We start from the raw sequence: 554646 nt of genomic DNA, 5'->3' as shown, positions 1-554646 counted from the left end.
CAATGATAATGGATAAATTTCATGCTTGCTCCAGAGAAGCCTTGATTCAAAATTTTTGCTATGATTACTATTAATATTGCTGTTGTAAGGCAACAAAATTTGTAACAATGGGTTTTATATTTAAACACTAGCATTCCCGTACCCGGCATTGCTCGGGTAATGGAATAAGCAGGGGTTAACAGTGCTTGGTGCACCTAGTTTCGAAAATCCCCTATAATAATTACTTATTACCTATAACTTTTTCTAATTTGGGGAGGATTCCGGGGTCCCTGGACTCCTTACATATATGCCTTTCTCCTTAACCGATCTTTAACTGTTATTAACGATCCTTTTAAAGTATTGATTATCTTTACAAACACCAGGCCATCCACATTTTATTGATATACCTATGTTTAAGCAAGAACTTCTTTGTATACAACAATTTTAGGTTTTTTTTTTTCTGGTGCTAAAATTATTAAGCTGCTTGATGAACTGACTTTGGAGCAAGCTACATAACATTGGCCTTGTGAAAAAAAGTCTTCTCTTAAATCGGTCCCTGCTACTTTTAATGTCTGTCCTTGTGACTTATTAATGGTTATTGCAAAGCAAACTTTAACAGGAAACTGCACTCTTCTAAATTCAAAAGGATAGTCCGCCTGTGATGATTTCGTTCGTTTCTAGTTTTGAAAAAATGAAAGCAATAGACAGAAACATTATGATTTGACTTGAGAAAAGCCTCGAAGAACCACGTGAGAAACAAAAACAATATTAAATTTATAGTTCGCTATTCGGAACTCCAGCGCTCGAATACGCTACCTTGCGGTGATTTATAAAACTGCGAATGCACCTAAAACTTTGCCACGTTGCGTTCCATGTGTTTCTGTTGACGTAAACACAGGCAGTTTGTTCTGAGTATTTATTAACGCATTCGATGTGTCTTAGTTTGCTTTCAGCTACAGAAATTAATTCGTCCCTTAGTAGTATTCTCGAGCTCCTCAAAATAATGTTAGTTTTCATTATTTCCTTAATAATAGGTGAAAGCGAGAATTCTGGATTAACAAACTTGGATAACGTTATACAAGGTAAAAAATTTTATTGTTTTGTATAAATTTGTAAGAATATGAGTTTTTTTTTTATCTTAAATTAATTTAACTAATCATATTTTACAGCAGCATTTAGTTGGAATGGACAGTATGCAAAATATTTTCTTGAATATATTATCGTAGAACAAAATGAATAACCGAGAAAGAATTTACTTTATTCCTTTTATTCTCAGCTGAAAGGTTTCGCCAAATTTGTTTAGGGTTATAATTCTATAGTATAGTGCGAGCAGAGTAGCCTTGGCGAGATTTCGCGTTTTTAGTTAAACCATTTTTAATTTTTATCATGAGTGGAATAAAATGGTAGTAAGATTACAGAATTCGATAAGTGAAAAGAAATAATGGTCAATCAACTGAAAAGAAAACTACCACCATATATACGTGAGAATTTTGTTGATGATTTGCATAACATGACAATTAAATCGTAACTCAGAAATTAGAAAATTCGAAACAGAAAATTTTTAAATTAACCGATTCGGGAATTCGAGAGAAATAACTCAGCCAACAAATGCAAAACAATAAGCGCTAGCCAAGCAAGGCAAAGAAGTATCATCTTCTTTCGATAACAATTTGTAATGTCATATTGAATTTTCTAGCATTTATTGTTATTCTTGTCAAGCCACAATTATTATTTAGTTTTATCAAGAATTGATAAATATCGAATTCAACATCGTGGAAATAGCTGCTTAGAACTACGAACTACGTAGTTTGCATTAATCTTTGACGTTTAGTAATGCTTCTTGAATTCTCATTTCTTTCTACGTGGGCCAGAATATCCACAAGACTTTGAAAATTAATTTAAAAAGAATAAAGCGAAAAAATCATACGTACGAACAAAAATCACAAAACTTTTAGCATTTTCTTCGTTACCATGTGCGTTTGTTTTGGTTTTTAAGTCCGCCATTAGACAGTGACTTCAGTGCCCCCTATAGTTCGTTGGAGTTGCGAATCGACCAAAAGTTGAGATGAAGTACTGAATAATGATTTGAATGGAGGAAAGCCTTCGAAAATAAGGGATTTGAATTCAATGACAGGTTTTAATCTCGCAGAAATTAAGAGGTTTTAATTAATTTCTCCCGAACTAATTGAGATTTCGAAAAATCCTTTCTTAGTGGTTACTTTCGTAATCATGCGGACATGCCTGCCAAATTTCAAGTCTGAAGCTTCAGCGGTTTCGGCTGTGCGTTGATATATATATGTATATATATATATATATATATATATATATATATATATATATATATATATATATATATATATATATATATATATATATATACATATATATATCAGACTACATATATATATATATATATATATATATACATATATATATACTGAGATAACATATATATATATATATATATGTTATCTCAGGACATTGATTTTTATATATTAAGATTGAATGGGGAAATTACATGAAATTTGCCGTTTTCCATCCTAACCGAAATAATAATTTTATTTTAGAATTGATTTTTTTTTAGCGTTAAGTTGTACCTTAAGATTAAGCAAATCATTTAGCGAAATCCTGAAGTTTCTATAAGTGGTCAAGTTGCTAAGATACGGGGGCAAATCAAAAAGTCTTTGCGCCTATTTTTTTTTCATAGCTAAATACGGCTGTGAATACAAAGCAAACATATACATTTTTAGCAGTGACAGTTCCTTGAACCCTACCAGCCGTATCTGCTTTTCGGAAGTGCGGAGGTGCTATCAGTCATTTAAGATGACGGTTGTTCTTCAGACGTCCACAGCTTATGAGCAGCGAAGGGTTATTCGTTTTGTATGGAGCAAGGGACAAAAGCCCATAGCAATTCACAGGGAAATGCACTTACAGACCTTGCCCTACTGATTTTCACGTTTTCTCTACACTGAAGAAGTTTCTGGCAGGACAGAGATTCACATGTAACGAAGAAGTCAAGAACGCGGTCCGACGGTGGTTCCACAGGCAGCCGGAAGAGTTTACTACAATGGGATCTCTAATTTAGTGCTGCGATGGGACAAATGTCTGAACCGGTGTGGTAACTATGTGGAGAAATAATTTAAGGGACGTAGTACACTACTATATTTGCAAATACCTGTAGTACCTATTTTTGGCGAATAGAAAATAGGCACAACGACTTTTTGATTTTCCCTCGTATAAGCAAAAGCAGGCCTCAGCTTTTTTCGTGACAATCAGGTCAAGTATAATAAAAGTGCTTAATAAAGAATAATTTTTTCTGCTTCTGATAGAATGTCTTTGGAACTTCCATGTTATATAGAATTCAAATTATAACGTTTTTTTGAAGGAAGATTTTAAATATGGCTATGCCTTTAGTCACGCGATTGGTAACCGAATTTATTGTTGGCCGACAAGGAAAGAAAACGCAGTGATTTATACAAAACTTTTATCTGTTGGCAGTTTCCATTTGCTCTAAATACAAATAAATTATGTAATTGATTTTTAATATCATAAAGCCTTAAAAAGGATAATCAGTTTTCCCTCTTGATTCTACATTTGCGACTCAGTCGGGTTTTCTTAATTTTTTTTTAATTTTAGTTGCTTGTTACAAAATAATTATTAAACTATCTAAATTTTTAGTTAAACCTAGATTTTTTTTATAGTTAAACCTAGTTTTTTTTAAATATTAGTATGGGTAAGTGGTGGGTAAAGTGACGCTTGAGTTCATTCCGTTAAGAATCCAAAGATTCATAAACGAAATGAAAAAGCGTGTACTGTAGCATTTTGACAGCCGCCTTTATAAGCTCATTTTCATTGTGGTTCCACTTTTTATTTGAACGATTTCGAAGAACATTTTTAACATGAAAATGATGTTTGCCGCGTAATATGATCTATTTTGTGTTCGTCAATATTTCATAAGAACGGCTTGACTAATTTTTCCTAGCAGACACTTTGAAATATTTTTCAAAAGGTTACAAAAGAGCTATTTAGTGACAAGAAAGAATAAATCAACGCCCATTTTATGCAAATAGTTCCTTTAGCTCGCATTGCTGCAAAACTTGACGATACTGAATAATGTTAAGCTTTAAAAGTGGAAAATTGGGTATTTGGACTACTGCACAGTAGGGTGTCCCGTCCATATATGAGAAAAAAAAAAAAATTTGAGCTACACTATCACAAGAGGTGTCAAAATTTGCGAAATTTTTCACAAATCACGAAAAAGGTAAAAAAAATGGAATTGCGTGTCATCTTGAGGGCTCTACCGCTCTTTGAAGTTTTGCATATTTTACATTTTTGACAGACCTAAACGATATGATTTAAAAAATACAAAAATAAAGTTTAGAAAGCATTTTATTTAAGAAACTAATGAAACAAAGCACAAGAAAACAAAATAAACAAACTACAGTTTATAAATAATGACAAAAGTTTAGAATTTAAACTTATTTTTGTGTCCAAAATTTGGCATTTCTGCGCGAGATTGCAACCTGGTTCTAATGAAGCCATCTCTAGAAGTAGCGTTAGTAACACTTTGTGAAGCCTGTGTTATTAGTTTAACACATCTTTCCACAGATTGTGAGTGGCAAGGAAAGTCAACGATTTCTAAGCTATTATCTTTTGCCATAATTTGAAGGTTCTCGTTAGAAATATGTCGAAGAAACGGTGGTGCTGTAACCTGACACTCTTGCCAGACAATTATTTCCGTATAATCTTTAGCAGAGAAGTTAATTTTTGGGGTTTTAAATATTCTGCGTTTAGTGCTACTTTCAGCCTCTCTAGCTTTTTTTATTCTTCGTAATGCTAACTCCCGAATGTGCTCCCTATCATCAAACAACATACTGACCAGCAGGTTTTCTGGGTGCGCAAAAAAAGCATTTCTTTCGATAACAGAATACACAACAGATTTCAAGTTTTCGGGTAAAAATCGAGAGTACACAATCATTTGAAAAAGATGTTTGGCTGCTTCCTTAAAAGATGACTTTTGCTTGATTAAGAACCAAACTGGAGCGTACACTTTAACCACGTAGTTAACAAGTAATCGCACATTTTCTGTTGGATTAAGAGTACTTACATAAAGTCTGAGTATACGATTAGCAGAAGTAAGCCATCTCGAGTGCGCCATTTTTCCAGGTTGGCGATTTGCTAGCTCAGGACTACAGAAATCAGTTGATACAGCTTGACAAATCTCATAAAGATATTTTTGATCCGTGCTTAGTTCATCAACCACATTTTTCGGCAAATTAGGCAAATTACCATCCACCGCGCAAAAAGACAATGTCATTTTATTTTCACAACCAGCTAACTGTTTTCCAATAGGTCCGGAATATTCTTTAGGACCCAAAGTGCAACCATCTTAGGTCAAGAATAAATGACGAAGGGGTAATTCGTTGGCATGAAGCATACACACACACCATTGCAATGGTCTTTCCAAATACTCCTCTAAATATTGAATCACGCCACCCTTCCAACCGGTGTTTATTGCAGTTCCGTCACATCCAACACAAATCACGTCTTCTAAATTCAAGCATTGACCTTTTAATAGAGCTGTAATCGAAGTTAGAATTGCCTTTGCAGTGCCACGACTTGGCGTTGTGTGTCCCAAATAAATTGATCCGGGTTCTGCTAAAATTGAGATGTGCTCTTCTAAAATTTCTTTGCGATGGTAACGAGTTCCTATTTTCTCATTTATCAGAGTCTTGTCTTTACGTCCATCAAAGTAAATGCTTTTTATAACAATACTTTCAATATCTTTGGAAGCTTCTTTCCGAGCTTTAGCTATAGCTCTGTGGATTTTGTTTTTATCAACAACTAGAGTTAAATCTTCTTTTGAAACCAAGCCGACATCAGCTAAAACTGCAGAAGCAGCAGCAGATCGCGTCGACAAACCGTATCTATCACAGACCTTAGCAACTGTTGGCAAGATCAGTGTATTCCTATTTGTCGTTGAAGTTGATGGTGTCCCTGTAGAGGCCGTATTCGTCTCTGTTATGGGATACGTTTCTGGAGAAAATTCACGCATCGAATCGTCATCAAAATTTGCTGAGACAGAATCGTTATTTTCAGTAGAAGACTTTTTTGCTGCCCTTTCAAGTTTTCTCTGCTGTTGTTTCATTAATCTAGCTGTTTCTTTCTTATCGACACCTCTTATCACCATTTTCCTGTCATTTCTTTGATCCAACAAGAAACTTCTCTCATTGATGGGAACTTTTTTAGGTTTTAAACACGAACAAGACTCAAATACGGGGCACTTAAAAGCCGCAACGTCGAAGAGCTTCTCAGATGACTCTAAAAAGCACTTCAGTTTATTTTCAAAACTATCACTTCGTTTGCTTCTGGGGTATCGTTTCAAATTGACGTACTTTTCGAAATAGAATTTTAATAATTGAATTACTCGTTCCTTAGTTACGATTGGAATTGAAGCTTTTGTCCAAATACTGTTGATTTTTTTCAGAAACAATTGTATATATATATCTGAACTGGAAGGGTCCTTTCCATTATGCATACATTTCTGTTCGCTCCTGACAAATAAAATAAATTTTATGACGTCTTTTACAGTAGGTAGCTGCCGATCATCAAGTTCCTTGTAGGGTCCCAGTATAGCACAAGTAGTCTCACTACGTCTCGAACTCATTACTTAAAACTAACAGAATCGGCATATAACACTAACAATTGCAACTGTACTTTTATAGCATTAAAATTACTTTGGCTACGAAGAAAACACCCGTGAGTAAAGCCAAGAAAGCCCTCGAAACAAGTAAAAGGAATTAGCAAGTTGAAACCAAACAAAGTCGAAGTCGTCAGTAACATATTGTTGCATGCAAATCGAGACGTGGCGCCAAGCTTCGTGGACGATTCTACTGCGGAAATGGGGGTTATTCCCATATAGGCATTTACAGTAGTAATCACCATATGTTTTTTTTTTTTTTTCTGTTCGTGTTGATATTACGAATCACGATCTTTTTATTCCAGCTGTCGAGCTTTTATTTCACAGTAAATTTATAACTTTATTCATAGTACTTCTTTTTCAGTTGCCATAAAAATGACAATTTTTCAAAACTTTGACGATCGGTAGAGCCCTGAAGATATAGTTTTATTCTATTTTTAAAATTATTTTTGTAATTTACGATCGATTTCGCAAATTTTGAGAGGTCTTGCATTAAGAAAAACGGAATTTTTTTTTTTCGGGACACCCTACTGCACAGTCAGCTTCTGTGAACTTGTGTATCGAGCAGTATTTAACTCGAAAAAACTCCCACTGAACAAATGATATAATTATATGGATGTTGTTACGCAACAAGTCTCTCCCTAAAACTCTTCATAGCCAATGGCTACAGTTCTGTCGTTTACTATCGTTACTACCGTCTTTTACTTCCGTTAATAATTTTCTTAGATATTTACATATAATGATTGACTGAAAAAATATTATTGAATGTCATTCTAATATTAATTCTTTATAATCTGCGTTTCAAATGATGATTTTTCATTTTAATTCTTCATTCACTTATTAGGCTTGCTTTTGTCAACGGAACCAATTGGCACTTTTACATTATGTTAAGTAGACTAAGTACGACGTAAACATTTAAAAAAAAAAGGTAAGTTTTACTTTTAATATAATAATACTTGTTTAAAAATTTATATGAGTGTCTTGGTCCTGGAACTTGACCATCATTGTTAATGGAAAGTTTCGACTATCAGATTGGATTATTATTTTTGGATGGCATACTTACTTAAACTAGTATGTTGTGGCCATCACGAAACTTTCTTCTATATTTTTCCTTTTTCTGATCCCTCCCCATGCTTGACGAGGGAAGCAATATTCCTAAGAAAAACAAAATTACACATGCAAAAACTTGACGACCATCCCAATGTCTGAATTATTGTAAAAACAAAACAAAGAGCGAAAATTGAAAGTTACTTTAAAAGCCTTACTTGAATTAATTACAAATATTTTATTTATTAACAAACATAAGATGGCAATAGTTAAAAATTTTAAATCATTGAGATAATATTTCCGATCATTTCCATACAATTAAAATCACGAGAAATACGCAGACGACAATCTATTACGATTTATCTTTCTTATTGTTGCATTCATAAAACTATTTTTATTCGCAAAAAAAAAAAAAAAATCAACACCTCTTGGAGCGATTGGAGTCAAAATTGAACCAAAGCCTGTTTACGTATGGATTCACATATATTCCAAATTTCAACCAGAACGTAGCATTACTTCTTGAGATAGGGCACTCACAATGGAAAAAAAGAACGGGCGATTGCGCTACCCCCTTTTTAGCTGTTGACACCAAAATAAAATCAGCTCTTATACCCACTAAGGGCTACTTGTCAAAAATTTTTTGTTTGATTCCGTTCGTTATTTCTTGAGATACAGCAGTCACAATTGACGACAAAAAACGTTCTATAACTCAACCCCCGTTTGAGCTATTGACACCAAAATTGAATCAGCACCTGCTCCTGTTAGGGGCAACATATGAAACAAATTTTGTTTGATTCCGCCAGTTACTTCCTGAGGAATAGCAAGCACGCGTAACTCAAACAACGGCCCATTGCTCCACCCCCTTGGAGGAATTCGCGCCAAAAACCAATGGGCACAAGTTCACATAGGGGCACATATGTGTACTAAATTTCGTTCAATTTCATGCGGTAGTTTTTGCTGTAGAGCGGCCACAAAAAACTGGTCACACACAGACGTGACACACATACACACAGACAGACAGACATTTTCCAACTAGTATGTTGTGGCCATCACGAAACTTTCTTCTATATCTTTCTTGTGAATTCTGATCAATCCCTATGCTTGAAAAGAATGCAATATTCCCAGCAAAAAAAAAAAAAAAAAAAAACTTGACGACCGTCCGAATTTCTGAATTCCCGCAAAAGCAAAGCAAAGAACGACTTGAAAGTTATTTTAAAAGCCTTGCTTGAATTAATTAGATGTTTTATTTGTTAACAAACATAAAATGGCAACAGTTATTAATTTTAAATCATTGCGATAACATTTCCGATTATCTCCCGAAAATTAAAATCACGTGAAATAAGCAGACGAGAATATTGTAATTTATCTTTCTTATTCTTGCATTTATAAAGCTATTTTTATTAACACAAAAAAAAAAAAAAAAAAAAAAAAAATCAGACCCCCATGGAGCGATTGGCGCCAAAATTGAAACAACGCCTATTTACAAATAGATTCACATTTATTCCAAATTTCATCCAGAACGTAGCATTACTTCTTGAGAAATGGCACTCACAATGAAAAAAAAAGAACATTCGATTGCGCCACCCCCTTTTCAGTTTTTGACACCAAAATAAAATCAGCTCTTATACCCACTAAGGTCTACTTGCCGATAAATTTTTCTTTCATTCCGTTCATTATTTCTTGAGATACAGCAGTCACAATTGACGACAAAAAACGTTCTATAGCTCAACCCCCGTTTGAGTTATTGCCACCAAAATTGAATTAGCACCTGTTCCTGTTAATGGCAACATATGGTCCAAATTTTGTTTGATTCCGCCAGTTACTTCCTGAGGAATAGCAAGCACGCGTAACTCAAAAAACGTCCCATTGCTCCACCCCCCTTGGAGGAATTCGCGCCAAAAACCAATGGGCACAAGTTCACATAGGGGCACATATGTGTACCAAATTTCGTTCGATTTCGTGCGGTAGTTTTTGCTGTAGAGCGGCCACAAAAAACTGGTCACACACAGACGTGACACACACATACACACATACATACACACACACATACATACACACACACAGACAGACAGACATTTTCCAAAAATAGTCGAAATGGACTCAGCACACCTCAAAACGTTCGAATCCGTCAAAATTCGAAATTCGAAAATTTGCACGAATCCAATACTTTCTTCTATATATTAGATATAGAAGAAAGTAAAAATGAAGTAATTGTCATGATCCTGGAACTTGATCATCATTGCTAATGGAAAGTTTCGACTATCAGATTGAATTATTATTTTTGAATGACAAACTTACTTAAAAATTGATATGATTGCCATGGTCCTGGAACTTGACCACCATTGCCAATAGAAAGTCTCGACTATCAGACTGGATTATTATTTTTGAATAACATTTTCTTATGACAAGAATAGGGTAGACCAGAGAAACGAAGTAAGTGACAACTTGTATGACTCCCTACGTATAGTTCACTAGAAGTCAGAGATATTTTTAACGACTTTGAAAATGTATTTTACGAATGATACTCATCGAAACGCGTCAACAGTTCAATCAAGAGTAATTTCATGCATAGTATTTTAAATAAAAAATTAGCATCGTAAAAAATGAAGCAAGTCGACAGTTTAAAAATACAATACATTTGAATGCTCTGTTATTTTTTTCAGCTACAAGATGTTAAACGTTCTCTCAAAATCAAGATCGTTCACATATCTTCTTTCCCTGCCGTCGTTCCTGTATAGTAAGTTGTTGTTTTTTTTTTTGGAATTGATCGATGTTATAGTCTTTACTGGTTTCAAATACTTCACTACACCAAAAGAAATTTCATTACTCTAAAATTTATCAAGGAGTATTTGCACCCCATGAAAACACCCTAGCTATGTCTCTGCTCGTAGTAGTGCGTACAATGGACTTGAAGAAAAAATAATCATCTTACTGAAGGCCAGTAAAAATAAAATCAAAAAACCTTTGATGATTTCTTCAGACATTTTATCTTAAAATGAAAAATTTCGTTCTTTGCTTCTTTTAAAAATTTGGGAAAGTATCCAATTCTCTATGTTTAACCATACTTTTATCTGTGTAGAAAAATGTCTAAAAAGCATTTCATTTCAGAAGTATTGTTCCTAACATGAGTTCCGTACATGAGTTTCCTCAGTGGCGGATTTAGCCTGTCATTTTAGGAGTCTATTCGAATTTTTTAAACAAACTTTCTTTGGATGTTTGTCCTAATGGTCACCTCTTAATCAATACCGGATCATTGATTTTTCCTCAACCCATCTTCAAGTTTTTATACCAAGTTCGAATGTAAAAATAAAGACAGAAATAGGGTGAATATATAAAATTTAAGATAAGGTATATGTCAAAAAATTCTTTTTTTTTTTAGGCCGTGAAAATTGCTGAAACTCATGGCAACAAAGAGGGCGCTACAAAGAACCCCTGTTTCCATTACGTTGCTATTGGTTAGTGGATGCAGGGGGTTCAGCGCCTTTTGCGGTCAAAATGGGCTACGTTCAATCAAAAATAAACCAACTTTGAAATTTGTCATTGATTGATTGGTGGGTGCACAGAACAAATCATAGTTGCATCGGTTTAATACAGAAAAGTCATAAATTGTCTAGGCCCGAAAGCGTTAGCGCCATCTGGTGGGGCCATGCTATGACAAAATAGATATCAGATTTCTAGTTATCCTTCGTGCCATTTGTGGAGGAGCATGCAACATGGGAATAAGGGGTTCTCCCCCAGAAAAGTTTCGAAATTAAAGTCATAAATTGCAAATTTAGGTTCTCTTTGGTCTCGTGAGCAATAGATGGACTCAGAGGATCGCAACATAGATCATCCAAGTGTCTAAAGTTGGCATCAAGAAATGATGTAAACGATGGAGCAAAATTTTCTAATACCTTCGATCTATGGCAGTAGCAGTTGCACCAAAATTTACTTACTTTTGTTCCCCCAATTTGTTATCACCATATTAAAAGCAGGGGAGCCCATCCCGAGAGGGGGGGGGGGGGGGGTTCATGGCGCAAACTGCGCCATTGAAATTTTTAGGGCGTCTGTTTTGAGGGGCATTTTTTTCATTTTTTGAGGGGAGGCTCTTGCGTTTGGGGGGGGGGGTCATCTCAATATTTAGGGGCGGTGCCATTGCTCTTAGGGAAGGTTTCCCTGTTAAAAGTGAGAAAGGGACATGCATTTAGTATAGGGTTTATTTAGTTTAGTAAGGGGACGCTGGTTCTACTTTATGATAATTCCTCTGTGGTTGATATAAAATGGAAGTGTAAAAATAACACTTGATCATGTAAAAAAGAATACTTGGGAAATTATGATAACGGCATTGGCAAATAATTTTTTTTCCGCCGAACCAGTCACAATAACAATTTGCCAAATAAAAAAGAAATCAACCCATTAACTAAGGGTGGCTCTATTAGAAACTCCGTATGAAAGCTCCAATAAACCGCAAAATTTTTAAATCACTAGTTGCAAAAATGGCAAACAACACAATTTCTATGATAATTCCCCCGAATGATTCCTCAATGATCTTCCAGTATTTCCTATCTAATGCATCTGACAACATTCCTACTTTTTTGTTTCAGCTGAACAAAAGTGATGCTGTTGACAACTCGTCGGTGGAAACGTCTTTCGTGGACTCTAATGGTTTTTGTTGTTGCAGTGTACATTCTATCTTGCAAACTTCATATTTTCCTGGATCGAGACCAGCAACTATTTCTCGTTAGTCCCACTGTCCCCTTTTGGAAGAGTGGTGAACTGCCGTATAATTTGTCGTTACTGGAAGGTAAGTTTAAGTTATAACCATTATCATCATAATGTGGAACATGACAAATTGGCAAAAACATTTCCCTCTGCTGAAATCGCTGTAGCCATTTATGTTCCTAATGCTTTAATTTTCCATTTAATGGATCATTTATTGTTTTTTAATGAGTTAATACATTGATTTTGAGGAATATTTTATTTTGTAATAGCTAAATTCAATTATTTGTCAGATTATTTTTCACTTTGATGGAACTTTTAGTCTTGTTTGTTTAAAAATCAAGCATTTAATTTTAAACTAGAGCAACTTTGTTTCTGGCAATATTTGATAAGCCAAAAAGAGCTTTGTTTTGATTAGTTTGGCAAAATGGACGTTTCAAAATGGTGTGACTGAAGAACCTTTTGATTTTTACAAGTTCAAACCAAAATGGCCGATCAAAAAGGAATTAATTGCAAAAAAAGTAGAGGATTAAAACTTATATTGCACATTCAAAGGATTTATATGACACTAGCAAAAATACCCGGCGTTGCCTGGGTCAGTAATAATTGTGAGAAACAATCGCTACTTTCATTCGTTATCTGTTTTAACTAAAAGAACACAAAACACACCGCGTTGACGTGATTAAAAATCGAGCTTCTTCCTCACCCATAAAAGCAAAATAGCAATAAGTATAAAGAACAAAACAGTATTCAGTTAGAAACGAAAACACAACATTTAAGCATGTAAAAATTTGATAAATTTCCAAAATATGAAATTTTACTTGAAGTTTAAAAAGATTTATCAGTTAATATTTCTTTCTTTTCTCTTTATTTTTTTTAAACATAGCCTAAAACTTTTTCTATATGGCTATTGAAATATAAACGGTTTAAAAAAATGTAGCCGCCCGTAATGTGTGTGTGTGTATGCAGTGCTGTGTGTACACGCGTATGTGTGTAGGCGTTCGTGTGTGTGTATGTATGCATATGTGTTTGTGTCTGTGTGCAGGCATGAGTGTATGTGTGTGTGTGTGTAGGAGTGTGTGTTTGTGTTTGTGCGCAGGCATGAGTGTGTGTATGCGTGTGTGTAGGATATGGACGCAACCTGGAGACGGTTTTCGCAAGAGGAGCAGCATCGTGAGGAGACGGTCGACGCGGCGGTGGTGCTGCAGAGGGAGGTGGTGGGAAAATAAAATGACAGGAATTTAAAACAGTCAAATAAGAACTGTAAGCAATCGTGATTGCTCAAAAAAAAAAAAAAAATAAATAAATAAATAAATAAAATAAAATAAACTCCTCTCTCTCAATTTTTAAAAATCTCACTCATGTTTTAACTGAGGAAGAGATTTTTCTCACTTATTTTTTCCTCCTTTTATTGGGAACTTTGCTTCCCGCCATGCTTCTCACTTTACATTTTAATAGATCTTTGATTGTTTATTAATGACTACATTTTTTTAATGGCACTTTTATTGCTGTTATACTTAGGTGAAGTATTATTTTAATCAGCTTTTTACGTTGTTTAACGGCTTGTTTTTTTAATTGAAGGATCATTTTACATTTGAATTCCATAGTTTATTTATTTGGAGGATTACTTTTCATTTAAATGGAAGTTTTAGTCATGCTTAATGGATTGTTTTGTTTAAAAGTTCATTAAAGAGACAAAATAACGTGTGGTATTGCCAATAAGTAATTTTTATGAAACGTTGACCAAACACGACGAAAATGATTATTTTGAAAAGATTTAGCTAGACCCATCATTAAAGGGATAAGGGGGGGGGGGGGATCAATAGACTCCCTTGGCTTTGGAAAATAAAAGTATTTACACTAGGGTGTCCCCCCCCCCCCAAACAAAAATGAAAGTCAATATTTCAAGTCGCACACCCTCTCATATTTTTTCCTTTTATGTCAAAACAATTGTAAAAAACGTTTCATATAATTTGAACAATGGCAACCCACGACTTGCGTCTCAAAGTCTGAACCAGCACTGTGTGTCTAGGCCGAATGGAAAAAAAAAACGTTTTTTGGAAGTTCGAAATTTTATGTTGACAAAAAGTTACCCCTATAGCCCCACATGAACCACAAAAAAAAAAAAAAAAAAAAAAAAAAAAAAAAAAAAAAAAAAAAAAAAAATATATATATATATATATATATATATATATATATATATATCCAAATTAAAAAATATCTATGTGCCCAACAGGAGGTTTAAAATTTTTAATTTTCTGCAAAAATTTTTTTTTTTAAATTTATCTTTTAAAAGATTACACATCAATTCAAATAAAATATCAAGTTCAGCTATTATTAGCAAACACATTTTTAAATCAACATTTGCAAATGAATAATACAATAATAATATATTTAAAATGAAAAAAAAAAAAAGTCTTAAAATCCCTATCTTTGAGTACTATGAGAGAGACTTAAACATCTTGTCCAAGAGCTCATGAGTGCCAGACCTACGTCATAGTATTTAGGCCCAAAATTTTTCTGCATTAAGCACATCACAGCAGGTAATATAGGTTCGCTATTTTTTAAGCTGAGTCCCTCCCCTCCTTTCTTTTTTTTCAGTTTGAACCCTACTTTTTGATAGATTTAAAGGGGGAGGGAATTTTAGATGTCGGCGAAAAGTAGGGTAAACCAACCATAGATGTGGTGAGCTACAACGTAACAACATGCAAAATTTACAGCGAATTATTTTCATGGATACCCTCATATGTATATAATAGCGAATTCACTGATCGAGTAACGCTCCTGACGTCACCAACAATGAAGTTCGTGCCGCATGATAATAATTTGATATTTTTTGGTAATGTTTAACGCGCAGGGAAATGCTTTATTTAGACGAGGTTGAACCGGATCCGATCCCTTAACTGTTTTACTGCTGAGACTAATTTTAGGAGAATGAAAAAAAGAAAAAAGGGTCAACAACTAATGCCATCTACTGTAGTTTAGGGTTAATTCCACTGAAGTGAGGGTTAAACTTTCAACTATCAAACCATCGCCAAACAGGCAATTGCTTCGTTCTAATGTAGAAGCAATTTTCACCCGTCATACCTTTAGGGGAGATTTTCTAGTTACAAATATACTCCTCCTCAACACAGGACGATGCTCACCGCGCCATGCCATTGCTACTGTTGCAAGTGGCATCTATGCAGCTATCTATAAATACCTTTACCACCGTATTCGCAAAACAACTCACACAGCGCAATCTCCAAATACGGTAAGTTGATATGCCGCACCCTTTGTCTATTCTTTTAATGAATGCCTTTTTATGTTTTAGGAAAGAATGACACCGAAAGGTTAATAGATTTGCACAATTTTAGTTTCCTCATCAATAGCAAGCGCTGTGACGGAGATGAGTATCTCTTCTTAGTTGTATTTGTTCATTCAGCCCCGACTAATTTTCATCGGAGAGAAGTGATTAGGTAAATATTTCCTCTGTAATAAACAAATATTTACTTTTATTTTTTATACTAGCTTCCTGCCCCAACCTTTCTAGGGTTGAAAAATTATCTATATAAATAAATATTATGCAGGTACTTTTTATTTTAAAGCATCATGGTATACAGCATTTTTTGTCTCATTCTTATGAAATTTTAAAACAAATTCATTCACTTCATTTCCTGTCAATGCAGTCTAGATAACTTATGACACCTTCATTTTGGAGTTAAATAAATCGTTGCTTTAATTCAAAATTTCAATCGTTGCCTGAAACAAAACTAATTTATGAAACTGTCTTGTTAATATTTAAAATTTATTTATTTACTTATTTACTTAAACCCCACTAATCACCACCGTACCTACCCTGGTGAGGATTTAACCGGACGTGTTGATTGGGGGGGGGGGGGGACAGAACAGTTCATGAGCCAACAAGCACTCGCTGGAATAATTTTGATATAATACAGAAACACATATAAAAGCATAAAAACATTAAAATAAAACTAAGTATACAAGTGAAAATGAAGTTAAGTGAGACTGGGATGGCTGGTAAACGCTATGGAAACGGCAGTAAAAGTTCCCTGAAAGTTTTTAGGCCGGATATTTGAAGTCTTCTGCTTGTGATATGAGTAAGGACATTATTTCATGGATATTCCTACGTGAAATTGGATGAGATAGAACATGTGTTATATTTTTGGAGAAAGAATGGTGTTGGAATTGAAAGTGCAGTGGAAAGAGCTGGTTAGAGTTCAGTTAAAAGGCAATGTTCAGGAGTTCCAGGTTGACTGCATAGTGCATACACATAATGGTGAGTTATACTTATAATTCGCCTATTCTATTTACTATATACTCTATACTATATACTAGAGACGTACCGAGTAGCACTTTGGCCGAGTACCGAGTACTCGGCCTTTCATTACTCGGCCAAGTACCGAGTTACCGAGTAGTCGGCGTTGTTGTATAGTTGTATAGACCTCCATGTCCATATAATAGTTTTTAAAACTAAATTCCTGCTGAAATTTAATTACGCATTATTTAAAAAATTTTGTTTATATATATATATATATATATATATATATTTTTTTTTTCGACAAACATTTTACAAAAAAATTATTTTTAAAGTTAAAAATAAATATAATAGGCATGATTAGTCGAGTTGGAATTAAAACAAATTATACCAATCTATTACAGTTCTTGTCCGCCAAAAATAAATAATTTTTAAAAGCAAATAAAACAAATGTGCTGGAACACTGCAGACACATGTTTCTGCGTTACAAGGAACGTCTTTTTCAGTGCATAAAATGTGAGCTAAAGAATGTAAAGACATTCGACAAAAGAATCCGACTTTTGTCGGATGCCTTTAAACGAGCTCACATTTTGTGCATTGAAAAAGGAATTACTTGTAATACCAAAACACGTGTCTGCACTGTGCTTTTAACGTTGTTTTATTTCCTTTTATTTTTTAAGCAAAGGTATTTTTATATTTCTTACAACTAATTTTTGTTTGTAGCAAAAATCCATTTTTAATATAAAAATTTCATATTTTCAATACTTACTTTTTTGCACAATTTTTAATAAATAAGTTTTATTAACATTGGGGACATTACAATAAAGATTTATTCCATTGAAGCATTACAAACTTCATTATTCTCGAAATTTAAATTTGACTTGTAAATGATTGCAGAATATTATATGTGATTGGCGTTTTTTTATAAATTTTAATATCTGTCTTGGACAATATTCAATTTTTTGCAACTACTCGGTATTGGCCGAGTATTTGATCAAAATTTGGTCAAGTACCGAGTACTCGGCAAATTGGCTGAGTACCGAGTAGTTACCGAGTACTCGGTACGTCTCTACTATATACTATATACACCTATATAAATACTATATAATCCGCCCTCTCTCTCTTCATAGGGTAAAGTATTGTCCGTTTTTCACGAGAAAGCACTTCGCCATGCCTCCTCAAACGCAGAGTTCCATTTTACGCAGGCGTGATCGGTAAGCAATCCACGCGTTTCTAAAGGAGGCAACTAGACAGCCTTAACTTGGGCGTGCATTTTCATCTGCAAAAAAGTCTTAGTGTCGTTTACATCACTTGCTTCACTTGTCTGTTGTCATTTTAGTTATTCTTACATTTTTAAAACGGCTGCTTTTACAGCAAAATGCTTTGAACCGAATATACCTTCTGCCGAAAACACCGAAATAGAATCATCGGATACCACATGACAAGGGAGGAGTCAAGTGCCTTCTCGTGGAAAACGGACAGTAGTCATATTTTCATCCTTTAAGTTTCTCTGCCCTGACACTGGGTGCCAGGCCAGACTGCACACAATGGATGGAAGTACCATTAATAAACATTCTAATAATTTTGAGAGTCATGGATAAAAATAACCTGTTCCATTGATATAGATATCATTTGACATATTTTAAACATTATTAGTAAGATATTTTCAGTATACATTTTTAAATTACATTCCTTGAAAGCTTTTATTGTCTTAAGCAGTATGTTACCGCCCTCAAGTTAGGGCTAAGGCTTTACTATCTGTTTTCTAAAATTTTATCTAATTTTTCCTGTAGAGCAACTTGGGGTAGTGAATTCAACTTAATCGAACCAATGCGAGTTGTCTTCCTGCTTGGCAGTGTTACAGATTCCGAGGTGCAACGTCGAATCCAAGAAGAAAATGATATCTACCACGACATCGTGCAAGGAAACTTTGAAGACAGCTATCGTAATCTCACTTACAAGCACGTCATGGGTCTGAAGTGGGTCACATACTTCTGTCGTCAAGCTAGATTCGTCTTTAAAAGTGACGATGACATCTTTGTTGACATATTTCAGCTAGCTTTTATTCTTAAAGATGTCTTCGGGGATAATGGTGGTGTGGCAAATCTCATTATGTGTTATTTGGCGCACTCGTCTCATGTGCAGCGCAGTCATCGTAATAAGTGGCGTGTGAGCTTCAGAGAGTATCCATTTCGAAAGTATCCAAACTACTGTACTGGTTGGGGAGTGTTAATAAGTCCTGATGTCGTATTTAAGTTATATCTCCTGTCTTCCAAAGTACCCTATTTTTGGATTGATGATGTCCACATCACAGGCACTTTAGCCAGTCGTCTTGGCATCTCTCATGTAGATTTCAGTGAAAAACTTGATCTGACATCCGTGAATATAGACAAATGGCTTAACAGTGAGCATATAGTTAGGCCTTTTTTATTTGGGTATCCCAATTCTGATGCTGAAACTATTTTTGCTCTTTGGAATCGAACTATGCAATATTATTCAAATAAAGTTACTATGAATCACAATAGGTAGCATAAACAATGTACTTTAGGAATATTCTTGGTACAGAACCGAATTCTGTCAAAAATCTATTTCAAAAAATTTCAAAATGTCAAACAATATTAATTTGATAAAAAATACTTGCGGGCACTTCTTGCAAGGCAACTTAGCCAAAACACATTGCCCCTTTCATAATGTAATATAAAAATTTGATTTTGACTTTTTTCTCGATGAGTGCAGAAATTTGCAGCTGAATTAAAAAAAAAAAAAATGCTCTTAATAACTTGTGAGTGCTTCAAAAATGGATTTATCTGCGCACCGATGCGTAAATGCTGCAATGGAAATTGTTACGTATCTGCGTAAATTACTTGTAAATTCAAACGCTTTAAATTACCGTCTAAAAACCATGGTATGTATCACTTCTCAGATTTGTAATTCAATTTACCTAGAGCAAATGTCTTAAACCGTCTAATGAGAAAAACTTGAAATTTGTATTAAAGCTTTTAATTATAAATTTTGGAGTTCTATGAAAAAATATCCGTTCCCCTCCCCTCCCTATCATTTTGCAAGTGCAAATATGACTGATAAACTGCAGAATGTGAATGAAACTTCCAAAAAAATCCGAATTTCATTTTAAAGTGTTTGAAGTTTTCTTTCTTTTCTTTTGTTTTGCCTATAATAGAAATTGATTTCGTTTAAACTAATCAAGGTGTTGTATTCATCTATACATATAATAAAATAAGATGTTTGTGTGTGTGTGTGTGGCGCGCATCCCGGGAAAACGGTAACGCCTAGAAAGATGAAATTTGGTATACAGGTGCAGTTTTTGCTGAAGATGTGCACCTCGGGCTTCGATTTTTGATATTTTGATTAGAAAAAAAGTTATTTAATGTTTTATGTGATTTTTAGCACTTTTTAGTACTTTTTACCTCACAGACCCCAAACCAATCGCACCACACAAATATTTTTTGTACTGTAGGGTAGGAAATTTAATTTTAAATATGATTAATGAAAAAAATTTGAAGACAGAGCAATTTTTGTATTTTTTACGAATTTTTGAAAAAACCTTTAATTTGCAGTTTTTCCTGAGTTTTATTTTTTTCTAATATCATCCTGCGAGAAGTATCAAAGTCTCATTTCTAAAATTTAAGTTGGTAATAGTAAAAACATTTCGCCCTCTTCAGAAGAAAAAAGTTCTTAAAAATACGCAATAGTTTTTTTTTACAATTTTTTTAATGCTGAACACATCATGTCTCCTCACGCATAGGTCGAAAAAAAGCGTTCTTCAATCTCTTATGCTTGTGACGTCAACTTGGATTTCGATTCGATATTTACGATGGAATCTTAATCGCAAGCAATGTTAATCTTTTTTTTTTACTATATAACTTACTTCTACATTTTATGACGTGATGACCACGTGTTTTTCCAGCAGCGCTTGCTTTTTTTCTTTCCTTTTTTGTTTTAGTTAGGGATTGCATTTATTTCTTTTTCCATCCCCCCCCCCACAAGCTGGACCTTTTGCTGTATCTATATTACGTTACATTTCATAGTTGTGCGCATTTAATTCAATAAAAACAGCGAGATTTTTTCATCTTTGTCAAACGCTACTTTTTGCACACTACGGGGATTTTTTTTTTTGTTCTACTTAAATAAAAAAAAATCGGTTTTTTGAGTGATGTTTGTTTTTATAGGAAATGGCTGGGAGGTTAAAATAAGTAGAGATGGATAAGAAAATTTAGAGATAGATCGTAAAGGTAGATAGCCGCCGAAGGCGGCAATCTTTGCGTAAAAATGTGAATGGCACACACAAAAAAAAGATGGAGATGGATTGATTAATACTGCTGCTTAATTTATTTAAACAGCCGCCGAAGGCGGCAAACTTGAAGTAAAAAGGTAAATGACAAGTTAGCCGAACAGCCGCCGTAGGTGGCTGCTTGCACAGAAAGGCGAATGGCGTAAGAAGGTGAACCAGCTGGTCGCCGCAGGCGGCTAGTTATTAAATAAAAATTTAAGGATTTGTTTCAAGTTTTGAAAATTTTCTAGCTTTGATTATGATTTTTAGTTTGTAAATTCATTCTCAGTTTTGTAATCAATTTTTATCAGTAAATTTCAAAACATATGTTCGGATTGTCTAATGTTTCGGACTTTTGGGGTTCGGATTACTGGGTCCTACTGTAAATGAATTGATTTTCTTTAATATAGTGCTTCAAAACACATAAAAAAAAACATTTCTCAAACGACCCCTTGAGAAATGTTAAAGACTTCGATTAGTTAAAGTTATGTTTAAAAAAATCAAAGTTTTTAAAATTATTATTAAAATTAGGAGGTTCAAAGACATTTTGATGGCTTTTTACGCTTTAGTACACGTAATAGAACTCCCAAAAGAAGATAGAGTGGATATTTTCTTAAAAAATGAAATAAGAAACGTAGTTTTGGACTTTTTACCAAAAATGGCGGCCAGGGTTTTTTTTTTGGGGGGGGGGGGGGATTTTGTAATGTCTCCCCTTCCAAAAATGTTTGTTAGTACATTGTCGACATGCATACCAATTTTCATGATTTTATCACAAAATGCAGTTTCCGGCTATATTTTTTACCATAGCCTCTCTACTAATTAGTTTGGGCGCGGATACTCTTTTCAAAAATAGCGAGAAGAAAGCGATGTACTCTCATTAAATAAACTTAACACTTAAAATACAAGTATAACAATTCATGTAAAGTACCAAAGAATTTTCTTGTGAAAATCATGCGCCGACATCACTTGCACGGGCTCCTCATATTGGACATGCCATTATTAGACTGAACACACAAATATGAAGTATTTTGCCTATATGAGGAAATTACATCTTTAGTTAAAATTAACCATGATTGATGATTCTCAATCAGTTTTTTTTTTTTTGTTCTGAAAAAGCCGAAAAATACTTTATGAATTTCTCAGTCATCATCCAATTAACAGAAAACTCTTGCTCTTCTCGAAAAATATGTCGAGTTTCATCAACTGTTACTGAGAAAATGCAAGGATTTTATTTTTTATTTTTATGGACATTGAATTGCGATTTACATAAATTGAAATTACCGATTTTTGCCATTCTGCTCAAAGATTTTGGGGGTGCGATCGCCCCCTCTCGCCCCCTATTTGCCGCCCCTGATCTAAGCCATTTCAAAGTTCTATCCCAAACCTTCAGAATCAAAAGAACAAAAAAAAAAAAAAAAAAAAAGGCACCTAAAATACTGGCTTTCTATTACGGCGGCGAAAGGAAAAAGGCAGTCTAGGAATTAGCGGCAGCTTTGTAGAATATTGCAAAATCCCGAGACCAACCCTTCTGTCGAGCTTCGCCGCCCCTCTCGCAAACTTTTCCGCAAAAAGTCGTCGCCGCCTGTAATTTTTTTCTAAAGCGCTATACGGGTGCATTCATTAATTACGTAAAGGTCCCAAGGGGGGAGGGGGAGCTGGAAAAATGGCTGCATTCCCTTATTTGGGGGAGGGGGGGGAGGGCAGTGGCGCCGACTCTATAGGGCTTGAGGGGCCCGAGCCCCCTCAATAGTTTGTTTTAGGGGGCAGAGTCCCCTCAATAATTTGAGAACATTATTTGTCATATTATGGTTTCTAAAATTACAAAATTATGTTGGTATTTTTTACTTTCCTTGTTTGAAGATAGTTACATTGTAAAATACATTCAGTAATGAATTAAAACAAATAACTATTGCGGTAGTAAGCAGGTTAATTGAAAACGAGTGGTGTGAATAATTATAGTGTTATGCTGCTGAGAGCACTCATAGAATGTATCCCAGTGCGCGAACCTTCGGGTGATGTCTGTCGCCGGCGGCGCTCTCGTCTAAGTGTTGCTGATCTGGAAAAAATATATCAGGGTTTGATTTGTATATTAAATGGAAGGCGTGATAGTTTTCTTCAATTATTAGAGTTGATAAAGTAATCTGTATTAACCTTTTTGACTCTATTAAAGCATTAATTTTGAGACATTATTTTTATTTAATGAACTCTGAGCCTTATCCAAAGCAAGCTTAAATTAGTTATTTCACTTATAGTAATCAAAGTACGACAGCAATCTTTTATGCTTTATTCTTTTAATGATAGTTTAGATTTACTTAAATATAATTTCAATCTTTTCAGAGCTATATATTCACTGCTTTGTAATAGACTAAAAGCATAATTATTACTGTAAAATAAATTAGCTTTTTACGAAAATACCATGCATGTTTTTTTTTCAAAGCCAAAAAATGTGTCGGCTCGCCCAGTTTCTCGGAGTGTCGATTTACCGAGAGTCGAGTTTTTGGGGTTCTAATGTTGATCATATGACTCTAAAATGCTTAAAAAACTTTAAAACTCACTATTTTTTATCTCAAATTTAGAAAATTTCTCCTGGCAAGGCCCCCGTTATGGCACCCTCCCCCCAATAGTTGTTATAAATCGGTACCACTGGGAGTTCCTTTCCATGCAAGTCAAGTGCACTACTTTGTATGGTGCCGTAGCCTAGCTATGGCACTTCACGGCTCCCCATAAAATGGAACTATAAAATTGTCCCTCACTTAAGGCAAGTGACATGATCTAATTGAAGCAGAAAATTTGTGTACCAATTTTTAGATTGTTTAACTTTGAAAACGCCATGTCACATATTGTTTGTTTGTATAAATTATACACACCAGAAAGTATGTAAGCTGGCATTTTCAAGGCACAAAAATCTGAATGTTTTTCTGGTGTGTGTGGGGGGGGGGGGGGGCTCCGTGCTTTAACATACTCCCTAGACCCCGGTGACATCCAGCTCCCCCAATAGTTTCTCCAAGTCGGCGCCCCTGGGGGAGGGTTCAAACCCAATCTTACGTAATATTTTCCAAGTCGATATTTTACATTAGAAATCGCGCGATCAAGTGGTTTGGCGGGGATCTATTTCATTTGCGTCTGGAAGGTAAAAAAACGTATTACGCTGAGCTATTTTTTATTTGTTTTACAAAGTACGAATAGTTTTAAACATAATAAAAGAATCGCACTATGGTATGGCATGTTTTATTTTTAATTAGTACCACATCATATACAAAAAAATGTCGAAAAAACATTCAGTCTAGATTCCAGCATTTAAGTAAATATTTCTTTACACAAAAATGTTTAATTTAATAATAGTGAATTTAACTATGATTATAGTGGTGTAAGATTCGTTATTTTATTATTTTGAAAAACGAAATGGAATCTTACGTAAGAATAGAGGGTGGGCTTTGAAAAATCTTACGTACCCTTACATGGGGGAGGGGGTTGTCAAAAATTGCCAAAATCATCCTTACGTAATTAATGAATTGCCCCTAACGGATTGAGGGCTTTAATTTTTCCATCTCATTTTCGGGCTTAACTTTTTGTTCCCCATGTGCTGGTTTTTCTTTTCTACGAAAAAAAGTAAAGCAAACAGAAATTGAAATAAAAAGAAGGGAAAAACGTGCCGATTTATGTGCAAATTATCGGTTTCAGAGAGTTGTTCGTGCTCAAACGCATTTGATGCAAGGCAATGGCGCTAGTTTCTTCTTTTTGTTCACATTATTTCGGGGGTAAAAAAAGAAAAGAAATTCGACTCACATCGGAATTTGGCTTCTTGTATAAAAAAGTAACATAAGTTCTCCATTCAGCATTCAGGTAAACAGGAATAAATATTCACTTCAGCTTGGCGAAGTTTCGGCTCATCGAAGTTTGATTTACTGAATTTTCACTGAAAAAATAAATAATTCAATATTTCAACATAAACAGAAAAAAATACTTCATTACACGCAATACAAAAGAAGCAAATAAAAAATAGGGGGGCGGGGGTCCAAAACCAGCACATATTAGACCGAATCATTTGAAGATTAAGGACTTTGAGGAAATTAGAAGAAGTGTATTGAGCATTATTAACATTACTGCTGACCATTCGTGAATTCAGAATTCAGAAAGAATATTTTAAACTAATGGAAATATTTGCACTTAAACGAGTTTCAGACTTCGTGACAACGCATTATGTTTCTTACTGTTATGGTTTTTTTATTATCACATTTGTTCCTTCATTTTATTTTCGTTTACAATGCACTTTCATAAATGATGCACTTTTTGCATAAAATTACGAAACATCGCAACTGAACATGTATGTTTTAAATATTTTTTTGAGAAACTTTTAATACTGGTATTAATACTGGTATTCTGGTATCACGTTTCAAAAAATACCGAATATTGGAGCCGTCGAGTCTCAATTTACGTGAGGGATGAGTTCCAAGACCCTTCCGTAAGTCGAAATCTTGCGTCGTGGAAAAGTGTATGTATATAAATTTCTTTTCAACATATCCAATTGTTTTATTCATTTGTTATTTCCCCTCAAACTGCTTCAACCCATTTCTTAGCTGTAGATTACCGTTCTTATACATAAAGCACTTAATTTTTATTGTATTTCAAAAAAAGGTATGATATTCAACATATAATAATGTTGCGACGAACAAAATCAGTGGGATAAAGAGGTATAAAATGAATCAGTATGGTAAGAATAAGTAGTAATAATAAAATGCAGCACTATAATAATATTGTACAGTAGATACAGTAATTATATTCGACGCACTTTTTAGTCAAACAAGCATATCGGAAATTATTACTTTTTCTTTGATTTGATAGAAACTTTATCTATTTCTTGGAAACTTTATCTATTTCTTGGTGAAATTACGTTTCATAAACTTCATATTTAGAATTAAAAAAAAAAATAAAGGAAAGAAACGGAGTGGTTATTTATTTACACCAACAAAGCGATGTTTAGACCACTACGGTGTAGGAAACTTAGTGTTACTAAAGGAAAGATCCATTCACATGCTAATTTAGTAGCCAATGCCAAAGCCCCGTGATTATCTTCGAAAGTTTTAGTGTTGCAGGCGAGGAATTCTCGTTAGCTCTAAAATTCGTTACTCGTGAAAAACTCGCATTATAGTCATTTCGCGTAAATCGAATCGCGTTTTAGCGCAAGTTGACTCTATTGCATTTTTGGTCGGTGTGCAATCGAAAGAGTTATAGCTCTACATAGTATTTCTTCCATCGATTTTTTTTTGTCATCATTCACATGATATTTAATGTTGTTGAGTGAACGAAACTGCGAGGGTTATTCAATAATATTAAAGAGACAAATTAATATGGGGAAAATACTTGTGTTAGTACAAGTTTGATACATTTTAGGATCTTAAGTAGTTATCTAGTAGTATGAGTTCTAACCAGCTGATTGATCAACTGTGCTTTGTTTGAACAGCAAAATTAAGTTAAACGATGTCGGGTCTTGAAAATTATGCATTGGGGGGCAACGTTCTCTCATTCATTTTTTGATTGATAAAAATTGAAATTTTTAACATGGATTTTTTTTAAATTCAATGTGGACATTTTACAAGTGGGTAGAACTATTCAAAAGTGGCCGAGGATCAGTGCCAAACAAGCACCATTCAGGTCGACCTATTGAAGGCCGAATTGATGGCATTTTTCGTGAAAACCACACAGCGGCAGTGATTTCAGAAAAAAATCATGTTAGTGTTTGTACTGTTTGTTCATAACATCGTTAGTGACGAGTTTAAGTACTGTAAAACATGTGCAACATAGGTCCCTAAGGAGTTGACTCGACTACATAAGGACACAATACTGACAGTGTGCACAGAGTTGAAGGAGTGATATGAACCAGAAAGTGAGCAATTTTTAAGCAAAATTTTAACTTATGATGGAAACGTGGGCCCACTGTTATGAGTCAGAATCCAAAAGAGAAAGCATGAAGTGGTTCAAAACTCGAGCATCATCAGGGAAAGTCATGTGGACGGTATTTTATTACCTTGTAGGTGTGATGCACAGCCGAATCCCGACTTACGCGAGGGATGCGTTCCAAGACCCCTCGCGTAAGTCGAAATTTCGCGTTGTGGAAAAGGGTATGTGTAATTTTGTTTTTACAAACATGCCTAATTATTTTAAACACTTGTTAATACCACCTCAAACTGTTTTGAACCATTCCTTAACCATACCGTTTCTTACATAAAGAACTGAATTTTTATTTGTATTTTTCAAAAAGCTGTTTTAATCAACATAAAATACTGTCACGAGGTATAAAATCAGTGATCAACGGAAAAGAGAGACATAAAATAAACCAGTATGGTACGTACAGTAGGGTAGGTGAGGGTAAAGCCCCGCGATTTTCAGTTTTTATACCACCATGGTCAATAAATGGCATATTTTCCCATTTTTTCAAATTAGAGTCATTGCGTGGGTTGTTACCTATAATCCTTCCAAATTTTAGCTACGTCTGATTAGTAATAATTGAGAAAATTACAATTTAGCGGGAAAACAAAATTGCGGGGTTTTGCCCCACAAAATGGGGTAAAACTCCGCAATGCGGATCTTTACCCCATTCAATATGAATGTGAATGAAAAGGGTGACTGTTTGATAAAATCACTTGAAAAACCTCCTTGAACCATTGGTTTATTGTTATTCAGCAGTACCGAACTTAAATATCTCACACATTTAATCTTTTTTTTTACTTTATCACGAAAATATTTTCTTCTCCACAAAAGGAGGATTAATTACCCGGGAAAAAAGGACAGTCGCATTATAAAAAATAATTTAAATGCCTGAAGCTATAATTTAATTGAATATCTAGTACCCGGTGCTTTAAGTTAACAGTACACTAGGTTGAGTTTTCTAAAAATGTTATTGCATCGTGGATGGAACCGTGTCCTGCTGAGGTTACGACAATTTAGTTATAACGTCTTCATTTCCAATGACTCTTCTTGTGCTCAGTACATTTGCAGGCTTCTAGGTGTTTTATGTAAGAAAAACCCTCTACATAACCTTCTCCTTTAAGTCATATTGAAGTTATCTTGGCCACATTGTGCAGGGATAAGTTTCGAGTTATTCTCTAGTTTCACTCGAAATGATAGGGAAATTTGTTTCTTCTTCGAAGTCCCAAGCTTTTGTTCCATTTTTCAGAGATGTCTTCAATCGATTTCCCCCCCCCAAACTTTAATGTCTATCATACAGAACGAAGAGAAGCCTGCAATTAAGGTACGTGTTTCATTAGGCTTGACATTTATCGTGGTTCTGAATTGTTTTTCTTCCGAAGGTACCAGAACAAAAAATTAAGCGTACGTAAATGTTCAAAAAAAAGAAGAAATTATTACATTGATGAAAGCACGTTTGAATTGAAATGAATGTAAGATTTTACCTAACAAATCTTATCCAAATTACAACTTCATGAGTAAATGTTCACCAACAATTAACTTTTAAAGATGAATAATCTGCACAAAACACATGCTAAACAAAGATATTAATAATATTTCAAAAAAGAGACAATTTTAAGCCGAGTGGAGAGAATCTTTGACTTTTTGGAGATGCGGGGTTTTACCCCAAAACAACTGCGGGGATTTTCCCCATTTTGTCACTTTCTGAAAAACGCCTCGTGTTGCTTTTAATCAACCACTAGAATAACTGTTTTCACGCGAAGGTGAAGCTTTAATGTACCAGTATTAACATGTAATTCATTGATTCTTCTTTTCAAATTCTATATTTTACAATGTTCGAATAATATATTAGAAAAGTTAGATCAAAGTAGTAAAACACAGACTCATCCCCCTTTCTTGTCTCTGGAGTGCCTAGTCAGGACAAAATTTCATTGATCAATAGGTTTCCATAGGACAAACCCACCACCTAGAGGTAAATTTCTTACTCCAAGGTGATCAAGTTAAAATATCGGTGTGGGTTTTTACCCCACGCGGGGCTTTACCCCCACCTACCCTATGTAGTAATAATGAAATGATGTACTATAACAATATTGTGCCGTAGACCCAGCAATGATAATGGTAACTTTAAAAAATGAAGTTGATGATTTATGATCCGTGATTAAATCTTTATTCTCATATATTTTAAAACACAGTTGCTTCGCTAGTTCTTTTAAAACGCTTCCTTCTTGACAATATCCCTGTTCCTGGTTTCTTTAATTCTCAATACAAGAGCAGCTTCAATTTTCATAATTTTTGCATTTTGCTTTTACGGATTTTCTTTTATTGACTTTTAATTGTATATATGGAAGATTCACTCACACCTAATTGTCGTGCTACCTTCCACGCATTTTTTAATTGTTCAAGCACATTGAGAACCTTTAGCTTTTCTTTAACTAGCAGAAACTTTCTCTTTTTCTTTCTGTCTTCACAAACTTTAGATGGAACAGTGCTCTTAGGTGTCATTATATTTCATCAACTTTCGCATATAGAATGAAAAAAATATGAAAAATGCAGAGTAGATATTTCTGTATGCAAACAAAGCATTCAGACTAGTACGGTGTGGGAACTTCCGCTGCCTGTGATGCTATAGGGATGAAGGTCCATTCACGGAAAAAGATATTTTTCGTAGCCAATAACAAAGCCGATACTTTCACACTGCGATTCCGTTTTTGAAAAATTCCGTGTTGCGGGTGAGGAATTCGTGTTAGGTCTAAAATTATTTACTGGGGAAAAAATCGCGTTATAGGCATTTCGCGTAAGTCGAATCGCGTGGCAGCGGGACTGGACTGTACTGTAATTATCTCGAGAAACAGCTTAGAAATTAACAGTCAGTAGTACTCAAATGTAGAGAGAAACATCGTCGATCTCAGATTAAAGGTGTGATTCTTCAGCAAGACAACGCCCGTCCTCACGTTGCCCAATTAATCCGTGAAACCGCAAATTAAATGGGGCGGGAGGTACTGCCTCCTCCCTCTTACACCCCTACTTGGCAACCACTGATTTTCACTTGTTTTGTTCACTCAAGGAGGCATTACGTGGGAAGAAGCTCCATGATAACGTGGATGTCCAGAAATTTTTGGAAATTAACTCCATCAACAAGACGAAAGACTTTTGAAACGGGTATAAAAATCTAGTAACCCGTTAGGACAAGCACATAAATGATGATGAGAATTATTTTGACAAGCAGGAAAAGTCTTATTTTGTAGAAATAAACAGATATTTCACCAGGTCAGTTTGTCGCTTTTATTATTGACTGATCCTCGTAGTTGCATATCCTTTACTTACGTGGACGTAATATAGCACTGCTGACTACATGTAAGGGGCCATTCATTAAATACGTAAGGATGATTTTGGCAATTTTTTACACCCCCTCCCCCTTTTAAGGGTACGTAAGATTTTTCAAACCCCTCCCCCTATTCTTACGTAAGATTCCATTTTGGTTTTCAAAATAATAAAATAACGAATCTTACACCACTGGAATCGTAATTAAATTCACTATTATTAAATTAAACCTTTTTGTGTAAAGAAATATTTACTTAAATGGTGGAATCGAGACTGAATGTTTTATCGACATTTTTTTAGGATATGATGCGATACTAATTAAAAATAAAACATGCCATACATAGTGCGATTCTTTTATTATTTGTAAAATTATTCAGTCTTGAAGGAAAAAAAAAAAAAAAAAAAGGCTCAACGTAATGCGTTTTTTTACCTTCCAGACGAAATGAAATAGATCCCTGCCAAACCATTTGACCGTACGATTTCTAATGTAAAATATCGACTTGGAAAATATTACGTAAGATTGGGTTTGAACCCCTCCTCACCCCATTTCCCAAACAAGGGAATGTAGAGATTTTTCCAGTTCCCCTCCCCCTAGGGACCTTTACGTAATTTAGGAATGGACCCTAAGTACAGTTAAATATAAGTGTACATGTAATGATAAAAATGTATATTTCTTTTTGGTGTGCATTTGCTGAAGTTCCAATGATATTTAATTTACGGCATAAACGTTTTCAGAACTAAAAAGTGCACTCTAGGAAAAATGATCCCCAGAGGATATATTCCTAAGGTTAAACAGGTTAAAGTGACTGGCCATGAATTTAGTTTTTGATATCCTGAGGATCTAAGGTCTCCTAAATAAAGGACTACAAAATATCGGAGCAGCTTCTGAAACAAATTACCATGATAGACTAAATTTGAAAACATTTTTTCATACTTGTAAAATTTGAAATTTTAGAATCTCAAAGTACTTTATGTTGTTAATACATTTTAGTATTTTTGTGAATGGGGTTGTTTAGTTCAGTCTAAAGTAGTACTTTTTGTCACTGAAATTGATAGATTAAGCAAAAAAAAAAAAAAAAAGTGGACCCAGAAATTATTTTTATTTTCCCAACAGTTATTTTTTAATTATTTTTTTTAAATGGCCGATTTTTCAAACACGGCGTGGTCTTGATGACGTCACAAATGATGCACTTTGGCACATCTTTCTACCGCGATTCCACGTTATGATAATCAAGAAGCGAATTAAAATTGCGCTTTACGCTTGCTATCAACCATATCGTTGCCAATACACGTGAGTTAATGTGCGAAATAAATAATTTGTTCTGTGAATGGCAACACTGAATGGCATTTCATCATTTGTGATGTCATCGGCAGAAGCGTAAACAATAAAAGCGCACCAATTTAAGTAATTTTTTAAAAATATTAAACAAACAAAAATTTTTTAAAAAACGGTCAAATCCTATGTTTTTAAGCATGCTCTTTCAAAAAAAGATATTATTTAAAATTTTGGAAACGACCCCATTAAAACTAATTAGATTTTGTGTAGCTCTTACGTAAGCCCGTGACGAATCGCGGTGTCGAAATTTCTTACTTTGACCTCGCATTTCAAGCAGACAATATTGCTTCAGAAATCATTAAAAACATTTTGCAAGCATTCTTCCGAAAACAAAGCAAAAGCATTTGTATTATCAACTTTTTTCTTTAAATCCCATGTTTAGTATTACGTTTGACTCAAAAGCAATTAAATTTCATGACTAATTTCATTTCCTTACTTCGATTTCACACTCATCATATGACGTCAATTTTCACCACATTCATGTATAAAAGATCATCATTTTACACCGAATATTGCATTCATCTGGAGTACAGGTAAGAATTCATAGCTATTCTGTTCTTTAATTTGGTTAAATTAAATGCTACGCTAACTTTTATGAATTTGCAAAAAGTTATAAGCTCTTTTTAATTTCGAAAGAAAGATTTTGTACCTATACGTTGCTGTATGAGACAGTGAGAAGCGAAGAGGTGTATTTGGCAAAATTAGAAGTTAGGGGATATCCAGTACACGTGGTAGGTGAACCTCTCCTCTGTCTTGGGGCAAAAGATAGTTCTAGTAGCCCTGATAGATTCTGTTATACAGTATGATTGAAAAAACTTTTCAATGAAAGCCTACCCAGGACCTTATATTTAAACAGGTTTTACTAAAAACTTGAAAATGTCCACTTAAATGCCTTTGCTTCTCACTGCTTCATATGTTTATTGATTTTCATTATTTTTCTCTTAATGATTGCAGTCTTATTAAAAATAAATTATTCATTTGTTCAACTTACTGGATACTCCAACGTTTTCTACCTCAATGACACAAAACTTTGTTTATCAAATTTATTTATGTTTCAAGATATTGTTCAAGCTTATTTGCGAAAGAGTACAGGCGTCCATAGTATAACACGGTACTTCTACAACACGGTTTCGATATTACACGGTAAAAGCTTGAATTTAATACTTCATGGTTTTTATGAAATACGGTTTTTAAAAGATGGAATTTAATTTTTGCTTAATACACTTAAAAATATATGGTAATAATTGTAATTTTACTTTGTTTTTATGAAACTTTTGCGAAAAATTGCCTGTCTTTGCTCGAAAGTTTGGTTTCCCCTATAATACTAACTTTTAACTACTTTATTTTTCTTATCAGTGTCCTAAAAACAGAAAGATGAAAATTATTTTGTTTCAATGCAGTGTAAGAAAATAACATAAGGATTAAACCTAAGCTAAATTAAACGATAAATAAAAAAAGAAGTCTAAACAAAATACAAAATAAAATGAATAGAATAATTCAATTTATTTTATTTTAGATTTTGCTTCGTTGTTGTTGCTCAGACGAACTTCATAGTTCCAGAAAAGCTCAAAATCTTGTTTCTGATAGAATGCGTTTTGTTTTTAGTAAAGAAAGTTGATAAAGGTTTTTCTTATTGTGCATAACAGTTTTAATTTGAGATATGTAACATAATTAAGTGTATTGTTTATAACATTATTGTATTATTATTATGTTCTATTGAGCCGAAACAGCTATCATAAAATTTTACCTTAAGATTTGGTTTCGATATAACACGGTACACATTCCCTGATTCAAATTATTTCAAAGTCTCGTATAGCATGGTTTCGATATAACGGAACATATTGACACAATTTATGATATGTACATGATTAAATAGTATTAAAAATAAAGGAAAAAAAACCTGTTTAAAAAAATGTGTCATAAACGGTTTCGATATTAACATGGAACGAAATAACCCATGTGGTACGAGGGATACCTGTATTAGATTCGAGATTTAAAAAAAAAAGAAAGAAAGACGTTGTCTTAAATGAGCTCAAACTAGAGACAAGACGAAATAAAACCTATAGTATAACATTTGAAAACCCTTTTCTAATTGGTTATGTTAATTATGTATAAAATGTTGAAGATCTACTTTTAATTTGTTTTGAATAATTTTTAGTTTATTGAAATGAATATTCTTTGGTCGTTTTGAATTTAAAAACATTAAAAAAGAAATTTGTTTGTCAAAACATTTTCTCACTTCATTGATTAAACGTACTGTATATTCAGACAGCAGTCCTCGGCTGGAAATGACTGAGCTGGCGGTGTATTTCATGTATTTCTGCTTTAGCCCTGGCTAATGGGCGGTAATTTACTGAATATAAAACAGTTGTCTATGTTATTCGAACAACCGATAACTGCGCATGCGCCGTAACTGTTGTGCGAGTTTCTATTCTGACAACTTTTGTCTGGTTCTACACGGCCGTCATATTGTAATTTAATCAGACAACAGTTGTCCGACTTGTTATTCGAACGATAGATAACTGCGCATGCGCCTAATCTGTTGTGCGAGTTGCTATTCTGACAACTGTTGTCTGGCTATACACTGCCGTCGTATATTAGCCGACGGCAGTGTATGCCGTACTATATTAATCAAACAACAGTTGTCTGACTTGTTATTCGAACAACAGATAACTACGCATGTGCCGAAACTGTTGTACGAGTTGCTATTCTGACAACTGGTTATACACAGCCTTGATTAAACTTTATAGGAGAAAGGAAACTTTTTCGATGCCAGCGAACTTTTTTGAAAGTTAAAAATCTAATCAACCAAATGCATTAAATAAAGGCAATTATATCTATTTATTTTAATACAACTTTAATGTTAAATGCAAAAACCTTGTTAAATTGCTAACAGGTGAGGCATCATGAACTAATGTAATTTTCAATTAAAATGCTAACGGAATGAAAGCCAAATTAGGCAAGATTACAACAAATTGACCACATAAAAACATAAAAATAATGACTACTTACAAAATTTGTAACAATAAATGTAAGTATAAGCATTAAGCTATAGGTTTGTTCTTCATTTCCTAGGTTTGATCCCAGTTCCAGTTTCTAATCTAACCAAAATTCAGAGGAGATTTATTGTCGTTCTCTTTGGATTCATGTGCTATCTGATCCTGAATTGCCAACGATTAAATTTAACCATGGTTTTAGTCAAGGTGACGGAAAATCAGAATCAAAGCCGGGCAATAGGAAGTATTCCTGAATGTCCGGCCGCTAACGACTCAATGATATCACCAGTAAAAGTAAGTGGGAAAAAAAATATTGTTTTAGTAGACGCATTAAACTGTAATATTCTGTTGCAAGTTTCCGAACACGACAACTGTTTTTATAGCAGTTAGGGTAACGGCACCAGTAACAGACAGTCGTAAGTTTGGATTTAAATAAGAAGAATTTTAGGCAGGTGAAACTGATGTTGCTGTTGTTGACATGTCCATTGTCTTGTGCCTGCTTGGCTGGCATTTTGAGGTAGAATTACGGTAACCGGTTCGCGTTGGCGGATTTTTTCAAAAACAGCCAAAGTTGGCATCTACGACTCAATGTGAACAAAGTACTTCAATGTAAGCAAAGGAAATCCACCAATAAGAATAGACCCAAAAAATGGGCGGAGCTCAAACTATCACCTTGGTAACAAAGAGTTTGTTAACTTTTTTCTTTCTCTGGTCATAACCGCAAAAAAAGAAAAATATTAAAATTCTTTTTCCTCTTTTAAATGAAGATAATGTAAAAAAATATACAAAGAAACATATTATTAAACCTAATTTAGGAAATCATAGAGTATAGCTAGCATTTTTTAAGAGAGAAAACAATTAAATACTTGAAAGAAAAAAAAAGGGTGGGGGAGTTGATATTTGGAACAGATAATTGATAGGTTTCAGAAACATTTAATGCAAAAAAAAAAAAAAAAAACTTAAGCTGTTTCTGGCTAGCGTGCACATTTTATTCGAACAAAATACATAACCAGCAATGAGCGAAATGAGCAAAAAGGAAACGAAACATTATGTAACATTAACAGTGTATTAAAATTCAAAAAAATTGCTAAATAAATTAAAAATACTACAAAATGACGTTAAAGATCTGTTAAAATGTAAAATAACATTCTAATTAAATGATTCAACAACTCCATTAAAATTTAAATTACTCTACCAAAACACATTGAAACAAATTCTAAGGAACAAAAAAATGTAAAATAAATTCTAACAAAATGTAACAACATTAAAAGTTGGATCGAAAACGACATTAAAGTTGAAATAAATCGTCTAGTAAACATAAAACGCCATTAAGTACAGTTAAAGTGTAACAGTAAAACGAAAACAATCTATTAGATAAATTAAACTACACGAAAAGACCCAATCAGAGAACGTCGATTAGATAAATTAAACTACACGAAGATATCCAGTCAGAGAACGTTATCATATAACTGCAAATTTTAATTCTACCTTACTGAATAATTACAATAATCAATAAATTTTAAATTAAAGATGGAACAATAAAACATGAAGGAAAGTACCTGCGCCGAGCAAAATCTAAAAGGATATGAATGACTATTTTTTAAATCAACAACTTAAAATGGTTAAGAGTGAAAAACATTCCACGACGTAAAATTTTATAAAATGTTTCGACGATCTAAAAATTGAAAAGATACAGTTTACGTTGCCAATTTTCAGAAAAGAAAAATCAACTTTCAGAAATTTAAAAATATAATTCTATAGAATTAAAAGAAAAAAAAAAGATTTTTGAGACAAATTAATTATAAGATTGTGTATCTCCGATTGGCCAAACGAATAGCAAATCAACTTTGTAGGGTTGCTAATATTGTCTGTCGCCAATTGAGGTAGCGGGTTGCCAGAATGAAACATTTATCGCCGCAACTCGGTTACCGTAATTCTACCCATTTTGGGGTGCGCTGCTTCAGTTTTCCAACTGTACCGTAATTTGGTGTGAAGTCCGACTTCCACAGTACACACATGCCGTAAGGAACCGTTTATAGGGTAGGCAACTATTTACAGCATAACAACACATTCACACAAAGGAAGGACAAGGATTGGAGAGGGAAAGTGCAATCCACGCCCAAGCCGGGATTCTAACCCGGGACCACCCCATCGCAGTCAGACTCCTCTGCCCACTAGACAAGGAGGGAGTCAACTGATGTTGCTACTACTCATGAATACGGTGCAACCATCTAGTGTTATCGTTATCAAAGTGAATTTTATATTTTTATCTTAACGTGGAACCGTAACATGGGTAAGCCATTTTACCTAGTAATTTGGCGAGAAATTCATCATCCATTATTTGTAAATATACAGGCGAATCAAATGACCTTTTAATCTCTTTTACTACGGGCAAAGCCGTGCGGATACCGCTAGTATAATCATAAAACGCATACATAAGAACTGTCGTAAGGTGTCGAAACTGACTTTTTTTGATCCCAAAACAAACAACTGTCAACCATGACATCTACCCAAAAGAAAGAGGTGCGGTCCTTAAATGTATTTTTTCCAGCTACACTACTGTATAAGTACATATAGTATTACCAGCGATGTATTACCAATAGGTATAACGAAAAAAGTAACATCAAATAAATTGTTCGCTCAGTCGGAGTACCGGATAATTTAATTCAAAAAAAAAAAAAAAAAAATAATTTGAATTCTGAAATTTTGAATTTAAATTATGTTTTTCGCAATCACGAACTGCGACAGGACTCTACTCATTGGAGTTATTGTTTCTAGAAACGGCTCCTGCCCCTCCTCCTGGGCGGACACATGTGCATAGTTAAGTGCGTGTGTAGGCTTGGGTGTGTGCGTAGACCTGTGTGTATGCACGTAGGCGTGTGTGGGTGTATGTGTGTGAAGTCGTTTGTGTGTATATGTGTGAGTGTTCGTGTGTGTAGGACATGGACGCCTCCGACCAGGAGAGCGGATAGCTCGGGACCGGAGGAGCCGCGCCTGCAGAGGACGGTGGGCGGTGGTGCTGCTGGTCCAAGCTGAAAAAGGAACCAGACGCCAAAGACGGTCAAGTGAGGACAATAAGCAATCGTGTTTGCTCAAAAAAAGGCTCACCTGAACATTAGGAAGCTTCAAAATTTTTCCACAGCACCAATGAAAGCAGAAAACACACACACACACACATACACGCGCGCGTAGCATATTTTGAATATGGGGGGGGGGGAATTAGGCAGTAAAAATCCTTAACTGAAACCTCTGGACAATGGAAATGGAATGTAAAATTAAGCGACTTGAAAGTCGCCAAGCAAGTTAAAAAGGAAGTCAAATCAATATATAGATGGTAGTTGATAGGAGGGGATGTAATAGAAGACAAAGGCTCACCAGAAAAGTGATAAAAGGTACTTTTGGAAATAATTTTCACGATAGAAAGTGACAGAAGTGAGAAGGACCAAACAAGTTACACAAAAATGGATACATGGGAAAACTGCAAATGAAGAACTGCAACGGTTAAAGAAAAATGATGAATAAAGCAGAAATTAAAAAGTTTCGAACTGAATATATTGTACTGCAAGTGAGAAAAAGGAAATTTGAGACTTATTAATGAGTTAAAATTTTGAAGATGAATGTATTTCAAAAAAAGAAAGTGCGATTTTATCACAAGTGCATCAATGCAAGGTTCCAAACTGCTCACCGTTCAAAAGAACGATCGTTCATTTTTTTGGTGAACGAACGGATCCGTCCATTTTAAGGATTCGTTCTTTTTGACCCGTTTGTTCATGAACGACATATCCCTAATTTTAATTAAATTCATTAAAATTCCTCTTGATTTCCCCCTTTTACTTACCTGCTTCTCTGTGAGAAATATCGAGGTGTATGGAAGATGTAGGAATGAAAAACAAAGACAGGTTAATTACTTAACTCCTTCAGGCCTAAATACGATATGTCCTTGGAATTGCCAAAATGCGTAATCTGTAGTTGCTCAACTAACAGAAACAAAACTGAGTTTTAAATGATTAACAAGTTTCTCTCAGATGCAAATATAGTTAAGTGTTTTCAATGCTTTCTTATTTTTGCAAATTTTAATGAAACAGATGTTAGTCATCAAAAGATCACAGAAAAGTGTACAACACAATTGTCACATACTAAATTGTACACCTCGCTGATCAAATTAAAAAACCCAAAATTGCAAATGTTTACGCTTAAAAGGCATTACCTCCCTCCCCTCTCTTTCTTTTCCTGAACTAAACAATATTGGTTTCTCTAAGAGACTCATATGATAATATATATGTCGGAATTTTATTGAGGAAAAAGTTTTGGTATTTTAATTAAGTAATATTAAGTATAATTGAGGCAGTGAGAAGCAAAGGGATGCAAGTGGACTATTTTAAGTTTCGAGTAAAACGCGTTTAAAGATCAGATCCTAGGTAGGCTTTCATTGAATTTTTTTTCTAAATCATGCTGTACAGCAACACCTACCAGGGCTACTAGTACCATCTCTTGCCCCAAGACAGAGGAGAGGTTCACCTACCATTTGTACTGGTTATCTACAAATTTTTAATTTTGCCACTTGCATCCCTTTGCTTCTCACTACCTAAATTACAGTTGGCTCTCTGTTTAACGACGCTCTACTTAACGACTTTCTCTATTTAACGACGGCTTTTCATGGTCCCAGATGGTCCACTAGAGTATTAAAAGCATTCTATTTAAGGACGATTTCTACTTAAGGACGATTTTTTGTGGTCCCTTGAAATTTGTTAAACAGAGAGCCAACTGTATCTTAATATGTATTCGTTTCATTTATCAATAAGAGAGGCGACTACTAGGTAGAAGGGGGGGGGGGGAGTCAGCATGGCTGAAACTGAACCATTTAAATTTTTATGGTGGTTTCTAAGAATTTTTTTTGCCGGATTATTTATGGGTTTGATTAGTGGCGGGGGGGGGGGGGGAGGGCGGTGCTCCATAACATTATTCATCGCTCTTTCTATGGACATCAATGTAAATTATTTTTTTTTTTTCAATTGAGGGCCCCGCAAAACCTATGGCTGCCACTGAAAACCACCGCCAAATTCAAAATAGCTATTAAATGAAACTCGCTCTTCGTTTTTTGCCGTGCCCTGCATAATACTTTCAACTTTACACACCCATTGATCTGTTGCTTTACGTCTTATGTATTTTTTAGCACGGAACAATATTTCATTGGAGCAGAGCGATGCAAAGTCACATCATTAGTACCAGCTACATAGGCTTTATCATCACTCAAACTCCGGATGGAAGACTCGGTGAGACTCTTGGTGCCAAACAAATTCTCAGCCTCGTCATTGCATCTTTATGCAATATATTTTCTCCCAATGCAGCCAAATACAGTCCTCATGCCCTACTGACCTTCCAAATGATAAAAGGAATGTTTTTGGTAAGTTTCGCTTTTTACTTCCTTTTACGAAGTAAAAAAAGTATTGGATTCACAAAAAAAAAAAAAAAAAAAAAAAGACTCAAACATAGGCCTTAATTTCCATTTTGCTCGCCCCCGAATGAATGTTGAGTTTTTTTTTTTTTTCCAACCCGACCACACGTGGAACGTATAGACACCTGAAATATCCATTTTAACGATCTCCGAATTAATTACAACGAGTTTTCTCGAGACGTCTGTATATACGTATGTATGTGGGTATGTGCGTATTATCTGGCATAACTCAAAAACGGTATATCCTAGAAAGTTGAAATTTGGTACGTAGACTCCTAGTGGAGTCTAGTTGTCCACTTCCTCGTTTGGTTGCACTCAGATGTTTCTAAGGGGGTCTTTTACACCTTTTTGTAAGGAAATCATTGTTAATATCAATACAAACTCAAGTGGTATTACAATTTGGCAAACATTTGGCGACATATCGCTAAGCCTTTGGTCGCCAAACAAAATATTTGGCGGTTTTTTTAAATTTGGTTTTATTTTGGCCACTATTGGCGATATTTAGAGAGTTAATTATTGAATCACATTAAAAAGTCCAACATTGGGAAAATCAATCTGTATAAAACGTTTTTTTGCTTCCGTTCGCAACAAACTTGGAGCAAAAATTTTTGAAGTCTTACTTTGCTTGCTCCAAGGCACTAACTACTATTATCATTAAATTGGCGCAAAAGGAAGTCATGTGATGCACACATCAGCTCGTTTAAAAAGAAATCAATAATATTCTTTCTCACCCGGTGATGTTTTCAAAAAGTCATACTTTTTTTTTTTTTTTGAGAAATCGCGATTTCTTATTGATTTCTTGACATTTCTCACTCTATTGTCTTTTGATCGGTAGAGAATTAATTATGGTTCATTTATGTGGTGAGTGAACCTTATGTCCAAAGATGTGCTGCTGGTGGTACATAGCGAATTATGTCTCTCTTTGTCTTATGTGCTTGTATTTAAATAAGTAAATACTTATTTTTCACTTCATTTATTTTTTAGACTGTAAATAACTTCGCATCCTATTGATTGCTTCCTTTCTTTTACTTTTTGTTTATTTGTTTTTAATTTAGTTTTTATTTATATGTATCAGACGTCAAATCTTTTCGTGTCTTTTGTTGATTTTTTATCTCGCAAACTTTAATAAAGTGGGAGTTTGTTGGAACATATAATTCAGATAGTTTAAAAGAAATCATTTGCGCACATTTCAGTTAAATAAAAGCTGGCAATTTTTGTCTTTTGCAAACTTTTTTAAATAGAGTTTTATGGATTGTTATTCCTACTCTTGTGTTTTTTATTAATCTTAGAAGAGCTACTTACGTCCTGGTGCTATATTTATTCAAGTAGGGGAACGTGGGGCAAAGTGAAACAGTTAACTCACTTTTTTCAAAATGAAGAAGTTGGTATTTTTTTCTGAAAATTACGAAAAATTAACAAAGAACAGTATATTTTATAATAAAACTTGCATTGAAACATTATTTTTAATTTTTGGCAGTAAATTTGAACCTTCAAAAAAAGGTGAAAATTTTTCACTTCATTTTTTTCATAGGGCAAAGTGAGAAATAAAATATATTTAAAATGAAATATATTGTTTTCGAATTTAAAGATACTTTTAATCAAATAAATGAGTAAATAAAGAAATGAATCAATAAATGAAAGGGAAATGAAACAATAAACAAATAATTAATTAATAAAAAAGAAGTTGATTAATGAGGAAATATATGTGAGTGAATAAAACAGTGAATGAATAAGAAAATAAGTGACTGAATAAATAATATAAGGGAATAATTAAATGAAGGAATGTAAATTAGATTATTTATAAGTGATTACCCAAGTGATTTGATTAACGATTGAATAAGTAAATAAAATCAACTTTTTCACTTTGCCCTGCACGCACTTAAAATAATTGTACAAATCATTTAAAATACAAATAAGCATACTATTAAACAAATAAATACTTCTCTGAATATTAGTGGAATCTCAATGGTTTTTTAAAATGAGAGTAACAAGACCTTTATCATTTAATTTTTTTCAAAAATAATTTTCTACTTTAACAAAATATTACAACACGAGTATCAATTTTTGGAAATAGCTTGGATTATCATATTCTTTGATTACACGAGTTATTTTTTTCTTGACTGGAATAGATTACATGTGTTACAACAGCTAAAATGTTCCTAGATAGGTGACGTTAAAAGCTGGGTACATATTTCATCATTTCACTTTGCCTCACATTCCCCTACTATGTTTACAATTCAAAATTCAGAGCAATGGCATCTCTCTATGGTTTACTCTATTCGTGCTTTGTATTGATTTCAGGGCATGATAAATCCTGCTGTATTTTATTTAACAACGAATCGGTTTCCGAAGGCTGAGAGATGTTTCTTGACATCAATTGTTTCTACGAGTTTTCCATTTGGAGGCATCATATGTGGATATTTATGTGATCTTGAAATGCTTAGTGGTTGGAACTTAGTTTTCTACGCATTTGGTAAGTATTTTAATAAAATCAGTTTAAATTTAAGATTCTTAGATATTATGAAAAAATATATTGACTATGCAACCCTTGGTATCATTTTGTGAGGGTTCCTACGTTTGGGAAAACATGCAGTAGGAATTTATTATTACGTTGAAAATTGATTGGTAGAAAGTAATAAAAAATCTCAGAAAACTAAAAGTTTCTGATAATTTTCTTCCAAAATTAGTAATATATAAATTGGTATTTTGTAATAATCTCGTATTATCGACAGTCCATTCTTGATAACTAATTAAGTATTCATGTTTTGTACAATATTGCTGCCAAATATGTAAATCTGGTTTAGGTGGCGCTGCTTCGCAACTTAAAATGAATTTGATTTGTGTTCGTAAAGTATTCAGAAGGGGCTTCAGTAGCCGAGTGGTCTAGGCGATTGCTTCACATACTTGAGGCGGTGAGTTCGACTTCCACCCTTGCTCCGGATGTACTTTCCCCTCTTTGTGATGTGAAATATTTCATGTGTTGTTTATACAGGGTGCTCCGTTTTAACTTGCAAGATCTTTATTTTCGCAAAAGTTAGTTCTAGATGTATACAGTCGAGTCCCGACTTACGCGAGGGATGCGTTCCAAGACCCCTCGCGTAAGTTGAAATTTCGCGTTGTGGAATAGGGTATGTGTAAAAACTTTTATAAACATACCCAATTATTTTAGGCACTTGTAAACACTACCTCAAATTGCTAAAAACCATTTCTTAACTATACATTACTGTTTCTTACATAAAAAACTATTTTTTTTTATTTGTTAAAAAAACCGTTTAATTCAACAGAAAGTGCTGCTACGATGCACAAAATCAGTGATACAGTATGTAGAATTACGTAGAGTATGTATAATTAATAAAATGATGTATTATAATAATACTGTGCTGTAGATACAGTAATGATAATTGTAAGTTTTAAAAAATGTATAATTTGTTGATGGATTTATGTTGCGTGATTAAATAGTTATTCTAATATGTGTTTAAATACAGTTGCTTCGCTAGTTCTTTTATGACGTTCCCATCTGAGGCAACACCCCTCTTCGTGGTTTATTGAATACTCAATACAAAAGCAGCTTTCATTTTCTTAATTTTTGCATTTTGCTTAGACACTAACCGGCGAACTTTTACGGATTTCCTTTTTGTGGCTTTTAATTGTACAAATGGAAGATTCGCTCGTACCAAATTGTCGTGCTATTTTCGACGCATTTTATAGTTGATCAAGCACATAATCTTTATCTTTTCTTTAACTGTCCGAATTTTTCTCTTTTTCATTCTATCTTCAAAAATTTTAAATGAAACAGCGCTCTTAGGTGCCATTATATTTTATGAACTTTCATATTTAGAATGAAAAAAAATAAATCGAAAATTTGGAGTAGAGTTTTTTGTATAAGTGATGTTCCGAGTAGTACGGTGTGGGAACTTCCGCTCTCAGTGATGCTAAAGAGATGAAGGTCCATTCACGGGGGGGGGGGGGGGAGAAAAAAAAATAGTAGCCAATAACAAAGCCGATATTTTCACACGCCACGATTCCCTTTCAAAAATTTTCGTGTTGCTGGCGAGAAATTCGCGTTAAGTCTAAAATTCTTTACTGGCGAAAAAATCGCGTTATAGCCATTTCGCGTAAGTCGGATCGCGTTGTAGCGAGAATCGACTGTACTTCCAATTTCAAAAGTGTTTAAAATCAGATGCAGAGTTAAGATATTGAAGCAAAAATAAAAATGAGACAAAAAATACAGAATTTAACTTTTTTTACAGGCCCTAGGTCTCCTAAATAATATTTACAGAAATACTCTCCATTAAAAACTATTACTGACACAAAAACCTAGAAGTTTGTTCGACCGAAACTCGAGGAGGAGTTTTGATTCTTCTCGATTGAACTTTTGAAGTTTCAAGGGACCATACAGGTGATGAAATTGGAACTTATCGCCCTTTCAGAAGAATGACAGGTCGTCAAATTAAGAAAAACAAAGTATTTATGTTTTTCGTTGCTGTTCAAAAATAAATACAAATGTTATGCCATGTAACACACACACAAAAAAAAAAAAAAAAAAAAAAAAAAAAAAAAAACTACAAAACCTCGAACAATTGTAAAAACCACTCTATAATTTAAAACACTTGTTAACCGCTATATTTTCCCCCAAAAAGTGTTACTGACGGCGAGTGAAAAGTGGTGTAGGTCACAAAACGCTGCCTTTCATATCTCATTGAATATTGGTCGAACTAATTTCTAACTTTTTGTTTTGGAATTATTTTTAAATGGAGAGTTTTTCCCCAAACATAAGTTAGGGGACCTGCGGCCCCTATAAAAAGTTAAAATTTGTATTTTTTGTCTCATTTTCACTTTTACCTATGTACAGAAATTGCAAACATAACTGGCCCTTCCCTGGGGCGTGCACAGGGGGGGGGGAGGAAGGGTTAGAAGGGAAGCCTCACAGTGGGGCGAAAACGCCAAAAAGTGCTTAAAAATATTTTAAAACCTCTCTCGCTTGTTTGTTTATACATGCATGTTATTATGGAGTTTTTTTCGATTCGTTTGGGCTCAGGGTCCGAAGTTCGCAGGTTTACGCAGCTAATTCCTTTTCAGGGTCTTTCTACAGATCATTTATGACTAATTAATATTAATTTCTAAGAGGACATAAAAGGACATTTTTTTTGTAGAGTGTTTTGAAAAAAAAATAACCTTTTAATTCCCAAGTTTTCGTTGCTGATCAAAAACCGATTTTCAGTTGCAGAATTCGATTACTCATTTTTTTCATCCTATTACTATTTTTGGACACAAGAGAAATTAAATATAACCGCCTTTAATAAGAAAAAAAATCGTATAGACTGCTTAAAAGCAATTTTTGTAAATTCCCGCACTCATGGTTCTTCAACTTTCTAAAGGCTCACTTCAGCTTTGTAGTAGACTAAAGGGCTCTAAAATTCCAGTTCTGATTGCCTAAGAGGTAGGCTTGCAGAAATTTATTAATCCTCAATTGGTTTAATATAGGAAAAAAGATCAATTTATAAGCGCGTTTTGGCGTTTTCGCCCCACTATGCGCCTATTGGCCCGGGCCCAAGCTTGAAGGGGCCTCAATATTTTTAAAATGAGGAGGGAAATATAGGGGTAAACAATATGGGGGGGGGTCGTAAAAGTCATTTGCGAGGGGCCCCAAAATTTCTGTTCACTCCCCTGGCTCTTTCAGACTCGGTACAATGGGGTGGTTTTCTTCAGTCAAAAGTACTACTTTTAGTCATTGAAATGGATAGAATGAGCACAAAAAAAAAAAAAAAAAAACCATGGACCCAGAAAATACTTTCATTTTCCCAACAGTTTTTTTTTAATTAATTTTTTTAATTGTCCGATTTTTTCAAACAAGGCGTAGTCTTTTATGAAGTCACAAATGATGCACTTTACCGCATCTTTCTACTACGTTCCACGTTATGGTAATCAAGCAGCGAATTAAAATTGCGCTCTACGTTGCTACCAACCATAGCGTTGCTGCCAATACACGTGAGTAAAGATGCGAATTAAATATTTTGGACCGTGAATGGCAACACTGAATGGCATTTCATCATTTGTGATGTCACCGGCAGAAGCATTAAACGAGGGAAGAAGCACCAATTTAAGTAATTTTTAAAAAATATTAAACTTAAAGAAATTATTTAAAAAATGGTTAGTTTCTATGTTTTTAAGCGTGGTCTTTCCGAAAAAAATACTTTTAAAATTTTGGAAACGACCCCATTGTACCCACCATTTGGTACACACACACACATAACACATTTTACTTACATCTTTTTCCGGGTGCCTTCAGAGAACATTTCATCACGAAAAATGCTAGTTGCATCGCTTGAGAAATAATTTTTGTTACATAAATAAAAAGAGGTGGTGCAGTCGAACTCGTTTATAACGAGCGCGAAGGGGCTGCGATTTTTGCTCGTTATAACGGAGTGCTCGTAAAAAATCAGAACTTCAATTCGATTGCTCTCCGTCCAGAATGATTAAGCTCGTAATGAGAGCGAATAACTCTCTGGACTCCGTAGCTATGCAAGAATTTCAGGCGAGTTAGATTCATGGTACTTGCTTGCAAAGATGATTTGCAATGGGGTCGTTTCAAAATTTTGAAAGTATTTTTTTCTGAAAGAGCATGCTTAAAAACACAGGATCTGACCATTTTTTTAAATAATTTATTTAAATTTAATATTTTAAAAAAATTACTTAAATCGGTGCGCTTTCATTGTTTACACTTCTGTCGTGCGACATCAAAAATGATGAAATGCCATTCAATGTTGCCATTCACAGATCAAAATATTTAATTCGCATCTTTACTCACGTGTATTGGCAACGATAGGGTTGATAGCAAAGAGCGCAATTTTAATTCGCTGCTTGATTATCATAACGTGGAAACGTAGTAGAAAGATGCGACAAATTGCATCATTTGTGACGTCATAAAGACCACGCCTTGTTTGAAAAATCGGACATTTAAAAAAATTAATTAAAAAAAAAACCTTTTGGGAAAATGAAAGTATTTTCTGGGTCCATGTAATTTTTTTTTGCTCATTCTATCTATTTCAATGATTAAAAGTAGTACTTTTGACTGAAGGAAACCACCCCATTCTGTCTTGGCGTAGGCCATGATTGCAGTAATGCTTTTGAAGCTTTCTTGGCAAAGCAGGAAGATGTCAGGATATTATAATTAAACCTACCTAAGTATACTGTGAAGTTTCTAGCGACACGGTTGGCTTTAACTGGGAGATTACTGACTTCTTCAGAAGGATTCCAGAATAATTTCAGGAAGGTTACTGAATTTTGGCGGAAAACATTTGTTTTTTGCAAGATACGCTACATGCAGAAATTGAGCACATCAACTGCCCATTATTTTCCAGGAACGCTTCTGAATTGTTTGTGAATATATATATATATATATATATATATATATATATATATAATTGTAGGTACTCAAATTTGGGTTCTTTTACCCAAGTAGGAAAGTCATAGGTGTACCAATGGAGTCTCTACGGTCCACTCTTCTTTCTCTTCTGATTATTTATTAACATATTTTAGTCAAACCGTTGACTTCAAAGGTTGCAATACACATTTGATTAAATTTTGAGCAATGTGCTGCATAAATTATTACTGTAAACAATATGAAATATTTGCTTTGTTTCCGTTTTATGTGTTGTAAGTAAAGTTTCTATTTGAACTAACTATTGTTTTAAATTCGTTAAATTATGCATATTTCTCAAGTGTACATTTCTTTATTTTTCAGCAGGCTAAAGTACCCTGGAAAGAAATGCTTACGTCACGTGCCACGTGGGCCCTCATAGTTGGCTTATTCGGACAATATTGTATTTTTTTACTATTTCTTATCAATTCACACAGTGTACTTGGAAAGTGCCCTGCATTTCGATATCACACAGGCATGATTATTGATGAAACAATAAAATGTTCTCAACGCTTTGAGGAGTGCGTTGAAGATTAATAATGTCAGTTCTTTTATGTTATGCATATTTTGATCGTTTCTTGATATCCATGTTAGTAATAAAATCCCTTGAAAAGGACAGGCCGACTTATCCGACATTTTTGTTTCAAGATAGCTTTGGATCCAACCTTGTTTTCAAGTTCCTTATAAATTACACTCCTGTTTGTGAAAATTACAACACCACGAAGGACTTACGCGAGGGAGCTGAAAACTGCAGGAAATGTAAAGAACGGCGTGATATGCAAATGATTAAAATTGCAAACCGATAGCGTATGCGTATGCTGAGCAGCGCCCTCTTAACGGCGGATCAATCCGAATATAAATAGACGGTTGTAGCGAGCCGTATATGGTTATCGGTGGTTATATGCTAGAGTAAACGTTAACAGAATCTTTACTATGCCTCTTCGATGAAAGAAAGCGAAATTTGAGCAAACTTCGGGGTTTGAACGGGGCAGAATTGTCGGCCTTTGTGAAGCTGGATTGTCATATCGTGCAGTAGCCGCTCGTGTGCAGCGTAACAGCAGCACACTTGGCACTTGAAACCCTCAGAGACCATCCGCACCTACCAATTGCTTGGTTTATCGGTTTTAAATGCTCAGATAAATCTGAGCAAGTTGGTTAACAGCAGCATAGTCATGCGTGTTTGGAAGCAGTGGACGGACGAGGGTCGGACAACTCGGAAATCCGGGAGTGGACCCCGAAATGTGACGTCAGCTCGCGAAGACAGACACCTGGTGCGTATGGCACTGACGGACCGCACAGCTTCTTCTAGACAATTAGCAGCACAGTGGTCAACAGCTATAGGTGTTTCATTGTGTGCTTCATCGATTCGGAGACGCCTGCTGCAGCGTGTTCTGTGCGTAAGGATTCCTTTATACAGGATTCCTCTCACGCAAAACCATCGCCGCCTGCGGCTACAATGTGCCGATATGCATAGGAGCTGGCGTGCTGATTGGCAGCAGGTCGTCTTTTCTGACGAATCCCGCTTCAATTTGTGGCACCATGATGGCCGAATTCGTGTCAGGCGCTATGCCGGCGAACGGCACATTCCGGAGTGCATTATCGAATGCCACAGTGGACGAACACCCGGAATAATGGTCTGGGGTGCCTCAGCATATCATGGACGATCACAATTGCTACGAATTGTGGGCAATTTGAACAGTACCCGATACATAAACGAAGTTTTACTGCCCCAAGCTATTCCTATCCTGCAAGGATTGCCAGGGGCTGTATTCCAACAGGATAATGCCCGTCCACATGTCGCCAGGTCTGTCAAATCCTACCTTGATTCGCAGCAGGTACAGCTTCTTCATTGGCCTGCATATTCCCCGGATATGTCAGCAATTGAACATGTGTGGGATTTCGTATTGCGGCGTCTCGCTCGTGATCCTCGTCCTGTTGCTTCGACAGACGAACTTTGGTTGCTCATACAAACAATATGGAATACTCTTCCGCAGGCAGATATTCAAACTTTGTTTCACTCCGTGCCGAGTCGTGTAGCAGCTCTTATTGCGGAGCGTGGTGGCCACACAAAATGCTAATTTTTATCTCTTTTTATTGTTTGTTTGGTTTGAAACTGTAATCATTTATTTGTACCATTACCACTCAACTATGTATTAAATTTCATTTAACTATGATGCTTCCTTTATGGTGTTGCAATTTTCACAAACAATAGTGTAGTTTTCATATGTTTCTATGTCAAAATCTATGTAGAGAATAAAGAACAATGCCTACTTTTACCACGTTGAACTTTATTAGTCACTCAAGACGACTAGTGATGATTAAACCTTAAAAAATTGAAAAAAAAAAAAGGTAAATGATAGACTAAAAAAAGTCTACACACAGTTTCAAGCAGAGGGCAACTTGTAGCCTCAAACAACAATAGGCCAGGTCCAGTTTTAAATGCGTTTTCTAGGTTAAAATGAGGTGGCCCATAGTTGCACCCCGTAGGGGTACAACTGGGCCACGGGGAAAAAATTCCCCTTAATCTTCTTTCCAACTCAGATAATTTTTAAACATTTCATTTGAAAGACGAGATTTATAGCTACCATTGCCAAAGTCCTCAAATTTCTAAATGAAAGATGTACATGGAATTTTCATTAAAAACATCGAAAAATGACCCATAGTTGGACCATTTTACGTTAGAGTGCTTATTATTGCAATGTGCTATTAAAGTACATATTCTTCTTTCACATTTTGACTTTTCCTGGAAATCCTAGATGACGCCAGCAACAAGAAATATTCCTGCTACAATATGTATTCAAAAAATCACATATTGCTTTTTAGTATTGTAATTAAGCTATTTTAAATTGTAAGCACGATAAATTGTTGAAGTTGTTTTGTAGCTTACACAAAAACAAAGATAAAAAAAATGAAAAGTGTCTTTTTCTAGTTTATAAAGCAAGATGACGTACGTTATGGAATAATCAAGAGTGAAAGGAAAAATAATTCATTGAAACTAAAACTTTGGAAAACTAAAGCACCTTTGTTATACGATAAAGTAATTATGTAACGCGTAACGCTAGGCACTGAAGATTGTAATTCACACAATAGACTCTTCTCATTCTCGCTTTCTTCCTTATTCGAAAATTATTATTGAGGAACGAGATAGTCATTCTGAAAACTTCCAAACTTTTCTTGCTTTAGAGTTATATATTGATCTACGTTTCTTCTATATTCCATTTCTGCGAAACTGAAAAAATAAATCTTTTTTCTTAAATATAAATAAAGTAAAATCCTTCAATTTATATACAGGGTGACAAGAAATAACTCGGGCACACATAATACATTATAATTTTAATGCTAATGAAAATATTACGACCAAACTTCAAAATAAATATGAATGCATTATTTCGTCTAATATATTTACAAACTTTCAAAGTGGCTACCTTTAGCCTTAATTCAAATCTTTGAACGAGACACAATATTTTCGCAACCGGGCAGCAACTCACTCACTGATATTTTATTCCATTCCTTGCATAAGGATTTTGGAGGCCAAAATTTTATGAGATTTAGCACACAACCTTGTCTCCAGGACCTTCTTGCGCTCTTAAACGGCGTCAACGAACCCAATCTGTAATCGTTTTGGTGTGAGATACGTGTTAGTGGGTACCACTTGTTTTTGTTGATCAAGCGATACATAACCCCTTAACGATCGAATAATTTTCAAGAAAACGGTCATAAAAGTGTCTATTTTTTCATTTAAGGAAATTATATAAAAATAAGTGTATGGGGGGGGGGGGGGGGAACAACATGTGCATTCAATTTTTCATTTTCAATATTTTTTAGATTGAAATTTAAAAAAAAACTAGTCGACCCGAGCGGAACTCCGCACTCTGCTTCGAATCGTTTCATGTGGCATTTCTCTCTTTAAAAATTTCAAAGAAGAACATTATGAAGAAGAATTTAAAAAGTAAACGGAAAAAAGTAAAGGCACAAAAGAAGGCTTGTCATTTAAAGACATCAGCGACAAAACCTCGTTGAATACAACGTTGTGATTGGTTGTAACTTTTTGGTTGTACTTATTTTCAATGCAAACATAAATATCATTAAAAGTGTGACTGAATGACTCGTAAAAAAGCAGTAGTTGTGCATGTGAAAAAACGGGTTGTGGCAAATACAATCCTGCCTATGTGAGCCTGTGACGTTAAAAAAAGAAGCATAAAAGAGATATGTATTGTCACGGATTCGAACTGGCGCCATTCTGATTGTCAGCATGACACTCCAACCAACCGAGCAACTTCGTCTTCGTTTTCGAGTGCTATTCATTGAAGCAATGTGTAATAAAAAACAGCCAAAAAGCTTTTTACCAAAAAAAGAAAAAGACCATGCGTCTATGTTTTGTCATTAGCCAGCTGATACGCTTTAAAATTATTTGTAAAACATGGAATTTGATTAAGGAATGAGGAAGATCTCGCGTTAGCGATTGAAACAAACATTCTAGAGAAATAACATATTAGATTTAAAATAAATGTTTTTATTTTTGAAAGTTGATACAATTTCCCATAGCAGGCTGCTTTAACCGTTCCGACTTGAATGCCAGCGCATGTTTTTCTTTTATTCGAACACTGAAAATGCAAAACCAAAACCAGTTGAACTGAATCCGTTCTTTAAGTGTAATTTTGCGAGCGTAGAAAAATTGCATTTTTTCCCCGCCGAAAGTAGAGGATAAGAAAAGGATTTCTTATTTTTGAAGTTAATAATAAATTTAATGTTTTACATCGTATTCGAATAAATAAATAAAGGTTTACTGGTGAGACTCGTAATTTCAATTTGGCATAGTAGTTTTTTATTTATACAAAAGGTCGAACACTACTAACAGCAAAATCTACATTTCAGCATACAATGAACAGTTTTTCTGCGCAAAAAGGATTCCCTTGAAGTCTGATTTTTTTAAATCTAATATTTTTTATGCTTACATTATGCTCAGTAATCTGAACGGAGTTATACCTTAAAAAAAGAAAGAACACCCTTTGATTAATAGTCAATTTATCTGAATAATAACTGTAGTCTGCACAAAACTGTTGAAATACCAAGGAGCATTCCCGTCGCGTTTATGTTATTGCCTTACGTGTGTTATCTGTTGTAATGAGTATTGTGAGGCTCTGAAAAGTTAGGAGCGGTAATTGGTGGTAAATTAAGTTGAGAAACTTTCTTAGTAGTTTTTCAAAAATATTCCAACTAAAATCCGAGCCAATAACACGTCGATTTTTCCGCAAAAAATTGGAAATTGCATTAGAATTAAAAAAAAATCTTCATAAGAACTATAGGCTTCATCAAGGTTATGTAAGAGCAAGGGGGCGTTCTCGAAAAGTTGATTTTTCGACCGTAAGTCTGATTTTTGTCATTAGCCGGCTTGATAAGCTTTAAAATGAGGGGGTAAATCAAAGAAATCGATCAAGAATTGAGGAAGATCTCGCGTAGGAACAAAAAACAGGCTAGAGAAATAAAATATAAGGATCTCGCATACCCACAGAAAAATAATCCTCAGAAATAGTATATAAGATAAGATATTGAAGAGAAGTGTTTTTGTCTTTGAAAATCAATACAATTTGCTATCGCAGGCTGCTTGAACCGTTATGGCTTAGATGGCAGCACGTGTTCATCATTTAAACGATCGGTTGAAATACAAAATCAGTTTTTTAAGCGCAGCTTTTTTAATGTAGTAAAAATGTGACTGGCTATGCCGAAAGAAGAAAAAAAAATGATATTTTACCCATCAAGTTGTTAGTAATTTCAATGTTTTACTTCGCATTCTAATAAATATTCATAGGTTAACTAAATGAAAAGCGTAATTTCAATTTGGGGTAGTATTTTTTTTTTTTTGTTCAAAGAGTCAAAACTGTCATTAGAAGATCTGCATTTTAGTGTACGAGTTTTTATCTGAACAAAAATTATTCCATTGTAGTCTGAAATCTTAAACCTGATAGTTATATTTTCGTTCACATCATGCTTTATTTTTCTGACCGAAGCCAAAGGTTTAAAAACAAAACAAAAACCTATAACTAAGAATTGATTGAGCCACAGGTTGCATCAACTTTTCATAACAGCAAGGAGCGTTCCTATCTCATTTATTTTATTCCCTCACTTGTGCTATTTATTGTTTATAAGTGTCCATGTAATGCATGGTATTTGCCTAATTTTTCGATGCAGATCATCCGGGATCAGGCACGTAGCTAGGATTTTGTTAAGGGAGGGGTCCAAGGTTGCACGAACTTTAAAAATGGAAGCATGCTAAATCAGAAGCATTAACTGTTAATTGTATAAATTGATACTATTCCAATCAAAACTACAATTAATAAGTATGATAATTAGATTAATTAAGTATTGAGTAATATAAATATGATAATTAAAGCTTTGCAATATATTTGCTTTCAAAAAAAAAAAAAAAAAAACGCTCATATTTATTTTAACTACATTATCAACTGTCTAACTCAATAAATGCTCCATAATTCCCCACTCCTGACTGTTTCGAATTGGATTTTGGACTGCATTTAATGCTTCTATGGACGAAAATATCGCCAAGGCTCATTAAAAAAAAGTTCGAAATGTTTCTTAATTCATTTAAATTTTTAGAATTCATTCAACGATAAGAAATGGAATGATACTTCTAATCTTCATCTTTTTTTATAGTATTTTCATATAAAAGCTTAGGAAAACATTATTAAAGCTGTTCAAACAACTAAAATACATAGAAAGTGTCGTTGCTCGTTAATAAGTATTTTCTTGTGATGTATTGCTAAAATAGATATCTAAGGATCAGATATGGTATTTACGATGAATTAAGTTAATCAATAAAATTTCTTTATCAAAAATTTGAAGAAAATTTGAATGATAATTTGTTTATAAATACTATTTTTTAGGCCATCAAAGATATTAAACATTTTTCTTGGACATTTTCTATTTTAGGAGTTTCGCATGCAGAGTCATTTCAGAGTGATAAGAGGAAGTATTACTTTTAGAACTTAGGAAAATGAATAAATACACTTACGAACACATTGTATATGCATAGTATTTTTATGTATAGTCTTTACCCCTCTTCAGGAAAACAAATGAACAGAACTTGGATTTGATTTAGTTTAAGCTGATTCAAAACAACTTCTGTGCAAAATGTTCCATTCTAAATTTAAAATTTCAATTTAAAGAACAACTGTAGGGAAATGACCGATAGTAACAGTAATGAATCATCACAACAAAATTTGACACTCTAAACCTAGTTATTTTACTAACAATATGGAAATATAAAAATTTTAAATTTCTATATTTGGCGGTAGTCATCCGATTTCGATCCTTCAGGAGGTAATCTTTGCCCTATTTGTGATAATACGGCAGCACCAAAATTAGATATATTGTAAAAAGCTAATCATATTTCGGTGACAAATACAAAAGGTTTATAGGTAGTTTGAAGACTCAATTAGCAAACATTTTGCTTTAAGTCTTCAAATGTTATAATCTAAATGTTTAAAAGAAGACAAATCTCTTGTAAAAACTCTTAGAAAAGTTGTAAATTAAAAATCTAGATATGATTTAAATTGATATTTTGAAATTATATAACAACTAGAAAATCGCCCGTCAAGATATGATGAATGAAAATTGATTCCACATTTGAACGAAGAAATTGCCTGTTTGGTGACATTTTGATAGTTGATATTTTAAACCCTAACTCCAGTGGATTAACCCTAAGCTTCAGTAGATAACGTTCATTGTTGACCACTTTTTCGTTTCTTTGGTGCCCTAAAATGACAGTCTCACCAGTAATACAGTTAAGTTACTAAATATATATTTTCAGTTAAACTAATTAATAGGGTCTGGTGGGGTAAAGTGATCATAAAATCGTAGGTTTTCAACTTAAGTGGATATTAAATAAAATAGTTTCTTTAAGCACTTAAACTTTTTTTGTTGTTATTTTACATTGCATTATTAAAGAACACAATACATAGAATTTCAGGGGAAAAAATATTGATTTAAGTAGTTTTATAACAGTTTCATTTCCCTATGTATTTATGACCACTTTACCCCATGGGGTGGGGGAAAGTGGTCATAGCATGGGGTAAAGTGGTCATAGTTAAAAATAGATGCAAAACCGTTACAAATAACCGTAATATTTGTATATTTCGGTTATTTTTATAGTTACAAGTATATGCACGAGTATATGCGGGTATACATAAGAATGTATACGTGATTACCTACAGTATACGTGTCTACAAGAGTATATACGCGTATAAACGAACATCATATGCGTGTATGCACTTGTATCTCGAGTATATGCATGCATATCTGAGTATCTGCGCGCATAGTAGACATATATACGCATATATAGATATACATACATACATATACGGGTATACACGAGTTATTTCGAGGATACATCCAGTGCGTGTTTGTACATACCTACTCACGTACATACATATGGAAGCAACGAGTATACACGTATGTTTGCGTGTAAACACGATTATGTTCTAGTATAGACGTATATTCGTACATTTACGTGTATATCAGTACATGTATGTATACACGAGTATATCTCCTAATACACATGTATGCTTACAGAGTGAATCCAAGCTCTGGGGCAAAGATCAAAGGGGTGTGAGAAGGGAGGATACGAAGCAAAGAATCATAATGAACTTATGGTCGCTGACGCGCTACATGCACACTAAGCCAGAAACTGATGGATGCAAAACAGGTCACAAATTTGTTACACAAAGATGATTTTACCTGACCAGCTGGTGGCGTGATGGTTAGGCGCCGGTCTAACGTCTGTGGAATCGGGTTCTGACCTGGGGATGCCGGTCGGTGGATTTTCGAGATGCAGAAACTCATCAGCGCCCATGTCGTATGATTATGCGGCATGTAAAAGATCTCTATGGTATTCGTTTTGATTAGAATTTCTTAGGCAAAATCAAATTCCTACTGCAATTTCGCATCAAAGAGAGCCCAGGTGCTTCCCCCTGGTGGAAACTAAGCGTCAAAAAAACTGTGCACTAGGTCTGGTTATGGTCCAGACGCCTCTTCAGGTAGGACTCTTATACAGCCCCATTAGGGAAAAAAAGATGATTTTAACCAACATTTTAGTTTTTAAGAATTATTTAGAGCAGATGTTAAAGTTACGGCCTGTAGTAGCTCTAATACACGCATCGCAACAAAGGCACAGCGACTGTTGAAAGTTTTTCAAAAGTCTCATTATTGCAACAGAGAGTGCTTTGTGATTGCGACGCATGTATTACAGCAGCCGGCCACAAATTACATCAATCACTTTAACACTTTCTTAAGACCTAAAATGTTGTGTAAAATTGTCTTTGTGTAATAAATTTGTGACCTGTTTTGTATCCTTTAGGTTCAGATTTTGCGTGCATGTAGCGCGTCAGCGTTGTGTTTGTGAATATATGTTTCTTATGATTCTTGCTTCTTCTACTCCCCTCTTACATCTTTTAAGAATTTGCCCAAGAGTTTAAACTCACTCTATAGACATGTATATCATGTACTTGTGTGTAAGTGTCTGCTCGAGTTTCGAGTACGTACGCGTATATACGTGTCTACCTGAGTATATAAGTTTTCGTATATGTACGAGTATAAGCGGGTATATACGTGTATCGATAGTCGAATGTATATCTTTATAGACAAAAAATACTTGCAGTTACCCATATACTACGCGATGCATTTATGTTAATAAGTATATATACGTGCATACACGAGTATATGAGTATGCATACGCATATACTCGTATATTTAACCCTGTTTACTGTAAAAACAATACATATTAAGTGAAATTAATATTTCATTTATGTCTGCCTCATACTTAAAGTTTAAGTGACGTTAAAAGAACAATATTCGTTAAGCCTAATATTATGACCACTTTACCCCATCTTACTTAAATTGTTCTAAAAAATTAACCAAAATAGATTAGCTAATGTTACAGCTAGATTAGATACTGCTAATGAGTAAGAGTTCTTGAGACATGTAGGAAGCTTCCTGTGCAGTCAATCTGTTCATAATTCTAACAAACAAAATTTTCCAAGAAAGTTAAAAGAGGTGTTTAGATTTTGAAATTTTTCATATTCACACAAAATATTTTATTTTACGAAATAAAATTTTGCCAGTTGTGAAATTTTGTGTTTAAAATGTAGTTTTTAACTGCCCTATCGTAAAATAAAATTTTCACATTCATTCGAACATTTATTTTCAAGCTATAGCCATTTATTTGACGTATGACCACTTTACCTCATTGACCACTTTCCCCCACCAGACCCTAACTTTTCCTTTTAACCTCGTGAACACAATTCAGTTAGTATTTTAAAATAATGATTTAAAATAATGTCATTGTGAAATATATATGTATCTTTAAACTTATACATCTTTACACATGTGTTAATCATTCCAAACTTAAAACTAAAAAAATCAAACACATCCAAACTTTTTTTTAACATCATTTTCTTTGTTTTTTTAAACTTTGATATCACTGAAATCAATTTTGTTATATTAGTATTAACCTTTATTTATTCATCTTTTTTTTTACTACCTCCAGATACATAATTTTTTTTCCTTTTTTATAAATCATATATAAAAACGCAAGAGATAAAACATTCGCAAAAATTCTAGTTCTTTTCGGTACATTTTTGCTCAGAAAGAGTGAAAGAAAAAAAATCTGTTACCTTGTGATGAAAATGAACTAATATTCAGAACGAATTTCCAGGCATTAGTTTCATGGTTGTAGAAAGGCAATCTACAACCATGTTGTAGAAAGGCATTTACAACTTTTCTTAGAGTTTTTACAAGAGATTTGTCTTCTTTTAAACCTTTAGATTATAACATCTGATGACTTAGAGCAAAATGTTTGCTAATTGAGGCTTCAAACTACCTCTAAACCTTTTATATTTGTCACCGAAGGATGATTAGCTTTTTACAGTATATCTAATTTGGGTTCTAATTTTAGTGCTGCCGTATTATCACAAATAGAGCAAATATTACCTCCAAAGAAAAAGGGTAGAAATTTAAAATTTTTATATTTCCGTATTGTTAGTAAAATCACTAGGTTTAGAGTATTAGATGAATGCTAAAAGTTGCGAGCTTCCGGGACACAATGATATAAGGAATTCATCATTATTACGAATGAAAATTATAAATGAAATAAATTGAATTGATCGGTTAAAAAATTAAATGATATTCGATGCTATTTTTGTCTGAATAAATTTTTAAATAAACGAGAAACGCATGAATGAGAATGCATAAAATTGCTCCTATTGTTAAAAAAAAAAAAAAAAAGAAAAAAAAACACACATTAAAAAAAACCTGCAATACAACTTACCCAGTGGGGGTTGGCTAATTTTTTCTTATGTGTTTATGATTTTGCTCCTGATTTTTCCCTTTAACTTTGGAGGAAAACATTCGTGCAACCGACCCATACCAATGGCAGCGATAGAGAAAGTGAATGTGCGACCTAACAGAGTTCTGCACTATCCACGACTCTAGGAGCCTTAGCACCTTCTAAAAAGACGGTGCTATATTACAAGGGCGGCTGACCCCACTGTCGCTTTCCTCTTTGTATGACCTTCCCGCAAAAACATTCCTACAAATTTCCTGTCTCCGGCATTTTCATTATTGATGACTCTCATCAAGCTTTCGTTAACAATAAATGTTTGCTTACGTGCTGCCGGCGATTTCCTCGCGGAGAGGGGCACTACGATAATGTCTCCTTTTTCGGATAGCTGCTGGCGATTTTCTTGCGAGGCAGGGGACTAAGATAAAATGTCTCCTTTGGGCAGGTCTGCGACGCGTACCACGATTTGAAGACTTCTGTCGTCCCCCCTACCACTCCCAGAGGTTCTGTTGTTCTGAACTAAATTGAACGTGCGAAAGTTGTCGCTTAATGAAAATATTTAGGACAAAAGAATTTTTTATTTAATTTTTTTTGGAAAATTCTGTTTATGTAAGTGCAGGGGGACAGTTACCTATCAGGGAGGGGGGGGGGGTCCGGCCCCCCTGGACCCCCCTTGGCTACGTCCCTGCGGGACGGGGCCCGAACATGCGTTCTTCTGGTTACCAGTCGGACGCTCTGCTAATCAAGCTATTCTGCTCTGCCGATCTCGGAGCAAGTTTAACTTATAAATTTAACGGAAAACCTCAGTCCGGTGCTTTAAAACAGGTTTTTTTTAAACAGAAAAAATAATTTTTAGACTTTGGGTCTATTTTTCGTCAGTAGTCTAAACGATAAGCTTTAAAATGAGGGGTAAATCAAAGAAATCGGTCAAGAATTGAAGAAGATCTCTCGTAGAAACAAAAAACAGGCTCCAGAAATAATATATAAGGATTTAAAATTTATGAAAAGTCAACAAGCAAGCCCAAGCAAGCAGCGAAAATTTAAGAAATACGTCTTTTAAACTTCAAAAAAGAATTTTATTAATCTTTTGTGTAATATAACTAAAGATAAGTAAATTTTTCTTGTGTGGTAAATTTCAAAGCATGAGATACAGAGGCCAACGTTACAATCTGGATAGTAGTACCAAAATTCCTTCCTGCATCTCTGCATTTACATTTAAAATCCGCAATTACGTTTAAAATTGACTGGTGTTGCCATCTAGTGTATAAAAAGAGAAATAAGAAGTATTCCGGGCAAAAGAAATGAATTGATTTTAATCGTTTCTTCGCTTTAATATTGCACATCCCAGCACGGCAATATCACGGGCGCGAGAAATGAAGATCGAAACCCCAGCCCTGCATATTCATGGGAGCGAGAGGTTAATCTTGAAACATATCGAAAACTCATTTTGGAAGATGTTGTCTTACCTTAGTCGCAAAAGAACTTGAAAACAAACAATGAACCTTCCAACAGAATTCCACACTTCCTTTCCACTTTCACACCTTTCCGGACTTCATTGAAGCTCAAGAATGGCCTCTGTATTCCCCAGATTTGAGTCCAATGGATTATTCTGTTTGGTCTGTCCTGGAGACAAGGGTGTATGCTGAACCTCAGAAAACTTGGGCATCCCTAAAGGAATCCTTATGCGAGAAATGGGATAAAATATTAGTAAGTGAAATGCGACCCACAGCCGAAAATTTTGTGGTACGTTTCAAGTTCTATATTAATTGTAAAGGTAGCCACTTGGAAAAATTTATTAGACGAAATGATGTACTCATATTTATTTTGAAGTTTGGTTGTAGTTAGTGATGTAAAATACCCGGGTATTTATTTTTAGGGTAAATACCCAGGGTATATACCTGGGTAAATACCCAAAATGGGTATTTACCCGGGTATTTGTTTCAAAAATTTATATTCAACCAAAATACTTTTCTGTATGTATTCCACTATGTATATATACAGAGTGTTTTGTTTTAACCTTCAAGACCTCTATTTTTGCAACCGTTAGTCCTAGATGCATACTTACAATTGCAAAAATGTTCAAAATCAGATGCAGACTTAAGATATTGAAAATTTGAAGTAAAAATAAAAATGAGTAAAAAAATAAATTTTAACTTTTTACACGGGCCCCAGATCCTCTGACTTATTGATATTTAGGGAAATAATCTCCACTGAAAAACAATTACAAAAAAAGTTTGTCATTAGTACGACCAATATTCACTCAGATATGAAACGCAGCGTTTTGTAACTTACACCATTTTACACTCGCTGTCAGTAACATCTTTTGGGGGAAAATATAGCAGTTAATGAGTGTTTATATAAAATTATATGTGTGCAGAGTGATTTTTCAAATCGTTCAAGGTTTTGCAGCGTGATTTGCGTATCACGGCATAAGATTTGCATGAATTTTTGAGTAGAAATGAAAAATGTAATACCTTGTGTTTTTTACTTTGCCAACCTGTCATTATTCTGAAAGGGTAATAAGTTCTAATCTCATCTTCTGCATGGTCCCTTAAAACTTTCAAATGGAACATCTTCTTGAGTTTTCATTGCACAAATGTCAAGTTTTTTTGTGTCAGTAAGTTTTAAATTCAGATCATTTCTCTAAATATAAGTTAGGGGACCTAGAGCCGTATAAAAAGTTAAATTTTGTAGTTTTTGACTCATTTTTATTTTTGCTTCAAACTTCCAATATCTTTACTCTGCATCTGAATATTTTTGCAATTGGAAGTAAGCATCTAGGACTAACGGTTGCAAAAATAAAGGTTTTGCAGGTTAAAACGAAACACCTTGTATAACCAACTATATACAAAACAATAAATTTTTCCCTAAAATTTGTATTTTGATCACATATTTAAAGAATTATTGTGTGAAACAACTCAGCAATCTAATATGATATTCACATTAAATGTGTTGGATATGCCTAATCAATGTTGATAGCCAAATTTCACATATAAAAAGCAATTCTACAAAAAGTAAAAAGCTTAACTGGTTACAAAAAAAAAAAAAAAAAAAAAAAAAAGCAAACATCTTCTTCAATTATGGCATTGAAAAGAAAGATTCTTTGGTTCGTGATATGTTTCTTTCATAATTTCATTAAGTCTTTCGATAAAAAATATTATAAACTGTGTAATACATATGTATGTATCAGTTTTACCAATTATTTCATATTTAGATTTAAAAAAAAAATTCTCATTCACTTTTTGCATTTTTTTGTAAAATACCTTGTTTTGGGGTATTTACCCAGGCCTTGGGTAAATACCCGGGTAAATACCCGAAAAATATTTACCTACCCACTGGGTATTTACCCGATCCACATCACTAGTTGTAGTACTTTCCCTAGCATTAAAATTATAATGTATTATGTGTATCCAAGTTATTTCTTGTCACCCTGTATATAAAAAAAGACTATTAATTACATAATCATGTATAATATAAAATATTGTTCTTCGCAAAACAGCGGTCGAGAAAAATAAAATTCAGATTCCAACAAAGCGACCTAATTCTTCTATCGTCTTTCTCTCAGTGCAATGCTTCTATTCAAGCGATGGGTATAACTATTTCATTGTTGAAGTTGAGAAAGCGCTCAGCGATTTAAAATGTTTATCTGTCGCTATCTTTTGAATTTTTTAACAAATAAAATACTTTTAATTGATTTTAGTATATAAAATCAAGGCTTTTAAATGGATTTTCATTTTCTTCCTTGATTCTTGTTATGTGACTAGCAAGACTTGTGATTATCTTTCCTTTTCCGTATTTTCCCATATAATCTAGAAAAAATTAAATTTATTTATCTTCTGGTTCGCGAGAACCGTTTTAATAGGAAGTGAGGCAGTCGAGATCGTTTTTTTCTTTAAATTTTCAATTTAACACTAGTTTTTGTTGTAGCTTCATTACACATCATTCCAAGTAACAAAATTTAACTCATCTACTTATTATTTACTTATTAGTTATACATGTGATTTTTTTTTCGATTATTTTTTAACCTGTCCTCTTATCCTTAAAAGGTTATTTCATTCGTTTTTGTGGTACAGCAGAATTGAAACGTTACTGTACAAATATCCGAGCATTAACTATGGCAACGCTCTTATATTTACAAGATTTCCTTTCTTCTAACAAAGAATAGGTTTTTACCGTTGCCAGCCAGCCGATATTCTTCTGCTCATCGTTTGTTATTTTCTCAGTTCAGTTGGCTTAGCATTGTGTTTTCTTTTATTATTACTTTTATTATTGTTATTTCTTATTTGTTATGTTTCTGACATCTTGCTTTGACTTCTCGTCCTCAGTGCGAAGCATTATTTCTATTTTCTGTCATTTTCTCTGCGCGTTTTCCTTGCTTGTGCTGTTGCTTATAGTTTCCATGTTGGCATTTCTTGGTAGTTTTCTGTTACAAGTACGTTTGGCGCGTTTTTAATCGTGGCAATTGTTTTTCATTTTATTTGCTGCTTCAGTGTTACGCATAAAATTATTTTTTTCTCAATTACGACTTGCGATAGGGCTCTCCTCGTTGGGTTTCTTGTTTCGACAAATGACCCCTTTTCCGCCGAATCTACTTCATTTATATCCGACTCTCTCGATTTCGCACTATCTTCTTTAGACAAAAGTTGCTCCAGTACACAGAAACCTCAGCGAAACCCTAAAATTAAAATTCAAACGGTTCGGTGTCTGAAAACAACTTAAAATGACGAATTAGGGGGTGTTCAAATTATCCCTTGAACAATGGGTAAAATTCACCATGTACAGCTTTTTAAGGGCTTTTACATGCTGCAAAAATCGAACCAATATGACCTTTTCGATGAGACGCTCAAATTTATGATTTTCTTTGAAACTGGAAAAACAATCTTAAAGTACTTTTTTTCCAAATGAAAAATACCCTTTGTTCTATTCCGCACCACTGACAACGTATATGCAAAATTTCAGGATGATTAGTTGAGTAGTTAAGTTCGAGAAAACGTAACAAACAAACAAACTCACTTTCGCATTTATAATATTAGTGAGGATTAGTTGAATAGTTGAGGCGTGAAAACGTAACAAACAAACTCACTTTTGCATTTATAATATTAGTAAAGGTTAGTTGTTTTTTTTCACATTGATGAATGTGAATACAAAAATAATTTATGCAAAAAGTGTTTAAATTGCGAAAACGTAAGGGAAACAAATGCGAGATGCTCGCCATTTTAATGATGAATATTTGCGTTTCTGTTGTTTTCTCAGTAGTTCATTAAATAGTTTACAATTTTGTTTATACCTTACGATGTATAAAAGGAATTAAAACTAAAAGCAGAGTTACTCAATATGTTGGTACTTCTGTGGTCCATGTCTTCTTTACTAATAACAAAGCTCAAAGTCTCTTTGTCTGGATGTCTGTAGGATGTCTGGATCTCTGTGACGCGCATAGCGCCTAGACCGTTCTGCGGATTTTCATGAAACTTGGCACAAAATTAGTTTGTAGCATGGGGGTGTGCACCTCGAAACGATTTTTCGAAAATTCGATTTTGTTCTTCTTCTATTTCAATTTTGAGAACATTTTCCGGAGAAAAAAAAACATAAGATGGACGAGTAAATTATGAAATTAGCATGACGTGGAATGGGAGAGCGAATGAACATAGCCAATTGGTGAGAAACTCGTCATCCATTATTTGTAAATATACAAGCGAACCGAATGATCTTTTAATTTTCAACTACGAGCAAAGCCGTGCGGGTACCACTAGTTTTAAATACATGTATCCGATGCCTACGGAGAATGTTGGAAATAGTTGTCTGCAAGGGCATCCATATGCAAAAATTTTAAAGGGGGTCCAGATATTTTCCCCATGGTTTAGCAGGATATTTTCCCCATAGAAACCGATTTCAGTACAGATTAGAGTTATTAAAATTTGATATTTTTAATAACTTATTCACTTTGGCTGGAGAAGAAATATTTTTACATTTTTGAAAGAAAAAAGTACTAAAGGCAAGGAAGCTCTAATTTCAAAAGGGGGGGGGGGGATTGAGCCCCCACTTACCCCCCCCTCCCCTCATATGGGCGCCCTTGGTTATCTGGGAGTTGCTGCTTCATGTTATGACCAGAAACAGTGGTCTGAGCTGAAGTTGTTGTGATTATAGGTGTTTGTTTGTTTCATAAATCCGATTTTTCTTTCAGTGCTGCAGCACTGAACATGTCGCACTGTTCTTATTCGTTGAAAATTATAACTTTATAAATCGTTATCTCTGCTGTGCTAACGTTAAGTACATGTGTATTTAGTACTTATTCGATTTCCAGCTTAATTGATGCATATGGTTAAGAATGAAAATCAGGTTAGAGAAGAGAGGAATATGGGGTGCGAAATACCAGCTATGATTCGTTTCTTTTACTCAAAAAAAAAAAAAAAAAAAAAAAAAAAAAAAAAAAAAAAGGAATGGAGAAGTGAAAGTTAGGATGAAAATGGTGTTGTGTGTGAACAGCGGGTTTCGGCCAAATTGCCTCAAATCGACTCATATAAATTGCACTGGTAATCGAAAAAATATCATTTGTTTTAGAAATGCAAATGAATGACAAATGACAAGAAAACGCTTTTTTTTCTATTTTTTTTTTTGTTGTACCGTATAATAGGATACATTCTCAGTAAACAAACTTTTTCAGAACTTTTTTGAAAATTTATATTGTTACAAATTTTGTAAATAGTAACTATTTTTATGATTAATTTGTTGGAATCTGGCTAAATTGGGCGTTTATTCCATTATCTTTCATCTAAAATTATTGTAGTAACGTAACCTGTAAATAGTTTCTTGTAATGTACATACAACCCCCTAACCTACGACTGAAGTATACGGTCCCTCTATTTTTCATTGATCAGATCCATGAATGAATAAAAAGAAAATCGAGAAGCATTTCGAATTTTGTGGAAACTTCTCTTTCAACATTTATAAATAGCCACGGCCAACGGCGGAAGTCAGTCCCGACTTAGTTTTTGCTTGTGAATCGTGTCAACGGTACGCTGGGGAGCATGTATTAGCTCTGTTTTGAGAAGCCTTTGAGCTGTATTTTTGCGAATTTGGATGTAAATACGTGTGTAACCGTTGAGTTTACGGTGTTAATTGATATTTGCTTAATTGCTGATGATTGATTCAGCAGTTGTAATTACGCTTCCTGTACATAGCTGTATATAAATCTCCTGTGTTTTCTCAAGAACTGTGTCGTCATTTCAAGAAAGTTTGAAGTTGTATCACGAACTCTTAACAATATTCATTGGCAAAATTCTTGGTTCAAGTGTTTGAATTGAAACGGTGTTTATCCCAGAACCCTGAATTTCACTTAGGGGCGATTCTCGAAAAAATGTGCGCTAAGTTTTTTATTTTATTCAAATAACTATTGATTAATTTTGGAATTAACTGTTATGCTTTGATAGTATATTAAAGCATGTGTTATTACCCAACAGCATTATTTTTTGAAGGCTTTATATAGCTGGAAAAATTAAAATCTGAGTGTTACACACGGGACATTTTTTCGAGAATCGCCCTGAGGATTAAAAATGTATTTTTTTCTTGAGGGGGTCCGGGACACATTTTGAAAAAAACTTTTATTTAACAGTTTAGAGTTTTGAAATTTTTTGCACTGATTCAACCATCTGTTTAATAAACAAAATCATAACATAATTATTTGTAAAATTTTTTTTTCATTTAAATTGTATTTTATTTTCTTTAATGGGGTTGCTTTAAAATGCTAAAACTCAAAATATTTTAGATCATTTTTCAATTTTTTTCCAAAAAATTATGCACAAATATCTAAGCTTTACTTTTCATTCGGCGATTTCCAAAATACTTATTCAATAAAAAATAAAAAAATATTTGAAGACAAATTTCGAAAAATTCGAGAAGATACCTTAAAAAAAATCATATTTTTTTGGAAAAAAAAAAAAAAAAAAAGAAAAAACAGGAAAAAAAATATTTTTTTGAAATTTGCCGAATAAAAACTAAAGTAAACTGTTTGAAAAAGATATGCTCCAAATTTCATTACTTTATGTTTTTCAGTTCTTGACTTATAGGAGTTTGAGTGCAAACATTAGGGAAAAATTGCATCATGGAGAAAAACGCGTTTAAAGTTTTAACGCTAAATATAATATTAGTTAAATGCATGCAACAAAAATAATTATATCTTTCGTCCTAATTAAGATAGAAACAAGATTCTAACGTCCTTTTAAGCAGAAAAAATAGAAAAAAATTCAAATGATAAAAAAAATTGCAAAAATCTGACGATTTTTTTTGTCCCGGACTGCTTTAATTATGCGAGTTGTAAGTGAGAAAAACACAACGTTCCCCACATTCGGTGTTATTATCCATGCTTGTCATTTAAGAGGGGTACAATTACCCTTTTTCCTGGGTTTGAAAAATTAATACTTTCACACATAAATGGTCATGGCTATCGTTGTTTTTGGATAAAATTTTAATCGGGCGTCAGTACACCCTTTGACCACCCTCCAGGGAAAATTCGAAATGATGGACTTGTGTTTACTCAATGAACTATAGTTGAGGCAAACCTAATCTGGTGGCTTTGTGATGGTTACGTAGATCCTACCCACAGAATTACGATGCTGCCAGATTAGGTTTGTTTCAACTATAAAAGCTTAGAAAAGATTGTTTGAACAAAATTCAAAGCAATTTTTTGAATTTTGTTTGTAGCATGCACTACAGATGGCAGCACCAATTATGTTTTACAAACGCGTTTGCAAATTATTACCCTGGTTAGGCTAATTTTTCACTGTTTTTGGGAGGATGAGGATTGGGGACTCCCAATGCAAAAATTAACTTTACCAGCATAGTCGTACCTACTATTAAAAAAAAGCATAGCGGGTGATGGGGCACGTTGAACCGGTCACAATCATTTTAATACTCTTACTATTTTTATTTCAATGTATGAGTAAGAACTACATAGCATTTATGGAACTACAAATCCTATAGTAAAATCACATGGTACAGTTAGATAAAACTAATTTTATTCCAGAAAGTGTTATTTTGGTAGTGCTGAGTAATTTTCAGAAAATTGCAACTTTTTTTAAAATTATTTTTATTATTTTTTTATTGGATTTTGTCAAGATTGCAGGAAAAAAAAATGATTTTCTTTCTTAAAGCAAGTTTCTCAGATCACAATTATTTGCTGTTTTTTATTTTTTTGTCACAAAGAAAAAAAAAATTTTTTTTCAGACCAAGAACGAGGGGTACGATGGACCAGACCAACCTACCTCAAGTAATTTAAAACCCTTTTTTCTCTTAAATCCCAATAACAATATTCCAAGTGTTTGTATATTATACATTCACTTCATTTCAAGTTACACATGTTTCAAAATAATAATTAAAATTTAAGGTAAAATGCAACGGTATATTATGTAATTATTTAATAAAAATTATACTGAATTAATTTTACCAAAAGATTTTTTTCATATCTGCACTTTTTTCAATTTCTATTTTCAAATATTTTTCTAAATTTTTGCAGACAGTTGTTTTCAAAAAGTAAAATATGTAGTACAACTATAACAAAGTTTATGTCTTAAACATAATTTCTTTTTGCCAAACAAGCATGCTACATAAAAGCAAAATAAAACAAGTAATTGATTAAAAGAAGAAAACAGCATACTTATCTTAACATTTTCTTCATACATATTCACATATTTTTTTATTTTCTATATTTGATTTTATAACACAAAGATATACTAACTATAAGATGTCAATTTTATTACACTTTTACTTTGAAATATATAATTTTGGTATAAAAGGATTCATTCCTTTTTGGAGTTGTTTCATGCGATGCAATGACGAAACAAAAAGTGATTTTTTAACCTAGCAAATATTGATGCAACTGTGCATAAAAGTAATCGTATCTGACTTATCCTTCCAAAATCCAGCGTTTGCTCAGGAAGTAGCACTTTTATGTTTCCAGATATCATTTACCACATCTTTTATTAACTTTAATCTGCATTAATTTTCTTATGGATATTTAGCAATTAATTTTTCTTTTGATTAAAAAAATAATGGGGTGGTTTCCTTCAGTCAAAAGTACTACTTTTAGTCATTGAAATGGATAGAATGAGCAATAAATAAATAAATAAATAAAAAATAAATAAATAGAAAGATAAATAAATAAATGAATAAAAAAAAAACAAAAAAAAATAAAAAAAAATAAAAAAAAAATAACATGGACCCAGAAAATACTTTTATTTTCCCAACAGTTTTTTTTAAAATTAAGTTTTTAAAATGTCCGATTTTTCAAACAAGGCGTGGTCTTGATAACGTCACAAATGATTCACTTTGCCGCATCTTCCTACTACGTTTCCACGTTATAATAATCAAGCAGCGAATTAAAATTGCGCTCTACTGCTTGCTATCAACCATAGCGTTGCTGCCAATACTCGTGAGTAAAGATGCGAATTAAATATTTTGCACTGTGAATGGCAACATTGAATGGCATCTCATCATTTTTGATGTCATCGACAGAAGCCATAAACAATGAAAGCGCTCCGATTTAAATAATTTTTTAAAAATATTAAACTTAAAAAAATTTATCAATAAATGGTCAGATCCTATGTTTTTAAGCATGCTCTTTCAAAAAAAAAAAAAAAAAAAAAAAACTTTTAAAATTTTGGAAACGGCCCCATTCTGTACTAATGGTGAATGCTTAATTAAAATCAATTTAACATGTTATATTGATCTTTTAACTTTATGTTTTTCATTCAACGCACAAAAGAAAATAAGTTAGTTACAGTATTGGATAATATTTATTACTAAAATTATAACTAAAGTTGCTTTCGTCATGCGGTCCAACGTGCCCTGCGAGACGAGCCAGCGTACCCCGCGAGTGGGGCACGTTGGTCCACTCTACAAGGTTCTGTAATTAATATAAAAAAAGCCAATCAATTCGACATTAAAAAAAAAAAAAATGAGATGATGAGAAAGGTTTAGTGAAACTTATTGCAGAAAATTTAACTGCTCGTTACATTTTTCGGTGAGATAAAAGCTGAAAAGTGGAAAAGTGGACAACGTGCCCCACTCCCCCTATTGAGGAGACAGTTCTTTTAATGGTTATATGGTTATTCTACTGCATGCATTACAATAAAATCATATTCGCTTCAAAAAAGTATAAAAACAAAAAATAAGTAAAGGGTGTTTTTTTTTTTTTTTGAGCTTTAGAACTTTAAGTCGGAAACACTGTTTGATCTGTGGGCCATTTTGATAGTTGTCACTTACTTTGTGTTTAGTTTGGTTTGCCATTTCATCATCAACAGACAACAGGACGGTGCAACACGCTACACAGCGCGTGTCACAATTGATTTATTGAAAGAAACGTTCGGTGAATGAATAATTTCGCGTAATGGACCCGTGAATTGGCCTGCAAGATCATACGATTTAACTACGCTAGACTATTTTTTGTGGGGCTGTGTGAAGTCTCAGGTCTACACCGATAAGCCACAGACGATTGACGCCTTGGACAAGAACATTCGCCACATATCACTCACATACGGCCCCCATTGCTGCAAAAAGTGATAGAAAATTGAAATTCCCGATTAGACATTCTCCAAGCCAGCCGAAGTGACCATATACCAGAAATCACATTTAAATAAAAATGGCAAAGAATCATCTTTCGAATAAAGCCAAATTTATGGCGATTTATATCATTTAACGGTGTTTTATTTGAACCTAAAGTTCTTTACCTCTAAAAAAATAAATAAAATAGAATTAAAAAAAACACCCTTTAAAACAAACTGATAATTGGAGCTTCTTTTGGGAAGCGGGAGGGGGGGGGGAGGCAATCGGAGAAAAACATTGTACTGAACCGAAAAAAAAAAAAAAAAAAATCGTAGGCGTATGACACAAACTGAAAGAAACAATTTGAACCAAATTTGTGAGTAAAATTAAAGTAAATGACCAAAATAAAACAAAATGGGGAATGAATCCCTTTACCGTAGGTATTTTTTTCCTCAATCTCCGAAAAAAAAAAGAACGAAGTTATAATTAAAGCAAACTATGTTTGAAAGTAACTAATTAAAAAATATGACACTAGGCAGAGGTTGACAGTCAGAGGTGACTTTTGTCAGGGCTGTGTAATCGGAAGGAGACTGATCGATTCCGATTAGGAGTCGGGGGATATTATACATACACAAATATGACTACCAGCAACAGGCTCTTGTTTGTAAACATTTGTATTTTCATAAATTTTTTTGGAAATGGGGTTGTTTCCTTCAGTCAAAAGTACTACTTTTAGATATAAATTGATAGAATAAGCAAAAAAAAAAAAAAAAAAAAAAATTGTTTGAAATTTTGACCTCTTGAATTTAAATTATGTTTTTCGCAATCACGAGTGTGTGTGTGTGTGTGTGTATGTAGGCATGTGTGTTTATGTGTGTGTGGGGGTATGTGTGTTTGTGTGTAGGGTGGTATGTATATGTGTGTGTAGGCATGTGTGTTTGTGTCTGTGTGCAGGTATGAGTGTGTGGATAGTTGTGTGTATGAGTGTGTGTATGTGTAGGTGTCTGTATGTATGCGTGTGTGTGTATGTATGTGTTTGAGTGTGTGTATGTGTTTGTGTATGTGTATGTATGTGTTTGTGTGTGTATGTATGTGTTTGTGTGTGTATGTGTTTGTGTATGTGCGTAGGTGTATGTATTTGCGTGTGCGCGCGCGTGTGTGTGTAGTTGTGTATGTACGCGCGTGTGTGAAGCATATGGATGCAACCTGGAGTCGGTTTTCGGAGGAGCAACATCGTGAGGAGCCGATCGACGGTGATGCTGCAGAGGGTGCTGGCGGGAAAATAAAATGATAGCACATCAAAACAGTCAAATAAAAGCAATAAGCAAACGTGATTGCTCAAAAAAGAAAAAAAAAAAAAAACCCATGAACTCAGAAAATACTTTCATTTTCCCAACAGTTATTTTTTAATTTTTTTTTGCTTTAAATGTCCGATTTTTCAAACAAGGCGTGGTCTTGATGACGTCACAAATGATGCGCTTTGGCGCATCTTTCTACTGAGTTTCCACGTTAGGATAATCAAGAAGCGAATTAAATATTGCGCTCTACGCTTGCTATCAACCATATCGTTGCCAATACACGTGAGTAAAGATGCGAATTAAATATTTTACTCTGTGAATGGCTACAGTGAATGGCATTTCATCATTTGTGATGTCATCGGCAGAAGCGTAAACAATGAAAAAGCACCGATTAAAGTAATTTTTTTTAAAGTATTAAACTTAAACAAATTATTTAAAAACTGGTCAGATCCTATATATTTAAGCATGCTCTTTCAGAAAAAAATACTTTTAAAATTTGGCAAACGACCCCATTGCCATTTTTTTGCTTTTTTTTTCAAACTTTTAAACTCGTTTCCCGGTAGCTAAACCTTAATATTTTTCAAAAATAATATAGTGCAGCTCTGATTAGTTGAACTGTGACCTTGACTATGTTTACCTGTTTTAGGGGAGTTAAGTGAAAAATAGACGCGTTATTGGCTATGATTTCAGTTGGAATATTTTTGAAAAACTACTAAGAAAGTTTCTCAATTCATCTTAGCGCCAATTACCCCTTCCTATTTTCCGAAACAGAGGTAAACATAAGAGTCGGAGCTCAACTTCCCAGAGCCGCACCTTAGGTGCAAATACAGTGCATCCTTATTGTGCAGGTCAAAGTTCAAAAACTTTTTTTTATGACATACCTTTAGCACACGAAGCCAGAAACTGACGGATACGAAACAGGTCACAAAGATGATTTTAATCAAGGATGATTTCACACAACATTTTAGTTCTTGAAAAGGTTGAAACCAGGTGTTAAATTTTATGCACTGCACCTGTAATAGATGCGTCGGAATGACAACGCACCGATCGCGATCGCCGCAATTTACGAGCCATTTTGACAAGGTTTCATCGATTTCTGCATTGTCGTTGCGACGCGTGTATTACAGTTACAACTACAGGCCGCAACCTTTCGCAACCGCATTAAACCTGTCTTAAAATTTACAATGGTGGTAAAAAACCGTCTTTGTATGGTAAATTTCTGACCTGTTTTGCATCCGTCAGTTTGTCAGTTTCTGACATCATGTGCATGTAGTGCGTCGGCATTGCGTTTGGAATCATACGTTCCCATGTAATTAATGGCCGTCTAGAAGGCTGCATATATCCCTCTAAATATGTTGAAGCATTTCAGTATGCCCTGTATGCTAAATACTGTACTATATACAGTGACGTACTCAGCATGGATTACACCCGGGAAGGTAATTTGTGGTGTCACTCCTCCCCCCCCCCAAAAAAAAAACGTTTTTTATATAACTTGCTCGAGACGCACATGTGTTGAGCCATTGCTAGTTATAAAAAGTATTGAAATTGATGGTCCCTTAATTATTTCAAACGTATCTCAAACATAGGTAAAAAGAATAGTTTTCAGTGTTTTGGTTAAAGAAGTCACTACAAGGACAATGTATTGACAGTACGAAATAATACTCTCTGGTGGATGCTCATGAAGTGGACTGGGCGACATTCCCATGATGTGGGTTAAGGGGTTCTAGGTGCTCCCCCTGGAAAATTTTGAAATGTGTAGTCTTAAAAATGAATTTTAGCTCTCTATTTTTCAGAAACTTGCAATTCCACTTTGAGCGTCACCCCCCCTCGCAAAGGGTGGCACTCGGAGTGGAGCTCCCCCTCGCCCCCCGTAGCGTCCCCCACTGCTGTGTGTATTATAGGGTTCTGAAACAACTTATACATGCTAATTTACTGCTTCAATGAGAAAAATCAGCCTAAAAACTAACACCATTCTCCTAAAAGAACTTCAATTCAAATTTTAAAATTAATCTTCTGATGCGAACAAATGCTCTTCTATACTCTATCATTCCAACCATAAAAACGAATGATTTAAAGAGATTTGATTTATTATTAAATTGCTGCACAAGAGATGGATTTTCGCAAATCCTCTTCGGAAATTCCACATAGAATTCACCCTCATTTGAATTTGTTTCAGATAACGTTAAAACTTTCTAGCTAAGAAAAGTCAAAGTTATTCCATAAAAACTTGAATTCCATTTGTGAATTTTCAGTACTTTTCAAAACCGATGAATAATTTATACTTATTGCATAAATATGAGCGTATGGGAGAAATACACGGAAAGATACACTAACACATATAAAAGACTTATAAGTCAAATTGTCGGAACTAGAGAAAGAACTAACTTGAACAGTTTTCTCGGAACATTTGTCTTTGATTCATAGATAAGTTAAGTAAAGAAGTAGGTTTTCAAATATAGAGTGAAATATTTTTCCGTTAAATCCTAAGCTTTGAAAATGTTGACGACGATTGGTAGTTATACGAGTTGAAGAGAATTTGAGAAATTTTGTTGTATGAGAAGGAGTTATGATCATAAAAATGTAGATAAATTGGGAAGACAGCTGCCCTTTAAAAGCATTCATTATTTTATGATATGTTATATTATTTTCCAGAAAATTGAACAGATGTACCATATCCATTCCTGTTTTGCTAAACATATGTAAAATTAATTGGAACTGACATGGAATACATTTTTCAAAATACAGTTTTTTTTAGAAGCATCATCGTTTATTTTGGTTAAAAAATAAATTTTAATTAAAGACATTTCTAGCCAAACTCAGAGATAATGGAGACAACTTTTCCCGCAGTGGAAGTCTGGAATTAACGATCACATTTACCTCCCTCCCTATTTCCTACAACTTTGAAAGTTTTGACTCTTCCATCGAGTGCCAACAACGCTGAGGAAGACTACGAGCACCGCAGCAAAGACATTCTGAGGATTCCTCTTAATTTCAAACAACTGTATAGGGTAACGGCACCAATAACAATGGTCCAGTAACAGACAGTCATAAGTTTGGATTTAAATAATAAGAATCTTAGGCAGGTAAAACTGATATTGCTGTGGCCCATGAATACGGTGCAACCATCTAGTGTTTATCAGAGTGAATTTTATGATCCAGTTGGTATTTACAAGGCAGTGGTGGAAGGTTATGAACAGCTATCACGAGGTCAGCCGGTTTTTCATGCTCATTTGAATTTAATAAGGCTTTAGTTCTAAAAATGAAGAACTTTTGCACATTTTGAAGATAAAAGGGAATTTTGTCCATTACTCAGTCTTTCCTCATCCTATCTGTTGCTGGGTATCATCAGATTTCTCGGTGTCTGTTACTGGGGGTTGGACCTCTTTTCGAAATTGAGCAAATAAAAATAGAATTAACTAATTCAGAGAATCAGTCAAACGTCCGAAGCAGCCAAACGTTAGATGAGATGCAGTTGCATAAGAGAAAATAGTTTAAAAAGTCTGAACATATTAAAAGGGTCAGAAAATTGAGTTGAAACCTGAGAGCGATATCTTAAGCATGTCTGTTTCTGGTGCCGTTACCCTACGTGTCTGAAAAAAGTTGTCTGAAAAAGTGTAATGAAACTTACACTTCCCTCTTCAGCAGATCTACAGACGGGGGTAATTGATTTAAACTAGTTTTATTTGTCAAGATATGAAAAGTTTATACTGTAGTATAAAATTACATGTATAAAATGCATACATGCATAAAATTCATAATCATCATACTAATTCCTCTGTATCGATTGCCATAAACAACTTGGAATATAATTGTTTGAAAACTTTAATAAATAATTTAATTGTCCTACATTTAATAAATATTTTCTTGAATCTACATTTCATTAGATTTAATGGCCTACCTCGGCCTCGGTGGTAAACAGAATTCTTTAAGTTGATATGGATCATTTTTATGAAGATAGGGCGAACTCGTAAAACGGGTTCCGTCAATAAAGCTGATATTAACTTCGGGAACCAAACCTCCTAATATTTCTTTCTGCCGTACTTAGAATTACAAGCAGCTCCCCATAAGTCTTTTCTTATTCCTTTTGAATATGAAAGCCAAAACATTTGTGGTACACAAGAATTACAAGTATTTTTGATATATTTCTTCTGCCTCGACTTTGTTACAGGCGAAAGTTTTCTTATTGGGGAGTTAATTAAACTCATTTTCACGAAGGGTTACTGCGAGCAACAAAGAATGAGAGGAATTATATTGTGCGGAATTCTGATCCGTTTTACATTATTAATGATAGACTTAAAAGCTGTTTAGAAAACAGTGTGGAGGATCAAAAATATGTGAATTGAGCTGAATGTCATTAAAATTTGTTTCACTAACTTTTGCAGCCCAAATTGTCTCCTACGGGAGGTTCGTCATAATAACTCTTTATCCTATGTATACAGGGTGAGTCTAATCTCTTCAGCAAAGCTTTAAGGGGCGTTAGAGGGGAGGATAAGAAGCAAGAACTATATGAAACATGAACATATGGTGGCAAACGCTATGCTGACGCGCTACATGCGGCCGCCAGCCTTGTCTAGTGGTTAGAGGAGTCTAACTGCGATGGGGAGGTTCCGAGTTCGAATCCCGACTCGGGCATGGATGTATTTTCTCTCTCCTGTAGTTGTCAATCCTTTGTGTGAATGTGTTGTTATGCTGTGAATGGTTGCCTAACCTATAAACGGGTCCTTATGGCATGTGTGTTCTGTGGAAGTTGGGCTTCACACCATATTACGGTACAGTTGGAAAAGTGAAAATTGCCTGCCTAGCTAGCACAAAGCAACAACAACGCGTTACATGCACACAAAACCAGAAACTGATAAATGCAAAACAGATCATAAATTTATTACATAATGACAATTTTACACAACATTTTTGTTTTTAAGAAAGCTTTAAAGCGGTTGTTGAAATTGCGGTTGAGCGGAAAACGGTTGAGCGGTTGTTTGAAGCGGCTGACTGCAGCGATAATACATGCGTAGCAATGTCGAAGCACTCAACGAGCCGTTTTCATAAACTTTCGTCGATCGCCGCGCCTTTGTTGCGACGCGTATATTAGAGCTACTTCAGACTGTAACTTTTAACAACTACAGTAAACTTTTCTTAAAAACTAAAATGTTGCTTAAAATCGTCTTTGTGTAATGAATTTTTGACTTGTTTTACATCCATCAGTTTCTGGCTTTGTGTGCATGTAATGCGTCAGCATTGGGTTTGCGACCACATGTTCTACACATGTGATTTTTGCTTCTTATCCTTCCCTCTAACACCATCTGAAGTTTTGCCCCAGGGTTTAAGGGTTTAGACTCACCCTGCATAAAGTAGGAGAACAAAACCTGGTCAATGGTCCTGAGATATAGACCACCCCCAAAGTATATAATTATTTCTATTTTTCATCACAAAACGGCGATACTGCATTATAAGACATGTATCTTTGGTGGAAATGGCTGAATTTGAAGGAATTACCTAGTTTGTTAGCCACTGTAAGCAGTGATTTCACTTTTGAGGAGGAATAGTTCTCGTTTCAGGCAAAAAATATTTAATTTACACGTGTTTAAATACTACAACTTAGAGTTGAGATGCGTTTTTGGAATGAATATTGCTATTTTTAACCAAATTCATTTTAATTCACTTTAACTTAATTTAAGATTAATAATTTTATGTCGTGCAAACAGTGACCATATGCATCGGTCATTTTAAGAAAAAGCTAATGCTTGTAAGCTAATGCAATAAGCTAATTTTCGGTGTCCACTGCATTCTGTATCGTCTTAGCATCACACATAGTTTTGCTATCCCTTTTTAATAATTGTTTCCAGAACTGGTCAAGCCATGGATGCATTGTATAAAAATAATGTCTATTGTAATTTTTTTCGTTTCAATTTGTTTGTAGTTATTTTTCTTCCCTTTAATTTAACATTTTGTTGTTCTTTTGGAAGTAAAAATAGTTTGTCTATAATGTTCTTTATTTTACATGTAATTTCAGCACATCAGTCACCTTTAGAACAAACACTACGTTCCAAGGATGGAGCAAAAGCTGCAATTTTGATATTGTGTTACAAAAATAGTTGAAATTTATCCTTAAAAAAACCTTGATTTGAGTTACAGATGAGTGAAAAATTCATCATAAAAAAATCCAGCCCAACACATTTAACCAGAAAATTATTAAAAATAATAAAACCTTAACTATGGTCACTTTTGGCTCATTTACTTTCAAATAATATGAAGTTGTATCATCCTTACCTATTTTTAACTCTTTCTAATCTTTCTTGTAGACCTAAATCTGCTATTAATAAATTTATTAAATTCCTTGAAAAAAGGAAAAGCGAAAGAAAAACATTGTTTCCACTTCTGAAAGACATTGTTATATAATTAATGTGTATCTGCTTTATAAATTTAAGCATAACGTTCTGAAATTATGTGATTATAAGAAACTAAGCGCGCTTCAATGTTTGGTACATTTAATTGCTGCTAGTACTTTTATTGAGATTGAATTTTTGAGCAATCACGATTGCTTATTGCTTTCATTTGACTGTTTTTGGCGTCCTATCATTTTATTTTCCCACCGCCACCCTCCGCACCATCACCGTCGACCGGGTCCTCACGATGCTGCTCCTATAGCGAAAGCCGCCTCCAGGTTTCATCCATGGATCCATGTCCTACATACACGCGCATGCATACACAACACACACACACACGCACACACAAACACATACACACACATACACCTACACACATACACACAAAAACATACACACACATACACTCAACTACCCACACATTCATGCCTGCACACAGACACAAACACATATACCTACACTAGGGTGTCCCAAAAAAATGAAAGTCGTTTTTTTTTAACGCATACCCTCTTATTTTTTTCCTTTTACATCAAAACCGTTGTAAAAAAAGTTTCATGCAGTTTGAAGCACGGTAACCCGTGCCGACTTGCGCCTAAAGGCCTAAACGTGCAAATAGCACGTGTATTCATAAGCAACCGAACGCTGGAGACGCGATACTTTGCGAAGCTCAAAACAGCTGTAAATTGTGCACAGAAAACAAATGTAAACAGAAAAAACATATATTGGGGAAGGGGCGGGCGCTTATCCGTGGCAATTTGCAAACCGTCAAACGTGTCAGTACGAATACATTCCGGTCAGCGAGCGCAGTATAGTCGTTCCATAGGGAACAAAACATGGCACTGGAATTGCGAAGTTTGAAAAAAGAGATATTTTTAATAGGAGTCGTAAAACACCAAATTACAGGTTTGAAACTTCCCTCTAACGGACAAGTTCTGTCTGTTTTGTTTTATAACATTTGAGAAGTAAATTTAACCATCAGTGAAAGTGCAAATCTCGCTATTCGGGAATGCATCATCTTTTGGAAAAAAGCACGCATTGCCACCAAATCGTTGCCAAATTGTGTGAATAAACTTTAAAACCTGTATTAAATTGAAAGAAACTTACAAAAAAAAAAAATGAAAAAAAAAAAAAAAAAAAAAAAAAAAAAAAAAAAAAAAAAAAAAAAAAAAACTGCAGGAAGTATTCAGGCAGCGCCAACAAGAATTTGAGAGTAATTTAAACAATTTATTCAATATTGCACATGCTGATGCACTTCGGTTAATCAAAATAGAGAAAGATGGAATTTTCTTGCAACTCCAAAGAGAGCCCGCCTGACGTGGCCACTTTAGGTAATGTGGATAAAAAACTGGTCGATAAAGAGGAAAGGGCTCGACTTTGAGCTGTAAAAGAAGAAAACAGGCGCATAAAATACGATTCCGCTTCAACATCCTCAGAATTGTATGAACCTGTACAAGAAAATTCCCCTTCGAGCTCTAGTGAAAATATTAATTCAGAAGATTTCCCTGAAACATATAAAGCAGTACCTGGAACAAGTTTATCAGAACCTGGGACAAGTATATTAGAACCTGGAACAAGTATATTAGAACCTGGAACAAGTATATCAGAACCTGGAACAAGTATTCCAGAACCTGGAACAAGTAAATATGTAATGAGGAGCCATTTTATTACTTCGAAGTCAGTTGCTGCATTGGACAGGTGTCCAAGTATACGAAATTATGTGTTTATTCTTGAAGCTACTATTGACGCACTTCGGTGTAACATTGATGAATTTCCCATAGGTATCTTCAATTCAAAGGTTCGAACCGAAACGCGGAAGGAGCACGAGGAAAGAATAAAAATTGGTTTTCAGTACGAGGATGTAGTGAATTTACCTTGGGATATGAAAGTGTTGACTGTTTTGAGTGCTAAAAAATCCAAAGAATATCTCTTATCTATAATTATTTCATAAGGATGTGACAAACAACTCATTGCTGAATCTAAACTGGATAATTCTACAGGAAAAGAACAAAAACAGGCTGTTTGAAAGGCATAGATTGGAATCTCGAAGACAAAGTTCAAAACTCTTTGTTGTGATATTGAAGCTTGCAAAGCAGGTCCTTTAAGTGGTTCTTGCGCAATTCTTGAGCAAATATTTGATAGCGAAATGCTTTCCTTTGCTTGCCGCCATCATATATATGAACTGATCGATCCCACTAAAATGCAGTGCTATGGAGGAGCTGCGGAGTTGTTCCGAACTGTACCCTAACTTGGAAAATTTACATAACTTTTACCGTGCTGAACTCATTAATATTACGGTCAGGGATGACTATCAAGAGTTGATAGAACTGCCTATCATATTTTTAGGTGCAGATACAGAAAATGAATTTAAAATAAGACCACCGAGAGTCATGCACCAAGCTCGATGGACGGCTCGAGTGATTTACTCCCTAAAACTATTACTATTTAGTTCCCAACTAAAATTAGGTACGAAGGAAAATGAAACATTGTTTGATGTCTGCTTGTTTGTAGTAACAATCTACGTGAAACCATGGCTTCAATGCATTTTGGCAGTCAAAGCACCCAACAAAGATTTGTGCTTTTTGAAAAGGTGTACGAAAATGTGGACCCAATTATCTCAAAAACTGCTCTACAAAAATTCATCCGGCTTTTATGGTATGGTCAATAATATTTCATTCTTTGATGTGAAAAAGACTGTCTCAATGTTTAAAGCAGTAAACGATGCAGCTGAAAAAGCGGTAAAAATGATGCAGGACTTTCATCGTTTGCTTACAGCTGATGAGGATCAAAAACAATTTATGTTACGTTGCGTTCAAGAGCACCGGAAGCTCTATCCTGACTGCAAGCGAACATTGAAATAAAAATATGTACAGTAATGTTTCTTGTAGTCTAATATTGTTGTAAATATCTGCTTTAAATAAATTGATGTCACGTGCAGTAAGGAATTATACAGTTAGCAATATTTCCACTGTAGTCGCTGTACAGGATTTCAAGTCCAACTTTGACCTCAACTCGGCACGGGTTCCCGTTATTTTATTGCAATAAAACTTTTTTCTCATATTTTTGAGGGGAAAAGGAAAAAATTTGGAGGGTATGCGTATTCAATTTCACAAATTTTTTTTTCGCCATTATATCTTGAGACACCCTATCCTACACACACATACACATACCCCCCCCCACACATTCATACACACAACTACCCATACACTTATACCTGCACACAGACACAAACACACATACCTACACACACATACACATACCCCCACACACAAACACACACTCGTGATTGCGAAAAACGTAATTTGAATTTAAGATGTCAAAATTCAAATTATTTTTTTTAAAATTTAATGTTTCCTTTAGAAAGAAACACCTTAATTACCTCCGCTTATTTTGGAAGTGCCTGATATTGTCCCAACGAAACACTTTTTTTCTTGGGTAATTTCACGGATCGATTTATGCTTCTTTAAAAATAATGGTTTCGTAATCTATAAAAGACAGCAGGAGACACGTTTCGCAGCAATTTATTTTGGCTTAAAGATATGCGATTTTAAAATACAAACTGAAAAAGAAGAAAGGAAGAAGCTGCAGTCAGAGGGAACAAAGAAGATATACGCATCTGGCGTTCGCTAAATATAGAAAATTTCTGCTATGACGGAGTTTTCTTTCTTTCAAATATAGTGAAACCTCAGAAATCCGAGCCCTGGAGATCCAAAATTCCTGATAATCCGAAAGATGTCTGAAGAGAAAGCTTAAACATTAGCGCCTCGGATGCGAGCTGAGGTCACTGTGACCTCCCCAAAAATTTCCTTATTTGGCAAATTTTGTCTGAAGATTCGATAAATTTGAAGCCATAACTGAAATATTGAAATTTGTAAATGCCCGAATGAACTTTTTCATTACATATACCCATATTTATGCATCCATTCTATAATTCGGCAAAATTTGCAGTTCCATTCAGCAAATTGAGAATTTCCTCCCTCGCAAAAAATTGAAGTTCGATCTGCCCCTGGGATTAAGTTCAGAAGCTAAACTATTTTTGTAATGACAGCTACTTCTAGCAAACGTTGGAATAAAGTGTCGTCGTCTCAGATTAATAGCAAGATATCTTAGTGTTATTCCTGGGAATAGATGTCTTAGTATTACTTTGTGGCAACAATGTGTAATACACATACAGCGCTGTAACTTTTTCTGTAGAATTGGTTTAGCTTCTTGATAAGCTTTCGCAGACGTACAGAACTGAATCTACTTGATGACGCTTTATAGTATACTTGCTTCGAACTTCTTTATAATGTACTGTACTTACAGCGAAAATCCCGCTGCTGCAAGGTAGATGACGTTTTAAGCTCTCAAATTTTATCAAGATGAAACTTTTGTATTATCAACTGAAAACAAAAACTTTCAGATCACTATTGAGTAAATTGAGTAAGATCAAGACTTTGAAAAGATCACCTGGTAAATACAGACTTTCGGAAAGCCGAACAGATTTCATCTCCAGCGAATAATTTCGAATATACAGTCATTTACGTCAGCTTTGAACCCTGTGGGTTGACTGTGCACCACTTCGTATTTCTTAGTATCCTTGGCATCCAAAGAAATTATAGAAGAAAGGTCCAAATGCTGCACTGCGCTGGCACTGTTGTAGTTTTTTTTTTTTGCTTTTCATTTCACAAAACAAGTTGGCATTATTATACGCAGCTCATTATGTGGAAGTATGCAAGAACAATTGTTTTGAATTTCGCCTTTCCTGTTATTTTTTAAGTGCAATAAAGGTGTTTCCATTCCCCCCATACATGCAGTACTCAGGGTTACAGCATTTGTGGGGTAAATATATGCTGTATTTACATGCATCACCCCATACATGCTGTACTCTGGAGAAAATAAAAACACCCAAGTTTTTCGTTCTTCCAATTTTTTTTGGACGATTCAGTTTTGATGTAAATTACACTTGTGAGTCTATTTCACATAAATTTAACGAGTTTCACGCGATCTATGGGCCACAGTTTGGGTATTGTTGGTGTAGAACCAAGCTTCTAAACTAATATTGTGTAAATCGCGATTGAAGTTGATATACCTACGTCAACCTCATGGGGATAAAACCAATTTACATTTACCCCTTAGTGTCTGGGGTAAAACTAAACACACGCTGAGCGTATATGAAAACTTGATTTCATTCGCTAGAAGTCATAAAGTTGGGTCCAAAACTGTACTCTTAGACACGATGCTCAAAATTTTATCTTTGAATTCATCCGATAGAAGAGGAAGAAAACACTGAAATTCTGTCTCTATTTTGCCCACCTGACCCTACTCCTATTTCTTCAAAACTTTTTAGCACTATTACATTCCTCAAACGGGCATTTACAATTAATCAGCATTTTTTAAAAATCTTTTACGCATAGTAGTTGCTAAGTTTCGACTTCACTTAGAAATTCTAAAAGTTCGAAAGCTTATCTTCAGATTTCATAATACGAAGTTTAATATCGTTCTGCTTTGCTTCCACAAGTTTTCAAGCTTCAAAATTCATCCATAATTTTGAGGACATTCTTTGCATAAAAGTAGGTGTTTCGAAGGAGAGTTTAGCGTCCTTTGAGTGACTTTCAATCAGGCCTTTTGAAAGATCTTGATAGCAACGCGAATGTAAAACTTTCGTTGGAAAGTATGTGCATACTCGCAAAATTATGATAGATTTGTCAGTTAAGTGTCTAAGCTTGTACTCGTTTTCTCAATTAATAACAACAAGTAAAATAACCGTATTTAATGAGGTAGCAATTTAATAACGTGATAATTCATATTACTCATAATAGATTAGGCTCCTGATTATCCGTGTGTTTATAATCCGATTTTCGAATTATCCGCAATGATTTAAAATCACTTGTACATAGTATACTTAGCTTCCGATTATCCACACGCTTATCATTCGGTTTTCGGTTTACCTGTGCAGTGTAAATCAGTTTTTATCACTCAACTTTTGTCAATTTTACGTTGATTTAGGAAAAAAGAAAACAATTGGAAAGGTGATTGAAGTATTTAACATGCGTTCTTTGCGAAGAAAAAAAAATCCGAAAAATTATCTCCATTGTGATAGATTATTGATAAACTAGTGTTAAAAAAAAAATGCATATAAATTTTTCTTAACTAAAAAGCATAAAATTTGAATAAAAACAAATGATATATGTATAAGTAAATAACACATAATACATGCATTCGTCATACTTGTACTTTTAATAGAAATACATAAAATTAGAGAAGATTTAAGGTATGCAACGTTTTCTTTTTCGACAAAAAATCTTATTTGTTAATTTCTTATTTGTAGATTTTTCGTTTTTTTATTTTAAAGGGCAGATTCTAATTTCCAGACAGTAGATTTTAGTAGTACCAAAAGATTTTTTTTTTTCGAAATTTAAATCCGCTAAGGAGTGTGGGTTTGTATACAAACAAAAAATCTCCCAGCAGAGGCGCTCCGATAAGAAGTCACGGGAGGTCCCTGAGACTTCCCAAAAATTTCTTTATTCGGCAAAAGTTGGAGTTCTGTTCGGCAAAATTATCATCATTCGGCAAAATTCGGAGTTCTATTCGGCAAAATGAGAATTTCCACTTTTCCAAAGTTCGTTGTGCCGCTGTCTTCCATAGGTCTGGGCAATGTTGTTCTTTTTAATGATCCGTTCATCGGAAGAGCAATCATTTTTTTTTCACTCGTAGGGGAAACCCGGGCAACGTGAATACCTTAAGCTTTTCTTGATTATTGTCATTTAATTATAACTTTAGAAATTGAAACAAATGTTTATAATCATTCTTCATTTAATGAACTTGCGTAATTCAATAACAGTTGTCCTTAATATTAATTACACTATTATATATAAGGCCAGTTTTCAAAAATGGCATGAATATCCACTTTGCTCAACACCCCGGGTAAAGTGGATTCGTTACTTGGTTAAAACGAACAGCAACGTTATCTGTCATGAAACTAAACATTAAAAATAAAATAACCATCGAAAATTAAAGGAACATATCCAAAAAACATTTTTTGCTGCAATGCTAATTATTGTAGTTATTGCAAACAAAGAAATTAAACTTAAAAATAAAATAAACGTCGAAAATAAAAGGAACATATTTAAAAGCATTTTTTTTTTGCTGCAGTGCTAATTATTGTTGTTATTACAAACAAAGAAACTGCACTTAAGAATAAAATAAGCATCGAAAATTAAAGGCTCATATTAAAATGCATTTTTCTTCAATGCTAATTATTGCAGTAAATATTATAAAAAGCAAAGAAATTTTTCAAAAAAAGTCAACAACTAAAATTTAGGAGCATATTAAAAAACACATTTTTCTTCTACAGTACTAATTATTGCAGTTATCACAAACAAAATCATTACCATTTTCGAATGCTCTTTATGACACCACTGAGTACAAATACGACATTGTATCCTGTTTTTCATTGACTGATCATCTTCTTCAATGAAAATTTCATCACAGAAAATGCACCTTACATCATCAAATTTTTTTACTTCCTTCTTCTTATCATTCTCCTATGAAGTCCTATTTTTTGTAGCAGAAATTTTTGATTAGTCTTTTTGGTACTTGGTCTTTTTAATAGTCTTCTGAGAAGCTTTAGTCGGAACATCATCTAGTTACTTCATGACAGTCTTTTTCGATTTTTCAAATTTTTGTCTCTGATTGTCCTTTACTACAGTACTTGTCTGGAGTGTAGATCTAACCCCCTCATTTAAAGAAACGAAAACCACGCTGCACTTCACAAGGAATTTTAATTAAATGAAGAATTCCAAGTTCTGCTACACCAAATCTTCTGCAGAAACATTTTAATTAATTGTGTTTCGGAAGGTCTCACACTTTCTAGTGCCATTTCCACTCTAGTCAATAGCCTAATATATTTTATTCTGTTCTTTAAATTTCTGGTAAGTTTAAGCAAATTTAGTGCAATCTTTCAGGGCTGCGGAGTCGGAAGGAAAATGGCCGACTCCGACTCCTGGCTTTTGAAACGTCCGACTTCGACTCCAGCTTAATTTAATTATTCATTTTATTTTTTTTTCAATCGCAACCCCCCATGAGAAGGGGCTAATTCTCACAGAGATTTAAACATTTGTTCCTTTTTATGAAATTTTCACGTTGTATTTTATCGTTAATCTAAGATGCATACAACGTTAGAAATTTAATTTTAAAATCAAAAATTTCAATAGTTTTTAATAGTGAGATGCTTAATAATCCCATTGTTTTATAAAATTGAAAATGATTAATTTATTCCCTTTAATGTTCAAAAAATAGATGTTGAACAACACGTGTGCTTTCAATTTTTGAAGGTCGTAACGCGAGAAGAGAAAACTTCTGAAAAATTTCCTCAATAAATCTTAAATTACATTTCGTCAATAAAATTTGAACGAAAATGGGGCACTATATTGTGGGGAGGGAGAGGCCTCGTACATGTTCGTCTGGAGCAAATTTTACACAAAATGCAACGGTACCAGCTTTGTACGAATAACTTTTACTACACCTATATTCCTTCTTTGCTCAATTTTTAATTTCAATTTCATTGGATGCTTTCGAATTAACCTTAATATGAAGCTTTTAAAATTCACTGCAATTATTTAAATTTGTAACCAAGAAAACATAAACTTATTTTTTTCTTATATTTTAGTGAGCACCAAGCTTATAGATAGTCTTTAGATTTAAAAAACAGATATATTTTATCGGAACTTCTGGATTCGCGCTTTTGCGCCAACACTTATTTGAATTTACCGAACACTCTCAGAAGTTACCTCCCGTGTTATGGGCCCCGAATTGCTTAAGGGATACATACATTATAAGTACTTTTAGAACTGAGATCGAAGTAAAAAAATATATTATTATTTTTAGTTAAAAGTGATTACTTAGAAAATGTTGGGCAACAAAACCGTTTGCTGACAGTTTCTATCCTTATATATTATTTCTGTATCCTGTTGTTTGTTTCTAAGCGAAATCTTCTTCAATTCTTGATCGATTTCTTTAATTTACACCTTATTTTAAAGCTTATTGTGCAGGCTACTGACGAAAAATAGACCCACGGTCTAAAAATTGTTTTTTTTTCTGTCAAAAAAGCCTATTTTAAAGAACCAGAATGAGGTTTTCAGTTAAATTTATAACTTTAACTTCCACAGTGACCGACAGATCTGTATAGCTTGATCGGCAGAGCGTTCGACTGGTAACCAGGAGAATGAGTGTTCGGGCCCATGTCCGGAAAAATCTGTATCAAAAAATTAGAGAAATATTAAGCATTACATGAACACTTAATAACAATGAATAACAAATATGAAGAAATAGAACAGTTGGGATAGAAACGCTCCTTGCTGTTATGGAAGCTTGATGCAACATGAAGCTGAATTGATTCTTAATTGTAAGTTTTTTTTTGTTTTTAAAGCTTTGGCTCTGATAAGAACATTAAAGCATAATGTAAGCGAAAATATAGGTATCAGGTTTAAGATTTCAGACTGCAAGGGAATTGTTTTTTGTTCAGAAAAAAATACTAAATCGTATATTTAAATATAGATTCTTCTAATGAGTTTTTGACTCTTTGTACAAATAAAAAAAAATACTTCCTCAATTTGAAGAGTAAAATATATATTTTTTCTTCTTTTTGAAGAAAAACAAATAGCCTATCACATTTTTACTACATTCGAAAAGCTGCGCTTAAAAACGAACTTAGTTCAAATTATTTTGTATTTTAACCGTGCTGTTAAATGATGAACACGTGCTGCCATCTAAGCCATAACGGTTCAAGCAGACTGCTATAACAAATTGTAAAAATTTTCAAAAATAAAAATACTTCTCTTCAATATCTTATCTTATATATTATTTCTGTGAATTATTTTTCTGTCAGTATACGAGATCTTCCTTATCTCTTGAAGAAATCCCCCCCTCTTCATTTTAAAACTTATCAGGCCGGTTAAAACATTTTCATTGTGTGCTGAAATGTAGATTTTTCTAATAGCAGTGTTCGACCGTTTGTACAAGTGAAAAAACACTACGCCAAATTGAAACTACGAGTTTCACCCAGTAAACCTTTAATTATTTATTCGAATACGATATAAAACATTAAAATTATTACCAACTTCATTAGTTAGAAACTCCTCTACTCCTCTGCTTTCGGCTGAAAAAAAAAACATTTTGTTTACGTTCAAAATATTACACTTAAAAAACGGACTCAGTTCAACTGGTTTTGGTTTTTGAATGTTAAGTGTTGGATTAAAAGAAAAACATGAGCGGGAATTTAAGCCGTAACGGTTAAAGCAGCCTGCTATGGAAAATCGTTCAATATTCAAAAATAAGAACACTTATTTTCAATTGAATTCATTACTTCTCTAGAATGTTTGTTTCAATCGCTACGTGAGATCTTCCTCATTCTTTAATTAAACTCCATGTTTTACGAATAATTTTAAAGCGGATCATGCTGGCTAATGGAAAAATATAGACGCATGATCTTATTTTTTTCCCTGCAAAAAGCTTTTTTGTTGTTTTTTACGCATTCCTTCAATGAATAGCATTTGAAAAGGAAATCGCAATTGCTAGGTTTGTTTGAGTGTCGTACTGTTAATCAGAATGGCGCCAGTTCGAATCCTTGCCAATAAATAGCTGTTTAATGTTTCTTTATTTTCCGTCAGATGCTCACATGGGCAGGACTGTACTTGCCACAAATTGTTTTTTCACATGTAAAATTACTGCTTTTTCACAAGTCACTCCACCACATTTTTAATGATATTTATACAGCTCAAATTCAGCCGGAAAATAAATAAGCTTTTTTCTTGAGACATCAGCAACAGTTCAAGATACTCACGTGCCTTAACGTTTCTTTAAATGATGGTTTTGAAAAATGAGGGGAACGTCACTCGTAATATAAAGAAATCAGTAAAAAAAATTTGATTGCTCAAGAAAAAACTTTACATTCTTCGAAACTGAAAGATAACTACTAACATTTTTAATGAAACAGATTTTTTCTTCCTATTTATATGCGTGGTAAATATATTCAAGAGTTTTTTTCTTCGAAAATCCTTCCTTCAACTCAACCAAACTTCATTTTTGTGACTTTAAAAGCGTCTAATCTTGTGAAAGATAATAAGACAAATGGTAAAACTCAAAATCATCCAGGAAAAATTGAGCGAGCAATCTTTGTAAAGGCTCATTCATATTAATAAAGAAGTTGTTTTCCCAGTCTGTATGGGGCCTCGCAAGCTTACACAGTAATAGAGAAAGAGAGGATGGCTTAATCATGGAAAATAAATTACCATCCTGAAAAACCATTTCGGGAACAGCATCTTTCAAAAAAAAAAAAAAAAAAAAAGAAAATATTCTAAGTAATAAACAAGCAGGGTTTGCTCCAGACTGGATGCTGCCTTTGTTGCATCGAGCAAAAAAAGGGAAAAAAGTGAAATCTGTTGTAGGCTGCAGAAAGCAGGAAATCCATTAGCTCAGAAGTCCACCTTTTCCTATTTTGCGAAAACAAATCAAATCTGACGCATAACGTGACATTTTGTGGCTTTATCCCCCTTCACGGATCGATCACTTTAAGCGGTCCGGAAGGAACTTTCCTAAAAACTCGCCTAATTTCCGCACGTTTTATTCTCGGGAGATTTTGTTTGGATTCGCTCGTTTCGGCGACTGTTCATTGGTAGTGGAAACTCCAAGCCTGTGGATAATGACGTTTCATGTTCTTTATTTTTCCTCGAAATGGAGGATTTTACTCAGTTAGAGTGAGTGTTCGATACATGCTTTGTAAAGCGAAGCCTAGTTATGTTTCTAGTACTAGCTATTATTTTTTCCACATGTCATTTCTGCAGTTTGTACTTGCCATGAAGTGAATTAAACTAGGTAAAAATATAACACCGAAGAAAATACATTTTCATGATTCCTCTATTAAATACCAAATTTTCATGAATTTCGAATAAAGTAACAATAAAAATTAATTTTAATTCTGGAATTTTGAATTCAAATTATGTGTTTCGCAATCACGAGTTGCGACAGGACCGTACTCTATGGAGTTATTGTTTCTAGAAACGGCTCCTGTCCCCTCAAGCCTGCCCCTCCTCCTGGGCGGTTACGAGTGTATAGTTGTGTGTGTGTGTATGTGTACGAGTGTGCGTGTGTGCAGGACATGGACGCTACCGACCAGAAAAGCAGATTCTGGGAGACAATGCTCAGGACTGGAGGAGCCGCGCCTGCAGAGGACAGTGCGCGGGAGTGCAACAGAGGCTCCTGGTCCAATCTGAAAAAGGAACGGGAATTTAAAGACGGTCAAATGAGAACAATAAGCAATCGTGATTGCTCAAAAGTGGTAAAAATTGTAGCAATAATATACATCACAGAATTTTATTGAGCAATCAAATTGCTTATTGTTCTCACTTGACTGTTTTGATGTCCTATGATTTTAATCCCCCCTCCCCCGCCTCCCTCTGCAGCACCACCGTCGACCGGCCTTACGATGCTGCTCCTCTAGTGAAAACAGTCACCAGGTTGCGTCCATATCCTACACGCACACACACACACACGCACGCATACATACATACACACACACGCACCTACACACACCTACCCACTCACACATCTACACACACTCCTACACACAAATACACTTACGCACACATGCCTGCACACAGACACAAACACACACGCATACATACGCACACACTCGTGATTGCGAAAAACATAATTTGAATTCCAAATGTCAAAATTCAAATTAATTTTTAATTTTATTATTTATTCCTTTTAATTTTAAGGTCTGGACGGTGATAGGAATTGAAGAAATATTCTAATTTAAATTTTTTGTTTAAAAAAGGTGTCCTTTTATTAGTCTAAGCGTTTTCACCATTAATTAAATAACTTAAAGGATGGGCGAATTAACTAAATACTGTAATTATGGTCCCTCAAATTCTGATTTAGTTAAACAGACAGTTTCCACAAAGGATCGAAATCTTATGAACACACATTGAAGAAGATAAATCTACTAAAACTCAACCATTTTTAAGAGTCCCGTTCTTTTTTTCCCTATGTATTGTTATAGATATGTGTATAGAAGGATGTGTATTAGAAAAATATATGGCTACGTACTTATTCCCTGCACACTAATAAATATTGTATAATAGACTTTTTCCAAATAGTTTACAATCTAAAAGTAAGAACTGAAGAGTATAGGGGGAAAACTCCGTCAGTCGTTGTTTTCAAGGAGACGGAATGCCTTTAAGAGGTTTCTGAAGTATATTTTCCGAATAGTCTATCATTTTTTGTACAAAGCCCTAGCCCTAGCAGAAACATTCGTTTCAAAGTAGGCAGTACTGGAGAAAACCCAGTCAATCAAATATTCAAACTTTTTTTACCAATATTTAGCTCTTCTTGACTGACGGATTTTCTCCGGTACCCGTCAATTGTGTATTCTAAGAACATCCATTTATTCCCTCATTTTCGCACCGTCTTTTGACCATTAGAGGTAACCTGCGAGAAAATCGAACTTGAACTCAGTCTTTAAGCATATACCCGTGTGCGAATTAATGAAATCAAGCCAATTATTTTACAAAATCACCTTTATTTACATCATTTAATTATAAAATCAAAATCACCACTTAGTATGCCCTCCCCTTTTTGTCCAGCACCATTTTCATTCTACTGGGCATAGAGTGAACTGGAGTTATACATTTTTCTTTGATTTCTTGATCTCTAAACCATATTTTTAGAAAAGCATACATCTTTGTTTTGTTGCGCAATCAGATTTTCACTCAATGTCACAATGGCCTGCCTCTTCCATAGACAAATATCCATGGCTAACAAAAAGATAAAAAGGGACCGGATTGAGAAAAAACAGCAAAAATGCGTAGAGATTTATAACACTTAAACAAAACACAATATTTGTGAAAAAAAAAAATAGATTATAGCTCCTAATCAACTGGTAGGCTAAACAACTGTTTTAAACAATGATTAAACAACCTAAAAAATTCAAAAATTTAAAATTTCAAACTTGATTTCATTATATTCTCACAAGGGTGTACCTAATTTTTGTTCTTCCTCTTGGACATTGAAAAAAAAAAAAAAAAATCGATAAGATTGTGATAGATTCACATGGAACATTATTTTTTTCATATACTCTTATTTTAGTTTATCCTAATAAGGTTTCTAGGTTTTGGTTGGTTGAAATAATTTCTTCTCCTTAATGTTACACCTCCAATATTTTATTACTAAATTTGAAAAAAAAAAACATCTAATTATATAAATGTAATGTAAAATCTTTACCTCGAAGGTATGAATTTTTATTTTTTTTATAGCTCCCTTTTTTTCTGACTACTCTTTCTGGTCTTTTTTTCCTGGTTTATCAGGAAAATGTTTCTGAATAAGCAACTTAAAAAAGGAGAAAATCTACCAATATTTTTTCTTCTACTAAATCTACTTCCCCACTTGCACAAAAAAAAAGAGATATTCCCGCTAACTTGTAAACAAGCTTACCGATTAATCGATATAATGTCATTCCTTTCTGCGGTCAATAATACATAGTAAAAACACGATCCGTGTGTTTTATCTTCAGGGCTTGATATGCTTTAGAAATCATGATTCCAGAGAAAAGCACCTAAATCGATTCGATAAACATTTATTCTTTATTGTACTTAACTGGAATAAGTAAAAATGTTTTCAAATATACTAAAAAAATAATCAAATTTGTGATAGTTTGCGTGGCATACTTTTTAAAGAATTGAAGGAATAAGTTCCTACAATAAGTTTAACAACATTTGTTTGCTCTAACCGGGACAAAATGCAATTCTGTAGAATCAAAAATCTGCATAATAACGGGTATTATGGGTAATAAGCAAAACAGAGCTTTAGTGTCGTGGACAGTTCAGTTAAACGGCACTATTTGCACCAGAGGTGAACTTAAAACATTGTAAGTCTTTTCCCCCCTTTGATCACATGTCCCTCAACATGCCTATTGGTCCTACTCTCTTGGTCCGAAGTGTATGTAGCCTATGTATTTGGCATTTCAAACATAATTTCATTGAGTAACATTCATGAAGATCACAGGCTGATACACAGGCCTACTTTTTTTTTGGTGATTTGAATTTGATAAGTGTCCTTAGCTAATGCAAGCACGCTGATTCTGAATAAGAATTTAATTTGAGCCCGTCACGTCCAGATTTTTCAAAAATTAAAAAAACCTTATGAGATATTTTGTACTAAAGCAAAAAAGTACCTTCTTGATATTTCCTGAATTACATTGAAATTATTTCGTTTAAATGTCCTACAGTCTAGAAAACTAAATGTCGGCCACCAACAAAGCCAACTATCCATCACCAAGAAGGACGAAAGAAAATAAACACGCGACTAAGGACAGTTTACATGACAGAACAAGTTGGGTTCTTCCCCCCTCTGTATCTCAGACTCATGAAGACCCCGAGAGTTGATTTTTGATATACACAATCTCTAGTGACCCCTGAGGAAGCCTTGATACACCAATTAAAAATATATTAGTATAATGTTATGTTTATTTCATTTCAGTTGCAACACTTTTTCATTTTCGCATCTATCAAAGTCAACTGATGGCATCAGTAGTTGTGTACGAAATAGTTAATGTCAGTTGTTTGTAGCACCGAGTTGTGTATTGTTCTCTGAGTATTTAGTGCGTCATAATATCATCAAGAAAGTGTGAAAACCTTCCTGATACATTTTGTTACGTGTGTGGTGATTTAACGATAGCAAAGCTCAACGAAACGTAACAGTATTTATCAAGAAAGCTTATCACGCTTATACTTTGGTGTAAAGCTTGGTGATCAGGACAAACGTTGGGCTCTACACAAAGTGTGCTTAGCTACTGAGAACATTGACAAAAGGTACAGGTAACTCTTTACCTTTTGGCATTTCTATGGTATACTCGTATAGAGAACCAAAAAACCATGGAGACGACTGTTACTTTTGCTCTTGCGATGTCAAGGGTTTCAGTTCGAAAAATGCAATTCAGTGTCCTGGTTTACCATCTGCTACATGACCTGTACCTCATAGACTAAGAATTCCCATTCTTCCACCATTTCCAACGATCCTATATAATAAATATTCCAAAAAATATTCCTGTGTTAAAAATCACTTAAAGTAATGAACTTAATTGAAAACATTCAAATTTTTTATTATTGTCATCTCAGTAGCAGTACAGGCTACATTTTTTTTACAAAATATTCTCAAACTAAAATATCAGATGATAGCCTGCTAACAGCTGGTCTTTTGTGGCGTAAGCCGCTGAGCCATTTTCGTCTACTTTAAATTTTTCACATTAAAGTGTTCCTTTTTGATAAAAATGGGAAATTCATGTAGTACCAACATGTTTTTTCATTTCCACTTCAAAGTTTAGTAACGGTATATCGTTTTTTCTGCCAAATTTTTCTTCTTTTTTTTTTACCTTATTAGAATCACAGAACTACATCATATAGCAAAGATAGGGATGCCCACCTAAGGGGGGGGGGGGGGGGTGTCATGGCGCAGACTGCGACATTGGAAATTTCGGGGGGCGGGGGTGTTTTGAGAGGTAGTTTTTACTTTTTTTGGGAGGAGGGCTCTTCCTTTTTGTGGGGGGTCTTCACGATATTTAGGGGGGTGCGCCCATGCCTTTAGGGGAGTGGACTCCTGGCAAAGAAACAATATTTCTACACAGTGGTTTGTAATCAAACCCCAATTGAATTCATATTTTATAATTCAATAAGGTGAATAATTTGAACATTTTATAATTATATTTTAAAAGAATTCATTAGCTTTTAATTTCAAGATAATATATTTTCAAACATCCTTAACATTTTACTATCTTAAGCTTAACATAAGCTTTTGAAATCCTTTTCAGAGGGTGTCAAAAAAAGCTTACTGCATTCTCAAATTTCTTTCTGGGCCATTTTTATATTAATGGTCTTTTCTCTTCGAAAGAGGTTACAATATCCTGCCACTTGGGGATTTCTATATCATTCCTTAATACCAAATGTAATGCTTTTTATTTGAGCAGAGGGATGGATTTCCTTTTACTATGGCGCAGAAGGTATTAAATTTTATTCTTCAATACCTATTACTATAATTAACGCTGATTTTTTGAAGAATCACTTTGTTTAAACTATCTTTTATTTCAAAAATTTCTCCAGTATCGATTCATTAACTATTTTTCCCTAGTGAGTGAAAGAGGCGTGTTTAAAAAATCTAAATTACTGCAAAGGGCACTTTCGTAAGTAAATTGGCAACAAAATAAGTAAGTCGCATATACATTCACAACAATTGTTTCAGCTTTGTGTAGTTGAAAGAATTTTGTGCACCTATTTGCTAAATTTACTTCATTCTAGAAAGTCCTAAACTAGCAGGCTGGTGGCGTGAAGGTAAGGCGTTGGCATTCTACGCCTAGGACCCGGGTTCTGATCTGAGGTGGCCAGTCGGTGGATTTTCGAGATGAAGGAAATCATTAGCGCCCATGTCGTATGATTATGCAGCATGTAAGAAATCCCTTGGGTATTCGTTTAGCTTTGAATTCTCTCAGCAAAATTAAATTCCTAGTGCAGTTTCACATCAAAGACAGCCCGGGTGCCTCCATCTGGTTTAAACTGGGCGTCAAAACTACTTGTATCATCCATCAGCACCTTAATGGAGGCATATAGACTGATGCCTTGTCAGGGAGCGCACTAGTTCTGGTAAAGACCAAATAGCCTCTAACGCAGCCCCACTGGAAAACAAAGTCTTATACGAGTCTATGGCCTGAAAAACTCATTCCAGACTTTTATTTGTTTGTGGTGCAAAGAAGCTCCTTCGGTTTTAAAGCATTTTCGGGGATTCCGAGGGAAAAAAAAAGTACTGGTGCATTCAGACTTTATATGAAGTTTCTTCATCTTAATCCCCCAAAAAATCAGTGTCATTTTAAATGATACCATTTTTAATTTTTTCTCCACTTACAGCGATTTCACAGTCAGCATAATGGGGTCGTTTCCAAAATTTTAAAGGTATTTTTTTCTGAAAGAACATGCTTAAAAACATAGGATCTAACTATTTATTAAATAATTTGTTTAGGTTTAATATTTTCAAAACATTGCTTAAATCGGTGCGCTTTCATTGTTTACATTTCTTGCTGATGACATCACAAAAGATGAAATGCCATTCTGTGTTGCCATTCACAGAGCAAAATATTTAATTCGCATATTTACTCACGTGTATTGGCAACGATATGGTTGATAGCAAGCATAGAGCGCAATTTTAATTTGCTTCTTGATTATCATAACGTGGAAACGCGGTACAAAGATGCGCCAAAATGCATCATTTGTGACGTCATAAAGACCACGCCTTGTTTGAAAAATCGGACATTTAAAAAAATTAATTTAAAAATAACTGTTCGGAAAATGAAAGAATTTTTCGGCTCCATGTCATTTTCTTTGCTTATTCTATCACTTTCAGTGACTGAAAGTACTACTTTGGACTGAAGGAAACCACCCCACTATGCATAATTTTAACGGAGTTCTAATTAGTAATGCTGAACGTCGCCTTATACCTTTAAACTATATTTCTCGATGCACTTAACAAACTTTGTTCCATGAATTCCTTAATCAACATATGATTTAATAGTTGCCCTCAATTTTTTCCAGCGTTTCAAATATGCAAAAATATTCCGTAATCAGCTTACGATATTCAGAACTCAACACTTGACATTCTGTATAATTTTCCTGGCTATGAATAATTTATGTGACTCCGGATGAATGTAGGCAAAACCATAATTACACGAGGATTATGCTCCTATTTTGTGAGTCGCCAACATTGTTGACAGGTTTTTTTTTTATTTTGTTTCAATGCAACATAAATTTTTTTTAGGATCACGACATAAGGTACGGCATTCAACTTTAATGTCAGATAAATTTTTTAAAATCAAGTGCGTGAAGAAGAATGAAAAAAAAAAAAAAAGAAATTTGTTTTTAATTATGTAGTAGTTATTTAATGACTCAGACGTAAAACTTGTTTAAAAAATGAGTGATCTCATTTTTTTCAACAAAAAATAATATTTTTTATTTTAATGGCTTCAGGGCGATTCTCGAAAAAATGTCCCGTGCATAACGCTAAGTTTTTCATTTTTTTGCTGTTGATAATAAAAATAATGCTGTTGGGGAATAATACATGCTTTAATATTCTATCTAAGCATAACAGTTAATCCCATATTTAGTTAATAGTTAGTTGAATAAAATAAAAAACTACTAAGCGTTATGCATGGGACATTTTTTCGAGAATCACCCTTCAGCAGATTATAGTTCATCAATAGGCGTTTTTAATTAGTTTGTGTTTCTTTAAAGCTTCTTATTGTACGGCTAATTTATCCCGTCACCCGGGGTGAATTTTTCCATTTTTCAAATTTTAGTTTGTAGTATTTCTGAACCTGGAAAACCTGATTCATATCAAATCCTGAAAGGTTTAGTATTTACGTTTGTTTGCAAGTTTCGGAACTGATACGAACTAATATTGAAAAAGTGATCAAATTCATCACGTACGTGGCAATAATTTAGTGACGGTAACACTGTAATACTTTAGTAAACGAGCTGATGTGGCGAGAAAAACGTGGCGACAAAAGACTGGCGATATATCGCCAAGTGTCTGCCAAATTGTAACACCACTTGAGTTTACATCGAAATTAACAATGATTTCCACCCAAAAAGGAGCAAAAGTCCTCCTTAGAGACACCCGAATGCAACCAAAAGAGGAGGTGCAAACCTAGATCCCACTAGAAGTCTACGTATCAAATTTCAACTTTCTAGGAGATACCGTTCTTGAGTTACGCGACAAACACACGCACATACGTACATACGCACATACGCACATACATACGTACATACAGACGTCACGAGAAAACTCGTTGTAATTATCTCGGGAAACGTCAAAATGGATATTTCGGGCATCTATACATTCTTGGGTACATATGTACGTGTGGTCGGGTCGGAAAAAAAAAAAAAAAAAAAAAAAAAAAACTCAACATTCATTCGGGGGTGAGTAAATTGGAAATTAAGGCCGATTTTTGAGTGAATTTTTTTTTTTGCGAATACAATATTTCCTTTTTTGTTAAAGGAAGTAAAAATATCACGGTCTTAAAAATATTTTTTCATAAACAATTGCACTCACCACTATAAATGCTACTTAAAAGTAAAGAGAAAGTGTCCAAGTTTTTTTGAACGTAAGTAGCTACTTAAACGTGCACCTTCCGCACTAGCGCAGCCATAAATTCCTCCCGGAAGGGGTTTTTTGGTCACAACAGTCCTTGCAGGCGTTCTAACTTCTGCTTTTGGATTGGCAAAAATGTTAATGCCAAAAGCTCTGGGGAGGGGGGGGTGTTTTTACCCCCTCCCCTCTTTGTTGCGCCACTGACGTTCCGCAAATGGATTGGCGTGGAGGTGGATGATGATTTACCCTTTACGCGTTGGCCTGTCAGATCCCTAAACCTAACCCCATGTGATTTTTTTAATGAGATTTCGTCAAAGACAGTGTCTATACCCCACCATTGCCTGCAACATGGCAAGAACCGAAAGATCGCATGTGTAGCGTTACGAAAAATTGACAGTGAAATACTCCAAAATGTATGTTATAGACGTGTGTCGCGTTACGAAAGGAGCACACATCAAACATTTGTAAGTGAAAAAAAAACTTTCTTAATTTATAATTATTTTTATATATTTTTTATAGTGCTAAGTGTAAGGGTTTATGAAATATAAATTTTTTAAACCGGGATATTCCTTTATGCTAACCCTGTATATTGCTTGACATTAGCATTTTCCATGTACTTTTTGAGACTTAAGTGATGTGGAACGCAATTCACTGCAAGAGAGGTTGAAATGGATGTTTAATGGACCGTATCTGCCAAGGTGAATTTTTATTGCTTGTGTTTGTAATTTTTTGACACAGTGTAAGGAATCACTCCATAGCAGTGAGGTGTTCTTTTCTTCCAATCATTATTTGCAAATTAAAAAGGGCAATAAAAAGCATTTTTGTAATGTGTGGTGCAGAATGTTGGCGATAGGTACAGATGAATAAACTCGAAATGAAAATGGCAGAATGGGGTAAGATGACGAATGGCTGGGCGGGTAACATGACGAGAGGATTGATCGTTCATCAGCCCATCCGACACGTTTCTGAGTATTTATTCTATTTGAGTAAAACTCTTAACCATTACTACAACTAAACCATTTATGCAAAGATTTTCAGGCTTTGTGTGCTAATGATGCTATTGCAGCCCCCCCCCCAAAAAAAAAATGCTCAAGCCACTGATTCTCTCATTTTTTTAGAGCTTCCTCCATACTCAACCAGGTTATTAAAACTACCTATATAGCCTATCAATTCCGCAAATGTTCGCTCTTCTTCATCAACTTACGTTTCCTCCACAACTCCTCACTTGCTCAGCTCATTCTCAACTTCAGATGATCTGAAAGAAAACAACTAGAGAATAAGGAAAGAAATTGCCTCCTTACCATCCTTCTCCAGACCCATGTACACATATTTCATAAGCACTGTCTCGAAAGCTTGCTAATTTCTCATCTGTTCATCCAGAACCACCAACTTCCTTGACACTTTCTCCGCAACTCCTCACTTGCTCAGCTCATTCTCAACTTCAGATGATTTGCAAGAAAACAACTAGAGAATAAAGAAAGAAGCTGCCTCCTTACCATCCTACTGCAGACCCATGTACACATATTTCATAAGCACTGTCTCGAAAGCTTGCTAATTTCTCACCTCTTCATTCAGAACCACCAACTTCCTTGACACTTTCTCCACAACTCCTCACTTGCTCAGCTCATTCTCAACTTCAGATGATCTGAAAGAAAACAACTAGAGAATAAAGAAAGAAGCTGCCTCCTTACCATCCTACTGCAGACCCATCTACACATATATCATAAACACTACCTCAAAAGCCTGCTAATTCCTCACCTCATTATCCAGAATCACCAACTTCCTTGACACATTCTCCGCAGCTCATCACTTGCTCAGCTCATTCTCAACTTCAGATGATCTACAAGAAAATAACCAGGAAGCAAAGAAGTTTCTTTCTGATCACATTTGAAGATTTTGTATCGTTATGAGCAGTCTATTATTTTGATTTTTTCAATTTAACTTTTTCTTTTTTTTCCACTGTGTGCTACATTAACTAAAGTCCAAGAAAACATTTTTTGACAAAACAAAAGTGAACAAATTCTGTTTTTGTCAAAAACAGTTAAAATTGAAATTAAAAACCCCCTTTTAATAGTTGATTTGATTTTCTCAGACGGATAGTTTTGTTCACGTTTCTTTTGTGTTCCCTTTTTAAAACCATTCTTATTTTCTCTCAATCGGCTCCAAACCAAAAATTGACTCATATGACGTGAGTTGAACATCCTTTCACTGATGAAAAGGATACACTGAAGCTTCGAAGCAGATCATGTAATTGCATTTTAATTTATGCTTTACTTACTTTAATCATTTATTCTATTCATGTTTCTGTACAAATAAATGTATAAATATTGTAAATAACCTTCGTAACAATCTATAAATAATCTTTGAACGCAATAGTTTTTTTTTCAGGTAGCAATAGCTTTCATAAACTAGTAAAAGTTTTCATAAAAGGTAATAGTTTTCATCAAGTTTATATACATGTAAATTTCTTAAAATGTTCCTCTTTCCAAACTATTTCTCCAAATTTTCTCGCTTGTTCGGTTATTCTTCAAATGAAGATTCTTTACGAAGTATTTATGGAGAAAATACCTTGCGAAATTTTACTACTCTTTTTCATAAAATTCAAATCCATTATATTGATTTCAGCAATTTTCTCTGAATGCTTCAGGAACGTGGTTCCATCAATTATCCTTTTTGTCCAAACTTATACTCAACTCATAAACTGAGTTTTTAATTAAAAATGAAACATCAAGCAAAATATATATTTAGAATGCTTTTGTTGCAGTTTAAGACTTGTTCATATAAACAGTATATTATTTTGAACAAATACCAATAACTTGTTTTATGTGTTCGCTCATAAAATTATGAATTTTTCAATAAAAAGACCGATGGTGTTTGACTTTGTGCCAGTTTAACGATTCGGTCATTAAGTGTTAAAACTGTTCTTCATCCAAACGGAAGAGTTTCACTTTCATTTGCCATCACGTGATTTGAACTTTTATAGCAAGTCTGATACATAAGATTTAAGAAAATGACTTCATACAGTGATTATAATCTCAGAATTTAAGTGGGAGTCATTCAAACTGAAAATTTCAAGGCCCAAAAACGTGATTAGCCGGGATAGTTCAGTTTCAGCTCTTTAGAAAAGGAAATTACCCGCTTGAACAACTTACTAAGCTCTTGAGGATACGATGCCATCTTTTCCGTGATATCAAACTTATTCTAAGAGTTTTATTTGGTTGCAGAAGTTCTGGTTTTTGAGCACCAAGAAAAAAATTTTTCCCAGTGAAGAATAAATGATTGACAAGTATTGGAATGTGGGGTAAAGTCAAATGGTCAAGATAACTTACTTTTTTCAAAATTAACAATTTGAAAATTTGTTCTGAAAATAACGGTACATAAAGGAAGAACAATATAAACTTGCATTGAAACATCATGTTTTTTAAAATTTTTGACACCAAATTTGTACTTCTAAAATAGGTGGACATTTTTGACTTCTTTTTTTCATGGGGCAAAGTAAAAGAAAAATAAAAATATTTTTCAAATGAAATATTTTCTGTTCGATTATTAAATATATTTTTGACCAAATGAAGGAGTAAATAAAAAGAAAGAATGAAAAAGTGAGAAAAAATAAATTAGTTTGCAAAATAGCGAGTGAATAAAAAAAGAAGTGCTTGAAAGAATAAATCATGAAATTATTAAATGAAGGAATGCAAATGAAAGAACTAATAAATGAATATGTAAGTGAGTTAATAAAAGATTGAGTAAGTAAATGAAATAAATCACTTCTCTTTGATACATGAGAGAAACACACAATGAGATAAATTCAAGACGTTTTGGTTTTTTAGTTCATCATATGAGTGTTGACAGTACAAATAGCAATTGAAGAGAATGTACAAAATCTTTTTTAAACACATACTCAAATCAATATTTTGTTTCTTTATATTTTATTTATTTTCCCCCATGTTTTTCTTTTTTTCAATTTTTTTCCCCATTTTTTTTCTTTTTTTTATTTGTATTTGATTGTGTATATCCGCGTGTATTTGTTTAACTCTACAAAGCATTTAAAATACAAATAAGCAAGAATATTAAACAAAAAATACTGCACTGAATATTAGTAGGCCTCAATTAATACTTAAAATGTTGATAACAAGAATTTTATGATTTAATATTAACAAAAATAATTTACACTTACTACAAAATATTACATATCAGTTTTTGAAAATTGCTTGTACTATCATATTCGTTGATTCTCAAAGGAATTTTCTCTTGATTGGAATAGAGACAACATCTGTTACGATATGGTTAAAATATTACCAGATAGATGGCGCTAAAAGCAGAGTGATGTTATCATCCATTTTTCTGAGGGTATACTGCTCCCAGTGATCATATACATAATATGTCATAATATGAAAATTTTTGAAGCTTGAGGGTATACGCTATATGTCTAAAAAATGTTTGAGGGTATACGGCGTGTATGGAGTGTACCCTATGGGAACACCCCTGAAGCAGAGTAAATATTTCACCATTTCACTTTGTCCCGCTATTTCACTTTGCCCCACATTCCCCTACTTGTCCCCTGTTATATTAACAGTACTTTTACTGTACAGAATGTAAATGTTAAAAGATTTAAGGACATCATATGACAATTATAATGATATTTTACAGCTTGTAAAGAATGGATGCATTGATATTATATTCTATGTCTAAAGATTTATATTGCTTGAATAGAACGTATGTATTTGTAATCAAAATGGCATATTCATTCTAATCGTCAAAATATTAGGTTTCCTTCGCAGAATGTCTGCTTCAGTCTTTATAAAGTGAACTTGTATTCCAATTATCTATAATGGCACTAAGCTGTTTTTATTTACTATTTTTTCTTTCTAATGGGGCTGTGTTAGGCTGTTTAGCCTTTTGCAGACCAAGTGCGATCCTTCACTACGGCATCCAGTCTTTCATGTGCCGCCATTAAGGCTTTGCTGTCAGTGGCACAGATGATTTTGAAACCCAGTTTTCCTCAAGATGAAGGCTAATGAGCTCTCTTTAAAGTTAAACAGCATCAGTCGTTTAATTTTGCCGAGGGCATTCAAAGCCAAATGAAAACCCATAAGATAATTTACATGCCGCATAATCATACGACACGGGCGCGAACAATTTTATGCATTCCGAAAATCCGCTGACTGGTCACCGTGGGTCAGAACCCGGTACCACAGGGCAGAAGGGCAATGCCTTACCACCATGCCGATCAGCCGAATCTATAGAACATTAGTTTCTTATAATTATTACTACACTATATTCTATAAAGATATTCGATTGATAACGACACTTTGCTGAAGTGATAATATTATGTCTCCTGTATGTGTTTACAGTTTTAATAATATCAAAATGCATAGAATGCGCGTGTTTGAAAAAACTAATGATTTAGTTCTGTTTTGCATCTGCAAAATATTACTCCATTTTACTTTTAAAACTATCGCTTGAAAGATATAGGAGTAAGTAATTTCACTGCACTTTGATAAATAATACTCATTACTTAAAACCATTACTAAAATATCTATAAGAATTATAACTATACACTGTCATCTGACAAGCAGTTAGTTACAGCCCTTAAGCCAGGGCTAAGGCAGAACTACATGCAATATACTGGCAGCCTGGTTTTGACATCCAGAGACTACCAGTTACTGCGCTGTCGGTAAAGGGTCTCGGGTTCGATGCCAGCCGGTCGAAGGTCCTTCGTATTCGTTAATGGTGACTGGGGCACGTTAAACATATCGTGGTCACAAAGCCCTCCAAGTCAATCGCAACCTCAAGGGTTGCTGGACCAGGAATTACTCGACTTCTGGTCTGGATAAAATGTATTTCTTAAAGTTTAGGTTAAAGTTAGTTAAAAAGAGGGGGGGGGGAGCAAAAAAAAAGTTTTTTTTTTCCTGGCAAAATAAAGTTAAAGTTCTCCACTTATACTTTTGTAAAACTACGAAAGGAGAAAAAAACCTTCAAAGAATTAACTTGCTCTTGGAGATAGCCCCCTCACTCCCCTTCAAAAAGAAAAACATTAAAAGTAGTTCAGTATTTAAAATAGTCATGTCTGGGAAAAAAATTAAGCATTTACGAGAAAAGAGACACATTGGCAGATCACTATACAAGTATTGAAAAATGATAAAATCTTTCTAACAATAAATCCACGAAATTATTATGTAAAATGTACAGAGTTTTTGAGTTTTTCTTATTTAATAACCCATTGAAAACAGTTGCTCAGTTTTGTAATTCATTGTAATACAAATGATCCCTTTTACGTGTTTTTAAATATTTAATCCAATAGCAATGGGATTTATCATATATTAACGACATTAAGGAAAAAAATAATCGGAAACTCGCATTTTTTCAAATTTTCAAAATGGTTGTTTAGCATATGTTATGTTTGAAGTCGTCTGTTTCATTCTTTTTTATATTTTGATTTAATGTTTTTGAAAACTGACTAAAGCTTCTGATTGAATTCTTTTCCCGCTTGATTAAGTCCTTCAAGTTTTCCTTAATATTCACTGCTCAAGGCACATTGTACTCACACACACACACACACACACACACACACACACACAAAAAAAAAAGACTGAATTACAAGCCAAGACGAAGATCCAATTAGCATATGCAGCAATTACTATAGCCCCTTCGGCAGTAAGAGCTCTGCATATTTATTTAAATGTTCCACGGTATTTTTTAGAACTTGAACAAAGTTTGATAGCTGAGCATACTGTCAAAATATAATATTTCTCTTGTTAATTCAAAGAAAAGTATAGTCACTTTTTTGTTCTTCCCTTCGATTCTCCTTTTAAATTTTGAGCTATAAATAATTAATTTTCTTATCTCAAAATACTTCGAGCACTCATTGGAAACTGAAATTAAAATTATTTTTGTAAAGATGATAGTTTTAGTTGCAACGTCGTAGTGTACGCCTCTCTAAGAAAAGGTGGACCTATCTTGTATTTCTAGTTTATAAAAGTTAGTAATATAAATAAATTCGATACGTATAACTTTTAATTTTTATTTTTTTATAATGACAGTTAGCGAGTCAAATAGTTAAGGCATTTATTGCTTCGTATTAGTGTTGAAAAAATGCTCCAAATCACAATTACTTATACTTACCCGCTTTACCCGAACGGCTTACCCGCTTTAGGCCCCCTGGTAGGGCAAAGCGGCTGTTTCGAGTGTTTGTAAATTTTGATAATAAATAAATATTGGGCTTGAAATAATGCAAGAACTGCTTTTTATTTTTGTTCAAGATCCCTTCCAAAAAATAAAACCAAAATTGTTACGATAAAAAGCCAAAAACTACAATTTTCAATCGTTTTCATTAACCTACCCGCTTTTGGCCACCCTCCCCTGTAGTGTTCCATTGCTCATCCCTCGTTTGAGCTACTGACACTAAAATTGAATCAGCACCTTTACCTGTTAGAAGCAACGTATGGACCAAATTTTGTTTGATTCTGTTAGTTACTTCCTGGGGAGTAGCAGGCATGAAATTATTCCATTACCCCACGCCGATTGGAGGAATTTGAGCCAAAAATTAATGGGCACAAGTTCACATAGAGGCACATATGTGTATCAAGTTTCGCCCGATTTCATGCGGATTTTTTTGCTGTAGAGCGGCTACAAAAAACCGGTCACACACATATACATACGGAGGGAAGGACACACACACGGACAGACAGACATTTTCCAAAAATGGTAGAAATGGGCTCAACACAACTCAAAATGTTCGAATCCGTGAAAATTCAAAATTTTCTACATATTAAACATAGAAGAAAGTAAAAATGATAGAAATCTTATGAAGTTGTGAAGTACAAAGGGGAGTTTTTCAACATTTAGAAATTTCATTTTTCAGCTTTTAAGTCAGATAACTTTGAAGCAGGCTAATAATTCGCTCTAAATTGACTTAATAATTATTATTTTTCAATTTTGGATAACTACAGAACAGTTTGGGAATTTTTCTTCGCTTTGTGCCGTCAAGTTCATTAACTTCAGTAATATATGATTCGAACAGTTAAAAAGAAAAAAAAAAAACAATTTGCGGCTCAAAAATACTCTAAATGACTGCCCAATCAAAGAATATACTCAATTAAACAAAATGCATTTTGGAGCATTTGTTGAGAAACGATGATTTTTGGGAAGTTACAAATTTATAAAAATTATAACATGTATGGAAGCAAACCACTTATTATAATAAAATAAATTAACTTTCCGGTTTGGCAACGTGTGCATCACCTGGGACTAATAGGCAATTAAACCTCGCAAAAGGTTAAAAGCAATCGATTAAATAACCAAGCCATTAGGCTCAGGTTTGTTGGGTAATCAGATGTTTTCATGTGATGCTCCAGTATTAAAACGGTTTCATTTCCTAAATGAACTTATTGATTTCTTTTGCTAATGGTTTAATTATAAAACACGCGATAGTAAAATATTCGTTCCCTACTTTTGGAATCATCTTCTTTCGGCTCTACTTTCGAAAATGCCTTAATTTCGGGAGATTGAAAATATAAGTGATGCATTTCTCATTTATTATTCAGGATGCTTTCAAATGAGCAATTTCTATTCGAGAAGAGAGAAAAGTAGTTGTAAAAAAAAGCATGTCTTAAATCGAACAAATGTCCCCTTTGAGCATTAGGTTGTCACTTTCATTGTCATTTAACTCATTAAAGAAATTCAATCGTTCTAGAGGGATATAAATGAAAGAAAATCAAATTATAATACATTTCTAAAATACACTCAAACCTGTTTTTGTGCGGTCTTTTTTTGTGCGATTTCTTGTTGTGCGAAAAATGAAAATTTCAAGCAGATTATGACTTAATTGACGAGATTATTTTTAAAACGAGTGCGAGATAGTACATCTTCAAGTGACGACATAGGCATCCCGATGGGAAGTCACTATGACTTGACAAAAAATACCTGATTCGGGAAATTTTGTCCTATTACTCTGCAAAATTATCATCACTAGGTTTTCTTTGATTTGTTTTAAAGATAAGAGCCAGGTGGACATGCGCTCTTGTGACTGATAAGTAGTTTGAAGTCTGATATGCCTGTATCCAAAAGTAACAACAACAAAAAAAAAAAAAAAAAAAGGAAAGAAAATTAATTTGAATTCTGAAATTAGGAATTCAAATTATGTTTTTCGCAATCACGAGCTGCGACAGGACCTTACTCATTGGAGTTATTGTTTCTAGAAACGGCTCCTGTCCCCCCAAGCCTGCCTCTCCTCCTGGGCGGTTCCGTGTGCATAGTTGTGTGTGTAAGTGTGTTGTAGGCTTGTTTGTGTGCGTAGACCTGTGTGTATGCACGTAGGTATGTGTGAGTGTATGTGTGTGAAGTCGTGTGTGTGCATGTGTGTGTGAGCGTGCGTGTGTGTAGGACATGGATGCCCCCCGACCATTAGAAGCGGATAGCTCAGGACCGGGGGACAGCCGCGCCGCCTGCAGAGGACGGTGGGCGGTGGTGCTGCAGAGGCCCCTGGTCCAAGTTGAAAAAGGAGCCACAACGCCAAAGAAGGTGAAGTGAGAACAATAAACAATCGTGATTTCTCACAAAAAAAAAAATGTAGTTATGTTTGTGAGACCCTGAACCCCCGATATTAGGGTGGTTCAATTTTTTTTTTCAGTTAGAGTCCAGGCCACCCCAATTTTACTAATAGTATTATTCCGTAAAAGTTTTAGCTTCTTACTTAAATTTTAAGACAGTGCTCAATGACCCCTCAATTTAACATTAGCGGTAGCATAGAAAATGTCACAAATTTAGAAACATTTAATTTCCCCAGCTGTTTTTTGTAAGTAATTATTTTATTGCAATGCATATGATTAATACTCGTGTATATTATAATATTTAGCGTTGTTTTTTCATTTCAATGTATTTTTTTAACCCCCCTCCCCATACTGATGAAGTTTGAGGGTGGGGCTTGAGCACCCTCTTTCATTTGAAATAGGAAGCTAAAATTCTTCCAGTATATTGCTATCTATAAGTCTAAAAATATTGAGGAGTGTCCTGGTATCTAGGAAAAACTTTCTTTTTTTACATGTATTTTTGAACCACCTAACCCGATATACATCCTAAAATATTATTACCTTTACTAATAATAAAGCTAAAAGTCTGTGTCTCTGGATGTCTGGAGCTCTGTTACGCGCATAGCGTAATTTCATGAAATTTGGCACAGAATTAGTTCGTAGCATAGGGGTGAGCACTTCGAAGCGATTTTTCGAAAATTCGATTTTGTTCTTTTTCTATTTCAATTTTAAACCCCTGTTTACCGAGAGAATTACCATAACGTGGACATGTAAATTACCATAATATGGGCGAGCAAATTGCCATAACATGGACGAGCAATTAACATATAGCATATTGGCGAGAAATTCGTCATCCTTTATTTGTAAATATACAGGCGAATCAAATGACCTTTTAATTTTCTACTACGGGCAAAGCCGTGCGGGTACCGCTAGTACATTATATATACAGCCTTAGGAATGCAATAATCGTTTTTTTGGTAAGTGGGAAACCAATCAATAAACGTTGTATTTTTGTCTTGTCCGCTCTAACTTGGAGTAATGTAAAATTATGCGGGATCCCTATTATAACAGTAAAGTTAAATTCCTTGAGCAGATTCAATCTAAATTTACTGACATCCTACGTTGCAGAACTAATAATCATGTCTCTTTGAATTTCCGCCCTCATACATACAGTGCTGGTCAAATTATTGGACTAAAGAGTTTTTTTTTTGTTTTTTGTCCACTATTTGTACTAAAATACTATTTATTTTACTGTTAAAGTACAGTACATACTCTACACTGATTATTACGTTATTTTAGCATAATTTAATGTTTGCAGGTGGCAGCACTGTCTGCTTTGTTTATGTTCTTTGTTTACCTACCTACCAGGAACATATCCTCAATCAGCTTAAACAGTTCACTAATTCTTTTTACTAGTGTGTTCTGTTATATTTAAAGTTAGTTTTCGGTAATGAGTGAGTATGTGTATGTGAGTATATATAATAGTGAGTATAAACAATTTTTTACCTCCTTTTTTAAAAAGTAAGGAAATGGTGTAAACCTTGTGAAAAGGATGCCAAAAAGACTTAAAATGCTCATCAAGAACAAGGGAATGCATACTAAGTATTAAATAATTATGTTCGTTAATATGTCTATAGTTATGTAATCAATAAAGAATTTGCTTTTAAAACAGTCTTAGTCTAATAATTTGGCCAGCACTGTATGCAATATTAACAATGTGCATAGTCTTAAATCTCGTCGTGAACTTTTGCTTTCAAAATACTGCGTGTGTGTGGGGGAAGGTATGTGTTTTTGTGTGTAGGGGGTATGTGTATGTGTGTGTAGGCATATGTGTTTGTGTCTGTGTGCAGGCAGGAATGTGTGGGTAGTTGTGTGTATCTGTGTGTATGTGTAGGTGTCTGTATGTATGCGTGTGTGTATGTGTTTGTGTGTGTATGTGTTTGTGTATAGTGTAGGTGTATGTGTGTGTTTGTGTGTGCGTGCGTGTGTGTGTGTGAAGTTGTGTATGTACGCGCGTGTGTGTAGGACATGGATGCAACTTGGAGACGGCTTTCGCTATAGGAGCAGCATCGTGAGGAGTCAGCCGGCCGACGGTGATGGTGCAGAGGGTGGCGGTGGGAAAATAAAATCATAGGAACATCAAAACAGTCAAATAAAAGCAATAAGCAATCGTGATTGCTCAAAAAAATTCCCGAAGCAAAAAGGAAGGGGGTTATAAGTTTTACTTGCGTATCTGTGTGTATGTCTGGGGCATTGTAGCTCCTAAACGGTTGAACCGATTTTGATAATTCTTTTGTTCGAAGGTGTGACTTGATCTAAAGTGTATTTAGTTGTTCTCGTCTTTGTAGAATTATCAAAGATATTAGTTAAAACCGAATTATTATTCTTTCTCATTTTTAGTAGTAAAAACTTGCTCCTTCAATTAAAACATTGGTACCAATCCAATGAATTTTTTTGCGTATGATGAAACTTATTTAGAACTGCCTAGTTCTATAGAACTAGAATTATGACCCTGTTTAGCAAATTGTTGGCAGATAAAGAGAGAAAGCCTCAATGATTTAAAATTGTATATCAGTTGTTAGTTTCTATTGGTTAACGAACAATTACTTTTGATTGATTAATAAGCAAGTTTTTAAATGTTTTAAAACAAATTTCCTTTTTTATTTTATTTTATTTATTTATTTTTTTGATTAGCAACATGTAATAGCTGTTATTATCTCTTTCCTTTTCTGTGATTTCTCTTGTTATCTAAAAATAAAAATTAAATGCATTTAAACTTTATATGTGTTATGACCCGCGCGGGATTCATCTAGGCATGAGAACTACCCTAAGGGTTGAGTTTTTTAAATATTTAGTTTATTTATTTATTTATTTATTAAAATCTCACCAATCACCACCGTGCTAACCCTGGTGAGGGTTTAACCGGATGTGGTGTTTGGGAGGAATAGAACAGGTCACGAGCGATCAAGCACTCGCTGGAACAATTTTAGTGCTTACATAAACACATACAAAAGCATAGAACATTAGAAAACAAAATCCACACACAGTATTCAAGTGAAAAAGAAGTTAAATGAGACTGGGATGGCTGGAAATACAATACAAGTGGCAATAAAAGTTCTTTAAAAGTTTTTAGGCTGGAAATTTCAAGTCTTCTGCTTGTGATATGAGTAGGGACATTATTTTATAGATATTTTTGGCGTGAAACTGGATGAGATGGAATATGTGTAATATTTTTGGGAAAAGAAAGGCTGGAATTGTAAGTAATTTGTTGTTTAATATTAGTTCTTGTTTATAAAGTACGAAAAATCTCATATATTGCAATGAAATGTGATTTCATCCAGCTTGCTGTGAAAAATGAAACACATAGAAAAAATAATTGATGTTCCAAAAAGATCCTCCTTTCACTAAGTTGAAAACATTTTTTAATAAAAATTTTACAAACTTTTTAGTTATCATTATCATGAGTTAAAAATGTTTATTATGTTTTTGATGAATTTAAAGCAAGATGCTTTAACTTTTTATACGATTTTTTTAAAATTGCTTTACCCTAAAGAAATAAGGTTATGCATTCTAGAAACTAAAGAAGAAGAAAAAAAAAAGAAAAGAAACAAAAATAGTAGTAAAAAATCTTTGCAAAGTTAAGTTCTTATCAACGACTTAAAAAGCAACTTTAAGGGAGGAGGGTAAACTTTTAGTATTTTTCTTTCGACCAAGATACATTCTTAAAAATGTAATGTATATAATGCATGACAAACATTTTTTTAAATTTTAAGTAGATCAATTTAGGCAAAAAGGTAAAATATTTCATTATAAAAAAATTTATGCATGCCATAGAAAATTAATTTTTTTGAACGAATTTTTCATTCGCTACAAAAAAAAAACGAGCTACTTTTATGAAACGTTGATCTTTATACAAATCACAGATTTAAAAAAAAAAAAAAAAAAAAAAAAAAAAAAACGAATATTTTTGTGAAAAGGAAATTTCAAGCCGTAAGGTTTACACTTATTGCTAAAAATAAAAGAAAAAAAAGCGACTAATGCAAGCAAACAGTAATGAATTAATTTTCCCTTATTATAATTTAATCACGCGAAATAAATTTGAGACCAAGGGGTAAAAACTCCTCTAAGCGAATTTTCCGAATGCTACGAATAATAATAAAAGAATAATAATAATGATAAATTGTCATGATACAAAAGCTCTTGAGTACTCGTATTTTCAGAAGCATTTGTCTTTTATTTTCCGAGAGAGTTGAAGGTTAAAATGATTGTGTTAAACATATTGTTTTTAATATAAAAGGATAATACCTCGAGGCGAAGTAATTTTATGCAAACCCTACGAAACGGACAAATCCCAGAAAAAAAAAAGATGTATATGGATACATTTTTTTGCGTGACACATAAAAGACTGGTTAAGTTAATTAATACGTCTTGCATGCAAGAAACAAATAATTCTTCTAAACAAAACTCACTTTTGGTGTAAAACAAAGAGCGAAATATTATCCTGCGCTAAAATGGATTCGGTAGTTAAAAAATACATAAAAGCAAGAATTACGAATAGGCATTGTAGACACGTTTTTTTGAATCGGAGAAATATTTTTCTCGTGCGTTAAAAAGCAGCTATGTGAGAAATTATTTATTGCAAATATGTGCTATAGAACTGTTGTTTTTCAAAAATTACCAAGATTGAATAATAATAATCATAAAATCTACATCGCCGAATAGGGGGACTTTGTACAGGCATTGGGCGAGATTGGGCCACATCTATGTACCGATATCAATATAAAGAGGTAAAAACCAAGTCGGAGTAGAATTTACAGCCTGATTTGTTGCCAAATGAGCATTTTAAGGGAGTGTGAAGTCCTTCTTCAACAAGAACAACACACTATTGTCCGTTTTTCGCGAGAAGGCCCATCGCCACGCCTCCTCGAACGCAGAGTTCCATTTCACGCGGGGGGTGATCGGTAAGCAATCCAAGCACTTCTAAATGAGACAACCAGACAGACTTAACTGGGCGTGCATTTTAATGTGCAAAAAAGTCTGAGTGTCGTTTACATCACTTGCTTCACTTGTCTGTTGTCGTTTTAGTTACTCTTACATTTAAAAAACTGCTGCTTTTACAACAAAATGCTATAATACGAGTGTACCTTCTGTCGAAAGTAGCAAAATAGAATCGTCGGATACCACGTGACGAAGGAGGAGTCAAATGCTTTCTCGTGGAAAACGGACAGTATACTGCCGTGGGCAGTGGGTAGGTAACTGCAAATCTTGCAGTCTTTTTTTTTGCATTTTTGTCATCAATTAAACGTTAGCTTTTTTTAATACAAGTTTACTTATCTATTTCCGCTGGGGAAAAAAAAACAGCACGGAACAAAAAATTAAAACGTAAATTTCCCTATTGTTAGTATTGAATCCAAAACACAAAACTTCTTCAAATATCTTGGAGAATCTTTTCTGCAGGTACTGCCATTTAACTGCCCTCAGCAAAAAACGGTAGCATCATCAAATCACATTTAAATATTTTAGATACAGACCAGATGCTGAACGATACAGTACATACAAAGGTACTGATTTGCGATGGCCACCTCGAGAATGTTATGATCACGACAGACTTAACATGCACTTCTCACTATTTGAGTACACGTAATTTCTTCAACCAGCCAATATCGAACGAGAGTCTAACCGCAACCTCAGCAAGATAAGAATAAATTTGGATCGCATGTAAGGGTTATTTTTTTGCTGGAAGGATAAAAGGGATTTTGAACCTGGCATCGTAATGGCAAGTGCAGCGGTCAAGCCATCATCCAAGCGCCCTAACTTAGTTGAACACATACTTTTTAAAGTGTAGTTAGAACTGATTAATATACTAATTACGGGTGGATGAAACATTTTAGCAGCGAGGTCCGTATCACTCTCTTTGATGGCCGTGGTGGCTTCCGTGTTTGTTATATCCTTCATGTTCTTTAATGGTGACTGGGGATCATTAAATATGTTGTGGTCACAAAAACCTTCAAGTGAATCAGTAGGGTTAGGTGGGGTGGAATGGGTATGTGGGGTGTAATGGGTAGTTTATCAATCTTTCAAGTTACCAGAAAGAAAAAAATATATTTCTTTAAAAATAAAAACACTCATGTTATTTGCAATAGTTTGATTTGTTCAAGAAAAAACTGAATGGAAACAGTTTCGTGGCAGCCTTCTTGTAAGTTATATTGTAAAAATCCAAACTGATATCGTTAAAACTTTGTTTTCAGGATTTTGTTTGCATTTAGATCACATTCTATGATGTTATTTTCATTAAAGGAAGTAAGTCTCCTTTGTCAACTGAAAAAATCAGAAAAAAAAAAAATTCCATAAATTTTATGAAATATGTTAAATTTTTTTAAGTGGGATGGAATGGGTATAATATTAGGCTTATTGACATAGGCTGTGAAATTAACATTTTTTTTCATTAAAAGTTACTTTCTGAACTAAGTTGTTTATTTTTTCAAATGTATTACATTCTGAAATCCTTATGTTATGGAGCTGCTCATGATTGCACTAAATCTGGTTAGATAAAAGGCACAATCTTTAAAGAATGGTTCAAACTTTTCGCGAGGCATCTGAAAAGACATGCAAACCAGCTGTCCAATGAAACTGTAAAGCACGCTTTTGCTATCGATAATGAAATTATCATTTGCCTACCGCCATGCAATCACTAGACAACGCCAGAGCTGACTAAATAAATTGAAAATCAGTCTGATCAAACTCCCATTCCACTAAGCTTATGTTGAAGTGCAATATGTACAGGAGACTGGGTGCTAGTTGAATACAGTGCTAAGAATTTAAAAAGTATTTTATTGCTCAAGTTCTAGAACCTTTACGTACTTGTGCTTTTGTTGTAAAAATTCTTAAGAAGCCTTTGATGGGAAATTTTTCCCCCTTCCCCAATAAAGTGAAAATGGAGATTAAAGATGAACAGATCATCAAAACCTAAGCCAGCCAATCCTCAATAATCGTGGACATTATACCTTTAATTGTAGTCAAATTACAGACCAATAGATTTTTACCATTATATTAATATATTTTTTTGAAAAAATAATAAATAAATTCATGTTTTCACTCTGAAATTTTAATTAGAAACAATACTACTCATTTCACCCTACCCCATGGGGTGGAATGGGTATAAAAACAGACTTTGAAATAATAGCTTTTTCACTAAATAATACAATTATTTCAGCAATAATAACTATGGATATGTGAAGAGTATTGTTGAAATGTAAAAACTCAGTTAAGATTTTTGAATGGTTGGATATCAAATTTGAATAGTTTAATAATCATTTCAAAAATACCTGTTTTTATACCCATTCCATCCCACCTGACCCTACCTCTGGGTGTGCTGAACCAGGGATTGCTTGACTTTTGGTCTGGATCAGAAAACAGAGCTCTCTTCATGACCCCATTCAACCGGTTAAACCACAAATAGTGGTAGGTAAAGGGGACCCTGGAGTGAGATAGCATATGAAATCACTTTCGTTGCTGTTGTTGCAAATGCTTGAAATAGAAATTCATGTACTGCTAATTCATATCAGTCTCTTGCAGCATTAATTTGTAGTTAACTGCTGCTTCTTATTGACCCAGACCACAGAAACGGTATTAACTTTATGATCTCTACCAAATGTGGATAGATCTTGTATAAAATGCAAGGGTATTGCTGGGCCGAAACTCCATAGTGTAGTTAGGTACAATGCGTTGTGTTATGATTTGGTGGACTTTTGGACTGTAGAATATAGTAGAAATAATAGTTGGATTCATTATAGCACATTGAATATTTATTAAATAAATATAGTACATATACAATTCTAACCTAAGTTTAGATATTTAGTCAGGAGTTAAACATTAATACTCAAAACGTTAAGGATTTCAAAAATTAAATACATCATAATTCTGCTCTCCAAAGAAATTAAATTTTAATCTACTGGTTTAAATTAAGTTGTGAGAAGTGGGAGCTAGTATAGTAAGTACCAAGATTTTGGTCCTTTCTCCATTAAGTAATCCAAAGGCACACGCAGGAGCACGTTTCTATCATGATTCCGGACAAAACGTCTCGGAGAAACCCAGAGCTCTCGAAAGCTCTTCTGCCCTCAAAACTCTATCTTCTCTCCTCCCGAAAAATTCCAACTCCCCGTTTTATACCGGGGGATGCAGTTCCCTGATCGCGACACATTCTCTGAGGATCATAGTTCAAACATCTGGAGATCCAGCTTCCAGGAAAACCCTATGTTTTATGGAGTACGGAGTGTCGCAAAGTGTCAGAATGGAATTTTGTTATTCCCAAGTCTTCTATTTTATGGGCTCGAAAATGTCAGAACTTCAGAAGTTATATCCTGCAGCTGTAACTCGGGGACGGGAAAATGTTTGAAATCCCCGAAAGAAGCTACCCCTTTTGACCCAATGCGGGTGTCGCAGAGAGAGGAAAATGCACTTCTGAATTCCAAGTGTCGTTTACTCAAAACAAGCGGAGGGAAACTTTCCCTCCAAAATGTGTTGACTTCTAATTCTCTATTTTATGAGATGCAACTGTTAGCAGAATGGGGGAGGATGTCCCTTTTCAGGCATGTGGGGCAGAAGGTCAAAATCGGGCCCCACAGTATGTTCGACGAACAACTTTGGCACTATACTTTTCCCCAGGAGCCCCGTACTTATCACTATAAGTGGTTCAACTGATTGGATGGGGCGCTCAAAACGGTTCTGTTTTTTTCTTCCCTATTTGCTAAAAAGTTGGAATCTAGACTGAATTTTTTTTTCAAGATTTTTTTTTTGTATATGATGCAATATTAATTAAAAATAAAACATGCCATACACAGTGCGATTCTTTTATTATATTTTACACTATACATTCTTGTTAAGCCAAATAAAAAACAGTTCATCCTATTCCTGATGCGTTTTTTACCTGCCGCGGCCTAAAATAAAATATGATCCCTGCCAAATCACTTGATCGCGCTATTTCTTATGTAAGATATCGACTTGGAAAATATTACAAAAGAACAGGTTTGGACCACTCCCACCAAAGTAAGGGTATGTAGAGATTTTTCCACCTTCCCCCTCGGGACCCTTACGTAATTAATGAATGGCCCCTTACATTTGATATTTTTCTAACTGCTTTCAATTTCCATTTTAAATCTTTCTATGGAAATAGTATACAATTTTTCAACTTGGCGCAGACTGAAACACTAAATCTTCTAGGAAGGTTGTTTTGAGAATTTTTATTTGTGTGTGTGTGGGGGGGGATTTTTATTGAAGAGACTCTACAGTATTGGGAGGGGGGAGGGATGGGAACTCCGGTCACTTGATACTTTTTTTTAAACGTTATGGATTAAAAAAACGTATTTAGATATATATAATTTCTGGTAAACTTGTTTATTTTTGAAATATTATTAAGAAAAAAAAAAGCTTCACATTAATTTACTGTGACTCATATCACAATTACCAATCGTGAAAAGAAAATATTTTTCAAAGTACCTAAAGTAAAAAAAAAAAAAAATAAATAAATAAATAAAATAATGGAAAAAAAATCAGTACTAGTATTTCTCAATACGTTTTATGAAAGATTTTATCATGAGATATTTATAATTTTAATGAAGATACTCTTTTGTAAGCTCAATCCATCCAAATTAGAGATTGCAATACCGGACGAAAAATTCAATACCGGTATTCGGTATTTCAAAAACGTGATTCCGGAATACCGGTATTAGTACCGGTATTTGAAATTTCTTTAAAAATTCTTGAAAACATTGTTTTTTAGCCACATTTCATAATTTTGTACAAAAATTGTATTATTTATGAAAACGTATTGTGAACACATAAAATATGAAGGAACAAATGTTATAATAAAAATCAGTAACAGTAAAAACATAATGCTTCTGTTGAATTGTCTCTAATCCTGGAACTCATTTTAGTGCTGAACTTTCTTGCAGTTGAAAATACTCATTCTGATTTAATTGTCTAGGAGTAGTTCATTTTCAAATAATTCGGTCTCTTGCGTGTTATTTTTGGATAAATCCTTTTGTGTGTGTTTATATGTGTTTCTTTTGTATTGTGTATATTATTATTATTATTATTATTTTTTAAATTTATAGCTAGTTATAATTTCTTTCCGAGAGACGATCCTTTTCCAATATTAACATCAATTTCTTTTAAACGGAGATGTTTTAGTTTGCTCTTTATTAGCCCTTTGGTTTCAAATTTACGATAAATTCGACTAAATTTGACCCTGTTAGTTTCTCTTATTCGTTTTCGCTTTCTTTTCAAAATTCTTTACAATTATAATTATGTAATTATCTGAAAATATGTTTCAATTCATTATACTTCTCCTCTATGCAAATTTTCTAGGCACTACATAATTTCTAAATATTATCTTGCAAAGTATAAAGCTAAATAGGGAGGCAGGACATCAAATCAATACGGGTGACAGCAAATTACTATTTGTTATACTAAAAAGAAAAAGTTGTTGTCAAAATTTAGTACAGTTGAGACATATTAAGAAAAATCATAAAGTATTACTGCAATTGATGTTTGGAATAAATTGTTCATAGGACAAATGCATTCAAAATTACACTCGAAATTAACTTTCACAAAAGGGAATGTGCGTAATCAGAGAAATGGAAAAAATAGAAACATAGTGCACATAAGCGCACGAAAATGCGCTTCATCTCATCATCTAGGGATGACAATATCATGTTGCAATCTTTCCGCTACTTTTGTTTAATGATATTCTATTAAAACCGTGCTTTTAAAGCGCTAAATTTTTACATCAATAAATTGATTTTGGTTCTGTATCATGGAAAAAGAAACGTACTTTCAAAATAAAGGTAAATATTGAAAATTTAAATCGAAAATTCTTTAATTGAAACTATTTACTTAATTCAACTAGTACCAAAAATACTGGTATTTTACCTCAGCAAATACCGGTATTACGAAATTGCAAAATTGCTAAAAATATCGGTATTCGGTATACCGGTATTCCGGTATTGCAATCACTAATCCAAATTCATAAAGCGATTTCCTTCCGTGGCATTGGATAATCCTAAATACTAAATCCTCTTTTTCCTCTTTCTGCCAAAAGAACTTACTCACTTTTCTATCGCATGCATCTTTCAATTCTTTGCATTCTAAGCATTTTTCAGGATGATTTAAAAATATTTACTGAGAGTTATATCTCATCATCAGGCAATGAATAAGTATCATTCCAAAACCAAAACATTTAGTCTTAATAGATTTTGTTGCCTTAACACTTTAAAGTGTTTGCGGAAACAAAGCTCTATCTTTATTATCGTAAGTTATCATGAATTTCATTAACTATTATATCAAAGGCCTTGAACCTGGGTTTCACGGAACCTTGAAGTTCCCTAAAACTATAACAGGGGTTCCGCAAGTGATAACTATTTGCTTAGCCAAAAAATTTATTAAATGCCAAAAATTTGGTTGAACTTTAAATATTGTGAAAGATCGAATCTTTTAAGAAGATTTTCTTGTAAAAGTAAATATAAATAAACATTTTATAGATCAAATAACATTACTCAAGCGAAACAATATTTGCAGTAAAAAACAATTACAGTTAAGTCATTAAAAGAAAACGTTTTAATAACTTATTACAACTTAAAATAATTTTACCTTTGTTTACTTTTATTTATTTGTTTATTATTCATTATTCATACAGCATCCCCTCCCACCAAAAAAAAAAAAAAAACGTTAGTGACCTTACATTAACCATCTAATTAAGATCTTCATCACTGTTTGTTGTTTAACCGGTTGGTTGGGGCAGAAAGACAGCTCTGTTTTTTTTTTTTTTTGATCCAGACCAGAAACCCTGCGATGCCTTGTCCAACACTACCAGAGGTATTGGTACACCTGGAGGACAATGTGACTCCGACATATTTAACGTGCTCCAATCGCCATTAAAGGACACGGAAGATCTTTGACCGACTTTTATCGACCCCAGGACCCTTCGGTTACAAGTCCGAAGTCTTTCCGATCAGGCCAACACGGTCCATCAAGATGTAAGTAGTCTGTAGAGTCATAGAATCAAAAAAGTCCGATCCCCAATAACAGATACCGCCAACTCTCATGACACCCAGTAACAGACAGGATGAGGAAAGGATGAGTAATGAACATAATTCCACCTTTCTCTTAAAAATGTGCAAAAGTTCTTTATTTTTAGATCTAAATCCTTATTAAATTTAAATGAACATTTAACCCCGGTAAACCTCGTGGTGGCTGTTCATGAGCTTCCACCAATGCCACCAACTGGCTCATAAAATGCACTTTGATAACACTAGAAGGTTGCACCGTATTCATGGATCGCAGCAACATCGGTTTTGCCCCCCCCCCCTGAAATTCTTATTATTTAAATGCAAACTTACGACTGTCTGTTACTGGACCCTTGTCTGTTACTGGTGCCATTACCATATAATATTGTAAATTTGAGTAGAATAAAGCTTTGATGTTCTATTTTTTTTCCTGCTCTTTGATCAAGAGGTCCTTCGAAGAAGTCGGCAGTCAAATTACATAATAAGTAATAGAAGTGAGTTTTCTTCTAAATTAAAAACGAAGTGCGATATCTAGTAACGATGGATCATTTTCAATTATCGCAGCACTGATTGCTCATTTCAGAAGTGTGAAGGGGTCATTTATTAATTACGTAAGGGTCCCGAGGGAGAGGGGGGTTGGAAAAATCTCTACATTCCCTTACTTTGGGGGGGGGGGAAGTCAAACAAATTCTTACTTAACATTTCTAAATCGATATTTTACATTAGAAATCGCGCGATCAAGTACTTTGGCTGGGATCTTATTTCATTTGCGTTTGGAAGGGTAAAAAATGTATTAGGATGAGTTCTTTTTAAACTGTTTTACAAAGAATGAATACTGTAAATATAATAAAAGAATCGTACTATGTATGGCATGTTTTATTTTTAATTAGTATCGCATCATATACAAAAAAAAAAAAAAAAAAGGTCGAAAAAATATTCAGTCTACATTCCAACTTTTTAATAAATATTTCTTTACACAAAAAGGTTTAATTTAATAATAGTGAATTTAATAACGATTCCAGTGATGTAAAATTCGTTATTTTATTATTTTGAAAAACGAAATGGAATCTTACATAAGAATATGGGGGAGGGGCTCGAAAAATCGTACGTACCCTTACAAGGGAGGAGGGGAGATCAAAAATTGCCAAAATCATCCTTACGTAATTAATGAATGGCCCCTAACCAAATGGAACGATATTGTGCAACGTTTTTCAACCTTTTATGACCAGCGGACCGGCAAAATCTTTTAAAAAACTTTCACGGACCAGTGACATTTTTGAAAAACCTTTTTACTAAGTAATACTAATAATTAATAAAACAATAAATAAATAACATTTTACTCGGTATGAAAGAACGGTCAAAAAATATTAAAATGTAAGGACAAGTAATTATTGTAATATAATCATACTTAAGTAAGTAATCTTTGCTGAGAAATTGTAGAAAATTACGTACAATAATCAGAAATTCACGTAGAAAATAAAAATGCTGTATAGGTATGATTATGTTATTTTTTCTTTTTTTTTCATTCTTTCATTATTTTTAGTTCATTTTATTTATTTATTCTGAGCAAAGAATTTTTTTTTACCAGAACGAGCAAAAGTCTCTGAGGACCGGTAAAATTTTTCTGTGGACCTATGCGGTCCGCCGGACCTTCGGTCGATAATCAGAGACATGGCGAGTAAGGTATGGCTTTGAAATGTAACGTATACTAGTCACAAAGATAAGCTAGACTATGAAGATGAACTATGGTTCTCAAACATTAAAAAAAGAAAAAAAAGAAAAGAAAAGAAAAAAGAAAAAAAACAGAAGCGGGCACTTTAGAGATGAAAAAATGTTTCTAAGTACTTAATTTCCTTTTACAGGAGCACCAATCTCATGTGTAGTAGAAGTTACTACAGATATAACTCTTTTGTTCCGACAAAAGAGGATGTTTTACACCTGAACATGTGAAAAAAAAATATAATTTAATGTAATTCTATTTATTAATTGAAGTAAATGATTTTTAATATTAAAAAAAAACTAATGAGAAAAATATGAAAACATTAAAGTGCGATTTATAGATTTTTTTGATATATTTTCCCGTTCAATATAGGGAAATATTACAGTAATTAATTTTATATACATAAATTTTTAGTTGTTAAAATTTCTTGAGCAGTAAAAAAATAATATATTATTGTAATAAAAATGAAACACAAGGAAGAAACATTAATAGTCGAATATGAAAGGATTTATTAAAGTTAAACATTAGCAAAAAAATGATATTAATAAAAATAACGATGCTGAAGGTTACTTTTTTCTCTCTACTAAACAAACATAACACTTTAAATATATTTGATTTTCGAATGTGTAGTAAATATATATATATTTCTGTGAATACATGTTTGCATATGCCTTTTTTTAAATCTCATTTTTCGATGTTTTAGTTATTAAAAGATTTTGTTTGTTGAACTTTCAATTTTAATGGAAACATTTTGGTCATCAAGTTCTAGTAATATTTGAAGAGAATTTTAAAAACTACCAAAGACAGGGCTCATAGCAATTTGTTATTCAGCTCATGTGAATACAACAAATTAGCCACGAAACGTATCCCATTTTTAAACGAGTAAACCTTATATTGTGAACATTCACCGCAAGCCCAATTTCTGTTTAAGCGTTATATCATTCATATTTCAATAATAAGACAAACATATGCGAGAAAATCATTTATAGAAAGTTTCCAAAGAAGATTCATTGCTTTATGAGGCTTGGACTTGAATCCGTTCTTTGAATTTATATAGCTTTATAAAAAATATAGCATTGTCTTCATAATGCGAAATCTGTTTCTAATGAAACTTTTTGACAGGCATCTTGATAAAAACATGACCGACTTTCTGAGTGTTCGTTTCGTAGCCATCTCACTTCAAAGAAACATTTACAAAACCCAGATCCATGTTTCGACTTTCATGAAATTTAATGTTTTCAAGAAAAACGTAGAGAAAGTTACTCTGCTCTTGTATTTACTCATTTTATTCTTCCATCATATTTGCTCGTGTGACAGGAAGCATATCGAGTTTGCTGTATCTCATTAAGTCTTTCAGAAACTTTTGTAGCGGGGTTCGAATCAAAAAGTACGACAAGTTAATAAATATATTTCACTTCGGCCAAAGATAGTTTCTATAGGAAATCTTTTTTGTAGCTGTTTTAAAAATGAAAAAGAAATGTCTCTTTGATTTATTTTTGGATTTTTACGAGAAACCTTACAGCTTGGTTTACTCAATTTAATTATAATCGAATTTTTTATGATTAATTTCTAACCAAAAAGTGCACGAAATTTTTATCCTACATAAAATTTATTTAACCTTAAGAGTAGTCGGTACCTTGTATACGTGTAATGTTAAATTTTTAAACTTTATGCAAATTTTTCTCAAAAAGTTTTAACGATAAAAGCTTATAATTTTCAGCATTTTCAAGAGATTTTGAAGTGTCTACTGAAGTGAAATTTAGAGGCAATTCTGTGGTCATTTCATAATTTATTAAATTTTAACCAATAGTCGCTTTTTAAATGAAAAATAAACCTTTTTTGACCATAATAGTTGCTGTTTATGAAAAAATGTGAGTTCTAAGCCAAAAATTTGCTCAAGTATAATTATTAGTACATAAATAAAATATGGTGAAAATTTTAAAGCAATATGCAGTGTAGTTTTTTTTTTTTGGAAAACTAACATGAATTTTTAAAATTATTTTTTTGAGGAAATCACGTTTAAAAAATTGTAAAATTGTCCGTTTATTTTAATGCATTCCTGACCCATCAGTATTCAAATTGAGTTAATTTAATCTACACAGAAACATGAATAGGGTAACACCCCCAGTAATTGGCAGGTCACCAGTGTTTGGCACATCCAACAAAAATGGCCTAAAAGAAGATTTGTACCCAATCTTTTATAAGTATAAGGCTATACACCAACTGAATGTACATTAACATTGAAGATCATAACTTTAATTCATGTTACCAAATGGTAGCAATGCATAGGAAAGAGAAGCAAATGTGGCGTCAAATCAGCCATTTTTGTTGCAAAAGCTTCTTCTCTGGCTTAAGGGAAGCATGTGCATCAACCCATTAAAATCTGACTTAAAATATTTTTTAAATTTTGGTTGTCAAAAGTTTTGTTTGGTTGAAAGGTGTTACTTTGAGTTGGTAGAAGTATATTTTTGTCCCTTTTTGGATTTTTGAAGTAATGATGGATGCCATTTACTGGTGCTTCAGTTTTGCTATTCTCCAGTAGTTGGCATATGAGCCTATATTCACTAATGTGTTGTGCAATATGTCACTAGTTTGATATATGATACTTTTGCAGCAACAACATTACATGGGTTCTACTAGTGATTTGAATCCTATAAAATGTACTGCTAAATTTTTAAGAAAAACAATAAAAAACAAATATGTTTGGCCATCAGTCAGATATTGCGACTGTAGACAATCGTTTTATTTTTTATGGTCTTTTAGAATCATCAGGTAAATTTTCCTTTTAAATTCGTAATATCAAATATCTTCTATAATTCGTAAAATCAAAAATGCATACCGACTAATGAAACGGCAATAATCTCAATATTTTTTCCCATGTTTATTTTAACAACTCCAAATTAACTTTTATTTCTCTACTTTAACAACATCAAGATGTGTGAATTAACATTAATTTATGTAAAATTACTTACTTTAAAATAACATTAATTATGCTTCTTGTGATGATGAAATTTGTATCTAATCTAAAAGTGAAAAATAAAGTTATTTTCCAGTTTTATTAACATGTGCCAATGACTGGATCACAAGGTGTCATACACTGGGATATCAGGTGCCAATTACTAGTGATTTTTGGTAACTTTTTATACATATATTTTTATAAAAATATCAATTCAAATATTTTTGTTTTCACTGAACTAAGTAAGTGCACAGATGTGCATTCTTTAATACAAAAATATTTTCAAGTGAATATTTTTTTTCTAAGTAATGAAAACTGAGGTAAGTTTAAGGACAAACTCTTAAAGTGCCAATTACTGGGGTCGTTACTATAATATCGTTTGAAAGTTCTTGACTTGTAAATTTAGTTCATTTAAAAACTAAAATATAACAAACTGTGTATCCCGTAGTGCACTGATCAATTTTCCACTACCGAAGTGTTTAATTTTATCTCATAGCGGACCTCAATTCAGCAAGAGAGTGGCTACAAAAACTGAAGAAATATTATTACATTAATTTAATTTGATGTACAAGTAGCATCATAAATTAATGAAATACAAGCGGCATCATAAAATAATAAAATTAATGTTAAAATGGCTCTTATTTAATGCAAAACATATTGTGTGAACGGAAAGTATTTTCAAAGCAAAGCAATATCGGTCGCTGCGCCTTTTCGGTTCTGCTTTTCTGTTCTTGTACTGCTTTAGGGGTAGTTAGGGTATAATGGTCACGGCGTACAAAATGGTCACTCAAAATATTTCAGGTAATTGATGATGTAGCGTAATGCCAGTTGTCTCAACTAATCCGACCAGCAGCCATCATTAGTGCGATTAAACAGCTTGACTCAACGAGAAACCTTACTCAGCTATTTACAATTTTTTATTTTTTTAATTCCCTGAATTAAGGATAATTCTTTAAATTGGTTCTTATAAGCAATTTAGCTCTTTTTAAGTAAACTTTTTGCAGAACTTAACTTTAAAATGTGCCAAAACTGCTGATGTTATTGGTATTGAATGTATTGGTTTATGTATTGGCTTCGATGTATAGAAGAATGGCCATTTGGCAAATATTTTGAGCCAGCTACGTTGCTGTGTTCCATAGACATAATTTGGTAGTGGAAGTCATGAACAGAAGCATCCCGAACTTAAATTTTTGGGAGGGCGAAAACTCAAGTCAATTTACCGAATGAACTCCAAATTTCGCCGAATGATAATAATTTTGCCGAATTAGAAATTTTTTGGAAGGTCACACTGACTCCCCGTGACCTCCCATCGGGGCACCCCCGGTCATGAAGTCGAACCAACTCATAGAGATATGCTGTGGGACAAGAAGGGCTATACATTGTTTCGTTTTTAGATGTTGCTGCATATTCTTTTATTTGACAGCATGATGCAACTATTTCTTAGTTTTATCAAAAATCTCACAGAATGTATTTTGAGCTCATTCTTTCAAGTGAGTATAAAACATTTCAAAATTTTAAGTACTTGTATTTTTCTAGTCCGTACATAAATTTTACCTATTTGGAAATTTATTCCTGAATAAGTTTCTAAAATGTAATGCAGAAAATATCCTAACAATCCTTGACATGAGCTCTCTTTTCTAAAAAAAAAAAAACGAGCCTTTACCTATCTATGCAATAAAATTTGCATGCTCTTGAGCATTTAAGCTTGACTACAAAGTTCACTAGAGTGTAAAATATACTTGTGATTTATGACTCCAAAACATTTTGGAACTCCGTTGTTTGAGCATAAATTATTCATTATTCTCGATACAATGTCGCTAAAGTATGGCGAAATGCCGTTTTCTTCTAACTTTTATTTCCTCAAAGAAGACTATTATCCAATTTGCTGGTAAAATTTACATATTTTACATAAAAGCGAAGGAGATAACAAGTGTGCAAACTTAAGCAAGAATACACAAATACAAGATGATCCGTTTTAAAAGAGACTGTGTTTTTAAACCCAAAAGGAAATGTAAAGCATAAAATTTCTTTCAAGAGTAATATATGTTTTCTGTCTGTAGTATTTATACTCAGGAAACAAATTTAGCTGCTAAAAGCTTTCTTCCCTTTCTTCTTCTTTTTTCTCAAAGGTGAGGAAGAAACATTGAATCTGGCATATAAATGAATAAAATGGTTTACTAAAGTGAAGAAACAAATTTAACGTTGTTTACTCAAAAAAAAAAAAAAAAAAAAAAAAAAACATTTATTTGTATTTGTACAAATATAAGTAAATACAAACCCATAGTTCTTTTCCTTAAAGATATGTTTCAATATACACACATTTTAATATACAATTTGGATTTGTGTACTTCGCAAAAAACCACACAATTTTGTTTTTCACTTTGCGTTCAAAAGAGTGCTGATGTTTTGCAGGCGCTCAAGTAGCGAGTTAGTTAGAATCAAAGAAATCAGGGAGGAATACGAAGGGAGGGACATGTGGGGGGGGGGGGGGTAAAACATGTGGATATTTTTTTTTTCCACAGTCGCGCGTCTAAGAGAGAAAAAATGTGTACCTTAGACAAAGTCATGTTAATGTTTTTTTTTATTTTTTGGCTGTAAGTAATGGAGAAGTAAATTGTTTTATTGCCAAGGAAAAAAAAAAGCATACGCGATGAAAGACGTCGTTTTATCCAGAAACAGTAAGAAAACAGGAAGGGAAAAAAAACTTATTGTTTTGTTAAAAATACTCTTTTTCTTGGTAGTGTGATCTGTAAATTTAATCTACTGAATGTACACCCGGACGGATGGATTTCTAAGGTTTTTGTAAATTTTGGGATTCTAGGTTAATGGATTTCCAAGATTTTGAAGTATTTTGAAGAATTTTTTTTCGCAGTTTTTTGTTGTAATTTATTATAAGGTATTATGAGGCCGTTTCAAAAGATTGTTTTAACAAAGGAATTGCCGGAAAACTTTTCGTAAGTAATGGGAAGTAGTTTTAAGTGGCTGTCCGTAAATTATGTAACACCATTTCAACATATTTAGATCTCCTACACTGTAAAAACGATTCAGAAACGTTCCTGGAAAATAATAGGCAGCTGATGTGCCCAATTTCAACCAGTAACATATTTTACATAAACCAGGAACGTTTTCCGATAAAAGTCAGTAACCTTTCTGAAATATTAGGAAATCTCCCTTGTTACAGCGAGTCGTGAACCTTAAATAGGTTTACTTTATTTGATTAGAACCTTCCTGATTTACTAAGACAGCTCCAGAAGTATTAGAGCGACCATGGCCAAAGCTACGCGAAAATCGCAAGCAAGAACCAAGCATATTCCTTGCTTCCAATTCCGGCCTCGCAAGGCTGCAGCTATCCAGTGACTTATTTGCTCCCATTGGGAGCTTAGTCAATCCGGACGGGCCGTAACCAATCTAAAGCCGATACACTTAATAAACACGCTCCGTCAATATTTAAACTGGTAGCAAAAAATATTTTTCACACCAGTGCAAGGTTTTCATTCGTGCATCTTTTAGGAATTCAGGAAACTTTTTTGCGAAGATACTTGATTTTTTGGGGAAATAGGTGAAAACCTCTGAAATTCCGAAACGTTCCACGGAAATAACCAGTAACGTTTCGGAATTTTTTTACAGCGTACCCCCTTTTCTCACAAAGCGTCACACTTCAATTTACCCCTTCCCTTCTGTTTATCACATGTCACATTATTTTTCTCAAACATATTCTTATTTTAAATTCGTGATGTCACTCTTCTTTTTACCCCCTCCCTCCCCCTTTCCGCAAACCATCAAAATTTAACGACACCCCCTTAAAGTGGGACATCCTTCATGGACAGCTCCTTATGTGATATAGCATGACATGTGATAAGAAAAGGGGAGAGGTTGAGATAAAGTGTGGCACTTCGTGACAACAAGGGAAGGATGGGGGGTTAAAAATGCTTTAAAAGAAGTGTTACATTATATACGGACAGCCCCCCTAAATGTATTGTTAGAAAAATATGCTTTTTAATTGTACCAAAATGTATGATGTCATATTTCTCAACACCCACTTCTTACCCCTGTCACAAACTGTCACCATTTCATGAACCACCTCCCCCTATAAAGAGTCCCACTATTAATGGGTGACTCCTAAAATGCGCTTTGAAATTTCATGCACACATTTTAAATAAATGCATGAGTTCAAATGCCGCTAAAGAGTAATAAGTAATAGCATGTAGAACCCTAGTTCAGTGAATTAATAGATTTAAACGCATAAAGTTACACCGTATAACATAATTATATTTAATATGTACACTGTTAAAAAAATTTCCTGAAAATAACGGATAAAGTACCAGCAGCAAAGTTGCCGTAATTACTACATTTCCGTTAAGTTATTTTCCGTGACTTAACAGAAGTTCCATTTCTCATTTTTCCATTTAGTTCTGTTCTTCCGTTTATAAATTTCCCGTGATTTATCGAAAATTCCATTTCTCTTCTTTCCGTCGATCTATTTTTCCGTTTTTAAATTTTCCGTTCATCTATTTTTCCGTTTTTAAATTTTCTGTGTCTTTACAGAACTTTCGGTTCTTGATTTTTCGTTGCGCTATTTTTTCGTTTCTCATTTTCACATATTTTACTGAAATTTCATTCTCGTTTTCCTGTCCTATCTTTAAAATGATATATAATAGAGAAATAGTTAACCGTTCAAAAACTATTATTTTTTTAATTTGTACTTATTACTCAAATATATTTTAAGTGAAAATTTTGCTTGATAACTTACCTACCATACAGCTCTTCTTCACGCATCTATCAAGAAATTTTCAACACCAGATGAATAAAAATAATCGAATAATAACACCAATTTTTGATGCTGATACTGTTCGATTTTTCCTTCGACATCCCCTCGTACATATTCTGGCGTGGCATTGAAAAGCATACATGAGAAATAGAATATTTTTATTTGCAGAATGAGTCAAATAAAATACCATTAAAAACCGGTTGACTTTATCATGGAATAATATATCTGATGGAGAGTACCGCATACCAATTTACTGTGTTTAAAAACAGAATCATTGACATACACGTGAAGAATTTTTGGTTCAGATGATGTATAATGCCCCCCACCGGTGATTTCCGCATTTTTCACTCATTGGAATAGCAACATAGATTTTTAGTGCATAATCATTATACTTAGGCTAAACATATCAATCAGTTCGTTTTACCCGAAATGTTTTTAAAAGAAATTTGCAATAATCTCAAATAAGTTGTTGGATGAAATCCTAATGAAATAAATTAAGTAATTTATATTTATTATTATGAATGAAGTCCCGAAAGGAGTAATGGATGTTTCCAAATTTCCAAGTAGTCAAGAAAACTTATTCTTGTCAAAATTTAAATTGTATTTTCAAAGATTAACAATTTGCTATGACTTTTCGCAAAAATAGAACAGCAAGAAATATTTTTATTTAGAGATTTAAAATGTTTACTTTCAATCTGTCAAAAAAAAAAGAACCCTGAGTGATTTTTTTTGTCTTGCTCGCACACCACGATAATCACCGGTTGATACGAAATGTTGGCAGTTGGCATTTAACGTTTTAATGACTTTCAAGAATACAATGCGTTAGAGCAAAAACAATAACTTAACTCTATAAATTCTAAATCAGCTACCATCGGAATTCTATCAAATGCATATTAACAAGAAAATACATTTGTATATTAACATGTAAATATATTCAACAATACTTACATGTGACCAGCGGTGCTAAATTTAAGTATCTCCATTACATCTGGATACAAGTAATCCAATAGCCTTTATTTTAAATGAATAACACGAGATCCTAAAACTATTCTCACCGCTAGAACGCACAATATGACTGACGAATAGAATTGTTCGAAGTATTGAGCAAAATAATACACGGCAATAATATTCTAATACTGACTCAGTAAAACCCACAGCAAATCACCAGGGCGATCAAAACACATCTGCCTGTCTGAAAATGGCGCGAATATTTTTCCAAACCTACAAAGCCCAAAGGCATAAAAACAATTTCGACATACGAGTATATTACTCTCCAGACATGAAATAGCAAGCTATCTATTTTGTCTACGACATCTGAGTTGTTATTCTAAATAAGCTTTTAATTAACAAAATGTAGCAGTGCGATTTAATAAGCACTATCAGTGTTGTTTATCATAACTTGAAAGCTAATCAGAATACTGACAAAGTACAGAACAGCGGCAACCCTAGAAATGGAAAAATTCCGTTTTCGTTATTTCCTTTTGTGATATTTCCGTTGTTGTAAGGAAAAAATACGTTTTAAAGCATTACGGAAATATTCTGTTAAAATAAGTCAGAAAACTACCTGAACTTTCAAGTTTTTTTAACAGTGTAATATATTATAGTATAATGCATATTAGTATACACATAAATTGTGTATTAACATACACAACAGTACACATACTGTTTATTAACATATAACAGTATACACATACATTATACGCTAATATATGATAGTAATGAATTTAACTATAATAGATATGCAAATGTGTCTCATGGGCTGAATTCAAAAAGCTTTACTTAAGTTTAGAACAAAAAGACATAAACAATAATAAAATGCTATGTACAAGTCCGTAATTAACAGCAACCAATGTTCAATCCATTAGAAACCATAATCTTTAGCGCAAATAAAACTTGGGAATAAATTTCGAAGAATGGAAGTTAACAGAATGAAAAAGTTTAGATAGTAACAACTAAACATAGACTTAAAATGTGCGTGTGGGTCCTGTGCGAATTTTATATTTTCCGAGGATACTTAATTTGCAATCCTTGCACATTTAAAATTTAATAGCTTTCAGCAAGCTACTTTAAAGAGCAAATATACAACTGCTTAAAAATAAAATGTTTTGCAAAATATACATTTTAAAATCTTTCACCTTAGACTAAAAGCATATTTCTTTATATCTCTTGATTTAGGATTGCTCTGTTTGCGCATATGAAATTTATGTTTGCAATATTTTTTGACTACGGTTGCTATTTCGTGTACTTTATTCTTATGGCACGTGAGAAACATACTATAGCTTCGCTTTTCTTGCTCCAAATGCATGATATGCCATAGTTGTTGAATATACTACGATTTTGTTATTTTGCTGCTCTGTTGTTTCAAAATGCGGTGCAATCTTTGCTTTTACTTTTCCTTTGTTATCAATGGAAAAACGCGAAGGGAAAGAAAAGGAAGAAATAAAGTATCTTCAATCACCCTTAAATATTCCAAACCAAAACGCTTGCAAAATAGCTAACGAGGAATGTGTCTACCTTCTGCGTTAAATGCATGCAAATTTAATTTGATTTTTGGGAGTGGAGTAAAATACGGACATTCAACAAAATTAGAGTTTATTATTAGACATAAAACTCATAAGCATTTGTGAATTACAAATTGCATCATTGAATAGAAAATAGAAAGAAAAACAAATACGTATAAGCTTTTTGTTGACGGCATTCATGTCACTAATAAGTAAATCTCTAGGCTCCAGTTATACAAATTCCAATTCCTTTGGTTTGTATCACATTTGCATAAATAATAATACCATGGTCACTTCGCGGCACCCTTCACTTCTTCCTATGGCACCAATGGGTGCCTCGGCACCCCGTTTGAGAACACCTGTTCTATCGTATGGTTTCCTGGTAAAATGCGTCATTTTGTTTATGGTTTTTGACATTGAAGCAAAAAACATCAGTTGATAACGAAGTCGAAGAGGCACACTGAACATTTTGCTATACCCAGAATTTCGTTACAAACGAGCTGATGTGTGTGTGCATCACATGACTTTCTTTTACTCCACTTTAATGTCATTTTCCCATTATTGGCAATTTTAATGTGATTCAAGTTTACACTCTAAATATCATAAAACAGTGGCCAAATCAAAACCAGATTAAAGAAAAAGACAAATTTATCGCGAATTTGGCGAAAAAACTTGGCGACCAAAAGACTGGTGATATATCGCCAAATGTCCGCCAAATTACAACACCAGTTGAGTTTACATCGAAATTAACAATGATTTCCCCCCCAAAAAAGGGGCAAAAGACCACCTTAAGAACATCCAAATGCAACCAAAAGGGAAGGTGCACAACTAGATCCCACTAGGAGTCTGCGTACCAAATTTAAACTTTCTAGGACACCCGTTTTTGAGTTATGCGAGATACATACGCACATACATACGTACATACAGACGTCACGAGAAAACTCGTTGTAATTAACTCGGGGATCGTCAAAATGGATATTTCGCGTGTCTGTACGTTCCTAGGACACGCGTAACAGACATCTACGTGTGATAGAGTCGGACAAAAAAACCAATATTTATTCGGGGGTGAGCAAAATTAGAAATTAAGGCCGAATTATGAGAGAATTTTTTTTCGCGAATACAATACTTCCTTCTTTGTAAAAGGAAGTAAAAAGTAATGAATAATACACAGTAAAACCTTAAAAAAATAGTTAACATTGAAAATTTGTTTAAAAAAAAAGTGGCTCCTTTACTTTCTCATAAACCAAGAATCTAAAAGGCTTCTCTATGTAGTACAAGACATTACTTCTTTTTCATTGAATCAGTTTTTTAGCTTACATTTTTGCTTTTTATTTATTTTCGTTGAGTGCTTTCGCTACAGCTACACCATGCCTGTTGGAGTGAATGTGTGAAAAAATGTCTCACTTAAAGCTATGTGCAGGTGATGGGCATTTTAACAATTGCTCCCTTCTTCCTGTAGTTTTCCTTGAATTTCATTCCAGTCTTTGTTTCTTCGAACGTGGTGACGCTTTGTTATATTCGTAACAAATTTCTTACTTCGCTACAAATGAACTTTTTATTATGAATTTTTATTAAAAAAAGAGAAATTGAACCAATTACATAAAACCTTAAACTTGGTACATACGACTTCTCTATAAGCAGTACGAGATTTTCAAAATGTTTTATACGAGTTTCAACCACTTTTAAGAAGTAAAGGGTGTGTTTAACCTTTTGAAGGAAACATATAAGTAAAGACATTAAGAAGCTTTTAAGCAATCAATATTTTTAATTTTCAAAAGTGGCTAAAACTGTGCAACAAAAGGATAAATATCCTTAAAGGAGGTTTTATTTTAAAACTTGAAATAATTTTATCTTGGGTTTAAGTTTGCATATCAAGTCAATCATTACCTACTTAGAAATCACAACCAGTATAATAAATAAATAAGTATATTTGAGCTGAAAAACAGCAAAATGAACAATAATTTTAGACATGCACAAATTTGCGAAAAAAAAAAAAAAAACGTTTTGTGGTTAGTCGGATTAATTTTTACTTCTGCCGAATGGCTCTTCATCCATGACTTGCCATCTTATTGAATTGGAAAAATAGTTCTTTGTAGTCCCAAACTATACGTCTGATTTTTTTTTTGAAAATAAGTGTATATTTAACGTCAATAGTTATTATAGTTAATTTTCCAAACATCATATACCTGATTTATTCTAAGATCACTTTGCTGTTCTAGTTCATCTTCAATATCAAATTTCGTCATTAAAAAGAGCTGAAGGTATATTCTTTGCTGCTACATCCTTTACAAAATACATGTGAGCTCAAACTTTTCAATTTACTCGCGTAATTAATAGCTTATTTGCTTGAGTGATCAAAGCCGCAAAATTCAATTTCATTAATTAAGATTTTCTTCCCGCATTGAAAAATCTTATTATTTTATCAGCTGCAAAATTTCTAAAGCGTCTGGTTTTATCTGAGCAAAGATTTTAACTTGCAAAGAAAATATTTGGTAAAATTGAAATTAACGTAGTGAAATTATAGCACAAAATATTCATTATTGTTTGTTTGAAAATGTTTTGACACTCGTATATGAAAACACTGAAATGTATATACAATTTGTAAAGCAGTATTAGTAACTACATAAATAATGTAAAATTGCCAGAAGAAATGTGCCTACATTTATTAGTATTTTTGTTTAGATTATGCTTTGCAGAAATCTGGCATTTTCTCGTTATACTACAATCTTTACACTTCGGCCATTTTCAATCTCGACAGTTATTTTAATTTTATTTATTGCCGCCATCTTGGGTCTACGTTACATGAAAATTAGTTGTTTGGTGCTACTGTGCATTGTTTTATCTTCTTAATAAACTTTCAAACAAAACAAGGGATTAAACAAGAATAAAAGTTCCATTAAAAGGAGACAGTCGAGTAACTAAAAAGAAACGAGCTGATGTGTGCATCACATGACTTCCTTTTACTCCAATTTAATGTCATTTTCTCATTATTGGCAGTTTTAATATGATTCAATAGTTTACTCTCTAAATATCACCAACAGTGGCCAAATTAAAACCAGATTAAAAATAAAAAATAAAAAATAAAAAATTAAAAAAATAAAAAAAAACTTCAAATTTGTCGCCAAGTTGTCGACAAAACTTGGCGACCAAAAGTCTGGCGATATATTGCCAAGTGTCAGCCAAATTATAACACCACTTGAGTTTTCATGGAAAATAACAATGATTTCCTCCCAAAAGAGGCAAAAGACCACCTTTGGAGCATCCGAGTGCAATCAAAAAGGAAGGTGCACAACTAGATCCCACTAGAAGTCTATGTACCAAATTTCAACTTTCTAGGACATTCCGTTCTTGAGTTATGCGACATACATACGCACATACATACGTACATACGGATGTCATGAGAAAACTCGTTGTAATTAACTCGGGGATCGTCAAAATGGATATTTCGGGCACCTGTACGTTCCTAGGCACATATCCACGTGTGGTCGGGTTGGAAAAAAACACTCAACATTCCTTTGGGGGTGAGCAAAATGGAAATTAAGGTCGATTTTTGGGTGAAAATTTTTTCGCGAATACAATACTTCCTTTTTTGTAAAAGGAAGTAAAAAACGTCAAATTATAATAATAAAATTTAAACTCCCCCCCCCCCACCATAAAAAAAAAAGAGAGAGAAAGAAAATGTGCAACAAGCCATTAAATGAAACAAGATTTGTTTATAGAATGGGGGCGTTTCCAAAATTTTAAAAGTATTTTTTTCGGAAAAAGCATGCTTAAAAACATAGAATCTGATCTTTTTTAAAATAATTTCTTTAAGTTTAATATTTTTAAAATTTACTTAAATCGGTGATCTTTTATCGTTTAACCCTTCAGCCGATGACATCACAAATGATGAAATGCCATTCTGTGTTGACAATATCACAGAGCAAAATATTTAATTCGCATCTTTACTCACGTGTGTTCGCAACGATATGATTGGTAACAAGCGTAGAGCGCAATTTTAATTCGCTTCTTTATTATCATAACATTGAAACATAGTAGAAAGATGCGGCAAAGTGCATCATTTGTGACGTCATCAAGACAACGCCTTGTTTGAAAAATCGGACATTTAAAAAAATTAATGAAAAAAAAAAAAAAATAAAACTGTTAGGAAAATGAAAGTATTTTCTGGGTCCATGTTTTTTCTTTTTGCTCATTCTATCCATTTCAATGACTAAAAGTAGTACTTTTAAGTGAAGGAAACCACCCCATTCACCAACGAAATAAGACAACAGTAAAAATTCATTTATATGTGATATAATCCTTCAAATATATACTATATAACTCATTAATTCATTAAATTCTATATAACTTCCATGTAACTAAAATGTAAAATTAAAGCATCGGTTGTAAATTCGGCGGCGACATAAGCAATAATTTTCTGCTTTCTCTCATATAATAGAAAGCAAATAGGTCGCCAAACGCCATCAAAACGATTGAAATACTTGGAACGTAAAAGTACTAAAAATCTGCAAATTTAATTATAAACGAGAAAAATATTACTACTGTGTATTTTGTCGAATAACATGACTTTCTGTAATTGCTTTAGCTTAGTAGGAAAAATCCAGACTTTGATATAATAGCAGTGATTAATGAAATTGGTCACAGAACACTTTCTCTTTCTTCCATACATAAAAAAAAATGACGTAATTGTAGAAGCACCATGAGTTTTTGTCATTGTATAAGAATGTGTATATATGAGCATTAGATTCAGGATTTAACGAACTTGACAGGAGTATTATGGGTTGAATAAATACCTAAGAATATTGACTTTAATCAGAGGTGACTAGCCTTTTTTTTAACCGCGGGGCATTAAGATGAACTTCGCAAGACAGAACAAATATAAAATTTAATTAGAATATTTGAATTTTTTCTATAGGATAGGGGATGGAGCAAAATGAAAGAAAATTATAAACAAAAAACTATTGTCATCTTTACTTCAGGATTATTTTATTGATTTGAACTTTGCATTTGTAATTTATAAAACCAATTTATGACTTCTTGACTTCAAATTTGCAAAAATCATTCATAACATCGAATGAAGATAATCAGTAGTTTTGAAAGGTTTCAGAATATATTTTTCGTTTCGTATCATTGAACACAATGAGGAGCCACATGGATCAGCTTCACGTACCACACGTGGCCTGCTGGTCGTAAGTTGGGCACATCTGACTTAAATCATTTAAGACAAAGACGAAGGTTAAGGTCACAAGTATATCAAAGTATGTCGGGAAGGAATGGCACATGGGCGTTTTGACGGAGTTTTGGTAATGCGATTTGAACAGTAATTAACACGTTCACGTCCGTCGTGTTGAGTTTTAAACGTACATGATTGCACCTCAAAGTAATTTTTTATACTTTGATTTTTTTCGATCAAATTTCAAGAAGTAATTCAAAATGTACGCAAATGTACGTTTGCTGTTTTCTTTGAAATTTTTGCTCTTGATTCCGCCGAATTTTCCCAATTTTTTCGTTAAAGCGCGAATTCTTTTCCAACCAAAATAAAATTTTATTCTGTTGTCTTCCAAATTTTGTTTTCTTCAAAGACTTGCTGGATCCTATTGAAATTGATTTCTCTGGCATTTCAACAATATTTTCTCAGAGTCTTATACAGTTATCAACCTTTGTAATGAAATTATCTTCGTTACATTTTATTTTTCTCAAAAAGCTGTTGTATATATTTTTAGCCTTTCTCAATATTGTTTATGTTCAGTTTAAGTTATGAACGTTAGCGATTATTTATCTATGATCCTTTAAACATGATGCTCTCCCCAATTAAAAACGAGCTGATATGTGCATCACATGACTTCCTTTTACACCAACTTAATGTTATTTCCCCATTATTGGCAGTTTTAATGTGATTCAATAGCTAACTCTCTAAATATCACCAACAGTGACCAAGTTGAAATAACATTAAAAAAGAAATAAATAATTTAAAAAAAAAGCGCCAAATTTGTCACCAAGTTGAGGACAAAACTTGGCGACCAAAAGACTGGCGATATATCGCCAAGTGTCCGCCAAATTATAACACCACTTGAGTTTGCATCGAAATTAACAATGATTTCCCCACAAAAAGGGACAAAAGCCCCCTTTAAAAACACTCGATTGTAGCCAAAATGGGAGGTGCACAACTAGACCCCACTAGGAGTCTACGTACAAAATTTAAACTTTCTAGGACATACCATTCTTGAGTTATGCGACATACATACGCACATACGCACATCCGCATATACGCACATACATACATACGTACATACGGACGTCACGAGAAAACTCGTTGTAATTAACTCGGGGATTGTCAAAATGGATATTTCGGGGGTCTATACGTTCTTAAGCACTTATCCACTTGAGGTTGGGTTGAAAAAAAATTGACATTAATTCAGGGGTGAGCAAAATGGAAATTAAGGACGATTTTTTAATGAAATTTATTTCTCGAATACAATACTTCTTTTTTTGTAAAAGGAAGTAAAAAAGATGAAAACGAAGAAGAAGGATAAAGAAAATCATTTAAGCTGTTGAAGAACGTTCTATTAAAATCAGTAGCTAGCTTGAAAAAATGTTTAGTTAATAAAAAATAACCAACTATTATCAAAAAAAAAAAAAAAAAAAAACTGTTGTTAGACTTTCTCTATTCCGGTACTCCTTTATTTTGAACACATTTTGATGGTCTCGGCGAGACTCCATAGACTTAACATAGATTGACCTCTCTGTACACTGAATACTTTATAATATGAACACCCTAGTATTATAAATACTATTTTTAACTCTGTTCAATTATTATTTCTCTATATACTGAACATGTTCGCAATCTGTACTCGGAAATTTTTATGAATCAAGTTGGAAAGCCTGAAATACATTAACGATTTTATCACAGTACGATTTCCTTCAAGCAAAATGCGGCTGAGAATCACCCGGAAACATTTTCGCCCGTACCTTGCATGAGAATACAGAATGCAAAAACAGATTAAAAATAACATTTTTTCAACTACTGTACCGATATCTGTATTGCGATATTTTATTGTTGAATGTTACGTTAAGTTTTTTAAGTTAAAAAAATAAATAAAAAAAAAATAAATGCAAGATTTTAAATCCTACTGAATTGAGTTAGACATTGCACTAGCCACCAATCCAAAATTCAGTACCTCTGTCTCAGCAACTGGTATAGCTCACTAAGCAAAGTACTGAACATAGTCCATTAAAGCAATAGAATATATATATATATATATATATGCGTTATGGAGTTTCCCTTTATAATGAACACCACCTTTAACTGAACACTTTTGTTCCGTCCCATAAGTGTTCAGAATAGAAAGCGTCCACTGTATTTTATTTGGTGTACATGGATTTAAATAAAAAATAAAAAAAATAATGTGATCCTTACAGTTTTAACTAGATTGAAAAAATATATCTACACTAATATTATAAAGAAGGAGAGAGCGGAGTTTGGTATGTTTATATGGGGTTCGGTGCAATCTCTAGAACCATTGCAGCTATTTGAAAATTCTTTCTGCATATGAAAGGTGCATTCTTACTGAGTGACATAGGCTATAATATATGCAAATTATGTATTCATACTATATTTTTTAAAACCAGCAGTTTGTCTTCGCTACCAGTTTTAGTATCGTGCTGTTTTGTTCTTATAGACGTAAAAACTAATTCCGATTGCACCGCATCCGCTGTGGTAGAATGGTTGAAGGTTTTCCTCGACCTGAATGTTGAGGGGTGGGAACAAGTGAAAAGTGGTTGAAGGCTCTCTTCGACCTGAATGTTGAGGGATGGGAACACGTGAAAAGTGGTAGAATGGTTGAAGGTTCTCCTTCGACCTGAATGTTGAGGGGTGGGAACACGTGAAAAGTGGTAGAATGGTTGAAGGTTCTCTTGTACCTGAATGTTGAGGGGTGGGAACACGTGAAAGATAACAATATCATGATGTCAGAATGAGAAACACCAAAAGCTTACCATGTAGTTGAGGCTGAAGAAGGTAGGGTTCGTATTATTCTATAGGACATTAAACACCATTCAGAGTCACATAATGTTTACGCTTCAAGATTTAATCTAATGAAAATTAACTGAGATTCGCTTCGGGGATATTAGTTTTTGAGTTCAAGTAGTGTAGATATACAATAATAATCCGTGTTTCTAAAAGTTCTAATTTTGCATGCATTTCGGGCTACCCTTTAAGGTTTTTGATTCATACTAAAATCGAAATGAGAAACATCTGCAAATGAGCTCAGTTAAGTACGTTTAGTTTAGAAAATTCTCTACTGAAAGAGTAATTGCACACTATTACCGTACTTTCAAAGTTAAGAGTTAAAACAGCAACGAACAAAAAACATTGGATAGGAAAGAATTTGACAAAGAAGAGGAAAAAATAAATACAAATTATTTGCGAAACTATTTTTCATAATGTCCGTATTTAAGCATTTAAAAACGATATAACAATCTAATATAGCTCAAAAATGTGCTATCAGAAGGAAGTTGCCAAAAAAAAAAAAAAAAAAGTTAGAGGCATATGAAAAAAAGCAAGTTCTCCGAAGAAAACGAGTACAAAAGGTTGAAAGGCATCCCGAGTTTGAGAGAGACTCACCTCTTAGTAGAATATACAATATTCATCCTAATAGCTACTCTGAATTTTGTCACACAAGAATTCATTTGGAACAATTTCATATTCCTACATATTTCCAAAGTCGTTTAACAGTTAAAGATCCTGCCAACCTATCAAGCAGCATATGAAGAACTCGGTCTTATAGACGACGACAAGCCGTGGAAACTAACCTTAGTTTATACATATAACTTTCTACCTCCTCTGTTCAACTCAGAGAATTGTTTACAGCTACTTTAACTTGTGTGCCAACTTTTAGACCTTATTGCATTATGGCAAATATTTAAAAAAAGATCTCTGTGACGACATATTGCAAGGAGAGCGTCAGCAGAAATACTATGATTGTCGTTCAATGTCAAGCGATATAAAATTTTTAAAAAATTGTGAATGAAGCGGACATTTAATAGGGAACTTTTTTTAGCCACCATCGCAGAGAATCAACAACTAAAATTCTATTAAAACATGATTGGTACAAGAAAACCAGGAACGTAAATTAATGTTGATCGGCATACCCGATGGAACTGGAAAAATTTAATAAACTCAACACTGTCAAAACTCAATCAATAGGCTTTTTCAATGTTTTTTTTACGGAACACTGCCGGGATTTTACTTCGAGGTGTAAATACTAACCATTCCACATTTTAACAACTTTGAATATCTCCTCCAAAAAAGACTTCGTATGTTTAACAAGAAAAAATCGGGCAACTGTAAGAATTTCTTCAATAGGGTGCTCCTCGGGACTTCTCTTCATACTTCTAAAATTAAAGGCGATATCCCAATAATTTTATTGTGCAACTTTAATATGTCTAATCTATAAAATGGAATTCAACTTCAATTAAATGCACTACGGAATAATATGATTTCGAGTATTGTTCTTACAGCTCCAGCAGCAGATCGTTAGGCTCATAATCCTGGCATCCACAAGGTCCCTGTATATTTCCTTTTCCAATTTAAGTGATTACAATATCCAATGAAAATTTCTTACGCCATTACCATCATCAAACATACATCTATATGATACGTAATGCAACGTTGCATACGGGAAAATTTTTATTGTTCAGTGGCAATTTATTTGTTGGTCTCTCTTGATCAGGATATGAGGTAAATCAATTTGTTTCAAATCTTATAAAAACGAAAGAAAAAATTTTGCTTAGTATTAATTTTCGAAAATTAAAAAGTTCCTTTATAATATTTATTTAAGATGGACAGTTTTTTTTAACCCAAACTAGGTCCGGACGGGCCGAGTAGTATATAAAAATACTGGAATAAAGTTAGTTTTATTGCTTCATATTTTACTGTGTTTTTGCTACTTATTTATGTTAAAAAATTATATGTTTTGTATACTCAAGAACGTGATATAATGCTTGAGATGCATGCTACATATTTCTTATTAGTGGCAACTTTAGAGTTTTTTTTTTTACGTTAAGTTTTATACGTTAGTAAATTGGCAGAGAAACAGTTTCAAGTAATTTGTCAAAAATAATTTAATTTATCATTAAACGCAATTAATTACACACAAAGGTTTAATCATTGAATCAAGAAAAACAAATAGGGAGGTGTGGGCATAGTGAAATAGCGGGGAAAAGTGGAATGGTGAAATATTTACTCTGCTTTTATCGCCACTTAACTAATAACATTTTAACAATGTACTAACACATGTAGTCTATTCTAGTCAAAAAAAAAAAAAAATACATCTGAAAATCAAAGAATATAATAATACAAGCAATTTTCAAAAATTGATACTCGTATTAAAATATTTTGTTTTAAGTCAAAAATTATTTTTGTTGTTAAATGATCAAGTTCTTGTTATTAACATTTTAAATACTAATTGATATCTACTAATATTCAGCGCAGTATGTATTTGTTTAATATTAAGCTTGCATTTTAAAAAAATTGTATAGTTAGTGCATGCAGGGCAAACTGGAAGGGGCAAAGTGAAATAGATCATATCATTTACTTATTCAGTCTTTTATCAAATCCCTTATTACGTATTCACTTAGTAAATATTTCATTTATATTCCTTGATATAACATTTTCCTTATCTATTCATTTATTCACTTATTTTCTTATTCATTCATTATTTTATTAGCTGATTTCTTTTTTCATATATTAACTTACTAATTTGTTTATTCGTTTATTGTTTTATTTCTTTTTTAAATATTCATCTATTTATATATTTACTCATTTATTTGTTCAAAAATAACTTTGATAATTGAATAGAAAATATTTCATTAGAAAAAAAAACTATATTTCTCTCTACCCTATTAAAAAAAAGGATTGAAACTTGGCAGCTTTTTCTGGAGGTACAAATTTACTGGCAAAAATAAAAACTAATATTTCAATAAAAGTTATACCATAAAATATATTGTTCTTTCTTTATGTACCGTAATTTTCAGAACTAATTTTCAAGTCGTTTACTTTTAAATAAGTCTTTCATCTTAACAATTTCAATTCCCCACATTCCCTCACTTAAAATTTGGAACTCTTTCACAAATATCAAAATCACTCCACACTTAACACTGTACTTACACAATTTTTACATTTAAAAGTTATATGACAGATTTTTATTTTTTATGTATTTGCATCTGATTACAATCACACAAATTTGACATCTTATATTTTGATGTATCACAAATGTCACTACTACTCAAATTATTACTTCTTTTATTGTAACCAGTAGCGGATTTACATGTTTGTTGGCCCTTTACAGAGCCACGTAAAATATTTTTCATGTTCCATTTTGGATCTCCTTCATGACCTCAGTATGTCATAAGTAAAGGGGGGGGGGGGGGAATAGTACGAAATTCCGGTCAACGAGCAGAAAAGAGCAATTTTGTGCAAAAATTTAAATTTAAACCTCATTGGATTTATCTTTAAATTTTGAAAATTTAGTCATAGTTATTAATAGGCGTAAGCAATCCCTTTTATGGATTTTCAGGCTTAACCCTCCCCCACCATGGGAATTCCTGAGCATCAAATGACCTCTGCGCCAAATTTGGTGCAGAGGAGTAAATACTGTGGATTTGGAAAAAAAAAAAGAAACACACACATATAGTTATTTTCATTTATTTAATGTACACATACGCACACACACACACACACACACACATATATATATATATATATATATATGTATATAAAAGATTGTAGGGGATAAATGAGGAAACCAATTAATAAAATTCGTGCCCAATGTGCTCAAAAGTCATATATATATATATATATATAGTCGGGTGCTAGCTGTTAAAATATATTATAATAATATTTTCAACCAGTTTATTAGCTCTCAAGCGTAGGCATGCATTACGCCATCTAGCGGTGTTTTCAACTCATTTCTCGCATTTAAACTGATCTACATTGTATAAATCCTGTCAAAGCATTGAAAAAACTAAGGATTTATAAATTTTCCAATTTTAATGGAAAAAATAACTGCTGCATATCAATGACTACTTTCCGCAATATAATACTAGCTGCAAAATTTTAATTTAAAAAAGAAAAAAAAATTCTACTTGAACAGACTCAAACGTTAGTTTATAATTTGAATTTATATGCGTATCAAAATATTCCTGAAACGCCGTTTTTAAATCAAAAATTCGAAAGTAAGACATCTTTTCTGGATACGTTTTTTAACTCGCCTGCTCAAGATTTCACATTTCTCAGCTCTTATGTAAGACACATATCCAATTTACAGTTTCAGGCTTTTATATTCTTCCGTTTTTAAGCCAGATCATAAATTATTCATCACTTTAGATATAATATCGGAAACATGCGGCTGAAATATTGCTCCGTCAATAAGATATTTTTCTTCAAAATGGCTGAATTTTAGATGCTTTGTCAGAAATTCAAATGAGACTAATTCTTATGCGGATTTAGAAAAACCTTCGAAGAATGGAATTTCTTTCTTCCCATTAAATCTTTCTGAAAAATTTAAGGTTTTGTCGGAAAAATATTTAGCTGAATTGTTAAAACTATTATAATCATTTTTCATTGCAAAGTTTTTCAAATGGAGTTTAAAAAACAAACGTATTTTTACAGAAAGAAAACCATTTATATTTGTGCAGAAACAATGAACGATGAAATTAACATCATTAAATTATCATTTGCTTCTGCCATTGTTTGTTTTAATAACAAAGAAATTATCATTTAAGTTTTGGTAACCATAGTTTTTTTAAGCTACATAAATATTAAATACTGTCATTTTTTTCTTACTTAAAGTTGCTCGTACGTATAAATTATTAACTTTATTTTCCTATTATTGATTTTCTATTTATAAATTTTTTTCTAGTAGAATACTTACTCCTAAAACCTTCTAGGAATAAAAGGTGTTTACATTCGCAGCAGCTCTCAAACAATGTTTTTCTTGAAATGCACCGCCAGTTCAGTCAATTCCAGCCGATGACTGCAGTTTCGTGCTTATAAGCACTCATCAGCCAGGCATAGGCGTGACTGAGCTAGAGGTGGATAACCTCTTAAGGAAGCCAAGAGTGCCAAACAAACTGGTAGCTAATACAGAGTTAGCACTGATTAGACGAGTGACCGAAGCAATGGTTCGGTTCAACTCTAAAATTGATGGCAAGGCATGCATGTTCAGTAAGTCACTTGGTTTAACGAAATTCCGGATTTAACGAGGAAATAGGAAATACTTATTTGGTACAATGTTAAACCTATAAGTGCACAACTCGTTTTTAACGACCAAACCCCGCTTAAAATGAGCAATACTGTTGTGCTCAGAGAATTTGTACTTACATCTAGTTCAACTATCCTTTCTTGGAAAAATTCTGTTAACATCTCAAAGTTAACCAAAAGTTAGTGGTGAGTCGAAAATTTTAAAAACAAGTGATGACAGCAGTTTTTTTTTTAATTTGTGAGTAGATAAGTATCTGAAGATTATATACATGTTGTTATCACTTCCGAGATACTTCTGACAATATAGCAGTTCGACTTCAAACTAATGCAGCTGAAAAAAATTATGGAAGCAACGACTTTAACATCGAATGTGAAGAGTTTGAAGTTAAACCACACACAACATATTAAAAAGCTTTTGACGTGCAGAAAAACTCTCAAAGGCTTTTCGAAGCCAAGAGTGCAAAAAACGATGTTTTTCGGGGGCTTGAGCATATTTCTTGAAAAACAATTATGTAGGGTGTTTTTTTAAAGGTAGAGAACTTTAGGTTCAAATAAAACACAGTTAAATGTTGTTAATTGCCATGAATGTTGCTTTATTAGAATGATGATTCTTTGCCATTTTTATTTAAATATGATTTCTGCATTATGACCACTTCGGCTGACTCGGAGAAAGTTCAATTTTCTCACTTTTTGCAGCAATAGAGGCCGTATGTCAGAAATAAGGTGGCGAATATTCTCTTCCAAGACGTCAGTCGTCTGTGGCTTATCGGTGTAGACCAGAGACTCCACATAGCCCCACAAAAAGTAGTCTAGCGGTGTTTAATCGCATGATCTTGCAGGCCAATTCATGGGTCCATTACGCGAAATTATTCGTTCACCGAACGTTTCTTTCAATAAATCAATTGTGACGCACGCTGTGTGGCATGTTGCACCGCCTTGTGTCTATTCATGATGAAATGGCAAACCGAACTGAACACAAAACAAGTGACAAGTATCAAAATGGCACACATATCAAACAGTGTTGCCAACTTAAAGCTCTATATCTCTAAAAAAACACCCTTTGCAAGGAAGATACAATAAGACACTTCAAAACAAAAAAGTTGACTTACTTGAGAGTATACAGAAATAAAATGACAGATAAGCAAAAGTATGTATGCATATTTATGATTTTTTCATGAGCCCGTTTTTTTCGAGCACTTGGTTATAACGAGCAAGTGTTGCGGTCCCTTAGCTCTCGTTAGAAGGTAGTTCGACTGTATTATCAAGCCATTTAAACAAATGTAGAAAAAAAGCTTTTTAATCGCACATAAATATAGTTGTTAAGATCCGTTTATTTCCTAAAATTATATTAAATTCTCTTGAAATTATTATGCTTCTTTGCTATACTCCTGAACTATTGATTTTCGATTGCCCTTATCTGTTTCCTGATGTACAGTGCTGACCAAATTATTAGACTAAAGAGTTTTTTTTTGTTTTTGTACTCTATTTGTACTAAAATACTATTTATTTTACTGTTAAAGTACAGGACGTACTGTGCACTGATTATTACGTTATTTTTGCATAATTTAATGTTTGCAGGTGGCAGCACTGTCTGCTTTGTTTATGTTCTTTGTTTATTTACTTACCAGGAGCATAACCTCAATCAGCTTCAACAGTTCACTAATCCTTTTATTAATGTGTTCTGTTATATTTAAAGTTAGTTTTAGGTAATTAGTGAGTATGTGTAAGTGAGTATATATAATAGTGAGTATAAACAATTTTCTACCTCCTTTTTTAAAAAGTTAAGAAATGGTGTAAACCTTGTGAAAAGTATGCCAAAAAGACTTAAAATGCTCATCAAGAACAAGGGAATGCATACTAAATGTTAGATAATTATTTCACTGTTCGTTAATGTATCTATAGTTATGTAATCACTAAAGAATTTGCTTTTAAAACAGTCTTAGTCTAATAATTTGGCCAGCACTGTATTTTAGATACTTATAAAGAAAGTTGTATACATGACATTATGAATATGAAATATATACTTAATTACGGTTAACATTTGCGATACGTTAACATTTGTGTGTTTTTTTTCCAAACCTGGAATCGTTGTGAAGGCTACGCGAATTCTTATCACAGCATTACGACGCTGCTAGGTTAGGTTTGCCCCAACTGTAGTTTCTTAAGTTTTGTATTCAGGCTGTAGTGCGGAGCTCGTAGGTTAATGCTCGCAGGCGATTCTTGTGTATAAATTATTTTAAATATATATTTTATATTTACTGTGGCAATGGACGATTATGTGCACGATATAAAAAAGAATTGCAAAATTGTGATTTTAGAGTTGGAGCGTTAAGTAAGTGCTCTCTGTCAGTGTATTTTGAATTTTAAAAGTGTACATAAATATCTGAGGTTTTAAATGTTGGAAAGTTTTCTTCCAGCAATACAGACCATATTTTGAGAAGGTCAGTCTTTAAAAATTACTTCTCCTGAGTGCTATTGAAACTGCAAACAAAAGAGTACGATACATTTCATTAATAGATATTCAATAATATATTAACTGCTGTGAAATAAAACAAAGGATATTTTTCCTTTTTGATTGTTCTAACGATATCGTTAACGCTATTGTATATTTGAATCACTTTTTAATTGACTAAAAATCAATAGTTTCATTTAGAAGATCATTTTGTTCTCTTCAGGGAAAAAATAGTTTTGAAACTAAACGTAACGACAATGGCATTGGTTAACGCATCGATCGTATTTAACGGTTTCCTTATATTTACTTTACGTGCAGAGTATTACAACATGCTGAATAGTTTAGGAGAAAAATATATTCTTTCCCCTGATTGATTAATAAAATTGTGCGTTGAAAATTTCGATTTTTTAAATATTTTACTCAATAATGAACTGTTATATTACGCATGCATTGGAGTATACTGCCTTGGGCAAGTAAACGCAGAAATGAGTTTTTGAGATATTTGAAGAAAAGTGTGTTGGGCTCAATACTAACAATGGGGAAATGTTGGAATTAGACCCTTTTACGCGCCTTTTTTTCAGCGGAAACCAAATAAGCAAGCTTGTTGTATAAAAAAGCTAACGTACAATAGATGACAAAAGTGCAAAAAAAAAAAATATATATATATATTAATTTGAATTTTTGGCATCTTGAATTCAAATTATGTTTTTCGCAATCACGAGCGTGTGTGTGTATGTATGCGCGTGTGTGTTTGGGTAGGCGCATGTGTGTATGTTTGTGTAGGCGCATGAGTGTGGGTGCGTATGTGTGAGTGTATGTATGCATGTGTGTGAGTGTTGTGTATGCAGTGCTGTGCGTGTAGGCGTTCGTGTGTGTGTGTGTGTAGGCGTTCGTGTGTGTGTGTGTGTAGGCGTTCGTGTGTGTGTGTGTGTAGGCGTTCGTGTGTGTGTGTGTGTGTGTAGGCGTTCGCGCGTGTGTGTAGGCATGTGTGTTTGTGTCTGTGTGCAGGCATGAGTGTGTGTAGGAGTGTGTGTGTGTAGGTGTGTGTATGTATGCGTGTGTGTGTAGGATATGGACGCAACCTGGACACGGTTTTCGCAAGAGGAGCAGCATCGTGAGGCGACCGGTCGACAGTGATGCTGCAGAGTGTACTGGCGGGAAAATAAAGTCAACGTAACACCAAAAACAGTCAAATGAGAACAATAAGCAATCGTGATTGCTCAAAAAAAAAAAAAAAAAAAAAAAGAGAAATGAGAAATTTGCAGTTATTGCTCTTTACCTGCCCACGGCAATATGGATTTAGCTTCTTATAAGTAGTAATTTTCATGGTAAGGTCAACTAGAGGGTGAAAGTGTAAATTTCAGCAAATGTAAACATGATTTATCAAATTGTAGCTAATAAATCAGATTTTAAGAATGTCACAATAGTTTATTAGGAGCACTAAAGACTTGGTTATGTTTTTAAGTCGAAACGGTCAAATTTTTTTTGACGTTTGGGAAAACAAAAACCGGATTTGTTTGAACAATATACATTTTTCTGGTCAGTAAATATGCTTATTTACGGAAGTAAAGATTTCGGTGCAAGAATAAGAGCAGCTCCAATTTTTGTTGGTTTTGCCTCTTTAAATTAAACGCAAGGAGGCGGCATGTTAAAGCCCTAGAGCTGCGATTTACAGCTATTACAGTAATATACTCTTAGTCATTTTTTAAAAAGTTTAAAAAAGCATTTTTTTCTCATTATATGATTTTTAAAGTAAAGTAAACAAGATTCATTTTAAATTTTGGATTAGTTGCAAACTAAAGCATGACTGGAAAAATTGTAGTTTTCTACAGTAAGGGCAACAGTTTATTCAGTTCTATTCATTTTGAGTTAAAAATTGAAGAACTTAAAACTCAAGAACGATTTTGCATATAACTATTGGATGCTACGAAACCCGTACCCCAATCTAAGTTTAAACCAAGCAATTAAATATGTAAACTATTAACATTTCTTTGTTCAGTGTTTTCCTTTTTTAGCAGTTTTTTTATCGCAAAAAAATATCAAAATACCTTGGATTAAATTGCTGGAGAAGGTTAGTTACCCGTAAAGAAAAAAAGGAAGAAAAATAAAAGAAAGATAGAGACTGCTATTGTACAGAAGGAACTTTTCTTAAAAAAGAATGAAACAAGCAGCGTTTTGAATGAACAATTTAGAATGCCCCAATGAGTCGTCGAGAAAAAAATGTTTTATATTGCGAGAGAAGCAGAAATAATACTTATGTTTTGAAAGAAGAAAAAAATAAGAATTTTTTCTCCTTCCAACTAAGAACCGCTTTAAAATGCTGTACAACAAGTAATAATAAAATAAAAAGCCTACCAACAATCACTCGAAATACCCAGACACAAATCTTCTGGAATTTCGAAACAAGCGTGCTCTTGTTATGCCATAAGTTATATGGTGTACTAAAACGCGCCCGTGTTTACATATTTACAGAAGTTGTAGTAACATCTTAACAAAAAATATTCTCGCATCAGGGAACAGAATTCATTCTCAGATGGAGCTGAACCTCAGATTAATCAACGCTACAGTTTCACTATTTTACATTTATTCGAAATCGATTTTAACATAAAAACAAAACAGCAAGTTTTTTGGGAATTCAGACAAAAAAGGAATCAATGATGTTATCGACGGATTTGTTAAAATCAATGCTTTTGGCGACTGATGAATGCCGTACAGAGTATTTTGAATAATGCTTAAGATTCTGCTGCTATTGTAAAAGAAAAACCCGCAAATGTAACTCCGGGATCCCACAAACCCGGAATAAAAATTACGAATTAAAATTTTTTGGACCATTGAAAATGTATTACATTAAGCGGGATATTCTTTTAATCAATAGACTAATACTTGACTTTAATTGTAGATATTTCCTACAGCACAACTGTACAAACTGCTGTAAAACATCCAAATATGCACGGGATCGGAAAAACGAGAAAAAAAAGCATTTTTTTTAAAACCAAGATTATTTCTTAATGTTCATTCAACTACTTAATAAGTGCTCAAATTTGAAAAAAAAAAAGGCTTAAAACTTGACAAAATGTTTACGATGTAGCTGATTTTACACTTAAATATTTTTTAGCCCAAAAGTATTTTTTATATCTTGTCTAGATGACTAAGTTCCTTGTGCAGTATGACAGGATCATATAATTTAATTATTGTTTTAACGAGTAATCAGTAGAGGTAATCACACGTCACGAGTATTTATAAATTTCTTTTTAAAGAAAAAAAACAGTTCGATTAAAAAGCAATCACTTTGAAACTCGTTATACCACCATTTGTACTTGAAACAGAAAGACAGCCTCGTGTTTTTTTGCGAGCTAACATAGTTCTTAACAATTTTTTTTCTGTTCAAAAATGCTTTTAAACTTAATTTTTAAAAATTTGTTTGAGTTATCAACGTGATTACTTATCTATTCCATTTATATTCTTTTTATGAGCATTAAATTGAGTTTTATTACCAAATTTCTTTTATTTTGCATACCTTACGACCGACACTATTTCTTAAAAGTCTGCAAAAAAAGCTTCCCGGCATAACTACGTAAAAGTTTATCTAATTATGATTGTCTAGCTTCAAACTTCATTAGGAAAATCGCATGGTCTAATTTCGAAAAATTAGACAACTTTTTATTTTAATTTGTTCTGGAAGTCTTTCATTTCTGTCTACATGTATCCTGCTCTAAAACTTGAAGAAGATATTTCTTCAACAAAAATTATGATTAAAATTTTGTTTTATTGCTCATGTTTTCTCTTAACTAAGCTATGTGAATACATGTATTTTGAAGAAAATTATAAAATCTAGCTAACAAAAAAAGCTCACAGAAGACCATAAAAGCTATAAAATGCACCCCCGATTCTGATACTAGGAAATTGCGCTATATATGGCGCTGTTTTCAGAAACTACCCTGAGCTCAGGGCAATATTTCTATGCTCTCGTAAACAGCTATAAACTGCTCATATACAAAAGGAGAAATTTCGCTCACTTAGCAGCAGTAAAATAGTTATTCCATAAGTAATGGAAAACACAAAACATTGTAGCAAATTACTCACCATTGCCCATGGTTCTGAATATTTGTTATGTACTATCTTCCTATTCGGTAGCTAAACTTTGCTTTATGAGGTTGTAACTACAAGATTTACATAACAATAAATCTATTTACGCATATGTTTCGCTTTTCTTACATCTTTACTCGAGGAATGCTTAAATAATACATTCTTTCATCGTTATATGCTGGTGTATACATAGTTTCTTAAAAGTTTCCATTGATTTTTTACTTCATTTTGTGTATTTGATGAATTTTTTTGAAAGTAGCTAAAAAAATAAAGAAAAGAAAAGAAAAATTATGTCTCGAGAGTTAATAGGAAGGCAAAATACTTCAAGCTGCCTAATTTTCAAGAAACACGGACAACAGCATAAGTTACTAGTAAAAATCCATTTGCAAATACAGTGTTGGAAATTTTTTAAAATTAATATTATTTGGTTTTAAGAAGAGGTTTTCTAGATACTTGAATTTATCAAGAGTATATGCGGCTTTAAATATTATAGTTTAAAAATAAGTTTGAACTTTGAACAGTACTCCTGATTTACACTTTCACAATGTACGATGGCAGGGCCGGATTTAGCTTTTGAACCGCTCCGTGCAAAAGGGAAAAATTGCGCCCCTTTTGAACTGCATGTATAAAGACCCCCCCCCAAACAAATAAGTAAATACATGCTCTTTTTTACATTTTTTGGCAAACGCAAAAAAATTGTCAAAGTAACTTGGCTATTAATGTAAATATTAGTAATAATTTTCCAATCAAGTAACAGATTTGATTCTGGTGATTTCCAATTCTCTATTCATAAGACAGTGGTCTGAGAGAGAGCGGATCTAACGTCCGGTTTAATAAGTGGGAGTCCTTTACTAGAATATGAGCATACAAATTAGGGGACTTGTGTTATCTATGTGGAATCTGGAATTAGTATAATTATGCTTATATGTTGCATGCATATTACTAATCCTTTTTCCATGTGCAAATAAATAAATAAAATAGTTTGCATTTTGAGATCTTGAAATCAGAATATGTTTTTTGCAATTACGAATTGCGATAGGATCCTAGTAGTTGGGTTTCTTGTTTCTACCAATGGCTCTTATCGCAACTATAATTGGAATTCAAGACTTTAAAATTCAAATGAATACCAAGGCTGGTTGTTATGTGCTGAATGCTGTTTGCTGGATACTTTTTTCGCGAAAAACAATAATGTGTAAAGACGATAAGGTCTTTTATAAATACAGTGAAGCATCTTTTATCGTTTTTGAAGGAACTGCATGTAAAAAGCGTACAAGTGAAAAAACGTATAATAGGCATAGGTTAATGTGCATTAGACTCTGCAGAGACCAATTCAAAAAACGTATAGTTGATAAAAACGTATGAAAGAGAAACGCATAAACGGTATTTCACTAATTCGATTCCGAGGCACGTGGACGCCTGCATTATAATAGAAAAAGAAAACCAAAGGACGGACGTCGTTCAACGGTCAAGTAAAAACAATAAGCAATACGCGATTCTTCAAAAAAAAAAAAAAAAGAGCAATGTGAACATTGCGTCATGGGTAAATTTTGTGCATAAATAGGGGGTCCAGGGGTTACACCCTGGAAAGTTTTCTAAATAGTAGCTCTAAAAACGCTATTTTAGACAATCTTTAATAATATAAGGAAGAGAAGGAATGTTAAGGGGACCTTACTTTGAAATTTTAAAAACTTGAAGGCTCAAAACAAAATTTTAAACGATTCAAAATTTGAATTCTGTAAACAAAATTTGAAAAAGGGAGGGGAAGAAGGGGTTATCGAAGCGTCTAGATAGGAAAATTTTCCACAAAAAAAAAACTGCAGCTGTTACAATTTTTGTCTATTTTTATTTATTTCTAATGAGGCTGTGTTAGAGACTTTTGTAGGCCTAGTGCGAGCTCCCGATATAGCATCCATTCTTTCATGTGACTCCGAGCCACGATAATATCGACGTCCAGTTTCCGTATCAGATGGAGGTACCTGCGCTCTCACGATGCGAAATAGAGCTGGGAATTTTTTTTCCAAGAGTACTTCAAGCCAAACGAATAATCAAGGGATCTTTTACATGCCGCAAAGTCATACGACCCGGGCGCTGTCTATTTTATGCATCTTGAAAATTTATCGATTTGGGGCCAGGTTTCAACCTGTGTCTTTAAGCGTAAGATGCAAACGCCTAACCGTTACACCGCTCGGTCGGCAGGCAACCTTTGTTGAAGTAAGGGAACGGAATGGGGTCTGGGATCATCCCCCATACATATTCCGTCCAATTAATTTTTCGTCCAAAATACGTAGTTTTAAGTCATCTTAATAGAAGGAATGGGATTGCAGAATTCTACATAGTAAATTGTCAGAAGTTTAATTTCCAAAATCGCAGTTTTAGACGGATCTTCGGGATGTTAGGATGAGGAGAGTTAAGTGCCTCTCAACTAGGAATTTTTCGAAATTGAAATCGTTTAAACAAAAGTTGATCTTTGATGGTGGAGAGGAAAGGTTCGGAAGAGCTTCCGCGAAAACTTTTCAAAATGGAAATCATAACTGCGCAAATTATAAGCAATCTTTGATGACATTAGGGGAAGGGGTAAGATTCGAGGAGACTTCCTCGGAAAATTTAACAAATTAAAGTTTTGAAAACAACTGTAGACAATCCTCGATGATATTATAGAGAGCAGGTTTCAGGGTTCTAGTGGTCTTAGAGGCTTTTCCCTAACCCTAGGAACTCTTTCGAAATTAGAGTCCTAAAAACGCAAATATTAAAATTTTTAATTTTCACCCTTACCCTACATTTCAACATGTTTGAATTCAAACGCTTACAGCCCCAGTAGAATATTTCATTGTTTTGAACGGAGGTGTTTCTATTTATTTATTATTTTATTTTATTTTTGACTTTTGTGTGATAACTATGGTCATTCTTTCTACTTAGTTTTATTTTAGATATCGTGTCTCATTAATCTCCTGCAGAATTCTTGTTTTAACCTTCGTTTTTTCCCTTCAACCATTTAACAACCTCTGGTGCGACTTTTCATTACAATCGTTTAAATCTCATTTCTCTCTCTCTATTTGGACTTTTCATCTGTTTAAAACATATTTCGGCGGCACATACATTTTTCAGCATTTAGCTGTGAGATTTTCATTATAAGAAAAAAAACGAAAGTAAGAAAAACAGAAACAGAAAAACGCTATCTTGTTTATTTATAAATTTATACATTTTTTAGTCTAAAGCTTGCCATGAGTTTCTAAATTGTACTGAATACTGTAAAAGCCCTTATTTGCACGAGGCTTTACTTTTTGCAACCCCGTCATAATCGAAAATTTTAAACCTGACGAAATATCGTTTTACGTCGGATTTCTCAACTTTCGCTTCTGTTTATAAAAAAAAAATCGCGAAATTTTCAGTTCGCAAAATTGCCATTATCTTCATTTTCGTGAAAATTACGGCTCGCAAAAGTTAGTCCTATTACCGTAGCTATTTTTTCTCCTATTTAAAGATTTTGAAGCGTTCATCTCAGCGGCTCTCAGTTGGTTTTTCTTATTAGTACAGATGTTCTCTGATATATTACTAAATATGTGTATACATTTTTTAATTTGCATTTTGTTCTCAAATTTTACTAAAAAAAATGGTCATTTTCGTTAGTTTTTTTTTTAATTTTTAAATCCGCGAAGGATTTCCTTTCGTTACATAACTAAAATCAAATTGGTTGCTCGCTTTCTGAAAATCTTGGATGTTTTCCCTGCTTCCCTCCTGGTGACTATGGGCACCCCGATGGGGGTCAGCCTGAATGTAACTATTTACTAGAGGTGTAAGTACATGTATCATATCCGCATTTTATCATTCTGCAAAGTTTGGATTTCCGTTCGACAGAGAAATTCTCTCCTCCCAAAAATTTAAGTTCGTAGCGCCCCTGCTGGTGTTGACCCTCTACTGATGATTCTCCTTCATTTAAAATGATTTTAAAGTCTCTGTAATTAAGTAACGTTCGACAAGAACTAACACATTTTACTTCAAACTTGCGCAGACTACGATTATAGACTAGACAAAAAGATGCCTTAGATCGTGATGCGCCATCTTTATTTGTAGATGGTACTAGTACTTTTTCTAGAGAACTTAGTTTTTTTTTTCAGCCGCTCAATTGCAAATATTTTTTTCATTTTGATTTGGCAATTTTGCGCCCCTCAAATTTTTTACTTCGTGCTGGGGCACGGACTGACGGAGTATTAGTCCGGCCCTGACGATAGACAATTTAAATAAATAAATAGATAAATAAATACTAATAATAAAATCTATAGTCTGCATAATGTACTCTAAAAGGTTAACACCATTAAAGCCATTTAGTGTTGATAAAGTTTGATATATTTTTCAAAATTTTCTGGGGTCTCTGTGACCAAGCAATGGAAGCACTTGATTCATAAGCCGGAAGTCATGGGTTCATTTCTCATCGGTATCATGGGTGTTGTGTCGTTTCCTCTCTCTCTTGTTATCTGAATATCTCGTGTTCTCCTGTTAGTAAATACGAATTTGGAAATGTTGTTTGATTATTGAAGGTACAAGCGTCTAGGTTTTAAGGCGGCATATACCTCCACTTTTGTATTCAACTAAGTTACGACATGCAAACGTTTCATTAACGTTTTGAAATGGTTGTTACAATGCTGAAAACCATTTCAACACGTTTGTGAAACGAAGTACCATCTTTTGGGAAGTTTTTTTTGCGAGGTACATAAGCTGCTTAAAATTTACTTTAATTGATATCACATACATTTTTAGTGGAGAACAGTTAGTTATTATTCGAAAGGAATGTTCAAATTTAAGTTTTGAAGGAAAAGAAGTTTAAGTTGGAAACAATTGGTAAGATTACGTGTTATTTTTGAGGTAAAACTTCTTATGCGAGGGTTTTGATAGTCTGATCCACAACTTTTTTGTGTGATGGAAGTGATGCAGTTGTTTTTTAATTGTTTTTAAAAACAATGGAAAATAATAGTAGTTATAATGCTATGGAAGTTTTGCTAATAAACTTAACGAATTAATTTTAAGGCTGAACTTAAGGAAGTATATATTTGTGTATTTTTGGCATTTTCAACATTTCAAATATTACAGGTTTTCGAAAATATCTTTGATTCGAGTCAAGTCATCAGTTAAAAAGTGTAATCCACATTGCTTAAGTTTAACTTTGATCTTAGTTTACCTTTTATCAACGAAATAAACTTTATTACTACAATCATTTTTCATTGTTTTAGGCAACAATTAAATAGCGAACTTCAAGTACTGTTTAGCTTTATCGTTGTTGATAATATATTTTCTTCATTATTAAAGCTACAATTTTGTTTTGAATGTGCCTAATACAAAGTCAAAAAGAACGATAGCGTGGCATGAAAGAAAACGTGCGTGTGAAGTGACAGTTCAGAATGTAATAAAAAAGACAATTGTGTGTCTTTAAGACACACAATTTTTTTACTGTAATATTAGACATCGCAGAAACTGAAAATTTCGTTTTCATTACATCAGCTTGAAGTATGAATCCAAAGAAGATGTTTCACATAATTGCCGAGTCCCTTATTCTATTGCAGAAGTGCTTATATAAGTTGATATTTTCTTGTTCTACAAAGCAACTTTGGATTAACTGTTGTTTGTTTGACAAGGGAAAAGACCCTTTTCACGTTGCCAGTACTAGCGTTTTTGAGAGTTTGATTTAGGAATCTTGTTGCCTTATTGTAGGCGGTAAATTCACAATGTGGGTATTTCGCAATAAGGGTATTCAAACAGAAGATTAGTTTTCCGAAAACCCAGCTTTTATTTCTACATAATGTTCATTAGACGACGTAGATTCATTGTAACTTGCTTAGCGTAACAAATATCAGAACTTCTTCACATTGAAAAAAACGGGGTTGCTTTTAATTCCGAAAGACGTAAGTCTTACGAATTTTATAACTCATGTTTCACATTTAAGTTCTTTAATAATATGCTCTTTCAAAAAGGTAAACATTATTTTTCCAGGTTGTCACTTTAACTGTCATGGGTACCTGGAACAAAATGCTGAAAGCGTGCTACCCTAATTTGATGAAAACTCTTTGTAAAAGTTTGCTTCAGTGTACGAGTCAGCTAAAACTTCTATTGTCTAAGTTCGAAGTCACTTCAACTCACCATGAGGCACCTGAAAGGTATTCCAGCATTACCTAATGGCACAGTGGCTAAGATGTGACTATGTGGAAGTTACGTGACCTCTGCAAATCTTCATCAGCAGATTAGAGCAACTTAAGAACGTCAGTCCGTCACAAACTGACGTTACAGAAACGTTTTCAAACTGCAGTGAGATCACAGGAAATATGTCACAAATGCGTCACAGCGTGACTCCGGGACTACTGTGAAACGTTGCAATTATACCACTTGGTGACTTGTCACAATTGTGGCTGTGGCCAAAAATATCTGAGCTCTTTCGGTTTTGGAATCAGGTAGTCCTGAGACAGCTTCGTTTCTTTTCTCTTCAACTGCATTCACAACAACCTAAAGATGTTTAGAAGAACCAAATTGTAATTGATTCTCTCCGGACTTAAGTTGAGACGGCCCGCTTCAGGGCCAAAATGATACTCTACCTACACTACATAGTCAGTGAATTTCGGACTTATTATCTTCTTCGATGATATGCCTTATCACACCGTGATGTTTTGTGGATGCGGTGGTGAGAGGACACTGCGATGAGGATTTTCAGTACCGTAATGGTACCAGTTTTGCTTTTTCAAGCAATTTTTAGAACCGGCATTATAACAGCATAGTTGAGGATGGTAGACATTTCAAGCGTCTTGTGTATTAAATGTCATTTAGATCTTTTTTTACTAACAATAAAGCTTAATGTCAGGATGTCTGGATGTCTGTGACGCGCATAGCGCCTAGGCCGTTTTGCCGATTTTTCCTGAAATTCAGCACAAAATTAGTTTGTAGCATGAGGGTGTGCACCTCGAAGCGATTTTTCGAAAATTCGATTTTGTTCTTTTTCTATTCCATTTTTACGAACATTTTACAAAGAAAATTATCATAAAATGAACAAGAAAAAAAAAATCATAAATGGACGAGCAAATTACCATAACGTGGACGAGCTAACTGCCGTAAAAGAACGATCAAATTAAGATAGCATATTGGCGAGAAATTCATCATCCATTATTTGTAAGCTAGAAAATCGCCCGTCAAGGTATGACGGGTGAAATCTGCTTATCTACATTTGAACGAAGCAATTGCCCATTTGATGATATTTTGATAGTTGAAATTTTAACCCTAACTCTAGTGGATTAACCCTAAACTCCAGCAGATAGCGTTCATTGTTGACCAATTTTTCGTTTCTTCATTCCCCTGGAATGACACAGTCTTGCCAGTAAAACAGTTAAGTTACCGGATCCAGTTCAGCCTTGTCACAATAAAGCCTTTCCCGGCATTTTAAACTATACCAAAAACATATTAAAAAAATTTCATGCCGGGGCGCGAGTTTCTTTGTGGATGACATAAGGAGATTCACTCGATTGTGGTTATTCATTGGGTGTTATGTATATGTAGATATACAGGCGAACCAGATGACCTTTTCATTTTCTACTACGGGCAAAGCTGTGAGGTTACCGCTAGTTATTTAATAAAAAAAGGTTTCATGTTCTTACATGCTGTCTTTTTTACACAAACATGGCTTACTTTCTATCATGTTTTTTGGACCACACGTCTGAGAAACCTAAAGAAGTAGAGGGAAAGAAAAGGGTTTTACAGGTTTTACTGGATGTTTATAAATAATCGAATTTGCCACGTTATTTTCAGTGGCTGTAAGCATTTTAAACTCAAGTGCATCATTTCGTTCAGAAATTTGTAATGAAAAATTGAAATAAGTTTCCTATTTATTCTCTACAATGCACCCATAGGAACGAAAAATTTAGACTATTTGTGATTTTTTTTTTTAAATTAAAGTTATTGCATTCTACAAAAATTTCAGAATTTCTATTTTTGTTTCAGTTTCTTAGAGTTTCGTTTCTGATCGAAAAGCTTTGACATTATAGTATTTCTTGCAGAAAAAATGAGTAAATGCAACAAAAATTTAATTTTGATGACTTTCAAAAGTACAGAAGAGATTGTTTAATATTTCGATAAGAAAAATAAATAACTTTGTAAGTCTTTTGAAAGACAGAAAAGAAAAAATATATTTTGAACAGTTTAATTTTTTTTCTATTGCGGTGCTTGCAAATTTAAAATTATGATTTGTACATTTTGAACCTAAATAAAAAAAATGTAAACTAAGTATTATTTTAATGTTTTCATTAAATATTTCTTTGTAAATTTTACTTCTGTTTATCTTTTTGTAGATATTGATATAGTGGAAAGTGCAATACAATGAAACAATTTCCATAAATAACTAAGCAGAAGATTTCAAGTATTAAATCTAATTTACTCACAAAAAGATTAATTTTCTATTGAAATGCAGAACTAAAGTTTTTCAGTTGATCTCTATTTTACACATGAATAGCCTTTTAAATCATGCATTGAAAACTTAAAGTTAGAAGCAGAAAAAGGAAACCTAAAAAAACCTTACAACACCGATATAAGTTGTGTGGAGTTTTATCCCGAAATGTTAAACTGTTTCCAATAACAATACATCACATTGTTATCGCCATGCTTCAGAAACAGGCAAAAACCAAATTGCCCTTACAATTCCTATCGATTAACAATCGGAAAGCTGTTTATTTTCTAACTTCGGGATCGTTCGTACCTGTATGCTCTGAAATAGAGATATCGCAGGTGGTTTCGAAAGAGAATAAAATTTTTCCGAAAACCCCCTTCCTTTTCGACAGGTGGCCGGGACCGCAGTGTACGGGTAAACGGCGCTTCTCGGCACCAGGTGGCGCACCGTTTCCCTGATTTCTCGAGACGGTCCTGTTCCCGTGCGTCCGGCCGCCGTCCGGCACACTATCGCTCGTCAAAGCTCTTTGTGTGACACAAACGGAGTAGGAGCGCTTGATAATTCCATGCCCCCGGATAGCAAACCCCGTTGACCGTTACGGTTGCCCTGGCGGGTCCAGGCGGTCTCAGGTACGTTTTATCCCATTTTTCGAACAAATCTGCTTTGTAAGAACGATTTTTTTCTACTTTCAAACGGATGAATTGTTTCTCCTAAGTCTCAAATGTGGAGAAACTTCGGATTGTTTTAGTGTTCAAGCAAAATATTTTCTTGGATATTTTTCTTATTCTATGACCTCATTGCATTATCTTATTCATGTTTAATCTTTTTTTTTCCGGTAAGAATGACTTTAGTTGCCTTAACAAACTTTTAAAGCAACACGACTACGGTGAAGTACCTGTTTCTAAATCGTTAACTTTTAGTAGTGCATTTGATGTTCCTAAGGGCTTCATGTTAAAAGGTGGGGATTGGGGAGAAAAATTCATGTGTTACTTTTTATGTTAAAAAAAAAGTCAACAATCGATATTTTATTTTTGAATTTCATTTAAGACATTATGTTTTTAATTGTCAGTTACAATAAGATCAAGTACTTATTTTATATGATAGTTTTTACAGTGCATTTATCCTCCTTATGTTTATATTTTTTAACCTTTAGTTTTAAACCGATTTCAATAAGTGGGTTGATGAAAGCTTAATCCAGCTAAAAGGCACTAATTTTTTACATTTTAGGATTTGACGTTCAATTACCTTGACTTTTTCTTTTTTTTTTTTTGGGGGGGGGGATAATAAAAATATACTTTTCATTTTTAATTGAATGCAATTTTGTTAGTTGTGTAAAGTACTCATTTGTAGATAATGTATAATTTATTTTGATAATAAATTAAATTCCGTTTGCATTTTAATCCATGAACTATTTAACTTAGATTTGTGGCTGCTGTTTACGCAGTTTTTTGATAGCTTTGTAGGTCAATGCAAGAAGCTTAGAAACGCTATTTCAGGGTTTTCATTTTTTTGGATTGTATTTCGTTATTTTGTTGTACTTATGTTTAAATTTATATTTCCTTTTTAAGTGAGATATGTTATTAAAAATTTTCACTTAAACTTGACATTTACAAATTATATCAGGACGTTTTCTTATATTTTTAATAGTATCTCTAGGTATTCTTTAAAAGACTGTATGCAATTGTTTTCTAGTACCTTTTAATTGTTACAGTGAAAGCGATTTTTGCACAAAAATCAATCCGTTACTAAAAACTGATGAATATATCTTCTTTTCAAAATATCTTTCTTGTAACTGAATGAAACTAATGAATTTTGGCTCTGGAAGTTTTTTATTATGTAATTAACTAAAAGTTGTTGTAACTACTGTTTACTACTACTGTTAATGATTACTTGCAATTAATGATTACTTGCAATATCAATATGGCTTGACTTGTTTGATGGTTTATCAATTTCTCGGTTTAAATTTCGTTTCGCAATTTTAGTATCATTTTTCGTACTATTGGATGACTGGCATAAATAAAATCCCTGTTCGTTGTGTTCATTGATTTTTTTTAGGATTTTCTCTTTTGAATTCTTCTTTAACATTTAAAGTTTAACATCTCTTAAAGTTTAATACTTCATTTTTTGTTAAAATGTTTTCATTTAGATAGCTCATAGCATTTAAAGGATTAAATATGGTGTCATAAAAAACTATACTTGTGAGCTTATATAAATATTTTCAGTTGAGTTCAAACTATATTTAATAGTTTTTCATTTATATGCATATGTATACAAATGTAAATTACAGTATATACAAGGATATCATTGGTCAAAATGAACTGGCTCATACTTTATTCAACTTAAAAAAAAAAAATGGATGTCTTAGAACAACTAATTGCGTTTAATAGTCACCATTGGAGTTTATAATTATAGCAAATTCATCAAATTGTGCACAATCAAAAACAGCAATCTGTTTTGTTAAACAAAATTTAAAAATACTCTGTTTAAAATCGTTTAAGTAGATCTAGTTTTGCTGATGGTGTTAACCATGATTGTAATAGAGAGTTTGAACAATAATTGTGATCTTACCGAAATGTCGAAATGAATTTACTTATTTCATTAAATTTAGTTTGAATAAAATTACTTTAATGATGATGGTGTATGTAAAATTTCAGGTGAAGCTATAGTAGGATTTTTTAAAAGTTTTCTTAAGCTTTTAAGCATACTCTTTAATGAAGTTTTTAAAAGAATCTACAAAGCAAAAATATAATCCATTTCAAGATTTTGCATTTTTAAACAAATTAAACATTAAATGTTAAAAGTAGTTTTTATTTAAGGCAACGAATTAGTTTGCAAAAATTTGTTAAGACAGTCTTGAAACATGTTATTTCTCAAAAGAATGGAAAGAAATATTTCGAGAAAAAAATGAGAAATGATTGCGGTTTTACGTGATGGAATATTAATTTAAAAACTGAATAATTAATTTACCCTCAAAAAATTGAATGGGTTAATTTATTCTCGTATGATTCTTGTGGAAAAATATGCTTTTGTAAGAACGGCATTGTTTCTTTAATGTTCAGTACATATACATTCCTCATTACATAGTTAAGCATAATTCAGATCAGAAAATGCTTGACACATAATAATTTGTTTTCGTACTAAGAATATTAAGTGGGTACATATTTATCATTTTTTTTTAACAAAAAGCTATAATGCTTCCAAATGTTTATAGATAAGAGATGTTCTTTTACAACTTTTCACATAAATAACAGTGAAGCATAATTCTATGCGGATTATTCATTAACGCATAGCGCTTTTCATAAAAAAAATTATGTTTCTGTAAGATCATTATTCCAAGTTTGGATTTTTTTTTTACATTAACTTCAACTTAGACTTTTTGTATTAGTAATTTTTATTTATTCTTTTCTCCTGATGGGTTTCGGTAACATGGTCTCTTGGCGGTATTGGCAATAAGTAATGAGTTTTTAATAAAGTTTAAGTTAGCTGGATGATTAGTTTAAATTTTAATGGAACTTTTAATGCTATTTAACGGCTTGATTTATGTATTTGGCGATTTTTCATAATTTTAATAGAACTTTTAATAGTTTTTGAAGACCCGATTTAGTTATTTGGCGGATTTTTTACTATTTAACCTAGCATCTGCAACGACTGTTGTGCCATGGATTTTGAAAATCGCCTTGATCACATTATTATAAATTTACCATTCCTTCTGAGTACTGTTCCGCTTGAGTGTTGTTTTCCTTATTCAAGTTAGGCAACTGAAATGAAAGAGCTAACATATTGGGTTTATTAAGACGCATATAATTTGATTTCGAATATATTTTTTTTTTGCGTTATTTTGTTTCTTACAACGTTAATTCACTGTTCCAGCTTCATTATGCTTTACATAGTTCAAAAAGGAAATATTGTTTTTATACAATTTCTCTGCAGTTATTCTTTTTCACGTGTGTTACCAAAACTTACAAAATTATTAAAACCAAAACAGCAGTAACAAAAAAAAAAAAAAAAAAAAAAAAAAAAAAAAAAAGAATTTTGACATCTTGAATTCAAATTATGTTTTTCGCAATCACGAGTGTGTGTGTGTGTATGTAGGCGTGTGTGCTTGTGTGTGGGAGGTATTTGTTTTTATGTGTAGGGGGTACGAAACAGGGAACCCCGCTCTGCTATGCCATCTGGGGCTTCCAGAGAACTGACCTTTCGGCCGGGGCCCCCTTACCCGTAAGGGAACGAGAACTAAACCACTTACGACTCTAGACACCGTGGACCCAGGTACGGACCTGACTCCGGTGGTGCCCATTGCCTACTCACTGTCCCACTCGATAGCCATTGGGCAGATACAAATCTGCTCACACGCAAGTAAAGAGTGGTCGTTTTACATACGTGGATGCTACACCATCGTAAAACCCTCCCCATTTACCCGGGCTTGGGACCGGCATAGGGACGGGCCTGGCCCCAAAAGACCAAACCCCACCTACGGCTGGGTTATGTGTAGGGGGTATGTGTATGTGTGTGTAGGCATGTGTGTTTGTGTTTGTGTGCAAGCATGAGTGTGTGGGTAGTTGTGTGTATGAGTGTTTGTGTGCGCGGGGGCGGGGTATGTGTATGTGTGTAGGCATATGTGTTTGTGCCTGTGTGCATGCATGAATATGTGGGTAGTTGTGTGTATGCGTTTGTGTGTGTATGTGTAGGTGTCTGTATGTATGCGTGTGTGTATGTGTTTGTGTGTGTGTATGTGTTTGTGTATATGTTTGTGTATGTGTGTAGGTGTATGTGTTTGTGTGTGTGTGCGTGTGTGTGTAGTTGTGTATGTATGCGTGTAAGTGTAGGATATTGAAACACCCTGGAGACGGCTTTCGCTATAGGAGCAGCATCGTGAGGAGCCGGTCGACGGTGATGCTGCAGAGGGTGCTGGCGGGAAAATAAAATGATAGCACATCAAAACAGTCAAGCGAGAACAATAAGCAATCGTGCTTGCTCCAAAAAAAAAAAAAAAAAAAAACGCTCTGTTGGTAGTATACACTTAAAAGTTTTGCGTTTGCAAGTTTTGAAGAACACGCGTGATCAATAAAATTATCAAGTAACGTTAAAATTTAAGAAAAACATTCATGGATTGAAAATTTAGCACGCCAAAGCCAACATACGAGCTAATTTGAGGAAATCGAAAGTTCAATAAACTATAGAAGAAGCTATAGCCTCCTGCAAATGGTGGATACAAAAATGCAAAAACAAAATGGCGGAGTGCAAAATTGAAATGTTTTACCTCTTTGACTATTTTCTTAAAACACCTCAAGATGGCGTATTCAAGCTCGAGAACTGCGAGTTTACAACGAGCTTGCTCGTTGCTATAGGACTCGTCGTTTCCGTTAAGCTGCAAGTAGTTTGCAATATTTAAGTGCTCCTAAAAGGGAAGAATAAAATCAAGATTGAACTGAATGAGCAAAGACATTACTTCGGGTTCTTATTTTGTTTCGGATATTTTCATGCCAAATATGTATCACAAAAACCAGCAAACACAGTATTGATATTTTATTCAACTATTTTTTAATAACTAGTGGTACCCGCACGGCTTTGCCCGTAGTTGAAAATTAAAAGGTCATTCGGTTCGCATGTATATTTACAAATAATGGATGACGAATTTCTCGCCAAATGGCTATGTTCGCTCTGCCATTCCACGTCATGCTAATTTCGTAATTTACTCGTCCATCTTATGATAATTTTGCTCCGGAAAATGCTCTTAAAATTGAAATAGAAAAATAACAAAATCGAATTTTCGAAAAATCGCTTCGAGGTGCACACCCCCGTGCTAAAAACTAACTTTGTGCCAAATTTCAGGAAAATCGGCCGAACGGTCCAGGCGCTATGCGCGTCAAAGACATCCTACTGGCATCCTACAGACATCCAGACAGAGAGACTTTGAGCTTTATTATTAGTAAAGATGAAATAGAAAGCAAGAAAAGAAAAATTCCGATGTTTGCGCCGTAAAACATTAACATAATTTGAGCTACAGCTTAAAGCAGTAATAAAAATCAGTAATTTTCTGCTATTTAGCCATCACCTCGATTTCTAATTTCTGTGATCGATTTCATTTAAAAAGAATACAGGCGTCCCTCGTATAATACGGTTAATTTTTTCCGTGTGGTATCGAAACCGTGTTATACGAGACTTTTTTAAAAATAACTTTTTATCTTATTTTTTACGCTACTTAATCATGTACATAGTAAAAATATGTCAATGTGTATCGTATTGTATCGAAACCAAGTTTCATAAAAACAAGAAGTATTTAATTCAAGATTCGTACCGTGTAATATTGAAACCGTGTTCTATATTGTGTTGGACGAAGAACGCCTGTATTTGATTGTAGCAATACTGATTCACAGCATTTATGTTTGTGAAGTTCTAACTAATATTTATCGTCTGCAGCATTGATTTTCTTAAGTTATATTTTATTTTAGTTGTTTATTTCGGCGAACGTTTCAGTGGTATCACTTACATTTTAAATAATCGTTTATTGCTTGAAATCAGATTTTGCCATTTGATTCAAAAAAATATTCTAACTCATGCGAAATTTAACATACAGCATGCAGTAAACACCATTTTTTAATTATTTTTTTTAAATGTCTGATTTTTGCAACAATGCGTGGTCTTAATGACGTCACAAATGATGCTCTTTGGAGCATCTTTCTATCACGTTTCCACGTTATGATAATCAAGAAGCGAATTAAAATTGCGCTCTACGCTTGCTATCAACCATATCGTTGCAATACACGTGAGTAAAGAAGCAAATTAAATATTTTGTTCTGTGAATGGCAACACTGAATGGCATTTCATCATTTGTGATGTCATCGGCAGAAGCATAAAGAATGAAAGCTCACCGAATTAAGTAATTTTTTAACAATATTAAACTTAAACAAATTATTTAAAAAATGATCAGATCCTATGGTTTTTAAGCATGCTCTTTCAGAAAAAAATACTTTTAAAATTTTGGAAACAACCCCATTGCGATAGCAACCTATTCACTGGGCTTCTTGTTTCTACAAATGGAATGAAAAGGAAATGGAGAATCAATTCGTACCCGTTATATTATGACTGGCGATTTCCTAGATACGAAGCTTATCCATAAAAAAATGAAATGACAATTTGAACACTACAGTATATATGTGGTTGTTGTGGCCAATTTTCACCGTACACTTATCATAAAGATTACATTTGGATCATAAATCGTGATGATATTTTTATTTCTTATCAATCTTTAATGATGGAAATTACTGATCTGGACGTTTTGTATTTAGGGGTCGTTTTACAACTTAAGTTCATCTATATAGGTGCTTTTCCTGAAAAAACAGGATTTCACACAAAAAGACCAGTTTTTTTTTAATTGTGAAATCTGCTGGAGTTTAGCCTCAAGTTAAGATGAATGCGCACCGCAGACGAGAAAATTCAGTCTGTCGAAATAATTATCACCTACGAGCTTCATTAATTGTCGTCGTCATGATAATTTGAAAAATCGAAGGAGTATTTACTGCGGTCAAGTGAGCGTAAAAAGCGCAATGGGGTCGTTTCCGAAATTTTAAAAGTTTTTTTTTTTTTTTTCTGAAAGAGCATGCTTAAAAACATAGGATCTGACCATTTTTTAAATAATTTGACTAAGTTTAATATTTTTAAAAAATATTTTATCGGTGCGCTTTTATTGTTTACGCTTCACCATATGACATCACAAATGATGAAATGCTAATCACTGATGCCATTCAAAGAGCGCAATATTTAATTCGCAGTTTTACTCACGTGTACTAGAAACGAGAGGGTTGATGGCAAGTGTAGAGTGCAATATTTAATTCGCTTCTTGATTATCATGACGGGAAAACGCGGTAGACAGATGCGCCAATGTACATCATTTGAAACGTCATAAAGGCTACGCCGTATTTTCAAAACCAGATATTTTAAAAAATTAATCAAAAGCTAAGCGTTGGGAAATTGAAAGTTTTTTCTCGCACCATGCTTTTTTTTTTTGCTTATTCTATCAATTTCAGTGACTAAAATCGGTACTTTTGACTGAAGAAAACAACCCCGTTTGTGATTGCAAAAAAAAAAAAAAGATTAACTTACGTAAATTAGACGAATGATGCTGTGGGATTCTCGAAACAAAGTGAAAAAAAAAAGAGTTAGTTCAAATGGTGGTGTTTTCGCTGTCTAATTTTCTTATGCAAATGCTCAAGTGCGGCTATATATTTACGTAAGATTCTATTTTCGTAACATACAAAACTTTTACATGAAAATAATATGCAGTTTAAGGGAATAGTACAACATTCAACTAGAAAATTATGATTCTGTATTAGTTGTCTTTTTTTATGCATTCATTGAAGAATTTTTTCTATGCTTGCTTAAATTCAGATGTTTACACTGTCATAGCCAGGTAAACGGCAGATCTACAAATTGAGTTTTAGAGTTATTCGAAGAAAGGTGCTCGTAATTTCCTTACAAACATCAGTAAAATATTGGAGTTTGATGCCTTTTTCATGCTTCCTAATTTTGGGAAAAACAAATAAACAAAAGAATTCAGTAAATAATTTTGTGCTTGAAAAGTTAAGAAAAAAAAAAAAAACTACCTAAATTTGCCCAAATTTGTAGGTAACTACAGACACGTGTTTATTGGATACAAAGAACACCTTTTTTTATGCAAAAGAAGTGAGCTTGTGGGTGAAAAATCATCCAACAATATGCGTTCGTTCCTTTGCTTTTGTCGGGTCTTTGCTTTCATATTCATTTGCATTGAAAAAAGAATGCATTGTAACCTCAAAGCACGTTGTTATATATACAGTAAAGAAATATACATAGAGAAGCCCTGTTGGTAAGGTACAAACTGGTTGGTAAGGTACAAACTGGTTGGTAAGGTATACTGTTGGTAAGGTTGGTAAGATACGTTAAAAAGGAGATGAAATTGAAGCCGGAATTATGGGATACAGCGTTGCAATCATGGGCGGGGTTATGAGAACGTGGTTGCTTCGCGAGAATTGTTTTCACCAATCTCACGAAAGGACCGAATAAAGTAGCTGGCGGATTGGTTTGCATTTAATTCACGTTTTAATGCAATTTGAAAAACGTGCTTCACCAACTAGCAGCAATATCTAAGTTTAAATTAACTACCAATTGAAATCCAGTAATGGAGTGTTTTGAATCAAAATGTATGTCAAGATATTTAGCAAGAAGCTAAGGATCTTGGGATATAGCGGTGCAACTTCTGGCTTCAATTTCTTAGTACAGCGGGGCCTCTCTATGTAATTTCTTTACTCTATGTTGTTATATGATTAAAGTGAAAAACCAACGTAAATAAAGCACAAATTTTGCAGAAAATACAGCATATAGCTATTTCAAGGCTACAATGGAGCCTCTTCATCAGTGCAAAAAACTCACCAACACAACCGAAAGTCGCGAGATGTGCCGAGTAAAACTAAAATTGAGTCGGCCTCAGCTCTTTATGGGGATATTTCGATAATTGGGAATCTGACACGGTTGTCTCATTTTTGGCGTAAATAATTTTATTTTGGTAACCCTGCTGATTTATAGTAAGCCAATGTGAATAGATGTTTCGGTTCTCTTTGTTTAGATTTGCAATTAGAAATACCACTCGCGCAGGCACTGGAGCCAAAAACTGACGCCAATGAAGTAAGATCGCCAGATTCCCAATTATCAAAATATCCCCATCTTTATCATTTAAAACAATACAGTCCGTTAACCAGGGACCGAAAGAAATGATTGATATCACTAAATTTTAGGTTAATTTATTTTTTTTATATTTTTCTCTTATCTTAATTTTTTAAGGAAAAATAGATAAATGGATACTTTGATAAGATTTTCTGGGCACACGTGTTTAGTGCTATGTCTTTTATATCATCCTAGAACCAGCAGTTGGGTTATTTATAGCCTGTTAATAAAGACTCATTTCTTAAGTTTCTTACAAATTTTCACTTCTTTCCATAACTGAACGTCGTCGATAATTTTTCCTTCTTAATGATGACGAACTATAAAAGAAAGGCGTTATCTTTTCAACATTAAGAAGAAAATGTTAATGAACTGATAAGTAAAGGAAAAACGATAAGAAAAGTGCTAAATTTATCTACTTTATTACTGAACCGGCTAACTACTCTCAGAAGTCTTTCTGCTTTTGACAAGTATCTGCAAATTTATTACTAAAGTTTAAAAATCTAAAAGAAACGTTTTTGCTCCGAAATCAATTTAGATTTTTTTTCTAGATAAAGTCCTTCTCAAAACCTCTTGCATACTTATTATAACGTCTCTTAACTGTAACTGTTTTATGTTCAAGGTAACTGATGATATGAGACTTAATTTCATTGGAACCGATAAATTCCTTCTTATTTAAAAATTGCAATTTTTCAATGTACTTTCTCCGTCATAGTGCCTGCGTTTTGATACTGATTACTAAAAACAATGAAAAATAATATAAGTTATGAAATTAGTTTTTTTTAATGAATTTAAAAAATATTTTAAGGCTTATCTTAAGCATTTGGATTTTGGGCATTATATTTAAATAATACAGATTTTCCTTCTTCTTTGATTCAAGTCAAGTCATTTTTTTTTAATTTCAAAACGAAAAAAAAAAACTTTAAAATAAAATATAAAAAATGTTTTTTAATTTTAAAGACAATTTATATCAATTTGGTCCTCACTAAGAGGTATAAATATCTGAATTCTAGATTAAAACACTCACTAATTGCAGTTAATCTTAATATCTCTATATCTGGGTTAATCTTAAAGCAGCCGATGCAATTTAAATTTAAAATAGGGAGAGGAAGAAACATAGGTGGTAGAGTAAAAGCTATTGGCATACCGCCTTTTTCTTCTCTTATATTTTTAATTTAAATTTTATTGTCTGCTTAAGAATTAACTAAAATATAAAGACATTAGGATCAACTGCAATTTTTGAGTGTTGTAATCAAGAAATCATGTACTTATTTTATTTCACTTATTTTAATTCTTATTTTTAAAAAACATTTTCGATATTTTTACGATGCACAGGTTCACGAAGAGTTAAAATTGGATTTTATAGATAGTCGGGGTGTTCATATTTCATATTTGGGCATATACTTCCGTAAGAAGATTTTCACTCACTCAATATTTGATCTAAATTTAACGTTTTAGTCACTGGGGAAGCACTTTTTGTAAATACTGAAAGCATTTTTAAGAACTGTGTTTAAGAACTCGATGAACTGGAACGACTCGAAATCCTGGATAAAAAATCTTTTTCATCACCGAAAATAGGGCGTAGTGGCGGCCCGAAGCGGGTAGGTCGCCCAAAGTGGGTAATAGGCTTTCGTATGCCCCCGCATAATGTGTAAGCGGCGATGCATACGCATGTCGTCTTTTCCCGAATAACCCCGAGTTTTAATCAGTCCCAGTGAAGCAGCATTGCGCAATCAAGATTAAAAGAAAAAAATGATACATTTCTAAAAAAAATGAAGTTTTGTTGCTTATTTCTTTTGATTGTCAATAATATTACGTTATTCTGACACCATCTACCTTTAAACTACGATAGTCATTCCGTTTTTTTTTCAGCATTTTTAATTTAAGGTTATAACTATTAAAATAAAAAAAGTGCTTTTGGGCAAAGCGGGTATAGGATTTAATCATATATTTATTTATAATTTCTTGACCCCTCTTCATTAAATCAATTATTTCTTTATGTTTTATAAACAATTGTATTGACTATAATGGCAGGAAGCTAGTCAACTAATTTAATCATTTATAAATTCATATTTGATTTGCAAATGTACCAAATCACAATTAGTTAAGCTTACACACTTTGGGCGCCTTAGTAGGGCAAAGCAGATTTTTCAAGTGTTTGTAATGTTAGATAATAAATGAATATTTGGTTTGAAATAATACAAAAATCACTTTTTATTTTGAAGTTCAAGAGAACCCTGCTAGGAAATAAAACCGAAATTATTGCGATAAAAAACAAAAAACTACAATTTTCGAGCGTTGTTCGATAACCTACCCGCTTTGGGCCACCCTCCCCTAACCCAATAATGTGATTACATACATATATACATGATACATATTTTTTCTTACCATTGTCACATTTCTATAAAAAGATATTATTAATCCTAATGAAACATTCATAAAGTTCACAAAGTTTTTTTAAGGCATAGAAAATTAATATTTCACATCCAATATTGTTTATTCATATAAATTTAATAGAACAAACTTATCTATGTCGACGGAAGGATGCAGCTAACGTAATTAATTAAAAAAGAAACTACCTCTGCTAAGATAATTAAGGATAAGTATCTCGAGTTGTCAGGATAATTAAATCGAAGTGGTTAAGGTAGATAAGATAATGTGGCGGAAGTAACTAATGCAGACGGCAATATATGAAGGAAGCATGTGAACAAGTGGGGAGAGGATATTACAAGTTGCAATTAACACCAGTAGAAAAATTTCATTACTTTGTTTTTATTTCTGATCGAAATATATTGTTCATTTTCGTGAATAATAATATGATATGTTGGACTTTTTTTCAAAGCAAAAATCTATGTTTCGCTGCTTAAATTTCGGTTTTAAGTAGTATTACTTAAGAGGAAACTTGCAAGTAAAATATTGTTATTTCTGAAATTGATCCAATTTTTGAAAAGAAAATATCGTTTATTGGCGAAAATAGTGGTGCACAAGTAAAAATAAAACCACATAAGGTAAATACACCAGTAGTGGCCAGTGTTCTTCAGTAGTGACCACTTCAAAGTTAATGTTTGAAAAAAATGGGTCATTCTGCAAAAAACGCGCTTTTTTTTATATCCAGGGTGGTTAATTAAAAAAAATATTTATTTCTAAGCACTTTTTTTTATGAGATTTCGAAAAGTATAACCAATTTTGAAAATGATCAATACAAATTAATGATGTTATAAAAATTTAATTTTTTTTTCTTCACTGAACGGAGGGATACTTATATGCCTCCGTTACATGTCCCAACACATTTCGTGCCAAGTACTTTTTCATTTATTTACTCAATACAAAAAAAATTAAATAGATTTAAAAGTGAAATTTAGATCATTTCATGTTTTTTTAAATAGATTAAAGGAATTATGTTGTAAAATAAAAAACTATATAGCATTCATAATCTTTTGAATCACTGTCACAGTATTTCTTGTATCCTCCGTTCAGGGTTAAATTAAGTAATAGAATTTCCTATAGACGGCAGTACTGGCAGCTCATTACAGAGGTTTAGAATCACAAGTTAGCCCTTTTCAACTCTGGGTCTTCATAGTGAAGAACTTAGTGTGAAAGAATTTCAGCATTATTCTCTTTGAAGTCAAATAGGTCCTTAACTTTGTGTATCCTTCGTTCTTGAGTTAAAAAGGAAAGAATTGTTTGTGTAAGAATTTTTTTTATAGTTAAAATTGAATCACTTTTTTAAAAGTAAATTCTAAATAACATGTTGCGTTAACCCTAAATCAACACAATGATCATAGCAAAACATAAATATTTTTATCCTCCGTTACAGTATAGATGTAATGGAGGATATACAATCAGAAATGGAGCATACAACTTTCTTTAAAAATCCATTTTAAGAAACATGTGTACATTTTAATCAGTTCAAATCGTGCTTCTCATACAAGATGCAATGTTTATTTAAATGAAAAGTTTAAAAATAACATTTAAAATATATATTTACTATCTGTTACCCTCCGTTCACATCCAAAATTGTAACTACAAAAGAAAGTTACAAAATAACCAATAAAGAATGTGACTAACTATGTGAGAGTAAAAAGGTGCCTAAAAAGAGCAATATAAAGTAACTTTTAAAAGAAGTTGAAGACTTTTTTTCATGAATTCCAACTGAAAAACCTACGTTTTTTGTATAATAACCCAAATAGGATTCTCCAGGTCTCCCAATGGATTCAAAAGTGCATCAAACGTGCAAGAGGTATTACCTCCTGCACGTTTAAATCCATTGGGAAATCCAATCCGGAACCCTATTTTTTCAAATATAAACCTTGAAGTGGCCTCTACTGAAGCACTATTATAAGCACTGGCCACTACTGGTGTTCTTAGCTTATTTGCAGATTGAGGGTTTTAATTCAAAAGCTCTTTTTTGCTGTAACTATGGCAGGCAACTAGTTTGTGCAACAAATGGTGACTTTTGAGCGGTGGTTATCAATGAGGATTCATTTTTAAAATTTCCCAATATGCATACTTAATTACACGCTATTCTGCCATGCAAAGGGCAAAAGTGTTATCTGCAGTCGAACTCAAACTGAGAAATTATTTTTTAAAGTTTCACGTTACCATATACAGAGGCGGAGGAAAAAAACTGCAACATTTGCAAAAAATTAACATTTTGAAGAATTTTTAGCGAAATAAGAGAACAATTATTCTGTAAACCAAAAGCTTTTTTTTTTTTTATCATCCCTTAGTGTAAATACCTGGGAATAAGCTGCAAATTTCAGAGTTTACTTACTATGCACAATGTTTTCATAGCTTTTCGTGAAAATGTAACTTATACTCCCGAAGACACACTTTAAAACAATTACATTTAGTTTATCTTGAAGCTTCTAATTCTCTCCAGAATTGAATTTTTGAGATGTGTCACTATCGTCACATATGTGAAATATGCTTTTTTCTGTACTTTGTAAGTCAAGTCATTAAAGTCATGCAGATAATTAGTCAGTAATGTATTATGTTTTTCAAACTAGTTGAACCAGTACGAACATCTGCCATAGTCTCTCTTTTTGGAATCATAAAATGTATCCCGGGATTTGGGTTTCGTGAAACTGTGTCGGGTTCATAAGAAATGTGACATCCTCTTATATATATTAACGAATGATCGAATAACGTTCCTAACGTCATCATCAATGAAACTCGCTCCAGGACATGATTACTATATAATATGTTTTGGTAATGTTTGACGTGCAGGGAAATGCTTTATTATGACGAGGCGGAACTGGATCCTGTATCTTAACTGTGATACTGGCAAAGCTGTCATTTCAGGGGAATGAAGAAACGTAAAAATAGTCAACAATGAACGCTTTCTGGACTGGAAACTGGATTTTAGGGTTAATCCACAGGAGTTAGGGTTAAAATTTCAACTATCAAAATATCCTCAAACAGGCAATTGCTTCATTCAAATGTTGAAGTAATTTTTATCCATCATACCTCGACGGGCGATTTTCTAATTACAAAATAAAACAAATTCTTATGGCAATATGCTTACGTAACGTAGCGATATGAGACAAGGAGGGGAGATGGAGGAGATTTAGTGTGCCGTTTTGGGACAGGGGGGAAGGGGTCAATATGTGACAAGGGGAGGGCAGAGAGGGTCAAATATGTTGGAATTTAAGTTTCATCATTTATGGACGGCGAAACCCAGTATACAGCAAAATAACTTATTTTCACGAACCGTAATTTTTGCGAACATGAAAACATCGATGATTTCGCTAGCTGAAAATTTTATGTGAGCAGAACTGAATGTTAATTATTAATATAAAGTTGAAACATTTATTGAGGATTAAATTTTCACTGTTACTACGGGCTCAAGAAAATGAAAGCTTGTCGAAAATAAGTGTTTTATATTGTTGGAAGATTTTACAGTCGTGTCAGGAGCTTGGCGAGGCTCCAAATGTCACCAAAAACCATTTACAACCGAATGTGTCTCAAGACAAAACTCGCGCACCACAGTCATTTCACTTGGTGAGTTTAGGCGACTTGTCGTTCAATAATAAACCATTATTTTGACTTTGTTATGAAGACATTTAGGTTTCTCTAAGCCAGGGGCTCTTAGATGGTGGATCGCGACCTCCCAGGGGGGTCGCGGGATGTGTCCAGGGGGGGGGGAGAGGAGTCGTGGGATGTAGAAGAAAAGTTTAAAGAAAATTAATTTATTGAAAGATTATAAAATCAGTAAGGTCTAGTACTGTGTCTTATTATAAAATAATTCAAGAGATAAAAATTCATATTTATTTTACTAGTTTCTTGCGTTTCTAAGGATAAAACTTAACCATTTGTGTAGTTTTTAGTTACTGTTTTAGGGTTTAGGCAGAGTTAAAATTTTGGTGGGTCGCCAAAATACTAAAAGTCTAAATTATATATAGTCTAAGAAGGGGTTGGTCGCAATGTCTAAAAGTTTGAGAACTCTAAGCCCAACTGCTTCGAATTTAGCCAATATTTTTTGAAATTCCCAACCCAATTTTTATTTGTATGCTGCACTTTTTTCTTAGTGTTAGTCAAAGGATATATCCCAAGCTATGCTGAAAATGTAAGTTCATAAGTATGTACAGGCATCCCTCCTATAACACGGTTAATTTGTTCCGCGTAGAATCGAAACCGTGTTATACGAGACTTTTTTAAAAATAATTTTTTAACTTATTTTTTACACTAATTAATCATGTAGATAGTAAAAATCATGTCAATATGTATCGTGTTATATCGAAATCATGTTATACAAGATTTGGAAATAATGTAAATCAAGGGATGTGTACCGTGCTGTATTGAAACCAAGTTTCATAAAAACAAAGTAAAGTATTAGAGTTATTATCAAAGATTAATAAAATGTATTCAACAAAAATAAAATTCAATCTTTTTAAAATATAACATTCGTGTTGTATCAAAACCATGAAGCATTAAATTCAAGTTTCGTACCGTGTAATATCGAAACCGTGTTATATTAATCGCAAATTTGGTTCCGTGTAATATCAAAACCGTGTTATACGAGTAACGCCTGTATAGAATAAATAATTATTTTTCCACATAAAAGTTTAGTTATAAAATTTAAACATCCTTGCAGATCATGAATTGATTTTTATTTCGCGCATTATTTTTTAGCACATACATTTTTTCTTAGCTTTCAATTCCTTGAAAGAATTTATTTTATCTTCCTGTCATTTTTTGAAAATTTCATTTTAAATTGAATTTCTCGTCCTTCAACTTATTAAATAAATTTGTTTTATCTTCCAGTCATTGTTAAACTGTGTCATAATACTAGTTTTCCTCTTTGTCCACAACGACTGCTTCTTCACGCAGGATTTTGTACATAACGTTGATGCGATGTCAAATACTTATTCTAACATCGATTGCTGGCAAGAAAACCATCAATCTCTGATAGTTTGCAGTTTGAATATTTTTCCCTTTTGCAACAGTTTTGCTGCATGCTAAAAACGTCAGCTCAAACGAATCATTTTAGAATAGTCATGCAGATTTGCGAACGATCTTTTACGTGTTATACGGAAAGTTATGCATAAGTTTCAAACTATGTGTGAAATCGATAGCTTATTTGTTAAAGCTGACAAAATGAACGATTGTTTCCTTTCACATTTCTATCAATCTCTGTTGCAGTTTATACGAGGTATGACAAAAGCAGCTTCAAAGAGTTTACTGCTTCAAAACACTCGACTCTATTATTGTTTCCTTAAACTCGAGGACAAGTTTATTGTATTTTAAATTTCTGACAATCTCCACAATTCTTATTGCTTAAAACCACTTGATTCGATTATTGTTTCCTCATATTTGGAAAAACGTTTATACAATCTAACTCGCTCATAACGAACCCTGATTTAACGAAACTCTGATTTGATGAGGAAATCAGAAGCATTTGCTCGGCACAATGTTAAGTCTATGGGAGCATTGTTCGCTTTAAACAAATAAACCCCATTCAAAGCGGGCGGTATTTTAACATTTCTATTGACTTCCAGCTCAACTTATTCTGCTGGGGAAACAAAATCATATTAGGAATTCTTAAAGCTTATTTGAACACACGAGAGTCGATCCAAAAGTAAGATTCCCATCAATTTTTCAAATATTATACCAGGCCCCACAAAATTTTTTAGATCCAGATATTTTTTCTTTAGAATCTTGATCTGTAGGTGTTGTAATGTGAGAATATCTTGGGTAGACATGTTAGATCCTGCGAAAAATAATTTTACAGGCCATCAAAGATAGTGTCCATTTTGGTTCACTTGCTCATTACGTTTTTCGCAACGGGCGTACCTATTAATTTAATTTTAGTTTTGAACTGAGATTTTTGGGGCTTAGAAAGTCAATTAATGTAATAGTTACGTCGATAAAGTCGCTCTGGCTATTTCCACAATTTTTACATGAGATATCTCTGACATTTTTGTTTAACATTCTAGTTACTAAAAAATGTACAAAAATTAATAACTCTTAATGAAACCAAACGATTTCAAAGTGTAAAACCTTTTGTGTAAATCAATATCTTTCAAGGTCACTAGCGCAACCAGTAATACCTTCTGGAGGAGCTTTTTTGATCAAAAATACCTTTTGAACAACTTGCGGTGGTCTAAACTACTGATTATAAGTGACTTCAGAAACCTAACTCGGCTTAAAGCTACATTTGTTTGACCTTTAGCAAAAATGCGCGAACTTAAATCAACTACAGCTATACATATAAACAGCCTGTATAACTCATGATGACGTGAGCTCGGAAACGTCGTTAGTCTAATGCTTCTCGCTAAAAAAGCCCGTCAAGAAAGTACACGTCGCGAAACTGAGTCCCCTGAATCGCGACAAAAACAAATGCAACATGTTAGAGGTGAAATTCGAATTAGTAGACTTACTAAACAAAAATTCAGGCAGTGAAAACGCTACCTGCATTTGTCGCACGCAGGTAGCTTGCGAAACGATCCCAATCTGCCAATAAGGCCACTAACAAGGCCACCTAAGGTCAGGGCCGTAACCAGAAAATAATTTCGGGGAGAGTTTAAAAACGTTTATGCGGAGCTTACGAACTATAAAGAAAGTTGTGATAATGTTCAAGTCGCCGGGTCGTCTTTTATGAAAGCGTTTTATGCAATTAATATACATATGAAAGAAATTTGAGTTTTGGAACAATATTTTTTGGAAATCTTTAAATATAAACAAACATTTAAATGTCAAACTTGACTTTTTTTTTTTGGGGGGGGGGGGGGTGAACCCTAAGAACATTCCCTCCCCCCTTGTATGTGGCCCTGCGACTGGTTGTTGATAAGGTGAACTTTGATTACTGTCATGTGTTTAGTGACACTCCCAAGGTTAAGACAAATCGATTGACGTAGGAATCATCAAAATTGGCCAGGCCTTTTAGCCTCTACAACGCCTCCTTTGCGTTGCTGCTTTTTACGAGCACTCGGTTATAGCGAGAAAAAACCGCAGTTCTTTCGCACACGTTATGATTAAAACGATTCGCGAAAGACCAAATTGGAGAATGTCGACTTTCACCAGTGATTCACAAGAAAAATTCGATCTTTCGACAATGCCTTTGACATGTGAATGTTATTATTCAGCGGCCGATGTCGGATTTTCGGACTTTCATGGCAAGTATTTGATAATTGCACATTTTTGTAAGATGAAAATGGTGTTACAGTAACTACCTCATGTTTTATTTAGTGCATTGTATTTGACCCTTTTATTAGTTTTCATACATTGAAATATGTGTATGACATTTAGAGTCGACTCTATGTATTCTGAACACTCATGGGACCGAACGAAAGTGTTGGGTTTTGGGGGTGTTCAGTATAGAGAGACACTGGATAATGCATATGTATTCTTCTGGACCATCAAAATCCTCATATATATAATTGCAAATGATAGAGTAACGCCCCTAACGTCACCAACAATGAAACTCGTGCCACGGCATGATAATTTGACAATACTTTTAATTTTGACAAGGCTGAACTCGATCCGGTAATTCAACTGTTTTACTGGTAAGACTGTGTCATTTCAGGGGAATGACGAAACGAGAAAGTGGTCAACAATAAACGCCATCTACTGGAGTTTAGGGTTAATCCACTGGAGTTAAGGTTAAAACTTCAACTATCAAAATATCACCAAACAGGCAATGGTGTTGTTTCCTTCAGTCAAAAGTACTAGTTTTAGTCACTGAAATTGATAGAATAAGCAAAAATAATAACATGGGCCTAGAAAACACTTTCATTTTCCCAACAGTTATTTTTTTATTAATTTTTTAACGTGTCCGATTTTTCTAATAAGGCGTGGTCTTGATGACGTCACAAATGATGCATTTTGGCGCATCTTTCTACTGCGTTTCCACGTTATGATAATCAAGAAGCGAATTAAATATTGCTCTCTACGCTTGCTATCAACCATATCGTTGCCAATACAAGTGAGTAAAGATGCGAATTAAATACTTTGCTCTGTGACTGGCAACAGTGAATGGCATTTCATCATTTGTGATGTCATCGACCAGCGTAATCAATGAAAAAGCACCGATTTAAGCATTTTTTTAAGTAGTAAACTTAAACAAATTATTTAAAAACTGGTCAGACCCTATGTTTTTAAGCATGTTTTTTCAGAAATAAATACTTTTACATTTTTGGAAACTATTCCATTGCTTCGTTAAAATGTCAAAAAGTAGAAACACTTTTCACCCGTCATCCCTTGACGGGCGAGTTTCTAGTGTGTTCAGAATATCTCGATATTCTGAACACACTAGAAAGTCGCCCGTCAAGGAATGACGGGTGAAAATTGTTTCTACTTTTTGACATTTTAACGAAGCACTGGGGTAGTTTCCAAAAAAAAAAAAAAAAAAAAAAAAGAGAGAGAGAGAGAGATATGTTTAGGACAAGAAAGACACATTAGAGAATTTTCAGACAGAGTGAGTTCACTGTATAAAGTTATTTCATAGTTTTTCTGTGCTCAAAGTTATCCGCAAATGTCGCTTTTTTTTTCATAAGAAGAATTTTAAATTTTGAAATAAAATGTAATGGTACTGTAAAAAACACAAGATCAAAACTAATCTGGAAAAATAGCGATAATCATCTGCTAACGCCTAGCAATAAATCATTTTTGATTTATGAATTATGTCTTTTGGACACGCAGCTGCTCTAAGCGCCATACTTTTCTGTAACTAAAAGAAAAAATTAAAATTACATCTTTTCATATTTATATCTAACCATTTCCCACCTTTAATTAAATTTCAAAGTTAAGACCATTAATCAATGTGCCACTTCTTTTTAGAAAATTCTGAAAGGAATTTGTTTGCTTTCAAGTATCTTCTTCAAACAAAGCTCAGATTTCACGTTTAAAGGGAACTCAAAGCATAGTAGGGTAGGTGAATCAAACTTGACTTCCACTGAACTAAAAATGATAAAAATAAAAATAAATTTAAATTTTTCATATCTTTTCAAAATTATATTTTGTGGATGATTGGTTTTAAAAATAGGTTTTTTTGTTGTTTCTCCTAATGGGGTTGTTTCCTTTAGTCAAAATACTACTTTTAGTCATGGAAATTGATAAAATAGGCTAAAAAAATAACATGAACCCTGAAATAACTTTCATTTTTCCAACAGTTAGTTTTTAATTAATTTCTTTAAATGTCCGATTTTTCAAACAAGGCGTGGTCTTGATGACGTCACAAATGCATCTTTCTATCGCGTTTCCACGTTATGATAATCAAGAAGCGAATTAAATATTGCTCTCTACGCTTGCTATTAACCCTATCGTTGCCAATACACGTGAGTAAAAATGCGAATTAAATATTTTGCTCTGTGAATGGGAACACAGAATGGCATTTCATCATTTGTGATGTCATCGGACAGAAGCATAAACATTAAAAGAGCGCAGATTTAAGTAATTTTTTTAAAAATATTAAACTTAAACAAATTATTTAAAAAATGGTCCTATGTTTTTATGCATGCTCTTTCGGAAAAAAATACTTTTAAAATTTTAGAAAGGACCCCATTGAAAAAATTGTTAAGCACAAACATTATGTACAACAAAACGTAGTAGGGAATTTCAATATATTTATTTTTCAATGCCCTTCGAAACACGCATTGAGTATTTAAGTGATGTTGCTTGAAACTAAGACATTTTTTGTAACGAAGATGGGGGAATTGCGATTCTAAATTTAAGAAACTTTTAGTAATTTATATGGAAAGTTTAAAAACTATATCCAAGAGATTCTGAAATAAAGAATTAAAATACTGAAATAAAGATTTAGCTATCAGTTAATAGAAATTAATTAAAATTTGAAACAGAAGTGTGCAACATGTTTACGCATTGTGAATAAAAATATACAGTGAAAGCAATTTTGGTAATGAATCTTACGTTAGCTGAATCATTTGTCCATTAGACATTTCGGTTTTGGACCTATGTCCAGACACCAAGTATAAGATATGTGCTCTGTGGTTTTAATGCGCTTGAGCTGGCGTTTTAAACTGCGTGGGTTAGCATTTATGTATCTCGTATCATCCACAACTTCTATAGGTCTAGGGTTAAGAGATATTCTTATTAACATGGTTGTAAGCTACGTTGTTCTTCCTACTTTCTGCTTCAGAGAGAGCCCCATAACAGTTTCGTAACTTTACGTTTAAATCAGCCAATGACAAGAACATAAAGATATTAAGGGGGCATGCTGGTCTACAGGCGGGATTTTGATTCGATTTTGCGGGCGTAATAAAAAAAAAAAGGAACTATAACCATTTTTTCTATAAATTTTTTATCAGTTTCTTATTGATACTTGAGAAGCATAAAAATGTCTAATAGTGGGGGTAAAATCAAAATTGAAATCAGTAGAGGTCAGCAAAGTGAGGATTCGAAGAAAAAAAGGTGTTTACTGGTTGATAATATTCCAACCCTCCTGGTGATCTGGAACATGAAATTAAGGTTGATTCTTATTAAAAAAGGATGTAGAATTGTCTGTGCGTAGCCGATTTGGATTTTTTTTTCAATAAAATGGCGTCTTTTCGAAAAAAAAAGAAAGGTAATTTTTGTCTCCTTTTTTCAATTTTAGTAATTTTTTAAAAATGGTTAAAAAAACAAAAATACAGAAACCCTTTACGTAAAGACAAAATTGATAGTATTAAGAAGGTCTGTACCAAATTTCAAATAAATCGGTGGATTAGAACTTGAGATATCTTGTCAATCGTATTGAAAAACGTAGTTTCGAGAAAAACGCGTTTTAAGTTTGCAGTCGAATTTCAGGCAGTCTGAGTGGTTTAATTGTATGCTATTTTTTTTTCTAACAGCCATCCCTGCCTTATACATTGTTTCTTCCTACACCTCAAAAGCTTCATTTTTGGCAGATCCTTCAGCCATAAGAGCAGTTCTGCCGTCTTTTGAAGCTTCGGAAGGTCGTACCTCGGAGCGTTTGTCACTCCGTTGATCTCGTTTGCTGGCTTTTTCATTTTCTTAAAAAAATTAACTCTAACTCCGAAAATAATTCAAATTTTCGTAAATTACCTGAGAGGTTTATCCTTAAAGGTCTAAACTTTGAAAATATGAAGAGAAAAAAAATTCTGTTTTTTTTTTTTTTTTGAATTTCTAGACTAGAGTACCCCTTAAAACATCAGGTAAAACATAACTTTTTTTTACATTATGCTTTAGTATATTCCAGAATATAATTATCCTGCCGCTCCTAAAATTAGAATAATAATAAAAGGTAATCACCAAAGTTTTATCGCACAGAATTACAGATTACTGCAGAAAGGTGTTTTGGGGTTTCAAGGAACCCATTGTTCAATGCAAAAAAAAAAAAAAGAGCTTTTGGATGTAAAAAATGTTTTTATATACAAAAACTCATTATTTTCCATTGAAAAAAAGGATTTTCCATTGAAAACCGCGAAACACGTGTCTGTAGTATACTGTAATTTTGTGCGATAAAAAACGCTGGTTATATCCTTTTACTTATTGACAGAAAGGTATTTATTTATTTCTTTGAATAGCAATATACTTGCAAATATGTAAATTCTATCTGTTCATAAATATGTATAGCAGGTCATTTTGAACCATAACATAAACATGAAATAAAAAAAAACTTCAAATATTTATAACTAGTGGTACCTGCACGGCTTTGCCCGTAATATAAAATTAAAAGGTCTGTTGGTTCGCATATTTACAAATAGTGTATGGTGAATTTTCTCGCCAATTGGCTTGTGCCTATGTTACGGTTCCACGTTATGATAATTTCGTAATTTACTCGACCATCTTATGATAATTTTGTTCTTTAAATTGGAATAAAAAAAGATCCACATCGAATTTTCGAAAAATTGCTTCCAGGTGCACACCCCCATGCTACAAACTAACTTTGTGTCAAATTTCATGAAAATCGGCCGAACGGTCTAGGCGCTATGCGCGTCACAGTGATCCTGACAGAGATCTGGACAGAAAGAGATCCTGACAGACTTACAGCTTTATTATTAGTAAAGATAAATAACTAAAGAAGCGTCGTCACCTGGAGTGATGTAGATTTCATGCCATGGGTCAAATCATTGTTTTCTTTACAGAATATTGTTACATTTAAGATGAGATCAAAAGACCAATATACTGCCTTGTGCAGGTAAAAGGCAGTAACTGCAAATTTTTCATTTTTCATTTTTTTTTTTGCATTTTTGTCACCTCTTGTACGTTATCTTGATTGCACGAGCTCTCTATTTGATTTCCGCTGAAAAAAAGGCGCGAACGAACGTCTAATTCGAACATTTTCCTATTATTTATATTGAATCCACCACACATTTCCTCAATTATCTCGAAAATTCATTTCTGCAGATACTGCTGTTTACCAGCACACGGCAGTATAGACAGTAACCGAAAAGACATTACGTGTATGTAGATTAATATTGATATTGAATAAATATTTTTTGAAAAATTAAAACCTAAGTAGGTAAAAATTATTTTTGTATAGCATCAAGAATATCCTTATATAAGGAAAATGTAAATTTCTCAGCATTTCAAGAACAAAAACAGTTATAAAAGGAAATAAAAGTTTAAAAGTAGTTAATTAAGACTGCCATGTTCTTCCAAAAGAATATTTACAGTAATTAAACGTTGTGTAAGCGAAAATGTTAGAAGTATATGTAGAGAAAATTTCGCTGCGCGAAAATGAATTAACAAAAATTGTTTGTAATTAAATTCTATTAGCTGCAATAGCTTTGAACGAGTTGCATATTTCATTATTTTTTTTGTAAGCAAGAATGTTTGTGTTTTGTTAGCTTAAAAGCTTCATGTGAGGTTTGAATTAATGTGGCAGTTCTTAGATTAGTTGTTTGGTAAAAATTTCAAACTACGTATAATTAATTCCATATCAAATTAGAACAAAATTTTTTTGAACATTTAAAAGAAAATTAACAAGTTTTAGAGTAAGTGAAGAATTTCATGAATTAGTAGTAAAGAATAGCTTTTCTTTTCAATCTGCACACGCTCGTAACCGTGATTTTTTTTAAATGTCGGTTAAAGAACTCATAACGTCTTAAAGTATTCAAAAATGAGGCGAAAACCTTAATGACTTACACATAAAGTTAATAAATTTCAACCTTGAAGAAAAGTAATTTAATTAAGAAAATAGTTAACCTTTTTAACGAATTTTTGAATTAATAATTAAAGTTAATGATTGAGTGGTAATTATCATGAAGAAACGATAATCATAAATTATGTCTGCAATATGCATCAAAAAGTTCTTCAAATTGCTATCTAATAAGTTAAACTGGAGATTTTATGAATTTATATTTAGTCTTTGGTATTTTGCTCACAAAGCACATATCATATTTATTGAAGAAAAAGAGTAAAATAATAAATGTGTTCAGTATCAAACAAAGTATTTTCAGTTTAAATCTTATTCTATTACCTTGAGCCTATTTCAAATATATTTAGAGAAAGGTGAAGCAAAGCGGGTACGTCGCCCAAAGCGGGTTGGCAATTCTATGCCGCCGCATGGTATGCAAGCGGCGATGCATACGTATGTCGTGTTTACCCGAATACATCCGAGTTTCAGTCAGTCCCCACGAAGCAGAGGTGAAGAGGTATGACGTAACCAAATTTAAAATACAAGAAATGATACATTTCTATTTAAAAAAAAGAAAAAAAAAACTGAAGGTATGTAACTAGTCGAAGACCAGTTTATGTTTTTTTATTGTCAATTGTACTACGTCTTTCTGATATCATCCACGTATAAACTACGATGGTCATTCCGTTTTTTCTAGTTATTAATTTAAGGTTATAATTATTGAAATAAAAAAGTTTTTTCGGGCAAAGTGGGTAGGGCACAGCGGGTATACTCACTTTCTATATGTTTTGTTGACAAATGTACTGCTGTGAAATGATCATTTTTCTTTTTTTTCACTATTTCAAAAACCTATTAAAGTCTCTTTGGAATTTAAAACGATTCCCAAAACCCATAAAAAGGTTAGCAGTAGCTTTTCAACTCAAAATAATCCTTCCACTGTTTAGTTTATCGCTTAACGCGCCAAACAACCACGCTACCGTAACCCTATCCTTTAGCGAGTGAAACGGTTTTTTTTTCTGCAGTTTAAAATGTTTCTTCAAATAAACAATACTGTAATAAAATTTTATAAAGAACAAACACAATTGAATAATACGACAAATCAGATTATTTACTTTGATAAGTAACTATCTTTTATTATAAGAACAAAAATAAACGTTGAAGGAATAAGAAAAACAAAACTGAACAGAAAAATCCTACAAAATAAAATCATGTATCCGAAAATCGAAAGAAAAAAAACGCATAGTTAAGCTTACCCTCTTTACCGAACGGCTTACACGCTTTAGGCCCCCTGGTAGGGCAAAACGGATTTCTCGAGTGTTTGTATTGTTTAATAATAAATAAATATTGGGTTTGAAATATTGCAAGAATTACTTTTAATTTTGAAGTTCATGATCCTTTCTAGGAAATAAAATGAAAATTGTTACGATAAAAAGCCAAACACTACAATTTTCGATCGTACCGTGTTAACCTATCAGCTTTGGGCCACCCTCCCCCAAGCTAAAAATAATGTTCTGAAAAAAAAGTAATAAAACCAATGTCAATAAAGCGTAAAAAAATCAAATTATTGCATTCATGTGTTTTATGACTACAAGGAATTTCTTTTTTAATCTACATTAGAATAAATATTACTAGCGTCCCAATATACTGCCGTGACCAGGTAAAGGGCAGTAACAGCAAATTTTTCATTTTTCATTTTTTTTTCGCATTTTTGTCATCTATTGCACGTTAGCTTTATTGTACAAGCTTGCTTATTTGATTGGCTTTGGTTTTGCTGGCTTTTTTCAGCCAGCGGAAACCAAACAAGCAAGCCAAAAAAGCAAAAAGAAGCAAAGAATGCGAAAAAAAATGTCTTTTGTTAGTACTGAAACCAAAACGCGTTTTATGAAATATTTCATAATTTTATACCTGCAGATACTGTCGTTCACCTGTCCGCGGAAGTATAGTGTGTCTCTAATAAAACGACGACTAACCTTGGACGCATTCACTTAGCCTTGTCAAAAAAAAAAAAAAAAAAAAAAACCGAGGAAATTTTGCTTTGAAAAAATACCTATGATCATTATTTGCATTATTTAGGTGTTTTCCAGACAAATATAACTGTAAGGAAGAATGTTGTACCTTGGAACACTTTTCACATTTTAATTTTCAACGTCAATTATTTGATTCAAATTTAAAATCTAAAAATCACATTAAAATAACTCAACCTATTTCTATGCAATAATTTCTTTTTTTTTTTAAATTCAGAGAGTTTGAAAATAAAACATTGCTACCCATTTAAAGTAACAGTTTCAAGCTGTCCCAAGGTACAACATTCTATTGTACCTTGGGACACATCCTGCTGTACTATGGGAAAGTCATCGTGATTCAGGAAATAGTCATATACTTAAACGAATTTTGCACAAAAAAAAAAAAAAAAAAGGTAATGAATTAAATTATGAATTATTATCTATAAAAGAATACATAAGATTAGAACATTGTTCCATGTTCCTATAAAGATCTTAATTATTAAGAACCATGCATATGTTGCACCTTGGAACGTGTCCTAAGTTACGATATGTTTGGTTGTCCCAAGGTACAATCACCACGTGGTTTAAGAAAAACCATAATGGTGGTGTCAATCTAGATGCACTATCATTATTTTTTCATAACCAAAATATTTAAAGCATTTCTCTTTTATAACAAAATAAAATTCAGTTGATTAGTTTTACAAATACGAAGAAAGAAAATGAAATGAAAACGAAGGAAATATTTACTTTGAGGTCATGAAATTTTCTTTCTCTCACAAAATCATCAATTTTGCTCATTTGATGCTGATTTTTAATATAGTACCATTTAGTGGTGAAGGTTGCTATTAGAGATTACAAAAACATGGCTGCTAAGAATAGATTCTTAGAAAATAGCAGTGTCTCAAGATACAACACTCTCCCCTACGTAATGAAACTAGCCGAAAAACCAGGAGTAATTTTAGTTAGCGCATTAGTTCAAATGAATTCATTCTCAAATCGGTAGCTGGATTGATGTTATGCAATCAAATTAGAAGTACTTCCATTTTTTCAAAAAACATTTCCTATGTTTCACCTTTCATTTTTATCGATGCAATTATTTTTATTGGAAAACGGACTTCATCAGTCGTATGAGTTTCGAGATCAGTTACCATGTTGAAGATTTTTTTTTAATCAATCAGAATGTGTTTTGGAAATCTACCTTCACCATTTTAATTCAGCATAAAAAGAAATAAAAAAATAAAATAGAAAAAATAAAAGATCAGGAGGGAAAATATTTTTAAGAATGTTTTATTTTTCTTGTGTTGTACATTTGGAAATACTTTCTTTTTTGTTTTGTCAATGTTAGTCAGAGTTACCTGTGGAATTTCTAGTACTAAAGAAGCAATATAAGGAAGCAAAAATAGGGTAGGGAAAGCTGCTGTACCCACAGACAAAATTTACTTTTCAATTTTTGCTGGTCTCTCACTGGGAATGGATCGTAAAACTTTTCTGGCAGATACTACAACTTATCATCTAATTGGTCAGGTTAAAACCTCAAATCTTTCAACCTCAAAAAAAATTTCTTAAAAACCATCTTTTTGTCCGTGGGTACAGCAACCCGTTCACCCCGCGGACAGGTGCCTTTGTACCTATGGACATATAAAACAATAATATATTAATATGTCTGAGGAACTAATTTATACTCAATGCATTTTCATGAACCATTTTATATTGAAATACTTCAAACATCCATTCAAAATAGCATTAAATAACATATCCAACAAATTAAACTTTGAAAATTAATCGAAGGTTTTTTTCAATTTTCCTTAATTTTTAATGTCAGTGAACTCTTTAAAAATGTTACAAGTCTTAAGAGAGTTAATGATGTTATAAATAATTTATATGTTTTTAAACAAGAAAAAAAAAAAAAAAAGAAAAAAGAAAAAAAAAAAAAAGAAAAAAAAAGAAAACTAGATTCACAATGGTATGGCTCCCTATGTACGAACATAATAACTTCAATTTATATGCAAATTGAAACATTTAACCAAAATTAACCCATAACAAAAAAAAAAAAAAACACCTCAGTTTAGATTAAACCAACAAAAATCTAGAAAAGTCGATTTCAAATAAAAATAGGTGGGATTGACGGTCTGTAGATCCTACAACAGGTGTGGGGGCTACTTCAACACTATATTTTTAAGTCGTACTTCAAATTCATCATCATTGTTAAAAGCAAATTTTTGACGTTGATGACAAGGCACCATTTGAGGTACTTCACATTGCAAGAAGACTCAAGTGTGAGCAAAGGAGACTAAAAATGGCTGTCCGTGGGTACACATGGTTGTGTGTCCTTGCACTGTAAAAAAATTCCGAAAACGTTACTGGTTATTTTCGTGGAACCTTTCGGGATTCCAGAGGTTTTCACCTATTTCCCCGTAAAATCAAGTATTTTCGCAAAAACGTTTCCTGAATTGCTAAAAGATGAACGGATGCAGACTTCTCACTGGTGTGAAGGATATTTTTTGCTACCAGTTTAAAGATTGATTGAGTGTGTTTATTAAGTGCTTACGGCCCGTATTAAGTGCGTACGGCTTTAACTTGCTTACGGCCCGTCCAGATTGACTAAGTTCCCAATGGGGGCAAATATGTCACTGGATAGCTGCAGTCTTGCGAGGCAAGGAATATGTTTGGTTCTTGCTCGCAATGTTCGCGTAGCTTTGGCCATGGTTGCTCCAATGCTTCATTAGTAAATCAAGGAAGTTCTAATCACATAATTTAATTTTGTAGAAGGTTCACGACTGGCTTTAACCGGAGAGATTTCCCAATATTTTAGAAAGGTTACTGACTTTTATCGGAAAGCGTTCCTGGTTTTTGCAAGACATGTTACTGGTTGAAATTGGGCACATCAGCTGCCTATTATTTTCCAGGAACGTTTCTGAATCGTTTTTACAGTGTGGGTACAAAGGTATGCCATTTTAGTTTTGCAAGGCAGTCACATCGACATTACCACAGTTTAACAACATTAAAAATCAGAAAGTAAACCTTCAAAATATAGGGAATCATGATACCTACAACAAATATGAATAGTACAATCCATGACGGAGTAAAAAAAAAAAAGAAATTGCTCTTGTTTTTTTATTACTTAGATCCTACTAAAACCGAAAAAATGTGACAGAATCTTAAATGTTCGTTTGATAGCGTTAAAACTTTCTGGGGTATTGGAGAGGGTTGTGACACACACGTTGAACCCCAATTAGGATCCTTCTCGACGATACCTGGAATTTCCCGATCAACTTCCATAGGTATAACCGTCCGTGGGTACAGCAGCTTCCCCTATCGCACATACTGTTTTCTTTTTAATTTTTTTTACAGACAAGGTTCATTCTCCCACCAAGTTCAAGATGAATGTAGAATGCAGTGCGAGATAACGTCAAAAATTAGAGCGTCAAAATTCCGAAACGACAAAAATCCGAACGCAAATTTCCGTCTCTCAGCAGAAAATCAGTGCTTTTTTTTACATGAATTTCAGCCAGTTTTTTCTTATAGAAAGTAGTTCAACTTTCTTTGTGCGAAGTCCGAGTATTTTCTAGAAGTTCATTCAATTTTCTTTTCTTAGTTACTGTATAATAGTTCCTCACAAAGAACATACACTGTAAAAACGATTCAGAAACGTTCCTGGAAAATAATAGGCAGCTGATGTGCACAATTTCAACCAATAACATATTTTACAAAAACCAGGAACGTTTTCCGATAAAAGTCAGTAACCTTTCTGAAATATTAGGAAATCTCCCCTGTTACAGCCAGTCGTGAACCTTAACTAGATTTACTTTATTTGATTAGAACCTTCCTGATTTACCAAGACAGCTCCAGAAGTATTAGAAGCATCCATAGCCAAAGCTACGCGAAAATCGCAAGCAAGAACCAAGCATATTCCTTGCCTGCAATTCCTGCCTCGCAAAGCTGTAGCTATCCAGTGACTTATTTGCTCCCATTGGGAGCTTAGTCAATCCAGCCGGGCCGTAACCAATCTAAAACTGATACACTCAATAAACACGCTCAGTCATTATTTAAACTGGTAGCAAAAAAAAAATATTCACACCAGTGCAAGGTCTGCATTTGTGCATCTTTTAGGAATTTAGGAAACTTTTTTGCGAAGATACTTGATTTTTTGGGGAAATAGGTAAAAACCTCTGAAATTCCGAAACGTTCCACGGAAATAACCAGTAACGTTTCGGAACTTTTTTACAGTGTACAGTACTGTTATTTTTCATTTTTCCTGAATGTTCAAAAAACAATACGAGTTAATTTTCGTTTAATTTTTTATAAAAATGTAATGACTCGTATGTATTGTAGTGTCATGTCCTGAATTGTATGTTATGTTCATTCATATTGGTCTTGTTCGAACACTGCGACCTACTGTGTTAACTCGGACTCACCGGCTTTCTGTAAAAACGACGTAACGTCATCGGCTCGCTGTAAAAACGATTCAGACACGCTCCTGGAAAATAATAGGCAGCTGATGTGCCCAATATCTGACAGCAACAAATCTTGCAAAAATCAGGAACGTTTTCCGATAAACCATTAGTAACCTTTGTGAAATTATCCTTAAAACTTTCTGGAGAATTGGGAAATCTCACCTCTTAGCCAGTCATGTCTCGGGGAACCTCCTTGCAAAATGAAAATTAATGTAATTAATTAGAACCTTTCTGATTTACCAAGAAAGCTTCAGAAGCAGAAGCATTCGGGCAACCATGGCCAAAGCAGAGTGAGAAAGAAACAAGCGTATTTTCGATTGCAGTTCCTGCCTTGCAAAGCTGCAGCTACCCAGCGACTTATTAGCTCTTACTGAGAGCTTAATCAATCTGCACGGGCCGTAATCAAACTTAAGTCGATACATTTAATAAACACGCTCATTCAATCTTTAAACTGGCAGCTAAAAATATTTTTTCATAACAGTGAAAAGTCTGCATTGGTGTAACTTGTAGCAATTCAGGAAGCTTTTTTGCGAAGATATTTGATTTTACGGAGAAATAAGTGAAAACCTGTGAAACTCCGAAACATTCTACGGAAATAACCAGTAACGTTTTAGATTTTTTTTTTACAGTGTACCTAGAAACGTTTTATAGCGTTGCTGGTTGGCCGATCATATATGAAAACATTCTATATACATTCAACGCACTGACCACTGACGGAATGAAATCAACCGCTCAAGTTAAACGATAATTCAATTCGAACCATTTGTATAACCACTTAATTTGAGTAAATGACTATTTTCCTAAACGGTATTTTATTGGTTAGTTTCAAAAATTTGAATTACCTATGATCCCAATTAGTTTTTGAGTTTCTACTGAACTTTAAACAGGAATTCCAGCGTTACATTTACTTGACGTAAACAGTCGAGCATTTAAGTCTGTTCTGACAGTTTGGTCGATCAAATGGTCGAAATCGGTTAAGCGGGATCCAGAAACAGGATTTAATTCCGCGAAGTATTTATCGCTTCAGATAGTTAATCAGAGACTCAAGATCAGTACCGAACTGGTAAAGGTTTATAAGTGTTAAAGAGCTGTTCAGATAAAGTCCTATCTTTCAGAAGTCTTTAAAGATGGCGGTTCAAAGTATTTTCGGAAAGGTAAATTTAGGTAATTATATTATTAGTCTAAATTTATTTCATGAGTCCGAATTCGTTTATGTTAATTTTGAAGATCTTTTACTTTTTATTTATTTTAGTTTTTATGCGTTTCCCGCCATTGCACGGTCTATCTCGAAAATAAAAGTTGCATCAAGTGGCGCATGTTCAACAATCCTCTTATACTATATATAATAGCCAATGATCGAGTAACAACGATCGATTTCAACAATGAAACTCGCGCTACGCCATGGTAATTTGATAATATATTTTGTTAATGTTTAACATGCAGGGAAAGGCTTTATTGTGTCACTGTTTTGCTGGTAAGATTGTGTCATTTCAGGGGAATGAAAAAACGAAAAAAAGGTCAACAATGAACGCTACCTACTGGAGTTTAGGGTTAATCCAATGAAGTTAGGGTTACAATTTCAACTATCAAAATAAATCCAAACAGGCAATGGCTTCGTTCAAATGTAGAAGCAATTTTCACCCGTCATAACTTGACGGGCGATTTTCTGGAAGGCTTAAATAAAAGAAAAAAATAATGTAAAATTTCCCAATAACGTGCAGAAAAGAGCAATTTCATGTCTCAAAGTATAAATTTAGCCTTTTTTTGTTTTTTTAAATTCCAAAAAGGCCTCTATGTGATATCTTGAGCATCAAAAGACATCTGTGCCGAATTTAACGAAAATCCGGCTTAAACTGGATTTATGTAAGGAACACACCCACACACAGCCATTATCAGCTATTCGGATTAAGCTCATTCGTAAAATATTTTATAGCTTTATTAATCAGGTAACTTTAGATACAATACGATCGAAATATCAAAGAGCACCAAACATTTTGTTCAACATTATTAGAATTTGAACCCTTTGGCTGATAAATACTTCCAGAAATTAATTTGATACTATTTAATTATTTTTCAGCTTCAGGGAGCTCTTTCTCCTTCTTAAAGAAAATCTGATTACTCCTCTCCACCGATAATTTCTTAATTTAATTCATATTTCGTTGACGTTCGGGGAACGTTTTAAATTTCAGTTTTGAGACGTTGTCAATTTAAACTTTCAAATCGTTATGAAAAATAGCAAAAACCCTTTTACAAACTTCGAACTCTTACAGTAAGTTTAATTTAACACTTAATCTATACCTGGTGTTAAAAGATCTGTCTTTGAATGTTAAAAGTCAGCTATTTTAAGAGCTGGTTTGCTTCATGAAATAACTAACTGCAAAGTCCAATTAATTGCAGTGATTCCTCAAATTGTTGTTGTGAACTTGAGGGCTTTTGCTAGAATGCCGTCAATTTGCTCTACATTTTTCTTGTCAAGCTGTATGAGTCATTCACAACTTGAATACTATATGAACTATGAGAGGCGTCAAAACAAACATCCATCCACACATGTCACATGATACACCTGCTTTGTCTTTGTAAAATTGAAATGTTTTATGTCTTTGGTTAATTTCTGAAATTACCGCAACGTGACGTACCCAAACTCTAGAACTGCAAACTGCGAATGGGGTTGTTTCCGGCAGTCAAGAGTATTACTTTTAGTCACTAAAGTTGATAAAATGAGCAAAAAAAAAAAAAAAAAAAAAAAAAAAAAAAAAAAAAAAAACCATGGAGCGATGGAAAATCTTTCATTTTCAAAACGTTTAGTTTTCAATTATTTTTTTAAAATGTCCGATTTTTCAAACAAGGCGGGGTCTTTATGACGTCACAAATGGTGAACTTTGGCACGTACTAAACTGGCACGCTAAATGTTTAGTAGTTGCACTGATGCAACTACTAAACATGCTAAATGCTCACGCTTCCTGTCTACCGCTTTCCAGGTTATGATATTTCAGAAGCGAATTTGATTATTGCCTTCTACGCTTAAACTTTGTCAAACTATTTTAAAAAATGTCTGATCCTATGTTTTTAAGCTCGCTCTTTCAGAAAAAAATACTTTTAAAATTTCGGAAACGACCCCATTGTTGAGAGAGAGAAAGAGATTTTATAAAAATCTTATATATATATATATATATATATATATATATATATATATATATATATATATATATATATATATATATATATATATATATATATATATATATATATATATATATATACGGCATAAGCATTTCATTTTCTCAAACGAATAAACGAATAGATTACAATAAATGCTCTACTTTATAATATATATATATTTTTAAATTTGAACAGCTGGACATAACTACTTTCTTCCCCCCCCCCTTTTTTTTATCATCATCTTGGAAGAATAAAAAAAGCCCATTTATTTGCTCACTTACGTTTTACTCTAAAAGTGGAATGAAATGTTTTACCTATTTAGCTAATTTTTTAGCTACCTGCATAATAGAATGAATATATGTAATTTTTGAAACTTTGTCTTTTCATGGTTAAAACTAGCATAATTTTTCCTCAATAACTAAAATGTTCCTATAATAAAACGACCAGATAGGGGAAAAGGGGGCACATGTGAACATTTTTTTCATTTCTTTATTTTTCAAAAAAAGTTATAAATTTCTCAACGCAAAAGTGTCTCTATGATTGAATACACTTTTCTTTGTATCATGGATTTTTTTGGGTTTTTTTAAAAAAATATTTTATTACTTTATGGTAATTTTAAAAAACGCCTGCAGTTGTTCACATGTGCCACAAGAAGGGGGGGAGGCATATGTGAACAGTCCTGGGGCACATATGAACACGGGTAAAAAATTCAGGAGATGCATCATATTTAAAAAAAAATTCTTCAATGTGAAACATATACCTTAATAACAAATACATTGAAGAGTTCGTAACCTATACTGCAATAGTTTCAATATTACAGTTAATGTTTCACTAAGAAAATATTTTTCCCGAATATATAACTGCGCACTGTCAAATTCTGAAGTCTCGTAGCCTGTTCTTATCACTGAATAGACTAGAAAAAAATTTATATGACTACATAATGCAAAGAATTTTTTTTTTTAATGTAAGGGTTACTCTTTATATATACATTGCTTTTAAGCTTTATACGTAATGTATAAATGTATGTGTATGTTGATAATGTATTTTAAAATGATTTTGAGCTTCAGTTTTTAATTAAATGAAAATATTTTGTCTTTTTATTTCCTGTAAGTATTATATAACACTAAATTATGGATTAAATATTCATTTATTTATGTTTATTAATATTAATAAAAATTGACAATAAATTTACGATCTGATTATAGGAAAATAATAACTATAAATGTTTACATATTTTTTAACACTTAGAATATCCTACACTAATACTAATATTAAGGAGATCGGCAATGGGAATTGTTTGCAAGTTGCCCCATCGTCTACTTTAGAGCTAATTTGCAAAAATAAAGACTTTTTAATTTAAAAAAACAAATTTAAACTTTGTCATTAATTTACTTGAATGTGTATATAATGGTTCGTAATAGTGAGATTTAGATTAGCAGTTAGTTTTAAAAATTTTATCACGTGAAGAAGACATTGATCAAGTTTTTTTCACACCTGCGAAAACAAAGAAGTTGCCACCACAGAAACATAAAATGGCTCATTGCTCTAATTGTTTGTCTAAGAGGTACAACTGATACTGTCCTTAATTTGAGAATATTTTCAGATTGTTTTGCTTGAAGTGATCTTAGTAAAACATACATGTGAAAAGGGACACATGTTCACATGTGTCCCTTTTTCCCCTATGTATAATCGAAGATGCAAAACACAAGAACATACAGATGAAAAAGGTGAACCAGGGACCAACACTTTCTCAAGGGGAGGATGGGTCCCTAAGTTCTTACGAACTTACGAACTAAGTCTTTCTCGAACTTAAGGACCAATCCTCCCCTTGAGAAAATGTTGGTCCCTGGTTCACCTTTTTCTTTTGTATGTTCTTGCGTTTTGCATCTTCGATTCTATTTAGATTGTTTATTCATGAATATATATATATATATATATATATATATATATATATATATATATATATATATATATATATATATATATATATATATATATATATATATATATATATATATATATATATATATATATATATATATATATATATATATTCACACAAACAGTCAAAATACAAATGAAAAAAGCAAATGAAAAAAACGAGAACATCAAAATGGAAAATGAAAAAGGTGAACCCAGGACCAACAACAACTTTAGGACCAATCCCCCCCCTTGATAAAGTGTTGGTCCTGGGTTCACCTTTTTCATTTTCCATTTTGATGTTCTCGCTTTTTTCATTTGCTTTTTTCATTTGTATTTTGACTGTTTGTGTGAATATGTTTGTACTGTTTTTGTTTCTAGCAGCTTTGCGCTGGCATTAAGGTACACTTTTGTATTTATTCTTTCAGTTTTTTTAATGTCGTTGATTTTTCAATTTCTTTGAATTTCTATTTTAAATTTGTCTTAAATTGTATCTCTTGTTTTATATATGTATATATATATATATATATATATATATATATATATATATATTTATCAATACAAATACCCAAAGCGATTTTTATACAAAAAGATGTAAGAAGCGTTTCAAATCTTTCTAAATAATGTTAAAAGTAACTCTGTTAAAAGTAAGGTACTGTTAAAAAAAAAAAGAATAATGTAATTCTTTTAAAGGGGAAACGCAGTTAATATTGAAACTAAACGTGCAGATAAAATACATATTTACGTACAATAGAATAAATATGTGTAATTTTTTATTTTTTGTTTTCTAGCGTTAAAACTAGTTATAACCTCTTCTGCAATAAGTAACATATATCCATCGTAACTTTTAAATTCCTCATATTCTCTTACTTTTATAACAAAACACCTTTTAGTCTAAGGATTTGTTTAAAAAACACTAGAAGCATTTCAAATATTCTAAATCCGTATGAAACTTTCTCTTTCTGGTTCAAAATAGGTTTTCAGTGCGTTCATGATTGTTGTTTTGTTTGCACTTGAGATTGCGAAAAAGAGGATTTGCCTTGTGACAGCTCCTTCAAAACCCAAACAGTACTTTCAGAAAAATAAGAATTTCAGCTTTGTAACTGAGAAATGTATGGAAACAGAAAATTGTATTTCTTTGGAGAGAGAAGAAAAGTAATTTTCTTTGCGATGCACCTTTTCATATCATATACATATTGTTTTAAAGAAAAAGAAAGTTTTGAAATGCGCAATAAAACTCGATTTGCAGTAAAAGGCTGAAAATATAATATCTAATAGCTTATTATTTGAAGAAAACTTTTTTTTTACATGAAAGTTTTTGAATTTTGTTGTCTGGAATTCAAATCATGTTTTTTTGCGATCACAAATTGCGATAGGACCCTTCTCGTTTAGTTTCTTGTTTATACAAATGAACTGGAATGGAAATGGAGAAGAAATTCGCACCCTTCATATAATGAATGGTTATTTTCTAGATTAGGTTGTACGAGGCATGTCCGGAGAAAAAATTAAATGGTCATTAGGATGCGGGAATATTGATCGTTAACTATGGCGAATTTGCACACGTATACTCATAATTAAGATTACATTTACAGTATCTCTTTCATCTTTTTGGTATTTATATTTCTTACTAGCAGTACCCGCACTACGATGCCCGTGCTACGAATTTAAAGGAAGTCCGTTGAATTAAAAAAAATCCCCCCTCCTTCTGGTGTGAAATGATTATTTTTCTTCAACTAAAATGCGTACACACCTTTTCAAAAAATCTATTAAAATATCTTTGGAATTTAAAACTATTCGCCGAAGCATATAAAAAGATTAGCAGTAGCTTTAAAACTCAAAATAATCCTTGAACTGTATAGTTCACCGCTTAACCGCTATTTTTAGTAGAACTTAGAAGAATGAATGAATTTGTTTGAACTTGGTTGGATAATATTTCAAAAGTTACCGTCATACAAATCTCCCCTCCTTTGGCAGAAAACCAAATATCCTTTAATTTATCACCTCAGTCTTCCACCAATGTTGTCTCTTAATAATGGGTATATAGGTAACTCATTTATGTGTAATTTAAAAGTTAATTTTACGAGTGTAAAGCTTAGTAATAAAATTGTAACAAGTTCATTTATTCTGAGTGATTATACTTCAATTAATTAAAATTGTGATAATAATACTATATTTACTAAATATCACCAACATCTCCATAACCTTTATGAATAAAATGACGGAAAGAATTAATTAGGCATTTAGAATTTAAACATTAAAGCGGAAGTTAATATATAAGTATGCTTTGTAAATTATTTCGAGTAACATATATATCTACGGAATTAATTAAATATTAAAATTACACCCGCAGTTAGTCTGTGAGAGATAGAATCTGAAATTAACTAACGAAACAGCAAACCATAAAATGTACCTGAGGGTTTTACTAATTTCTTTTAATAAAACTATATATTAACGTTTTAAACAAGTTTGTTACTTGAATTTTAAGTTTTTGAATGAATATAATGCTTTTGAATTTTCCTAAAATACAACACGGTGGTAAAAATAATGGCGACATTAAATCCAACACTCATGAAGATCCTTAAATCTTCAGTATGTTTTTAAATTGATTTATGGGCCTTATCATTAAGATTTTTATTCCAAACTTTTTGTGTACATGCATGGTTTTATGTAGCATGCTTAAAAATTAAAGCGAAATGTCCAGTAGAAAATATTACAAAAACCGCCTAGAATGTTCTTGCATCCAAATAACGAATATCACGTGACCTGTATTGCTAAAAAAAATGATTCTATTTTTTTTCTTTCTTTTTTTAGCTCTTGGCTTTTTTTTCTCATGCTTTTGAAAAATAACGTTTTTAGTTTTTATAAGAGTATTGAATATAATAATTCAATAATACATAGTATGTTGTATGCTAGCTTTCATTATTGTTCACATTGGTGACGTCATGAGCATAAGTGCCGATCTGAAATTTACCCACAGTTTAGATAATTTGTTTTAAAATAATGGATTGGACTTAAAGGAAAATGGTTTTCAGAAATAGGATTTTCTCAGTGTCCTCTATACATGAAGCTTTTTTGAAAAAAAAAAAAAAAAAAAAAAAAAAAGGAAACAACCAAATTTAACAACTATTTTTTTTTATCGTTCTCATCATCGTCCATTGTCATTACAGTAATATAAAATAATATTATAAAAGTATTTTTATGCACAATAATCGTCTGGTTACTTTAATGTAGTTTAAAGTAAAATAGAACTTAATCATTAAATTAAAAATATTCCGAAGAAAGGAATTGGCCATGTATATTCAGCATTGTCGATTTTATTTCCCACTTGTGGTGCCTGCTCGTAATTGCATTTATCTTTACCAATAATAAAGCTGAAAGTCTCTCTGTCTGTCAAGATCTCTGTCTGTCAGGATCTCTGTGACACGCATAGCGCCTAGACCATTCGGCCGATTTTCATGAAATTTGGCACAAAGTTAGTTTGTAGCATGGATGTGTGCACCTTGAAACGATTTTTTGAAAATTCGATGTGGTTCTTTTTCTATTCAAATTTTAAGCAGAAAATTACCATAAGATGGACGAGCAAATTACGAAATTATTATAACGTGGAACCTTAACATGTGCCCAAGCCAATTGGCGAGATATGAAATTATGATAACGTGGAACTGTAACATGGGTACAAGCCAATTGGCGAGAAAATTCACCACACATTATTTGCAAATATACAGGCAATTATTTGTAAATGTACAAAAGACCTTTTAATTTTTCTATTACGGATAAAGCCTTGCGGGTACGACTGGTTTAAATAAAACGGAAGGTTTAAAGTGCGCGTAAAAACTTTATTTGCAAAATAATGAAATGGAATAAAATCGAATGGTATAAGAGCATTTATTATCCGGGAGAAATGCGTTTTTATCTCCCTCCATATTAAATTAAAAAAAAAAATACAGTGAAAGAATATTGTACATTTTGTTTTCTTATTACCATAACTGCATTTTTTCTTTAAACCAATATGTACGTGATGTATTCAATATCACATTGGAGGAGTTGGAGCTCGTTGGACCACGGGTCACGTTGGACCGGTCTTGATAAATTTAATTCTATTAATATATTTTAATTTCAACTTATGACCAACGAATAGTACCCACAGTCATACAAATATTATAATGAAACCACATGGTACAATTAGATTGAACAAATTTTATTTTTGTTTTGGTAGAGCTGTGTAATTTTCATAAATCTGTTGAACATTTTTTTAATGGTGTTCATGAAGAATGTAGCAATAAATAAATTGAATTCTGCTTCTAAAACAAGTTCTTTTTGCTGATAAATAATTTGTAGCTTATCTATTTTTCGCCACAGAGAAAAAAATATCGTAGCATGTTTACAGACCAAAAACCTAGGGTACGTTAGTCTGCTTTTTAAAAATCCAAAGAAGAAAAAAAAATAGAATTCCTCCTAGAAGAGTTAGAAAAAATATATTATAGAAGCAGCAACAGTAACGTATTATATACTAACGTGTGCAGGTAAAGGGCAGTATTTGCAAACTTTTCATTTTCCATTTTTTTTTGTTTTTTTTTTGCATTTTTGTCATCTAGTGTACGTTATCTTTACTGTACAAGCTCGCTTATTTGGTTTCCGCTGAAAAAATTCGCGAAAAAGACGTCAAATGGGGTCGTTTCCAAGATTTTGAAAGTATTTTTTTTCTGAAAAAGTATGCTTAAAAACTTAGGATCTGACCATTTTTTAATTAACTTGACTAAGTTTAATATTTTTAAAAAATTACATAAATCTGCGCGCTTTCATTGTTTACACTTCTGTCGTGTGACATCACAAATGATGAAATGCCATTCAATGTTGCCATTCACAGAACAAAATATTTAATTCGCAACTTTACTCACGCGCATTGGCAACGATATGCTTGATAGCAAGTGTAGAGCGCAATTTTAATTCGCTGCTTGATTATCATAACGTGGAAACGTAGTAAAAAGATGCGACAAATTTCATCATTTCTGACGTTATCAAGACCACGCCTTGTTTGAAAAATCGCACATTTTAAAAAATTAATTAAAAAAAACTGTTGAGAAAATGAAAGTATTTTCTGGGTCCATGTTATTTATTTTTTTGCTCACTCTATCCATTTCAATGACTAAAAGTAGTACTTTGGACTGAAGGAAACCACCCATTCCAACATTTCCCTATTGTTAGTGTTGAAGCCAAAACGCGTTTCTTCAAATATCTCGAAAACTCATTTCTGCAGATACGGCCGTTTACCTGCACACGGCAGTATAGTCTAGTAACAGAAAGTAAGAGAATAAAAATAGTGTAAGTAGTAAAAATGTAAGAAATGCACTTATTCAGCCGAAGTTAATTGTTATATTGCTATATTCACATCATTCTGTACTAAAAAATGTGAAATGGCTTAGAGTTGATCACCTAAAAGACTAACTTATTCTCTTTTTACTCAAAGCTTTACGGTTCAAAGGATTTTGTAACCCTTTTATTACTATTATATATTTCAAAACAGAACAAACGCCAAGTTTATTTGGAAATGATTTCTTGTGTTCCCCTAAATTTCTTTGCATATTCTTTTTAGTTTCTGAATTTTTAGCGGAAAAATAGCATTAATTTTGACCAGCTAGATTAGATAATATTTTTTTTTTACATTTTGAAGCAAACCTATTTAAGTTTATGCTCAAAAAAAACCTTCTGTTGTAATTAAAACCGTCTTTTAAATCAGTAAACTAAGCAAAAACTGCGACACAAAGTAATAGGTTTTATTAACAGCGAAGAAAATCCAATTACCTTTTCATTTAAAGCGTTCCTTTTCTAATTGAACTTTGTACTAAACTTGAAAATTTACGCGTGAAACTGAAACGAGAATTACATTGTATTTAAGGAACTGAAATAACGAAGTAGTTCAATTCATACTTTCTGTTTAATTTTAGAAATGTCTTACATTAAGTTTAAGTTTGAATAACACATTTAAATAGCATTCTAGAATTCATATTCTTTTACAATTCGTTTTCTTAAACCATGAAGTTAGTTGTCAATGTTGAGCGCAAGTACGTCTGTCAAGTAAGATGTAAAAACTGTTACAATAAATGAAAATTTATTATTATTATTATTTTATTTTTATTTTTTTTTTGAAAAAGAAAAAAACGTGGAAACATAGGGGGGGGGGGGGGGGGGGTGAGTCCTTTGCGATTCATAAAAGCAGGGAAAGAAAATAACTCTAGAGCACTACGGATATAAAATAAAAGCAAAAATATAGATCTTAAAAAAACTAATTTATCAAGTAGAGTTGTCCCTCGTATGACACGTACTTGTACAACACGGTTTCGATATTACACGGTACCAAATTTGTAATTATTATTGCACGGTTTCGGTATTACACGGTACAAAACTTGAATTTAATACTTCATGGTTTTGATATAACACGAATGTTATCTTTGAAAAAGATGGAATTTCATTTTCGTTTAATACATTCTGTTAATGTTTGATAACTCGAATAAGTTTTTACTTTGTTTTAATGAAACTTGGTTTCGATATAACACGGAATACGGTTTCGATACAACACGATACATGTTGACATGGTTTTTACTATGTACATGATTAATTAATGTAAAAAATAAGTTAAAAAGTTATTTTTAAATAAGTCTCGTATAACACGGTTTCGACACTACACGGAACGATTTAACCGTGCTATACAAGAGACGCCTGTATCATTGTAATTTGATGTAAATGCAGTGAACTAAAATAAACTTGAGAAATATTGGCAATAACATTCGATTTTCGAACTATTGGGATAACCTTAAGCTCTTTTCAACGGGGAATGGAAATTCAAACCCGTATTTAATCAACTGTATAAACAGAGGAAGTTAATTGCTCACGTAATTGAAGCTCGACTAATCCCATTATTCAAAGGCAAACACCGAAGCAAGCTTAAATTCTTTATTACTACGAATGCTACTTCACCTTGCTTGTGAAATAACAGTTAAGTTCCATGACATTTGAAAAGGAATGCAGTAATTCCTTTCGAACTAATCAAACTAAATTTAAGTAAAATAGCATAAATTGCCCACCCAGTTTACGTTCTAGATAACTTTCTACTTTTTTCTAAGAGTAATAATTTTAATTTCATATATATGTAATACATAAAATACATTTTAAATAGCAATTCAAATAAAATTTCATTCAAGCCTCATTTAAAATATGGAATCACACTGCGAGGCCTGCATATCTATTAGTGAGTTACCCCCTACTAACCCACATTTTTCTTCAATTTTCCAACAAATGTTTCCTCCATCTGACTCTAACGAGTGTTATTCATGATCACGATAGTGTGTTTCGAATGCTGGACAGTTATTTGTTTTGTATTGTATCAATGTATGTACAGAAACCAAATTTCTTTAAAATCAGTCCAGTTCTGGAGATAATTAAGGGTCTAAGGACCTTTAACCTTCAAAGTTTTCGATTTTCTGGAAAAAATATACGTTATGCATAGTTTAATTTTGAACAATTTGATACCTTATTTATTGCCATGCGTCAAAAACTTTTCAAGTTATTGTAAAAATGCGTACACTTTCTCCATTGAGATTCATGTTAACTGCAGCTGTTTAAGTTTTTTTTTCTCAGGTGCCGGTTTCTTCGGTTTTCTCGTTTTGCGCGCATGATATTTCACAAAGTTTCTGATATATTTCCGTAAAACTTCTAAAGTATGTTTATCTGGTTTGTATTAATGACCTAAACCTAAATTTGTTTATTTTTTAAAATTATTTATTTTTTTTGAAATTTTATAAGTTGATATCGAAAATTTCCAAAATTTTGGGCAAAAAAAAATTTTTTTTTTAATATTAACTTTTATTTTTAGTTGAACTTTTGGTTCAAATCATAAAAATATACCAGTCAAACATACATGAAAAGTTTTACGGAAATATATAAGAAATTTTCTGAGATATCATGCGCGCAAAAAGAGAAAACCGAAGAAACCGGCACCTGAGGAAAAGAGGCTTAAACAGCTGCTGTTAACATAAATCTCTATGGAGAAAGTTTACGCATTTTTACGATAACTTGAAAAGTTTTTGGCGTATGGTAATAAACAAGGTATCAAATTGTTCAGAATTTAATTCTGCATAACATTTTTTTCCCAAAAATTCGATGATTTTGAAGGTTAAAGGTCTTAAACATCTTAACCAAATCTGAAAATTCTCTTAAAATTTCGCACCTGCGTAGATCTCGGGGAGCATAAAGAATAGCTAAAGTCAGGCGTTCGTGGTGCTATGATGCGAAATGCTATATAACAAAATTTCTGCTTAGTGTATCTTTCAAATTCGTGCGCCCGCTGAAAGGTTGAGTCAAATTGACGAAAAACATGTGCTAAGTTAATCCGCATGGCTGAAAGGCATGTAGGGTTGTAAGTGTTTTAAATGATGGGATGTTTTTTCTTTGTTTCTAAAAATTCGCAGCTTTAAATAATAATTGCTCATTTTGGAGAATAGGGGGGGGGGTGGAGGGGGGCATTATTTTCAATACTATATACAATAATTAAAAAAAAATCGTTTTTGAAAAAACGCAGATCAGATGAGAGAAATACTAGCATCAAACATTGAAACCAAGAGCCACATGCTGATTTTTGTTAAACCACATTATTCCAATCATTAATAAAGTTTTCCAAGAACGTGTGGTAGACCGAGGCACGTTTACGTATGAAGCAAGTTTACGCAGTGCCCTTTTTTGCAGTGCCCCAAGTCGAGTAAGTTTTAAGTTGAACTTTTGAAGCTTATTGTTAATAAAAATAATACTTAGCAATAATGGAAAGAGCAAATATATAAAAATTAGCGGAATTTTATCCTTTTTTTTTTTGAATTGTATTTGTTTGAACTGAAATGTTATTAAAACTTTTTGCACGTTAAAAATAAATCCAAATTTGCCAAACGGGCAAGTTTACGCGTTGACGTCTGAGCACCTTTACGCCCGTTCTTACTGTGTCTTAATTCTTAACGTGCCCTGACGCTTTTTCTGCTCCAAACTGTCTCAAAACGTTTTAGTATTTTCAGGCTATTTAGTTTTTAAAATCACCATTTAATTTTTAATTGAGTTACAAATACGTATCTTATAGCTTACAACCATGTAGTGCTGTCTTTATGCCTGTTCCGCTTTTATTTTATCCACAATTCAGTCTAATAAATTTGCTTCATTTTAACGATGGTAAGACATTATGTTTAAAACACTAACGGAACCACGTTAGGTGTCAAAATAAATATGCGTAGGCGTGCCACGTGTCCGCGGCACGTTTACGCAACCGACTTGGACTCTAAAAATAAGTTTTTTGACGATTAAAAACACAAACTGAGCAACAACTGAATGCAGCAATTTTGATTCAATTAACTGCTTCATAAAATCACAATGTCAAAATTTTCCTAAGTTAAATCATAAAATTTAAAAAATTCATTGAAAAAAATCCGCGTAAACGTGCTTTTGGTCTACCCCACTACTCAAGTACCAGCAAGAGATAAAATACTTTTATTACTGGATAAATTTCATGCATATCCAAAAAGAACTATTATATAGAGAATGATGAGTAATGTAAAACGTTTATTGATGACCTAAAAAACTAATAAAAAGTTGAAAAAAAATAAAATAAGATATTATTATTGCGTGCAAGATGTATCTAGAAATATATTTGAAGAAAATTGCTTTTACGTCAAGTCCAACCTTGAAAAACTTACATCATTTTAGCAATTAATTTTTTTATTGTTTTTGTTACATTTAGCTTGAGGTTTTTTTTTTCTTCTGTTTTTAATATCTTCGGTTTCAAAGTTATCAACCACTCTAGATTTTGGTAAGCTTTCTCAATTGTTTTGCTTTCTCTCCTCTTATTGATTTAAGCTTGCGCTCTAGATCAGCTCAGTGAGGGTTTTTTCTTGCCAATAAAGCCCAATGGTGCTCTGTTTTATCTTTTTAGCTTCCTTCTACTTCTATGTTTAGCTGTGTTGAAGACGATGCTTGGAAATTGGGGAGCAGTCATTGAACAATTTAAGATTTTCTTTATTGCACTGCTAATGCTGTGTTTTAAATATAATACCTAGCTTGCATTCTTCATAAACCTTGTAACTTGCTTCGTAACTTACAATTATGTTGGTTCGAAAAGAAACTATAAATGTTAAAAACATTTCTTGTTTGTCATTTCATTTGTTACCAATAGTTTTAAAAAACTATAATAAAGTTTTCAAATAGAGCAAAGAGTTAATTTACAAACTTATTGCTTTTAATGATGTAAATGTTAACGATATTGTCGTAGTAAAAATCGCTGTTTGAGTAAAGTTGAACTTGCTTATAGCGAGGGTTGATTTAAGGAAAACCCGGATTTACCGAGGAAGTCTGAAAGATTTGGTTGGTACAATGTTCAATCTATGGGAGTATAACTCGCTTTTAATGAGCAAGCTCCCTTAAAGCGAGCAATATTTTTCGGATTAATAAAATTTCTGTAGCTTTATAGCTTGTATGACTCGCTGGGTCGACCTTTACATCTCTAAAAGTCTAGTAAGCTAGAGGAAAAGTTGGAAATTACATTCTGAAAAATTTATCTATACCTTATAGTCAGAACAACATACGGTATGCAGTGGCTCCCAAAACTGTTCGTACAACTACGACTTTCTATGAAATAGGACCCTATCCATTGGTTAGAATTAATTTTTCTGAATAGGTATTTGATTATAAGATTTATGATCAATTTTCAACAAAACTACGTGAATATTTAAAAAAAAATATTAAAACTTAATTTTTTAAAAATCAAAAATCAAAACGTGTCGGAAGTTTTATCTCACAAAAGTCTTTGTACACTTTAAAAAATGTCTATATATTATTGAATAATCTAATTTTTATTAAGTTATTATTTAGTAGAATATCATGCAGTATCGAAATTACTTGTTAAACGTCTGGGAATAGATTTCATTCTTTTTTTTCTTTTTTGCGTACTTTCTGAGTAAGTGTTCAACCACACTTTGAGTCTTACTGTTTCTAGCTCTATTTTCGTTTCAAAGCCGTGTTTTCGTAATCTAGCCTCCAGATATCTCTCAATTTGTTACATTAAGTTCAAATCTGGAGATTGAAGGGGTATTTTCTAAACTTTAGAACAATTTAAAAAATTTTTGGCTAAGAGTTTGAAATTAGTTTTTAAAATATTTAAATGAACAGTATGATTCATTATTTTATTAAAAAATTCCAAACTACCAAGTCCTGATGCCGATGTGCACCCTCACACAAAATCACCTTCACCGTCCTGATTAACTGGGTCCAACTAAATTCTTAAGATTAAGTTCCTATTTTTTTTTCTCTATTTACAATCATACAACAATTTAACCAAAAATGTTGGATTCATTTTTATCTGTAAGTAACACGTAATTTCAAACCATTTTGAGCTTATTTATCATTGATTTTGCGACGAAAAGCATAAGCTTTCTGTTTTTCGCACGGCCAAAAAAATTTCTGCGGGAAGAGGTCCCATTTAATCCAGCTAATCAGAGAACTTGGCGAGCAATTTTAGGTGAAAATTAAATGTAAAATTTTTTTATTTAACTCTGTAGAAACTTTTACAGCACTCGAATGTATATTTTTCATAAATTTTTTAACTGTAAATCTCCTATCACGCTATGTCAGCTTTGCCGGTTGACCTTTTCTTACCTCGTTTTCTGTCCGATTCTATTCTTTAAAGCATTTTTTCAAGCACTTTACTGTAGAATAGAATAAATTAACTAGTTTAGCGGCATTTCAAACCAATTTACCGCTACTGTGAGGAAAAAATGCAAATTTCGAATGGTGTTTTTGGTTTTTTTCGAATACCAGCCGTTTTAAAGTAATAAGCACAATATTAAGGAGTAAATAAACAAAAAATTAAAGCCAAATGACTTTTAAAAGTCAACACAATGCAAAAATAATAAAAAACGACGTATGATAAATTTAATGATGAATTTATTCGAAAATATTTGAGTGTACAATGACTTTTGTGACGTATTATTTCTCTGTCTCTTCGTTTTTTGACCCATTTTAAAAAGAAGATAGGTCAATATTTTGAAAACTCTACAGGGTTTTATTTAGAATGACATAAGGAGTGATGTGAAAAAATATTGGACTTCATATTCGAATTTAGTTTTGCGCTATTTTGGTTCTACTAAAAAATTTCGAAGTGTACGAACACTTTTGGGAGTCACTGTAAGTCACATAATTGCCACTTTACAGGACAGAAAAAAAAAAAAAAAATGGCTCATGCAACGTACGGGATACGCGCTCTTTTAACACTGGTGGGCAATTAAAGATTTTGTTTTTTTAGAATTACGTTCACATGGCTAGATGCGGAATAGCTTTCTACATACAATGCACTAATAAAGAGAATTTTTGGGCTTACGTCAGTCTGTCTCTGAGGTACAGATGTTACATTGAAGTTAAGCCTTTACTTTAGTGCAAAAATAACACATACAATAAATGCAACTCACACACTGTAAAAACGATTCAGAAACGTTCCTGGAAAATATTAGGCACCTGATGTGCCCTATTTCAGTCAGCAACATATCTCGCAAAAAGCAGGAATATTTTCCGTTAAAACTCAGTAACTTTCTTTCCCGTTTAAAGTCATTCGCGTCTCTAGAACTTTGAAGAAATCTTAGGTAGGGATAATATAATAGCTCTATAAGCAGTATTGCAATCAATGACCAATGCTAAGCCAGAATTGCAAGTAATAATTGAAATTCTTGCAAAGCTAAGTAGTCCAAAGACTTTTTCGTTCCCTTTGGGAGCTTAAACAGTCCGGACATATTCGTTCCATCTGGGAGCTTAAACAGTCCGGACAACCCGTAAGTGAAAGTAAGTCGTTACACCTTATAAATACTCTCATTTAATATTTAAACTGGGAGCTATAAATATTTTTACAACAGAGAGAAGTCTGCATTCCTGCAACCTGTAGCCATTCAGGAAACTTTTTGAAAATAATACTTGATATATCCAGGAAGTGGATGAAAACCTTTGAAATACCGAAACGTTACATGGAAATACTCAGTAACGTTTCGGAATTTTTTTACAGTGCATTATCAAAAATATTGCTTTTTTAAATGCTTACAGTATCTTTAGAAAATTAACGTTGATTTTATCCCTTCATATTAGATTAGTTACATAAACCTAAGGATATACACTTATCATACACTACTATAATGAATACACTGATAACCCATCTTACGCTATGTTCCAAACGATTTATTGATCTGTACGTACACCTTATCATTAATCCTGGGGGCAGTTTTGCACTTAATCCCATTTGTGGCATCTCGTAATATTCATCATGACACACATAATGGTCTGTAATCTCGGCGAATATCCGTTGTAACTTATGATGGTTAAATCTTGAATTATTGCCGATGTCCACCATAAATAAAATAAAGGTGACCGAACACTTTTCGTCCAGCAGATTGTTAAGGTATTTTGAAGACACAAAAGAAAATTTTATCTGGATTTATGCTAAAATTTGTCTCCTGAGATATGGTCTAATAAATTGTTCAATACACTCATGGCTATTTCTGAGAAGATTAATTGCACTGGTAGAAAGAAGTGATTTAATTGATGAATGTTTTATGAATAGATCGATTCATCAATCAGTACGTGGTGAGGGAATTTTTTCGTAAGGTAAGTAAGTGATCTTGGAAATAAATGGCAATTTTGACATTTTCTACGAAGAATCTTTAGACTCTCAATTGCATAAATTAACACTAAAAATGCATCCGTCTAAAAAATAACTATTTCCGAAGTATTTTGTCTCGTTAAACATGAAAATCACCATAAAAAGTTGAGATTAGCTCTAGTTTTCAAGATACAGAACCAACTATGATAGTGAATTCCCACTAATGTTCTTTTTTCCCGGCAGATAGAAACACCCCCCCATGAGACTGCCTGTTTTAAATTTCGACTCCTGGTTGAGATAGAAAATCCCGCTACATAAAACCGCAATGGACTTCAAGAAATATAAATTCAGGGAAAAGAAATACCCAAAATCAACCTCTAGTAGATCCACACATTTCTGCTTTCACCCATGCTTATGCTGCTGGTGATAATGATGAACTTCATGAAAGGCTGTGAACAAAGAAGGTTTTCTAATACCTTACAGGGAAATTTCCAAGATATATTGAAGCTAAGGTTAAGAAGAGAATTTTTAACGGCCCTTCAAATACGCGCAGTTATGAAAATCACTGGTTTTTAAGAAAAATGTGCGAGGGAAGAAAAAAAAACACCCAGGAAGTCTTTAAGGATTGTGTTACAATTATTTCTAAGCAGAAGAGAAGACGTGAAGTAAAAACAGTTAGTCAAACAATCCCTACGGAAGTTCTATAACCTTTGATGAATAGTGTATCTCGGAAACTCTATTTTGTTCTCTTCTTCTACGATATTTTGCTTAAAAACTAAAGCTATGAACAGTGAGCATGAGGAAAGGTTTCACCAAGATATCTTTACAATGGAACGCAGATATCAGGGTCATTGGGCTGAGTTAAAGCTCACTAAACGTTGCTGAACTATTACAAGAGGTGGTCCTTTATTTTTAACGTACAAAAGCTATCGAAAATGAAGCGTTTACAGCAACAAGCCAAAAGCAACCACTGCTTTCCAAAAAATAAGCATTGTTTAATAAATCAGGCCCTAAATTAATAACATTTATTGCATAAGATTTTTTCCCTTTTTAACATTACCTTTAAATCAATGTGTGGTTGCTGTGTATCTTTCTCCAGTGGGCTTTGATGTACCTTGAAAACTAGAGTTTGGTCGCCATGATTTGGTTGCATTCGTCTGTTTCTAAAGGGGACTTTTGCCCCTTTTTGGCAGGATATCAATGAATGTTAAGTTTTTTTTTCGACTCGACCACACGTGGATAAGTGCCTAAGAACGTATAGACACGCAAAAAATCCATTTTGACGATTCCCGAGTTAGTTGCAATGAGTTTTCTCGTGACGTCTGTATGTACGTATGCATGTTTGTACGTTCTCCCGTACGTTTTCCCGTATGTCACTGCACCAGGAAAAGAGAAGTAACTTGAAAATTCTTCGTGACAGCCAATATCCCGCCAAGATGGATCTCAGGAAAATAGGAACCCTATCAATAAAAACAAACCGTGATTTTGTTCCAAGTTTTTCAATCATTTCTGAAATCAGATAGAAAAAATACACTACCATATTCGTTTTTCTCGGCCCAAAAGTAGTAGGAATTGACTATTTAAAATCAGGATGCAGACAAAAAGTTATTTTTTATTGACTAGTGTTATTTAGGAAATTCTTGTAAATTATCGGGATACTTTTTTCGTTTACAGTGACAGTACAAACCTAAACAAATTTGAAAATTTCCAGGAGCAGGTAGTTCTCCCTCCAACTCCGGAGAAATTAAAGACAGAAAAGTTGACTTCGAAACCGATTTCTCGAATTTTACAGCATCTCTTCCTTTACGCCTCGAATCCCTCAATTTTAAAGATTCAGACTCCTTTACCCAAATTCCGTTTGACTCAAACTCCGTCCTGGAGCCCGCAGCCCTGATATAAGTGCAGAGATTTATGTAAGATAACAAATAATATTTTCTTTAATATTCATGAAATAATAAATTCTTATTCTGAAATCTAAACTTTTCGCGCCTTTGATATTTTTTCCCCGTATGTCACTGCACCAGGAAAAGAGAAGTAACTTGAAAATTCTTCGTGACAGCCAATATCCCGCCAAGATGGATCCCGAGAAAATAGGAACCCTATCAATAAAAACAAACCGTGATTTTGTTCCAAGTTTTTCAATCATTTCTGAAATCAGATAGAAATAGTCAGACAAATCGAAAATGTGATTGTTTATTTAGAAGCTGTGGAAGGGAAGATGTTGGTTTGAAGAAAGAAATTTTGTCAAAACATAAAAAGTCTTGAATCATTTGGGAAATAAATAAATCTTTAATAATGTTATGATATTATTTCAACAAAGAGTTTGAACTAACTTTTATTTATTTTTGATAGTATCGCATTTATTTTCTTTAAGTTCTTTATTGCATTATAGCTACCTTCTTGTATTTTGCTTCTACATATTTTCTCGAAAAATGCGTTACAAAAGTAAAATAAATAGACATACGTTCCTGTTGATTTGTGTGACAAAACTGTCTTTGGAAGGTAAACGGCAGTATCTGCAGAAAGAAGTTTCCGAGATATTTGACGAAACGCGTTTTAGAATCAGTTCTAATAGTAGGAAAACGTTGGAATTAGACACATTTTTTTAATTTTTTTTTCCAGCGGAAACCAAATAACTAAACTTGTACAATAAGGCTAAAGAACAAAAGATGACACAAATTTAAAAAAGAAAAATGAAAGGTTTGCAGTTATTGTCCTTTACCTGCACACGGCAGTATAGGGATCGTTCACAAATGCTGTTACGTTGTCAGAAGGGAAGAAGGAGAGACGGGGGGGGGGGGTTACAGGTTTGTTAAATTGGGATTGTGACAAGGGGAGGGAGGAGATAACAAAAAGTGTAATATCACGCAGTTTTTTTTCCCTTTTTATAACATTACAATACTTTTTATAACAATTTTATAATATAATATTGCATGGCATGTGATAACGAGAGGGAAAAGGATAAGATGAAGTGTAACTGACTCTTAGTGACAACGAGGGCGCTGTCAAATATGACGAAAAAAATATATTATATCCTTTATGGACTGCTCCATAGATTTTTCAGTGAAATTGTCGCTTATTTAGCTTCCAATGAAATCTAGTTTTAGAAATACGCAAAAAAGGGTTTTGTAGCTCAAATATTGTTAAGACTGCCTGAAAAAAAATATGATAATCGTTTTACTAAAAATGTATAGCTGTTGATAACGTGTCTAATTTGGAAGAAAGACAAGTAAAAAAGTTTCTCACTGAAGCTTAAATGTGTCTTTAAAGTAATTATTCCATTTTTTGTCTTCAGCATTTCTGTCAACAAATTTTGAATGGAATGATAGTTTTGTTTTACTTTTAACTAAGCTGTTAACAACATACTGTTCTGTCATTTATTAATGTTAGTATTTATCTAATAAATAAAGAAAATATCCTCGATATTTTTCTCAGTTAAAAATAATGTCTCATTTATTACAGCCAGTGACCTATTCAAACACATAGGTGACTGAATCGGTAAAATATACAGTTGGCTCTCTGTCTAACGAAGCTCTATTTAACGACTTTTTCTATCTAAAGACGACTATTCTCGGTCCCAGATGCTCCACTTTAGTTTTAAAATCATTGTATTTAAGGACACATTCTACTAAAGGACGATTTTTTGTGGTCTCTTCAAAGTCGTTAAATAGAGTATTTCTGAATTTTGTTTCTGACGTGTGATAAAAAAAAATTTAGAATTTTTTTTCTACGTTGCTTAATATGTAATAATCTCTCGCTGAGTATTTGAGAAAAAAAAATCATTAGAAAAATTAAAAAAAAAAAAATTAAAAAAAAAAAAAACTTTAGGCATCAACATTATTCCGTACTCTTAGTTTTCACGCTAGCCATATTTCGTGAGAAAATCTACGTTATTTGGGCTTTGAAAAAGTGGATTTTCTCATTTAATTATTGATTCATTCAAAAAAAAAAAAAAAAGGCTTAGAGCAGAGGTTCCCAACCGGTGGTTTGCGAACCCCCAGGGGTTCGCGAGGTGCAGGAAGGGGGTTCGCGAAAATTTCGGTGCAATGGTGGATTTTTCCTAGTTTGGTAAAAAATTATAAAATATTCAATTTGCACACATAGTTACCAATTTTTTTTTTAATTTGAAAACGCGCCAGACTCTTGTATTAAGCTCAAAAAAAAAAAAAAAAATCTTTCAGCGGTTTTATAATCTTGGTTAAAAAGAAATTTTCTCATTTTTTTTTTCGATAGACAACAAAAAGAGATATCCTTCCTTCTTTATTGCGAAGCGCCATGCAGAAACATTGTATTAAGCTGTGGCGGGGATCACGATGACCTTAAAAAGGCGCCATCGCGTGGAGTCAATCAAACAATATACATAATATACATATGTCGAAAAAAATAAAGAATTCTCAAACAATGCATCATAGGGGTATTATTTCTAATCTGGTTGAAATATAACTCGGGAATTTCCGTCGAATTCAGTCATCGAATAGCAGACATGACAGCAAAAGGCTCCAAACTTAAAATTTATTACTGGATTTTACCCATCTGTTCGTTTTCAAAAATATATAACATCAGCATGCTCATAGTTCTGGGGAAATAGTTGTTAACAGACGTATTTAGAGATACTTTAGAGATGCTTGAAAACAAGTGATTTTGTTTGCAATTGGTTTTGCTACGTGAACATGCTACTCTGTTTGGGAAGTTATAATCGTGTTGGTAATTTTTATGATTTAATAACTTTCTGCTGTTATGGATCGATGGTTGAAAACTGGTAGTTTGGTTGAGCGACAAATGGACAAGCAGTCAATCGATCAACCCTCAACATCAGCAGTAACTTTCGAATCAACACAGGATATTGAAATAGATAGCTGTAATGAACTACCGCCTTCCCCGACTAAACAGAGAAATGAACTAGGGGAGAAAAAAGGAAAAATGCGAAAATATGACAGTGACTATTTACAAATGGGCTTTTATTTTACTGGAGAAGAGTCTGAACCTAGACCGCTTTGTCTTCTCTGCAACGAAGTTCTAGCGAACAGCAGTTTGAAACCGTCACTTCTGAGAAGACACCTTGAAACAAAGCATCCGACACACAAGGACAAACCTAATAACAAGGATAAACTAATAAAAAGTGTAGCATCTCTACGTTCCTGTTAGAATCCAACGAAGATAGTAAAATGGCCCTTGAAGCTTCATATCGAGTCAGTTATAGAATTGCAAGATCTGGACAGCCACATACAATTGCAGAAAATTTAATTGGACCGTGTGCTAAAGATATTGTTAAGTGTATGCTGGGAGAAAAGTCAGCAAAAAGAATTGACCTGGTTCCTCTATCAAACAACACAGTATCACGCAGAATTACTGATTTGGCAAGTAATGTGGAGAAAGAACTTGTGGATAGAATAAAAGAGAATAATTTTGCGATCCAGCCTTGATGAGTCGACTGATGTAGCAAACGCTGCAATATTACTTGTCTATATTAGATATATTTTTAACGATACAATTAAAGAAGATTTACTATTTGCAAAACTTTTGAAAACCAACACAACTGGAGAAGCAATTTTCGAACTGGTCAACAGTTACTTTGAAGAAAATGGAATAGATTGGTCTTTGTGTGTGGGTGTGTGCACGGATGGTGCAAAATCAATGACAGGAAAATTTGTTGGCTTTGTGGTGCGAGTAAAGAAGATTAACGAGAAAATTGAATGGACTCATTGCTGCATTCTTAGACAAGCATTAGCATGTAAGCGTATTCCCGCAGAATTATCCGCTACTTTGAATGATGCGGTAAAAATTGTAAATTTCATAAAATCACGTGCCACAAACTGCCGTCTATTTCACGCGCTTTGTGAGGAATTGGGAAGCCTTCATGTTACTTTACTTCTTCACACAGAAGTTAGATGGCTTTCCCGTGGCAAAATTTAGACACGCTTATTTGAATTGAAGTCAGAAGTCCAAGCATTTTTTGTTGATCATCCATTTCACTTGTCAACTTGCATATTCGATCCTCTTTGGATGCAAAGGCTTGCATATTTAGCTGACATCTTTTCAAAATTAAGTGAATTAAATCTATCCTTGCAAGGTGCAGTTGTTAATATTTTCGTTGTATATGATAAAATTGAAGCTATGGTAAAAAAATTGAATTTCTGGATCCAATGCCTGGAAATGAGTGAGTTTTCTTGTTTCACTTCTCTTAGTAGTTTTTTATCAGAAAACTCAATGAAACTTGATGAAAGCGTTAAAAGAAATGTATGTGAACATCTGCAACATCTTGAACTAACTTTTGACGAGTATTTTCCTAATAGGCGTAACGTCCCTCTCTCAAACAACTGGATACGCAATCCTTTTGAAGGAAATCCATGCTTAGAGAACACCCTGACATTACCTGAAAAGGAAATGCTCATCGAGTTATCCTGTGATAATTCATTGAAAACTACCTTTAAAGAGCCCTCGTTAATTGACTTCTGGCTCAGTGTAAGAAATGACTATACCGTTTTGTCCAAAAAAGCAATTCGAATTATATTACCATTTTGTACAACATATTTGTGCGAGAAAGGATTTTCCTCCTATACTTATCTCAAAGATAAATACTGAAGCAGATTGAATGCAGAGCCTGGTTTAAGACTCAAGCTGTCAGACATTGAACCAAACTTTCAGTTTCTTTGTTCCGTCAAACAGCCACAAATATCGCATTAAGGATTTTTTCCCCAATTTAAAATATGCTTAAAAAAATAGTTGGTTTATAAAACTTCTTGTTTATAATTTTTCTTATAGATGTAGTTTTAACTTTTTATTAATGTTTGCACTTAATGATATTTTACAATTACATTTTTGTTTATTGCAATCAAATGCTGCATAAAATGGAAAGCAAACATGCTGTTTTTTTATTGTTTCTTACATGTTACTAATTTCAACATCAGGGGGTTCGCGAACTTTTTTGCCTGTTCCAAGGGGTTCGCAAAGAGAAAAAGGTTGGGAACCGCTGGCTTAGAGGATCATACAAAGAATAGTTTAAAATATTGCTTTCAAAAAAAGAGATAATATTTTTTTTTGGTTAGATCTAATAAGAAGATTTTTCTGCTATAGGCTCATATTGTTATCCAGTCGCCCACCTTTTTAAACTCTAGAGGTGTTAATGACTAAGTAATTTTATCTGGGACCACGCAGATAATGAAATTTTGCGTTTTTTAAAAATAAAATGATTAAATTTTACTTTTTTTCTGTTCCTATTGTAATTAAAACTGTCTTTTAAACAAGGGACCTAGAGAAAAATACGGCAAGTTAATAGGTTTTACCAACAACTAAGGAAACCCAATTACTTTTTCATTTAGAACTTTCCTTTTCTAATTGAACTCGGTACTAAACTCAACATGGAGAAAATGAAACGAAAAGTAAGGCAGTGCATTTAGAGAAATAAAATTAAAAAAGAAGATCTCAAAGATTCTTCTGTTAAAGTTCAGCAAGGTGATAAGGTAAATTTAAAATGGAAGAATGCAATTACAACAGTATTCTAGAAACCGTTGTAGTCTGCAATTTCTTCTCTCAAAGCAAGAAATAAATACTAGTATTTGGCAACAAGCAGAGTAAAAATCTAATCCAAATGTCTTCTAAACATATTTTTATCTGGCAGAGGTGCGTAAACTGTGAGTTCAGTAAAGAAACATTAATATTGTTCGAGACATCTACATATTTGCTCTAAAAAAAATTTTTTTTTTAAAGATGTAGTTAAAACTATAATTAACGTATATCCTTACTAATATCCTAAATGTGAAAGTGACTTTGTTCGTTTGCTTATTTGTTTGTTACCTTTTCACACCTTAACTACCCAACCGATCACCAATTTTTTATCCACGTTGTCAGGGGTGGTGGCGTGAACATAAAATGCTTTCAGTTTAGAAAAAAAGTATTCCATGGTTTTTATTACAATTTTAAAGAAAGTCATAAAATTGCAAATGTCTCATCGAAAAAAATACACATTTGTTCGATTTTTGCAGCATATTAAAACCATTTGAAAGCTTCACAAGGGGAACTTTACCCGAAGTTCGAGGGAGGATTAGAACGCCCCCTAATTTTTCATTTTAAATTGATTTCATAGTCTGAAACGGGACATATTGCGAAGCGTTTTAGACAAGAAAGGAAGCAGTATTTTCATATTACAAGTGTAATACAAAGCTTATCTAGTAAAGCATAAATTGTAAAACAACTGATTTAGACGAAACTTTTCCTCATTGCAAAATTGCGTAGCATATGGAATAAGGACAGCAGTTTCTGAAATTCTTTAATGGAATGAACACATTTTGCCAGCAAATTTTATATGTTTTGAATTAGATTTAGTTTGCTAAGGTAGAAAAGCACAAATTTGTAACGTAATTTTAGTACGGACCAGCAATTGTAAATCATCTTGAACCTGTCCAATTATGAATGTGTGTCAATAAAAGATGTACCGTGCTATACTTCTTTATTAAATTACTAGTGGTACCAGCACGGTTTTGCCCGTAGTAGGAAATCAAAAGGGCATTTGGTTCGCCTGTACATTTACAAATAATGGATGATGAATTTCTCGCCAATATGCCATGTTAATCTGCTCGTACCTGTTATCGTAATTCACTCGATGCAGAGGAATAAATTCCAACAATGGTGGTAAAAATAAATTCACAGAAAAAGAACAAAATCGGATTTTCAAAAAATTGCTTCAAGGTGCACATCCACATGCTACAAACTAATTTTGTGCCAAATTTCATGAAAATTGGCCAAACGGTCAAGGCACTGCGCTCGTCACAGAGATTCAAACATCCAGACAGAGATACTTTCAGCTTTATTATTAGTAAAGATTTCAAAACTCTAATGTCCTATGATATAAGAGTCCAGTCACGTTATATTTTCGTAATTTTCATTAAACGCAAAACTTACAAGTTAGCCATCGCCAATCTCCAGGTGGCGATTTAATGAAAATAGTGGTGACTTAAAATTTCAGCATTATTCAACAACTAGTCGCCACTTTTTCCAAACTCACCTGTGTTATCGATTAACGTTAATGTCACTATATAATTATACTAGAAAACATTTAAATTGATAATTTTTATGTCTTAGTATCACTATAAAAGTTGATTTGCTGTTTCGTAACTTGTTTCACTGAAAAAAAAATGTGGTGATTAGAAAAAAAATTGTGGCGACTAATCAATTTGTACTCGTCACCGGCGACTAAAACATTTTCCAATATTGATTTTTAGCATCTGATAGGAAAGTCTTCTCCAATAAAATATCATAAAGAAAAAAAAATGGAGAAATAACTACAAAAAAAAAAGTATAAAAGCTCTTATCTTGTTCAGAAGAAATTCAATAGGTTTTTAAATTAAAGAAGTTGGATAAAAAACTTCACTTTTCCTCAAATATTTATTTTTGCATTTTTGAAATTTCCAAACCTATGAATAATTAACAAACAATTCATTAGACACTGATCAAACAAAAACACTTCACTAGAAGTACTTCAAAATGTCTGAAAAAAGAGTTGGAACAAAAAATGAAAATTTGGGTAACAAAAAATTTAATTATGTTAAAAAAACCTTTTGGATTATAAACCTGTACCTACGAGATGAACTAAAACAAACTCTTATTCATTTTACTGTAAAATTGCTCTTGCACTTACGTTCCTACTTCACAATGCTCCACCATGCATCGAATATAATTAAATGTTTCTTTCATCATAAGAACAAAGGAAAATAAATTAAAGCCTTGTGATGTTTCCGGTGAAATATTATGGCCAAAAAGAAAACTTACAATACCTTTAAATCAGTTAATTTAATTATGACCATTATCAAAACCTGTTCCCTTGCTGAATATTTGTTTTAGAAATAGGAATATTTTATTTACATTTTCAAGCATTCAGTTTCTATAATAATGCACCTGTGCTCTGAAACTACGTGAGTTAAAATTTATTATACTGGAGGAGGTTCTGCGAAGGCGTGTTCTCGCTTCTGAAATACATCCGGGATTACAAGAAATTTTAATCATGAGCTCCCTCAGTTTTTTTTAAATAAGGGGTTAGTAATTGCTTTGTAATTTCCTGAATCTAACTTATCATGTTTAATTAATATTTATTGTGTCAGTCTTTTCTACGATTCACGTTCATCATTGTGCGGTTATTTTTCGTTTCATGGTTCACTTTAGTTTAATTGTGGAATGGGAGTAATGTATATATATATATATATATATATATATATATATATATATATATATATATATATATATATATATATATATATATATATATATATATATATATATATTAGGGTGGTCCTTATTTATATGGGAAAATATTTTTTTCGGAATTCAACAAGGGCCCCCTAGTTTTGTGACACTATAATAAAAAGTAATCTGTGCAAAATTTGAACTCGATCGGTTAATAATAACACGTGCCCTAGGGCGTTGAACTTTAACACTTTTTATAATTTTCGCACAAATCGAGTTTTTACTCTAGACCCCGTACATCATTTCTCCTAGGTTTGCAAAATATTTTTACAGCGAGATAGCACTAAAATTAATCTTTTTAATTACTTCATATCATCTAAAGATTTTACATTGAATAAGAATGAAATAGTGCTTTAGAAACTTTACCTTAATCATACGCTTTTCTCAATGTATTTCAATCGTGTGCATTTTTGTCTGAGTCTTGAACTGTCTATAAACTAAATAACTTTTGTGACTCAAATTTGGTAAATTGATTGTGAAATTCTTCAATTAATTGTGCTCCTCTTTCAGTTGTATCATTCACAACTTTCAGTATTTTAACGATACCTCTTCCCTTTAAATAGCTTCCTTCATTTTGCCACGAATCAGGATCAAATAGGAAAACATCTTTTGGTGTTTGTAACTTATCAAACAGTTTTATTTACTTGTAACTGATTCTATATTGAGGAAGATCTTTACTAAGGAAGTATTCCAAATCATCCACTGTTATCTGAAAATTTTTATAGTCATCAGACACGTCTTCCTTATCAGCAAGCATTTTTTTTGGAGCAGTCTTTTCCTATCTTCAAAGTTAATTCCTTCATCCAATACGGAAAAAACTACTAATTCATCCCCAAAATACCATAAATGATTGATGAATTTTCCAATCACTGCTTCTGCTGCATGTTTGTCATCATTTTGTACGCTGCTAGTTTTTGTAGACAAATTATATTATTTAAAGGAGCCTAAATTGGGTTGCTGCAAAAAATCATATCTTCATACAGCATTTAACTGTAAAACAGCATTTATGGGCTTTCTCTTCGTGTAAGGTCAATTTAAATTGTTTCTAGTTTATCGGCTTTTTTTTTCTTCAGTTACATCTGGATGTAGCTTTGTATCCCAGTGAATAACTAAAAAATCTAAATTTAAATTCATGAAATTTGATTTTACCTCTCGAAGATTTTCTCTTGCTCTCTTAAGGGATGTCCAATTGATCACAAGGTCATTTGGATTTAAATTTACTACATCTACATAGGCTGTTAATAATTGAACAGCATCTTTGTCCCTAATACGGCATTTGTCTAACAGTGATGAAAGGCGAGCCGATATCAATAGTTGTTAAGCTTTTTTTCGTTGTAGTAGAACAGATATAGAAAACAGTTTCAACAAGTTGGGATAGATACGGTTTCTAATTCTTGTGAATTGCAAGAAGAATTTGATGATAATAAAGGTATATATACTGAAATAGAAAAAAAAATTTAAAGTATAAATTTTTACATTATTTCGATCTGGACATTTTTTAAATTTATATTTTAGGTATGGAAAATACAGTATATTTTTATGTTAGAGTAATCGAGTATTTTTCAAAATTTATACTTTAAGAATTAAAAATTGCATAAACTTTTAAGTATATATTTATAACTAACGGACAGAGAACTAAAATATAATTGCCAGTATTATATTTATAGCACTAAAACCTAGCGACCCTATTTGCCACACCTATAACATACACAGGAAATTTTTTAACGCAACACCCCCAAAACCTGGAGGAGGCAATTTTTTATCGTTAAAGATCATTCATTAATGGCCTAGGCCATTCATTAATGACCTTTAGAATCCCTTGTGTCTATATTGGTTGAAAGAAATGTTCCCTTGCCGCTTGGTTTGAACCGAGCGCAAAATAGTGGTATGGCTGACCCAAGGCCATTGGTGTACATGAAGCCTCTGTAACATGTAAAATTTTACACAATGAAAGTGAGAGAATGATCAGTCTGGAAGTAGCAACATCTATTCAGGTTCAAAACTACTTTAAATATGAAACTAAAGAAAACTTTCACATAAAAATGAGAAAATCCGCAATTTTTTCTTCAAAACTCAAAAAAGGGGGCCCTAGGGGCACGGGTTAATATTCATGGATTGACTTAAAATTTTGCAAGGATCATTTATTTGTATAATGGAACAAATTGAGGGGGCGTCGCATAAAATATCTGCAACTTCAAAAATAAGGACCACCCTAATATATATATATATATAGATAGATAGATAGATATATCCCATTCGGATTTGACCATTTATTTATTTTTTCTTTAAGGTTTTGATCCTTATCTAACACTTCCACAATATTAACACACACTAACATCCCAAAAACCCCCGAGCTTTCCAATTTTCTTGCATTAACCGGTATGGAATGGGTCTCTGGAAATTTATATAGAGCAAAAAATACATTTTTTTTACGATGAACAATTTTTAAGTACAAAAAACACATAAACATTAATACATTTCTCTAACATATGATGCATGACGTAAATTGATGCACAACGTACTTGTAAAAGTTATGCATTATTTATTATTTAACACACATCTACGTGTACCTCGTTTTGAGCATATTTCGATGATTTCAACTACGAGTGTTGCTAGAATTTACCCATGTAGCACACATAACTTTTAAAAGTTTCAAAGACGTATTAAAACGGTCCTCACAATTTTAAAACACTTGGATTAACCGGTATGGAATGAGTCTCTGAAAATTTATATAGAGCAAAAAATACATTTTTTTTACGATGAACAATTTTTAAGTACAGGAAACACATGAACATTAACACATTTCTCTAACATATGATGCATGACGTAAATTGATGCACAACGTACTTGTAAATGTTATGCATTATTTATTATTTATTACACATCTACGTATACCTTGTTTTGAGTATATTTCGATGATTTCATCTACGACTGTTGCTAGAATTTACCCATGTAGCACACATAACTTTTAAAAGTTTCAAAGACGTTTTAAAACGGTCGTCACAGTTTTAACTACCATTTTAAAACACTTATGAAACGAAGTATGCTACTTCTGCCTTCTGGAATATGAAGGTTGTTCATAGCGGTCAGTACATGGATATTAACTGTTATTAGGGTCATTCCACGAAAATGTCAATTTGTAGGCCAAAATTTCAAACTCAATCAGTATTAATGTGTTATACATCATTTTAGAGATATCATTCTTGATTTTCGAATCTGGTAAAATGTTTTTCTAGATGGAATCCGTGCGTACATTAACTAGTGCTTGAGGATCTTCAACAACAGCATGTAAATTGCAACTTTAAAGCATTCAAGAAACGCGACCTGTAATTTTTGAAGCATACATTTGATGTAACTATTTTTTTTTCAGTCATTGCTTATGGTAGCTCAGCCGGAGTATCGGATAACTTAATTAAAAAAATAATCACCTTATATATTAAAGAGCTTCAAAATTATTCCACAGTACCGATGAGAACAGAAAAAAGAAAAAAAAACGCAACACTCTTTTTAATGGGGGAAAAGTTAGAAAGTAATAATTTTTATTAAAAAACTCTGGATATTGAATGTTGGAGTTAAAAAATTGAGGATTCATGTAAATTTAAAAATAAATGCGATTTTATCACAAGTGTGTCAATACAAAATTCCAAACTGCTCACCGTTCAAAAGAACTGTCGTTCATTTTTTGAGTGCGCGAACGGACTCATTCATTTTAAGGATTCGTTCCTTTTGACCCGTTTATTCATGAACGACACATCCCTACTCCAAACATGCTGGCAAGGACAGGGAAAGAGAATGAATACCGTTTAAATGTGTGCCACCACAAACTGAGCACAAATTGAAATCTTCTAAATGGCAAACATCTTGATAAATTAACCTTTCAGTACACATAATGACGTTATTTTGTAACTGGGTTAAAATTATTTTCTTCAAAACTCAGCAGTCCTTTCACGGACATCCTGTGTTTCGATAATTAAGATTTTGGAGCAGTCGTCAAAATTTTGGAAATAATCGTTTCGTTTTAAAAACAAAGGATACAGTAATGTTTTAATTTTGTTCGCTTTAAATGGCAGAAAAAAAAGAAATTATCATAAAAGGAAAATTTTATTGGTAGTTTGGGCAAAATGAAGTTATAAAGGCGTGGATTGGAATTGTAATAATTGTAATCCTATTGGAGTTAATCTTACTCAATATGAATGTAAAGTCTTTTCGTGGATCAAGGCTCCAAAGTGCTCTTATGGATTAGTGTGTTTAAGCTTTCAAATTGCACCATTTTCTACAAAGGCGACAGAAAAAGTAACAGCAAAAAATATATATAATTAACTGATTTGCTTCAAAACTGTTAGCCAATGTTTTTCGTATATTGTATTATAAGCTCGAGGAGTACAATAAAAAATAATCAAAAAATAATCAAAAAAAAAAAAAAAAAATCTGACGCAAAGCAATATGTTGTCACAAAATAAGTAGGAAAAAGAAATGAAAACACATCTTTTTATCGCTTTTTAAAAAGTTTAAGTCCTTATGTTAGTATAATACTAATAAGAGAAACAAAGCTGCTCGTCAGCAACTTGTAAAAATAGATCACAACATCTATTATTCAAATATTGAGATTAAATAATACCGTTAGCTTACCTTAAAAAGCTTATTTATTATATTGAAGATAAACATTTTAAGCTCGAGTACTTTTTTTTTACTTTTTGAAGAAATTAGGTAATAAAAATACAAGTTTTTCTACATTTTTAGCATTAAAATTCACGTCGATAAGCTTTTAACTATTTTTCTTGTTTCTTTTTGCGGGCATATTTCTTTAGTTAAGAATAAATTTCATCAAGTTGCGTCAATAATAACAATACTTTAAAATCAATTTTTAAATAAATAAATAATTTCCAAAAAAACTGGCCACTTACTATCACTAAACTACTTCTGAAGTTCCTTCAATGTGAAATAAATTGATTCCCCTTGAAAAGCCCGGAAAGAGGAGACGTAATTTTCATCATATTTTCGATTACCATTGCTCCATCCCTTAAAATTTTATTGTGTTTTAGCAATTTAATAATCTCTTAAAAAAAAACTAATGGGTCCAATATTCTTGAAGACTTTTTTTGACTTTGTGTTTGTCCTTGCCTCTGATAGATCTTCTCGGAATCCGATAGTTTTAGACTTTTATTGATTTATCGAACGAATGTAAAGGAAAAAGTAAGGGTGTTGGAGGGTGTGATCGTTTTTTATTCGCGCGTGTCGGAGGTCATTTGGGCCATCGTCAGCAGATATTTTTTATTTTTCTATTCTGTCGAATGCAGAGAATTTTATACAAGATAATATGACCTCTCTATCATACAAAATAAACGGAATTCTTGCAGTATTATCTTTAGTATAATGCGAGTGTAGGTTATATTGTATCATACCTAGGTTCCTTGTGAATATCAGGAATTATTCAATTTTCTGCTCAGTTTTTAAAAATAACTTTTTTTAAATTTTAGATATTAAAGTTATGTACCCATGTTTGCTCGTTTTTCCAACACGTAGGTATAACACTTTCATTTCTGAAAATAATGTTTGAAGCTGAATTTCCCTATGTTTTAAAGCTTAGATATGCACACACAAACTTATATGTTTTTGCAATAAACAGCCTACTGATGATTTAGGTAATTACGATACCGGGTCGAAAATGAAACCCCGGCGTACGGTTTTTTAAAATGTACTGGAATACCGGTACGAGTATTCCGATATTAGCAAATTTTAAAATAGGATTAATATCATACTTGTTCTGTTGGATATAATATTATAATTTTATGCAAAAAGTGCATTAGACATGAAAATTTACTGTGAACAAAAATAAAATAAAGAAACAAATGTCATCATAAAAAAATGAATAATAGCAACAAACGTAATGCATCTATTTTATTGAAACGGAATCTAGAACTCATTTTAGTGCACAAAATTCCTTTAGTTGAAAATACCCTTTCTGAATTTACGCTGGTTGGTGATACTGTTAATGGTACGTAGTAAATCTATTCTAAATACCTCAAAAAATTTCTTTTTTAAATGATTGGATCTCTTGGGTGCAGGTTATGGATACATGCATACATGGGTGGGAGAGATTGCTCTTAGTAATACCAGTACAATTAAGTTGTTAATAACAATTATTTCGCTAAAAATGACATTGTTGTTAGATTTTTGGGTACGAGCATCATTATAGTTGAGTGTATATTTTAAACTAATCATTAAACTGTATCAAAAAATGCAGTTTTTAAAAAGGACGCAAAACTGCAGCATAGTAAAAAAAAAAGTGAGAAACAAAGCAAGGAAGGTCAGAAAAGTTACAAAACTATACTAAGTTACTTTGTAACGCTTTTAACTTTAAATTTGTCCGTTTTCGTTTTAGTAACCAATTAGCCACGTAATCTCTCCTACTATGTAAACAAATGAGAACAGTGCGCCATCTCTGAGCAGCAAATGCGCAAACACTCCTTTTTCGGTTGGAGAAATTGCGCTGCCCTTAATTTAAACAAGTCCGCTGCTAGAAAGAACTACCAGTGCTAACAAAGTGTTCTAGTGCAGTAACTTCATGAGAAACCATTTAAATCCAAATTATTTTATTTTTTTTGGCTCCTCTATAAAATTTATAGAAAAAGGTATGAAAATGTAAGCATTTAAGCGTGGTGAAACAATGTAAAGTAGCGATATTTCATCGTAAATGTTTTAAATAACCTGCATGCACACTCAAGTACTGCTCTTGTATGATTAGATCAAATATCTGCACCCTGACTTAATTCTTACCCCAAACACTTTTGTGCGTGCGCAACTTCTCTACCCTCGCAATCTCTACTCGCTTTACACTATTCAATAAGTTAAATAAAACGAGCTGATGACATGACTTCTTTTTACTCCAATTTAATGTCATTTCCCCATTATTGGCAGTTTTAATGCGATTCAATAGTTTACTCTCTAATATCACCAACAGTGGCCAAATTGAAACAGATTTAAAAAAAAAAAAAATCACCAAATTTGTCGCCAAGTTGGCGACAAAACTTGCCGACCAAAAGACTGAGGATATATCGCCAAGTGTCCGCCAAATTATAACACCACTTGAGTTTACATCGAAATTAACAATGATTTCCCCCCAAAAAGGGGCAAAGACCCCTTTAGAAACACCCGAATGCAACCAAAAGGAGAGGTGCACAACTAGACCCCTCTAGGAGTCTACGTACCAAATTTCAACTTTCTAGTACTTAAAGTTCTTGAGTTATGAGACATACATCCGCACATACGCACATACGTATATACAGAGGTCACGAGAAAATTCGTTGTAATTAACTTGGGAATCGTCATTATGGATATTTCGCGTGTCTATACGTTCTTAGACACTTATCCACGTGTGGTCGAGTCGAAAAAAATACAATACTACCTTTTTTGTAAAAGGAAGTAAAATTTGTTAATATAAAAAACTGTTCATTATTTGCAGCCAATACCGAAAATATCGGTACTTTGCCTCATCAAATACCGGTTAGTTCGAAGTCGGAAAACAGCCCTAAATACCGGTATTCTGTATAGCGATATACCGGTATTGAGATTATTATCATAGGCTTCCATATAGAGGGGCAAGTGGGGGCTCAAGCCCCCCGCCCCCTTTAGGAATGAGAACTTTCTTGCTTTAATACTTTTTTCTTTGCAAAAATGTAAAAACATTTCTTTTCCAGCCATAAATGAATAAGTTATAACAAATTTCAATTTTCAATATCTCTAATGTACTGAAATTGGTTTCCATGGGGAAATATCCTGTTAAACCATGGGGAAAGTATCTGAGCCCTCCCTTAAAATTTTGCATATGGGCACCCATGATTACTAGTGACCTCTTACTGAATTTTCGTGATTTTCTCTCAATGAAATAATTATTTCATTTTGGTATAATTAGGTTGGAGCAAGCAAGTATTTTTCCTGCATTAAATACAAAATTTTCTATTGAACATAACTTATATAATAGTCTTTCGTTTCTTCATGTACTATTATTGGGCAAACCTAACCTGGCAGCATTGTAATGCTGTGATTAGGTTCTGCGTTAGCCTTCCCAATGCTGTCTAATTCTTTTTAAATGTACATAACGCATTTTGCAGTTTTCTTAACCTCACCAAAATTGCTCTTATTATTGCTTAAGACAATGCTCCTGATATTTGCAAATTTAACGTCTGCAGTGATTTATATTTTTTTTACTTTATTTTATTTTTTGTTTGTAGTGCTTTAAAAATTTCTTTTCTTTTGTTAAAAATGTAATTATTGTCTGCGCTACTTCTTTACTTTTTCAGAATGGTAACCGAAAAAAAAAATCAGTAATGATGAAGAATGTTTTTATGAAATTATGTAAGTGCTGTTTTTCGTTCGTTGCTACTGGAGAATATTGTTTTAAAGTATATGTAATTATGAAATTAAAACACTTCTTTCTGCAAAAATTGAAGACTTGAATTTGATTAATGAAAGAAAAAAAAATATATTTCAAAATTCCAAAGAAAGGTGGAAAAATGCAAAGGTATGCTTTTGTTAATCTGTTTTTTTTGTACGAAGTCTTAAAAACTTATTCCTTTGCGTAATCAAGTTTTACTGAATAAATTAGAAAAGTATGTAATAGATATTGAACGGGATTATTCACCATTCTCCAACTGATTTATCCATATGTTTCTCTAGAATAATTTCAAATATTGGAGCTTCTTTCAAATATCTAATGTGGTTACTATGTCATTTTTAACTGAAATTATTTTGTAATATGCTTTATTGTTTTTAAGTTTTAACTCAAAAGGTTTTTCTTTTCCAGGTAAGAAATTTGATTGATTTGATCTTAAAGATGGTACTGATCCTATATGCGTCATAGTAATGTTTATTGGTTTAATTGGAAGTCTGGTGCTTCTCGCAAAGGTAAATTTTTAAGATGTGTTCGAGATAACATGACAGTTATTAAAAAATAACATTATTGATATCTGTACTCAACATTGTAAGAAATTCGACTTTTGAATTTTATTCCGCTTGTATTCAATTATTTTTTCCATTATTTACGATTTTGATTATCCGAGATTATTTTCTCTATCTATGAAATTTTTTTTCTGAAGTTGTGAATGAAAACACGAACAGAAAACAATAGGTTACATAGTGCTTTTGTTTTAAATTTTTCATTGATAAATATATGTGGCCTAAATAAACCTAAGGGTGAACAATTCAAATGTTTAAAACATTATTACTTACTGGAGGTGGAACTTTAAATTCTTTAATCGAGACACTAATAATACCAAAAATTATTTTTTGATACGAAATGATTGAAAAAATGCGCAAATTCTGAGTATATTCTTAATTTTTGTCTTCAATAAGTAGAAAAAAGTCTTCACAAAAAAATACCACCTCTCGTAGACTTCAAATTGTCATTAGTCAGAAATAAATATAACTGAATTGAAATGAAATCACTTATCAAGGCAATGGTTTTTGGTTTATCCTCAGTTTCGCACACATTTTAAACTTCCTCCCCCTTTACATATATCAAAAAGTGTTATTAAAAATGAAAGACGGGGGGAAATAAATTGCTTGGTGGCGAAACTAGGGAGACACCAAATTTTTACTGCAAAGTAATGACTGTTGAGACAATTTATTTATATTTTCATTGTAACGTAATTAGTTTAATTTTTACATACGGAAAACAGAAAAAATTCCGCCTGACACGATTTTGCTTCTAAGCTGCTAAAAAACTTTAGTTAATTAATATGTTAATATTGGAAGTTATAAGTAATGTACATAAATTAGCTTTTTCCTAATTCAAAATAAATTAATTAAAATATAGCTTTTTAAAATGCTTTCAAAGTTTCCTTTTTTTCCCTCTCATTTTCCAAAACATCTTTTGTTTAACCTTAATCATTCTATTTCTGTAACCTCTAAAGTGTACTCTATGATAGTAAAGTAAGAAGTATATCTAATGTTTCTGTTAAAATTTATCGCCCTAGAATTAGAAATTGGCTCCTTTCCCATATCGTGCCCAATGATGTATCCTTTTGATCCACCGTTATACATATCAGTGAGATTTAAGTTCAAATATTTATTCTGAAATATATATTTTGCCTCTCCTAATTCATATCAAGATAATTAAATCAAAAGATATAGTTACTCCATTAAAATGGGCATTAGAAGTATCAAGTTTATTTCATCATATAATTCACAGGGGAAACATAATCTTTAATTTAGAACTCAAATCTAAGGCATCGCACGCAAGTTAAAATTAAGAGATTTCAAAAGTGATTTGGCATCACCAAGTAGCAAAATCCTAATATTGCAGTTGGAAACACCACTTCGGAAATATTGAGCACCTTAAGTTCCTCCCTAAAATTGTTTATTATTGAATTCATCCGCTTCTCGACAGAATTTCAACTTCACTGACTACTTATTCAAAGAATTATCTCAGTTTAATATTTGTAATTAGAGTTTAAATATTTAATCTAGCTAACATTACATAAACCTGACATGCTTTGGATAATTAAATTGTATTTAGAACGGGAAACAGTTTTGGCTACTCTGTCACGTTCGGCAGAGGATACTTTTAATTTAAACGTGACGTTTATTCAATGTATTTTTAATAGGCTCTATTTTGCTTAGACAACGTTCGACCATTTAATGGAAGAAAAATACCCTTTCCACTATAATACTTCTATCTCTTTCAATGCATTAAAGTTTATAGCAAAGCAGTGAAGACGATTAAATGCGAAAATAAATGTTATTTTAAAACTTAGCAATTAAGATTTAACTTGGTGAGGTTACCACGTTTGGTGGAACAACTTGGGAAACTAATATTATTTTGTTTCAGGAAACGTTTAGTTGTACCTGAAACTTCATTAGAATTTTCTGATAATTACCATGCTTTTAAACTGGCGCTCAAGTTTAGTTTTGATAAGCTATGTTGAGTTTTAATCTTCTTTAAACTTAAAGTTTTCTTTACATTTTATTCCAGCTGATTCTTTAATAATAAATATTCTTTTTGCACAGTTTCCTTCGCACATGTTTGTTTCTTATTAGTTTTAAAAGTTTTGCTGATAATTCCTCCGGTTTTAAAACAGATTATTTTTAATTGACGGTATTTAATGTATATTTAAATGACTTTTAAGTTGTTTACAAGTGTGCGAAGTAAATATATAAATCTTGCAAATGTCTATGATTGGTGGCATTGAATATAAAAAACAGTACAGTCATTCAGTGCGACATTGATCAAAATGTCTCTATTTTTTACTTCCCTAAGCATAGTTTAATTGCGTTATTGCATTAATTGGCATAAAGCTGAAGGAAAACTCCTGTGCAACTATCCAAAACAAATAGATAAAAATGAAAGAGTAAAAAATTGCGACAAATGAATGTCTTTTTTTTACAGTAGAGTCTCAAAAGTCGGCACTCAGATATCCGGCCAAATCCAAAAAACTCGACCACATTCTGGCACGACCATTGAGAAGAGATAAAATGAAGGTAGTGAACACTTCATTCATGAAACCAAGATCCCAATTCACGTGATAGATTTCAAAGCAAAACATTGGAAGATATCATGTTTCTTTCGCTTGTTTCATGCAAAACGTGCCAACCATTCGTCGTTGTTGAGTCATGTGACTTGGGGTCTTTGGGTAAGCTTTTGCTAAGCCAATGATTGAACTTGCACCCTCCATTTTAATTCCTGCTCTAAGGGCACGGCGAAGAAACCCCTCTTGAAAAACCGGCTGCGCGAAAACTCTTAATAACTCAGCATTTGCACAATTCGCCTATTTTTTGGTCCACATTAGATTCAGTGGTAGACTGAAAAATAAACATTTCTTCTGGTAAAGAACATGTCAGTTTGATTAGAGATAAAAGTCTATGAAGTTGGAGTTATCTTTTCCGAAGTTTTACCTTTATGTTTTTAGATCCTCTTCTAAAAAATTTTTTTCGTGAAAAAATTTAGAAATTGATGCTTAGGTCTTGAATTACGAAATGACTTACAAGTTATTGTAAAAGAAGAACCTCTGTTTCTCTGTGACAATCATTTACAAGTATTACTCCAGAACAATTACGCCTGTGCAGCTTTCCATGGTCCGTTGAGATACTGGACTTTCCGTGGTTCAGTGGGTTCTAACTCCATTAGTTTATACTTCTAGACAACAGAAAGCGCCCTCTGGTAGCTACAATTTGGCATGACTGTTTACAATAGCAAATAGTTCCTTGTGAAAAAAATATAAAAAATAGCAAAATTTTTACATCGACTCACATACGCTCTTTGAAGAGGAAGTCCTGTTCTAGTAGCACTTGTCTAAACTATTCTTTAGTTGTGCTCTCAGTACTATATTCCCACTCAGTAAATTATATTTCTATTATTATATCCCTTCAAACAAACAAACAAAAAAAAAAAAAAAAAAAAAAAAACAGAAACTGATACATAAATAATTTGTTGCTTCGATCTTTATGCAGTTTGTTGAGCTTTGGCAAATAATTAATTTTAAGAAACACTTTTTTATAATTAAAAAAAAAAAAACATTAGAGGCAGATAATCTTTCCCAAGATTTTGAATAGGGTAAACTTTTCCACCCGAAATTATTGACTGAGTTCACCCTCATTTAAATATTTTTGCATGTGTCCACTAAGCTTTGAAGCTCAAATAAATTTGGTGAGCGCAAATAATTCCTTGTGTAGCTGATTTTAAGTTATCTCCCGCCATCATTTCTTTCCATTCATCTTTTTAACAACTTTTCTGACGCACATCTTTTCGCTTCCATTTTTCATGTCTTCATTGTAGATGAATTTCAAGACAAGAAAATCGTTCACATGTATTGCACTTTGAGGCTTATTGTTAAGACTACGTTGTGAAATAATTAACTTAACGTAAGTTAAATGCATGTTTGTACTTGTGAAATATATTTTGTTCATCGAGACCTTCTGCATCCGATTGTTCTATAATATTGTCTTCATCAAACTAGCGTTGAATGTTGAAAATTCTTCCTCAGCAATCGAAGAATTGCTGTCATGTAACTATATGTAACATTCACTGTTATCTGAAAAGTTATTTATTTCGTTTCTTTACTTATTTATTTTTTTTGTCTATCAGTATTCTAAACTATGTCAAGATTTCTTTTCGGAGGAACATTTGAGGCAAAAAGGATGGGAAGCAAAGTGATGTAAGCGGACTTTTTAAAGTTTTGAGCAAAACGTTTGCAAAGCTCATGCCATAGGTAGGCTTTTATTCAATAGTTTTTCTAAATCTTGTTGTAAAGTAACCTATCGTAAGGCTGCAGAGTCAGAGGTAAAATGACCGACTCCGGTTCCAGGAATTTTCGATCTTTCAACTCCAAATCCAACCCCTTTACCACAAAATCAGCCCGACTCTCTCGATTCTGCATCACTGGCAGAGTTGCGAAGAGAAAAAGACCTACTTTTGCGATTTTAAAACCAGCGATTTCTGACTCTGCTTCCTACTTCTTTGCTCCAAAACCAATAAGATTCTGACTTCATGGTTCTGACTCCAATGACTTGCCCACCATGTCTTGACCCAAAGCATATGAGAATTTTATCTACCTTTATCTTTCAATATGGCACTTACACACTTTTCTTTTCGGCACTTCGTTTTATTTCTCGTCTTGATTGATTTCAGTTTAAACCAACTGTGAACGATTGGCGTTTTTACCGTGTATGAAATATAATTTTTCCTCTGTCTTTTGACTTCGACTTGTTATTAGGTGTCGTTTCTTTTTCCATGGTTGTTCACAAGTTTTCAAAGACGTAATAATTAGTAGCTGTTGCTGGTGCTTCTGTTTTAACGGACTTTCTTAAGGAGAAATAGTGAAAATAAATAAAAAGAAAATGCTGATATCAAAGATTGAGTGACATTTTGAACGCTAACTTTGGAGTGCCTTAACTTTGGAGCACGTATAACCTTTTTCAGAAGATACGTATATAAATTGCATTTTATTAGGTAATTATAAATGTGCACGTACTCGTAGTAAGACATAATATAGTAAGCTTTAATCGAATTGTATTTTTATTCTGTATTTAATATAATGCGTAATTCATTTTTAATTACTTAACAAAGAAATAGAGCAGAACGCTAAATATTCTAACATGGAAAATCCGAACCCACTCCCACGAAGAGGGTTTGGATTTTTTCGCCAGTTGCTGAGGACTGATACATTTAGTGAAATAAGGAATTACACACAATGATTGAAGAAATGTTACGTTTTTTTTAGATGATTTTAGTCAGTTTTTCTTACAAAAATTAATGCAATTCATTTTTATGTGAAGTCAGTGTATGTCATAGAAGTTCATTCAATTTTCTTTGTTTAATTACTGTATAGTTAATCCTCGCACAGTTTTTCATTTTTCATTTATGCTCGGTAAACAAAGAATTAAGTTCATTTTGTTCAAAAATACAATTACATAGTGTGGCGTATATTCTGTGTTGTATGTTATGTACATACATATTGGGTAACCGCTATATTTGATGAAATGGTAGGTGTACTGATTTCCTAAACCGTACTTTCTTGATTATTTTCGAAAATCTAAACTATTTGAAAATTCGAACTTCCTATGGTCCCAATTAGACTCCTGAAGTTCTGCTATACTTTACTTTAATATTCGATCACTTTCAAATTTAATAGCATTTTTGAAAAATAAAATATATATTTAGAGTTTCAAAACTTTACTTGTGGATTAAGAAAAAAATCAGTTATGCTAGAACTAAACAATTTGTGTCTCGAGTAGAAATGGCTGCCATCGTTGACATTCATATATAGTTATTGACCAGCCAAGATACGGAGAAAAATAAATACAAATTTAGTAAAACGACTTCAGTTAAACGAGGTTTTCGTTTAAACAGTTTTGGATAATTTAGACTCATTGTAATTTATTAATTTATTACGCTTGCTTTAAAATTGTTTGGATTATGAAAGAAAAATAAGAGTGGTCATCAATGTGAGTTTGCACATCATTACCTATACATATGCATTTCTTAAACATTTAAGTTTTCTCCGAAGAAATTTTGAGGTTTGCAAACACTTGTAATTAACCATCATTTCTTAATTTTTTCAATGATTGGAACCCTTTTAAATGACCGTTGTTTCGTAACACCCCTGTTTTTTTCATAAGTAGTATAGTTTGAAACAACATTCTTGAAATGTTTTATTTTCAGTCAAAGTAAAAATTAAATAAATTTCAATAGTTTGAAACGTAATTTCAAAAATTTGCAAAAAAATAAAAATAAAATAAAATAAAATAAATAAATAAATAAAATAAAAGATTCTAAAAACAATTGCGAAAAAAAATATTTTGACACATACTAAGTTTTAAAGTTTAAAATTTAAGTTTTCAAAAATAATTGTTTTAATAGGTTTTTTAAAAGTGTCTAAAAAGAAAGTTTGGAAAATAAAGAGTGAGAACTTTGTGGAACCCTTGCGTGATCTCAGTGGAACCCTTGGATTCCGCGGAGATCAAGCAAGTATTAAGCAAAGCTGTATTAAGCAAAACCTATAAATGTTTTTAAATATCACTGTATTTTAACAACTATTGTCTCTTATAGTTTTAATACTTTTTTTAAAAAATGAAGCTACAAGTTGTTGTCTTTATCAATTTTCAAGTTCGCCTCGCATTATATTTTTGATTTCAATCACAGAAACAAAGGCGAAAAGGCAAAAATTCGGCAAAGGAAAAATTAAAAAAAAAAAAAAAATCGTTTTACGTCAATATAAATTACAGATGAAAATTTTTACAAACGCCTCTGTTTCACGCATAAAAACGCTTTGTCTTTAAAGATTTCATTTTCGGTAATGGGATCTTACTGCAGATCAAAAGTAGAAAATAAAGTTATTTTGATAGCAGTTGATGTACTTTATGTTTTAGAAACATGTCTGACATTTTATTAAAAGGAAAAGTAGTGCGGAAAAGAGTTTGGATCTTAAAACTTTACTATTAAAACATTAAAGTAGTTTTATTTATTTTTAAGCAAACGGTATCTCCAGTAAATGTTTTAAAAGATCTTGAAACTTTTAAGTCACTCGAACGAAAGATAATCCTTTTAATGTATTTTTCTACACTGCAAATGATGGTGAAACGTATTTATTATGAAATAAAACTTTGCAATGACATTTGTATTTACGTTTTCAAAAATTTATTTGAAAAAAGAGAAATTTCGTTAGTGTGAGGAAACGAAGATTGGGGCGGGAATAGCAGAACTAAAATTTACAAACAGATTGCTTGTTACTGTGATATAAGGAAGAAAAAACTGCATATGAAACCAATGCAAAATTATTGAAAAACGGTTATGGCGTACGAATGTAGGCGTGGAGGATGAGCGAGGTGAGTCCGTGGCGGAGTGTGATCCACGGACCTTTGTGATACTAACCCAGTGTTTTAACCGCTGAGCCACAAGGACTTCAAGGCTCAGCGACAAAGTTTGTTTGTGTGCTCTCTGACGTAGGCCACATTACTCCCCCTAAGTGATGGAGCAGGGAAGCGAGAGAGCGTTATTATTAACAGATAGGAGGCTGAAACCAGGCGTTCTGGCTGCAGCTGTGCTTGCTGCTGCAGCTGTCGTTGCTAAGCGTGTTACTGCTGTAGAGTGAATGGCGTGGCAATGTCAGCGTCTGCATGTGGACGCGTGAGAGTGAGCTCCAGCGGTTGGGTGGACGAAGGAGCGATACAGGCTATTACAGAGAGGAATGACGCTAACGCTGCGTTACATGACGCCATCTATTGATTAATCGGGCCACTAATATGTGGAGAACGACCGCGGACGGAGAGTGTCAGCGATGCGAGTCCCTGGCTGGGTTTGATCCGCGAACCTTTGTGATGCTAACTCAGTACTTTAATCGCATAAAAAAAAGGACCTCAAGGCTCGGCGGCAAAGTTGAGTTTTGTGCTCTTTGGCGTACGCCATAAACTTATTATAGTGATGCCTAGAGAGAGAGAGAGAGAGAGAGAGAGAGAGAGAGAGAGAGAGAGAGAGGGGGGGGGGGGGAGAGAGAGAGAGGAGAGAGAGAGAGAGGAGAGAGGAGAGAGAGAGGAGAGAGAGAGAGCAAAGTTAAAAGAAAACTCAGGACTATTTATAAATATATAGGGACTAATAGAGAGAGAAAAGAAAGATTGTATAAAAGTTGTGTGTGTGTACTTCAAGCTACTAGTTTTGGAAAGAGGCTGAAAATATGAAGTTCACTCTTACAACGTCAAGGGCTGCAGCTAGGTTTTGAATTATTTTTTAAAAATTTTTTCTATGCTTCATAGGCGGTTAAATACTCGGTCTTTTTAAGAAATAAAGTTTTGTTTGAACTTTAGTCTATCTTTTCAGATTTTTCATTCATAGAAAAAGAAGACTTGTAAGTCGTAATGGTTAACATTTTGCACCATAATAGATGATATTATCATTAAAAAGATAAATCATCGCTGCTACAAGAAGAAATGTCAACAGAAAGAATTTTTAATAATTGAGATTTCGTTCCTTCTTGGCTAACAATAACGTCGTTTCTTAAACCAATCGCGTGATTAAAGGTTTAAATTGCATTTCAAATATGCTAAAAGAAGTTATGATTCGAGCCCTACATAACTTAGAAAATTGAAACAAATTTTGTCAAACGCAGAAAATTTTATCCTTTCGATTAGTACTAAAATGTTCAATGTGCAAGTATGCTTTCATTAGTAAAATTACGAATGAAAAAGGCTATTTTTCAAGGATTTTGGATTAAACTTTTGGTAGTTAATGTCATACAAGAACGCGACTTTCCTTAGAACTCTTGGTCAAATCTCTTTTAGAACAAAAAAAAAAAAAAAAAAAGAATAACTAAAATCGGTTCATCCGTTTAGAAATTACGGTGATATAGACAGACACACACATACATAGACCTCACAAATACACACCGACACATCAAACTTTAAAATCCCCTTCTTTGTGGCGTTGGGGGTTAATAAAAGTAGAAATAAACTGATGCATAATTAACATTTGTGTCAAAATATAAACTTCTCCAATTGTGAGGCTAAAATATGATGAATTGTTCTCGGAAAACTACATAAAACAAGTCATAGTGCTTTTTGATGCCTTAATCTTAAATCGATATACATTTTTCTTTTTTCTTCTTGCGCTTACACAGTTTTATTTTGACTAGACTTTTAATGATTACCTGACGTGACAAAGCTGTAGGAACAATGGGTATTATATATTCAGTAAATTACTGCCCATTAGCCAGGGCTAAAGCAGAAATACGTGAAATACACCGCCAGCCCAGTCATTTCCAGCCGAGGACTGCAGTTTCGTGCTTATTAGCACTCATCAGCCCGGCATAGGAAAGTGACTGAGCTGGAGATGGAAAACCTCTTAAGGAAGCCAAGAGTGCGAAACAAACTGGTAGCTAATATAGAATTAGCGGACCAGACGAGTGACCGAAGCAATGGTTCGGTTCAACTCGAAGATTGAACGCGAGGCAAGGTATATTCAGTAAATTACTGCCCATTAGCCAGGGCTAAAGCAGAAATACGTGAAATACACCGCCAGCCCAGTCTGATGGGGCTGGCTGTGGCTGGCGGTGTATTTCACGTATTTCTGCTTTAGCCCTGGCTAATGGGCAGTAATTTACTGAATATACCTTGCCTCGCGTTCAATCTTCGAGTTGAACCGAACCATTGCTTCGGTCACTCGTCTGGTCCGCTAATTCTATATTAGCTACCAGTTTGTTTCGCACTCTTGGCTTCCTTAAGAGGTTTTCCATCTCCAGCTCAGTCACTTTCCTATGCCGGGCTGATGAGTGCTAATAAGCACGAAACTGCAGTCCTCGGCTGAAATGACTGGGCTGGCGGTGTATTTCATGAATGGGTATTATGTTGTTTAATGCGCAAAACTTTTGTTCTCTAAAACATTTTTACTCGGTATGAAATCCTACTAAATGTAATCATAGCAGCAGCATTTGAAAGTACATGTAGTTCAGTTAAGTTAGGTTTTTCAAACAAAAATATGTATTTCAGTCATAATAAATTTATTTTAAAAGGTATTTTGTATTAAATTTTAATTACTATTTTTCTAATACAACATGTTTTATTCTCAGTATTAATTTCGTTATATTCGCGCTTTTAACTGCATTATTTTTTATTGCATTTGTAATCCGTTGGAGCAAATCGTAGACTTCGTTTATTATCAGAAATTTCAGAACCCATATTTTCATTGCGCTTAATTTGTTTTCGTCACTTTCTTGGTTTTTTTTCAAACTAAGAGTTGCAGTGCATTATGGGTTTGTTTGTTCAGCACTAATTTGTTTTCTTCGTATTTGGAGGCTGAAAAGCGGATAAAACCACCAGCATAGCGTAGTTCGTTTTAAATTATCAGTTTAATCTAAAACCTCAGCATTATTTTAATATCAATTATAATTAATTTCAATCATCTCTTATATTAGTGAATATTTTTATACAGAAAAATCGGTATGGAGATATTATTGTTACATTTTTTTACACAAATCACATAATTGAGTCATTTAATATTTTTACCTTTTCAATATTTTATAATCTCTATAGTGACTTTATATTAGTCAATATTTAATTGCTTAGTTCGAAATATAATTTTACTGCTGCATTATTACTAATATATAATTTTTTAACGACAAACTTATACGGAAAAATAATGTTCTTTTGAGTAGAAACTTGACTGCAGCACACAATAGTCTAAATAGTTATATATCCTTTCAATGATCATCCATATAATAATTCAAGTGGGAAGATAACACAAATTATAAATTTAAAAAGTAGTTTGTAAAAAGGAGTACGTCTTGAAACAACCTCAAGTAAGCTGAACTTTCTAATCAAAAAAGTTAAAGATGATGCCTTAGTTTCTAAAACTAAAACAATATGTGATGTTCGTGAACGCGACAGCTGGTTTTTTATCGCTTTTGTAATGGGCTAAAACCCACTTTGACAGCAAAAAAATGTGTCTGCGACCACCATTTTGACGTTGGTTGGTTTTGCAGCTTTTGAGCAGAGCTGTGCCCCGGATGACGATCGTACAATGCTAATAATTTTTGCGGAGTTAGCTTTATTTTGGTGTACCGCGCATCTTAAGGCGCATTTCTACCTTTATTTCAAGAGACGGGCTTCAAGACTTAATTTTTTAATGTAAATAAATGTTTCAGAATCATGGGAGCTGAAACGTATATTAAAAAAAAAAACACCTCACTAACCTACTTTGGTTTGCAATATAAGGTAGACAGTACAAGGTTACGTTTTAAATGGCAATAAATAGCAGATACCCCGTCCACTAGTTTCATTAAATTCTCCTCCCCTTTTCTTCTTCCTCCATAATTTCAGTAGGTATATTGTTGTTTATTAACGAAAATTATGTGTGATGGTAAAACTTACCGTATGTTGCAATATATTTAAATGTAATTAGTCAAATTATGGTATGGCAGTGATGACCTGAAGCTTGACCTTGACCATATTTACTTTTGTTTGAAAGTACAATGGAAAAGGGACGAGTTTTGGCGCGGATTCAAGTTGAAGAACTTTTGTGTAACTACTACGAAAGTACCTCATCTCAACTCAGCGCCAATCATCCTTCTCTATTATACTAAAAAGAAGTAAACATATTCTATATCAAGCTTCAACTTATCAGAGCTACAATATACTATTCAGATATCTTTCGAACTCGTTTTTTATTAAAATACATTTTCCGTATGAATGTCATCGTAATCTTCTAATCTTAAGATAATTTACCTTTTATATTATACGAATTTTCCCTTGTATCCTCAACAATTTCTTAACCTTAATGCTTGATAAAACAATCCAAGGTATTAACTAAAAATATTTTGAGTGGCAAGAGTTTAAGGAAAAAAAAAGGTTTAATCTTCTGTTATTAAAATTAAACAAACAAGCCTCAAAGGTAAAATAATTCGCGACTCTTGCTTTTTAAAAGATTTATTTTAGTAACCTGACAAAAAAAAAAAAAAAAAAAAAAAAAAACACGAAAAAAGGGATGTGAAGCAAATTCTTTCTTCTAAAGACTTTCTGCTTCCTCCTGAGTTCAATTTAAATTTTATACTAAGTAAAATTGACTTCACATGTTTGAAGTAAACATACTTTTTAACTCTATGTTTTATATAAAAATATATTTTAACCATAGTTTTAAGCAAAGCATGTATATTTTGGTTACATTCAAAGACACATTTTAAAGTTACTTGAAACATTAAAAAAAAAAAAAAAAAAACCTCCATCTAGTGCCTTTTAAAAAGTAAAAATTTCCTGTACTGAAAAAATAGCTCAGGAAATGCAAGTAATAACATTTCTCGATCAAAGCTTTAGAAATTTTTAAATTATCAAATTAAAAACTTTGAGCAAAACATCATTTTCATCACCATGAGTAGAAAAATAATTTTAAAATCAATATTAACTTAACGTCCAACATTTTTTTTTTCACTGATCTTTTATCTTCTGTTTTGCCTGACAATGTAGAACAGCAAAAAATAAAAGAGCGCATTCATTATAAGTATTGTTTTTTTAATAAGTAAAAAAACTCTAAAATTATTTAATTAATATTAGTCAAAGTATTTTATTTGGATTAATATCTTAAGCACGGGTTCGTCTTGTGAAATTAAACTATTAACGGCTCTTTATGTAGTTTTAGTTTTAATCTTAGTTTATACTAACCTTTTTAAAATTTTACAGGAAATATTCTATTACAACCGTAAGTTCGTACGTACATGAAATCATTGATTGCATAATTATAATTTATTAATCAAACCATTTGGTATGCGACTTAATTTGCTAAGGGCGAGCAGTTCTTTTTTAAGGGTTCGGCTGATTTTTATAACTTTCTCGAAATGTAATATTAGGTTATCAAAGAAATTAAACATATGCGTAATTCACTCATTATTCCAGTTGCTAAAGCGCACGGAATCTACAATTCAATATTTTAATGTCTTCATAATCTGCGTCAGAATCTAATTTGAAATAACTTTTGCTGCTGGTTTTGGCATAGCTTTAAAGTACGTTGTACTTAAGGGAGGAGTGGGTATGGGTACTTATGCATAATCCATTCATTATTTCAGTTGCTAAACCATACGGAATCTATAAGACAATATTTTAATGCCTTCATAATCGTTGTCAGAATCTAATTTCAAATAGCTTTTGCTGCTGGTTCTGACATAACTTCAACGTACGTTGTACTTAAGGGAGGAGTGGGTGTGGGCACAGTGAGATAGGGAGAATAGTGAGACAATAATTTATTTTCTGTTTGGATATTTTTAGCCTGATAATACTTTCAAAAAGTCAAGTCTACATACTGTGAACAAAATTATAGAAAAAGGCTGCTTTCTCGTATTATGTAAGAAAACTATGTCATTATAGTTTGAACCGATCGAAGAAAAAAATATTCATTATGTGTTGTTCTGTTTCTAAACTGTTGAATAAATTTTACAGACTGGTGACAGAAAAAGTAATTTATCGACACTACAGCTCTTAACGACATTGAAAACTACAATTTCAAAAATTATCATAATGCATAGAGAACTTTTTTCAAGACTATCACATCAATCATTCATCAATGAGCTTGCTTTTATTATCAAATTTCTTTTAACCGCAGATTTGTTAAACGACTGTATGACGTGACCGATCACTAAAGACAACTTTACGCTGTACTCATATCTGCATTTGTAGCTTTATTTATGCGCATCTTTGCCGTCTGAGTAAGGTGAAAACGACGAGAATTACACATTGAAAATCGAAGAAGAGCTCATTACCAGCACGGAAGTTTATCGACTTAAATTTCCGATTTTCAAATATATGTTGCGATCTTCTTGGGCAGTGAAAGCAAGAATTAGTTTTCCAGAATAAAGTGTAAACAGCGAAAGTCCAGTCCAAACGTTTTGTTTTTTAATTTTACAGTGCTGGTAAAAAAAAAAAGCATCACCCTCGCATTTTCACAACAATGGGATTAAGTGAGAAGTTTTGGTCGACCGATTAGCGATGAATGTATGTGAAACTCTGCAAAACTTATGAAATAAACATTTAACAGCAGGAATCCGATAATTGTTTACGTAGATCGGGGTTGTTTCCGGGCCAAGGCAAACTGCTGACCCCATGCTCATTTTTCCATTTCTGAACCTGCGTGTGAGTTTAGAGAGAGAGAAGAAACAAACAAACTGAACCCCATGCCAATTTACGTCTAATGGCAGGATAAAGGTTTTAAAATTGTTACTTACCAGTTTCGCCCTATGGCACGGAAAATGACGGAAAATGACGTTTGGAACTGAAGTAAAGTGATCCCGGATAGTAGGAAGCAATTTCTCCTCCAAAAGGCCAATATGCACCTGAGCGTTTACTGTTCCTTGCACAACGTGAAGCCCACCAACTCCTTGATCAGAAATACATCCCCAAATCACCTGGGATACGGGATGCTCGACTGTGTGTTGAAAGCATTTGGGATGATAATCTCCTTTGCGGCTCGGGTGATGCAATTTTTTTTTTTACTACCACTGTATATACGAGGAAGTGAGAAGCAAAGGGATGTAGGAGCCAAAAAAAAAAAAAAAAAAAAAGGATATAGCCAGCACAAATGGTTAGAGAAACTTTCCTCTGTTTTAGGGTAAGAGATGGTACTTAGTAGCTCTGGAAGGTGCAGCAATGAAACATGATTTAGAATTTTTTCAATGAAAGCCTACCTAGGACCGGAACTTTAAACGCGTTTTACTTAAAACTTAAAAATGTTCACTGACATTCCTCTGCTTTTTACTGACTCATATGTTTCTCTTATGTTGAGAACTGAATAGGTTAGTATATAGGAAAGACGATAGCCATGCAGTTAAGTCACATTAAAATGATTTTTAGTATGTAGTAGATACGCAAAAAATGTCTGTCAGCATCTGTAGTAGCAATTAATAGACATCACTCAGCATAGCATAACCGAATATGTTTTTTAACTGATAAAACGCTGAAGAAATAAAAAAGGTCCTTTGAAGTATCCAATCGGAAGATAACGGTGTTATGATAGTGCTAGAAATTTAGCGGTACGATTTAATATGTCGATAGTATATTCTTCCTTACATGCTAACAACTTTCATTGGCAATATGACTTTATTTGGTAGAGGTCCAGTGAATATGCTTTTCAACGTGATTTGTTAAAGGTTAAAAACATCTTATTTCAGTGTTTTTGTGTCTTATTTAAAGTAAGCATATTTTCTACTGCCCTATTCACAGCTAAGAGTGAGTACAGATACCCCTACCCCCCTTGACGTAAAATTTCTTGACTCTCTGAAACCTATAGCCAAGTGTCAAACTGGGGTTTTCAGCGTTGATGTCAACAATATAGCTACTTCATGGGCTTGTAGGCCATGATTCCATCCAGCATGTTTCTGGTTAACCTTTCGCCTAATATACACCAGGCTTCGTCAGAGCACAGGGGAATTCGAAGAGGTCTATAGAATCTTGATATAGATCTTAATTCTTATTGAATATCTCAACACTGATGTTATGACCTCTGTTTGGTTTATCTTCTTTGGTAGTAAGACAGCTTGTGATTGGTTCTTTCTGAAACATTTGAACCCACAATTTGTTATCCCTTAAAATGTCTTCTGTTGACCCAATTTGAATGTTTAGCTATTTATGTAGCTTCTCCTGTGCTTCAGAATGCACCAATCAAAAATTGTCTCAAGACCAAAGAGAAAAATCCTATCAAAAGTCATCTCAAGACCAAAGAAGATAGGCCATTAACATTAATTTTGAGACAGGTGGCCTATCCAGGGAGGATTACTATTCAGAACCTTATCGTACAGTCTTCTTCATTGTGCAATTCTTTTCATCATTGTGCAATTCTCTTCATCATTGTGCAATTCTCTTCATCATTGTGCGATTCTCTTCATCATTGTGCTATCTTCTTCAGTGTTCTTCTTCAATTTATACGTGCCTAAAAAGAACCTGAGACAATTCTGGCAAAACGTTTGCCAGAATAATCCTGGATGGATCACATGCTACAAACTTGTCCAATAGCTTTATTATTATTGGTATAATTTGATCAAGTATTTTTACATTTGTGATCAATTTAAAAAAAGATATTTCATTATACACTACATATTACTCAGTAATAATGATATTATTTTATTCGTTTTTTTTAATCAGTTAACGTTTATTAAGATGATTTGAAAAGAAACTTCTTATTTCCTGTCAAACACTTTTTTTTTGTAAAATATATAGATAAATACATTAAAATATCTCAAAACGGTTCTTACAAAGTCATCAGAAATATGTACCTAATGTTTTATTCAAGTTCTATCTCCCATTTAATGCGTTTTATTTAAACTTTCTTAGTCTATAACTAGTTTGCTATTCTTCGTAGAAAAGTGTTTTATACTATAAGACAATTGTGTATCAAAATAAAATATGCGAGTGCTTCCTTAAAAGTAATTGCAAATTTTCTTATTTGCAATTTAAAACACGAATTAAGTGATTATAGAGTGTCATTTTCTACTAAGTACAGTTTAAAAGAAATTGTTTTAGATGAGTTTGAAAATTTTATAATTTGAAAGTAAAATCAAAGATGTATTTGCATATGAATATCTCTTTATTATTGAAATTAGTTTAATACTCCTCATGTTCAAAGAGAAATTACGATGGAATTCAAAACAGTTTTAAAGTGTGTGGAGCATTCTTTAGTTATTGAAGTATATTGTTTTGCATTTATTTCACATTATTAACTTGAAAAATATTTGAAAAGATGTAAATTAAATAAATATTGAGTTGTGTTGGACATTAATGAAATGTTTGAAATATTTCTCGTAAAATATTCTGTTTGTTTAGCAAAGTACATCAACTAATTAACACTATTAATAAAATGAATTATTCCAAATGATTATACGCAAAAAATAGAGAAAAATTAAATATAAACACTCGGAAGATAAATTTACGTTTTATTAATTGCGAGTTGCTTAATACAATTTTCGGTGAAATAAAATACTATTAATTACTCCTCTGGAAACTTTTTAGCATCTTGAGGTATAAAATTTTCACACAAATAGTTTGATCACTATTATCGTAAGAAATCTAAGATTAAATTTCAAAACATTTATGTTGCAGTGCACTATTAATATAGTATTAACCGAATTTGAATGGTATTAACTAGTAAAATGATTGAGTTTTAATCGATATAAATAATATACTTTATTGTTATTTATATTTATTATGCAACGGTTACAGTTGCGTTGGTATTACAGTATTAGTTCAGCTGAATAAATAAAATTTTTTGGTGAAGCTGTAACACTAGCACTGATTAATCGTGGTAATATTGAAATATATAGTGTAGTATTGAATACATAGTGCACACAAGATATTGTATATAATACACTATATATTGTATATATAGTGTAGTATTGAAATTTAAATACAATCTGTAAATATCATCTCCAGCAATTTTCTTGAAATAAGCTATTGACTGAGCTCTTAAGAATTATTCGAAAGAAGCAAAATAAAGAGAAAAAAATGCCCTTTGAATATAATATAAAAAGCAAACTGCATAATACAGCTCAAATCAAATTTTTGTTTAATTATTTAAATAATGATGGAATTCACGCAATCAAGTTTAATGTTGTAATAGTACAGCCAGGCCTGTCGTTAAAGGGTGACAGAAGAGGGCATTTTCATCCTCTTGCTTTTAGAAATATTTTTATTTACATGCATGTAGGTGTGCTATTTGCTTCTTTCCAATACATGAATTGAGAATACAACTTTTAATCCTCCCTTGAAAAGTTTTGAAATGTTGGGCCTAATAACAAGTTTAATAACTGGGCCTTTACAATTATTTGGAATGATTATTGTAGGGTACGATGCCTGGAATTTAAATAAATAATACAACTTGGTTTTAGTAATTATTCACATGAAAAGAAAGTGCAAACTTATTAACGCGAAAAATTTTATTGATATTTTCTCGCACGTTTTTTTCTAGTACAATTAAAAATATTTTGATTTATTATTCATCCACAATTTGAAGATTTTTCATCATCAATAGAGTCTGCATTATGAGCAATTGCATATGTTCCATTTGCGCTTATGCATTTTGCTTTTTTTTGCTTCTTTTGACGTTTGTGTATACAAATGCAAAAATACGGTAAATTTTATAGATATACATTTTATTACAACTTTTATTTTACGATTTTTTAAAAACGTCTGGTCGCTTAAAAGAAAAAAACAAAACAAGGGATTTTGAATGAAGTGAATGGGAATATGAGGCAAGAAAAAATAGTTAAGAGATAACTTACCTTTCTGAAAATGAACAAATTTGAAGTTTGTTTTGAAAAGTACAGTACTTAAAGAAGGCACAATGTATTTTATAATAACATTTAAATGGAAATATTATTATTATTTTTTAATTTTATGCAAAAAATTTGTTTTTTCAAAAAAAAAAAAAAAAAAAAAAATGTGGAAAATGTTAATTTTTTGTTGGGCAAAATGGAAAATAAAATATTTTGCCGATGATTTTTTATTATTGTAAAAAATAGTTTTGATCAAATTCATGAGTAAGTTAAAGAATTAATAAATAAACGAACTAGTAATGAAACAATAAAAGAATAAATAAATTAATAAAAATTAATAATATAACAAGGAAATGGAGAAATGTCAATGAGTCTATTGAAAAATGAGTACAAAAGTAATTTAATAAATAAAATGATTGATTAAGTAAACAATATGAATTATTTCACTTTGCCCCTCGTGCACCGCGCACTTAACCAATTGTAAAAATACATTAAACATAAGCTTAGTATTAAATAAATAAATACTGCACCGAATATTAGTAGGTCTAAATTAATATTTAAAACGCTAATAGCAGTAACTTCATAATTTTATACCTAACAAAAACAATATTTGACTTGCAACAAAATATTACAATAGGAGCATCAATTTTTAAACATTGCTTGTATTATCATATGCTTTGATCTTTAGAGGTAATTATTTCGGGACTAGAATAGACTACGTGTGTTGCTAACTTGTTAAATTATTACCAGATATGTGGCGCTAAAAACATAGTACATATTTCACCATTTCACTTCGCTGTGTCCCACATTTTCCTACTTGTTAAAAACATATTTAGTTGTTCTGGGCAACTGAGATTTTTGAGTAGTAGCAGAAAAACTGTATTGCTTTAATTTAGGAATTTGTTCCTCCAATTTTACCGTAAAAAGGAGTAAAAAGCATAAAATGTACTTTCAAGAGGACAGACTTAATTCATTTATTTATTTTTTGTGTAAGAAAAAAACCAAAATTCACGTTTTTTAGTTTTAGTGCAAATTAAAGGTATTTCATTAAAGGTTTTTAGTGCATATAATCCGGACTTTAATGGGGTTGTTTCCTTCAGTCAAAAGTAGAACTTTTAGTCACTGAAATTGATTTAAAAAAAAAAAAAAAAAAAAAAAACATGGATCCAGAAAGTTCTTTCATTTTCCCAACAGTTATATTTAGTTAATTTTTTATAATGTCCGATTTTTCAAACAAGGCGTGGTCTAGATGACGTCACAAATGAGGCTTTTTGGCGCATCTTTGTACTGCGTTTCCACGTTATGATAATCAAGCAGCGAATTAAAATTACGTTCTACGCTTGCTATCAATCATATCAATGTCAATACACGTGAGTAGAGATTCGAATTAAATATTTTGCTCTGTGAATGGCAACACAGAATGGCATTTCATAATTTGTGATGTCATCGGCAAGAAATGTAAATCATAAAAGATCACCGAATTAAGTAATTTTTTAAAAATATTAAACTTAAATAAATAATTTAAAAAATGGTTAGATCTTATGTTTCTTAAGTATGTTCTTTCAGAAAAAAATACTTTTAAAATATTGGAAACGACCCCATTGTAAAAGTACATTATGGAACTACTAATAAAGTATTAAACATAAAAGAGAGTGTGTAACACACATACAAATAAATCTGCCCGTTAAAAGCAAACAGTATTATCATGCAACAACCATCTGTTGCTTTTGGCTATCTCCACGCGAGCGTTTCGTGTTCGGTCGACCCAAGTTATAACCATAATCTTTTCGAGGAGAGAGTTTTGGAAATCGATTTTTCTGTCTCGATCAGCTCATATCCTAGGAAACTGTAATCTAGTTTACTGGATATGACTCATAACAACCTCTTTACATAGCGCGGAAGGTTACATTTAGAAATGATGGTTCCAAAACTCTTCGCAAATAGTGGAAATGGTAGTTCCAAAACTCTTCTCAAATAGTGGAAATAGTAGTAATATACGATGTAGATGATGCATCTGTGGATTTATAAGCGTATTGTAGCTTTTGTAATTTTTCTGAATCGTTAAATCAAATGAAGAGATGAAATAACAGCTTCGTGGTTTGAAATGCAAAAAACTGATGAAGGAAATGTATTTCGGAAATATTTACTGATTGGGTAAGCATTGAAATTATACACAAGTACATAGATATCTATTTGTTTATTAAATTATGCATAGCTTAATGATGAGTAGAAAACAATTTTAATTGATAGCGTAAATATTATTAAAAACGTAATTTATGAAAAACACCTCTACATGAAGCGGCGACTTGATTTTGCTATTTAATAAAAATAAACTTAAATTTGTATGAATGATAAAAAGTGTAACAGATTCTAATTATTTTTATCAAGCAAAAAAAAAAAAAAATCGACAGTAACAAATAAAGAATAATTACACGTATTTTTAATGATTACACGAATCGAGATTTTTTTTTTTTTACAGCGCAAATACGAGAAGTGCTAAATGTTAATGTAAAATTCGCCCGATTTAAAATTTAGAATGCGTTTAACTGAACAATAGAGTTAGTTCATTGATGATTCAAAATGCAAAAATGTTTTGAACTTGTTATGTGGTTACACTTTTTATTTTATTTTTGCGTTTTTGTTTGCATTTAAGTTCATATTTGCAAAAATTAGAACTGTACTTGAATTTTAACATGCTACCTAATATTTGGTACCTGAGCCATTGAGAATAAAAATGGCATAAGTGAATTTTTGTATAATTTGTATTTACACGATCGGAAATTAGTTTTAACCTCTTTCTACTTTATGCTAAAGTGGTTAAGTCTAGGTTCAACCATTGTTTGATCGATAGTAATTGTATCACGTAACAGATGTGAATGTTTTTAAGGACTGTTCTTATTATCACGTTGAATGCAGTTCAAAATAATAATTTTTTTTTCAGGCACATTTTAATTATATTTGTACGTGATTCCCCCCCCCCCCTTTTTTAGAATTTTCACCCACAACTAGGATCATCCTCATATATATATATAATAGCGAATGATCGAGTTACGCTCTTGACGGTAATAACGATGAAACTGGCTCCACGGCATAATAATTTGATAATATGTTTTGATAATGTTTGACATGCAGGGAAATGCTTTATTTTGGCAAGACTTTACTGGATTCGGTATCTTAACTCTTTTACTGATAAGACTCAAAAAAGGGGTCAACAATGAACGCTATCCACTGGAGTTTAGGGTTAATCTACTGGAGTTAGGGTTAAAATTTTAACTATCAAAATATCCCCAAACAAGCAATGAGGTCGTTTCCAAAATTTTAAAAGTATTTTTTTCTGAAAGAGCATGCTTTAAAACATAGGATCTGACCATTTTTTAAATAATTTATTTAAGTTTAATATTTTAAAAAAAAATTCTTAAATCGGTAAGCTTTCACTGTTTATGTCTTCTGCAGATGACATCACAAATGATGAAATGCCATTCAGTGTCGCCATTCACAGAACAAAATATTTAATTCGCATCTTTACTCACGTGTATTGGCAACGATATGGTTGATAGCAAGCGTAGAGCGCAATTTTAATTCGCTTCTTGATTATTATAACGTGAAAACGCGATAGAAAGGGGAGCCAAGGATAACATCATTTGTGACGTCATCAAGACCAAGCCTTGTTTGAAAAATCGGACATTTAATAAAAAATAATTAAAAAATAACTGTTGGGAAGCTGAAAGTGTTTTCTGGGTCCATGTTATTTTTTTTTACTTATTCTATCAATTTCAGTGAAAAAAGTACTACTTTTGACTGAAGGAAACAAACCCATTGCTTCGTTTAAATGTAGAAGAGTAGACGCAATTTTCACCCGTCATACCTTGAATGGCGTTTTTCTAGTATATTAAAAACACGGAAACATAATTTCAAAAATTAGTTGCGATTTAATTATCGATACTGATCAAATCATTAGAACTGTCACGCTTCCAAAGTTCATGAATCCATTTTCGTTGAAATTTCATAATTTAATTACGTTATTAGTCTTTCAAAATTTTTTTGAATTCCGAATGTTTAGTAAGAAAACCGAATATATGTGTTTTATATAACTAATGTCTAAAATTAATAAATTAATATGCATTTCGGTAGTTTTAGCTTCTTTCGTCTAAATAAACAAAAAATATCATTTGCGTGTTTCATTCATTACTAACGTAAGCGAGAAAATGTAAAGTAAATAAAAAATTATTTCGTTAATGAGTCCTGCAAACATTCTGCAGAAGTAGTTGTTTTCTGTTTGGATAGAGTATCACTCTTTTTTTACCCGTTATTGCACTTTTGTTTGAGCTTTAGTGATGCATTTAGCTTATTTGAACAAATTAAATACCCGATAGATCTCTCTGTATTAGATATCTAACAAACCACACATACACACACACAAAAAGAAAATGTAGGGGAATGTGTGACAGAGAGAAATAGGAAAATATTTACTCTGCTTATAGTTCCACCTATCCGGTAATATTTTATAGAAGCAAATATAGTCTATTCTATTCAGAAAAAAATGGCGCTGAAAATTTAAGCATATGACAATATAGGCAATTTTCAAAAATTTATACTCATAGTGTAACATTTTGTTGTAAGTCAAAAATTATTTTGTTGTTACTCGTATAAAAGGAGAAAGTTCTTGTTAAAAACATTTTGAGTATTATTTGAAACCATCCAATATTCGATGCAGTATTTATTTAGTTAACATTAAGTTAATTTATATTTTAAATATTTTGCGCAATTAGTGAAGTACATGCGGGGCTAAGCGGATGGGGCAAGGTGAAATAGTTTGTTTCGTTTACTCACTCATATTTTTACTAAATCACTTATGTATTCTTTTATTAATTTATTCATTTTTTTTTCATTTAGTACCTAGTTCACTTATTTATTCATCCATTAACTTATTTTCTTATTTCTTCACTCGTTTACTTACTTATTTATTTTTCTTTGGGCATTAATTAATTAAATTATTCGTTTATTGTTTCATAATCTTTTCATTTATTTATTCATTCTTTCATTTACTGATTCATTTGATCAAAAATATTTTTTACAATCGAATAGAGAATATTTTATTAGAAAAACATTTAATTTTTCACTTTACGCATTAAAGAAAATGAAAAAAAATTCTACTTTCTTTTGAAAGCTCAAATTTACTGAAAAAGATAAAAAATAATGTTTCAATGCAAGTTCCTTTTTTATGTACTTTAATTTTGAAAACAAACTTCCAGTTTGATCATTTTGAAAAAGCTCAGTCATCTTAACTATTTCACTTCGCTCCACATTAAACTTCTGTGTGTTTTTTTGGAAGTAATTTTAATTCTTATTATTATATTTTCAATCTGTTTCAGCATCAGAATGCTTGTTGGCTGAGTGCATTAAATACGTCGAAGGGCAGGGACATTTGCATAGTATTCTAAGAATAACCTAGAAGTGGAAAAATAAATTAACGTAATTGGGCTTAACTGTGTGGAAAATGAAAGCTTTGGCTTATTATTTAGCTAGCAGAGCATTTGGTGAACTGCCAAAGATTCTCGACGAAATTGAGCAGAAAAGGTAATTTTGGCTTATGTTAAGATCTTTATAAAAGTGTATGATTCCTAGTAAGAAAATTAGTTGGAATTTTTAATGAAAATTCATACAATGTTTCGGCATATTTTCAGAGAGGTTTCTGATGATGTTCCAAAAAGCTGACAAATATAACAGGCTTTTAACCTTGCTAAAAATAGAATGATGGATTTGGGAAGGGAGAAACATTGGTATGGAAATTGAATTTGATATTCTTTAGAATATTATTTGACTCGAAAATATTTATTTTATTGCGTCATTTTCTTTCATCCGCTGTGTTGACGGCATTTAAGTATTCCAATGAACACTTCATGTTTTTGGCATTAAGCTATATTATAACTTGATTCCCCGCAAATACGTATTTTAGCAAAAGTAAACATTGGTGGTTTAAATGCTTGTTCATATTGATGTAAATTATGAAACTTTCCAGAAAAGAGAAAAATTTATTTACAGGTTGGAAAGTTAGGTATTACTTTTAAAATAATTAAACATTTTGCTGCTTTCAGTTTCTTGATAAAATTTTACTGATTTATAAATAACCAACAGCAAGAATGGGGAAAACTAATTTTACTATTAAGTGGTTATAACTCAGGCTTCTGAAATGTTGATGTTCCTTGTTTACTATTATTTATTACCATTATTGGTCATAAACGTCGCCTTCTTGAATGCTGAAAACTTTTTTCCGTGTAATAGTTGAAATTATCGAAAAAGTTGCTGATACTGTTCCTCCATTTATTGCTGGTATTGAATGTTTGGATTAGAGTAGTACGCATCACGGCATAGCCATTCATTGATTCCAGTTTGTGCTCTTTAGTTTTGAGATTGATGAAGTTAGTATCAGAAGGCCATAACCTTGCAATGGAAAGAAGCAGTTCCTTGTTTTCCTTTTATGCGGCTGATGTCAAATAATTATATCGTTCTCTCTGGTCGTGAAGAATGTCACCAGAGGGTCTAATGCTTAAACGATTGACAGTAGAACGTCAACAAACCGAACTAATCGCGCCAAATAAGGTCAACCTAAGGTTCAGATTCTAATTTCTCGCTCATTTATAATTCGACTCCAGTTTTTGTTTACTCACAAAATGGCTCACAGCAAATAATAATAATAATAATAAAAACAATTCTATCTGAAAATTTTTATTTAAATTATGTTTTACAGTAGTTGAACAAAAAATTGCTCATTGGGTTTAAAAGGAACACGGGGCCTATGAACGCCAACTCTGAAAAAAATAAAGTACTGGGAAACTAAAAAAAAATTTTTTTTTATTTCCCATTCTTAATATAAAAATAAAGTAAAACACTTGATAAACTCAAAAACATTATCGAAAATTCCATATTTATATTTTTGGAAAGAAGGAAAATAAATTGTACCATTTGGGGCACTGATAAGTCGTTGTTTTCTGCTTTTTGGTTACTTCAGCGCAAAGTTTGTTCACAGTGCAGCATATGCTACACAGGATCATATCATCCACCCGATCCTTCGGTATCTTAATAAAGACACCAGATTTCTAATGGTGTCAATCATGGCCTTAATAGACTACAGCCTGTTTTTGTAGAGTTGTAACATAGCAGGGGAAAATAATGGCACAGAGCGGCATTTCTCTTATTAGATTTGTTAGCTACATAAATTAGGCTTTCTGAAATAATTCATAACTTTTTGGAAATTAGTAAACTGCAGTAAACTGTGAAGAAATAAAGTTTACTGCAAAGCAATTTTGACAAAACTCTTTTGATTACGAACTGCTTGTCGATAATGCTTTTTTTTTCAGTTACTTAAGTTGTTTCTATTTTCGAAATTGACCAAAAATATATTGTTTAGAATAATAGCATACCATTTAACCAAATTAAATGGCTATATAATAGTGGAAGGTTGCCGTCAATGAACCACATAACAGTTATCGATTTTTTTAGACAGGAAATTCAACTCAAATTTCACGTTAATTATAGGAAAAATTTCTCGGTGTATTTCTCTTTTAATAATGATATTCACTTCAATGGAAAATATACACAATAATTAATGAAAACTAAGAAAACGATATTTTAGCATGTGGTCCATTCATGGCAACCGCTTGCTGTGGATGGACATTGAGTTTCCATCGATGGACCACATTCTTAAATTAAAAAAAAAATCAATACGAAACTTACAAATATTTATAACAGGCAATCAATAAACACTACAAATATTAAAAAACTGTGGAAAAACAGATTTATTTTCTAAAATGTTTTATTTTCGAATATGAGGAACATAAAAAACCTCAGCACTCACACAACAAACAGCTGTTGTCATTACTCCTCATTTACCACTTGATGTTTCCCCAATCTGTGCAACACCGTTCTAAGCAAATATCATTTCAACCTCTTTTGTTGAACATTTGGGAGTTTTGTTTCCATTTTTAAAATTTTCGTTTGACGCAAGATTGTACTCTACTCTCTAAAATGTCAAACAACTTATTGACCGTTTTATTGTTGAAACCAGAAGCTTAAGTCTCAAACTATCAGAAAATATAGTACTAACAGACTTTTTGTATTAATTAAATTTGTGGGACAGGTTATTTTACTCAGCTCCTTGAAATGTCAATTTGCCCAATTTTAGGAATTAATTTCAAAACCGTCTTTTCTAATTTCGAAATATGATTCACTAGTTATATTCCTATTTCGGAGGGCTTGATTCCTAAATCTCTAATAAGTGATTAAGGTAACAACAAACCGGTTTTTATCTTCCATCCGACTGTTTAAAGTTGCTTTCAGGACTCTATATTGTGGGCAGACTTCGTTAAGGTGCATGTCCCCATTTCTATAAGCTACTGTAGCCCGTACATCCTCTCACTTGTCCAATGGCCATACTTTACTAATTTTTGCATTCTTTTGGAACAGAAAATGTATTTGAAACTGTATTATTATGTTTTGAATTTGAAACAATTTTATAAAGTATTTTGAGTTGAAATTATAATAAAGTAAAAGTTTTCATGAATTACTGATAAACTTTTTTTCATTATTATCATATTTATTTTAAAACAATTGAGCACTTTTCAAAGGTCGCTTTTCCATGAATGAAACACTTTATCAGGTGGTCCATTCGTGAAAAACACCTAGCGGTCCAATGATAGCAACTGCGTCATTTTGAATATTCTTATAGGTGTTACTGCTGTGACGAATCATGATGAAACATGAAGTATGGTAAACTGTGCTTGAAAAGGCACTCTTTTAAGTCAATGTTCAAGTTTAGTTGATCAGCGATATTCAAAACATACACTAACTAAACTAAATGAAAATCTCTGTAATTAGTAAGATAATGGAAGAAATCGTATCTGAGCGATTAGCAATAGGATGAAGTAATTTTAGCTACTTGACGACTCTGCAGTAAACAATTTTCAGACAAAGGGAGGTACTAAAACTGATTACGCGTCTGCACAAACTTTGCTACGGGAAATATCTTTGCGGTCTAGTCACGGAACCGGTTCATTGACGGCAACCTTCCCATAATATGTATGTACATATCGTACATTACACTACATATCGTCGCCTCAGAACAACAGAAGGATATCTTACTGTTGTTTCTGGGATTAGATGTCTTATGGTTGCTCTGAGGCGACGATATAGCTGCAATAAATAGTTACATTTTTCTAACAAAAATTACCTTTTATTGTTTACTGAACATAAAAGAAAACTTACTCAAAGTTCGTGAGGGTGCGTTCGGATTTTTGACATTAAAATTTTTGACGTTGTTTTGTACTTCATACTCTCTTTTGGACTACAGCCATTAACAAGCGCTGTACATTTTAGCCGTCTTCATTTTGGACTTCTCTAAACGCGGGAAGCAAAAGAGCCAGTTCCAACTAATGTTCAAAAAAGAACCACAGTTAGCCTTTACATGTTAGGAAATCAGACATTTTATATTGCAATTGGGATCAGTATGGATTTTCTTTAAAAGTTTGACATCATTCATTTCAGCTTTTTTCTTCATGGATGCCCCATTCCAATGTTAACCACACATGAGGGCTACAAACAAACTCAATTCAGTTATGTATTTTTCTTCTTCTGCTGTAAACGTAAGCACTGTACCTCAGAGCCAGCTTAAAGTAGATATTTAATAAATATTTAACGTAATATTTAACAAACGTAGTACCGTAAATATTCAACGCACTTACTTTATTCTTATAACATATTTTTTTTATGTCGATATTTTTAAAAAATATCTTTTGTTATTTCTTACATGCTTACTGCACAAATAAAAATGCATTCAGATTCCCTAACAATTCGTCCATTTATAATTTATTTCGACAGACATAGTTGAATGAACTACAATTCGCTATTCAAGTATTGCAGAACCTTTCTTTAAGGTACATTTAACGTGTTGCTTTTTATCATCCTAAATTAATTACAAACACTCGCAAATCACTTCCCATGCATGGAATTGCTACATTGCTAAAATATAAAGGAATTCTTTGAAACAGTGTTCCTTTTTCCTTTCTCATTTTAAGAACGCCATAAAATATTTCGATTTGCATTCACTAAGTGCTAAAACAAGAAAAAATACTCAAACATAAGACTGAAAAATCTCCAAAACAATAACAGAAGCCCAACAAGAGCACAAATGTTAATCATAATTCTGTTTCTTTTCGCGCTCAACTGATTTATATTCATAAGTTTTCTTGCTCTCCAGATCCACTTTAGTTAAGGGCACAGTTAGTTCCGCTGCATGGGAAATCCATTAACGAAAATGTGATTCCATATTTCACAAATGTTATGATGGCAAAACTCATTTAAGGGAACGCAAATCTTTTGACTATGCAAGTGCATTTTAACGGTTTTTTTCTTTTTTTTAAATATCGAGCATATTACAGCTGTTAAGACGCCATTAATGTTTAACAATGTCATTGCTTGATTTTTCTCTTTTTAAAAACAGCTCGAATTCCTCTTACTGGAAAATAATCTAAATTGTACCAAAACAAAAATGTAACTTTACTTTTGTTTGCGTTATTTTTACATCGACTGTGTTTTACTTCTTATCAAGAATAAAAGCTTAAATAACTTTTCACTTATTAAAGCCATCTTTACAAAACTGTAGCAGGCTAAAACTTATAATATTACTAGCGGTACCCAAAAGGCCTTTTCCTTAGTAAAAAATTAAAAGGTCATTCAGTCCGCCTGTATCTTTATTTACAAATAATGAGTGATGAATTTCCCGCAAATATGTTATGTTAATTTGTTCGCTCATTTTATGGTGATTCGTTCGCGCAGAGGAGTTAAATCCATCAATGGTGGAAAAATAAAATCAAAGCAAAAAGAACAAATTAGAATTTTTGAAAAATCGCTTCGAGGTGCTCTGCTCACCCCTATGCTACGAACAAATTGTGTGCCAAATTTGATGAAAATCGGCCGAACGGTCTAGGCGCTATACACGTGACAGACATCCAGACATCCAGATATTCAAAGATTCAGAATTTCAGCTTTATTATTAGTAAAGATATTATTTAAAGTTACAACGAAAGTTTTTTTTTTTTTTTTTTGTGTACGTGTTTCGGAGTAGGAAGATGTCTTCCTTCAAATGATGGAAACAAAAGTATTTTATATAGTACAACTTGTCATAAATAAGTGACGTCACTGCAAATCCGGAAGGTCACATGTCACTAAATGACAAAATTACGACGACTCACAAGAGTCATGATTATCACAACTATGTCACACGTTTCATGGGACTTCACTCGGCGTCGCTGCAACATTTAATTTGTGTCCTGTCACTTCGTGACAATGTGAGCCCTATAGATCTTCACGCACTTTTTGATACGGTTCCATTAGTTTTTTGTATGAAATCCCCTAAAATAGTCGAAAAATGGCAAAAAGTCACAATTTGGTAGTTACAAAAAATAGTTTTTCTCAGCTTCTATAGGAGCTAGAGTGTCGTATTAGGTGTCATTTTAAAGCTCTTTTAAAAGGCTTACACATGTAATGTCACTTGGTAAGGTTACGTGACATTATTATTTCAAGGTCATACAAATCCTTATTTGACCTTGAATGTTTTAAAAAGCAGATTTTTTAGAAAATCTGATATATAGATAGATGTATATATATATTTTGCTTACTAATGCGGTCTACACGTGGTAAAAATCTCAGAATGAGACAGCAATGGGATCGCACTAAAAATGTATTATTTATTTTCAATTAACAACCGCATATTGGGAAAACTACATTATTCTGTGGAAACGAAATATTTCATAATTGATTTTCAGTATGATCCCTTATTATACTTATTATACTGCGTCCCATTTCTGTCCCATTTTGAAATGTTTACCACTTGTAGACCACATTAATAAGCAAAAAATACATACTCTTTAAAATATTCAAGGTCAAATAAAGATTTGCATGACCTTGAAATATTAATGCCACGTAACCTTGCCAAGTGACTTATCACGTGAAAGACTTTTAAAAGAGCTTTAAATTGACACCTAATACGACACTCTAACTTTTATAGAAGCTGAGAAATATTTTTTGTAACTACCGAAGTATCACTTTTTGCTTTTTTTCGAGTACTTTGGGGGGTCTCGCACAAAAAACTAATAGTCAAAAAAATTTAAAAAAACTAGTTTTTTTATATAATCACGTGAGTAGACTCAATTCTGTGAATTTTGTAGAAATCAACGATGGGTCAATTTCAGAGGCTCGTTTATTTGGCGTTAAATGACCTATTTATTTCATGCAAATTTAATAGAATATCTTAATATTGGACCATATTTTAGAAACCTTTAATTTTCATTGTAGTTTTCTTCACAATTTATTATATTTTTTATGTAATATATAATTTTAAAAGTCAATATGACATCCGGCGCTTTTGACGAGTGTCGTTTCATCCGTTAGCTCACTTATTTTGCATTGAAAATGGGGTCCCTTGTAATCCAGAAACATGTGTATGTTATAATCAGCAATTTTGTGCAACTAAACGCTGATATTTCGTATTTTACCTGGATACTTTTTTCAGATAAATAAATGGAAAATCAATTAAATAATTAGTTGGTGGAAATTATTTTATTTGATGAACAAAACTGAAGCCTCGGACATGGTTTGTATTATTTTCGTGCGAATAACCCCTAAAATACAAAGTTAAAATTTTCAAAGTGTTATTTCTTTATCGTATAGGTTATACCAGCGTATTAAATCTCAGTCGTTAGAACTTACTTTTTAACCCGAGACATTTCCCCAAAATACACTTCCTCTACATAAAAAAGTCTCGGAGATAAATTTGAGCACTAAACAAGGCTTATTTCTAACTGACGTAAAAAGCTTTAAAATAAAAGGAAATCAAATTAATCATACTTAATAGCAAAATATCTTAAGAAAGAACACTTTCCTTATAAGTTTAAAAACAAAAAGCAATTATTTCATGTACAGTGTAATCAACTGCAAGGCTGTAACAAAAAATATCGATTCTAAATTTAGACTTAATGGACGGTTTGTTTTCGCAAATGATGGATTATTGTTCATTATTAGTATCTTAATTTTTTATTACGAGTCTTCGGAATTTTTGATTTGACGCAAAAAAGTCGTAAATCTTCTAGCAATCAATATTTCATATGTAGCTCCAATCTAGCTTTAAATTGCTTTATAACAATTTATAATCTTTCCATGGAAGTTAGAGACATATTGATAACCTTCGTTCACGTTTAATGGGCTTAATAAATTGCGCTTTTTAAATGGTTAAAAAAATCTATCATGGCAGGTTGATAATTGATGAAACGGGGTGTAAATATTTTTAGGATTATTTTCATTCTTCCTTTTTAATATGCAATTTTATCCAAAAAAAAAAAAAAACATAAATTATTTTTGCGACAATTATTCATTACATTGATATCAAAATACCATTTTCAGTATTTTACAATTGTGCATAGTTTCGTTAGTATCTCTCGCTCATCTCACTATAGTTGACGCCAATACAAAAAAATTTCTTACTTCTGTTTATAGTGACTATTGTACGACTCTATTTATAACGACTGTCGTACATATTTTTAAAGGTATTTTTTGTGGGGACGCCATAATTTAATTAATAATTCATCTAACTTCACAAGTAAGAAATCATTTTAAAGATTTTTTTTATCATTTTCGACTAAGATCAAACAAAAAACTCACACACTTGTGTTTTTCAAAAAAAAAAAAAAAAACTGATTTATTATTTCTTTTTTAAGCAATAATTTTATATTTGGGTCATTCCATTTTAAATCAACAAATGGGGTGCGCATCACCATTTTTGATTTTGATGAAAATTTGCATGTGCATTCCTTTCATTTCCTAGACCCCCCAAAAAATATATTTTTTATTTTTAAAAAAATTACCCTTTGATATATAGGCCATTTTTGTTGTTGGCAACAGCAAAAATAGGGCATTTTGATGCTGTGTCTTATGGACAATAACTTTTTTTCTATCAAAGCTTTTGAGCTCAAACATAGCTCATTGGAAAGCTAAGAAAAAGATCTTTACATATATGGTATTAATAAATTTCAGATTAAAAAAAAAATACTAATTTTTTCAAGGTCAAACTTTGCGATGAAAAATTATTTTTTTTATCACTTTTGAAAATTAAAAAACCCATGAAGGGTCTAGAATAACCAGCCCTATTTTTCATCATATATTTATATGCATGGCTACTTATTGTATAAAAAAAATTGGCTTGTTACTCCGTCCCCTTTATGAGATATGCTCCCCGGAAGTTGCAAATTTTCAAAAAAGTCCGATTTTCAACGCTAAAAAAATGCATGTGAGGGGCCAGATAAAAAATTTTTTATTTGTGGTATTTCAAGTACTTTTTACCAGCTTTCTAACAAAATAAAAGTTGCTTTGTTATTCAAAGGTGTTTGGCAAATATAAGGGTCTGAATTTTCAAATAATTCTACTGAAACAATGCAATTATTGTTCACTTTTTAATCTTAGTTTTTTTTTTGAAATGTGCGCTTCTCTTGCGAGAATTTTTGGTTAAGTGTTATGAAAAATTTGGAACACCTGAAGAGCGACCATTTCATTGACAGTAAGCAAGCAGAGTTTTTTTAAATAAAAAAAAAGACGCTCTGGATAAGGGCATGGGCGTCCATAGGCAAAATTTTAAGGGGTGAGGGAGGCTTATATATTTTCCTCATGGTTTAGAAGGATATTTTCCCTGTAGAAACCGATTTCAGTACCAATTAGAGTTAGTGAAATTTAACTTTTTAAAAAATAACTTATTCGTTAATGGGAAAAGAAGAAATGTTCTAAAGTACTAAAAGCAAGGAAGTTCTAATTTCTAAGGCGGGGGGGGGGGCGGTTGAGCCCTTGCTTGCCCCTATACCACCTACCATATGGGCACCCTTGGATAAGGTAGAAGTTTTGGTGCTTGGAGACTTCTCAGAAAATTTTTCTTGTTTTGTCCAAGACGAGGTCCAGACCTATCACTGGCCAGGTGTTCAATGCACACTTCATCCTTTTGTTGTATACTGGCAAAAAATGGAAATGTTCAAGTTGAAAGTTTTTGCTTTGTAAGTGATTACCTGGATCACAACACTACCGCAAAGATCCTTGCTGAAAAAATTAAGGCGAACCACCCTTCAGCTTCAAAATTAACCTACTTTTCAGATGGGTCTGCTGCTCAATATAAAAACAGAAAGAACTTCATTAACCTCAACCACCATGAAGAGGACTTTGGTATAAAAGCAGAGTGGCATATTTTTGCTAAGTCCCATGGGAAAGGCCCATGCAATGGGATTGGTGGAACAGTAAAGAGGCCAGTTCGAAAGGCTAGTTTACAGCTCCCAATTAATAATCAAATCTTAAATCCATTAGATGTACATGATTATTGAACCAAACATATTAATGGTTTAACAATTTTCTATGTTTCCTGTGATGATGTTAACATAGTAGCAAAGGATCTCGAAAAAAGATATAAAGCAGCACTACCACTAACCCTAACTGTCTTTTCACTGCTACATCCCTATCAACAGACATATCATTCATGTCAGACGCGCGTCTGTTCCTTCAGATTTAAAAATTTTTCAGGTCAGGAAAGACGAACCTGCTGAACAAAAAGCAAGAATACGATCGAAATTATCAGATTATGTTTGCTATATGTATGATAGTGGCTGGTGTCTAGGAGAAGTGTTGGGAAGTAAAAGTATTCAATGTAGAAGAAGAATACAGGATCCACTTTTTCATCAGAAAGGGCCTGGAACATCATTTAAAAAATCAAGTGATAATGACCAGCTCAGTTGAAAGACATATTAAAAATCTCGATTGCATCCGAACTATGGTCTGCACAAGGAAGAGGTCACAATATCACACCTGTGATGAGTGAACATTTATCAACTCTTCTCCGTGAGACAAAATACTGAAGAAAATAGCATTGAAAGATTTATGTCCCTAACTGTTAAAAATGTTAAATTGTCTTTTTAAAGTTCAAATACAATACGTCAACTCTTCAAGTCTTTTTTTTTAAACCATTTAAAGCAAAGAATAAGGTATATAATTACATTTTAATAAAAAACTAAGATTAAAAAGTGAAAAATTATTGCGTTGTTTCAGTGCAAAACACCTTTGAATAACAAAGTAACTTTTATTTTGTTAGAAAGCTGGTAAAAAGTACTTGAAATACCACAAATAAAATTTTTTTTATCTGGCCCACCATATGCATTTTTTAGCGTTGAAAATTGGATTTTTTTGAAAATTTGCTACTTCTGGGGAGCATATCTCATAAAGGAGGCGGAGTAACAAGCCAATTTTTTTTTATACAACAAGTAGTCATGCATATAAATATATGATGAAAAAATAGGGCTGGTTATTCTAAACCCTTCATGGGTTTTTTAATTTTCAAAAGTGATAAAAAAATAATTTTTCATCGCAAAGTTTGACCTTGAAAAAATTAGTATTTTTTTTTTAATCTGAAATTTATTAATACCATATATGTAAAGATCTTTTTCTTAGCTTTCCAATGAGCTATGTTTGAGCTCAAAAGCTTTGGTAGAAAAAACGTTATTGTCCATAAGACAAAGCATCAAAATGCCCTTTCTTTGCTGTTGCCAACAACAAAAATGGCCTATATATCAAAGGGTAAATTTTTTAAAAATAAAAAATATATTTTTTTGAGGTCTAGGAAATGAAAGGAACGCACGTGCAAATTTTCATCAAAATCAAAAATGGTGATGCAACAACTTTTTTGAAAATTTGTTGATTTAAAATGGAAATGACCCATATAGCATCTCTCGAATAACGAGATGCGAAAAACGAGATGATGGATTTGATCCCCCATGGGTCTGAAAATGTCGCTTTTGAATGCCTCAATTTTTTTCGCAGACTTCTGATCCAAGTTTTCATGAATGTATGTTCTAATCTCTCTAAACTCTTTGCAAGGTCTTGAGCTACAGTGCTATTTTTTTAAATATGAGCATCTATTTAAATTTATTTTGTTATTAAATTAGTTTGCTTCCCGATTTTAAATTAGTTTGCCTCCTTACCCTCGTTAGAAGTTGGTAAGAGCATCGTGCTAACAGCGCAAAGATCGTAGGTTCGATCACACCGTGGGCTCATAGACTTCGCTTTTGTATGAATTTTACCTCCGGTGAATTCTGATCCAAACTTCCAAGAATATATAACCTGGACTCATGGCAAGAGGATCCACAGTTGTGTTGTTGCATTAACATCAGAAACTAAAACGATTTTTTTAACATGGTAAATCGCAATATCATAAATACTATCCCTTTTACTTCCTTTTACAAAAAAGGAAATATTGTATTCTCGAAAAAAATTTCACTCAAAAATCGACCTTAATTTCCATTTGCTCACCCCCGAATGAATGTTGAGATTTTTTTTTCGATTCGACCACACGTGGATACATGCCTAAGAACGTACAGACACCCGAAATATCTTTTTTGACGATCCTCGAGTTAATTACAACGAGTTTTTTCGTGACGTCCGTATGTACGTATGTATGTGCGTATGTGCGGATGTGTGTATGTATCTCGCATAACTCAAAAATGGTATGTCCTAGAAAGCTGAAATTTGGTACGTAGACTCCTAGTAGGGTCTAGTTGTGCACCTTCCCTTTTGGTTACATTCGGATATTCGTAAGGGGGTCGCTTGCCCCCCTTTTGTGGGGAAATCATTGTTAATTTCGATGTAAACTCAAGTTGTGTTATAGTTTGTCGGACACTTGGCGATATATCACAAGTTTTTTGGTCGCCAAGTTTCGTCGCCAACTTGGCGAAACATTTCGCGATTTTTTTTTATTTTTTATAATTTTAAGTCTGATTTTAATTCGGCCAATGTTGGTAATGTTTAAAGAGTTACCCACTCAATCACATTCAAAATTGCCAATAATGGGGAGATAAATCTGTGTAAAACGTTTTTTTTTTTTGCTTTGGTTCGCAAGAAACGTGGTGAAAATATTTAATGTTTCCTTGCTTACTCCAAGGTGCTATTATCATTAAATTTGCGTAAAAGGAAGTCATGTGATGCACACATCAACTCGTTTACTTATTTACTTATCTATTGTCCTCTCTTAATACTTCATACACCCATAAAAGCATAGTGTAATGCTATGCTTTTATGGGTGTATGAAGTAGTAGGGTGTATTTAGAGGACAATAGATAGGTTTATGTTTTCTATCCCCATTGTCGAAAAATAAACAAACACCTCATATATTTTGACTGTTAATCGAAAAATAATCATTAAAAAGAAATGTGTGTTTGTGTGTGTGTGTGTGTGTGTGTGTGTTTTTTTTTTTTTTTTTTGAATTATCTCTGTCAAGCACGAATGCTTCACACAGGTGATCAGGTAGTTTTTATTTGTTTTTGATAAATCGTCAAATAAATTTGTTTCGTGTTTGAATATTTAGCTGATGTTATTAATATAATTTTTTCAGGTAAATGTACATTTTGTGATATGACACAATTATTAATGTAACATCCTTTCGATCATTTAAGAGATCTAACTATTAAAGATCTATATCATAATTAGGGCCATTTCACAGGAAAGCAGACATTTCGTACTGCATTTGACAGCTCTTTATTTTATTTCAAAACGTGTAATACAATTTTCAGAACATTTTTTTCGAGAAAAATTAAACAGGTATGTGATGTTTTAGGCACAAAAAGTTTTGTTTATTATATCTTTAGATATTATTTTGTAAATGAAATATAGAGTATGCAGGAACAAATGTTTGATTCCTTGTGGAGTATCAAACTATTTGTTTCTTTCTGAGACGAACACTAAAAAATATTTAGCAGAAAGCAAAGAATATATTTAAAAATTTGCAATAACAAATTCAGAGAATATTTTCCTCGTATCCCACTCGTAGCAGATAAATTTCGTTTCAAAAATACCAATTTAGAAAAATGTTAGGGAAAACATTTGTGCTAACAAATCACACAATTAAAGTTCTTTCACTTGGTCATTCAATTTTTACTTCCTTTTATAAAAAAGAAAGTATTGTGTTCGCGAAACAATTTTCACTCAAAAATCGGCCTTAATTTCCATTTGCTCACCCCCGAATGAATGTTGATTTTTTTTTCAACCTGACCACACGTGGATATATGCCTAGGAACGTACAAACACCAGAAATATCCATTTTGACGATCCTCGAGTTAATTACAACGAGTTTTCTCGTGACGTCTGTATGTACGTATGTATGAGCGTATGTGCGTCTGAGTGTATGTGTGTATGTATGTCGCATAACTCAAGAACAGAATGTCCTAGATAGTTGAAATTTGGTACTTAGATTCTTAGTGGGGTCTAGTTGTGCACCTACCTTTTTGGTTGCATTCGGATGCTCCAACGGGGTCTTTTGCCCTTTTTTTTTTGGGGGGGGGGGGAATCATTGTTAATTTCGATGTAAACTGAAGTGGTGTTATAATTTGGCGGACACTTGGTGATATATCGCCAGTCTTTTAGTCGCCAAGTTTTGTCGCTAACCTGGCGACAATTTTTTTTTTTTTTCATTTCATTTATTTATTATTTTTTAAAAATCTTTTTTCAATTTTGCCACTGTTGGTGATAGTTAGAGAGTAAAGTATTGAATCACATTAAAACTGCCAATAATGAGAAAATGACATTAAATTGGAGTTAAAAGAAGTCATGTGATGCACACATCAGCTCGTTAACTTTTAGTATTGTACAAAATTTGAATATACAGTGAAATTCCGTTAACATCGAATACAAATGCAACGAAGTATCCGTCCCAACAAATTAAATTTTCAGTACGACTTTAATTTCTATTACATAGCTTGAATTCCATTACAACGGAATTTTCATTACAACGAACAAAGTTTGCCGTACCTTGAAGTTTCTAGTAACGGAATTTCATGGTATATTTAAATTTAAGGATAGTTTTACTCCAAATAATCCAACCCTCGACGGTTTAATCACTTACCGTAAGGGGGGAAAGTAAGGGTTGGACGCTAAACCCACCAAGAAACTTTAGTTTTACGTCATACTACCAATCCTTGTATATGAAGGACGCGTAATTCTAGTACTGGTAAGTAAATTACCAATCCTAGTACATGTGGTACTAGAAAGACTAATGTAGTAGAATATCGACGTGTAAGACTTATCTTCCCCACCTTTACGGAAAACATTATTGTTGCGCTAATGACAAGTTGCATTTTAATACCAGTTGTTAAGTTTCTTCTGACATTAAAAATGTGGTTTGACTCTTTCTTGAAGTTTTTTTTTTATTAAAACCTTCACATTTATTTTTAAAAACTTTCCCGGAGCGTCGTAAAAATTTAATCTCTCCTAAGTAGGAAACTAAAGACTTTTTACTACCAAAGCGCATTTATTTCGTTCAGAAAGATAATTATTTTCGTGCCGTATTTCATAATCTGTCGGTAGTAAAGCACTTTATTGAAAAGCGTGAGGTTCGTAGACGTAAATTGGTGTTGTCTGCTAAGTGATTTTTCAGTCTCCAAGTTTCAACTGCTTTATGTGTTCCTGCAACGAACGTCGTAAAATACCAATAAAAGTTTGCGCAGTCATCTTTGGCACGTAAATGTAATAGAAACAGCGAGATAGTTTCTGCTAATCGAAATACAAGTTGTGTTAGATTACTTTATTTGATTTTGAAATGTCTTACTTTAGTTAAATTACTGAGATTAAATCTTCGACTCTATCTTGGCAGAGCATTAAAAATAAAAAAGCACGTTGTTTGCAAGAAAGAACAAACGAAATATTTCGAAATGGAATTAAAGTTTAGTTTATTACTTTACGTTAGGTTTTCTTGCTTACATTAAGCAGATGAGATTACTGATTATTTATTTGTTTTTTTCATTTTCACAGTTGCATTTTTCTTATTTAATTACATTCAATATGATTATAGGATTTGTATATAACATTTTGACAAAGTGATGCGTCATTTAATAGGAGGAAAACTTGTTTCTTTTAGTCTGCTTAAAGAAAATCAGTACTTGGGCGCGAGTACACTATACATTCGAGCAATAAATTCAAGCAATAGATTTTGCTGTTTGCTGCAAGAAGTTACTTTTAGATGCAATGGTTTTTTCGTATCGAGAATGATGTTTTCAATTTCGCTTCGAGGTTTCTTTTTGTCTTGGTGGTTTGTTTAATTTACAATTTTAACCATTTAAACTACTTATTGCTACATTGTTTTGTTGGAATCATTTTACACCCAAAAGCTCACTCATCTGAATTAAAAAAGGGATTTTGAAACCTCGAATCAAGTGTCTGCAATTTACTGAATTTTTTTGTGATAATTAATTTTTTTTGGTTGTTATTTGTAGCATATATATATATATATATATATATATATATATATATATATATATATATATATATATATATATATATATATATATATATATATATATATATATATATATATATATATAAAATTAAGCAAACAGAATTACAAATATTAAACAAATTATAAATAATAAATGATGATAAAAAGGAAAAATGCAAACAGCAATTAAGTAGGAATAGAAAAAGAGTGAATCCAGAGCTCATCAGCCGTGGAGGATTCATTAATTATGGTCAAAAGACCAAAATTTTAACTATAAACTAGAAGAGAATGCTTAAGCTCCAGTACATGTAATATAGAGTAACAACGCACCACTTGCTAAGCTAAAAACATTAAACTAGAGCTCAAACCTAAAACTAAAAGCAGGGGGTTTCGCCTCGACTAATTAGGAAAACAAGTTCCGATAATTAGCCTTCCACGGGACAGTACCTGCCAATAACAAAATTGTCTTACCTTGAAATCCGCGTAAACTTATCCGGTCCGTTGTTCAGCCTGATAAAAAAGCCTGTCCATTCGTCAACAAAACATTAAAAATATAAAAGACATGTCCAAAATCATTCCAAAGACGTACCAGGTCGCCTGTTTCGCACGTGTAAAGCTTATCCACTACGGTGATTCATAAAAAAATGGTTTGTCACGGTTGTATCATACATTTACACAGTTAAACAGTTTCAAAAGAAGCGAAATGTTCATCGAAGGCTATACTTAAGCATCTGCTTAAGGAATCCCGTGGAAGGCTAATTATCGGAACTTGTTTTCCTAATTAGTCGAGGCGAAACCCCCTGCTTTTAGTTTTAGGTTTGAGCTCTAGTTTAATGTTTTTAGCTTAGCAAGTGGTGCGTTGGCCCATTGTTACTCTATATTACATGTACTGGAGCTTAAGCATTCTCTTCTAGTTTATAGTTAAAATTTTGGTCTTTTGACCATAATTAATGAATCCTCCACGGCTGATGAGCTCTGGATTCACTCTTTTTCTATTCCTACTTAATTGCTGTTTGCATTTTTCCTTTTTATCATCTTTTGTTATATATAATTTGTTTAATATTTGTAATTCTGTTTGCTTAATTTTATATTTACTTGGCTTTTTAGTTTTGCTGCGTTGCGCATCTATGGGCTCTTGGTGTGGTCTTTTCAATATTTTTCACTTTTATTATTATTTTATATATATATATATATATATATATATATATATATATATATATATATATATATATTGTATATATACTCAAGAGCCAAAACTTTATGACCACCTGTCAATAACGAGTTGGCTCACCTTTGGCGCGCAACACATCTTCAATCCGCCTTGGCATGGATGACATAAGTCCTTGGTAGATGGCCGGAAACAGATTGTAAAAAATGTTTAAGCAATTGTCACGCAAATCCGAGATATTGCGAATTGGTGGTCTTTGAACTCTGAGCTGCCGTCCCATGACATCCCAAATGTGTTCTATCGGATTGAGATCCGGTGAGTTAGGCGGCCAGGACACTAACTGGAATTCAGCATCATGTTCCTCGAACCACTCCAACACAATTTTAGGCTTGTGACTCGGGGCGTTGTCCTGTTGGAACATTCCAATTCAACCCGGAAAAACAGAGGCCATGTAAGGGTGCAACTGGTCCGCAATGTTGTTCAGATACCCTGTGGCATCCTGGGTCTGCTGTACCACAACCATGGGTCCCAGAGACGCCCAGGAGAACGTCCCCCAAAGTATAATACCGCCACCACCGGCCTGTGTATGACCTATTGTACATTGAGGGAGCAACTGTTCGCCCGGAAGACGGCGTATCCTGACACGGCCATCGCTGCGATGCATGACAAAACGTGATTCATTTGACCAGGCAACTCTCTCCCACTGATCCATGGACCAGTCGCGATGTTCCCGGGCCCAGCACAGGCGCAGTTGGCTGTGACGCTTGGTCAGCAAAGGCACACGAGTGGGAAGTTTGCTGCGTAGCCCCATATCCAACAGTGTCCGCTGAAAAGTGTGCTCCGATACTATTCTACCTGGTCCTGTATTGTATTGGGCTGTCAGTTGAGCCACTGTCTGGCTCCGGTTTTGCTTCACCATACGAGACAGTCTCCAACGATCTTTTTCTTCTATAGCGTGTGGACGTCCAATACCATGTTGTCTACTGCTGATTTCACCGTCATTCATTCACTTTGCATAAGTACTAACGACTGTAGGTCGCGAAAAACCCACAAGTCGTGCGGTTTCTGAAATACTTGTTCCGATGCTTCGAGCCATTACAATCTGCCCTCTATCAAAGTCGCTTAGATCCGCAGCCTTTCCCATCACACACAGAAGTAAGTGAAAGAATGATTCTTTAGACTCTCCATCAGCAGTTAAATACCACTTCCACCTGATCATGTGCCTTCCACGTCATACAGGCGAGTTCATTGCAAAATGTAGGGGTGGTCATAATGTTTTGGCTCTTGAGTGTGTGTGTGTGTGTATATATATATATATATATATATATATATATATATATATATATATATATATATTCATTTCTTATAAAGTTTTACTTTTTTAAAAAAAAAAACTTAGAGACCAAATAAATATTTAAAAATCTCTACTACGGGAATGTGGGGCAAAGTGAAATAGTTAATACCCCATGCCTCTTTCAAAATGAGAAAATCGAAAATTTGTTTTGAAAATGGCAGTAAAAAAAAGTGTATTTTATTGTAAAACTTGCATTGAAACATTATTATTTTTCATTTTTGGCAGTAAATTTGTATTGTCAGGAAACAAAAAGGTGGTACATTTTCATTTTTTTTTCAAGGAGCAAAATGAGAAATCAAATATTTTTCTTATGAAATACTCCCCATTTGATTTTAAAAAATATTTTTGAGCAAATAAATGAGTGAATAAAGGAAGGAATGGATAAAGGAAAATAAAATGAAATAATAAATAAATAAATACATCCGTTATTAATGTATGAAAAAAAAAAATGGCTGAATAAAGTAGAAAGTAAGTGAATGAATGAATAAATATGAGAATAATTAAATAAAGGATGTAAATGAATTCTCATATATATATATATATATATATATATATATATATATATATATATATATATAGCAGCGAATAATCGAGTAACGCTGATGTCATCAACAACGAAACTCGCGCCACGGCATGATAATTTGATATTACTTTTTGGAAATGTTTGACATGAAGGGAAATGCTTTACTTCGATACGGATTAACTGGATCCGGTAACATAACTGTTTTACTAGTAAGACTGTTATTTTAGGGGAAAGGAGAAACGAGAAAGTAATCAACAGCTTAACGCTGGAGTTTAGGGTTAATCCGCTGGAGTGAAGAATAAAATTTCAACTATCAAAATATCACCAAACAGGCAATTGCTTCGTTCATTTGTTGAAGCACTTTTCATCCGCCATACTATGATGGCCAATTTTTTAGTTAGTTAATAAATGTCTACGTAAGTGATTTAAAAAGATTGAAAAATTAAACGGAAAGAACTAGTGCCATCCAGATTGCCCTGCAAGTAGTTGGCTAATGTACAAAGCATTTAAACTACAAATAAGCTTAATATTAATTAAATAAATACTGCACCGAATAGTAGTAGGTCTCAATTAATACTTAAATTAAAAAAAAAGGACTTGATCATTTTATGAACGATTTTTTTTTCCTTACAGCAAATATTGCAATATGAGTATCAATTCTTAAAAACTGCTCGTATAATCATATTCTTTAGTTTTCAGAGGTAACTTTTGCTGACTGAGATAGCTACTAGACAGTTATAATTATACTAGAAAATGGCACTAAAAGCAGAGTAAAAATTTCGCCATTTCAGTTTGCTCCAAATTCTCCTACAGTGGCTCCCAAAAGTGTTCGTACACCTTGACATTTTGTAGTAAAACCACACTAATGCAAAACTAAATTCGAATATGAAGTCCAATTTTTTTTCACACCATTCCTATGCCATTCTGAATAAAACCCAGTAGTTTTTTTTTTTCAAAATATTGCCAGATTTTATTTCTGAAATTTGTCAAAAAACGAATAGACAGAGAAAAGATACGCCACAAAAGTCATCGTACACTGAAATATTTTCGAATAAATTCGTAATTAAAATTATCATATGTGTTTTTTTTATTATTTTTGCACTGTAATGATACTATAAAGTCATTTGCCTTTAATTTTTTGTGTATTTATTCCCTAATATTCTGCTTATTATTTTGAAATGGCAGATATGCGTAGAAAACAACAAACATGATTCGAAATTTGATTTTTTTCCCCTCACAGTAGCCGTAAATTTGTTTGAAATGTCTCTAAATTGGTTAATTTATACCCTGCTATACTGAAGTGCTTGATAAAATGCTTTTAAAACAAGATTTGGATCGAAAACAAGGTAAGAAAAGGTCAACTGGCAAAGTTAACAAAGCGTGATCGGAGGTTTACAGTTAAAAAAAACATGAAAAAATACACATTTCAGAACTGAAAAAGTTTCTGCAGAATTGAATGAAACATTTTACGTTTAATTTTTACCTAAAATTGTTCGCAGAGGTTTCTGATTAGCTGGATTAAATGGGACCTCTTCCCGCAGAAATTTTCTTGGTCGTGCGAAAAACAGTAAGCTTACGCTTTCCGTCGTAAAATCAATGATAAATAAGCTCAAAAGGTTTTGGAACAAAATTTGTCCTTAAGCTTAGAAATATCTCCTCAATCACCAAATTTAAACTTAATGGAACATATTTGGAGATATCGGTGGCTAGATTACGAAAATACACCATTGAAACGAAAAGCGAACTGGAAACAGTAAGACTCGTAGTGCGGCTGAACACTTACTCAGAAATTGCACAAAAAAGGAAAGAAAAAACAATGAAATCTATTCCCAGACGTTTAAAAGCTGTTGTTGTTACTGCATGATATTCTACTAAATAATAACTTAGTAAAAAGTTAGATTATTTACTAATTTTTTGACGTTTTTTCAAAGTGTACGAAGACTTTTGTAAGATAAAATTTCCGGCACTTTTTGGTTTTTGATTTTAAAAAAATTAAGTTTTAATGTTTTATTAAAAGCTTTCGTGTAGTTTTGTTAAAAATAGATCATAGATCTTATAATAAAATACCTATTCGGATATATTAATTCTAACCAATCGATAAGAGCCTATTTCATTGAAAGTCGTAGGTGTATGGACACTTTTGGGAGCCACTGTATATGTTTGATTTAGGGGATTTATATTTAGTACAAACAGGTGATGTAGTCGAAAAGAAAAATATCGAACACTTACTTTTCACCTCCGAGAATTTCAGTGATGGCCTTAAATATGTCCATTTCTTTCAAGGGAGGGAAATCAGTAAGAAGAGGCGCAAAGTTGGGCTACGATCGCAACCCTTTTATTGGCGAGAAAATCCTGTTCCGCTTGCTACTTCTCACCTGAATAGTAATATAGTTCGCCAAATTGGCAATGACAGTGTAAACTAAATTACGTAAATTCTTAAGCCCTTTTTCCTCACCCGTATTTTAAATAATGGAACCGTTGAATCGGTCGGGCAGCGGAGCTCAACTTGTCAGAGGTGGACAGTACACTGTTACAATTCAGGAACTTTTATGGTAAATATTACTGCAAAATGGAGCGTTTACAGTACAGAAAAAAAATTACAGTAATTGTACCGAAATAAAATAATTGCAGCGCCAATTGATACACCACGAGACTTACAGTGCAAAGCACATAATACCGTATTTCTGATGACTCAAGTGTCCTAACCAGTATGGTGGGTAGCAAAGCCGACTGCCAATCCGAAGGTTTCACGATCGAACCTGCAGTTAGAATTTTACGTTTTCTAACTCATCTATTCTACCGCAGAATTTTACAGTAACATAGGATTTTATGGTAAAAGTTACTGGCAACATGGATGCCAGTAACTTTTACCGTAAAATTTCGGGAATTTTTTTAACAGTGTAAAAGCTAAATTAAGAAATAAAAACGTCAAAAAGCCTAATGCTTTACTTTTCAGCCAGAGGTGTTTATTTATCTTAGTATAAGCTAAGTGTTTTGTGATGGTACATTAAAAATATCTACTATAGCATCTGAAATAATATTTCAGTTTTTTACATGCTGCCATTTTTCTTATTCGAAATGAAGGTATATTAAAGACTCGTTCTTATTTCCTCTTTGCTTATTAATCGAAAGAAAAAAAGTGCCCTTTTTCTGAATGTTAGGGCTATAACCGGGTTTTACTCATTAAAACCATCGCTTTCTTTGCGTTCTGAAATGCTTCGATGTCATCGTCTGTCGCTTTTATTGCTCGCTAAATATAAAAATCTCCAAGAGGAATTTTTGAGGATTTTTTTGCGAAAGGCATTTCTAAATTACAACCGATATATAGATTCTAAATGAAAGTTGGGTACCTATAAATCGTAGTTTTAAGAATGCGTACCATACTGCTTTTATTATGGGAAAATAGTAATGAAGAAAAACTAAAAGAAAATATTAATATATTGATGTATTCATTAAAAGACGATGGATTTAAACTTTTATTTTTGAAGATTTTATTTTCCGATTGCGAAATTGTTCAAAATCAGATGGCGAGTTAAGATATTGAAAATTTGAAAAAAGAAAAGAAAAAAAAAGAGTCAGAACATACAAAATTTAACTTTTTAGACGGACTCTAGGTTCCCTAACTTACATTTAGCGAAATAATCTCCATTGAAAACTATAACTAACACAAAAAACTTGACATTTGTGCGATCAAAACTCAAGGCGATATTCCGGTTCAAAGTTTTAAGGGACCATACAGAAGATAAGATTGGAACTTATCGTTCCTTCAGAATATGACAGGTTGTCAAAGTAAAACAAAAGTCAAAAATAAAACAAAACAAGGTATTTATATTTTTCATTGCTATTCAAACATTCATGCAAATTTTATTGCCGTAATACGCAAAAACACACTGCAAAACCTCAATTAACTTAAAAAACCACTCTGCACACATAATTTTAAACACATGTAAACTGCTATATTTTCCCTCAAAAAGCTTAATGACGGCAAGTGTAATATGGTATTAGTCACAAAACACTGCATTTCATTTCTCAATGAATATTTGCCGTACTAATTTCAAAATTTTTGTGTTAGAATAGTTTTTCACTGGCGATTATTTCCTTAAATAAAAGTTAAGCGACCTGGGGCCCGTATAAAAAACTATATTTTGTACTTTTTTAAATTTTTATTTTTACATTTAATTTTCAATATCATAAAACTGCATCTGATTTTGAACATTTTTATAATTGGAGTACGCATCTAGGACTAACGGTTGCGAAAATGGAGTTCTTGCCCTGTATATATAAATATATATGTAATAAAAACAAAAACAAACAAAAATGTTGGCAAATTGAAATTATTGTACAATGTACACAGCTCATAACGATATTGAATAATTCTGAAGTAAACTGTCTGAAAGTTAGTTTTAAAGTTGTTGACCTAACTCTTAATTTTTTGAAATATTCTTATTCAATATTTTAAATGATGTTGTAAATTACAAAGGCGGGAGTTTCTAAGCATTTAGAAATTTTGTTTTGCTACATCAAAGCTGCACTACTCTTAATTTATTTTGCATCTCATTTATGAAATGGCTTGAAGTGATCTCAAATTAAGGGGTATCTTTAAGCCAGACTAATAGTTCACTTTCACTGAATCAAGAATATTTATTCCTTAATTTTGAATAACTATACTACATTTTAGGAGTTCTTTTGTCGTTTTACAGTAACAAATGCAATAAAATTCTTAAAGTATATTTATGGTAATTTAAAATAAGAAATAGTGGCTTAAAGTTACCCTGAATAGCTGTAAAAAATTTCCGATTTTTCATCTGGAGATAAGGACATAATTTTTTACTGTGACCTTTAAAAAAGCAAGGCAAATAATGACTATTGTTTATGAAATTAGGACTTTTAATTTTATTTATTAACTCAAAATGACTTGAAACACGTATTTCCGTCAGCAGTTCAGTTTGTTGCGTTTGTAAAAATCAATTATTTCTTCATTTGACGAGTTTTTACGTTTTTTTTCAACGCGTTTTTTTTTTCTTTTTTGAAATAAAGCATAAGCCTATATTAGCATTGAACAGACTGTATAAGTTGGGTGGATTATCGGGACGTGTTATTCATTAGTAACCCTACTTTTAAGTAACCCTATTTTTGTAGCTGCAAATGAGCCAATTTATTTATGAAGTCATTCCCAGACTAGTATAACTTGATTTCAATATGGTAAGCAGGTTTAATTCGGCGATTTTTTGAGGGGGCGGGATTAGTTAGTTGACGAATTTATATACTTTTCCTTAAATGTGAAGACTGAAATTTCTGAGGTAACGAGGAATCGGCTAATGACCTTATCCAGTGTTTATTACGGGTTATTATGAAAATTATTGTATTTTTTGAAAATTATTGTAATACAAAAGAAAAAAAATAAATTAAGTTACTCGATTCACGCAGAGATTTTTGAGTTTTTTGCAAACTACTACTAAAATTAATGTTAAACATTTTCTACTATCTAATACCTACTTTGAGCAAATCTTGTACAAATTTTGATTTATTTTATTTATAGGTAAGTTTTTCATGGTTTTTTAAGACACCCCCAAAGGCTTACTGTCACATTTTACAAGTTCATAATAGGTTTTTGTTAAGTACCAAATTTACCCAACACTGCTATCTAATCCATCTTTCCCCGGAATGGGGTAAACGAGAAAATTAAACAAATAAGTCAAAAACTATATATAACCAACACAAAAAGAATAATGCAATCAAAAAGCATGTAGAACTTTGCTAAAACAATACAGATCTTTAAAGCAACAGAAGATTTTTTTGTCCTAAATTTACAGCCTTTTTTTTAAAAAAAAGAAAGAAAAGAAAAATAAATAAAAAGAAGTTCAGCAACATGCTCTGGTTTTCCCTATCGAATGAGAAACCCGTCTCTTATGTTGCATGCCATCTATGTCGTACTTATAGGTGCTGTTATCCAGCATGTGAAACACAGATACATAAAATTACACTTTATGGTGCCCCATACCAACCACTACCCGTGGTTTAACTGGTTGGGTCGGGCCCTTAAGGCAGCTTTCTTTTATGATCTAGACCAGGAGTCCAGCAATCTCTGGTTTTGTGCTCTACAGGTATTGATTTGCAACTGAAACTTGAAAAATTTAGTTAATACGGCACATTTACCGTCTCGCTGTCACCATTATCGAACACGGAGAATCTTCGACCAAACTGGCATCGACCAGGAACACTCCAGAAACAAGTGCCATGCCTTATCAATCAGGCCAACAAGGCGCTATGTACTTCAGATACAGTAAGGTTGATATATAATTCGGTTTTTTTTTTTTTGGCTAGTGTTATTTGTTCATCTTTATTTTTACTTTCAACCACTTACATCCCCTGCTTCTGACTGCATCACTTCTTCCAACACCTGAAGACGAATACCGTAGAAAGATAGACATAACTTTCGTCGATAAGTAAAAATACATATTTAAGAGCATTTTTTTTCATAGGCCTTGAATTCAATTTCATTCAATCTATTTCATTATGTTCGAAGACAAGAACAGTTTGTGAATGTTCAGAAGTAATTGAAAATGAAGAAAGGTAGAGGTAGAGAGATACAGAGATAATGAGAGTGATATTACATAATCATGTGGCCCGTTTTCTTAAACCACGTTTACTCTGAGACATAAAGAGAATAATGTAATGAAGTTGTAAGAGGTAATCATCTTTTTACGCTTTAATTTGAGACTCACTTAGAAATTATTTCCTCAACTATGAAACTTATGGTGCATCAGTAAAGTAAATGTTTAACAATAGGTAATTAGGAATGATCAACTGTCCATTATATTTATAAGCTTTTAATAGAAACCAGTCAGCCGGGATATCGCTCTATTCATTCCCCAGTGTATCATTTACAGGAAAGCTTTTTGTAGTTTGAAAGATTATTAGGATGGTATTTGTATGATTATTGATTAAAGTTTATTCTAACCTTTAACATTATCTTATTGAAAACGTATTTCCAACTATTCAATACCTACATTTTCTTCTGAATTATTTTTACAGTTAAAATCTTCGTATTTAACCCCCTCAATCGGAATTATGAAATATTGGACCAAAAATGTTTATATTTGGTACACAGTGTACTATGATAAAGGGTATCTTATAGACAAATTTTTGAGTTTGTAGGAGAAAAAATAAAAGAGTTATGGCACGTCCAATATTCCGGACTTATATTTTTGAAATCAATATTTCATACACAAAAACGATCAAACTTCATTATAAAATGTTCTACAGACAATTATAAAACATAATATAAGCGTTTGAAACGATTAATTAAAGATTATATATTTTTAAAAAAATCAGGAAAAAACCTCGCTTTTCAGATGAAAATCCATGATTGGAATAATGAGTCACTCTCTATCTCTCAATCCTTATATGTCAGTGTTGTCAATTCCAAAACGAAAAATTAATTCAGATTATAATAAGTAGAATGTAAAGAGTCAACTACAAAAAAAAAAAAAAAAAAAAAAAAAAAAAATCAATCATTAAATGATTAGCAGGTGTTTAAATTGTATGTCTGGTATACCGGACACCAGGTCTGATGTCTGAAGGGGTTAAAACACATGTGGCAACGACTTATATTTAATCAATTTTTTTTTGTCATTGTTGCTTGTTTGTTTTTAGTGGTACCGCAAATTGGTTCCATTCAATTTGCAGACCTATTTGATTGTATCTTGGTTTATAAGATATTTAAAAAAGAAAAAAACAATAAACGTAATTTAATGTATTTTTGTATATTAAAATTAAAAAAAAAAACAGCCTCTCTACCCCACTAGAGCGATTGGCGCCAAAATTGAACCAACGACCGTTACATATGAGTTCATATTAGGTTTTGCTTTAAGTTGTGCACAGTGTTAGAACTTATTTTGTGAAATAAAAACTTGGAAACTAAAGGCAAAGCACAAGCGGAGATAAGTTCAAGAGCTGTGAAAACTCTGATAACTTTGTACTTTAAAACGAACCGTCTGTATTACATATCTAATGCAATACATTATCTAACCATCACATTGTAATATAGTTTTCCTCATAGTTAGTCATAAAAGTTTTAGTGCTTTACGTAACGAAGCAATCAATGCATTTCCGATTCCACCCGATAGTTACCGTGCCATGTCTTGAAGTTCAAAATCTCAAAATAAATTTTGAAATCTGCTGGGACATGTTTCGTAGAAAGCTTGCCATCGGTTAGTAACGATTTCCAATTAGCGGCAGCGACGAATATAGAGCTTGAAATGTAGCTTTGATTCCATAAATTTTATTTCACTCATAGACAATGAAGTGAAGGGAAAAGGGAAATCTCTGTTGCCATAGCTACCACTATGATTATACCAGCCATTTTTCTGCTGCACGACAAGCATCATTCTATATTTAGTTATAAATCTTTTAGGACGGATGTGTTGCTGTATTTTGCTCGCTGTTTGAAAGCCGTTTACCATTGGGAATTATTGTGTCTTTTGGTATTTGGGTACGTAGTGCAAGCAACGAATGTTGATCACTGAGTTAATTGGGTTAGGAAATGCCTCGTATGTTCTTGAATTTCATTATTTAAACTTGCTTGTTTGAGTTTCTGCAAAGCATATTACAGTTATCAAAAATTTAACTCTATTTTAAATGAGAGGAAGTTTTAAGGTTGAGTAATATGTCAAAGATCACTATGACTTAAATATGTTTTCTGCAATTTCGGCTTGCGTAAAGAGTTATTTTCAAACCGTTTGAATCCTAGATGTATTACAAAATGGTTAAAAAAAATCACAATTTAAGTTTTAACTATTAGACACTATTAAACGAAGTCCCGTTAGCCTATTGAGGCAATGAAAAAACTATTAAAATAAAATAAAGTATAAATACCCCCCCCCCCCCCCAAAAAAAAAGAAAGTTAATCCTTTTACACCTAATGTAACATAATTCCTTCATATTGTCATCAATAGCTTACTCGTATTCGACCTTTTTTAGAGGGGGAAGGGGGAGGCCAAACATGTTACATGTATATGAAATACCACGCTAAAATTGTCAATATTACCAAAAAAAAAAAAAAAAAGAACAAAAAAGGAAAGTTCAGGGAAGTTGATCCCCCCCCCCCCCTTTCTCAACGCCTCTGGTGTTCATGGATAAATCGATGAAACAATTCATTTTTACCAATTTTAAAGTAAAAGATTAAATATTTCTACGTAAGAGACTTAATATTAAAGTAAAGGACTAATATCTGTTTCAGTTTGCAATTGGCAGCTTAAAACTATCGTTTTCATTTTCTTATGCATATGTGCCACAAGCATAGTAGTTTTTGGTTTTGAAATTTTTTTTGCTTAGCTGATTTTTAATAAATTTATTTATTTTTTCCTAAAGAGGTAACATGACAAGTAAAAAGTTCTTAAGTTAACGAAAGCAGTAAAAATGTTAAATATATATTGCAGTTACAACTGAGTTGAATGATAAAATAACAAACTAAATAGCAACATTAAAGCAAAGTATAAAATAGTCTTCTTTTACGCAGTTGAAACTGATGGCTATTAATTCTTCTAGATTTTAAAACTTGCTCTGAGAAATAAAAGCAATTTGTTACGAGAGAAGTCACTTGAAATGCAGCTGAAATCCAATTTTTATTTTCTATGTTAAAACAAAAAGTACTGTTCAAATGGCAGACTAGTTTCTTTTGATACAGATGTTAGAGGAAATAGCTTGTACAGCAGGTGATTACTAACTAAAAGCAGTTACGTATGACAGGTGAATTTAATTATGTTGTGATACTAAAGATGACAAATAACAGATGCTTCATGAATCCGTTTTTAGCCTACTTTCCCGTAAATGTATAAGAAAGAAGAAAAAAGTATGAAAGAAGGCTTAATGAATCTTTAAATATCGCTGGGGAAAAAAAGAGTAAAAAATAGAATAAAAATAAATATTGACAAATTAAAAAATTAGAAAGTAGAGCTTTGAGGTGGAGAAATGAGTGTCTGTACATCAACCCCCACTCCCCCTTAATACTTTTTGAGCGATTCTTGAGTCCGATTGGAACAAACTTCTTTTTTTGTTCCAAAGATCTCTTCGATAACATCGAATTCCAATATTTCACTTCTCGATTTCAACAATCTTTCGTTCAATTTTGAACAACCATAACATTAGCATCAAAGAGGAAACTTAAGTTCAATATAGATCCTTAACTTAAAGGTGATTTTGCTTCAAACAAACTTTGTTGGGAAAAGCTCCTGATGAAGAACATGTACAGAAATTATTTTTTTGATTTGAACAACGCTTCGTTCAGTTTTTAACAGTTCAAAAAAACCTTAACAACAGTGTCTACCGGTAAATTTAAGCCAAATATAAATCCTGGACTCAAAGGCAGATTTGATTCAAACAAACTTTGGAAAAAGCTTTTGGTGAAGAATATAAGTAGAAAAGATCTTTTTGATTTGTACAATTTTTTTGTTCAATTTCAAACAGGCTGGGTTCCTATGCAGAAAACCTGAAAAAGTAAGAGGAAATATTTCACAAAGCTGAACAAGAAGTTCTGTCTAGAACTAAACAAGCCTACTTTCCCTATACCAATATCGACTTTCTAGAATCTGATCAGTATTCTCAAAATTAGCTAAAATCGTAAATTATTTCAAGCATATTTTTTTAAATATTTTAAGCTGATTTCGAGAAATGAAGTATGCCTCGCTCATCTAAAGAAGTAGATACGTAAAAAATAAATAAAAGAACATATAAAATAGCAGCATCTTTTAAACAAAGCAGCTAAATACATTTTTTCTATTAAAAAAAAAATCTTGAATCTTTTTCAAAAAGGAAAAAAAAAATAATTCAAATTAAAAGCTCATTAAAATAATCATATCAAAAAAAAAAAAAAATCGTTTGTTTTTCCCCTGTTGCCAAAAAAATTTTAAGAATGAATTAATGTACGTTCAAAAAAAAAATAAATAAATAAATAAATAAAAACAATAAAATGTCAACTTAGAAAAATAATTTTCATTGTCAATAAAAAGAAAAAAAAATCGTCTGCGCATATCTTTATGTAGAAACATAAAGGACTCCGAATTTTTCCGCCAAAAACTGAATACATAAATTAAAACTTTAGCTTGAAAATAAAATCAAACATATTTAAAACAATTATTTCACAGTAAAAACCACGGCTGTGATGTCAGAATCAGAGTCCATCTGATTTTGGGACAAAAGAGTTAGATTCGAGAGCCGAAAGTTTTAAATTCAAAGACTCGGAGTTGAAATCGGTCATTTCCCCAAAAAGTCCGCAAGTCTACCAATATTTGCAGAGACGGAGTAGGACTTATTATTTGATAGAGGAGTTGGAGTCAGAGTCGAATATCCAAGAGACGGAGTCAGCCATTTTTCCTCCGTGCATAAATTTTTGCCAAAGCTACGAAGTCAGATTCAAAGTCTGGAAGTCAGAGTCCGAGTAATTTTCCGGCACAGGAGTCGGAGTCAGGAGCGCCAAAATTATCGGAGTCGGAGTAGGAAGTAGGTCGTTATGAGCTATTTCCAACAAAGTTTGTTTGAAGTAAATCCGTCTTTAAGTTCGGAATCTATATTGACTTTCAGTTTCCCCTTAGGCGCCAATGTTAGGAGATTTGAACTGTTCAAAATTGAACGAAAACTTGTTCAAATCAAAAAGATATTTTTGATACATGTTTTTCATCAAAAGCTTTTCCCTACAAAGTTTGTTTGGAGCCACTTCGCCTCTAAAATCAAGATTTATTTTTGATTTGAATTTCCCCGTAGGCACTAATGTTAAGTTTTTTTGAACTGTTCAAAATTGAACCAAAAATTGTCCAAATCAAAAAATGAAGTCCTCAGCAAGATGTCCTCACCGAGATCTTTCTAACAAAAAAAAAAAAAAAAATGTTCGAATCGGACTATTCATTCAAAAGTTATTAGGGGGGGGGAGACAGACAGACAGACCGACAGACATTTTTCCCCATCTCAATACCCTACTTTCCAATTTTTAATTTTTCAATATTTATCTAACTTTTTTTTTTTTTGACTTTTTTTTGTTTTTCGGGATATTTTTAAGATGCATTAAGCCTTCTTTCATGCTTTTTTCTTCTTTCTCTGACTTTTACTGGAAAAGTAGGTTAAAAACTGGAAAAAGTGGAAAATTTGAAATTTGTCAGAAAAATCAGAAAAATGTTCAATTGTGAAAAAGGGATAGAATCATTTTCTGGTTAAAAAATCAGAATACACGACATATCAGTTGTGTTTTTATAATTTTTTTTTAAATTAAAGTTTTATACGGTAAAAATATTTGACAAAAATTTGGTGTCGATGCTATTTTATTTTCCTTTTCCTTTTTTTGTGCCTGAAAAAAGCATGAGTATGAGTATAAATAGGAATTTTTGCTTTTGTACAACTTCTATAGATATGTCTTGCATTTTTCTTTTATTTTAAGAAATATTTTTCTGCCGTGCATATCAGATGTGCTCATTGTATTGAAATCATTTTCTTTGCTTAGCAACTAACTTTTTTGTATACTTTTTTGCATATATTTTTTTCTTTGTGACTGTTGTGTTTGAATACTTTCAATATGTAACAATAAAATTCTGATCGTGAAATGAAATAATTTCCTTATATTGATAAAAATTAAACCATTGTTTATTCGAATCAAATTCAAGATTAAAAAAAATAATGTTCACAAGGATAATAATTTTGAATTATGAAAATATTCACGTAACTGTTATTTACACAAAACATACGATTTTTATGGTAATCATTTACTAGTATAACGATTGCGCTCCCCTGTTAACGGAAAGCACTGAACCAATTTCAGCTATTAAATGAAGTTTCTTTGTGTGTTTTTTATGCCTTGTAAACAAATCTATATAATTTTGCTAAAAAGCATGATTTTTTATCCTAATCAATCAAAAGTCTGAATAGTTGAAGCTTTGTTTTGGTTGTTATCTATATCATGCGGATAAACTGGATGTATTATCACGGATAATCCGGATTTTGGATTATCCGGATAGTGCCTAGTCCCAGTTAGACCGAATAAATGAGGTTGTACCGTATTTCGATAAAAAAATTTTTAAAAATTAGTATTAATCTATAAATAAATGCTTCATAAAAGTTTTTAGTGTTTTGCATATTTTTAAATAATTAATTTAAAAAACACATCAACAGTTCGATAGCTGAAAATTTAATATTGTCGTCATGGAATCATAAGAGAAACTCTGGAAAAGTCACGGAAATTGACGGTTAATCTGAAATAGTCACAGCGGTAAAGCTTTTTCGGTGTGAACAAAACTCGCCATCATGCTGTCACTGATACGTTTTCAAGATATTGTAGCTAAAAAATGTATACTTTGCCGAAAGTAATCTACCAGATGCATAAAGAGTAATGAGAATACTGCTTGAGTGTATCAGTTTCACTCAAGAGGAGAGACTATTGTACAGGTATTAGTTATAAAAGCAAACCTTGGCTTCTTATGAAGAAATATTTATGGTATTTATTCGTTTAGTTTCCTTTCTGGTTTAAATCAATCTTAAGCAAATGCAAAAAGGTAAATAATTATTCTATGATTTTAGTTTAAAGTTTTACTAACTAATACTGGCGTGACTTTATTGGATAAACTAAACTTGTTGAAGTTCTTTGACGGGCGATTTTCTAAATAATGTCCCGTGCATAACGCTAAGTTTTTAATTTTTTTCCAGCTAACCAAAACCTTCAAAAAATAATGATATTAGGGAATAATACATGCTTCAATATACCATCAAAGCATAACAGTAAATCCCATATTTAATTAATAATTACTTGAATAAAATAAAAAACTTAGCGTTACGCACGGAACATTTTTTTGAGAATTGCCCTGATATATTCATATCACTCATATCAAAAATATTAATTGGTTGTGCTCAATATAATCACTCCAACATTTTATTTTCATGTCTTACTAACATAACCTTTGTTATTTTAGGAATGACACAAACCATGTTTTAAGATCATAAGACTCTTACTTAAATAAACTTAATTATCCTGAGTTCTCCTCTTTTAAAATCCGTAGTAGATTCCTTTCTGGCACATAGATGCTACTGAAAATTAGATTAATCGCAGTAAGCGTTTTCAAGCCTCCCCAGTGAAGTATTTGCCGGAGGTGAAGAGCTGAAACGTGACTCCCGCAATATTTTTAAGGAGAGTTTCTTTAAAGATTGTAAGATATCGTTATGAAAGCTCGTGCTTATCGCAGTTTTTGAGAAATGTTGTCCTAAGTATGAGAAGGAATTTTGTCTTAGCTTATCTTATGTAAATTTTTGCAAGAAAAAAAAAAGTTTTCTTATTTTGATACTGGGTTCCGTTTTATTGCTTTGCTGTTTTAGTTATCATTTTGAATTGGAAGCAACAGATCGTTATACAGTTCAGGTTTTGGCAAGACTGAGATACATGCAGCAAATTTGATTCAACTTCATTACAATAATTTTTTGTAAGGGTGTAGAGTAGGGGCACTTTTATTTTCGACCTTTTCTGAAATAGAAAAATAACGTTCATCTTATCACTATGCATCTTCTTTATGCTTTAATTTTACAGTCTCAGGGACATATTATTTTTTTTAAGGATTTGTTATGCTTAGTCTTTTATATTTTGTAGAAATTTTAATGTATTTAATTCAATTAGCGTATTCCTTTACATTTGAATGGAATTTTTAATGATAATGTCTAGTTTAGTCTTTTAGGGAGTTTAACAGGTTTTAAAACTTGTTTATATTTGTTTGTTGGCTTTTGTTTTCAATTTTAAACTTTATCAAAACGAAAATATAACGTATTTCATTTCAGACAAGTAGCGAAGCATTCAACAAATATAGCAGCAAACATTAGGTTGTTATGCAGGTTACACAATGCCGCCATTTAGGAAATCTTTTGTTTCTAATTTAGCTATATATTTAATATATCGTCAATGCGCCTTTTTTTATACATTCCAGTGAATTGGCTTTTGCCTGCTAAAAATATCGATAGTATATTTATAAAAAATATCTACTTTTCAGTCTCTTTTGGTCCTGATTCAACTGAAATTCCTTAAAATAAACTATTGTTGATCAATAAAATTTACTAGCATCAAGCTAGTTAACCTGTAGCCTGTTAGTTAATTTATTTCGAAATGTTGTTTGTGTTAGTAAATTTTTACTATTTTAAAAGATTTCTTTTCTTTTCTTTTTTCCGTTTTTGTTTTGTTTTTACTGTATGTCTTTCTGAAAATTCAATAACAAATGTTACTAAAAGGTATTTTTTTTAATGACAGATAAACCAATGAATATTATCTAAATTAAAATATAATATACATGCGCATTGCTAGTTCTACTAATTCTCAACATAAATTACTGACAACCATTCCCAGTGTTTAATGCTTAACATTTTACAAAATATTTAAATATTTAACTAATTTCCAAATGGAACTTTTCAATAGCCAACTTTTGCGAAGTACAAACCTTTATCTTAATTTTTACAATAATTAGGTTCCAGTAGGGTTTTAAAAATAGACTTCAAAATGGATGATTCTATATAGAAAAAAAAAGTTTTACTGGAAAAAATACTTCTGCACTTCAGCTCTGCACTAATTACAGCCTAATTTCGTTAACGCCCAAGGGGAAATAACTGCGCGTAAAAAATAAATGCGAGCGAAGTTTACGTAGTCGGAGGCATAGAACTAAGAATTTTTTGTTGCAAAAGAATCTTGTGAAAAGCACCTGTTCCTGTTTTACAATAAGCTTTGTTTCTTCATGATTCACTGCAGTTTAATAGAAAACAAAGTTATTTATTGATCTAGAATGTAAAATTTATGCAGTTGACGAATTTTTTTAAAAAAATGTTTTTTTTTTCTTTTGTGATTTAATAATCTCAGAAAAAAAATGATTATAGCAAAAAAGAAGGATATGGCACACACCGAAGGATTGAGTGGAGGATATAATTCTGTGCTGCATATGCTGCACGTATGTGCACGAACTGTGAGCAGGTGCAGGAGAGACGTCCCCCACTCCCTCCTGTGACCTTTTTGAGCATTCGTGTTCTAAACAATGGCAAATCGAATTTATTTGTTAAATCTGCTAAAAAACATAACTTTTATTTTTGGAAGTTAATTTTTCACTTTAAAAAAAAAAAAAAAAAAAAAAAAAAAAAAAAAAAAAACAAGATCCATTATTACTACTTTTACACGCAGAAAAGTGAAAGATAAAATATTTTTGCAATGGAATATTTTCTATTTGATTGATAAATATGTTCGTGATCAAATGAATGAGTGAATAAAGCAAAAAAATAAATACATAAATAAACAAATAAGTGAATTATTAAATGAAGAAGAGTAAATGAGTTTATTTATAAATGAATGCGTATGGGAATTTATTAGTGATTTAAGGAGAAAAGAAATAATTATTTTACTTTACCCCATCTGTTTTTGACCCCTACGTACTTGACTCAATGAACAAAACATTCAAAGCTAAATTAAGCTCAATACTAAAGAAAGAAATATATTTAACCGAATATAGTAGGTCTAAGTTAAAATACTAATAACAGGAACTTTACAATTTTATAATTAAAACAAAATGACTTATAACATCATATTAAAATATCAGTATCAATTTTTGAAAATTGCTTGTATTTTACACTGTAAAAACGATTCAGAAACGTTCCTGGAAAATAATAGGCAGCTGATGTGCCCAATTTCATCCAGTAACATATCTTGGAAAAATCAGGAACGTTTTCCGCTAAAAGTCAGTAACCTTTCTGAAATTAACCTTGAAACTTTCTGAAGAAGTGCGAAATCTCCCCTGTTAAAGCCAGTCATGTCTCTAGAACCTTCTAGAAAATTAAGCAGTTTTAGTGTTTACATAAAAAGTAGTCGAAAACTTTGTACTGCATAGTGAATAAAATATGACAACGTATATAAAGTACAAATTCAAAATGAAAAAAGGTTAAAAAACCAGCAAACAGCTGTTTCGGCACTCTAAAACACAAGTGCCATCATCAGTGCAATTAAAAACGAAGACAGGTTCAACCCGACTAAAACACAGTCGAGGCGAACATTGGAATGAGAGACGAGTTGTAAAAGATATGAGAGCAGTACCGGAAACGATGACGTCAAGGTTACGTCAGAACTACAGAGGACAGTTGCACTCAGGAGAAAACGTCACGGACAAAAAATAAATCAAATAACAGACTTCCAAACATTAGGAAAAGGGGGAGTGCTAGACAAATCATTGACGATTAAATTAGCATTTTTCCATATGTAATATGACTCCCAAAAATCTAAATCATGAATGGACGAACACTCGTGAATAACTTTGGCGGAAGAAAAAATAAAATTAGGGCCACAAGACCAACAATGTTGAGCAATAGAGGAGCGTTTGAGATCCTGTTTTTTCAGTTTTAGTGTTATTATTTTATTCAGTTTTATTTTAGTTCAGTTCTATTTTATTCAGTTCAGTTCTATTCAGTTCAGTTCAGTTCAGTTCAGTTTTATTTTATTCAGTTTTAGTGTTATTGATTAGAACCTTCCTGATTTGCCAAGAAGGCTCCATAAAAATCAGAGCGACCACGGCCAAAGCTGTGCAAGAACGAACCAACTTTATCGCTTGCCTGCAATTCCTGCCTTGTAAAGCTGCAGCTATCCACTGACTTTTCCGCTCTCATTAGCAGCCTAGTCAACCTGGACAGGCCATAAGCATCCTTAGGCCGATACACTTAATAAACACGCTTATTCAATCTTTAAACTGGTTGCTAAAAATATTTTCCACAACAGTGAAAAGTCTGCACGCGTGTAACTTGTACGGCTTCAGGAAACTTTTTTGTGAAGATACTTGTTTTTACGGGGAAATAAGTGAAAACATGTGAAATCCCGAGACGTTCCACGGAAATAACCAGTAACGTTTCGGAATTTTTTTACAGTGTATGTTCTGATCGTCAGAGATAACATTTTCCTACCTGGAAGACTACATGTCTTACTACGTAGTTAGAATATTACTAGATAGGGAGCGCTATTAACATGGTATTTATTTCGTCATTGCACTCTACTCCGCTATTCCACTTTGCTCCACAATCCCCTATGACGTTGTCAGAAGAGTGTAGCATTCAACAGTTTCTTTTGAAGTAGAATACACCGGAAAAAAAACGAGCTGATGTGTGCATCACATGACTTCCTTTTACTCCAATTTAATGTCATTTTCTCATTATTGACAGTTTTAATGTGATTCAAAAGTTTACTCTCTAAATATCACCAACAGCAGCCAAATTGAAACCAGATTAAAAAAAAAAAGAATTTTAAACAAAGGTCGAATTTGTCACCAAGTTGGCGACAAAACTTGGCGACCAAAATACTGGCGATATATCGCCAAGTGTCCGCCAAATTATAACACCACTTGAGTTTACATCGAAATTAACAATGATTTCCCCACAAAAAGGGGCAAAAGACCCCCTTTGGAGCATCCGAATGCTACCAAAAAAGGAGGTGCACAACTAGACTCCACTAGGAGTCTAAGTACTAAATTTCAACTTTCTAGGACATTCCGTTCTTGAGTTATGCGACATACATACACACATAAGCACATACATACGTACATACAGACGTCACGAGAAAACTCGTTGTAATTAACTCGGGGATCGATAAAATGGATATTTCGGGTATCTGTACGTTCCTAGACATATCTCCACGTGTGGTCGGGTTGAAAAATAAACTCAACATTCATTCGGGGGTGAGCAAAATGGAAATTAAGGCCGATTTTTGAGTGAAATTTTTTCGCGAATACAATACTTCCTTTATTGTAAGAGGAAGTAAAAATGAAGTGGTACTAAGCTAACATGCATGGTTCAAAGTTACTCGACGTAAGCATTTTATCCCTTAACATAAATTTTGTTAAAATGTTTCTGGAACTGACATTTTTTTTCTAAATTGCGAGGATGGTGACAAAACAGCCAAAATACTTCTACATTTCAAAATCAAATATGTACTACTTAAAAATGTATCTTTTCTTAAGAAGGCAGTTTATGACACAAGACAACAAAAACAAAGAAAGATTTTCTGCCTTGTATTTCCTTCAGTCTTACTTATCATTCTTTAAATGTATTTTGAGGGGGAAAAACGCGCTATTAATATTATTTAGCGCAAAAGATATTATGGGAAAAGAAAGCGTCTCTTTCAACATAAATGCATTTAGGTCGCCTTTTATGTTACATCTTAAAACCTTTAACACTTTTTAAAGAAGAATGTTTCACTGATTTTCTGCAAACTGCATTTTCTTCCGTATTAACCATAGTTTCTTGGAGTAAAACCTTTTAAGAGCGTGTTTGAAATATAATTTCGGGAAGTTTCAATTTATTTACGCTTCATGAAGTAATTCTTTATCTTTTGTGTGAAGCTCTCCAAACTTTGTTTATGTTAGATTTTGACTGTTCCTGAAACTTTTTTTCCTGTCATCATATTTAAAATATTATGCTATTTAGATGAGAATAATCGTCCTACATTAAAAAGAAAAGTTTTTAGCTCTAAAAATCGTGGAAGTTTGATGGTTTTAAATGAAACACATCTTTGTTTTTATTAGTACCGAGAGATTCCACTTCGATGTTTAAACTCTTATCATTATTTTAATTGGTGTTGCTGTTATCTTCTTTTATCTTTCTTTAGAAAGGTAAAAATCAGTGTACCGATGAATCACTAGAAAAAGAAATGTTAAATCTTTTATTACTAAATATTGTATTTAAAATTCGGAACTTCTTTTTTATGTATATGTATCTGTTCTCGCCGTTTGTTATATTTTCAGCTTGTAACGTTGAGAAAAAATAGATAAGCATTAACTAATGTACCACCCAAATTCAAAATAATAGAATATCAGAACTGTTTGAACAAAACATGTCTCTGAGTCGGGAAAATGAACGCATGCCAATTAAAAAGACTAAAGCATGTTATTCATAAATGGGTAAATCTATTTAACCCATTCCATGACCAGCCCGAAAACCCTTAACGCGCATGCCGCAGATAACGAACGGAGTTGCTTTTTGCTACGTTGTAACAGCACTTTTCTCCCCATTTTGCTATCGAGATTTTAATGTTGTTTTTGCTGTTGAGCTGCATTCGAAAATCGTTTCGCTTTATTAGTTTTTAGGTACTAGATTAAATACTGCAATAAAATACGAGGTTGCTAATATGTGCTAAAATATTCATTAAATTTACACAGTAAATAATGGGCAAATTATAAACAATATATGATAAGACGGAAAGCAATTATTTTTGTTACACTAATTATTTTATTGATTTATTTTTCTTTTTGCTTTTATCTCAGTATATCATTTTTTTTTCTTTTTATACACTTAAGAAATCAAAACTATTAAATGTAAGAAGATCTATCTTTCAAAAGGGCTCAACAAAACATTCTTCAAACAATTGACTGATCGATCCACCTGTGAGTATGGGAATTGAATGGACAAAAACGCTTTAACTGTGGGAATGATTTTCTAAGCGGATAAAAAGTATTCTTCGGTTCCTTTTGATACATTGTGACCCTTCAAAACGACCAATAAACACAGAGACATCTCTTTGCTTTTCGGTTCTTTTATCGTAATTGCGATGACTTTTAAATCCCTTCTGAGTGTCCAGATATCAGTTGCTCAAGCGTGGGAAGTATTTTAAAGATAAATGATTACAAAAGATCAAAACTTGCGGCTAATCCCCTATTTTCCTAAAGGATACTTTTGTGCATGCAACTAAAAGCCCCCAGCAGAGAGAGGAATAACAGAGGCGGCCTGGGCGGATTCCCTAAGGAGGTGTCACCCTTGGTATCTTGTGGTCAACCCTTCCACATTATTTTCTTACAACAAAACAGTCTGAATCAGAAAGGAATTTCAAAGCAAGCTTTACTTCTTGTATTTCGGAACATGTCTTCAGAAGAAGAAGAAAAAAAAAAAAGAAAAGAAAATCCTGCTTGAAATCGAGTCGAATTGTTTTTCTTTTTTTAAACGTACTTGGGTACATTTTAGTTAGTTTCATAGGATTATTTACTAATTAAGGCAATTTGATTATTGAAAAGAAACCAAATATTTTATTTCTATTTTTTAAATCTCATAAAAGAAGGTGCAGTTAAAACATTGGAGCTATTTTAAAACAATAAATAAAATCTGAAAAAGAAAGGGAGAAAAGGAATGTTTCGTTTCGTATGAGTAATGCGAAAAGAGCTCAAGATATTATCATATCATTTGTACTATAGTATATATTTTATTTTGTTTTCATGGCTAACTATTACGTCTAGTCAATGCGGTCGTCACAAGTTTTGTTTGTGAAATTAAAAATATTCAAAACCGTATCACTAAAAAACCAACAAAGGGAGCCGCGAATATAAAAAGTTATAATTTAAGTTTGAAAATATCATCATTTAAAAATAAATAAACAAAAAAATAAATAAATAATAAAAAATAATGATAGTATACAAATAAATAAAAAGCGTAGTAAACACATTATAATTAAAAAAAACAAAAACATACTCGTACAAAATTAAGATATGTAAGAGCATTAAAAAAAATATTATTGCGTAAAATAAATTATAAAATTTGAGAATTATGAAACATTTAGTTAAGGATGCTTGTGTAAGACGGTGGATTTTTGATAAAAAGAAAAAAATATTTCCGTTTCTTTGCTTTACTCAAGCATAGAAATATTGGTAAAATGAGTAAGGAAACATTTTCACATTTGTTCATTATGAGTTCAAATGCCAGAATGCTAAGAAACAAAGCTTCCACGAAAAGATAAAAATGTATTGCCTGAATATTTAAAGCATTATACGTGTCCCATCCAAGAATACTTGAAAGGTTAATATCTTAGTAAAATAAAATAAATTACAACAAGTTCTGTGAAATACTATAAGTTACATCCCTTTTGTCTAAGGAAAAGAGCTTGATTACCGCTCCCCTAAAAGCACCAGAACCCAAAGGAGAAGCGCAATAACAGGGTTCTGCCCCTGGAAGGATCGCCAACACATATTCGGCCGAAGCAAAAACTGCTAGAAACGCCGTGACGACACAGGTTCGTCAAAGGCAGTTAGGAACCATTTTCTTGCGACGAGCCTGAATCGGCCAGGGCAGTTTTAACACAAACTGCGCGGCCGATCTTGTATCAGCCGGGGCAAGGAATGTGTTAAACAATTTTTTAGCAATGATTTTAAAAATTTATGGATCATTAACAAACTGGAAAAATAAATAAATTTTTTATATGGGTCAAAAAATTAGAATAATCTATTCATTCAATGTGAATTTTAAAAAGTACCGAAAATACTTGCATACCTGTTACCCTATAGTTTGCCACAAGTATGGAGCTTTGCGTCCGGATAATTTTACGCTCTTTTAAACGCCTTTTATTGCTCAAAATGGGTCGCCAAGGTGATAAATAGGAAAAAAATAAAGTAACATATTATACCATTTCTTAAAGTTAGAAAAATAAACTATCCAAGTTAATTCAAATGAACGTTTTACAATCTATGGTATATAAGGTTTTAAAGGAATATAGAAGGACTGACCAACTAAAAAGTAACCGAAGTAAACAAGGTAGAAAAATCGTAACACCTGACAGAGATGAACCCAAATAAAAGTAAATTTTCCAAAATAATCGTTGAAAAATGCTTCTTACGTCCAAAAGTGTTGGACAGAATGTATAGTTATCCCTACACTTGGACGGTTGCATAAACTGCAGTTTTAATTGCGGATCTACGAAGTAAGGCCAAAGATAAACATGAAGCAGAAACGTGCTCGAATTCCTGAAGCAAAGATAAACTCCAACAGAGGCAACAAGGTTGGAAAAGCATTATATTTAGTGATGAATCTTTTTTTGAAATATCTGTGAACCAAAAAAAGGGGTTCGGGTTTGACGTTTAAAAAGAAAAGCGTATGTGAAATCTTGTGTAAGACGTTCTCTTCACTTTCACACACCCTTCTTGGTTTGTGGGTGCATGAGGGCTGCTGGAATTGGGAAGTTATATATATCTTAAAATAAATCAATACGTGACTTCCGCTGTTTATCAATAATACTGCATGATACTTCATCTGAGGCACAGCAGTTACACATTTAGTGACACATTTTATCTTTCAGTAAGATTCTACTCCGTGTTATATCTCTAAATAGATTCATAGACTTCAAACAGAAAGAGGAATTTTTGTATTATACTGATTAAAAAACTCTACCAATCTCGATACGATCAAGAATTTGTGGTACAGTCAAATCTAAAGAAAGCTGTTCAAGACCTGGTGCCCGCCAACAAAATCGAGCTCGTTGCCGCATTGAAGAGAGTATAGAAACAGTGTCAGAAACGATTAATGTAAACAGGTGGTAGAATCCGTGTGAGAAAGGACGAAAGCATTGAATCCAGCAAAAAATGACGCATTCTAGCATTGATATTGTTTCTTTTTAAAGTGTTTGTTCCTCCTTTAATTTAAATATTCCAATTTTTTTACTCAATGTAAATCTTCATCAATATAAACTTTTGGATTATTATGTCTAAAATTATTTTTAATTGAGTATATTTGAAATGAAATGCACACTTTAAGGTCTGAAAAATGTGGCACATTCATTTAAATACTTAATTTTCACTTCTATTTGATTAGAATAAACTTGTTTCCGAAAAGTTAGAAGTATTCTATTATTTTGAATTTGGGTTGTTAATTCCTTTAAATAATAGAAATGAAAAAAAGGTTAATCATTACACTATTATTGGTAAATCTTCTTTTCCTTTAAAAATATAATGTGAGATTTATAGACACTAAAAATAATTTTTAAAACGTTTTCTTAATCAATTCTGCAGATTCTGTACTTCGATTTAAATTAAATAATTAATACACAAAGGAAATGCAATCTTTCTTTTCTGGTTAATACGTCTTGTTTCTTTTAACGGGGTCAGACTGTATGCTTTATTAGTTTTTATTAGTACAAACATATTATAAAAATTGTCACTGATTGCGAAGACCAAAATAGAGTTTTATTGCAAAACGTACGTTATAGTGCTTTGACGTGCGATACGTCTGTAACACGTTAACCGTGTGTTATGATGAGTTGGCACAAATCCCTTCAACATCACTATAGTTGGATGGGTTAAAATGATAGTGGCATCATAAGTCAAAAATTTCACTAATCAAGTTAAACGTGGATTTGGGTTTCTCACTTCTTCCTCTATTAAGTATACCAATTGCGCATAAAAATATTAAATTATATTGCTCTCTTGGGAAGTATGAAAAAATTTCCCACTAACGAAAACTTTTGAACTCGTGCGAATGACGCGGTAGGGGAGGAAACATGCTAGCAGGAGCATGCTCGTTTCATAAGTACTTGTCTTTGAGCAGGAATAAGTAATTGGATGGATCAAGTCCAACCAGTAGCATTGGAAAAGTAGACGCAAAAGATCCTAAGTCACGTGATTTAACTACGACGAATGCTTGACACGTTTTAGGTGAGAGTATTGAAAGAAACCTGAGTTCCTCCAATACTTGGCGTCAAAATCGTTTATATGACTTGGGATCATTGCTTCAAGAATAAAATGCTTTACCCCCTTCGCCTTTTTTTATTGTCCGTTTTCCTCGAGAAGGCACTTGACTGCGCCTTCGTCACGTGGTATCAGATGATTCTACTTTGCTGTTTCCCGTAGAAGGCATATTCGGGTCATAGCATTATGTCGTAAAAGTAGCAGTTTTTAAAATGTAAGATTAACGAAAGTAGCTACAGAGAAGTGAAGCAAGTGATGTAAAGGTTCTAAGACTTAGTTTATACATTAAAAAACGCGCCAAAGTTAAGTTGTATCTTTTCCAAGCGCGTGGATATGCTTACCGATCACCCTCGCGTAAAATGAAACTGCATTCGAGAAGTGCTTTCTCGTGGAAAACGGCCAATACTTCTCATGTTCCTTGTATGTAATGACTCAGTAAACCTATCGTAAATTTTAGAGTGATAGTGGTGTAAATCATTAAAGAAATTTTAAAACAAGTATCAAATAATTTTCGTAAAAGTTGATACACAATAGAAAAAATACGTATGTTTAAATACAAATCCTTCTCTTAGAATTTAATTTTACGTAGTCCTGATTTTTTTGCAGTTGTTTTGCTTTCAAATGCTCGAGACTATGTTAGGATAACTTATGCCACTCTCATTCTAAAAATGAAAGTTGTACTTACATTTTACTGAATTTTTTCAAGAAATGCAACTGGGCTGTGCCTGTCAAGAAAACCAATCCACCCCTCATGTGAAATATTGCCATAATCAATCCATTTGTTTAATTTTCAAGTTGAAATGCATTTTCATTAAACTTCATTTTGATCACAAACAGTACATTTTCATCTTAATATTTTAATTACATTAATCAAGGTTATCAGTGAGGTTATTGTATTAATTTTTAAATACATTTGTAATTTTTCCAAACAAGCATTTTATTTTTGAGTAAAAATGTGACAACGTTCATACATGTACATGTAAAAAAATAAGAAAGAGTTAAAAGACTCTACAAACAGCTGTTCCGAGGTTATGAAAACAAACCCCTTCATCAGTGCAAAAAATTATTTTATGCGCTGATGCTTTTATGCTTCAGATATTTCGTCGGTGATGCTTCTAAAACTTTTATGCACCGATGAAGGAGGTTTGTTTTTATAAACTCGAAACAGAGATTTGCTGGGTTTTTAAACCCTTTTTAATTGTTTTTTTTTAATTTGTATATGTATAGACGTTGTCATATTCTTACTCATTTCATTGTACAAAGTTTTCGACTGCTTCTTATACATATTCTTTTGCATATGAATTTTATTTCTGAAAAGTTATGTATTGCAGCTGACAACATATAAAACCGGTTATTTACTGCTAGGTAAAAATCGATTGAACCATTTATTAGAGACATTTTATGAGACATTTTAATACTTTTAACTGAAGAAGCAGAAGAAGTGAAATGCTAATGGATTTTAAAGGCGTATTTCTAGCACCCAACTTTGAATTCTTCTTGCATGTTAATTTTCTAATTGTTCAAAAATGTAAAACTCCAATTAATCTTTCGGCATTCATCAATCAATGGCAACTTAAGCTACTTCGTTTCCCCTTTATTAGGAATATTAATGACACCATCATCAATTAAATACTGTCATTTTCCGCTCGAATAATAAGGTCGAGAAAGTAACTTGTGATGAAGAGTTGACGGAACGGTCTTAGGAGGAAAAAGAGTCTCAGATACATGTAGATGCAATGCTGTTATATAAACGCACAGAAAAGTTCTTTTAGTAGTTTGAGCAAATTTTCATGCAAATAATAAGTCTACTGGTGATTTATTGCAGGTAGTACAGGTAGTTACCAAAATAATGGAAACACCTGTGAATAAAAGTGACATTTTTGAATGTGCTTCGCAAGTAATCTTTACTAATAATAAAGCTGAAAGTCTCTCTGTCCGGAGGATGTCTGTAGGGTGTCTGGATCTCTGTGATGCGTATAGCGCCTAGACTGTTCGGCCGATTTTCATGAAATTGGGCACAAAGTTAGTTTGTAGCATGAAGATGTGCCTCGAAGCGATTTTTTGAAAATTCGATGTGTTTCTTTTTCTGTTCCAATTTTAAGAACAAAAATATAAGATGGACGAGTAAATTGCGAAATTATTATAACGTGGAACCGTAACATGGGCACAAGCCAATAGGCGAGGTACGAAATTATTATAACGTGGAACCGTAACATGGGTACAAGCTAATTGGCGAGAAGATTCACCATACATTATTTGTAAATATACAGGCGAACCAAAAGACCTTTTAATTTTTTTATTTTGGGCAAAGCCGTGCGGGTACCACTAGTAAAGAATAAAACTAAATATCTGGTTTTTTTTATAAATAGCAATGTACACATTCTGGTAGCATATAGTGGCTTAATTGAAGTTCTGGAAGACTTACATTTTTTTTCAAGCGCGTGAAATGTCTGGCCTCTCATATTTTAAAAGAGACCAAATTGTTGGAGCGTGTCCAACTGGAGCAAGTGTAACTGAAATATCTCAACTTTTTGACGTTTCTAGAGTTACAGTATCTAAAGCCATGACAGTAGACACACAGCGCGGTAAGACAAGCTCGGCAAAGCAAAATAGCGAGCGGAAAGATAAGCTGAGTGAAAGAAACTGACGAGTACTGAAGCGAATTGTGATGTCTAAAAAGGAAATACTGGCAGCAACAGTTACCACAGAACTCAATCACTATTTGGATTCACCAGTGTGAGTGATTACAGTCAGAAGACATATTCATTAACAGAACATTTACGACAGAGTATCGATTCCCAACACACTTGTCACAGAGTATTTCCATTATTTTGATAAACACCTGTATGTTAGCCGTATTAATATACGTAAGCTAGTTATTATTATTTAAATCTCTGTAACAATGGTTTCCCACTTCCAAGTGTTTGAGGGCCGCTCATAGAACCAAAGGTTTAGACGTTGGCTATAAGGTAACTATGGCTTTAAATACTGAATTAAAGAAGCTTAACTTTAAAAAATAATAATTAGAGCCAGAATATTTAACGCTTCAATTTCATTGCATGATGTTTTTGTATATATTTAGTTTGGATTTCATCCAACTAAACGCTAAGCGAGTCACCTAGTGAAAATGTATAGATTGACATTTCCCATGCATTGGTATAACCAAACAGCCTTTGAGTTAAATGGATTAATTGCAAATAGTGCACGAATACGTCAAAATTACGTTGGAGTTTCTAGATATTTGTAATTGAACAATTTAATGCATGAAAATACACAATGCGAGATCTGTGTACTTCTGATTGACGATTATAGATTGCTGTAACCGCGTGACGTTATGGTTATCTGTCGAGTTATTGTGTTAGAATCGGTTTTAGTTTCATCTTAATAAGTAGTTGCACTACATAATTCTTTTCTCTCTTTCTTTGTTTTCAATGCATCACATCCAATTTGAAGCGTACCTCCAGTGAGTTTTATGAGCAGTTAATGTGATTTTTTCTTTTAATATTGCTTTGTATTGGGCACAGGAGAGTTGGGAGAAGTAGGTACCTGCACATACGTGCCAAAATAAAATATGAAAAATTACTGCTAAGTTGTGCTGCATATCTAGCAGGTTTGATTCTAATCTGCAACACCTACAGAACAATCTAGAAATAATGTTTCACGTTTTATTTTGAAGAAAAATCCTCAGAAAAATAAGACGAAATATAGCCTTTTTTACTTTAGAAAATTTCTTCTTATTTCAGTGTAAGAATAATGTCAATACATTTTTATTTTTCATGTAAGTGCTTGACTCTGATTGCAGGAAGGATAATAGAACAGACCTATTCTCTTAATGTTACATATTTTTTCTGTTTTCGAATAAACAATTTTCTTTCTACGTAATAATTATGTTTCAGCTGAATGACGCTTGAAATTTAAATAATTTATCAATCATCCAACCCTTAAAAATAGGTTTCTTGCGATCCCGAAACACGCATTTGCTTTTGGAAAGATTCGTGCTTTATTACCCTTGTGTTTATCACAGCTCAAAACTATTTTTTTTTTTTAATCAGTTGCTGTTTGAAAAAATAATGTTAGCGATGTTCACGCCGTACCATCTGTTTTTAAAAGGATCTGCTAAAGTTCAGTCATTACAAAAGCTTTTCACTTCTGTAACATAAAGTTTCCTTCGCTGAATGTCGTCTTAAGGCAGTTAACTATATGTGAGGCATAGGGGGAGGGGGGAATCCAGTTGATGAATAGTGGCCCCACAGCCATTTTGAAGACGACCTCAAAAATTACAGATCCGAGCCTGATATTTAGTGCAAAGTTAACTTTGCAACATTGCGACGGCTACGCAGATCTCTGTTACATACGCTGCCAAGTTAGGTTTTCCGCAACTACAGAAGCAAAAATGCTTCGCAACATATTAGACAAAATAAATATTGTCTACGCTGTAAAAACTATTCAGAAACGTTCCTGGAAAATAATGGGCAGCTAATGTGCTCAATTTCTGCAAGCGACATATCTTGAAAAAACCAGGAAAGTTTTCCGCTAAAAGACAGTAACCGTACTGAAGTTATCCATGAATCTTATTGAAGAATTTATAACTCTCCCCGGTTAAAACTAGTCTGGAACCTTCAAGGGAAATTAGGTACGTTTAATGGATTTGATCAGAACCTTCCTGATTTACTAAGAGAGCTCCAGAAGATTCAATGCAATCATAGTCAAAGCTAGGGCAGAATGGCAAGTTAAGACTAAGTATCTCCCTTTCCTTGGAAATCTATGCTATCCAAACTCTTATTCACTCTCATTGGGAGCTTAGTCAATCTGGAAGATTCGTAGTCGAATTAAAGCCGATATACTTATTAAACACGGTCAGTTAATCTCTAAACTGGTAGCTAAAAATTGTGCAATTGTTGTCTACACTTGTGAAACTTTTAGCAATTCAGGAAACTCTTCTGCAAAGTGATTTGATTAATGGAGAAATAGTTGGAAACCCGTGAAATCCCGAAAAGTTACCCGGAAATAATCAGTGACGTTTCGGAATTTTTTTGCAGTGTAATCTTTCCTCATTATAGTCATTTAACACGTTCATCTGGTTTACCTCCCTTACTTAAATTTTCTTGTTTAGTTACGTTTCTTGCGTAATTTTCTTTCCTTACTTATTAGTGATCTTTCCTTCCATGGCTGCCTTTCTGTTTCTATTTCTACTCTCATGTTTCTTGCTCGGTTCCTTGTTCCAGTGCCAATGCATTTTTCTTTGTTGTTCCGGCTAAAGTTCTTGATTAGTGACTTTTATAAGTGATCTTGTTGATCATATAGCAGCTTTTAGATGTGACCGAAGGGTCTCTAAAAAATAAGCGCATTTACTGGGATTTACGATCTCTGCTGGAGCCAGCAACTGCCAGGGCATGATTACCGCACAGATCTGCTAGGACTGGACCTGGGGCTCCCTCTTTCTAAGGGGCCCCAAATTACTTAAAAGAATCATTCATTGCATTACAACTATACGAAAAATACATGCATTTTTTAAATATTAGTGAAAAAAATAATGATTCATTAGTTTGAAAAAAAAAAAAAAAAAAAAAAAAAAAAAACTTTCTTATAAGAGAATTTTTAATCATTCTGCCTGTAGTGAATTTACCATGTCGTAGTTAAGAGATGCCTTGAATTGGATTCATAAGTGCCAATGATAAATAATACATAGTTCTGTGATAGACAAAGGGACCCCAAAAAATGCATCCCGACGTACCCCCTACCCTGTAAATATAACCACTGTATTCCGGTATAGAGTCATCAGGGGCAACTCTTTTGCAAAGTGATTTGATTTATGGAGAAATAGTTGGAAACCCGTGAAATCCCGAAAAGTTACCCGGAAATAATCAGTGACGTTTCGGAATTTTTTCACTCCAAACTATTGTGGGAATATTGCCTCACTTTTAGTTAGTCGGGTCCTGGAAACTGCTACAACATAAGTAAAGCTTTTGACCTTAGACAGAGTTAGCTTTTGAGAGAATCTTGAACATAGCTGTCAGTAAGAAGCTAAAAGGTAGGTAGTGACAAGTCACCACCTGCCCTGAACAAATGCCGCATTAGCTCCAAGGTTAAAACTGTCCTTTCAAGGTATAGTAGAAAAAACCCTGGATAAACAGATTGATATAGCAAAAAGAAACAATAAACATCACACCAACACATTAATATAGTTACATAGAAGTCATTTGTAGACTAATATTACTAAAAAGTGAAAATGTTAAATGCATACGCTTTTGACAGCACCTTCCTTTGACTTACTCAGACAAATATGCTGGCGTCACTGGCACGTGCTATGTGTTGTCAGTTTGTGGCATGATCATTTGCCTATTTTGAACTTAACTATAGCGTTATTTGTTCAGCCACCGTTGCTGCTGTAACAACTTACCCCAGTTCACAACCTATCCCATCCTCCCCTAATGAAAGCACACATTTGCATTAAAAATCACAGTACAAGCAGCTGACACAAAGCCACTTTTCATGTGCTTTGTCACGCTGAAGCATTTTTACCTCTTAATAAGATGTCACTGGTGCTGCTGTTCAAGTTACTGTAAATAAGTTTTCTTCTTAATTTTTTACCTATAAAGTTCTATATTTCTATATTTCTTCCTAATGCAATTATTTTAGAAATCTCTACATTGTGTAATAAATTTTAATTTAATTGAGGTAAAATTTAGAGATTCATATTCTAAAAGTCAAAAAGTCAGTGTAAGTTTATCGCAGAGTAAAAATTACCGATTCCAAGAAATAGTTAATTAAACAGTTAAACAACCGTCAATTTAGCTTTAAAAACAAAAGACATACATTATTAATTTAATCAATCGGTAAAAAAAAAGGACTGAGTTGTGATAAGAGTTCATTGTTATTTTAACTATCAACTTAACCGTGAACAAATACTAATGATTTCCCAAGATACCCTACGGGGAAAAGGATGATTGCTGATAACAAAAGTTAGGTTGAGATTCTAGTTTTTCACTTTGTTGTTGTAATTAATTTCAACTAATTGCATTAATTAAGCTCATATTTCAAGCTTACGACATTGTTCAAGATCTTTAAAATAGTTTTAAGTTCAATTTAATTAATTAAATACAAAAATATACAATGGAACGTTTGTTTCGAAATTTGTATTATAAATCAAAAGTTATGTTCAAAGTTTTTTAGAAGAGCTTTTTAAAAAGAACATTCGTAGTTTGTGTGATAATTAAAATACTAAAGTGTGTAATTAGTTAACGAGTTGTTCATTACAAATCTAAGCCTACGAGAAATATATCAAAAAAAAAAAAAAAAACCTAAACAAGAACAATTTTTCTTAAAATCTTATTTAATAAGTATTATTATTATTAATTATAATAATATATAGCATTATTATTTTTGCTCCCTTTAAGGTTTGGTATTGGTTTTTTGAGAATTTTCCCACTCAAATTTCAACTTAAATTCTAAATTTTAATCATCCTAGTACAGGTGTCCCTCCGGGTGATTATGTGTGGTGTCCCCCCCCCCGCCAAAAAACAAGACAAAACTGTGCGATTCCACGTGATGGAACGGGATATTTTGAGTAGTATCGCCAACGCTCAAAATATCCCGCCAAAATCCCGCCAATCATGCCAAAGTGGAAACAAAAACAGGGGTACCCAGTGGCGCCCTCTTTGTTGCCATGAGTTTCAGCGATTGCCACGGACTTTAAGTATTGAGTGGGGCCATGGTAGAACATTAGAAGTTATTGTTTTTAAACAAATTAATTGAAGAATATGCAATATAAAATGTCCATAACGGAGCAGAATTCTTATGAGTCCCGTGCCGTCACAAGTAATTTATTTCATATCGTTATATTATTTTCTTCAAAATGATTAGCTTGTGATGGAAGTGACAAATCTTTACTGGTGCTATCAAAAATAAAAATTTTAGCTTGTTTTATTCGTATATATGAAACAAAAGCTACCTAAAAACGTACTTCAAATGTGCCGTTCCGTCATATGGAATGACCTTACTTTTGATGATTTATGTTAACTTTTCGTACAATTTTCACTTTTTACTTTTGTAGTGAGCAAATGCATTGTATGTCAAACATGCATTAAACGCACATGTTGTTTCTGTTTTCCCGAAATATTGAGCTCTTTCTTTGCTTGAATTTGATAGACTAAACATAATTTAATATTTAAGGTGAAAATTTCAGATTCAAAGTTTATTTTTTCAAAGCCCTTTATATCCACTTTAGGTGTCACTCTCCAGACAGCCCCCCCCCTCCCCGTAAGGATCTGTGTGTATTTATGCATCAAAGAAAGAACGGGCAAGAAGAAAAATCCATTTTGGCAATCCCTGAGTTCGTTTTTACGAGTTTTTTTCATTACGCTTGTATTTATCTCGCATATCTCAAAAACAGTTGTCCCTGGATGGTAAAAATTTCATTTGTAGGGAAGCACTGCATCTAGCTGTGAAAGTTTCTTTCTTGTTTGAATTTTCTGCCTCTACAGCAGAGAGAGTAAGTTTTGCCTCATATTCTTTTATTGCTGTAACGTTTTATAAAGCACTCTGAATGGTACACTCTCGAGCCATAGTGGAACCTTTAATGTATAGGGACTAGACTGAATGAATTTATGAAGCTTTGAAGTCGTTGAGTAATATTTGCCTATTCTTTCACATCGTCAGAAAAAACATTTATTTTTGTGTTTTGCTTCTTATCAAATTAAGAATCACTGGTGAAAATAATTGATTTGAAAAAAAAAGAAGAAGAATCTCTGTGTTAAAATTAGTAGTTTTGTAGAGTTTTCACTTTAATGCAATTAACTGATAGACAAGTGAAGCGACGATTTCCATTTTAAAAGTCCGAGCAATTAACAAACATGTTTGGGATGGGACCTTAGAACAAGATTTTTCTACTTAACAGTTGGAGACACATAATGGCTTAGTCAATATGTGTAGGATAATATATTTTAGTAATGCTTATAAGGAAACATAATAAAAAAAGGTGCTATCATCATCCTCACATCTGAATGCTTTTAACATTTAACAGAACTAGATTAACATTTAACAAAAATAAATTAGGTATTAGATTTCAGAACAAACATTTTTTAAAACCTAGCAGTTCAAGGTAGTGATGTAATCTAACAATTATTTACTATACGTTAAAGTTAAATTTCTTTAAAATTGTTTTAAAGCATTTAAAATATATATTTATGTTCGTATTTGTGTTACTTCGCTTTTGGTTGCTTATTGGATTGTCAAACGCTTAACTTTGTCAAGCAAAATGAATACCCAAACGTTATTGCAAAGGGCCAGGAACAGCCTAGTGCTTAAGACATCAGGATCTTGAACCGAGGACCTCGGGTTCGATACCCGAACCATAAATACTCACCATTTTTATGCAGAGTACATTCCCGATAAACCTATGTTTCCTGAAAGTACTGTACCCGGTCGTTTTTCAGTTTACCAAAGGGTCATTCCATACAGATTCAACGGATGAGTGCGTTCGACCATTTTTAATTTTTTTGAATCTCATATCCAAAAAGATGCATATGGATGATGTTTAAAACCACTGTTATTTTTTCTCTAACCTGAACCCTTGATTTATTAGAGGTCATCAAAAGTCATTTTCGTAGTCAAAAATCGGACTTTTAGACCTTTGCATTTTGGCCCAAATCTAATTGAATAACAATTATGGCAGAACATTTTACATTTTGATGTTAAAGTACATTACATAATATTCTCACACACTGAGTTACGTAGCTGTAACTTAATAATTAAAATAATGGCAGCAGGCCAAAGTTCAAAGTAAAATGTAAAATTTGTACTCATTTTAAAGGGTCATAACTCGCTTAGGGGATAAAAACAAAAAGTGAAATATGGCAAAAACTAATCACTGGAGTCACACTAATGCGAAAATATAGCTGTAATTGTGTGTTTGTTTACCCTTTATAAATTACAGCCCCTCAAAGATCAGAAAATTGGGAAAAATGACATTTTTAGACCCCTGTAAACCAAAAGGGGATGGAATTAAAAATAAAATTTCTTGGCCAATTGAATATTCCATTCAAGTACTATACATGTTATATATACTGTTTTGTGTATTTGGTTTGTAAAAAAGATGCAGGTCTTTGAAATTGAGCAATTTTGCTAGTTAATTTACGCACTAAAACAGAAATAAAAAGTGTGAAAACTTCACTGCACTTTCTTAAATTACGTATAGTGTGCTCTATGTAATATATTATACTGGAAAAAGATATTTTAAGTATAAAAATAATTATTTTAATTTGCTAACTTAGAAATATTTGGATATAAATGAGTAGTTCATACATGATTGACAGCTTAAGTAGTTAATTTATAGACTATCTAAACACAGAAATTTTCCATACATACAAACATACGCTCTGTACATTAACATATGTAACTTGCCTAAACACGTGAAAAAGCATTATCTACATAGTTGAAAGGAAAAAAAAAGGTGCGTTTTTCATTTCTGGCTTCAGTGTAGTTTTAAGAAAAAGAACTCACACAGTAGTACTATAGTTCTGGTAGTGACACAGCATGTGGCGTACTTTACTCAAATGCTTTACTCAAATGCACAACAAAAATAGAAAGAACTTTCTTAATTTATGTAATCACGAAACGGATGTCAACTTGAGAGCTGAATGGCACTTCTATGCAATATCACACGGTAATGGACATTGCAACAGAATCAGAAGAACCGTAAAAAGAATTGATACTACTAAGACTATCTTGCAAAGAACTTCTAGAAGTCACATTTTAATTCCTACAGAAATGTATACCTTCTGCATTTTTGCTACTAAACATTGCATGTATCCTTGTGAGCATTCAGTATATTAAACTAGCTGAAAAAATGCTGCAAGAAATGTTTGACTCTGCAAATAAAATTGACAATACAACATTTAATCACTGCTTTATACCACCGTATTTAAATGTTATCACTGTAAAATTAGTGTCCCCTAGCAATAGGTATGAAGAATAGTGTGTTACTAAAAAAACTATCAAAAGAAAATGCCCATTATTGTCAAAAAAGTTATTACATAGCTTTTGTTGATCACTAAATTTAGAATCCATGTCATTGTCTTGCTCCTAGTACATTTTCAAAGAATCAAATTATGAATGTGCCTTGGCAAAGCATTCCAAAACGCCATACACTTGAGTCACCATTACAAATTACTAGGTGACTACTGGGTGAGTTCATTCTTTCAAAACTACACTCAAACAAGACATAAAAAACGCACTTTTTAAAATTTAATTTTGCACATATGTTTTTGCATATGTTTAATGCAATTTAGATATGTTAATATACAGGGCATATGTTTGTGTGTATTGAAAATTTGTGTGTGTAGATAGGATGTAAATAAACTACTTAAGCTGTCAATCAAGTATGAACTACTCATTCATATCCAAATATTTCTAAGTTATCAAATTAAAATAAGTTTTTTTTTATACTTGAAATATGTTTTTTCAGTGTAATATATTATATAAGCCATTTAAGAAAGTGCAATGAAGTTTTCACACTTTTTATTTCTGTTTTAGTGCGTAAATTAACTAGCAAAATTGCTCAATTTCAAAGACCTGCATCTTTTTTACAAACCAAATACACAAAACAATATATATAAAATGTATAGTACTTGAATGGATTATTCAATTGGCCAAGAAATTTTATTTTTAATTCCATCCCCTTTTGGTTTACAGGGGTCTAAAAATGTCATTTTTCTCAATTTTCTGATCTTTGAGGGGCTATAACCAATAAAAGGTAATCAAACACAGAGCAATAGTTACATATTCTTATTAGCATGTTTCCAGTGATTAGTTTTTGCCGTATTTCATTTTGTGTTTCCGTCCCCTACGCGAGTTATCCCCCTTTGAAATGAGTAAAAATTTTACATTTGACCTTGAACTTTAAACTGTTGCCATTATTTTAATTATTAAGTTACAACCACGTAACTCAGCATGTAAGACTATCATCTTATGCACTTTAACATCAAAGCGTAAAATTAACTGCCATAAATGTAATTGAAATAGATTTTGGCCAGAATGCAAAGGTTTAAAAGTCCCATTTTTGACTGTGAAAATCACTTTTGATGACCTCTAAAAAAATCAAGGGTTAAGGTTGGAGAAAAAATAAAAGTGGTTTTAAACATCATTCATATGCATCTTTTTGGGATATGAGTTTCAAAAAAATTAAAAATGGTCGAGCGCACTCATCCGTTGAATCTGTATGGAATGACCCCACAGGTATAGATTGCTGAAGAAATTTTCCTTTCCTTTCCATGTAATGAGATGTGACTGATAAAGAAATTTCTTGACGATTAATCTAGAATTGGGGGAAATTTACCTAGCAGCATAGTGAAAGCTACGCAGATTCTAATCACAGTATTACAATGCTGCCAGGTTAGGTTTGCCCCAATTATATGTATTAAAGATCTGTGCACTGGGACGACAGTTTCGAGGCATTAAGAGGAGGAATTTTGCAGTGGCAATATAAAAATCTGCACTTGTAGAAGAAAAAAGCGTTATACATGTAGTGTTGTTTTTGTTAGCAATGAAAGAAGCGTCATATAAATTTCTATATTTTGAGATGTGTCTACTTATTTGTTTATATTCATTGAGTTCTTTAATTTAAGTGAAGTTATTTCTGGCATTTCTAATGTGTGTGTGTTTTGTTGCAGCGGCGCGGGCGGGATGCTGCTGGCGTCGGTGCTGGGCTCTCTGGCGGCCCTGGCGTCGATGGCCGTCACCTTGGCGCTGTGCTACCTCTTCTGGCGGAAGAGGACAGCCGCCAAGGAGGCCAAAGACGAGCTGGAGCCTTTGCAAGTGGGAGCGCCCACCCCGAACCAAGGGACGCCGAACAAGAACGCATCCCAGCAAGCCAACAGCAAGAGTGTTGTCGAACTGACCAGGCACAACGTCGAGGACAGACTCTACCAGGGGACTACTGCCGCCTCGTCGCTATCTCTGGACAGGTGAGACACTTTTCTCCTATATTCGATGGAGAACTTTTGCTAACGGAGGTTTTGAGCCGATGTCGTAAAATTGGCGCTAAACGTTCCGTTATAGAAAACTGTCACCCTCCTTAACTTCCTTTGAAACCTCCAATTTTTTGAAAATTCCATCTTGTTTGTATTTGAAACATAAATAAGAGGAAAGAGTTTGGCTAATTAAGAAATTAGGGACATTGTTTTTAATTTTGGGAACCTGTTTTGGAAAGAAAAGCATTAACATCTAGGATTTGATGACAATTGAAAAAAACATGCCATATTTCTCAGCTATCCAAGGTCATTTTAAATGCATTTATTTACTAACCTTCAGCTTCCTCTTTCGTTATTAGCCATTTTTAAAACTTTGTTTGCAAGTTGATAAGCAGCGTTTGCCCAACCTTGAAATCGCTCTAATAGCTATTGCGTACCCCTTTAAATGCTACGCAAAACCTACGAGGACCATGCCCTCCGAGATAGAAACGAAATCCTCCTAAACACTGTGATACATTTTTTGTAACTTTAATCCATAAACTTAACTGATATAATTGGTGTAAAGTAAATGATTTTCCGAACTCACAACGCGAGTCTCACAGGAAGGTCGCAAAGCAAGAGTTTCTACCGCTCGGCCGCAAATAGGTTTTCATTTCGCTAATAAGAGTTTACCAGCTCTGCGCCGATGCTGATCTTTACGCATGCCCTTTGAATTCTACTGACTGCCAGGAGAGACTTTACACAAACCATAATGCAAGGTTGCTTCAACAATTTAAGTTTTAAAACAACGATACTACACACTGAAGAATTCATGTAACGTTACACCCATTAATACTGGCAACCAGTGATGTTTCCATCAATTTTTCTGAGGATATATACTCCCAGTAATCAATTATGCACAATATGTGTAAAAAAATGTCTAAAAAATGTTTGAGAGTATACGGCGTATATGGACCCTATGGAAAAACCACTGTTGGTAACCTCAAACATTTTTACTTCATTTTACATAGTAAAGGAAGTACTGTATTCGAAAAAAACGCGTGGATGCCTAAGAACGTATAGACACCAGAAATATCCATTTTGCAATCCCCGAGTTAATTTCAACGAGCTTTCTCGTGACGTCTGTATGTACGTATGTATGTATGTATGTGCGGATGTGCGGATGCATGTCGCGTAACTCAAGAACAGTAAGTTCTAGAAAGTTGAAATTTGGTAGGTAGACTTCTAGTAGTGTCTAGTTGTGCATCTCCCATTTTGGTTGAATTCGGATGTTTTTAAGGGGTCTTTTTCACCTTTTTTGGTTAAAATCGTTGTTAATTTCAATGCTAACTCAAGTGGTGATATAATTTAGCAAACACTTGACAATATATCGCCAAGCTGTTGGTCGCCAAGTTTTGTCCCCAGCTTGGCGACAAATGTGGCACTTTTTTTTTAAAAAAAAATCTGGCTTCAATTTGCCTATATTTACAGAGTTAACATTAAATCACATTGAATCACATTAAAATTGCCAATATGGGAAAATTTATCTGTATAAAACTTTTTTTTTTCGCTTCGGCTTGCAGCAAACTTGGGGTGAAAATATTTAAAATGTTTCTTTGCTTACTCCGAGGCACTTTTATCATTAAATTGGAGTAAAAGGAAGTCATGTGATGCACACATCAGCTCGTTTTTTTTTTTTACAGTGAAACAACTCTTTCTAAACAGCTTAATGGGACTGTCTGTTTCTGAATGTTCGGCAACTTATCATTGGTGAAATTTGATGCGGTTCTGAATCATCAAAAAACGTCCTAAGCGAACATATCCAGAAAAATTCCGGTTTTCCGCCCATCGTAGGTTAAGTACAGCAGTTTTGTATTTATCTACATGGGAGTAGAAGGATAATGTTTGTCTGCTCTTACATCCTTCCTCATTAAGAATAAGCTTGTATTTCTGCCTAAGTTACGATTTTTGTTCCCAATCTTTAAGTATGGTTTAGCTCGATTTTAAAGATTTTCTGCAAGGACAGTATGATTTAAATAATGCAAGATTTTTGACAGATATACTTCTCTTACAGCGACGACAGAAGTGCCTTAGATAGGAAGGAACAAATGGAAATAACATTCCCCATATCCTTTCTTTTTATTATAGTAATGCACTTATGATATTTGACAGATTTTAATGATTTTAAAAGATTTTAACTATTCAATACATATAATTAAAATTCTTGCACATTTATAAATTTCTTTAAGGTGGTTCGGGACACATATTCAAAAAAAAAAAAAAAAAACAAAAAAAAAACATGCAGTTTATAGTTTTGAATTTTTTTGTTCTTATTCACCATCTATTAAATAATCAAAATCAAAACATAAATACTAAAAAAAAAACATATTTAAGTTTGATTAATTAAAAAAAAATGGGGTCACTTCAAATCTCTAAAACTCAAAATATTCTTTGCAATTTTGAATTTTTTTCATTAATCTAAACACAAATACCAAAGCATTAATTACTTTCTTCTATATCTAATGTATAGAAGAAAGTATTGGATTCGTGCAAATTTTCGAATTTCGAATTTTGACGGATTCGAACGTTTTGAGGTGTGCTGAGTCCATTTCGACTATTTTTGGAAAATGTCTGTCTGTGTGTGTGTCCGTGTGTCCGTTTGTGTGTGTGTCACGTCTGTGTGTGACCAGTTTTTTGTGGCAGCTCTACAGCAAAAACTACCGTATGAAATCGAACGAAATTTGGTACACATATGTGCCCTATGTGAACTTGTGCCCATTGGTTTTTGGCGCGAATTCCTCCAAGGAGGGTAGAGCAATGGGACGTTTTTTGAGTTACGCGTGATTGCTATTCCTCAAGAAGTAACTGACGGAATCTAACAAAATTTGGTCCATATGTTGCCATTAACAGAAACAGGTGCTGATTCAATTTTGGTGTCAATAACTCAAACGGGGGTTGAGCTATAAAACGTTTTTTGTCGTCAATTGTGACTGCTGTATCTCAAGAAATAATGAATGGAATGAAAGAAAAATTTATTGGCAAGTAGCCCTTAGTGGGTATAAGAGCTGATTTTAATGTGGTGTCAACAGCTAAAAAGGGGGTAGCGCAATCACCCGTTCTTTTTTTCCATTGTGAGTGCCCTATCTCAAGAAGTAATGCTACGTTCTGGTTGAAATTTGGAATATATGTGAATGCAAATGTAAACAGGCTTTGGTTCAATTTTGACTCCAATCGCTCCAAGAGGGTTTTTTTTTTTTTTTTGCGAATAAAAATAGCTTTATTAATGCAACAATAAGAAAGATAAATCGTAATAGATTGTCGTCTGCGTATTTCTCGTGCTTTTAATTGTATGGAAATGATCGGAAATATTATCTCAATGATTTAAAATTTTTAACTGTTGCCATCTTATGTTTTTTAACAAATAAAATATTTGTAATTAATTCAAGCAAGGCTTTTAAAATAACTTTCAATTTTCGCTCTTTGCTTTGCTTTTGCAATAATTCAGACATTGGAATTCGCAACTCCAACGAACTATAGGGGGCACTGCAGTCACTGTCTAATGGCCGACTTAAAAACTAAAACAAACGCATGTGGTAACGAAGAAAATGCTAAAAGTGTTGTGATTTTTGTTCGTATGTATGATATTTTTCGCTTTATTCTTTTAAAATTAATTTTCAAAGTCTTGTGGATATTCTGGAACACGTAGAAAGAAATGAGAATTCAAGAAGCATTACTAAACGTCAAAGATTAATGCAAACTACGTAGTTCGTAGTTCTAAGCAGCTATTTCCACGATGTTGAATTCGATATTTATCAATTCTTGATAAAACTAAATAATAATTGTGGCCTGACAAGAACACCAATTAATGCTAGAAAATTCAATATGACATTACAAATTATTATCGAAAGAAGATGATACTTCTTTTCCTTGCTTGGCTAGCGCTTATTGTTTGCATTTGTTGCTGAGTTATTTCTCTCGAATTCCCGAATCGGTTAATTTAAAAGTTTTCTGTTTCGATTTTTCTAATTTCTGAGTTACGATTTAATTATGTCAAGTTATGCAAATCATCTACAGAATTCTTACGGATATATGGTGGTAGTTTTCTTTTCAGTTGATTGACCATTATTTCTTTTTACTTATCGAATTCTGTAATCTTACTACCATTTTATTCCACTCATGATAAAAATTAAAAATGGTTTAACTAAAAACGCGAAATCTCGCCAAGGCTACTTTGCTCGCACAATACTAAAACTATAAACCTAAACAAATTTGGCGAAACCTTTCAGCTGAGAATAAAAGGAATAAAGTAAATTCTTTCTCGGTGAAACATTTTTCATTTTGTTCTACGATAATATATTTAAAAAAATATTTTGCATACCGTCCATTTCAACTAAATGCTGCTGTAAAAGATGGTTAGTTAAATTAATTTAAGATTAAAAAAAAAACTCATATTCTTACAAATTCATACAAAACAATAAAATTTTTTACCTTGTATAACGTTATCCAAGTTTGTTAATCCAGTTTTCGCTTTCACCATTTTCAATCAACTCATATTTTAGAAGGAAATAAGGAAAACTAACATTATTTTGAGAAGCTCGAGAATACTACTAAGGGACGAATTAATTTCTGTAGCTGAAAGCAAACTAAGACTCATCGATTGCGTTAATAAATACTCAGAACAAACTGCCTGTGTTTACGTCAACAAACACACGTGGAACGCAACGTGGCAATGTTTTAGTTTCATAGGCAGTTTTGTAAATCACCGCAAGGTAGCGTATTCGAGCGCTGGTGTTCCGAATGGTCTTCAAGTTTTTGTGCATCTGTAATTTTGATTTTGTTGGGAATATTGCTTCCTCGTCTAGCATGGGGAGGGATCAGAAAAAAAAAGAGAAAAATATAGAAGAAAGTTTCGTGATGGCCACAACATACTAGTTTTTATTTGGCAATGAAAAAAATATTAATATAATTAGAAATTAAAAATATTTAAATGAAAATTTTGAAAAATTCTAGAATATTTTTTTTTTTTAAATCACATCTTTTGAGTTACATTTGTTTCAAATAAGCGGAATAAAAATTCAAATAAACTTTTTGAATAACATATTTCCAAATTGCATGACATTATCTTAATCAGTTCTTGACTTATAAGAGTTAGAATGCAAAGAATCGGGAAAAATTGCATCATGGAGAAAATTGCGTTTTAAGTTTTAAAGTTAAAAATAATATTAATTAAAAGAAAGCAACAAAAATAGTTATATCTTTCGCTCTAATTAAGATAGAAGCAAGTATTAAACGGCATTTTAAGCAAAAAAAAAAAAAAAAAAAAAAACGGAAAATGTTTTAAATGTAAAAAAAAAAAAAAAAAAGAATGAAAAAATGAATGAATTTGACGAATTTTTTGTTCCGGACCCCTTTCAGATATCGCTTTTACTCAAATGCTAAAATGTATTTACTATTTGAGTAAAAGAACGTGTTAATGTAACTAGTAACATGACGTTTTATGTAATTAGTAATGGACGTGAAAACTAATATGGGACCTATTTCCATTAATATATCTTATCGATTGTTGCAGTGCATCCTAATTTCGAATCAAGTTTAAAAAGGTGTTAGACCTTGAAATTTTTTTTTTCGGATTTTAGGCTTAATTTGCTTTTGTCGGATGACTTTTTATCCGTAAGCTCAACTCTTTTGCATTAAAAAGGAGGTTCCTGGTAGCCCCGAAACATGTGCATGCATATTTCTGAAAATTTGTGCGGTTTAGCGTTGTGATATTTTCTAATACATTCTTCAATGTCTATAATCTCTACTATATGTTTTGCGATGTTCTACTTCCCGATAGGATTTCTTTAAATCTACATTTCTGATATTTGTCAAAACTATCTACTTTATTATTTAATGTTACCTTACTACACATTTTCTGTAACTCAAGGGCTCGTATTATCTATATTTAACCTCTCTCTGATTTATTCAGTCAGTATCGGTTCTGTCAGGCGATGCTGACTGAATAAATCAGTCAGCATCGCCTGCTTTGTTTTTATTTGTTTCAGTATTACAAATGGAAGATGGTACTCTCCTGTTACCATTTTCTATACCCGATTAAGTTTCTAGAGATAAATTTCAAACAAAAATGCAATTTTCCCCGAAATCTTTACAATATTCGGTTGCTTCACTTAGTTATTTTCCTTAGAGAAGTACTAATGAAAAAATAAATATGGCCTTTCAGTTTAGCCATGGATTTAAAAAGATTTTTTTATGCAACGGTAGCAATTTTAATCCTTTGGAAACACTAGTAAATAAACATTCATAGAAAAGAAATACGAATGCGCTAAGGTTTAGAAATATATCTTTATTAGGAAAAATATCTCGGTGTTGCTTTTAAAAATAAATTTTTCGTAAGATAAAAAAAGAAGTGAACTTTTAGTATCATTTCGAGGGAAATAAGCACTTTTTATTCTAAAGAAATATTGCTTCCTTTATTTGATAAGCAGTATCAATTTTCCTGATTTTTTTTGCATACATGATCAATGCTTTCAATTCAGGTAATGTTGAAAAAATATTTGCAGCTGAATAAAATTTCGTTTTTACACTGAACGCATTGGACATTACAGTATTAGTTATCTAGATTTCATTTCAAAGATATGTGAAACTGCTTTTTTTTTTGTTAAGTTTTTTAGGATTAGAAAAAATCTTAGTGCTTTTGGAAATACAGTAAGGAAGTGTTTTTTTCCTTATTATGGATTCATATTTTTTTCTCTTTAAAACGGCCTCCTGTTTTGCTTACGTGTTTTTTACGCTTTTGGTGACTGGTGTGTAGAATTTCTATTCCGTTCGAATAAAGGAGAACAATCTCAGGTTAGTTTATTAAACATAGCATACGAAAATAATTTAAACATGAGTTCAACTCGTGCAGCTAAAGTTATTCAAAGTTGCACTTTCTTTCAAAAAATAAATAAATAAATAAATGAAAAAAAAAAAAAAAACGAATTCCAATCGAACTGACTCTCTTTCTCTCTAACAGGGTTGGGTTTTGGAGTGTTAGAAACTGCTTAGAACAATACAGATGGTTTTTACCGTTTAAACTTTCTAAAAATGTCCGAAAATGTCTTAAGCTGTCCAAAAGTACGCTAAAGCTAAAATAATGCAATCTAATCAATTCCTTTTTATTGCAATATTCGAAACGCGTAAATATGAATTTTAAAAAGCTTTAATTAAAGAGTATTTGATAATATTTTTCTCTGTAATATTCATTTGAAAAAACGTCTACATAAAAAAATTGCCAATAACTGTGTTACATAAAAACTTCCTTATGTAACAGTTGGCAGAGTTATGAGAGGTTATTTACAACACTATCAAGACAACTAATTTCAGTTCTATTTATAACTTCAAGGAAACTTAATAAATGTGTGATATTTAGGTAAAAAACAAAAAAAGCTTATTTTTTTTAATACTTTTTGCATATAATTATTACATGATGTTTCAATGAAAATTCGATTTACAATTACAGATTAAAGAACAATAAATTGATAATTAAATATATGCACTTATATTTTAAAACTTGTGCATTTTTTTTAGTTCCTGTTTTTAATATAGTCTGCAACTAAAATAAACAAACAGTCTGCAACTAAAATAAACAAAATCTACAGTAGCTTGACAGTTTTTAGAAACAAATTATTGGCGTTTTTCTAAAGTAGTTTGGTGATAATTTATTTTTAGATCATGAAAGGGCATCGTAGTCAAGAGAAGAAAATCTTCACAAGGCTGTAAAAGACTCAAATTTATAAACATATCTTTTCCTTAATTCAGTTCGAAAATTGCCATTTATTATATTTAAGTGAATTATTGCACTATATTTTGAACACTGTCACTTGCACATTCGCATAAATGTCGAAAAAATTGGTTACTTGTATGAAAAACTGAAAAAACTCATGCGTATAAATTGAAATTTTTAATGAAAATGGTGTAACTAGATTAGAATCAGCTGTATAAATAAATTACATATATCTTTATACTTTAATGTTCACTACTGAATGAATATTCAATATAAAAGATAATTTTGACACCTTTCTGTTTTTGATATTTACCCACAAAATAAAGCTTCTCTATGAATGTAGTTTTGAACACTTTCAGACAGTTTTGAACGCAACGGTTTTGGACAGAACGGTAAAAACCACGGTCTTTGCCATAGTGTCCAAAATCTTGCCAATCCTGCTCTCTAATGATTAACCAGTACACATGCCATTTCTGAACATCGTTCGCAGCTTATTCGCAACTCCAACAAACTATAGGGGGCGCTGCAGTCATTGTCTAATGGCGGATAAAAAAACTAAAACAAACGCACGCTGTAACAAATAAATTGCTTCTAAACTTAGGAAATGAGAGAAATTTTTGTTCGCATGCATGATTTTTTGTTCTTTATTCATTTGAAAAGATTTTTCAGTCTTTTGGTTATTCTGACCCATGTAGAAAGAGATTATAAATCAAAAAGTATTACGAAAGTAAAAAATTAATTCAGAACACACAGTAAGTTGCTCTGAAGCAGCCATTTTCATGATGTTGAATTCGGAATTCATAAATTTTTGGTTCGCTTCGAAAGCATTTTCATTTTGTACCGTTTTTTCTATACATTAGTACATATTATGTCCAGTTTCGTGACATTTCCCGTATTTGTTGACATTTTTGTGACATTTCCGGCATTTGTTGACATTTTTGTCACATAGTGCACATACGTGACAGACTGTCAAGAGTAACATTAAACACTAGATAATTTATTTCTATGAGTATATGATTGAATATCAAAAGAAATCATCATGCATTTAATTCATTCGTCATGGAAATGATTTAACTGATATGCAAAATCTTGTCAAGATACATTATTCTTTCACACAATTTTAAAGCCATAACCCTATAAACAGATTTTTGGCGAAACTCTTCCACCGATAATGACAGCTTTTGCAGAGCAATAAAGTTAATAAAGTTAAGTTGGCGCGATATTTTAGCGATAAAAATCCAAAATTTTATTTTTTATTGTTCAAATTCTTAACGTTCTTTCTGGATTTTTCAATATGTTTTGCGATAAATATTTTCAAGAAAATTTATTTGCATACTGTCCATTTTAGTCGGATGCTGTAGTAATGTAGGTTATTTAAATCATTTATGTAGAATCAGGTTAAGGAAAAGAGTAATTTTTCAGCATGGCTCTAGTGTCCAGTCAATGTTGTTAAGTCCGCTTTTTTTCATCGAATTAAAAAACTAATATTTATTCAAATTCACTCAGAACAAGATAAATGAAATATGTACTCACAGTTTATATCAGATATTCTTGATGTTACGCTGTTGCGAATGACGATTCCAAATGATGAATTACGCAAATAAAAAAAATACACATAAAAAACTGTTTGTTTTGCCCAAAATAAACACGTGGAACGAAATGTTTTAGTTTTTTCGGCAATTTTGAAAATATCCGCAAGGTAGCGTATTCGAGCTCTGGAGTTGCGAATTTGTTAATAACATTTATTTAACTGAAGTGTATATTATTGAAGTAATCTATTCACTAGGAAACCTCAGATTTTGCTTCACTTTTAGCAGAAACTGGATGGCAATGGCCAGAGTGGTCAGTTATGTTATGTGGAAAAAAATCTGAATGTTTTGCTTTTAGGTCATTACTTCTTAAATTTCGATCAAATAAATGCCTTCCCTATTTCTTGGATAAATGTAAAGATAAAATTTTTTACTTTACATCCAAGACCATTTTTCCTTCAAAATAACTGTGCACGTAAAGATTGACATAATGACTTTTAATTAGATCGTCAAATCCTGTTCCCCTCAAAGGAGTTTTTCTTTATTTTAAACTCTAAGGGAGCAGATATTTTATTTCCTATGAGGCTGATGTAGGTAGAAAATCGTGACATACAATCAACTTAGAGCCTTAACAAGTGCTACGCAAATCCTAATCACAGTTCTACAACTCTGCCAGGTTAGATCAGCCCTAACTGTGGAAAAATCTTACAAAAGGATTAATTGCGCGTGAAAATTATGCAGCATACATTCAAGTATAATGTATAAAAAAATAATAATTAGGTCTAATAGAAGGATAGGGAGTAGACAAGCCTATTTTCTCCAGTTTCCTCTGGGTGCAATATGGATTGGTAATTGGAAAGACCTTACTTTGACAGAAAAAAATTGAGGTTCAGTGAAGGATTTATCATGTCATACATGTCACATTTGCAATGAGTCCCCGCGAGGTAAGGGTCCCGAAAGGGGATCCTAAATGGCAGATGCAATATGTTTTCTTGCTACTCTGTTCATCTCTAAGGGCCCCATAAAACCCGTTAATCCATAGTTCGTCGGTGAGATAATGCCTAAAAAGCAGATTCATTCTTTGACTATACATACATCCATGCAGAGACAGACATACGCACGCAACCACATACTTACACCATGGCAAGCAAACAGCGCACACACATACTGTTATTGAAGCAAATAGTGAGCAATTCGTTTTGCGTTTTGTACAGAAAATGTGTTTTAGAAAAGTTTATATTTTGTATTTTTAAAAGAAAACTATCTACTGAGTCAATATAATGTTTACTGGACTTCACAATAAAATAAAGAGTGAACTTGATTACTTCAATTCAAGCTTTCTGTAAAGTGATTTTTAAATTTGAATCATTACTATGCAACTCTTTACGAAAAATCCACACAAAAATACCTTTTTTTTTAAACATTGAAAAAAAAAAAAAAAAAAAAAAAGCATTTGCGTCTCTATTTATGTGAGAATCCATTAACTGTACTGATGGTATTTTGACCCACATTTTCCAGCGATGAATGAACAGTTGTGTCACAATCTTTCGAATTCAGCATGATATAGCTGTCACAAAAGTAGATAGCAGAGATTTGGATTGATCAATAGAAAAGCGAAAACGGCAGAAGATTTTCGGCACCCTTTAATAAAATGTTCTAGGTTACCAGTTTCAGCTATCACTCAGATCTTCGCTTTCTATTGAAAGAGAAATGGCTCGATCCCTTGTGAAATGAAGAATAATTACCATCGGTTTGAATTCCGAACACCACTTTATCTCTGGAATAAAATGAGGCACGTTGCTCTTTTAAGTGATGCTTACTTTTAATCAATGTAATGAAATTCTCTGCACTAACTTTATCTTTCTGCTTTTTAAAATCTGAAGGGAGTAAAATGTGGGACGATGCTTCTCAATTGAAGTAATTTACTTATTTAAATTAGCCGCTTTTGGATTTTTATTCAAACGGCAAAGTTAGCTAGTTATTTGTAAAATCGTATGTGCTTCGAAGTTGTAGTTATTAACGGAATGGAGGTTACTCAATTAAGTTTATAGAATGATCAAGTAAAATAAAAGGTTTCATATCAATTCACCTCTATCTAATCGTTGTGCGGTTATTCATCATGTGGTCGATTCAATGCGCATAACAATTTTGTTTCGGTTTTTAACCTGATATCAGTTCCTTCACAACGGGGGTTCTTATTAAATGGCGATGTTGAAACGTTTTTCGGTTCATTTTATATAACTTTTAACGCAATTTAACTTATTTTGAACAATAATTATAATAACAAACATTAAACTTAGTTCCAATTAAAAAAAAGCAAAATAGTTACTGTTTGAAAATAGTTACTGTTGCAAAAAAAAAAAAAAAACACTAGAAGAAAAGTTGAAATTTTGACTTTTAAGTGTTCAAATTGTACTTTTCGCAATCACGAGTTTGTGTGTGCAGGCGTATGTGTGTGTAAGCCTCTGTGTGTACGCGTATGCAAGTATGTATGTGTGTGAATGCGTGTGTGTGTAGGCATGTGGTGTAGCGGTGTGGCTTGTGTGCGTAGGAGTGTATGTTTGTATGTGTAGGCGTGCTTGTGGGTAGGACATGAAGGTAACCGCTCATGAGAAGCGGATTCCGGTGGACAGTACAGCTGTTGGAGGCCCAGGACCAGCGGAGCAGCACCTGGAGACGGTGCTGCTCGCAGAGGACCCGGGAGCAAAAACCAAAGGACTCAAACGATATTCAACGGTCAAATAACAAAAATCAATTCGTGATTGCTCAAAAAAGAAAAAAACATAGTTACAATGTATGCTGAATATAAGTTTCAATAATACAGTCTGTGAAAAAAAGATTTTACACGTTTTTGGGACTATTGTATGGGCTGTAGTACGATATTAGAGAGGTAGGGCAGGTCTCATGCAGTTTGCGGCTATTTACTGGAGTGGAGCAAATAAAATTTTTTTAAATGGCTTTGAGGAAGGATGTAAAAACCAGAAATTCTAAACTGGTTGCGTCCCTGGTTAAGCATATGACATTTTACCAAATGCTAATGCATCACAACGGTTAGCAACAACAAACAGAAATGCGCGCAGTCCTCACTTTGGTGGTTTGTTTTTAATTTTGAGATTTTAAATTAGTTTTCAGGATCTTCCTTTCTTCATCAATAAGTTTAAAGAAAGATACACAATTCATGTGTAATAAGATAAATTCAATTGTGGTTTGGATGGATTTTTCACACAAGGAATTGACTTTGTCATAAATTGAAGTTTATGAGCTGTTGTGATAAAGAGGAATTAAATATAGGAATCAGTAATGAAATTAGGGATCCATAGAGCACCGATGAGTCCTGATTTATATTACGCAACAAGTAGTGTCAGGCTCACAAATGATAGGGTAATATCTAAGCTAGGTGTGGGACTTTCCCCCGAGGCCAGCCTTAGCAATGCAGATTCCCGCATGCATATTAATAACCTTTACTTTGCTGGAGATTATGTAAAGCTTTGCATTTTGAAACAAGATTTTTTAGATATTATTGCAAGGCTGAAACCTAAAAATATTGAAGCGTGAAATCAGAAGTTCTGAAACATGAAATTTGTCCAGATATGCTGGATGGGAGAAAATAATGGAATTTTACTCATTTTTGTCCGCTGGTCTTAAGGATTCACAAAATTATTACAAGGTCTCTAACTGCGTAAAGGTTCTTTATTAACCTGGTAAAATCTAAGGAATCGAGCTAAAAGGTGTGGCTTGGTGGAGATAAGTAATAAGAAAATTGAACGGCAAAATAAAATTGCACTTATGCTCAGCTATTATTTTACTTTGTTTCCGTAACAAAACTTTTTTTTTTTTTGTTTTTTCACTTTTTTTAAGGAGATACACAACATCTTTTTGAAAAATTATTTGAAACTAAGTTTGCGTTACATTTGGGGGGGGGGGGGGTTAGGAAGGCTGATGAAACAATTACTAAAATGCGTGGTATATCATTGATTCTACCTGGAAGACGCACATGTCCAAAACCAAACTCTCAATACTCTGATTGTATATAAAAACTCTTAGCACAGAGCATTTTATTCTTTCACTCTTATAACTAAGTGTAACTATAAATAAACTGAAAATGGTGATACACTTTTTAGCTTTCCCCGCGAAAAACACGCAATCGATGAATAGAAGAACCCCAAGAGAGTGCTACCAGTGCGTTTGACCTTGCTACGCCCTTATCCAAAACGCAAATACCACGTTAGCTCAAAGAAATAACAACAGAATTCACGATGGCCGACTGGCTTACTTAGAATACTTAAGCTTTTGGGTTCTGGATACCTCAAGGCATTTGGAAATTTCAGCGTGTAAACTCTTTCAGTTTGAAAAGCGGAAATCGATTGGACAACAAAGAAGAAATGTGAAAAAATAGTTGGAAGAGGCATTTTATAGGATTTCTGCACTGAAGCTCTCCTTTTTGAGCGGTGGAATAGAGTACTTTATTTTCTTAAAATGTAAAGAGGGATTTGGATTTAGCGCCCCGTAGCCAACCGAAGTGTAGTGGAATAAATATTATAAGTAAGAAATAATTTCGCTATTCGCAGAGAACAGTTTTTCGCACTTCAGAGATGATAGTTTGGATAGTAAATGATGGATTTAGTTTAAAAAGACAATTATAATGGTGGTTGCAACAGGCACGCTTTGAAATAATGTTGAGTTGCATTAAAATTTTAAAGATGATTTGTTTCATATACCAATTTAAGTAAAGGATAGGTTGGACTGACCGGTGAATGAATATTTCTTAATGTTTAAGAAAAAATAAGGTTTTAAAATTTTTTCTCTTAGAAGAATCAACAGTATCCATTTCCTTCAACATATTTTTAGAAAGAAAACAATTGAAAAATTCTGCGCTTTTCTACTGGTTGGGTTGAGTAATTTATTTACTTGGTTTAAAAACTTTTTTCATTTCAATCCCAGTCCCCTCACCCCTAAAAAAACATACGAACCTGACGCAGGATAAAAATTGGCCCACATTTCTAAACGGAATTGCGCACATTATCTAAAATATTTCATTGACGTATGCTAAATTCTACAAATTTTAACAATTAAAACGGAATCGCTCTTTAGTGTTTTATTTATTGGTTACTTACTCAAGTAAAAAATGGTAGTTTTGGAAAATAATTAAAGGTTCATATATTGGTAGAGAGAATGACGCATGCGCAACATTTCATGTTCCACAGTGACAGTGTGGTTTAACGCCGAAGAGAAGGTGGTCACACAAGTTATCGTCCCTTTTTTGACCACAAGAGTCCACTCAGGGGGAGAGGTCCACTCCCTCGGCCCTTGCTTGCTGGGCTCCCTTTGGCTGCTTGTCAAGTTCCTGAAACGAGGAACCACCATCAATGCCCAGCATTATCAAGCCACTTTATAGAACCTTATTAGACGAGCCAATTAGTCGAAACAGCCAGGCATGTTGTCCAAAGGCGTCCACATACGGCCAATGCAGTGAAGACAACATTGCAATGGTTTCCGAGGGAAACGCTGGAACTGGAACATCCACCGTGCACCCTTTCACCGTGCATACCTTTCACTGTGCGACTTTCCTGTTTTTGAACCTTTTAAACAAGCTATTGCCAGACGACACACCGGATATCGCGGATATGACAATGGACGACGAAGTGTGTGACTGGGTTCAGTCCTGGATCCGATAGCAACCTACTAGCTTCTTCAAAGATGGAATTGACCGCCTAGTGTTGCAATTTGATAAATGTGCCGACAGTTTTGGCGATTACTTTTGAGTTAATAAAATCGCAACCGTTACTTTAGGCTAGCGACCACGTTTCATTTGAATGCCCCATATATTTGGTGTTTTTAATACCCGGGTAAAAAAAGAGAATATGAGTGTAATGTGTATGTAGATGTGTGTAAGTGTTGAATGTGTTTATCTATGTGTCTGTCTGAGTCATCCTAGACCCTAAACGGATCAACCGATTTTAATTATTACCACTCGAACGATGGCCCTTTTTAGCCGACGCCGATTGCTTGAACGGTGCCAATGGCTGATTATTTTTCGTTTTGAATGGGAGGTGTTGATAGCCGATAGGAACACCAAACTAACGGTCACTGAAATGTAAGTTTTAATTATTGTGTGATAGACAAAACATAATTCACAACATTGTAGAATGGAAACCTATGGCAAGCCTTAGTTTAAAAATATGATTAGAAAAACAAGTATGATAGCTTGATAGAGGCGGCTGACGTATTTATATTTCTATTTTTTTAAATGAAAATACATCGAAAAACACAGCAAAGTAGGAAAAAATGCATGGCATGCCGAAATATGTTTCAAATAGAAGTAAAATTGAAAGAGAATGAGAGGGGTATTTTAGGGATTGTAATGAAAAATCACACTAGTAGTTAAATGTTCTAAGATAAAAGCGGAAGTGAAGCAAAACTTTGTCAAGAGATATATTGTATTTCAAGAAATAAAAATACAAGGTAAGAAATCGGAAATATTACAATCGTAAAATCAAAGTGTCAAATGTTTTCGGAAAAGAAAAAATTAAGAAGTTTCCCCACAGCATTTTTATTGAAAACAAATAGCCATTGAGCCAGCTGCACCTAAACATAATCCTCTCCTTAAAGGCACCAAACGTGACCCAAAATTATCTTTTTGGAACTTTAACTTAAAGTTATCTGTTGCAGGTGAGTCTCTTAACCCCATCTCTTCTTTGTATTTTCAAGACTTCAGTTTCGAAACGTATCTGGGGTCAAGCCCATAGCAGATGTAACCTACGCAATACCACCGAAAATGGTTTGAGGTTTCGTTTTTGGAACTTGAACTTGTAAAAACTGACGAGTGAGTTCCTAAACCCCATCCTTTCCTCTAACGTTACCAAACTATGACCTTCACCTTAACGTGACGGAACGATCGCGTTTATGAGCCTTCTATTTCAAAAAAATTACATGGGAACGCACCAAAACTCCCCTCCAATTAAAGTTCTTCCAAAATTACTTTTTAAGAAATCGATTTTGAAAAATTAACGACGGAGCGCTCATGTTTTGCTCAATGGTTCAAGAACACTTTTTTGAGTTTTAAGAATATTTACAAAAAAAGAAAAAAACTACATATTATCTACAACGTGTACCTTTTATAAAAACTGACGTTTTATTTCTTGCTAGCGTTTCCCGAACGGCTTTGCCCGTAGTAGAAGATTAAAAGGTCATTTGGTTCGGCTGTTTATTTACAAATAATGGATGATGAATTTCTCGCCAATATGCTATGTTAATTTGCTCGCCCATGTTATGGTAATTTGCTCGTCCACGTTATGGTAATTTGCTCGTCCACGTTATGGTAATTTACACGTCCACGTTATGGTAATTTGCTCGTCCACGTTATGGTAATTTGCTCGTCCATGTTATGGTAATTTGCTCCTCCACGTTATGGTAATTTACTCCTCCATGCTATGATAGTTTGCTCTGTAAAATGTTCTTAAAATTGGAATAGAAAAAGAACAAAATCGAATCCTCAAAAAATCGCTTCGAGGTGCATACCCTCATGCTACAAATTAATTTTGTACCAAATTTCATGAAAATCGGCCTAACTAACTACTTTTTAAAATATATTCAAACTTCTCGCTATTCGCTAGTAAAGTTATTGCATGCGCAAACAAGAGCTAAAAATACTAGAAATGTTTTTATAATATAAAATTAAACTCTCTAAACGACCTCTGCAATATTTAGAAGTCATAGAATAGCTAAAAACAAAAAAGTAACAAAATATAAATAGAAAACGTTTAAAAAATAATAGCTTCATTTTGAAAACAAACGGTAGATCGTTGTAACATTTATTTTTTAAGCTCCAACAAATCTGCGATGTTTGCATACTCCTAATTTTGTTATTCTGGGTGAAGAAAGAACTGCTATTGTAAATTAACATTTAATAGCCCATAAACTACCTAAACATCAGTTTTCATTTTAAAACTAAATACGGTAATTACAACCCTTGAAAAAGTCATTTATATCGTTAATGCTTGAGAATTTCATGCTCTGCTGATGGGTTCGTTTCCATATGCTGCTTGCGATAAGAGCTATTGAAAATAAATGCAACACAGAAAAAAAAGTTTCCATCTTTTTGCTAATGAACCCATTGTACGCTAACCAAAGACCCTTTTTGAAATTACTTTAGGAAATGTTTTGTTGACAAAATATACTCAAATAAATTTGCTTCTTTTTACATTTAAATAAATCGAGGGCTAATTAACTATGTCAACAAAATCTAATTAAGATCAGCATTTCCAGTATATTTATTTTTCTTATTTTTTCCTCTTTCTGCCCCCTTTGATTCTTTTAACTTTTGCAACACACATGTCTTCGTGCATTTCGTTTTTGCACATCAAAACCACATATTACTAAAAGCGTTTCAAAAGTTATTTTAAGTCAGGCTTTATATCCAATGACATTGTACTTAAAACAGAATCCGCGAAATTGATGTAACAATCGTAAGCTCGTAGTTTGGTTCTGTAAACTAAACTTGAATTTTGATGAACAAAGGAAGATGAAATTCCATTTGTTGGAGTAGGATTGAAGGAAATTGTTTTCCTTTGCGTTGTGCCAATATACGAGTTCTTACACTTTTGTCTTTTGTTGAAATGTATCATCTAGTTCAAGGCATCTTGTTACCAGTACGGGAAACTAGGAAGGCTTGACAGATAGGGAAACTTTACCCATGATTTTTTTCTATGAAAAAGATGTTTAGGGAAACTTTTAGTCATACAGGGTTTGTATAAAATGTAACCGGACTGAGTTTGTGAAGCCCAGGTAAAAACGTTTGTAAACCGGTTGTTGGTGCTCTAGTGGTGGTGGGCGATCGAGGGAAGGGGATCGGACCCGAGTCAGTTGCCTCCAAACCATAGACTAATAATAAGAGTAGACCGAGCTTTCCCAAACTTGCTGATGAAAAAATTGGTTCAAGGATACATCATGTGACTAGTGGAAGGCTTGGCGAAAACTTTGGCAGCATGGTTGCTAGATGGCAACATTATCTATAGTTTGGCACTCGACATGCATTTTAAGACGTAATGTGTTTTCATTATAATTTTTTTCCAGGTGTAGAGATTGAACTGTTTTTCTTTTAGTTATGCATTATTTTGACATTAGTAATTAGTTTTGATCACAGTTTTCAGTAACTTTCATTTCATTTGGAACTGCTACTTTAGCGTTGGCGTGCACGTAATGGCGTAAATGTTTTGCGTTAACGCAAAAATGTACTAATCGGTATCTTAAATTGAAATTGTAGGTAAAAATCTTACCGTTTGCCTATTCTTTTTGAGCGCTTGCATCTTTAATTGTTTAGAGAGTTATTGAAATTGAGTAAAGAAAATGCACAATACTATCTAAACGAAAAACTCACTATATTAACAAAATATTTACAACTTAGAATAACAAATTTACAAATCGGTCTCGATAAAAGATCATTTTTCCGTGTTCCATCAATTCTATTTATTTTATTTCTAGCGGGCGTTGATCGTCTGCTACGATCAACGCCCGCTGTTGCTAGGATATCCCCCAGTCACATGGTTTGGTTTATGAGCAGAAAAAGGGTTGCCATAGCTCCGTCTTTTCTTATTATTAGTCTATGCTGCAAACGCTTGGAGGGTTAGCATCGTGCGAGAGAGCAGTGCGTGTTTAGTGATCTCGTCGGAGTAAAAATGGAGCGTACCATCGAGCAACGCGTTAACATCAAATTTTGTGCCAAACTCAAGAAAACGCCTACGAAAACTCTTCAAATGATCACTGAGGTTTGCGGTGAGGAAGCTTTATCCAGAACTTAAGTCTTTCAGTGGCACAAGAATTTCCAAGAGGGCCGCGATGAACGACGAACAGCGCGCCGGATGTCCATCAACCAGTCACACGGATCCAAATGTGCAAAAAGTGCATGATGTGTTGAACACTGACCGTCGTCTGAGCAGCCGAGCAATCAGGTCAGGATCGATAAGATGACCATTCATGACATAGTTAAGAACGATCTGGGCATGAGGAAGGTCTGTGCAAAACTGGTGCCAAAACAACTGACGGACGAGCAAAAGGAGCGTCGTGTGCCGGATACAGCACCACCGGACTTCTTCCTATTCCCCAAGGTCAAGAGAGTACTAAAGGGGACGTGGTTCGGGACTCTGGAAGCTGTTCAACTGGCTATGACGAGAACTCAAGAAGCTTTACGGGTTGCCGACTTCCATAAGGCGTTCAGGGACTGGAAAATCCGGTACCAAAGGGTTATCGACTTCCATGGGGACTACTTCGATGATTTCTATTAAAAAAGTGCAGACATTTTGCCAATAAATATGTTTTCTAAGCTCAGTCCGGTTACTTATAATACAAGCCCTGTATTATTGGGTGACCAGTTACACAACAGTATTTGTAGGGACAAGCCATTTCAGAACTGTCAGTGGTTTTCAAGAAATTCAGTGTTAAACGAAACTGCGGCTTTAAAGTGAAGTTTAAATGTTTGGAATATTTCAGGTTTTAACCTCCAGTTTTGAGGGAAATGAATTTTAAAAGTATGCATGCTTTAGTCACTTTTCTAACTATCTACTGATATACAGTAATTTTATATAACTTTAATCTAAGTTTCTAAAAATTTAAGGTAAACCAAAGAAAGCTAACTAGAGAGCTTTGACCCAAACTAAGCAGGGAGACTTGACCCAAAGATTATTTTGATATTTTTGTTTATATTATTGGGTTAAAATCCCGATGAGAAATTCCTAAAACCCTATCAAATCAACTATACAATTGCTTCTTTATACTCCAATCTTTTACGCATTGCACAGGATGAAAAAATATTCTACAATAGTTGCAGTGTGCATTTTTTTCTTCAAACAACTACCGCTTTTCTTGTCTATAGAATCTGTCGTACTTTAGTTCAAAATGATCAGTGACTTGGGAAAATGGCCCTCCACTATGCAAAATAGTAAAATGACCGAGATTTAATTGTTCTATAGTTAAAAACCGCACCTATTTTAAATATTATTCATGCTCACAAACTGTAACCGTGATGAAAGTGATTACGAAGATTTGAAACTCTTTGAATTGTTTGAAAGTCACGGTAGGCTGTTATATTGTAAGCCATTCTGTTCTAGAGCGTGTCATTTTGCAATCGAACAAAATGTCTGCTTTCTGAACAGATGCATGTTTCCGTGCTTGCTCGCAAAAGGGCACCTTAATCATTTTTTTTTCATTCGAAAAGTTCTTTTTTGTCGAGAAAACTAATCACATACTGCTATCATCTGTTCTGCTTTCTTTTCCATTAGTTGATGCTTATTTATGCCATTTCTTCGCTTCGGTGATAAAATTACTCGTTGCAATTAGTTATTCTATAAATTGAAAACTTATTTTCTTTCCTGTAAAAATAACTTAAAAGCTATATAAAAAAGTCTGAAGAAATGTCAAGTAAATGAACTTTTAAACCATGAAATAAAGGGGAAAACCATCAAGTTTTGTTTATTTTATAAAGTTAGATACAAAAATTGTGATGGTAATGTTCTTTTGAAATTCACTCTAACACATTGAAACCGTAGCAAACTGAAAAGCAAAACAGAAAATGAATAAACCCAATATCATAAAGCTTCCATCGTGGAAATAATTATACATAGTATGTAGCAAAAAATGTTTTTTGCTGTATACAGTTTTCTAAAAAGGACACAAAAATAAGAAAGCAAAAATTTTAAATACTAATAAACTTAATAGTACAAAAAAAAAAAAAAGGCACAGTAAAATCTTTTATAAATATTTTAATCTAATTGCTTAATCTAATGCTGTTAATGACACATGACGAAGCAGAACACTTACATTTGCTTTGGAGTAGTTCTTGCATAGTTCTAAGTAGATGTAACTTCAAAAAACGAAGAGAAGTAAATGTCATGTTGTGAAGTCAACCACGTGCTTGGCAGAGATAGTAAAAAATTGACGCTAAAGAGATGGCAACAATTGATTTAATTTTTCTATTGCTGAGAAAATCCCCAAAAGTAAAACACAAATTTGTATGCGTTGATGATACATTTATAGAAATGGATTTAGTATTATATCCTTCTGCTCAGACGATACGTTTAACATTTTATTTTATTATTTTTTTAATGAATTTATTTTGGTGCCCTTTATTGTTGCGGAAATTTATTGCGGCTGCTTTTTCTATGAGGACTTTGTTCAATGATTCGGAATAACAATCAGTAAAGTATGTTACACTAGAAGTCAAATCATAATAACCATCACTTGCGTCACATAAAAAAATAAGGTTTTAAAGGCCGTTATGAATGTACGAGGGCTTTTGCTTCATTTTTAGATTAAAAAAATATCGCTTTCGTGTCGTTAGTATTTTTGATGTATCGGTTGCAATGTTCATGTTGAGTTCGACGAAAATTGAGATCTTAATCGTTAGGAACACGTTTTAAGCGCTAGAGAAATTATAAACTAAAACAGAAAAAAAAGTCCTCACCTTGAACTATTCGAAATTATTTTGTGTGTATATATAACATAAAGACTGAAATTTGTGTGTGTTACATTTAAAAATATTTTAGTAATTCTTTTAACGTTGTGACTGCGTTATATCCTGTCTTTGTCGATATCATTTCTTTTGCATTGAGAAATTATAAACTGATAAACGGAATGAGAGGTATGAATTAGTTCCGAAACGCACCGGAACGTCTTCTCGGTACTGCTTTTCGGAAAAAAAGAAAAAATTTTACTTTAATAAAGAAGCAAAGTTTGTATTTAACTTTTGGATACAGTTTTCATTTTTACATAAAACAATCTTGTTATTATTTTATTACCATTTTATTTTCTTATCTATTGCCATATAATTACTCGCCGAATAATTTCTGCTTTATTCCTAAGTAGAAATTGGCGACAAAATATTTCTTTTCTAAAAGAAATAGGCATATACTATGCTGAGAACCTCGCCTGAGCTAATCACAGAAGTTAAAGCAGTTAGATGTGTGAACTTAAGCTTTTGAATCTGAACTGAGTTTCGTCCTTGACGACTCAATGACGAGACAGGAACTTTCTCTCAGGGGAGGGGGGGGGGGGGCAAAATATTTATTTCCTCAATACATATTAAAATACTAAGATTATCAATAGGACTTTAAGCTAAGGGGGACTAATCCCCAAGTAACTATACTATGGTCCGTTCTGGAAAATTTACGAATTCATCTCTGGTAAAGACATGAGCAGAAAATGTGAACAAGTTGCTTTCAGAAGGTGACTACTCAAAACTTTTAAACATTTCAAAATGGTTGCCATAGCAGCGTAGACAATCGTTTTACAATGTTTATGAAACAAAAGGCTCTACTTAGCTACTGCCGTTTCTATTGAACGCATATATAAGTTGACCACCGATAATAAGGAATGGCTATATCCGGTTTATAGTAACATCCGTTTATTGGTACACTGTAAAAAAATTCCGAAACGTTACTGGTTATTTCTGTGGAACGTTTCGTGATTTCAGAGGTTTTCACCTATTTCCCCAAAAAATCAAGTATCTTCGCAAAAAGGTTTCCTGAATTCCTAAAAGGTGCACGAATGTAGACCTTGCACTGGTGTGAAAAATATTTTTCGCTACCAGTTTAAATATTGACGGAGCGTGTTTATTAAGTGTATCGGCTTTAGATCGTTTATGGCCCGTCCGGATTGACTAAGCTTCCAATGGGAGCAAATAAGTCACTGGATAGCTACAGCTTTGCGAGCCAGGAATTGCAGGCAAGGAATATTCTTGGTTCCTGCTTTGCAATTTTCGCGTAACTTGGCCGTGGATGCTCTGATATTTCTGGAGCTTTCTTGGTAAATCAGGAAGGTTCTAATCTAATAACTTAAACCTATTTAATTTTTCTAGAAGGTTCACAACTGGATTTAATAGGGGAGATTTCTTAATATTTCAGAAAGGTTACTGACTTTTATCGGAAAACGTTCCTGGTTTTTGTAAGATATGTTGCTGGTTGAAATTGGGCACATCAGCTGCCTATTATTTTCCAGGAACGTTTCTGAATCGTTTTTACAGTGTAAACATCCGACTATTCGCTTACAGAGGTTGTAGTTTGTTCGTCACAGATTGGCGCTTTCGCCTCTTAATTATTTCGACGCATTTTTTTTTTTTTTAACTGACAATTTGTTCACGACAAAAGTTTTTTTTTTTAATTTAAATTATAACCGACCTACATTCTAACTACGAAAATAATTGATTTATTACTTTTTTTTCACTATTTTTTAAAATTTTGTGCTTGCCATTTTGCTTTTACATTTCCGGACGTATTGAAAACATTTTATTTCCTTTTTGTTATTTCCATCGAAACTCTTTTTTTCAACTTAGAGGATGCAATAAATTAATTAAACCTTTGTGACGTTATAAAGCGCGTGCAGATTCCCATTTAGATTGAATCGTCCTAATTTGAACGTTTGCCAGATTCCACATCTTTTGTGGTCAAACCGTACGAATTTACATACGAATTGTTGAGAGCAAAAGTGGTTTCAGTATAGAAAACAAGGTTTTCAGTAATTGAGTGATTTAGTAGCTACTTTTTTGCACAAAACACTGCTTCTGATCTGTGTAATGATTACTATGCAACGGTAAAAATTTAACCTAGACTTAGATCACTTTTTACTTACACCCGTTTCATTCTAGCTGGCTCCTATGTCACAAAAAACAAAGATAACATTGCTTCACACAAGGAAAGTTTGAAAAAAAAATGCTGCACAGTTTTTGGACTTAAAAGTATCAAGACTTAAATATTTTACTTATTTTAAAATAAATTCTTCATACTTTTCCAAAAAAAAGAAAAAATGTTTGAAAGACCTGCAATTTTTTTTTTTTTTTTTTGACAAAGCGAAAATTTTTCCATCAGTGAGATCAAAACTTCTTTTCAAACCGCAGTGAAGTTGCTTCTGTCTTTATGATAAACTTCGTCTTACAACTGTAAAGTTTTGATAGCATTCAGATCCATCTTTTTTTTGAAATAACGCAAGTTCAATTTCGTAAAACGTTGCATTGGAAGAAAAAGAAGAAAACACTGTCAACCAAATCTTGATAAGCGTCAATGCATTCTGCTGATTCATCCCCGAAATCCCATAAGTGCCACCCAGCCATTCAAGTGTATCCAGTCATAATTCTTACATTTATCATCCACAAACCATTTCAGATCGCACTATGATTGATTACAATAGGTAAAATATCCCGTCTCACGGTGTCGATCAAAATCAATATGTGAAATAAAAACGATAGATTTTTTTTTCATTCCTCCAATAAAAAAAAAAAAGATTTGCGTCACCAGAGAAGCAAAATAAAATTAAGGTGATTTGGAAACAGTTATGCGTATGTCATATCATATCGTTCTTTTACTTTGTCAATGTTCTTATTCTGTTTCGAAACAGTTAAGATTTTTTTTCTCTCACGATCATCTCTTTAATGTACAGTGGCTCCCAAAAGTCTTCGTACACCTACGACTTTCAACGAAATAGGCTCCATTCCATTGGTTAGTATTAATATTTCGGAATAGGTATTTAATTATAAGATCTATGATCCATTTTTAACAAAACTACATGAAAAGTTTTTAAAAAATATTAAAACTTAATTTTTTAAAAATCAAAAACCAAAAAGTGCCGGAAATTTTATCTCACAAAAGTCTTCGTACACTTTATAAAATATCTATATATTATTGAATAATCTAACTTTTGATTAAGTTATAATTTAGTAGAATATCATACAGTATTCATAACACCTTTTAAACGTCTGGGAATAGATTTCATTCTTTTTCTTTCTTTTTTTGCGTAATTTCTGTGTAAGTGTTTAACCACACTTCGAGTCTTACTGTTTCCAGCTCTATTTTCGTTTTAAAGCCATATTTTTGTAATCTAGCCTCCAAATATCTCTAAATACGTTACATTAAGTTAAAATCTGGAGATTGAGGGGGGTATTTTCTAAACTTTAGGACAATTTTTGAGGCACTAGACGCAAACGTTGAAAACCGTGTGCTCCTTATCGTTATCTTGATAAAAAACAAAGTAGTTTCCAATAACCAAATTTTTGGCTAAGAGTTAAAAATGGTTTTTAAAATATTTAAAGGAACAGCATGATTCATTATTTCATCAAAAAATTACAAACTACCAAATCCTGATGCTGATATGCACCCTCACACTAGAACATCTCCACCGTCCTGATTAACTGATCCAAATAAGTTCTTAAGATTAAGTTCCTAATTTTTTCTTCTACTTACAATTATACAAAAAGTTACTCAAAAATGTTGAATTCATTTTTATCTGTAAGTAAGACGTGATTCTAAAACGTTTTTAGCTTATTTAGCATTAATTTTGTGACGAAAAGCGTAAGCTTTCTGTTTTTCGCGCGATCAAGAAAATTTCTGCGGGAAGACGCTCCATTTAATCCAGCTAATCAGAGAACTTGGCGAAAAATTTTAGGTGAAAATTAAACGTAAAATTTTTCTTCTAACTCTGCAGAAACTTTTACAGAACTCAAATGTGTGTTTTTCATAAATTTTTTAACTTTAAATCTCCGATCACGTTTTGTCAACTTTGCTGGTTGACCTTTTCTTACCTTGTTTTCGATCCGATTCCTTTCTTTAAAACATTTTATCAAGCACTTTCCTATACAAACAAATAAATTAACTAATTTAGAGACATTTTAAACCAATTTACCACTACTGTGGGAAGAAAAATTCAAATTTTGAATGGTGCTTGCGGTTTTTTACGAATACCAGCCATTTTACAGTAATAAGCACAATATTAAGGAATAAATAAACAAAAAATTAAAGCCAAATGACTTGTAAGGGTCAACACAATGTAAAAATATTAATAAAATGGCATATGATAATTTTAATCATGAATTTATTCGAAAATATTTGAGTGTACGATGACTTTTGTGGCGTGTCATTTCTCTGTCTCTTCTTTTTCTGACCCATTTCAAAAAGAAGTTTCGTCAATATTTAAAAAAAAACCAATGGATTGTATTTAGAATGACATAGGAATGATGTGAAAAAATATTGGACTTCATATTCGAATTCAGTTTCGAGTTATTTTGATTTTACTAAAAAATTTCAAAGTGTACGAACACTTTTGGGAGCCACTGTATGTATCTTTTTTTAGAAATACAAGAAAAACAAAACAAAATCTGGCTTTATATTCTTACGAAGAAAACTGACCTCTGAGTAAAATTGATTAAAAAATCTTTTATTGAAAATACATGACTAAGTTTAAAAAATAGAAGCAGTATTATAATGAGCGGAAAAGTATGCGTGGATTTGGTTTTCCTTCAAGCATCAACTTTCTGTTATTGGTCGGAAGTAGATTTCAGCTTCTCGCACACTTACTTGATCGGTACAACTTCCGAAGTAAAATAAACATTTCACAATGACGAAAAGCGATACTAGTTTCCCTGCATTGACACTGCACTGGCAGAAAAACAACTTTTACGCGATTTACTTGGTTGATAATAGAGCGGGAAAAAAACTCTTAAAATGCTTCTGACAGTATTTTATTGGTTCTTATGCAAAGTTACTGCCTGGATACAAATATGACCACCGCTTCCCCCGACACCCTCCCATTTTTGAGGATAACAACATACATTTTTTTTCCAGCTTTTAAGAGTTTTATAGGTATTATTTTTACACGGAGGGAAAGGGAACATAATATCAACCGTTAATATTCTTCTGAGGGGCTTGAGAGGTAAAAACAAAAGCATCAACATTTTTAGCAAGAAGGGAGGCTCATGGGGAAAGGTTCTTCTTAAGTATTCAAAAAAACTTTAAACACAATCGTTTTTACGGGCCTTTTTTCTTCACATTTTTTTTCACTAATTTAGTAAAACTTGAATATCTGCCTCACTGGTATAAAACCTAAAAACCAAAAAAAAAAAAAAAAAACACATTGCAAAAATTGAAAAAAAAAGAAAAAAAAGAAAAAAATCCTCGAAACAATGCACGCAGCATACGAGTCCCATTGCAAATATTCAGAAAAGTGCCAATCAGTATTATTTGTATTTATTCAAGTTCTATATGCAATTTTAATACGAATTACATTGAAACAAAATATACAAAATGCTTTTTCAGTTCTAAAGACTATTTCTATGAGTTTTGTTTGCAATAATTACAAATAATGTTATATAAGTAGTATGACAAATAAACTTAAACCCAAGGTGCTTTATTTTTACCCAAGAAAAAGAGTTATAAACGTATTTTTCTGATAAAATGCATGTATTTTTATGTGTTTTTTCATTTTTAATTCTTAAAATAATATTAAATAAATAAAAAAGAGAGAGATTAAATAATTTTTTAACGGCAGAAAATATATATACCCCAAAGTACAAATTTTATACTTTATTGGTTCGTTTATTAATTTCTTACGTATCTATTTCATCAGATAAGGGAGGTATATTTCATTTTTAGAAATCAAGTTTAAATTTTTTAAAAGGTATGTTTGACCTAATTTAATCCCAGCTATTTAACAGACTATTGTTTAGGGACAAAAAACTCGATATTGGTGCTTGGGAAAATAGGTCTGTTTAGTTCTTGTGGGAAATTCTTGCGTTTTAATGAATTTGCTGAAATGACGTTTGTATAGAAAATAGCTGTTAATTAAATCTTTTGTATTAAGTCATATTTGATCGGTTGGCAAACTTTTTAAGAAAGAAAATATATGGCAACATATTATGACAAAAAAATTTGGTAACTTTTATGTTCCAACTACACACATTATTTGTTGGCTCGTTTCTTTCATATATATGTAAGTAGAAAATTGACATATCCATAAACACCTTTGATTCATATTTTTATTGTTTAGCATTTATTTAGAAACAAAAAGCTTCTAACGACCACTAATGGCAGCATTTATTCCTATTATGGCTTTTAACGGACTTATTTGAATGAAATTTTAGTGTAATCGAGGATTTTTCAACCTTTGAGTTTATACTTTTGCATCGGTTTCATGTAGTAATTACATTAAAAATCAGATCTAGTTAAAGTTTTATTAATTAGACCGGTTATGAAAGAATTATTACAGAAAATCTGACAAAACATCCCAACTAAGAACACGTAAAGTCAAACTTGAAAAATAAAAATACTGCTCGCTTTGTGGGAATGCAAAACTATTTGCATAAGAGTAAAATGTGGTTGACATTCCACCTCCATTCCTCCCCCATTCCTTTTACATCCATACATTTGAAAGTAAACGGACATAGCAACCAGGCAGCGGGTAATGCCAAAAATGGATAACTCACACATGAATTAATTTTAAAAAATTTTAAAATGTACAAAAATAAATAATATATATATATATATATATATATATATATATATATATATAATAAATAAAATTGCATGTTTCTTTCAAATATGGTTTTCCTGCTTTGTAGGAAAAGAAATATTACTTATATAGTATTCCTTTGAGAACACAAATGTGATTTTTTTTCAGTTGCATGAAATATTATTGTTTCTTGCCCAACGGGAATACAAAACGGTTTCAAAAACAACAGTTTATATACCTAGGGGGTAATTTATTGCTTAAAAAGTATCTAGAACGTGTTTAAAACATTGAAAAATCTCTTAAAGTGATTCTTTCTTCTATGTGTATCAAATTCCCATCTCCTGCAAAATCGTGCCTCTTTCCATTTTGTTACGAGATTACTGGTATTGATAAAAGAAGTTTATATGCATAAGAGAAATTTTTATAAAAATGATCGTGTTTTTTATATTCCTCAAGAGCATTGAGATGAAATATTGTCGAAAATGGTTAAAAAAGCGTTATTTCTTGCTACTTAAGTATTTATAACAAAATCAAGGAAGGCTAAAAAATTCGTTGAAAAAGCGTAGCGTCTCAAAAACGTTTATTTTTCTTGTGTTTTATCAAAAAACAGCAACAAAAAGTAAAGATAAAACATTTTTGGGAGCTACATGCTTTCAAGTTCAGATGTTTATAAAGATGAAATATACTGAAGCAAAATGACTATAAAACTACTATATAATACACACACACACACGTACACACACACACACACACACATATGTATATATATATATATATATTATTTATTTATTTATTGTTGTTACCCCCTGTTCTAGGAGAGGGTTTTAAGTTTCTAAACTGATTGTGTATAGTGCGATCTACCTACGTCAACATCATTGGGAAAGTGGGGTGTTTTCATTTATTCCTTAGTCTCTAGGGAAGAAATAAACACTATTCCAGTCATTAAAAACAGTTATAAAGGCAAAACTTTCATTCCCAGTTACTCTCAGAGACTCACAGTTAGTCTTGGGCACACTGCTCAAAATTTTATCTTTCAATTCCTCCCAAAGAAAAAGGAAGGATCAAAAGTTAATACATTTAAGTTATTTTTCCGTTTACCCCAACAGACCTCACTGAGAAATGTGATTTAATTACGAGTGTGTTGGGGCATAAGGCATGGCAAGTATTTTTTTTCCCTTGTAGATATGTGAACTGGATAACAAACGTATATGCCTCGTGTGGAAGTTTTTTAGGCATAATGTGTATGCTGAACATCAGATGACTCAGTGAGCACTGGTATTAGCGTAGCGAGGGCTGTGAAATCAGTCAGTTGGTGAGTCGTGGGCAGATCTCATAACTGTGTACGGCAACTACTCCGACGTTAGAGATGGGAAGAATTGAAGCACCCACCGAACTCTCCCCGCCTTTCGCCCTACGACTTTCATATTAATCCCTAAGTAGCCGATATGTGGTAGACGGTTTGAAAAACGAGAAGACATTGCTAATGATGTGCGCCAACAGGTGACCCGATTCACGTTGGTTGATGCAAATGCTGAGGTTGATGGGATTCAGCGCCACCTACATCGTTGGCAGCGTGTGGTGACAGGAGCAGGGGACTACATTGAGGGTTTATAGGCGCAGGTGTGTCATGTCAACTTTATGTGTCCTGTGTTGTCATTCTGTTGCACCATGCTGTCCATATTGTCCTGTATACTACCGTAATAAATTAGCGTGTTACGATATTTCAGTGATATTCATTGTCCATACATAAAGTTAACACCTTGTCCTTTCGTCTGTATATGTCACATTTTCCATCGAACTGGAATCTTCAAGAAAAAAAAATAGTTGTCACGACTTTTGCCCTAACCGTCGTATTGAAAAAACCCAGTTAGTAAAACACTGAAAATATCTTTGCGTATTTCAAATGAAAGTTCAGGTGCCTCAATGACACAGTGCAAAAAGTTAAGCCAGCATTCGATACGTCATTCAAAGGATATGTATATGTATTGCATTGCACTTAAAGAGATGATGATTCTTCAAAGTAATTCCATGAAACTCTTCCGTGAAACTCTTAAGGTGATTCCTTGTCTTAAATAACCCTAATCGATAGTAAACATATTCCACTGATGGAAAATGTTATCTAAGCCAATTTTAATACAAAATCCCTCTATTGATCTATCGCTATTCAATACACATAAAAAGACATGCATTGTGAGATTGTTGATGGACCTTTAATATTTTCTAATGAAACCAATTTCGATTTGAATGGTCCAGGTAACTATTTGTATTATTAAGATTTTCTATAGAGAAAAGGGAAAGTTTTTCTGTTTAGGGATTGAATCTTTCTTTCGGGTTTAAGGGATTGAGTGTAAAAGGTAAAACATTTATATAATTGCACTATTAAACTGTTGCTAAAATATCAAGAACAATTCATAAAGCTATTTTTGAATTATAGTTTTCCCGCTATTTTTCAGGGCACAATTTTGGCAAGAAAATCAGCAATATAATTCACTCTGACATGCTACTTTAGGTACAGTAAGATAGTAGAGTGCCGAAAATTTTGAAAGGTAATTTGTCAATCAATATACAGTACATGTCTAACTCTTAGTACTAAGAGTAAACTAGAGGGAATCGTAGCACCCGGGGCCGCTCTCCTTGTAGTTCTTTTAATTATTGATAGAAAGCAGACAAACGCACAGTATTGGTGCAAAATGTGATTTTCTTGACATGTGTATAGCGTAAGTTCCAATTCAAAGATTACTTTTAGCTGTAGAATAGTTATTTTAAATGAAGTACATAACTTCCCTACCATACCTTGTTTTAAATAATATTTTGTTCACCAAATATCGTAACCATGCATGATTTTGAAATTAAAACTGAGTGTAAGGTTTGTATAAAGCGTATAAGACTGAAGTTTCGTATGTTGACTCTGAGTGGAGGTAGTTGTGCCCTTCCCCTTTTGGTTGCATTTGGGTGTTCCAAAAGGGGTCTTTTACAAGTTTTTTGGGGCAAATTAGCGTAAACCTGAACATAAGGGTGGCACGTCGCGATGTAAGATTTTAAGAAAAAATTGTTTAAAAAATATATATTTTTTTAAAACTTTTTTTAGTTGCAATTCTTATGTTTTATATTTCCCCATAAAAAGGAAAGCATGATTTGTTTTATTTTATATACACCAAGAGATTTTTACTGCTGAAAAAGAAATGCGGCATAACTCCCAGATTTACAATATTTTAAATATTATGTTACAATTCCTACCTTAGATGCATTTCTTTATTGTAAAATTTATAATAGTTCATGCATTTGTGGACATCTGTTTTGACAATATAAACTCTGAATGAAATGTTGTTTTTCAGGGCGAGTAAAGTCAAAGTAGACCCAAAACAGAAGGATACGAAACCGGGATCTAGTTCGTCAACGTCTATGCTTCAGGCGCTGGTCGGGAACGAAGTAAGTTTCACTGCATTATTAAAATAAGTTTTAACATATAGGAGCCACATGTCGAATATTCCTTAAAGGTTAATACAAGAATATCACTAAATAGTTTGTTACCGCCCCTAAGCCAGGGCTAAGAGAGAACTACATTCAATATACCTAAGGCTCCTATATAAGGGGAGCTGACTTATCCGACATTTTGGTTCCAAAATTATCGGGCGAAAATAATAAACATTTGTACAAAAGCCTCATTGCAGAAAACTGGTGTCCAAACTTTAGGTGTGTTGCCCGATTGATGTTTGATTATTTTATTCTGTGGATGAATACAATTTAATTAATACAAATTAAAAACAAATAAGGTATGAAAATGAGGTTTATTACCGTAAACATTTCCCGATACATTTTAGCTGAATTTGTAAACGAAGTTATCTTTCAAAATTTACCTAAAGTGACATTTTACTCAACTTATCATCAATTATTTTACGACTTAGCAGCCATCGAATATTATGACGTATTTATAAATACTAGAAACGAGGTTGGATCCAATTCTGTCTTGGAACCAAAATGTCGGATAAGTCAGCCTGTCTTTTTCAAGGGGCTCTAAATATACCGACAGTTCGGTTAACTTAGAACCCCTAGCAAAAGGACAGGCCGACTTATCCGACATTTTGGTTCCAAGACAGCTTTGAATCTAACCTTGTTGTTAGTATTTATAAATACGTTATAATATTTGCTGGTTGCTATGTCATAAAATAATTGATGATAAGTTGAGTAAAAGGTCACGTAAGGTAAATCTAGAAAGATAACTTAGTTCGCAGATTTAACAAAAATGTATCGGGAAAACTTTACTGTAATGAACCTCATTTTCACACCTTATTTGTTTTTAGTTTATATTAATTAAATAATCTTCATTTATGGAATAAAATAATCAAGCATCAATCAGGCAGCACATTTAAACCTTGGGCACCAGTTTTCTGCTGCGAGGCTTTTGTAGAAATAGTAATTTTGTCCCTGAAAATTTTGGAACCAAAACGGCGGATGAGTCAGCTCCCTTTATATAGTGGCCTTAGGTTATCCCATCTAGAGGCTGCAGTTTTTCCTTGTTATGTAACCATCTGTCAGGAATAAATTAGCTGGAGGCAGATGCCATCTCATTGAAGGTAAGAATAAACTGGTAAATAAAGTAAATGTATATCATCAGCGAGAGTTCGCTGACATGGTGCAGTTCAACTCGTAAATTGAAGGCAAAGCTTGAGCATTAAGCAGTAAGTTACGACCCGTAAGCCAGAACTAAGTCAGAACTACTTGCATATAGGGGGCTCGGTTATTCAATCCAGAGACTGCAGTTTCGTCTTTGGTATGGACGTGGATTGGGATGAGTTCATCAAGTTATGGAGAGGATGAGTTGAACCGCATCATGCATGTGGACTCTTGCTGGTGAGATAAAATTATTTTATCTATCAGTTAGTTGGAAAAGCTCAGATTCAATGGGACGACATCTGCTTCCACAGCCGATTATTCCATATTTCTGACTGATGAGTCCATAAAAAGGACGAAATTGCAGTCTCTGGATGGGATAACCGGGTTGTCGGTACGTTGCAAGAATAGCACTAGTTTAAGTCTTGTCTCTCTATTACGAAATTTTCTTGTTCATGTTGCTGATGGCAGCAAATGTTGAAAATGTTTTAATTTTAATTGCAGCTGTTTTATCTTGCAATATGTGAATTTCCGTATTTTGTGCACTTTTTCAGAATTATTTCCGGAAGCAAGTTTGAGCGAACGTTAAGCGCGAGCAAAATAGGTCTGAGTATAGTTTAAAAGTGCATGTCTGATCTCCGGTTTTAAATAACCAAAAATTATGCGCTAGATTTTTTTAAATTGTCCAATCACAGTCTGACCACCGATTAGATGGTAAGGCAAACATCCGGTTTACAGGCGTAATTGGACGCATCTATTAATTTTCAGGGATGTCGGATTTTGCAGATATATGATAGCTGCTAAATTAAGCAGAGTCTCATTCAAATAAGCGGAACACGTGCATCAAAAATCTTTCCCCCTCATTCAGATAGACTTGTCTTAACCGGACGTTTGCCAATTTTTTGCCAATTCCATGTAATCGGTTAGCAAAATGTACTTGTTTTTCACTGGAAACTGAAGTAATCGCATAAAATCCCGGAAAATTACCCGGAAATAATCGAAAACGTTTCGGTATTTTTTTACATTGGAGAAATTCATTCATGTATTCTTAAAGGAAGATGCTTCGAAATGTTTTGTTAATTTAAAATCCGTCAATGTTTTTCGTTCAAAATAAACTCTAAAATCTCTTGAACTCACATTTTCAGACCTGTTTACTACCTGCGTGAAACGATATTTTAACTTATCAAACATTAAAGAGGAGGAGGAAAACGTTAAATCCAATTAGATCATTTCAAGTGCAATTTACCGAAGAAAGAATCGAAGAAATCTAATGAAATCGAACCAAACCGTCAAATGGTACTTGAATTTGCGAGCTAACGATGAAGTGAGCAATAAATATTTTTTCCCAACAAAAGAATTTAGGAAATCTACTCCATTTTCCTAGATTGCCGCATTACCTGGTTATCTTCTCACGATAGTTCGGCAAATGGATCTATTATTTGCGCCACTCATCGCTGAAGATGTTTTCTTTCTTTATCAGCTTCTACAACATAAATCCAAAGCGGAGGAGTTCTAATAGTAAAACTCTTAGCATTTTTTTTTTCGGCAATCGTATGCTTTAAGTTTTAAAGGTTAAACACCTAGGAAATCTTCGTAATTGTTAGCTTCTTTATATGATGGCTGATAATTGGTTAGTCATTCAGGGCAATTTCGAACCATAATTTTATGTTTTAAACAGCCCACTCACATTTTAATATAGTTGATTCTCTATTTAACCACAAAAAATCGTCTTTAAGTAAAATGTGTCCTTAAATACAATGCTTCTAAAACTACAGTGGCGCATCCGGGACCGTGAAAGGTCGTCTTTAAATAAAGAAAGTCGTTAAATAGAGCAGGTTAAACAGAGAACTAACTGTAGTTTTATTACATTTTTAGATATAAAACGGAAGCAACACTTCTAGGTTATTGTAGTTTTCTTAAATTGAGAAAAATGTTCAGGAAATGATTATGAAAATAAATTATCAGCCTGTTTGAAAACTGTCCTGCCCTTAAGGGTAACTTTAAGCCACATCGTAAATATTATGCAAAATAAAATTATTAAAAAAAAAGGTAACTTTAATGCAGTAAAACAGCACTTCTAAATGGTTAAAAACTCCCTCTTTGTACTTCGCAACATCACCAGATCTCTATAATTTAGACCTCCTACAGACGACGATGTTAGTATTATAAATTTTTCGAAAAAGTTGTCTGTTAACTAGTTGACTGGCGTGTTTTGTTGTGTTCACACGGAGGGGTTACATAGTTCAAACAGCTGTTCTTCTAACAAACCAAGTTTATTCGAGTAGCTGCTTCACAATACTGCTAAAACTGAACTGAGTTGACTCATCTAGTTCACTCGTGTGTACACTGTAAAAAAATTCCGAAACGTTAGTGGTTATTTCCGTGGAACGTTTCGGGATTTCAGAGGTTTTCACCTATTTCCCCGCAAAATCAAGTATCTTCGCAAAAAAGTTTCCTGAATTGCTGAAAGATGCACGAATTCAGACTTTTCACTGGTGTGAAAAATGTTTTTTGCTACCAGTTTAAAGATTGACTGAGCGTATTTATTAAGTGTATCGGTTTTTGTTTTAATTACGGCCCGTCTGAACTGACTAAGCTCCCAATGGGAGCAAATAAGTCACTGGATAGCTGCAGTCTTTGTGAGGCAGGAATTGCAGGCAATTATTCGCGTAGCTTCGGCCATGGTTGCGGTAATGCTTCTGGAGCGATCTTGGTAAACCAGGAAGGTTCTAGTAGAATACATTAAACCTATTCAATTTTTGTAGAAGGTTCACGACTGGATTTAACAGGGTAGATTTCCCAGTATTTCACGAAGGTTACTCACTTTTATCGGAAAACGTTCCTGGTTTTTGTAAGATATGTTACTGGTAGAAATTGGGCCTATCAGCTGCCTATTATTTTACAGGAACGTTTCTGAACCGTTTTTACAGTGTATAGCGAATGCTCGATAATGTCCCGATGAAGTGAATTATTTAAATAGGCAATAAGTTGAACCAATTAAATAGTCGATTCAACTCATTGGGATGAGAAAGGTAGCGGCATATGTGCCTGATCTGTTGACTGCCATGTGTATTAAGCTCCTTCACATTCTCACCTCACTGTAAAAAGAATTCAGAAACGTTTCTGGAAAATAATTGGCAGTTGATGAACCCACTTTCTACCATTAACATATCTTACCAAAAACAAGAACGTTTTCCACTAAAAGTCAGAAACCTTCCTTAAATTATCTTTGAATCTTTCTAAAGAATTTGGAAACTTTCCCTTTTAAAGTCAGTCATGTCTCTGGAACCCTGAAGAAAAATTTGATAGGTTTAACGTGTGTGTGTATTTGTGATTGATTAGAACCTTCTGGTTTTCCAAGAAGCTCCAGAAGCATCAATGCAACCATGACAGAATTGTAAAGAAGAATTAAGCATCTCTCTTGCCTGCAATTCCAGCTTTGCAAAGTTGCATCGACTCAGTGACTTATTAGCTCTCACTGGGAGCTTACTCAATCTGGAAGAGAAGTAGGACAGCTTAATCCGATACACTAAATAAAAAAGCTAAGTCAATCTTTGAACTGGTAGCAAAAAATATTTTTCACAATAGGGAAATGTCTGCATTCTACAGCTTGTAGCAACTTAGGAAACTTTTTTTCTAAAAATCTTTGATTTAACATAGATGAAAACCTGTGAAATCCTGAGACGATCCACGGAAATAATCAGAGACGCTCCGGAATTTTTTCACAGTGCTGGGGACACACTCTGATATCCCCTATTTTAAAAGTTTATTCAACTGCGTTGTCTCACACAAAGGAGTCCTTATAATATTAAAAATTATATTCTAATGTGGGAAAGACTAAGTTTAAGAACTTAAAAATATCTCATAAACATTGACTTCCGAATGATTGAATGATACAATAAACTGTGTACACTATTTGGAAAACTTTTCTTTTTGCGTAAGAGAAAAAAAAGAAAGAATGCAAAATTTATTTCATAACCTTGGCTGTTGAGTGCAGCGCTGGGATTTTTATTTTTTTAAAGTCAAAAATGCTAAAAAAATTGAGATGGCTCATAGTTATCCTGAATGAATATAATGCTTTGCATTACATTCATTTACTTTATTTTACGCAAACTTTAGACAAGTTGCTTGGGAACAGCCAATAAAATACCAAATTCATAAACTAATTTCCATGTTTGTTTGCCAGGAAATTCTAGTTTTTGACCAGATCTTATTGCTATTGTTAAATGTGTGAATTTCAACTGTAGTTTAATTGATATGTAAATTTATGGAGAAAGCAAATTAAAAGTTTTAGTACTTTCAATTGTAACTCGAAATTTATTTTAAAATCAATTTTTATGTCAAAATTGCGTGCTAAAAGCAAACAATCTAATGTAACGAAGTAATTAGTTTTTGTCGTTTATTTATTTATAAGAAGAAAATATTTGGCTGATATAACTTCTTTTCACTCTGACTAAACAATCGAGGAGAAATATTTTTATTTCAAATCTTTTCTGTCCAGTTCTTTCCCAAGCAAATTCAAATAAACAACGAAGATAACCTAATTGGAAAACTCTGGGAAAGTAATGATCGTTCTTGTTTCAGAAACCTTGCGGTTGTAAAAGTAATTACAGTGCGAGGATATTTTGAAGTAAAATATTGGATTCATTATGAACGATGCATTTTAATAAATAATGCAGGATTATTTCGATTTCTGTTCGACCGAAAAAGCACATGCAAAAGCAAGAAGGTTCTTTGAGCAAATACTTACTCGGTTTCGCTATTAGAGATCAGTCATTATTTAGGATTACAACTTGGGTGAAGAAGTGAAATGGTGATTAACTAAATCGATTGATAAGAAAATTGTTTATGATAAGCTCATTTTGAGTTGGCAGTTAGTTAAATGATTTACTTATTCACTGTAAGAAAATTCCGAAACGTCGCAGGTTATTTCCGGGCAATGGTCCGGACTTTCACGGGTTTCATCAATTTTTGTAAAAATGAAGAATTTATCAAATTTACGAAAAATGGTTCTTGAATTTCTACAAGTTGTATGAATGTCGACTCCTCACTGTTTAAAAATATTCTTAGCTACCAGTCAGTCCGATAGCATGGTATAGCACTCCGAAGTCCCCCGACTTATCCGCCATTTTGGATCAAAAGGTGTTCTGACGTGCTTCCGCGCTTGGCGCGTTATTGCCCTTTTCAGCTCAGCTTCGTATTCGCATACATTTTTTTTTCTTCTCGCAAATACATAATGAGATTTGAATTTAGAATGAACAATATGTGAATATAAGAACGCAGATACGCACTATAAAATTACAAGTACGCAGGAAATAAAAATAACTGTGTACATGCAAAAAAAAAAAGAAAAGATAGTAATATATATCTTTTTAATTATAATTTTTAAAAGTATTACTTTATACAATGTTTGCCTAAATTTGGTTTAGAACTGTTTATCAAAAAATCATAGATGTAAATAAGTTTTAAATTTTATTTCAAAAAGGGATTTTTATTAAAGGTCACTGTACAAGGGGAGCTAGCTGACTCATCCGACATTTTAGTAAGAAATTCGTCGGTAGACAAAATTAGTATTTGTACAAAAGTACCTTTGCAGAAAACTGGTGCTCAAGCTTTAGATGTTCATGTTTGATTTATTCGATCGATTTTATTCTGTAAACGAAGAAGACTTAATTGATACTAGTTAAAAACAAATAAGGTGAGAAAATGACGTTCATTACATTCAACATTTCCCGATACATTTTTTGTTGAATTTGTGAACTTACTTATCTTTCTAGATTTAACTGAAGTAACATTTTACTCAACTTATCATCAATTGTTTTGCGACATAGCTACCAGCAAATATTATAATAAAAACAAGGTTGGAGCCAAAATTGTCTTGGAACCAAAATGTCGGATAAGTCGGCCTGTTTTTTTAAATGGGTTCTATCTCAGCCTGGTAGCAGAAACAGTGCGTCGTGCGTCTTTCGATTCTTGAGAAAGTCTACTGGCTATATCTTAGTTGGGGAAGAAAAAACCTAAAATTAAAAAAAATATTACATTTAAAATCTTTGAATTTCAGAGAAAGCATATTTGTACCGTATTTTCTGGGATTTAAACCATGGATAGCATGCACTTGTAGATTTTAAGTTTAGCAACACATTTTTAAGTATTTGTCGGAGTCGATTTAGATTTTACGATTGATATAATGTTGGATTTTCACGCAGACTATTTTGGAGTTTTAATTTGCATCAGAGACTGGTTAAGAAAATTTTGCTGCTTTGTCAGTCAATGGCGTAGCCAAGGGGAGGGTCGATGGGACTGAACCCTCCTCGAAATGAGTAAAGAAATTCATAAAATGAAAATGTCATTTTTATCACACAAAATTCTACAATAATCTGCAGAAGTCCCTAAGTTGAGTGAAAACAGTTATATCCGTTTCGCTACTCTGCGGGTAATTTACAGAGAATCAAACTTCAAAACAAATTTCCCCCGTTATTTCACACACACACACACACACACAAAAAAAAAGTATATTATTATTTTACAAAAAAAAAAAAAAAAGTAAAAAAAAAAAGGTTATGGCAAAAAGCTTACGGCTTATAATTGTAGTTCCTGGTAAGAAGCTAATTCAAAGTCAAAGCATGATTTGAGTTCTTTTGTATAAAGAGGGTTGGGGTAAACTTTTTTAAAATTCAGAACTATTATCTTGTTAGATGAATTTAACAAAAATAAGAAACTGAGGACATCCATTGTTGTGTCTTACGCCTCTGCTACCTGTGTGAAAATATTCTCAGCATTTTTATAAAGTGGTTTCACCTTCAGCTCAACACTAGCCTGTCCAGACTGACTAAGCCGCAAACGAAGCAAAGTAAAGTCTCTGGAGAGTGTAGCTTTGCGAGAATTGCAAGCACATACAGATTTTGGTAGTTCCTTGCGACTCCTCATTAGCTTTGACCATATTTTCTAGAATGCTTTAGGAGCTTCTGTGGTAAATCATATTACTACTACTAAATTACTACTACAAACACATGTAGGTTTTCTTGGAAGATTCCTAATTTATTCCAAAAACAGCTGCAAAATAAAAGGGATCTCTATTGCCTTCGGAATGTATTTTTATGTGTTAAAATCCTAATTCGGTCACAGATAAAGAAATTATTTGAAAACTTAAGAGAAGTAAGGAAGCTCAGCTTCCCCCCATGAGCTCCCGTGCAAATAAAGCCTTGGGAAGGAAAGATCTTTGAAACGAGCTCGACTTCTTCCGCGAAAATACTGTATGTATTAAGTAAAATTCTTTACGATGTGGCTAGCATTTTATGGTGAACCAATGGTTTAATTAAAAACTCTAGTTTGAAGTTATCTTTATCCTATATTATTTTACTCCATAAAAGTCATATAGGATATTAATGCAAAAATGGTTAAATGCAAAAAGTCGAAATATTTATTATAGCGGTACCCGCACGGCTTTGCCCGTAGTAGAAAAATTAAAACATCATTTGATTCGCCTTTATATTTACAAATAATGGATGAAGAATTTCTCGACAATACGCTATGTTAATTTTCTTGTCTATGCTATGGTAATTTGTTCGTCTATGTTATGGTAATTACTCGTCCCTTTTATGGTATTTTGATCGGTGCGAAGGAATTAAATCCACTAATGGTGGTAAAAATAAAATCATAGAAAAAGAACAAAATCGTATTTTCGAAAAATCGCTTAAAAAATGCTAACTCCCATGCTACAAACCAATTTTGTGAAAATCGGCCGAACAGTCTAGGTGCTATGCGCGTCAAAGAGATCCAGACAGATAGACTTTCAGCTTTATTATTAGTAAAAACTAACACTTGAATAATAACATATACAATGTTTGATTTCAAAGATTTTATTTTACAAATTTATATTACTACTAAAATTATCCTAAGTAGTTTTAAAGTTTTAAGTGTAAAAAGTATAAAAAATCAAAGTTAACTATTCGGTTTATGCGTATCGTTTTATAGGAATCAGAAGCTTTTATGTCTGCCTTATTACTCGCTGGCAAGCCTCCAACATTTTATTTTTAAGGTTTAATCGTTACACGCATTCAAACTTTATGTGATGAGATTTAATTACTTCGAAGACAGGAAGCCGTCATTACTCCTCCGAAATATGCTTAAGAAAACGAAATATAGTGAGATAAAGATGTAGAAGAAAATGACTGTTGCAAAACGTAATGGTACTCTTCGAGTTTTATAATTTCAAGTTTATGTTTCTGGTTGAAAAATAAGTTTCCTATACGGCTATTAATGAGTTCTGAAATCTTTTTTACTATGAAAAATGTCAGTTATAGTAATAACTTAAATTTATTGTTGTACTTTAAAAGATTTTGTCATTGGGGTCTTTGATTTCTGTTTACTTTTATACATTTTGATTTGAATAAATGATATGTGTCAAGTGTTTAAATTTGTATTTGTATGGATGTACCGTACCCTGCATGGAAAAAATGTAGCTATCAAATCAAAGCTGTAGTATTAACTCTTATTGAGAAAAAAATCTGTACTTATTTACTTTATAACTTTTCACGACCGAAAATTCAGGAAAAGTTAGTTATTATAATAATGTAATATATTATAATAATATAACATTAAAATAATAATGTACTTTTTTCTGTGAATTAACGGGAGGAATGTGTTTTCAAATTTGATTTTCTGTAAATTACACGAGGAGCAGGAAACGGATATAACTCTATACCCTCAACTTAAGAGCTTCTTCTGCAGAGTATTATACGAGTAGAAGGATTATGTGTAATAAAAATGACATTTTATTTTATGAATTTTCTGGCTCATTTCGATCTGGGTTCGATCCCATCGATCCTCCCCTTGGCTACGCCATTGACTGGCCCAGCAGCAAAATTTAATGTTTTAATGATCAGTTCCAGCGGGCTCTTCCTCTGATGGCATCACTCGCCAGTACCCATTCCGTCCCCACGCCATTTGTGATTTTGCGATATTTCGCCAAATTGGGCCACAAAAGTGGCAATTTGTCGTCAAATTTAGCTCCAATCCGAGTGACAACTGCTGGTTTTTATGTTACATTTTTCAATTTATAATATAACTGTAACATTAAGATTTACAGCATAGGTTCCGAACCCTTACCATCTCGTGACCCCTTGACCCCTTTTATATATATATATATATATTATAGTCGAACCTGTCTATCTCGAATTTAACGGGAAAGAAGAAAAATTCGAGATATGGAGGTTTTGAGATACGGAGGTTTTGAAAAAAAGTTCTAAAAATAAGTAATTGGAGAAATGACTCGAAAGTAAAAGTTTGGAAGCAATTTTACTAATCAACCATGTCCCCTTCCTCTCAGTTTCCGAATAGACATAATTGCTGGAAAACTTGCTTCTTGTTCATAAAGTTTTAATTCTGGAGGATTATGTGACTACTAATATTAAGAAAACTGCTTTTTGTCTCCAAATACCAGTTAATAAAGACCGTTGGGGATCGAATTCAAGAAAGACACTTTAGTCGAAATTCAAGATATATAGGTTTTGAGGAAATTTCATTCGAGACAAACATGGGTTAAAACATTGAATTAATAATTTATGTGCAGGGAAAATGAAAAACTTCGACATAGAGAGGTTTTCGAGATAAACAGGTTCGACTGTATATATATATATATATATATATATATATATATATATATCTTACCAAGAATTGGCAATTTGTCGTCAAATTTAGCTCCAATCCGAGTGACAACTGCTGGTTTTTATGTTACATTTTTCAATTTATAATATAACTGTAACATTAAGATTTACAGCATAGGTTCCGAACCCTTATCATCTCGTGACCCCTTGACCCCTTTTATATATATATATATATATATATATATATATATATATATATATATATATATATATATATATATATATATATATATATATATATATATATATATATATATATATATATATATATACCAAGAAGTACCGAAATAGGAGAATGTACTTTCTTCAGTGTTTCACCGGAGGAAATATTCGGTCTTTCACCGATGTCTTTGGCTTGTGAATGTTAATATTCACCAAAAAATTTCGAGATTTTATAGATTTTGCAGTGTCACATTTACCATTTTATAAAACGCATGTGTGTGCATAGTGTGCATACAAAAATTGCTCATATTTAACACAGTAACTCAACATTCAAGTTGCCTAAAACATTTTATTTGTGCTTAATTCGTACCACATAATCATTGTATGTGAAAAGATAGGCACTATAATAGCTAATAGGATAAAAATGAGATGCTATTATATGTTTAACATATATTTTGACACTTTCAAAATTTTTGCTCTCATGCATCGATGCCACTCAAAAATACTTTTTTGATCTTATGTATTTGTTCAAAAACTGAGTAACAGTATATATTTAAAGAAGAAATCGTATTGCGACCTCATAAGAAATGCTTCGAGGCCATATTTGGGATCACGACCCACAGGTTGGGAACCTTTGATAGTTTAAAGGGCAACTAAATGCAAAAACAACAATATTACATGCAAAAACATTAGTAATAAGAACAATAAATACTATTTATACTGTGTATTACTATTAGGCCCGTTATTATTACTATTTTATTACCGAAAATATATACCTACCTCCTTTTATTATTATTATTATTATTGTTATTATTATTATTAGCTTATATTATAATTAATACCTTCTAATTTTATTATTATTATTTGTTAATTTATTAATACAAGTCGTAGTTTAAAATTTCATGAACGAAAGTTCTTACTTATGTTTAGTGCTTATATTTAAGCGAAATCGGTTGCAAATTTCTTTACAGAAAGAGGAAACGTTTAACCATAATTTAACGAGAGTTATCGTTGTGTTAGAAACGTGATCTTTACATACTTGAAATGGGGTCGTTTAGTTCCAAGCATACATTTTGCTTTTTTTTAATGATATGCGCCTTGTAATTCATACAAGTTTAACTACGTAAACTATATAAATGCTTAAAAAGAAATGTTTCGCAAAAAACGTTGAAACAACAGTTTGTTTACTGTTAACAAAATTCATTTTGAACGAAATTTCCGTCTGTAGGTGCGTCTGTCTGTGCTTACATAAACCAAACGAAAAACAGAATTTTAGTTTATTGCTTTGAAGATAAATGTGAATCGAGAATGTAAACCTTTATATCGTCTCCCCTTCTTCCTCAAATATTTAAATAAACTTGTAAAGAAAGGAAAAAGTCGATGCAACTACTGCATAATCACGTATTCTCAAACATACGCGCACCACATCTAAACATTGAGTCTTTCTCCTTTTACCTTTTTCTTTGCCTCTGCGTCCTCTTTCTGCCATAATGTTTAACGAGCAAAAAGTCAAACAAGTAAATCACTCTGTGACAAGTCACAAAATAAGGAAACAAGCGAAAGTGAATGTCGGCGGAAATGGGAGTAAAGACCAACCCCGACATCGAAACTCTCATCAAGGAAACAGTTCAATTGTCCGGGAGAGTCCGGGACGAAGATGTTATTTCAGTCGCCCTTTCGACCGAGAGAGTGGGTGTTGAATGTGGCCTAGTGCCAGACTGCTGAACGATTAAATCCGGCAGAAAGTTTTTAATGGTACTGTCAAGGTGACCGGCAGACCATTGAATCTTCTTTGCTCCTGACTATCTGTCAATTCCTGATCGCGATGAAAAATCAATTTGGATGACAAAAATGGTATTCTCTTTTACTATACATTGGATTTTTTTCTAAAATATCTTTATCAGACAATGCATCGAGGTATGTAAAAAAAAAGGTCGATATAAACTAATATTTTTATAGTAGTTACGTATGTATACACATTTAAAGCAAAGGTAACAAACTAATGAAAAAATAGTATACAAAATATGCGGGGTTTGTTTTGGCTGTTGATAGCTTAAAAATGGTACTACAAGAGAATATTCAATTATTCTTGTTTTCCATCGTAGAATTCTTAAGAAAAAATTCAGAATCAAAAATGCAATTAAATAAATAAACAATATTGGCAGAAAGTGAAGGGGTTGAAGTGAAATATTTAATTTCGTTTACGTATCTGATCATTTATTAAAGCACATACATATTCATTTATCTGCCAAATATTAAAAAATGATACTTCAATTAAATCTTTAGTTGAAAATAACTTGTTCTTTCTTTAATTAATGATTTTTTCTATTCAAATTTCAATTCGTCAACTTTCAATGTTATCTTAACTATTCCACTTAGCCCTAAATACCCCAACATGTAGGGGAAAAGGGGGCTCATGTGAACACTTTTTTTAATTTCTTTATTTTTCAAAAATTATTATCAATTTCTCAGCGCAAAAGTGTTTATATGATTGAATAAACTTTTCTTTGTGTCATTAATTTTTTTGGGATTTTTAAAATATTACTTCTTTTTACTTAATGGAATTTAGAAAAAAAAAAAAAAACATCTGCAGTTGTTTACATGTGCCCCAAGAGTTATGTCAAGTGACGCGTGTTCAACAATCAGGATGAAACAAAAAAAAAGAAAGAAAATTAATTTGAATTTTGTCAGCTTGAATTCAAATTATGTTTTTCGCAATCACGAGTGTGTGTGTATATGTAAGCGTGGGTGTTTGTGTGTGGGGGGTATGTGTGTGTGTGTATGTGTGTGTAGGCATATGTGTTTGTGTCTGTGTGCAGGCATGAGTGTGTGGATAGTTGTGTGTATGTAAGTGTGTGTGCGTGTTTGTGTGTGTATGTGTATGTATGTGTGTGTAGGTGTATATATGTACACTGTAAAAACCATTCAGAAACGTTCCTGGAAAATAATGGGCAGCTGATATGCCCAATTTCTTCCAGTAACATATCTTGGAAAAACCAGGAACGCTTTCCGCTAAAAGTCAGTAACCTTTCTGAAATTAATCTTGAAACTTTCTGAAGAAATGCGAAATCGCCCCTGATAAAGCCAGTCATGTCTCCAGAACCTTCTAGAAAACTTAAATAGGTTTAGTATAATTCATTACAACCTTCTTGATTTACCAAGAAGGCTCCATAAAAATCAGAGCGACCACGGCCAAAGCTATGCAAGAAGGAGCCAAGCATATCTCTTGCCTGCAATTCCTGCCTTGTGAAGCTGTAGCTATCCATTGACATTTTCCCTCTCATTGGGAGCTTAGTCAATCTGGGCAGGCCGATACACTTAATAAACACGCTCATTCAATCTTTAAACTGGTTGCTAAAAATATTTTCCACAACAATGAAAAGTCGGCACGTGTGTAACTTGTAGCGATTCAGGAAACTTTTTTGCGATGATAGTTGTTTTTACGGGGAAATAGGTGAAAACGTGTGAAATCCCGAGACGTTCCACGGAAATAACCAGCAACGTTTCGGAATTTTTTTACAGTGTATATGTATATGTGTGTAGGTGAGTGTATGTCTGCGTGTAAGTGTAGGATATTGACGAAACCTGGAGACGGGTTTCGCTAGAGGTGCAGCATCGTGAGGACCCGGTCGACGGTGATGCTGCGGAGGGTGGCGGTGGGAAAAATCAAAGGAACGTCAAAAACAATCAAATGAAAGCAATAAGCAATCGTGATTGCTCAAAAAAAAAAAAAAAAAAAAAAAAAATTAAAATTTTGTGGCGGTTTTGGAAAACAAAACAAAAAGTAAAAATTTTAAATCTCCCGATTACAGGAGAAGCCTTTAAAACAAAACCTAGAGTTTTATTTGCTAATATTCGAGACAAAAAATGGCAAAAGACCCTTCGTCTCAAAGATTTTCTTCACGCTACACATTTTAATAAAAGCATTGCTGCGGAAAGTTGAAATGCAGCATTTAATAATAATTTGCTTTTTTTTAAGCTTCATATTATTGTTTGATAATGAATTTTAAAATGATTTTGAACTTCTGTCTTTAATTAAATGAACATATTTTGTGTCCTGTAAGTATTTCCTGTAAGTATTATGTAACACTAAATTATTGACCATTTAATTTAAAAAAAAATAAAAAAATAAAAAAAATAAACATAAATAAATAAATATTTGATAGTATTTGTTACAACTAACAATAAATTTACTAACTGGTTATAGGAAAAATATAATTACATATATATACACATTTTTTAACACTCAACACATCCTATACTAATAATAATATTACGGAGAGCGGCAATGGGAATTGTTCACTTGTGCCCCTAGATGTTGTGTTCGCAAGTGCCCTATCGTCTACTTTAGAGCTAACTCGCAAAAATGAAATTTTTTTTTATTAAATGAAATTTTTTAAACATTGTTATAAATTTACTAGAATGTTCATACAATGGTTTGTAATACTCAGATTTAGATTAGCAGTTAGTTTTAAAAATGTTTTCACATGAAGAAAACAGGGATAAAATTTTTTCAGCACCTGCTAAAACAAAGAAGTTGCAACCACAGAAACATAAAATGGCACATTGCTCTAAATGTTTGTCCAAGAGGTACAACTGGTACTGTCATTATTAGAGAAATTTTCCAGACTTTTTGCTGGAAGTGGTCTTAGTAAAACACACACCCCCCCCGTGCCCCGCGTTCACACGAACCCCCTTTCCCCTACCCATTATTTGCTCAATTTTGCTTTTCGTTTACATCAAATCAAGTTCAATTTCAAATATATTGATGAGTGTAAATGTTTCAACAACACTGTAAAAAAATTCCGAAACGTTACTGGTTATTTCCGTGGAACGTCTCGGGATTTCACACGTTTTCACCTATTTCCCCGTAAAAACAAGTATCATCACAAAAAAGTTTTCTGAATCGCTATAAGTTGCACGCGTGCAAACTTTTCACTGTTGTGGGAAATATTTTTAGCAACCAGTTTAAAGATTGAATGAGCGTGTTTATTAAGTATATCGGCCAAAAGTTGCTTAAGGCCTGTCCATGTTGACTAAACGCTTAATGATGAGCGAAAAAGTCAATGATAGCTATGCAAGGCAGGAAGTGCAGGCAAGATATGTGGTTGGTTCTTTTTTGCATAGCTTTGGCCGCGGTCGCTCTGATTTCTATGGATCCTTCTTAGTAAATCAAGAAGGTTCTAATCAATAACACTATAACCAACTTAATTTTCTAGAAGGTTCTAGAGACATGACTGGCTTTAACTGGAGAGATTTCGCATTTCTTAAGAAAATTTCAAGGTTAATTTCAGAAAGGTTACTGACTTTTAGCGGAAAAAGTTCCTGGTTTTTCCAAGATATGTTACTGGAAGACATTGGGCACATCAGCTGCCTATTATTTTCCAGGAGCGTTTCTGAATCGTTTTTACAGTGAAGTCGAATCCTATCACTTGATTTAATGTTAATTTTATTTCAAAATCACACACATTCACGAAAGTAGCAGTTTTCTTTACACATCAGTCCTTATGAAGGCTCTTTTTGTGAGCCCAATTTGTATCAAGATGCAAAAAATACTTTAAAAAAATAAGGTGTCTGAAATAGGGTAAAGTTACCAAATTTTAGATAAAAACTTACTTTCAACACTTTTTGAAACTAAATATTTTAGGTCAGTAAAAAAAGTGAGAAATAAAGAAACCATAAATAAATAATTAAAATAATATATTTTTCACCACACAAAATCTTCAATCAAATCAAAGTATTTGGTAAGCGATAATTGGCAACACTTTCAGGGAAAAAATGCTATTCTCATTATTCATTTATTGCTTTTGATACATAGAAAAGAAAAAGGCTGCAGCTTTTGCAACAGTTCAGATAAAGAAGAAGTTTTAAATATCCACTATAATATTAAAATCTGTTCGCGTCCGTCTGTCTGTCTGTCTGTCTGAAGATTGATCTTCTCGAGAACCGCTGCGAATCGAGAGTCGAACGAGATACCGATCAGTTCGAAATTTTCCAAAGAAAACAATAGGACCAATCTCGTAATTGGGCGACTTCTATCAGGAGAGATATTAATTAAAACGTTAATTAACAACGTTATTCAGGAATTTTTATTTCTTTCCTGTTGCTATTTTGCATATGGGTGAGCAAGTAAAATTATAGTAATTGTTTTAAAAGAGATTTTTTTTTGGCTGCTGTACAAATCTTAAAACAATGTTTCCATCTAGAATTTCATTTTAAGTTAGTTTAAAATTGGTAGCTCTATTCGGTCATAGTCTTTATTTTATCGTCTGTCCTTTTTTTTAACATTCAACGTTCTTAACTCTTTTCAGCATATGAAAGTTGTTTCTTTAGCTATGTTTATTGATTGTAGTGTAAGTTTATCATTCATCGGCCTCATATTTTGGCACATTTAGGATGTGCGACTAATTATATTTATTTTGTTGGACTTTTTCCCCGTCACATGGGTGAGTTTTCGAATTGTAATAACTCTTTTTTTTCCCTTCCTGTTTATTCTTATCAAATACAGTTTGTATCTTTAAAAGAACATGTTAAATGAAGATTGTTTGGATTTCTTTAAGTGAAACAGAGTTGAACAAAACAGATTGTTTTTAAGGTTTTTAACTAAAGCTAAATTGGAATCTGATGACTTGGTATTTAATGCTTTTTGGTATTTATTTAGTCTTGGTGCTTTAGTTTTACGTAATCGACCAAAAAGTGTGTGTCATTTTATGTAAAAAGCTGATTGTAATTGTACATAAATATTTCAGATATAGTCTATCAGATGTAGTATATTTTAATGTGAGTACAGATTATAGTTGATAATGCATATATTTTCATCTTTTGTGCTAATTGAAAATACTCATAACTTGTATTTATGATAACTACGATTAACGTTAAAGAGATTTTTACCAAAAATATGCCCTACTGGTGTTTTGCAAACCTTGCATTACGCGTATTTATTTACTCTTTAGCGCTTTAGAAACTGATGTCAGAGTAATACAAAAACATCAGTTGGACATCTCTTTTATTTTTTTAAGTAGCCCGTGCAACGCCGGGCACGCAGCTAGTTACATATTATTATTCGCAACTCCAGAGCTCGAATACGCTACCTTGCGGATATTTACAAAAACTGCCGAAAAAACTAAAACATTGCGTCCCACGTATTCATTTTGGGCAAAACAAACAGTTTTTTTATGCGTTTTTTTAAATTTTATTTGCGTAATTCATCATTTGGAATCGTCATTCGCAACAGCGTAACATCAAAAATATCTGATATAAACTGTGAGTACACATTTTATTTATCTTGTTCTGAGTGAATTTGAATAAATATCAGTTTTTCAATTCGATGAAAAAAAGCGGACTTAACAACATTGACTGGACACTAGGGCCATGCTGAAAAATTACTCTTTTCCTTAACCTAATTCCACATAAATGATTTATATAACCTTTGTTACTATAGCATCTAACTGAAATGTACAGAATGCAAATAAATTTTCTTGAAAATATTTATCGCAGAACAGATTGAAAAATCTATAAAGAACGTTAAAAATTTGAACAATAAAAAATAAAAGTTTGGAATTTTTATCGTTAAAATATCGCGCCAACTTTATTTTATTGCTCTGCAAAAGCTGTCATTGTCGGTGGAAGAGTTTAGCCAAAATTCTGTTTATAGGGTTATGGTTTTAAAATTGTGTAAAAGAATAATCTATCTTGACAAGATTTTGCATATCAGTTAAATCATTTCCATGACGAATGAATTAAATGCATGATGATTTCTTTTGATATCCAATCATATAGTCATAGAAATAAATTATCTAGTGTTTAATGTTACTCTTGACAGTTTGTCACGTATGTGCACTATGTGACAAAAATGTCAACAAATGCCGGAAATGTCACAAAAATGTCAACAAATGCCGGAAATGTCACGAAACTGTACATGATATGTAATAGAAAAAACGGTACAAAATGAAAATGCTGTTCGAAGCGAGCCAAAAATTTATGAATTCCGAATTCAACATCGTGAAAATGGCTGTTTCAGAACAGTGTTCTGAACTCTTTACTGTGTATTCTGCAATAAATTTTTTACTTTCGTAATACTTTTAGATTTCTAATCTCTTTCTTTATGGATCAGAATAACCAAAAGACTTTGAAAAGTCTTTTCAAATGAATAAATAACAAAAAATCATACATGCGAACAAAAATTTCTGTCATTTCCTAAGTTTAGAAGCAATTTATACGTTACAACGTGCGTTTGTTTTAGTTTTTTCATCCGCCATTAGACAGTGACTGCACCCTCCCTATAGTTTATTGGAGTTGCGAATTATGCTAGAAAATCCCGTCTAGGTAACCTGCGTGAAAATTTCTTCTACATTCGAACGAAGCCATTTCCTGTTTGGTGATATTTTTATAGTTGATATTTTAACCCTAACTCCAGTAGATAGCGATCATTGTAGACCACTTTTTCGTTTCTTCATTCCCCTGAAATGAGTCTTACCAGTAAAAACAGTTAAGTTACTGGATCCAGTTCAGCCTCGTCAAAGCATATTATCAAATTATCATGCTGTGGAGCTAGTTTCATTGACGTCAGGAGCGTTACTCGATCATTCTCTATTATATGTAAATGAGAATGCTTGAACTAGATAAAGATCCTTTTCTTTAAGCTGTTTACTAACAGTACTATTAGGATTATATTATTGCATTGGGATTATATTATTGTATGAATTATTACATTTTATAGAAATAAAGAACATAATTTGTTCATCGTGAGTCTGATACTGATAAATGTGACGAAAACAATAACTGAATAAATGTTTACAATGGGGGTGGTTTTCTTCAGTACTACTTTTAGTCATTGAAATGGATAGAATGAGCAAGAAAAATTACATGGACCCAGAAAATACTTTCATTTTCCCAATAGTTTTTTTAAATTAATTTTTTAAAATGTCCGATTTTTCAAACAAAACGTGGTCTTTATGGCGTCACAAATGATGCAATTTGGCGCATCTTTCTACTACGTTTCCCACGTTATGATAATCAAGCAGCGAATTAAAATTGCGCTCTACGCTTGCTATCAACCATATCGTTGCCAATTACACGTGAGTAAAGATGCGAATTAAATATTTTGTTTTGTGAATGGCAACATTGAATGGCATTTCATCATTTTTGATGTCACACGACAGAAGTGTAAAAAAATGAAAGCGCAACGATTTGGGGTAATTTTTTAAAAATATTAAAGTAAATAAATTATTTTAAAAAATGGTCATATCCTATGCTTTTAAGCATGCTCTTTCAGAAAAAAATACTTTTAAAATTTTGAAAACGACTCCATTATTTTATCTAGCACATTTAACCATTGGTTATTTTAGAAAACAACGTGGAATCTGTCTGAAGATTTCTCAAAACGTTACGTGTCATTAATTTTTAGAAACCTGCAAGTTTTCGTTTGATTACCATACAACTGATCCTGCAATAACAATGGGGAGTAATTAAGAATAAAACTTTATTGATTTTGATAATGGTTTGGACAAACATTTGTCCGAAAAAACACTTACAGAAGATTTAACTCGAACTAATTATTTTATGGTATAATTGAAATTCCACATACAAGTTCTGAGCGTGCAAAAGAAGAAAATTAAGAGGCCATTAGAATTAGCAAACGTACCTCTACTTGCATGTTAAACTGGATAAAACTGCTTCACTCACCATAAATTATGAGTTTCAAGAAAGGAAAATATTCGAGCTGTGTTCTTATCTATTTGTCTGATTGTTTTAATCAATTGGGGTCGTTTCCGAAATTTGAATTTTTTTCCGGAAGATAATGCTTAAAAAACATAGAATTTGACCATTTTTAAAATAATTTGAATAAGTTTAATATTTTAAAAAAAAATATTTTAACTGGTGCGCAGATTCAATTTTGTTTTTACGCTTCTACACATGACATCACAAGTGATGGAAATGCCATTCATTAATGCCATTTGCGCATTATTTATTTCCCACATTTACTCACATGTAATGGCAACGATATATAAAACTTTTTGGTTTAAAGTTTTTGAACTAAAATAATCCCAATCCCCGAATTTTGAATTTCACTCTATACTCATTTTTTTTTAAAATGTTTTTTTTAATCTTGTAAGTTGTACGTAACCAAAAGGTATATCATATTCGGTGCTTTTAACCTATTTAACCACAAAATGTTTATCGGGATATCTTTGCAACACGAATGAACTGTGTTATTGTGGTTACAAAACCTTCTTGAATCGATATTGTTATTTATTTAAGCCGAGCTGCGACTACAGTGCTGCAGAATATGAGATTTGAAGCAATATCTAGAGACGCTCGGTGATTCATGTGCGAAGTAATTTGCATACAATTTTCTGAACTTCTTGAATAATTCAACTAGATATACTCGTAGATGAGAAAGTACACTTTTTCTTTCTCTTCATTTCAAAGTTGAATGATTTGAAAACTGTCTTTCTCCAATGATATTTAAAGCGCTGACATTCCTGTAGACCAGCGTTTCTCAGCCTTTTCCGGCCCGCGGACCGGTGATGTTGTTTTCCTTTGTTTTCCTCTTCCTTCTTTCCTCTCTTTTTCCTCCCCTCCGCCCTTTTTTTACAAGAAGAAAAAACCCTTACATTTGAGGACTGTTAAAAAAGAGAGAACCTTTTTTACTGACCGGTGAGGTTCTTTCATCCTTTTCTTTCCTTGTCTTTTCTTTTTTTACAAAAAAAGAAGGAAACCAAAGAAATTAAGAGAGGGGGTAGGAGGGATTTGACTCGGGGATCGTTAAACACTCGGGGAGAAAAAAATTGCGAAAGGCTGAGATTTTTTTTTTCTTTTTTACAAAAATATATATATTAATAAAAATAATAAATGAATTAACAAATTAAAATTTACCTGTGCTGGGTGTTGCAGGAAATATTTAAATTATAAGACGAAGATAAGTAGCTATGATATTAATTATAAATCTTCATTGCTGAAAAATCAAATAAAAGTACTAAAATTAATCACAAAATTCACTTAAACGATGACGCATAGGATGTTAATGTGATTTTAATCGTCCTTTTTTTTTGAGAAATCACGATTGCTTATTGCTTTCATTTGACTGTTTTGATGTGCTATCATTTTATTTTTCCCACCAGCACCCTCTGCAGCATCACCGTCGACCGGATCCTCATGCTGCTGCTCCTATAGCGAAAATCGTCAATATCCTACACTTACACGCATACATACACGCACGTACACACACACACACAAACATATACAGACAACACACACATACATACACAGACAACACACACATACATACACCTACATATACACACAAACACATACACACACTCAAACATACAGACACCTACACATACATACAGACACCTACACATACACACACACCTCACACACAACTACCCATACACTCATGCCTGCACACAGACGCAAACACATATGCCTACACACACATACACATTCCACCCCCCCACACAAACACTCATACACACAACTACCCACACACTCATACCTGCACGCAGACACAAACACACATGCCTACACACATACACATACCCCCTACACATAAACACACATACACCACACTCACACATAAGCACACGCGTACATACACACACACTCGTGATTGTGAAAAACATAATTTGAATTCAAGATGTCAAAATTCAAATTATTATTATTATTATTTTTTTTTTTTTTTCTTTTTGAGGAAGAAATTTTTTTAAACATGGATGAACAAAAATCTTTCCATACCGGTTCAAATTTTTCTGCGTACCAGTACCGGTCCCGCTGGACCACTTGATGAAAAACGTTGCTTTAGACAACTGACGGCAACAAAAGTAATTGGTTTGACTCCACAGCGGCCGAAAAATATCGTTTTAATGACTTATTTTCTCCAGCAGAGTTTTGATACAGTTTTCCCATGAATATAAAACCTAAACTCAATGCAGGAGTCTGAGTTTCAGTTCTGCTGTTTTTAAAAATACGAAACATTGGATTCATTTTAGCATGGTAAATTGCAATGTAACTACAAGCAATATACCAGACAGCCCGGTTATCACATCCAGAGACTGTAGTTTCGTTCTTATTAGAACTCATCAGGCTGGATTAGTGAATAAGCAAACTGGAAGGAGATGCCATCTCATTGAGGCTGCGAGAACTGGTAGATAAAGTCAATTTTGCTATAACCGGGATGTCTGGTACATTTCACGTACTTCTGCCTTAGCCCTGGCTTAGGGGGCGGTTACTTGCTGCTAAATACTCAAGCTTTGCCCTCAATTCACGAGTCGAAACGCACCATGCTGCGGACATTCACCGGTGAGATAAATTTACTTTGTCTACCAGTTTGTTGGCACTCTCCGCTTTACTGAGATTGCTTCTCCCCCCAACTTGGTTATTCACTAATTCACTATTCCCGACTGATGAGTTCTAACAAGAACAGAACTGCCGTCTCTGGATGTGATAAACGGGCCGTGTGGTTTATTGCATGTAGTTCTGCTTTTGCCCTGGCTTAGGAACAGTAACTTACTGCAACGAAACTGTTTTTATAACGTTCTAAAGGAATGGATGCATCGATTTTAATGTATTTTTTTGTTTAGCTTCATACAGTTTTTGCGTAAACTGTATGAAGCTAAACAACCCCCCCCCCCCCATAACTCAAATGGTAAGAGTAATATACTAACACCTAATTGTTTCAATTTTTCTGGAAAACAAATTCATATCCTCCTCTCATTAGTCTCGAAAAGACTACCTGATTCAATGTAGCATTATACTACAAAGCCAATAAGATGCTTGGGTTTATCAATAGATCTATTTCAAACAAATCTAAAGAAGTTCTTCTGCCCTTATATACACTACTGGCCATTGAAATTGCTACACCAGGAAGAAGTGCAGATAACAAAATGATATTTTTTGGACACATATATTATGTTGGAAATAACAAATGATCAAATTTCGAAGAAATTTGGGTGAACAGATCCTGAGAAATTAGTACCTAGAACTACTACCTCAGGCATCAATGACAGAGCTTGTACGCCTCGGCATTGAGTCATACGGAGATTGGATGGCATATACAGGGAGAGACACCCATGCAGCTTCAACACGATGCCACAGTTCATCGACCGTAGTGGCTGGCGTTTGCTGACGAGCCAGTTGTTCAGCAACCACTAAACAGACGTTTTCTATTGGTGAGAGATCTGGAGAACGTGCTGGTCAGGGCATCAGTCGAACATTTTCCGTATCAAGGAAAGTCTGCACAATACCAGCCACATGCGGTCGTGCATCATCCTGCTGAAACGTAGAGTTTCTCAGGGCTCGAATAAAGAGAGGAGCCACGGGTCGTAACACATCAGAAATGTAACACCGACTGTTCATACTGCCGTCAATGCGAACAAGAGGTGAAGACGCTGTGTTTCCAATGGCACCCCATACCATCACACCAGGGGATGGGCCAGTATGACGATGGCGATTGCACGTTGCAAGTGTGCGTTCACCACGATGCTGCCAAACACGGATGCAACTATCATGATGTTATAAGATGAACCTGTATTCATCAGAAAAAATGACGTCTTGTTATTGGTACACCCAGGTTCGTCGCTGCTCACACCATTGAAGGCGCTGCTGTCTGTGATGCAGCGTCAATTGTAGCCGAAGCCATGGTCTAAGAGCTGACAGTCAATTCTGCTGTAAACGTCGCCAAACTGTTCGTGTAGACCCTTGTTGTCTTGCAAATGGCCCCATTTCTTGATTCAGGGCTTGTGACGTGGCTCTACGATCCATTAATGCCATGCGGATAACATGACTGTCCCCTCGGCTGCTAGTGATTACTGACCGTTGAGAACCAGTACGGCGATCTGTATTACCATCCTGAACCCATCGAGTTCATATTCTGCTAACCGTCATTGGATCTCGACCAACGCGAGCAGCAATACTGCGATAGGATAAACCGCAATCGCGGTAGGCTACAATTCGACGTCTATTAAAAACAGAAACGTGCTGGTACGCATTTCTTCTTCTTACACGAGGCATCACAACTATTTTCCACCATGCAACAACGTTCAAATTGAATTTGCGCGTGGGAAATCGGCTGTACAATTTCCTCATTTAAATTGATTTTAGGTGTCGCTGCGGGCGTCTGCGGTGTCTGAATGCGCTGAAAAGCTAATCATTTGCATATCACATCATCTTCTTCCTGTCGTTTAAATTTCATGTCTGTACCATGTCGCCTTCTTGGTGTAGCAATTTTAATGGCCAGTAGTGTAGAAGTTTGGTAAGACCTCATTTGAAATATGCTGTTCAGTTTTGGTCTCCTTATCTTAAGAAAGACATTAACGTATTGGAAAGGGTTCAAAGGCGGGCTACAAGGTTAATAAATGGACTTTCTCATTCAGACTACGATTCGAGGCTTCGAAGGCTAAAAATGTACAGTCTTGAGCAAAGAAGAGACCGAGAGGACATGATTCAGTTGTTTAAATTTATTAAAATGAAAGATGTTACGGGGCTGAAGTTTAGCACTGAAAACAGGACAAGGGGTCATTGTTTTAAGCTATTTAAATCTCAGGCTAAAATGGATGTTAGGAAAAATTATTATTACAGCAGGGTTGGAACAGCTTACCGGAAGAAGTGGTAATGAGCACGGGAGTAGATAGTTTTAAGTGGGCCATTGATCTTCACTGGGGATTGTAAATTGACTAGGCTCAGCCTAGCTGGGCACAGAGCCTGTTGCTGGTCGTCACTTTTGTATTTGTATTTGTATTATTTGTTTTTATTTTAAAAAAGTCAGTAACATATTATGACAGTAGGATTCAAAGAAAAGGTTGGAACATCAAAGCAAAACCAATTTTTTGAGGGATAAATTCGCAAGAATGGCTCAAATTCTGTGCCAATCACATAATGTTAAATAAAACTTTGAATACGTTTCGAACCCACACAATTTTCTTTCTTGTAGAATTTGTATTTTTATCTACAATGTCCTTTTCTTTCCTCAGGATGACTATGACGAAGTGGATACATCAGAGCCATTAGAACCAGCTGGTCAAATTCAATTTAGTTTGGAATACGATTTTTATTCATCGACTTTGGTACTTAGGATTATTCAAGGCAGAGATCTCCCCGCCAAAGACATTATAGGTAAGATTGGCGAAATTTCTTTTGAGTAAAGGGAGACATTACATATCTAGGGTTCGGTTTTAGTGATTTTTGATAGACGGGGGGGGGGGGACTTAATTTTTTGGTGAGATTTTCTGATTTTAATGGAACTTCTTCCTACTGCCACTTTACACTTTATCGTAATTACAGCAACTACTGTCTGACCACGGATTGTATGGAAAGACAAACGTCCGTTTTACAGCCGAAAATGGACGAATCTATTATTTTTTACCGATGTCAGCTTTTGCAAAAACAGAGTCTCATTCAAATAGCGGAATACGCGCATCAAATTTTTACTTTCCCCCTTTATTCACATAAGATTCGTCTTATCTGGACATTTGAAAATTCCATGCAATCCGTGGTTGGATGGACAGTAAGCAGATAATTTGAAATGTTAAAGGAACTTTAACGGTTTGGATGAAATAATTAATTTGGTGGATTTCAATAATTAATTTCGGATTGTATATATTGTGTGTCTAAGTTTAATGGAAGCGGAATATTTTAATGTGGTATTGTAAACAAATATCATATATATTTTAGTCTGCGAATGAAGTGGAAGTATCTGATTACAAATTATCTACAAGAGATGGGTCAAGTAGAAATAAAAACACATATTTGATAAAAGTTATAACACAACCGAACATTTTACTTTTATTTTCCAGCATTTCTATTGAAAGTTATCCAATCTGTACTCACCTACAGTTTAGCTGGAAATTAGTTAAAAACTGTTATATTCACGTTCTAATTAAGTTGGAACAATGGAACAAATTTTATCTAATGCAGAAAATTATGGGCTTCTGTCGATTTTAATTCTAATTTTTGCAAGCTTTTTTTCGTCCTCATATTAGTGGATTTATGCAAAAATATTGATTCAAATCAGAATAAACTTTTAATTAATAGTAAGGTAATTAATTTGTTTATAGAATGTCGCATGGTCATGTGGTCGTCTGAGATCGCATACCAAATTTCTTGAGAATGCGATCACAGAAAGTGGGAGAAAATTGAATTGCAAGATTCCTTCCTAACAGACATACACCAACACAAGTTTCGAAAAACTTGGCAACAAGCTGATTGTTGCCATTTACAAGAAATAAATAAAATCCTGTATTGCATCCGGACAGTCAAAAATGCATTATAGATACAGTAGAATAGACCTGGGCACGTTTACGCGGTGTCCTTTTTCCGAAACGAGTTATAACTGGAGATCCAGCAGTCATACCAGGTTGATGCTACTCCCTAGCAAATATTCTCACAAGTTTTTGAGTAGCAGTCGGGCTTCAGATTAGCATACGGATAGAAAAATCTGTTTTCTACCAAGCTGAGTAAATTTTGTGTTGAACATTTTTAAGCTTATTGGAAATAAAAAATACGCAGTTAAAAACAAATAAATATAAAAATTAGCAGAATTTTATCTTTTTTTTGTATTTATATGGACAGAAAAGCTATTAAATTTTGTTGCAAGTTAAAAATAAATCCAAACTTACCGACGGGGCACGTTTACGCACGTTCTTACTATGTCTTATTACACTGTCTTACTTCAAAACAGGGTCCGGACGCTTTTTTCGCTCTGTACTGTTTCAAACCTTTAATATTTTTATGTTATTTAGTTTTGAAAATCACCATTCATTTCTTATTAAGTAACAGATGTGTATCTTATAGCTTACAATCATATAGCGTTGTCTTCATGCATGTAAAATGTTCTTTAATTAATTGTGTGCAATTTTCTTATTGTTGAAGTGTTTTAAGGTAAACAAAACATTTAAATTAGGTCAAATATTTCATACACTTACTCCTTGCTAGGATTTTTACTATGCGTAAACTTGCCCCGCGTTCGGGGCAAGTTTACGCAAAAGACTTGGATAGAAAAAAATATTTTTTTTACGGTTAAAAACACAAGCTGCGCATCAACTGAATATACGAATTTTGACTCCTTTAACTGCTTCATACAACCACAATGTTTAAAATTTCCTCTGTTAAAACATAAATATTAGAAAATTCATTGAAAAAAATCCTGGTAAACGTGCTCCGGTCTACCCTACCGGTTCGGGTGATTAAAAATTCGAATGGTTAGATTTTCTCTGAAAAAAGGTCTACTTTAATTAAGTTCTCTGAGTATTTAGCAGTAGTTACCACCCCAAGTCAGGCAGGTAGAAGCAAGAAAGAGTATATAACTAATAGAATAATAACAATAATGATATAATACTAATACAAATATAATACTACTAATATAATAATAATAATAATAATAATAATATAATAATACCAATAATATAATTTTTAATAATGGTAAAATTAATAATATTGATAATAATAATAACGCTCGAATGTTGTTAAAATACAAAAAATATATTCAATAAGATACTGAATATACCATGCCTTACCTTAATCTTCGAGTTGAACCGAACCATTGCCTCGGTCACTCGTCTGGTCAGTGCTAATTCTATATTAGCTACCAGTTCGTTTGGCATTCTTTACTTTTTTAAGAGGTTTTCCACCTCCAACTCAGTCACTTCCCTATGCCGGGCTGATGACTGCTAATAAGCCCGAAACTGCAGTCCTCGTCTGGAATTGACTGAGCTGGTGGTGTATTTCATGTACAAAAAATATATCTTCTTCTGATGAACATTATCTGAAAAAAGTCCTGAATGGATAGTTGTACCATTAAATTTTCAATTACTCTATAACGGCTACGTAAAAAGATTAAAATAAACGGAAGGTTATCGCGTTACCTTCCTTTCACAGATAGAATTGGCTCCCAATTATTTTTTCATCTTCGAGTTAGAATTCACACAGCAAACCAAACCGCACCAAAATAAGATATTATTTAAAGATTCTTATTCCAAATGCGGTAAAACCGAGGGAAAATATTTGAGATACTTTCCACTCCAATGAATTGAGAGCATTACGGATTTGAAAAGATTTTTCTTGAAGAGAAGCCATATGTCAATATATTCCGATCGTCAAGTAGTCGAGATTGCGAAAAGGGACGGGAAAATAGAGACAGAAATTTCGCACTCGGAGAAATTTATGGAATATATAGGGGGAAAATAAACATACTTTCTGGGATTTGAGATTTCTCAATAATTCTGAGAGCACTGCTGCGGATTATGTTTGCTATTTTTGAGATCTTGTTTTAAAATATTATTTTTTCGGGCTTATTTTCACTGTGAATAGTTTACATAAAATACACATGAGCCTCATTGCACTGTTATTGAATATCTATGTTGCATGTTTCTTATCTTTTAATTAAACACAAAAAAATTATTAAAAACTTTTTAGCTCATAATGAACATTGTAGACTAAGATATGTAAAAACAGGTTGTGTGTTGTGGAATTTAAAAAACAGTTTAAATTTATGATGTTTTAATATATTATACAAATTTACTTTTGAGTTATCTTTCAGCTATGGATATGTAAATGGGCACCTACAGTGGCTCCCAAAAGTCTTCGTACACCTACGACTTTTAACGAAATAGGCCCCAATCCATTGGTTAGAATTAATATTTCGGAATAGGTATTTAATTATAAGATCTATGATCAATTTTTAACAAAAGTACAGGAAAAGTTTTAAAAAAATATTAAAACTTAATTTGTTTTAAATCAAAAACCAAAAAGTGCCGGAAATTTTATCTCGCAAAAGTCTTCGTACACTCTATAAAATGTCTATATATTATTGAATAATCTAACTTTTGATTAAGTTATTCATTAGTAGAATAGCATACAGTATTCATAACACCTTTTAAACGTCTGGGAATAGATTTCATTCTTTTCCTTTCTTTTTTTTTGCGTAATTTCTGAGTAAGTGTTTAACCACACTTCGAATCTTCTGTTCCTAGCTCTATTTTCGTTTCAAAGCCGTATTTTCGTAATCTAGCCTCCAGATATCTCTAAATATGTTACATTAAGTTTAAATATGTAGATTGAAGGGGTATTTTCTAAACTTTAGGACAATTTTTGAGACACTAGACGCAAACGTTGAAAGCTGTGTACTTCTTATCGTTATTTTGAAAAAAAATAAAGTTGTTTCCGATAACCAAATTTTTGGCTAAGAGTTCAAAATTGGTTTTTAAAATATTTAAAGGAACAGCATGATTCATTACTTCATCAAAAAATTCCAAACTACCAAGTCCTGATGCTGATATGCACCCTAGAACACTCACTAGAAAACCTCCACCATCCTGACTAACTGATCCAAAAATAACTTCTTAATATTAAGTTCCTAATTTTTTCTTCTACTTACAGTTATACAACAATTTAACCAAAAATGTTGATTCAATTTTTATCTGTAAGTAAGACGTGATTCTAAAACGTTTTTAGCTTATTTATCATTGATTTTGCGACGAAAAGCGTAAGCTTTCTGTTTTTCGCACGGCCAAGAAAATTTCTGCGGGAAGAGGTCCCATTTAATCCAGCTAATCAGAGAACTTGGCGAACAATTTTAGGGGAAAATTAAATATAAAAATTTTCATTTAACTCTGCAAAAACTTTTACAGCATTCAAATGTGTATTTTTCATAAATTTTTTAACTGTAAATATCCGATCACGCTTTGTCAACTTTGCCGTTTGACCTTTTCTTACCTTGTTTTGGGTCCGATTCTTTTCTTTAAAGCATTTTATCAAGCACTTTACTATAGAATGGAATAAAATAACTAATTTAGAAATATTTCAAACCAATTTACCGCTACTGTGCGGAAAAAATTCAAATTTCGACTGGTGTTTGTGTTTTTTTTACGAATACCAGCCATTTTACAGTCATAAGCGCAATATTAAGAAATAAATAAACAAAAAATTAAAGCCAAATGACTTAGATGTCAACACAATGCAAAAATATTAATAAAATGGCATATGATAATTTTAATCATGAATTTATTCGAAAATATTTGAATGTACGATGACTTTTGTTGCGTGTTATTTCTCTGTCTCTTCGTTTTTTGACCCATTTTAAAAAGAAGATCCGTCAATATTTTGAAAAAAAACAATGGGTTGTATTTAGAATGACATCAGAATGATGTAAAAAAATATTGGACTTCATATTCGAATTCAGTTTGGAGTTATTTTGGTTTTTCTAAAAAATTTCAAAGTGTACGAACACTTTTGGGAGCCAATGTATATATTTATGCATATATATCGAGATTAGCACATAAAAAGATTGACAGTTGGAGATACATGTAAAATTGAACAACTGATTTTTACAACGTGCAGCAAAATAAATCCTTGGGTATAAGCTTTTCAACTGTGCCATAAAACATAGGTATTTTAAATGGAAATCAACTGACATTTCATTTAGGGGATTTGAGGGCAAAGAGAAAAAAAATAAGAAACTTTACCTTTTTCAAAAGGAGCAAATTCGACATTTGTTTTGAAAATTACAGTACTTAAAGAAAGAACAATGTATTTTATTACAAAACTTGCCTTGAAAGATCATTTTTTATTTTCGGCAATAAATTTGTACCCGAAAAAAATCGAAAATGTTAACTTTTTTATGGGGCAAAGCGAAAAATGAAATATTGTTTTTAAATGAAATATTCTCTAGTCGATTATTAAAAATATTTTTGCTCAAATTAATGAGTAAATAAAAGAAAGAAAGAATGTATTATCGAAAATTTAACTAAACAATAAATGAATAAATAAATAAAAAAACAATATATGAGCAAAAAATATATGAGTGAAAGCGCACAAAATATTGGATGTATAAGAAAATAAGTGAATAAATGAATAAACAAATAAATTGTTAAATGAAGAAATGTAAATAAATAAATAAATGCTAAGTGATTTAATGAATGACTGAAAAAGTAAACGAAATGAACTATTTTTCTTTTGCTCCATTCACTTTGCCCCGCATGTACTTTATTAATGGTACAAATAAGCTTTCTACTATATAAATGAATAACGCATTAAATATCCATAGATCAGAACAAATACATAAAATGTTACTAACCAATAATTTTACCATTCTATACTAATAAAAATAATTTTTTAAATTTTCAATAATATATTACTATGTGAGTATCCGTGTTTGAAAATTGCTTGTATTTATGTTATGTTTTGAGCTTGAGAGGTAACTTTTTCTTGACTGGAATAGACTACATTTGTTGCTACCTGGTTAAAATTTTAACAGATCGGTGTCCCTAATACAAACTAATTTTCCATTTCACTTGACCTCACATTCTTCTACATACATTCCAGGTTAATAGCAACATCCGTTACCTGTACAGAAATCACTCTCCCTTCTGGCAGCAAGCCCGAATATACTCGAGCTGGTGTACAGAGTTTAAAATTGAGTGGGGGTAGTCCTGCTGTTATATATAAAAGAATTAATAGACTGTCGCGGTGAACATCATCGTTTGTTGTGAAGAGGTATAACTGCATTGGTAGCTCTTAGTATATTGCCGTGTGCAGGTAAACGTCAGTATCTGCATAAATGAGTTTTCAAGACATTTGAAGGTATGTGTGGTGGATTCAATATTAACAATAGGAAAATGTTGGAATTTGACGTTCTTTTTTCGCGGATTTTTTTCAGCGGAAATCAAATAAGGGAGCTTGTGGAATAAAGATAACGAACGCACAATAGATGACAAAAATGAAAACTTTTCAGTTATTGCCCTTTATCTGCACACGGCAGTATACTACTCAGCTAGCGTTTCCGTACGACTCCACACTGTAGAAACAATCCAGAAACGTTCCTGGAATGTAATGGGCAGCTGATATGTTCAATTTCAGCCAGTAAATATCTTAAAAAAACCAGGAACGTTTTCCGCTTAAAGACAGTAACCTTCCTGAAGTTATCCTTGAATCTTTCTGAAAAATTCAGAACTCTTCCCGCTTAACGCCAATTGTGCCTCTGAAACTTAGAGCAAAATTAGGTTATTGTAATATAAGAGTTTTGCACCTTCCTGATTTATCAAGGAAGTTCCAAAAGTAGTATTTCAAACATGGCCCAAGCTAAGGACAGAGCTGCAAACAAGTATCGAGAACTTTACTTGCCTACAATTCTTGCAAAACTACGAAGTACCTGGACCTATCGCTCCCTTTGGGAGATTAATCAGTCTGGACGAGCCGTAATCTAAATGAAGCCGATACACTTTATAAACGAGCTCAGTTAATTTTTAAACTGGGAGCTAAAAATATTTTTCATAACAGTGAGAAGTCTGCATTCGTACGACTTGTAGTAATTCAGGAATCTTTTTGACAATGATACTTGATTTTTCCAGGAAGTGGATAAAAACCACTGAAATCCCGAAATGTCACAAAGAAATACTCAACATCGCTTCGGAACTTTTTTACAGTGCAGCTAAATTGATAACATCCGTTTCGGCTATAAAAACTATTCATGTTATAAAGTTAATTGTGCATGATTTTTCTTTCACTTCTTATCAACTAGATGATTGCAAAGCAGCTGCACGTGTAAGTACTAATTGCTTTTGGGATTCCTGTATGGATGCTTTCACATGCACCGCATTTTTTGGCGTTGTCACAGTCTGATATCGGCCTGGCGTTTTTGTTTTCCGTACATTACCTGTGGCTCTAAGCTTAGATCATTAACACATAGATACGGCAAGTGGGTGTGGTTGTTGAAGCAGGAATCTTCTGGAAGAAAGTGAGGGATGGCCGCGTGACTGCCTTCTTCCACACTGTAAAAAAAAATCCGAAACGTTACTGGTTATTTCCGTGGAACGTCTCAGGATTTCACACGTTTTCACCTATTTCCCCGTAAAAACAAGTATCTTCACAAAAAAGTTTCCTGAATCGTTACAAGTTGCACGCGTGCAGACTTTTTACTGTTGTGGAAAATATTTTTAGTAACCAGTTTAAAGATTGAATGAGCGCATTTATTAAGTGTATCGGCCTGTGGTTGCTTAAGGCCTGTACAGGTTGACTAAGCTCTTAATGATGAGCGAAAAAGTCAATGGATGGCTACAGCTTTGCAAGGCAGGAACTGTAGGCAAGAGATATGGCTGGTTCCTTCTTGGGTAGCTTTGGCCGTGGTCGCTCTGATTTCTATGGAGCCTTCTTGGTAAATCCGGAAGGTACTAAACCTACTTAATTTTGCGAGAAGGTTCTAGAGACATGACTGGTTTTAACTGGGGAGATTTCGCATTTGTTCAGAAAGTTTCAAGGTCAATTTCAGAAAGGTTACTGACTTTTAGCGGGAAACGTTCCTGATTTTTCCAAGATATGTTACTGGAAGAAATTGGGCACATCAGCTGCCTATTATTTTCCAGGAACGTTTCTGAATCGTTTTTACAGTGCACGGAAGACGTTTTGCCAGAGCTACACTAAATCTCTCAGGGATTTTAATAGTCGTCAATTTAAATTTTTTTACCTTCTGCTTGAAATGTTTTGGCACATTTTTTTTTCTGTCACCCGCATTCGCATAGTTTACTGATTCATGGATACGTGGTTTTTTTTTTTCCAATTTCTACAGTAAGTTGTTGAGTTATGCCATTTTAAAAATAGCTCTAAAAGTTGCTCTTTTGTAGAATAGCGACAGAGGAAAAAAACACCGAACGCCAAAGGACTGGTGACCTAACAACGTGGTACACGGCGGCGAAATTATTTGATCTTCGCCCCGAGTCATAAAACTTGACGCCTTTACTCCTGCTTCAGCGCATACATAAGTGACTGAATGGAATAGCTTGTCTATATCTCAATTATCTTAGGCTCTAAACCGTCATTCACACGAGTCAACTTAGTTGAATCTACTTTCGAACGGGCGGTTATTAGAATGTGTAACTAGGTAGGAAAGTGAAGGAAACGTCCGGCATCCTTCACATGACAGTAAACTCAACACTAGGCACATATGCCGTTACCATTCTCAACCCGACCAGTTCAATCACCTTTTTAGTTGATTCATCTCATCGAGACATTGCTTAGCGTTCGCTCTACTCAAGAGTAAAGTATAGTTTAGTCAACTCGGTTCAGTTTCAACAGCGTTGCGGATCAGTTGCATGAATAAATTCAGCTTATTAGAAGAAAAGTTGATTTAAACTAAGTTCCCTCGTTTGAAGACATCAAAAAATGCCAATCAACTAGTTGACAGGAGCTTTTCTGGCAAGTTGATTCAACTAACCACCTTGTTTGTATTCTCGCTGAGTAATAGCCACAGAACTATTATTTTGAATATCCTCCTCCATAACACATGATGATGTTCGCCACGCCACGCCATTGCAACTACTGCAAATGACACGTATACTGCTATCGAACGATACCATCTCCGATACCATTTCCCTGTCACAACGAATCTCTCCAACTACGCACTGTAAAAAAATTTCGAAACGTTAATGAGTATTTCCGTGTAACGTGACAGTATTTCAATGGTTTTAATCCACTTCCTGGAAAAATCAAGTATCATTGTCAAAAAGTTTCCTGAATTGCTACAAATTGCACTACCGCACACTTCTCACTGACATAAAAAATATTTTTAGCTCCCAGTTTAAAGATTAACTTTGCGTATTTATAATGTGAATCGGCTTCTGGTTACTTACGGCTCGTCCATGCTGATTAAGCTCCTAAAGGGAGCGAATAATGTATGGACTACGCTGCTTTGCAAGAGTTGCAGGCGAGTAAAATTCTTGATACCTGCTTGCAATTCTCGCTTAGCTGTGGCCATGTTTGCAGTACTTGTGGAACTTTCTGAGTAAATCAGGAAGGGGCCAAGCAATTATATTATACCTTTCAAAGTTTACTCTACAGTTCCAGAGACCCGACTGGTTTCAAACGGGAAGATTTCTGAATTTTTAAGTGTTTTCCGATATAATTTCAGAAAGGTTACTGAATATTAGGGGAAAACGTTCCTGGTTTTTGCAAGATATGTTACTGGCAGAAATTGAGCACATCATCTGCCTATTATATTCCAGGAACATTTCTGAATTGTTTTTACAGTGCGAAATAAAACGTTTTATATTAATAAGTTACATGTTGATGTTAATAACTAAGTTTTAGCGTTAATACGTATAAGTAAATTGGAAAATAGCATAGTTAAAAGCTATGCAGCAGCGAAATTTTACTGTTGTCTTAGTTTTACCAAAGATATGATCTTTGGTTTTTACTTCACAAATACCGAAATGGGCTTTTACAGCAGTGGCGTACTAAGGGGTTAGCAGGTATGGATTTCGCCTGGAGTATAACAGCAAGAGAAATGGCAATATGAAAATCAAATTATTATATAGCATTATATGATTTTTGAGTAAAATATTTCACTGATTTTTCGGTAGAATTTTTTTTTCAAAAAGTAAGTATTTTGCTAGGTATGGAGCATTCCCTGGATCAGCCCAACTCTCTAGCATACCCAGTACTTATTTCACCCAGCAGTAACATATTTCGGAGTGGCAAGGGACTGCTTTCTGCCCTGAAGGATCCCCCTTTCTCTTAAGAAAAGTGACATTTAAACCCTCGACGGGAAAAGAAATGAGTCGAAATATTTTCCAAATAAGATAAATACATACATTAATTATTACAATTTAAAAGGGAGAAAACTACTCCCCAAACGTAACTGAAGATTGTCGAGAACTAAATTTTTAAAGCGACAACTTCAAAAAATTTCCGAAGGAAAGACCCCTCCCCCCCTCCCTCAGTCACCAGAAACATAAAGGATCTTGAATTTTTGCTTCAATTTCGAAAAATCTCCGAGAGAGAGCATTGAAAAGTCCTTAACATCATCCAAAGTCGACTAAAATTACATTTTTTGGAGTTTCAATAACCATAAGTTTCTGGAGATGATCCCTAATTTGTCCTCGCCTTAACATCAACTAAAATCGTCTAAAACTGTTTTTCGAACAATAATTACAAGGAAGTACCCCCCGTATCCCCTAGCCCTAAAAATGTCATCAAATTATCTCTGTATGAAGTACGTGTCTCTCACAAGAGTTTAAAATTACTATCGTTTATTAAACTGTTGTTTTGCCTTTTTTTTAAGAATCACAAAATTCTATTTTGTAGACAACGATGAGAACGCCTATCCTTAATTTCCTACTGAAAAAAAATATTAGTCACGTATTTCAGTTTTAAACTCGTAAATAGCAAAGCTCCTAGTTCTTTTTTAACTTAGTTGGTCAGAAAAGTGAACGCAATTTAGCTGACGAACAAACATTTTTAATTAGAAATTTACGCAAATTAACGCCTGTGAGGCAAAACGTTTATCTTTGTGCCGAAACAATTAATGCACAAATCAACGCTCTGATTGCAGTTTAATGTCCGGAAGTTCAAAAGTGTTTTGTACTCAACAAGTTTGATCCATCAATCCCAAGCAAAATTTGTGCATAGGATATTTTTTTGCAATTAACGTTCGTTTGATGACTAGTTAAAGCGTATGGTTAAAAATGCTTAACAGGTAAATATGCAAGCTACTTAACAGAAAATTGAGTTTTTATTTTCAAATAGATAAATTCGACGACTTCTTTTTGCATTAGAACGTACTGATGTTAAAGAAAAAATGTCTTCTTAGTACGAGCTTAGAATTGGAGTGCATAGGTTCTTGGCGGTTTCTTCATTTTCTACCTTGGCGAAAACAGAAAAATATCGTTTACGCTACCGCCATATTAGCTCATCATTTCAGATTCCATGGATCTTGTATTGTCTTTTTAATTTCATGAGAATAACAAACTAGTTTGCATTCATTAAGCTTTCAACGGTGTTTACTTTAGTTGGTGGATTATTTTAAACTTTTAAAGTTACTGAATGGCTTTTGGCGGATTATTTCACATGATACTGGCTTAGTATGATTATTTGGAAGAAAACGGCTCATTTAATGGAGATTTAAATATTTTTTATTCGCTTGATTCCTTTAAAAGTAATTGAAAATACAAATTAATGTGTAATGTCACTAAATAGAAGCTTTTTTGTTACTTTGACCAAACGTGGCAACAGCTAATATGATTGCAATACGTTACAGAATATAGCCAACTGGAAATCATTAGATTCCAGTAGCATTGAATCCATTCTATCGCCAATGTACCAATAATCTACACGCTAGCCGTTTTATTAATTTGAAATTTGAAAGAAAATTTATGTGGGGGAAGGTTGCATCAATAAACTTGTTCCCATGACTGGACTTTGAAGATATTTTCCCCACCAGAGTTTTCTAAGGCACGAAATGTTTTAGTGTCTTCTTTTGTCTCAAAACTGTCCAATGCAGAATCTTCAAGGATCTTGAATCAATAGGGTCTGGTGGGGTAAAATGGTCATAAAATCGTAGGTTTCCAACTTAGGTGGATAATAAATGCAACAAATTCTTTAAACATTTCAACTTTTTTTGTTGTTATTTTACATTGCATTATTAAAGAACACGGTACATTGAATTTTAGGAAGAAAAGTATTGATTTTAGTAGTTTTATAGAACTTTCTTTTTCCTATGTTTTTATGACCACTTTACCCCATGGGGTGGGGGAAAGTGGTCATAGCATGGGGTAAAGTGGTCATAGTTAAAAATAGATGCAAAACCATTATAAAGAACCCTAATACTTGTATATTTCAGTTGTTTTTATAGTTACAAGTATATTCACGAGTACATGCGTGTATACACGAATATATACGTGTCGTGTTATACACGAGTAGATACATGTATACATCGGATACATGCATGCACGTGCCTACTCAAGTATATACGTGTATATACGAGTATATAAGCATGCATACGTGATTATCTACAGGAGTGTATACGTGTCTACATGAGTACATACGTGTCACATGTACATACGTGTTACGTATATGTACGTGTCATGTGTATATACGAGTATATACGCGTATAAACGAACATCATATGCGCGTATGCACTTGTATCTCGAGAAAATACGTGCATATTTGAGTATATATGTGTATAGTAGACGTATATACGCATATATAAGTGTACATACGTACATATACGAGTATACACGAGTTAATTCGTGGATACATCCAGTGCGTCTACTCACGTATATATTATATGGAAGCATGAGTACATACGCACGTATACGTGTAAACACGATTATATACCTGTATAGACGTACATTTACGTGTATACACTAGTACATGTATGTATACACGAGAATATACGCTTATATACATGTTGGCCTACAGAGTGAATCTAAGCTCTTGGGCAAAATCAAAGGGGTGTGAGAGGGGAGGATAAGAAGCAAAGAATCATTAGGACGTTATAATCACTGACGCGCTACATGCACACGAAGCCAGAAACTGATGGATGCAAAGCAGGGCACAAATTTGTTGCACAAAGATGATTTCACCTAACATTTTAGTTTTTAAGAAATATTTAGAGCAGTTGTTGAAAGTTACGGTCTGTAGTAGCTTTAATACACGTATCGCAACAAAGGCGCAGCGGCTGATGAAAGTTTTTCAAAAGTCTCGTTATTGCAACAGAGAGGGATCTGTGAATGCGACGCTTGTATTACAGCCGAAGGCCGCAAATTTCATCAATCGCTTTAAAATTTTCTTAAGTAATAAAATGTTGTGTAAAATTGTATTTACACAACACACACGTATTCTCACTTTGCGTGCATGTAGCGCGTCAGCATTGTGTTTTTGACCATATTTCCTTATTGATTCTTGCTCTTTATTCTCTCCTCTAACACCTTTTAATAATTTGCTCAAGAATATAAACTCACCCTGTATATCTTTATATCACAGGCTTGTATGTATGTGTCTACTCGAGTACGTATGCGTATATGCGTGTCTACCTGAGTATATAAGTGTTCTTATATATACGAATATAAGCGAGCATATACGTGTATAGTAGAATGTATAGCTGTATGGATTAAAAATACTTACAGATACCCAAATACGTATTTATTGGCGCATTTATGTGAATACGTCTATGTACATGTCTACAAGAGTATATATGCGTATATATACGCATATACTCGTATATTTAACCCCGTTTACTGTAAAAAAATACATTTTAAGTAAAATTAATATGCATCTTCCTTATACCTAAAGATTAAGTGACATTAGAAGAACAATATTCGTTAAGCCTAATATTATGACCACTTTACCCCATCTTACTTAAATTGTTCTAAAAAATTATCTAAAATAGATTCAGCTAACTGCTAATGAGTAAGAGTTCTTGAGACATGTAGGAAGCTTCCTGTATAGTCAATCTGTTTCAAATTCTAACAAACAAAATTTCCCAAGAATGTTAAAACAGGTGTTTAGATTTTAAAATTTTTCATATTCACGCAAAATATTTTTTTTTACCGAATTAAATTTTGCCAGTTGTAAAATTTCGTATTCAAAATGTAGTTTCTAACTGCCTTACTCTAAAGTAAAATTTTTACATTCATTCGAACATATATTTCCAAGCTATAGCCATTTATTTGACGTATGACCACTTTACCCCATTGACCACTTTCCCCCACCAGACCCTACATCATATTGTTAAACGTCCAAGTAAGATTTCTACTGTTCACTTACTAATGATTGACATTTACATTTTGTTATTACATGCTTTGAATATTACTGAACAACTAAATGGGAACATTGACTTAAAAGAGTGCATTTTCAAGTACAATTCCCCATATTTAAAGTTTCATCATGAATCGCCACAGCAGTGGCAATTATCAAAGCATTCAAACTGACGCAGTTGCTATCATTGAACCTCCAGGTGTTTCTATGAATGAACCAGCTAACAAAGTGGTTAGTTCATGGAGCCTTAACAATTTTATTTAAAGTTTCAGTCCAATTATCTTCAATAATTGATAAGTATTTTTAAATAAGTGTAATAATGATGAAAAAATATTTTTAAAAACTGTTTTGGAAACTCCCCTCAGTTATTATATTTTCAATTTAAAAACTTGTGTAGTCGATTTAGTATTTGTTAAAGTAAATTTTAATACAGTTTCAAGTATGTTCGAGAAAAATACAAAAATAAGTAGGGCCCTCAGTGGATAACTGAGGGCATGCAACGTGCTATAGCAAAATCCTTGTCGTCAAGTAAAATCTTTGTGGATCCAAATTTTAGAATTGGGATGAAAAAGGACTCCCACTTGTTCAAAAGAGGCCTCATGAAATTTTGGCTAATGGCACGTGTTAGAAAATATCAAGTGGTGAGTGATGTGTGGTGAAAACAGCTGTGTTGTGTGATTCCCGAGGGGTTTTTCTGCTTCTCCTGTGATTAAAAAAAAATCTCATTTTGACTAACTTACTATTATTTGTAGTGTTTGTTTATCTCCTGTGTGTAGTGTTAACTATTTATATTTTACGGTTCGATTTTCTTATTTAGAATTTAGTCCATCGATGGAAACTCAATGGTCTATCCATAGCGACTGGTTCCCATGAATAGACCACATGCTAAAATATATTTTTTTTAATTTTTATTCTTTATTGAATACATTTAACATAAAAGCAAATATTTTTATGAAAAGATAAATATACTGAGTAATTATTCCTATCGTCAATTTTAAGTTTGACTCTGAACTACTTCCTAAAAAGGTCAAAAGTGTTATGTGGTTCATTGACGGCAACCTTCCCCTATATTTGCCCTGCCCGTTAGTTTTGATTCACTTTTTATTCCTGTTTTAGGAACAAGCGACCCATACGTGAAAGTTACACTCCTACCGGATAAAAAAAGAAAACTTGAAACAAAAGTGAAGCATCGCACGCTAAACCCACGGTGGAATGAAACATTTTATTTTGAAGGTAAGTTTGAAAATGATATTCAAGATTCGAGAAAATAATCATATTTTTTAAAGTTGATAAGTTTCACTTAATTTGCTATTTCTGTTACTAGACAATAAAGTAAATAGTTGTCACTCGGGAGTTTTTGTTTATATGTGCCTATAAAAAAAAAGCTGATGTTCGAGTGTTTTAGTAGTGTTTTAATATCAAAAATTAATTTTAGTAAAATATGTATTAGTTGAATATGAACTAAGTAACGTGCACACCTACGTCGAAAAAAAAAAGATTTTGGAGTTGTTCAGATAAATAATACACAGTGTCCGTAAAGTCCTTAAAGACATATTTTAAAATTCAAACAAAGGCAAAGTGATGTCGTATGAATATGCGGTTTTGCGCCATATTAATTTACAGGTTCAAATATTTTTTATGACATTGTAAAAAATGAAAAAGGGAAAAATAAAAAGAAAAAATTATAGTTATATATTTGTTGGTAATAGCTGTATCATCACAATAAAGAAAACAAATATCATGGTTGATGTTTAATCATTTAGTTGCACATATTTTTTTTTTTTTTTTTTTTTTTATGAAACAGAAAGCAATACTTTTCATTGCCACATTTCAATGTGTGCACCGAATATTGCTCGAACCAGAACTAAACGGTACCCAAGTTCCTCCCATGTCCACAAACGGTAAAACACATTGAATTTCGTATCGAAGGGTTTTTGTTTTCAGTTTTATAAAATGATCACATGGCATTTGCTTTTCTTACTATGACGATACAGCGATTACCTGTAATTACATTTCTTTTCCTTTCCTTTATTTTTTTTTTCTTTTTTCATTCTTTACGATGTCATGAAAAATTCTTGAACCCGTGAAGTATTATGGGGCAAACTACATACTCATACGACATTTCTTTGTTTTTCTATGAATTTTTAAATTGGGTCAAGGACTTTTCGGACACTCTGCATTTTCCCGGGAAGTTCCGTATTGCTTAGCAGATGAATGATCATTGATCACCCTGTTCAAAGAAGCTCTAATGGTGCATTCTGAAGGTAAGGAACAATGAATGGTTACTAGACCATGGGGAATGGGTCTGGCAACTATGGGCCATTGGGTCTGCAAATAGCTATTAACCAGTATGCAGCAGCAATAGAAAAGGCAATTTCGTGTATTATATTTGAAAATGTGAAAGAAAATTCATTTTTATTACATAAATGAAATCGATATTTTTTCTCATATTTCTTGAAAAACCAACCTAGCAATTATGTTTTAGAATAAAAAGCAATTTTTGTCAGTAATCTGAATGAATACATTTTGTGAAGCAGCGACAAAAAGGAAAATACAAGAAGTAAACTCGTTGAAGCTTTCCATTTAAGAGCTTTTCTAGTATTAAGATAATTCAGTTTCGTATATTTCATATTGAATCGAAAAACACATTCCCCTCAGAGTAAACTAAATTTTCGTTAAAACGTGAACTTGTAAAGGAAGAATTTTACTCTTTGTTTCAAAAGTCAAAAGACAAGTTGTTTTCGAGATTTTTTATTTTTCAAAACTAAAACTATTTGCATCATTTCGCTAATATGAAGAAAAATTAAGCTTTTATAAATATGTGAATTTGATCAAACTAGCAAATAAGCTTAATTTCATGGAAATTGTTTAATGATATTTGCAAAAATCATATTTTTACCATATAAATTAAAGAAGTAAACATGATATGATCAACAATGAAGCAAACGATTCATTAACAATTTATTTTTGGAAAATGTGAGGCAAAATAGATATTATCATGTAAATGAAACTTTTATTAATTTTCCCTCATAATTTTCTCCTACAATAAATCTTCTTTTCTAAAAAATGGATTCCTAAAGAAATTAAAAGGCCCAAAATTTTATATAATACGTTTAAAGAAACAATAGTTTTGAAACTGAAAAAAAAATAAATCTTTTTTAGCCTGTTTGTGGTGACTATCTTGATCCGATAAAATTCAAACACCTAAAACGTATCATAATAAATATTTAAGGTAGGATGCTATTGTGTGCGAAAGTTGCCATTTTTCTGAAAAGAAGAAAAGTATTTCTCCTTTATTATGGAAGAACCTGATATTAGTTTCAAATCAACCTATGAATGTTTCACACTCGATTTTCGACGCATAAAAGTTTAGGGAAATGTCGATAAGATATTGAAGAAACGTCTTCACTTAGTTGTAGACAATAGTTATGAACTGCAGAGAAGTTTCAAATTAAAAAAAAAAAATGTTCAACGCTACAATGGGGTCGTTTCCAAAATTTTAAAAGTTTTTTCTGTCTGAAAGGACATGCTTAAAAACATAGGATCTGACCATTTTTTAAATGATTTGTTTAAGTTTAATAATTTTAAAAAATTACTTAAATCGGCGCGCTTTCAATGTTTATGCTTCTGTGCGATGACATCACAAATGGTGAAATGCCATAATGTGTTGCCATTCACAGAACAAAATATTTAATTCGCATCTTTACTCACGTGTATTGGCAACGATATGGTTGATAGCAAGCGTAGAGCGCAATTCTAATTCACTTCTTTATTATCATAACGTGGAATCGCGGTAGAAAGATGTGGCAAAGTGCATCATTTGTGACGTTATAAAGACTACGCCTTGTTTCAAAAATCGGACATTTTAAAAAAATTAATTAAAAAAATAACTGTTGGGGAAATGAAAGTATTTTCTGATTCCATGTTATTTTTTTTTTTTTTTGCTTATAGTATCAATTTTAGTGACACAAAGTATTACTTTTGACTAAAGGAAACAACCCCATAGACGTATTTTTTTAAAATACTATTTGCTGTTTTTACATATATATATATATATAAGAAGCTATAATTGGAAATAATGCTTAATGAGTTAAAAAAAAGGAAAAAAAAATTGAAAACGAAATTATAAACAGTTTAATGTAAAGCATAATTATACCGCGCATGCCATTTACCACACAAAGCGTAATCATCTAAACTCCAATTTAAATTACTCGGCGCTTTTTTTTCCAAAGGAAAAATTTGTCCATTGTGAAATCTTTTTAAAAGACACGTTGCAGTTTTTTCAGGTTATTAAAATTTGGCAGAATCTCTAGAGCGTTTTTAAGTAGTTTCTTGTTCATTTAGCTTTTGATCCATAGAAAACTACATTGAATTAAAAATGCATTTAAAATTTGTCTTTTCTGAAAGAATTTATGATGAAAAATAATAAAGATAGAATAATTTCCCACGGAACCTATTAAAGAGATTTTTGTTTCAATGACAAGCGGAAAAGGATTAAATGGGATTTAATTTTTTTAAAGATAACGATAAGATATTATAAAAATGCTATCAAAAATAAATGTGCAGGAAAATCATTGTTAGAATAAAAAGTGCTATATAAATGTTTTTCCCTCGTATTTAATCGAATTATTTAAGCAATAAGTGGAAAACTCATTTATATTTAACGAAAGCGTATTACGTTTAATGATATGGTATTTTGCTGATATAACCAATGTTACTAAATGCAGGATGTTAAATTTAAATAAAGAAGGTTTTGCATTATTGGTTGCATGCTAGTTTGCTACTGTTAAAAGTTTTAACATTATTTTTATTATCAGATTTAAGTATTTGCGCGTTGCTTTTTCGTTTCTTTGGTGCTTTATTATTTTTTTTTTTAAACATGATTACCTCCCTTTGATTCTTGAATTTTTAAAAATCTATAATTAATGAATTAAATTTCCGATTGTTTGACTAAACTTCTACTATGTCAATCTCTACAATTAGACAGTAAATTTAAAATAATACAAAGCTACAGCTGGAATGTAAGCAATGTTTTACAAGCAAGCGTTGCGATCAATGACTGAGTGAGGGGGACGTTTGGTCTGCAAAAATAGGACACGCCTCGTTCTTAGGAACGAGATATCAAAAAAATCAACTGAAGCTTCGTATTTATTTTTTATAGCTTGCGTATTTTGTAGTTTTGCAGTTGTCTTTTGAATATCCATAAGTCAGAACCTAACTATTTCATAGTTTGAGATTTTTCTATTGCAATATCATTGCGAAAAAAATAATATTAGCTAAAATAAAACTAATAAAATAGGGGTAAGAAATAATGCTTGTAAAGCAGGAGTTGTACTTGTTACTTGGTCTGACTTGGTCTGGTACTTGGTCTTACAGAAGTTCACAGTGATAGCGTCATATGCCAATCATATGTCTCTTAATCCGCTTGAAAATCTGGAAAATGGGCTGGCTGTCCTTCCCAACAGTTAATCTTAAAATCAGTTCCACAGATTTTTTTCTGGAATGACCGTCAAATAAGTACTCTTAATTATTATTTTTATAACGACTTTGAGGTGTGGCCGTGGAACAGAGCAAGCTTTTTAGGGAAGGGTGGTACCGTGCTTGCGTTGACATAATCATCACTGCAGACACATTACACTCTTTCATGGGGAAACGATATGGGACATTGGGGAGCGTTTGATCTAATGCAGTTATTACATGAGAATTTTATTGATCAATCCAACTCCTAAGTGTGCATGTACGTGCAATTAAGCAAACATCACGGCAAGTGATGCATTAAGTAGGATCTATATGAGCTTAAATGACATTATGTAGTTGCGGAAAACACAAATGATTCCACTCAACGGGTGCATTCATTTTAAATCCAAATAAAGGTAGTTAAAACATGAGTTGAAAGCAGTCAATTGCAAAAGTATCCTGAAAGAAAAATATGCATCTTAAAGATTTCAGGGATTTATCCTTGTCCATTGTTCTTAAAGAAAACATTGCTTAAAAGAAAGTTCCAATTATAATACATTAAAACTAGCTAATTATGCATCAAAGGATATATTTAGAGACTAATTAAACGACGTTTCAAGGTAATCTAAAATCAAAAAGTCATTAAGAATTTTAAACGTTAATAGTACTTAGTTGCTTTTGGCAAACTTATAAATTTGGCATTGAGAGCAGACTGGTTCATTTTTGCATCACAAGTTTGTAATGCGTTGTTTAAGTTTTTGTGATTAAAAAGTACATAACAAAGCCTTTTACTGATTCGAAAATTAAATACTGCACAAATAAATAAATAAATAAATAAAATCAGATATTGTACTTGAAATTCCTGTTTATTTTATTGCAATTGATATTTTCTGAAAGTTAAATAAAGCGTGACGAAAAATACTTTTATGGCTAACTGGTGTTTAAAATATCCAATGGTAAAACATCTTTGTGCTTTTAAACAGTTCGAGTTTTTAGTGTGGATGATATTTGTTTCTCTTTATTCATTATATATTCACAAGAATCTTCTTAAAAAACAACGTATGATTGTGACGGTGATGTGGATATGATTTACAAAAAGAAAACCCCTCTAATTTTTACCATGATTGGCAACTTCAACAAAGGTTTTGAAACGTACATTTCAGTAATCCTAAATTAAACGAAAACACTTTTCAAGTTCAGTCAATTGCTTGAAGATCATTTATGTCAAAAAACAGAGATGTTTAAGTTTAGCAACAATTACTTATTTACAGTTTCACAAACGTCATATCTTTTGGGAATGACCAATACAAAAATAACTCTTGTATTGAATTTTCCGATTTTTGGATCGAAAAAAAAACATGTCTACATTAGGATTCTTTATATCAAGGATGTCTTTGATAGATTTTCTTCAGCGTCTTAACACTTTATTCTACACTCTTTCATTTTTATTAAGCTATGCATTTTACTTAATATTTTACTTTAAAATAACATTTAGTTAGTCAGTGACATTTCTTGTTTTATTTTGAAAAAATGCCAGAATAACACAGGTAAAAGCAGTCCATTTTTAAAAAAAAATCAGTAGGTAAATCATTTCGTATCTTTTAATGTTAATGCAGTAAGTGTATAAATGAAGTGTTTCATTGATTTCTCGACTCTTTAACTAAAATCGTCAATCACAGGAGGAACAAACACTATCATTACCTATCAGCCTTTCTGACGTATCGTAAATTACTCTATTCAGTTACTTTCTATCCTCCTGAATAAACCATATAATTCGAGCACTAAAATCTTTAAATTAGCTTTAAATCAATGACACCATCATTTTCTGGTTAAAAGTGTTTAATTTTTTTTCTCTTCTTTGATTTTTATCGAATCCATGAAACAGAAGCCTTCATTATGTCCATCGTCATGTTACATATTCAAACTTAATGACTTCAAAAGCTAAAAAGATTTTTTTATTGCAAAACTCGAGCTAGGTTGAAGATTTTTCAGTAAAGTTAAGCCTCGATTATTCGAAGCTGGTTTAACCGGACTTTTGTTAAACAGACACTCACTGTAAAAAAATTCCGAAATGACACTCATGACTTCCGGTTACAGTTTCGGGATTTCGCCGGTTTACATCAGTTTCTTGTGAAAAACAAGTATTTTTTTTATCGAAAAAGAATTTCTGAATCACTAGAAACTCCTTGAATGCTACCAGTGTGAAAAAATCAGCTTTCTTATCAAGTGTTTCGCTTTCACCCGGGCTACGGTTTTGCTTGGATTGACTAAGCCCGAAACAAGGGTTAAATGCCGTCTTTGGATGTTGAAGCTTTGAAAGAATTGCTTGTAATTCTGCTTTAGCTTTGGCCTTGATTACTTCCGGAGCTTTCCTGATAAATCAGGTAGGTTCCAACGCATTACTATAAATATATCCAAGTTTTCTCAAAATGTTCTTGAGCTCTTTTAGAAACATGACTGGCCTTGATTGGGAAGGGTTTAGAATTCTTCAGAAAGGTTCTCCGTTAATTTCAGGAAGGTTAATGGTTTTTAGCGGAAAACGTTCTGTTTTTTGCTCAGTGTGAAACTGGCAGAAACTAAGCACATTAGCTGCCTATTATTTTCCAGGAATGATTCGGAACATTTTTTTGGTGTTGTTTTTTCCTTCATCTTTATTTATTTTAAGAATTAATTAATCACCTCATTTTTGGTAAGTAAGTAATGTCACTTCATGGTCACCGGAGTTAGCCATTCCTACTGTATCCTAGTCAGTATCTACTCAGTGAAACCTGTGAGTTGACCACTTGCCGTGCACTACTTTAGTGGTTAACTTAAACAGGTTGTCAACTTATAGAGGTTGAATTACATGATATCGATCTAATTCTGTGCCTGAAAATAGTTGTCAACTTACACAGGTAGTCAACTTACAAGGGTAGTCAATTTTACAGGTTTTACTGTGTTGATTTGTTTCTTTTTTCTTTTTTTTTCGCATTTTTATCTCCTATCCTACATCCGTTTTATCGTGCAAGCATGCTTACTTGGATACCATTGAAAACAAAGCATGGAAAGAGTTTCGAATTCCAATATTTTATTGTTTTTTGTGAGAAGGGGAACCCCCCCCCCCTTTTTTTTTTTTGAAATCTCTCAAAAACTGATTTTTTTGAAATTGGCGACTACTTGCCCACGACAGTTCTGCACTGTCTAATTTTTAAAATGTTATAAGTTCGTAAGCGATCGAAACTGAAATCAAACTTTATTAAGCAATTGTGTTTTTACTACGTGCATTTATGTTTAAAAGAAACATCCGTTTTACTGTACATTTATTAAGTTTTCAATTATTTACATATCTTTATGCACCTAAGCCTATATATATAAATTTAAAAACATATTACAGACTTAAGAAAATAACGTGAAAAAATTTTGCTTGTAAACGAATAAAACAAAAATGTTAATTGTTTCATATATAATTTAATGTGTGCACCGTTTGCAGTTGAGATGTGGTTCGAGCAACATACGGTGCACACGTTGAACTCTGGTAATGAAAGGTATTGCTTTCTGTTTAATAAGGTAAATAAACACCTCACATGACGTTTATTTTTCTTACTGTGACGATACAGTGGTTACCAGTTATTACACTTTTTTCTTCATTCCCCCCGTTTTTTTTTTCTTTCTCTTTTCTTTTTTTTATGATGTCCTAAAATTTTCTTGATCCTGTGAACTATCATGGCACAAATCGCATATTCATACGACAATTTGTTGCTTTTCTCTGAATTTTAAAAATGCTTCACGGACGTTTTGGACACCCTGTGCTATGTCGTACTAAAACACCAGGCGACTTATGCCTTTAATAAATTTATTATTTAATGTAACAGTAACCTAACTGAAAGTATCACAGTTTATACCGTATTACCCCGCATTAGCCGGCATGTCGCATAATTTGGGGGTTACCGGATTTTCAATAACACTTGCCTGGTCCTTTCCGGCATGCTGAAAAAAAATCGAGGGTTAGGAAAAAAAAAAGTAAATACTATGCAAAATATATGTTCAGTTTAAAAAATAACATAAGTTCTATACATATCTCATTAGTATAATTAAACAGTTTAATTTTGTGAAAATATTAACTAACAATGTCATTGGTTACTTTAACAAGAAAAATAGTATTCAATAACGAATAATTTTGTAAAAATGAAATTGAAAGAAAGAAAAAATTTAAGCAGTAATTTACCACCCCTAAGCCAGAGCTAAAGAATTTTCCATAACTATTTAATAAATAAAAAATAAACTTACCTCTCTAGAAGGAACCAAAAATTATTTATTTAAAACAAATATGAACGAAAAGCAGTAACAATTTTGCTTTCTGACAGGAACTGAATGGCGAAATTTACTTTAGTTTTGTTGCAAAATAAATCTCAAACTAACCGGCATGCCGGTAAATTCGAATTTCCCGGCATGCTGGTTAACCTCGCATTTTTCCGACTTCCGGCATGATGCGGGGTAATGCAGTAGAAGTTTTGTAAAGGTGTGCATGTTTAAATCCAGAGTTATTTTCTGCGTACCCTAACATTCTTTTTTAAGTTTCATCTTTAATCTGGAATTTCTGATTTACCGAAGATGGTTCAGCACCGACAACTTTGATTAATCGAGGCTTAACTGTAATAATAAAATTCTTAAAAGCAGAATACTTTTCCAATTACCATAATTTTGTAAAATCACCGAATAAAATTCTCATAATCTGGCATAATTGTTGCAACTCTGGCTGAAATCAAATTCAATATTTCCACTAGCCAACTGTTCTTAATCAATTTCAGGAAGTTCGCTTTGCTTAGGACGATACAACGTTTCATCTCAACCTGATTTCACATCTTCCAAAATTTTAGAAGCAGAAAATCAGCCTTAACATGTCATTACGCATGGTCCAAAAATTTCGCATACAATCGAAGATTTGAGTTTGTAATTAATCATGAAATAGAAGGGGCAATTTACATATTAACTTAGGTGTAAAATTAGTTTGAGGTAAACGTGGGCACCGTGAATAGGAACTTTTCGGAAGGAAGCGGGATTCTTAAATTACCGAACGAAATTTCAAGTTTTATTCAATGATAAAATTCAAGCATGCACGCATACTTACATCTAATGTGAGGGAAAATTAAGCATAATTAAAATAATAATAATAATATTAATAAAAAATTACAATGTTGTAGTTCTGTCTCCAAATTTGTCAAATCGTCAAGAAAATTTTCCAAATAAGGATTTTTCAGGGATTTCACAGTAACCTCCTCTTAGGATACCCCTGGATGTAAGCATTCGAACTGGCCTTCCAAATGTACGTTCAATGGTATTCTTAAGAATCCCATTGATACTGACCAGTGAATCAACACGAGTAGTGTAATAATGAAAAAAAAATGGAATGCTCGTAGAGAGCTATAGGAAAAGCATATTGAGACATTTTTTGGCGCACAAATTATTTGCTCTCGTGTCCCCGTCACCGAGATGTAAGGTCTTAAAGTAGGTCAACATTTTAAGAAAAGTGGGAAATGTAAAGAATTGGTGAGAAATTAAAGGTACAAGCGGTTTTCCGCCTGGATGTGGCAGGACATTAACTTGCAGAGTGTGTGAAATATATATTCCATTCCTCACCAAAACTAGCTAAATTTAGCTAGTTTTCTTAAAATCGCTAGAATGCTCATAGTCTAACAGAAAAATTACACTGCAACTGTCACATAAAATTGTTTCAAAAAAAAAAAAAAATCGTGATCCGTGTGGTGGAAAATCTGCATTTTGCCTTCTCCAAACATTCTCTAAAGTTAATGAAAAATATATCTTCTAAGAATTTCAGATATAATAGCTGCATATAGTTTATTTTGTCTTTGCATCTCAAAAATGCTTATTACAACACCGTTGACTCTTTAAAGGTTAATATGACGTGAGGAGCAAAATGACACAACGTAGTTAGAAGTCTAAATGAAACAGGTAAAAAGAGACAAAAATGAAAGTTTCACTTTTCTTTTCTTCGTTTTCATTTGAACTTATAATTATGGTGTGTTATTTTGCTTATCATTCTCCAGAGTTTTTGACGCTTTAAAATTAATATAATGTATTCGACCAGCAGTAAACCAAAAAATCGTACTGGCTAAAATGTTAAAATGTTCCAACACTGTATTAATAATTTTTTTTTACTACACTTGTTGTAGCGTGGGTATGACGTAAGCTTTTTCATCGTTGCCAGAAGCAAAAATTAATTCCAGTAATTATAAAGGTAACTGTTTATTTAGTTAACAAGTTCACGGCTTTATTTAAGCAAGCATTGATTTATAGATTTTGGATTTCTAAAACTTTTAACAAAATAAGTATATGATTTCTTGATTACAACACTAAAATTGCAGTTAACCCTAGTATCTTCACATTTAGCTTGATTGTACAGCAGCAAATAAAACGAAAATAAAAATTGAGAGCAGAAGAATTACTGGCGGTGTAGTAAAAGTAAATCCAATCACCGATATCTTCATTTTCGCGAAAATAAGTGTTTTGGAACAATAATCTCATTGAAATCTAAAACGTTCATCCACGGGACATTCTCGGCAGCCAGAAAACACAAACGAATTACTAAACTGGCAGTTGTCGTTTCTTCATATACTTTTCTTTCTCAGCAAATCTCTATTTAATGCAAGTATTGGTGAAATATGGAAAGAACGAATCCAAACAAACTAATGGCGTCAAACAGATAGAACTTATGGCGTCAAAATGATATGTCTGAGGTCAGCTCGTACTTTTATGAATCTTCTTTATCATTGTATCCGCTGATGTACTTGTGTGAAAGCGTAACTTTCAACAGTCAGATTCGTTTGAACCATGTTTCCTTCTTTTTTAAACTTTATTTAAAAGTAGTTTCCAGATATTGCTAAAAACTTTTTTTTTTTTGGTATCAAACTACTTACTACAGTACTTTTCTTAAAAAGTAGTGCGTTACACTACAAAATACAAAAAAAAAAAAATGTAGCTGCCGATGTAACCGACCGTCGTATGTAACCGACGCTGCTACTGTAGCGTCGGTACTTGTAGCGCACTACTTCCAACCAGTGCCCAATATACACTAAAATGTGTTTCAAATGTACTCCGTTGAAAAGAAAATGAGCTAAAGATCGGTTCCAAATGTGTCCCGCTAAAGACATTTGCTAAAGTTAAACATGGAAATACATTTGAGAACATATTGGGGACACATTAGGCTTACTTGTGAAATCATCACTTTCTTTCGTACAAATGTAATTTCAACACCTCCTTTCAATTACCAGTCAATAGAATTCCTCAACATGAGCTGCTTGGTGTGGCGAACGCCGTCAGAAAAGGATGGCCTTTAGTGGTCGAATACCTTCCATTGCCTGGTGCCGGTTGATAGCTGCTCCTTGAAATTGCTACAAAATTATATATAAAAAAAGGAAAACGAACTGATGTGTGTGCATGACATGTTTTCCTTTTACTCCAATTTAATGTTATTTCCCTATTATTGGCAATTATAATGTGATTCAATAGTTTACGCTCTAAATATCACCAACAGTATACAAATTAAAACCAAATTAAAAAAAAACCCGCCAAATTTGTCGCCAAGTTGGCGACAAAACTTGGCGACAATAAGACTGGCGATATATCGCCAAGTTTCCTACAAATTATAACACCACTTGAGTTTACATCGAAATTACCAATGATTTCCCCCCAAAAAGGAGCAAAAGACCCTTTTAGAAACCCGAATGCAACCAAAAGGGGAGGTACAAAGCTAGACTCCACTAGGAGTCTACGTACCAAATTTCAACTTTCTAGGACATACCGTTCTTGAATTATGCGACATACATACGCACATACGCACATACATACATACGTACGTACATCGAACGTCACGAGAAAACTCAATGTAATTAACTCGGGAATCGTCAAAATGGATATTTCGCGTGTCTATACGTTCTTAGGCATCCACGTGTGGTCGAGTCGAAAAAAAAAAAAAAAAAAAACCTCAACATTTTTTCGGGAGTGAGAAAAATGGAAATTAAGGCCGATTTTTGAGTGAAAATTTTTTCGCGAATACAATGCTTCCTTTTTTGTAAAACGAAGTTAAAAAAAAAATAAAAAAAAAAAAAAAAAAAAAACTGGTATAGTTAAAGAAGTGTTCCATAAGTGCTCTAAAAGTTATTCCAAAAATTGCTATAAGAAAATGTTTTAAAAGAAGTGGCATGTGCCAGTATTCAAAATATTATCTCAAATGCGTTCCCAAAAGCTCTTAAAGAAGAGCAGAACTGAACAAATATTTTGAAAGCTGTTGCAAAAAGTGCTTCGAAGTGTTCTAAAAAGGAACGAGTGTCCACGTTCAAAGAGTACGTGTTCAAAAAGTGATTTGAGGTGTGTCATTTTACACATTTTTTTTCCCTTGCTTATAGTTTCGATATAGATCGTTGTCTAAATAGCTGTGAACTATTGTGTAGAACAACAAACTCAAAATCCCAAACATGATTCCAAAGTACCACATTGAAATAGTAGTATGAATTTCTATGCAAATCGTTAACTGCTTTTTTTTTTTTTTTCGGGAAACGAGGACTGAAATTTTGTAAGATTTATGAACTTAGCAAAACTTATGAACAGTAGTTTTGTGGGAAAGAAAAACAACACGGTTCAGACGAAATTATTATTCTTATAGGGAAATTTTCTTAAAGCAATTAGAAAAGGTTCTGCGATTCACTTGATGATCCCTGTTCTTATGCAAATACTGAAATGAAACCTTTTCATGCGAGAACTTTGAAATTCTGATCGGCAACCTTTCTGATCGGCTACGGGAATTTTTTTTTTTTTTTTTTTTTTTTGTTTGCTTGACGATATGTTTCAGTCCATTTCGATATCTTTCTTTCTCTTCTTCGGTGTTTGCGTATACTGTTTCAATAAAAAAGAGAAGTATATTTTATTTGTTCACAATTAAAATGAAAACTGGGACGTATGAAAACTGGGTTATTAACGGGAATATTTCCCAATAAGCTCTTATTTATTTTTAAAACTAGTGTCCTTACCAGATTTGCTGAAAGTGCGTTTTACTCAACTTTTAATCAGTAATTTTTACAACACAGCAAATAGCTACTACAGTGAAGTGCATTTACTACTACTTGAAACATGTTCGGACCCAAACCGCTGTTGGAACCAAAATGGAGGACAGGTCGGCCTGACCTTTGGAGAGGTTCTATGACGAGTCAGTGACTCATCGAGTTCTTCAAATATACAGGGAATACTATCCTTCCTCCAATTTCATTCTTCTTTGTAATACCAAAGTTCCACTTCTACTATGTGTCTTTACAAACTAACGTAACGGCACCAGTAACAGAAATGCCTTAGACATCGCTCTCAGATTAACTCAATTTTCTGAACCTTTTAATGTATTTAAACTTTTTAAACTTTTTTCTCTTGTGCAACTACATCTCATCTAATGTGTTGCAGCTTCTGGATCCCTGAATTAGTTAAGTCTATTCTTATTTGCTTAATTTCGAAGAAAGGTTCGGCCACCCAGTAACAGACACGGAACAATCTGATGATACTCAGTTATATATGGGTTGAGGAAAAGATAAATAATAGACAAAGTTCCCTTTTTCTCTTCAAAATGAGCAAAAGTTATTTATTTTTAGAACTAAAGCATTATAAAATTTAAATGAACATGATACACCAGCTGTCATCGTGATAGCTGTTCATAACCTTGTACCACTGCCTTCTAAATACCAACTGGCTTATAAAATTCACTCTTATAACACTAGATAGTTGCACCGTATTCATGGGCCACATCAACATCAGTTTTACCCGCCTAAAACTCTTAATATTTAAATCCAAGTTTTTAAATCTCTGGTACTTTTCTCCGCACGCACCCCACCTCTTAGCCGTAGGCCTTAGGTTCCACCGCCCGGGGGGTCCGCGTAGCGGGGCCCCCGCACGGCTGGGTGCGGCGGTCGATAGTCGTATCATGCTACGGACGCGCTTGGTGCTTATTGCGCCGGGGAAGGTCCCCGTGCTGGGCGTCAGCCCAACTGGGAGTTTACCCCTTAATGTGTGGGTCTTGCTCACCGTGAGATACGGTATATCTCCCCGTACCTCGTTGGTGTGCCATGACCCCCTTAAATCTCTGGTACTGGATCCTTGTCCATTACTGGTACCGTTACCGTACTGTTCGACACACTTTAGTTTTTCAATATTCATTGAGTCAAATTATGATATTCTTTTAGTCAAAAATCTATATGCAATTAGTAGATTCTAAACAGGGATTAGGCAAATAAAAAATCTTTTCATTTAAAAATAGCCCTTTGGTGCTCTCTAAAATTACATGAACTTCTATTTAAAATAACGCTTATGAACACGAGAAAGCACATAAAAGTAAATTTGAAGTTTCAAACACTGGTCAAAAGTTTTTGGCTAAGCGTCAGAACTCTTATTTCGCTGCTGTTCATTTATTTTAACCATTACGAGAATATTACTCTAGCTCACTGTGTGAATGCTGTTTTCAAGAGTTTTGCTAAAATATTCCGTGTTGCTTCAGCGAAAAATGACTTGATGCGTTGTTTCACTTTTATGACTGCAACATATGAGTTGTTTCAACAGTAGTAAGTCAAAACATTTTTATTTATGGTAATGCGAAGTTCTTGTAGCTGTTGGAGATGTAGAAGTTAAACTTTACTTTTTTCTTATATTTTTTCACTTATTGTTGTATTGGTTGTTATAATATAACAACAATTGAAAATGACTTAATGCATTGTTTCATTTTTGTGACTGCAACATACGAATTGTTTCAACACTAGTAAGACAATACCTTTTTATTTATGGTAATGAATATTTCTTTTTGCTGTTGAAAATGTAAGAGCCAAACTTTCACTTTTTTCTCAAGTTTTTTTCACTTGTTGTTATATTGATTGTTACACACAATCTCCTAACATAAATCTATCCTTCTCACGAAAAATGAGCATCCTCATATAAATAATAGCCATCAATATAATGAGCATCCTCATATAAATAATAGCCATCAATATAATGAGCATCCTCATATAAATAATAGTAACCCGCGTGGCATGATAATTTGATAATGTGGTTTTTTTTTTACATTTCAAATCCCGATATCGTCCACACCAGAAATTTATAACTAAATCGAATGACAAGACAAATGATAATGTTTTTTTTTCTTGCTTGATCGTTGTTCGCTTTCTGATTTTATAATACTTACCAACTTACCGTTGACGGTATTATGAAAGGCCGCACTCTTAAACTACGTCCTCAGTAAAAGCGAAAATATTACATAACTTTGCTGTACTAACAGAATCCCGTTTTAATGCTCTTTAATAATTTTGTTGGAGAACTTTGGGTGTTTTGAAAGTTTAAATTATATTGTGATGAAACAGATTTTTATCTTATCAGTGCTGGTTGAGAACTGAAAATTTTAGTTCATCTTATTTTTTTACTGATGTCTCTTTTTTTTTCTTGTAGTTTAAATATATAAGTTATTTGTTCCTTTGCATTTCTTTATTTAGAATGCTAATAATTAATCATCATTTTTTATTAACTTTTCTATAACAAGTCAAAAATCTTCCTAACTAATAAATTGATTATTGCGCATTTAGTTCTAGTATTAAAACATTTTTTAGAGTTTATTATGCAGGAATATTCATTAAAAATTCTGGAACATCGAAGTTTCAAAACATCAATGTTTGTTGGTCGATGTTTCGATAACATCGATGTTTTAATTTTGCGAATCGATGTTTGGCGCATCAATGTTTTTCCATCAATGTCCGCACCACTACTTTATAATCGCTCAATCTGGCTGACAGGCTAATTGCGCAATGTTTTTGCTCGAAACGTTATTCTGTTTTTGGGTACTATTTGAGCAATACATTAGTAACGTGAAATTTCAAAGAAAAATTTAAAAAGTGTTTAGCAAAAACTGCATGTGATGCATGCTTAACTGAATCTAATTGCTTAATCATTACTCTTAATTTTCTGTACTATAATTCAGTATATTTTCGTGTCACAGGTTTCCCTCTTCATAAATTGCAAAAGTCCATTCTTCATCTGAACGTGTACGATTGGGATCGATTTAGCAGAGACGATCCTATAGGAGATGTATACTTACCTCTCGCGCAGGTCGACCTTACACAGAAACCGACGTTTTGGAAATCTCTCAAGCCAGCGGATACTGTTAAGGTAAGGAAATTCATTTTCAAAAAAAGGAAATTAAAAATCTTCAAATATTATTCACAAAAGACCACTCAACAAATGCTTCCGGAATTCCATGCGCATATAATAAAATCTAAATCTAAAAGAATTTATTTCACTAGTGAATTTCTGTTTTGACTATGAAAATATCGTCGCCTCAAAGTAAAAGTATTATATCTTACTATTATTCCTGGAACTAGATGTGTTACTGTGCTATGAGGCGACAATATTTAATTGCATAAAAAACAATCTGAGCACAACGAAATTCACATTAGAACAAGAAATATTCGCAAAGATATGAAGCGAGGCATTCAGTGCTTTATTAGCATTTGCAGTCGTGTTCAACAGCACAACAACATACACTGGTGGACAAAATTAAGAGAGGGAAGGCATTTTCACACATTTCTCGGAAAATATCATATAAAACCTGGATAGTTGGTTGCCATATAATAGCACTATGGCGCTGGTGTCATTGAAATGGGTTTACGTATTCCTGTGGGCGTTGCTAAGACAGCATGAGGGTATAAAAGTCTGCAGCCAGCTTCTCAGCTCATTCCACTCTACGACACAGTAACGATCTGTATGGTGTTTCTTGAATAATCTTGTTGTTTTTGTTGATTTTTGGGTGAAATGAGTGAACATAATCGTTTAGACGAAGGTATGAGGTGGAGAACTGTGGGTAGACTTGAGGCAAGACAGTCTCAAGCTCAGGTTGCTAGGGAATTGGCTGAAAGTCCAAGCATTGTTTCGAATTTGTAGAGTCAGTTTAAAAACAGTGGGTCAGTTTAAAAACAAAAGACCAGGACAAGGTTGTCTGAGAGCAACAACGCTCAATAGAAACCAGTATTTGATACTTATAGCCAAGCACCAGAGGACGTGTATAGCTACACCACTGTCTAGGGACCTCTCTGCTGCCACAGGAATATTAGTTTCAATCAAGACAGTTGCCAGGAGGCTCGGTGAAAGAGATCTGTATGCCAGGAAGCCCGCCATTTGCATCCTACACACTCACTCCCACAAAAGAGAGCGTGTACAATGGTGCAGACAGCACCAACACTGGACACAGCTCCAATGGACTAATGTTCTTTTCACAGAACAGTCCAGATTCTGTCTACAACCTGATTTTCGGCGAATATTTATATGGGGGTGACCTAGGATTCAATACCATCCCACTAACATCATGGAAAGGGACCATTATGTTGTTGAAGGATTGTCGCTTTGGGCAGGGATCATGCAAGATGCCCGCACACCACTTCATGGGTTTGACACTGGTTCCGTGAATGCCCAGATGTAAAGGCAGGAGATCCTAGAACCCTACGTGCGTCTTTTCAGGGGTGCTGTTGGCCCTGAATTCGCTTTTATGATGACAATGCCGACACCATAGGGCTGTCCTGGTTGAGGAGTATCTGGAAAGCTAAGATATTCATCGAATGGATTGGCCAGCCAAATCTCCTGACCATAACCCTAATGAACATGCTTGGGATGCTCTTGGGAGGGCTATTGCGATACGATAACCCTCACCCAGAACCATTCCGGAGTTAAAAACATTTCTGGTGGATGAGTGGGAGGTTCTTCTACAAGCACTCCTTAACTCTCTCATTAACAGCATGTATACTCGATGTGCATGCTGTCTAACTGTCAGAGGTGACCACACACCATACTATAGGCGGCTACACTCCATAAAAGCCTCACTTTCATTGCCATCATTCCTGTTGAAATTCAGTCCACATTGGACATTTGGCAATAACTCTTGCCAATGAATGGCACTTTAATTTTTGCTTTGCACACACTATTTTCTTACTATAAGTTATATCTATACCAAATTTCGTTAATTTTTATGCAGTATTTCTCGAGATATTTGGGAAAATGCCTTCCATCTCTTAATTTTGTCCGCCAGTGTAGTATCAAGGACCATTTAACGGCTTGATGCCTTTAATATTTCTTTCAAATTTTAGTAGCTTTTGAAGTGTGTTTTGCGCATCATATTATATATTTACAGTTAAAAATACTGTTTGATTTAATTCAAGAATATGCTATGATCGTTGTTCTTCTGATAGGGAGAGATAATGTTCCCATCTGATTTTCTTAAAAGTTCCTACATAACGCGTTAAAAATTTTATAATCGTATATCTTCTTGCATTTTCGTCAAATGTTTTTTGTGATTCTTGTTTTCTAATGAGAATGATTTCTATAAATACGACTGCAAGAAACGAAAAATTAGATTTTGTATTTTTCTTCACTAAAACTTTTTTTTTTTTGGCATTAAACTTCCAATATCGTAACTCTGCAACTTATTTGATCATTTTTGTCATTGGAGCCATGCACTCAACATTGCGAACACAGATTATGCAGGTTAAACATGGACACGTTATAGGGGAGGGTGGCCCAAAGCGGAAGGTTTTCGAAGAAGGCTCTAAAATTGTAGTTTTTGGATTTTAATCGCAACAATTTCGGTTTTATTTCCTAGCAGGGTTCTTGAACTTAAAAATAAAAAGTAATTTTTGTATTATTTCGAACCCAATATTTATTTATTCTCAAACTTAACAAACTTGTGAAAAACCCGTTTTGCCCTACTATTGAGCCCAAAGCGGGTAAGCTAAACTAATTGTGGTTTGGTACTTTTTACAATAAAATATGAAGTTATAAATGATTAAAATAGTTGACTAGCTACCTGTCATTATATAAAAAAATATAAAATAGTTGTACTAATCCAATTTTAAGTCGGTACATTTGTTTATAAAACATAAAGAAATAACTGAGTTAATTAATAGACTAATTAATTGTGCCACAGTAAAAAATAACTTTTTAAAGTTATACTTAGCCTATTGAAATAGAAAATCTAAGTCAGCACACGAGTCAAGAAATTTTAAATAAATATATGATTAAATCCTATACCCGCTTTGTCCGACCCGTTTTTCCCAAAGGCACGTTTATTTATTTCAATAATTATGACTTTAAATAAATAATTAAAAAAAACGGAATGACCATCGTAGTTTATAGGTGGATATTGTCAGAATAAGTTAATATTATTGACAATTAAAAAAATAAATAAAAAAAAAACAAGCTGGTCTTCGACTAATCACAAATTACAAAACTTTCTTTTTTAAATGTATCATTTTTTTAAATTTTAAGCCTGGTTACGCCATGCCGCTTCACTGCTGCTTCGCTGGGACTGATACCAACTTGGGGATGTTCGGATAAACACGACATACGTATTCATTGCATCTAACACACCATGGGGGGGGGGGGGGGGTAGGAGGGGGCATACGAAGGCCTACTCGCTTTGGGCCACCCTCCCCCATATGTTACAGTTAACATAACAATGATGGGTAAACCTAGCTTAACGGGTTACAGTAGGTATTAGTAAGACTAATCGGCTAAAGCCCTAAAAGTTCCTAATGCTTCCCCCAATAACCGGCTAAAACTAGGTAAACAATCCTAATCGGTTAATGCCGCATAAATGATGGGTAAACCCAGCTTTAACCGGTTAAAGCGGGGATTAGCAAGGCTTAAAAGCTAAAGCCCGAAGGGTTCCTAATGCTTCCTTTTTTTAACCAAATACAACTGGGTCTAACCAATGTCAGTCGGTTATCCCCGCACCAACCAGTTAAAGCTAGGTTTACTCATCATTCTTACTTTAGCCGCAACATTATCTATATAAGTAGATTTGACTACTAATTTTGCCAAACAACTTTTAATACGTAAATATATGTAATAATGTTGTATTTTAAAACTATTTGATATATTTTGCTAAAAAATATTGTAGTAAATGCAGATGACTCGAGTTATATGGAAATAAAAGTCTTAGTTGTAAAAGAATTCAAGTGTTTTACTAATTTACATAATTTTTAAATATTTTTCCTTTATCGCAAACCATATTCAAATTTTTTTTAAAGATACAAAGTAACTTTATACGCTGTTGGATTTACGTACAGTAACATTGTGTTTTTAACCATGCACATAGGGGAAATGTCCATCTTACACACAAAAGAACAGAATACTCCCTACCGCTCTGTCTTGCTAACGACAATTCTGACAGAAACATGGTCCTTTCAATTGGGAATAAAAGGACTCCGCACTAATAGTTTCGTCTTGTACGACCTCAATACAACTAAGAATTTTTAAGCTCAAATTGGAATACACGTAGTTCTGTTTCCATTTTATACCTTGCCAAAAATACATATTTTCAAGAAGTAATAGTTCCTTACACAAAGAGCACACCCGAAAATTTTTATTTGTTTAAAATCCTGTTTTTTTTTTGACATTTTTTGTTATTTTTAAATTGTTTTCCTTCTCCATTTTTTTGTTTTATTTATTCGATACATTTTTTTTTTATCTGAAAAAAACGCTATGATTTTTGTATTGCATATATTTTTGCGTTGAAAATTGCTCATTCAAGTATCTTTCTTATAGTAGAAAATGCTTCAAAGAGTTCTGAAAGCTTAAAATTGAATAAAAATAATGCTTTCCAAAAGCCCAATCAATAGCAAAACATGTTTTGTATTTGTAATACGAATAAGCTAAATTAAACTCTTGTGACATTTACTGCTTTTTAAATAGAACTGGAACTACAAAGTAATGACAAAAATAAAAAAATATATATGTTTATTAAATATCAATCAATGTGAAAAAGGGGCTGGGGAATGTTACTATATTGCACATTTTTTGTGGATTATATTCAAACAATTCAAACCTACTCGCACGTTTGAAATGCTAATAGAAATCGAAAGTACAAAATTTTCTGGATTACCTAGTCTGACATCTTTTTTTTTCGAACTTCAGAGTAATATAGAACTTGAAATTGAACCTTCATAAATATTTAAAATACTGTTCTGAGCTTTTATTCATGCGATTGGTAGCGATTTATTGTAGGATGACAAGGAAAGAAAACTAAATGGTTAAATAATTTTATCTGCTGCCAGTTTCTGTTCGCTAACAAAAAAAAGTACTTGTAATTTATTTAGAATAGAACAAAGTCTTTTTTATGGATTTAAAATTTTCCATCTTGGTTCTGCTTGTGCGACTGGAAAATTTTAATAGTTGTAATTATTTTTCTTTTTTCGTGTATCCCATGTTATCTAGACAGTGGCGGATACAAAGGGCGGGTGATGCGTGTCATGACCCCTCCTACACCATTGACAACAGAATCCGTTCACATTGTGTTCAAACACTTTATGTATAAAATGTAAACGATTACAGTATCTTTTCATTTTTGAAAGTAAATATTTAACTACTACTTCGTTTTATTGCTTATGAAATTAATTTTCAGCGTTTATCCCCAATTAAGTGCTTTATTCCTGACCAATTTGGTGCTTTTAATTGGCCCCAAGCAGTTTCAGAAATTTTTTGTACCTAAAACGTTCATAGCAGGTGGGGGGGGGGGGGGGGGGGGGGGGAGGTCATTCTTTAATATAACCTCTCATAAAATGGTTTTCTGTATTTGCCCCTGTATCTAGAAAACATTTGAATGTGTTAACCGCGAGGCTCATCTGAGGTTGGAAATGAGGGTCAGGGTGTTTGAAAAATTTTAATGTAATATTCGTTCTTGTAACAAGAAAAAACGAGCTGATGTGTGCATCACATGACTTCCTTTTACTCCAGTTTAATGTCATTTTCTCATTATTGGCAGTTTTAATATGATTCAATAGTTTACTCTCTAAATATCACCAACAGTGGCCAAATTAAAACCAGATTAAAAAAAAAATTGCCAAATTTGTCGCCAAGTTGGCGACAAAACATGGCGACCAAAAGACTGGCGATATATCGCCAAGTGTCCGCCAAATTTTAACACAACGTGAGTTTACATTGAAATTAACAATGATCCTCCCCCCTCCAAAAGGAGCAAAAGACCCCCTTTGGAGCATACGAATGCAACCAAAAAAGAAGGTGCACAACTAGACCCCACTAGGAGTCTACGTACCAAATTTCAACTACCTAGGACATTCCGTTCTTGAGTTATGCGACACACATACGCACATACATACGTACATACAGACGTCACGAGAAAACTCGTTGTAATTAACTCGGGGATCGTCAAAATGGATATTTCGGGTGTCTGTACGTTCCTAGGCACATATCCACGTGTGGTCGAGTTGAAAAAAAAACTCAACATTCATTTGGGGGTGAACAAAATGGAAATTAAGGCCGATTTTTGGGTGAAAATTTTTTCGCGAATACAATACTTCCTTTTTTGTAAAAGGAAGTAAAAATAATTAAAAGTATTTTTTATTTTTTGAGCCTCTCAATAATTAACATGCTCTATCATCTTCGAACTAGTTTTGCAATAATAAATCATGTTAAAAACTGATCCAGAGAGAAAAAAAAGAAACAGATCAGCAACAAATCCAACAATTCAAAACAAAAACAGCATATTGCGTGTTGATTGCTAAATTATGATCTCCATTATGTGCTATCCGAAAATATTATTAGCAATAAAGCAGCTCAGCGTTTGAAATCAGGATCTACCGAAAACACTTTTTCCTAACGAATATCGTTCTTCATATTGAAGTGTTTTGAAACTTTGATGTCATTACCAGAGCACCTTTGATAGATTTCCAATAAATCGATAGTAGAAACGTCATTTATTTTCCTCTACACATTTAGGAAGTTCAAAACACTGACCGCAAACAATTTATTTTATGTTTGGTTCTTTGACAAAACTATTTCTTTCTCAAATGTGTTTTTGCATAAAACGGTCAAATAATGTCAATGGTTAGAGGAATGCTTTTGTTAAGGCTATAAATATACTATTTTTTACAAATAGTTATTCACTTGGAAGTCTAGTAGTATTAAGAAACGTAGGATTATAGCTTAAAAAAATAACACATATTTGTTTTTGGTCAATGGGGTTGTTCTTTTCAGTCAAAAGTACTACTTTTAGTCACTGAAGTTGATATAATGAACAAAACAAATAACATGGACGTAGGAGATACTTTGATCTTCTTAACATTTAGTTTTAAACTAATGTTTCAAAATGTCCAATTTTTCAACCAAGGCGTGTCTATATGACGTCACAAGTAATGATCCTTTAACGCGTATTTCACTGGCGCGCTGAACGCTGACGCTTGCTCTCTACCGCGTTTCCAGGTTATGATAATTCATAAGCGAATTAAATATTGCACTCTACGCTTGTTATCAGCCATATCGTTGGCACTATATATGAGTAAAGAAGCGAATTAAATATTGCGCTCTGCACTAATATCTTCCGTGAATGGCATTTTATCACTTGCGATGTCATGTGCAGAAGCGTAAATAAATGAAATTCTACAGATTAAAATAACTGTTAAAAAATACTAAACTTTGTCGAAATTTTTAAAAATTGTCAAATCGTATGAAAGCATGCTCTTTCAGAAAAAAAAAAAAAAAAAACACTTTTCAATTTTCGGAAATGACTCCATTAAGTAAATCATTTTCAATCCAAATTTGTTTATTACTTATGTTACAGAACTAATAATCAAAATTTAACTTATTCTTACTCTCATTTATGTAATATTTGTAATGTTTCCACTCTTAAATCACTCCGTGAGCTTTTGTGTCTTCTTTTTTTCTACAAGGTTTACATAGTTTAATTGACTGCTCAGATATCGTCAATTCGATACAACTTGCTCTCCCAAGAGGACTTTTAGGAGTCATTTTTCTTTTAAAAATATTTTTACCAAACGGAACTATGTTGATAATTTTTGTCTTTTTAAATTTTACAAAATTTTTAACATTCATTGTCATGTAAAGTCAGAACAAACAACGTAAGTAGAAGCACAAATTTGTAAATTACAGCAGACACGTGTTTCGGCGTTACAGGGAACGCCTTTTTCAATGCAAAAAATAATGAGCTTATGGATGAAAAGACATCCGACAAAAGCCACAAGCCTTGGCTTTTGTCGGATGTCTTTTCATCCATAAGCTCATTATTTTTTGCATTGAAAAAGGCGTTCCCTGTAACGCCGAAACACGTGTGTCTGCTGTAATTTACAAATTTGTGCTTCTACTTACGTTGTTTGTTCTGACTTTACTATTCAGCACAAAGGTATTTATTTATCTTATTCATTGTCATGATTTAGATATTTTTAACCTGTCATTTTACAATTTTAAATCTTTATGTTTTAATATTTTAAATATTGAGTTTGTTTTAATTGCTTTTTCTATATTGCTGCCACTGTAATTGGATTATTTCTGTAGTGTGCAATGCTTTTAATAAATAAATAAATAAGTAAATAAATTTCTCTCTATGTATGTTCCAACTAAGCATATATATTTCATAACAATCATTTAAAAATGCAGTCAAGTAGAGCCTTATGTATAATACGAATCCAGGCATTTCGAACCATGATTTCAAACTTCACAAAAATATAACTTTGCTTACTTCCGAATTCTAATTTTAAATATTTTTTAAATTTCTTATTTCTAGAATGTATTTAAAAAAAGAAGATATCTCTACTAAGGGGAAAAAACAATTTGTTCAAAGAGGGTAACGCACTGTAACAGACATGCTTAAGGCATCGCTCTCAGGTTAATTCTTCTGAGCTTTTTTAATGTATTTAGGCTTTTTAAACTATTTTTCCCTCATGCAAATACAACTCATTTAACGTTTGGCTGCTTCTGGATCCTCTGAATTAGTTAATTCTATTTTTATTTGCTCAATTTCGAAAACTGGTCCGACCCCCTAGTAACAGACACAGGCAGTTCTTTTGATAACCAGTAACAGATTGGATGAGGAAAGGATCAAAATGTGCAAAAGTTCTTTATTTTTAGATCTAAAATCTTATTAAATCCAAATGAACATGAAACACCGTAAGAACTCGTGGTAGCTGTTCATAACCTTCCACCACTGCCTTGTGGTGTCAACTAGCTCATAAAATTCACTCTGATAACACTAGATGGTTGCACCGTATTCATGGGATGGTTTTACCCTTCTAGAATTCTTATTATTTAAATCCAAACTTGTGACTGTCTGTTACTAGATCATTGGTGTTACTGGTGCCGTTACTCAAAAGGCACACAGAACAAATTGATAAACCTTATCACGTAAACCAACTTTCAAACTCCTAATTTTATTTGTATCTATTTGATCATTTAATCATTAATTTAATTCCATCAGTTTTTCTTTTTTTTTTTTTTTTGATAGAGCCGAGAGTCCTCTTTCTTTCTTTTTTTTTTTTTTTGTTTATCTTTTTCCGGATAGTTAAAAGATTAAATAGGTTTTTGTTTTTTTTCCAAAATGAAACTATTTGCAACGTGTAACTTGTAAAAGGACATTAATAATACGTAACTGTATACATCATGGTTCTTCATTCAAGGCTTTATATTAGAACTTCGACTTGAAAAGTTAAGCTGTGAAATTAGTGACATATTTTACCGAATTCGAAATGATTAATTAAGGGATAATCTTACTTTAAGTGTTTGAAAGTGTTGTTTTAAAAATTTTTAACCTCCCTGAAAAACCCAGCGAAGCAATATTTTTTCTGCTTTGAGCAAGACAAGTAAGCTTTTATTCATTAAAATTAGACTTTCAGTGTGAAGCAAGTGTAATACTGCAAGTTCTTACATATTACGTCATTCTAGTTTTTAAAAGTCTCAAAACATTTTTGTTGCTTTAAACCATATTTATACTGAAGATATTTAAAGAAAGAGTTAACAAGTATTAAGGCAATGTGATATGTACCTTCTTGAATTGCATGTTAGTCAACTTTTCAAAATGTTTCGAAGTTCTTTTATGACTTTCAGCAATTTTTACCATATGTTTTTGTACCATAGAGATTATAGAAAACCGTTTAGAATCAACAATTTGCTTTTACGGAAATTAATATGCACTTTGTAATCTATGTTAGTCCATTTTGAAAATAGTACAAAGTTCTTTTGTGATATTTAAAACTTCGCATCTTTCTTTCTTAAATCTGTTCGTACAAAAGATATTTTAGAAAAATATTAATAAGTTTAAGGAAGTGTGACGTGTTCCTCCTTGAATTCTATGTCGTTTTATTTTCAAAATATTCTAAAGTTCTATTGTAATATTCCAGGCATCCTTTATTTCTTTCATTTATATGTTTATACATTAGATAGTTTAGAAAAATGTTTAGAAGTGGTTTTTTACTTTTAAGAAGATGTTACATTAATCTTTTAATTTACGCCATTCAATGTTTCAAGGTACAGTAAACTCTTAACATCAAACACTAGTACAACGAACTATTCAATATAACGAAACGAAGCAATTGTTCAACCTGACTTGAATTCTCATTGGTATTTAGTTTAAAACTTCGTTTTAACGAAATTGGTGTTAATCAAAAATTCGCTACGACGAGATAATATGATATAAGAAAAAAGAAAAACTTTTGTTTATACTATTTTTAGAACTCAGTGAAGAAAAAAACTTCCAAATTAAAAAATAAATAAAATGTTTTTTTTTTTTTTTTTTTTTTTTTTTTTTTTTTAATTTCAAAATAGCTCTCAACTGCCGGATGAATGGGGGTAGTTCCCGAAGTTTTAAAAGTATTTTTTCTGAAAGAGCATGCTTAAAAACAAAAAATTCTGACCCTTTTTTAAATAATTTGTCTAAGTTGGAAAAAAAATTAATAGATGCGCTTTCATTGTTTACGCTTCCACCGATGACATCACAAATGATGAAATGCCATTCCCCAAGCACAATATTTAATTCGCTTCTTTACTCACATATGTTGGCATCGATAGGGTTGATAGCAAGCGTAGAGTGCAAAGTTTAATCGGCTTCTTAATTAACGGGGAAACGTGGTAGACAGATGCAGCTAAGTACATCATTTGTGACGCAATAAAGATCACGCCTTGTTTTCAAAATCGGACATTAAAAAAGAAAGGCAATTAAAAATTAAGCACTGGAAAATGAAATTTTTTTCTCACTTCATGATATATTTTTTTTTTTTTTGTTTATTCTATCAAAATTAGTGACTACAAGTAGTAATTTTGACTGAAGGAAACAACCCCATTCAGAAAACTTCGAAAAAAGTTCTGAATATGATGAGAGTTAGGTTATTGGAATTTAAAATTTTCTATTGACTTCCATTACACGATATTCTCTTTACAACGAATAAAATACACTGTCTCTTGAAATCCGTAGAAACAAAACTTACTGTAATATGATTATAAAGTTCTTTTGAAATTTGCTGCCCTGTTTTTTCCTTGTTCGTACTACTATAAAGATAGCAAGAAAAATGTTTTTCGTCAAACAAAAACCTGATCTTTTAAACTCTGATACAGTTCAAAAGAGTCATTTTTTCGTCCTCAGAATACTTTCTCAGACGTCACTTAATTCAGAAGCAGGGAATAAAGTAGAACATAATCGATGATTCGATTCGATCTCCTTTCCTGCCGCCCTCGGGGTAGGCCAGTGCGTCGCCCATCGACATTTGTCAAAAGCGTTCTCAGGCCCAAGGACGACCTTATCCACCCCGTCGCCCACCCCCCTTTTCATCCGGAAACTACCCTTCCACTTGATGCGTGGCGAAGTTTAACTCTACTTTGATAGATTCTGATAGTGAATCAAACATCAAAGAATACATTTGTTTGCTTTTCGTCTTGGCGACAGTTGGACGCACTTTGAATATTTCACTGGGATTCCGAGATAAAGTTTGGGTGTAAACTTTAATGTTTATATAGTCAGCCCAGACTCAGAAAATCTGATAGAATATTCAAAGGGGACATAAATACATTGTTATTATTATTATTATCTTTTTTTAAGTGTTTAATTAGATGCGTGATTCTCTTCAAAAAGACCAAATAAGAGCTAAGAAAATTTTTAACTTTGTTAAAAGCACATAATTTTTTTATGATTTAATCTTCTATTTTAGAAATATTAATGGCCATGATCAATCATGCTAATAGTTTTTTACGTTTTTTCTTTCTGTTTTTTGGTATTAGTATGTGAGTGATGCCTATCATAACATTTACCGCAGTGAAAATGACTCCGAGGTTTTTGTGTGGATTAGCATTTACTTCATAACATCAATAATTTAATTTGATCCTTTAGCCTAATAGCCTGATTTCAACCCTCCTTCATAAGTCATATCACTCTCTCACTTATGAGAGAATGTGAGGGAGTGATGGCTTTTAACAAAATGCCTATTTACTTTTTTTACAACTATATGACGAGATTAGGCTTTGAGGGCTTTATTTATACCACAATGCTTATAAATCAATAGCAACAAGAAATTTTAAATATTTAACAGTATTCAGTAGGGGCTGATGAGAGAGTGATGAGGTTAAGAAAAAACCTTCAGTTCACTCTCTGTCAAAATTTCCCTCTGAGAACAATAGAACTAAAATCAATTTACTTATTCTTTAATGTGATGCGCTGTGATGACTACCAAAACATTCAAATACCACTAACTAGAGCTTTATTTTCACTCCAGTAGCAGTTAGAGAAACTTTGATAGGTCAGTGAGGGAGTGATGTAAGAAGGTGGGGACAACCTTCAATAATGATATAAAGTTAATATTTTCAATCATCAATTACGTATAAGTATGTAAGATTATACACAGTGCGTCCAATAGAAAAAGTGACTGATTTCAAATAAGGTACAAGACATATCTTTTTTCTAGTTTACAAGATGATTTATTCAAAATACACACCTTGGGAGTCAATACAATGCTGCAGGCGATCGTGAAATTTTTTTGAAGCACTTTTCAAACCCATCTTTTGGAATTGTCCCCAATGTTGCCGTCGTAGCTGCCTGAATATCTGAAACTGTTGGAAAATGTTTGCCTTTCATTCCCAATTTCAATTTGGGGAACAACCAGAAATCCGCTGGAGCCAAATCAGGGGAATAAGGAGGGTGATCAAGCAGCACAATACTTTTTTTGGCCAAGAAGTTACGTACCATCAAGCTTGTGTGTGTTGGCGCATTGTCATGCAAAAAAGACCATGTCCCTAGGTTTTGGGTATTCAGGTTTAACTCGATGAATTCTCGCCCATAAACGCTTCAAAACACTCAAGTAGTAAGCAGCATTAACTGATTCATCTTCTGGCCTGAATTCCTTACGGATGATACCCTTCGAATCAAAGAAAACTGTGAGGAGAGTCTTGATTCGGCATTTTTCCATGCGCACTTTTTTTGGTTTGGCATCTTCTGGGCTCTTCCACTCCGCTCTCTGACGTTTTGAGTGGTTCATACTTGTAACACCAGGTTTCATCACCAGTTACAATGTTTGCCATGAAGTTTGGATCCCTAGTGGCCGCTTGTTGCATGTCTCTGCAGTGTTCCACTCTGCAATGTTTTTGGTCGTCAGTCAATGTGTGCGGTACAAAGCGAGCACAGACTTTCCTTTTTCCTAAATTTTCAGTTAAAATGAGATGGACAGTGGATTTAGGTATGCCAGTAGCCTCTTCGATGAGTCGGGTAGAGTCACAACGATCATTTCGTAGGATTTCAATGTTCTCATCATTTCGAACTGTTACTGAATGACCTGGTCTTGGATCATCTTCTAAGCTGTCTCTACCATCACGAAATCTTGCATACCACTTAAAAACATTTTTACGACTCAGTACTTCACTACAATAAACAGTTTTCATCAATTCAAATGTTTCTGTGGCACTTTTACCCAATTTAAAACAGAATTTAATTTTAGCGCGCTGCTCCATTTCTTTTTCTACCGAGGCCAAGCGACTTCTTCTAGAATTTGCGTTATCACGTTTCAAACGATGTTGCTAACGCTTTGAAATTAATCCAGATAATAATTGAAATGTACGTGCATTTAATGCAATCATTCTTTCATAGATAGCGCTAATAGTTCCGCAAATATTAAATCAGTCACCTTTTCTATTGGACGCACTGGGTATAATATCTTTTTGAACATAAAAACAAGTTATTAAAAATAAAATGATGCATTCATATTTCAATATTGCAAAAATTAATTTTCAAAATTGAAATCTTGTGTGGGGACAGTATGAGGGCGTTACAAATGATTACAGTAAACTCCCGATTATCCGCAAGTAAATTATCCGCTGGGCGTATTATCCGCGAGTCATTTGACAACCAGGAACATGTATTACCGTAGCAAAAATAAAACACCAATGGCCAATTTTTTTTCGAAAAATTGTAAATTTAAACTCAGTTGTTTTTGTTTTATTCATTTATTTGCTTATTTATTGCGCTATCTTCATCGCACATACACTTGTTCTTTATTAATGTTAAGTTCTGTTGCATAAAAATTCAAAGCATTTTTGCTGTACTGTATATATTTTCAGTTAGTAGTAAGGATTATGCATCAATACAGCTAAGTTTTTCAGGAACTACAATTTTTTCCTTATTAGTCCTTCATTTTAGCCTTTTTGCGGTTTATCCGCAATTTTTATTATCTGCGGCATTTGTGCCACTAAATTCCGCGGATAGTTGAGAGTGTACTGAATGTTGAATTACATTATTAAATAGTTTATAAATTAGTCTAGATTATATCTTTTGTAAATTAGACTACAGAAGCTTTCAAAATAACTTTTGAACATTATATTATGCATGCCTGTTAAATTTATTTAAAAAAAAGGATAACTTAATGAGATATAGGCTTGGGACATTAATTTGGCCTATTTGAAGAGAACCACCAATTTAAAAGCTTTTATCCCTTTTTCAAAAACAACGCAAATAAACCAAGTATTCATTTTTTCTTCAGCTAAATTAGAACTTGAATTTTCAGTAGAAGCTTAGTTTACCGAAGTAAGCCGGATCGGATCTCCTATTGAAAATCGAAAATTCTTGAAAAAAAAGAGCACTTAAAAATCGCTGTTAGGAGACTTCAGTAATTTAACTCCGGATTTAAACATGTTTACATACATGGTCCCGTCAACGAGTCACGCAAACGCTTAACCATTAATAGTTCAGCTGAAGTGGTCTCGGGCTATCGCTTCCATTCAGGGCCAGATTAAGGCATGGGCAAATAGGGCACAGGCCCAGGGCACCAACATTTTGGGGCACCAAATCTGTAGGAAAAATTTTGATTTTAGCCTCACTGCCCATCGCACCATAGCAAGATGTAAATATTAAATCTAGAAAAGAAATCCCCGTAAAAATTTGATCCCATTTGCAAGTCCCAAAACTACTCCAAGTTTTTTCTATATTTGCAACACTTTTTTAAAGTTATACCATAGATAATTTTGATATTATAGGCTTTCTCCAAAGGACAAAGTTTGACGAAATCTTATATTATCATGTTTAGTCATCATAATACTATGTCACATCTATTTTTTTGTAATATAAGGTACCGCCAAATTTAGTACACATACATTAATACGCAAGTATCAAGATATTTTACTGCTTCTCCATATAAAATGAGCTCAGGGTAGGGGGAAGGCACCAAATAAATTTATGCCCAGTGTCTTCAAAAACTTTAGTCCGGCCCTGCTTCAAGTACACTATGACTTTTTTTTGATAAGGATTACTTGCTGTACAATCCATATATGGTATTAATAATGCACCAATCACATATGGTATATGGTACATATGGTATAAATATGTACATTAAATCATATTGAAAAGCATATAATTGCATATTGTAATGTACTTGTTTTTAAAAATTCTAATGATTTTTTTTGTCAATACAAAAATTTCTCAAGTTCAGAAGTTACAAATATTTTTCGAATCATTCAGAGATCTGGAAAAACAAGCTTCTGCTGCAGTTGGTTTTGGTAAAAATTTTAAGTACAATCTTTCAAACTACATTTATTTGAAATTTCAATTTCTTGCTGAATGTAACACATATTTACATAACCGTAAGTAAAGGTTGATTCGCATTTAAATTCAAAAGAAGCACCAGAGAAAATTTATTGTAAAAGTTAAAACAGCTCTGAGCTATAATATTACGTGAGAAACGTTTTAACTAAAGAAAGTTTCATTTCCACCTAGACGTAACTAAATTTTACGCAAGCAAAATATTCCCTTCAAACTTCTAATTCCCTAGAAGCCCAAGGCCCTCATTAAGTTAGTCTTATCTTCAGCACGCAACGAAGAAAATCAATAAATAAAGAAGGTCTAATATAGGATCAGTCAGAACTTCTCCTTTTAATCAGAAAAGAGATAAGTGCGTTTTAATCCGACCCAGAGAATAATGAAACAAAAACACCAACTAGTTATGTGGCGAATATTTAAGATAGGGGAAAGCAAAATAAATCCATTTGGAAATATTTTTTAACGTTTCCTTTCTTATTAGCATTTTTTTTTATTTTAGCTAATGGAGGAATTATGGGAATCTGTAGCTTTTGTAGATCTGTATCCTCTGTTTGGGTATAGCTAATGAAAAAATTAAAAAATGAGAGGAAAAAGAAAGAAAATATCTTGATTCCTTATAAATCACATAGAATTGCTAAAATATAAGTGTGAATTTACTATATTAGAACTCCAACCGTATTGATCTGTATATCTACAAAGTTACAAGTGCCCGTTAGTGTCTGCCTTAGAACAAATTTTCAAAAATAAAGAATTTTTAATTTAATAACAAAATTTAAAAAATGGCATAACGTTACGTAAATGTTCATATAATGGTTTGCAATAATTAAATTTAAGTGATTAGTTAGTTTAAAATATGTTTTTACTTGAAGAAGACAGTGATAAAAGTACATCAGCATCTGATAAAACAAAGAAGCTGTCACCAGAGGAACATAAACTGGCTCCTTGTTCTGAAAGTTTGGTTAAGAAGTGAAGCTGGTACTGCCATTACTTGAGAATTTTTGAGAATTTTTTCTTGACGTTATCCTAGTAAAACATACCATGTTCACATGTGCCCCATGCTCACATATGCCCTTTTTTCCCCCCTAAACTTTTTTTTTTAATTTTCCGAATAAATTTAAAGTAAACTGTTTAAAAAAGATATACTCCGAATTTCATTACTATATATTTATCAATTCTTGACTTATAAAAGTGTGAATTTAAAAAAATCGAGAAATATTGCATCATAGGGAATATCGCGTTTATAGTTTTAAAGATAAACAGAATCTTTACTAATAATAAAGCTGAAAGACTCTGTCTGGATGTCTGGATCTCTGTGACGTGCGTAGCACCTAGACCGCTTGGCCGGTTTTTATGAAATGTGGCACAGAATCAGTTTATAGAATAAGGATGTGCACCTCAAAGCATTTTTTCGAAAATTCGATTTTGTTTTTTTTGTATTCAAATTCTAAGAACTTTTCACCGAGCAAATTATCACAACGTCGGCGAGTAAATTACCAAATTATTATAACCTGGAACCGTAACATGGGCAAGCATAGTAAATTGGCAAGAACGTAGGAAATTGGCAAGAAATTCATTATCCATTATTTGTAAATATACAGACGAATCAAAAGACCTTTTAATTTTCTACTACGGGCAAAGCCGTGCGGGTACCACTAATACTAAATAAATACATGCAACAGAAATAATTATACCTTTCGTTCTAATTAAGTCAGAAACAAGATTCAAAAGTCCTTTTAAGCAGGAAAAAACGGAGAAGTTTTTTAAATGTTAACCCGGGAGAACTCGTGGTACTTTTCGTCACACGAAAGCTCGCGGGGGGCTCTGTAGGCCCGGAGTGGTTATTTCAGTAAATTGTGTTTTCAAAATAGAAAAAAAAATTGTGTTTTCAACACTGAATTATAAATAGATAAACAGCTTCTAAAATATATTTTAAAAAGTAAGGTTTAAGAAAGTTTTATGATACATGAATCTAAATCTTCTTCTAAGCATGATTGAAGATCGCTATACTGTTCTGTGTCAACTTCTTCTTCATCATTTTCATTAACGGAGTCCTCATCAGTTGAACCCTCAACTAACAAAGTCTGCAACCTCTTCATTTCATCTTTGTAGCTTAAATAGCGATGCATTTCACAACCTATTCCTTTACATTCACAATCTGAAATGAAAAGCGGGAGCGCTCGCTCCGGGCCTCTGAGGCCCGAAACCGGAATTTTCTGGGGGAAAGGGGGAATGTACATTCCTGAAAAACATGTGGTCAATATGGACCTCATTCATTTCCGTTGAAGGGATGATTTTTGGCAGCGTAGTTTTGTAATGAGCGGGCTTGAGAGACCCGATGCAAATTTTCCCGGGTTAAAAAGAAATTGCAAAATTTGATGATTTTTGTGTTCCAGACCCTCTTAAGTTCGACGTGCACCTTAGCAAAAAATGGGAAGAATTGATGTACCACTGCTGATTAAATAATATGTGGTAAGAAGGGGACTAAGCCCCCGAAATAAATTGACTTAAGCAGTGTACACCGATCCATCGTAGGCAGCAAGTCTAGCCGCCTTGGAGGCTAGAATTCAATTTAAAAATCTCGCATGTGAAATCTACTAACATATTCTTCCATTTAGAATCTAATGAAAAGATAAACAATCGTTATAAAAACAATTTAAAAAATTTCTGTTAATTTTATTCAAGCCGAATATTTTAATTGATTCTTATCTTTATAAAATAATACATTATTTGTAAACAACTATCATACGTTAGTACTCGAAACATAATTGTTATATACATCTTTAGGTTTTACATTAGCAAATCAACGAATTAAGCATTTTCACCAATTCATCAACAAATGTCGCCAAAGTAACATAGATGGGAGACACATTTTTAAACTAATGTATTTTACTCATAAGGGTAAAATGTTTTACCTCCTATTTTGACGTTTTCCATTTTCATTTTATTCTTATGTGGAGATAAATCCTTAATTATTTTTATAAAGTAATTTGTTATCTAAACCAACTCATATATTTTACAGCATTTTATCTCAAGATCTTCTGTTTATATTTTTTGTTTAATTCTTACAATAGGTAAAAGGTACAACACTACTTTGTTCATGTGTCCAGCTATTGTTTTTCTTTAAAAATAATTAGTATTTATTTCTTACTCAACCTTACATGAAATATTTAAAAATAAAAATTTAATGTTGGGAGTAAAGTATAATTTAATTGGAATCTTCTTATACATAATAGCCGATGATCGACTAACCCGCGGGTTTCAACAATGAAACTACGCCACGGCATGATAATTTGATAGTATGTTTTGGCAATGTTTAACATGAAGGGAAAGGCTTTATCGTGACAAGGCTAAACTCGATCCGGTAACTTAACTGTTTTACTGGTAAGACTGTCATTTCAGGGGAATGACGAAAAGAAACTAGTTAGTATGTTGTGGCCATCACGAAACTTTCTTCTATATCTTTCTTAAAATTCTGATCTTCCCCATGCTTGACGAAGAAGCAATATTCCCAACAAAAACAAAATCACAGACGTCAAAACTTGATGACCTTCCCAATTCCCTATTTATTTTTAAAGCAAAGCAAAGAATGAAAACTGAATATAATTTAAAAAGCCTTGCTTAAAATAATTACAGACATTTATTTGTTAACAAACACAAGATGGCAACAGTTAAAAATTTTAAATCATTGGGATAATATTTCCGATACAGTTATAATCACGAGAAATACGCAGACGAAAGTCTGTTACAATTTATCTTTCTTATTGTTGCATTTTAAAAGCTATTTTTATTCACAAAAAAAATAAAAATAAAATAATAATAATAATAATTTGACTTTTGACATCTTGAATTTAAATTACGTTTTTCGCAATCACAAGTGTGTGTATGTAGGCGTGTGTGTTTGTGTGTGGGGTATGTGGGTTTGTGTGGAAGGGTATAGGGGTATGTGCATGTGTTTGTAGACATGTGTGTTTGTGACTGTGTGCTGGCATAAGTGTGTAGATACTTGGGTGAATGAATGTGTGCGTGTGGGGGGGGGGTATGTGTATGTGTATGTAGGCATATGTGTTTGTGTCTGTGTGCAGGCATGAATGTGTGGATAGTTGTGTGTATGTTTTTGTGTGTGTATGTGTTTGTGTATGTGTGTGTAGGTGTATGTACGTGTATGTGTGTGCGTATGTGTTTGTGTGTGTGTATGTGTTTGTGTATGTGTGTGTAGGTGTATGTACGTGTATGTGTGTGCGTATGTGTTTGTGTGTGTATGTGTGCGTGTGTGTGTGTAGTTGTGTATGTATGCGCGTTTGTGTAGGACATGAATGCAACCTGGAGACGGCTTTCGCTATAGGAGCAGCATCGTGAGGAGCCGGTCGACGGTGATGGAGCGGAGGTTGGCGGTGGGAAAATAAAATGATGGGACGCCAAAAACAGTCAAATGAAAGCAAGAAGCAATCGTGATTGCTCAAAAAAAAAAAAAAAAAAATTAGCACTTCTTGGAGCGATTGACCCCAAAATTGAACCAATGCTTGTGCACATATAGGTTTAAATTGGTTTCAAATTTCATTCAGAACGTAGCATTACTTTTTGAGATATAGAACTCGCAATGAAAAAGAAAGAACGTTCGATTGCACCACCCCCTTTTCCGCTTTTGATGACAAAATAAAACCCTCTTTACCCTCTAAGGGCTACTCGTAGATTAATTGTTGTTGGATTCTTTTCATTATTTCTGGAGATATAGCAGTCACAAGGGACGACAAAAAACGTTCTATAGCTCAGCCCCTTTTTGAGATATTGACACCAAAATTAAATCAGCACCTGTACCTGTTAGGGACAACATATGGACTAAATTTTGTTTGATTCTGCCTGTTACTTCCTGGGAAACAGCAGGCACGCATAACTCAAGAAACGTCCCATTGCTCCACCCCCCTTGGATGAATTCGCGCCAAAAGCCAATGGGCACAAGTTCACATATGAACACATATGTGTACCAAATTTCGTTCGATTTCATGCGGTAGTTTCTGCTGTAGAGCGGCCACAAAAAATCGGTCACACACATACGTGACACACACACACAAACACAGAGACAGAGAGACATTTTTCAAAACGGTCGAAATGGACTCAGCACACCTCGAAACTCAAAAATTTGCACGAATCCAATACTTTTTTCTATATATTAGACATAGAAGAAAGTAAAAATGGTCAACAATAACCGCTACCTACTGGAGTTTAGGGTTAATCCACTGGAGTTAGGGTTAAAATTTCAACTATCAAAATAACTCCAAACATGCAATGGCTTCCTTCAAATGTAGAAGCGAATTTTACCCGTCATACCTTGACAGGCGACATTCTAGTTTGAAAATAAACACGAACATTTAAAGGAAAATATTTTTTGCACAATTACAGGAGCTCCTTTTCGGTTTCAAAAACATATTACTGATGATTTTTCCCAATGTTAAAATACATGAATCAGACTTTAATACATGAATAATACACATTTTTTTTTTTTCAAAAACTAAAGAGGAAGACTAAATGGTGTTTTAACAGTTATTGAAGGTTATAAACATTATTTGAAAGACTTTCCCGCAGTTGGTAAAAGGTATTACGAATGAAAAATAGAACTTCAATATTTACTTATATAAAATAATTGGATAAAAAAAGAGGAAATTGGTTGCTTTTGGCAATTCCTTTCTTTATCCTTAATTTCTGAATGCCGATAACTCTCTTCGCTTTCCAGTATTTATAGCATGTAGGGCATTATCAATCATTGATTGTCAGTGACAGCGCATTATTTTGTGGCATTGATGAATGGCTCAATATGAGTTGCAAAGGTGACTTAGTAATATAGTTTTGCTAAAAACTTATGTTGTATACATTTCTATAAATATATTTTTAAAATGAATCTACCATTTCTTTTGCTGAGACGTTTTAATGGATTGGTTTTTATTGTAGACAAAATAAATGAATAACATATAAATAAACATATAAATAAACGAAAATATGAATAAATACACAAACAAATAAATAATTAAATAAATAAATAAAATGTAAATAAATAACTTAATAAAATACAAACAAATAAAACTATACATAAATTGACAGACACTTAAAAATAAATTTAAAGTTTTAATTATTCCTAGAAGTAAAAAAAAAATTCTGAAAATAAATTGATTAATACAGTGTTGATTAAAGTTACCAAAACACGCATATATGCAAATATTTGAAAATTTTGTGCTTTATTAACGTTGTTGTATCAATTTAGTATGATTAATCGCTAAAATTATTTCTTACTGTCTAACTCTTGTAAGAATACAAACTGTACACGATGGAAACATGTTTGGAAAACTTAAATTCAAGAAAAGTGTTTCAGTTTCCTGAATCTGCACCAAAATGTGTTTTAAATAATGAGCTCTGTTAAAAGAAAAGCGCACTAAAATGTGCTCCGAATCTGTTCCGAATGTCACCTGCTCAGGATACTTGTTAAATTTAAATTTGTGAATAGATTGGAAAACTGATTGGGGTGCCATTTGGTTAAACTTTTGAATTCATCCTTTTCTTTCGTATAAGTTCATCAGCTCGTATTTCACGTGCCCTCCATAGGGACACATGGGAAAAATTAAAGACATATTTTTTAAATACTTTAAAAGAAAAAAATATTTTTTTATAAAACGTCTCAAAGTATTCCATGGCACACAAAAATAAATGAATAAATAAATAAATAAATAAATAAATAAATAAATAATCGGGAGACGCTTTTGCTCTAAAAACTGAATAACTGATAATGTTTTTTGAAAAGTAAATAAATTAAAAATATGTACCCTCCCTTTTTCTAAACAATGCTGCGTCATTTAGCCCAATACATCAACTTAAGGGGGGGGGGATTCCTCTAAATTATTGCAAAATACAGAGAAAGCGTTTCAAAAACATTCAAGTACTATTTCTGCACCTGATTCAGGAAAAAGAATTACTTGATTCTAATATACTATTTATAGCAGCCTTCAGAGAATATAATTCATAAATGACACAGCTAACACCGTATCAAATATTCAAACCAAAAGTCATAGCTGAATAAAAAAAACATAGCACTTTGTTGATTGGAGAAAGGGCAGTAACTCTTGCTGGGTGTGAAAAAATTGGGCTTATTTTTCTCTTATTTCCAGTCTAGTGCTAAACATAGCATTTTAATAGGTAGGATATTTATTTTATTTCATGTTATACTTTGCAGCAGCAATGTTTAATGGGAAAATTACGTAATATACTTACGTTGAACGTTCTGTTTTATGTTACGTGCAGAAATAAAATAGTGTTTTCTTTCCCAAATTTTATAAAAAAAAGTTTTTGGAGCATTCAATGTAAAGCAGGAATTATGTAACTCAGGTAGTGATTGCCGGTATACCGGTATTCCGAATACCGGTATTCGGAGCTATTTTGCAATTTCGTAATACCGGTATTTGATGGGGTAGAATACCGGTATTTTCGGTATTAGATAAAAATTAAAAATAGTTTGAATAAAAGAGTTTTTAATTTAACTAATTAGATCTATACTGTTATTTGAAACATAAATTTCTTTTTTGATGAGACAGTACAAAAATCAACCTATTGAAGAAAAAGTTTGGCTTCAAAAGCACGAATTCATAGAATATCAATGCATAAAAGTCGCTGAAGGATTACTGAACGATATTTTCATCACCAGATGGTGTGATGCATCGCACTTTCATGAGTTTATTTAAACGACGTTTTTATTTTCTCCATTTCCTTGACTTGCCCTCTTATGAAACTAATTTTAGTGTAATAACGAATTGATTTGTGCTATGAACCATTTATTCCGACCATCAATTGCAGCAATTCTTTATGATACTTTTTTTTTTAATATTTGTCTCAACTGTACTGAATTTTGAGAAAAACTTCTTCTTGTTAGTATAACAAAGAGTAACTTGTTCTCGCCGGTATTAGCGTGCTGTTCTGACTCACTATTCAGTTTTATACCAAGCGAGATAATATTGATAATGCCTTGAACATTTACAAAGAGGTAAGATATAATCAGTTAGAACATATTTTCAGATATTTACACAATTCTATAGAATTTTGAAAAGAAAACGAAAGCGACTAAAAAAGAAACTAATAAGATCAAATTCATCGTAAATTTCAAAGTAAAGGGTTAATACAAACCTATTCTTATCAAGAGAATATCGTTGAAGATGATGTTAATGCTGGAAAAGAATTGTCGCTCGCTCATTATTAATGGTACCATCGACCTGCGTGAATTCTGAAAGAATATTTTCAACTGCAGGAAGTTTTTTCGCTAAAATGAGTTCCAGGATTTATGACAATTAAATAGATGCATTATGTTTCTTGCTATAATGGATTTTTTATTATGATATTCGTTCCTTCATTTTAATATTTGTTCATAATAAGTAAATAATGCCCTTTTTCCGCCACATAATGAAACATGGAAACGAAACATTATGTTTTTGATTCTCTTTTTGACAAATTTCTAATACCGGTATTCCGGTATCACGTTAAAAAAATACCGAATACCGGTATTGTATTTTTGGTTCACATATATTGCCACCGTATTGCAATCCCTAAACTCAGGTAACATGGGCAAAAAGTTACTTAATAATCCTCACGATATAAACTTTCTCAATAAAATGACAAGATTGTGAAATTTTCTGTCTTATGATCATAATAACTAAGTCAATGAAAATTAACTAAAAAGGGTAAAATAAAAAAAAAAAATTAAATAAAAACAAAAAGCCCGATTGCGTAAAAACCAAAAAAACTAAAAAGAAAAAATTTAATCCCAGTAGTTTAGAATTTTGTTAAGTAGATATTACTGAATAACTACTCCATTGAAATAGTTTTATAATCGATACACACATAAGACAAATTCTTAATTCAAAAGCAGAATGAAAGGATCAACAGTCGGGGCCCATTCTAATTTTACGGGGTTCCTTGACTGGTCAAAAATGAATAAGCCCCGACTGTTGATCCTTCTATTCTGCTTTTGAATTTATGATTTGTCTTATGCGTGTATCGATTACAAAACTATTTCAATGCAGTAGTTGTTCAGAAGTACTTAATAACAATCTAAATTACTGGGCTTATATTTTTTTCTTTTTTTTTTTTGATTTTTACGCAGTCGGGTTTTTTGTTTTTATTTAATAATTTGTTTTGTGAATGATTTTGCTTCAGAAGGTTTTTTTTCTGAACTAAACAGAAAGGAGTTATGTCCCATAACTGACAGAGGAAAAATTATAAAGGAAAACGATTGATATCCGTATCTTTTAAATAATTGCTTGAAAAAAATATTCCTAATCGCGAAGTGCAATACGAATCATGTACTTTTCTGATAAATGCTTGAAAAGAAGCGAGTTTAACAATTAAAAAAGTAATGCATTTTTTGTGTTGGCTTTTAGATGCGAACACATGACGAATTGTAAAAACTTCGGAGTCAACCGAGTGGAATGGGACAACTGCATTTAAGTCGAAATAAAATGTTAAAAAATTATTTCATCATGTCCAATAGATGTAGCGGCTTCAAACCCTTGCTCGATCCCAATCTGCTGCATCTACTGGACAAGCTAGAAATAATTTTTTTGCATTTTATTTTGGTGCAAATGCTGGTGTACCACTTCTTCCGCCATCTCATTCCTTCCGGTTCCTCACTATTTTCATAAGAATGTTCCACTCTTTTACAAGGTTTCAATAAAACCTCGGTAAAGACGTATATTTTATTCTAAAGGATGAACAAAACTCGTGCAAAATATCCTGAAATATGAGGCTCGTTCATGCATGAATTTCGTGTATAATTGCTCCACACATAAAGCATCTAGAAGCAAAGAGATGTAAGTTCCAAAATTAAAAACTTGGAGATAACTTGTGCAAATGGCTGGAACAGCTCTCCTCTGTTGAGGCAAGTGAATGTAGTAGTAGACCAGGCAAACGGTGCAATACACAACGTAAAAAAATGTAAGATTACCAATATTAATTGTGTAACGTTACACGAATTCTGAAGTGTATAGCATTGTTGTTTGAAAAACTGAAATTGTTGGAGGATGGTTTCAGTAGAATTCAAAGCTCATGCGTAAAGATCAAAATCGGCGCAGAGCAGTTAAACTCTTATTAGCGGAACGTAAACTGGTAAAAGCTCTTGCTGTGTGAGTTTGTAAGATTCGTGTTTTGGGTTCAGAACTGACTCAGGTCATTTCCTCTCTTAGTGAAATAAAAATGTCTTGTTTGTGTATTAAAATAAATTAATAGTGTATATTGAAATAATTGGTGCATATTGGTTGTTTAAAATAATTAACTTATAAATCGTTCAAGAAAGTCAGGAAAGTCAGATGAAAGCTTAATTTTTGGTAAAGTGCAAACTCTTAAGAAATTTCTCTGTATGTGTACAGAAAATTCTGGTGTAACCTTACATAGAAATGTGTAAGACGTTACGCTATAGTTACATTACCATGGTGTAACCTTGAACAAGCGATGTGTAACTTTACACCAGTAGTAGAGGCAGCTAAGCTGCCACCGATTTCATGGGGAGTAAGGTTACACATTTTTTTAAACAGTCCAGTATGATTTGGAAGAGCGTTTTAAGGTAACCAAATCCACCCAACTATTTGAACTGCTGATCGAACAGATGGGCGATGGGGCAATTGCCCTTACCTTGAGGGACTCTTCTTTGGTAAATTTTCGATATCGAAGTTCAAAAAACGCCATTTTAAACCATCTTTGATAATGTTAAAGTTAAGGGAAGATAGTTTCTAGACTCTAGACTGGAAATTGTTTTAGAATTGATACAGTGAGAAACAAAGGGATGTAAGTGGCAAAATTAAAAATTTGGAGGTAAACAGTACACATAGTAGGTGAAACTCTCCTCTGTCTTGGGGCAAGAGATAGTACTAGTAGCCCTGGTAGTTTGCTGCTATGCAGCAAGATTTAGAAAAAAAAATTCAATGAAAGCCTACCTAGGATGTTATCCTTAAACGCGTTTTACTCAAAACTTGAAAATGTCCACTTACATCCCTTTGGTTCTATCTGTCCAATTGAAGTCCGAATCTTTCTGTGATGAAAATTTGTAAACCAGAACACAAAGTAAAGGGCATGTAAAAAAAGTCAATCGTCCTTCCCTTGAAAAAGTTTTGGATTCATCCTTGATCTATGGTTTGAACTATGCATGCGTATAACTCAATGCTTTTAAGAAAATCAGTCCATTCTGCCTTTCACTACCTTGCATAATGTTGGAAAGTTCTTTAATTTTCTGCAAATAGATGAAAACAACTAGAATTACATGGTTAGGATAAATATCAAAATTAATTTGTTTTGGATAGCAGAGCATTTCTGAGCTCTGTTTTATAACATTAACCTCGCCAAAATAAAAAGAGAATGTTGTGATTCCTTTAATGAATAATTTACAAAAAAGAAACCTTAATAGAAAATTTTCTCTTACATGATTAAAATTCAAAATGTACTCCAGAATGTTGAAAGTTCTCTAGAAATCATGAAAGCTCCATTCCATAAGTGATACGAAATGAGGACTCGGGGTTCTTCACTATTGTAGATTCTGAACGGACAGTGCAAGGTGTTTCAAAAATGGCTGATACATAAGAAAAATCAATAAAAACTAAAGGGACACAGCGATAGAAATGTACCGTTTGTTGCATTATGCTTAGAACAACAGTAAATTTTAAGACAGACAAACTTTCAAAATTAGTTACTATGTTCCTCAACAGATGGCGCTGCAGATATTATAAAAGGTAAAAAAAAAAAACGAAAAGGCAGTCTTTAGGATCGTCAAAACGACTGGTATATTTGAAAAATCAATAAAAACTAACCGGGCAGCATTGATTTTTCAAATATACCGGTTATTTTGGCGATCTTGCAGACTGCGTTTTTTAACATCTTTTAAAGTACCTGCAGCGCCATCTGTTGAGAAACAATGTAACTAATTTTGAAAGTTTGTCTGTCTGAATATTTAATGCTGTCCCAAGCATAATGAAACAAACGGTATATTTCTATCGCTCCCCTTTTAGTTTTTATTGATTTTTCAAATGTATCAGTCATTTTTAGAACACCCTGGAGCAAAGGAGCGGGGAGAGGGATAGAGAGGGTTCTCCCACTCAAAGACCTAGGCTTTAACATGATTATCAATCCTTATACGGTAGTTAATACGCTTACTAAGACTGTGTTGACTCGAAACCCTTTTGAAAGTAAATACCGGGAGCGCTCGTGGAATAATATTATTGGATGGTTAACTGACTAATGGTTCGAAATGGTAAATGGGCGAATGAGAGATGCTATCTGAAGATATTAAAAAATAAATTCTTCAAGCTAAAAAAAGTTACCTGGTATAATTTATTTAACTTCGACTATAATGCGAAAAGCAGCATGCATATAAATGTATTTAATTTAACGTTCTAACTTTGGAAAGAAATTTTTTCTTTAGCTTTCAAAAAAGTAACACACAGACAGTTGTTGTTTGGATTATTTTATCGTTTACCTTTGCATTGTTTTTGAGTAAAAATATTGAGAAATTAAGCTCAAACAGGTATACAAAATGTGTATTCGTTGATGTGGCTTTCGAAACCTTTTATCTGCAATTTTGTTAATGGGCAACTAAGCCATTGCCTAGAAAGTCTTTTTAACCATTAATCTTTGATTGCTATGTAAACCTTTTTGATATCATTTATACCACACAATGTGCTTCGTAATACCATATTTGGAAAAAATAACTTAAACATTTATCAACTATCTTCATTATTATTTTTACCAACTGCGCACTAACGATGAGGAATTTTCCCATTAAGTAGCTAAACTTTCAAAAGCAATCAATCATAAGCAACAAGATGTACCCATGTGCGCAAGAATTCCTCGAATTTCAAGTCTCATAAGGCGGTAGATAACGCTTACGTGTTTCGGTTCGCGCTATTTCGTCCTAGAGCCGTTACTGTAACTATATTTAGAGAGATATTTATTATAAATTAGCTCATCCCAGTGGATGATTTTGGAGAAAGTACAGTTGCAGTTAGATGAGATTTTGCTTAGTGGAATAAACTTCCGAGAATGTTTCGCAGTGTTGAGCAAATGGGGAATCGGTATCAAGTTATGTATCCTCTCGAATGCTTAATGTAGTTAGAGGTTTTGGTCTGTCAGAGATCGGAAGATTATTATGTGTTTACGCATAAGTGCAGCAATTCTAATTTCTTACGAATGTAAATGCATAAAACTTATGACAAATTAGTATTTTTTGTTCAACTTTTAATCAGCAACATCAGAAAACAATGCTGGTAAGCGAAAAATTAATTCCCGTTTTTATTTTTAAAAGAGATACAATAAATACGGTTAAAGTACCTCTGCTTACTATAACTACATTACTATCATTTTTTTCATATTATTAAAACCATGATGTTCTAATTTCTCTGATTTAGTTTTTTATCGTCTGTATTATTTTTAAAAGCTTGTCGCTTTGGTTAGATTTATTAATTCACTTGTTGTCTTTGCTCATTCTCAGGTTTTTCGAACGCCGCGTACTTTGCTTGTACTGAATAAACAGTAAAAAATTTAAACCATTATTTAAGTTGTTAAGTCCAGTGTACGTAACAGAAAATCACTGCCGTAATTACCAGTTTATAAGAAAATATGCATCATAATGATGACTTTGAAAAAGCTCTCGCAAACTTATAAAGCAAGTTCAAATTTGAAATTGAGAACATTCAAAATCATTGCTCTCGTATTCTTTGACCAAGATTAACCAATGGTGTCCATAAACTTGGATGTTTTTTCATAATTTTCTTATATGTGCAATTTTTGTAAGATAAAATTTATCTGCTTTATAATTCAATTTCAAAATTGCAGTTTAGGAACCACTTTAGGAGCTGGTCATTCCAAGCGTAACCCATATGATGAAAACATTTTAAAAATGGGTGGAAAAAAACGTCACCAATTTATTTTTCCTTGTAGAAGAGTAATATAATGTTAAATTAAAAGAAAAATATAAATACAAAGAAATTACGTAAAAAACACAATAAACTTTTTTTTTTTTGATCTAGCATTGCCATGACTTCTTTTGTTCTGGAAATTTGATTTAAAAATGGTTGTAGAAAAATGTGTAATGTTAGAAAATAATATAGTACAATGGAGCACCAAATATTGTTTCACTACATTAGCTTACATATTTTTTTACGATAGCTACCTTGGTAACATGTAATTACTCACCATTTTCTCAACGTAAAGTTATTAATCTGTTAAATTCATTGGAGTTAATGGGTCTAAGTAGTGTTAAACTTCAAAAAAATCGATTTTTTGAAAAAAAAAAATGTTGTACTGCCACTTATTTTGAACATTTAAGTACCAAGTTTTTATCGATACGAGAAAAACTTCCCAAGATATTAAATAAAATATATTTGCTTACTTCCGGAATTCGTGTTTGACAGGATATTTTAAACGCATTTTTGTCAAAACGCAAGATTTGGAGTTTCGAGCATTACATTTCAAAAACTTGCTGTTCTATTGCTTTGAAATTTTCTGTGAACGTTTTTTGATAGTTATTTTAAAACTTATACATCAGTTTGACTTAAAATATTTGAAAAAAATATATTTCATGACAATTTTTACCCTCAATTCTCAGTTTTTTAAGAAATTATAGGTTTCATAAGTTACAAAATGTCTAACTATTAAATTTTTTTTTGAAGAATAGGTGTATAGTGTTTGATTATGATATATCTGTGCAATTTAAGACCTTCTTTGTAAGCATTAGCGTATTATTTAGCTCAGCATAATGCATGGAGTGAAACGTTCAGTTTTCACGATTTCGAAAAAAAGCATTTAGATTTTTTTATTTAAAAAAAAAATAATTCTTTATTTAAAACTAATCTAAGTTATACAAAATTGTTTACTGATTTTACTGACATTTACAATCATAAAAAAATCAAATTACTGAATTGTTTTTTTGTAGGAGATACAGATTTTTAAAAATCGCTCTCTTTCTACGCGCATTAGCATGGTAACATATTGAGAGCCATTAAATTGGATTAAAAAGAACGTGGTTCAAGAAGAAGAAATAATATTTCAGAAATCGTCTTAAGTTAAACGCGAACGTTTCTCTTCATCTAAACTAAAAATAAGGGAGCCACACACATAGCGAAATAATTAAAAAAATTGAAATATATAGCAATTGAAGGAGCTTATTAAGACATTTTCTTGAGGCAAAAATTACTTGCTCTTATACCCTCGTTATCATGTTATAAAAGGTCTTAAAATCCGCCAAAATTTTCTAGAAAAGTGCCAAAATTAAAGACGACGAGGATTTTAAAATACATGCGATTTCAGTTTAAAATGCGTGCGGTTTAACATGTGGCAGGACATCCATCTGCAAAGGGCGTGAACTATGTCTTTCCCTACACAACAAATATCGGTAAATTTAGCAATTTTTCCTGAAATTTTGGCAGATTTTAGGAGTTTATATTTCGATTATGGGGACACGAGGGCAAACAGCTTATGCATTCAGAAACGCGTTTTATTATGCTTTTTCAGTTGCTCATCATTTAAATATTTCTCATTATTACACTATCGTAGTTTTCTGGTAAATAATATGTCAGTACATATAAATTAAAATATATTCTTACGTAAAAAAAAATACTGCTCAGAAGTAAAATGTACGCAATGGCGACACATGAATGTAATCTCCTAAAATTCACTCATTTCCACTTCAGATACACATTATATGATGCACAACCTTTGTTTTGTGATTAATATATATATATATATATATATATATATATATATATATATATATATATATATATATATATATATATATATTTCTACTTTTGTGGGTGGTCTATAGTAAAAGCACTGACCGTCTTTGGCTTGCCTGTATTATTTCTAAATGAAATTTAAATAAGTGAAACAAAAATGTTTAATTTGTGTCTTTTCGGAAAAGTTTTAATGTACCTGTGTATTTTCTGTGCACGTGTATACAAGTATTACTCTTTTGGGAAAATAATGACATCCGATAATTTATTTCTTCAATGTATTATTTTTGCCCTTTATTCAGTTTTCCGGTGCAGCTTTTTCCCAATTCTTACATAAATAGATGGTTTAAAAAAATAACTTTCGTACATAGGAGGAAAACTATTAAGTATTACTGTTTTGTGAAAATAATGATATCCAATATACTTCAAAGCACTACTTTTGCCCTTTATTTAGTTTTCCGGTGCAGCTTTTCACCAATTCTTACATAAATAGATGTTTAAAAAAAGAAAAGAACTTTCGTACACAGTAGAAAAACTTTTTTATTATTTATTATTATCTTATTTCTGTCTTAACTTCTCTTAATACGAATAATTTCTTTTAAGAGATAGTAAAATATACAACATATATACACTATTGCAGATTATGTTGCTGTAGTAAATATCTAAAATTCTAAATAAACCATATGACAAATTTTAAGTACTTACTTTTGATTCTGTTTTTAGTTAGGAGACTTACTCGTGAGTTTGATGTACGTTCCGCGTACCAGTGAGTTAACAATTGGTTTCATCAAAGCCCGAAAATTGAAAGCCAAAGACATCACAGGCGCATCAGGTAAATAATCATTTTTTACTTCATTTTTGCTGTTTGCCGAATTGCTTTTAAGAATAGAATCAATGTTTTTTTTTTAAAGTTATTGAGCAATCACTATTGCTTATTGTTCTCACTTGACTGTTTTTGGCGTTCCTATGATTTTATTTTCCCACCAGCACCCTCTGCCAGCACCACCGTCGCGTTGACCGGCCTCACGATGCTGCTCCTCTTGCGAAAACCGTCTCCAGGTTGCGTCCATATCTTACACACACACGCACACACAGACACGCCTACACACTCATGCCTGCGCACAGACACAAACACAAACTCCTACACACACACATACTCATGCCTGCAGACAAACACAAACACATATGCCTACACACACACACACACGAACGCCTACACACACACGCGCGCGTACACACACAACACGAACACACATGCATACATACACACACACACACACGCACCCACACACATGCGTCTACACAAACACACACGCTCGTGATTGCGAAAAACATAATTTCAATTCAAGATGTCAAAAATTCAAATTAATTTTTCATTATTTTTTTAATTTATTTATTTTTACTTTAAAATAAAATACATTTAGAATTAGAAAAAAAGAATGAAAGAAAAGCTTGTAAATCTATGCTCGTTACATTAAACTTTTTGATGGAGGGTTGTCAGTAGTAGATCTAAATAATTCAATTAGCTTAGCCTTTCTTATTTTAATTAGACACTAAAATATATAATACAGTGGAACCACGGTAGCTCGACACCCCAAAGGGATCGCAGGTAAGCGGGTGTCAACTTACCGAGGTTCTATTATTTCAGTTATTCTTGTGTTTTCTGTATTGCTTATTTATTAATGCTTGCCGTCCACGTTATAAAAATTAATATCAGTAGATGATTTTCCTTTCTTTCTTCTTTTTTTCGTTTTTTATTTGTTTGAAAAGAACATAACAAAATAAATAAGACAACTTCATTTATATGGTTAGGAAAAAACGCATATTTTTTGAAAAGAGATAGAGCTTCTTATCTGTTAAAGAGAAAAGTCCTGCTCTCACTTATTTGAAAAACATATGTTGTGCTGTCTTGTTTCTTTTACGACCTATCCTGTTTATATTTCTTCAAGCTCTATCAAGTCCTCAAACTGCAGCAAAAGCACGGAGTGTGGTGGTTGACTTTTAAGGGTACACGGGGAAATTCTCTAAAACAGCTCTTTCCGGAAAACAATGAATTAACTGACCCATAAATAGCCTCAGAAAAGGTTAATGTAAAATATTATCGGCAGCAAAAAGTGAAATAAAATAGCAAGTGGATGTCGACTTATAGAGTTTCGTGTAACATTGTGCCATGTTAGAGAGGTTTGCACCTATTGTAATTAACACTGGACCAACCATTGGAAAAATTAATGTCGACTTACTGAGGTTGTCGAGTTATCCGCGTGTCAAGTTACCAAAATTTTACTGTATCTGATACGTACATGATAGATATTAATTTGAAGAAAAGTTAATGACTCGAACTGATAATTGTATCGTTGCGACAGTACGACTGGTTTCTGCAGATCGTTTCTCTAAATAGTCGTCAGAGGGGCACTACTGTGTTCTGTGACAACTTGCGTTGGGGACTGCTTAATTTCCCCGTTATCGGAAAATCAAGAAAATGTAAAATGTTTTAATAGGATATCATTTATTAAAACAAATTTTTTTCTTTCAATTTTCAATTGAATAATTAAGGTTAGGGATAAAAAGGGATTACAAAAGTCTACCTCTATTTTATAAAAATAATTTCTTGATATCCGATGTAACTCCTTTCATCTTTAATGGGGTAAAGAAAAAATATATAAGATCAAAAAAACATCAACTGAGGTCAAGTAAAAACAATAAGCAATCGTGATTGCTCAAAAAATGTGTATTCATATTTTTAGAGTAAAACATGACAGGTCTTTTAGCTCCAAATTGTTAAAGATATACCGAGAGTAGATTTTACTTATTTTGAGTTCCTGTGAACCCAGAAACAAAGAAACGGCATCCAGCATCCAGTCCCTGGCATTCATTTAAATTTTGAAGTCTTTAATTCTAATTAAGTTTTTCGCAATCACAAGTTGCGATAGGACCCTATTCGTTGGACTTTTCGTTTTTACAAAAGGTTCCAATTGCAATCATAATTTCAAAAATTGATTTGAAACGTCAAAATTTAAATAAATCCCAGATGCTGGATGTTGTGCGCTAGATGCTGTTTTCATCTAAAGAGGGTTGAGAGTCGAGTATAAATAAAGTCAACTCCATGGGACATAGACGCCACCGCCCAAGAGGAGGGAAATTTTTGTTGAGGCCTGTGGACCAGAGGAGTTTGCATGATAAGCGTAGAAAATAAGAACAAAGAAACGTCAACTACGCTCAAGTGAGAGCAATGAGCAATTCCTGATTTCTCGAAATAAATAAATAAATAAATAAAAAGATGCCGTGTTAAGAGGTGTGCATGTTTATAAAATTCGATTGATCAGGGATATGGAAAACATAACGCACCTAGACGATTTATAAAATTGGATAGCTAATTGCTTTTTTTTAAGAGAGCACATTCTGTACCTTGCTTTTTCTTTATACCCAAGACACAAAGTGTAGAAGTACTAAGTGAATATTTAATTGAATTACGTACTTCATCCCACCACTCTATGAAGGAACTTAAATTTGGATGCGTGGAACTGTTTTTTTTCTTTTTTTTTTACTTATTAATTAGACGTTTTTTGTATTTTTAAAACAATAAAAGTAATAGTAAATCTAACTAGTATGTTGTGGCCATCACGAAACTTTCTTCTATATTTTTCCTTTTTCTGATCCCTCCCCATGCTTGACGAGGAAGCAATATTCCCAACAAAAACAAAATTACACATGCAAAAACTTGACGACCATCCCAAAGTCTGAATTATTGTAAAAACAAAACAAAGAGCAAAAATTGAAAGTTACTTTAAAAGCCTTACTTGAATTAATTACAAATATTTTATTTATTAACAAACATAAGATGGCAACAGTTAAAAATTTTAAATCATTGAGATAATATTTCCGATCATTTCCATACAATTAAAATCACGAGAAATACGCAGACGACAATCTATTACGATTTATCTTTCTTATTGTTGCATTAATAAAACTATTTTTATTCGCAAAAAAAAAAAAAAAAAAAAAAAAAAATCAACACCTCTTGGAGCGATTGGAGTCAAAATTGAACCAAAGCCTGTTTACGTATGGATTCACATATATTCCAAATTTCAACCAGAACGTAGCATTACTTCTTGAGATAGGGCACTCACAATGGAAAAAAAGTACGGGCGATTGCGCTACCCCCCTTTTTAGCTGTTGACACCAAAATAAAATCAGCTCTTATACCCACTAAGGGCTACTCGTCAAAAAAATTTTGTTTGATTCCGTTCGTTATTTCTTGAGATACAGCAGTCACAATTGACGACAAAAAACGTTCTATAACTCAAACCCCGTTTGAGCTATTGACACCAAAATTAAATCAGCACCTGCTCCTGTTAGGGGCAACATATGGACCAAATTTTGCTTGATTCCGCCGGTTACTTCCTGAGGAATAGCAAGCACGCGTAACTCAAAAAACGTCCCATTGCTCCACCCCCCTTGGAGGAATTCACGCCAAAAACCAATGGGCACAAGTTCACATAGGGGCACATATGTGTACCAAATTTCGTTCAATTTCATGCGGTAGTTTTTGCTGTAGAGCGGCCACAAAAAACTGGTCACACACAGACGTGACACACATACACACACACACACACACACACACACACATACACACACACAGACAGACAGACATTTTCCAAAAATAGTCGAAATGGACTCAGCACACCTCAAAACGTTCGAATCCGTCAAAATTCGAAATTCGAAAATTTGCACGAATTTAATACTTTCTTCTATATATTAGATATAGAAGAAAGTAATAATGATAATGATGCTGATGGCCATAACAATATTAATAATGATAATAATAATACTGTTCCAAATTTCAATTAAACCATAAGAGACGCTACAGTCTCGGTCTAATAGGTTATGAAGGAGGTAAAGCAGAGGCGTGAATCCTATAATTTATTACCTGATTTAAGCTTAGTGAATGACAGCAATTTTTCATCGTTTTTATGGGGTTTCTCTCATTAACTTTAAAATGTTATAAACGTTACAAACTGCGTGGAGCCTACGTTTTACCTCATAAGAGGTTTAACTCTTTCGCTAATTTATTAAATCGCCTAAGGTGACGTATTTAAGTTTTATAACTACGAATCGAAACCCTCTGGAGGTTTACACTCCAACATTTTCACAGTCAGTAGTAATTAGTATTTTTCCTCTCCTAATGAAAAATGAACCCATAATCTACTTTCGTTGATTATTCATTTCATTTAAATTTTTCAGTAGCGAAATTGATGGCCGAAACTAAGTACCTTTATTAAACGTTTCAAAAATGGATTTGATTTTTACAGGGTATCAAATTATACTTGATCTCCTTTTAGTGTCACTGGATACCATGCACTTCCCTATGAGCTTCTGTATAAAAAAAATTTATTTTAACTATTTCTTAACACTTATTTTCACTTTTTTAATTAAATTTATCATTTAAATCATAAATTTTCCAAAACTTCCAATAAAATTTGTGCTTCAGCTTTGAAAAAGCGAAACACGTACTTCATTATGGATCACAAGCAGAGCCTTGGAGAGCTGAGGCGTGCCCTTTGGGATTCTCCCCATCTCCACCTATAAAACTTTTACTACTCCAATTCTGAGTCGCTCACCCCCCAATGGCCGGGCCCCTAGTTTCTGATCCGGCCGACATGGCCCAATTTCAGCACTGATCACAAGCATCGAAGGGGATATTTTATAAAGAACGTAAAGTTAAAGAAAAAGAGATTAGTATTAACAGTCAGTCACTTGTGCTAAATCTATAAGGTCTCCCTGAAAGAAAATCAATAGGAGTTCAGTCATTTAGGTTTATTTGAAACATGTAGTAAGCATTGCAGCATTTCTTAGTTACTAGTACACTACTAGAAAACCGCCTGTCAATGTATGACGGGTGAAATTTGGTTCTACAATTTCAACGAAGCAATTGACTGTTTGCTGATATTTTGTAAGTCGAACCTGCATAATGGAATAGTCATTCAGCCACTAAAAAATATTCTAATAAGCGGGATATTCCAATAACCGGGATAAAAAATAACACATTACATTGGTTTGGTACATTGAAAATGTGTTATATTAAGCGGAATATTCTTTGAACCGATATTCTAATAAGCGGGCTCGACTGTAGTTGAAATTATAACCTTAACTCCAGTGGATTAACCCTAAACTCCAGTATTTTGCGTTTAATGCTGCTCAATTTTTCATTTCTTCATTCTCCTAAAATAACAGTCTTAACTGTAAAACAATTAAGTTACCGGATCCAGTTCAACTTTGTCAAAATAAAGCATTTCCCTGCATGTCAAATATTACCAAAAAATATTATCAAATTATCATGCTAATGCACGAGTTTTAATGTAGATGACGTCAGAGCATTACTCAATCAGCGAATTCGCTGAGGGATAAAAATGAGGATTTGACTTTAAAAGCCATTGAAGAAAGCCCAATGCTGCCCTCTTCAGGACTGATTATAAAATATCAGTTTCCTACTTGATAGCAGCATACTGTACGCAGCTCTTTATTTAATCCAATTATTCTATAAACACTGTGCGAAAGCCAGTGGCGTACCGAGACAGATGGGGGCCTGGGGCGCTACTCGAAATGGGGGCCTACCTGGTATTAAAACTGAAGTTTCTCAAACTATGTGTACGTACCATATATTACAGTAATTATTTTAAGTGGTACATTTTTACATATTTCAGTAGTGTTGGTTTGATTTCGGATACTATTGTAAATACCACAGTAAAACATATGGTTTTAAGTAAAATTTAGTAAATACTATATTTTTAATAAAATTGTGCTTTTTCAGAAAATATCAAAAACGGAAAAAAGTCCTAAAATTATATTGTATCTTAAAAATTTATTGCATCTGAACATCCAAGTACAGTGAACAGAAACGTTTAGGCATTCCAGATTTAATAAATTTTAGGATAAAAATTGGCTTTTACAAAAAAAAACTTTTTACTATTCCTTTGAGTAAGACACACCAGGGAACTATTTACCTGATAACATCAACTAATCTCAGAGAAAAATATTTTTAAAACATGCTTACCTAAATAAGGATGAAATTCACACGTTCACAGTCTAAATAAAACTTTTCTATTAGATCTCACTCACAAAAAAAAAAAAAAAAAAAAAAAATGCTCTTTATGTTCTTCAGACAAAAAAAACTCTGGTGTGATCCTATACTTGCCTGGCGCGTTTGATTGAAGTGGAGAAAACGCTCCGCGCGGCTTCGCTGGTAGAATTAAAAATATTTAATGTTCAATAGAAATTAAGGCAAAAAAATTTTGCGTATGCGTGGGTTTAACTAATCCGATTTCTAAAGCGAAGAGCGTAATTTCCCCCGATTATCGGACAAAGGGTTAGGAACTATTTATTTTGCTTGGTCGTAGCTCATTTCTCCATAGTCAAGTAAGCTTGCAATCGAGTATAGAATGGATGGGAGGAGGTATTATACAGTCAAGGTCAAAAGTCCCGAAGAATTGACCAATTAAACAGTTTTACGCTGTCGAAAGGGGCATAGCAAAAAGGAAGTCCCCTTTGCTTGAGTCAGAAGGGGTCCGATTTGTTCTTAGAAGTTACAGCTTCGGGCAGGAGACGAAACTTAAAACCACAGAAGTGCAGCTGGTAAAAAGAAAAATTTATCTGACTGATTTTTCCAACGCCGCAAAGGATAGACAACTTCTCATTTAGGAATGGATTTTCTTGGTTATATGTTTGAATTTGGTTTCAAAAATAGTGTATGAATTAAGACTAAACCATCGTAGTCTTAATACACAAAACAAAACATAAAACAGATATTTTAGCTGTATACTGTAATGATCAGAAATCATAAACGTGCATCTGTTATGCATTAGTTTTTTTTTTATAAATTGTTTGAAAAAAAAATGCATAAAACTTTGCTGAAAGCACTTAACAAAATAAAAGCAAATGATTTTTATAGGTTTAGTTAATTAAAAAATTTGGGGCTCCCATTAAATTCGTGGCCCAAGCGCTCATGTGCCTTTGTACACTAGGACGGGTCCACGGGTCACTATGAAAAAAAGTCATATTTAACAAAATTTATGATATATACTCGCATATATAGGTAACTGATTAATATTTCTAATCATGATGTATATGACAGATCTACTGGAAAAAAATAAGATACAATTTCGGGGTTTATGTCAAAGCGGGGCCTGTGGGACATAATTTGCCCTCTCTTTGTTTAGGCAAGAGTCACTGAGAAAATATTCATTATACATAAAAAGTCAACTTTTTATTTATCTAAACCATGACATAAGGCACGTCTGGCGAAAAAGAAAACGAATTAAAATTTTGGGGCCTATGTCAAAGCGGGGCCTGGGTATCATAAACCCTCGATTGATCCCGAAGAGGTATTGATTGTATCCCTGAACAAATATTTGGTCTTTAAAAAAATTATGATTTATTAAGTCAACTTGTTTAAGTATTCAAACCAAGATATGCGACAATATTGGTGAAAACCAAAAATTGAAATTTGGGGGCCTGTGTCAAAGCGGGGCCTGGGGCGGACCGCCCCCTCCGCCCCCCCTTCGGTACGCCACTGGCGAAAGCTGCTGTATAATGTTTGTAATATTCTGCGCAATGTAATAAATTGCTAAGATCTTTGCTGGAATGAAATTATAATGTTTCATTAAACATTTAGAAATAGTATTTTCTGTTTCAAAGCAGCGCTAGTTACATAAAAATAATTTATTTTACGTCACATTTCTTACATGGTTTAAACGAAGTTTAAACTGACTTTAAGTGGCAGAATCGATTTGAACCGAGCAATTTTTTTCTTTCATATAGCTTTTATCATTTTTGTATTTCAAATGCCGGAATAATGTGCAATATTTTTGCATTGTTTCTTCTGTTTTACTTCAATAAAGCAACGACACTGCAAAAATATGAGTGAAGCATTAAAAAGTAGATACATTTTGATCAAAGCGACCCAAAATATTGCTGTACTTCAAATATTGCGTAGATGTTTTTAATTTTATGGCATTCTGTTGCAGATCCGTACGTAAAGATCTGGCTGATGCGAGGCGATAAACGGCTGGAGAAGCGCAAAACCCCTGTTTTCAAAGCTACCTTGAATCCAGTGTTCAATGAGGCATTCACCTTCATCGTCACTTGGGAACACATCCGGGAAACTTCAATGGCGATCACGGTTATGGACTGGGACAATGTGGGCAGGAACGAGGCGATTGGGGGCATCGTCTTGGGCTCGAAGTGCGGGCCCACCGAAGCCAAGCACTGGGGAGAGATGCTTACCAAACCGCGGACCCCAGTGGTCCAGTGGCACAAGCTGAAGCCAGTCTGAAGGAAAACTATGTCACCACTGGTGAAGATGATATATATATATATATTTGTGTGTGTATGAAACCAAAAAAAGAAACTGTCTAATCTCTGTACGCTCTCACTCTGTAGGTGTGTGTGTTATATACCACCCCCCAAAAAGCGCGGGAATCAATGCAACGACCGACCCCGGTGCTTCAAAAATGAAAACATCGAACTGCGTCGCTTTCTCGTGCAACGAACGAATGTATATCTCTCTATGTGTCACTCGGAAGCACGACGACTGTGCATCTATATAAATCTATATACATGTGTACCCTTTTCTTCTAGATCCCCTCACAGAAATTATCTGTCGTCGCAACGCACAAGGCCGGGTCAGTTCGCAGCCGAGGAACGACGCTTCCGCTTAAATTCGGGGCCAAAGAATAACGGAATAACAAGAGAATCAAATCGTAAGATGATGTTTTATTTTTTTGCAGCAGCTCCTTGTCATTCCTTCTGCGCCTTTGCCTTCAGTCTCTATGCAAATTGGGAGCCAGCCCTCGCTTTCGGGAGGATTTCCTTGATTCTGTGTTATTGGCGCCTTACCTTGTCTGCACAGCGAACAACGAAACATACCTGAAAGAAAATGGTCTTGAAGATTGTTGAAACCTCAGAGTATTAGAACAAAGACGACGTTTTATAATAAACGTTTTACTAATTTGGTGTTTAGAAATGCTACAGCAGCTCGAAGTAGTTGAGCAAGAAAGATTTCCTGCTTTCTGAAGGTGTTTACCATGATCCTGGTAATTTTTCCTTAAAAACTTGTTGAACAAGGGAAAATTTCTTGCACTTTTAAGGAATTTAACAATGATCTTGGTATTAAATCTTTGAAAAGTACTAGAGCAAGAATGTATTTCTTGCAGTTTTAAGGAGTTTACCATGATCTTGGTAATTAATACTTGAAAAGTATTTGAGCAAGAAAGAATTTCTTGCACCTTTAAGGAATTTACCATGATCCTGGTAACGAACCTTGAAAAGTAGTTCAGCGAGAGGGGATATTTTTGGACTCGTTAGGAGCTTAGGATGATCCTAATGATCGATTGTTGAAAATACGCTTAAGGTTTCATTCCTCTCTTTCTATGTGCCATACAGTTAAATTGCGTATCACTTTTTGGCTTCAAAAGTTATTTTTTCCTAAGATTAATTTTTTCGATACGGATATTCGGACACATTCTTAAGATCGATTTTCTTAGTGCTTCTTCCGTCATACATTTTTTTTTACACAACAGAACCTTTAAAGAATACACAAATCTAAACACGTTGTTTCCCTATTGGGAAAACGTTATTTAAAAATGATATACAAACTGGGAGTCATCATATAGCACAATTTTCATCCATTCTTTCCTCCCTTTTAATGGAGTTTTGATTTATTCTTATACTTGATTTTGTGTACTCAATACTTACCCTCTCCCCTCTTCTTCTTCTTATTTTTTTTTTGGAAAAATATTTGTTTCAAAAGTATCTTCGCTTTATTCTGTAAAGGCTTCTTCTCTAAGAAATTAAAAAAAAACACACACACACACACACACACAAAATAATTTTTGAAAACTAGAACCTAACACATTCAATGTTATAAATTTAGTTTCATAAAACTAAAGCTTACGGTTAGAAGAATTCTCACACCTTGTGGTAAAATTTTAAATTTTAAAATTTGAATAATCTGATTTTTTAAATTGTCATGTGGTGTTTTGCGCCATTGCTTTCCAAGGTACCGATAAAGATTTTCAATTTTTGTCGAGTTGCATCAATCAAAAATTTGCATTAGTTGTAATTGCTGATTACTTTGTTTTATAAGCATTAAAGCATGCAAAGTATTTTGTGTTAAATGTTTTCTTTGAAGAAGCAATTTTATTTATTTTTGACAAAAGAAAATGTGTTTTATATATTGATTTTTAAGACCGCTCCAATTACTAAGAATGACGGCTAAAAACTTTGTTACGTTTCCTAAAAAAAATTATTAAGATAGTGACACTGAAAATTTGTACTTAATAGGAAGATTTACAGAATTTCATGTTTTTTTTTTTTTTTGGAAAAGGTTAGTTTTAATGTCAAGAGGTTCTTTCAAAATAATAAATGTATAAGGTATTTATTATACCCTCGACGTATCAGAGCAGTTATTTGAAGTTCATAAAATTGTCGTTTAAAACTGCGTTACGTAGTTTAAAGACTCAGTGGTTCACGAGTGAGATTGCTGGATATGAGAAAAGATTTGGCTCTTATTGTATACTATTGATGTAAGCGCTGATTAAACTATCAAAACATAGGATACAGTCCTAAACAACGCTTTTGTAGGATTTCTGAGACTATAAACTTCAGCTTTTTGTATAGTAATCGAAAGTTCAGAAATTTAGGGAAAGAAGCTCCATTTCTGAAGCAGTTACTATATCTATTTAGAAAGAGCATTTTTACTGAAAAAAGCTTAGTGTATTATATAATTGGTGGTGGAATATGCTCTTGAGAACAATTTCGGAAGTGTAGAAAATCATCACCTCATCAAATGAAGCCTCAGAGGTTCAACATAAGATAGTATTTAAAAGCAAGTTTGCTTGTTAATGAATAGAAAGGTTTTCAATCGGTTGAAATTGAAGGGTTTGCAGCAATCAATAGCTGACTCCATTTTTTTTATTGTTGGGAAATCTCCTGGAGTTAACTCCATGTTGCCTCAAGCGAATGAAACAGCTAACTCATTCTAGCGAATAACTTGAGAATTATAAACCGGAGATAATTCCTTGTTGAACCAAACGAACTTGAGAACTATCGACCGGAGATAACTCCTTGTTGAACCAAAAACCAAAAAATGGAGTTAACTCCTTGTTGCTTCAAACCCTTCAATTGTCATGGCAAGAAAAGTCAGTTCTTTGCAGGGACGACCTTCGTTTTGAAGGTTTCCTAATCGCCTCTTTGCGCCTGAATTATAGGTTTTCGAAGCACACCCGGGGCCTAGGTAGAAAGAAAATTGCCTTTCCTCTTCACTGCCAAAATATTTCCATCAAAAACATGTGTATATTTACTTTGGAACCACAACTATGCAAATGAGTAGACTATTTTTCATTTATGAGCTTGTTTAGACATGTGCTGTACGTATTTATAATACTGTACTAGATTGCGTGAACTTCATTAAATACTCATATTTCGACATAAACTTAGCCATCTAAAAGATTCGTGTATTAAAATGGAAAATTATGGTAATGATGGTTTTTCGGTGAAAATAGAAACCTCTGTAAACTAAAGTCACCGAATTGAATAATGCCAGTTTGAAGTAAAGCAAACGAAACCTTTTTCCGCACCATAAAATAGGTTAGTTAAAGTGCAAGATAAATGTTTAACGCCAATAAATTAGTCGTAATACCAACTAACAACTATTACTAACTAACTATAGGCAAAAAAAGGCCAGCTTGACCTAGTAAAAAGAAATCATCGTATTAAATAACAACATGAAATTCTTGGAACTATGGGTTTTAAAATTTAAAAAAAAAAATCAAAATTAATAACATACATAAATCACATTAATTACTGTTATTAATGATTAAAGATTGTTGCATATTTTGCAAACTTTAAGGATTTTCTTGCTTTGCGTGAATAAAAACAATGAAGATGTAGTTTTGTCAAGCATCTTGAGTGTATTTTAGATGTTAGATGTATTTGATGTAAGTTAGGCACATTTCAATAGATAAACTGTAACGTAACAGTTTTGAGATTAATCGCTTAGTGATATCTTTTCTTTGTATGGCAAAGCGTACAAATTTTAATGTACCTTTAATTTCAGTTATATTTTTGCCTTTGCCTCTTATCACAATATCATTTTTTTCTTAATTGTGTCTTTATTAAATGAATTTCATTTTTAAAATCTTAAACTATCTCAGATTCTTCAACGCATTTGAGCTTTAACATGAATAGCTGTTGAGAAATTCATTAAAGTTTCAATGCCACAAACAGCGTATAATAACAACGAAACGTTTTCTGATATATCTGTGAGCAACAGCATATTATTAAGCTACACTTGAGCTAAGCTACTTATTTTTTTCTTCGTTTATTTACCAAGAATACTTGCAAAGAGTCATCTGATGAGAACATTCAGTATTAACGGGAATAATAGATTTAAATTTTAAAGGAAACCTTCCGTGGTATTTCTAGCGCGTAATATTGTTAGAACTTTTAATACAGATATATTTTTTCAAGGGTAAATATTAATGCGGATGTTATTTGTTAAAAATCCTAGTAAATGTTTCATGACAGTAAACTATAGATTTTATTTGCAGAAAAATTCCTCAGAGATGATATACTTGTCAGTAAATATCTCAAACACGTGATTTGCAATGAAAAAAGTAATGAATGTGAGAGAACTCGTTCATTTATCAAACCAAGAAAGTTTCATTATTTATACGTCATTATTAGAGATATACACAAATTATTTTTAAATCATTCAGAATTAATAGCTGTTATTAGAAAAAACCATTGGTGCTTAATAATTTTTTTTAATTTTGCAAGAAGCAACGGTTAACTGTAACTAAGCAATGGCTACAACAAAAATAATAAGGTAGGGCAATTTAAATGCAATAGTGAAATACCGTAATAGAAGTTAAAAAAAATAATAAATTTTAAGCAAAAACATCCAATTTAGAATTTGTAAAACGGTTATGCGCAGGGTTACAGTATTAACCTTTCGTCCAGATGGGATGTAAACGATCATGAGTCGGCTTGTTGCAATAAAATTCAAACGAAAATAGTTCAGATTTCTTTAAAAAAGTTGACAACCATAAGTAGTGTCCAGAATTTATTTATGTGCGTAGTCGACAACTTTCGATGAAATAGTCATCTATTTTTAATGGAAAAATATTTAAAGGACACCATCGCTATTGAAGAATTAAATGAAACTCATACGCACTCTAAAGCAACGAAAATAAATCATTGCTTTTAAGATTAACAGTAAAATACAGTTCACAGCTAAAAAGTCTCAACTCACCTTTATAACTAAATGCGCCATGAAATAACCCAATGCAGCTGATGTCATCAACGCTTAGAAGATGCGCAAAAATTCGAACGTAGGAAATCGTGTAATAGTCATCGTGATGATAAAATATATAAGTCGTATATTCTCATCATTATTCTAGTCATCATATGCTCGTAGTTGCTTTTCCATCATCCGAGGACAGGCAATTGTACTTCCCACCTTAGCGTCGCTCCATGTCTTCCATTCTTTCTCTGCATGTGTCTGTGTATTTAGCTTCGCGCGTCTGTCTGTCTGTCTGTCTGCATGGGTCGCGGAGGCTTCTCCACGAGCGTTCCTCGGCAGCGTGCCCGAAACTAGACAACGGCCTCCCCCGGAGTGGTCGAAAATGTCAAACTAATTAGCGTGATTAATTCCTTTAAGGTAGGTAGGTGAACACCCTAATTTTTGAAAATTTCGGTATTGAAATTTTGAGAAATTTTGATAGACCCGATATTAGGGTGGTTCAAAAATACTTTTTTTTCCGCTAGAGTCCAGGACATCCCCTATTTTTTTTTTTTTTTTTTAACTTACTCATAGTAGTATGCTGTAAAAGTTTTACATTCTTACTTAAAATTTAAGAGGGTGCTCAATGACCCCTCAATTTAACATCAGCCATAGCATAGAAAATGTCACAAATTTAGAAACGTTTAATTTCCCGAGCTGTTTTTTGTAAATAATTATTTTATTTCAATGTATATGCATATATTATAATATGAAAAAATATTTTATCAGTTCGTTGTATTTTTTAACCCCTCTCTCCATACGTATAAAATTTGGGGGAGGGGATTGAGCACCCTCTTTCAGTTAAATTATTAAGCCAAAATTCTTCCCGTACATAACTATCCACAAGTCTAAAAATATTGATGGGTGTCTTGTTATCGAGGAGACACTTTTTTTTACATGTATTTTTGAACCACTCAACCCGATATTCTCCTTTCTTAATCCGCAGTGTTTTAACCCTTTATTTCTGGTAACAAAAATTATTTATATACTCAGAATATGAAGTAATAATTTACTTAACACATATAAGATGGATTTTTGCTTTTTAATTTTGTTATATTTTCAACATATGTTTCTGACTCTGTGTCTGAAACATTAAGTTGTGTTAGTACAATAAACCTAAATGTAAAGCAGCGATATTGCAAGACTCAAGTCACACAGGTCACCAAAAGAGTAACGCTCCTATTGGAAAACGTAATGTTGCAATTTGTATTAACTTAATGCATTTGAAACTTTGCAAAATGTGTAATTGGTGATATTGATTTGCTATAAAAACTAATGTACAAACAAACAGTGGTTTCAAGTAATGTTAAATTAAAGTTAGGTTTATCGGGGAGGGGGTATTTGCAACATTTAGCTATGAAACATAGTTTTAGTTAATTACTTCCAATGTTGGAGGCTCATGGCTATCGAAGAGTTAAACACAAAAAGCTCTTAAGATGCCAAAAATGTGAGTACACTGGAAGTGTTAAAAAAAACGGTAGTTTTCAGCAAAAAATGGGGATTTTTACTCAAAAACTTTTGTTTTGAAACAAATAAACAGTCAAAATATAATAATAATTATTTTAAGTTTAAGCAAGATACAATGGCTATAATAGAAAAAAATATTTAGGGTGTTCGTCTACCTTAAAATTGCATCTAGTATCAGTGAGTTATCTGCATTATTGCCTGCTATTTTTGAACTAAATGAGAAAAGTTGAACCATACAGCTCTTAAACATTGTTCAAAAACAGAAAAGATTAAAAGTTACGAAATTAGAAATATTTTTCTGAAGTTCTGAAGCAAATATTTCAAAAGGATCACTGCAGTAAAAATGATTTTTTTCATAACTTGTAAGTACATGTTTAACACTGTAATGCCTTATCAAGTGAAGGAGTCACTGGGAAAAAGGCCTAAGTCCAATCTTTGAATAAAATGAAAAGCTTATTTATAGGACAACGATTTAACAGAGATAATACATTTTTGGAAATAGTTATTTTTTATTAAATAATGCTTAATTACAAATATTAGGTAATAAAAATTAACATTTCTGGTATAAAATGAATGAGTAAAAATTAAAGCAACGATTTCATCTGAAAGTGAACTTAAATTGTTCTTCAAGTAGACCCTTAAAATATATTTTATTGAAATTACAGTTTCAAATTTTTGGATTGGTCAGAATTTTTAGCAATTCTGAAAGGAATAAAACCTCCAATGAAATTCAATAATCATCCAATGATTTTTTTTAGCAATTTATAATTCAACAAATTAATCTCCTCCTTATGTTGATCTTGGAATGCTTATATATGTCATTTAATTCATCATCAGATACTAGGTTCAATGTGGGAATGAGTGTTCTATATTTGAGACAGTGCTGCTTATTATCGATTACTTTTTTCATTGTTGCTTACTTCTTTCTTATAGCCGAGAAAATAATGTGTGTTATTATTTTCTCTTGCTATTCTTTCTTCTAATCCATGTGGCCTTGAATTATATCCTACAGAACCTTGGGTGAGATATTTCGTCTTACGTTGAATAAACGAAATAAGTCACATTGTCAGAAATGAATAAACCTTTGTGTGACAAAGGAACACAGTAGGAAAATATTGCTACTTTGCCATTATGTTGCTGCTTGTTACTGCGTTTGTCATAATGTGATCAGTTTTTAAAATATATCTGTATACCATGATTTTCTTCAACACACAGTAACAACACTTAAATTATCTATCTGTTTATTTGAGTTGTACTTGAAAAAGAACTTCTTTGAAAACAAAAGTGCTTAATCATCAAGTGTAATTTCAGTTATTTATTATATTTATGTATTTTTAGTGGTTACGAACTGTAAATAAATTTAAGGGATGATTCTGAAAACATCAACGCTTTTATAACTTAATGAAACCGATGTAATCTTGAATGACCTCAGTCAAGCTGAGCTGGTTTTGAGTAAAAGTGTAAACACTGAAAGTGTTAAACTTTCTAAATAGCAGTCATTAATAACTCCCAAACACACATATTCAGATCTGAAATTAATACAACTGAAGTTCGTGTATAATAGAACAATTCCTTTATTTCAGGATATAAAATGTCCATCAATTGAATGGGTGGCGGGAAAAACGTTGTTCGTAGGTTTTTAACATTTTTTTTTCCGATGATAAAACGCTGAATATAGTCCAGAGAATGAATCACCTAAGTTTTTAGTTCGTTTACACGACCAGAGAATGTGCTAACTAACAATAACCTTGTAAATAAAATGTTTATAATTGATGTAAGAACGTTGTATGTTGCAAACTTGCCTCGGAGCTTCCTTGCAATAGGAAGTGTAAGTAAGTAATTGAATGAAAAACGTTGTATGTTGCAAACTTGCCTTGGAGCTTCCTTGCAATAGGAAGTGTAAGTAAGTAATTGAATGAAAAAACGTTGTATGTTGCTCTCAGTAGCCTGTTTAGTACATTGCAATAAGCAGATTCGTTTTTTTTTTTTTTTTTTTTGCTGTTGTGAAAAGTTGTTTTTTTCGACACACAACATTCTTCCCGCCACCCATTCAATTATTCAGTTTTTCCTGTTCTGTAAAACCGAGATTCTTTTACCATGTTCTGAATCAATTGAAATGGGATAAACAAACTCGACAGCAATTAATTACATTTAAATAAAAAAAAACCGCATAACTAACAATTTGAAAACAATGATTTTTTTAATAGTTTTTGTGGAATGAAATCAGTTGCAAAAACGATGTCAAGAATATTTAATTATTTTTGAACTTATTTATATTTATTTATTTATTTATCATCACACTTAAAATTCCAAGAGGTAATAGAAGGTTTTTGATGTTTTTAAATATTAAAACGTTAAGATACTTTGTTAATAAGGTAATTTCAAACGAAAGGTAAGAAAATCTTAGCTCACCTTTTTATAACATCTTGCTTTTCGCATCAAATTTACAAAGCAGATAAACGTATGTTTTAATTTCTATGTGAGACACGCATTGAAAAGTCATATTTTACAGTAGACATCATTGATTTTACAACGCATTTAATAAGCAGTGTCTTGATAATTTCTTGGGAATTTTGACTTGTTTCCTTGCAACAAGTATCTAGTTACTTGAAAAGAAATTCTTAAGTTCCTCATCTTGAATAATTTTAAAAAAAAGAAGTCGCAGATTATTGGCCATCTGTCAACCACTTACACCCAATGATATGAATAGATTTTTATCGTCAGGACATCTCTTGAAAAGGTAGATTTTTAGAAAACTAAATGCAAATAATTTACTTTATTTGTTATCATGATGCAAATTAAAGTTAAGTAATTTTGTTCACTGAAGTCGTTTCATTGGATTAACCATATGAATGTTTAGCTTCAAAGCCATTGACTCTATTTAATTTAATTTTATTCAAGCTTAAAAATTTTTGTTGGCACAAAATTTACCAAAATTATCCTCTCTTTGGGGGAGGTCAAGAAAACAGTGAGATCTTAGAACAGAATGGACCCGCAGATAGGTGTACAAAGAGGATACTTGTTTCCTTCCACCCTTGTAGACAATAGGGGCCTGTTAGGGGGCTTCGGCCGGATAAACTAGGCCTAGGGGCCAGGCCCCAATACCCCTTCTTTGAGATCATACGTTTGTACAACGGAATTCAAAGAAATATCTCTATTTATGTATTTGGCCGACAGTGTAAATAAAAATCAGAAAACTGTTTCATTGTCTGTTTAATTCTTGCCATTATTTATGTGTTTCTTTGTAAATCATATCATAAAACACTACAAAGTAGGTGATATTACCCTGTTCTTGGAATATAATTTGGGGACGACAAGAGCACTTAACTTTATAATAAACTGGAGAGCTGTTTGAGAGATTTGAATTCATCTAGTTGAAATACTTGTCCTAAAAAGGAACTGATTTCAACAATGAACTCCTTTTTTTTTTCAACTACTGTGTATTCTAAATATGAAAACACCTACACATACGTGAATTAATGCGTTTTTAACTAACGTGACACATATGTCCCGCTATTCAAATTTTGTTTGGACTCATTCAAAGCTCAAATCGAAGGTTTGAAATGAGTTTGACAAAGGAAAAAAATATTCTAAATTGAATCATGTAAAATATATAAGGGGCATTCAAATGAAACCCGGTCACTGGTGTAAAGTAACTGTAAGGATTTTATTAACTCAAACTTTGCCAAAACTGTTGGCACATTTATCCCTTTGCGACATTAGTCGGTCGATTCCATACTTGAAGAAGCTAATAGACTGCTGCTGGATTCAGACCTGGACCCAGTCACACACTTTGTCGTCCGTTGTGAATCTTGTTGTCCCGCAAATAGTAGTAATTTAAATACTGTAACTCGATACACAAGTTCAATTCTTGGTTATAAATTAACTTTAAAATGAAAAAAAAAAAACATACATAAATGAAATAAATAGGGGAAAAGACAATATTACATTACGGTTTCCCTATCTTATCTCAGCGGGATATTTTCCCTTGAGACAGCCTTTCTTAATTTGTTTAGCAAGTGGAACCTTTTCAATGTCCACTTCTTCGTAAAACCCCTGGTTTTTCTTTAATGTGTAGTACATTTTGAACAAAATGTTCTGAAAACTCTTTACTTGTAATCAAAGTAGAAATTATTTTGAATAAAACTAGTTATCTTCAACATTTTTCTCTTACTTTCTTAAAATAAATATACTTCAATTAACTCTATCAGGAAAATGTATCAAGTTTAAATTTCAATGAAATCAGTAGTACGTAATAAAACGTACGTAATAAACGTTTCGTACTGACACAGTCGAAGGTCGCACAGTCACAATAGCTTGGTTTTAAACCCAAATTCATTTTGGTATTTTCTCCTATGTTCATTTAGAAAATGCTAATTAAAACGCTAAAGCTAATAAAATGCTAATTAAAATTAAAATGCTGGAAAAAGCTGTAAATTAACTCAAACCATGGCCCCACTAGATGATCCTGACGCTTAACGGGCCTTGTCTATTTATTATTTTTTTGCGTGAAACCGATGCAGCTCATGCATCCACTAATCAATGTCAACGTTTCAAAGTTTATTTATTTTTTATTGAACGTCACCCATTTTGGCCGCAAGAGGCGCTGAATGGAACCTCTGCATGCACCAATCAATGATAGCGTAATGGAAACAGGGGTACCCTGTAGCGCCCTCTTTGTTACCGTGGGTTTCAGCGATTGTCACGGCCTATAAGAATTAAGTGGGGCCATGCTCAAACCTTATTTTTGATGGTTTTTAAAATGACTCCTTTGAATTAAAACAAGGAATGGAAGTTTTGCTGAGCAGTTGAGTAAGCACCATGTAACCCTGGGATTCCGCGGAACACTACTTAGAAATTCTGCCCTGAGAGTTCGAAACTAATTACTTTTGTGAACAAGATCTATTTTCCTTCCAGGCCGCGGGTTCCAATATAAAACCGATGGCAGATAGCTAGTAAGTAACACCGCTCAGTGAACGAGACACGATGAAGCATTTTGTTATGCACCACCAAGGTAAAGTGCTTTAAATCATACACCCGAAAAAATTTCTAAAACTGAAGCCTTTACACAAAAAGCATGTTTGGATCATTAAAAATTTTCCAAAGTAATTTAGAGTGTGTTTTTTTTCTTCATAAGAAAGCCAAAATAAAAAACTCCGTCGTCAAAAACTGGATATACTGCTCTAAAATACTTGAAATTTCTATATTATCTAACAGATATTTTAACGAAACCAAACATTTCCTTTATAACAAAAATATTTTTTTCCCGCAATGATAAAAAAAAAAAGAAAGAAAAAGAAAAGTGTTAGAAGATTGGTAATTTTGTAGCAGGAGAAAGCTTTCTACTTCTCAGCGAAATTACTACTATTACCTACACTTTAACAAAACGCTATTTCTAAATGACAGCATTAATCATATCTTTTTTCGCAACAATTACCTTACGGGTGCGTTTTCCTTGGTCAGTCATAAATGTGTAATATATAATTGTTGTCTTAATGGTATATAAAGTCATTAACTCTAATTTTTTTTGACACTTGCGGTCATTATGCAGAGAAAATGAGATATCTAAAAAAAGAAACTAACATTTGCAGTTTTCTCATTTCAAATAACAAAGAGCACATGATTTGAGCCAGAACTTATGTGCAATTGGGTTTCTAAATTTAAAATAAAAACTAAAAAAAAAAAAAAAAGAAAGAAAGAAAGAAAGAAATGCGGAAAAGGTAGCGAATAGTAGTGAAATAAAATTCAGTGCTTTCTTTGTTAATCAAAGAGCTTTTAGAAATTTAAGATATTTAACTTTTAAAATTTTGTTTAAGAAAGCGATCGCTCAATGCCTGCTAACTCATGCCGAAATATATAGATTGGGTAAAAAATTTGCTTTAAAATACATGTATGAGAGTTTGTTCTCACGCCAATATGGGTCCCTTTCACATGATGCTTTCTCTATTCCATTGTGCTGCTATAAAACCATTGATGATTCGAATGCAGCGCAATCGCAGAGCCAACTCACATTTGTGAAATACTAAGCGATCTTCGAGACTTTAAGAAAAGACATGTTTAATAAAGAACAATAACCCTCCGATAGCGCTAAGTTACGGATAAACTAAACTAGCGCTAAGTTACTAGCTAACTACGTATGGTTGTCCGTAAAGTATTACACATCTTTTTCCGGCTAATTTGACTCTCCCTCTCCCTGTCACACATAACGGTACATTACATGATCATATACAGTGACCGCCGCTTATTAAAATCATATTCGTTCTCAGAGAACATTTGATTTTATAAAGCGGCTGATTTTATGAACGGGCATACCTACCTTTAAACAAATGAAATGTTTTGAAGTTTAAATACTTTTAAAATGAAATGAATTACGCCATCAATATTTGTTTTAAGTATTTCAAAATACAGTTCTCATTTTCACTAAACATGAGGGGTTTATTTTTATTTTTATTTTACTCAAGGGTCTTAAAATATTGGCGTATTGCAGTATGGTTAACAGAATTGGAGAGTTAACCCATTAAGCGCCAAGTCTACCCAGTTTGGGAACCTTCAAGCAATATTTTTTTCTTCATCAAGTGATTAAGATATCATTTTGAAATTTTTTAAAATGAATGATAGAAAATCAAACTTGATTCCTTATTTTTTCAAAAAGGTTTGAAATGTAATTTCTTTTTAAAAAAAATTTTAAATTTTGCAAAAATTTCTTGTTTTTGCATTACACAGGAAAAACAATTCCCTAAAAATAATTAATGCGAATGTAGGAAATTCGAAACATAAAACATGAAGCACAATAGAGCTTTTTTCAAATCACAACAAACAGGGGGCAAGAAAAACACTTTAAAGGAGTTTTATTAGACTTTATTTACTGAAGTCTCAAAATGGGAGACTTGGCGTGTTCTGATTAGCAGAACTAGTCATGCCTAACCCATTCTGCATGAATGAACTCTCCCCTTTTTTCCTGTCGAAGCCACAGCCCCCTTTGTATTTTCTCACTGTAAACACTTTTTTGTTGTTCAAGGTCAAGAGCAGAACTTTTAACAAAACAAGTGACATTCCACTCGTTTAGAAAAAAGTTCTGGAATAACAGGGGTGCCAATCCTCCCTAAAAGATGACGCATCTCTCTGAATTTCCACAGATCACGAAAGAGATTCCTGTAAAAGATCAAAATTCCCTTTAAAACTATTCCTCCCCCCATAAAAATATTTCTCTCCCCTCCCCCTTGGGGGGGTTCCCCTTCAATAAGGGAGGTTGAATTTCAATAGAGAAATTTCTTCACATTTTTTTGGAAATCAAATATATAGTTAGAATTTTCGACTTTGCTACGAGCTTCAAACAATATTAAAATAATACATTTAAGCTTATAACAAGAAGATGAGTGCAGTATAACTAGTCAGTGAATTGCCAAATTCTTTTCAGATAGTTGAGAAAAATTTGTTTTAATGGAAATCGCTTAGATCACAGATAATGCGATTACTGTCTCAATTTGCACTTTTCCAATTTATCGTAATTTTTTGGATGAAATCGGAGAAACTATAACCGTTGATAATTCCTCAATGTCAAGCATGCTGGACATTTATTTCTAAAAACATTATGATGATGCATAAATCATGCCATCAAACATGTTATAAAGCAGTCGAAAAGTTAACTGTAAAAAAACCCTTGCCCATAATGACACAAATACACCGTCATGGAGCCCAAAAATATCTTTGTTCCATTTTATAAGAGCCATTTTATATAGGGTGAGTTCGATCGAATCTGCCATACGAAAGGGGGTGATAGAAGAGCTCAAGCGGAGCATAGAACCACCCATTATCGTGTCCAATCCTTAACCGTAACCGAGTTTTGGTAAATTTAAGGAAAATGAGTAAAAAAAAAAAAATTCTGAGAAAACGACCGATTTCTGAAATTCCTGTAGGACCTACAAGGAAAATAAGTACATATTTGGAAAGAGCAGACTAAATCCTACAAAATGATACCTTTTGCATTAAGATAGTCGCATTTTACCGAGAGCTACAAGCTTTGAAATATTGGACACACTCAGAATTAAAATGGTGCCAACGTTTTTAATCGACATTTTCAAAAACAACCGTAAGAGCTACAATCGGGCAAATCTACCAAAAACTGGCCCATTTTATTAGTTTTCAGATGCTAGAACAACAAATCATATTGGGCTTCAAGTTCAGCTGAAAGTCAGGCTTTTGTTTGAAACAGTGTAAAAATCTGCATTCGTTAAAAAAGGAAAACCAGCAAAGAGTCGCACTTTTCTGTTTTGCATTTTCTGTTTCACGATAGCATGTTGCTTTCTTTGTTTAAGAAAATGATATTTTTATATAAAAATAATAGTTTTAACATTTAACTTAGAGAAAAAACACATGAGATAACGATTCGTAGAAATAAAAGAAGCATTACTTTCCCGTGCTTTTCACAAAGGGAAAATCAATAAAAAAAAATGTTACACCAACATCGATTAGTACATTTAATAAACCTTAAAAATTTACAATAGCTGCTGAAATTGGTCGCCGCCACACCTGATACACGCTCTTGCCCTTTTGCGAACGGAAACAACCGTTGCTCTTAGAGAAATTTCATTCCTTAGTTTCCCTACTGCTTCATCAAGCCGGTCACTCAATTCTTGCAAACTTGCTACTTCTGTTTTGTAAACTTCTTGTTTTAAGAATCCCCAAACAAAGAAGTCCACTGGCGTCAGGTCTGGGGATCTAGGGGGCCAAGGGATGGGGCCTGTACGACCAATCCATTGGGGATACTGTTCAGTTAGAAATTCCCGAACGGCATTTGAAAAATGTGCAGGGGCTCCATCGTGTTGGAAAATGATTTCTGCCCTCTCCTGAGCAGGAATAGCATCAAGAAGGTCAGGCAAATGATGTTCAATAAATTCTAAATATGAGCTTCCTTTTAGGTTACCTCGAAACACATACGGACCAATTAAATGATCTCCTACTACGCCAAACCAAACATTTATGCTGAATCGAGTTTGGAATGATGAGTTTCGGGTTAAGAAAGGATTATGTTCAGCATAATGATGCCAGTTATGCAAATTTATGATGCCCCCTCTAGTGAACAACGACTCATCTGTCCACAATATCTTTATTAGAAAATGGTGATCTTCAGTGTCTCGGGCTAGTAGCCATCTGCAAAATGTTATCCGCTTTTCTAAATCTGAATTGCGCAGTTCTTGTACTAGAGTAAAATGATACGGGTGATACTTGTTTTGGTGCAATGTTTTCATCACTTTACGTTGTGATAGTCCACCTTCTATAGCAATCGAGCGTGAACTCACACTTGGGTTTTCCACTACTCGGTCCAGCACATACTCCTCAACATCGGCAGAACGGTGATCCTGGCCCCTCTCGAACAATGTACCAAATGAACCTGTCTCCCTGAGCTTTCGATGTATAGAGGCAAACACAGCTCGATTAGGTGCAGAACGATTTGGGTAACGGAGACGGTATTCTTTCTCCGCTCTGCGAGCATTACCATCACAAAATCCGTACACGAAATGCATATCAGCATACTCTTCGTTAGAAAATCGAGACATACCCAAAAATCGAGAAAAGAATATAGCAACTTATCTTTAGAAACTTTAACGAAAACTTTCAAAAACTAAAAACACACTCTCAACTGACTTACTGTAAAAACAATCATAATTCTAGCATTTTCCAAAACACATTTACAAAATATCAGAAGATTAAAAAGAAGCAAACGATACATAAAATATTATGACAAATGAATAATTCTGTTTAGTTTTTATTATCAATTGTTTTGTTAAACAAATGCTTTTTATTTTCAGACGATATTTTTCACAATCATAAATCGTAATCGGAAATCATTTGATGGGTCTGTATACGTTTTAAGGTCTTATAATGCAGGAAGCTCATATTTAGAACTTATTGAACATCATTTGCCATATCTTCTTGATACTATTCCTGTTCAGGAGAGGGCGGAAATCATTTTCCAACACGATGGAGTCCCTGCACATTCTTCAAATGCCATTCGGGAATTTCTAACTGAACAGTATCCCCAATGGATTGGTCGTATGGGCCCCATCCCTTGGCCCCCTAGATCCCCATACCTGACGCCAGTGCACTTCTTTGTTTGGGGATTCTTAAAACAAGAAGTTTACAAAACAGAAGTAGCAAGTTTGCAAGAATTGAGCGACCGGTTTGCTGAAGCAGTTGGGAAACACTAAGGAATGAAATTTCTCTAAGAGCAACGGTTGTTTCCGTTCGCAAAAGGGCAAGAGCGTGTATCAGGTGTGGCGGCGACCAATTTCCGCAGCTATTATAAATTTTGAAGGTTTATTAAATGTAATAATTGAAGTTGGTGTAACATTTTTTGTTCTTGATTTTCCCTTTGTGAAAAGCACGGGAAAGTAATGCTTCTTTTATTTCTACGAATCGTTTTCTCATGTGTTTTTTCTCTTTATTAAATGGTTAAAACTATTATTTTTGTATAAAAATATCATTTTCTTAAACAAAAAAAGCAACATGCTATCGTGAAACAGAAAATTCCAAACAGAAAAGTGCGACTCTTTGCTGGTTTTCCTTTTTTAACGAATGCAGATTTTTACGCTGTTTCAAACAAAAGCCTGACTTTCAGCTGAACTTGAAGCCCAATATGATTCGTTGTTGTATCATCTGAAAGCTAATGGAATGGGCCAGTTTTTGGTAGATTTTTCTGATTGTAGCTCTTACGGTTGTTTTTGGAAATGTCGATTAAAAATGTTGGCACCATTTTAATTCTGAGTGTGTCCAATGTTTCAAAGCTTGTAGCTCTCGATAAAATGCGACTATCTTAATGCGAAAGGTATCATTTTGTAGGATTTAGTCTGCTATTTCCAAATATGTATTTATTTTTCTTATAGGTCTTACAGGAATTTCAGAAATCGGTCGTTTTCACAGAATTTTGTTTTTTTACTTATTTTCCTTAAATTTACCATAACTCGGTTACGGTTAAGGATTGAACACGATAATGGGTGGTTCTATGCTCCGCTTGGGCTCATCTATCACCCCCTTTCGTATGGCAGATTCGATCGAACTCACCCTGTATAGTGCTTCGGGTCATTGCAATTTACCGTCGCTCGATCCCCGACATGGTTAATAAAAAATAAAATAAAAAAAACTATCTCTTCTCTTTTCGTGTATGAAAATCTTAAGGCTTTTTGCTAAAAGGTAGTAATATGCGTGGGAAAAGTTCCATTTTGAACAAAAATATATAAGAAGGAATGAAACAAGAATGAAAACCAGACCTGGAGTGATGTACGGGCAGAGGGGGGGGGGGGAGATGTCCTTAAGGGGCAGAACGGCTCAAGAAATTGAAAATAATTAGCATACTAATACTTATTAACGTTGTAAATGTACACTGCTAGCCCCTGGGGCTGGCCTCCACGGCTCAAGAAATTGAAAATAATTAGCATACTAATACTTATTAACGTTGTAAATGTATACTGCTAGCCCCTGGGGCTGGCCTCCACAGCTTTTGGTGCAAAGGGGCCCACAATTTATGGTTTTGGGTCTCATGAAAACTTAAAAGTTCTACATTTTAAAGCTTGAATATGTTAAATATGCACTTAAAGTACCAATAAATGGCTGTATTCATTACATAAAAAGGATTTTAGGGCTTCCTAATTGGATTTAGTCAGAAATAATTCAAGTATGAACATAGTGACAGGGATCTGTATGTTATCCCCATTAAACGCCAAGTATCCCATTTTGGGACTATACCATATATCCTAACCTAATAAATATTTTTGCAAAATTTCAGCTACATATGATTAGAGATGTGTATTAAACATCCAAACACATGAAAACTTAAGTATTTCCAATGTGGTTCATATAGCGGCGCTTAATGGGTTAAGACTCAATATCGTTCGAGAGTTTACTAAATGTTTGGTATTGTTCAATATTATATTTTCTTCCTTGCTCTGAAGGGCATGGTATATCATCAAGCGCTTTTCTGACATCAACTGAAGAGGCAAATTTGGCGCTGGGATTTCTCATCTTCTGAGACCAATTCCTTCACTTCTTGGTGCTTCTTTATCAATTTTTTCGCATGATGTCCAAAATTTCGGTTTTATAAAACGGCGATAGTGATTTTATTAAAGGATGGTTTGGTATTGCAATGATTCCGTTCTTCCAGATTTGATTTTAAAAAGCAGCTGATTTTATAATCCAACGATTTTATTAGTGGCGGGTACTGTATATTGTTACATTTTTCTTACCAATTGTTACTTTTCTTTCCCATTTCCTCAACCCTTGTCGCACATTTATAATTTCAGGAACTCTCAACCATCAATGCCGTTGGTACAGAATTGTCCCATAATTTTAGTAACTCAGGGCCACACTAATGCAAAAATGTTAATTTTCTGGTTACTATTGCATTGCATGTATAACCTTATTCTGCACTGAGTCGTAACAACGTAATTCTAAAAAAAAAAAAAATCATTTACCACTCCTATAAGAGGGCGAGTCCCATCCTTTGCATGCACCGGTAAACGTTTTTACCCTCTCCTGCGAAGTAGTAATAATGTGACTTACCTTAGAGTGACTTTGAGGTACAGATTTGTGGACGACCCCACATTCCAAATCGCTGCTTTGAAACGTACGTGCGTAATCTTGTTAACAATTCTCATAAATTGCTTGATATTTCACTGACGCGAGTTAGCTCTAACGATGATAATAACATGCAGACGCACACGTGAGCAACTGCCATATCCGCTCCGTAATATTCATATTAGTGCAGGATATTATAGTGTTAAAAATGCGCAAATGTTTTTAATCATGGTTTTCTTATAATCAGTCTGTATTTTTTTCTTTTTTTTTGTTATTATTTAGCTAAATTTTCTTATTATTTTTATCATTACGATTGTTATTATTATTATATATTTATCTACTCATTTTACTATTTTTAATTAAATTTTTGGTTACAAAATAGTGGATCAACTATTTAGTGTTACATAATACTTACAAAAAATAAAAGGACATACAACATTTTAATTTAATCAAATACCGGGGTTTGTAAATCATTTTAGAATATAATACCATGCTCTGCATGAAGCATAAAAGTAATATACAGTCTTCTCCCGCTACAACGCGATTCGACTTACCCGAAACGGCTATAACGCGAGTTTTTCACGAGTAACGAATTTTTTTTTTTAATCTAAAGCGAATTTCTCTCTGGAAACACGAAAATATTTGGACAGGAATCATGATTTTAAGTGTCGCCTTCGTTATTGTTTGCAATATATTGACTTCATGAGTGTACTGTCATCCTTATAGCATTACGGACTGCGCAAATTCCCACACACCGCACTAGTTCAACCATCACTTTGTTAGTGCGGGTATTGTAACCACTCCTCATTTTTCATTTAGTTATTCTAAATATGAAAGGTGATGAAACATTGTGGCTCCTAGGTATGCTGCTTCATCTAAAGTTTGTGAAGACGGAAGCAAAAAGTAAAAGTTTGCGACAATTTAAGAAAAGCTAAATATTCTTGATACGCTTGAACAACTGGAAAGTGGATCGAAGGTAGCACGACAATTAAGTATGGAGTAAATCTTTCATACGTACAATCAAAAGTCAAGAGAAGGTAATCCGAAAAAGTCTAGAACTGTACGTACGGTTTTATTTTATGCCTCTCCTTCTCATTGGTCATTGATTTTGTGCATCTTAACGGTATTTAATCTTGAATAAAGCAGCTTTTTTAAAAAATACGGTAAAAACTCAGCTCTTTATACTAAGGCAAATTTAAAAGTCTTTGCGCCTATTTTTACAGCCAAAATACTGCTGTGAATACAAAACAAACATATACATTCCCAGCAGTGACCATTCCTTGAACCGTACCATCCTTATCCGCCTTTTGCTCTGAAGAGGGGGATCTGCTATCAGTCATTTAAGATGACGGTTGTTCTTCAGACGTCAACAGCTTATGAGCAGCGAAGTGTTATTCGTTTTGTATGAAGCAAAGGACAAATGCCCACAGCAATTCACAGGGAAATGCACCTACAGTCCAGACCTTGCCCCTAGTGATATTCATTCCACTGAAGAAGTGTCTGGCAGGACATAGATTTACATGTTTCGAAAAAACCAAAAATCGTGCGACGGTGGTTCCACAGGCAGACGGAAGAATTCCCCAGAGGGATCTCTAATTTAGTGCTGCGATGGGACGAATGTCTGAACCTGTGTGGGGAGTATGCGGAAAAATAATGTAAGGTACGTAGTACACTACACATATTTGTAGGTAACTGTATATACCTGTTTTTTGCGAATAAAAAATTGGCGCAAAGACTTTTGATTTGTCCTCGTATAAGAAACAGTAATTTATAGTCAAAAAATGGTTTAAAACAATTTGAAAGGTGTTTAAAAATGTCTAAAATTTTTGCGTATGTTAATAAAAAATTGTATACAGGCATACCTCGTATAACACGGTACTTGTAAAACACGGTTTCGATTTTACACGGTACGAAACTTAAATTTAATGCATCATGGTTTTGATACGAGAAGAAGGGTATTTATAAAAAAGATGTAATTTTATTTTTGTTTAATACATTATGTTAATGTTTGATAATAACTCTTATAAGTTATTATCGGTGTATTTCATGTAACTCTTATCAGTTTTACTTTGTTTTATGAAACTTGGTTTCGACATAAGACGGTACACAATCCTTGATTCACATTATTTCCTCGTCTCTTAACCCGTGGTCTTCGATATAACACGACATACACTTTCGATACAACACGATACGTATTGACATACTTTTTGATGTGTACATGATTAATTAGTGCGAAAAATAAGTTAAAAAATTATTTTTAAAAAAGTTTCGTACATCATGGTTTCGATACTACACGGTACGAATTAAGCCGTTTCACAACGCTAAATTTCGACTCACGCGAAGACGACTCTTGGAACGCATCCCTCGAGTAAGTCGGGATCCGACTGTAAAACAACAATAATCATTACATAGTAAAAAATTTTTTAAAGCTATGATGTCTCATACATTTTTTTCGTCTCTATCCAGAGATCATGATAGGCTACGAGACTTTAGAGTGAGCAGAGTTATGAGTCTCAGATTCTTAATGACGCAATTACTGTTCAGTTTTAACTAACACAGTATAGATTTCAAACCCTTCAATGATTAATTGTTTGATAAATAAATACTTTATGTTAAAAAGGTTTTTTTTTAATTATGATGTTTGTTTTGCACTTATTAACCCCGTTTAAATGTGCCTAGGCTTTTTCACAAGTGCCCCCCCCCCCCCCATAGGGTCACATGAAAACAACTAAAGATATTTTTAAAGAATGCCATACAGTCATAAAGTAAAGAAATACCTTTTTAAGAAACTCAAAAAATTCCATGACAGAAAGATAAGACTATTTAACCATGGGGACATTTTTGCGTTGAGAAATCGAAAATATTTTGTGAAAAGAAAAGATATGAAAAGAATAACGTTCACATGTTCCCCCTTTTCCCTTAAAATTATTTTTTATTGAAGGGAAGGGGGGGGGGGGGGCTCAAAAGAAAAAATATCAGCTATAAAAACTGTTTAAATAATATATTTCTCATTCATTAAGTTGGTTGTTATAGCTTTATTTTGAATACATTCCTAATTAAAGATAATTACCCTTTCCTAAGTCTGAAATCCAGCGGAAAAAATGTTAAATCAGTTTTAAATTGTAGAGTTTTGACGAGAAATTGGGAATGAAAATATTGCATTTTTTTTAACAAATACAATTTATCCTTTATAAATCGTGTAGTCTTCTGTAAATTAAATTTACATATTTTGTCATGGAAGTGCAATTGATTGAAAAAATAAAGTTTTTCACCCAGCAATTTTTTTTTTTTGGTGTAGAATGTTTCTAAATTTATGATGGTAAACAACTAAGATTATTTTCTTGGTTAGTATTGTTTCACATCTGGATCATTCACCGTGTTAGATGAGAGAAAACTTAAATGTAAGATAACAAGAAAACTTATTGTTGTTTTCTATGAGGAAATTTGATCAATCGTTATTATCTTCCTTTTTGTTACTGACAAAAAACAAAAACAAAAAAGAAAAAAAAAAGGTACTACTAAAATAAGCTGTAAAAAAAACTGAAATATTTTTCTAAACAAGCAAGCATTTCTATATTAGAACTTGCCATCGTCACCGAAAGAATGGCTAATTTTCAACAGAACAACGATAACTATCTTAATCATCGAGGGATGACTCCATCAGTTATCTGCACTTCACCAACTTAAATATGAGACTGAAGAGAGTCAAGTTTCCTCCTGAAGCAGTGAGGACTGCTTAAAGACAAACAAACAGGACTCTAGAGCCCACAGTTTCAACGAATATCTATCCTGTATGTACTTTATTTATAAGGGGCATTCAAATGAAACCGTCGCCTCAGAGCAATAGTAAGGTATCCAATCCCAGAAATAACACTAAGATAGCTTACTGTTGCTCTGAGGCGACGAAACCTAGTCACAAGTATAAAGTAACGGTAACAATTTTATTAACTCAACAATAGTTGCCATAACTGTTGGCACATTTATCCCTTTGCGACACTAGTTCGTCGATTGCATCTTTGAAGAAGCTAGTTAGACTGCTGTCGGATCCCGATCTGGACTCAGTCACACACTTAATCGTCCGATCCGTCGACACTCCGTCGAATCGATGTTCGCGAATAACTTGTTTCAGAGCTCCAAAAACATCTGACCTCCAAAACATCTGACTAATGAAAGTCACACGGTGTCTGGGAAGTCCCAGTCTGGACTGCACTCTGAATGTTAGTGTTTACCACCGAAACCGCTGTAACATTGTATCGTTGCATTGACCGTGTGTGGGCACCTTTGGACAACATGCCTGGCCGTTTCGACTAAATTACCCGTCTAAGCTTCAGTAAAGTGGCTGGAATTTGACATTGGATAACACTGGGCATTGATGGTGATTCTCCGTTCCAGGAAATCGACAAGCAGTGGACCCTTGTGGTCAAAATCAAGGACATGCTCTGTAGTGCACAATAACTTGTTTGACCGCCTCACTGTGCACCATGAAACGTTGCGCATTCGTCAGTCTCTCTACCAATAGATGGTGTCTCCATCATACAGTTACGTGACACCCTCTATTGTCTTACGTGAAGTTAGATGAACTGAACAGGCTTCATTTAAATGAACTCTATGCATGTACTTGTGCACACATGTACACTTATCGTACACACAACGCATAACGTCATTATTACTTCGGACAACAAACCCATGCTCCTTAAATCTCAAAGCGATATCCTAACGACCAGCTACACTTTTATGTGGCCGAAGAAGCCTCATAAAAGTAATATAGCATTGTATTTCTTTCATGGGGTCGTGAAAATAATTTTGCAATCATATAAAAGTCAAAGATTGCAAAATTATTATTCAAAAGCCATAAAAAAAAATAGCTTTCAAACAATAATTTGCAATCCTCGTTTTTTTTAACATTCTATACACAAACAGAAGGAAACCTCACGGATTAGTTAATTTCCAGCATTTCAAAGCACGCGTACAAACAGCATATTTAGCAATTTAGACGGTGTTACTTTTTCTATCGTTTGCTCTCTTATTTTCAGAACGTAAACGAGGAGATAAAAATACAGTTCCTTTTGTTCGTTTTATGCCCCTTCTTTCAACAAAATCTCAGCAGCAATACTAGTTACGATCGACTAGCTTTCTGAAGATAACTGAAAACGAGTTTGTTTCTTTGCCTTGGGGATTGCACAAAGTTGAATTTTTTTTTCATAATGGTACGGCTCCACAGAGAGAAGTATTGATTCTGTTGTGTAAGAGATCACTACGGGAGATAAGGTGCCTAGAAAAATCTGAAGATTTTGGTGTGAGAGTTTCCTTTTTTTTGTGAATTACAAGAAAGCTGTGGATTGTTTGTGAAAGATTATGTATTTTCGTTGTTGTGGCGAGTTGAAAAGTATCTTAAAGTTTCAAAGAACTGATGATTGCATCCTAGGATTTGGTTGCAACCAACAATGAATTTCAGTTGACATATTTGGGAGGTTTCACCCCCCCCCCCTTTTCATGAGTAAATAACAGACAAACAAATAAACAAATAAAAAAAAGTGAAGAACGAGAGCCTTTAAAATTGATTTTAAAATAGAAAAAACGAGCTGATGTGGGCATCACATGACTTCCTTTTACTCCAATTTAATGTCATTTCCACATTATTGGCAATTTTGATGTGATTCAATTGTTTACTTTCTAAATATCACCAACAATGGGCAAAGTAAAACCAAATAAAAAAAAATATCCAAATTTGTCGCCAAGTTGGCGATAAAACTTGGCAACTAAAAGACTGGCGGTATATCGCCTAGTTTCCGACAAATTATAACACCACTTGAGTTTACATCGAAATTAACAATGATTTCCCCCAAAAAGGGGGCAACCCCCTTAGGAACATCCAAATGCAACCAAAAGAGAAGGTGCACAACTAGACCACACTAGGAGTCTACGTGCATAATTTCAACTTTCTAGGACATACCGTTTTTGTGAGTTATGCGAGATACATATACACTTACGCACATACATACGTACATACGGAAGTCACGAGAAAATTCGTTGTAATTAACTCGGGGGTCGTTAAAATGGATATTTCGGGTGTCTGTACGTTTCAAGGCATATATCCACGTGTGGTCGAGTCGAAACAAAAACTCAACATTCATTCAGGGGGGAGAAAAATGGAAATTAAGGCCGATTTTTGAGTGAAATTTTTTTCGCGAATACAGTACTTCCTTTTTACTTCCTTTTACAAAAATGGAAGTATTGTATTCGCGAAAAAATTTTCACTCAAAAATCGGTTTTAATTTTCCTTTTGCTCACCCCCGAATGAATGTTGAATTTATTTTTCAACCCGACCACACGTGTATATATGCCTAGGAACGCACAGACACCAGAAATATCCATTTTGACGATCCCCGAGTTAATTACAACGAGTTTTCTCGTGACGTCTGTATGTAGGGGAGACCAGGGCAAGATGACGAGCCGGGCAAGGTGACGAATGTCTTAATTTTTCCGTTTTCCACTAGGAAACAGCACCAACTGGATACTACTGGCTCTCTTATCGTCTGTTCGTTCAGCAATAGTTTAAAGACGCTGAAATTGTCATATTTGTGTTAGTTATGAAGCTCTGATTGTTTACCGCTGCTACGTTATAACTTTTATGCATGTGTAAATAAGCTCTGCTAAAGATACAGGAATGATAGATTGTTTCTCTTTAGTATTTATGAGTAACTTAGTTTATATACTGCCTATTACCATGAATAAAAGTTAATTAATCGCCTTTCTTTATGGCAATGAAGACGAATACTTTCAAACAGGCAGTCCGGGACAAGATAACGGGCCGAAACACGGGGCAAGATGACAATACTTCTTCTTTACAAGTCCTGCTTGTAAAGAAAAATATTGTGACTCACCAACAGAAGAATGGTTCTAGTGCTGCAATGCCAAGTGTGGTGGCGTGAAGAATGTTCCAATCATTAAAAAAACATTTTTATTTGTGACTATTGTTAGCTGCACAATTAAACAGTTCAACATTACTTTGCAATTCATTACGATTAATTTGATGCTTTGTAAGATGTAAAAACACAGTAAAAATTTGTTAAACTATGTAATATATTCAATAAATAAATTGTGTTCAAAGTCATCTTGCCCCAGTACTGGGGCAAGATAACGATTTGTTAAGGTTATGAAAAAATAAAAATATCCTTCATTTATTTCATTTGAAAAATTAAATGGTACTATATTTCATACTACAAAGGATCACTCTAACAGCTCATGTAAAGGAAATTTTATTATCCTTAAAAATAAATTAATAAGCAACAAAAATTGTTAGCATAGTCATCTTGCCCCGGTCTCCCCTACGTATGTATGCGCGTATGTGAGTATGTGTGTATGTGTGTATGTATGTCGCATAACTCAAGAACGGAATATCCTAGAAAGTTGAAATTTGGTACGTAGACTCCTAGTTGGGTCTAATTGTGCACCTCTCCTTTTGGTTGCATTCGGTTGTTTCTAAAGGGGTCTTTTGCCCCTTTTGGGGGGGGGGAATCATTGTTAATTTCGATGTAAACTCAAGTGGTGTTATAATTTGGCGGACACTTGGTGATGTATCGCCAGTCTTTTAGTTGCCAAGTTTTGTCGCCAACTTGGCGACAAATTTGGCGATTTTTTAAAATCTGGTTTTAATTTGGCTACTGCTGCTGATATTTAGAGGGTCTATTGAATCACATTAAAATTGCCAATAATGGGGAAACGACATTAAATTGGAGTAAAAGGAAGTCATGTGATGCACACACATCAGCTCGTTTGTAAAAGGAAGTAAAAATAAAAAAGAGGAATGGTGTTTTTTTTCTTTTGTTCAGTCTCGCAAGAAAACAGCGTAGTACAAGGGAAAAACGAATAGACGCATCCTATAACATTTTTATACATGCATTAAAATACGTAAATCATTTTAATAATATCGAAAACTGACATCGTTTGCCGATTTCAATCATAGAAAGTCACTACTTTGTGTTTTAGCAATAGGTGAAACCAAGAACTCCGTTTTAATATATAATATGCCGAAATTCTCGAGTGAAACATATATGTTAAGCCGGGGGTTCCCTAACAGAGTGTCATGGCACCCTGGAGTGCCATACGAAAAAAACGAGGGCTGCTACGAAGTATCCATGGCATAAATGTTTGTGTTAGGTGAGTGAGTCAAACAACGCCGTGTTCCTAATAAAATTTTATCGCGTTCTTTTGTTAAAGCTGCTGAAATACATAACTGGATTCTTAATTTTCATTTGGGTTTACCTTTTTTGTGTCATCATATGCAAAAGCTGGATCCAGTTCAATCCTAAACCCACCAGATATTAGATTATGAGCCATTGGGTAGCGTTATTTGGCGCACTTACCTTATGTAATAGAAATCGACAAACCTTCCAAGAAAAAGTTCTAATTTTTCAATAGGTGCCGAAAGTCGAAAAAGTTTGAATCTTTGGGCTAAGCGGTTGTATGCAGAATGATACTGTAGCGAAAAATTCAACTGGAAAAAAATTACACTTTGAATATCCATTAACCCACTAGAACGCGCGCGCGCGCTACTCGGACGAATAAGTACTTGAGTTTTAAACCGCTGTTATTACAATACTAGAAAATCGCCCGTCAAGGTATGACGGTTGAAAATTGCTTCTGCATTTGAACGAAGAAATTGCCTGTTTGGTGATAGTGTGATAGTTGAAATTTTAACCCTAACTAAAGTGGATTAATCATAAACTCCAGCAGATAGCGTTCATTGTTGACCCCTTTTTCGTTTCTTCATCCACCAGAAATTACACAGTCTTACCAGTAAAGCAGTTAAGTTACTATCGAATTCAGTTCAGCATTGTCACAATAAAGCCGTTCCCCGCATTTTGAACATTACTAAAACATGTTATCAAATTATCACGCCGTGACTCGAGTTTCATTGTTGACGTCAGGAGCGTTACTCGATCATTTGCTATTATATATATACATATATATATATATATATATCAGGATTCATTTTCAACGTATAGATAAAAAGGCATGGTTCGCCATTTTTGTTTAAAGTAAACTTTTAAAATTAAATAAAATAACTTTAAACGCTTCTTCAAAACAACTATTAATCTCAATCAATGTTTGTAATTCCGCAGAATTCTTTTAATATGTTCGCATTATTTTTTCTACTTTGATGTGTGTAGGCGGAAAAATTCTGTAACAGGATAAAAATGGTTCTTATCTCACACCTGCTCTTGCCTTTCCGGTTTGCTTTTACTTTTATCGCTGCAAAGAAATCCCACGAGTTTTAAAAACAGAGAAAATGCCAAAGTTCTGTCTGACTGTATCGTGGGCGGTACAAAAAAAGGATAGGTTTGATTTCATGCCTCTGAAATTTCATACGTGAGATTTTATGACGAAAGAAGAATGTTATGCTATAATTGCAAAGTTGCGATAAAAAGAAGTTTTGATCGACGAATAAGTATAAATTCATATTTTATCATTCGTGGATAAAAATATTTTAACACGTGAGAAAATTTTTACCATGATCTTTAAAGGATATTAAATTTCGAGTTTAGTGAACATACAATCCAAAATGTTCTATTTTTCACGAAGTCCGAATTCTTTTGAAAGTTTAGAATAATGATTCCCTTTTCTATCTTTACTAATAATAAAGCAGAAAGTCTCTCTGTCCGGAGGATGTCTGGATGTCTGTAGGATGTCCGTAGGATGTCTGTGACGCGCATAGCGCTTAAACCGTTCGGCCGATTTTCATGAAATTTGGCACAAAGTTAGTATGTAGCATGGGGGTGTGCACCTCGAAGCGATTTTTCGAAAATTCGATGTGGTTCTTTTTTTATTCCAATTTTAAGAAAAAAACTATCATAAATTACGAAATTATCGTAACGTGGATCCGTAACATGGGCACAAGCCAACTGGCGAGAAAATTCACTATACATTATTTGTAAATATACAGGCGAACCAAAAGACCTTTTGATTTTTCTATTGCGGGCGAAGCCGTGCGGGTATCACTAGTAAGCTCATAAAGAGAAAAGTATTAATAAATAAATCGCTTTTATTTAGCTTCAAGTAATTGCTAAAACGCAAATCAGTTCTTTTATTGATCAGATTTGGCAACTTTGAAGAATAATGCATCTAAAACAATGATTCGATGACTTTTTGTTCAAAACGAAATCTACCAAGTCAGTTTTTTATAAATTTTTTTTTTTTGATTATTTTTTTTAAACTCCCTTTTTGCGAAAACTCCAGCAATCATCTGAGAGTAGAGAATATTTACTAAATGAAATTTTTAAAGATTAATTTCATTATTTTAGTTTACAATCTACTAATTAAAAAAAGACAATTGTATAGGAAAAAGACAATTGGGAGTCGAAGCAAAAGAAATGATAATGAAATGTAAACGAAGAAAAAATACAGTCAGAAAAGCAGCAGTATTTTATATGCATTTTTGGGTAGTTCATTTTTTTTTCTTTTTTAAACTTTTGATAGAAACTTTTTGAGCTAGCGTTTGTTTCCATTGAATTTATATGGTGTCGGGTTTTACCTCACCAAGCTGGGGCAAACAGTAATTTTGAAACATTGACGAAACAAAAAAGAAAAAAATAATAATTAAAATAACTTTGTAAAGTAACACTCTTAAATTAGGTAAATTGCCTCTGAAATGTATAAAGTAGCATTCTTACTAATTTTTATCCAAGAAGTGTCTCTAATTGACTTTTTTCCCCTTTAAAGCTTATAGTTTGGTTTCATTTTCCCCCACTTTCTTCTACTGATCGTGCGCGACGCCTTCCTGTGTTTTACTAGAAAGTATGAATCGCAGGCAAGGGAAGGCCATGCGGGGATTCATCGTTTTCCGACACACATTTAATTTATTACTTTAAAAATAATGCAACTTTAATGTCAATTGGTTTTAAACTCGATTGCTTTAAAAATAATTTTTTTTAAATAAAGAATAAAAAAATAAATGACATTCATGAATGTCATAAGACTTTTTTTAGTCTATCAAAAACCTGTTAAACAGGACTCTTACTTTATAAAAAGGTGCGTTCCCCTAAATATTCCTTTTACAACTACAGCACGAATCATAAATCAATACACCGAGGATATTTATGCATTTGTACTAACGGCAATAAAGAATTTTCTGGTGTATCTGTGTTGGCGGTACTTTGCATTCAATTTGTTGGTTTCTCCTAATGTAATTCGTTGAAGCTTTTTAACGTTCAAAAAGTTTACTGATGCTTTTCAATTAATAAAGACGAGCCTGCTTATTCAAATATCGTTCAAATGAATATCTCGCTTAATTTTCTATTTACCTACTTGTTGTAATTTGTTATTTTGATCTTGTACAATAGAATGTAAAGCTTATTAGAGTAATTATTCATGGCAAATTTACTATTTTACTCAGCAGGTGAGACTAGATTGGTTGGAGTTGAAATTTGAAAACGTTAAAAATGTTTTTAATTAAAATAAAATATCAGCGAGGAAAACAGCATAATTTTTCAAATCAATTTTTTGCGATTTTTCCAAAAATTGTTCTAGAAGTTTTGAGTTTGACACTATATAAAGAGATATGTCCATGTACAGAGGTTTTTGTTTACAAGCTACGTCGCCCGGCTTTGCACGGTCTACCTCGAAAATAAAAGTTGTGTCACGTGACGCGAGTTCAAAAACCAGGTTTGAACCCAAAAAAAAAAAAAAAAAAATCAGTTAAATTTTGCTGTAGATTGCGGGAAAATGACAAAAAAGGAAACATTTTTAATGCCCTGATAATAGAAAATGCATCAAAACAAAAGTAAGAATTTTATTTGTTCATATCCGAGAAAAAAATTGCAACAGATCTTTTTTCTCCATGATTTTCTTCACATTTTTTATTAGAAACTACAAATTTTAATAAAAGCATTGTTACGGAAATTTGAGATGAAGCACTTAATAATAATTTGAATGGAGGAATGCCTCCAAAAAATAGGGATTTTATGTCGAAATCTAAGTGTCATAATTAACAGTTTTTAATTGATATCGCCGCTAATTATTATCGGAGGATTATTTTAAACAACCGAGAATAAATACGGGAAAATTAGGAATCTGTCGATACCTGGTTCGATGCTCAGTTTTTTGTCGTTCGGGAGAAGTAACTTGGACATAGATACATACATACATTGGTAGTACATACGCTTTTAATTATATAAGAATTGTACACAATCGTCCTGAGAAGGTTCGAAAACGGCTATAAATTTAAATGCAGAAAATATGCTATGCGATGTTTTCTTAACCTAGTTAGGTTGAGCGTTTTTTTTTCTTGTAAATTTCCCACTTCTAATGCAAACTTCCGAGACGTCATTTTATTTGCTTATCTTGTACTATAATTGGATAACGTAATTGGTTCAATTGAGAGAATATTTTTGTAAAGTTTTCCCGAACTCCTAATGTGTTTTCTTCATGCTAATTTCAACGAAAGAAAATATTATTCCTGTAGATTGATGTAATGGTGTTTTTCCACTGCATTTCACTCATAACTCACATTTACTAAGAAAAAGTTTTCTGAACGAAAAATTAATATACGTATTGGTAAAGACTTTCTGTGATGGCATATATAACTTTAAAAAAACTAAAGTATGTAAAATCTTTTTAAAATATGTTAGTATTTCCGGTGTAATCGTTGTCAAAAATTTGTATTTGCTTAATCTACAGATTTAGAGATATTAAAAAAGATATTTTATGTTGACTTATGTAAAACTTTAGCAGTATCTGTTGCAAAAATTCAATTTACGAAAATCTGTAAATACATAAATGAATAAAAATGTTTAAATAAAGAAAACAAGTTTAAATTAAGCTTTCGAATTTTCAAAGTTTATTATTTGTATCAATAATATCATGATTTGTCGTTATCTAGTTAAATGATAAAAAATGCAAGACTTTAGAATCAAACCCTTTATTCTAAAACTAAGCGTACCATTTTTTAGTTCGGTATATGTATGGACACCCTATACCCTTTCAATTGTGTGCAATAATGGGTTTTTGCACTTAACGCTGTTCAAATGTTTGCTGGTTTTGCATTTTTTGTCCATTATGTCGCCAGCAGTCATCCTGTAATTTCACTGGTGATAGAATCACATTAGGTATAGCACTATGACTCCAATACTTTTATCTGCGAAATAACAAAATAATTACATAAAACTCATCACAATATTTATCCTTTTACACCGGCGTCTCTCCCCAGATAATAATCTCAGAACAAACGATTTTCTGCCAAAAATATCGAATTAGCGACAGGAAAAACTTTTCTTTCGAGTTAAATAAAACAAATAACAATTTGTTTTTGCATCCATTCGCAATATTTTTCAAAATTTTCATATTTCAATAGACTACTTCACAGTAGAGTAGTGACATAAGATTTGACAGTGATTGACATTGATATTTTCTTTGTGCACTTCACAACAACGAAGTCAGTCACCTTGTTTAGCAATTATTCAGCAAAAAAAAAAAAAAAAAAAACCATAAAATTGGAAAAAAAAATGGGTTATAAAATTTTAACTGGTATTAGTTGTTGCTGTTGTTACTTACGCCACTCGGGAACTCGAACCCGAGTAGCAATGCTACTCGATTTTAAGACAGCGGGGTACGGTTTCCGTTTATTCGAGCGCCTATTTCTAGGTGGAAGTCCGATTTGGCTCAGACAACACGATAAAAGGCAGTACCAGCTATGAACAGTTCAATAATTTAGAACCAGACAAGACCGAATAATTTCTGGCATAGCAACCCCAGAGGTATCGTTTCACTTGGAGGACTTTGTGACCACGAACGATCGAACTAGGAACCCTCTGGTCACAAGTCTGATGCCTTAAGCCCTGGTTTCCTAGAAGCGAAATCACCGAGCTTTGGCGTCGCTGCTCTGCGTGACGCTGAAATCAAAGTCAAGCAATTCCCGCGTGGCCACTCACGACATCGATTTAGCTCGGGCGCGCATGCGCAGAAGAATCAATTTTACCTCCCGGCGATAAGCGACGCCGAAGGTCGGCGATTCGCTACTAGGAAACCAATGCTTTACCGATCAGGACACCACAGCCATAACTGGTATTAGACTTATGAATATCAGACCTCATAACTTTTTGAGTACCTAAACGTTCCTTTTTTATTCATACGCTTAAAAAAAATAACAGGGCTATTTTAATGGCGTTATCAATACAAATATTTTGAAAGATTTATTTGCATTTTTCAATCGAATATTTTTCTGTTCTTGTCATTGCGTTGAAGTAAATTTATTTCCATGATAGTTGAAGACCAGTTTAATGCATTTAATGGGCCTAATGCATTAATACGACTAATGTAACTAATGGTGCTAATGTTGAAGTGCACCTAAATGCTATTTTTCACCCTACAAGCAAAATTCGAAGATACATTTCAAAACTGAGAAATAAAATTCATAAAAAATGTTTTTTCTAAGGCAGCATGCTGCATTACCTTCTTTTTCTTGACAATCATGACTTTTATCTGTCTGAAGAGCTCAGTTATTGTGCGGATTTGGGATAACATGCCTCACTTTAAGTTGCAGCCTAAGAATGAAAATGCGTACGACCTATTAAAACAGTATGAAAGTGTTGGCAATCCTAGGATGGTGAAAAGTACAAGGAAAACTATGACAGTTCAACCTTTCAAATTTCCAATATCCTGGATTTCTAATTAGTTGGCTCCTGTAGCGTGCTTAGCATGGCTGACAACCGGGGTTGTAATTTTGTGGTGACATCTCCCCTGGGAAAATTTGCAAATTTGCAGTCTTAAAAATGCATATTAGCATTATACTTTTCAAAAACTCGCAATTTCGCTTTGGTTGTCACTCCCCAGAGAGGTAACACCAGGGACAAAGTGCCCCTTCCGCCCCCCCCCCCACCCCATCCCATAGCTACGCCACTGGTTAGCAGTTTATTAAACTTGGAAGAAAGTGAAGCTGGATACATTAGCACTAGAGCAGACTCAGTTGCTGCCTCAGGAGAGTTTAAGGATTTTCTACGCTATCTCCATTCAGAAGTTTTTAACCAAATTTTGGTGGTAAATGTATTCTCTGTAGGAAGATTTAACTATCTACTACTGCAAGGTTTTCTACTCCTTTCCATTCTTTGATAGGATTTCAAATGTTCTCCGACTGAAGATAGGCCTATTACTCATTCAAACCAGCATGTGCCTCTGAACATTACGACCTTATCCTAAAGCAGAAGGGTAAAAATCAAAAACGATGAGAGACAAAACAGGTCTTTAGCAATATTTAACAATATTCAGTGATACTTCTTCAAAAAGATTTTTGAAGAACAGGCAAAAGCTACAGTCAAACAGAAATCAGTACAAAAAATTCTCATAATCAGCTAGAAATCAAAAGGTGAAAACAAACCAAAAAACTCGAGGAAACTGGATCCAGTGTAGGAAATGCTACATGTAGGTCCACGACGATAGAGGAACGCAGCTCACTAAATCAGTTATCTTTTCTCTTTCAAATTATTGAAGTTTAAAAGAAAATACTTAGTTGTCCATTTCGCATAGTGTTTGAGTTTTTCAACACCTACTTCTAAATTCGAAGTTAACTTTTCTTTATGTTGTAATACAAAATAATTTTAAAGAAATTGTAATGCTAGTTTCGTTTTATTTTACTCATCGGTTAGTTTTACTCGCTTTTCTAAAACAATCCTGAGGCTTTATATTATGTCAAATTTTCTGTGTCTAGTGCGAGCTCTCTACTTCACTCTATACTGTTCGTCAGCGTACCCCGTAATGAGCCAAAAGTGTAAACCCTGCAAAGGTTCACACAAAATTGTGTAAAAAGTACACAATAAATTTGTAAACATAATTAAAAATACTACGGAAATGCGCTTTTCCTTATTTTCGAAGTTGTTATATTTGCCTTTTTGGTTTCTGTTCTATTTTTACTATGTTTAGTCTTTCTTTTGAAGGTCAAATTTTAGTGAAATAGTGGAATAAAATATCAAAGCAAAATTAGTTGTTGACAACCGCATACAAAACTAAAAATTTTTGAAAAAAAAGAAAAAAAGAAAAGAAGAAAAACATGTCAGGGCTCTAAAACTGATTTTATTACATTACGAAAAGTAAGTTTAGAGTAATAAAAAATACATTGCAAGATTTTAACCGTGCATTTTTAAACAATTGAAATGCTTTGGGTGTTCTTAGCGCTTACTATGATAAATAAATATTTTCAGAAAGTATATATTTATGTTTAAGCTACATTTTAAAAAATGTCCAAACAGCTCAAACACTTGTAATCTATTTTGGAAAATACATCAGTAGCAATTTCATATGAAAATAATCGACTTCTCTAGTTTAAACAGTCTGGTCTTAAGAAAATAATTGGATTTTTAGCTAAAGCTGTTATTTCTCACGCAGAGTATTGTGAATTTATCCAAAACCTTGATAAGTTAATCCTTAAATAAACACAATGTTATTAAATTTAAATTACTTTTTATGTTTTTAGAGGAGTTCATTTTAATACAGTTAAACTTGATTCCAGCGTATTAAGCTACAGTGAGACCTCCGGAATTGAACATTGAAGGAACCAGGACGAATTGATAGTTGTTGAAACCGCTAGTTTCAATACATAACACCAATGTCGCTATGAGAGGTCGGTAGGTCGGTGAGAGAGGTCAAAAACTCCTCCTGAGGTGGCTCTAACATGCATTGCTAATCTTAGTACGGTATTTTTTATGAACGTAAGTAGGGCAGACCGGAGTTAGTTGTTACAATTATTTTCAATATCTTTTTTTACGCCAAACTATTTCAATTATTTACACGCGTGAAACTTTACAATGCATCTAGACTGTTTAACATTCATAATATATTTTTTGAAAAATGATTAGAAGCCACTACTCCAAAATATTTCAAGTTTTTTGAATAGATATATATTGTAACAACTTACCCCACCAGGGGGCATGTTGTTACAGTATATAGGGTTAGTTGTTACATGAGATATATTTTAGTAATTAAATGAATTTTACACATTTTCTGGTTTATTCTGTTAAATTTTAAAAATTCTTAACCACGTTAAAAATCAAAAACTGTTTGGCTTTACAGATTTACTTCATAAATGACTTATTCTAGTAAACTATCATCATCATTATCATTGTCCGTGCGCGATTGCGCGCGAATTACAATTTTTACAAGCATATAATTTATCAAACTTAGCACATCGGTCATGTGTCCATTTGTCACAAAAACCACATTGTAGCTCTTTAATTGTTTTTTTTTTTTGGATTCTGAGTACGGTTTAAAGCACTCTATGCAGAGCCAGTCTTCATCATCTGCATCCGAAGGATGCACAGTTTGGACGCACCTTTTTGCAGTATGTTTGCCTTTGTGTCTGTTGATTTCTTCTCTGTTAGACACAATTTCCTTTGCACAGATTGTTTTTCAGAGCTTCGGCTTGCAAAACATTTTTTACTGGTGTATCTGATGAAGTGGTGCTGACCTATGGTTTCTACTTACGAACCGTCTTCACTTCTGCAGCGTTGGAGAAAGACCTATATACCATTCGAATAATACATTATTTATTATTATTATCATTGTTGTAATTATTATTATTATTTATTAAACCATACATATGAACAATAAATTAAATCATAGAATGAAAGAGATCAGAATTATTATTATTTTTATTATTACTATCGTCATTCATATACTGTATTTTATATGAATTAAATCATGCAATAAAACAGATCAGAAATACTGTTTACCACCGCTAGCATTTTACATCTTACTGCAGAATCTCTCTAGTGTCATGAAATTCCTTTCGTAATGAACTACCTGCAACTTCTTTAGCCACATCCAGGTATATTTCTTTAGGTGTTTTGCCTCTGTCTGTCTTGTTTTTTTATAGTCCCCCACCATATCACATTTAAAAAAAAAAACATAATATTAAATAAAAACTTACATGGGGCAAGTTGTTACTTGTAACAACTAACCCCAACAAAATTGTAACAACTTGCCCCATGCGACGCCGTTCTTGGCACGTATTACTAGTATTATATCTTTGTACAAAACTTTTAAATATGTTAGCACTTACCTAAAAATATAGGCTTTTACGTGGTATAGAAATAAATTCGTTATCTGCAACGGCTTCGTCGCAAATAGAAAAATAACAGCGGAAAGAAAAATTACTTCCAGACTCAAAAAAACCGTTTTCCTTGAGCACTATTCGTGCTACTAACTGCAAGCCCTCCAGTGATTGTCAGGGAATGCAAATGGGTGAGTGTTATCATCTACTGCAAGGAAAGTCAGTTTCTCCTGGCGGTTAATTTTAAATACGAATGTAACAACTATCCCTGTGTAACAACTAACCCCGGTCTCCCCTACTGTTTTAACCCCACTCCTTTACCCAGAAGGTTGATACTAACAGGTCAAAGGTTCTTCGTGTATGTTAATATTCAGTGATGTAAACAGTGGCATCACTACCCCGGGGGTTGGGGGTCCACCCCGGGTTTCACCCGTGTGGGGGGGGGGGGAGGGATGACACCCAATGTGGAATTGCAAGCTTCTGGAAAATATGAAGCTAAAATGCATTTTTTAGACTACAAATTTGAGAATATTTCGGGGGAGGAGGGGGGGGCACGGAACCTCCTTCTCTTCCACCCCACACGATGGAGTGAATACTATACTCAGGATTTGGTTCATATTTTCAGTACTTCGACTGAAAATTGTATGAATTTCTTGCTGACATAGGATATTAAATTGTTTTTTTCTTTTTTCATAGGTTTGTGGGAAGGGGGGGGGGTGACACCACTAATTACCGCCATGTGTGTAACCTATTCCAGGAACGCCACAGAATGTAGGATTACTTTGTTGTGATCCCAAAGCCTTTCAAGTTCCCGTTGAAAGTCAAGCCCTCTGATTGCAGTGGATCAGGGTTGTTCGACTCCGACTCTGGAGCAAACAAAGTGAAATTTCGATAAATGGCTCCTCATCTACGGTGCATTATACGGACAAAGAGACTTCCGCACTAGTAGTTCGCATTGGAACGGTAGTCGCAGATTTCTACCTTAAATCGAGTAGTATAATATGTTACTCCTATTTGGTTAACCGATTGGCTCAAAGGGGAAAAAAAGAAAGAAAATAAAAGACAGCAAAAACAACACAGTTTATGTTAAAAGTGGACCATTGAAACCGTTTATGCATTCATGAAGCCGACTTATTGTGCATAACTTCTTGGTCAACTCGCAAGAATTGTTTCTATTTAAAATGAAGGCCAGGACACTATAATTTTAAGTAATATATTTTCACCATTAATGATCGAAATTCTCAATGGTGAACTTTTTATAAGGTAAATTTAATGCATCTAAAATGAACACTTTACGAACTTAAATTTTTACTGAACTGTGAATAACATTTCAATTTGTCACTTGAACTGTTTTATATTCAATTTATATTATCATTTATTTTTATACTCTTTTGTTTTTAATGAACCAAGTAGTGAATCAGATAAGATATATTTATTATTTGGCAGTGCTTTTAGTTATATATGCGAATTTGTTTGACTTATAGAACAATTAAAATTAAAACTTTCATTTATGTCATAAGTGAAAGCAAAAGAGATTGTAATCTGTCTGTTTCTAATGAGGCTCATGCTAAATAAAACAATCGACTTTAAGTGAAAGCCAGTCCAAACAGAATCAACTCGTTTTAAACTTCTGTTTTAAGTGAGAAAACAGCAGTCAAGTAAAAGATGTTCCCCCCAGTTTCGCCAACACGAAGTTTCTTTCCGCCTGTGTTTCGATTTGAATCATACCTATTGATACATTTAATGGCGTGGGGGGGGGGGATTTTAAATGTCTTCGAAACTGGGGGTAAACCATGTAAAAATAAGTAAATGAAATGCAGGAAAAAAATTCTATACTCCTGTCAAAACGTCATTTCTTACTCCTTTTCGAGTTAAATGTCGTTCTTCGTTTGAAGATACTTTTATGAATCAAGGAGGAAGCTCCCCAAGTTGTTTTAGTTTTATTTAGTTTTGCGCTATGATTTCAGGAAGGAGGGAATTTTCTTTTGAGGCACCAGGATAAATAACAATGGAAGGGAAAACCTCGTTTCCTAATGAGTTTCTACCTCGGTAAATACTTGTCCAGATAATCAAAATACGAGGATTCTGTTTGTATACCTGTACCTTAAGATAATTATTTCTCAGCAAAGAACCACGTGTGTTTCAATGAGTTTTGTCTATGACAATTTCCCCGACTTCGAGTGATTCGAATTGTTTTACTTAGAGTATATACTGCATAGAACATATTTCACAGAGCATATTTTAGTTAAAGGTTAAATAATATTTTAAACAATTTAGTTACAAAAACAGTAAAATGCCCCTTTTTAACCTTCTTTTTACGAAAAAGAAAGTATTGCATTCGCGAAAAGAATTTCTCTCAAAATTCGGCCTTAATTTCCGTTTTGCTCGACCCCGAATCAGTGTTGAGTTTTTTTTTTTCAACTCAACCACCCGCGGATAAGTGCCTAAGAACGTATAAACACTCGAAATATCCATTTTGACATTCCCCGAGTTAATTACAACGACTTTTCTCGTGACGTCCGTATGTACGTATGTATGTATGTGCGTATGTGCGGATGAGCGTTTGTGCGGATGAGCGTTTGTGCGGATGAGCGTATGTGTGGATGTATGTCGCATAACTCAAGAACGGTATGTCCTAGAAAGTTGAAATTTTGGTACTTAGACTGCTAGTAAGGTTTAGTTGAGCACATCCCCTTTTGGTTGCATTCGGGTGTTTCTAAAGGGGTCTTTTGCCCTTTTTTGGGGGGAAATCATTGTTAATTTCGATGTATACTGAAGTGGTGTTATAATTTGGCGGACACTTGGCGATATATCGCCAGTCTTTTGGTCGCCAAGTTTTGTCGCCAACACTGAAGAAAATTTGGACTAGAAGGCAAGGTAATCAAGGCATTAATTTTTTTAACGTCTGAACGTACGTATGTACTTTCTTACTGACGTAACAACAAGAAGTAACGTTCAGGACTAAACGAGCCTACTTTCCCGTAAACCAATATCGACTTTCTAGTATATGATCAATATTTTCCAAACTTGCTTATTATTTTACTTGCTTTTATTATATTTTCCTAGCTTAAATCGCCAACTATTTCAAACATAATGCTTTTAATATTTTTAACTGATTTCAAGAAATTAAATATTCCTTGTTCATCTAAAGAATTAGATGCGTAAAAAATAAATAGACGAATAAATATATTGGCAGCACATTTTAAACAAAGCAGCTAATAAACTTTTTTTAATTAATAGAAAATTTTTAACCGCTTTGAAAAAGAAAAAAAAAGAATTAAATTTAATTAGTTCATTAAAAAATATCATATAAAAAAAAAAACAAATCGTTTGTGTTCCCCCTGTTGCCAAAAAATAATTTTAAAAATGAACTAATGTACTTTCAAAAATAAATAAAACAATAAAATGTCAACTTAAGGAAATAATGTTCATTGTCGAAAAAAAAAATCGTCTGCGCATATCTTAATGCAGAAACGTGTCCGAATTTCTCTGCCAAAAACTGAACGCATAAATTAAAAGATTAGAGTGAAAACAGAAACAAATCATATTAACCACTATTATTTCACAGTAAACGCTATGGATGCGTGGTCGGAGTCATTGTTAATCTCATTTTGGGACAAAAGAGTCAGAATCGGAAGCCGAAGGATTTTAATTCAAAGACTCGGTGTTGGAATCGGTCATTTTACCTTAAAATCCGCAACTCTACTAATGTTTACGGAGTCGGACTTTTTTTGGGATAAAGGAGTCGGAATCGGATTCAAATTTCCAAGAGTCGGAGTCAGCCATTTCTCCTCCGTATATACATTTTTGCCAAAGCTACAAAGTCAAGAATCATAAGCAGGGAGACGGATTAATTTTCGGGCACAGGTGTCGGAGTCTGAGTCAGGTGCCCCAAAAACTTTTGGAGTCGGTGTCAGAAGTTGTTTCTCAAGAGCTATTTCCGACAAAATTTGCTTGAAATAAATCCAATTTTATGTTCGGAATCTATATTGACTTTCATTTTCCTCGTAGGCATAATATTAATGAATTTGAACTCTTCAAAATTGAACGGAAAATTGTTCAAATCAAAAAGATATTTTCCATACATGTTCTTTATCGTACAAAATTTGTTTGACGCAAATTTGCCTTTAAGTTCACACACAGGATTTACATTTGCCTTGAGTTTCCTCGTAGGCGCTAAGTTTTTCTGCACTGTTCAAAATTAAACGAAAAATTGTTCGAATAATAAAATGAAATATGGGAATGAGGTGCCCTCGCCAAGATCTTTCGAACAAAAAAAAATGTTCAAATTGAACTATTCACTCAAAAGTTATTGGGGGGGGGGGGGGGCAGACAGACCGACAGACATATTTCCCCATCTCAATACACTACTTTGAAATTTTTAATTTTTCTAAATTTACTTACCTAATAATTTTATTTTATTTTATTTTACTTTTTTCGCGATATTTTTTAAGATGCATTAAGCCTTTTTTCATGCCTTTTTTTCCTTCTTTCTCTGACATTTACTGGGAAAAAAGGCTAAAAACGGAAGTAGGCTAAAACTAGGGGTGATGTTAGCTTAGATTAAAATTTTAATGCTTATTTCTTTATGCGTACAAAGCCTAAAAAAATAATTTCTTCGAACTTACTCAAAATTTCGGTATTTGGGAAATTTCCTCCCACTGACATTTATTTCAAAGAAAAATTCCTCTGTATATCATTACTTGAGCTGAAATTTATCTAAGTTTAAATGAATAGGAATTTAAATTTAGAAGTCTCGCGAAATTTTTCTAATTTGCTTTGCTTTAAACACAAGTCTAAATCTCCTACACTTATTTCGCTATTTCGATCTTTGTTTTTATAATTTTGGCCCTGATTTCATAGTTTTGTGACCGTTTTCCAAGTCAAAAGATTGAAACAAAGCACTGATGGTAAAACAAAATTATTTTTGAAATTGATTTTGAATGGCTTGTCACAACGTGCCAAAAAACAAATAAATAAATAAATAAAAAATAAACGCCTTGTGACGCACCAGTGACCCGAGATCCTAAGTTTCAGAAAGGTTGTTCTTTCAATTAAAGTCTGTAAAACGTCTTTTACTGCCCTATGTAGTGTCATTACAGAGAAAATATCTATATTCCCTACGCGTGCTACGTAAGAGGTTCACGTGAACAACTGTAAATGCGCAAAAAAATAAATAAATAAATAAAAAAATAAATACTATTATAGAACATTTAATGATTGACTTGCGCTTTGAGAAAAAAAGTACGATCCTTGCTTATCAAGTATTAGCGATCATTCATTGAAAACCAGCAAAAAAAAAAAAAAAAAAAACTGACAGTCGGCTGATGTGCTTGAAAATCTTTGCAATGTGTTCGACCCACAGTTTCTCAGTGGGAGAGTACTTAACTTTTCAGAGTAAATGCTCATGTAAATCTCTCTCTCTCAAAATAGAAAAGAACTGGTTTCAAAAGTTTTTTTTTTTTTTTGAAAAGGGATTTGTTAAGGTTTATTATTTTGTATCGCTACAAATGTTTGCTGTTACACTTCATAGATACGAACAATAATTTGTAATTATTACACAGCCCTTCAAAGAAACCTTAATATAATAACTACATAAGTCCTTGAAAAGTGCATTAGAAAAATAAAATCAGTTCCTTTCAAATCTTTATCAAAATAAAGTACACATATTTTTACGGATTTATATCATACCATCTACATTCAAGCACAAAATCAACGCATACACACGCACGAACTCATAATATATACAACACTAAAGGACACGGGATAAAATGGAACCATTTCTGCAATTTTTATAATCCATACACTTCATTCATTCAACATCTTGATTCCGTATTCTGCAAAGTGTAGAAGCAAATGGAAGAAAAATACAAGTTTTAAAACTTGGACACTGCTGCAGTACGGCAAATGACTTATTTTTATGAAAGAGACCACGCCCAAAAACTGTGTTTTTTTCTTCTAAAGAGCATAATGAGCGTAATTAAGGTGACCATGAAAATGTACGTATTTAAATGAGATACGAAAAAAAGGGATCTTATGTTATTTTTTTCATAACTTGCAAAACACTACATTTACTGGTAGAAAAAACGATGCGATTTGGTTTTCATCGTTACTCTTAATGTCTTTTTTTTTTTTTTTGGAAAAATATACTTTGGTACAAATGCAAAAAGTTTCGCAGTTAAAGATCTTTTAAACTGTAGCATAGGTTATTTACGATTGTTACGATTTTAGATTTCATAATCTGAAACTAAATTTGCGTAACGTCGGAAATTATCAGGCTGAAAACAATGGTCTATTATCGTATTTTCTTTTTCTTCTGTGTAGATCAAATTTTGAGGACGAAAATTACGTATTACTTTTTTTCTTTAACGTGAAATTTCGACCTTTCAGCCGTCAAAATACTGTGTTACAAAGGGCAACAAAAAATGCCCAAAAAATAAATGCTACATAAATAAATGCGGTTATATGGTAAGGGTGAACGATTTCGCTTCCACATGGAAAGATTTACAGCCATCAGGAGAGAGAATACTTTGATCTTAATATATCCGTTAAAATGACCGAAAGTTTAATCCAGTGAATTTCAGTTTCAAAAGGTATCTTGATTAATTTTTGGCAATGCCGGTAGACAATCCACATCAATTACTTTGCATACGTTGTGGAATACACTATTACTCATCATGAATAATATATTACTTACAATACAGGTTAGAGCTTATATTATAAAGTTAAGACCAAATTTTAAATTAATTTCAGCTTATGTGGTGATGCACTGTGAGAGTTTGAAACGATACTCGTTGACGAATCTGTATTTCACAAACAATAAACTTTTTTTGTCAATAAAATAATATAGCAATGTAATTATCATCTGACACAAACTGTTTATTGTTAATGATTTCTACTTTTCTCTTCTATTAAACAAGGTCGATGATAGCAAAAAAAAAAGCAGTCTGTTTTGTTGCGGAAATTTGGGGTTCATCAGTTTTTTTTTTTTTTTTAATGTTCAAATATTGTTTTCCCCCATCTTTCTATGAAACACTCCAATCTAAGGTTTTTCTAAAATTTGAAAAAAAAAATCATTTATTGCTAAAATTCACTCATTTAATTTTAACTCGAGCTTTTTTAGTTATTGAATTCCTTGAAAAAATTGTCAATTCAGCAGCAGTTTCGTCTTTGATTTAAAACACCATGATTTTATTTCAAACAATTTAGGCAATAAGTTAATTAAAAGATTAGCAGACAGCTAATATAGCGTTTCATTAAAGTTATATTACGTACAACGGTGTTTTACATAAAAATATTCAGTAGTTTTATTTAAAACGAAATCCATGCTATTGAAAATAGTCTTGGAATTGGTTTTTTTCCTAAGGTATCTTATAAAAACTTTTTTTGCCATCACCATATAACTAAATTAATTCTTAAAGCACCCTTTGGGGATTCTAATTAAATTGAATTAAAAAAAAAATACACACACACACATGAATGAGTCTTGGAAATAATGATTGAGAATTTCTAAAATAGTTACTTCGCAAGGGCTAAATTCCTAATGAACATTTTAATTATTCATATTTCAATGCATTTTGTGCCTCAAGACATTGTTTTCTGCAGTATCTGAAACCAGTGAAAATGTAATACCTATGTTGCTACAATTTTGAGATAATGAGATTTAAGAACAACAATGCATTCCAAGAACACTGACATTATCTTCTGGAGTCTTATAACGCAAACTAATATATTCCAATTATGGTGCTTATTAATATTTAAATCATGTTTGCCGTTATATCTCAGGAAATTCCTATGTTTGTAATATTGAATTTTCCCAAACTCATAAGCAAGATTTTGATACAAATACTTGCACTACATTTGTGTATAATGTAATATTTTTGAAAAGGAAAAGTGTAATTTGCGTTTTCTAATATTATATATTTCGACAAAACACGTGTTAAAAGATTAGACTATACGCTATTAAATGCGCTAAAAATCCATTTGCTGAGCAAAATTCAGACAAAGTACTGAAAAAAAAACAATGAGTCACCTATTCTATCCAAAAGCAGTTAATATCTCTTATTTTTGCTTTTTCTTTGAAGAAAAGTAAGGTATGTAGCTTGTGTTCTTCAAGAAACTAATTATTGTATTGCTCTACAGAGCAAAAAGTAGGTGTCTCACTTTTTTCTTTAAACATTTGTTTTTCGTTAAAGGATATCTTAACAGGTCACAAAGTAGAGGGTGAAAAGGGATACCTTTTCCCTTGGCGAATTTTTTACTTTCCTACTTGATGAAAAAGGAAGTGCATCGTTCACGAGGTCTCCGTGTTTGCTCATCATGCTTTAAATTTTAAATTTCAGTGGAATTTTTTGCGTTTTAAATGGTTTGATACATTTATTTGGGGCGATATGTTTTTCATTTTCCCAACCTTAATCTTGTTGAAAAGAGTTCTTTGGAATTTTCTGAAGTGGAGTAGTTTGGACCGAATTTTTTGCTTTACCGCTTTCTTCTGATTTCTTTTTTTTTGAAAACTAATTTATAAATAAAGGGTATAAATAAAGACTAAAAGGTATAAATAAAGACCACCAATAAGACCTCAAGATAAGCAATTTAATAAAAATCTTGTGCAGATACATCTTTTCTTATGTTGTGTTCTAAAATGCGGCGATTAAAATTTTAAAAAGAAATTTCGCCTAAAACTAAACAAGCCAACTTTACCGAATACCAGCATTGGTGCACAAGATGCATTTAGCCTTATTTTATTATTTTTCTTTTTCTATTACTTTTAAATCAAAGCACACACACAAAAAAAAAAAAGAAAAAAGAAAAGAAAACTCAAGCTCATTGAAAATACAAATTATGCATAATATCATTAAAACATAGCTCATATGTAAGTCTGAAAGAACATGGTAACAAATACTGAGTTTGCTTTACAAGTGTAAAATGTTGCTAATTCGAAATATCGTTAGTTTTCAAAAGCTATAACCCTCTACTCTTTACACTAGCACGAATATACTAGCACGTTATTGGAATAATATATTTTTTTAAACAAACAGAAAAAAAAATAGTAATTTGAGTTTTCACATTTTGAATTCAAATTATGTTTTTTGCAATCACGAATGTGTATATGTAGGCGTGTGTGTTTGTTTGTGTATGTGTAGGTGTATGTTTGCATGATTGTGTGTGTAGAGGATACGGCATCAACCTGGAGACGGTTTTCGCTAAAGGAGCAGCATCGGGAGGAGCCGGTCGATGGTGGTGCTGCAGAGGGGGACGGGGGGAAATAAAATCAGCGTATCTCCAAGGACAGTCAAGTGAGAACAATAAGCAATGTGATTGCTCAAAAAAAATTAATAAATAAAAACAATTAACACAAAAAAGTGCTGACTTAACGTGATTGATAATATGATCTTGAAAATTAACATTTCTACTTATTGAATTAAAATCATTTGTAGGTTCATTTTTTTTGCATAAATATCATAAAACTAAATTTAAATAACTACACAGAATTTGCTAATACACTCACAAACGCAGCAATATAACAAATTCTCTAAATTAATTGTCCTTTTAATGTTGCCAAAGCTACTGCTTCTTTCATTCCATAAGCAAGAGCGGTTAATGCACTTCAGTTATGATTAAAAAAGGAAGTTACTGTAACAGAAGTGCGAAAGGAATATGTAAGATAATGCTCAGCGCCAAGAGTTAACTATTCTCGATTCGCTACTCCTGCTTAAAAGAGCAGAATAATACTCAATTTCTTTGAAAAAGTGGGGTCAAAACATTTAGTTTCCATGGCATCTAACTTCAACATTAACAGCTACTGCAGCATAGAAGTAGAAGAAAAGTATTATTGGTAACGATGCTTTCTAGTTCAGTTGAATGTTTTTTCTATCAAGGCACCAATACTGATGGATTTACAAATGAGGCAGTGAGAAGCAAAGGGATGTAAATGGACATTTTCAAGTTTTAAGTGAAAGGCCTGTAAAGGTAACGTCCTAGGCAGGCCTTCATTTATTTATTTTCTAAATCAAGCTGTACAGCAGCACCTACCAGGGATACTAGTACTATCTCTTGCTCCAAGACAGACAGAGGGTTCCCCTGCTATTTATACTGGTTATCTCCAAATTTTGATTTTTACGACTTACATCCCTTTGCTTCTCACTGCCTCTAATGTAATATAAGTTCCTAATCGCAGTTTATGCCATGATGATGACTTTAAAGTCTTTTAATGTGTTTAAATTTTGAAAAATAAATACAATTTATAAATGTACTCTATTTAAAATGGTTACCTTAAAAACCAGAAGAAAGGGGTACAGCTCTAGAGTTAAGATGAAATAATTAGAAAAAAAAGTTACAAATAAAATGCAACTATTTAAGGATTAACTAGTTATTTTCAAAGTGCTTGAACTTTATTTCTTTTTTTCAGGGAAGCTTCACTTGTATGTATCAACAGCACATTGTGAAATTTTAATATCTCTTTTAAACACCATAAATTATATAAATATTCATAAAAATTTAAAGCCAAATCTTCACTTCTCTCTTAGTGCAGGATATCTCGACCATCGTAACTATCTACAGCATCAATATAATCTTATACAAAGCTATAAAATTGAATAAGAGATTTGTTAAATGTCAGCTGTTTTAAGTGAGACGAGTTATTACTATCGAGAACGATAGCCATCATCAATATGTATTGTCGTTATCAATGCCAAGCTTTGTTAATTGCATAAAGTAAAGAAATTTGCATAAAGAGTAATCTATGGTAAAAAGGAGATGAAATTAAGCCATTTTTCCAATCTTGCGAAGGCACCAAATAAAGTAGCTGTAGGATTGGTTTGAATTTTTATTCACGTTTTAATGCGAATTTCAAAAACGTGCTCCATAAACTTGTAACAATAGCTAAGTTAAAATGAACTATACCAATTGAGACTCAGTAATATAATGCTTTGAGTCAAAATGTATCTAAAGATATTTAGCAAGAAGTTAAGGTTCTTGGGATACATCGGTGCAACTTCCGGCTTCTATGTCTTAGCATAGCGGGGCCTCCCGACGTTAATTTCTTCACTTTATGGTAAATTATCGGCTGTACCATGACAACGCGCCAAACCACACAACACTCCGCCGGGTGAAATATTTTTTCCCAGCACAACGTGGCAATGTTGCCTCAGTCCAAATGTGAAACAAGCATGCGTTATATGAAAAGCAAATGATATTTTACCTTCGTAAGATCAGAACATAGTTTTTGATTTGTACATTAGTATAATAGCAGGCTACAGGCATCACCTTCGGCCCTGCGGGCGAAGGTTGGTCCCCATTGACATAGATAAAAGTTAACTATTTCAATCATCAATAAATGCTTAGCGTCAATATTATGTTTTAAATATAAATTTAGATGCATGAAAAACTGCTTTTCACACCTGAAGCCATTTTTTAAATTTTATTTCATTTGTAAAATATGTTCTAAATTGAATTCGTAATGTTTCAACAAAAAACTTTTCGGCGTTTTTTTGACATTAATGTAATTTATTTAATCATGTTGATACAATAAAAACACTTTATATTAAAAGCAAATTAAAGGTACTTTTTTCTGTCAGCATAATAGAAGTAAATTGCAAGTGAAAAATTCAAAGCTTAAATTATTTGCACATTATCTGCAGCTTCATTAAATTAGTTTGCCCTTGATAAGAGCATAAAGCGTATATTTAATTTTATAACGAAGATAAAAAATATCAATTGCTTCATGGTTTTACTGAAGCATTAATGATTTTTGCAATTTAATTGCAATTAAATTTGAAGTACAATTTTTTTTAAACATAAATGAAATTATGATTATTTGTTAATTTTAGAGTGATTTTTCTCTTCTTTGATTCAGGTGCTCTTTTTTACTTTTATTTGGAGTTTCAACATCACCTTTTTAATCTTATTATATTTATATATTTTAATACCTTATTACCTCGCATTAACCGCCATGCTGCAAACTTCGGGGGTCATCAGATTTTCAATAACACTTGCCTGATCCTTTCTGGAATGCCGGAAAAATTGAGGTTAGGAAAAAAAAAATACTATAAGAAATATATGTTCAGCTAAAAGATAATATTATAAGTTCTACACATATCTTATTAGTATTAATAAACAGTTTAATTTTGTAAAAAATATTAACTAACATTGTTATTTGTTATTTTAACATAAAAAATGTTGTTCAATAACGAATACTTTTATGAAAATTAAATTAAATCCAAGCAAACCTTTTAGCAGTAAGTTAACGCCTCTAAGTCGGTGCTAAAGAATTTATCATAGCTATTCAATAAATATAAATTAAACTTATCGCTCTGAAAGGAACTAAAAATAATAATTTTAAAAATTATGTACGAATCGCAGTAACAATGGCTTGCTTTCTGATTGGAACTGAATGAGGACACTTACCTTTGTTTTGTTGTAAAATAACCCTCGAAATGTCCAGCATGCCGGAAAATTTGAATTTTTCCGGCATGCTGGTCAACCTTGCTTTTTTTCCGGCATGCCGGCTAATGAGGTACCATATAATATGTTTTACATGGTTCTTTAAGGGTTATTACGGTACCTTCAATAATTATTTCGGTACATTGATTACTAAATGACTATAGATTCACACAATGTGCATGTTCATATTTTTAAATAATATTTTTTGGCATTTTTAAAATGAAAGAGATAAATCCATTACAGATATTATGGCTGAAGAAATGCGAATTGTTTTTCATTTCAATGATTTTTGCACTGCTAATAAGATAAGTAATATTAGGTCTGACCCAAAAAATTTGCCCGTTTGTAAAGACGAAGAAAATCCTAACTTTTGAAAATGATCTGAAATAGCTTTTGTGTCAAATTCTTCAATTTTGCCCAAAAAAAGAATCTTATCTTATAATGATTTCTTTTTCATTTGTAAGGTCGAATTCACTTGTTTTAACATTTTAAAATAGTCTTTTACATGTTCAACCCAAAACAACGACTCCAATGAACATTTTAAACAAATTTCAGCACGTTTCTACAGCATTTAATTCTGGGTGGAGTTTATACTATTGTTGCTGTGCTATTGTTCATCATCACTTGACTTAGTATTTCCAACTTAGAACTAGTCTGCAGATTTTCTCAAGAATCTGCGACGCATGTCACAGCTTCGCGCTGTTTCTGCTACGAGGCATGTGTGTTAAAATTTAAACGAAACTTTCATGCAGACTTTTTGATAGACTTAAAACCATGAATTATGATCATTACGTTTTTAATTAACACTTAAATGACATTAATACAAAAAATTTCTAACTTCAGTCTTTCAGAGGCTTTTTCTTTGCGTGTTGTAGATTTTTTGATAAATTTATTCTTGACTTGTGTTGCGAAATAAGAATTCACGAAAACGATACTAAGAACTTTCTATGGGTTAGGCAGTTTATATACTTCAGCAATAAATACAAGTCTAATTTATTCATAAAAAATATTTTTAAAATAGTTCATTCTTTTCTAGTTATGACTCTCATAATTGTCATTAAAACTTTAAACATATGGCATTTTAAAATTCACAACTGTATACTAATTGTTAACAGTTCATACTAAATTGTTCCCTAACTTGGAGAAAATCCAAACAAATGGCAAACGTAAATTCTAGACGTGGAAATATCGATCGCATTTCATTAAATTCTATAATTAACAGTAAATGTGAAAATCGAATGGAACATACTTGGGGGAGGGAGTCGGACCTCACGTACTAGGATAGGCTGGGTAGTTCGAAAAATGCTTAACTATAAATTTTTTCTAGCCGCATGCCTTTACCTCACTAATGCACAATTTGGAAGTAAAACCAGTAATTCTATAAATAGTATGCGTGAAGATAGCTTTTATCGGAATTTGGGCCTCGTAAAACTGCAATTGAAATGAAATTAGCACGAAACAGAGAAAGAAAAAATCATTATTCGCCTTTGATCAACGTGGTTTTGAAAAAGTTTTTGACTTCTTTTTATTGAAAAACACTCGGAAGAGATTTATTAAGCTTGCTTCTTCAACGCCAAATTACTCTATTTTGTAATTTTTTTCATGGCATTTATGATACTTTTAACTACTATTCCTGTGAATAAATATGTTACACATTTTTGCATTATTATTTTCAAATTTATATTCTTAAGCATTCTTCCTTAGTACATGAACGTGATGTTTTCAAAAAAAAAAAAAAAAAAAAAGGAAATTCTGAACGTGATGAATTTGTTAGCGAATATTTTGTTCTTGTCCCTCCGGTGCACGGGGGAAAAAATCCAGTTTATTTCAATTCTGAATTTGTCCCCGGTGATCTGGTTGCGGCTGGGTAGTTCGAAAATTTTTTAACTATAAATTTTTTCTAGCTGCATGCTTTTACCTCACTAATGCAGTATTTCTTCGTATTTAGTATATACAAATGTTAAGAGTGACGTAACTCGTGACCTGATATAAACTGAATTGGGGGGTCTCGTTTTTACTCGCTTGCTCGTTGGAGAGGATAATTCGCGGTTGTGTTCCGCGTGGAAAGTAAAAGGAGATTTCAGTCTGAACCATGTTGCGAGGTCCGAAAGTTACTGGAAGTACTTGAGTTTGAGACCCCTTCTAAAGCGAGACCCCCTCTTTAACCCTTAAAAAACGAGACCCCTTTTTTTTCTTAAGAAAAATGAGAACAAAAAAGGGGGGGGGGGTCGTTTTTTACTCGCTTGCTCGTTGGAGATGGTAATTTGCGGTTGTGTTTCGCGTGGAAAGTAAAAGGAGCCTCCAGTCTGAAATATGTTGCGAGGTTGGAAAGTTACTGGAAGTACTTGAGGATGATTTCGCTGGCCCCGAGGGACAAAAAGAAAGTATTACATGAAAGGAATTTGAATTTGTGCAACTGGAGTCTAAAGATTCACGTAGTAGTGAAATGAACGCCGCCAACAAAAGTTTATAAGTATTGCTTTTCGTTTCTTCTTTCGATTTAAGAATGCAATTTATAATTCACAAACGCTTACAAGTTTTATGTCTGCAACAATAAATTAGCATTACAGCTTAAAACAACAAGTTCGCAAAAATTAGCATTATCTTGCTAGAAAATTGGCCTTAGAAGACCATTTAGGAACGGTCCTACATGTGGTTGCAGAATGTCATTAACATAACGCTGTTCTGTTTAGAATCCACGTACCACAACTAGAGCGGACCGGTTATCATAGGCTATGGTTCCCCAGTAGTCCAGTCATTTAAGCTTAAATTAGGTAAGAATCTCGGAATTCGAGATACCCAGCTGTAAGTCTGTAAATACTTGTATATTGACACCCTAAAAGTTGTCTCAAAACCTACATATGGTAGGGTGTACGCAACTATTAAATTTCAAGGTTAAAGGTCACAAAAATCGGTTTTTTGCGCTTTTTTTTTTGTAAAAATCTCATTTCCTATGGGTTTTTTGCTATTTGTATTTATTATCAATATTGTAGAATACAAAATTCTCTACAAGTTTTGTTTAAAAAAATTTTTATACGGTGAACCGTTTTCGAGATAGAGGTGGTGCGGTCACAGGATCACTTCAGGTCAACCGGTGCCTCCGGTCGAAAACGCGCCATATGTAGTTGATGAACTATCGATAAATCAATGATTATAAATATTTGTCAATTTTTATTAACTATTAAAGTATATTTTATCATTTTTTTCCTAACCTAACCACTTTTTATTCTGTATTTATTTACTTAACAACACTTACCTGCTTATGTAATTGCAGAATTGTTCATGAAAATATAGGAATTATATTTGAATTTTTACCTAATTTATATTAATAACTTCTTACATGATGAGAAAAAAAAACTGCAGTTATAATAGGACAAGATATTGATTTACTTGTCATTTTAATTGGGCATACACTGTCTTACGAACAAGAAATTTTCTTTAAAAAAGTTGGGAAAAGAAATGTAAAAACGGAGATATACTCGACTAAAAGTTTTGATAATTATCCTCATTCCAAAACACATATTTTATTTCTGCACGCATTAAGTGGCTGTGACACAACTTCTGCGCTTTTTAAAAAGGAAAAAAAAACATTTTTAGAAGTTTTTGAGAAACTGACAAATTAGGATGAACTAGCTGCAGCATTTGAGGAAGAAAATTGTTCGGCCCAGAGATTATTAGAGAGTTTAACTCAATCTTTATTGGCAGTCTATAATGCTCCGAAATCTGTGAAAAGTCTCGATCATCTTCGTTATATGCATTACGTCAAGTCTACAAAACTTAATAAACCTGTGCAGCTTTTAAATATTCCACCAACAAGTGCAGCTGCTCATCAATATTTCAAACGTTTATATTATCAAGTTCAAACTTGGTTAGGGCATGATTTGGAACCCCAGGTATGGGATTGGGCAATGCAAAACGATTTTCTGGAGCCTTTCATGACAATTTTACCACCTGCTCCAGAAGATTTGCTAAATACAATTTTCTGCAACTGCAAGAGTGGTTGTGGTTCGCGATGCGGATTCAGGAAAGCGGGCTTGCACTGCTCTTTAGCTTGTGGCCAATGTAATGGGCAAGCTTGTCTCAATGCTCTACCATATCAGAGCGACATTAACGAAGATGGAACCTTTGACTCCGAAATCATGGAAGAACTTGAGACAAATGTCGTTGAAGACGATAATGAAGACCAGTTTGAAATTTACCAGCAGCCGGAAGACGACGATGAAGAGGAAGGAGATGATTAAAATTATAAATTGTAGTTTTTGTACCCTTTATTCCATTTTTTTTTACTTTTAATAAAAATAAATTTATTGAATGATATTTTTTAATAAAAAGATTAATTCATAATTTATTAGTTTTTTTTTCATCATGTAAGAAGTTTTTAATATTAATTAGGTTAAAATTCAAATATAATTCCTATATTTTCATTAACAATTCTGCAATTACATGGACAGGTAAGTATTGTTAAGTAAATTAATACTGAATAAAAAGTGGATAGGTTAGAAAAAAATGATAAAATATAATATAATAGTTAGTTAAAACTGACAAATATTGATACTCATTGATTTATCGATAGTTAATTAACTATATATGGCGCGTTTTCGACCGGAGGCACCGGTTGACCTGAAGTGATCCTGTGACCGCGCGCTCTCCGCCCTCTATCTCGAAAATGGTTCACCGCATAAAAAATTTTTTAAAACAAAATTTGTAGAGAATTTTGTATTCTACAATACTGATAATAAATACAAATAGCAAAAAACCCATAAAAAATGAGATATTTACAAAAAAATGCGCACAAAAAAAACAATTTTTGTGACTTTTGACCTTGAAATTTAATAGTTGCGTACACCCTACCATGTGTAGGTTTTGAGGCAACTTTTAGGTTGTCAATATACAAGTATTTACAGACTTACAGCTGGGTATCTCGAATTCTGAGGTGAACTTACTATAATGACTGGACTACAGTGCATTTTACCCGCTGTGCGGGCAGTGTGTAGTGTAATAGAATGGGTGGAGTGGGCGCTTCCACATCCGTGCGTAGATATAATCTGACTTCTAAAAGAACCGGGATTCATCACTGAACACCACCTTTTGCCAGTCAGTGACATCCCACATCGCTCTAGGTTCGCATCATTGTAGAAGAAATTGCTTATGTTTTGGTATTAAAGGGGGCACGCGAAAAATGCGCTAGAACTGCAGATACACTTCTACAAGACATCTAGAAATGGTTCGGGGAACAGCTGCTACTCCTACGTCTGCTTTATGATGTAACGAGTCACTGTTGGATCCAAGAGCGCTTGCCGCACGATTTTTCAAGCCTCTCCTCATTGTCTTCCTGGTCGTCCAGATCTAGTTTTTCGCACGTGGATACCTGCAATTTTCATGCCGATGATCAAATCTCTCTCAAACCCGCTTAACTATGAGAAACGTTTTCTACCTCGCCTACCTAACATCCTTCACTCATTAAGAATCTCCAACAATCGGGATGTAATCGTAATATTTGTAAATCTTAAATTATGCATTGGTTACTGGTTTATATAGCACCCTTTTCCCGATTGCACTGATACTGTAGGGAAAACTGTCATTCACATTGACAGCAAAATTGGATCATTTACATATCAGATGTCACTCTTATGCTCAAAATTGTACTTTTCTTCTTTCTTGAGGCGCTATTTTCAGTGTTCCTGTGCGTACTATTTTTGCGATTATCTTTCGTGTGTATTGTTATTATTTTTATTTATTATCAAAGTACTAAGAAAAAACAAATGTATACTACAGTTTAACCCTAGCGTCAATGACCGAGTACACGGGTACCTTTTTGCGACTTTTATCATAATTTTTACCCTTTCTAACTAGGTCTTGGTAAAATTGCTTTTAATCCTTGTTATTTACATGAATCTGAACTAAAGAAAGTTGTAACCGTTTTTTTAGAAAAAAATTTGGGGGGATTTTTATAGAATTTAAAGTTTTTATACCTATAATCAATAACCAGGTACCCGGGTACCCATTGCACTGCACACCAAAAAATACTCCTTCAAACTGCTTCTGAGATCATTTTTGATAGTTCTCATGTAAAATGAGACTTTGAATCAAACTATGACCACCCTTTTCCCCCATCACTCCCCCCTTTGATATTGCCCCCCCTTCATTTATTCAGTTTTCAGCAGTAACATAGCAATTATTTATATTTGATACGAAAAACAGCATTGTATTCACCATTAATATTCTTCCGAAGGGTTGGAGAACTGTATAGTTTAAAAGCATAAGCATTTGTAGCAAGTTGGGAAACTCAAGCCAATACCGCCCCCCCCCCCCCCCCAAATCTAAAAAATCCTCACTAATGATTTTTTTTCTTTTGATAAAGGTTCGATTTTTTAAATCTTTTTCACTTATTTTCTTGGCATAAAACCATAATATTGAACCCACTTCCCATGGCCAAAAATTTTTTCATGCTGTAAAAAAGTAAAAATTAATAAACACTTGAAAACGTTGCACATTACATACGAATCGCACTGCCGATCTTAGACGCAAAGAAACTTTCCTTATTATTGACATTTATTCAAACTATATTTACAGACATAATTAAGATTTTAAATGAAATTAAGTATAGTCATAATATGTATTAATGCATTTTTATATATCAGACGGCACTACACCCACTGTTTATCACCATTCGATCAAATGCTTCGAAATTATCGAAACATTTCATCAATCGTGTCAACACCAGATTTTGTTTTGTTAAAAAACAAAATATTTGTGACTTTTGGTTGCTCCAGAGTTATGATGTGAAGTGGAAAAAAATATTACTCGGCTTTTTTTCTCTTTATTGATGTACAAACATATTGTTACATCGTTAGTGTTACCGAATTAGGAGCTTCGTGTCTCTTGATATGTAGACAATAGTATTTCAGTTGGACCGCGGGCAATCGCGGGCATCATGTGGTCCGAGGGCCGTAAGTTAACCGTCACTGGTATAAATAAATAAAATGCTACAAATTCATTATGCAACACCGTGCAATCATAGTACTGTTCTCGCAGTGTTTCGTAGGGGATAAGGGTGGGGGGGGAGTTTTGGGGGTCGGGACTTTTTACTTTTTTAAAGAATACATTACGTAACTGGCACAACACTTTTTTTCTAGCAGACCATTTACGTGAACCGTAAACATAAAACGCTGAAAAAACAATAATCCATTTCATTTTTTGGTAAAAACAGGATGCACGCATTTACCAAGATGAGGGTGGAAGACAATGTTACATTTAAATAGAAGAGGTGTCAGAAAAAAAAAAGGATTTTCATGCCCTGGAATCTCCGAAATTCAAAATGGGTACCCTTTAACCCGGTTGTTGAGAGTTAGGGAAAAGCTTGGTCTTTGACGCTACAGTTAACCAAATGTTAATACTGGGATTTAGATAAGTGCTTAGAAAAAATATGAATATTAATATTAACCTTCCATTATTTTGTACTAGTAGCGGATGATTATGCAATTAAATATTCACATTAAGCTAAATTCTTGAACATAAATATTTACTTTAAGCTAAGTTCTTGAACATTGTCAGTATGTTTCCAAATTTGAGCGGATTGTTATTGCTAATTTTGACAATACATATTTTCTTAAATATTTTTTTCATTAATTATTATATTAATGCAAATTTAACTGAAAAATGTTTGTCTATTAATTAAAAAAAGTATAGTATTTGCTCACACTAGAGAGAAAAGAAGCGGCAGCAGAATAAAGACAAAAATGATCTGCCCTGCTACAAGTTAAATGACTCAATCTCTTAAGCAGTAGCATTTAAAAATGCTACTGCTATGTGCGCAGACTAATTCACGGCAAATGCATCTTTAACAAATCTACTATCGTTGGATGTTAGGTGCAGCATCCAACGACATTCTTCTTATTACGAAAGGATTATTATCCTTATTAACGATTTGGTCCTTATTTCATAAATCACAACAAGCTTCTTAGTTAACTTCAAGGAACATACGATTTTTCGAAAATTCAATATTGTTCTTTTTCTATGATTTAATTTTTACCACTATTGGAGGACTTAATTCCTCAGCACCGAGCAAATTACCATAACATAGACGAGCAAATTACTATAACACGAACGAACAAATTAACACAGCATATTGGCAAGAAATTCATCATCCAATATTTGAAAATATACAGGTAAACCAAATAACCTTTTCATTTTCTACCACTTGTAAAAATAAAACCTATCGTCTTGATAGGATATTGCATACAATTTTATGTACCAACAAAAATATATAAAAAAAAATAGTTTTTCTACCGTAAAAAAATTTAAGATCTACACAAATACTTTATACAGCATTATCCTTAATTTACACATCTCTCAGCTAACAGTTTTCTGAGCAATAAAGTGAATACTATGCTATGTAGCGTTGAATTCAAAATTTTGAATACAATGGAAGAAAAAAACGGGGATAAAACCTGCTTCAACACTTTTGAATCTGAAAAGCACGATCAATAAGAACTGCGCTGAAGAATAGAATTCCATTTCAATCTTCTTTGTGCGAGATTTACATATGTTTTTAGGACTGCGAGAAAGTTGAAACGAATTTCTCTTTTGAGAATACAAAGATGGAATGTAAATAAATGCTCACCATGGGTAATTGAAAGCTACACTTCAGAACTTAAAACACATTTTGAATATCTTTCGAACACGGAGGTGTTGGTGCTCAAAAAGTGTTGAAAATGTTCAAAATTTTGAACTTTTGTGTTTTTTTGAACCTGTTTTTGTGTTCAAAAAGTTCGAAATTTTGAACTCCGCGCTGCAGAGTAGAATCTTCAGTTTATTGCTTAGAAAACTGTTCGCTGAGAGATGTGTAAACTAGGGATGATGCTGGATGAAATATTTGCATTGATTTTTCTTTTTTATGGAAGGAAAACTATTTTATTAAATTATTTTTCTTAGCATGTAAAATCTTATACAATACTAGATTTTACCCGCGGCCTCGCTCACGTTGATTTAGTTTTTTTCAATCGATTCAAGTTTATGGTCAACACAGGCAAAGGTCAAATAATTACCAAAAAAATGGTTTGTCTCCAGTTTTGTCGACATTTCAAATTGCCTACCCCTTAAAAGTATCAAAAGGTATGATTAAAACTGAAAATCAAGAGGAAGTGGTGTAAATGAAATGTCGGCGAAACTGGGAAGACACCCAAAAAATCACACAAAATAAATCACGAAAATTTTCAATAGTTGTAAAGAAGTTAGTTTGTGGTTATTGTTTTTTAGTGGTTAGTAATAAGCACAATATATAGGAACAAATAAACAAAAAATTAAAGCCAAATAACTTTTAAGGGTCGACACAATGCAAAAATAATAATAAAACGACACATGATAATTTTAATCATGAATTTGTTCGAAAATATTTGAGTCTACGATGATTTTTGTGGAGTATTATTTCTCTGTCTCTTCGTTCTTTCGACCCATTTTAAAAAAGAAGATTCGTCAATATTTTGAAAAAAACTACATGGTTTTATTTAGAATGACATAGGAATGAAAATATTGTACTTCATATTCGAATTCAGTTTCGCGTTATTTTGGTTTTACTAAAAAATTTCAAAGTGTAAGAACACTTTTGGGAGAGACTGTACATTATGTTCATATTCGAGTAAAATTACAACAATATCGTGCTTTCGCACGAACCGTGTAGATTAATGAAGCCATAAATTAGTAGACGTCGTTTTATTACATTATACTTGATTACGACCTTCCGTATTGACACGGAATTAGAGCCATAAATACGTGACAGATAATTAATTTGGGACCTTTCATATCTTCCGGAATAAAACTTATTGCTTACGGAACTCATATATCTAAGGAGCACGCTTCGTAAATGAAGCGCCCATTTTTTTTGGTGCTAAAAGTCTTCTATAAAAGGTGTTTTGTTACTTTAAAAGGTTCGTTTCTTATTAATTTGATTATTTTATATGCGGATACTTTCTGATAAACTGAGTTAATTTACTTCCAGTAAACGGATATTAAAATAATGTCAATTTTTGCAGAAAAAGGGTGTGTTACATTCCATACAGAAAATGGTCAAATATTGTAAGCACAGTGAGAGTATTCTAGAATCTTTATCTGGATTTAGATTTGCATTCCTTTTTTCTCCCCTAGAGTAAGGTGCTTTGAAGAATAATTGTAATCGAAATGAAAGTATTATATTACTAGAAAACCGCCGTGAAGATTTGAAGGGTTAAAATTGCTTCTACATTTGAATGAAGCCATTGCCTGTTTGGTAATATTTTGAGAGTTGAAATTTTAACCCTAACTCCAGTGGATTAACCCTAAACTCCAGTATATAGCTTTCATTGTTTACCACTTTTTCGCTTCTTCATGACACTCTTACCAGTTAAACATTTAAATTCAGTCTTGTCACAATAAATCCTTTCCCAGCATTTTAAACTTACCAAAATATATTATCAAATCATGATGCCGTGGCGTGAGTTTCACTGTTGATGGCGTTAGGAGCGTTCCTCGATCATTGGTTATTATATATACAAGGATTTTTATCCAGGTATATACCTGAATTTCTTCTTTTTTAAACCCTTTCACACAGCGATTTGTTTTAAAATATTATTGTGCGCATAATAAGAATATTCTAGAATCTTGATCTGCATGTATATCTGAATTCAATTTTTCTTTCCAAGAGAAAGATGCTTTGAAGTATAATTGTACACAAAATGAGAGTATTATATTTTTTTGATCTAGGTGTATACCTGAATTTTTTTACTCTTTCACAGAATAGGAGTACTATTGTAGACAAAATGAGAGCATTCCACAGTCTTGATCTGAATGTACACCGGCAATATTTTTCTGTTCGCAGGATAGGATATTTTGAAGTATAATTCCAGCAGCAATTAAAACGTCTAAACTTATCTCGTTAAACGGGAAAAAATCCGAAGCTTTCCCGGAAAATCATTCCGGCTAGTGTGCCTATTTTCTGCTTGTAATATATCTGAGAGAAAACAGAAAATTTTCCCTCTTACAGTCACTAACCTACGTTTTACCAAGTTCAATTCCCAGGGCATCAAAATATGCGACCGTAAGAAACTGACGCACTTTTTTCTTCTATAAAAAAATTTTTACACTAAAAAATATTTTTATTTAGCAAATTAAAATTCTATGCCTCAACGCTAGACCGTTTTTGAAGTGATTAGACTGCAGTCTATTCTGCCGCGTGCAGGTAAAGGGCAGTAACTTCAAATCTTTCATTTTTCATGTTTTTGCATTTCTGTCATCGGGTTGTACGTTAGCTTTATTGTACAAGTTTGCTTATTTGCTTGCTTATCTAATTCCAACATTTCCCTATAGTTAATCTCAAATCCAACACACATTTCTTTAAGTATCTCAAAAACTCATTTCTGCACTTACTGCCGTTTACCTGCCCACGGCAGTATTAACTTCTCTAGTTTATGTTGTTGTATTCTAAATAACACCAGCTCACTTTGATAGACTGTTGTACCTTGGGCCAGTTCTAAAACGTTTTGGTTTTCAAAAAAAGAGTGTGTGATTTTTAAGGTTTTTAGTTATAAAAACTCAACTTCAAGCTTTTTCGCATAAGTAAAAAAATATTTCGGATTATAAAAAAATAGTTTTCTATTTCTGCATATTTTTCACAAATTTTATATAATTTGATCCATGGTACATTATGCTCGTGCTCCTTGAGACGGACCTCTTGTACTTGTAACTGCATAACTTACGTTGTATTCAAGTTTATTGGATCCACTTTCATTCAACTTTTTTAAATGCCTAGTAATGGTTGACCTGCTCACTTTGAGTACTTTTTCGGCCTCTCTAAAAGTCATATTTTTGTTAGGATCATTACTTCTTACTGCTTCAATAGCATTTTGCAATGCCTCAACATCTACTGGATTCCTCTTGATTCCAGTTTTACTTCGAGGCATGATGAAATCCTACCTAAAAAAACAAAAAAAAAACAATCACTGCACCCTAATGTACTTATTGTACCTTGATCCAGTGGTTCAAGGTACAAGATGGAGCTTGGTTTCAAGGTACACGATGGTGCATGTTTATACAAAAGTGGCTGCCCTAACCTAAGAGCTACGTAAAAAGTAAAGACTAAATGTTGAATACACTTACCGAGAGATAGGCAATAGATATAATGGTCAATCAGTTGGGTAAGATTTGTCTTTAAAAGTCCAATTTCATTTAAGTAACACTGGAATTATTTACTTTTGTTTGCACAAATCACAGAACAATCTCTGTCAACATAAAATCTGGAGTTTCAACCTACAACTCACTCTGGCAGATGGAGAGACTGTCATGGCTGACATAGTACCGTGATTCCTCACTAGGTAAAAGCGCTAGCTGTTTAGAGTGCATGGCGCAAGGTACACCATGATCAAGGTACAACAGTCTCCCCTTAACTTTTTGCAACGTTGCCACTGCCAGAATCAAATACGATGGTCTTTCACTTTTTCCTGACAACAATCGTTAACTGACCCATTTTTACTTTTATCTTTTATTTAAATGATAATACTAAAAATATCAGATGCGTAAAAAAGAAATATTAAAGTAAGTTATCAAGAAAAATGACTGTGGCAAAAACAAAAGCAATTTTCTGAATCGAGAAAAAAATCTTGGCAAGAGCCTCGGGAGTATGTGCGTGTCAGTCCACACTCATTTTACTGAAAAAATTGGGTGTTAAGAATGGCCTTCTGCCAAATGTTAACGGTTATTATCCACATATTGTCTCAATGACAAAAGAATGAAACCGCCGATTTTGAACAAAGAATTTATTTCTTTCATCCCGAAAATGCACATAAAGTGCAAAATGTTGTCTTTGTTGTTTTACTTTCATGTATAAAGTTAATTAAATACTGATAAAATTAATGATGTACGATTTAGAATAGCTTCTACTTGTTTAAGTACTTAAAACAATGCCAATTATGCACTAACTTGAAGTAATCCTATTTCTGTGTAATTTGTTTCGCAAGTCTTGGGATTTTCATAAGAGTTTTGTGTATACAATTTTCACCTGAAGAAACGAAATTCTACAAGATTTAATTTCACAAAAGGATAAATGCAAATTAGGATTAGCTTTTACCTTTTACATAAAAAGAAAGCACACTGTACACAAACAAAAAAAAAATATAAACAAATATTTTTTTTTTTGCTCTTGGAAAGCTTTAAAGCTATTTAATAGTATATAGGTTTGTTCCCCGGCATGTTTTGACCTTCAAAAATTTGAACCAAAAAGAATATTTCATTCAGCTGACGCTATTCAAAAGAAACTTTATCATTAAACAATGCGATCTAAATTGATTAAGCATACGAAATGAGATCAAAATGAAACTGAATGTGAATTTTGCATTTATGCACTAAGACATAATTTAAATCTGATTGCATTCAGACATTATGTCAAAAAGCTTATTAGGAAGAGCCAAAATAGCCCGATTGGCTACAGGTCGGGGCGGCCCCAGGTTAAAGATTCTTGAATTCAATACCGGGCCCATCGGTGTACTCGCTTGTTAAACAAGTCGTGAGAGCAAAATTATCCAAGTTACCATAAAAAACCATTGTTAATGAGGGCGCAGGACTTGGAATGGCCAACTTCTGATTTGTATCAAAAGGACTGAGCGGCCTATTCAACTGGTAAAACCACGTCTTTGGCAGGCACGAGGGACCATTGTGACTACCAACGGTATGAAGCATAATTCTGACTAACTATCGGCTAAAATGAAAACTAATTAGATATTAGGATTTTTGAAAAGTTCTTCAAAAAGAAAAGGAAACACCAGACAGCTAACCACACATATTTTCTCATCAACTAAGAAATTTATCTTCATTTTGATCCTAATTTATATTTCACCAATTCGTCTTACTTCTGTGTTTTTTTAAGAAAAAAAAATAAAATACGAATTGCATCATCATTTATTTACGAATGTCGTTTCCTCAGAAGGGAATAAAACTCTTCTACACTTCCTAAAAATAGCCGTTGCCTGAAACAAGAAATCCATTTAATTTAGCAGCCACCGTGTTTATGACATCTACAAGGCTATTATTTTCTACCACGCCATTATTTTTTTCACTTAACTTCTCAGACTGCTTCGAAAAATTTCCAAATGTTAGCTCCTGAAAAGACTTCTCTATTCATTTAAAAGACTGAAGTAATTTATGCACAAACAACGTGTCTCAATGCATTTAAATAGATTTTGCACGTTAGTGGAAAAGCAAACTTCCTGGCTTTGTGTCAAAACTGATGTGAATAAAAGCCATTCATTTTTCACCCTTTTAACCATTTAAAGATTATTTCTTATTTTCCTTTCGAACTTTCGTCAAATTCCGTGACAGATTTTAATTTCTTTCAAAATAGCTGTTGCTCTCTGCATCGAGTTTTGTCGTTCATTTTTCAAAATACTGATATGTTTTGCAATTATTATTAAAACTCTTTCACCGTGTGTGGAGGAAAGTTGTGATTTTCCACTTTGAAACAGAATTTTGTCCTGTAACGCTTTAAAGTGTTAAATGTTATTATCGTTGTTTTGATTTCAGTTAGATGATTGTTATATCGCATCTCGGTTAGGAAAGTGACACAGCTCAAAATTTGGAAAAACAATACTAGATATTGATTTAAAATCAACATTTAATGCTCTTTCTTGCCACAAAACTCGCCCAAAGGTAGCTTATCTAACCGGTGCGTGGGGGCGTTGAAACGATATAACCAATAGTGATGCATCATTCAATTTCCATAATTTAACAGAAATAGTTTCGAACTTTAAGTACGCATTATTAACTTAAATAACAAAAACTAACCAGTTAATATTATATCTTTTTTTTTTTTTTTTGCGTGCATTGTAATATTTGAGACTAAATCACGTAGAACTACTATTTCAAAAAACCTCGATTATCTCCAATTTTTTTGTTTTCTCATGAATGAGGTCGTTTCCAAAATTTTAAAAGTATTTTTTTCTAAAATTATATCCTTAAAAATATAGGATCTGACCATTTTTTAAATAATTTGTTCAAGTTTAATATTTTTAAAAAAATACTTAAATCGGTGCGCTTTCATTGTTTACATTTCTGTCGTGTGACATCACAAATGATGAAATGCAATTCAGTGTTGCCATTCACGAAGAAAAATATTTATTTCTCATCTTTACTCACGTGTATTGACAACGATATGGTTGACAAGAAGCGTAGAGCGCAATTTTAATTCGCTGCTTGATTATCATAACGTGGAAACGTGATACAAAGATGGGTCCAAATTTCATCTTTTCTGGCGTCATTAAGACCACGCCTTGTTTTCAAAATCGGATATTTAAAAAAATTAATTAAAAAATAACTGTTGGGAAAATGAAAGTATTTTCTGGGTCCATGTTATTTTTTTAACTCATTCTATCAATTTCAGTGACTAAAAGTAGTACTTTTGACTGAAGGAAACAACCCCATTGTGTCTCTTTCCTTGCCAGGGTGCGATATAATACTCATTTAAGGCAATATTGAGCCATAGTTTTCCTCTTTTTAAACTGCTCCCACTTTTATTTTAGTAGTCTATTGCATCTATCATAATACTGAAAGGAAAATCCCAAAACGTTATAAAGAAACCCGAAATCAAGAAATAATATTTAACGAATTGAAGTGTGACTCACATGACTTCCTTTGACTCCAATTTAATATCATTTTCCCATTATTGGTTATTTTAATGTGATGCAATAGTTTATTCTCTAAATATCACCAACAGTGGCCAAGTTGAAACCAGATTTTAAAAAAAATCACCAAATTTCTCGTCAAGTTGGCATTAAAACTTGGGGACCAAAAGACTGGCGATATATCGCGAAGTGTCCGCCAAATTATAACACCACTTGAGTTTACATCGAATTTAACAATGATTTCCCCCCAAAAAGGGGCAAAATATCCCATTAGAAACACCCAATGCAACCAAAATAGGAAATGCACAATTAGACCCCACTAGGAGTCTACGTACCAAATTTCAACTTCGTAGGATATATCGTTCTTGAGTTATTCGACATACATCCGCACATACGCACATGCGTACTCACATACATACGCACATACATACACACGTACATACAGACGTCACGAGAAAACTCGTTGTAACTAACTCGGGAATCGTCAAAATGGATATTTCGGGGAACATTCATTCGGTGATGAGCAAAATGGAAATTAAGGTCGATTTTAGAGTGAAAATGCTTTTGCGAATACAATACTTCCTTTTTTGTAAAAGGAAGTAAAAAAAGAACTATTAAAAATGAGTTGTCTGTCTTCTTGGCGTAACGTTGAATAAATTAGATGCAAAATAAAAAGGATATTGATAACAGTAGCGCAACTTTGACACAGGTGAAAAAATTTTTCTATATGTTTAAAAAACTCTGCATTATATTTTTGTAGCATCCCAAGATTTAAACAAACTACTGATGTACGATGTAGAATGATGTAGGAGATTACAATGTCGGAGGCAAGAAGTTTCAACGACTTTATATCGGCATTCAAGAGTAAGTTCTAAGCACTACTATTGGAAAACATAATGAGCGGTGAACAGTTTTGCCACTTTTTAATTGAAATGAAAAGTAGAAAATTAATAGACCTTTCCAGTAGTATGTAGCATTAGGCTAGTTGCAGTTTCTTTTAAAGTCAAGAATATTGAAAAATATGAAACGGTGCAAAATTATTTAATATGGCTCAAGCTTAAAGTCGCCATTAATGATTATAATTACAATCTTCAATCTAGTAAAAGACAATGCAAGAAGTTCCCATGCGGATGTCAATTCACTTTGCAGTTTCACTAATAAAAGTTGTCTGAAAATAGTAGACAGGTGTTTTGGGCATTTATCGGAGGTCTTTTTATTCATAACATATTTTCTTCTGCATTGAAAAGGATGAGATAAAAAAAAGAGATCTCGTAACTTTGAAAGTGTCGAAATATATGTAAAAAATTACAGTAGCTATCTTTATCTAATTTCTAAATTTATTACGTGTTACAAACATTATTAAGCAGAAATAAAATAACTTAAAAATTTTGTTTATTCGTAAATTAGTAATTATTACGTAGCTCGTATTATGATTCTTATTGATTTGTATTAATTTGGCTAACTATTAACACTTTTCGCAATTGCAACAAATTTGGTGATGTTACGTCAAGTGGGGCATTTAACCCGATGGAGTGGGGTGGATTGTCTGATTGTGAAGGTAATGTGACCCAAAGTTGCATTTTTTTTTTTTTTTTTTGCAATAAAAAATCTAATTCGTAGTTTTTGGTCAAGATAAATTTCACAAAGCATCTGGATCCACATTAACAGAGGCCAGAGGTATTACTTTTAATTTTTCGTCAATTATTTTTCTGCTTAGTTGGGTTAAGATTGCCGGACTTACTCTAAGTTGAATATTTATTTCTAAAAAACTTGGCAAGCTCCAATAAGTTGGATAGAATAAAAACATTCATGCACGGTTTGAAAAAAGCGAAATAAAATTTTCAATAGCAATGTATAGTTAAGCTGTAGTTTATAATTATTTGGAATGTAATCTTGATTTCAAAGAATTAGAAAGTTATTGGTGAGAGTATACAATAGATAAACTCTTAAGATCTGGTTGTACAATGTAAAATCTTTTTCTTTTCCAATTGCACGAACTTTTTAACCTAAACGTTGACAATTATGAACTTGTATTATATGTAATTAAAATGTTTATTTGTTCAGGTAAACTTACTAAATAGGTGTTAAAGGTGTTTAATTATTTATAGCTGTTAAATTTTATGAGCTTTACTGATTACATTATTTTGAAGTGCGTAAAATGTATGAGTATGTGTGTTTGAAGTTGACATCATCTTTGGTGAGTAACGTTTTAAAATGGAAACATAATAACTATTTCTTAGCACACAAGATATAAAGTTTGAATAGTTTTAAAGTTTGACTAAACGTTTTATTCGTGGTTAAGTTTTAAACATTTTCTCAATCAAAATTATCAACTTTCAAAATACTTATTCTTTTTTGACTTTGGGAAAGGAAGTATACACCAAATTTTACTATTTTACAAAGTTATTCTCTACTACCTTCATAAAACCTATGAAAATATTTTAATAATGTATCAAGTTGATAAAAACTAAAAACAGTTTTCCTTTACATTAATCTCGACATCGCTCTTTCAAAACCATTAACAACTTTAAGAAAGAAAAAAAGGTTAACACAATATTCTCGTCCATAACTTGAGCTAAAATCTTTAAAATCTTAATGTAAGAAACGCAGCTGTGTTTAACAAAAAAGAAAAAAACTCAAAAGGAGATTTCGTAATGGAAACTGTAGACTAAGACTGTTTTTCAGAAACGTGTACTGCATAAACTGTACTGATATCTTGACTTCTTAATGCAGTAACTGACGATTCGATTTTTTAACACTTCGATTTTTTACCCTGCAGAGATATTTGAGTGTTTCTATTCCTTAGAGCAGACTGAAGCAATTTCTATGCCCGCATCGTTTCAAACAAGGTTTAAAACGGCCCTTTCGAAACATTTGCTTTTTGAACAAGTAATAAAAGGAATTCTGAAAAATATGTCTTTGAGAAGATAGAAAAGAGTTTGAGGGAAATAAAGAAAAGAAATGCGTATACGCACTGTAAGAAAATTCCAAAATGTTACAGATTATTTACAGGTAATGTTTCGGAATTTCACACCAGTTCAAACCAGTTCAGTGAAAATCAAGTATTTTGCAAAAAAAATCCTTAGTAGCAGCAAGATGCATGAATGTAGACTTCTCACTGTTGTGGGAAAATATTTTTAGCTACCAGTGTCAAAATGCATTTAGCTTCTTTATTAGGTGTTTTCCATTGAGCTCGGTTACAGCCCTTTGAGCTGCACTAATCACCAAACGAGGGCATAAGTACGTTCTGAGGTTCGTAACTTTCTAATAATTGTAATCAAATAAGCAGTTCGGCATTTGTTTGCAGTCCTTCCTTTAGCTTCGGCCTTATTTGAAAAGCGCTCTAGAAGCCTTCACAATAAATCAGGGAGATGCCAAGCTAATAATATTGTGGAAAATTATTTGATTTGGAATGGCAACAGCCATTCAACGCTTTCTAGCATGAACTCGAATCAAGCGTTCAGTCGCCACTGAATCACCGTCGATGAAAGTAGAATTTCGATATTTTGATGTGACGAAAGTCACCCTTTTTGATGGGACTTATGTTCCCAATCTTCGATACATATAATTTATGTGCATTGTATATACGTTTCAACTAACAGTTCTTAATTAAATTGTTTTTTCTAACCTTCAATAAGCATATGTCGATTTTTGAATTTGATGTGGCAAGTTTACCCACTAAACCATTCGACAATATAAACAGGCTTTTTATTTATTTTTTTTCATAGCCCAGTTTCTTATAAAGTTCCTCATTTAACCGAGGAACGAGACAGTGGGAAGCAAGGAGAAGTAAGCGCAAAAACGAAAAATTTTGAGATAACCGGTCCAAATGGTAGGTGAACCACTTCTCTCTTGTGGGGCAAGAGATAGTTCTAGTAGCCATCGTAGGTGAAACTTTACAGCATGATTTAGAAACTTCCTTTTTTATAAAAGAAAGTAAAAATCATGTCATTTATAGCATTTCTGTCACTTTGTACCTATCTACATACATTTTCCCGAGCATTATTAATTTTCAAATGTATACTCATTTCTGGTCACCCGGTATTAAAGAATATTGGAATATATTGAATGAAAAAAAATCATTAAAAACATTTATTTGTTTGCCTTTTTTTAGTTTGTTTTAAAATAATAAACACATTTCTTAAAAACTATCGCTGAAAATTCACACCTATTTATTTATTCTTTTAATAAATAACTATAAATAATCTTCAGAACAAAAGATAAAATAGGTTTTGTTGATTACATGGTTAAGCTCACTAAATTCTCTTATTACAAATTTGTGCTTTACAGTGCTGAATCTATGAAGATATTTAATGCGTTCAAATGGTTATCTTTAGAAGAAAAACTGTTTCAAATTGTTTCTTCGATTAAAATTTAAGTTAAACTTTAGTTTCTTTTTAAAAAATATTTTCTATTTTTCCCCGTTTCGAAGTTGTTTTTGAAAGGAAGAATAGCTTTCTTTTTCGTCCGATGTCTATTATATTTCAACCATTTCGCCGCTTCTGTCCTTGAGATCTGATCTTTCTCCGTCGCAAGGACATATCGATCGTTATCATCAACTAACTGCATTTGAGAATATATTATGACATTTCACATTTTCTATTGTACTGGAAATGAATAGAAACTTGTGTATTATGTGTATCATGTACCTTGTTCTAAGACACTTGTCTTATAGATAGTAAGGGAATGCGAGGCTAAGTAAAATACGTAAAACAGTTTACTTCGTTCAAAATGTAAAAATTGGAAGTTTATTTTGAAAGTTACAGTATATACAGAAATAATAACGTAATTTATAATAAAAATTGGATTGAAACATTTTTTTTTTTTTGGCAGTAAAATTTGGCAGTAAGTTTAAAATTTTCACTTTTTTCATGGATGCAAAGTGAAAAATAATATATTTTTCTAATGAGATGCCTTATATTTAATTATTGAAAATATTTTTGATCAAATAAATGAGTACATAAAATAATTAATGAATAAATGAATAGATAAATGAAACAATAAACGAATTAAAAAATAAATAAAATAATTAATACATGAGAAAAAAAATTTGGGAAATAAAATAGTGAATGAGTACGAAAATAGGCGAATGAATGAATAAATATTGTTACGGATCCGGTGTGACTTCCAACTTTCTTGAAAGGACGACACAGTTCTTGAGAAAAACACAGGAGATTTATTTACATATGTACAGGAAAGATCGTTAACAACTGCTAAATTAATCATCAGCAATTAAGCAAATATCAATCGACACCGTAAACTCAACGGTTACACACGTATTTACATCCAAATACGAAAAACAACACAGCGAAATGCCTCGCAATAAACAGAGCTAATACACTCTCAGTACAACTTCTCAATCGAGACTGACTTTTTATGCCGCAGAGGCTATTTATAAATCCTTGAAAAGTTTCCACAATGTTTCATCGAGAAGTTTTGATAACATTCTACAAATATCTCGCACTTTCTTTTTATTCATTCACAAATTTTATCTATGAGAGAATACGGGGACCGTATACTTCAGTCGAATGTACGGGGGGTGTATATTCATTACAGGATACTATTTGCAGGTTACGTTACTACAATAATTTTAGATGACAGATAATTTAATAAACGCCAAATTTAGCTAGATTACGACAAATTAATCAAAAAAATAACTAATATTTACTGAATTTGTAACAATATGTTTGCTACTAAATGAAGGAATGTAAATAAATTAATAGAGGAGTTCGTAAATGATTCAAATATTTATTGAACAAGTAAACGAAATGAACTATTTCCCTCTGCCTCATCCACTGTGCTCTGCGCGCAATTGAATAGTTGTGTAAAACATTTAAAATAAAAAAAGGGTTAATAATATGTAAATAAATACTGCAACGACTTTTAATAAGTTTCAGTAAATATTTGAAATATTAATCCCAAGAAACTTCTCATGTTTTTGGCTTTCAGTAAAATATTATAATATGTGTCATTTAAAAAAAAAAAAAAATGCTTGCATTAACATATTCTTTTACCTTTAGAGATAACATTTACTGACTGGAATAGACTACATATGCTATTACATAGATAAAATATTCCAGTACGTGCTTCCAGAAAAAAATAATATATTTGCAAGTGAAATGGTTTAACATTTTAGTTGTAGATATATATATTTTTGCCTCGTAAGAAAGCAAATTATTTACTTTCGTGACTTTATTTTGAAATCTAATGTGTACACTGTTAAAAAAAACCCTGAAGAAATTTTACGGTAAAAGTTAGTGGTATCTATGCTGCCAGTAATTTTTACCGTAAAATCCTATTTAACTGTAAAATTTTACGGTAGAGTAAGCGAAAGTTAAAAAACGCAAAATTCGAACAGTAGGTTCGAGCTTGGGACCTTTTTATTGGCAGGCAATCTTGCTGAATACCATTCGAGTTAGGACACATCGAGTGAGGGGGAGTACTGTGTTATCTGCTTCGCACTGTACATTACGTGGTGTATCAACTCGCGCTACAATCGTTTTTTTTTCGGTACAATTTACTGTACATTTTTCTCCGATGTGAATACATTTTATAGTATTATTTACCATAAAAGCTTCCTGAATTTTAACAATAAATTGTAATGTGTATAATGAGTGTAATGTGGTAAAAACAATGAAAATAGTTGCAAATGTTTTTTTTTTTTTCATCATACCGTGGAGTAAGCTATATAAATCGAGATTGAGAGACATATTTCAATGAAATCCTACTAAAGGTTTGAACTTTGCACGCATTTTATTTGAAAATTAAACATATCTTTGTTCCTCACTACCTCAATCACTGTTTGCGTTTCTAGATGTGCTCTTAGTTTCATCGTCCGACTCAAACTATACGTATAAACCAACAGCAGCCCGACAAAGAGAATTGACTGTTTGGGAAAAAACATGGTTTGAAAATTATTAAAGTGGCGATAGGAAATCCTCAACAAAGAAGAGGACATAGATTGGATTTATGAAGAAAGCTAGGTTCAAAGTTAAGGAAGAAAAATAAAATATTTTAACTTGTAGTGGCTATTTGAGATACCTTAAGTTGCGAAGAGGAAATGATACTACGTGAAAATAGAATTGTGACCTTAATTTTATTTAGTTCTTAAATATTGCACATACATATCACTAAAAAAAATAGTTAGCAAAGGAACGTAAAATAGTGGCAAGCAGCTCGTTTGCAAGTTGCGACAAGCTTTTTATACTTTTGATCACGTGATACAGATTTACATTTTGATGTTGCCACAAACTACACAACGATAGTACATTATTTTGCTCGCTCTGCCCTATATGCAGATGAATCTTTTGGCAATCCCTGAATCTCCAAAGAAATATATTTTATCATCCTTAAATATTGTTTGTTTACAAAGTTACTCTTATCTTCATCAATTTGAACTATGTTAGAGTTTTTTGAATAACTTTTTTTAACTCAAATCGTTTTTCCATACATAAAAGTAACTTTGTAACGTTGGTCTTTTTCTCTTGTAGCCAAACGAAAATGTTCTTAGCATTATTCTTCTGAGATACATTCAGATTATCATTTCTCTTTTTCTCTTTTTATACAGGAAATAAATCTTCTCTTTTAAGAAATCAGTGAAGTATTTAAACTTTTGGTTTGATATAAGTTCCCTATATAGCCTCCTTTAGGTTATTAAATCTGACCTTCTTTATAGTTATTCATGTGATGTGAGGCAGTGAGAAGTAATGGAAAATAAGGGGACATTTTCAAGTTTTGAGTAAAACTCGTTTAAAGTTCCGGTCTTAGGTAGGCTTTCATTGAAAAGTTTTTCTAAATTATGCTGTACAGCAGCACCTACCAGCAGGCCCGACGAGAGGCCATGTCAGCCCAGTTCGAAACTAGCGGCCCGGGTCTTGGGGGGGGGGGGTGACACCGACGCAAAAAAAGAAAGAAAAGAAGGAAATTAAAAAAGAAAGAAAAAATAAGAAGGGAACAAAAGAAAAGGGGGGAACAAACACTGAATAAGAGAAAACGTAAAGATTAAGTAAAATTTACTGTTGTGGCACTTAAAGAGTTAATTGTTTTTTACTAAGTATAGTTTTGATTTTTTTTCCTTCTTTCCCATTTCTCTTTTCTTTTCCTTTTTCTTCTTTTTTAAGGGTGGGAGGTGTCCGGCAACATAACTGAAAAGGGGCCCGCTTTGGCTCTCTGCCGTCCTGCCTACCAGGGGGAGCTATCTCTCGTCCCAAAACAGAGGAGAGGTTCACCTACCATTTGTACGGCTTAACTCCAAATTCTTTTCCGATCCTATATTTAACTGTAAAAATTAGATCCTTCAAATTCTTGGTTTTGGAACTTACTTCCCATTGCTTCTCACTGCTTCACTTGATGTTGCTTTGGAAAAAAATTAAAAAACTATAAATATATTGTTCACCATTGAAGGTTATTCTATCATTACTATACAGGGTGTCTATAAATTAATCATCGAGTAAGAATTTGCTGTAAAATTGAAGGGTTTGCAGCAACAAAGAGTTAACTCCATTTTTTGGTCGTTTGGTTTAACAAGGAGTTATCCCCGGTTGATAGTTCTCAAGTTCGTTTGGTTCAACATTGTTATCTTCTATTGATAGTTCTCAAGTTATTCGCTAGAATGAGTTAGCTGCTTCATTCGCTTGAGGCAACATGGAGTTTCAACTCCAGGAGATTTCCCAACAATCAAAAAGTGGAGTTAAATCTTTGTTGCTGCAAACCCTTCAATTGCAGAATAAGTAAGAAAGATAACACTTTTTCTATGTTATAAAGTCATTATCTGAATTATTAAATCAGCGTATTTTTCTACAAAAATGGCATTTGTGTCCTTTCGCGGGATTGCCTTTCATTTCTCTGAGGGCATCTAAAGCTTAGAAGAATTTTCACCCCAGAAACATTTGGTGTAACTCTACAAATTTTTGTCAGCAGTTGGAGGAATATATTGAGCCGGCAGGACATTTTCGGAGGAAATTATGCACATTTTCTGAGGATAGTTTTTGTAGTGCTCATGTGTAATTACATTAATGACACTTAACATAGTTAAAATTGCTTTGAAAAATAGTTAATAAAAATTTATGCCATTTGTAAAAAAATTTTTTCACTGTTTCCTTTTCGTATCAGTTTTATATGCAGTGATTAATCTATGAAAATTCCCCTTTTTGAAGCATCTAAGAACCAAAATATTTAAGGGGTCTAAGGACCCTTAACCTTCAAAATTTTCGACTTTCTGGAAAAAATATATGTAATGCATAATTTGATTCTGAACAATTCGATACCTTATTTTTTACCATACGCAAAAAACTTTTCAAGTTATCGTAAAAATTCGTAAACTTTCCCCATGTTAATAGCAGCTGCTTAAGCCTCTTTTTCTCAGGTACCGGTTTCTTCGGTTTTCTCGTTTTGCGCGCACGATATCTCAGAAAGTTTCTTATATATTTCCGTAAAACTTTTTATACATGTTTGTCTGGTATATATTAATGATCTGAACCTAAATTTTAACTAAAAATGAATGGTAATATTAAAAAATACATATATTTTTTCCCAAAATTTTGGAAAATTTTGATTAGGACTTGTAAAATTTCAAAAAATAACTAAATAATTTTAAAAAAATTAAACAAATTTAGGTTCAGGTCATAAATATAAACCAGACAAACAAGTATGAAAAGTTTTAAGGAAATATATAAAAAACTTTCTGAGATAATATGCGCGCAAAACGAGAAAACCGAAGAAACCGGCACCTGAGAAAAAGAGGCTTAAACAGCTGCTGTTAACATAAATCTCTATGGGGAAAGTTTACGCATTTTTACAATAACTTGAAAAGTTTTTGGCGTATGGTAATAAATAAGGTATCAAACTGTTCAGAATTAAAATATGCATAACATATATTTTTTCCAGAAAGTCGAAAATGTTGAAAGTTAAGGGTCCTTAGACCCCTTAAGATGAAATGGAACTGACATAATAACTGAACATTTTTGTAAAGAACATAAAAAAAGTAAAATGCAAGTTTTAATCTTTTTATCTGTCTTGAATCTACCACTTTCATGACAAAAAGGAATTTTTAAGACCAAAAAAAGCAAAAAAGACTGCCAAATTTGACATATACAGTGGTGGACAAAATTATAGACTCAAATTTTTTTTTATTTTGTTTCAATTACAACATGACTCAGTTTAAATTATTTTCATTGAAGTAAAGATGAATAGTTGAAGAAATAGTTCTAAAATTAGTACATCTTATCAGTTAAATTAAAAAATTCATAAAATTAGAAAATTTGCAAATTTAATATTTTATCATGACGTGAAACCTGGACAAAAATATAAACTCAAAGGTAAAAAATCCAGGATTACGAGAAAGTTTCGTTCAAAAATGTTAATTTAACGCCATAGAATGAATAAATGTTGCCATCAGTGATTGCTAAAAGTTTGGTTTTTGGAAATTTATGAGAAACATATAAATGCACTGCTGGACAAAATTATAAACTCATTTTTTTTTCATTTTTTCAATCATAATTTTACTCAGTTAAAAAATTTTTTGTTCCAGTAAAGATAAATAACTCTTTTAGCATGGTAAATCAGGATTGGCATTTCTTAATGGAAGATAGAACGCTGAAGATTACCAATTAATACTGGAAGATCATCTCTTACCTTTTGCTCATCTGATTCCTGGAGGTAACTGGTCATTTCAACAAGATAACGCGAGTGTACACAAAGCGAAAAGTACAAAAGAATGGTTCAAGCGCTGTGGTATCAAAGTAATCAAACGGCCAGCTCGTAGTCCGGATCTTAATCCGATTGAAAATCTTTGGGGGACCACGGTTCGCACAGTTTATCATGATCGGCACCAGTACTAAAAAACAGGGGAATTAAAAAGGGCAATACTTTCAGCATGCAACCATATGTCATTGCAACTGTTGGAAGTTTATAAAAGTTTTGTAGTTTACACTAATGGCTAGATTTAATGCAGTGTTAATTTTTAAAACGTTTCAAATATTGATTTTTTTTTCCAATTTATCCATATTAATAGCAAAATTACATTTTCCTAAATCTATGCTTTTGTTTTACTGAAGTAATTGCAAATGTAACTTAATTATACTAGAAAAAAAAATTAAAATTTTGTCAGCTTATAATTGTGTTTATGCAGCATTTTAAGTTTTTAATTTTGTAATTCAGCATTGGTTCATTTTTGGTTATTAAATGATTAAATATTTGAATAAAATTCTACCAAACTTCAGAGTTTCTTACTTTTGAGTTGATACTTTTGTCCAGGTTTCATGCATCATAAAGATATTAAAGTTGATATTTTTTTAATTAAATTATTTATTTTATAAAGTTTCTGAGTTATACTGAATTTAGGACTATTTAGTCAGTTATTTATCTTTACTGAAACAAAAAGTTTTTTAACTGAGTTAAATTATGATTGAAAAAATGAAAAAAAAAATGAGTTTATAATTTTGTCCAGCTGTGCATTTATATGTTTCTCATTAATTTCCAAAAACAAAACTTTAAGCAATCACTGATGGCAACATTTATTCATTCTATGGCGTTAAATTAGCATTTTGGAACGAAACTTTCTTATATTCCTGGATTTTTTACCTCTGAGTTTATACTTTTGTCCAGGTTTCATGTAATGATAAAATATTAAATTTGCAAATTATCTAATTTTAAGAATTTTTTAATTTAATTGATAAGATGCACTAATTTTAGAACTATTTCTTCAACTATTCATCTTTACTTCAATGAAAATAATTTAAACTGAGTCATGTTGTAATCGAAACAAAAGAAAAAAAAAATGAGTCTATACTTTTGTCCACCACTATGCTTTGAGCTTATAAGTACGATGGTTGGATCATTGAGAAGAGATAAAATGGAAGGAGGGAAGACTTTCATTCTTGACGCGAAGACTCCAAGTCACGTGATAGATATCAAAACTAAACATTGGAAGAAATCAGGTTTATTTTGTTATTTTCACGTAAAACGTGTCAACCATTCGTCGTTGTTAAGTAACGTGACTTGGGTTCTTTGCCTCAGCTTTTGCTGAGCCAATGATTGGATTTGCTCCCTTTCTATACTAATTCCTGCTTTAAGGGTTGGATGTTTAATAGTGACAACTACTTATTTACCGTAACACAAAGGTGATACAGGCCAGCAAGGTTTATTGTCTTTCAATATAGTCACCAACATTGTGTACAACCCGTCTCCAACAACGTGGAAGTAGTACACTGTAAAAACGATTCAGAAACGTTCCTGGAAAATAATAGGCAGCTAATGTGCCCAATTTCAGCCAGTAACATATCGTACAAAAACCAGGAACGTTTTCCGATAAAAGTCAGTAACCTTTCTGAAATATTGGAAAAACTCCCCTATTAAAGCCAGTCGTGAACCTTCTAGAAAAATTAAATAGGTTTAATTTATTTCATTAGAACCTTCCTGATTTACCAAGAAAGCTCCAGAAGTATTAGAGCAACCACGGCCAAGCTACGTGAAAATTGCAAGCAAGAACCAAGCATATTCCTTGCCTGCAATTCCTGCCTCGCAAAGCTGTAGCTATACAGTGACTTATTTGCTCCCATTGGAAGTTTGTTAATCCGGACGGGCCATAAACAATCTAAAGCCGATACATTTAATAAACACGCTCCGTCAATATTTAAACTGGTAGCAAAAAATATTTTTCACACCAATGCAAGGTTTGTATTCGTGCATCTTTTAGGAATTCAGGAAACTTTTTTGTGAAGATACTTAATTTTTTGTGGAAATAGGTGAAAACCCTGAAATCACGAAACGTTCCACGGAAATAACCAGTAACGTTTCGGAATTTTTTTACTGTATGGCACCTGTAGTAACAGGGCCTATTCTGTCGATAGTTCGAATGGAGTTCGAAGGAACAAGAGGTGAAACTTATAATGCCAGGTTTTTCATTTGTACAAATCAAGTACATATTGTTTGAGACTTTTAATTTATGAATTATCTGAAAGTTATAATCACTTTATTAAATAATTTAGTTGCTAGAAGTGGAAAACACAACGTTAGTCAAGCAAAAATGTTGAAAAAATATTAATTTTAATCTTTTGTGAAACCCCGTTTGGTCAACATCTCTTCCCCTTTTTATTAGAGTCCCACTCTTGGATCTCCTATTCTATGCAATATTGTTACATGTCTAACAGCCTAAGAGAGTGTTAATGCTGATGAGTTCAACTTATTTGATACAAACATAATTTCCAAAATGATAGGATATAATCATAAAATATTTAGATGCACCGTTCAGACACATCAGACAAAGTAAAAACTTCCGGACCACATGCTGTTTTTTGTACACAATTAAATCGAGCACACTTTTTCAAAGGATGATAACTGTTGCCACTTGTAGTGAAATGAATTTTGCAGTTGTTATGCTGTCTGAACTGTGTGCATACCCTGCAGTATTATTTGAAGCTAAACACATGATAAGAAATGTAGCGAAATCTGAAATTAACATTTCTTGGCTAATGGAAAATCAAGCAAGAGATGACTTTTCTCATAAAAGGGGATTTATTGGAGAACAAAAGGTGTTATGTTCTAAACATAGATGGTGATCAATAAGACTACACTCGCAGGAAATACCGGATTAAGTCAAAGTCATACGGGATTAAATTTTTGCGACTTAGGCTTGCTCCACAGATTCCTGCGACAGCAGACCGCTCCATTCGAACTATCGACAGAACAGGCGTTGCTATACAGGTGTCCGACGACTTCCACATCACTGGAAACGGGTTGTACACAATGCTAGTGACTATACAATAAACTCCCGATTATCAGCGGAATTGGGTGGCACGGTAATCACGGGAAATTGAATTCGCTGAAAATCTAAAAAAATAGGTAAAAACAATGCTGGTGTATGAAACAGATTAAAGAGATCAATAAAACTCGCAAACATTTAAACTACACCTAAACCTGTTTTTGTGCGGTCTTTTTTTGAACGATTTTTTTTATACGAATATTTTTTGTGCGGTATATGAACATCTATATAAATAAAACGAAGAATATGTGTGTACATGCTATGTGTGTATATACTATGTGTGTATATATATGTGTTAATATGCTTCCTATACAATTCAGTTTACGTCGGATCGCGACCAAATTTGGCAGGAGGGTACTCGGGGTACCCGAGAAGGAACGTACGGGGGTTTTCAAACGCCAAAAAAGAACCAAACCGTTCGAATTTTAATTTTAGGGCCCGAAAATGGCATTAAATGGGGGGATTATTACGGCAAAGAAATTATTTCTACCTGAAATAATTATCCGATCAGTTTGATTTTGGCGCCATCCGAAAGCGCGCGAAAAACACCCATAGAGTTAATTCATTTCCTCCAAATTTCAAAAAAAAAAAAAAAAAAAAGCTGTAAAACCACCGGGACAAAACTAAAAAGCACTGCTAAGCCTAATGGAGCAGAAATTTTTAATCGGAAAATTATCGTTTGCGCAATTTCATTTTAAATTAGCGGTCAGAAGGTTGCCACTTTTTTTTCCCTCGATTGTGACTAAATAAAATTTTGTTTTTGTTTTGAGGTAAAAATTTCCCATTTTGATTATTATTTGGCAATTTATATTCTTTCTTTTCTTTTTAGGATTTTAGTTGTATTTATGGATGGTTGCGTTCATTTTTTTCACGAACTTTTGATTTGCCGTTTTTTTCTTTAAGAATGATTGTTTGGACGGGAAATTTTGTAGTAATTTTTTCCCCATAATTGAAGCCTGATTGTTGAACATGCGTCACTCGACAAAACTATTATTTTCGAGGTAGACCGTGCAAGGTCGGGCAATGCAGCTAGTTATTTATAAAACGAGCAGAATTTATTTATAAAACACTTGCGAGGTAGTAGCTTCAAGTGACGACAGGGACATCCCGATGGGAAATCACTGTGATCTCCCAAAAATTTCCTCATTAGGGAAATTTTTCGGGAGTCAAAAAAATATCATCATTTAGTTTATTTTGATTTCGTTTAACTATGACGTTTTGAATTACTTTCCACGTGAGACTTTTTTTATGCAGTCTCTATCAACAGCAGAAAAAGAAAGTATTTTTCGACTGTGTTGCGAAAACAAATTTTTATAGTTACTCGTGAAGTTTGGAACATTTTTTTAATGGGATTTTTTTTATGCGATCCCTATCCACCGCATAAAAACAGGTTTGGGTGTTTCGCTAAAACGATAACAATGCATGTAAAGAATGCATATAAAAGTATAAAAGGATCGCTCATTATTACAAGCGGATTACACACATGCGCGATCAAATCGTACAATCAGATTAACTGCAACAGATCAGGGTCGGTTACAGCAAAAGAGCAAAGAGGAGGGTAGAGAGTTTTTTTTTTCGAGACTGGTCTGGTCACTGATTTACCTACGTAAATAATGCAGATCTAAAAATAAGTCAGTACGCTAGGTCTAAAAATCAATAAGTAGTGAAGAAAGTAGTAAGCAGTGTGTTGATTTAAAAATTATGTTTCAACTAGCCAGGTTTTGGTGACCTTAAAAGGATTGATATCATTGGAAGGGATGGGAAAGAAAGCAAAAGGAATGTCTAAAAGTAAATGGTGCCCTTGGTACATTGAAATGTGTTAATTTATTCACATTAAGTTAACTATTGTCAATTTTTTTTAAGTGTGAAAGACTGCCGATAATTGGGAGTAATCTGTATTTAAGAACTAGCGGTACCCGCACGGCTTTGCCCGCAGTAGAAAATTAGAAGGTCATTTGGTTTGCCTGTATATTTACAAATAATGGATGATGAATTTCTCGCCAATACGATAGGTTAATTTGCTCGATCACGTTATGGTAATTTGCTCGTCCATGTTACGGTAATTTACTCGTCTATGTTATGGTAATTTTCTCGGTGCAGAGGAATTAAGTCCACCAATGGTGGTAAAAATAAAATCATAGAAAAATAACAAATCGAATTTTAGAAAAATCGCTTCTAGGTGCGTACCTCCATGCTACAAAGTAATTTTGTGATAAATTTCAGGAAAATCGGCCGTGCGGTTTAGGCGCTATATTCGGCACAGAGATACAGACGTCCAGACAGAGAGAGATCCAGACATCCAGATAGAAAGACTTTCAGCTTTATTATTAGTAAAGATAATGGACTTTAGTGCCAAGTTTTACTTTTGTATCTGGTGTAAATAAATAGTTTCCATTATTAAAGTTCCAACCCTCGTAGAAAAGTCAACATTATTTGGCGCCAAAGAAGGAATGACCTAATATCACTTTTCGATAGCCATCAATTTATAATGCGTCGAATCCAGGGTTGCAAGTTTTTAACTCTAGTAGGGGAGGGGGGGGGGGAGCCATGGTAAAAGAAAAAGAAGAGCCATCGATATCATTCTTATTTGCTTTTGACATGCGAAATGGATTGCTTCATTCCATTATTAATTAACTAAGTAAAAGTTATTTTCTATTTTTATACCACACAACTCTTCCACTCCATCACCAAGTCAACAAAAAATATTTATTAAAGTATGTTTCTTTCTATAAACAACGTCGAAAGGGCCACTTTTGTTGAACTCTGACAGTGAGAAATGTTCTTTTAATATAACGCAGGCATCAATCATTTTCCTTTTTCATGCAAGACCCAAAAAGCGAATCATGAAGTGAAGAGAAAGGATGAAAGAGTGTGCGTGTCAATTATTTCGCCGTTATAGATTTTCTTGAAAGTGCTCTGAACTACTTGCCCCAGGATAAAAATCGTTTGCTTAAGAAATTAAACAAGAAGTTCTGTCTAGAACTAGATGAGCCTACTTTCCCGTATACCCATACTACTTTCTAGTACCTGATCAATATTCTCAAAAATAGCTAAAATCGCAAATTTTTTCAAACATATTTTAAAAATACTTTAAGCTGATTTCTAGGAATAAAATAACCCCACTCATCTAAAAAAAATGTTATGCGTAAAAAAAAAAAAAGCAGCAACTTTTAAACAAAGCAGCTAATACACTTTTTTCCATTAAAAAAAAATCTTTAACAGCTTTCAAAACGAGAAAATAATAATTAAAATTAATCAGCTCATTAAAATAAATACATCATATCAAAAAAAAAAAAAAAAAATCGTTTCTTTTCCCCTGTTGCCAAAAAACATTTTTTTAAATGAATTAATGCACTTACCAAAACAACAACAACAAAAAAAAAAAAAAAAAAAACAAAAAAAAAAAAACAAAAAAAAAAAAAAAAAACAATAAAATGTCAACTTAAAGAAATAATTTTCTTTGTCAAAAAAAAAATCGTCTGCGCATATCTTTATGTAGAAACATAAATGACTTCGAGTTTATTTGCCAAAAACTGAGTACCTAAATTGAAACTTTAGCGTAAAAATAAAAACAAGTCATATCAACAATAATTATTTCACAGTTAAAACCATAGCTGCGGAGTCGGAGTCAATCTCATTTTGAGATAAAGGAGTCGGAGTCGAATATTTAAGAATCGGAGTCAGTCATTTCTCCACCGTGTATAAATTTTTGCCAAAACTACGAAGTCAGAGTCAAAGTCGGGGAGTCGGAGTCTGATTCATTGTCGGGCACAGGAGTCGGAGTCGGAGTCAAGTGCCCCTAAATTCTCGGAGTCGAAGTCTGGAGTTTGACGTCAAGAGTTATTTCCAACAAAATTTGTTTGAAGTAAATCCGCCTTCATGTAGGGAATCTTCATTGACTTTCAGTTTCCCCGTAGGCACTATTGTTAAGGGATTTGAACTGTTCAAAATTAAACGGAAAATTGTTCAAATCAAAAAGATATTTTATATACAAGTTTTTCATCAAAAACTTTTTTCGACAAAGCTTGTTTGAAGCAAATTCGCCTCACAGTTCGGAATTGCTTTGAATTTCCCCGTAGGCGCTAATGTTAAGTTTTTTTGAACTGTTTAAAATTGAACAAAAAATATTTCAAATCAAAAAGTGAATTATGACAAAGAGGTGTCCTCGCCGAGGTCTTTCGAACAAAAAAAAATGTTCTAATCTTATTATTCATTCAAAAGTTATTAGGGGGGGGACAGACAGACAGACCGACAGACAGACAGACAGACAGACCGACAGACAGACAGACCGACAGACATTTTTCCCCATCTCAATACCCTACTTTCCAATTTTTAATTTTTCAATATTTATTTAATTATTTTATTTATTTTTGACTTTTTTTTTTGTTTTTCACGATATTTTTAAGATGCATTAAGCCTTCTTTCATGCTTTTTTCTTCTTTTTCTGACTTTTACTGGGAAAGTAGGCTAAAAAAAGAAGGATGTTTGGACTAATCCATTAAAATTCTAAATTGGTTCGAACGGGGAAAAAATCTACAACTTCAATTTATGAAATAAAATATTGCAGCGAAATTTTCTTTAACGATTAAAGAAAATATTAGTAAAATATATAATCCTTCAAGGAATTTTTCATTCCCAATTTCTCTATTTGCAACCGCATCCCGATCGTAATTTTCATGTATTTAGCACAAGTGCTTTTATGTACAAAGTAGTATGAAAAGCTTCAGTATGTGAATGTATTAAAGAAGAAAAAATAATTTTTGTTTAGCGCCTGTTTCAGACTTTCTTTTTTCTTCTTTTCTTAATAATAGTGGTACCCGTCCGGCTTTGCCCGAAGTAGAAAATTAGAAGGTCAATTGGTTCGCCTGTGTATTTACAAATAATGGATGATGAATTTGCTCGTCCCTGATATGGTAAGTCGCTCTGTATGGCAGTAGAGAAATTAATTCCACAAATGGTGGCTTAAAATTGAAATGGAAAAAGGAACAAAATTGAATTCTCGAAAAAGTGCTTTGAGGTGCATACTCTCATGCCATAAACTGAATGTGAATGAAATTTCATGAAAGTCTGCCGAATGGTTTAGGCGCTATGCGTGTCACAGACATCCAGACAGAGTTCCGGACAGATATCCCGACAGAGATCCAGATATCCAGACAAACTTTGAGCTTTATTATTAGTAAAGATGAAATTTACGTAAAATTCCTTATGTATGGTATAGTTACAAATCATTTTGAAGTAATGCTATAAAAGCTTTTTAAATTGAAGTACTAACCCAGTTTAAAGGTATCCTACAAAACAGGGTCACTTTTAACGGTGTCAAAAATGTGCTGTAAAATAAATCATTAAACAAAAAATAGTACAATTTTGCACCAGAAAAATAAAGTTATAGATGTAAAATTTAAAAAAAAAAAAAAAAAAAAACTAGTTTTATTTCATAGCATCGCAAGATTCATGTATTTATTGTATTGTGTAGACTAGAACAATATAGGTTACAAAATATTTCTACAACTTAAAAAAAAATCAAAACATTATGCGAATCACGAGCCGTAACATTCAAATAGGAACTTTAGAGCTAATGGATCATATAATAAGCTGCGTGCAGTGTTGCCAACTTATTCTGTGAAATTAAAAGGAGAAAACTGATATTGTAACCTTACCTGCAGAGTGCAGCATTGGGTCTTCTAGTTTTTAAATACGCCCGCGCTAATAGATGACACTGCACTAGTCGTTAACGCTAATAAAGAACCGGAAATTGAGACTGAAGGCAAAATATCAACTAAGAATAAACTGGAAGGTAAGCTTTGAAAAATCAAACACCACTTCATAATTTTGTAAATTATGTGCAGTTTGAAAACTTTTCTTGCTATATACATTTTATTTTCTTTATAAATGGCAACTACTAGTTCAGTGTCAACTACTATCACAGGTGTCCGTCCACTAATTGTGGTCTAACTAAATGACAGTTTTGAACAACTGAATAAAATCTGAAATATTTTATTCAAAGATAGATAAGTAATACTTTGTGATTCTTTGACACTGACAAAAAAGTGTTTCTTTAGTTCATGTTGCAGTTACTTGCTATAGCTATCAAATTAATAGCGAAGGCATTCCGGTTCTAGTTTTTTTCACAGAACACACAAAAATAGCTGTCGTCTTCGGTTTAATTACGTGAGTTAATAGCAACAGCTTTCCTGTTCTAGTTTTCTGTACAGAACACTCAAAAATCGCTGTCCTCTTCCTTTTAATTTCGTGAACTAATAGCGACAATTGTCCTGTTCTAGTATTCTTCAAAGAACACAAAAAAAAAAATAGCTGTCCGTTTCGAGATTTAATTACGTGAATTAATAGCGACAGCTTTTCTGTTCAACTTTTCCTCACAGAACACTGCAAAAAAAAAATGTGTAACCTTATTCCGTAAATACGGTAGCAGCATTCTGCATTTTTTGTAACCTTATTCCGGCGACTAGATTCCTCCATAGCAATGGAGTAACTTTACTGATAAAACTGGGGAAATTTACAGTGTTAAAAATTTTCCGGAAAATTTACGGTAATTGTTACTGGCATCCATGTTGCCAGTAACTATTACCGTAAAAATCAAATGTTACAGTAAAATTTTACGGTTTCCTCAGTAGGCCACAGCAACCAATTGGAGCTGGGATCGCTTATTTTTCCGGTATAAATTTCCGTAAAAATCAGCGATGCTGTAAGTCCACCATTTTACAGTAACAATTACCAGAAAATCTTCCTGAATTTTTAACAGTGATAAGCGTTACACCAGTTTTATCAGTTAAGTTACTCCATTGCTATGGAGACAGCTGAGCTGCAACCGCGTTTACGGAGTAAGGTTACACATTTTTTTTTACAGTGAATGCTTAAAAATCGCTGTTCACTTCGATTTATTTAAGTGATACTAATGTTTAATGGTTCACGAAATGGCTGAATTGTTACCCAAGAGTTTTCTAATAAAATAATGTAAGATCTACAATGTTTGCAATTTAGCGGAAAGAAAGATATTGTCGCCGTTGTTTCAAGAGAAAACCATCATAGTAACAATGCAAAAAGCAAGAACACATGTTCTTTGTCTTTACTAATAATAAAGCTGGATGTCTGGATCTCTGTGACGCGCATAGCTTCTAAACCATTCGGCTGATTTTCATGAAATTTGGCACAAAATTAGTTTGTAGAATGGGAGTGTGCACCTCGAAGCGATTTTTCGAAAATTCTATTTTGTTCTTTATCTATTCCAATTTTAAGCCACCATTGGTGGATGTAATTCCTCTGCACCGCGCGAATTACCATAACATGGACGAGCAAATCGCCATAACATGGACGAGCAAATTGACATAACATGGACGAGCAAATTAACATAGCATAATAGCGAGAAATTCATCATCCATTGTTTGTACATATACAGGCGAACCAAATGACCTTTTAATTGTCTACTGCGGGCAAAGCCGTGCGGGTACCACTAGTGTGGTATAAAAGAAGCTGAACTTAAAGAAGCATATGAAGGACCTTCATTCGTACTTAAATTACTAGCTGAAATAATTTAAGTACGAATTACTTCAACCAGAACAAATTCATAAGTTGTTACTAGTTGAAGAGTAAGTTAGGTTACAATTCACATCAAATGTTTTTCTGTTCTGTCAAAAGAAGTATTATATAATGTGGAACATTTCTTCAATGTATTTTTTAACGACATTGAGAAACTAGATGTTCTCATTAAAACTCTCAAATTTGTGCAACATCCAGAATGAAAGAAAAATTTTGAAAACGAAATCGTATGCATTCATTTTGGATTTACAAAAAAAAAAAAACCTCTTTTCCTTGAAGAAAAATACAAGCTAATGGATGGAAGGAGATAAAGCAAAAGTGATATCGAATGTTCTTTTCCATTATAGACAAACAACAGTTTGCATTGGAGAAAGGCCTCCTTACAAAGTGAAGCACGTGCATGCAAAAATAAATTACTATTTTGTTTTTTTAATTTTTTCTCCAACTTACTTCTTTTTCAATGTCTGTTTAAGCTTTTGTATGCAACCACTCCAATGTAGTTTTATTTTCAACTTCAAAAAAAAATATTGTTATTATTATTATTATTATTATTATTATTATTATAAAGAAAAGAAACAAGATAAGATTCATAATACAAACAAATAAATAAATACTATTTATAACCGAAATGCAGTTGAAAAAAGTATAGCTATGAACGAACTGTAGTAAATGATATTCAAGATTAAGTATAAATGAACAATCAAACTATTTTCTATATAGTTTTTAAAAGTTGTTTAACAAGTTTAAATACTAGCATTTTACCTGTTTTACACTTTATACTAACTGTTAACATTTCTAGTGACTATTAAATGTGGCTTTTTATTTATTTCTTTTCTTTTTTTTTTAATGAAACAGTGGTCAGAAGGATATTAAATATGAACGTTGTATTGCAAAGTGGTATGATATTACTTGGATGTAACTAAATAGTAGTCAACGTTTCACGAAAGTAGGACAGTGTAATTCCTTCTTTGATTGAATTTCTTACTATGTATCTCAAGTTAATTAAATCCTTTTGCTGCTCCAAACATTTAAGCATTTCTGTCAAATCGTGGAAACTTTGGAGGTTTCTTTTGTGCGTGTTTTTGGAAAATATTTCTTTAGAATGCATCGAATTTTTGTTGCTGTTGTTGTTGACGTGTACCAGCTAGGCTGACAGTTTGGGGTGCGCTGCTTCACTTTTTCAACTATATCGTAATTTGGTGTGAAGTCAGACTTCCATAGTACATGGCATAAGAAACCGTTCATAGGGGTAGGCAACCATTGATAGCATAACAACACATTCACACAAAGAAGGGACAAGGACATGAAAGAGAAAGTACTGGCCACCTCTGGCAAGTTGATCTCCGTTGCCCGACCAATTCAACGACTCCATTACTTGAAAAAGGGGTGAGAAAAACGGCTTAAGAACTTGCGGATTTAGTTGGCAGTGTATTGGCAGTTTGTCGAACAATATTACTATACCGATCTTTTAGCGAACGGTACAGGATTTCCTTGCCAATAAAAGGGTTGCTATGGTAGCCCAACCACGCCTCTTCTTACTGATTGCTCTCCCTTGAAAGAAATGGACTTGCTCAAGGCCATAGCTCAACTTGTCGGAGCTGAACAGTACATTCATGCCCGAGCCGGGATTTGAACCTGGAACCTCCCCTTCGCAGTCAGACTGGTCTGACCTCTAGACAAGGCGGGCGGGCGGCCACGCATTGAATTTATTGCATTAAATATTTACAGAGATTTTTCTACAATGATAGTTTTTACTTCTTGCTTGAACTTGTGTGTCCCGCCTGTATTCAGAAGGTTTGAAAAATTATCGGGTTCTGATTGAAAATAGATCTAATCATGGGCAGCATTGGAGCTCACAAGTGTTGATAGATGAACTCACACCAGAGTATTCATTCTAAAAATGAAAACATAGAAAAAAAATAAGCTTTCATACTAAAAAAAAACTTTTGCAACATTAAAGAACTCTTAAGTATTTTCTTAATTTTATAATCAATTTCATGCATGTCAGTAAAGTTCATTGCAGCTGAAACAGCTGGAAAGAAATATTATAATAACATTTTTCTTTCATTTATATCTTATTTATGTCAGCCTAATACTACATTAAAATTAATGATCTGGCAGATATGAACATTTTGTTTGTGAGTTATGCTAATTTTAGAAGCTTAGCGTGAGTATTGAATAGGAGAATAAATGTTTATTAGTTCCGTGATCTTACTTGTCATTATGATCCTGACCCAATAATTAATAATTCTTTTTGAATAAGTCAAGTTGACAGAGACGTGTTTATTTTATAGAAGAAAATGAGAGTCTGCGAAAGAAATAGTTAATTGAAATTTTTCACCAGGATACCTTTGCATGTTAATTACAATTCCTAGGAACTGTACGGGTATCATTTAACTGAAGTGAAAAGATGATAAGATTTTCAGAACTTTAGTTAAGGAAGTAATAAGCATTTCCAAGACGGACTAAATTAAAGAAGTTGTGACAAAGGTGACACGAGTGACGCCTTTGCATTTATGAGTTTCATAACTTCGGGTATCAGATTAACGTGCAGAAAATTGATTTTTCTCTGAAATTAGAAGAGCTATGTTTTTTTCGATTGTTATTTAATGTTGTTATTATTTTTTAAAGCTTTTGCCTCAAAACTTCGCTTATGTAGAGAGTATTCTGAGGTAAGCATAATAAAAATTGAAGCGCTAAAAGGCAAAGGGGACGTAAATTCCAAAGTAATAAATTTGAAGATCACTGTTGCAAATGGTAGAAGAAATTTCCGCCTTGTCGAAGGAGAAAAAGATGGCTATGGGTACTGATGTACATGGTTTGGAAAACCTATTCAATGAAGCCTATTTCACTAAAAAAAGATTCATAAACGGTCCGGGGAAAGAACGGGCAACTAATGTTCTTAGATTCTTCCAGATATATATTAGGTAAAACACAGGAAGTTTCCTCCTAAAAGTCAGTAACTTTCCCTAAATGAGCCAGGAAAATATCTAAAGAATTCAGAAAACTTTTCAACCCAGTAGCAGAAGCAGTGCGACGTGCATCGCAGATTTTTGAGAAAGTCTACAGACTATTTTTTAGTTGAGAGAGAAAAATTCATAAATTTACAAAGGAAAAAAAAATCTAAAATGTAGCATGAACTTTTATTAGCATCTATTTTTTAAGCATTTCTCGGTGTCGATCTAGATTTTACGATCAATCTAATTCCAGGTTTATATTGAAGATTATGTTTTAATTTTTAATCTGCTTTGGTGACCGCTGAAGAAATTTTTTTTATTTGGATTCCCAATAAAAGTCAGTCAGGATTCTGAATAAATCAGGCACTCTCAGAGAAAAATTACATATGTTTATAGTAATAGCTTGGCACCTTCCTGATTTACCAGGAAGCACCTGAAGCAACAATGGCCGAACCTAAAGTAGAACTGCAAGCATATAAATAATTGCTTATCAATCTGATATTCTTGCAAACCTATATCCTCCAGAGATTGCACTTCGTCCTTGTCAGTTTGTTCAGTCAGTCTATATGCGTCGCAATTGAGCTTAAGACGAAACACCTAATAAAAAAGCTGAGTATATTCCTAAAACTCGTTGCTAAAAATGATTTTCACAACAGTTGGAAGTCGATATTCATAGTACTGATGTAAAAATTAGAATTGAGGAAACTTTTCCACAAAGGTATTTAATTTCCTCAAGAAACTGGTATTAATCCTTTGAAATCCAGGAATTTTTTGCCGTAAATCATCTGTAACGTTTCGGAAATTTTATACAATGTACGGTTTTGTCTTTGCACCCGTTTTACTCAAAACGTAAAACAACGCACTGACATATCTTTGCTTCTCACAGCCTTAATTACGTTATTTTTCAAGTATGCTATTATACTGTTGTGTGCAAGGTAAACGGCAGTGTCTGCAGAAATGAGTTTTCGAGATATTTGAAGAAACGTGTTTTGGATTCAATACTAACAATAGGGAAATGCTGGAATAAGACGTCTTTTTCGCGCCTTTTTATCAGCGGAAACCAAATAAGCGAGCTTGTACAATAAAGATACCATACAATAGATGACAAAAATGCAAAAAAATGAAAAACGAAAAATTTGCAGTTACTGCCCTTTACCTGCACACGGCAGTATACTCACGTGTACTATTACACTCTATTATAAAAGAAGTGACTGGCATAGGTTATAGCAATTTTCTACGATTTCTATCGATAGTTACGATTGTAAAGCAAAACTAAAGAAGTGTTACTCAGTTTAATTTATGGCAAGTATATTTAACTTGCCAAACTTTGCACGTCAAGAATTTCATTCAATAAGCAAAATGTCGTAGTGATTACCATTAATATGTGGACAGCTAAATGTTACAGTGTGGAAGAGAGATGCATCAGCTTTCAGCGACTCATTTACTTTATACCTTGGTTAAAACAGAAAAATATGCATAGAGATATAATATTCTATACTTGCCAGATAGAACTAAAACTGGAAAGTAATATAGAATACTTAACTTGCCAGTTTTAGTTCAATCAAACTTTGCACTTCAAGAATTTCATTCATTGCGCAAAATGCTGTAGTGAATTTCATTACATACTTCGACAGCTTAATGTTACAGTGTAGAAGAGAGATACATCAGCTTTTGGCGACTTATTTATTTTAAACCTTAGTGAAAACAGAAAAATATCGTTTGTTTCGGCGCCGTGATCACTCCTCCATTCACATTTCAAAGGATTTCTTAATACAATTTAATGATTTAATACATTTGTTGGGTCGGTTATTTCGCATTTAAAGTTTTAATTAGATAATTTATTTAATGGGTGGTTTATTGTACATTTAATGATATTTAATGAAACTCTATTTATATGACAGATTATTTTACTTTTTAATTGATTATTTTATTTGATTAGGTTTGCTTCTAAACGTTTTATTGTACTTTTTAATTTATTTAAAGACTTGTTTTGTTTATTTTTCATTAAAGTTGCCAAATTAGAAGTTTCCATGCAACTTTGATCAAACATGGCGGCAAAGCCATGAAGTTGTAGACTCTCGCCAACTTTTAAATTCTTTGTTATTAAGAGCGATAAATCCATTTCATCGCCAATAATCTTTTACTCTACATTTTGGTCACAGTCGCATCCAAAACAAAAGGTAAGTTTTGTGAGGCAAAACAATTGATGCATGGTCCTAGCATTGGTGGATATTTACTTCAACTTCATTAACTACCTAATGAAACAAAGTTAATTTTGCTATAAACAAATGAACTTAGAAATGAAGAATACAATACTAAAACATTCTATAGCTTTCCAAAAACGAAAAATCGAATTTCCACGCGAACATTCCTTATTCATCTTAATGACTCTCCATAAAAGTCAGACGATTTTTTCGTCCTCTCCATCTTTTTGAATGCAGGATTCCAGCATTCTTCATCGTCTAATACGTGTCTCTCGTACGAATAAAATCCGAAGCAATTTTTCTTTCGCGATCACCATGGATACAGGGTTAAGTGGAACGTGTGGTAAGATTAAACCCTGGCTCAAATAATTTGGTGAAACAGGGCCTTACCATCGATTCCAACCCGCATGGGAAGGACCGTTCTTGCAGCAAAGTTCATTACATAAATGCTATTAATTAAGCTTACGGGATTAAAACGACGCTTTAATGAAAGTGCCCTTTTTGTTGTTATTTTCACGTAGGCCTTATTTTTTAGTTTCCTATTTTCTGTGTTCTTAAAACTAGAAGCTATTTTCTTTACCGAGTTAATCTAAGAAAACATTTTTGTAATGCCTCAAGTGAGCATAGTCAGAAAATTAAAGAATGTGCCTTCCTTTTTTTTTGTATATATTTTCGCGTTCCCTGCTTCCGACGCATTTTGCGCTCATATGCATCCATTTTATCATGGACATGCAATATGTATGCATTCCCTGCCTTATATCTTCATGTATTATATACGTATATTGCTAATCTATCTCAAAACTAAAACATCCTCCAAAAGTGTAATTTGAAATTTCCTTATTAAATACTATGAGTAATTATTTATCCCTTTTCTAAATCTACACTGCGTTATGATAAATTCCAGTTTGTTAACTAATTTATTTATTTATTTATTTATTCGTATTTTTTCCGTTTATTTATTTATTTATTTATTTTTTATTTTTATTTTTATTTTTTTTTTTTTTGAATGCTTGAAAACATGAAAACAATATTAAATCCTTTTGATGAACTACTTTGTTCCGAAGAAGGACGAATATTAAGATATTGTGGACATTTAAAGTTGTTATGTGTTGATTTGTATGAAGAGAAGATGAAGTACAGCTAATACACTGTTTATATTTTGATTTGTCTAATTTTTGTTACTGATGGATTGTATCAAAAATTAAAATATTGTGTAGTAAGTGCTCCACATAAGACCAACCTGAGGTTCAGGGCCTAATATCTCGCTCAGTTTTCAGATCCACATGCTGGCGGCTATCTTAATTAGATCTTGTGAATGGCAAAGTTCATGAAGCTGCGTTCTTCTTTGAAAATATGTTGGCTGTTCGGTGAGTTGTAACGTGTAACTGGGTCACATGTGCAGTAAAGACATTTCAAATAAAAGGTAAACATTTCAAGTACAAGGTTCGCAGAGGAAAGCCTAAGAAAGAACGAAATTTGGAGTTCTCGAGTTTGAATGTGTCACTTTTTTTCTGGTGTTTAAGAAGTTATTCGAGATTTTAATTGTGTGTGGCCAATGCATTGGACAGTTCATATAATACGTGAGTGGGTGGGTCTCGGTTTTTTCTATTTCAGCAGCGATTGGACAGAAACTCCAATGCTTCCTATTATAGTTAATTTGAAAATTGGCGAGGATTAGGTTGCAATAAAGAACGTAAGGATAATTATTTAGACTTTTGTTTGCCATTTCAATGCAGTTAATGCTGCAGCTTCGACGTTTTAGTTCTAAATAATCCCACAACGAAAATATATCAGAAGTAGGGGAAAAGGGGGCACATGTGAGCACGGAGCACATGAGAACATAGTATGTTTTACTAGGCTAACGCCAAGCAAAAATTCTTAAAAAAGACTTTTAAGTAATGGCAGTATCATTCCTATTTTTTAAACAAATTTCCAGAGCAAGGAGCCAATTTAGGTTTCAGTGGTGACAACTTCTTTCTTTTAGCGGATGCAGATGTGCTTTTATAACTGCCTTCTTCGTGTAGAAACATATTTTAAACTACTTAATATAAGCTAAATTTAATTATTTCAAACCATTATGTGAACATTCATGTATATTATGATAATGTTTAAATTTTGTAATTAAATTTAAAATTATTTAGTGTTATAAGTGTATTTAGTGTGTGGCCAAAAATTTAGTGTTATATAATATTTGCAGGGAAAATAAAAACAAAATATTTTCTTTTAACTAAAAACTGAAGTTTAGAATAATTTTAAAATTCATTATCACATATTATGTATGAAGCTAAAACACACTTTTCACGAATAATCTTCAAAAAATAAAGTATTATTTGTACTGTTTAGTCTTATAAGGTTTTTTATTGTTGATCCAGTGATTAAAACATGCTATGAAACTTTAAAATTTGACATTGAGCAGAGTTACATAGTTCGGAAAAAATATTTTCTAAATGACAGTTACTGTGTAATTCAAACTGACACAGTATGGGTTACAAATCCTAGAATGCAATTGATATAGACGTATATGCTTCATATAACGAGTTTTTCGTTGAAATACAATGCTACTCCTGCGTTCAATCGTGTTCACATGTGCCACCCTATAGGATGGCATGTCACATGTCACCCTACATGTCACATGTGAACAATTGAAGAACTTTTTTTTTTAATTCCATAGCAAAAAAATATTTTTTTTTAAAAAATCAGAAAAAAATTTCATGACACAAAGAAAAGACTATTATCATGGCGATCCTTTTTCTATGAGAAACTGGTAATATTTTCGGAGAAATTGAGAAATGAAAAAAATGTTCACATGTGCCCCCTTTTCCCCTACTTTTTTTTAACAATTTAGCTAATTCTAAAAATCTTTTTATTATTTATCAAATCTATTAATTATCAAAACTACGTACGGTCGTCATACTTTATAATGAAAATAAACATCAACAAACTTCAAATCAGCACACCCTAAATTAACAATTAAATTGATTTTCTCAAGATATTTACAGTTATCTCAATTGAAATCTCCTCATAGTATATTATGAAGTCTCCAAAAAGCGTTTGTTTGTTAATCGCGCAAAACTCGAGAACTACACGTCCAATTCCGCTAATATTTTCACAGTATCGTTCCTTCAGTACCGGAAAAGGTTACAGACCACGTCGAAAAAAAAAATCGAAAAATAGTTCTTTTTTTATTCTAATTTAGGCCTAATGTTAACATAAATTTCCGAATATACGAATGAAAAAATACTTACATATATTAATATTATCTATCGTTAGAAAGAGCAAATTTTTCTGAGTTCTATGCAGTTTGCTCCAATTCTCGACCTTTTTTTATATTATTATTACTAGTTTTTTTAGATGATACGCGTCTAAACTTGGTGATATTTTTCCCTCTTTGCTTAATGTCTTTCTCCTTTGAAATAGATAAAGTTACAACTTATATTATTATTTAACTTTTAATGCTTAACTGCGGATGTTTTAAATGATTTTATGCGTATTTAAACTCGACGTTTTTTTCTTTGGAAGTTAGAGTTTTGCCGTATGGTTGCCGTCCTTATATCAGGATTTTATTACTTCATGGAATATGCTTGGAGCTTAGGTAAAATTATATGCGCACTTAAATGTGCACACATAATTTTAACGAAACAGAATCTTCAAAACTAACGAAACAGAATCTTTCATTTCTTTCGGAGTGGGAAGGAAAATTTACAATTGTTCTCTCTTTTTTAAAGCTTTATAGCACGAGGAAAAACGTGCGGGTCGGTACAGTTAGTAAATAATGAAGTCAAAAAATAAATGTTGCCAACAGTAAATTTCAAATAGTTTGCTACAACGTTGCCTCCTTTTTGGCTTCATATAGTAGAAGAATTATTTTCTGTTTTGAAAGACTTGTTGAAAAATGCATTTCTGTAACCAAAATGTCGCTAACACAGTAAATATGGCACACGTCCTTTCTTCCATCTCTGCCTAATTTAAGGAATGGACTCGTTTCTCAAATGATGGACAAGTGAATCAGTTTCGCGATCGGACAATACCGTGAATCCAGCAACAACATTTAGTTCATTATCCTTTTAATGAATTATTTTCAACGAAATATGTGGGACATTACGTACTGGACAAAATGGAAGTTTTCCGTGGAATGGCCCTGAAAGTGGTTCACCTGTACTATATCACTTACAAGGAAAATGCTAAAAAATTTCCCCTTCCTCTAATTCAAGAAAAGTTTACCACAGATTCAGAGAAGCAGGTTTTAAAGACACTTGAGTTGAAGAAAAATCTGGATGAAAAACTGGAAAATGGAAGTTTTCCGTGGAATGGTCCTGAAAGAGGTTCATCTGTACTATATCACTTACAAGGAAATTGCTAAAAATCTTTCCCTTCCTCTAATTCAAGAACAGTTTCCCAAAGATTGAGAAAAGCTGTTTTAAAGGCACTTGAGTTAAAGAAAAAACTGGATCTCTCCTATGATTTGTAGACAAAAAATATGTTATGATTTTTGTTAATCAGCACCGATTATACATTTCCTGAAACATAAGTTATTTTAATTAAAGAAGAGAATTAAACTGTAGAATTTAATCCTCAAGTCTGAGGTCCTCAGGTCTGAGCTTTATAAATATTTGATAGAAAGAAAAATAAACAGTACAGACAAATGTTGGATAAAATGTAAAAGAAAGTATCATTTTGTTTAAACATTACACGTATCCACTTCGAAAATCCTTTCAGGATAAATGCTCTTGATTTAGGAAAATTTATGTGAAAGTTCTCATCCTTTATCCTTATGTTCTGCGTTAGAAATTTGCACATATCGATAAAATCTCCTTCGTCCTTCAGTAGATCCTTTTTATCACCCTTTTGGGTTAGGATTACGGTCAAAATGGTATGATAACGTAAGTATTGATTTTCCAGACGCCGGTTAAAGCTCTTCGACTTTAAGAGAACATTCAGGTTTTTCTTACGTTAACTTAACTTTGTGAAGTCTTGTCAGTTTTTCGGCATTCACAAGGGTGTAGTTTTTTTTTTTTTTTTTTTCAAAATTAGCGTTAAGTAAGAATGGAATGGAAAACAAAAATTTATATCCAAACAATATAATGTTTTTTACAGGGTGTCCGAAAAGTCCTTGACACATTTTAAAAGATCACAGAATAGCAATAAATTGCCGCATGAATATGCAGTTTGGCCCAAAATACTTTACAAGTTCATGACGAGGAAAAATAAAGAAGTATGAAAAATATCTAAACGGCAGTAGTATTTATTGTTAAATATTTATAGCTAAATATTTATTATTATATTTTTTTATTATGTCACATAAAAAAAACTCTTGAACTTGTAAAATATTATGGGGCAAACTGCAAATTCATAAGACAATTTATTGCTTTTCTATTATTTTTTTTAATGTGTAACTTTAACTTGTAAAACTAACTTTAAACTTGTAAAATATTATGGGGCAAACTGCAAATTCATAAGACAATTTATTGCTTTTCTATTATTTTTTTTAATGTGTCAAGGACTATTTGGACACCCTGTATATACAAGGTGTTCCATTTTAACATGTAGGACCTTTATTTTCGCAACCGTTAGTCTTAGATGTATACTTCCAATTGCAAAAATGTTCAAAATCAGATGCAGAATTAAGGTATTGAAAGTTTGAAGTAAAAATAAAAATGTGTCAAAAAATACAAAATTTTCCTTTTTATACGGGCCCCAGGTCCCCTAACTTATGTTTAGGATATAATCTCCATCGAAAAACAATTGCAACACAAAAAGTTTGAAATTAGTGCTACGAATGTTCACCGAGATACGAAACGCAGCATTTTGTGACTTAAACCACTTAATACGCGAGGTCAATAACACCTTTTTGGGGGAAATATAGCAGTTAACAAGTGTTTAAAATTATACGTGTGCATCAAGTGTTGTTTTTCAAATTGTTCAAGGCTTTGCAGTATCACGGCATAACATTTGCATGAATTTTTGAAAAGCAATAAAAAATATCTATACTTTTTTCTTTTTTTTTTCACTTTGACAATCTGTCATTCTTCTGAAAGGACGATAAGTTCCAATCTCATCTTCTGTATGGTCTTTTAAAATTTTGAACTGGAATATGTCTTTGAGTTTTGGTTGCACAAATGTCAAGTTTTTTGTGTCAGTAAATGCAGATTATTTCTCTAAATATAAGTTTGGGGACCTAAGGCCCATACAAAAAGTTTTATATTTTGCATTTTTTGACCCCCTTTTATTTTTGCTTCAAACTTTCAGTATTAACTCCGCATCTGATTTTTTGCAATTGGAAGTTTGCATCTAGGTTTAATGGTTGTGAAAATAGGAGGTTTTGCCGGTTAAAACGGAGCACCCGAGCACCCTGTATACGCACATACGCACACGCGCACACATGTACTCACGACGGGAGCAACATGTGTAAAAAGCAAAAACTCCCTTGGGAGTTTTTGCTTTTTTAGGAGAGAACTCCGATGAGATAGAGATCTAAATACAAAAAGAATTAGATTTTTTTCTCTTTATGCATGTAAAACTTAATAAATTGTATTTCAGAACAATCACAAAATCCTGGGAGTAGTATTTTTTTTTAATGATGTTATGTGATTGTTATTCTACTTCTTCTTTTTTTTTTAAATAGTTTTTAGGAAGTGAAACAATTTGAACATTTTTTTTTTCAAATAAACCTCTACAATAAATTTGTAATCCGTTCTTTTTTCTTAAAAAAAGTTTTTTTTCCATTAAATTTTCTTTTCCTGTGTAAGACTTTATAAACTGTATTTCAGAACAATCGCAAAATCCCGGGAGTAGTTTTTTTTTTTTTAATGATGTATGTGATTGTTATTAGACTTTTTCATTTTTTTATTTTTATAGGAAGTGAAACAATTTTAACAGTTTATTTTCAACTAGCCCTCCCCAATAAATTTGCACTCCGTTTACTATTTGTTATCTTTTGGTATTCGTTTTAAAGCATTAACATCAATGCAAAAGATCGATATTCAAATGCGTGCCAAAGACAAGTTGATTAAAGCGATGTTGCGTTTAAAAAAGCATATTATTATTCGTTTGCTCTTTTTAGAAATCTTGTAGCATTTTCAGTCATTATAATTACTTGATGTTTTATTTTCATGTCTTAATACTTGACATCTCATTAAAAGAGTTCACGAACATATGCTCTTTATTAACTTTCTTTAGTTTGCTTTTCAAACTTTGTTGCATGATTTAACTGAGATTTTATTCCCTTAGGTTAATCTAGAGTCACTGCAAAACACAGGTCTTCTAATCGCCGCCATTTTTAAACCAGTGCACCCACAATAATATTACTAGTACTAGAAAATCGTCCGTCAAGATATGACGGATGAAAATTGCTTCTATATTTGAACGAAGCAATTGATTGAAATATTAAGCCTAACACAAGTGCATTAATCCTAAACTCCAGTTGATAGCGTTCATTGTTGACCACTTTTCCTTTTTTTCTAAGGCCCCTATATATACGAGCCGACGCATCAGCTTAAGATTAGCCATTTCAGATCGGAACACGTGTTTGTTTGGTTGCCTTTTCTGCCAAGTTATCGCGTTTGGTGATTGTTTACTGTGAGCAATTATTAGCGGCACGTGAATTGTTTCTTAAATAAAATATTATTTTCGGCAAATTTGGCGAATTCCGGAACTTTGCTGTGGCAGAAGGCTGCGCAAGAATGAAAAATCTGATCCAAAATGGCTAAACTTAAGCTGATGCGTCAGACTGTTTCTTCATTCCCCTGAAATGACACAGTCATACCAGTGAAACAGTTAAGTGGGCGGATCCAGTTCAGCCTTGTCACAATAAAGCTTTTCCCTGCATTTTAAACATTACCAAAACATATTATCAAATTACCATGTGCGAGTTTCATTGTTATGATGTATATATATGAGGATGGCTTCAAGCCAGAGCTGTGGAGTACAACGAAAAATTATCGACTTCGGTTCTGACTCCGACTCCGGAAAGAACCTTCAACTCCGTCTCCTTTACCCAAAAATTAGTCCGACTCCGCACGCACTGGCAGAGTTGCGCACTTGGATGAAAAATGAACGATTCCGACTCTTGAAATTTTATGTTTACGGCTCTCGTCTCTGACTCCTTTATTCCAAAACCAGACCGACTCCGACTCTTCGACTCCTGTTATAACTCTGACTGCACAACCCTGCTTTACACTAAGGCATGCCCCAGAAAGTACAACATGCACATATTTTACTGGTAATCACCACAGAACATTTGCTGATAAAAAGACAACTTTGTTCATAATGAAATTGATTCAATCTCAACATAGTATAAAATGAAGTGTCCAAAAAGCGTCTGTCTGTTTGAACTCGCAAAACTCGAGAACTACCCGGCCGATTTCGCTGAAATTCTCACAATTTGTTCCTTTAAGTCCTTAGAAGGTTTGCAGACCAGTTCAAAAACAATTCGATGAATAGTTCTTTTTTTATTCCAATTTAGGCTCAATTTTCACATAAATTCCCGAATATGGGGGTGAAAAATTACTTGCAATTAGTAATATTATACTACATCGTTGGAAAGGGAAGAATTTTCCGCGTTCTACGCAATTTGTTCCAACGCTCTAACTTAATTGCGGCGGGAGTTAGTTACGTTTTTAGCTCGAATTTTTTTAGGCTTAGCTGAAATTTAGGAACTACTTTCTTCATTAAATTTATCAATAAAAAGTGAAGGAATTGTCCTACAATTTTCTTTTTGACACCATTGAAAAAAGCTACCTTTTTTACTCCAGATCTAACTCGACCTATTGTCGGAAGTTTAACCCTCTATCTCCATTAGAAAAAAAGTTACAAGCGAATGAAATGAAGTTCAAAAATCTGTTCTCTATTCAAGTTTTTAACCATTTTATTTTGCGTTTCCACGGTAACGCTTTTTTAATCCATTATTTGCATCTTTCTCATTTTTAAATCTGAAATTTATTTTGTTTTGTGTTTCCATGGTTACGCTTTTTAAATCCATCTTTCTCATTTTATTTTAATTTCTTAAAAGTATTTTAATATCTGTCATCATTGTTTGGAGGGGAAATTTTGCATCATGATTTTTTTTCTTTTATTTATGCCTGATTGTTGAATATACGTCACTTGACACAATTTTTGTTTTCAAGACCAGGCAAAGCCGGGCAACGCAGCTAGTTATTTTATAAGGGAAAAAAAGTCATTAAATGTTTTCGAGAGAAAACAGTTGCCCTTTTTTCTTGCCAGTACACATTATCTTTTGTTCAGCTAGTATTAAACTTTTTCACTCTCTTGCAGTCTTAATTTCTTGAAAATGATGAACTTTTCAGCATATTTTCCATCTTTACATCGCTCTGTTTAGCAAGAAATTAACAACATCCACAAAGAGCAGATCAAGAGCATTGAAATAATTGGATTTCTGATCAACAAATTTAAATTTTGTTGAGGGTGGTGAACCTATTTCTTGCCAGTTTTGAGCAATGTAAAGTGGCTGAATATACCAAAAGACTACAAAATCTTTGTGCGCTTAAAGAAATGTCAACAGATGCTTTTGTAAGCACTCATTGACATACACAGTGGGATTTATCGTGCTTTCACGGAAGAAAGGTAAGCTTTAATCGCAAAGTCCCGACTACACAAGAAATTTGCTGTCGAGTTTTTCGACAGAACTGTTTCCTTCAGAATCTTGAAGGGTTTGCAGCAACAAATATTTTTAACTCCATTGTTTGACTGTTAGGAAATCTCCTGAAGTTAACTCCATGTTACCTCCAGTGAATGAAGAAGCTAACCCATTCTAGTGAATAACTTGAGAACTATCAACCGGGGATAACTCCTTGTTGAACCAAACGAACTTGAGAACTATCAACCGGAGATAATTCCTTGTTGAACCAAACGACCAAAAAATGGAGTTAACTCTTTGTTGCTGCAAACCCTTCAATTGTGAAAAAAATCATCGATGCTATCATATTGTATGATCTTTAGTTATTTTCGAATCAAATGCGCTTGGGATCTTACTTTTCGACGCCTTTTCATTCTAGCAAAGATTCTCTAGCAAAGGAATGAAAATATAAATTAATATCCAAATTACAATTTTTTCATAAATATGCTGAAGGTTTAAGGTTAACTAAATTATTCGCTGATTTGGTTCATAAAACTCTGCACAACTTTCTGGAAAAAGCGTTAGCGAATTAATATTTTAAAGGTTCTTAACTTGCGAAATTGGCCAACTAAGTTGTGGACACCTTCCGTTTAGTAACAGAGATATCGCACTTTCAAATTATAATGACAATAATTGTAATTCATTAGGCATCACCTTAAACAAAAATCCCAAACCGCTTACCTTATAATAGATTCAGAATTCAATGAGAAAAAAACTCATTAATAAATCCTATTTTTTATGCATGTGAAATGTTATTATATGTGAATATGTATGTGTGTATATATGTGTATTTTCCTAATACACAAATTCACAGTTTACGTCGGGTCCTTGCCAAGTTCGACACAGTAGTCTTTTAATGATTAGGAATTTTGAAATTAAAGTAACTCAAAAAGATCTAAATTTAAATTTTGACTCATAAAATTGATTATTTCCACACGTTGACAGGAAATTTTACACTATTTTTTTTTAAAAAACCTGATTGTTGAACATACGACACTTGACAAAACTTTTATTTTCCAGGTAGCCTCTGCGACGTCGGGCAACACAGCTAGTAGTTCATAAAACTGCTTTCTAACTTATCTCTAAACATATTTATTTTATCCTTTTATAAATTAGAGTATGCCACTGTTGAATTATTTATCAACTACATAAATATTGGAGCAATGAAGTATTTTCATGCTATGCAGAGTTTAGATGCAGACTACGTCAAATTATGAACAACGAAAAGCCCCCCCCCCCCGAACAAAAACGGTTATCATGCTAAACGAAAATAAATAAATAACTAAATTTAAAAAATCCCTCACTGTGTCCCGCAAAGCATAATTTTTAAAATGATGCAATGGAACAAGTTTTAAAACAGCTCCGAGACCATATATTCACACAGTTAAATGACTTTCGTGTATCGTCGCTCCTGTCCCTTATTTTGTTTACATTTTTTTGCCTCTAAAGACGCTTTTAATAGAGCTCTGCAGGTGGTTGCTGCGTAAAGAGCTTAAAAATATTTAAATGGATCTTGGTGGATACGACCTATTGTTATTTAGGCTAATAAAATGCGGAGAGAAAACCCCCGCAGGTTAAAATCATTTAGGGACATTGAATCATTTCGTAAGATTCAAATAACAAGAAAGAAAAGTAATGATATTAAATTCGCTCCTACGGGCCTGAAGCTTAGCTGATGTTTATCGCACAAACTTCCTGCAGTTTTTTTAAAAGAAACTAAGAAGTTGGTGCTGTTAAAATATTCATTTCATATCTGAAAGTTTTAAATCGCAAATAAGTCAAAGGGGTCGTCCACAAATGGTGACACTCTTTGAGGGTGAAGTGGGTTCGCGAAATTGTAACAGCTTGTGACGAGGGGAGAGAGATGGTAACAAGTAGTGGGACATCACACGCTTTTTTAATCCTCATATATATATAAAGCCAATGTTCGAGTAAAGCTCCATTCGTCATCAACAATTAAACTCGTGCCACGGCATGATAATTTGATAAAATGCTTTGGTAATTTTTGACATGCAGGGAAAGGCCTTATTGTGACAAGACTCCTGCCACGGCATGATAATTTGATAATATGCTTTGGTAATGTTTGACATGCAGGGAAAGGCCTTATTGTGACAAGACTCGTGCCACGGCATGATAATTTGATAATATGCTTTGGTAATGTTTGACATGCAGGGAAAGGCCTTATTGTGACAAGACTCGTGCCACGGCATGATAATTTGATAATATGCTTTGGCAATGTTTGACATGCAGGGAAAGGCCTTATTGTGACAAAACTCGTGCCACGGCATGAATAATTTCATAATATGCTTTGGTAATGTTTGACATGCAGGGAAAGGCCTTATTGTGACAAGACTCGTGCCACGGCATGATAATTTGATAAAATGCTTTGATAATGTTTGACATGCAGGGAAAGGCCTTATTGTGACAAGACTCGTGCCACGGCATGATAATTTGATAATATGCTTTGGTAATGTTTGACATGCAGGGAAAGGCCTTATTGTGACAAGACTCGTGCCATGGCATGATAATTTGATAATATGCTTTGGCAATGTTTGACATGCAGGGAAAGGCCTTATTGTGACAAAACTCGTGCCACGGCATGATAATTTGATAATATGCTTTGGAAATGTTTGACATGCAGGGAAAGGCCTTATTGTGACAAGACTCGTGCCACGGCATGATAATTTGATAATATGCTTTGGTAATGTTTGACATGCAGGGAAAGACCTTATTGTGACAAGACTCGTGCCACGGCATGATAATTTGATAATATGCTTTGGCAATGTTTGACATGCAGGGAAAGGCCTTATTGTGACAAAACTCGTGCCACGGCATGATAATTTGATAATATGCTTTGGTAATGTTTGACATGCAGGGAAAGGCCTTATTGTGACAAGACTCGTGCCACGGCATGATAATTTGATAATATGCTTTGGAAATGTTTGACATGCAGGGAAAGACCTTATTGTGACAAGGCTGAATTGGATCCGGTAACTGTTTTACTGGTAAGACTGTCATTTCATGGGAATGAAGAAACGAAAAAAAGACCAACATTGAATGCTATCTACTGGAGTTAATGTTTATCCACTGCAGTTAGGGTTACAATTTCAACTATCAAAATATATCACCAAACAGGCAACTGCTTCGTTCAAAGGTAGAAGCAATTTTCATTCGTCATATCTTGACGGGCGATTTTCTAGTGATAATATACTTTCCAAACACCGCGTGGTATGTGACGAAGGGGGATGAGAAGGTTTGGTAAAGTATGACACTTTGTGACAAAGAAGGGGGGTTAGGTTTGTAGAATAAAAGTGTGACATCATTAATACACATCCCCAAAAATGATTTTGAAGTTTACTACACTGAAAATGAAATATTTTAATGACTTGTCATTCTTCTGTCTTTAGAAGGGAGATGGTTTTGATCATTGTAATCACATTTAATAGTTTAGTATATCGTCGCCTCAGAGCAACAGTAGGATAAATACTGTTTAAAGCTTCATGGCCGGCGTCAATATGGGGAGATAACATTTCCGGGCTTATTGACCGTGGTCTAATTGGAGTAGAAATTCCAGACGTTTCGGCTTGCTTTGCTGCAGCCATCATCAGTGGTTTGAGTTTTGATGGCTGCAGCAAAGCAAGCAGAAACGTTTGGAATTTCTACTCCAACTAGACCACGGCCAATAAGCCCGGAAATGTTATCTCCCCAACAGTAGGATAGCTTAAAGTTATTTCTGGGATTAGATGTTTCACGCCCTAGCATGATATTTGATAATATTTTTTGGTAATATTTGACATGCAGGGAAATGCTTTATTTGACAAGGTTGAACTGGATCTGGTAATTTAACTGTTTCACTGGTCAAACTGTCATTTTAGGAGAATGAAGAAACGAAAAAGAGGTTAACAGTGAACGCTATCTACTGAAGTTTAGGGTTAATCCACTGGAGATAGGGTTAAAATTTCAAACATCAAAATATCACAAACACGCAATATCTTCGTTCGTTCAAATGTAGAAGCAATTTTCATCCGTTGACAAGCGATTTTATAGTTTTTACAATAACAAACTAAACATTTCGGGGAACGGGGTTCCACCATGTGTCCACTTCAACTACAGTACTATGTATGTATGTATGAAGCTTCCTCCTCTTTTTTTTTTTTTTTTTTTTTGAAGCAATCGCGATTGCTTATTGTTTTAACTTGACCGTAGTTGTTATCTTAATTTCTTTGAGGAGGAGTCCACGCCTCTTTGCGTAGATGCTCCTTCTGGACGACTGCGACGGGGACTCCTAATCTTCTTCGTCCATGTCCTCTGGAATCGACTTTTCGACCCGACCTTCTCGACTTTATGCAACTATCTTTGACAACAGCAGCATCCAGCATCTATCATCTAGTCCCTGTCATTCATTTGGATATCGACCTCTTGAATTCAAATTATGTTTTTCGCAATTATGATTGCATTAGGAGCCATTTGTATGAACAAGAAACGCAAGGAGTAGGGTAATATCGCAGCTCATTTTTGCAAAAAACATAATTTTAGTTCAACAAGTTAAAATTCCAAGTAATTTTGCTTTTTCCTCTCAATAACTGTACACTGTCCAGTCCGCAAGACGAATGTGCTTTGCAGTTAAAAGTAAATTTGAAACAAATTGTTATTCTATATCCGAGAGAAATGAGCTTTTGGAGAAAAATACATCTGAAAAAAAAAAGAGCAATAAGCAGAGTACATCGGAAAAACAGAGGATTAAAAAACAACCAATAACAAAATGGGAATACCCTAAGAATATACTTAGTAGGAAAGGGTATCGAAAAAGAAAAGCTTTCAATCGGGTTAGTAGCCGAAATCTCGTTGGCCTGGGCAAAAAGACTAAGAAAGTCAATTCAGATCAAACAAGTAATAGTTTTCTCAAACTATTTGCACGGGTGTGACATTTTTACGCTGATATTTGCCCTCTATTCTAGGAATTTGAAACCTTGTGTTTTAATTGGGAAATACTCGAACATACGGAGCCATTATAAATCATTATATGAAGCATAAAATTTCTTAACTAATTTTTTGCACTTGAAAAATAATGATTTGTACTTGTTACGGGCGTGATCGTTCATATAAATCATTATTTTTCAAATGCAAGAAAGCTTTTTAGAATGTTTATATAGTCAACTCTCAATCCCACAAGTCTGAAAAATTCGGGCATCAATAAAAACTTCAAGATAAGAAAATATTTATCTCGATTCTCGAGTTATCGAGATCCGACTTTACATAATATGACGCATAATATTTACTTGTATTCATATATTTGAGAATTATAACTTTTTTTTTAAATTTCCAGTCCAGCTGGCTCATAGAAAACTGTCCTTGGATGAAAAGCACAAAAAAGTACGCAAGATAAACATAAAACTAAAAATAAAACACAAGTTGTCTAACTTCCCCACAGCGAGAAAAACAAATGAACCATGAAGCCCTGGACATTTAAGTAATGTTCAGAAACCACAGTTTCGTCGCCTCTGCACGAGAATGTTCTAAAAAGTCATAAAACAACATAAATTGCACAACAAATGCTACACTTTTATCTTAGTTACATTATCAACAGTTTTAATTAGGTGGAAACAATCATTGATTTGATTAATTAAAATAATAGAGTTTGACTTGTCACTGGTTACGATGCAATGGTTGAATAGATCAGAGAGTGTAAGTTTTTTTTTTTTTTTTTTTCAATTTTCACATAAATATCCAAAATGAACCTGGCGACAAAGGATTGCTGTTCATAGAAGGCAACAGTGCACCCCCTTCCTACACTCCCCGTAACTGCCGAGTCGAACCATTGAGAAGAGATAAATGGAGGGAGGGAAGACTTTAATTCGTGAAGCGAAGACCCGAAGTCACGTGATACATTTTAAAGCAAATCACTGGAAGAAATCAGGTTTCTTTCACTTGTTTCACGCAAAACGTGCCAACCATTCGTCGTTGTTGAGTTACGTGACTTGGGGTCTTTGCGTCAGCGTTTGCTAAGCCAACGGTTGAACTTGCTCCCTCCAATTTCATTTCTGCTCTAAGAGTCCAACATGCCCATTCTTATTGAGCTGCGATTGCGTAAACATGACTGTCTCAATTCTTTCTTCCGACAACTGAATTGCGAAGTGTCATTAGTTTCTTTCAGCTAAATGGGGAGAGCGCAACAAAAATTCATCAAATAGCGTGTCGTGTATATGAAGGCAGCTTTATGATTAATGATGTTGCTCCTGAATGGTGTCGCAAGTTTAAAAGTAGCTGGACCAATATGCAAGATGAAAGATTTCATAGATGAAAAACTGTTGCTACAGACGACCTTGTTCAACGAGTTCACAGAGTTAAAGAAACTCTGAGATTCACCATTAGTGAACTATCGATTAAACTAGTGGCTTAGGAGGCAACTCTACCAAACTTACCACAGGCTCAAAGAAACCGTCATAGACCACTTTAACTCATTGGCAGCAAAATTTTATGGAGAGATTACTTCAAAACTTGTTCACAAATTCGTATAACAAATGCATCTTTCGTCAAGGGTGATCATGCAGAGAAATAGCCTTAATTGCACACTAATTTTGGCAGCATTTTTTTCTTTTTGTATACAACTGTCTTTCTTCTATAGGCTACTAGCTGTACCCGCACGGCGATGCCCGTGTTAAAACATTCTTCAGTCAGCTAGAAGAAAGGCAAAAAAAAAAATATTTGGATCCTAAAAACATATAATTTTTGAGTTAAAAGATTTTACTTTGTAAACATCGATGAAAACAGAATCTGGGCCTCAAATTGGAGAAAACACTTTTTTCTTTTTAGTAAATGGTTTGCGTAATTATTTTGGAGATTTTACCAAAAACAACGCGCAGACTCGTTTTTCATAACTGACGAAAGTTTTACACACAGCGTTAAATTCCGTCACAGATCCGTTTTTCCAAACTTTCTAAGAATAAATTAAAAATATATCTCGGCTTTAATTTGAAGGAAACATTTTATCTTTCCGTGTTTCACAGTTTGAGTAATTATTTTGAGTGGTTTTACCAAAAACGTGTATAATAATTGCATTTATTGCTGACGAATCGCATAAGGTTACATTACGCCAGAGTCTCCATTTTTTACTGCTTTTCAAACTTAACTTCAACTTTTCTACTGCTCGAATTGAAGATTAGAACTTTTTTTTAAAACTCTGTAAGAATTCTCTGCGGTTTGAGAGCCGATTCGATTTTTTCAGCAGTTCGTGTAATATTCTCAGTTAAAGCTAGAATTTTTTTCTCTGGTCTTCTGTGCATGTGTACTGCAAAAGATGGCCGATTCAACAATTGATGGAAATTTTCAACGATGTGTTTAAAAATTTATCTAAAATTTTCTAGTCTGAAATTTAAAATTTGAGCTTTGACGTGATGCAGACCCCAGGGTACGTTCGTTTTTTGTACGTCACTGCAGAAACATAAATCAAATTTAGCCTTGAAAACTGGCTCAATTAGAATCGCAATTAGAGAATCGCTTATATCACCTGTTCTAATTGATTGAGAGAAATGGGTCAAACATGCTCTTGTTCAGAAATGAAAACCCTTTCCAACGACATATAATGTTAGGGTTTCGGAAATTTTTTACCCCCTAATTAGGCAAAAAACGTGAAATTTTAGCTTAATTAACCAATTATAAAGAACACTGATTCAAAAATTAGAATTTATTCTTCGAGGTGCACACCCCGGGGTGCGTTCGAATTTTGCTCCAAGTTTCAGGGATGTAGAAGCTATGGGGTCTTCGGGCCTACGGATACAAACAAACAAACACCTTCACTTTCATATATTTAGATATGAATAGATTTTAGAGAGATTGAAACTTTAGAGAGATTGAAAAAAAAAAAAAAAAAAAAAACAGTCCTCGCATTTGCAGCTAGTGCTCACTGTCAGTCAAATAATAGTGTACACAATATGTGTTTTACTACATTTATTTATTTCTTTGAGAAGCAGAAAAAAGTCTGATCCATGTGTCTTCTAAAAATATCAAGGGATGTAACTGGAACAGATCTTAGGTATTTCTTTTTTTTCTTATTGCTAAATATAACAGATAACCACTAATTTTTATGTATTTTCATTAAACTATTTTGGTTCGGGAGGCAAGCTTCTTTAGTTTTCATTACTTAAACTAGTTTTTATTTCTCATTTCTTGCCTTTAATCTTTTTATTTTACGTTAAAAGATAATGCAGTTGAATTCGGTTAATACGAAATGCCGAAAATCCACGAATTCGTTCGTCTTATCCGTTAGTAGTAGCAACCGTGAATGAGTGATACGGAGAAAAAAAACGAAAGAACGCTTTTCTCTATTTAACAAATAATACTACTAATACACACACTGTAATATAACTATTCGTACATTCAGAAAAAAAATCACTTAATTTTTATAAATGAATGTGTTTGAAAAATATTGTTTAAGGAACTTGGTAATCGGCAGTCGTGGAATAGATTGTAACTCTCAAAGAAAGAGGAGTTGTTTTCTCTCCAAGAATATTGAAATGTCCACCTACAAGCAAATGTACGGGCCTTATTTTCTACGTAAAATATTTAATAATTTCTTCTCGATACACAATGAGACTTCTACTATCTAACAAAATAAAGAATAATCCCCCCCCCCAAAAAAAAAATACAATATCCAACTATAAAACATTTTAACTAAAGAGGACAGAAATAATTGTTCGTATTAGCCGATACTTTCAATATCTAAACTTACCTAACAAAATGTTTGTTTTAGTGGGCTTTTTGTACTAAAAGTGAAAGTATTAAGTGAGTTCAACTGTATATTGTAAAATCAGAGAACTCGAGGAAGAGTTACAAAATCTAATTACTGTTTCGTTTAAGAAATGGATGGTTATGGTACAAAAAAAAAGTCTAATACATCTGGAAAAACAAATACAATGTGAAACTTGGAAATTATTGCTTTTCATAGGCAAACAAAAAAAAATATTTTTCTGAATGGGAAAAGACCATGTGCGTTGTGACAAAGAAATCAATTTATTTTAATATGTAGCAGTCACACACATAAATGCTTAAATGTTTAGCTTTTTCCTTCAGCTCTTCACTTAAACGTAAAATCAATACAAAAACTATAGAAACCGATCACCTGTAAAAATACATTTTATTTATTGTGTCTAATATTTCTCTCCTTCTGATTTACTCTTTGGGAAGTTTCTTGATATACTTCATTTCTCGAAATGAATGGCCACGCCAAAACACAGTAACTATCATTTTTCTTGAGTAGTTTCTGGTGTAGCGCACGAAAAAGTCTTTACAGGGTGAATAAAATGGTTAGTTTATTCATGCGAAAAAAGTAATCTCGAGGACGTTTTTTGAGTAAAACTTTTTATGTAGTGTAAAACAAACAGTATTTTCATAGTTCTGATAAGGTATCACGGTATTTTAAAGTACATTTTCATAGTCTTTTAACTATTTAATATTAGTTTTGGTATAAACCAATTATAGTCACTTGGTTCCTAATTTTAACCATTTAGAAGTCATGAAGATTAAATTTTAGTAGCAACAATATTTATAGAACAAAGTAGCTAGTTTTTGAAATAAATATTTGAATTGAACTGCACATTTTAAATTGAATGGTGAATTCCAGGAAAAAGGAGACATGACACTTAAATTTTAAAAATTAATATTCTGTCCCTTGCCATATGCCATTCTCTTCAGAAATAAATGAACTTCTTGAATCTTAATCTGTTTTTTCCTAAGTAGTTTGATGACTTTCAGAAAATCAAGTTGTCTCTTTGTATTTTTACAGAGCAAAAAATCTCTTTTTTGTTACATACTGTAATTTCAATAAACTTGTTATCACTATACAATATTTAGGTTAACTATTACCTTTCGAATGTCTAGTTAAACTTTTTGGTAAGTAATTTAAAATTTCTTTTTTTTTTTCAACCATGAAATAGGTTCATTACCAAGGGGACAATTTGATGTCCTTCCGTTACCAAAATACTACATTTCAGTTATGTCACTAAAAACCTATTGGGTATAGAAACTAATGTTTTTTTTTTTTTGTTATACAAAGCAGAATTATGCCCCTCGACAAGGAGGCATAGTTATAATTTTCATGGATATTTAATTTGTATGGTTTTTAATGGTAACGGAAGGATAAAAAAATACGGTAACGGAAGGACATTTATCTATAAGCTGACACAGGGTAAAATTTCAGCATGCTAGCACAAGCTATTGTTTAAAATTAGTAGTCACATTTAAAACATATATCAGTAATATTTGTGGGAAAATTATGAATGTTTTTATTCAAAAAATATATAGTTTTTTTTTTAATTAAAAAAAGTGATTTATGATTTTATTTCTTCTAATGAAAATGATAAAAATCATGAAAACTGCACTTAAAAGTTCCGAAGTATGTGAAAATCAATTTGTTATGACATGTTATTGATATGACAAGCCAATTTAAGCAAAAAAAGTTGCTAACAAACTTGATATTTATTTTTGATGAATACAACATTGAAATTGTTTTCAGATTTGTTGGCACAAATAACAAGAAAGGACTGTTCAGAGCATTGGTTTAACCGTTAAACGTACAGAGAAAAAATCAGTAAAGTCAGGTAATGGGTCAAAACTTCGCGGCCGAAACTTCGCCGGACAATACTTTGAGGACAAAACTTCGCGTGGACAAAACTTCGCGCGGTCAAAACTTCGCGTGGACAAAACTTCGCGTGGACAAAACTTCGCGTGGTCAAAACTTCACGAGGACAAAATTTCGCGTGGTCAAAACTTCGCGTATACAAAACTTCGCGTGGACAAAATTTCGCGTGGACAAAACTTCGCGAGGACATAATTTCGCGCGGTCAAAACTTCGCGTGGACAAAATTTCGCGTGGACAAAACTTCGCGTGGAGAAAACTTCGCGCGGTCAAAACTTCACGTGGACAAAACTCACGCGGTCAAAATTTCGCGTGGACAAAACTTCGCGCAGTCAAAACTTCGTGCGTACAAAATTTTGCACAAACAAAGCTATATACCTGCATTACTTTTCGCATCTAAATAAAACTTCCTAAAAATAAATTATTTTAGTTTTAATTGAAAATAAATCTTTAAATTACGCATACAGTCGACGCTCGTTATAACGATCACACATTTTAAAAATCTTTCCACTATAATGACTAGTGGTAAAAGTCCCAACTTTATTCCTATATACTCTGTGTGAATTTGCTTCCGGTATAACGACCGTTCTGTATTGCTCAATCAAAAAAAAAAATCGTAACGAAACGCTTCTGAATTTTACTGAAAAGTTTTGAAAAAATAGCTTTAAAATAGGACTAGGAATAAATGATGAAAAGAATTAAAATGAAATGCAAAATTTTCAATCGTCAAACATTTTTCAGTTAGTTAGCTATAGAAGATTAAATTGTTATTATAAAACCAATTCCCCGTTTTCGAAAAAGTGATAAATTAATCTTTATTTAAACTTCAAATCTGTTCGAATTTATTACTTCATTAACTTGTTGTACTTAAATTCATTTAGGATTTACAAAATTAACTTGCAATCAAGTAATTCATGATGAAAAATTAAGTTCTTTATATAGAGTGTGTCTAAAGCGTTCCTGGAAATCATTAAACGATACCCTCCCCCCCCCCCCCCAAAAAAAAAGATACATTTTTACTTTTTAGCTAAGTTTATATGATATGTTTACTGAAGTTCATTGTTATGAATGCGCGAAGTTCTATCCACGCGAAGTTCTGGATAGGCGAAGTCACGTAGTTGACTGCACGAAGTTTTGACCACGCGAAGTTTTGTCCACGCGAAGTTTTGACCACGCGAAGTTTTGACCATGCGAAGTTTTGTCCACATGAAGTTTTGGCCTCGAAGTTATGACCGGCAAAGTTTTGGTCGCGAAGTTTTGACCCCAAACCAAGTAAAAGATCAACTTTCAAAAAGCTGGAGGAATAAAAAGATCCAAAAAGATCCATTATGACCATGGCACACAAAATATGCACTATTAGAATCATGTAACAAGTTATGTTATTAAATATAGTAAGTATCTCAACAAATCGAACGAGATTTTACTTCAAAGTCAACAAACAGACTCTCAGTTATAAATAATGTTAAAAATGAAGATACTGCTGAATCAAAAACACCAAATCGTAAGAATACACCAAAGGATTCATTAACGTTTGGACAAGTTTCGTTAGTTGGATCGAAGGGAAAGATATTAACGAAGAACAATGTTGGACAGGTACTTTATAGAAGATGAAGGATTAGCAATAACTTGTTTGAGAATGAATAATAATGTGGGAATGATCTTCGTGTTTGTTGAGAAAGAAGATAAATGTTCCATGGATTATGATAACATTAATGAGTGTTTAAAGAATTGAGAATTGTAACAGATGGCTCAGGCTTTAGATATCATTATTTGAGACTGCTGTGTTAGCTAGATGAATGTTTGGTAATTGAAATTTTCAAGTTTAACTGTTTTTGACTTTTTGTCCTTCCGTTACCCTTAACAAATACATAACTTACATGCTTAAAATAATTATTTTTTTAAACTAGAGGTAGAATTGTAATGACTGAAGACTTCTGTATGTGCTCTAATTTTTATAGAATTTTGCCTTTTATAGTTTAGCTGAACTTTTGGGAAATATATGATAGCGTAAAAATCATGTCGCAAAAAATTTCTACAAAAGTCTATACATCAGTTTTTGAAAAAATATATATTTTGATATGTTTACAGAAAGAAATGCATCGACTTTTTTGTAAAACTTCTTTCGTTATTGCTGGAATTCACCAAATACAGGACCAAAATTTTATTATATTTCATAAACATGCATTGAATAGATTGATAAGATTTTATATAGCCTTGCCAATGTTTACAGAGTGA

The 554646-nt window shown here is 33.1% G+C and overlaps 2 protein-coding genes across 2 annotated transcripts; both read left to right on the top strand.

Moving 5' to 3' along the window:
• The first annotated feature begins 3708 nt into the window (after positions 1–3708).
• LOC129228603 (beta-1,3-galactosyltransferase 5-like) lies at positions 3709–19211 on the top strand. The gene is made up of 4 exons (XM_054863284.1): positions 3709–3712; positions 12387–12509; positions 15738–15882; positions 18476–19211. The coding sequence occupies exons 1-4, from the start codon at positions 3709–3711 to the stop codon at positions 19209–19211; spliced, it is 1008 nt and encodes a 335-aa protein (XP_054719259.1).
• Positions 19212–160405: 141194 nt separating this feature from the next.
• Positions 160406–441220, top strand: LOC129227292 (synaptotagmin-7-like). The gene is made up of 8 exons (XM_054861830.1): positions 160406–160527; positions 309315–309608; positions 341483–341576; positions 367558–367699; positions 383225–383341; positions 399576–399745; positions 431903–432011; positions 440200–441220. Exons 2-8 carry the CDS (start codon positions 309328–309330, stop codon positions 440505–440507), a joined length of 1221 nt encoding a protein of 406 aa, XP_054717805.1. The 5' UTR covers positions 160406–160527; positions 309315–309327; the 3' UTR covers positions 440508–441220.
• Positions 441221–554646: the final 113426 nt, after the last annotated feature.

The sequence above is a fragment of the Uloborus diversus genome, chromosome 8 (assembly GCF_026930045.1).
Source record: "Uloborus diversus isolate 005 chromosome 8, Udiv.v.3.1, whole genome shotgun sequence".
Lineage (NCBI taxonomy): Eukaryota > Metazoa > Arthropoda > Arachnida > Araneae > Uloboridae > Uloborus > Uloborus diversus.
This window is presented reverse-complemented; position numbering and strand designations above follow the sequence as displayed.

Bases quoted from the DNA above. Each gene is read 5' to 3' on its own strand.
- LOC129228603 (XM_054863284.1), top strand. The intron at 12,510-15,737 runs GTAAGTTTAAGT...TTTATGTTTTAG, and splicing joins TAATTTGTCGTTACTGGAAG to GAAAGAATGACACCGAAAGG. The intron at 15,883-18,475 runs GTAAATATTTCC...TTTTTCCTGTAG, and splicing joins CATCGGAGAGAAGTGATTAG to AGCAACTTGGGGTAGTGAAT.
- LOC129227292 (XM_054861830.1), top strand. From the start codon at position 309,328: ATGCTGCTGGCGTCGGTGCTGGGCTCTCTGGCGGCCCTGGCGTCGATG. The intron at 367,700-383,224 runs GTAAGATTGGCG...TTCCTGTTTTAG, and splicing joins CCCCGCCAAAGACATTATAG to GAACAAGCGACCCATACGTG. The intron at 432,012-440,199 runs GTAAATAATCAT...ATTCTGTTGCAG, and splicing joins AGACATCACAGGCGCATCAG to ATCCGTACGTAAAGATCTGG.